Source organism: Sebastes umbrosus, chromosome 10 (assembly GCF_015220745.1).
Source record: "Sebastes umbrosus isolate fSebUmb1 chromosome 10, fSebUmb1.pri, whole genome shotgun sequence".
Taxonomy (NCBI): domain Eukaryota; kingdom Metazoa; phylum Chordata; class Actinopteri; order Perciformes; family Sebastidae; genus Sebastes; species Sebastes umbrosus.
In genome coordinates, this window is record NC_051278.1 from 22,504,769 (window position 1) to 23,069,950 (window position 565,182).

At 39.7% G+C, this 565,182-nt stretch overlaps 20 protein-coding genes and 2 long non-coding RNA genes across 47 annotated transcripts; 12 read left to right on the forward strand and 10 right to left on the reverse strand.

The window, feature by feature from the left end:
* Positions 1–7,202: 7,202 nt before the first annotated feature.
* On the forward strand, positions 7,203–16,257 carry ppp2r2d (protein phosphatase 2, regulatory subunit B, delta). Its single transcript, XM_037782466.1, has 10 exons — positions 7,203–7,468; positions 7,642–7,716; positions 10,975–11,072; positions 11,189–11,354; positions 11,466–11,578; positions 11,670–11,847; positions 11,972–12,136; positions 12,485–12,654; positions 14,309–14,400; positions 14,551–16,257. Exons 1-10 carry the CDS (start codon positions 7,462–7,464, stop codon positions 14,828–14,830), a joined length of 1,344 nt encoding a protein of 447 aa, XP_037638394.1. The 5' UTR covers positions 7,203–7,461; the 3' UTR covers positions 14,831–16,257.
* A 71-nt stretch (positions 16,258–16,328) lies between these two features.
* On the reverse strand, positions 16,329–21,855 carry bnip4 (BCL2 interacting protein 4). Its single transcript, XM_037782467.1, has 6 exons — positions 21,690–21,855; positions 20,945–21,119; positions 20,449–20,512; positions 19,389–19,495; positions 18,843–18,992; positions 16,329–16,954 (listed from the first exon to the last, which is right to left on the reverse strand). Exons 1-6 carry the CDS (start codon positions 21,730–21,732, stop codon positions 16,912–16,914), a joined length of 582 nt encoding a protein of 193 aa, XP_037638395.1. The 5' UTR covers positions 21,733–21,855; the 3' UTR covers positions 16,329–16,911.
* A 2,244-nt stretch (positions 21,856–24,099) lies between these two features.
* LOC119496083 lies at positions 24,100–26,351 on the forward strand. The gene is made up of 2 exons (XR_005208629.1): positions 24,100–25,179; positions 26,060–26,351. It is a non-coding gene; the product is annotated as an uncharacterized LOC119496083 (long non-coding RNA).
* A 6,066-nt stretch (positions 26,352–32,417) lies between these two features.
* On the reverse strand, positions 32,418–36,339 carry LOC119495202 (alpha-2A adrenergic receptor-like). The gene has a single exon (XM_037781451.1). It carries the CDS (start codon positions 34,190–34,192, stop codon positions 32,909–32,911), a length of 1,284 nt encoding a protein of 427 aa, XP_037637379.1. The 5' UTR covers positions 34,193–36,339; the 3' UTR covers positions 32,418–32,908.
* A 1,589-nt stretch (positions 36,340–37,928) lies between these two features.
* Positions 37,929–44,180, forward strand: smndc1 (survival motor neuron domain containing 1). The gene is made up of 6 exons (XM_037782650.1): positions 37,929–38,089; positions 38,422–38,541; positions 39,454–39,596; positions 40,910–41,071; positions 42,046–42,199; positions 43,389–44,180. Exons 2-6 carry the CDS (start codon positions 38,422–38,424, stop codon positions 43,524–43,526), a joined length of 717 nt encoding a protein of 238 aa, XP_037638578.1. The 5' UTR covers positions 37,929–38,089; the 3' UTR covers positions 43,527–44,180.
* Positions 44,181–44,333: 153 nt separating this feature from the next.
* On the reverse strand, positions 44,334–55,326 carry LOC119495821 (max-interacting protein 1-like). The gene is made up of 6 exons (XM_037782649.1): positions 54,852–55,326; positions 53,710–53,812; positions 52,883–52,912; positions 51,395–51,509; positions 46,490–46,661; positions 44,334–46,344 (listed from the first exon to the last, which is right to left on the reverse strand). Exons 1-6 carry the CDS (start codon positions 55,096–55,098, stop codon positions 46,181–46,183), a joined length of 831 nt encoding a protein of 276 aa, XP_037638577.1. The 5' UTR covers positions 55,099–55,326; the 3' UTR covers positions 44,334–46,180.
* Positions 55,327–62,463: 7,137 nt separating this feature from the next.
* On the reverse strand, positions 62,464–95,296 carry add3b (adducin 3 (gamma) b). Of its 2 annotated transcripts, none has more exons than XM_037782808.1 (15): positions 95,108–95,296; positions 85,325–85,574; positions 83,302–83,446; positions 81,351–81,502; positions 80,605–80,685; positions 78,812–78,961; positions 78,358–78,501; positions 75,421–75,519; positions 74,583–74,756; positions 71,330–71,590; positions 71,029–71,145; positions 70,311–70,400; positions 68,347–68,470; positions 64,417–64,512; positions 62,464–64,182 (listed from the first exon to the last, which is right to left on the reverse strand). In XM_037782808.1, the coding sequence occupies exons 2-15, from the start codon at positions 85,523–85,525 to the stop codon at positions 63,914–63,916; spliced, it is 2,103 nt and encodes a 700-aa protein (XP_037638736.1). In that variant the 5' UTR covers positions 85,526–85,574; positions 95,108–95,296; the 3' UTR covers positions 62,464–63,913. The 2 variants fall into 2 exon arrangements, with proteins under 2 accessions (XP_037638736.1, XP_037638735.1); XM_037782807.1 differs by lacking the exon at positions 95,108–95,296 and adding an exon at positions 86,332–86,572.
* Positions 95,297–125,869: 30,573 nt separating this feature from the next.
* Positions 125,870–188,046, forward strand: LOC119495256 (VPS10 domain-containing receptor SorCS1-like). The gene is made up of 27 exons (XM_037781546.1): positions 125,870–126,753; positions 144,332–144,399; positions 148,531–148,630; positions 148,866–149,024; positions 150,483–150,556; positions 156,243–156,307; positions 156,828–156,946; positions 157,293–157,382; positions 158,546–158,725; positions 161,173–161,319; positions 164,543–164,645; positions 164,917–164,993; positions 165,579–165,670; positions 165,828–165,935; positions 166,214–166,331; positions 166,478–166,611; positions 168,767–168,880; positions 169,961–170,132; positions 170,410–170,596; positions 172,013–172,146; positions 172,252–172,375; positions 174,261–174,373; positions 175,222–175,356; positions 179,157–179,256; positions 180,331–180,439; positions 181,526–181,680; positions 184,391–188,046. Exons 1-27 carry the CDS (start codon positions 126,109–126,111, stop codon positions 184,447–184,449), a joined length of 3,681 nt encoding a protein of 1,226 aa, XP_037637474.1. The 5' UTR covers positions 125,870–126,108; the 3' UTR covers positions 184,450–188,046.
* Positions 187,778–353,732, reverse strand: sorcs3b (sortilin related VPS10 domain containing receptor 3b). Of its 3 annotated transcripts, XM_037781545.1 has the most exons (30): positions 353,582–353,732; positions 345,210–345,434; positions 344,978–345,059; positions 300,535–300,615; positions 226,555–226,622; positions 219,290–219,389; positions 218,962–219,120; positions 218,765–218,838; positions 217,835–217,899; positions 216,390–216,508; positions 214,595–214,684; positions 214,177–214,356; positions 212,854–213,000; positions 211,853–211,955; positions 211,426–211,502; positions 211,223–211,314; positions 210,317–210,424; positions 209,952–210,069; positions 208,892–209,025; positions 208,203–208,316; positions 207,666–207,837; positions 206,150–206,336; positions 205,699–205,832; positions 205,220–205,343; positions 204,790–204,902; positions 204,342–204,476; positions 200,486–200,585; positions 199,481–199,586; positions 199,221–199,381; positions 189,462–190,161 (listed from the first exon to the last, which is right to left on the reverse strand). In XM_037781545.1, exons 7-30 carry the CDS (start codon positions 219,115–219,117, stop codon positions 190,097–190,099), a joined length of 2,874 nt encoding a protein of 957 aa, XP_037637473.1. In that variant the 5' UTR covers positions 219,118–219,120; positions 219,290–219,389; positions 226,555–226,622; positions 300,535–300,615; positions 344,978–345,059; positions 345,210–345,434; positions 353,582–353,732; the 3' UTR covers positions 189,462–190,096. The 3 variants fall into 3 exon arrangements, with proteins under 3 accessions (XP_037637471.1, XP_037637473.1, XP_037637472.1); XM_037781543.1 differs by lacking the exons at positions 300,535–300,615; positions 344,978–345,059; positions 345,210–345,434; positions 353,582–353,732 and adding exons at positions 187,778–188,273; positions 242,281–245,316 and having other exon boundaries at positions 190,083–190,161; XM_037781544.1 differs by lacking the exons at positions 189,462–190,161; positions 300,535–300,615; positions 344,978–345,059; positions 345,210–345,434; positions 353,582–353,732 and adding exons at positions 194,768–197,203; positions 242,281–245,315.
* Positions 241,211–248,081, forward strand: LOC119495259. Of its 2 annotated transcripts, none has more exons than XR_005208416.1 (3): positions 241,211–242,361; positions 245,326–246,003; positions 248,022–248,081. It is a non-coding gene; the product is annotated as an uncharacterized LOC119495259 (long non-coding RNA). The 2 variants fall into 2 exon arrangements; XR_005208417.1 differs by having other exon boundaries at positions 245,331–246,003.
* LOC119495257 (E3 ubiquitin-protein ligase NEURL1-like) lies at positions 308,232–347,678 on the forward strand. Of its 2 annotated transcripts, none has more exons than XM_037781547.1 (6): positions 308,232–308,614; positions 315,004–315,245; positions 319,014–319,335; positions 335,674–336,390; positions 344,557–344,736; positions 345,239–347,678. In XM_037781547.1, the coding sequence occupies exons 1-6, from the start codon at positions 308,581–308,583 to the stop codon at positions 345,481–345,483; spliced, it is 1,740 nt and encodes a 579-aa protein (XP_037637475.1). In that variant the 5' UTR covers positions 308,232–308,580; the 3' UTR covers positions 345,484–347,678. The 2 variants fall into 2 exon arrangements, with proteins under 2 accessions (XP_037637475.1, XP_037637476.1); XM_037781548.1 differs by having other exon boundaries at positions 308,579–308,647.
* A 1,401-nt stretch (positions 353,733–355,133) lies between the features above and the next one.
* LOC119495786 (SH3 and PX domain-containing protein 2A-like) lies at positions 355,134–428,981 on the reverse strand. Of its 9 annotated transcripts, none has more exons than XM_037782570.1 (16): positions 428,860–428,981; positions 425,621–425,692; positions 412,760–412,840; positions 405,442–405,546; positions 405,275–405,350; positions 403,114–403,190; positions 402,332–402,423; positions 393,687–393,718; positions 380,159–380,287; positions 367,335–367,448; positions 363,386–363,469; positions 360,532–360,649; positions 360,086–360,414; positions 359,925–359,974; positions 358,254–358,373; positions 355,134–358,121 (listed from the first exon to the last, which is right to left on the reverse strand). In XM_037782570.1, exons 2-16 carry the CDS (start codon positions 425,690–425,692, stop codon positions 356,199–356,201), a joined length of 3,402 nt encoding a protein of 1,133 aa, XP_037638498.1. In that variant the 5' UTR covers positions 428,860–428,981; the 3' UTR covers positions 355,134–356,198. The 9 variants fall into 9 exon arrangements, with proteins under 9 accessions (XP_037638498.1, XP_037638502.1, XP_037638497.1 ...); XM_037782574.1 differs by having other exon boundaries at positions 425,621–425,686; positions 428,860–428,972; XM_037782569.1 differs by having other exon boundaries at positions 425,621–425,986; positions 428,860–428,956.
* On the forward strand, positions 417,429–422,672 carry LOC119495788 (N-acetyllactosaminide beta-1,3-N-acetylglucosaminyltransferase 3-like). Its single transcript, XM_037782578.1, has 2 exons — positions 417,429–417,699; positions 420,773–422,672. The coding sequence occupies exons 1-2, from the start codon at positions 417,692–417,694 to the stop codon at positions 421,602–421,604; spliced, it is 840 nt and encodes a 279-aa protein (XP_037638506.1). The 5' UTR covers positions 417,429–417,691; the 3' UTR covers positions 421,605–422,672.
* A 234-nt stretch (positions 428,982–429,215) lies between the features above and the next one.
* Positions 429,216–453,366, forward strand: slka (STE20-like kinase a). Of its 4 annotated transcripts, XM_037782565.1 has the most exons (20): positions 429,216–429,912; positions 433,427–433,591; positions 436,318–436,366; positions 437,244–437,393; positions 439,132–439,204; positions 439,572–439,766; positions 439,998–440,079; positions 440,249–440,380; positions 440,507–441,718; positions 441,809–441,939; positions 442,496–442,619; positions 443,573–443,752; positions 445,494–445,586; positions 447,466–447,537; positions 449,608–449,737; positions 450,407–450,531; positions 450,624–450,818; positions 451,773–451,898; positions 452,434–452,547; positions 452,632–453,366. In XM_037782565.1, the coding sequence occupies exons 1-20, from the start codon at positions 429,763–429,765 to the stop codon at positions 452,776–452,778; spliced, it is 3,645 nt and encodes a 1,214-aa protein (XP_037638493.1). In that variant the 5' UTR covers positions 429,216–429,762; the 3' UTR covers positions 452,779–453,366. The 4 variants fall into 4 exon arrangements, with proteins under 4 accessions (XP_037638493.1, XP_037638494.1, XP_037638496.1 ...); XM_037782566.1 differs by lacking the exon at positions 447,466–447,537 and having other exon boundaries at positions 429,218–429,912; XM_037782567.1 differs by lacking the exon at positions 445,494–445,586 and having other exon boundaries at positions 429,763–429,912; positions 452,632–452,778.
* A 1,514-nt stretch (positions 453,367–454,880) lies between these two features.
* On the reverse strand, positions 454,881–486,311 carry LOC119495783 (collagen alpha-1(XVII) chain-like). 6 transcript variants are annotated; one of them, XM_037782560.1, is made up of 56 exons: positions 485,850–486,311; positions 484,467–484,531; positions 481,525–481,575; positions 481,274–481,381; positions 478,206–478,559; positions 478,021–478,077; positions 477,851–477,886; positions 477,621–477,671; positions 475,699–475,845; positions 475,326–475,550; positions 474,906–475,271; positions 474,476–474,559; positions 474,225–474,347; positions 473,968–474,123; positions 473,154–473,246; positions 473,033–473,077; positions 472,795–472,938; positions 469,760–470,494; positions 469,597–469,647; positions 468,541–468,567; positions 468,367–468,429; positions 468,165–468,269; positions 468,019–468,054; positions 466,934–466,969; positions 466,735–466,779; positions 466,595–466,630; positions 466,463–466,498; positions 466,315–466,377; positions 465,144–465,179; positions 464,871–464,942; positions 464,755–464,781; positions 464,599–464,634; positions 464,437–464,472; positions 464,268–464,348; positions 464,116–464,151; positions 463,930–464,016; positions 462,645–462,728; positions 462,435–462,485; positions 462,240–462,299; positions 462,082–462,150; positions 461,953–461,979; positions 461,756–461,806; positions 461,557–461,643; positions 461,400–461,438; positions 461,142–461,258; positions 460,933–461,052; positions 460,712–460,822; positions 460,396–460,530; positions 459,842–459,952; positions 459,557–459,751; positions 457,852–458,001; positions 457,547–457,765; positions 456,380–456,544; positions 456,154–456,234; positions 455,985–456,068; positions 454,881–455,899 (listed from the first exon to the last, which is right to left on the reverse strand). In XM_037782560.1, the coding sequence occupies exons 2-56, from the start codon at positions 484,519–484,521 to the stop codon at positions 455,841–455,843; spliced, it is 5,754 nt and encodes a 1,917-aa protein (XP_037638488.1). In that variant the 5' UTR covers positions 484,522–484,531; positions 485,850–486,311; the 3' UTR covers positions 454,881–455,840. The 6 variants fall into 6 exon arrangements, with proteins under 6 accessions (XP_037638488.1, XP_037638489.1, XP_037638490.1 ...); XM_037782561.1 differs by having other exon boundaries at positions 474,906–475,213; positions 475,271–475,550; XM_037782562.1 differs by having other exon boundaries at positions 469,760–469,926; positions 469,984–470,494; positions 474,906–475,550.
* A 6,603-nt stretch (positions 486,312–492,914) lies between these two features.
* Positions 492,915–517,225, reverse strand: cfap43 (cilia and flagella associated protein 43). Of its 5 annotated transcripts, none has more exons than XM_037783168.1 (38): positions 517,094–517,225; positions 516,665–516,918; positions 515,975–516,071; positions 515,698–515,865; positions 515,397–515,547; positions 515,080–515,224; positions 514,886–514,968; positions 514,577–514,708; positions 513,673–513,789; positions 513,487–513,564; positions 512,739–512,887; positions 512,404–512,507; positions 511,582–511,707; positions 510,135–510,295; positions 509,826–509,990; positions 508,412–508,542; positions 506,607–506,766; positions 505,922–506,032; positions 505,204–505,281; positions 503,064–503,189; positions 502,866–502,970; positions 502,657–502,773; positions 501,978–502,163; positions 501,566–501,772; positions 501,303–501,389; positions 500,987–501,067; positions 499,492–499,620; positions 499,267–499,386; positions 498,894–499,001; positions 498,564–498,650; positions 497,919–498,007; positions 497,619–497,829; positions 497,316–497,428; positions 496,918–497,077; positions 496,509–496,673; positions 495,137–495,217; positions 494,896–495,049; positions 492,915–493,278 (listed from the first exon to the last, which is right to left on the reverse strand). In XM_037783168.1, exons 1-38 carry the CDS (start codon positions 517,120–517,122, stop codon positions 493,238–493,240), a joined length of 4,806 nt encoding a protein of 1,601 aa, XP_037639096.1. In that variant the 5' UTR covers positions 517,123–517,225; the 3' UTR covers positions 492,915–493,237. The 5 variants fall into 5 exon arrangements, with proteins under 5 accessions (XP_037639096.1, XP_037639094.1, XP_037639095.1 ...); XM_037783166.1 differs by lacking the exon at positions 492,915–493,278 and adding an exon at positions 494,499–494,811 and having other exon boundaries at positions 517,094–517,122; XM_037783167.1 differs by lacking the exon at positions 492,915–493,278 and adding an exon at positions 494,636–494,811 and having other exon boundaries at positions 501,978–502,160.
* On the forward strand, positions 493,266–494,622 carry sfr1 (SWI5-dependent homologous recombination repair protein 1). The gene is made up of 3 exons (XM_037783173.1): positions 493,266–493,665; positions 493,801–494,166; positions 494,277–494,622. Exons 1-3 carry the CDS (start codon positions 493,570–493,572, stop codon positions 494,463–494,465), a joined length of 651 nt encoding a protein of 216 aa, XP_037639101.1. The 5' UTR covers positions 493,266–493,569; the 3' UTR covers positions 494,466–494,622.
* Positions 517,226–518,028: 803 nt separating the features above from the next.
* On the forward strand, positions 518,029–521,484 carry LOC119496098 (glutathione S-transferase omega-1-like). Its single transcript, XM_037783172.1, has 6 exons — positions 518,029–518,291; positions 519,675–519,783; positions 519,889–520,111; positions 520,214–520,315; positions 520,499–520,599; positions 521,144–521,484. Exons 1-6 carry the CDS (start codon positions 518,264–518,266, stop codon positions 521,292–521,294), a joined length of 714 nt encoding a protein of 237 aa, XP_037639100.1. The 5' UTR covers positions 518,029–518,263; the 3' UTR covers positions 521,295–521,484.
* Positions 521,485–522,503: 1,019 nt separating this feature from the next.
* On the forward strand, positions 522,504–526,529 carry LOC119495976 (glutathione S-transferase omega-1-like). Its single transcript, XM_037782931.1, has 6 exons — positions 522,504–522,684; positions 524,625–524,733; positions 525,221–525,443; positions 525,538–525,639; positions 525,818–525,924; positions 526,082–526,529. The coding sequence occupies exons 1-6, from the start codon at positions 522,657–522,659 to the stop codon at positions 526,230–526,232; spliced, it is 720 nt and encodes a 239-aa protein (XP_037638859.1). The 5' UTR covers positions 522,504–522,656; the 3' UTR covers positions 526,233–526,529.
* A 1,115-nt stretch (positions 526,530–527,644) lies between these two features.
* LOC119495975 (inositol 1,4,5-trisphosphate receptor interacting protein) lies at positions 527,645–532,705 on the reverse strand. The gene is made up of 2 exons (XM_037782930.1): positions 532,555–532,705; positions 527,645–529,494 (listed from the first exon to the last, which is right to left on the reverse strand). Exon 2 carries the CDS (start codon positions 529,425–529,427, stop codon positions 527,814–527,816), a length of 1,614 nt encoding a protein of 537 aa, XP_037638858.1. The 5' UTR covers positions 529,428–529,494; positions 532,555–532,705; the 3' UTR covers positions 527,645–527,813.
* Positions 532,706–534,729: 2,024 nt separating this feature from the next.
* ch25h (cholesterol 25-hydroxylase) lies at positions 534,730–535,913 on the forward strand. The gene has a single exon (XM_037782876.1). It carries the CDS (start codon positions 534,735–534,737, stop codon positions 535,542–535,544), a length of 810 nt encoding a protein of 269 aa, XP_037638804.1. The 5' UTR covers positions 534,730–534,734; the 3' UTR covers positions 535,545–535,913.
* Positions 535,914–539,244: 3,331 nt separating this feature from the next.
* fas (Fas cell surface death receptor) lies at positions 539,245–547,434 on the reverse strand. The gene is made up of 9 exons (XM_037783333.1): positions 547,248–547,434; positions 546,885–546,976; positions 543,853–543,987; positions 543,634–543,748; positions 543,390–543,460; positions 543,161–543,265; positions 542,918–542,964; positions 542,548–542,566; positions 539,245–539,962 (listed from the first exon to the last, which is right to left on the reverse strand). The coding sequence occupies exons 1-9, from the start codon at positions 547,325–547,327 to the stop codon at positions 539,682–539,684; spliced, it is 945 nt and encodes a 314-aa protein (XP_037639261.1). The 5' UTR covers positions 547,328–547,434; the 3' UTR covers positions 539,245–539,681.
* Between the last annotated feature and the right edge of the window lie 17,748 nt (positions 547,435–565,182).

Consider the following 565,182-nt stretch of genomic DNA (forward strand, 5'->3'; position numbering starts at 1 on the left):
ACAATTTGCTGCATTGAGTCAGAGGTAAAAGCTACTAAAGGAACAGTGTGTAGCATTTCGGGGGATCTATTGGCAGAAATGGAATATAATATTATGTTTTCATTACTGTATAGTCACCTGAAAATAAGAGTCGTTGTGTTTTCATTACCTTAGAATGAGCCGTTTATATCTACATAGGGAGCGGGTCCTCTTCACGGAGCCAGCCGCCATGTTTCTACAGTAGCCCAGAATGGACAAACCAAACACGGGCTCTAGATAGGGCCATTCGCGTTTTTGTGTCTGCCACCGTAGTTCAACCACACGCTCGGCACAGCGGAGAAGTTTCAGTTTTTAGTTTACAATATTCCATCTGTAACCTCACTGCTAGATGGCGCCAGATCCTACACACTGCACCTTTAAAGTAAAAAACACTGCAAGTCCAGGAAGTTTCAGAGGTCCAAGTGGTTCTTAAAGCTTCAGTAGGCAACACGTTTTTGGAATCATTGGGCAGAAATTCCATTATAACCTTTCAGCATATTGCAATTCAAGTGTTCTGAGAGAAAACTAGATTTCTGCACCTCCTCATGGCTCTGTTTTCAGGCTTTAAGAAATCTAACCTGTGACGGAAGACTTGACCAATCCCAAGTCATTTCAGAGAGAGAGTGTTCCTATTGGCTATGATCTGGCTGGTGGGCGGTGCTTGGTATTTCCTCAACTGATCTCAACATGGCTGCAGGGTCGCAAACTTTCTCATTTTACAGCTAAACAGTACACCACAAGATATTTCTGAAAACATTTGAGGCAAGAAATAGACATTAGAGTAACAGAATATTGATTCATATTTGATCAACGCTGCCTAGATTGACTGTTTGATCGGAGTTCGCAAGTGGTGGACAGCTGCTCACAGATGGCAGGCTCCAGCTCGGCTCTGATTGGTTGTTTTCATCCGGTCTGTTAAATCTTGCAGATGCCGTTAGGAGCACCGGAGGACACCGGAGATTACCTGTCTCATGTTCTACTGTCAGGATATAGTGACCATTTCATAAAAATAACTTTTTTCAATCATAGTTGCTCCATTTCTACCCACTGCAGCGTAAAAAAATAATGATGATGATGGTTTTACAAAACACTGGTGAACCATCTGTTTTTAATTGAAAGCGAACATCCCCACATCTGCAAATGGGATCAATATGCAAGTAGGTGTTAAATACTTACTGTGGTTAATTAAAGACACTATTCATCGTTTTTTAGCAGCATTGTTGAGAACATCTGTAAAATGTATAATTTACACTAATTAAAATGTGTGCCTTGTGAGCTTGTATAATGTCACATTTTTATGTCATGTTTCTATGCATGCTCTTTCATTTCTACGAATAGTCTTAGATCATCAACTTGTACTTATACTGCATGTACAGGTCGGTCCACCTTTATATATATAGTCTTCCTAACCTCCAGGCCTCTGCTGTGCTTCTCCCCAAGGGACGCTGTGTGAGCGATGAGAGGGTTGTGGAGCTCGGGAGATGCCGGGGAGAAGGTTTTGGTGAGATTTGGTCCAGGTCTTCCTGGGTGCATCCCTATTTGTTCACTTGCCACCTCCAGGACAATCTGCAGATGCAGCAAACACAAAGTTCAAAAGCACTATGGAAACAGTAGTTATCCAGAGCCCATGATCACAAGTCAGTGTAAGGTGATTGGCTACAGCTTCAAAAACATGTGGCCACTTTCGGGCCACCATGCTATTTTAGTTAAACAAGAATATATTTGGAAATAGGGAAACAGAACACCTTATTTCCTTATTCCTTACCGTATTTCAGCAGAATTATTACTTTATGTTAGAATAGTGTGTTTCTATCAACTGGTGTGTGCTAAAAAGAACATATCTCTGTTTATTCTATTTTATCTACTGAAATGTGGCCCAGATATTACATATTCTCACACTTCATCAGCATTTGCTGTTTCTTTATTTTTTGGGGATTTGTTTTATTGCACCATCAGCCCCTATGGGCTATCCTTCTCCTCCCAATTCTTGACAACCCCAACCCTTCAGAGAGTGCTGTTTACAGAGAAATAAGCATAAAACTAAAAACAACTAACTACCACAGCTCTAACGTCTATTTTTGTTTGTATATATTTTGCACCGTGGTTTTGAGCACATTATGCTCACAAAAATAGAGATAGAAGTGGCATACTTTTTGAAGGATTCTGAACAGTCTCGGGTTGAGCAGAGTTTGAAAAGTTTGTTCCCTAATGTAATATCCACCGTTTGAAGAAATCTAAACATAATGATTGATAGCATGCAATAAAATAGTTTGGTTGACAGTTTGAATCAACCAAAATAAATATGTATTTTGGTACAATAGTTCAACGAGCCCACAGTTCGGTTTATACCGTGGTTTTTTGGGTCATGGTTTTGGTTTCGGTTTGGGTTGTTTTGTACATTAGGGAGAAGAAAAACATAACCATTTCCAATGTGTTTGAAAATAGATAGATAGATAGATAGATAGATAGATAGATAGTAATATAAGGTATTTCTATATCATATGAAGCCATAACACTGATTTCATACATTAAATCATGTCATCAGGTCATCCCTAGCATTTTCCATTTTGGAAATGTGGGAAAAAAACCATTAAAATTCCACTGTCCACTGTGACACCCTCAAGGGGAAACAATAATGGCTTTCTGAATTCTGTAAAGTCACAAACTTTCCTGTAATTACTGTAATAACTTATTGGATATATGCATGGCATCTCTATAGCATGGTTATAGGGAATAATGTGCGGTAGAGGTCAAGCCGATAAGAGTCATTATTCCTTATTCTTAAAAGCCAAAAATTCAAACTCTGAAACTAAAATGATGCATCTTAACATTTTAACACTACTTGTATTTGTTTTGAGTGGACTTGTTTGATTAGTCAGGTTTTACAGGTCAAGCCACTATAGTGTCCGTCATTCTGTGTGCTTCCCTTAACAGCGTTACAGTTGTATTCCCCCTATTACATATCTGCCTAAATGTCTCTTGCTATGTTTGCGTCATGTTTTGCTGTTTTTATCTGTTCGAATATTTATTTTATGCATTGTAAGGTGTCCTCGGGTGTCGTAGTAGTAGTAGTAGTGAAAAACAAAAATACAAAAGGTTGGCATCTTTGAAATAGGGCCTGAAATTTATTGAAAATGATTTCCCATATAGAGGTGCAGCATACCAAATAAAGATTACCTAGAATTTCATCATCTCGCCACTAGATGTCACCCACTGACCACACAATACAAGCTGAGATACTTGTACAGTAAGGTGTCATACAATTTTTTAGTTAGGACACACTTCATATCCAACATCAACAACGACCCAGTCAATAATAAAAAAAAAGATTTATCATGAATAGTATGATTTGTTAATATAAATTGTGTGTGTTTTTCTTTTATCAATTCAATTCAATTCAATTCAAATGGCTTTATTGGCATGACGTAACACTGTATATATTGCCAAAGCATATTCAAATGATACAAAATTTACAATAGTTACATTTCATTAACATCAATAAAATAAAACAAAAATAATTTTAAAATCAATCAATTGGAACAACGATATAAACAGGAAACGAAGCAAATTAACAAACAATCAAACAACAGCAAGGTGCAGACAGCTGTCCCTGTCCCCCACTTTATGGCAGGCAGCAACATAGACTGCTACCAGCTCACAGCTCCTAGTGTCCTCCCCCAGTTGGACGGATAATTTCTCATTTATCTCTACAAGAAATTTAGCATGTACTTATATAATGCAAATACCACTTATGAAATCTACCTGGCCAATGAATAAGACTAGAAAAATATTCATGCTGTTCATTGCTGGCTATTTTTTATTAATTTTATTTGGTTTTGTTTGCTACACATCCAGATGTGTACATGTACAATTTGTTCCTCCCATCAGATGACAGCTGTATTGGCTTGAACAGACTGTATGAGCAGATATTAAGATACGATAAGATAAGATAAGATGAACCTTTATTAATCCCCGGAGGAAAAATTCAGGTGTCAAAGCAGCAACATCAGCAAACAGAGTGAAACACAGGAGAGGTAAAGGTATACAAAAATGATAAAAACAATAATAGAGATATAAAAGATACAGAGTGAATGGGTGAACATAGTGAGTACAATCCGTCAATAAATAAATGTAGAATGTATATTATGTGCAGTCTTAAAGTCCTCATAGTTCTCATATGGGGGTCAGCCTTGGTTGTGGAGCCAGATGGCTACCAGCATGAAGGACTGACCCAGGCGCTTTGTGTTGTGCCGAGGGGGGATGAGTTAATATGTAAATGTAATGAAATTTAGCTGAATGCATAGAAAATAAAGACTTGAATGCACACTTAAAAGGTCGGATCACCTTTTGTTTTGCAGTTTGAGCGGGGGATGGATAAAAGGCCGAGATTAGAGGATCGAAGTGTTCGACGGGTCGAATATGGAACTAAGAGATCAGAAATGTAACTGGGGGCGAGGTCATGCAGTGCCTTAAATGTAATTAGCCAGATCTTAAAGTTGATTCTGAATTTCACAGGGAGCCAGTGGAGGGATGCCAGAACAGGGGTGATGTGAGACCGACGGCTAGTTCTGGTTAATAACCTGGCCAATGCATTATGAACCACCTGTAGGCGATTTAAAGCAGATTGACTGAGGCAGGTGTAGAGGGAATTACAATAGTCTAGACGGGAGAATATGAAAGTGTGAATTAATAGTTCAAGATCCGTGGAGGACAAGATGCATCTGATTTTTGCAATGTTTCTTAGTTGGAGAAAGCAGGTCTGGACAAGTTTAGGGACATGATGGTCAAAAGTCATATTCCGGTCAAAGATGATACCAAGATTATTAGCTGTAGGACTGATACTGGATTGGATTGTGTACATGCATTTTGTTCCTCCCATCAGATGGCAGCTGTATTGGCTTGAGCAGACTGTATTAACAGATATTAATTATGTAATGTAATGAAATTTAGCTGAATGCATAGAAAATAAAGACTTAATGCACACTTAATAATATGATGCTCAGGAGGATGGAAATGTGTTCCTCCCATCAGATGACAGCTGTATTGGCTTGAACAGACTGTATGAGCAGATATTAATAGATAGATAGATAGATAGATAGATAGATAGATAGTGACTTTACTGATCCCTAGGGAAATTCAAGTTTCCAGCATCACAGTTCCATAGTGCAAAACATGTTAGTAAAAAGGCAGTAAAAAAGTTAGTAGTGCAAAGTACAAAACAATATACCAGATATAAAAATACAAGGAGATGAAGAAAACTGTTAAAACTGATCATAGTGCAGGGTAACAGCTGTGATACACGACTATTAAAAAAGTTAATGTAGTGCAGAAGAGACTGTTAAAAGTGAGTATAGTGCATTATTATCTGTCCTGCAGACCGTCCTTCTTTCTCCCTTTTATGTAATGTAACAAAAATGTATCTGAATGCATAGAAAAAATAAAGACTTGAATGCACACTTAATAATAATATGATGCTCAGTCAGGAGGATGGATGATGGAGCCAGGATGTGGCAAACAGATACAGAGTGAATGGGTGAACATAGTGTATACAGTCCGTCAATAAATAAATGTAGTATGTACAATAAATAAATGTAATATGTACATATGTGCAGTCTATAAAGTGGTATATAGTGTAAAGTGCGCCAGTGGTTAGAGTCCAAGATGGTTGCAGATAGTGCATGTTTAAAGTTCTTAAAGTCTGTATTGGCTTGAACAGACTGTATGAAAAAAAAGATTTATCATGAGTAATATGATTTGTTAATATAGGTTTGTGGGTTGTTTTTTTTATCTCTACAAGAAATTTAGCATTTATATTATGCAAATACCACTAATGAAATCTCCCTGGCCAATGAATAAGACTAGAAAAATATTCATGCTGGCTATTTTTGATTAATTTTATTTGGGTTTTGTTTGCTACACATCCAGATGTGTACATACATGCAATTTGTTCCTCCCATCAGATGGCAGCTGTATTGGCTTGAACAGACTGTATGAGCAGATATTAAAAGATAGATAGATAGATAGATAGATAGATAGATAGATAGATAGTAACTTTATTGATCCCAAGGGAAATTCAAGTTTCCAGCATCACAGTTCCATAGTGCAAAAACATGTTAGTAAAAAGGCAGTAAAAAAGTTAGTAGTGCAAAATACAAAGTACAAAAAAATATACCAGATATAAAAATACCAGGAGATGAAGAAAACTGTTAAAACTGAATATAGTACAGGGTAACAGCTGTGTGATACACGAAAAAAAGTGAGTATAGTGCAGAAGAGACTGTTAAAAGTGAGAATAGTGCAAAAGAGACTGTTAAAAGTGAATATAGCGCAGAACAGACTGTTAAAAGTGAATATAGTACAGAAGAGACTGTTAAAGGTGAATATAGTGCAGAAGAGACTGTAAAAAGTGAATATAGTGTATAAGAGACTGTTAAAAGTGAATATAGTACAGAAGAGACTGTTAAAAGTGAATATAGTACAGAAGAGACTGTTAAAGGTGAATATAGTACAGAAGAGACTGTTAAAGGTGAATATAGTGCAGAACAGACTGTTAAAAGTGAATATAGTGCAGAGGAGACTGTTAAAACTGAATATAGTGCAGGGTAACAGCTGTGATACACGACTACTAAAAAATTGAGTATAGTGCAGAAGAGACTGTTAAAAGTGAATATAGTTTATAAGAGACTGTTAAAAGTGAATATAGTGCAGAAGAGACTATTAAAAATGAATATAGTGCAGAAGAGACTGTTAAAAGTGAATATAGTTTATAAGAGACTGTTAAAAATTAATATAGTGTATAAGAGACTGTAAAAAGTGAATATAGTGCAGAAGAGACTTTTTAAAAATGAATATAGTGTACAGTATAAGAGACTGTTTAAAGTGAATATAGTGCAGAAGAGACTGTTAAAATTGAGTGTAGTGCAGAAGAGACTTTTAAAAGTGAATATAGTGCAGAAGAGACTGTTAAAATTGAGTGTAGTGCAGAAGAGACTTTTAAAAGTGAATATAGTCCTCCTTTGTCTCTTTTATGTAATGTAATAAAAAATTTGACTTGAATGCACACTTAATAATAATAATAATAATAACATGATGCTCAGTCAGTCAGGAGGATGAATGGATGGATGAATGGATGAATGGATGAATGGATGGATGGATGGATGGAGATGGAGAGCCAGCAGGATGTGGCATGTGTGCATGACGTCATTTCTCCATGTTACTGTGCGCCATTTTGGAGGAAGAAAAAAAAAAAAAAAAAAAAAAATCTCGGATAATTTCCGTGGTCCTTCCTCCTCCTCCTCCTCCTCCTCTCTCTGACAGACCTGGAGCCCGAGTCTTCAACACACTGACTGTGGATGCTATCTATATCTAATCCCCCCCTCGCAAGCCGCACTGGTTGACTAAGCACTGGCAGGCCGTGTACAGCAGGAGCTGCTACATGAAGCAATGGCGGGTAAGCTACTTTAGGAAGAGGAGAAGAGCAGCCTCTCCTCTCCTCTCCTCTCTGAGCTGCTGGAGCGATGGCCTCAATCTGAGAGCTAACTACAAGCTACTAGATGTGTCATTATCTCACCCCCAGCCAGAGGAAACCACACACTCACTAACACATGTGCTCTTTCCTTGCAGGAGTTGCAGGAGGAAATGATTTCCAGTGGTGTTTCTCTCAAGTGAAAGGAGCCATAGATGAAGATGTTGCGGAAGGTATGTAGCATGGCGAGGCTAGGCTAGGCTAACTTAGCTACATGATGATGCTCTGTTCGTGCATGAGGATGCACGGTAGCTAGGGTTGGTCGCACACATAAAGGAGGCTGTTGTGATTGGTGTGTTTGTGGAACAGTTGTATTAATGTGTTTTTACTCCTCTGTTAATGACTGTATGAGGATAGCTAGCTAGCTGGATGCTAGCTGGTTGCTAAGCTATATTAAAGGGGAGCGACCGTGTCCCATGACGTCAATGTGCTGCGTCCATAAATTGTGTGTTGAGTGACATCATGCTTGTTTTCATTCATTCACACATGAATGAATGAGTTTTTTTTGAGAATAAAAATAAATAAAAATAGATGCAAAATAATAACAAACAAAACAAGAGTAATAGTGTCCGAAAAGGAGTAGGTATAGAAGTAAAATTTATATTTCCTTATTCCCTATTTCTCTACAAAGTGCTTTTTATTATCTAGTGTTTGCCTCCCTCACCCCAATCTGACAAATATAAAAGCTGACAAGCAGATGAAGACCACATGTAGCATAGTTCTTCTTCATTATGTCATGTAAACCATTTTCCTATTACTTACTACTCTGTTGTTGTTGTTTTTTTGCAGGGAAAGCCGAAAATTCACACTTATCTTGAATGAATGAATGAAAGACATAATTTCGAACATAAAAATAAATAAAAACAGATGCAAAATAATAACAAACAAAACAAGAGTAATAGTGTCCGAAAAGGAGTAGTAAAACTTATATTTCCCTATACCCCTTTCTCACTTCTCCTCTAATAACTCATATGTCATAGAATGATAATATAATATAATATATAAACTATCCCAGATTTATTTACATCCTTCTCCTTGAATGAATGAAAGACTGAATTTCGAACATAAAAATAAATAAAAAACAGATACAAAATAATAACAAACAAAACACAACTAATAGTGTCTGAAAAGGAGTAGGTATAGAAGTACAACTTATATTTCCCTATTGACTTGTCTTGAGATTACTCTCCAGCTAACTTAAATAAGGGCTGTAAATTAGATTTCTTTTTTTAATTCCACTTGAGCCAAAGTTGAGAGCAGGGTTATAGTAAATGGTAAATGGACTTGCATTTATATAGCGCTTTATATAGTATATAATATATAGTGTAGCAGTCAATCTAGTTAGTTATGATTACATACCACTAGTTGTGTTGTTGTCTTCTGTAACACAACAGAGCGTGGCACAAAGTGCTTTTTATTATCCAGTGTTTGCCTCACCCCAATCTGACAAATATAAAAGCTGGCAAGCAGATGAAGATCACATGTAGCATAGTTCTTCTTCATTATGTCATGTAAACTATTTTCTTCTTACTTACTACTGGGTTTTTTTTACAGGAAAAGCTGAAAATTCACACTTATCTTGAATGAATGAAATACTTAATTTCGAACATAACAATAAATAAAAACAGATGCAAAATAATAACAAAACAAAACAAGAGTAATAGTGTCCAAAAAAGGAGTAGGTATAGAAGTAAAACTTATATTTCCCTATACCCCTTTCTCACTTCTCCTCTAATAACTCATTCAAGATTCAAGATGTTTATTGTCACGCCGGTTGTACAGGTACAAACGTGTGAAATACTTTTTGCTGGGAAGCTCCATTAAAGTAATACGTTATATTACATTTACATTACAATTTCATTTACATTACAATTATAAAAGGAAATACTTTGTACAAAGACATATTAAGAACATAGAGAGGCATATTAAGAACATATACAGTATATACTGTATAAGATATATTTTTGTGTGAGAAGGTGTCGTATGAATTATATATTTAAAAGTCTGATGGCCTGGGGGAAAAAACTGTTCCTCAGTCTGCTGGTGAGAGTCCTTTCATATATCATAGAATGATAATATAATATAATATATAAACTATCCCAGATTTATTTACATCCCAAAGCCAAAATATGAGTGGTCTACATATATGGCCCCACATCTTCTCCTAAAAGTCACACTTATCTTGAATGAATGAAAGACTTTATTTCGAACATAAAAATAAATAAAAACCGATACAAAATAATAACAAACAAAACGAGTAATAGTGTCCGAAAAGGAGTAGGTATAGAAGTAAAACTTATATTTCCCTATTGACTTGTCTTGAGTACTCTCCAGCTAACTTAAATAAGGGCTGTAAATTAGATTTTTTTTTTTTTAAATCCACTTGAGACAAAATTGAGAGCAGGGTTATATAGTGTAGCAGGCAATCTAGTTGTGACTACACACCACTAGTTGTGTTGTTGTCTTCTGCAACACAACAGAGCTCCCAACCAGCTGCGTGGCACAGAGTGCTTTTTATTATCCAGTGTTTGCCTCACCCCAATCTGACAAATATAAAAGCTGGCAAGCAGATGAAGATCACATGTAGCACAGTTCCTCTTCATTATGTCATGTAAACTATTTTCCTCTTACTTATTACTGGGGTTTTTTTGCAGGAAAAGCTGAAAATTCACACTTATCTTGAATGAATGAAAAACTTAATTTCAAACATACAAATAAATAAAAACAGTTACAAAATAATAACAAACAAAACAAAGAGTAATAGTGTCCGAAAAGGAGTAGGTATAGAAGTAAAACTTTTTCCCTATACCCCTTTCTCACTTCTCTAATAACTCATATATCATAGAATGATAATATAATATAATATATAAACTATCCCAGATGTATTTACATCCCAAATTAAATATATGAACAGCATCCTAAAGTTTATTTACAACCCACATATCCATCCAGAGTTAAAAAAAGTAGATATAAACCAACCCTTAACGGAACCCTTATCACAACTCTTCCTCAACCATATACCTCCCAAAAATATCTTTTTTGTATAGCTTTTTAAAGTGATTTATATTTGTGCTCCGCTTCAACCCATCACCCAACCCATTCCACAAATCCAACCCACAGACTGAAATACACATACTCTTCTTTGTTGTACAAACACAATGCTTTTTAAAATTCAATTTTCCTCTTAAATTATAACCTCCCTCCCTGTCACAAAACTTTTTTTGAATATTGCCCGGAAGTGACTTCACACATTGAATGCATTCACACATGAATGGGTGTACATGTTGTGTTTACTGTCAGTGTGTGTGATGCTTTTATTTAAGTAATCCAGATTTCATTGTGCAGTCTAGCACAGTTAGCATGGTTCTAGCTGAGAGAGAAAGAGCTGTTTATTGTGATTCACTCTGATTTTTGTGTCCATTTTTTTGCAGCTGACATAATCTCAACAGTTGAGTTCAACTATTCTGGAGAATTGCTTGCAACTGGAGATAAAGGAGGCAGAGTAGTGATATTTCAACATGAACAGGAGGTAAGATTCATATGGAGAGTGAGAGAGGAGAATCTTCTTTGTCAGAAGGTACATGCTTGCTTACTTACTCTGTGTCGCAATGTACTGTTTGTGACTTGTCAATATTTGTTTTTCAGTCCAAGAATCGTCCACACCTGCGCGGGGAGTACAACGTCTATAGCACTTTTCAGAGTCACGAGCCAGAATTTGACTATTTGAAAAGTTTAGAAATCGAGGAAAAAATAAATAAAATAAGATGGCTACCCCAACAAAATGCTGCTCACTTTCTACTTTCGACAAATGGTAAGACTATTTTGACTGTTTGGTGATATAATTTGACACGCTGGCTTAACTGGATCCCTGTCGGATAATTGTTCTTCACCTTACTGTGTGACTTTCTCATGTTTTTGTCAGATAAAACTATCAAATTGTGGAAAATAAGTGAAAGAGATAAACGAGCAGAAGGGTACAACCTGAAAGATGAAGATGGACGACTCCGAGACCCCTTTAGAATCACCTCTTTACGGGTATGTTTAATCACGTGTGTCATTATTGAACATGGCTTTTTATGTTTTGTTTTATATAATCTTGTCTACAATTGCATGTTGTGTGTTTCAGGTACCTGTGCTGATGCCAATGGATCTCATGGTAGAAGCGAGCCCACGGAGGATCTTTGCAAATGCGCACACCTATCACATTAATTCCATTTCTGTAAATAGTGATCATGAAACGTACCTCTCCGCAGATGACCTAAGAATAAATCTATGGCACTTGGAAATCACAGACAGAAGTTTTAGTATCCTTTTTCTTCTTTATAAAACAGATATTAGATATGTGGCTTATAGGCCAAATAGTCTCTGCGTTGTATCATAATGAATATTAATAATAAGACTGTTAGTTCTTTAACAGTGTGCTCCCAGATATTGTAGACATCAAGCCCGCCAACATGGAGGAACTGACAGAAGTAATCACAGCTGCTGAGTGCCATCCACACCAATGCAATGTATTTGTGTACAGCAGTAGCAAAGGCACCATCCGCCTGTGTGACATGCGAGCAGCGGCGCTCTGCGATCGGCACTCAAAGTGTAAGTACCTCCACTGTATTACTACAATGTTTGGTCGATCACTTAGGCTGTCAGTGGAAAATTAATTGATCAAAATGTTAATACACTAAGTGCTTTATGAAAAAAGAATAGACATTTGTTTAACAGTTTATCTAATATTTAGATTTCCTGCTATTCTACATTATGTATATTACTATAAATTGATCATGTTTAATTTATACATTTAAAGATTGTGATCACTTCGAAATCTGATAAATTGTGATCGGTATTCATTGTTTGACATGTTCCAGATAGTTTTTTTTTTCTTTTTGATAAATCAATAAGACATGCTGGTAATAATTTTAGAAATGTACATATTTTCTTTTTCAGTCTTTGAGGAGCCCGAGGATCCGAGCAGCCGATCCTTTTTCTCTGAGATCATCTCCTCCATCTCGGACGTGAAGTTCAGTCACAGCGGACGCTATATGATGACACGTGACTACCTCTCCGTCAAAGTTTGGGACCTCAACATGGAGAACAGGCCAGTGGAGACGTATCAGGTGCGTAAACCTACTTATCTGGTGACTTCAAATGTAAATGAACCCCGTGTGAAAGCAATGTGAGCACAACAGCGTAGGGCTGGGCAATATGACAATATATATCGTCAAAATTACGTAACAAGGCCTATCGGATAAATTAGTCTATTGTCAATTGTTTCTAATGCGATTTAGGCTAGGCCATATAGTTTCACCTAAAACTGTTAGGTTCATTTTGTAAAAAAAAAAATATTGTACTTTTCATTTGCCATGTATTTAATTCACACAGGAGTATACAGAAATTGGCTTTACCATGTTGTTATTTCATAGCAACTATTTATTTATTTAATTACCAGAAAACATGCTATATTGTGATATATACCGTTATCGAGATACAAAATGACCTATATCGGGATAGAAGATTTTGGCCATACTGCCCTGCCCTACTACAGCGTTTTAAAAATGATCTCCGATTCAAGTGACTGCTTAAATCGGGCCTCGCATGAGATATTTCTTACATAGACTTAAAAGCACTAAATTGTCTTTTTGTGTTCAAGGCCTCAAACTGTGTAATTTTCACAATACGTCAGGATTTTCCCCGAAAGAATATAACAATAAGCCTGTTGTGCTGCTGTGTAGCCCTCACCTGCTACTCAATGTTTATTTAAAGAAGCTCAATACGAGATTGGTAACATTTCTATTGCCTCTCAACGGCTCTCAACATATGGCGGACGGCGAGCCAGTAGCTCACAGCTAACGGTGCTAACAGCGCAACATTGCAAACAATGGCAAACCTGACAGAGATAACAGTGTTTACCTGAGAGGGAATCATTTACACTTCCGCGATGACAGCGTTATCAGCTGTAACCACCATATGAGCACAGAGCAGAGGCTGTGAGCTAGCCAGTTCGGGTGCGCTCACACGCACAAATATGCACTAAAAGCACGCACAGCCGACCCGGCTATGTCAACAAAGCACAGAGAAACTCTGATTAATACACACATACACAACTTCATTACTCCACTATATCTTCACATAACAAATAGCTGTTTGCTGCTTTATTAATGCTCTGAATATCGTATAGAGAACATTTGAATCCAAATATTCACAAACATTATTGCAAACATATTTTCTGGGTGACCGTAATGAAATGGTTCTATAAAAATGCTGATAAAGTAAAGGCCAAAGAAATACAAATGGGCATGATCCTTTCAACAAATGGCATGCAAGTTCCTTGTGACTCACAAAAAGTAGTAGCGTCACTGGTGTGTCTGGTTAGCTGAGCAATCTGAGGGCAGTTCTGTTAAAAAAATAAATTAAGAGTAGAACCATTCAGTGATGTAAAAGTGCAATAATCGGGCCAAGTATTGTGTTACCTGCATGAGCCCTTTTACATTTCACTTATTAGATAATCCTTTTATTAGTCCCACAGCGGGGAAATTTGCAGGATTACAGCAGCAGAGGGGGGAAAAAAACAAAAACAAGATATAATAGCAAGTAAACAATAAAGATATAATAAGTAGGTAAACAGTAAAAAAACAAGATATAAAATAAAATAGACTGAATGAGTGGTTGGGTTATTATTGCACATATGAATGTGAAATGCTGCTATTGCACAGAATATTGATATTGCACAGATGAAGATGTGAGGGTCAAGTGATGTGTGTTTTGTTTCAGGTCCATGAATACCTTCGCAGTAAGCTCTGCTCCTTGTATGAAAATGACTGCATCTTTGACAAGTTCGAGTGCTGCTGGAATGGCAGTGACAGGTATGTGTCCTTGATCTTGCATAGGATAGCATTTTTAGCACTTATTTTGTGTTCCTGAATTATAGATTTGAAATATCAGTCACTGGTGATGTGTTGTTTTTTTTCAAGTTAATTTAGACAAACAATTTTTTATTTTTTTCTCTTCATCAGTGCCATCATGACCGGCTCCTACAACAACTTCTTCCGAATGTTCGACCGCAACACCAGGCGGGACATCACACTGGAGGCGTCCCGGGAGAGCAGCAAACCGCGGGCCACGCTCAAGCCGCGCAAAGTGTCCACCGGCGGCAAGAGGAAGAAGGACGAGATCAGCGTGGACAGCCTGGACTTCAACAAGAAGATCCTCCACACTGCCTGGCACCCCAAAGATAACGTGATAGCCGTGGCAGCCACCAACAACTTGTACATTTTCCAGGACAAAATCAACTAGAAGATTTCGGGGGCTCCAGAGGATAGGGCTTTTACCGTACCTGTGTAGTTAAGCCTACTACTTGTCTATCTGTATAAGAAGAAAAACAGCCTCGTTGTCCTCCTGGTGAAGAATTCGAAAGCACGTGTCTACTTTTTTTGCCACAGGAGGTTGATCCATAGGCCTGTTTTATTTTGAGTCTGAGCTTAGGTTGTTTTTGCCTTTGGCACCAGGGCAATCAACATGCCCCCCCTGACCCAGAAAGCCCAATTCGGGTCTAATTGACGGAATGGCACTCCCTAGAGGTCAAACTCTTGAACGTTGGTGTTTGTGTTGACATTTTAAGCCTTCATTTCATGATTTAACGACAGAACTCTTGGAAGCCCTTAAAATGACGTCTTGTCAAAGTTGTAACATCATCTCAAAGATTTTTGGGCCCTCTGAAGCACGGATTAATGGCCAATAAGCCTAACTGTAACATTCCCCCATTGGCCACGTATTCAGGCCAAACTCCTGGTGGAAGAGGCCCTGAATTTGGAAAGTGGACTTGTTTCTTTTCTCCCCCCTCCCCTCCTCCCCTCCTCTTACTTTACCCCCAGTCAATACGGTGACATAATTTCACTGACTGTATCTACTCAAGTACACCTTGTCATCCACATAATAAAAGAAACTAAAACTACAGATGTGTTTTTAAATTTAGAAGTATGTATTAAAACATGTTTATTGCTTTGCATGTTTTTATGTTGTAGAGAGGTGGAAAAATGTCCAGTCACACCACTGTCTTGGAGCAGATCTCAAGCTAACTTGTTATGGAAATAACTATTCGGGGCTACCGGTTTCAGAAACCACTGTTGGAGACAACCGATGTTTGTGTCAAGAGATTAATTTCTAGTTTTTTGGACCATGTTTTTAGGATGCAGGCTGGAAAAACTACACGGCACAAGATGGGGCCCAGGACAAAGGGAATCTGCAGCCTTAATACCTACTTCTATCAGTGACAGCTACAAGTTATGTCCCCAAACGTTTTACAAACCTCATGTGCATTATTTGTAAATCCTATTTTATAGAGTTATGTCCTCATATACTGCTGCTACATGTGGCCGCCGTCTATGAAAAACACAGAGGAGGAAAATTGCACACCATACAGTTTATGTGAGAAGAGTGCCTCCTAATCATGTAATAAGTAGGAAATTCAGACAGGCCTCGTACATGTGCCCTTATTCATTTATTAGGGATGTCACCCAAATTTGAACCGCGTATTGCAAATGTGGATCTTTTATCTCCGTAGTTGTGAATGCAGAAATGAAGGTTGACCACACAACATATACTGATGACATTAAAACAAAACACATAATAATGCATTGTCTTTGTCCATTGATTCCTAACATGGTGGCAATGTATTCACTTGTTTATTATTTTGACCAAAGTTCAATAAAATTTTAATTGTGTTCTTCTGCATGTGGTCCTTTCCTTTCACAAATCCATGTGTCTTGTTAAGAAAATCCATGAGGGCCGTATGTGTATTTCCAACTTTTTTATTTTGAGTAGGATGAACAAAATGGACCATATTCAGTCTTTAATAATGCTTTCTTATAATCACAATTTACAATTGCACAAATCAAGCAATCAGTAATAGATGCAATCACTAAGCTAATGATCCCGTGGACAAAAAAAATACAAATTTACAAGTCAAAACAATTTCTTTTCATAGCTTCAACTCATAGCTGATCTAAAAAAAAAAATGATAGTATACAGTATCATTTTAAATCAGAAGTGATTTCTCATTGCAAAACGAAAAAAGGCAATGGCGTACACAATATATCAGTTCCCTAACATGCAGATTTAAGGAGCAGGAAGCAGCAAAACAGTCATCTCCAGGCCAGGACAGAGATAACAGCACGGAGCACAGGATTGGTCACTGATGTGTTCACCATGAAACAGCAATGACCAATCCTGAACTCTCCACACTGGCGTGAGCAAACTCAATCAAATTGGACCTTGTCACATTTCCACATCTCCCTCGATCATCAGAAGGTCCCGCTTTAAGGCATGCCAAGATGGTCACGTCGAGGTGACGGGGTGTCGACACGCCGCCTGCCTACTTAGTAGGTGTTGTGGGAGGTTAGACGCTTCCCAAAATATATCCTAAAAGAAGAGAGACAAACATGTAAAATAAGACGGTGCTGAGAGCAAAATATACAAAAAATAGGTACATTTTCAAATTTTCCAAAAATATTTATTACTATAAATACACTGATGCCTCATCACCATAGGTTTGTCACTAAAAAAAATATATGTGCCATATGTTTTTTTTCTTTTTTTTAAAGGGCGCTATTGATAACATTCAGCCACTAGATGTCACACTCCCTCCCCCGTTCCATTGCATTCACTTCACAACAAGTGGTTGCCAGGTTGTTGTACAACCTGCATATTTTATGGTCGAGTGGAGTTAGACTCAGACAGACAGTCATGTCAAGTGATGAATTTTTCGTGGTAGTCTAATGAAGTAATTTTGCAACATGTAGCTATACATTAGCTGTCAAAGTTAACGCGATAACGCCACTAATTTCTTAAACGCATTAACGCAACTCGCTATGTTCAAGGCTGTACTCGGTTTTAAAGCTGGTGTGAAGATACTGGTATCACATGAAACTAGAAAAAAACTAAGGAATCCATTGGTACCAACCATGTCATACTAGCTTGTCGCAAAGGAGACTAAATAACGCTATAAAGTTACGCTAAAATTTGGCAAGGAAAAACATGTTATGATTTGCCATGTTATGATTTGAGCATATTTTTATGCTAAATGCAGTACCTATGAGTGTTTCTGGATAATATGTGTCATTGTTTTGTGTTGTTAATTGATTTCCAATAATAAATCTATACACACATTTGCATAAAGCAAGCATATTTGCCCACTCCCATGTTGATAAGAGTATTAAATACTTGACAAATCTCCCTTTAAGGTACATTTTTAAACAGATACAAAAATGTGTGATTAATTTGCTATTAATCGCCATTAACTATAGACAATCATGCTATTAATCACGATTAAATATTTTAATCGATTGACAGCCCTTTATTAGCTATAGATTTATGTTACTTTGCTGCCTCAAAATTCAGAGATACCACGTCATACCAACGTCATTATAATATTGGCTCACAAGCCTTGTTAGAAGTGGGAACCGAACGCCAGATATCTTCCACGGAGATAAACAAAAAAATTATGTGGGTATATTATTTTGAAAATGATTTGGCTACATAAAATTGTTATCAATAAGACATTTAAGTAAATTTGTTGAGATGAGACAGATCACTACTGGTGCTAAACAGAATTTCCTAATAAAGCAAGTTATATTTTCTGCATTTTTAAGCCCAAAGAGTTGGGACACACCAGACCAAACTGAGTGACCTGTGTACTCTCACAGCTAGGAGCAAAGCCCTGAGCATACTAGTAGGTTACTGTTACTTTTCACCTACTAAATCTGAGACGCTGAACATGAGGTTGCCTCTCAGGCTACTGGATATTTGTTTTTTTGGAACTGCTGTTTTTTTGTAGCGATAATACTGTTCTCTCCTATTCTACAAATGGTAAAGGTCAAGGTTTATGAATGTCACAAATGTAAATAAAACTGTTGTCCCACCACTGAAAATCGAAACACAAGCTTGGAATCTATCACTCTCAAATTGACTGACAGGCCATTTAATGCAGAGACTAACACCAGACAACCACTAAATTATTCATGTTGTGTTGGTGCAGTTAAAGGTCTGTTTGCATCAGCGCTGTTTCTAAACAGTAGGTCTATATTTTCATGTATGATTATTTGAAAAAATACCAAATACATTTTTAATCTGAATGTCAACTTACTCCATTATTTATGTGAAGATGCATCAACTGAATGTGGTCAAAAAGCTGGGATTTAAACATCCTTTTAAGGACCCCTCTGCAATTTCCTCTAGAGGTTCCAATTGAATATTTTGAGATACTGTACTGTAATATTGCCAGAGTTAGATATTAAATGATACTGCTTACCCTAGGCCAACAGCAAGTATGTGAGAAATGATTAATGAAGGGAGGAAAAGCTTCAGAAAGTCAGCGGAGAGAACGCCTCCCTTCTTCATGACGCTGGTGTTCCTGATGCTGAGAGGGGTCGAGCGCTTAGGGTGCTTCAGCAGGAACTCCCTACGGAGGAGCACATTAATTTTTCACGGTTTTTGAATACATTAAACTCAATGAGTGCCAGTCTAATGTCATACCGATACCTCTGCTCACACAGACATCTTTTTTTTCTATTCTATGAATAACAAATCATGGCGTAAAATAAATACACTTAGGCTAATATGTGTAAAAGATTAGGACATATTCCTTTTAGCTCTACCATCACTGTTTACTCTACTATGTTTCCTATTGGTAGAGATTACTTGTGCATCCGAATGGTTCATAATCATCAATTATTTTAGGCCCATTTGTCTTAAACCTTGGTATAGTTATGTGAACTAAGATAATGCCACTGAAATTACAAAAAAAAAATCCTTCCTAATACTAAGAGTTACCAAATCAGTGTTGGTGGCTACATACTTGCGTGGATGGTTCTCGGGTCGACTAGACCAGTCCCAGATCCAGTCAGCATTTTTCTTCATCACGTTCTCTACTTCCTGTCTTCTTTCTTGGAAGTCTTCATCTGACTAAAAACACAAATTGTGGATAATCAAGCAATTAACTTGTCCATCACTGATATTTAAAAAAAACAACAGTATGCTGCGAAACATCATTAGAACAATTTAATAAAAAATAAAAAAACACTTAATTAAAGCAGCAGTGGGTAGAATTGGAGCAATTATGATTTTAAAAAGTTATTTTTTATAAAACGGTCACTATATACTGAGACAGATAATCTGTAAAAAAAAAAATCATGTTCCTCTGTGTCCTCCAGTGCTCCTAATGGCATCTGTAAGATTTCAAAGACCGGAGGAAAACAACCAATCAGAGCCAGGCTGGAGCCTGCCGTCTCTGAGCAGCTGTCAATCACTCGCGAACTCCGATCAAACGGTCAAACTAGGCTGCACTGATCAAATATGAATTAATATTATGTTTCTAATTCTTACCTCAAATGTTTTCAGAAACATCTTGTAGTGTACTTTTTAGCTGTAAAATGAGAGAGTTTGTGACCCGGCAGCCAGGTTGAGATAAGTTAAGGAAATACCAAGCACCGCCCAGCAAACTTTCTCATTTTACAGCTAAACAGTACACTACAAGATGTTTCTGAAAACATTTGAAGCATGAAATAGGCATTAAAGTAACAGAATATTAATTCATATTTGATCAGCGCTGCCTAGTTTGACAGTTAGATCGGAGTTTGCGAGTGATTGACAGCTGCCTCCGTTGAACGAACAGCCAATAGGAACGCTTTCTTTCTGTGAAATGACCTGTGATTGGCCAAAGTCTTAGATTTTTTAAAGCCTGAAAACAGAGCCATGAGGAGGTGCAGAAGTCTAGTTGTCTCTCAGAATACTTGAATTACAACATGCTGAAAGGTTATTATGGAATTTTTGCCCAATGATGTCAAAAACATTCTGCCTACTGCCACTTTGATTAGACTTGGATAACAGATTTGGATACAGGTTAGTGACAAATATACCTGTGAGCTGTTTGCATCTGAGCCTCCTCTCCACAGAAGAAGGGGGGTCTGGGCCCTAAGTGGGCTGTTGTGAAGAAGACAAACAATAAGGGGTCACTTAAGATAAGATAAGATAAGATGAATTTTTATTAATCCCTGGAGGGAAATTCAGGTGTCAAAAGCAGCAACATCAGTAAACAGAGTGAAACACAGGAGAGGTAAAGGTATACAAAAATTATAAAAACAATAATAGAGATTTAAAAGATACAGAGTGAATGGGTGAACATAGTGTGTACAGTCCGTCAATAAATAAATGTAATATGTACATATGTGCAGTCTATAAAGTGGTATATAGGATGTATAGTGTAAAGCCAGTGGTTTGAGTCCAAGATGGTTGCAGATAGTGCATGTTTAAAGTTCTTAAAGACACTTTAAGACACATGTATTACAGGCTATGTATTACACAACGTAGGCTATAAGAAAAACAAACTGTGCTTCCCCCTTTTGCCCCACAAACCTGTTGCACAAGGAGCTTCCTTTGGAGCTGTTCCTGCCTGACTCGTGCTGTGCGTCAAGCAGCATTTTCTCCACGTCACCCTCCTCCTGGATGGGTGGTGTAGAGATTTGCTCCTGGCTTCCATGATGACTACACTGAGAGCCAGTGCCACAGAAATGCAGCTCAACCCAGGAACCTTAAATCAAAATGCATATAGTCTTATTAACACATTAAATCTATTATATTGGACCTGATCTGTCCTCCATTATCTCACAATGAGTCTCTTGAAAATGAAGTCATATATCCTGTGACTTCCCTGCAATATGGACTGTTTCCTATGACCTCTTATATACATGTTTTTGATCTGAGCTGTACCAGTGTTTGTTTGTTTGTTTGTTCTCGTTTTGTTTTCTATTAGTTTTTTTTATTATTATTATTGTGTTTGTGAAAATAAGAAAACCCAATAAACATATTATAAAAAAAAAAACACATTAAAAGGAACATTAAATCAAAATGCATAGTCTTATTAACACATTAAATCTGGTGGGTATACCCAGTATGGTATCAATGGCCTATAAATAGGCTTGGATTTGCCAGGCAGACATGGGACAACGATAGCACAATGAACAGATAACGTTGAAGACTGTCCTTGTCCATGAAGTCATTTTGTAATATTGCACATATGCCTCATTAACTAACTAGGGCACTGCTGTCCTCTTTGGTCTCTCTACGTCTTATATCGATACAATAATCCTTTATAATTTACCTTGCAGACTCTCGTCTGGTGAAACGTCCTTCTGGAGCGACATTGTCCTCGTGTAATGTTGCGGGTCCACTCGTTAATGTGGTTTTAGAGGCCTAAATAGAAGCGTGGTGGTGAAATCTATGTAAACAGCTGGAGCACCAAGTGTCAAAATAACGATGATGCAATTCTGTGTTTATCTGAAATGTGATTGGCTCGTACAGCACGCAGAGTGCGCATGCGCGGACAGGACACTCTTCCTGAAAGACCTCAATAATAAACATGGTTGGCAGGTCTGATGTATTAGCTTTGTTATATAACATATTGTTTACAATCTATCTACCTATTTCTATTTATTTTACTTTATTTTATCTTGTTCTTTTTAATCTTGCCTTAATTTGACTTGCACCCTGACTGACAGCAAGCCACCCCCACTGTACACAGTCACATGATATTGATCTTGCCCAGTTATGTTGGCTTTTTTAAAGTTTTATTTCTTTATTTCTTTTTCTTTTTTCTTTCTTTTTTTTCTTTTTCTCTCCATTTTGTTTTATCCATGTTTAATTTAATTTAATTTTGTTATGAGGAAAAGAAGAAAATATATATGTATATATATATGTATATATATATATATATACATATATATATATGAAAAAAAACAAGAAAGTAAAAAATAAATAAACTCCTCAACTGGCCGGGCATGGGCCATGCTGCCTCAACACCAACTGGTCTCCTCCTCCATCTCCTCTCTCCTCCCTCCAATGATTGCCAATGAATAGAAAAAGGCATAAGCCCTCAGCTATCAAACCAGGCTCACGAATTTACGATTACGATATTGTTTACAACTGAAATAGAGCTTTTGCTCATGTTAGTTTATTTGACACTTTGGTTGAACTTTACTTATTACAGCAGTTCCACACACCTGTCTGCAGATGGCAGTCATTGCCCATCACTCCCCCCCTCTCTCTCAATGGCTTCATACCCATCATACAGTATATAGGCCACATATCTCTAACTATGTAACTGCATATTGTGCAATTATTTGGCCAACAAATTTCAAAAAGTCAAGTTCAATATTAAAAATACAGTAGTCAATATGTATATACTATATCAGTGGTTCCCAACCTATTTTCTCCCTCCCCCGAATATTTTCTGAAATCATCACCCCTAAAAAAATATTACAAATCTTTGAACAAAATCCTCATTCTGAATAAGGTGAATCAATACATTAAATTAGTATATTTTTATGGAATCAACTTTCTTTAATGTCGCTAGTTTAATGAACATAAATAAAGTGATGATGTCTTGACAGATTTGCAATCAGATACACAATGTGATATTCTTTGTAACAACTTAATTAATTCACTATAATAGTGTTACAGCCCAAAATGTTTTGCTATTGTGGTTAAACGAATGTAATTTATGGTGTTGTTAGGTTGCTGCTAGACCGCCCCATCATACAGATGCGGGCCTCCCTTTGTGTGCAACCGTGCATGGGTTTAAACAGAATGTGGCCTACTAAGTTGTAATAAATATATCTTTTTTAAATAGTTTTACATATACTTTTGTATAAATTATCCAGTAAGAGTGTTACTATGATTTTATTTATACATATGCAAATCTAATTTTGACAGCGTCAGAGCAGACAAATCCTGGCACACCCCCTGTGATCTCTGGGGCCCCCTAAGGGAGGCCCGGACCCCAGGTTGTGAACCACTGTACCATATTACACATGCACTTTCTGTCACTGTGTCTACAATTCTACAATTAAATGAATGCTTTCTGGTTTTTAGAGTTGTTTGCACCCTGATCTGAGGAGCACAGAGGGATTATTTACTAAAGAAAAAACTACTACTAAGTCTCTCCTGACTTCTTTTAATTAACTTTTCCACCAGTGACTGCACAATGTGCTGTACTTTGACAATGCAAAACATGATTTCTTGAAGAGGCAACTCCAAATTTGAGGCTGGCAAATTTAATTATGTTTGCTACCATGGAGATTAATATGATTGATTATTCTCGCAAAATTAAATTATTTCTACAATAGAGGGGGGCTTATTATTCTGGAGTGGGTTCTCCTTCCTGGCAAACCACGAACCACAAGCGATAAGTTACTTAAAAAACTTCTTACTGCAGTTTTCTTCCTTAAAAAACAAGCCAGCCCAAACAAGCAGTAGCCTATTAATTAAATCCCCTTTGGTGTTGCATCAGGGTTTTGTTTTGCAATTAATCTTTTTTAATTTTCGGTAAGCTGTTTGTTTTAAACAGAAAGTAATTGTTTACAGTGTAGTTACTGTAATCACCAAGTACATTTTTTTGTATTTTGCCACAGTATGAGAGAGCAGTGAATTAAGACTCATACTGACAGTCTCAAGGAGACACACATTTTAAACTCTGCTCACTCCAGCAATGGAGAAAACATGCCTTTTGCCACACTGCACTTGGGAATAACTGGGATTTCACTTGTAACCCAGACAGATAGATCATTCAGAGTAGACATATTAAGTGGCGGTGGCATCGTGAGAAGTAATCACAGAACTTCCCATTATTCGAGTCAGTGCTAAGAAATCAAATGATTTTCTACATTCTAAAAACAATGCCTATAAATTCTAATAACCAAGCCTCTTGAGGGTGGCACTATTTATTTTCAGTATAACATACAATATGAAAAAATGTCAGTGATTCAATCAACAATGCATACATACATGGTGCTCAATAACCACTAAATAAACATTTATGGAAACATAAGCGATAAAGAATTTATCACAGGTAATATCTCAAATAATATGATACTCTGTTGGTGCGAGTTGTTGAGATTTTCATGTAGTGCTGTCAGAATTTATGACGGATGCAATATTCGCTGTAATTTTGTTAAGTGTTATGAATGTTGTGTTCCGCTCCGCATCCCGGCTCTCATTACAAAAACGCTCTCACCAGATGGCGTATGTACCAGAATGGATGCATTGTACAGTGTTATGATACCTCTCCACATGCTACTTTGAGCTATTTGCTATTTCACGTGTGCCACATGGCTTTAAGCTTTATTCAGAGTTCAACACGGAATCTGATGAGTGATATACAGTATGAGCACTGGCCACCACTGAATTCACACATCCTGTGATACTGATAACCTGTGATATAGTATGAGATGAAAAAACTCAAAGCAGCTCAAACATGGGAAACTGTATCGGTTCAAACCAAGAATAAAAAGTAGGAAGGTGATATTTGACATTCACAGTCCCAAAATATAAAATACTGTCCAAAGCCCCCCAAGGAAGGAAGCCCCCTCCCTTCAGGCCATTAAATTAAACCAGAAATTACCATCTGGAGGTCTATCAGCGATCACTGCAGATAATCTACCATGATCAGAGGTAATGTCTTAGAGCAGAAGAAAGTCACATCCTCTTTTGCATCAGCAAGATAAAGAAAGAATTAATAAAGTAAAACCATAACGTTATAAGAAAATCTACCACAGGTACCATAGGATTCAGGGATGCTACTGCAGAACCAAGAGGTCTGTAATCATGGTACGTTTCACAAGAACAAACTAAAACTCTCCAGACTCTCTGCCCTGTACCTGATGTATACCTAAACCTAGTTAGCTAGGTTAGTTAGCTAGCTAGCTAGCTAGGTTAGCTAGGTTTAACTAGCTAGGTTAGTTAGCTAGCTAGCTAGCTAGGTTAGCTAGGTTAGTTAGCTAGCTAGGTTAGTTAGCTAGCTAGCTAACTAGGTTAGCTAGGTTAGTTAGCTAGGTTAGCTAGCTAGGCTAGTTAGCTAGCTAGCTAGGTTAGCTAGGTTTAACTAGCTAGGTTAGTTAGCTAGGTTAGTTAGCTAGGTTAGTTAGCTAGCTAGGTTAGTTAGCTAGGTTAGCTAGCTAGGCTAGTTAGCTAGCTAGGTTAGTTAGCTAGGTTAGCTAGCTAGGTTAGTTAGCTAGCTAGGTTAGTTAGCTAGGTTAGCTAGCTAGGTTAGTTAGCTAGGTTAGTTAGCTAGCTAGGTTAGTTAGCTAGGTTAGCTAGCTGGGTTAGTTAGCTAGCTAACGTTACATGAGTCACAGGGACTAGCTAACGTTACAGGGTATATATAAATGGTAAAATGGTATAATAAGTAAGTAAATAATCATTTTATATAATATTGTCTATTCGTCCATTGTAACAAACATTGCAATATAAATAAGTCAAGTGTTATTTAGCCCACATTTTCTCTAACCAACAACATTGTCATCAATGTTTCAAAACAATTGTTCCTCGTTTAAAATGAAGTTATCAACAAACCAACATTTAGCTAAGCTAATCCCATTTAGCTACATAGCTACTAAGTTCAGTCGTTTCTAGCAACATCTTAAACACAAATGCACTTCATGCAATACTTTTTTAAATGATGATTTACCATTTCAGGAGTCGAAAGAGTACTTTTTGCATTTGAGGTAAAGGGATCATCTGGAAAATATCCACAATGAAGCCACACATCTGCAGACAGTAGAGGTAAGTGCCACAACACACTCTTCTGAATCCACAGATCAGCTGGCATTACTCTGAAGTATGGCAATGTAGTAGTAGGCTAATCATACATATGTCAAAAAGAAGGATCATTTACTATTTAGACAGATTGCAACCACTAGCTACTTTTCATAATTGTAATTTAGTCACAGGCCATTGTGCCAAAGCAGGACCACTCCACCATTCACTTCTATGCTTGAAAAAAAACTTGGAAATAGTTATTAAATACCCATAAAAACTGGAACACAGAAAACCGTTTCACTAAACTGTCTCTAAAGGTGAAACTATACCCATAAAATTAAAATGAATATATTATATTTAGCATAATATTTAAGTCAGAGCATAATCAAAATCATGTCAAAAATAAATGCATGTTTACATAGTGTGCTTTACTCTTGCTTAGCTTGCTTCGTATGTTATTGAGTTTTTGAAATGTAGCAACACACAATCAATTTTGTCTTTTAATCTTTTATTTACAAACACACAGTATATTATCTTTCCTGGATATCATCTGCAAATATGCATAAAATCATTTGCAATCGTCTCTGACACCCTTAGAAATATATTTTGGTGCAAGTAATAACGTCAGATCTTGATTCCACTCTATCTGAATGATGTAGTCATGTCGTGTTCTCATTTCAAATGTTAATCATATATTGTGACTTATGATTCCACAACAGTAGTCAGTTTGCCTTGTTGCTTGAGACCCTTGAGACCCTTCAAAAAGAAGTAAAACAGACAATGTTGACACCATTGCAGTGGATGACAAGGGTGAAAAGGAAAAGCGGAGCGCCCAAAGAGACGTCCCAGTTGATAGAGTGATACAGCTTGCTCTTTCTGTGTGTAGGTGTGTGTTAACTGACAGCCTACTGACGGATGGATTGTTGTCCACAGCAGCTGGCTGTTGAAGACAGATAAAGTGCAATCATAGCAAGCTTTATCAGGAGTAGCTGTTTACTTTCTGTGTGCATGTGTGTGTAGCCCGACATCATCCAGGAGCATGTCATGGGTGGGGCGGGGGTGCTGTGCAGAAGCTTGTGCATGAGGAGGAGGAGGAGGAGGAGGAGGAGGAGGAGTAGGCCAGACTGGAATTGGATACGATCGATAGCACGGACAGGACAAGACGGCAAAGGAAGAATTATGGTGTCCGGAGCAGGAGATTTGCCAGAGCTTAATGTGGTATCAATGAGGATTCACTGCAGAACATGGAAAGCATTGCTGTAGATGGTGCATGGAGTTTCACAAAGGGCAAATATCTCTGCTTTTGATGGCAATGAGCAAGAGGAATCATTGTTCTAGAAACTCATTGGAGTTTTTATTCAATTTCAACTCGGTCTGACAGATTTTTAAGGCCATTGTCACTCAAGACAAATGAGTAAGACCCATATTTAACGGCTCAGCCTTTAACCTTTTCACCCCATTGCCCCTTCTCTTTTCTTCTCTCTGTCTCACACACATACACACTTACATATATATATACTGTATATACCCAAAGGCACTTGTTGCTACAAGAAAACCAGAGGAGTTCAGAATATCCCGTAAAACCGACTTTGTTGTTTATAAAATAAAATGTCACGGATTGTTTTTAATATGCTCAAAATGAAAAGATAATATCTGTATCTAGAAACAAAGAGGAGGTCAAATGGGATTAATTTAATGCATTATTGAGTAAGGATTGGCTGTCCCAAAGAATGAACTTCCGTTTGTTGATACATTTGATATATTTAGTAAGTTCCACAACATCCCAATGCACTTTGGTTCTCTTAACTCCCTGTGGGGTCCTCATTCCCCCAGGGTTTTCTTGAGCCCCTTCCAGACGAGCATGTTGATGGGCTAAGAAAATATAAGAACCTTCGAGCTGAAGCTGACCTTTTTTTTTTTTAATCCTAAGAAAATACTAATAACAAAAATCTCTTTCTCAAGGACTGGAGATCAAAAGCGGCCTCTAATGGCTCTAATCTTAGCAAGCAGGAAAAAAATGGCCTTGCAAGTCATTCAGAAAATACGTACTAATGGTTGGTCATTTATTTAGTTTTTTAAATGCAGTCATCTTTTGCATACTTAAACAGCTAGAAATATTGTAATTAAATGAGGCTGCCATTCGATTCAAATATTTAATCGTATGATAGTTAATAGCCTATTGTTAATTGCGATTAATCGCAAATTAATTACACATTTTTAACTGTTCAAAATGCACCTTAAAGGCAGATTTGTCAAGTATTTCATACTCTTATCAACTTGGGAGTGAACAGATATGCTGCTTTATACAAATGTATGTATATATTTATTATTGGAAATCAATTAACAACACAAAACAGTGACAAATATTGTCCAGAAACCTTCACAGGTACAACACAGGCAACAACAGCTGTCAGTGTGTCAATGTGCTGACTTGACTATGACTTGCCCCAAACTGCATGTGATTATCATAAAGTGGGCATGTCTGTAAAGGGGAGACTCGTGGGTACCCATAGAACCCATTTTCATTCACATATCTTGAGGTCAGAGGTCAAGGGACCCCTTTGAAAATGGACATGCCGGTGTTTCCTCTCCAAAATTTTGTGCAAGTGTGGAGCATTAGCCTCTTTCGTGACAAGCTAGTATAAAATGGTTGGTACCGATGGATGCCTTACACATTACACATTCAAAAACAGGGTTAAAATAAGACATTTCATTGAATCAAATTTCCATTACAGATGTGATAGTGAGCAGAATGAGTAGAGAAAGTAACAGAGATTGCATCAGGCGAATTATACAGGATCTTCCTGCTGCTTCCATCCCTCACAATGTTATTTGATTATCTCACATCCTTATCAATCCAAGAGGGAGGAAGTATTGTATGCCCCAGTGTGCCAGATGCATTGTTCCCAATTCATAATGAATGACCCCACATTCAATTAAAAACACTCTATTCATCACCAGCTATGATTTAAACTTGTTAGTATGGCCTCGTTGCCTCTGTCTGACTCTGTGCGATCCCGCCCTGACAATCTCTGTCTGGGACGCAGTCTCTTCTCCTTTGGTCTTTAATTCACCGGCCTCTTCGAGATACATGACTAGCAGCTTTAAAAAGCACTTATTGAGCTGTAGGCGGGAGAAATAAGAAGGAAATGGAGAAGACTGACTGACTGGGGAGCTGTGTGAGAGTTGTGGGAACGCCTGCCAGAAGCAGCTTATAAAGTGTAGTTTTATAAGCTGTGGTGTCACAAGCATAAATTGTGATGCTCTGAAGTGGCCTTTAGAGCGGGGGATAAATCATTCTCTGCAGAGAGAGAAAGTGGACGTGTGTGACGCTGAGAATAGCAATAGTAACCGACCGCTTACAGTTTGTAACCACCCATAATTCATGGTGATGTGGAGTGAGGCATGGAAGATTGAAATTTCCCTGAAAACGTCAGTAACAAGCCATTAATTCAATGTGTCACCAATGTTTTTGTGGTTTACATTTAACAAACTAATTACGAGACATATCCAAGTCAACTCTTGATGAATTTCTATGATTACCGCTGTTTCATTATTCTTCGCGGGCAAGTAATGTAATTGGCATTTAATCTCTATTGCATGGAGATATTGTGCTTAAAAAATGTAATGTATGCATGCCGCTGCTCAAGCATAGCGACGGACTCCATTACAGTTGTCATTTTAATTAAAGAATGCATTCAGTTTGCAATGGCTGCACTTTAATCTTTCAGAGACACATTAATGTGCCGTGGATCAGAGCCAAGTAGACATATTTTGTCTTACAAATATTTGAATGTACTAAATGCTACAGTACTGGTGTAAACAGCTACTTCTGTTTGAATATTCCAACAACTGTAATAATCTGTAATTGAGTATGTTTATTTTCAGTCTTCATAAGTGCTATTATGAAGGGGCTTTTTCCAGTACAGTTTAAACATATTGTGAGCATCAGTCCTAACAAAGCACACTTGCTCCTCGTACTGATTAAACAACCTTGCGGAAATAGCTTTATTTATAAATTCTCATTGCCACAAGGCCTCAATGTTTTCTAATATTTTCTCTTGTCAGATTGTTCGTGGGAACTCAATCGGCAATACAGTAGGTCTATAGTTTACCATTTGTGGTGAGTATTTTAAGACGTGGTTGAACCCAAAACATGTGTACCACAGGAATCTCAAAACACCAGAGAGTCCCAGAGAGCAAGTCATGGGAATCACTCTGTTATTTACTGTATATATGAGAGGTGGTGGGTGGAAATGTTTGCTAAGGTAAAGCAATTATGGATGGTGCAGTTACTTTATTTCAGGTTCACAGGCTGATAGCGGTCTAAAAGTCTATTTGTTAAGGAAAAGTTGATCTATATAAAGAAAGGAAGTTATTCCTGCCTGTGGCCATCAAACTTTACAACTCCTCCCTCTGAGTGTCAGACACTCTGGACCTGGATTTATGTCACCTATCAGCTGCTATATATAATACTGACTTAACTGTACAATAAATCAACTATGCAATACTGTCATTAATAGTGCATTTATACGGTACATTCAAGAAATTTTCTTATTCATTTCTTATTTATACCATTCTGGCATTTATATTTAACACACTTAATAGATCCCACTTCTCAGCATTTTGTATTCACTTATTTGGACTTTCATATATTTCTTATATTCTCATTTTCTTATTTTTAATGTCAGTATTTGCTTATATTTCTTTACATATTTTGTGTTTATATTGTAGTATTATGTAAATAATTTACATGTTACATACTCCTTTATTTCTATTTTCTTACATTTCTTTATGTTTATACAAGTGCAACTGTAACGCCCCAATTTCCCCCTCGGGGATCAATTAAGAATTTGTGATTCTGATAACAGAAAAGGAGAACAGATGATCAAGTTTTGGAGTACACAACATTGCTAAGCTTGTGTGGATATCAACCTCAGAGTGTAATTTGCAGCAGCCACTGCCTGATTTTTGTTTGACTCCAGGGGATGATTTAATAATATCCTGATATGAAGGGCAATAATTCATGATAAATTCCTTTCAATATTGTTGTTGTTGAACCTCCAAGGCGTAATTTGCTCTTCATATAATTGTCATGTTCTCGTGCTCGTTATGAGTGAAGGAGATTGTTGCTGGTATGGGAAGACAACATCTTTTGGGGTACAATTTGCTTCCATGTGCTATTGTTTGTACTTTTATACAAAGATGAATAGGGTTTGTTTTTTAATTTGCAATACTATAGCATTTGCAATTGTCTACTTCTCTAAATCTGTCTTTTGTTTCATTATGAGGATCAATTACAGAGAGAGGCATACTTTCCAAATAATATGTTTCATTCGGGCACTTCATTCCTCTTGCAGAATAATTACTGTCATGAGCGCATGATTCCGTTTTCAGTCATAATGAAATTATTGGCCATGTTTGTTTACAAACTATAAACATTTCAGTGTTTTACAGCATTTGTATGCATATTTGTAGCACAACAAACACAAGTATTTCTTGCACTACAATATGGTCTGTCAATTTGAGAAGTTGATAAATTAAGTTTGCATGTGCTGTCTGCCTTTATGTTACTATCATGATTATTTTCACTGTCACAGTTTTCTCTCAGAGGTAATGTGCAGGAGTAATCTTTCCCTTTTCTAAGTCTAAATCAGTGCTTCCCAACCTTTTATCTTAAACTGACGACCCCAGACTAAGTGACATATTTTATGGATATTTCATATTATATTCAATGCATAACAATAACATTACAGAACAACTGATAAACTGTACAATTAACTGACATTTTGAATAATAGTGAACACAATAACTGCAGGAAGTTTGTGTAAAATGAGAAATTTTGATGAATTTTGAGCCGATTATTTCCTGTGAATATTGCATCAGAGATGAGTTTTCCTGTAATTTTTTGGAACTTTTAATACAATTCTCTCTCTGTAATATGTACTTTTTTTGAAATTTCAACAATCATACATACTTAATAGGCTTCTTTTTAGACAATTTTAATGTTTTCTTCTCCCTGGCGCTTGGCCGCTGTTCTATCCGCTTTTTGGTTGTTTTAACTGCATACTTTTCTAATGCAGGATGAGGTTGTTTAGCAGAGAGGGAATGCTCTGTGAATATACTGTAGCTAGTGTTCAGTTCTTCACTATGCCCTTATCCGTGATATATTTTTATTTTCATAAGTTTATATCTTAAATAATAATCCAAACTTTAAAAAGAACAATTTAATTATTTTTTTTACAGAAATGAATCAAATGCTAAGATATAGGCTAGTGTATGCTATATATTATTTAAGGTTGTCTTAAAATCAAGAAGGCCTCACGACCCCCATTAAGCTTTGGTTACCCCTAGTGGGGGTCGGGACCCGCAGGTTGGGAACCAGTGGTCTAAATCACAGTCTTTTAAGCCTTTAAAGTTCAAAGCATGAGGACCCAAACAATGAGAGATGATATCTGATACATTTAAATACTGTTACAAATGAACACATACAGGTAGAAAATGTATCATTCATGTTGTCACAATTGTACAATGTAAACTCACCGGTTGTCACAGTGTAATACTAGCTGTAAAACAAACTGCACATTATTTTTTTGCATGATTTAATATTATAAACATTTACTAATGTGGAAGCACACATGTAAAAACACAAAAGCAAAACATGCTACATTTTTTTTTCATTTTTATTCAATAAATATCTTTTTAATGTAATATTTGCACTGATAGGAGCCTTAATATAGATGACTAAAAATGCTGTTTTTGAAATGCATACATATAAAATCTTATCTATAACCCTCTTCTGTCCCTTTTACAAAGGATCTTTTTAAAAGACCTCCTGAAGTCATTGTTGAATATAGTGTATATAACAGGATTTAGCGAGCTATTGCAGTAACCAAACCAGAAAAACATTTTGAACAATGTCTCTGGGACACAGCAGGCGTCACACACAGCGGTGAGCGTGTATGTGAAGAAAAAGGGGAACCAGCAAAGAACAAACACTCCCATGACCACGGCCAGAACAAATGTGAAGCGCCTCTCTCTGTTCTGCCTCCCTTTCCACTTGCTTACTCTCACGCAGGGCTGCGCCTCTGGCTTTGGAGAGGTTTCTCCAGGCTTCAGCTGAGCCACTTTGGTTGTTCTCATACCCCTCTTCTTCTTCAGGGAACACAGGATGGTTTCATTCCCATCAGACGAGGAGGGTTCTTCCTCCGGGTCCAGCCCGTTGATCTCTCCACCGTCCCCCTCTTCCACCTCCCTCCCTTCTCTGTCTTTTCCCTCCAGGGGGTCCAAACCACATTTTGTGTCTTCTGGATTGTCATATCCTCTCTGCCGCTCACCCGGCGGGGCTCTCGTTCTTCTCTTGGCAATCTGATATATTCGAACATACACCATAATCATGATGACGCAGGGCGCAAAGAAAGAGGCGGTGCTGGAGAATATTATATACCATTTCTCCTCGTTTATTTTACATTCAGGTCTGTCCTCTTTACCCTCATCCTTTTTCATCGTGATGAGCGGAGGGAATGAAATGATAGCCGCCAGCACCCAAACTATGAAGACCGTGCATTTAATCCTGCGCGGCGTCCTTCTCAGGTTGTACTCAATCGCACGAGAGACGGACCAGTACCTGTCCAGGCTGATGGCGCACAGGTGAACGATGGACGAGGTGCAGAAGAGCACATCCAACGCCAGATAGATTTCACACCACACTTTACCGAAGAACCAGTAACCCATCAGTTCGTTCGCCAAAGAGAAAGGCATCACAGAGGTGGCAACCAGGATGTCCGCACACGCCAGAGAGACTAAAAACAAGTTCTGAGGTGCTCTCAGGGCTCGGCTCGTGATCACAGCGATTACCACCATGACATTGCCAAACACGGTGAGCAGGATGAGGATGCCCACCAGGATCGTTAAAGGCACAGAGGTCTGCACAGTATAAGGGTGCCTGCCAGGCAAAGTCTCATTACCACCGGTGAAGTTAAGACAGCCCATCAGGATGAGCTGCGCTGTCAGTGATATTGTCCAAACAGCAGTGCTTTTCTGTGCTTCCCAGCAGTCTATTAATATCATCCATTCAAGAACACGGCATCAGAGAATTGAGTTCATTTTGTTGAAAGAAATCTTCTTTCCTCTTCGTCAGTGAGAAAATAAACACCAGAGAAAAATGATGAGAAATGTTTCTTTGTATTAAAAAGACAAAAAAATGGAAAGGAATATAGTTTCCCACATGAGATGATTTTAAAGATAAATCTATTCTTTAAAAAATAATTCTTCATCCACTAACATTTTAGGATAAAATCTTACAGTAAAGTCCCTTGGAAGACATTTCATAAAGCAGACTTACATTGCAGATAGTGCTGGCTCAAGGAGATCCCGTCATCTGTTGTGGCTGAAGTGGAGAGTACGTCTTTTTTATATGGGCTTGATCTGACGCTGAGGATCTGTGATGCCGGCTCCCCTTCAATGAGATCAGTAATGGGCGGAGTTCATCTGCTGCCGGAGATTTAAAAGCAATTTACTCCCAGACCCTGAAACCACTGGCTGATTATGACATTAACAACAATGTTTTGATTGATAGAAGTAATATCTGTAGTTTATTAAATTCTAATGGATTAAGAGTACACTCTTTATGGTTTTTTGCAGTTCTACTTTATGAACAAAATGTTCGGATATATCCTGAAAGAAAAATCACTGGAAATAACACCTGAATCTGCGGAGAGGATCGGAGCCACTTACTGAACAGATCAGTCACTAGTAGTGCCAGAATAAGAGCAGTACATTTACAGGAATGAAAAATTCCCTGATAAAGTAGAATAAATCAAAGTGAATGCACTGAGATATTTCATACACACATATAATCATTTTCTTGTCAACTACTATGCAAACACATGCTGCTGTATGACGTCTGTAAGCAAGATTTACTGTGACTTATTTGCAATACTGTATGTGTGCCAGATCATAGGACACGCTGAGGTCAAGGAGTTTCATTGCGGTAGCTTGTGATGCTTGTGATAACATGCCTAAAAGGGGAAAAACTATTTTTTAATAATGTTTTTTTTTTATTATTTCTGGAGTACTCCAACTAGATATTTCCATTGCATTGTTTTGCCTTCTACCAATGTGTGCTGCTTTATTGAAAGTAATTTCAAGCATGCATTGCTAGTTATCTACTTTAGGATTGTTATTAAATTTTGTTTTAGGACTCAGGACACATGTTTTACTATAATGACTTAATGATGTTTATTTATTAGGAGTAATAAAAATGGTTTCTATCAAGAGATATATTATATAAGTCTTGGTGTTCTGAGGCATCTCTATGCTACACCCTACTCATCTGACCTCGATACTAAAGTACAAAGTCTTGTATGTTTTATTGTAGCACAGCTGTACATGTATTGTTTGAAGAGAGAAGCACAATCTAGCAGGGTGATTTATGGCAGTGGTTCCCAACCTTTTTTTGCTTGTGACTGCTTGATACATAGCCATGTCTACTTGTGACTATGTCTACTTGTATATACACCGATCAGCCATAACATTAGGTCAGCATGGGCAACCTGACTGGCCTGCGGCTACGCAGCCCTATACGCAACAAACTGCGATGCACTGTGTGTTCTGACACCTTTCTATTGGAACCAGCATTAACTTCTTCAGCAATTTGAGCTACAGTAGCTCTTCTATTGAACACGTGAATCAATGAGCCTTTCTGATTCTGATTCTGAAAATGCCCATTATTAGAGACATTTTTTTAGTTCTTTAGTCCAGTCATGATCTTATGACCCCTTTAGATCCTGAAATCAGGATTGTCTTATAAATGTATATATGCTTTTGGCGCCTGTCAGCGGCAGCCCCCTCGCTCTTACATCTCTCTGGGGTGTCAGTAGCTTAGTCCATAGGGACTTGGCTTGGGAACCGGAGGGTTGCCGGTTCAATTCCCCACATGGACAAAGTACTGAGCGTGAACTGGTTGCTGGAGAGATGCCAGTTTGCCTTTTGGGCACTGCCCACCAAACCCCCATCTGCTCGGGGCGCCTGTCAGGGGCAGGCCCCTCGCTCTGACAACTCTCTCCTTAACGCATGTATATAGGTCCTGTTTGTGCGTGTGTGTGTGTTTCCTGTATATAACAGAGTGAAAAATTGAATTTCCCCTCGGGGATCAATAAAGTTCTTCTTTATGTAAAAATATTATAAAAACTTTATTTTTATCCCACAGTCGGACACAAAACCAACCATAAATCATATGGCATAGCTATAGTCGCATTAGAGACAGTAGTGTCCCACACTTGAATGTTATTATTATAGCTATTACATATCAGTATGGGAAAATGAACAGCAGACTAAATATACTATTGTGAGCAGTGCCACTGTAATACCTCCAAGGTGCCGCTTATTTTTTATTTTATTTTAACAAAAACCTGATTCTGATTCTGGAAATGCCCATTATTAGAGACACTTTTTAGTTCTTTAGTCCAGTCATGATCTTATGACCCCTTTAGATCCTGAAATCAGGATTGAGGTCAATAAGTAGCCTTTGTCTTAATGTAAAAATATTATAAAAACTTTATTTTGATCCCACAGTCGGACACAACACCAACCATAAATCATATGGCATGGCTATAGTCGCATTAGAGACAGTAGTGTCCCACACTACTGTCTCTAATAGTAGTGTGGGACACTACTGTCTCTAATGCGACTATAGTAGTGTCCCACACTCCAATAGAGACAGTAGTGTGGGACACTACTGTCTCTAATGTGACTATAGTAGTGTGGGACACTACTATTAGAGACAGTATTGTGGGACACTACTGTCTCTAATGCGACTATAGTAGTGTCCCACACTACTATTAAAGACAGTAGTGTGGGACACTCCTGCCTTAATGCAACTATAGTAGTGTGGGACACTGCTATTAGAGACAGTATTGTCGGACACTACTTTCTCTAATAGTAGCGTCCCGCACTACTATAGTCGCATTAGAGACAGTAGTGTCCCACACTACTATTAGAGACAGTAGTGTGGGACACTATTGTCTCTAATGTGACTATAGTAGTGTGGGACACTACTGTCTCTAATGCGACTATAGTAGTGTCCCACACTACTATTAGAGACAGTAGTGTGGGACACTACTGTCTCTAATGTGACTATAGTAGTGTGGGACACTACTGTCTCTAATGCGACTATAGTAGTGTCCCACACTACTATTAGAGACAGTAGTGTGGGACACTATTGTCTCTAATGTGACTATAGTAGTGTGGGACACTACTGTCTCTAATGCGACTATAGTAGTGTCCCACACTACTATTAGAGACAGTAGTGTGGGACACTACTGTCTCAAATGCGACTATAGTAGTGTCCCACACTACTGTCTCTAATGCGACTATAGTAGGATGGGACACTACTGTCTCTAATGCGACTATAGTAGTGTCCCACACTACTATTAGAGACAGTAATGTGGGACACTACTATAGTCTGTAATGCGACTATAGTAGTGTCCCACACTACTATTAGAGACAGTAAAGTGGGACACTATACTGTCTGTAATGCGACTATAGTAGTGTGGGACACTACTATAGTCGCATTACAGACAGTAGTGTCCCACACTTGGAAGTTAATTATAGCTAATACATACCAGTATGGGAAAATTAACAGCAGACTGAATCTACTATAGTTATACATCCACAGTTATACCTCCAGGGTGCCGCTGTAATACCTCCAGGGTGCCGCTGTAATACCTCCAGGGTGCCGCTGTAATACCTCCAGGGTGCCGCTGGGGGCGCTAACGAGCCGCTCTTCTTTGTGCTTGAGCTGATCTCACTTGTTATCGCGAGATCTTAACTCGCGGTCACTTCCGGTTGTCTATTTGTGTCCGGTAGGAAGGAAACTGTTCTTTTCAGCTGCCTGGTTTTGGTCAAATCGTCGACTTGAGACCTGAATGCTTGCGGTATTTATCAATCAGGAGCATTTATACTGAGGTAAGATTACACACCAGCTCTCTCTTATTGCGGTTGCCCCCTCGTTGCTAGGCGAAACGTTAACCGACGTACGTAACATCTACGTCGACGAAACAGGGCCGAGGGATGATGCTAACCTCGTTAGCCTCAAGCTAAATGAATGTTGACGTTATATAATGTGTTTCCTTTTAACGTTACATGTTGAGTTACATTCAATACACTACACAAGTAATTAGTGTGATTTAGATGACTGCTAATGTAAGATAGTGTGCTGATTTACGATGTTTATGTTGCTAGGTGCTAATCCAGCTGAGCTAAGTTGACCTAACATCTCTGTTTTGTTGTGAACACAGATGTCGGACGACTTGGTGAAACAGCTGAGCAGCTACAAAGCGCAGCTACAGCAAGTAGAAGTCGCCTTATCTACCGACCAAGACAATGAAGACCTCCTGAAACTACAGAAAGACTTACAGGTGGGTGTGAATGTGATGTATTTAAGTGATTTGCACAAATAAAGGCTGTAATAATTTCATTTGTTATAAGCAACTGAGTACCTTATTGTTATATTTAACCACCCAACTAAATGTCACTTAATTAAAGCATTGAAATGTTTTGCTCTAAACTAAAATATCGTTTAAAATTTTAAATATGTTATTTCTGATTTTGCAACTACAATAGAAACATAAACTTTAAACATGCATTATCTGCAACCATCCTGGACTCTAACCACTGACGCACTTTACACTTACTTTACACTATACATCCTATATACCACTTTATAGACCGCACATATGTACATATTACATGTATTTATTGAAACCGTACACACTATGTTCACCCCTTCACTCTGTATCTTTTATATCTATTATTGTTTTTATAATTTTTGTATACCTTTACCTCTCCTGTGTTTCACTCTGTTTGCTGATGTTGCTGCTTTTGACCCCTGAATTTCCCTCCGGGGATTAATAAAGGCGTAAGAGCCACAATGTGTGAATATAAGTTAAAATTAATAATTTCTAGTTATTGTAGCTGACTTAGATAATGTTTAAAAAGGTAAAGAGACAAATGCATGTATATTTTATTTTGATGATTTAGACTCCCTTTAATATAGTGAGAGAGTGAGTGTGCATTAGAGTTAGGAGGCAGAGAGCTGCTTAGACATGGGAGCACATAGTTTTTCTACCGTGTGACAATATGTAATATCTAACTTTTTTCAGTAAACGTTTTAAACTGGATTACATCTCCTGTCATTCGCGTCAGACTGAAGTTACTGTGCCTACAGCTCGTTTGTGGCTTATTTTTGGGATTCAGAAGGAATGCCACTACAAAAGGTTCATCTTATCTTATAAAATAAACGTGAATGTTTGATTGCATTTCTTCTACAGGAAGTCATAGATTTGACAAAAGACTTGCTGACCTCACAGCCCGCTGAAAGTGCTTCCAGTACCAATGGCTCAGACACAGTACCCCTGAAGCATGGCTGGAAAGTAGGGGACAGCTGTTTGGCTGTGTGGAATCAGGACGGACAGTGAGTATCACCAGCCTCTTCTAATGAAAACATTACATGCAACTGCATGCCTTGTAGCACTACAATTTGAGTTCTTAATCTGAATTGGAGTGGTTTAATGGATTAGGCTGTGTTCATCCATGTTATTTGTTTATCTTTGGTCCATAGGATTGTCATTTGTATGTCAATCGTATGGACAACAGTATCTTACTAAATATAATGTAAGATAATAAGTGAATTTTGTCCCTTGAGATGAAACCATATTTTTGCTGCTTATTTTTGCACAATATAAAAAATATTTCACCCACTGAGAAATTACCCTAACCCACATTATCCACACCGCAACCCGTAAAAATTTTTTTCTGTGTCTTGACGTTATTTCACAGTGGCTGATAATTCAGGAGCTGTCAGTCAATCTTTCTAATAGCGCAAAAATTGTATATTTCCCATTCAATTGACATGTAGTTATTGCATACCCGCAAACTAGTCGCTTTTTGGCAAAATTCCCTTTTTTGAATTCAAAATAAGTCATCCACGTGTATCGTGTAGATCCAAAGAGGTTTTTTTTTCTTTAATGGGGGTGAGGATAAAATAGCTCCTTGGCAAATGTGTCGATACAAGCTTGCGGTAAGCTTTTATTTTCATAGCAAACATTAACATGCGTTGTGACTAAAGATGTCACAATACCAGAAATGTAGTAGTCAATGCTAGTGAAATTCCATGATTTTTTGATACCCAGTTAGATATTGACATACAAAAACAAAACAATAAATCACATGTACTTAAACATACACTTTTAATTACCGTTTGGATACACATTTTTGCGAATTTATTATTAATTCCAGATGATCCGCCTCATGTTTCTTGCCAAAAACTAAATTTTACAATTACATTTCAACAGACACAGAGGAATATGATTTTTTTTTTTCAGATTACCTGTCTCATACACACTGTCAGGATATAGAGACGTTTTATTAAAATAACTTTTTTTTAATCATATTTGTTCAAAGCGACGACTGTACCTTTTTAAATAAGGACTAGGTTTTTTCCCCCCTCAATGTATTTGCCCAAAACAAGTGCATAGACAAGCAGCTGTAATTTCAGTTTCATGCATGTTTGACTTAAAGGGGAGCAAAAGTAACTTTGTGGAAAATGTATATACTTGACGCAAATTACCACAGAAAATCCAATCCAATCAAAGAATATCCTATAGTCACATATTGCACTGATTTACTTATCATTAAGTTGTGTATATTGGTTTAAACGTTGCATATGAAGTAGAGCTTGAGTATTCGGCTCGTACTCACCTGCTTACAGACGTGATTCTTTGGCAGGGTGTATGAGGCTGAGATTGAGGAAATAGACCGAGAGAACGGCACTGCAGCTGTTACCTTCGCTGGGTACGGGAACGCTGAAGTGATTCCTCTGCAGAACCTCAAAGCCGTAGAGGAGGGGAAACGTTCGGACGAGGATGGGAATCTAAAGCCAAAATCAAGGTATGGACAAGAAACTTGTATGTCTCACTCACTTAATGTGCATACACATAAACTTTTGCTTATATCCTGCTGCTTATTCATATTTCAAGGAAAATATTGGAATTCGCATTACACTGTGCAACTGCCACCTATTTTTTTGATTAGTTACCTTGTAGATCTAATATATATATAGGTATATAATTGTGAAAAGCTCCCTTTTTAAATTGTATGACTATAATTCTAGAAAATTAGCACCAGTGATTGGAGCAGTATTCAGTAAACACTCTACTGTGTTGTGATGGAGTAGCTTCACAGTAGATTATTGGCAGCTATCACCTTCATATAGACATCAAAACAAACCATTTCCAGGCCTGGTTGATCAAATAAATCCCATGCTGATTTTTGATTGGTACCTGAATTTGATATTTAAACACAGAAAACATTGTGGGGATTGTGGAAACATCTCTTAAACTATCCACCAAAACCAGAGCCTGTAAACTTTGAGTTAACAAATTTGCAGTGCAGTTTCAGAATCATACAGACATCTATAATACCTAGCTTTATTAGTCCTTGCTCTTTGGAAATTACATCTGCACCCTATAACCCCAAATAAACATTTAGTATGCAACACCAACAGTTCCTATGTTGACTTTTTTATTTCTCTAGTTGACTGATATAAAAATGAGCACCCTGTGTCATCTTTCTACACAAATAAAGCTCATTTCTATGCACATACAAAGGAATGAGACCCCTACTGTGTGCTCTTTAAACATAGATTTCCTTAACATAAACAGTTCATATATAATAGTTCAGTTTATACAATACCATAGCTGCATATATTTAGTTTATGGTCCTGTGGTTCCATTAATGCAGTTTTCCTTGATGTTATACTGCATGTTGGAATCACTATTTATATTTGTTATATCATGTTTGTGATTTTATTTGTCTATCACCGACGGGGTTTAAATGTTTCTCTTCCTTGTCTGTTTTTCTAGGAAAGAGCAAATAGCAGAGCAGAGAGAGTACAAGAAGAAGAAAGCCCAGAAGAAGGTCGCGAGGATGAAGGAATTGGAGCAAGAGAGGGAGGAACAAAAGTCAAAGTGGCAAATGTTCAACAACAAAGCCTACTCAAAGAACAAGAAAGGACAGGTACTTGGACCTGAATCTTGTACCTGAATTTATTTGAGAGTGCTGGGAAACCTATGGTGCAACGGACAATGGTTATTTAATGTAGATGTCTGCCCCCTTTATGCTTTCTAGCATCAAAATTAAGTACATCAATTTAACAAAGAATTACTTTTGTTGCATGGATCTCTTCAAATGAACATGATGTGATACTTGTTGGGCTGTCAAAGTTACAACGCTAATAACATTAACGCAAATTCCTTTTAACGCCACTGATCTCTTAAACGCATTAACGCAACTTGCGATTTTTAGGTTGTAGTGGGTTCAGTTGTGAAAATAATGATATCATATGAAACTAGAAAAACCTAAGGAATCCATTGGTACCAACCAACTAGCTCGACGTGAAGGAGGCTAAAAAATACTTCAAACTTATGCTAAATTTTGGCGAGAAAAAAATGTCATGGCCATTTTCAAAGGGGTCCCTTGACCTCTGACCTCAAGATATGTGAATGAAAATGGGTTCTATGGGTACCCACGAGTCTCCCCTTTACAGACATGCCCACTTTATGATAATCACATGCAGTTTGGGGCAAGTCATAGTCAAGTCAGCACACTGACACACTGACAGCTGTTGGTGCCTGTTGGGCTTGAGTTTTGATTTTTCATGCTAAATGCAGTACCTGTGAGGATTTCTGGACAATATTTGTCATTGTTTTGTGTTGTTAATTGATTTCAAATAATACATATATGCATACATTTGCATAAAGCAAGCATATTTGCCCACTCCCATGTTGATAAGAGTATTAATTACTTAACAAATCTCCCTTTAAAGTACATTTTGAACAGTTAAAAATGTGTGATGAACTATATACAATCATGTGATTAATCGCGATTAAATATGTCAATCGATTGACAGCACTAGAAATTTGATTAAAAAATAGTAAAAAAAAGGTGCCAGACATCAGAACAGTATTTGAGCCATTTCACCCAGTGGCTCATCCAGCCCTTGTCCTTCACTCTGCATTGCATACTGCAGCGTGGTACAGGACTGAAGGGCTAGGTAATTTGAAACTAGTTGCACACTGTCCATGAATTGCTGTGGAAAGATAGGTAGGGTATATTGTGTCTATTGTATATAGTAAAAGTTATCCAATAATCCATTGTTGTATATGTTGAATCATTAATGATGGCTTTTCTGTTTGTGTTTCTTTAGGTAAAGAGGAGCATATTTGCATCTCCAGAAAGCGTCAACGGAAAGGTGGGAGTGGGAACATGTGGTATCGCAGACAAGCCAATGACCCAGTACCATGACACGTCAAAATACAATGTCAGACATCTTATGCCACAATGACCTGATATATTCTGTATATAATAATACACTGTATACCAGCTGTATCAGTGCTTTCCATTGTGTTTATACAAGATTTACGTTTCCCAAGTAAAGAAAGGTATTGCTTGCACACCATTGTTTGAACTATTGATGTAGTTTTCTTATATATTATGTAGGTACAACAACAAAAAAAATTCAAACGGAGGGGATTTTCCCCACACTGGAACAAAGTCACCTGTTATGTAAAAACGGGAAGTGGTGTTGTAGAAAAGCTGTAGAGTTTGTGTCCAGGTTCCACTGAGGCCAAATACCTGCTAAGATGAGTATGAATATACACCCGCGGATTTGGTTTTTGTAACTTTGAAGCTGGATTTTAAACACTGACCCACTGTGGGGGGAGTCTGAACGTCAATAATGGTGTTGATTTGACATGGCTGAATTTACGTTTTAATTTGTGTATATAACAGTGAAATAAACATTGTTTTGTTTTCAGTTTTTTAAATAACTGCCTCCACCTCATTGTGACTGTTTATACATATTTTTTTCATTGTGGCTCTGTCAGGTCCTGTAGGTGGCAGTAAAGATTTGTAGCAATATTCATAAATCCAGCAGCATGCTGCAACTGTCAATACAAACCCAATTTAAACGCAATTAAAGTCAGTTTTTTTTGTTTGACATGTTGGACTTCTTAATGGACGCTGTTAACTACAGACTTGATCGATTTATGTGATACTTGTTTAAAGATTATATTCTAATACAAGACACCCATGTCGATTATTTGAGCAATAATGGTAGACCTAACAAAAAAAAAGACAACATTGATTTATGTCTGGGTGGTAGAGGTTTATTAAGATTCCAGGGACAGTTATCAGGAACTGTAACAGAGTACTAGCAGGGGACCAGCAGCACGTTTTGCAAAAAAGTCACCTTGGATGGCTGATTAAGCACAAGAGAAAACATTCTGGGGTGTGCTTTGACATACTTCCTTAACAAAAGTCTTTTTCATAGTGCATTTTATAGTTTCCCAAACAGGTTTGGGGGGGAAAAGACCTGTAACAAGGAACTTTGTGCAATAGTCGTATATCCATGTTAAGACACAATTTGGTGGTGATCTCCTTAGGACTTGGACCAGAAGAATGCAGATAAATGGTCATATTGAAATGTCTTATTTGGTTTCATGGATTCTAACAGGTCAGCAGTGCAATTCTTATGTGTCAAATATACATTGAATTATTAATGGGAAGTCTCCAAATTTCAACTTGTTCAGTTTCTGCTACAATACATAAAAGATACAGTATTAAACATTGAAGTATAAACCAAAATTAGTATTCTGTAGTATTTATGTTGTTCATGCTACAGACATTTTTTTTAAGACTTGTCAATCCAAAGCACATTACAACATGATTAGACAAGCTACATTCAATACACATGCACCATAGCTTTTTTTCAAAAATCAATTACAATCATGTTTACTGTTGAATATTAAAACTGATACCACTACTGGAGCAAGTGGAAAACTAGCAATTTTGGTGTTGGACGGACAGAATAGTGTGCCAAACACAGCCAACATTAAAGATATGATAAAAACTAGACGCTTTATTGCTTTCAGCCTTGTGCTTGGACAAGTGCGGGATAGCTTACTATTACTGTCTAAATAAAATGGGTTTGTGCACAGTATGAAAGAGATGTGTCATTCTTTCAACCAAACGTTGAGTAATGCATTAAACTTTTAGCACTGCAAATGCCTCTGTTGGGGTTAGTTTCATGTCAAGTAATTTGGTAAACATAAAAAAAAAACAATTTCTTTTTTCTTCTTTCAAGCATGACCAAAACCTAGCTACAGTAAAATTAAATATACCAAAAATAAATACTATAATAATATGCAAAATAAATTAGAATAACAAGGGTGGACTGCACCACCTGTTTGGATACGACTTGTATTTCAGTCAGGAGAAGGGACGCCACGTGGATCAGTGATGGTTGTGGGTCCTAAAGCAGAGGTTATAAGAGTGTAATAAACATTTTGGAATGCAGACATTGTAGCCCTTGCCACTGGCTTGTACATTGACAAGAAGTGCCGTCTGGATATCTTATCCAAAGAAAAGGGGCAATGTTATCACAAGGCAAATGGAGCAAACGTTCCCAATGGTGAGCTTCTAGCTGGTATTGGGTTTTTAGTGTTTTTTGCTGGTTTCAGAGGATCAAGTTGACTAAATGTAGAGTTCCCCCTTGAGTGTTGGACACTGGTGCAATCATGGGTCCTCTACAGGGTCAGTATTGAGTGCAGGTATGGCTGATTCAAGCTGGTAATGAGTTAAGGGACATTCAGGTGATTGGTTAAGTCAACTCTGAAAAAGGAGGAAACTGTATATTGCCAGAGAAGTTTCAATTTGAGGCTGTTTTGTAAAATGTTTCAGACTGATAGTAGAGGAGCCCGCCGCCTTGGCTTTTGGAAGGAGACATTTTAAACTTTTACGCTGAGTTGAACTTAAGGCTGGTTCTCAGGGTGGAGTTTCATTAGTCAGGTAAAAGGTGTGGGATCGAGGCTGGTTCTTCTTCTGAAGTCGGTTAACCTAAACTGCAAAGGGAAAATGGAGCTGTAGGCTGGTACTTTTTTGAAAGGTGAAAGCCATAAAAGACTGCAGCTGAAAAGTGAAAGTATAGGCTGGTGCTTTTTAAGCAGAGAAGGCCAGTTTTAGACTGCATGTGGAGTAGCCCTCGTCGCTGGCTGTGCTCTGCCGGCTGCTGTGGTCATCCAGGTCACTTGCACCACTGGTGCTTACACTGTCCATTTCTCCATGGGAGAACTCAGTGCTTTCCACGTCAACTTCGATCTCCTCTGCACAAAAAAACAAATGAATACAGATTAATTACCTGAATCGTGTAAGTCCAAATGTTTGAAATTGTGCTTGTGAAGTGAATATGGGGATAAACTAATGATAGAAAGTTTTCCCTTGGAAGAAGGCTTTGATTCAGATACTGACCTCTGTCAGACTCTGAGCGGTCTGAGTCCATATGGGATCCCTGGCTGTCCGTACGGACCCTCTCCCTATCTCCATGAGGCTGCAGCTGGGATAGCTGCCTCTGCAGGTGCCTCTGCTCCCGCTCTAAGTTCTCCAGCTGGTGCACACTCCTCCGGTCCGCCTCTTCAAGTTTCTGAATAAGAGAAAAATTCATAATTATTGTGTTGTTGTTATGCAAAGATAATCAAGACGACCAGTATGTGTGTGGATCCAATGAGCCACATTGGTGTTTACATGAATTATTTAGCATTGAATCACCACACAGTTATGACTACATCTCTACATGTTCCTTGTGATTAACATAGTATATGCATGAAAGGATGGCAAACTTCTGGGCAGTGAGGTGATGTTAATATGTTAGTTGTCACTAGTCATAGTAATTTGCTGGTTTGGATTCCAGAGGAATAGCTGGTGTCTCTGTGTGAGGTGGATATAAGTGAAAGATGACTGGATGCAAAAGGCAGAGTAATTGCTTTATGGGGTATACAAATTGATATAAAGGTCGTCTTGTCCTGTGTTTAGAAGAAACACTCATTCTTTGCCGTCTTGGCTCTAATTTATTTGTTTAAGCTTGACAGTGCTTTTCAAACCACTCACTTAAAGTTCCAGTGTGTAGGATCTGACGGTATATAGCGGTGAGGTGACGAGATTGCAACCAAGGGAAGTCTCTCCCGTGTGCCAAGCGTGATGGAGAGCTACGCTGGCTGACGAGAAAAAGCAAATGGCCCTCTGTAGAGCCATTTGGAGCAGAGCCAGTGCGTAGTGTGTGTGTACATGGTGTGAGTGAGTGGTGAAGCAAGAGAGAGAGAGAGACGGCGGCAATGGGAGTGAGTCACGTTATAGACTCCGGCTCAAGCAGGAAACGTTAACGTTAAGTTTGGTTTGTCCGCTCTGGGCTACTATAGAAACATGGCGGTGCAACATGGAGAAGGGACCCGCTCCCTATGTAGATATAAACGGCTCATTCTAAAGGAATGAAAACACGATTATCTTATTATCAGGTGATTATACACTAAAGAAAACATACATATTAATAACAATAATTAATATTACACTCCATTTCTGCCAATAGGTCCCCCTTATTGTTACACACTACTCCTTTAAATGTCTAACAAGCTAACAAATAACCAAAGATGCACTATGAACCTCATTAATCCAATCACTTCACACCAATCATCACATCTGATCGTGCCATAAATATAAAAATGATTCATGCTACTATAAAGATTTACTGCTGGTGGAAAAAAAACATAAGCCACTGTTGTGGTGTTTGTACAGCTGTATATACCAACACAAATAAAGACTAATTATAAGTTGCAAAAATGTCTGACAAATAGAGATATTTATAAAATGAATACTGATTTACTGATTCAATTAAAAAAAAAGACATATTGTAGTATTTCACAGTAACACATGCTGTATTGTATCAGTTGCCATGCACGGTTCATTTCCTCTAATGTCTCCCATGTTGATTCTCTAAATTACTGCACCATACGGGAGATCTGTGCATGAAGGCACAGAGCGATGTTTTGAAGAGGCTTGTATGATCCAAAATGCAGTCAAATTTGAATGGAGTTTGGTACAGTGATGCAAGTGAGAGGAGCACATATTCATGCTTTTCCTGTCACACAATACAGGTTTTTTTTTTTTTTAAATGTTTGCTTCCTGCAAGCCGTGGGCTTCATGCTGCCTACACCTGCTCCACTCTTTTTACATACACTCCTACACAACCTCTGGTTCCAAAAATACAACACAGCAGCATTCAGGGGTCACATTTCCTAGACTTTAAACAGGCACGTTACAGAGTCGACAGTTGACATCATACAGTAGGTACTTTATCCATTCCCCCCACCGCTTTAATATACTCCCGCAGATTGTTGCCAGGATTGCTTTCATATTGCAGTCCTCGATCATCTCTCAACGGCTCCCCACACTGCTGGAGCCTGCACAGACTGGGCTCAAGAAAATCCAATAGTAGTAGTAGTAGTGCCTTAAACTTGCATTCTTTCTAATAGCCAGCAGGGGATGACTTCCTCTGGTTGCAAAAAGAAGTTTGATTGTATAGAAGTTTGAAAAAATTACCCTACTTCTCACTTTATTTTTTCACCTCAGTAAACACTGTAAACATGAGTTTATGGTCTCTATCGGCCAAAATGCTGAACTTGAGGCTTCAGTTCAAAAACGTTAGTCCACAAACCAATGGGTGATGTCATGGTGAATACGTTCACTTCTTATCTACAGCCTATGAGTGGCCCATTCAGGCAGGTAGCTCTAACAACAGGACAGATCTGGTGCTCTTAAGACTAATGGTCAGTATATTATTGACATTATCCTGTGGTGTGAAAGACACATGACCTTATCAAAGACACAACAAGGCTCAAAGTCCTACAAAGGGCAGTCCTGGCAACAGCCAAAGAGAGATTTGTTCAAAGGGGAAGAAATAAACAAGCAGCAACCATAAGGCCTATTGCTGCGGCCAAAGTGCCTTAAAGTGCAATCCATCTAATGGTTCTGAGGAAACTGACTGTACGGAAGTGCCTGGGGAAAACCTCCAACTTCTCTGTTGCTGTACATAGTCAATATCTCATTTAAGCACTTCTAATGTGAGGAGAGTGAGTGACAGTTTAGCACCAAACTGGTGTCAGTTTGCCATAAATTATGTGTGTGCTGTCCTTAGAAGAACAGTGTGTAACATGTCGGGGAATCTATTAACAGAAATGTAATATAATATCCATAACTATCGTATGTTTTCAGTAGTGTATTATCACCTGAAAATAAGAATCGTGTTTTCCTTAGCTTAGAATGAACCCTTCATATCTACATAGGAAGAAGGTCCTCTTCATGGCGTCTGCCATGTTGCTGCACCATGTTTCTACAGTAACACAGAATGGTATTGAAGGCCACCGTAGTTCTCGGACACGATTGTAAAACTGTGAGAACGTGCGCCGCAGGGTACAAAACTGTGGTACCGCCAGCTGCCGTCTGACTTCCGTTTTTTCCGAAGATTGTGTTATTAAGGTGAGGATGGCCTCTGAGCAAGGTGAACAGCGTTACCATGGTTTTGCACTCGGCGGCTCAACTGCCGCAGTTTTGTGAACGGAGGGGTACTCATCTGGTTGCAATCTGCAACCACACCACTAGATGCCACCAAATCCTACACACTGTACCTTTAACCTTTATATTAGACATTGGAACTGAGCCAAAAAGCTCAAAGAAGCAGTAGAAAATCCAGACCGTTTATACCATGAGTACAAATCAAGTATGAGCGCTGTTATGTCTAATAGAGTGCCGCAGGAATGAGTCCTAAAACCCGGAAATGAGTTAGCATTTTAGCACTTCCGGTTCTCTCATCTGGAATTCAATGTTTTTTTAATTAGTTTTTAGTTAGATGCCTGAAATAAGGTCTGTGTTTAACACAAGCTGAAGAGATTTGAATGTTTTGTTCTACGATATAAAATACATCAGTAAATATCCCACTTGTGAATTTTGAAGCTTTTACGTGTCTTAAAAAAGGCGGTTGCTAACAAGTGGCTAAATGAGACTACTAAACATCATCACCCCGACTCGTCCGCCTTTACAGCCTCGTTGTGTATACTCGCGCTCATGCGACCGTAGTGTAGTTCGTTTATAGCCCAACGTTAGCTTTTTACTTCTGGTGATTGCATTCATACTTCTCAAATCATAAAAGTGGTGTTCATTTGTGAAGATTATCTTGCTGAACAAAACGTGTAAATATCTTAAACTCGTGTTTGCCACAGAGCTTATTTTCTGCAATAATCCAAAACCCAATGAAAATATCCCATTGTCTTTTTGTCGAGGGACCCCGGGGTGATGCTAACTTCCTGGTTGGCCGACAAAAATACGTCATCCCTGCAGCACTCTATTATGTCTATAACTAACGCACCTAGGAATGTATAGAATATCAAAGTTTAAACTAATTTCAGTCTAAATATTGAGCTGCCTCTGTAGACAGCGGAGCTGCACTGTGATCACACCTGATGGACAGTAAAGTATCACCACAGCTTGTACCTCGAGAAGAAACCAGAGACTGTCGGCCACCAAGAGTGAGAGCTAAGTGACTAAAATACAATTTGGATTCTAAAAATAAAAACAGGATCAGTCTATTGACTGGTAAGGCTTTTGTAAACCATCACTATGGATTCACATTGGGTCTTACATAGGGATCTAATGGGTGGAAGGAGCCTCCCCTTGTACATCAAAGTCATCCTCTGTAGTACTGTTGATCTCTATTTTCTAGTTTTTTACTCCAGAGCAGTGGTGGAAGAAGTACTGCGATCCTTTACTTGAGCAAAAGTATCAATACCAAACTGTAAAAATACTCATTTACAAGTTAAATACCTGCATTCAAAATTCTACTTGAGTAAAAGTACTAGAGTTTTACCACCAAAATATACTTTCAGTAGCAAAAGTAAAAGTCCCCAATATGCAAAATGGCCCCTTTCAGATTGTTTAAATAGGGACTTCAGGGGCTTTCACAGGGATGTGGGCCTTTAACATAGAACAATGCATTATATTTAATAAGTTGATCATATGTTTTGTTTGTAAAAATCAAAGTAACTAGTAACCACAGCTGTAAGATAAATGTAGGGAAGTAAAAAGTACAATATTTCCCTCTGAGATGTAGTGGAGTAGAAGTATAAAGTAGCATAGAATGGAAATACACAGGTAAAGTACAAGTTCCTCAAAATTGTACTTAAGTACAGTACTTTCCACCACTGCTAAAGCGTAAAAGAAGAGTAAAAAAGAAGCAGTGGGTGTGCAAATATGTTTACGTCATCGCTTTAGAGCACACAAAATGAACAGAATTTAGCCCTTTTAATCCCATGATGGTACCATACTACACACCTTGATATGTGTTTTGGCCTTGTTGAGCAGTCCCAGTGTGGTGTGCCGACTGCAGTCTGGTCCCAGAGGGATGAGGGACTTCAACCTCTCCAAACACAGGCGGAGATGTGCTCGTCTGTGGGAGGAGACACAATGGAGACGGGTCATTCCTCTTCAGAGACATTATACAACAATTATACATGACAGAAGGACGAAATTTCCAGACTAATGTATTATTGTCCCTCTGCACTGATCCTGATTAAGTCAGATTATAATGTTTCCTCCTTATCCAATTTGATTAGCGTTGTAATAGTTAAGGCAAACCCCCGATTTGATCAATTGTAATTATGATGGCATTAATCCATGCGTGATGAGCAATGTAAAATAGCAATGTAGATATTCAGGCACTTGATTTATCTGTTTATCCATTCTGCTAGTTAGCCACACCATCTGACTCCTTTTGCAGTTACGTATGGATCTGTCTGGCCCCAGATTTAAAAAGCTGCTGAGGTCAGCTCAATACTGTTTCTGATCCACCGACGCCTCTGGGGCCTGTGGTCTGAACGAATGCAGAAACTGGCAAAGGACACTCACTCTCCTTTCAAATAACCGGAGTAAAATGTAGGTCAAGTCGTGATGTCATCTCTCCTCTCTGCATTGGCCACCATTTTGTAATATAAAATAGCCCCGACATGCTCTTTAAGATGCCATTTTTTCCTCATCACTTTCTCAAAGCAGGATTCTCACACACACATGGCTTGCTTTTTGATTAACTGACCTTTTTTAATTTTTAATATAAACGTGTCCTGACATTTGTGTCCTGCTCAAAGCAGAGGCCTGCCTCATCCTGGAGCAATAGAAGCAAGCTGCTGTTAGATTTTTGCAGCTGAGTATCTCTCAGGAAGGAGCCCTGTTGTCTGGAAACAGACGGTTCCCGTTTGCTGACTGGGGAAATGTCTGCATGTCCTCCAGGAACAGTGCTGCTGCTACTGAGGCTGCATTACACCTCCCTTTTTTTATTTGCCTTGCAAAAATGCACGCTGCCGTCGTGCACAATAGGTGAAGGTCCAAGTTGTTGATAAAAATTAATTTCTTTATAAGTCCTGTGATGATAATGAGCTGATTTATAGGCCATCTCGGTTTGAAATGGTACACACCAAAGATATGCAAACGTGGCAGAATGGAGAAAGCTTGTGGTTTATCAGCTTGAAGCTCCATTTTGAGACAGCTGGCTCTTGAGATAGTCTCCCTGTGTACCTCATTTGCTAAAGAAATGTCTTTCTCCCTCTTTCTGTGTGCACTTTTAACACTTTGTGCATGTAGAACAAAAGTTGCTTAGTAAGTAAGATGGCAATAGAGGACTACCTACAGTTATAACATTTCATATTCCTCATCATGTTCCTGTTTCATGTCTCTTAACATCCCGTTGTGCATTCTTTACCTTTCAGTACTGACGGTTTTTGTCATAAACGTGCATACAAATGACCTCTTCAGTCTTGTTTTACTCACCTATTTTTTTCCAGTTCATTGTGTGCTGATCTGTTGACATTACAAATATGTAAACAAAACTGTTAGACATGTCTTAATGATGCAAATGATGCAAAATACAACACATAGAGTGCTGCAGGGATGATGTATATTTGTAGTCCAACCAGGAAGTTAGCATCGCCCTGGTTCTCTCGACAAAAAAGCCAATGGGATTTTTCCTTTGGGTTTTGGATTATCGCAGAAAATAAACTCTGTGGCAAACAGATGTTTATAATACTTACACGTTCTGTTCAGCAAGATAATCTTCACAATCGAAAACCACTTTTATGATTTTTGAAGCGTAAATGCAATCGGCAGAAGTAAAAAGCTAATGAACTTGAGTATACGCAGCGAGGCTGTAAAGGCGGACGAGTCGGCATGATGACGTTTTGTAGACTCATTTAGCCACTTGTTAGCAACCGCCTTTTTTAAGACATAATAAAGGCTTCAAAATTCACGAGTGGGATATTTACTGATGCATTTTATATTGTAGAACAAAATGTCAAAATCTCTTCAGCTTGTGTTAAACCACAGATCTTATTTCAGGCATCTAAATAACAACCCATTCAAAAAAAACATTGACTTCCAGACGAGGGAACCAGATGTGCTAAAATGCTACCTCATTTCCTGGTTTGAGGACTCATTCCTGCAGCACTGCATGCTCTACTATACCATACTGACAATATGATGTTAATAATGATTTTATTAACAATGATTGATTATCAAGAAGGATTTAAAATGTCTTTTGTAATTCACACATTAATGAAGACAAACAATCACATCTATATTTAGTCCTTTTTTTAACCTACCTATTGTGAATATTGTCCAATTTCCTGTTCTTGAACTTCCGCTGTTTCTGTTGGTGTGCCGTCTGGGTTGCGGGGTATGTTGAAGCATAACCATGCTCACATTCTGGTGATGAAAAAAGAACAAGAGGATTACAGTTTTTTTTACAAATGTGCTACAAGCAAAAGGCTTCAGGAGGGCTCACGGATTTGCATAAATGCATGTGACCTTATTTGACCTGATGTGGCCGGTGGCGACACATCCACAGAATCAAACTAAAAATCTGAGTCAAATAGACAATAACCCTTCTTAGAAGATGTTAATATCAATACAACACATGCAGTATAGTTTTATATAAGACACATTTCTATTCTGGTTTTCTCACTGTTGCTTAAAAAAAACGCCTACAGTTCCCATGAACCCTCCCTTCCCAGTAACATATGACGTCAGACGTGCTTCCTGCGGTGTGATTGGCTGTCTGCAGTGACTCTCGCTGCTGGGAACATGCGTGCCGACCAATGGCAACTTTACAATTTGTTCCATGTGGAAACCATGTGAACAACACATACAAGGAAGCAGCAGCTGCTTCTTCTGGAAACGATAGGAGGGCTGCAAAAATGTTTTAAGAGGAATGAAACTCTAAAGAATCTCCAGTTTGTCCTACATGCAAAAGGGCCCTGAATGCGACATTTATTAATGGGATAAGAAATGAGCTGAGATAAAAGATGAAATCGAAAGATTAAGAGTCTCAAACGTGCATACAACATCTACATGATTTAAGCAAAATGTGCACACATGCAAGGCAAATATTAAAGGAGTGGTGCGTTCAATGACGCCTGCAAAAAAGCAGTTTTAATGGGAGCATGATGATTTAGCTGATTGTTGCAATAAAAATCAGTTTCATTCTGAATTAAAAATGTATGCAATTTTCAAACCTCTTTTCAATTGATACTATTGAATAAGTGTGAGGTCTATTTGACTACAGTTTTTTGCAGTAGCAGGTGAAATATCATTGGCTGCTGCTGCTGCTGCTGCTGCTGGACCAGCTCTCATCTGTCCGCTGCGCGTCTTTTGTCGCCTCTATTGTTGTCTGCTCGGCGCATTACGTGTTAATAATATCCCCTCTCTCTCGCACTACTGCTCCTATAGCTTTGTGTTTACTTACTTCCGTTGTTCTTCTCGACATTTTCTATGTAATTGGCCGCGTCGAGCAGCACCTGCACGTTCTTCATGAAAGTGCCGATTCGGTCCATTGCGGAGCATTTGGAGTAGAAAACGTCGCTGAGAGAATAGTCGGACAATTCTCCCAAATCACCCTGCTGGTCCACGGACGCGTCGTCAGACTCCCACAGGACCTCTTCTTCTTCCTCGGGTTTCTGCTCGCTGCTGTGCTGTCGCATGTACTTTACCATTTTGTACTTTTTGTGTGTTTTTTTTGTTTTGGAGGAGGAAGAGGAGAGAGAGCTTTGAGAGATAAAGCAGCAGCGGCTGAGTGTGCTCTCCTCTGTCTGTCTGTCTGTCTGTGTGCAAACTGAGCGGATGACTGAAATGAACCAGGCTCGATGGAATTGCAGTCCTTAGCCTCCCTCAGCCACTTGCCCTACTTGGTGGATAATCCCTCCCACTAACGCATGCACATTGCATTCATTGTCAACCCTGTGCCATAATAAATCCTCATTATCAATACTGCAGGAGAGTGGAACAGAATAACAGGCATAAAAAGCACTGCTTTCATTTGGGCTGCTTTATTATTTTTACTTGACATAATAATTATGACAAATAATCGAGCTGCCTTTTCTTGTGCATAGAGTTTTGTCTAAATTTATGTAAAACAGACTTTAAAAAAGTGAAAAGCATTAAGCCCACATGGTGTTAGACAGTAGCAGGGGTGATCAATAGTGTAACCTGGATATTAGAGACCTAGGGAAAGGGGTTGGTGTCTGATTTTTTACTGTTTGCCTTTGACATTTACATTCATTGTCAACCATGCCATAATAAATCCTCAATATCAATACTGCAGGGGAGTTGAACAAATAACACACATAAAAAACACTGCTTTCATACAGTTTTTGTCTAAATGTATGTACCTTAAAAGTGAAAAGCATTAAGCCCACATGGTGTTAGACAGTAGCAGGGGTGATCAATAGTGTAACCTGGATATTAGAGACCTAGGGAAAGGGGTTGGTGTCTGACTTTTTACTGTTTGCCTTTGACATTTACATTCATTGTCAACCGTGCCATAATAAATCCTCATTATCAATACTGCAGGAGAGTAGAACAAATAACACACATAAAAAACACTGCTTTCATTTGGGCTGTTTTTTTTCTTCTTGTGCATTTACAGTTTTTGTCTAAATGTATGTACCTTAAAAGTGAAAAGCATTAAGACCACATGGTGTTAGACAGTAGCAGGGGTGATCAATAGTGTAACCTGGATATTAGAGACCTAGGGAAAGGGGTTGGTGTCTGACTTTTTACTGTTTGCCTTTGACATTTACATTCATTGTCAACCCTGTGCCATAATAAATCCTCATTATCAATACTGCAGGAGAGTAGGACTAAATAACAGGCATACAAAGCACTGCTTTCATTTGGGCTGCTTTATTATTTTCACTTGACATAATAATTATGACAAATAATCGAGCTGCCTTTTCTTGTGCATAGAGTTTTGTCTAAATTTATGTAAAACAGACTTTAAAAAAGTGAAAAGCATTAAGCCCACATGGTGTTAGACAGTAGCAGGGGTGATCAATAGTGTAACCTGGATATTAGAGACCTAGGGAAAGGGGTTGGTGTCTGACTTTTTACTGTTTGCCTTTGACATTTACATTCATTGTCAACCGTGCCATAATAAATCCTCAATATCAATACTGCAGGGGAGTTGAACAAATAACACACATAAAAAACACTGCTTTCATACAGTTTTTGTCTAAATGTATGTACCTTAAAAGTGAAAAGCATTAAGACCACATGGTGTTAGACAGTAGCAGGGGTGATCAATAGTGTAACCTGGATATTAGAGACCTAGGGAAAGGGGTTGGTGTCTGATTTTTTACTGTTTGCCTTTGACATTTACATTCATTGTCAACCGTGCCATAATAAATCCTCATTATCAATACTGCAGGAGAGTAGAACAAATAACACACATAAAAAGCACTGCTTTCATTTGGGCTGTTTTTTTCTTCTTGTGCATTTACAGTTTTTGTCTAAATGTATGTACCTTAAAAGTGAAAAGCATTAAGACCACATGGTGTTAGACAGTAGCAGGGGTGATCAATAGTGTAACCTGGTCAGGGTCTGAATTTAACCTATTTCCTCACCTGCCACTGTAGCAGGTCACTGAACATTTCTACCGAACTCTCAATTTTTTTGAATGTATTGCATTCACACCCAGGGGGGAAACTCCTGAACATTTCTAACACCTTTGGGATGCAGTGAGGAGCAAAAGCACCTTAAAGTCAGAACACCAACCCGTCTTTCCCTATATAGGTCTCTAATATCCAGGTTCAGGGAATGAAATTAGCACCTGCCACCTGCCAAATACAGGGTAAATGTTGGCTGTGGCAGGTAAAAAATGCAGGTCACCTCCCACCATGGCAGACAGCTTTTCCTTATATTAAGAAATATTATTTTTTCAAAAGCAATTCCTAAATTAAATATAGTCAGGGATTAAGGTTACATGATATATTCCATAGCTCTATGGTCTGATACCACTGACTCAGTGTTTACCATTTTAAAGTGTTCTACCTACTGTAGATTTCAGAAGTGGCAGACATAAAAACGGAGTGGCCGGTAGAAATGTTCAGTGACAAAAAATGGAAAAGTTGATATCAGACCCTGCCTAGGGAAAGAGGGTTGGTGTCTGACTTTAAGGTGATTTGCTCCTCACTGCATCCCAAAGGTGTAGAAGTGTTCAGGAGTTTTCCCCCTGGGTGTGAATGCAATACATTCATATTATTTTAGAGGTAGTTTGAGGTTATTTGCCTTTGATAATCCCTCTGTTTCCCCCCTAGCTTTGTCTAACCCCTCAGCTCCTCTGGGTGTGTTAGTTCTAAAACAATCTAAACTCACATAAAACAAGAAAGTAATAAACTAGGGATGCACCGATTTATTGTCAGAACATCGGTATCGGCCGATATTCGCCTTGTTGACTGCAATCAGCCTATCGGCAAATAAGATCTACTGTATAGATAGATAGATAGATAGATAGATAGATAGATAGATAGATAGATGTACTTTATTGATCCCAAATTGGGAAATGATTGTGTTACAGCAGCAGGTTATCCAAGCAATGCACAGTGCATGAAATGCAAATGTCAACACTAAAGAAATATATTCATAGAATACAAAATATAAAGAATATTGGAATACACTATAAATATACCTGACTACTACAACTAGCATAACAAAATCTTATTTATAAACATAAAATAAACCCACTATATACATTAGCAAGTGTGCAATAACATACTATATACAGTACATTAGCAAAGTGTGCAAGTTACAATGTTTTGTTCTTTAATAAAAAAAATAATTGAGGTAGTAAATGTGCACATGATGTGCAAAATAGATGTAGATGTGCAAAATTGTGCAACATGTGCAAGATTATTAGAGACTAGAACAGAATGGAGTGTGGTTGAGACAGAAACTATAAAGATGACGTTCACCGATGGCAGTGGCCCATGTTTATATGTTGGGTTGAATTCATTTTGTGCTGTGGGCTAAATGTTGTGTTGTTTGCTGCTGATTTAATTACATTTAATTTATGTTTCACAAAATGTTTTTGCTGGGCTAGGTAATAAATTCCTCTCATTGAGTAGGTAGTTGTATACAGGCTAAAAGGGGCTTTTGAAGCATTTATTTTTCATGTGAAAGAAGGTTATTTTCATAAATTTGTACGACTTCATTTGTGTTCATTCAAGATATGAAAGTGAAGACAGTTCAGTTATTTTTTTATAACGATGTCTTTGTTTCCATGGCACAAAATAACAACAAAATAAACAGCAACAAAACATTGGTATTGGTTTCAGCTATCTGACAAATGTTTTTTGTTCTTTTTAAACATCGGTATCGGCCCATAATTTTGCAATCGTTGCATTATCAGAATGTGCCTCCTCTTCTTCTTCAGTTCAGTGGACAACAGAATTCACATGAAAGTGAAAGCGACCATACTTTTTCTTAATCTTTAAAGTTTCCTGTCCTTTGGAAAAAACAAACCTTGACATTTTCGTTTGATTTTCCACTTCTGCTGTCCCTTATGACTGATTAAGAAGTCATTTTTCCCCCCACACGGCGAGGGGATGGAGGAGGAGGAGGACAGAGGGGAAAGGGCCTGCCTTTACGAGGCTAGCCATGCGTGCAGGGCTGTGTTGTGCCTCTGAGACAATGGGTGCAGATGGCTGGCCCGCTGCAGATGTGGCCAGGCCTGTAACGGACGCCTGTGAGAGAGAGCACACCCCTCCCATGGAGTCTATTTCAGCTGCCTGGCAGCAAGGCCTGACACACACACACACACAGACAGACGGTCCTGATCTGAGCACTGAAGCAGAGACGCACTCTTTGAGTTGCAAAAACAGGCTAAAAATGTGGAAAGATGCAATAAATTCCCACCCTGTTTTGGAATACTTTCTCTGCTAATATGCTTTTTTGTTCCTCCATGTGATTAAAGCTCTTTGTAGCGGAATAACACCAATGCAAATGTAAAAAGTCAGACATCATCGTATACGTGTCAAAAGAACAGATACATAGAGTCAGACGTGGACAGAGAGGTGGAGACTGACAGCATTTGACCAGGAAATGGCTCATCAGTGCTGCGAGGCTCGTGTGCAGCAGGCTGACCGACCGACAGCGGCGGCGTGGAAAGCTGACCCGCTGTAGGTTGGTGTAGAATGTGACCCCAACTGGAGTAATCTGAAAAGCCTGAGGATTACACCAGTGGCTCGGCTGTCACAGAGGAAGGCAAAGTCACACGGCGCTGCTGGCGTGTGTGTGTGTGTGAGTGTGTTTATGAAAGAATGTGCCAAACATCCCACGCTGGTCTCACACAGCAGCAGGGAGTAATACGGCATTTGGGATGTTGTTGAAAGGGAAAATATATATCTTTTTTTATTGAAAGCTATTATCGATCTGATGCTATGATCTCAGCGGTAGGTCTCTAAGACGTCGGTCTCAGATGAGGCATTGTGCAGCAGCAGCAGCAGCAGCAGCAGTCCCCTGTTGTTTTAAAACAATAGCTGCCCTTTGCCCTGAGGTCACAGCAGAAGGACGCTCCAGCAGGCCAGACGCGTGTCACCTGCTCCGTCCTTCTCCTTAGCACTGTCAGTACACGGAAGAGCTCAGCGCTAAGCTTTGTCATCCACACATTGAAAGGGATTGTTCTGATAACGTGTTTGGAGCCTGGCGGTGCATTCATGCATTTTAGAAAAGGAAAAAAGTTTTTAAAAAAGCTTGTTTATTATTCCCATGATTAGAGAAAATTAATTCCCACTAGCAATTTATTCCCTAAGCAAGAATGTCATACTTCAAAATGAAAATTTTTTTTCTAGGGATGTCAAAGTTAACGCGATAACGCATTAACACAACTTGCGATTTTTTAGGTTATAGCTGGCTTAGTTTTAAAAAAACAGAAAAACTGTCATGGCCATTTTCAAAGTGGTCCCTTGACCTCTGACCTCAAGATATGTGAATGAAAAAGGGTTCTATGGGTACCAACGAGTCTCCCCTTTACAGACATGCCCACTTTATGATAATCACATGCAGTTTGGGGCAAATTGTTTTGTGTTTTTAATTGATTCCCAGTATCAAATATATACATACATTTACATAAAGCAAGCATATTTGTCCACTCCCATGTGTCAGTAATTTGCAATTAGTCGCGATTGACTATTTTAATTGGTTGACAGCTGTAGTTTTTTCTTAGTTTGGTCGTATTTATATTTAATTAAATGCTCCCCTCTTTGACCTCATCTTCTCGTCTGTATGTCATCTCCTTGTCGAGGTGTGTGTTTAAGGTGGGGGTGGTGTAGGTATAGATCCTGTAACTCCCCCTCCCAACACGAACACCTGTTGGAGACACAAAATCCCCTCTTTGTCTCCACCACAGACCCCTCTCAGTGGATTACCATGACAACGCCCATTCATAACATGGCTGAAGGCTGATTATACAGCTTCACACGGTCAATTATCACTGAACAGAGTGCATTGTTTTAGGGGGACGCTGCTTTTTTTTTTTTAAAGGCGGAGGCTAAGTAAATAGTTTTCTAGAAAGCTGTATTGTGTACTTGAGGTGTCGTGTAGTCTAGAACTGGATAGAATTAGCTGGAGTTTCACACCATACCAGACTGAAATAAATGTTTAAGTATCCAACAACATAAAAAAAATCCCTCTTCATGTTTGAAACTGTATTTGAGTTAAAGTAACAGGGGTGGGAATCACCAGAGGCCCCACGATAAGATATTATACTTAAGTCACGATACAATCTTATTTTGATTTTAAACATTTTGTGATATGCTGAGCATTGCGATAAGATATATTCGGATTTTTTTCAACTGCAAATTACACAGTTTGTCAACATCTGTTTTATCTAATGAGATACAGTTTTCACTCGGTCCACCTCAGAGTTTTCATTCACATGTCTTAAGGTCAGAGGTCAAGGGACCCCTTTGAAAATGGCCATGCCGGTCTTTCCTCGCCAAAATTTAGCGTAACTTTGGAGCGTTATTTCACGCTATTCCTGACAAGCTAACATGACTTGCTTGGTACCAATAGATTCCTGAGGTTTCAAATGATACCAGTATCTTCACTCTAGCTTTAAGAGAATACAGAATAGCGGCCAGGCCTGCCGGTATGATGTTGAATTGTTAAGAGGCTAATAGTATGTACGTATACAGTATATATTAAATTGGGCTGTCAAAGTTAACGCACATTTGTTTTAACACCACTCATTTCTTTAACGCATTAATGCAGATTATGATTTTTAGGTTGTGGCGGGTTCAGTTTTAAAGGTAGCATGAAGATGGTATCATATGAATCATCATATCATATGAAATTAGAACCTGAGGAATCCATCGGTACCAACCATGTCATACTAGCTTGTCAAGAAGGAGGCTAAATAACACTCCAAACTGGCATGGCCATTTTCAAAGGGGTCCCTTGACCTCTGACCTCAAGATATGTGAATGAAAATGGGTTCTATGGGTACCCACGAGTCTCCCCTTTACAGACATGCCCACTTTATGATAATCACATGCAGTTTGGGGCAAGTCATAGTCAAGTCAGCACACTGACACACTGACAGCTGTTGTTGCCTGTTGGGCTGCAGTTTGCCATGTTATGATTTGAGGAGATTTTTATGCTAAATGCAGTACCTGGGAGAGTTTCTGGACAATATTTGTCATTGTTTTGTGTTGTTAATTGATTTCCAATAATAAATATATACATACATTTGCATAAAGCGAGCATATTTGTCCACTCCCATGTTGATAAGAGTATTAAATACTTTACAAATCTCCCTTTAAGGTACATTTTGAACTGATAAAAAAATGTGCGATTAATTGCGATTAACCATGGACAATCATAGGATTAATTGAGATTGAAAAATTATAATCGATTGACAGCCCTAATATTAAAAGATTGATACTTCACGTTCAATATCAAAACAATATTGCCGCGCAAAATACCGCGATACTATGTTGTATCGATTCCCCCCCCCCATCCCTAAAAGTTAAGAAATGATAACTTCACAGATACCCTTAAATCAATAAGCAAGAGAGTAATAAAACAGTTTTGGAAACATATCCGAGCTTTTATTACATCAGGTGGAAGGCAACTTTAAAGGGACTGACTTTGAGGGAAGGTGACTGCAAGGTAAAGCACCATGGAGAAAAAACCCAGGCGACACAAATAGCAATGTAAACAACGCAGGAAGATACAAGCACTAGGCACACAAATTACAAAGTAGCACAATTTTAAACACAACGCGCTGTGCACATGTTCACTAAATAGGGAGCTTAATTAAGGTGAATAAAAAATATGATAAAAGAAGTGTTAAAATATTGTTATTAGATTGTACTGTCACATTTCATTTCTATTTCATTGCTTCAACATTTGGTTTAGCGTAACAAAAAGAGAACTTCACAAGAACAAACTTATTTACAAAGGCAAAGAGTTCACTCCCTTTGGGTCAAAACAAGTCATTCACATTATTGACTGGGATGTAAATATAATGGTCCTCTAATATACTTTATATCAAACTCTTAACAGTGGCTATGAAGACGAGCTTTCCACAGCATATTGCCATCAACTGACGAAATGAGTCAAAAAAACATCGATCACTTTCAACTGTCCTGCGATTCGGGCTCGGCACTTTCATTGTCCAAACGAGAGACTCTCTGTCAGTTCTGTAAAAGTCAAACTTCATCACTCATAAACATCAATAAGCGTGACTCATCACTTTGCGGGGTTTTTCTTTCTGTTAGTCACAGTCAATTCCTTGTCACAATTACAATAAAAGCAGCAACCATGGGGACAATACCACTGACATAAATGTAAAAACGTGAATTATTACTGAATTTGTCAATCACAGCATGTTTAGTATAAGAGTTAGTATGGAAAGTAAATCATTAACTATCAAACACTATATTATAATGTCTATAATATAAACCAACATATATTATTACAAGATAGTATAACTATGAAGACGTTCAGATACAAATCGTACTTCTTATCGGGCCGAAAGTCGTATAATCTGAATAATGTTCAGCCACTGTTACACTTATAGTGTGATTGTTAAATTGTTAAAACAGTTTTCTTAGCTTTCAGTATACATTCAACAATGAACTTGTGCAAAAAGAAAATCGCAAATGCGGAACTGTAATCTGGTGTTTTCATAACCTTTGATATCCATTTTTTAAAACCCCATTAAAAATATGGGTAATAACAAACCACAAATATGCAGTTTTTGCCTTCACTTTTTCGTTTGATTGGATTTTTACTGAGCCCTTCAGGAACGGTCAATCACAACTTTGTATTAGCCGAAATGTTCACAGGTAATAGCTGTGAATGAGGGAAGATGTGTAAAAAAACAACACAGTCCCGAGAGACTTTCTGACTAAATTATAGTCTGTTCTCTTATTTCATTTCCCTTCAACAAGCTGAAAATTAAGAAGGCAATTCAGATGTTTTCCCAATAAAACACTTCATTTTTTTTTTTTTATACAGTAAATGCCCTCAGGCTTCTGCTATCTCTTTCTCTTTCTCCTTCTCTTTCTCATCCTTCTTTTTCTTGCTCTTTCTCAAGAATGAAGGTGTGCGGAACTTCTTTTTCTTCTTCTTGGGGGACTTGGTCTGGCTCTCCGGGGTCTGAGCCTCCCCCGCCTTCTCATTAGATGTAATGGAGATATCCGCCGTTTCCGAAGTGCTCACGCTCATCTTGGATACCTCCATGCTCAGATCCTCGTCCGTCTCATCCAAGTGGTCTTTCCCGTTGGGTATCGTGTCTGTCAAAAAAGATGAAAATCAAGTCAGTGGTGAAGGATGTGGATAAGAAGCGCAGTCACACACACACACACACACAAGGCTGTAATGATACATTTAAGTATCCATTTCATTTGAGGCTTGTCTTTTTACAGATTTTACACCAGATGGAAATAAAATACAGGAAAAAAAACAAGCAGCTATTAATAACAATTTCAAATAAGAAGAATTTCAATGCCTATTGACTAGCTAATTACCTTGTTTAGCTGGCGTCATTATGGGAGAGAGGGAGAGGGAGATAGTAGAGCCATCGAATGTTGTCATCTCATCTGCATCAGTGGCATCATCATCTTCTGTAAAAGGATTAAATCCATCACAGGTTAGTCGTTCAGTAAAGCCGGTATGTTCGTGTGAGTGAGGCGTATTAGATGAACAAATTTATGTCGCTCAGAATTGTTTTTTTTAACAAGACTATATCTGTGCGTTCCAGTACCCATACTACCACACTATTTAGTATGCCAGAATATGATTTAGTATGTCCCGATACATACTATATCAAATGCAGTATGACAAAAATACCAGGATGTCCTACTAAATCCGGTGGTTTTATGCAGTATTAAAGCCAGCATGCTTTTCTGGCTATCCTGACCCACAATCCTCTGCATGGTGGATAAATTGGTGCCTTCAAATGAAACATCTGAGCTCGTGTTTACAACATGGGAAGTCGTGTACATAATATGCTCGGCGTTCAAGTGGTTAAGACGTGAGAACGCCGCTGCTAAGCAACTGCAATATTAACGTTATTGTCACGTCTAAGCAGCCACAGAGGCTAACAATTCAGCAAGCTAGCAAGTGGGTAACATAACGCAGGAAATGCAAAGGCGTAATGACAGAGGAAAAAGATGACGCCGTTGGGAATATCAACATTTTTCAAACAATATACGACTAAAATTATAATATATTAACTTATTATGCGCCAAAAAATGAGCTTCCATGGCTTCCACCATTTCTGACAACGTCAACAAACACGTCACAACTCTTCTCGTGAACACGCCACGGTAAATACGACCCCCATTTGAAGGCACCATATGACCGAGAGGGTCAAAGTTCAGTTAGTTATGACGAAGTAGTATGTCCAAATTGTACGCATACTGCATGCAATAGTTCATACTTTGTAATGGCCGCTGCAGTATGCACTAAAAGTAAAAAGAAAAAGTATGCGATTTGAAACGTGGCCTATGAGTCTACAGCCATGCTAGCAGCTCCGTGAGGCTGTACTCTGGCACGACGGTGCTTTGAGCTTAATCTTAAAGTCAGCATGCTAACGTGTTCTTCTTAATGTAGTGTTTGCATGCTAACATTTGCTAATTAGCACTAACACACGTCTCCAACCGGCAAGGAGGCTCTCAGGAAGTAATAATTACAGTTCAGTGCGTTTGAAGAGATACATATTACTATTTGTTCACACAAAAGTATGTTGAACGATCGTACACATATTGAGTATGTAGTGCATAGTATGTGATTTCGGATGCAGCCACAGAACAGCTGAGGCTGATGTGAATATCATTATTTTTTGCAGGTATTTGCTCATAAAAGCTCAAAAAGTACCAGACAAATTCAATATTTGACCTGACGATAGCGCTACATGAAAAGTTAAGGGATCGCCAAAGTGATTACAATTCATCCAGAAGGGGACATGGATGTCTGGAGCAAATTTCATAGCAGTCCAATCCAAGACATTTTAAATCCAAGCCTCATGATGGTGCTAGAGAAAAGGTTGCAAGAAAAGACTTAAACTCCTTAACAATGTTGCTACATTTTTATTAATCTCTATTAGCTGACTCATTATTATGATAGGGGGGGGAAATAAAAGGTGCTCCCTTTAATACACAGCTATAGAAATGTTTCCCCATCCTGCACACGCATCTTTCCTCGTCTGCAGTCATAACTGAGACATGAGTAATTTGACGAGACCGATGTCTCCGCGGCTCATCTCTCACCATCCCTGTGAGCTGACTTCACAGCTTAGAGGAAGAGTGAAACCGCGGACTGACGTTTTTTCTCCTTCAGGGCATTTTTGCAGCAATATCCTCATTTCAGTGAACGTAGTTCCAATATTTCCTCCGGGCAGGAACCACGCACTCTGACTGGACTAATTAATTGCATGGACTACAGCCTAATGAGACTGCTTTTATGTGGCTGGCAATAAGTACAGCAAACTTTTGGAACATATATAACTACAATATTAACACTACACTAGGGGTGGGAATCACCAGAGGCCCCATGATACAATGTTATCACCATACTTAAAGGGGCCATTTTTTTTAAAACATTGGTATTATCCTGGAGGCTACATAACATGATGTAAAGAATACTGCAACTTGCTCATGTACGAGCATATTGTGAAGGTACTCCGGGAAAACCACAAGGTGGCAGCGTCGTCACGGTAAATGGAAACTGCCTCTCAGTGGCGACTTTAATGGAGTATAGAATTTCAACAACATTTACAATATAAATAAACATGCTGTCACTTTTTAAATCTATTTTATGTTAACAATACACACTCATAAGACAGGGAAACTGTGTCATACTTTTCTGACTTCTTTTGTCTTCTAGTAGTTATAGTTTATGCAAGTGCTGTCCACTGGAACAGAGAAATCCACTGGAGCGGAGAGATCCATGACAGGATTTGGGTAGCAGCTAGCTCGGGGTTTCCACAGTTTCCGCGCTCTACTTTGTCAACAAAAAGTCTCGTACTGTATTTATGGAATTAGCTATAGCTAACGTTATTTTACTTTCCAACTAGCTAGCTACTAATATACCGCGCGTGTCACTAGCATGGTCGCTAGCCGCGGGATGACGGTCACTACAGGCCCTGAATCCATGGATCTCCCGTTCCAGTGGATTGCTCTGTTGACATGGACAGCACTTGCATAAACTATAACTAATAGAAGATAAAATAAGTCAGAAAGGTATGACACAGTTTCCCTGTCTTATAAGTGTTTTTTGTTAACATAAAATAGATTCAGAAAGGGACAGCATGTTTATTTATATTGTAAGTGTTGTTGAAATTCTATACTCCATTTATATATCGTCACTGACGGGCACGCTGCCACCTTGTGGTTTCCCGGCACGCCTTCGCAATAAGCGTGCACATGAGCAAGTTGCAGTATTTTTTCCATCATGTTACATAGCCTCCAGAATAATAATATCAATGTTTAAGAAATGGCCGCTGTTCCCCTTTAAGTCACAATACGATCATATTGCAATTTAAAAAAATGTTGCGATATGCTGAGTATTGCGATAAGATATATTGCGATGTATAGCAGTTTATTACCTTTTTTCCCAAATGCAAATTATGCAGTTTGTCAACATCTGTTTTATCTAATAAGATAGTTTTCACTCTGATCATCTCAGAGTTTTCATTCACATATCTTGAGGTCAGAGGTCAAGGGACCCCTTTTGAAAATGGCCATGCTTTTTCCTCACCAAAATGTAGCATAACTTTAGAGCGTTATTTAGAATTCTTCCCGACAAGCTAACATGTGGTGGTACCAATGGATTCCTTATGTTTTCTAGTTCCATATGAAAGCAGTATCTTCACTCTAGCTTTAAGACCGAGCCCGTTACAACCTCTGGAAGACAGAATTGCGGCTAGTGTTAGTTTATATAATAAAAGATTGATACTTGACGTTGTGTATCGATACAATATTGCCACGCAAAATATCGCAATAATATGCTCTATACATTTTTCCCCCAACCCCACGTCACACCCAAATAATCATCAAGACATCAAGTAATTCATGCAATAATGTGTAATGTGTCTTTCTTAATTATAAAAGTCAAACAAGTTCAAATTGATTTCATAATTCTTCAGAAATCTGCATTTAATGGGTCCTAAACTTTAGTTTGAACTATTTCCTTTCTGGCCTTGCTCGGTGAAGTCAGAGATTGCAGTTAAGCTTCGAGATTAACTTTGTCTCTTCATCTCAATTCCTTTCATGACCTCAGTGACCGCGAAGGATTAACTTCAAAACGTCATACGCTCATAATCTACATGGGATGATGTCAGATATATGAGATGGTGTAAACCCAGGTCGGATTAAATTAAGTCAAGGTTTTCTGTGCCTCCGAAGAGCAACGGTGCACTTAAGGGCTTTGTAATGGTAAAGAAACCGTTTGACTACCTTCTTGGCCTTGCTGCTTTCTCTCCACCAAGCTCTTGTATTCCTCCAGCACCCTCTCCGTGAGCTCATTAAAAGGGTTGGGGGGAAGAGAGCGAGTCTGCTCCTCATCCTCCATGATGAAAGCCTGATTGACGGGAGAGAATAAAAAGACATTATAGACACCTGATGTAATACATTTTTCAGTGAATAGAAGTAATTGTTCATAGGGAACAATGACGACTTTGACGAAATGACGAGTTTTTCCCAGTTGCTTTGGCACAATTATCCTGTCTGCAATTCTCACATCTATAACGGTATATATTGGTTTGCACATTTTCTTGGTTGTTTTCATATAGAAATCAAATGTAGAAGTGCATTTGATCGAGTGATGCACTGAGTTTGCCTCTGTCATCATAATCGATTCAACTCGTTCCAGTGGTAGCAGGCAGCTATTTTTCAGCAACAGGATATTTGACATATTATTATCAATAATTATTATTAGGTTACTGTTTGTAAGTCTCAATGAAAGGAACGACATAAAGATACACAATTCCAGTGTCTTCTTCTGTCCCACTGAAAAAGTTGTTTACTGTAGACATCTTGACTTGTCTTAAAGGGATTTTCGGGTGTTTTGAAGTGGGGTTGTATGAGGTACTTATCCATATACCTACAGTAGATGATGATCGGTTAAGTATACGCTATATTTAGAATACTTTCCGAGGGGGAATTGAACTGAGAGTGAGAGTGAGTGTGGCTGCTTTGAAGAGAGCATAGATAAGTTTCACTCTCAGTTCAGTTCCCTGTTGGAAAGGGCTGTCTGATGATAAGATAAAGTGGCGAAAATATTCTAAATATAGCGTACACTTAAACTGGCATTGATTTTTTTTTAGGTGAGCCTTTCTTTTAGGTGGCTAAAATACATTTTGTTGCCGGCCCGGTCCACAGCAGTACATCGCTTTGCTTCCGTGCGGTAACTCCTGTCTGTTTCTCCAAACTGGGGGCGTGCTGACTGTCATCTACTGTAGATAATACATTGACATACATATGAATAAGTACTTCATACAACCCCACTTCAAAACACCAAAACTATCCCTTTAACGTGTCCATATTGGAAATTCTTGCAGAATTGCCCATATGGATCACACTAATATATTTTAATATATGTTTGCTTGTATTATCTGTATAGTATATTTTTGTGAATGGATTCTAAGATGCATCGCGATGCGGACGTGAACGATTCTGAAATGATGCAGTGACAGAACATAATCAGGAGTTTGGTTCCATTTCAGCTCAGAGTGAGTCTTTACTGTGTATTACTGTCGCGCTTGTTTCTCTCCTCTTTCTCTCTCCTCTGATCGCTCTGTTTCACCGAGGGCGGAGCTTTGTTCACACTCCGTGTGCGTTTAGATGCAGTGATTTAAACCAAGTAAGAGTAGAAGAGCTCTGAGTAAGAAAAAAGTCTGCCAGCCGCCAGGCTAATTCATGCAGTGTAAAATGCCATAGGCATTCATGAAGTGCCCTGTCTAAGAGCTGCTATGTGAAAATCTTCTTTTTGTAGATTAGAGCACACTTGTAATGCACTGCAGAAGTGTGTAATGCACACTTGAGATGCATCGATAATCGTTTTGCATTTGAATTGTTTGACAGGTGAATCGTAGTCGAATCGTATTGTGAGGCCAGTCAAGATTCACACCTCTATAACTAAATAATAAGAACATCAGTGAATTATGTGTGCAAACTCTTTTTGTACTTGATGGAATCTGACGCTGGCTCTCTCGCTTTTATCTTCAGTGGAGTGCAATGTTGTTGTTTTTTTACTTTTGGGGCAGTGATGAACTCGTTGATGAAGTTATATACTTTTGAGTTAAATGTCTTGAGTGAGCCACCGTAGTGTTGTAGTGCTCAGTTTAAAATGGTGATTGTGTTTTGAGAACTGCAGCAGTGTTTTAGAAAATGAGAAAAATAAAAATGGTAAATATACTCACCGGGCCTTTTATGGTGTCCACAACGATGCCTGATAGTAACTGAGATTTTGGTCCAGAAGTCATCAGGTCACCTCTGTGCTGTTCTTTAATCTGAACAAATGTATGGAAGAAATTCATATTAAACTTGGTTCAGGAATCTTTATACCATACTACACCACCTGCCAACATGAAGTGTGTCAGACATACACTCAACAACACAGCAAATACCAGTACAGTTCTTCTACGGATCATCGATCAACCAGCTTTGTGATTGATTGTGTATGGAAGGCAGCTTCCATGCTACTGTATCAAGATTAATGTCGATAGAGCCGCAACGATTAGTCGATTAATTGTTTAGTTGGTCAAAAAAACAAACATTCGCTGGTTCCAGCTTCTCAAATGTAAGAAAGTGATGCTTTTCTTTGTCTTATATGACTGTAAACTTTTGGACTTTTGGTTGAATACAACAACCAATTTGGCAACATCAACAATTATAACGGAAACAATTAATTGAGAAAATAAATGACAGATTCGCTGAGGAAAATAATTGTTTGTTGCAGCCCTACAGTACTTGTCAGAATATATTGATCATCATCAATCTATTGAAAAACAAGTCTTGTACCAATTTCTATGCCATATATCATAGAGATAGAATGATTAAATAGTATATTTCAGCTTAAATCTGAGTAGGAATGAATCAAATCAAGTCTTGTGTGGAAAATGTGTCGTTTCAACTGACCCGGTTCCTCTTATCCAAAACCTCTGTGGGATCAGTGTTGAGTGGAACAAACTGGTTGGGGTCCTCGATCTTTATTGGTGTGCCGATGCTATAGCCCGGCTGTGAAGACTTCATCCACTGAGAAAAATACAAATTGGGGAAAAATAAGATTTAAAACCTGTATTTATCAAACTGGCCACAAGAGGGCAGGCTAATACAAAGTAATGGCAGCTCCCCAGATCACTTTTTCCTTCAGAGGCCAAAACAGTAAGGGCTGATATATTAAATTTATTGTTACAGTTTGACATGAAAACCAACGCACCATGGTTTTGGTCCTGGGGCTGACATCTCCGCTGGGTGAACGTTCAGGAACGTTGACCCTCAAGTAGCTGTTGGGCGAGTTGAGCCACCGGGTCCTTTCTCTCTGCTGTTTCTGCGCCATAAACTTGAAGGGGCTACGCAGACCCAGCTCATCGTCCTCCGGTGGCACGGATGACACCGTGGCGGGGGTCTCCACGTCGTTCTTAGAGCGGGGCTTTTCACGGACGATGGGGTTCCTGTAAGAGTGGCCGGTTCTGTATCCCTAGAAGGTCATGCAAAAGAGGAGACATTATTCTAACATACTGAACAGTTTTCCTTTGCCAGAGGTGTTTGCAGTTTGCTGTACTGCTCTTCACCGTTAAATAAGAAATAACTACAAAAGATACAAAATTCAAAAGGATGCACAGGCCACCCAAGATCCACTTACACAATGCTTCTAAATATTTAAACAACGCTGTATATACACAAGCAGGGTTTTTTGCAGATGTGCCCAGTTACAGAGGGAACAGACACAACTTTGGTTTAAAGCAGTGTGTTGTTAATACATCAAAGACGAGAGAGACAACTAGAAAACCGATGGGAACTCGCAGTGGGTGCAGAGTGCAGTCTGAACAACACTACAATCCAAATCAAAATTGGCATTTTCTCGCAGGCAATGTGACAAGATTGCCACTGAAAACGATCCCTGCTTTGGGCTTTGATCGCTACAGTGCGAGCAAGCCATCATTTATTCACAGCATTGTTCACTGCCACGCCACAGTTTCCAAATGTTGTGATTAGTAGTATAGGCTTGATTAGCATATCTTTTGTTAAGAACAATAGCAGAAAGCACCTGGTCAGTATCTGTTACCACCTTTCAGGTATCTCAGATTAGGGAAGACATACTGGTAATCAAGTTAAACATGCTTCATCACAACTAGCAAACTCCACCCTGTGGCATGGACAGATCAGTGGGCAACCTCCGGGTTCTGAAAAGTGAAGCCAATGCTGAAGAGCCTTAAACTTGCATTCTCTCTATCAGCCAGCAGGGGGCGACTCCTCTGGTTGCAAAAAGAAGTCTGATTGTATAGAAGTCTGCGAGAAAATGTCCCTACTTCTCACTTGATTTATTACCTCAGTAAACATTGTAAACATGAGTTTATGGTCTCAATCGCTAGTTTCAAGTCTTCTTCAGTACAGCATGATGTTCATTTAGTAAATTATGGTCCCATTTGGAGTCACAAGAGCTTTAGGGCGTGGCCACCTTGTGATTGACAGGTCGCTACAATGACGTTTTCCATTTTGGGTGTTGTCCACACTTTCATCTTACAACTTTAACCCTTTCACAGTGTGTTTTCAGTTCATGAAAGTTAACTGTAACATTTTAGTTATCTAAAAATGTCATTCATCATTCGGTTGTGCTTAGCTCAACCCTCTCATGTTACTTCTGGTTGCAAAAAACCAAGATGGTGACGGCCAAAAACCAAGAGGGCGACAGCCAAAATGCCGGACTTGAGGCTACAAAACTGCAGCAAAGAGTATTGAAGCAGAGAAACAAAACTCTGGTACTTTTTTGACAACAGCCGCTAGATGGCCTTGCGGTAGCGCTGCCGCTTTTTTGGACTGAAAACGCTAATGAGTCTGTGGATGTATAAAGAAACGTCTGTAAATCAGAAGATAATATTTTTTGAGGTAAATCAACTTCCCAGTACGAACACTTAAATATCCCTCATTTAAATCATTTTGTCCTAGAAGTTGTAAAGGTTACTAATGGCCGAATCCAGAGTTATTTTCCTCGGCATAATGACCGTGCATCCGACGTACAGGAATGCACTGCCCTGCACGCTTATATGACATTCTGCCAGCTTCCTGCTAGCTGTATGCGGCTGTAATAATGGATACATTGGCTGTAATTCATCACTTTTATTATCTTATAATACACTCATGGGCTGTATGCTGTAAGCCTGTACCGTGGTGGATGTATTAACGTCTCTGTTCTCAAACAACCGGCTATCAGCCAGTAGCTAGTAGTGCTAGTAGCATGACATAAACAGAATTTAATGTAGTTGTAGGCTATTTACTAACAAGTAGGGCAAAAGCACAGGACACAACCTCTTATACATCTGTGGTCTATTGGACATCCATTTTTGAGGTCCTTGACATGAAACAGTTTGAGATTGCTCTCAAAATCTTTGTACTAGAATTTTCTAACTTCTATTTATGTCCATCGCTCACTTTATGCTCCTCTGGGAAGTGTCAAACAAGTTTAATTAATAAATAAAGCGTTATAATAGTATGAATGTTTATAATATTTGTATTGTTCAACACAGGCCATTTCGGTAGAGACATTAAATATGATAATAGAATAGAAATAATTTTGTTTTACTTTAGTGCAGCACTTTGTAAGCGGACGTTTTACTGGCGTCCGGTAGTCGCTTTCAGTCCAGAATGGCGGAAGCGTAGCTTTACTGCTGAGCGCTGATGTTGAAATGGAACAAACAATTGGCTTTCATTTCTTATCAATATACGTTCTTTGACGGTAGTCCACAAACCAATGGGTGACGTCCTGGTGACTACATCCGTTTCTAATTTACAGTCTATGGGACAGACAGACCTCCTGTTGCAGTGTGCTGGCATTTGCACCCAGCGTCATATTCAACAGTCTTGAAGGAAATGCCAAATCCAATTTCTAAATTGAGTACACTAGAGTGCTTACACACACACCCACATACACATACAAGTGATTGTGTGGTCTATGTGCCCACAGCCAGCCTCACCATCTGGAAGCTATGATTGAGAGGGGTGGGCGGGCTGTATGATCACACAGAGCTAACACAGCTGCAGCCCACTCCAGCCACAGTTGTTAGCGAGACGCACACTCAAACAGACACAGTCTGACATTTTCTGTGCCCACAGAACATGTCAGGGCCTGGTCATTAGCAGTGTGGTTAGACTAGCGGGGTTTAAATTGACACAAGTGCAGCACAGCACCAAAAATCATCAAGGTGAAACAAGAACCTGCAGACAGCATGCTAGCCACAGACAAAAAAAAATGGTCTGTCAATAATACCTATCTGTAATTGTAGTGAAAAAATGTCGACAGCTGTCATAAAAAACGCTATGATCCAATTACACAAATATTTTTTTCGGATTAGATTTAACAAAAACGTATCTAGTTTCATTGTGTCCTCTAATCAGACACTTCCCGAGGAAGCGCCCGAGACAGGAAACTCAAAGCATCATGGGTAAAAAGGCACAGGTCAGGGTTCACTCACCAGGTTGTCCAGCATCCTCATGAGGGACTCAAGCTCGGCCTCGCCCACTTTCCACTTGACCTCATTGTCCATCATCAAACCGGCAGTGGCCACTCCCTGGGTCAGGGGTTTAAACTTGTTTCTGTCCAGGAGCACGAGGTTGTGCACGCCGCCCGAACTCCCCAAAGCATGCACCTAAACAAAAGAAATGATTCTGATATACGCAATTTTTTTCTTTTGGAGTTACAAGCCAACTTATTATTCTGTGCAAAAGTTACCGACGATTTCCCATCATGCATTAATTATAATTCTGCAACGTCAAAACTTACTTAGAGAACATTATAATTTCTCTTCTAAGATACGGTAGGATTGTAATTATACGTCAGCTGGGCTGTCAATATGTGTCAGGAACAATAGAAAAACAAATACAGTCCAGACACAGCGGGATGATGAAAAAACAACGCAACTGCCTCCCCGATACAAAGCAACAGGAGTTTCTCAGAAACACCGCAGGGTTCCACCCGGCTCTGACTGAACAGTGCTCTCTCGCACATATTTGACTTTGCTTTGTTCAAACATTCTGTATGTTAGACATCAGCTTTGCTTCCATCTCAAGCACTGCGGTAATGCTTTGCTATTTGAAACCAAGTCTGACTCCTTCGTAGAAGAAAATGAAAATGATTGCTACAGGTGAAATGTGAAAAAAAGTGATTTATACACATGTAGTTAGCTTATGATTGTGTCAAAGTGCATCAGGGCCATGTTCAAGTTCCGAAATTGCTCTGACTTGAATATTGCAATTGCACGTCATTACCAGGAAGAGGTAGTATCAGGAATAGAAATCAAGCTTTTTTTATACCTGGATTTCACACGCTTGCTGTGAGTGGTACACGTAGTGGAAAGCCTCTTCTGCTGTTTCTCCCAAAGCGAGCAGCCCATGGTTCCTCAGGATCATCACCTAAAAAACACAGCAGACACTTGAGCTGCCTCATAGCCCTCCATAAACACCATGAAACACTAAACAAATCCAGCTAATACATTAGCATATCCAGATATGGGGAAAGTTATCTGGATACTGCCCAGCAGTATCCAAATATGCTAATTAGAGCTGTCAATCGGATTGTCCATAGTTAATCGCAAATTAGGCACATATTTTATATCTGTTCAAAAATGTACCTTAAAGGGAGATTTGTCAAGTATCAAATGCTCTTATTATAGGAACCCATTTTCATTCACATATCTTGAGGTCAGAGGTCAAGGGACCCCTTTGAATATCGCCATGCCAGTTTTTCCCTCACCAAAATGTAGCGTAAGTTTGTAATGCTATTCAGCATTCAGCAATCTGAGCACGCTACAACCTCTGGAAGATCGAATAGCAGCCGAGCCTGATGGTTGTAAGTTGTGTTAATGCGTTAAAGAAATTAGTGGCGTTAAAACAAATTTGCGTTGACATGTTTTTATCGTGTTAGAATTTGACAGCCCTAATGCTAATGTACATTAATTACATTAATCAATGTGTGCATTATTAAGCAAATATTCAACAATATATCAACATACATGACACTTGTAGTACTGATACAATCACTGCATGCATCTAAAAGCGAGAATGAAACAAAATGTACATGTTCATTGTGCCCTTCTGGTAATTTTGGACTGTGAAATCCAAATAATAATTAACACAATCAACTAAGCTGAAAATATGAGCATCAAGAGCTGAATAGATGCTGTCGACGTGTGTTTCTAATATTCTGTCCCCGTCATGTATGCAAATGATTAATACGCTTATTTGCTTTCTGGTGGAGTGTTAGATGAGAAGATCGACGCCACGCCCATATCTGTCCATTAAATATAAGCCTGAGGCCAGCATCTGGTTAGCTTAGCATAAAGACTGGTAGCTATCAGTACCTCTGAAGCTCCCTAATTCAACTTATATCTTGTTTGTTTGACACTGGGACCGCTGTAGCCGACGCCATTAAACGCTGTGCTTAGAAAATTTGAATCATGCCTTCATTGTGTATATGTTTTCCTCCCGCCCTGACTTTTCCTAAATACCTATTCTGCACATGGCTGTATTGTCATAACGATAGAATAACATTTAGAAAACCAAATAGATGTTTTTTTTCATGACAAAAGCCCCCTTTAGTCGGCAGGAGTATCGCTGACTAATGTTGGTACTCTCCTCGAATTGATTCATTTGCATAATGGCCGTATAAGCGCATTGAGGAAATGAACAGGACATAGTCTAATACACGCCAATAGTCACTCACATGCACTTATAATCACACACAAGGTATGTAGGCCCACAGTGTTCATATATCATGTCATATGTGGGAAATATCAGAAATGAAAATGATCACACTTTTTGTCTAACTGTAAAAGTTGTGCCCCTTGTATGCACTATACGTATAAGTAATGAAGGCTTTACCGAACAGTCTGATGCTTCATTCATAATGTTGACATTTGAATTATTACTATCAATAACTTACAGAAACATTGCGTGCAACCTCTCTCTCTCTCTCTCTCTCTCTCTCTCTCTCTCTCTCTCGTGAATTGTCTCAGTCTTCAGTCCAAAAGTAAAAATGTATTGAAAAAAATAAATAGATGTAATCATTTCCAAAACTCACATTTTTATCTCATGAAATATTCTGCTTCAAAGCATATTTGTTGGCTTTTAGCCTTTCAAAAACAATGATTTGTTCCATATGCTACTGTACTTTTGCTTCGCCATGGACTATTACTGCATCGGGTGGCAGCATGAAAATAGTTTTTTCTAAAAATAGATATCATATGAAAATAGCACATTTGACACTGCTAAGAGTATACCAGTTTAATGCAGGTTCTATCTGTTAGATAAGCTATCTGGCTGTGTATGGTGTGTGTGGGGGCTGCGTATGGACTGATGTCATTGCTTGCGCTATGGAAACACAGCTGCACAGCCCGAGTCGTCGCAATGCGCTAAAGAGATGGAGACTGATGAGGCGTTACTGGCCCATCAAAAGGATACAGACGCATTTGGGAATTAGAGAAAATAGTACCCCAAAAGAGCTAGAGGTCTTTAGTGTTAATTTGTACAAAAAGTGAAGTTTGTAGTTTTACAGGGGGGTTATGTAGCGGACTATTGGTTGGCGGGGAGCGGTGACTTCCTGGAGTGTTCGCTCACTGGTTACCTGGCAACATCTTAACCCCTTAAGAAAAACGTTATAATATTATATATTAATATAATAATGATGACAAGACTCCAGGTCGCTGCATCCAGCCAAGAAATTGTTCAGCACAAACCCCAGGCAGTTATTTTTGTTTTGTTTACCTTTGGACAGTGCTAGGCTAGCTGCATCCCCCTGCTCCCAGTCTTTATGCTAAGCTAATCATCTCCTGGCTTTATTATCATATTTAGAAGACAGATATGAGAGTAGTATCAATCTTCTCATCTAACTTTCAGCAATTAGAGCAAATAAGTGTATTTCCCCCAAATGTCAAACTATTCCATTAAATATTCTGTTCCCTTCATGTACGTCACTGGTTAAGTAATTGAAGAAAAATCTCTATTTTAGACTAAATGCTTCTGGTTGAAGTTAGTCAATAAAAGAAATTCAATTTTAGTAACATTGCATTTGTGTGACATCCTTCAGTTCCCTATTTTATAGTGTGTATTCATTCATTTATATTCACTAACCAACACGTACGAATAACCTCATATACATAATAATAATATAATAACTCATGAGTAGCTGAAAGGCTGCTCTCTCCCATGAGAAAGGGAGCCTGTCACTAATGGAGTCCCTTGGTTTGACAGTACCTTGGCAGTAGGGCCCAGAGCTTTCTGAAACTCCACCTTCTCCTCTTTATTATCCAGGCTGCCATGGTAACCGAAGCAGCTCACGTCTCCCAGAAGCAAAGCCTCCTGGGAAATGGGCAGGATTCCACATTTCATCGAGGACACCTGTTAACATGGGATAAAAGCAAGTGAGACTGTGACGCACCAACATATAAATAGAAGCGCTTTTTTTTTTGCTATCAGGCACAAATAAAAACTTTACACAGCGATGATCATCATGTGCTGTGCATTTTACAGCCAAGCTTCAAAGGAAATGGTAAAAGCGTGTTACAGGGTGTCTGCATCGAAAATAAGTAGCGGGGGGCTGCTTTTAATTCAGCCTATTTCCTGTGGTGCAAAAATAAGCATTTAGCAGCGTGCTTTCATGCTTTGATTAAGATGACGCTCATTTAATATGGGCCTGGAGCGTACTTACAGCAGCTGTGGCGGGGGTATGTATGTGGATGATGCATCTCACGTCAGGGCGCATGGAGTAAATGGCGGCGTGAGGAGCAAACCCAAAGTGGTCGATACCCAGATCAGAAGAACCCTGATCCACCACCTCACCGATGATGTTTACTTTCACCTGCACATGGCAGAAAAAAAAACAGAATTTCAGAACATGACAGAATACCAATGTTAAATACTAAACCTGTAAGTAATTACATACAGTATGACTGAACCATTAAAAGGTACCCTGCGGAGCTTTCTTGTAAACAAACACAGCTATGTTTACATTACATAATTTCTCACAAAAACACATGTTTATCCTTGAGGCCTACAAAGTGTTGAATGCATTTATTTCCTCGTAAAACATTTGCAAAGTAGTTTTTTTAATATGTATATTTTGGAACCTGCGTCGTTTCCATCCACTTTTATTAGCTAGCTAGCTTCTTCCCCCGCCTTTTTGCTGGAGCATTAACTATGTGTATGTGTATGGCCTCATCCATGTGCTTGTGTGTGTGTGCATGCAGCTCACTATACTGATGGGAATAGATCCTAGCTGGGAATTGTATGTCATGCATCCCTTGTGGGCCTGCATGACATACAAATAGACACATGAAAAGATTGCTCCATAGCGCTATCAGTAGTCAGATGAGTGCCTCATCATATACCTTCTACACACATGACACTGCACTAGCATCTCTGTTCATTTAATTTACTTAATAACAAACACTAGCCCCTTTCACACAGCCTGTTCAAGGCGGGACTGTTGCGCTGTTATTCCCCCTTGCGGTTCTGTATTAAAAGGTACAGAGACAGAATCGGGTTTGTTCCGCCGCTGAGCCACACACACACACACACACACTAGATGCTGACACTGTTGTGTTTAACGTCACGCCCCTTTTTCTCCCGTGATGCCGGCGTGCTATCTAAAATCACACACTGGGATAGTTTTATGCCGCCGTTGTTTGGTTCAGTGTGAAAAAAGCAAAGCCGGCGTAATGACGGATCTTCTTTACAACAGTAAAACCTGGCATATATTTACACATCCTATATTTTATCAACAATCATCAAAACGTAAATTAATTTTAAACATCCTAAAATAAAAAAAAATATATGTCACCGTCTATTTAATTGTAAATTACCTTGATTTAATTGAATTAAAAATGATTGATCTAATCATATTATATATCTGTCCTACAGATGCAAGCACTGTATTGCTGTGCTTATGTTTAATAAAGTAAAGTAAAGAGTCCAATTGGTTTCTGAGCACATGGCAATAAATATGTCCTTCAATACAAAGCTTTTCATCTTTGGTAGAACACAGTAAACACAGTAGTTATTTTTGGAGACAAATGATGACTCACACCAGAAAAAAATAAAAGGTAATAGCTATTATTATGTATGTTGAATAATAAACTGTATTTGAGAGAGACTAATTGTTTTTGAGCACTGCAGCTTATGCTGTTAGATACATCTAGAAATCTGTAGGAACTCTGGCAGAAACAGGCGTGGCAGACATAATGTATGTTCAAAACACACATCCAGTATTACCACCAGAGGTACTGTAGCATTCCCATTAGAATAAAAACACAACACAAATTCTTACTGCACTTATACAACCTATTCCTCACTTAAACATTTCAGGATCTTCATTCAGTGGACTATCAATGGCATTAATTGTGATTCCACCAAAAATATTTTGCCCAGTGCATGTTTTCATGACACTGCAGTCAGCACTCATGATTGGAAAATGACATCAAACAAACAGTTCATTGTGCTTACCAAATTAGCTGCCGTCACCTCAGGGAAAGACAGACCTCGTGGACTAATAAGAACATGGTCTTGCTCTTTACTGACACGAACCTGAAACAAAATAAACATTATTAAAATCCAAAACTTATCTAGGTTACAGTGAATTGAATAACATAATGTTACTACAGTGTTTGCTAAGCTCATACAGGAGAATCTAAGAGTGAGATATATAGGTATTTCTGACCCTTATGATGCCTCTGCAGGAGTGTTTCCCCCATAAATTCATTCTTGTCAGGGTCAAAAAAGCAGTAACGCCACAGGAGACCAAATCTCTACTCTTAAAAAAAGTTCTTCAAGCTGGGTTAACAGAGCAGGAAGAACCATTTCACAGATTCAAGGGTAGAGGAAACTCTGAACCACAAAGGAAAGCCCTCTTCACTCTGAAAAACTCAAAAATCGGTGTGTGGGTTGATAAATCTGACTTTCTAGGCTTTTGTCTTTGGGGAAAATCTGAGCTTTACATCTCGACATCGCAGGTGTTCATCACATATTTCAGCTTGAATTCCTGCTGTTGGGGAGCCGTACATATTCACAAATCTGACTTTTCCAAACCATAAATAATATATGGGCTCTGAAAATAAAGAGTTATTTCCCTTTAAGCCTCCCAGTAGCCAGCCAAACATGAGGCACACATAAAGATACACAAACCTTGAGCGGCATACATAAGCAGAATGTGCGCCGGAGCGGCAAGACGTTGTGAGTGGAGTTGTACTCACAGTAATGTAGGAGCTTGTAAAACGAGCCCAGCTGAAGAGGTCAACAAGCCTGTAGAGACTGGCCAGTCTGCAGCGACTCTGTTTCTCCCCTTTGGCAAAGGAGGGAGACTCGATGCCGTACAAGTCATTGACTGGAGTCACCATACCAACGCCTGCCACAAAACAAAACATCATCAGTAACTTGTGATACACCGACAACATTCAAATTAGCCTTTTTGGTAACATTTTATAATAACCATAATTTATAAATGGTAAGATGATAGTCAATAGTTATTTTACTGTTAAACAGCGAAATGATAATGTTTACTAATTATTATTAATCCTATAATTGATGTTATTTTTACAGTTTATTGTTGCACATATTATAACATTTTATATACTATATATTAGGGCTGTCCAAGTTAACGAGATAATAACGTGTTAACGCAAATTCGTTTTTAGATTGTAGGTTTAAAGCCAGAGAGAAAATACTGGTATCATATGACACTAGAAAACCTAAGGAATCCATTGGTACCAAACATGTCATACTAGCTTGTCGCGAAGGAGGCTAAATAACGTCCCAAAGTCATGCTAAATTTTGGCGAGGAAAAACTGGCATGACCATTTTTAAAGGGGTTCCTTGACCTCTGACCTCTAGATATGTGAATGAAAATGGGTTCTATGGGTACCCACGAGTCTCCCCTTTACAGACATGTCCACTTTATGATAATCACATGCAGTTTGGGGCAAGTCATAGTCAAGTCAGCACACTGACAGCTGTTGTTGCCTGTTGGGCTTGAGTTTGCCATGTTATGATTTGAGCATATTTTTTATGCTAAATGCAGTTTTGTGTTGTTAATTGATTTCGAATAATAAATATATATATACATATTTGCATAAAGCAAGCTTAGTTGCCCACTCCCATGTTGATTGAGAGTATTAAAAACTTGACAAATCTCCCTTTAAGGTACGTTTTGAAGAGATAAAAAATTTGCAATTAATCAAATTAACAAACAATTTCTTAAAAGTTTACAAATTATTTGGTAATTATTAAAAAAATACTTCATAGAGTATATAAAATGTTATAATGTTTGCAACAATAAACTGATAAATACTTTACTAATGTAATTGTTTTTTGTATCAGCTATGATACAATATATCATTTATAAACTAATAATTTCACATTACACAAACTAATTATAAAATAACAGAAATGATAGCATTACTAATACTGAGTAAGCATTATTAATTATCATTCCATTGTTTATTAACAGCAAAATAAGTAAGTTTAATTAACTATTAATTTACCATTTATAAACGGTGGTTATTATAAAGTGTTACCATATTTTCTTTCAAACAACAAAAACAAGGATGTTTACATGGTTTGCTTCCACAGTATATAAAAATACTGGGAGTCTCTACAGCTGAAGCTTAAAAAAGGTCTTTCACAGAATTCCCAATGAGAAACTGAAGGGTATTTTGGGGCTGTAACACCATATAAGGGCACTTAATGATACAGGACCCTATCTTTTACGGCCACTTTAGCTTTTTAAAAGGGCAGCTCTGCCTCTGCAACTTCCTAGCCGTTTCCCACAGTGACATTTTCCCAAAACATCTACAGTTTTGATAGTCAAACTCTTTTCAAATTGATCTTTTCAGGGTCAGAGTGCTCTGTGACCTCGACAAAAACACAAGGCAAAGACGTTACGCTAACCTAATCAGCATTGAAAACCGCTGTTAGTCATTACCAAAACTGGTCATGAGTGCTACTTAATAGAAACACTGACAATGAAGAGTCGACATCTTTCTGCTGTTTCAGGGTTGTTGTTCAGTGTCACAGGAATATGACAATTCAGCCTCTGACAATGAAGATATTCAGCCTGCGTAATGCACATAGAGCGAACACACTGAATGACAATCAGGCCCGAAGGGAGATAGATGGAGACATTCACACACAAACACTGCTACTCACTGATGGGCGAAGTCAGGGGGCCAGCCCCTCCCAAGGTGCTGGCCATGACCAGGTCAGCAATCTGTCTCAGAGCCAGGAGACCCGTAGGGGTGTTGCCCTTCGTCATCTGGTCCTGAATCAGGCCTTCCAACTCATCCTTAAACACCTGCAGACAAAAACGAAAGAGTTTTTCGTAAAGCTCAATTAACCCAGCAACACTAGATACGCAACCTAACCTCAACCTCATTCAGGAGCACAGCGTGCTTATTACGTCTGTGCACAAATCACCAAAGACCACTAGAAACCTCTTTGTATGTCTGTGAAAAGGGCTTGACTAGAAGCAGGGGGGATCACATTAAAGCTCACAATCAATTTTTGCCTCCAAGAGTAGCCTGTGAGTCTTGAAACAGCACTTTTTTTTCTTCCTCCTGTGTGCCACGGCTAAGCTCCAGCATTCTGCTTCATCCGACCATGGTTCCCATGGTGATGAGATGAGCTCCACTTGTTGGGCCTGTTATGCAATCGCAGATGAGTGTGGGCTCTTATTTCTTATTTCCATGCACTTCATTGCCATGTGTTTATTGCGCCTCCTTGTACTTCATCAAACCAGATTGCACTGCTCTGTTTCTGAGATAATGTCTGCTGCTGTATGTGGGTGCAGAATGAAAGGAAAAAATGCTACATTTAAGGCTACAACCACAGAATGTTTTCATTATCGGTTAATGGTTTAAAGCTATAAACCCATTTAAATTGCATGCTTTGGCCAAAACCCAAATATCTTGCAGTTTAAATTTGTGCAAAGACAAAGACAGCAAATACTCACATCTGAGAGGCCTAAACCAGAGAACGTTTGGCTTTTTGCTTGAAAAAGGACATAAAGTCTTAATCGATTATCAAACTTGTAGTCGCTAATTCGCTGTCAATCGACTAATCTTTTAATCGACTAATCTTTTAATTGACTAGCGGTTTCAACTCTAGCTTATAATACAGATACAGATATTGTGTATAATATACAACCCCACTTCAAAACACTATTCCTTTAAAGGGATAGTTAGGGTGTTTTGAAGTGTTGTTGTATGAGGTACTTATCCATAGTAGGTGTATTACTTACAGTAGGTGACGGTCGGCATGCCCCGAGCATCGAGAGACACAGGAGCACCGGAGCAAAGCAATGTACTGCTATGGACGGGGACGGCAGAAAAACTTATTTTAGCCACTTAAAGAAAGGATCACCTAAAAAATGTATATCCGTTTATGTGTACGATAAATTTAGAATATTTTCCGATGGCAAACTGAACTGAAGGTAAAACATATCTATGCTGTTTTTTGTCATCTGAGCCTGCTGGCTTTGGAGAGAGCATAGATACGTTTCGCTTTTAGTTCAGTTCCCCATCGGAAAGTAGAAGGAAAGAGCCGTCTGACAGCAAGATAAAGTGGTGAAAATATTCTAAATCATTTTTTTTTTAGGTGAGCCTTGCTTTTAGGTGGTTAAAATAACTTTTCCCTGCTGTCCCCGTCCACAGCACTGTATTGCTTTGCTCCAGTGTCGGTGCTTCTGTCTGTTTCTCCAAGCTCAGGGCGTGCCGACCGTCACCTACTGTAAGTAATACACCTACTACGGATAAGTACCTCATACAACCCCTACTTCAAAACACCCAAACTATGCCTTTAAGTAAGTAAGAACTTTCTTAGAATATGCATCCTCTTCTACCATTCAAAATAATTGGTTCGTACGCATAATCTGTAATAACACTGGTACAACACCAAAGACATGAAAACCGATATGTCAATATTTAAGCACACATACAGATGGAAGTGTACCTGTGACAGTATTTCATTACAGCTGAAGCGTAAACTCAAGCTAAACCCATATCATAAGCACAGCAGACTGCACGAAATGACCTTCACATAAACAAGATAAAAAACAATGCATTTCAGTCAGTCTCAGGCGAAGATCAGTATGCCTCTCCGGCTTTAAAAGCACTGCTGTTATTACTCATCCACGCTGAAAGCTTGTGTGTGGGAGGACCTGCAGGCTACGTACTGGACTCTGCAAGATCTGGGTGACCCTCTTCTTCTGCTCCATCATGTTGAAGTCCTGCTTCAGGTCCGGGGACATGTTCCTGCCGCGGAGGTACTCGGGGTCAGTCTCGTCCACGCGGTCAAAGTAGCTCTCCTTGGGGTCGTTGCCGGACAGGGACAGGGTGAGAGACCCCGCCGTCTGCCTCACCTCCACCAGACTCATGTCTTCTTCGCTGTGCGGCCTCCTCCTCCTCCTACTCTTCCTCTGAGATCTGTAAAAAGAGAGGATGAAATCATCACTTCGCATTCAGGCTGTCAAGGCAACGGGTGTTGTTTTAACAGAAAAAGATACTGTATGGGTGCTGGCGGTGACTCATGTAATTACAGGGATGGAGACACAAGCGAGGAGGACATTGTTATATGATTGATGCTGCTTTTTGTGAAGCTGTTGATGTGCAAAAAGGATGAGTTAGTCACTAAACATAATGCATGCATTTGCAAGTACAGTTCAATAACACAGCAATGAATGTGGACACCCTTACAGACCCAACAACTCTCATTCTCACTGGCTCTATTTTTTAGCTGAAAAGTTCACAGTCTCTTTCTCCTCTACAGAGATGAAAGCAGAAAGAAGAAGCCTCCCCACTGCTAAAGCATTGTCACCAGTAAACAAAAGGTATAGGCCTCAGTAAATTAGCAAGTTTGAATAGCAGTTAGCACCTTTATAGTGCTGCAGTGGTACCTGGATGTGTGGGGGTGGAAGTGGAGGTGGAGGGATACAGGATTGTGCCTACAAGAACTACATTACATCAGGCCTGCTGCAAAATGAAGTAGTATCACTACACCAAACAAAACCAATTGTTAACTTTTACCGCAGCTGTGTAAATGGCGTCAAAATAACAACTTTAGACAGTTTATAGTAGGAAAAGTAGGACATATTAGCCTAAAGGTACACTTTGAGACTTGAGCGCGAGAAAAAAAACAAAGCGAACACGAGGAGAAAACTGTTAACTGTAAGTTGACAATTACCTGAAACAAAAGTGCTCAGCTTCTGGAGGATGTTTCTTCTCCGACACAGGCTGCAGAAATGTGCGTAAAACCAGACGAATGTATCATTCCCGGTTCGGATACATTGTGTGGAAACAAGTTGGTGCTGCTACAGTATTAATCCAGACGGAGCAGACTGCAGCCTGCTGCGCGTGAGTACAGTGAGAGATGAAGAAGAAGAAGAGTGGCTGCATGGAGGAAGGAGGATGTGGGTGTGTTTGTGTGGGAAAAAGGAAAAGTGACCATGTGACTTCACTTATCCACCCACCAGCGGGCCTTATGTTATGTATGCAGCGGGACAAAGGAAGGAATGGCCACTCAGGATCAGCTCAGCTCTTCTTTTTTACAGCCAACTCTGTCGCTTATTATTCCTGCACTACACAGGGCTGGCTTGTAGTTTTGCGACCACATTTCACTGTGTATTCCTGCAGGAACTTGTTATACATTGGTACTGTTTGAAGCAGAGTTTGGGATTTTTTTTTTTTGATTAGTCTTCATCTCTCTATCTGTGTGTCTGTGTGTCTCTCTGATTCATTAACTCCTACCACTTCATTTCATAAATAACTGAGGCTCCTGTGTTTGCCACAGCCCCTCTCAGTAGAGGGGATTCATCAAAGCTTATATGGCCCAGCCATAACAAAACAGAGCACTTCAAAGCCAGAACAAGTGATTCCCTCAAAAAGTGAGCGCCTGCCTCCACCAGACAAAAAAGTTTCCCCAAAATATAGGATGTTTGCCCTCAACAAGCAATGAAACACAGATGTTCTCTCTAGGAAGGAAAGCCAATACTATTTCTGATTCTTTTATTCATATATTCTGATCACTTTCATATGCCAAATCCATTAATAGGGCTGTCAATCGATTAAAATATTTAATTGGGATTAATCGCGTGATTATCCAAAGTTAATCGTGATAAATTAACCGCACAAACAATGAAATAATAATAATGTTTACTAATTATTAGTAATGCTATAATTTATGCTATTTTAACAGTTTATCGTTGCACGTATTATAACATTTTATCTACTATATATAAGTATTTATTAATGATTATGAAATGATTTGTATACGTGTAACACATTGTTTGCAAAATATCTATAAACATTACATAGATAGATTGACCAGATATTTGTAACACTTTGGTGTAATGGTTAAAGGGACTGTTTGTAAGAATCAGAAATGCTTGTTAACAGCGACACCTGTGGCCGTTAAGTCAACGAAAGTCGGCGTCGGGCTCTCGCTTGCTCGCTCTAAATAGACGTGAACGAGCATTGATCAAAACAGTGAGGCGACGCGCGTCAGCGAAAACCACAATATCACTCTATATTTCACCTGCTAGGCAGTAATGTAAGCTGACCAGACGAAGGTCTTTCTGTGACGTCATGCACACTCGCGAGTGCCTTTACTTTCTTCAGCTCCGCTACAGGGCTAATAGTGTGCAACGATTGCTAACGTTCGGTTAGAAATGGAGTCCGCTAACGCCAACAAACGACCAGCCCCCATCACAACTCCGACTCCAACACAAACTCCAAGGAAGCACAAAAAAACTAAGTTTTATCTAGTGAAGCCCGTCTTGCAAAACAGGAATGTGACCGACATCGGGGGAAAACTGGGATCAACATCGGCCGGGCATTCGATTAATGGAGGGACCTTCGTTTGGTTCTGGGTATCAAAACGGACCCAGAACGAGCAAAATTCCTATTGGACAGGTAAGCTAACATTACAAGGGAAATATATAGTGATATTGTGGTTTTAGCTGTCAATCACATTCAGTCTTGTATGTGTTGCCTCACTATGTTGACTGATGCTCGCTCGCGTCTATGTAGTGCGAGCACAATCGCGAGCAGCAGGACGCTGACTGTCGTTGACTTAACAGCCACAGGTGTCACTATTAACAAGCAATTTTACATATAACCCCTTTAATGCATATGATTTGAATTATTTTAGTACGTGCATCACACTGAACTATATCACATATACAGTACATTTTTCCACCTCTTGGTCACTTTTAACAGTATCACTAAATGTGCTGGCTTTGCTGTCTTAACAGTCATATAGCACATAAGGTCATCTAATGATAACATAGCGATGATAACACCAGCTTATGGAGCCTCGTGCTAGGTCGTTTCAGAAAACACTTACACGCTGCTTGTCTTCAAGCAAATTAAATTGTCTCTCTTACTGTAAATAAGATCAAGATTAAAGCAAGAATGCGAAGCTGTGCAGATTTATCTCGCTATAAAAGAGCCTCCTCTCTTCTTCGCCACCTCTCAAGTCTTTTTCTGCCGTGCTGGCCGGTCTCTCCGGAGAGCATTGTAGCGATATTCAAATGCACTCCATATTAAGTGAAGGCAACTCTGGAATCTCTAATCTTCTCAGCGCCCTACTCCCGCCAGCCCACAGAGTTATTACCCCTTTAATCACGCACAATCAGACACACAAATATCTAGATTTTAGGAGTAAGAGAGAGAAGGATTGGATCACTGACTGACATAACAATGCCAGGAAACAGTGGAGTCTGGGAGGCGGAGCAGATATGTGGACATATGGCTTGATGTAATGAAAAGCAGAACTTTCTCACTCCAGAGCTGTGTGAACCCTGAAACCCTGCCTCCCCGTTTTTGGCAGAGCTCCCACCGAAACCACATACAAGCTTAAATGTCTCCCCACACACACACACACACACACACGTACTAAACACACACGCAACATCCTCCCACCAGCCAGCCCCCGCATTCTTGCTGACTATTTGAACTTTTCAGCGAGGGCAGTCTATCTCGGAAGCATTGACCAAATGTCAGGTGTTATTAGTCGACGTCTCATTCATACAGATTACGGCCGAGGATAATGATGTCCGCAGATAAAAGCGCACCTTTGTCTTGTCACAGACCGGCCACTCTGCTGGAAACAACCTCCACATGCAGACACACAAATGCTGCCTGGATCCACATTAAAAACCTGGGAGAGAAACATCAGTATAACGAGCAGTACCGTGTTGTGGTTGAACTTTATTTGAGCTTAAGGAAGTAGTCCGACGCTGTACTAAAATACGCAGGGAAGCATGAAGCCACCTTTTGACCTGCAGACTCTCTCTCATAATTTCAGTCTCATCTCTGCTGCTCATGGGTGTGAGGTGAGGTTTATGAGGCTGGTGCTTTATCTGGTTTCTGTGAAGCTGAGGGATCTTACATGATATAGCCTACAGACTGTTCAGTAAGGGTATATAGGGAGACTGCAGAGGAGGCCACTGAAGGCTCACGTTAAGGTCTGCGCTTTTGTCAACAAATTGGTAGAGTAACATATTAATATTGTATGGGAGTGCATGCAATGTAAATGGTAAATAAGTAGAACGGCGAATAAGCAGTAGGGGTGGGGCAAAATCGATGCAGCATAGTATATATATATATTTTGCGTGGCAATATTGTATCAATACACAGACGTCAAGTATTGACCTTTTATTATATAAACTATTAACCTCTTAACAATCTGAAGGCCCGCCGACAGGACCGGCCACTATTCTGTTTTTCAGAGGTTGGGCTGGCGGGCTCAGTATTAAAGTTATCACATGAAACTGGAGCATTATTTAACGTTCTTCCCAACAAGTTAACATGAGATGGTTGCAATCGATTCCTTAGGTTTTCTAAAGTTACGCTAAATTTTGGCAAGAAAAAACTGGTATGGCCATTTTCAAAGGGATTCCTTGACCTCTCACCTCAAGATATGTGAATGAAAACTCTGAGATGTACTGAGTGCTTGTAACTGCAGTTGGACGGAGTCCAGGAAAAATTTCCCCACGGGGACAATAAAAGTAAAAGTATATCTTAAAACTATATCTTATTAGATAAAACAGATGTTGACAAACTACGTAATTTGCAGTTGAAAAAAGGTAATAAATGGCAATATATTGCAATATATCTGGTCGCATATCACAAAATGTTTAAAATAGCCATACGATCGTATCGTCCCTACACTTCCCACGTAATGCAACTCAATAGTGTGTTTCATTAGACCCTCCTTGCCTGGTAACGATGCATGTCTTTCAAAGGCCTCATCCCTAATTTGCAACTCAGACTTTGTAAACTGTTATACATTTGTTTTCTCCAAGCCCAGCTGAGACTGACATCATCGGGGTCATTTTCTCAAATTTGACAAAAGCTCCTTCAGAGCCACAGAAGACCTTCTACAACTGTATTCACAGTTTGAGTAAAATAGTGCTCCTCTTGTGACAAACAAACTGATCTTTGTGTGCTAAATTGGTGAAGTCTCCCTTTAAATGTTTTGTTACCAGCAGCAACAGCGACGCTGGTATTGTCTTCACCTTGTGAGTCAGTGTGTGAGTCATCATGGGCAAAACGTGGTCCTGGAGACACATACAATACCACAGAGGTGGTTTTGAGTACTTTGCCAGCTTCTTCAGTGATTGAAGCTGTATTTTTCTCATTTTGTCAATCTAACTGATGACAGCACGTTATTTAAGGTTGTGAGGGCTGTTGGTTTTTGTTGATTGGTGTGTCTAAATATGCCGAATTATAATTTTATTGGTTATTGTTGTACAGCGATTAAGCAAAGACAGCTAATATGTGCTAACGTCAGTTGTCACTGGTTGCCACGGTATATATTCAAGTATTCTGCAGCCTGATGGAGACACCAGTGTCAGTGCGGCCAGGCATGGCAGAGGCAGCCTCCTTTTATCGCTGAGCACTCGAGATTGGTACCGGAGTAAAGCCGGGCGCTTACCATCAAACTCAGCCATTTATCAGCTTTTTCCACACTAACTGGCAACTTGATCGCTGTCAACACAGAGATACCACGTGATACCTACGTAGTTATACTATTGGCTCACAAGTCTTGTTAGCAGTGGGAACCAAACATATCTTCCACAGATAAAAACAAAACATTCATTTGTTGGACCCGCCAAAATATTTAAAATGATTAATTCACACTTATAGTAATCTTTTTTAGGAAAAGCAGTACTTTTATTCAGCACCTTTCTAAATGCTCCGTGGAGGTATTATTTAAAAGGAATCATTCATCTACATAAAAAATGTTATCTGTTAGACCTTTAATCTACCGGTTCATCTGTGATCATTGTTAGGTCGGCACAGAAAATATTGCTAGCTCGATGCAAAACGCAAACAGCATTCATTAATTTTCATGCCTCATTTTTTCCCCCACGATTCTTTGATAGATAGCTGTGGACTGTTTTATTCTCAGGTCATTAATAATAATTTCAACACTCATGATTTGTATTAATACTGGACTACATCAAAGCAGACTTTAGGTGACAGTGTTTGGCTCATTGGATATTATTGCAATGACTTAGTTAAATTAAACAGCCTCTCTTACAGCTGTAGAATTTTGTGGAATGAAAAGAAACAGTTTGTCTCTTTCTCTGGAAGCTGCAGTCTCGTCTTCAAGCTGACGAACCATGGTCTAAATTCAGCCTGTACTCTCGGGTACCGCAGATGTCACCAAAGTACTGCAGGACAAGAATAATACATGTCAGAGCCTGCTTTCAGAGAATCTTTGTTATGGAAATTATGTATGAAAAGACTAAATCATCATCCAGGTTTATTGGGACCACTCAGAAAATACATTCAGAGCAACAGACGTACGTTTTTATCATGATTGATGTGGAGCGGGAGAAAAAAGAAGACAACTTTGTCTCAGGCCTGTTCCCAGCGCGGTTGCCACGGTAACCAATGCTTATGTTGTCTCTTTTCTGAGGCTGAATTAGGCGAAGAGTGAATGGCTGCCAGATAACGTCCACTTTTACAGACAAGAGGATGTTCTCTGCAAAATGCATGAAAAAAAAAAGAAAAGGAACTCCAGCAGTTCATAGAAATACAATGAGGAGAAGCACATATAACACAAGTTTATTCTGCCTCCTTGACTGATTGTTCTTCCTTGTAATTAGAGCACGAGGGAAGGGGTCATTGTATTCCCTCATTAACCAAAGCCATTCTCTATTGATTTCCTAGAAGATTGAAATCACAACTGTTTCCCTTCCAACTACAGACATATTTGAAATATTGGCCATTTTAGAGTGTTGCCAGCCGCCTCCCTGATAACCATTTCTGGTGATTATACTTCGGTCACTGCAGGGCACCTTCTTTATCAACTCAACCTGACCCCTGACCCCGAGTGCAAGCTAAATGACCGATCGTTTAGAGGCATATGGCAGCACAGTTATCTGGGAAGCTTGAGATTTGTTTCCAGATCCAAATACTTAAATATAATTTCACCAGTAGTCTTCCGCCCTCAAAAACCTGAATGTGATTGTGGAGCACAAAGAGTTGTAGACCACATTTGACATGCCTGTAATAGGGGAGAGCGGGGTCGGTTGGGACAGGAGGACAGTGTTGACAGAGCCTTTTTAGCCAGTTAAAAAGCAACTATGCCATTCACCATGCTCATAGTCACAGTGGCAGTTCTAGGAATTTTTAACTGAGGTGGCCGACTCTTCAAGTAGTCTGTGAGCAGCGCTTGAGGTGGAGAAAAAACAAGTGGCAGTACTCTCTTAATCATTATACATGTCGACTTATTCCTATTTATTCATTATTTCTTTAAGCATGTTATACTGTGTCAGTCATAATCAGCTGTTTTTTTTATTGCTTTTATTATTCTTGGGCTATGCATCTTCTATAATAGGCCTATAATACTCCAATGATATTTCGATAGGAACATTATAAGGTTGAGCTGGTGTGTTAAAGTTCTTTCCGGTGTTATTTGTAGCCTATAGTCGAGTATCATTCAGGTTTTTGGAGCAGTGTCCCAGTCAGGATGCTCCTACATATTATGCAGCAGGATAAAGAGACACATTCTGAATTTCTACAGTAAATAAAAGATACTAGGATATATTTGGTTTGGGGGTCCTCCCCTATTAAAATTTGAAGATTTCTTTTACTTAAAACTAAAATTACATCATTTTGAACCATCATCATTACTAGTTCAATTATTATTTTATTATTTACACATATCACAGCCTTTGTCTGAACATGTCATTCTTTTGGAAATGTTTGCTCTAAAAGAGCAGATTCAGAAAACTTTTAGATAATGTTTCAATAATTACATTTGTTCACAAATAAAAAAAAGTTATGACGAACAGTTCACTAATTATTTCACAAAAAGGACGTGGACATTGTATTGATATATTACAGCACCCTTGTTTTTACCCAGTTATCTGTGCTATTCTCCAGTCATTCTGTCATGCAGACAATATAATTAAGTTGATATCATTTTGCTTAGATTGGTGTTTATGAAAGGCACTGTCTAACTTAATGGACATTTGGAGAAATGACTTATCAGAGCATTATGTAAACATCTATAATGTCAAACTCCTGGGAATGGTCTATTTCCAAAAAGCACAATCAAAAGTTGCATAGAGGGATGTAGCTGTACGTCCTTGATTAGAAACAAGAGCTTCTCTGTAGTTTTCCAGGGATACTGTACGTTAAAATACACATTTGCATTAAGTCAAACTTGCACACAGAGCTTTTGCATCAACCTTGCGGAGAAGGTTGAGAGAGAGAGAAGAGAACTTGTACCACAGAGGGTTTTTTTATATCTCTGCTACAAAACAATGCCATTGTTTTGATAACTTCACACAGAATATATCGCAACTTGCTAAAAATGGTCCTGCTACACTCCCACAGCAGGGTGGGTGGCAACAACAGAGCACACTTTGAACCTGAAACAATTTACATTGTTACAGTTGGATCGGTGCCGTCGCTGCTTTTGGGTGTAGAACCCGCACCGGCACACACACACATGCACGTAATCACACACACACACACACACACATTGCAGTGGTGGGGAAAGAGACAGACTGTTTACAGAAATGGAGGAGCTGGCTGTAGTCCCTGCTGTGGTTGTCTTTGGATGGCCTCCATGTTGGAGATCTAGTGTTTAGTGTGTGGTTCACTTTAACTCAGGGCTGAGGTAACGGTCTGGTTAACAGTTCCCTCATATGTGTCACATTGTAACGAACACTGGGAAAATTAAGTGTTCATTTTCAATTTAGTAATGCTATAAAAATTTTTCCTGTGAACCACTAACATTTATACAAAAAAACTGACATTTAATACAAACTACAAAAATATCCAAATTAAGTGCGATAAAAGAATGCCTTTTATTATGAAATTCACTGAGCGATGAGTTGATGACATCATAAAACTTAATCTAACGTAAAATTAATAAAATGGAAACTGTGTAAAAATGCGAACAGGAACAATCCATCGCACGGTTGAGAGGGTTTTGGGTCACGACCTGCCTTTTCAGTTTTATGGCTGTCTATAACTCACATCACCAGGCACACATATTATGAAATCCTGTTTCTGCCTGAGCTCCACATCTTAAGTCAACAAATGCTTGTTCATGTTTCAAGAGGGGATGACATTAATTGAAAGCAGCTGTTTGAAGCCTCTGCAGCTGGAGTTGACAGAGCAGCTGCAGACAGGCCGGTTTAGCAATGAAGATCTACAATGTTAGAGTTAGAAAATGCTGTAAAAAATAGACGTAATCAAGTCTTAAGGCAAAACAAAGTGTCACAATGTCTTAGAAATTTTTTCCACAAAAACATGTATCATCATAAAGTATCTTTTATCTGCTATCAGCGCATTGAAAATAACCTCTTACTCTCCCAAAGCTTCAAAGCCCACAAATCACAAAATCACACCATGATAATGTAAATGCTTTGTTTTAAGCTCCAGCAAATGCCTGCTTCAATGGGTAAAATAGGTATAAAAATACAACTTACAGCGTTGGTCGTTTTTACACTTATCCTGCAGGAGAATTCTTCAGGTTTTACTTCTAACTCCCACGGTTCCAGCAGTTGCTAGCTGTTTACATTATCACTTTGAAGGGGGTCATCTGGTTTTCCCAGAAGAGAGGCAACTGCTGCTTTGCCTCTGATCTCCTGAACTCCCCTCAGCTCCTCTGTGACGGCGGCTGCCTAGTCTCACAGGAAAGCAAGGATACTTGTCAGAGGAGGTTCTGGAGACCAAGCTTTTAGATGGGACTGGACTGGACTGAAAAAAATGGGAGGGACAAACTTCCACCCCCAACATATAACTATATATACTTTATCCTTCTTTGCTGTAATGCTGGCTAATTTCCCTAAATCACATGACTTAAAGCACAAAAAATTATTTTTTTTGATGATAATACTAAATATTTTATTAAGCAGGAATTACTTGAAAATCTGTATCTAATCATAAATGTTGGAAAACTGCAGCAATCTCCTGCCAGGCATATTTCCCTCTGCATATTGAGCGTGCTTCATGTTTCTAAATTTCGCTGTCGAGGAGGACATTGCACACAGTGAATGCTTGCCCGCTATCACCTCCTCCCACATACTCTCTAACAGTGAGTGAGTGAGTAGGATGTGCTGCTCTCCCTCTTTACTGCACCTCCTGAATACATCAGGCGGTATATATGTGGGATGCAGACCCATGATAGGTCGGTCTGGATGCATTTGGTCTTATCAAAAAAACAAGAGCACTTAAAAACCCATCAGGAAACACCAAGAGAGGGAAATATGTTAGATTCTTGTGTGGATTCCAGCTCGACAAGGCTCTGCTGTGATATCTACAATATGATATCTATAATATTTATGTTCTCGATAAACATAGATATTATCCATCTAATGGATATCCAGATGTTTTGGGAGAGAAACCAACAGGAAACCGCCCTCTGTTGATTTTATTTGAGTTGGCAGCAGCTGATGAGTTAAATTTAGACGTTTTCTCTTTTCCTCCCCACCACGCTGTTGTTGTTGTTGTCTTTGCACAGGCTGATAAAACATTCATTTCCTGAGCTTTCTGTAGCTACTGAACCACACCCACAGCCAAAGAGTGCACCCGGCGAGGTCAAAGGTCACAGTCAGATGAAGAGTAGTTATTAAAATAAACATCCAAATGGCGAGGCTCAGACACTTCCTCCATACCACCATAACTTTGAGCAGTTATTACATTTTTGTTATACCAACCAACACACAGACGCACACACCTACGCACACACACACACAGAGACACCGACACACTCAGAGAAAGTTTCTAAAATGATGCCATGTCTGGTGAAACTTGTCAAACAATATTCCTACACTACACTGCCATCTAGTGAGGACTCTGCAAACATAATGACAGTAAAAGATGTCACTTCTCCTCCTGAATCTCCTCCTGTCACAAACTATCTCGTGCTCTCTTTCTCATTTGGGTTTTGGACAGGCTGAACCAGCTATCTGGAAAATCGAGAAAATAAGAAGCTCAGGGCAGTGGAGGCGGGGAACGTCACTCTGTGGCTGGTTAGTAGCCCTGGGCGGTGAGGTTTCGTGCTTCAGATTTGGGTAAAACATACTTCAGTGTGTTTCTGTGAGGACTGCCAGTCAGATGCTCTGTGTTGCTGACGTGCCGAGGAGAGTCAAACTGCAACTGCAAGTGTGTTCATTTTTACTTTTAACTTATTTCAATCACTACATTTTGTGTGATTAAGATACTTGAATCAGTTTAGTGAGAAAACAAGACCAGAAATAATAATAATAACTTTATTTATATAGCATTATCTAAAACAAAATGCTTTACAAAGACATAGAAAGCAAGATAAATTAACGGATAGTAAGAAATAAAAATAGAAGCGTCAAAATGACAAGCGTGGTATGAATTACTAAAACACATTAACAAGTAGAGCAAAAGCAGAAGAATAACCGATTTAAAAGAACAATGTGTAACAATTAGGAGGATCTTTTGGCAGAAATGGAATATAATATTAATAAGTATGTTTTCTTTAGTGTATAATCACCTGAAAATAAGAATCGTTGTGTTTTTGTTACATTATAATGAGCCGTTTATATCTACATATGGTACAGCTGCCATGTTTCCCCAGTAGCCCAGAACAGCCAAACTAAACACTGGCTTTAGAGAGAGACATTCGCGTTTTCACGTCGGCCTTCTAGTCTAGTTGGATGCCGTCAGATCGTACACACTGCACCTTTTAAGAGAAAGCAATTCTGAAAAAGTGCGTTTTTAAGAGAGGTTTGAAAAACGAAACAGAGCTATAGCCCGCCTGATCTCCTCCGGCAGGTCGTTCCAGACTCCCGGGGCTCAGACTCCAAACGCCAACCGTGCTTTAAAATTTAAAAATCCATTCTGAAACGTACAGGTAACCAGTGTAGAGATGATAAAAGAGACGCTATTTGGACTCTTCTGATGGATTTTGTAAGTAGTCTTGCTGCAGCGTTTTGAACTAGTTTGGAGAGGTTATATGGGGTGAGACAGGAATACAGCGAGTTACAGCAGTCTAAGTGGGATGTAATGAAAGCGTGGATGACAGTTTTTTAGATTCTTAGCAGATAAAAAAGATAACATTTTGGAGATATTACAAAGTTGCACAAAGCATGATTGAATGACTGACCTCAGCTGTTGGCCAACTTTAAGTTTGTTATCAAAGATAGCACCCAGATTTGGGTTTTGATGCAGCAGGATAGTAGGGATGCACCGATCCAACTTTTTCAGTCTCAATACCGATATAGACACCTGGGCTTTGGATATCGGCCAATACTGACCGATCCAATACTATTGTTAATAATTAATTAATAATCCGTATGCCTCACTGTGTGGAAGTGACTGGGAATCCAAATTCCAGTTTATAATGTGCATAGTATATAAACATTAGTTTAGAGCCCGTTGCCATTCATATGATCCAAGAGCTGCCCAGCAACTATTTTTTCCAAGACCTTAGCCAGAAATAAAGTTTAGATACTGGGTGGAAGTTATTCAAAACGGATGAAAAGTTTTTTGAGAAGAGGTTGAACTGTACATGATTTTTTTAAAAATCAGGCACTTGACCAGATAAAAGTGAGGAATTAATAATGGCTAGGTCAAGGGTTGCAAGGTTGAGTTGGAAGAATGTCTAGTGAAAAGGAGAATCATTTGATTTTAGTAAAGACATTGGTTAGATGCTTAGTAGTGACAGTGACTGACTTGAATGCTAGCAGGGTGAAGGGTGTTATGAAGCAAAGGTCAGGGAGAGTTTGAGAGGGAGAGATAATTGTATTCCTAACAGTTAAAACCTTATTAGAGACAAATGATAAAAATTCTTTACATTTCTCAACTGAAGGCTCAATAAAAAGTGGTTTTGTGGTGTAATATCGAAGAGGCGCCTGGAGTCATGTTTATGTTTAGCTATAAGATCCGAAAAATGATTAGAACGTGCACTTTTAACTTCCAAGTTACATTTTTTTCCTGAGATCCTTCAGCCTTTCAAGATGAATGGGAAGTTTTGTAGTCCTCCATTTGTGTTCTGCTTTACGGCAATTTGTCTTTATTAAATTCATTTTATTGTTTTGCCAGGGCTGAGTTGGCATTTAAGGCTAAAAAATGGCACAATACCACTAGCAATTCCAATTAGACTGTCAATCGATTGTAATATTTAATTGCGAAAAATCACATGATTGTCCACAGTTAATTGTGATTAAGCGCAAATTAATCACACATTATTTATCTGTTCAAAATGTACCTTAAAGAGAGATTTGTCAAGTATTTAATACTCTTATCAACATGGGAGTGGGCAAATATACTGCTTTATGCAAATGTATGTATATATTTATGATTGGAAATCAATTAACAACACAAAACAATGACAATTATCATCCAGAAACCCTCACAGGTACTGCATTTAGCATAACAAATGTGCTCAAATCATAAAATGGCAAACTCAAGCCCAACAGTAAAAACAAAAGCTGTCAGTGTGCCGACTTGACTAAGACTTGTCCAAAACTGCATGTGATTATCATAAAGTGGGCATGTCTGTAAAGGGGAGACTCGTGGGTACCCATAGAACCCATTTTCATTCACATATCTTGAGGTCAGAGGTCAAGGGACCCCTTTGAATATGGCCATGCCAGTTTTTCCTCGCCAAAATTTAGCGTAAGTTTGGAGCGTTATTTAACCTCCTTCCTGACAAGCTAGTACGATATTAATGGTACCAATGGATTCCTTAGGTTTTTCTAGTTTCATATGATGCCAGTATAGCTCTAAAACTGAGCCCGCTACAACCTAAAAATTTCAAATTGCACTAATGCGTTGAAGAAATTAGTGGCGTTAATGCGTTATGGTGTTAACTTTGACAGCCCTAATTTAAATGTGACGGGAATCTATTAGATTGTTATATGAAGTTATTCAAATATGCACTATGAATCATACATATTAGAGGTCAAAGAAGTCAATCCTTCAACTATATTTTGCATCAGTTTTCATAGCAACTTGTTCATAGCAAATAGATTTTTTTCCCCTCCGGCAACCTTTTAGTGAATATCAGATTCATGAGTATTTAAGCATAAACATGGCTTCAATATATTAAGGATCTTCTTCAGGTCACAGAGGAAAAGTGGTGACATGATCACAAAAATTGGCTTCAGCGGGACATCACGTAGCATTATGAGGGAACATGTCAGGTATGTTGATGTAACGGATGTGACAGAAACGGCAAAAATAACTCGGTTTCATCTGTCATAGACTGTTATATAAGCTCGACTTTGAAATGCATGAATGGAACCAATGAGCGGCAATGAGCTGAACTTTTCAAGGAGTTATTAAAATTGGATCAAATACATATTCTGCTATGATGTGGGTCTAATTCTCAGATCTGAATCCTACAAAGCGATAAGTTAAAAAATGGATTTTGCCCTCTTGAGGAGAATATTGCGTGTGTTTCAATGAGGTATTCATCACTGACAACAAGCTGGCTCTGAAGCTTAAGAGCGACACATGTTAAGAGATTTTTCAGCAGATATTTTATAGAGGAACGCATTTGTACTAGTGACTGTGACTTGTCAGAAGCACTTGCATCAAACCTGAGCGTCACCTTAACATGTAACCAATCACACATCACCTTTGAAAGGCTGATACGTGCAGCGCATCACCTTAATCTAGCAGCGGAAGGCTGATCATCTGACGGCAGTGGCAGAGAGAGTCTGAGACAGATGAGGTGCCTCTTGTCAGGAAAGAAACGCTGGAGATGAGAGCTCTGGTTCTTTTCTCGAGCTGCTTTCATGTAGGCAGCAACACCAGCATGCATGTTTGACTCTGATGCTGTTAACTTATCACAGAGCCACAACAGTTTTGTAAATAAATCAAAGCTTCTCCCTTGGGGCTGCAGGGCTACGGTCTTTGTATTCAAGAGTCTTTGCAGCTTGCCATTCTTGTGTTGTGCTCTCGTCATTCGAGCACTCGCCAAGACGTTTGCTTCTTTGGTCACTTACACCCACAAGCTCCTTTCGACAGAAACACACAGATAGGGTGAAAATGTTAATCAGACTCCCTTTATTGACTGGCTGGACTGCTCTTGGCTCCCTGCACCCCACTAACCAGAGCTCAGCGTCCGCCCCACTCGCCACATGCAGAGCGAAAGAAGAAGGGCTCTGATCTAAAAGGCAAAGCCCCAACTGGGGTTTCACTTTATGTTGGAAGGACAGGGTGCTGTCAGACCATATTCCCAAGTACTTGAAGAGGCTGTCTAAGGCACAAAGCAATTAACTGTTGTTGTGGTTGCGATGGAGCCAACTGGGATGCGCCGCTGCCTTAATTATAGATAGATTTAGTCCTTCATTGATGTACCCTAACTGATAGCATAATTCTTAGCCCTCATTTTCTATAATTTTTTACTGTGCATATTATGTTTAGCCTCACGATATCTGGAAAAATGGGGAAAAAAGCTATTCACTTCTATAATGGCATTCATTAGCGGTGTGCTCCAGCCAGGTAATTTGCCTGACAACAGACAGCACTATAGCATTAATATTTGAATGGAAGAGGACTCACTCCTAAAATGACCCAAGGTAGCCTAATGGTTGTTGCAGATGTAGTGTAATTTCCTTCTGCAGCACCATAATAAAGACAAAAATAGCCTCTTTCTTTAAACAATTATGCCTCTGTCATCCCAAACAATAGCAATGGACACAGACAGGTTCACTCAAGAGGACATGAGGCACTTTTCCCTCTCTCTAGCACTCTGGCTTAGTCTGTCGTTGAATTACCCCCTACACTGCGACACAGATTGCTAAAGCCTGCTAGTTTGAGGAGCCACAATATCTCCTGAGGTGACTCCGAACCTTAATTACCCCAGGAACAGAGGCATAGATGGATATCTAAGACAGAGTCTCACTGAGTACCGCGCTGCAGAATCCCTGTAAGGCAATTACTACTTCTGCAAAGAATGAGGAGGCAGGGGTAAAGAAAGGAAAGCAAACTTCATTAAAATGGAAAACATTAAAAGCATATCCCCTCCTGTGATCATCATTTTCTTGTCCTGCAGTTCTCTAAACCTGGCCGAAACCCAGACTCACAGAGGCATCAGACTCGGTGGTATCAAACTGAGAGGGACTTTGAGACTGCAAAGCTCCGCCAAAACCTGCCCGCACCAACAACCACACTCGGAGACATCATTCCTGTCGTGTCATTTTATAACTTAAATTGATTCCTCAACCCTGCAAACATATACCCTCAGCATTTGGAATCAAGCCTCTATCTGCCTTAAATTCATAGTTATGGATTAGAAACAATAACTGTCTAATGGTGGAAATCCCAGATCTGGAGCACTGCCCAAATGTAATCAATTGTTCTTTGGCTCAAGGCCTACCTTTATCTCAGATAATATCATGTAAATCCATTTATACATTTTGAGATATTTACTTGAACATAATAACTAAGAGGCAAAGACATAACCCCGTGAGTGTAGGTAATAAAAGAGCTGGTTTGAGATAAATATTTAACACATGCTGAGAAACTTTCTATGTTTTCTAGGTCAGCGAAGGGTTTCTAACATAGGGTTTTAAAAACGTAATTATTTTCTAGTTATTTCTAGTCGAATAACAAGGGAACATGTCATTAAAAGTTACTTTCGCCGACTTTTAATGACTGAGATGATGATGTGGATGATCACTCCTCTGAGGGCCGTAATACTTTGATATGCCATATAAGTGAGAGTGATGCAAGAACTTTGTAATGTAAAACAATGTTGAGAAGGAATTTAATGTTAGGATGTGTGAAGCCCATTCTCTCACAGACAGCGCAATTTGTTACCTTTTTATCGTCCCCAGAGTGCCCAATTATTTGTTTGATCTTCCTGGGCTTTTTCAAAGGAACAAAAGTGTTTGTGATCTGAAATACCACGCTGAGTTTTTCACGCAACATACCTGGTCATTTGGATTCATATTTGAGAGATCAAAAACGGTTTTTGACGTTGTTTCAGCTGTAAGAAAAGGAATATTTTAGACTGGTTTGCAGCACAGTGTCCTCTCAACATCCACGTTTTGAATAAACACGTCTCCTTCTTAGAGGAGGATGTAATTACTAAAAAAATGTAAGCGCATATGTCTCCTGGTTATTTTCTCTCAAAAATCCTTGAGGAGAGTGTTCAGACTATTCAGCTATAATGTGCAGCGGCAGCACATGTCCAACTAGCACCTGAGCTTGATCCCGGGGTGGCTCTTGATGTGATTATCATTGAATTCTTGAGGGTTTTCACTGCGCGAGAAGACTTTGCGTTACTGTACTGTAGCAGAACCATTTAGCTCTGGGTTGCGTTTAGTGAGGAGTGGGAGTGGGCAGGGACATAAATGGTTTATCTAACCTTAATTTAATGCTGTGTTTTGCTGCCCCTCATCAGGCTGGTTCATGTTCAAGGAGCCAACACTTTTCATTATTGGGTGTCAAGTGAGGACAGCTGTAAGAAAATATTAAGTTTGCTGAAGCTGACTTTGCTTTTGTCACATTTTCCTTCTTTCGTGTCTTTGATTTAACAAGACAAAAGTTGCTTCCAAAATTTCATACTAACATGCTATTAAGTAGGCTAAAACAGTATGTGCGATTTTTTAGTATGTCCGAAACCTTAGTATGAAACCAATAATATGCGAATTGCATACTATTTCCGGTGAAATAATAGTTTGCAAACACTTGACGGTAACCCATCCGCGGCAACAGTAAACGGTCAAAGAAAGTGGGCCGGGAGTGACTGTGGTGACGTTAGTGTAAAGAGCGAAAAGACACACTAAGGGCGGGCGTGAGGAGAGGTGGATGGGTCCAACAAACACAAGGCCTCCATCCAGGAGACCACTGTTCGTGTCCCGTGCGTTAAGTTTCACTTTCACATTACAATCAGCTGTCCGTTCGTGTCCCGTGTTTACAATGTTCAGTTTCATTTTCACTTTTCAAACGTGGTATAGTTTTAAGCCCAACCATGTAGTTTTTTTCCTAAACATAACTAAGTGGTTTTGTTGCCTAAACCTAAAATGACGGCAAGGGTAACTATAGTGGTTTTGATGCCAAAAATAAAGTGATGCCAAGGTGCATGACAAAGCGGCGGTATTTGATGAGTTGAGATGATATCTGTACACATTTTATGCCAATCCATCTTGTAGATGTTTAGATATTTTACTTGGAAAAGAGAAAAATTTTGACCCGCTGGTGGTGCTACATGAAAAGTAAGGGGATGAACAAAGTCATCAGGATTCATCCTCTGGAGATCGTGACTGTCTGTACAAAACGTCATAGCAATTGATCTAATAGTTCTTGAGATACTTCAGGGTGGACGGAAGTGGTGGACTGACCGACAGAGATATATAGGACGTTATTTCTAAAAACATAATTACTTTCTGTGTGAACCCTCCATCGAGCTGGAGTCTGAGCTGATTTGTGGTTGCAACACTAGCAGAAAGTGTGAGTCACTTTGAGACAAGTTGCTGTTCTCCCCTGCAGGTGCTTTTGTTCTGACCAACGAGAGCTCCACTGGTGGAGAGGAGCTGCCAGCAGGCCTCTGTGATCGAATTGAGCCTTGTGTACTGCTGGTGCCTATGCATCATTAAAGATGAAAGCAGAGAGGGAGTCACGTACTGTTTTTAGGATAGAGAATAGGACCATCAATGCAGATCACAGCAAACACAGTCTCCTGAGTTGAAACTTCACTTAACTTTGGCCACAGCTGACAGTTTAGATCCCCAGATACAATTCATGTCTGGCAACACACTCAAGAGGAAATGAGAGAATAGGCTTAATGATTTTCTCTTATGTTGAAAGGATTGTTAAACCAAGTGTGAAAGCATTCAATATCAATATTCGGGAGGTTTTCATTATTCACGAGGCAATTGTTGATGCAGCTGTGTGTTGAGGAACTGCGTTTTGATAGAGGATAAAGAACTGGACACGAGGTTATTATCACAATGACAAAAAATGCATTCTGGGGTATTTTTCACCAAACACAAAGCAGCGAGTTAAACCACATTGTGAATAGATTTGTCGGATGCATTATCAGACAATGCTCAATCATCTTTCAGAAAACTCTTCCTGCCCTCAGGGACATTAGTGCCGTTGTGTATATCAGTGTTGCAGGTATTGTGTTTCAAGACAGCAACAGCAAAATAAGATATTTTTTTTATAGGCTATGCTATCATTTTTCAGCATTTCAACATATAATGAAATCCTGTCACAGCTGTATGCACTGCTGGCAAAGTCGGGCCATGTGTGCATGACTGTCATGGATATTTGTTATCTGTATTGTGACAGTTCCGACTATCTCAACAATTTCATGCAGTCGATAAAAACTATACATCGCATACTTTTTCAAATGCAAAAGTACAAGTGCCGGAGGTCTCTCTAAAAAGCTGCAGCTTATTCAAAACTCTAAGTCCTCACAAGACAGCACATCTCTCCGGTTCTCAGATCCTTGCACTGGCTTCCTGTTTGTCAAAAAAATTGATTTTAAAATACTACTATTGATTTTTTTATTAAAGCGCTGGATGGTTTGGCCAAAATTCATGTCAGATCTGTAGCTGTGTTATGAACCGTCCAGACCTCTCAGGTTGTCTGTGGGGCAGGTTTGCTTTCTGTCCCCGGAGCCTAAACTAAACATGGAGAGGAAGCATTCAGTTTTTAGAAGCATTCATCCACATATCTGGAAATCTGAGGTCTGCTCCAACTCGCAGTTCTTTTAAATCAAAGTTTAAAATGTTTCTGTTTGCTGCTGCCTTTCTAGAGAAAGCCATCTAGGGATGGCAACGTCCACCAGTCTGTCCACCGCTTTGGAATGAAAAAGACTGAAATATCTCAACTACTATAAGATGGATTGCCAAGGCATTTTGTGCAGACAGTCATGATCCCCAGAGGAGGATTCCTGCTGGTTTTGGTGATCCTATGACTTTACCTCTAGCACCACCATGAGGTTGACGTTTGTGGTTCAGAGGGAAATATCTCGACAACTATTTCATAGATTGCCTTGAAATTTGCTACAGATATTCAAGGTCCATAGAGGTTTCATTCTAATGACTTTAGTAATCCTCTGACTTTTTCTTTCACGTCTTTTTCTACTTTCGTTTGTGTTTGTCTTGTTTTAACACTTTGAATCCTCTTATTTTTGAAAGATGCTATACAAATGAACTTGCCTTGCCTAAATGCTGGGGGGAAAAAACCCCCCAAAACATTCAGGTATTTAAATTAAAAGCTGTGTCAAAGAGCGGGATTCTAATTTATGCAGCAGTAATCCACATAACATGTGCTAGTCTTTTTTGCAAGCTTATAGTGCTGATCTAAAACATATTACAGCCAGTTCTTTTATTCTTCTGCCCTGGTGTATCTCACCTTATTAGTTAGTTTCTCAGTGGGCAACTCCAGAGTCTGAAAAGTGAAGCCAATGCGGAAGTACCTTAAATGTGCATTCTATCTAATAGCCAGGGGGCGACTCCTCTGGTTGCAAAAAGAAGTCCGATTGTATAAAAGTCTATGAGAAAATGAGCCTACTTCTCACTTGATTTATTACCTCAGTAAACATTGTAAACATGAGTTTATGGTCTCAATCGCTAGTTTCAAGTCTTCTTCAATACAGCATGATGTTCATTTAGTAAATCATGGTCCCATTTAGAGTCAAATAGACCATAAAGCAGGGCATGCTTTAGGGCGGGGCTGCCACGGCGATGTCCGGTCTCGGAGCTGTTCCTGTTTTCGCCTTAGAAATTTAACCCTTTCACATTGTGTTTTCAGTTCATGAAAGTTGATTATACCTTTTTTGGTCGCCTAAAAATGTCTTATTCAGCGTTCAGTTGTACTTAGCTCCACCCTCTCATGTTATTTCTGGTGGCAAATAGCCAACAGGCGTCAGCCAAAAACAAAGATGGCAATGGCCAACTTGAGGCTTCAAAACGGCAGTCCACAAACCAATGAGTGACGTCACAGTGACTACATCCACTTCTTATATACAGTCTATGGTCGTGACCAGGGTTTACTGACTATTTTTATTATTTTATTTACACATATTTTTGTTTTTGACAATGGATTGTTGATGTTTGTAATCATTGGTACATTTCTGTCATCTAATGTTTTAATGTCTGGCTGCAGATAAAAACTGTCTTTCAGGACAGTAATGATAAAGTTGAAGTTGAAAAAACAGCAAATTCAAGACCTGATAATCTTTCCTATTGATTTTTTGAGTTGGTCAGCAATGTGGATTGTTTTTAACCGACATCCGAAAGCCTGTTTTTACACACTGGCCTTTTATTGTCTTATTGTGTGCTGCTCTGTGTGTAGTTTATCTGCCTGTCTCTGCCTTTCCTTTCATTGACTCATAATTCATACTCTAGAAAGTAGAAAATGAGTTAAACCTTAACTTTACCCCACCTTACACACACACATAATCTCCTACTGCACTCTTCTTTGTAAAAACTGGAAAGGTGGCATCAAAGCTATAGGAAAGGCGTAAAAAAGATTCTACAGAAACCCGAGGGGATCGTTACCTATAATTCATAATAATGAATGCAATAGATGGAAATAAAAGCCCGTTTGGTTCATGAAATATAGCCGAGGGTTGGGTGCCGTACCTGGTGCTTTTAGTTATCATTGTCATTATCAAAGAGCAACATGGTTAAATGAAAGAATTAAGGTCATGACTTCAGCATCTTGGCTGTGATTCATGTTAGTCAGCTGTCCTGGGATTTGAACTGCAGCTTTTTGTAGACCAACTTCAATCATTTTAATGAGTTCATCATATCGCTGCTGACGGAGATGTCCCTGATGTCACTGCAGGGTCTGCACTAAATGTATTCTATTGTTGTATCCATTGATTTTCTTTTTTTCCTCTGATACATTCATTTTTAATGAGCCAAGTCTCCCCGTTGCTCCTGCGAGGCAATCAAAAAAGTGACACATATACAGTATGATCCCCAGTGGTGCTCAAACACTGCGCTGCTCTATAGGTTAAAGGTAGAGAAAATCATGCACTTGTCACAATGTACTGTAATATCACCAAAACAACGCTCTGTTCCTCATGGATTTAATCATCCTACGTGGAGTCTGAAACAAACTACATGAACTCAGCAGTCTAAAAATGGCCTCCATTTAAATATCAACCCTGTTTCCAAATGTAGGCTATACTTATTTGTTTTGCTAAATACAATGTGGCAAGCAGCATAATGCTGCATGGATTATGTTCACAAGCAACATATTTCCAGTGCAAAAAGTTAGTATTTGTATTGAAAGTCCAAGGGAAGTGTTTGGGTGGATGGTGGGCGTAGACAGAGCAGGACCTTGACAACAGAGATTAGGGTTCACATCCTGAGTCCTGTGTGTGATTGCAACAAAAGTACTTTGGTTAATGTTAGGACCAAGATTTCGGTTAAATGTTAATAAAGTAAAGTTTTTCTGTCTCCAGGCTTCAAGTCACTGTCAACTTTTTCAATATTTAACCAAGACCATGAGCTTTCCTTAACCTTAACCGAGTGCTTTGCAATCCTAAATATAACTGCAACAAGACTAGGCCAACTTTAACCCTTTCACAGTGTGTTTTCTGTTCATAAAAGTTTAATTATAACCTTTTGGTCCCCTGAAAATGTATTATTCAGTGTTTGGTTGTATTTATCTCCACCCTCTCGTGTCACTTCTGGTTGCAAAAAACAACATGGCGAAGGACAAAATGCTGAACTCGAGGCTTCAAAACGTCAGTCCACAAACCAATGGGTGACGTCGCGGTGACTACGTCCACTTCTTATATACAGTCTATGCTACCAACATTTACCATTGCTAGAACCATTAGTGTGGCTAAAGTACCTATGAGGTGGCTGTGGGACAGCTCCTCGTGTCCATGTATTGAAGTGTCCATGGGCAAGACACTGACTGACTGCATGGTAGCTTGTTCCCATTGGTGTGTGTGTGTATGATAAAAGCGCTTTATAGTTGCATTTACCATTTAAAAAAAACAAACATATTAGCTGTTGCAAATTAGTAGTACAGACATAATTTCGTTTTTATTTGTGAATTTTCCATTTCCAACCCCATTTTGCATGAAAGGAAGCCACATATCACCCTAACAATGCAGCATGAGAAGGCCTGGGGTTTTTATATTTTAATTAAACAGACCAATCACTATAACATATGAATGTAACGTAGGAGATTATAAAGATGAAGCAGTCTTATCAATGTTATTGTTACCCATGCAGAAGACACACAATAGCAGGCTCACCTTGACTTTGCAATTTGGTCTGTAAAGTGGCGCTGAATTAGCATTGTGTTAGCCTCGTTATTGTCCGTCATGACTTACAGTGTGTGACAGCTGCTGTGACCGATAACTTTATGAGCAGAATTAATGGGTTACCCATCTTTAAATGACAATCAAAGCCACCATGGGCCTGGAATCTAACAAACAAATGAATCAATTTTGACTGCATCACAATGCAATTAAAGCATCGTTAGGGCTCTAATTTACAGAAATAATGAGATCAGAACCTTAACAAACCTCTCTTTTGATTGATTTCTTTAATACTGGGCAATACACTCCCAGATGCTTTGATCGTGAAAAGACATACTTAAAGTGACGGTGACATTGTGTGGCTTTTTTTTTTTTTTCACAAAAGACCTATTTGAAATCATTGTAGAACAACCCAGACAGTGTTCCTTTTTGTTGCTTAAGCACACCCATGTGAACGTCATATTTTATTTATAAAGTCTGAAAAGTGTGCCACAGAGAAGGCTCGGCTTCCTACGTCAGGCTTCAAAAAAGTGGATGGGGCTCATAAAAGTTTCAGCTCCATGTCGTTTAGACATGCTGTCTTTAATTATTTCATTTCACATTAAAAGTTTGAAAACATTCACTCCATATCCCAAAAATGGGAATATTTCTGGGTGCATTGTGAGTGTAGCTCCTTCTGGACGCATCTATCATTTTTCCAACTTCTGTATGACGAAAGCCTCGACGGCTGCATTCCCATTGAAACCACGGCGAAAAATGACAGCTACAATAGAGATATGGAGCACTGAATATGATGAATTTACAGTTTATCAGACTACAAATGAGACAACAATTAGCGCCAGGGTCTAGCGCCTGTATTGTCCACCCGCCTCCTATTAAAATGTCAAAACCCGCCCCAGTGCACACATGAAAAATGTATCTCCCCCATTATGGCCACAAGAGAAACGTTACGGATCCTTGCTGGTGGAGTTTTACAGGTTAATTGTCTGACAGCTGGCTCACTCAGCTGATGCCTGATACTCCGGTATCCGTTTCTCTTTTGGCCATAACAGAGAAGATACATTTTTTTGCCTCCGCGCCGGCGATAGCTGTGGCCAGAGGCATTATGTTTTCGGGCTGTCCATCTGTTCGTCTGTCTGTCCGTCCGTCTGTCCGTCCGTCCGTCCGTCCGTCCGTCCGTCCGTCCGTCTGTCCCATTATCGTGAACACGATATGTCATGTACGCCTGGAGGGAATTTCCTCAAATTTCCACCTGGACTCAAGGATGAACTGATTAGAATTTGGTGGTCGAGGTTCACTGTGACCTCACAATACACATTTTCGGCTGTAACTCAACAATTCATATGCTAATCATGACAATTTCACACAAATGTCTAATAGAATAAAATTATGACATTTTGGACAGAAATGGATGTAAACTACAAATTGACTGGTTGGCGAAGGCATACAACCACGTGGCGGTAAGTAGTTGTAGTTCATGTGTTCACGGGGGCGGGTTTCGACATTTTAATGGGAGGCAGCTCGCTTTGGACTAGTGGACATTGCGGGCGCCAGTTGCGAAGAAAAGGGTGGTCCTAGCTACCTGTTGGACTCATATGGAGTCTCTGGCCAGCTACGTCTCGACCCTGGTGTTAATTATTGTCTCATTTGTGGTCTGATAAACCGGAAATTCATCGAATTCAGTGCCCCATATCACTATTTTCCATAGCTGTCATATTTTGCGGCACCCGCTTAAGCGTGGTATCCATGGAAACACAGCCGTTGAGGCTTTTGTCATATGGAAATCGGCGTGGTTTCATCTAAAGAAGGTTGGAAAAACAATAGACGCTTTCCATCTCCATTCATAAAACATATGAGAAACGTTGTCTGCAGTAACCATATCTGACTGGCTTTTCTCTGAGATTTTATTTATGTTTGGGTGAATCAGATGTAAGCGAACTTATACATGCTAACTTCTCAAACTTCTTTCACAGTGTATATTTCTTGCAAATGCAAAAAAAATACTAGTGTCCTCACTGCAGGGGCAAATGGCTACTTCAAAGTCACACAACAATTAGTGGCAAAACTTGCAGCTAACAGGTGTCTGGATTTCAGATTTGAATTAAGAACCTAATGGAAATGGATGGATATTTGTTATTTAGGGATACACTTAAAGTCTCACCTTTGTGTCGCATGAGTTTTGGTATAGTTTTAGTGTCCACAAATGTATGGACTGGGAAATTTGTGGAAACACGATATCACTGAAATTCATCATTATGAAGAGTTTGCCCCAAAATTTGTTGCTTTGATGCCAGCAATATTTCCAATGCCGTCACATCAAAAATGTTCTGAGAAGCCACTGAACTCTGATAGTCTCCCATGTGAGATGCTTGTACCTCATTTGTGACATGTCTCTTATTTCAGTCTTTCACAACAAAGTATAAGGAGTGAAGCCGGATAATGATGAGGTCATGCAGTTAAATAAAGTATCAGTGTCATCACCCTAACGCCGAATACTGATGCTTCCATAAATATAGCCTATTGACGTCACCGCACGACTCCTCACACGGATTAATTTGAACCTACACAAGGTTCGTGAATACATTTCTGATGGTCTTGACAACTCTCTCTTCTCTCACACCTCCGATAAAACTCAACTGAGGAGTCTGCAAGCCTTTGTGTTTGCTTTTCACAGAGGCAAATCTCAGAGGAGCAGCGCTACGTTGTGCTATGACAGTCGAGCCTGGGACGTCGAAGTCTCGCACTTTTTCTTCTTTTCTTTATCTTTCTTTTTTTCCCTTCCTTGGCTACTGAGAATAGGCTGAGTCTTCCCAATTAGCAGCTTTCTGAAGAGGTGTTGTGACAGCCAGGGAATACAATTTACAGTTGTTAAAGCCTATCTGAAGTCGTTGTCAGTGCCTAACAAAGATAATATTAAGCTTGATAATAATCCAGAAAACCATATGAAGTAAACCACTGCGATGATTGATTGTACATGTATGGATCAAAGGTGGTCTAATCCTTACAGCACATCTGTCCAAGCTGCTTAAACACCGCTCCTGAAACTGCAGTCTGCTGCCAGATAATGTAGACCAGTCGCAAATCACCCCCTGCCTATTGTAAGCTGGTGGAAGACCTGCACAGCTTAGCTGAAAGCAGGAAGAAAGTTTACAATGGGGAGACTGAGAAAAGAATTGTTACATTGGTGCTGTTGTTTCCTAGAAGTGCTGTGCTGTGGCTCCATTTATTATTATCTGACAGACAGAGACAATGAGCAATGTGTGGATGAGAAATGGAACGGATCTTCACTAGAAATATGTTCATCATACTTGTTTTTATTTCACTAACAAAACAAACCGCCACTATCCAAACAAGATACAACATGGATTGTGTTACCTTTGGACTGAGCCGGGCTAGCTTTTTCTTCTGTTTCCAGCCTTTGTGCTAAGCTAAGTTAGCCAGCTGCTGGCGGTGGCTTCATATCTAGCAAACGTACAGACCATAGACTGTAAGAATTAGGCGTAGTCACTGTGACGCCACCCATTTGCGGACTGCTGTTTTTGAAGCGTCGAGTTTGGCATTTTGGTCGTCGCCATCTTGGTTTTTTGCAACCAGAAGTGACACAAGAAGGTGGAGAAGCACAACTGAACGCTGAATAAGGTATTTACAGGAGACCAAAAAGGTTATAATCGGCCGATTAGACTGTTGTCAGGCTATTAAATAGGCGTTATCAGTCGCTATAAGCCCATAGCTGTAGGGGAAGATGGGGTAGATGCCCCACTAGTAGGTTTTATCTTCCATTCACATGGTAGATCACCGAAAGAAGGTATAAAAGCACACGACTTCTAGCGACCATAGTAATTATGACAGGAGCAGAAGCAGAAGTCAGGTGTTGTAGTATAGACAGTGTGAAACTCCACATGGGGTGGAGGTTGGGGACATGAATGTGACAGAAGACACAGGGTTTTCACCCAGGAGACCGGAATTTGCATCCCATGTGAAACCAACAATGTGTAGTTGTCTTTGTGTTCGTACTTATTTTAACCCAAAACATGTTGTTTTTCCCTTAACTTAACTAAGTGTTTTTTTTTGCCTAAACCTAAAGAAGCCTTTTTGTTTGTGTTCAAAACGTGATGTTTCATTCAGTTTTACAACATGTTAGAACGTGTTGCTTTTAAGTTTCACTCTCACTTTTACAATGTGGTAGGCGTAGTAGGCCCCTAATGACCCACATCTATGGTGCTTATAGTGACTGATAACGCCTATTTAATGGCCTGATAACAGTTGAATCAGGTGCTATGATCAACTTTCATGAACTGAAAACACAAAATGAAAGAAGATGAAAACACGGACAACTCCCAGACCGAACAACACACAAGGTCACAAGGTAGCCACGTCCTAAAGCATCCCCTGCTTTATGGTCTATTTGACTCTAAATGGGACCATAATTTACTAAATGAACATCTTGCTGTATTGAAGAAGACTTGAAACTAGCGATTGAGACCATAAACTCATGTTTACAATGTTTACTGAGGTAATAAATCAAGTGAGAAGTAGGCTCATTTTCTCATTGACTTCTATACAATCAGACTTCTTTTTGCAACCAGAGGAGTCGCCCCCTGCTGGCTATTAGAAAGAATGCACGTTTAAGGCACTTCCACATTGGCTTCCCTTCTCAGACCCAGAGGTTGCCCACTGGTTCAGACAGAGAGTGGTGTCGATCTTCTCATCTAACTTTCGGCAAGAATAAATGTATTTACCAAAATGTCAAACTTTTTCTAAATATATATATATATATACCATACCTCTGCCTTATCTTCCACTCACACCACGTCTGAATCATGAAGGTGATCTCATCCGTACCTCCCGGGTCACACTGTGAGGCAGCCGCTATCGAGTCTCGCCACTGGCATCGGAAGCGGAAAAGCATTGATTTCTAATGGCAGCTTTAGTCTTAAATGACAGCTCTCTGTGAGTGCCATTGTGTGAAAGCTGCTCCAATGAACTCCATTGATTCTTTTTTTCTTTTGAAATGGCAGCCGTAAGTTCAGTAAGTATATTTCTTTTATACTGATACAGAGAGTCAATATGTGGCTTTATTGTTCTCAATCAACTTTTCCCCCCACAGCTCAGCGTGTCTTGGAAATGACGTAGCCAAGATAAAACGGCTCTGTCAATAGAATGAACACTGACATGCTCTCAATAGAGGCTTGCCCTCTCCCTTGCTGTGGAATAGATTTATTTCATTTTCTCTTTATTCATATGCCATTCATGACAGTCACCTGCATGCTGATGACTTCCTTCCTCTCAGAGATTCTCAATGCAAAAAGCATTGTAAATATGAGCACACACAGTTGCAGCTACAGCTCGGTAACGCATGCTGCAGTGCAGACCAGCTCGCTGTATAACCGAGAACCGGGAATAGCAGTGAAGCGACTGACCTATATGAAAGGAGTTGTGCATTTTAGACCTTCAAGCCACTAAATTAAAACCTTCATAAGTGGAGATTGACAGCACAGTTGCCTTCTGTGCTTGGGGATTCTCGGGGAAGTGCTGCCAAATGCTGTACCTGCGTCCCTGAGCTGCAGTGCAGGGTCAGCGCTGGAGGTGGCCACCTCAGCTGGGTGTAAAATGGCCAGTAAATCACAGGCGATACAGGCCGGTGCTTGTGTGGAGTTGTGTGTGTGTGCGTGGGGGGCAGAATACGTGTTCAATCTTTTACATTTCAATACCGTTCATCCTCAGAGCTCTGTTCGACACAATGCATGCATGATCAGCCAGGAGATTACGCATTCAGTACTCTTTGTGCGCCGGTGAATGTTTATGTTTGCTTCGATGCCAACATTTGCATGTGTGCGTGTCCGTGTGTGTGCGCGTGCAGGTCACCCTGAAGCTGCCAGACCAGATGTGCAGGAGTCTGGATGGTGCGGAGTGATGTGTGGCTCCCTCGCTGACTCTGCAGACTTGGAACAATGCACACAGGTCTCTCCAACTAATGAGCTCTCTATGTAGAGAGCGCGCAGCGAGAGCCTCCACTCTGCCTACAGTTTCAATCAGGACCTCCATATCTGGGGAGCAGAGCTTTTTTTATGCTTGCGCTGGCGTCGGACCAAGGAACTTGATACAAAATGCAAATCAGCATCGAGTACCTGAGGTGGTTCCAGTTTGTTTGTGTCACAAGGTGGAGAGTGACAGGTTCTTTGGATCAGGATGGAGTAGGCTTGGGAATGCAGAGGCAGCGAGGCTATTTTTTGTTTCGACTTTCTAACACGTACGAATGCATCGGCTTTGCTTCTCCTGGATTCTGTTACAAAGCACTTTCTATATCTGTGACAGCACCCAAAAATCCTATAAAAATGCATTTTTAAATAACTTCAGAGGTATGTTGTGCGGGCAAACTTACTGTATCACATTTACGCATCACAGCACAGGACAAAGATGAATCATCTGTTTCAACGTTGCAAGCTCGTTGTATTGGAAAGCTCAGCTCCCCGATGGGCTGTTAAAACCGACTCAAACAAATATAGGTTACAGGGGCTTGGAGAGTGACGCAGCCCCCCTTGAGGCAAGTGTCCAGACTTCTTACTGAGAAATGACTACATTATTCATTTCACCTCTAATGTCTTTGTTTTGCAACAGCGCTTAAAACACAGCCGGACCACTAACTCTGAGATGCCTAACTACCAATGGGAAGCTGCCAAAATCATGAGATAAAAGTTCACTCAGTGCATTAAAGAAAATCTAAAAATAGATTTTTTTTTTCTTTTTTTGTCAGCTGAAAATATACAATAAAAGGCTCTATGGCAACTCTATCTCATCATTATTAAAAGCACCCAGAAGGAGGGGAAAAGTCCTTTTATCATCACTGGTAGCAGCAGAATGAAACAGGGCGTAAGCTGAAATCTAGTCTTCCCAGTGCTAAATGTGTCTCTAATGAGTCAGGGAATTGTGGGCTTTTAACCTAAGGTAAATATTTTTACCTGCCTTGTGGTTTTTAACCTCAGGGGAGACAATAGAAAAACACCGTGCCACATGTTTTTGGACTGCTGGGTACATTAAGACTTATCTAAGGTTGGTAATGATGATTTTTTTTGCACAACAGGCAGTTTGGAATGCAAATCTACTCTCATGCTACCAATCATAGCCTGGTAGCAATATCATAAAATATTCATTTTCACAGGAACCCTATTCTGTGGTGGTGCAAAATCCTCTGCGTCTGATGGAGAAGTACAAAGATAGACTCACATACCCTACAGTCTTCCTGTGCCATATCGTGTACCTGTCAGGGAAATTACAAAGACTCGTGAGTTCGCGTCAGATATCAAACGCCTAACCTTTCCGTCTTAGGTTTGTGTTTCTCTGGCAGCGCTAAATATATGAGATGCCCTCTAGTATCTTACAAGCTTGCTGTTTTGATCTACGAGGTTGTGATATAAGCTTTGGTTAATAATTGATGTCTGGAAGGAGGTCTCTTTCCAGCTCCTTCATACGACTCAAAAATGACATTCCTGAAAATGAGAGGGGTCTTCTGCAGGATGAAATATTTCACTTTGTGAATTACTGATGTCCCGTGTGGGAGTTCCCACCCCCCTCCTTTGCTCCCTTGTTATTGTGCAAAGTTCAGTGTTTTTAAGTTTGCCATGGCCTTTTAGACCAGTAAGGAAAGGCTGCGCTGACCTCATTAGTGCTCACTGGCTATCATGTGAAGCTAGTGATCTGTGTCCTGAAGTTTCTCTCCATATGCTTAACAACAAAAATGACCTTCTCCTTTTCTCACATGTGTCTCTCCATGACTAATTAAGTTAGGGGAAAGGGAACCAGAAGACGACTGCTTTGAAAGGAGGAACATGAGAAACAGCATGTCGCTGCCAAGGCTAAGCTGCTACTACAGGGTGTGTGAGCCAAGTTTAGAGGGAATCATTTACGCTTATTCACAGTAGGTGATTTGAGACGGGATGAGGGATGATTGTTAGCAAAATGACCAAAATGCATGCCCCTTGTTAACCTGCCATTTCCCCTCTTCATCCCCTGGTAGCAGAGGGAGTGCAGACAGCGGGCAGGGGGGCTGTTGAGGTGAATATGTTAGTCTAGTCTGCCTGACTCATTGATCCTGTATCTGACTGAGGTTTGTGCAAGTTAGAGTCTATGGCCCCGACCACGGCTCTGAAATATCAGTATACCCTGTGCTGTGTATTGATAAATCCATGGCACTGTCCGTGGTGCTGAAGTAGCAGATGGATTTGTAATTGTGATTTTTTCTCTGAGTCCCGCCCTTGTGTCTGTTTCTTCTTGGATCTATAATATTCTCTAAACTATATAGCTATATAGCAAAAGAGTCATTTTTGGGGCGGTTCGCTACTTGCAGGTCCTTTCTGTTCAAAATTCCCAAATCGGCTACTTCAACTTGTTCGCTTTCTTCTGAGAGTGACATAAGAACATCTGATAAAAAAAACGGTGTAACTGAAGATGGCAATTGCTATTCTTAAACTGGATTTTGTATTATGTATCTGTTGTCTTTTGTCTGTTTTAACATGCTCCATTTTTTAATTTTTGGAACTTTGTAATGGTGTGCCACTTGGCCAGGTCTCATTCGAAAAAGAGATTTTAATCTCAAGGGACTTCCTGGTTAAATGAAGGCTAAATAAATAAAAATATAAAAAATAAATAAAACATCGATACGACTCTCGTGTCTGGTCAGTAAATATGAAGCTACAGCCAGCAGCTGGTTTGGTTAGCTTAGCTTAGCGTAAAGACTGGAAGCAGGGGGACTGGAAACATCTATTAGCTAGCCTGGCTCTCTGGACAGAGACAGGCTAGCTATTTCCAGTTTTTGTGGTAGAGTCACCTCCAGGTTTGAAAATTGAAGCCAATGCGGAAGTGCCTTGAACTTGTCTATGTCTATGAGAAAATGACCTTACTTCTCACTTGATTTATTACTTCAGTAAACATTGCAAACATGAGTTTATGGTCTCAATCGCTAGTTTCAAGTCTCCTTTAATACAGCATGATTAATTAGTAAATGATGGTCCCATTTAGAGTCAAATAGACCATAAAGCAGGGGATGCTTCAGGGCGTGGCTACCTTGTGATTGACAGGTCGCTACCACAGCATTGTCCGTTCTGTGTTTTCGTCTTAGAACTTTAATCATAGTGTGTTTTCAGTTCATGAAAGTTAATTATAACCTTTTTGGTCTCTTGAAAATGTCTTATTCAGCGTTCGCACCCTCTCCTGTCACTTCTGGTTCATTTTTATTAAACCAACCTAAAGCTGGAGTCGGCAACATTGGAAAACCAGCAAGAGTAAGCTGGATTTTGAAAGTATCCAACCGAAAAACCCAGCCCAGTGTTGCCAACTCTTTTCCAATGAAATGAGATAGCAGCACCAGCTCCAAAAGTAACTATATCATTTCAGAATGAAATCGATTGGACGGACTTATTTCAATTCTGCGACACCCACAGATACCATATTTTTCCATTTTTTTGTCAGCATTTGATTTATTGATTGCTGTCGGGAAGTAAAGAAAATTTCAACATATATAACAAAACAGGTTTCTGGAATACATTACCTACCATAGCTTTAACCACGTGGTTATTCCTGTAACCATGACAGCAAAGGTCCCTTAACATTAACAAGGTCATTATTTTAACCCATCTTAAATCTTTCCCTAAACCTAACCAAGTCGTTTTTGTGCCTAAACCTTACCAAACCTTAACCATTGCAATGTCACATCATAAAAGGGATTTAGTTTTCAACAATGATTTCTTACAATTTTGGAAGGCAGAGACAAATGATCTCCCAATGTTTGCCGTCAGATCAGAAAACGCTTCTATGTGTCATTGGAGAGGGCATGGACAATCTTTGGCATATATTGTTGTTTAATGTGGTGGACTTGCTGTAATGTCAGATTATTCCTCAGTTCTCATTGGTTACTGTTATGGATGGATGGATGGATGGATGGATGGATGGATAGATGAAAATGGAATGAATGGATTTGCATCTGATGAATATGTATGTTACAATAGCAACTGCAACTGTAATCAATAGTACCACATAGCACTGGGTTTTATGGCTCTTGTCTTGTCATTTGCAAATTGAGGAGACAGTTTGAATGGAGACATCTATAATTGATAATTACAATCATGGTTGTGCTGCTGCGGGTTAATGGCGAGTTGATATAAACTGTAACTCGGACTGTGCTGAAAAATAGTTTAACTTGTCCAGCTGAGGGATTAGGATCAGGTTTGTCCTGCATATCTCTTAAACACGCCGCAGGAACTCCCTTCCGAATGTTTATCCAGTTCATTTATAATAACCATTTCTGTAATTATTACTAAGGATTTCAAAGATTTCTCTCTCCAGTTACAAACTGCTGTTAATAATCTCTGAGTGAGTCGGTCAAAAAGGAAAAGGATATCACTTTAATGAGGACATCTTCAGCGGGGTGCCCGGGCCTTTAAGTGGACACGATAGACTTTTTAAAAGTTTTAATTACAAGCTCAGGAGAACTTTGGCCCGCTGTGCCTATATTTCAATATTTCTCTCAGATATTAATATTTACAGCCAGGGTGTCTTCAACTACATGTTGTTTTTCATTTTGCACTCTTGGGGCTAACTCTGACCACCTGAAGCCATCCGTCAGGAATCAAATTTGCTGATCTAATAAAGGTATGAATCACCTCGCCATCATTTCCCGAGAGGTCAATTTTTATAAAGAACAATAAGAATAGGGCCATTATCTGCAAACTTGAATTTGTTACCCTAAAATGAACTTTACCTTGAGTTTAGAAGCACAAACAACACACCACATAACAATTACATTAGTAAAACAACAATGTACACTCACACAGAGAAAGCTATCAGCAATAACATCTCATCTAACTCTAATGTAATGTACAGGGCCACAAAAACACTTAATTTTCAATTTCTGAAAATTGACACATTTCCTATTGAGACAAGATATTAGGCTGGTACATAAAGAAAAGAAATATCAATCCATACCAGTGGGATATTAATTAAAGAGGCTGTTTTATTTTAATAGAAGGTACAGATGGGCTCAAACATCTATGATGGTTTTACTTGTTTTAGTCAAGCCTGGTGGTTTCACTGTACCTGTTTTAAGAACATTGTCTCCCAGAGAGCAAAAGTAATGGCATTTAGTTGTGAAATAACTTCATATTATGACACGGAAAATGAAATTTAAAGAAGTCATTTTCATTTAGTGGGGACTAGGAAATATTAAATTTGCTCCGGAGCACTTTATTCTTTACTTAACGAGCTTTTCATTATGTTCTCTGCATACTTGGTCTGGCACAAAAAAACTTGTCATCGAAATATGCATAATAGAACGAAATATTATATCATGTTTTGTGAGATCGTGGTTTTATTCCCCGCTGAATCTTGTTTATCTATAACCGCTTTGACAGTCGAACACTACATATACAGTACAACTAAGTGAGTGTGTGTCTAAATGGATTTTAGCTTGCTGGCAACGCTAGCAGACGTGAATGTAAACACATGTTCACTACCAAAGCACTGTGGATAATGAATATGGAACAATCTACATTTGTCCCAAAGTGCCACGTGCTTATTAGGGCCTGCATTACCTCTAATATTTGCTGGTTATCAAACCAGAATAAAGTAGTTCAGATGCATAATGTGAAAACTTTTAATATGATCCAAAAATATCTCGGAAGAACATTTAGTGAAACTGTAAACAAGATAGGGAAGTGAAGCATCTTTAAAATGATCATAACAGATATATGTTAATCAGCTGAGATAGCTTAATGTACGCTGTGTAGTCCTACTAGTTTACTATTTTACTGTAAGGATTTATACAGGTACCATTTGAGACAGCCCAGTCGTACAGCAGTTTGGGAATAGTCACGAAATTGAATGTATTGATTCGTGTACACAGACATACATTTCACTTTGTTTTGTGATGGTCAGCACAAAATCAATTTGTATGTAATCCATGAAATTGTGAACCGGGAGAGTGGCGAAAGCCGCGTAGGGAGGAGGTCAGGGGGGATGGGTGGGTCAAAAAATACCAGACTTTCGCCCAGGAGACCGGTGTTCATGTCAGTGTGAAGCCACAAGTCAAAGTTGATTCATTTTTCAAGTAACTTTCGTAGTTACGCAACTTCCAGTGTTATTTTAACCCAAACCGCGGTCTTTTCCTAAAGCTAACTAAGTAGTTTGTTGCCTAAGCCTAACCAAGTTGATCTTTTCCTAAATCTAACTAAGTAGTTTTATTTTGAAAAGACTGGAGCAGAAATTGACTCGAGCGTCACAGCCTGCTGGGCATTCGAAGGAAAACGCATGAAAAATACGTTGTTGAAAGTCATGCTGAGCATCACGAAAAAGGGATATTCGTGTCTATGTACACAAATCAAATAGATTAAATTTCATGACTATTTCACGAACTGCCGTGAGACTGTGTTGTTCGAGACTAATTTCATATCAAACAACCAAAACCACTTGTGAAAATTTGGTCCAACATACATAATTGGCTATATTTTACAATTATTCTGCTCATGGTAAAAAATGGTAATTCCTAGAGCCCTAGGCTATAGCTTCATCTAACTGTAAAGCCAGGAATCTCTGTCTGTCCCTCTGTGTGTTATTCACATATCTCTGGAACTCATCCGATCGACTTCACATTTGGCGGGTTTTCTCAGGACCGAAGGGGAGTGCAGTGTTGAATGTGGTGCAATTTGGTCAAATGGTGGCACCATAATAATGAACTTTATGTTCAAAATTATTTTTCCCTGGATTTTGTGGGTCCTGATGAATCTATCTATATAAGCCACGCCCATTTGCGTCAAGAATTATTTTCCACCATTTTGAATTTTGTCCAAATCTGATTTTTTGCTGCTCCTCCTACAAATTTTGAGCAATCATCACCAAATTTGGTACAGAATATCTCTGGACCAAGCCGGAAAAAGTTACTTTGTCAAATTTTTGATGTTCCATATAGTTTTGCTATACCTAGCCCTCAAAATTTGCTCAAATGCTTTATGGGCACAGGTTTATATTACAAAGAATGACATATCTCCTGAACGCTTTGTATTATTTCGACCACAGTTGGTGGACGTGTGTAGATATGATGTCTGAGTAACCATGGCAAATGTGGTGCCATTTGGCCAATAGGTGGCGCTGTAGCAGCAGCATCTAACTATAAAGGAAGTATTCAGTCTGTCTCTCTGTCTGTCTGTGTATGACTGCCCTTTTGCATATCTAGAGAACGTTCATCCAATCAACTTCACACTTGGCGGGTACAAGCAGGTTCTCGACAATGCTGCAAGCAGAACTTTTTCGTTCCGGACGGGCACGCGCTCCGAACGGGCACTGCACTAGTTTCTTCTAATCTTACAAACAGGTCAGGCCAACAATTGTCTCAGACCTATCACACTAATTTGTAGTTGAGTTAAGGTCATGCAACTTCAGTGCAATTTGGCTTCTTGGCAGGAGTGAAATGAGGAGAAATGTATGTCCTGTAGCTGAAAACATTAATTTCTTATTTCCTATCAGAATTTACTCTTTTAAATGCGGAATAATATAACTTTGTGATCATATAAGGCTGCTGCTGTTGTTGTCCTGAGGTGCATCGAGGCGAATTCTGAAGGTTGAGCAAAAAAAAAAAATATGGAAGAATGAAAATGAACGTTAATGGTGAAGGGGGCACTTTAATGGGAAAATCCGCCTCACTGATTACTAAATCTGTGCTGAATAAATGATGGTTTTGAATCAGACCTCATATGTAAGAGCTGGAGGTTAATGAATTAAAACTGCATCATCTGTACAATAAAATAAGCAGAAGTGGACAACAGTAGAAAACTATCCACACGGTATATTTCTATGTATATGTACAGATCTGTGAATAGCAAGGTATCATTTCACCGTTTCACTTTACTGACACCATTTCAGACTATAAACCTTACATCACATATTAGAACGAGTAACTAAAGGATTTGTGGTATCGCAGCATTTCACTGGGGTCAGAGCACTTAACCTGCTGCCTGTATTGCATTTCACCGTATCTCTCAATAATGTAATTGAAATCATTATTTGAAAAGGCGATTTTCTCCGTGGGTGTCCCGGAGGTGTGTTCAGCACTAATTGAAGTGGATGTCTCGGGTGTCTATAGCCTCAACACCTTCTATCTCAGCATGAGTGGTTCTGTAACACACCTGCATGACGGCAAAAACTTGCACAGACGTTTCACACATTTCTTTTATAAGAGAAGAGGGCTACATTATTATTGAATGCTGAAAAGAGAGATCACTTTTCATATGGCAACTGTGTGTGGCTTTTGTCCTATACACACTGCTTATATTCAATGCAGCACTGCAGGCAGATGTTAGCTTTTTAGTTGGAGCAGAAGGGCGAGACAATGTACTGTGCATGACTAATGTCCTGAATGTCTTTGCTCCTCTTTTTTATTATTGTTACGAGCACCAGAGTCATTAGGACAGTTGTGAAAGCGAACCAGACATCAGAGAGGAACAGGTCTAATTTCAGAGATGGGCTCCACAGTGCTCTTTTCTTCTTCCACTGAAATCTGTTTAATTAAAGAAACGGAGAGTAACCCAACAACGTGGAATCGCTGTTGCCTCGTCCTTTGTGTGCTTTTCACACTGTCGGCTCACAAGTTTCCATCACAGAAGTATGAGCTCGGGGAGCATAACGCAGTTTGTATTCAGTCTGTGTGACAGGCGGCAAAGCAGCAATCTTGTCTGTCGAAAGACAATGATTCCACTCAGCTGCCATGTTGTGCACACAAATGCGCTACAAACATCGGTCCCGAAATCTGTCACCTCGCACGGTGAAGTTTGAAGTCTGTGAACGAGTCAAAAAAGATCCTCCGCGGATGTTTGATTTTTAATGCGCACCTCCCGACGTCTGCTTGTACTTTCATTCCCCTACACAGGTTTTATTTTAACATGTGATTTCTAAATCCTCAGTTTAGTTTTTGAGGATCAATTATTCATTTGACATGTGACATTTACCCAGCTTCACCCTCCCACTCTAGCTTCAAAGAGAAATCTACATTATAAATAACAAGAAGTAGAGCTTAAACACTAAGTCTGCTACTCGATTAGTCTGCAACTGTTTTGATCGTTTAAGTCATTTTTGAAGCACAAATGCCAAACGTTCTTTAGATACAACACCTAAAATGTGGCATTTTTCTGCTGTTCACTGATTTAGATCATTGGAAATTGACAATCTTTGGGTTCCGGGGCTGTTTTTCCAGATAAAGCAAGCGATTTGAAAATGTCACCTTAGTCCCAGGAAATTATGATGGCAGGCCTTTTTCATTATTTTCTGACATTTAAACAATTAACTGGTTAATCGAGAAAATAATCAGTAGATAAATCGATATCCATCTATCTGTTAGTTGAATCCATCTTTGGGAAATTATTTTTAGCACAGAAATATTACAAGCCAAACAGGACAAAGTACCAAAAAACGGGGCATGCACAAAGCCAGTGTGTGCACAACCATCCGTGTCTAAACTCAGCAGGCAGGTCAGGCAAAAATCCATTATGATCACTCCCCAATGTCACTGCAGATGTATCCCAGACAAAGCCAGACCAAGTAAAAAAATACATTTAAAAAAGTCATACAGGTGCCACACACACAGGCATGACTTGCTTTAAAAGCAAGTCATGCCTGCATTGCAATAGTTGGAGTCGTGCATTAGGTTTGCATTACAGTCAAGACTTGAGCTTTTTAGCCAATGTGCTCCGTGATTGAAATTCTCAGTCAGCCATCAATCTGCATTATAGACTGGTTTCCTCTTGTCTGGTGGGGGCTAACTGAAACAGATTGAGACAGCTCTTGCTCACTGCATCACTAATGGCTGCCAATGAAAGACGTCTCTGTGCAGTTGACCCGTGTGTGGAACAGGATCACGTCGCAGCTCGGAGCGATGGGGAGAACACAGCTCAATACAGGGAGTCTCTTCGGCATCAGTCACCAGTCAACAGCATCTCCTCATCCTATTGACTAAACGTTGCCTAGAAATAGAATCTAATCACGGGGCTTGGACAGGCTCTAGTTCTCCTAATGGTTTACCATTAGCTGACTGGAACAAAGCCCAAAAGTATAGAGAGATATAACATTATATTCCAGGGTGGTCTGCATTGCATGGCAATAATGGGTTCTCGGTTATTACCATGGCAGCAGAGAACGGGAGGTGTTTGATAGAGAAAATGATACTCACCTCTTGTTTGAATCCTTCTCATTATTGTATGTTGGACCACCCCTTCTACATTAAACCTGAGAAAATGGCACAAAAAGCTAACATTTGTGGAATATGCATTTTCTCCACTCAAAGCTGTGTTGAATGGATAATACAGGAGTGCAAACAATTTCCAAGCCATTTTTGCAGGCGGGTCACAACAGTCATTACCAGCATGGCATAATTGACAGTGAACACAGGCAATCCTGTTAATTGATTACATAGGCCTTTTGCTAATGGGGAATGCAAAGCCTCATTGTATCTTCCATAAAGCCCCTGTCTGGAACATTTCCACACAAAGACTAGGCAGACCCAATAATGTTTCTAGATTTTTTCCCCCCAGGCACCCCAAAACCTTTCAGATTGTTTTAATCCAATGCGTAATTACCTAAAGGATGATGATCCAGTCAGGGATAGTATCTGGCACACTGCTGATCAAAAACAGTAGATGGAAGATACAATGAATGCAAAGCCTCATTGTATCTTCCATAAAGCCGCTGTCAGGAACATTTCCAAGAAGAGACTACCTAGACTAAAAGACTACCAAGAGGCAGACCCAATAATGTTTCTAGATTATTTCCCCCCAGGGACCCCAACACCTTTCAGATTGTTTTAATCCAAATGCGTAATAACCTAAAGGATGGTGATCCAGTCAGGGATAGTATCTGGCACACTGCTGATTAAAAAAACAGAATAAAAAAACCCATGGGAACACGTGCCTCTACAGAAATATAACTTCATAAAGAGTACGCCCAGTTTGCTGTTTTGTTTTTTCACTCATGCAGGTTGAGATGAGGATGCGGGGGTTTGGGCCCCTCTCCCCTCTCGTCCAGGATTCAGCCTCCAGCTCCTCCTCTGATGCATCGTTTTTGCATCAGTACTTGGAGGAACACTTGTCCGCGCGCTGCTGCCGCACCTTCCCCACAGCACAGTGCATGCATTCATTCAACGGACTCCACTTTAAGCAGGTGATGACAGACAAAGAGCGACGCTCAACAGTGAACATGATATGTTTTTAAACACGGAATTAAGGTAGAATGGAGACGCGCCTCGGTCACTGGCTTTTGATCGTTTTCTCTGAGTGGATTTGGCTCTTCACCTTAACTTCCATCCTGGGCGGAACAAAAGCGGAGCTGAGGTGCATTCCCTCGTGCCAGCTGCCGCTAATTACAGCATTTCCACCGGAACTCTCGACTGATGTTGGCGAGGCACCAGATGAAGAAGATGTTGTTGGATTTACGCACAACGTTGCGGAATTACCCGCGAGCGAAGAAAGTTCGTCCAAAGTGCATGCACTGTTAGAAGGGAATAACGCAAGTTGTCTCCAGGACGGTCAGCCAAAACTTTCACACGCCAAAGATACTCCTGGAGGAAGTGCTTCACCCACCGAAAATAGCATAGGCGATGCAGAAAGTAACAGCTTTTCTGCAGAAAATGACGGGTCGCAGGTTGATGTTGATGTGACAGTAAACAACGAGGAGGACGCGTCCAGCTGGAGGCGAACACGCGATGCGAGGAGCGCATCAGAGACTTGGTCCGGAGGATTCAGACCCGACGACGCGGAGGAGGACGCTGCGTTTTTGGACCAGGAGGAGTTTGAACTCACGAGTTCCACATTCGCACTCACCGGAGACACTGCTCACAACCAGGCGATGGTGCACTGGTCCGGACAAAACAGCAGCGTGAGTAGTAGATGATGATGTGCTCTGGACACATTTTACGCACGGGATCTGCTTTTGACGCAGTGTGGTCACTCACAGATCTTTGCCATGGCTATATAAGATAAGATAAGATAAGATAAGATAAGATGAACCTTTATTAATCCCCCTGAGGGAAATTCAGGTGTCAAAAGCAGCAACATCAGCAAACAGAGTGAAACACAGGAGAGGTATAAAGGGATACAACAATTATAAAAACAATAAATAGAGATATAAAAGATACAGAGTGAATGGGTGAACATAGTGTGTGCAGTTCGTCAATAAATAAATGTAGTATGTGCAGTCTATAAAGTGGTATATAGGATGTATAGTGTAAAGTAAAGTGTGCCAGTGGTTAGAGTCCAAGATGGTTGCAGATAGTGCATGTTTAAAGGCAGATAGTGATAGTATAATATGAGTCATATTATTAAAGCAGTAGTTTGGACTGAGAGTGACCTAATAGAGATTAAAATGTGTGGCTGCTGAGAGGTTGCAGAGTTTGAGGGAATCAGTCTTGTCTTGCTTCTTTCTCTCTCTCTCTCTCTCTCTCTCTCTCTCTCTCTCTCTCTCTCTCTCTCTTTCTGGCACACATATGCACACACCATCAATGCTATTGTTTATTGATTAGCTGACTTGGCAGGTATAGGCTGAACTTTAGACGAATAAAATAGGGTAAAATAATATTTGTAATATTCTGCATTATGGGTTGCACACGTTTTGGTTTTTGTCTATCACTGATTTTAGTTTTGGCATATTTCCTGCTATATATATATGAGATCAATAAACCTCTCTGTCTCCTTGTTAGAGCCTTATTCCGCCTTGCTTAAAAATAGAGAGATGGGTGATGCTACTAAAGGTTAAGTATAGATACAGCTCACTGAACACAAGATACTGAAGGCAAAATCTGAAAGCCCTTATACAGGTTGAGATGATAACACTCTACACAAAGAACTTGAAGTGCTTTTTACAAAAAAAAAGAAAAAATGGGGAGCAAAATGTACAAAATAGCATCATAGCAGCCTAATATTGTAAAACAGTAATTATAGGTACAGCGAGAGATAACAGACAAATAAAAAGAAAACAAAAAAGATGTGTTTTAACCTCTAGCCAACCCAGTTTGGGAGTGGGAACAAGCATCCAATTTTCTTATATCTGTGGTTTTGAACATCTTAACAACCCACAGTTTTGGATGTGAGTGAATCTGAAAGCACTCAAAACAACAGGGAGTCTTCGATGTAAACCATTCAGAGCTTTACTCTATACACAAGCAGAGGGACTTTCAATTTAATTCTAAAAGATACTCGGAGCCATGCACAGTTCAGCCAAAAACCCACGCTCACATGCTCCCTTTATTCTTGTTTTGATCAGGAGTCAAGCTGCAGAGTTTGATTTATTTGTATACATTTCAGCGAGACCAGTGAAACGTGTTGTACTCCAGCCTGCTTGAGATGTAGGCATGAATTAGTTTTTTGACATCTGGCTGGCTTAAATTGCACCCTGGCGATATTTTCTGAGATGAAAGGAGCTGATTTAGAGGTGTGATTTAATACTAAAGGCAACGTCTAACATATTGTCAAAGAGGGCCTAGGTTTGATGTGGGGAACTGGAGATCCAAGATTCTTGGATGGTGCATCTCTTTTGACCTCGGGGCTTAAAAAGACTATTTATGTCTTGCTTGTCTTTAGAAAGTTATTTCTCATCTATGTATTAAATGCAGACGGGCTGTGAGCCAGTTGTATCATTTGGCTCTGCAGATATGTATATGTGGGTCATCGGCGTAGCTGTGGAAATTGACGTTATGATGACATCATCTAAGGGCAGGATGTAGACTGAGAAGAGCATGAGACCAAGTCATGTATTAATGATTTAAAACACATTCAGCAAGACCAGCAGCCCATTTCACAAGGGGAGTTATAACAATGCTGCAGTCAAATGCAGCCCACCAGAACGGAACTTGAACTATTTTAACATTCAACCGCAGTAATGCTTTATAAACATATCAAATCTGACTGTTAGTTTGTAAAACATATGCAAATAAATAGTAAAAGGCAAAAAAAAGGCACCAAAATAAACCCCAACAGCTTGAGTCAAGGTGTATTTTTTAAATCTATTGCCTCCTTAAAGGAATAGTTCAACATTTGGGGAAATACACAGTACAGTAGGGGAGACTGGGGACGGTTGTAACAATTTTTGCATGTCTCTGTTACTCAGAGACTATTTGGACTAGACCAACCAGATTTTAATATATTAAACTTACATATGTCTGCTAATTACCCATACAGTTTAAAGATGATATTTATTTGAATGGAAGAAATCAGATGTTGCAACTGACCCCAACTCTGGGGACAGTTGCAACACAATCAGGAATGTTTGCAACATATTAAAAATTCCATTGATTAACTGTACCCAAAGACAAAAATAAAACTCATGAAAAAAAATACTTTAATATCTTTTCATCAAATGTAGCAGCAGATGTTGAATGTGCCTTCTGTCTTTCTGGTGGGGGGAGTGTCATCACTCTAGCTTGTTTCTGATTGGAGCAGTGGGCAACTCTGGGGTCTGAGAAGTGAAGCCAATGCTGAAGTGCCTTAAACTTGCATTCTGTCTAATAGCCAGCAGGGGGCGACTCCTCTGGTTGCAAAAAGAAGTCTGATTGTATAGAAGTCTATGAGAAAATGACCCTACTTCTCACTTGATTTATCACCTCAGTAAACATTGTAAACGTGAGTTTAAGGTCTCAATCGCTAGTTTCAAGTCTTCAATACAGCATGATGTTCATTTAGGAAATGATGGTCCCATTTAGAGTCAAATAGACCATAAAGCAGGGGATGCTTTAGGGCGTGGCTACCTTGTGATTGACAGGTCGCTACCACGGGGTTGTCCGGTCTGAGAGTTGCCCGTGTTTTCGTCTTACAATTTTAACAATTTTTGGGACTAACCTGGTTAAATAAAGGTTAATAATAATTAATAATTAACCCTTTCACAGTGTGTTTTCAGTTCATGAAAGTTAATTGTAACACTTTGGTCGCCTAAAAATGTCTGGGGATGCTTTAGGGCGTGGCTACCTTGTGATTGACAGGTCGCTACCACGGCGTTGTCCGGTTTGGGTGTTTTCATTTTAGAACTTTAATCACAATGTGTTTTCAGTCAATGAAAGTTAATTATTAGCTTTTTGGTTGCCTGTAAATGTCTTATTCAGCATTCAGTTGTGCTTAGCTCCAGCCTGTCATGTCATTTCTGTTTGCAAAAGACAGCCAAAAACCAAGATGGCAATGGCAAAAATGCCGAACACGAGGCTTCAAAAACGCAGTCCAAAAAACAATGGGTGACGTCACGGTGACTACGTTCACTTCTTATATACAGTCTATGGATTTGAGGAAAAAGACTTGCTGCAACCGTCCCTTGTTGCAATTGTCCCCAGTCTCCCTTAAATATGAATCTGAAGCTACAGCCAGCAGGGGATTATTTTAGCTTAGTATTAAGACTGGAAGCGTGGGGGAAACAGCTAGCCTTACTGTGTCCAAAATTAGTCCTAAATTGTACTAATTAACATGTTATCTCCTGGTTGTTTAATCTATACAAACAAAGGAACTATTAATTGGCTTTCTTAGCTGTTTCCATTCGTTAAGATAAGCTATAAACTAATCACCTGCTACCTTTAGCTTATTTAGCATAGAGACATGAGAGTGGTATCGATCTTCTCGTCTAACTCTCGGCAACAAAGATAGTAGGCGTATTATCCAAAATGTCAATCTATTTCTTTGATTAAAATAATTAACTTGTAATGAAAATATCGCAAACCAAGTGTGGTAGTACCCTGGGGGTACTGTATAAGCAAGTCATACAACATTAATAAGAATTTGGCATCATCTTTTACAAAGTTACATGATGAACTTTCTAGTCCTTCTCTGAGAAATTAACCCCTTGATGACACAGAGTCTCATCCCGCCTACTAACAATGTGATATTGTGCATGTGTTCCCACTTCTGCAACCTGCCACACCCTCTCTCTCTGTGTAGGTGCAGGCCAGGTGGTCACCATGGAAGCTCGCAGATTTTCCAGCTGGTGTACTCTTTAGAAATCTATTTAAAGTAGTAAATTATTTAAAAAGTGGCCAATTTCCTTTAAACATCATTGTTCAACTTGTTAACAGTTACAGTTCAGTCATAATGGCTGCAATCAGCTTCCCTGGGTGTATGAGAAGATTTGAAAAGAGGTTTAGCAGCCAGGCACACATCAATAGGCAACCTTATTTTACAGGCCGAATAAGGAGAGGGAGACAATTAGTAAAATGTTTAAATAGATAAATTGGCCAACAAATACAGAGAAAGAAGAAAGGGTTTAAGGCTGGTGAATGCTTGCAGTCTTCATATACGTAATATCTCCTCTGGCTTGTTAATGTGACTCAGTGTGTGTTTGGGAAAGTGCTGCTGTGTTTTGACACTTCGGGGCAGTTCCTACATGTTGACTACATGAAATCAAGTTTTCACACTTAAACTCAAAAATTCCGACATTTGTTATCTATACCGCGCAGCCTACTGTGATGTGTTTGTTGCAAATTCTGAAATCTGATAATTGGTTTAGTTGTGGGTCTACAGAACATCAGCCAATGTGTGCATGCAGTTTGTGAGACACATTGTCTGAGCTTGTTATTGACTTTGATATTTAGCTTTCCTGTCCAATTCCAGATTTTTATTTTGCCAGTCATTTGCTGCTAAAGCCTAGTTGTTGGATGTTACTGTTCTTTTATCATTTGTCCAATTATGACGGTTTGATAAGCTGCAGTGCCATTTCGGCTTTTCAAACAACATGAGAGCCAAGGAAAATGTAAAAGAGGGCTCAGTCCATTGCTGCTACCACACTGATTCATGTGGTTATTGTCCATCACTAGCCCGAGTTTGTGCCTCTCGTGTATTAGTATATATTCGGGTCACAGAGGTAATCATCAGTTTCTCTAAAAGATAATAAGCTGCGATGTTTGAAAAACTGAGAAGGTCAAATAAAAACCCTGACTTCCGCTCTGACGGTATTTACAGCATCCTCAAAGACTCCTCTAAACATCTAGATGAAAATATATTCCATCTGCTGAATGACAAAAGCGATTTTGAACTTGTTTCTCAAGTTGCACCTCTGTTTCTGAATCAAAACAACGATGGCAGCCTGTCTGCCACCTGGATAGGAAAACAGACCTGAATTTATGTTAATACATGAGCAACACAACCTGGAACGGGTCTGTCTCATGCAACATTTCAATACCAGAATTTACCAGCATGCTTTAAAGGAGCAGTGTGTAACATTTCGGGAGATCTATTAGCAGAAATGGAATATAATATTCACATGTATTCATTAGTGTATAATCATCTGAAACTAAGAATAATTGTGTTTTCGTTAGCTTAGAATGAGCCCTTCATATCTACATAGGGAGCGGGTCCTCTTCATGGAGTCCAACATGTTGTACCGCCATGTTTCTACAGTAGCCCAGAACGGACAAACCACACACTGACTCTAGCGAGCGCCTTTCGCGTTTTTACGTTACCTGAAATCTGTAGTTCTCTGAAACGCTTGTGAAACTGCTGTAACATGAGCCGCAGAGTGCAAAACCGTGGTACCTCCAGCCTGACTTCCGTTGTTCCTAAAGTAGTGTTATTATGGTAAGGATGGCCTCTGAGCGAGGCGAATGGCGTTACCAGGGCGTTGCACTCTGCAGCTCACGTTACGGCAGTCTTGGAAAGGAAGGAGTGAGCGGAGGGGTATTCAGTTGGTTGCAATCTGCAACCACACCACTAGATGCCGCCAAACCCTATCCCTTTAAGGATTTGATTACAATGATATAAATTGTAATAAACATATATAATTTAGTAAGCCTACAATATTACTAAGAAGATGCATTTGCTTTATTCAGAACTCTAATGTAGCATCCATGCTGCCATAGCCTTGAATGGTTTACCTACAGGAGCCAGGACGGTACATACATACTTTCAATCAACTTGTGTTGCAGAGGATGTTAATCAAAGATCCACTGGGCCTTTATTAGCAGTCAGTCAAGAGCACAATAAACATAATGAAATGCATGTTGTGAACTTCTTTTTAAAATACAAAAATGGGAAATTTTCGGTTATCTTATCAGTGTCGGCCTTGAGAAGCAGGTAATTATCAGCTGTCATATCAGCTAAAAATACTCCATAACGTGCATCTCTGGTTAAAATTGTACTTAATCCGTACAGTGTCTGCTCTGCTTTACAGTAACTTTAGCTTGTCACTTAAGTAAGACCGAGGATAAGGAGGCACCGCAAATGGGCAGAACAATATTAATTCTTCAACATATTTTAGGATTAGGCTACGTGGGTTGCTTTTAAATTATGAATGAACTGTGACCTTAGAACTTGATAGCCGTGGTTAGCATGTTTGGCTTTTATTCAGGTGCTCTAGTTTCCTCTCACAGTCCCAAACACATGCAAGTAAGGTGAATCAGAAAGTCTAAATTGCCCGTAGGCGTGAATGTGTTTGTCATTCTGCGTTAGCCCTGTGAGACTGTCAAACTGTCCTGGGTGTTGCCCAGTGCATGCTGGGATAGGCTCTGGCCCCTCACGACCTTGAACACATCTGTCCTATTTTGTTTCCGCTCTATCCAGCTGTTTTAAATGCCACGCGTATAATATTAATCACTTAAAATTCTCCACAGAGGAGTCACAGGCAGCACACTGTATTATTTATTAGATATCACAGGTGATAGATAACAAAATTAAATGGTACTTAAATCTGAACTTGTGTTCAGAAGCATGAAGTCGTCAGAGTTTGAAGTGGACAGCATCCTCCTCCTCTTTTTCTTCCTCTTCCTCTGTGTTGGGGCTGAGACGATGGAGATCCCTACAGCATCCAGGACATTTCTTGGGAGTTTTTGTCCTAAAATAATCAAGTTGTTGGTAGAGAGTCTTTGCCTACATCTCACTGGCCTTGAGCTTCAGGTATTTAGTCTGAGTAACTTTTTCTTTAGGACTCTCCATTTCTTGGGGGAGCCTCATAATCTTTCTCTACTGAATGGCTGGTACTCAACACCTTCTGTGTCTGGTGCATTTGTTGAGTTTCTCCATCTTCGGCAAAGGGCTTTCTTCTCTTGGAAATAATACCATTTTCTGTGCCTTGAGCGACCTCGAGGAACAGCTTCTCAATTGTTGAAATGCCTCCTCCATCTTGCAGCCATTGAATGTTTATGCCCTGCTCATGGGTACTCAAGTCCATGCTTTGTAGCATTTTCAGCTCCTCCATTTTCTAGTAGAGGGCCTCGACCTCTTCACCTTTGCCTGATAGCCTGTTGCAGAGCTCACCGAAATTGTGACATTCTCCTCCTCATCTGCCTCTTCACAGTGGAGGCGGGCCAAGTAAGCAGTAGTTTCATCCGATTTCTTGGTTGCTTACTTCTATGACTGAACGCTGAATAAAATACTGTGTCCAGTGGCATTCTCCAGTTCCACTTTTAAAACCAACTTATCTGAGCATTGCTGGAGTATCTGCTGTAAATCCATTCAATGCAAACATCTATCTTATTCTACCTGAAATAATTTGGCTTCATTCAATCATTAATCTTCACTGTCCTGTGGAGAGCGACAGACTGCCATACAGTACCTCAACTGCACATACTTCTGGAGAAAGATAACACTTTGGTGCTACTAGAGATGTTCCAATACCATTTTTTTCTTCCTGATACCGATTCCAATACATGAACTTGCGTATTGGCCGATACTGAGAACAGATCTGATATCAGTGCGTTAAAAACAAAACTATATGTTTTATTATGTTTTAACCACTGTATACTACTAATCCTATATGGATATGATATGATTGCTATCATTGTTTTATGACCTGGCTCAGGTTAAACCCTTGGTAAAACATTAAAAAATACATACAGAGAATGAATGCCATGTCAGTCATAACTGAAAAAGAACTTTAATAAATCGTTACTAACGTTACACTCTCCGTAAGCACCTGCCCGATCGGTACTACGCATGTGCAACTCAACAGAGATGAGAAAGAAGTGAGATGGCTCACTCAATATCTACTTCCATGATCGATTTCGGACGCAGGGAGCGGAGCTGATGATGGAAGTAGCTCACAAGGGAGCCATCTCGCTTCTTTCTCATCTCTGTTGAGAGTTGCATATGCGCAGTACCAATCGGGCAGATGTACGTGTAAAGAGTGACATGTGTTTTTGTTGTTCCAGTTTAGCGTAAATGAGCTGATGAATTATATGATAATGTGATATTGGATCGGTACGTAGACTCGCATACTCGCAATACCCGATCCAGCATTTCAGGCTGTATCGGAGGCATCTCCGATACTGGTATCGCTATCGGAGCAAATCTGGGTGCTACTAAAGACCCCTTTCCCATACGCATTGACACACAATGAAGTGAATATATAATAGATACAATCAACGGGGATTTGGACAATAATTAAAATACATTAACGTATAAAACATACAGTTAATATGCTTTTCTCAAAGCCACCAGATTCCAGTTAGACAACAATAATTTCACCTTGCTGATCATTGAAACACACTTAATTCAAACAAGACAGAAACAAAATAAAATTCATTAAATCCGTCTTTCTAATGTTCTAACGATCACCAACTCTGGTTTGGTCGAAGTAGACCCTTAATTCACGGAAAAGAAAAAAGCTACCAGACTCCATTGACAGAAACATAAATTTTACCTTCGCTGATTGTTGTAAAACAGACTTTATTCAAACTCGACAGAACCACTGTTCCAACAAGCACCAACTCTGATTTGAGAGTTCGAAAGAGACACTGAATAAGGTATGAAAAAAATAAGTAACCACTGTAACATTTTAACTGTTTACTAACCGTGTTTTCCGGTGTGTTCGTGACCTCGAACATGACACACCAGAAAAAAAAAAAAGCGAACTCGTCTTCTGGCAATGGGAAAGGAGTCTATCGCCTATTGCTAATTTTGATGGAAAAAGGGTAAAAGTCATCCAGAGAGACAGTTAAGTTTGTGAAGGCCAATCTCATTTGACTAAGGCAAAAAGGGGTAAAATATTGGTTAAGCATCAAACCCAGTGAGGGTTATTTCAGCATGGAGGCAAATTAGATTCTAGCTCACTTTGCAATGCTAATTACCATTACCAAGGATTTACCTCGACCCTGTCAAAAAAGTCGGCCTCATCAGTTTATCAATACTTAACAATAACTCTGTAATATAAGCAATTTGTATATATACAAAATATATTTTTATTCATAAAAATGTTCTGCACCTGAATATACCAGAGCAAAATGCGGAACCACATTAACATTTAATTTGACTGGCAGCCCTTTGGTTTCTGGGTGAGTTAGTAACACGATTATGACCATGTTTGCTCAAATAACACTCCACTCTGTGAAAATCAAAACCCGCGGTACACAAACATATATGTATTTGAATATTTATGTGTTGAATACACCCAGTATACTGTTTTCAATGAACATATAAACATTTATAAGTTATTTATAGGACAATTACTACAGAAATTGCAGCTTGCCCGACTACAGCAACGTCTATTACGTCAGTAATCATACCTGTTAAGCCCTGGCTCTCCATGTTGTACCTTAGGGGGAGGAACAGGAGACTTATGATAATCAATGATTCAATTCAATTTAGTTCTTAACTCCTTTTAACCATTTTATCTCGCCAAACTCCCCCGCATTGATTCTGCCTCCTCAGCATACCATCATAAACAGCCCTGATCTGGACACATTGGTGCATGTAGCTTCCTGCACATAGCATGTCGACATGCTCCGACAACCCTGTGGCCGCTGCTGTCAGTGTGGACGCCCACCAGCTCCCCTCTCTCCTGGGGTGGCTGTGATGGACAGGCTGCTGAGGGGGAAGGGTTGCTGTAGCGTTGTAGCAGGGAGTGAACATCACACGTCCTGCAAAAGAAACATAAATAAATTCATTTAATGCATATTGATAAGAATTGTAACACCACGACACAACCAAAGACAAAGAATCAATTTTTCCTCACAAATTCCAGGATGTGGCATTGCCTACATTGCATGGATAAACAGAGGGTCTGGTATTTAAGGCTCAGCACTGCGCAGAAGCTACTGGCTCAGCCAAGCCACCAAGCCTTCCTGTGGTGAGGATCTCTAACGCCTTGAAATCCAGCCCGTTCTCATTCCCAGGGCGTTAAATAGCGAGGCTTTGTCATGTCGGCGCTTGGTACCGCCGGTATGATTCGACTTAACTGTAATGTAAACCCATCCGTGGCAACAGTAAATGCTCCGAGAAAGTGCGCCGGGTGTGTGGTGACATAGTTTAAAGAGTGAAAGAGCCACACCAGGTGGGCGGAAGGGAAATTGGATGGGTCCAACAAACACAAGGCTTTCATCCAGAAGACCGCTGTTCGTGTCCTGTGTTCACAACATTCAGTGTAATTTTCACTATTTAGACGTAGAAGTTTTAAGCCCAACCATGTAGTTCTTTTCTAAACCTAGCTATAGTGGTTTTGTTGCCTAATCCTAAAGGGATGCCAAGGGTCCGAAAATAAAGTGACGCCAAGAAGCGGTATGTGAGGAGTTGGAATGAGAACGTGTTGTGAATTCCTGCAGGGTGTGTACCCCCCTCTCTGTAACAATGCATAATGAGCTGTAACAATGCATAATGCATAATGAGATCTTACATTTTATTTATTTATCTATTTTGTCGTAGAGACGTCTTAGTGTTTCCACTCTTTTGTGTTCGCTTAAATCAAACTTATGTTGTGCAGGCCCATATTTTTGTTATATTATGTGCTCTGCCTGTTTTTAGTGTTTCACAATATTTCAAATCAAAATTACACCGCAGTATCTTTTTAAATTTATTTTCAAATCTCAGTTTCAATTTCAATTTTAAAGCTAGTGCTATACTGGCATCATATGAAACTAGAAAATCTATGGAAGTCATTGGTACCAGCCCTGTCTTACTAGCTTGTGAAGGAGGTTAAATAACGCTCCAAACTTTTGCTAAATTTTGACGAGGAAAAATTGTCATGGCCATTTTCAAAGGGGTCCCTTGACCTCTGACCTCAAGATATGTGAATGAAAATGGGTTCTATAGGTACCCACGAGTCTCCCCTTTATAGACATGCCCACTTTATGATAATCACATGCAGTTTGGGGCAAGTCATAGTCAAGTCAGCACACTGACACACCGACAGCTGTTGTTGCCTGTTGGGCTGCAGTTTGTTATGATTTGAGCATATTTTTTATGCTAAATGCAGTACCTGTGAGGGTTTCTGGACAATATTTGTCAATGTTTTGTGTTGTTACTTGATTTGCAATAATAAATATATACACACATTTGCATAAAACAAGCATATTTTCCCAATCCCATGTTGATAAGAGTATTAAATACTTGACATATCTCCCTTTTAGGGTATATTTTGAACAGAAAAAAAATGTGTGATTAATTCAAGATTATTCGCGATTAACTATTTTAATCGATTAATAGCCCTAATTAAAACCAATACAGTTAGCGCCTCAGTGCTCCATCTATGAATCAGAAACAGTCGTTGGCTGCTGTTGTTGTTGTCGTCGATATACTGTTTTTGGCAACTGCTCAGTCGTCTCCTCATTTTGTATTTCAAAACTCTTTCATTTTACAGTGGCCACCTGCATTACTCATTCATACATTATGAGTTACACCATCTGGCTCCTGTAAGAAAAGCCTCACATTCAAAACCATAACTTTGATTTAGTCACTGAAGTTTCCTTTTTGAATTCACAGTGATGCAAAAACAAGAGGTTTCAAACACTGTTGGTGAGTTTATAAGGAGACATATGGGTGAGAGAAATCTTTACCCAGCATATTAATCTAATCAGCTGTTTTACTTTATTTATGTCAGAGAAAAATGTAATTTATTAAAGAGTCCAGGGAGCTTTTAGTTTGTCAACATGCAACCAATCTTCTACCGTCGCACTCAGCACTTTCAAACGGAGTGCTGAAGAGTTAAAAAGTAGATTGGAAAAAAACAACTTTTCGGTTGGGTAGAAAAACCCTACCCTCTTGCTTTCTAATCTTGCCTGCATTGATCAGACCCCCTCCTCGTGCACACTGAAGCTTCCAAGCTCAGCAGGCCGCCGTAGCCTAGCTGCTGGACTAGCCTTGACTTTCATTTATGGTGAAGAAGCAAATGATGCGAGAGCAGAAACCCGAAGGAAAGCCGTTTCAGATGACTTGTCAACCAAGCTGCTACTTCCACACAGGGCTGTTGTCTCGACACGAGTCAGACTCTTTCTGTTCTGCTTGAAAGCCATAGCTGTAGCATGGAGTATCTGTTCTCTGTCCATTTAAAATACCGGTTATTTGATGTTCACAGATCAATGGCATTACCGTCTGCCAAGGTAACAGTATGTTGCCATCAGTCACATCGAAGCTGAACTTTAATACTTTAAGAATAACATATTTAAAAGAATTATATTCATATTAATACCTTTAAAGTGCTTAAAGCAATGACAGAATATGTTTTATTCACTCTGATTTAACTCCTTGCATTTGTATATCAGGTTTTATGAGGACACCAATAGTCTTTTTTGTGCAAAGTGATATTGTGAAGTCGCTTTATAATTCATGATTGCAGTGACCTGCTATCCATGTGAGAGCCAACAGCTCCGACTTCAAACAACCTAGCTTCGGCACAACATCTGGTCTACGAGGAAATGTTGCCTTTGTTAACGAAGTGATATAATTTGAAGTGGCAGGCAAAAGCCTCTGTACATTACGCGTTTCACCGAGGTGGTATTGAAGTATACGAGGAAATGCTTTCCTGCAGGCTTGTGTTGCTGCGGAGTGAGTTGCAGGGTCATAAACAATGTAATAGAAATAGACAGTTTCTTTCTTTTTTAAAGGTGTTAAATGATGCAGTTTAATGTGGTGATTTTATAAAGTGCAGTTTATGCTATACCGGCCCCTGGGGTTTTTTGAGCTTTCTCGCTAAGCTGTGATTTTTTTATTCCTTGAAGGGCATTTGTTGCCACATTGTTAACACTTCTGTGGTATTAATAGCTTGTTAAGCAGGTGTTCACACTCTTCTCCTTCCAATTAGTGTGTCGTAGTTGTGACATTTAATGTCACCCGTTATCACGAATTTGATTACCAGCATCAGACAAAATCTGCTCTGTCTTATGAAAATAACTATTTTATTTCTATCGACACTGGATCACATGACTACGTGTATGTGAAATGTGTCGCACATTGTCATGAACTGACAGATAATTAGTTAATTTTGCAGTTCCCCTCAGGTCCTGGTTCTGGCATCTTTTAACTCATTGTTTTGGTTTTACATCCCTGCTACTTTAATGCTAGATATAACTACAGTACAGTTGTTCCGATAGCGATACCAGAGTCTGAAATGCCTCTGATACAGCCTAAAATGCTGAATTGGGTATCGAGGAGTACTTGAGTCTCTGCACCGATCCGATATCACATTATGATTTAATTTATCAGCTCATTTGCGCTACACAAGAATAAAAACAACACATCACCCCCTACCCGATCCGTACATCCTGCCTGATCGGTACTACGCATGTGCAACTCTAACAGAGATGAGAAAGAAGCAAGATGCTTGTTTCCATCATCAGCTCTGGAAACAAACGGTTGCACTACTGTTTTATACTGTTACTGTACTATTATTTTACTAAATTGTGGCTGCACTTTAACAATTTAAGGCGTGTCAGTTGATTAAAATATATTAATCTCGATTAATCGCATGATTGTCCATAGCTTATTATCTGTTCAAAATGTACCTTAAAGGAGATTTGTCAAGTATTTACATGGGAGTGGGCAAATATGCTTGCTTTATGCAAATGTATGTATAGGAAATCAAATAACAACACAAAACAATGACATATATTGTCCAGAAATCCTCACAGGTACTGCATTTAGCATAAAAATATTCTCAAATCATAACATGGCAAACTCAAGCCCAACAGGCAACAACAGCTGTCAGTGTGTCAGTGTGCTGACTTGACTGTGACTTGCCCAAAACTGCATGTGATTATCATAAAGTGGGCATGTCTGTAAAGGGGAGACTCGTGGGTACCCAAAGAATCCATTTTCATTCACATATCTTGAGGTCAGAGGTCAAGAGACACCTTTGCAAATGGCCATGCCAGTTTTTCCTCGCCAAAATTTAGCGCAAGTTTGGAGCGATATTAAACCTCTTTCGTGACGATGGCATGACATGGTTGGTATCAATGGATTCCTTATGTTTTTCTAGTTTCATATGATGATAGCTTCTTTAATACTGAACCTACTACAACCTCTGAAAGATCGATTGAATTAATGCGTTAAAGAAATTAGTGGCGTTAAAATGAACTTTGACAGCCCTAATGTGTATATAAATACACACACAGACACAAGTTCAGGTGTGAACTGAAAATGGTATCGGAACATCTCTAAGTGGAATATTTTTTTGGGTGGACTGACCCTTTAAATGTTTAAATGTAGAGCCTCAGAAATTATCCCCAAAAGAAAAACATGTCAACTTTTGTACTTGTCATTGCTTACTCTTGTTCAGGCCCAACGCTGAGCTGGAGCCCATCCCATCATGCATTGGGCAAAAGGCAGGGATACACCTCAGACACTCTTCACCAGTTTTTGAAATGTCATATTTGTCTTTATTATTAATATTCCAGTCAGTAACTCCTGTAACAATTGCTTTTATGGAATCATCCATCTGTTTAATTGCAGTGGCTAAATGTGATGACAGTGTTATTGATGAGGCAACTTAATTCCAACAGCTGATGAGGCCGGATCAACGAGTTGGTGAGAGTGGGAATGAATTGTAATGTGTATCGGTCGCTCCTTTCATTTGTCTCAGGTGTTCACCCTTCAATAACAGAACTCTCCCCGTCTGCTTTCTTGAAACCCCCACCCCTTCTCCTCTTCATACCACACCTTCATTCCTCAACAGTAATCTCTTCACCCAAAGCCCTTTAAGTCACCATTAAGCCTCTATTCATTCTTACATAATGATCAAATTCATCCCAGTCCATTTACCTCCAAGGTTTAAGATTTACAAAGGATTAGAGGTTGAAAAATCAATTTGCTTGCTCTTGGATGTCAAGTAATCCAGTTTGGAGATATGTTGGCGCCACTGCAGTCTAATGGGCTGTGCACTACATGGTAGCTGGCATCAAATGTGACACCTTTGTTGAAATTCAAAGGCAAAGATATGCTAATATATGTCATTATTATTTAAATCCAGAGGGTAAGTTCTGCCATTATCCAGTATATGTTGTAAGCATTAAAAGAAGTAGCCTTCGTCCAGTGATTTCAAATAGCAATTTAATGGCTTATGTGACATGTTGAACTTCAAACACCTGTTTCACACAGAAATATCTACAAAGTGAATACAGTATCACTGTATCGATGCGTTAACTGCAGCCATGGGGCTTTACCTTTCACTTTCAACATCCCTCAGAACAACGGAAACTTTTCCCAGCCGGCAAAGTTGGATGCAAATTATATCTGACTGTAATCCTGGATCCTTCCCAAGCAAATGCATAAAGTTAATTGCCATAGAGAATGGGGCATATTTTTTGTCCTAATTTTCAGACTGCTGCGGGTTGTTTTATTGCCTATGACAGTGTCCATGAGGGTATGACTTTTGGAAGGTATAAAGGCCATTTTATTGGAGGACCATAAATCTTTGCAACCCAGCCTGGACACTTGGTACCATAGTTATAACAAGCTACATGGATTATCTCTGAACTAGCGCACATATAAAGGAATACAGCACAAAGTAAAAGCAGAGTCAGAGTTTTCACAAAGAGGGCAAATAATTAGGAAATACAGCAAAACTGTGAAGTTTAAATTCATTGCATTAACAGCAAGAGGTTATTTAGACACTTGTGGTACATTATTTAATATTCACGACTTAAAACTTGAGACATCGTGCAGGTAAAGACATATGTTTATGATTAAAAACAATAAATGAGATTAATTAATAAGATCCACAGAGTATTATTCAGCAACTATTAATAACTGTTTGATCATTTCAGCAATTTTTGAAGGAAAAAAAGAATACATCTGTTTCTAGCTTCTCATTTGGGAGGATTTGCTGCTTTTCATTGTTTTATATAATTGTCAATAGAATATATTTAGGTTTTAGACTTTTGGTCGGACAAAACGAGACATTTAAGGGTGTTGTCTCAGACTCTGGGAAACTAAAAACCATAATAACATAACAGGAGTTTCTGTATGTACCAGCAAAAAGTGAGAGGATTCTTTATTCGATTTCATTGGCTTTGGTTTTAAATCAGAGTTACTGTTATTGTGTTTTGTGGTGTTGCACGAGTAAAGTATATCGACGGACAATTTGGCTTTAAAAATCCTGAAATGCTATCATTATTTTAATAGATTTTATGCCTAAAAGCTGTAGTCGACTGTACATAAGGGACCCTGGAAGTGTCTCATGTGTGCACAGCGTGTGTCTGTCAGTTAGCTTCAAGAAGGGGCAGGCTTTGATTTAGCAGAGATGAGGACGATTGACTCGCTCGATATGAGGCGAAAGCCTAGAGAATAAGTGCTATTTGGAATTTCCACAAACTGCGTGAGCAAGGTGTTAAAAAGTTCAAATTTCTTGTTTACATGATGGAGTTCTTACTCGTTACAGAGAATGTTACCCCAAACGCCCATAACACTGGATAATTAGAGGATAGCTATGAAAAGATGCCCAGAGAGGGTTCCCCAGAGAGCTATATGATCTGCACATTTTACGATGGTACAGTGCAGGCGGGGCACTGTACTATGCGTTTGTGTAGAGGACGAAGGGCACAATGTGAACAACTGTTATAGTGTAAAGCAATGTTGACATTTTATAAATCACCATTGCGGAGAAATGCATTCTTTTGGATGGCAGTTAGTATTATAGTAATTGCAGTTTTTCCTCGTATTATTGCTGAGAAAAAAGGAAATTACAAGTTAAATGTACATAAGCATGGCTTTATGCATCATGCATATACAAACCCACAGGCTTTGATTTAGGTTCTGATATTCGCCGAGGAAAAATTAAACAGCGACAGATTAATGTCCACATGAATCCATATCTGTGGTAATTTACAAGACATAAGTAAATCTACAGTTTTTAAGTAAAGGTCTGTTTATTGTAAACCACATATGACTATGACACTTTTTATGATCCTTTTTCAAAAAAGACGGTCTCTCTCTCTCTGTGTGCCTGGAATGAATTATAGCGTTGACTTATTTATTCATAGTTTACCAGCGGTAGCATTTGCTGGTAGTCTACTGGGTCTGAGAAACCATTATAGCACGCATATGTGGTCAGCTTTTCCTCAGGGAATATACACAGGGTTTAAAGCGTTACGACAAACAAAGCAATGGGTTGACATGCCATCACAGTTTTGTTTGGTTTTTAATGAAGCCGCGTCTGTCAGGCGGCTTAAAAGAAATGTGCGCGGACGGCTCGGCTCTTTTGTTTCACCATGTGACACTTTACTGCTGCTGTTGACAAAACACTCCTTCGAAGTTAGTAATCTGTTTCATCTGTTTCATCTGTTTCGTAGGTGATCCTCATGTTGACAAAGTACTACGACTTCAACTCTGGCAGAGTAACAGAGAGTTCTTTATGGAGGTAAGATCTTCTGTCTGGTATTACACATCATTTCAAATTGATTGTTTCAGAAATCTGCCACAGAAAATGACACATTACTTCTGTTTGGGGTCTCAGAGATCTGTAAAACATGGTTGAATACAATGTTTTTTTATATGCTTTATGTCTATTTATTTATGCATCACTAAATTCCAAATAAGTTAATTTGGTTTATCTTTTACATTATTTGGACTTTAATAACAGTATATTTATGAGAACTCTAACAGTAGTTTAAACCTCTCTGTTGTCTAATTAAACATAAGTAACGTCACTACTGTGTGTAAGATAACATAGTATACATTTATTTTGACTGAATTTTTGGCAGACAAAAGGAATTTATATATATTTGGCCTATATAACATGTAAAACATGAAATATTTTGGTTATTGTCTTATGTTGTTGCCTCCATTAAAGTAGTTGTGAAAAATATTTTTATCATCAAGTGGAAGTGACAGAGGTTTATAGTGAGTTTTCAGCTCATAGGGTGCTCCAGGGATGACGTATTTTTGTTGGCCAACCAGGACGTTCCCTCGACAAAAAGCCAAAGGGATTTTTCTATTGGATTTTTGGATTAATGCAGAAAATAAACTCTGTGGTAAACAAATGTTTATGATACTTACACGTTTTGTTCCATAATATGATCTCCACAAATGAACACCACTTTTATGATTTTTGTAGTGTGAATGCAATCTCCAGAAGTAAAAAGCCAACGTTATGCTATAGATGAACTACAGCACGGTCACATGAGCGCGAGTTTACACAACGAGACTGTAAAGGTGGATAAGTCAGCTCAATGAGGATTATTAGCTTCATTTAGCCACTTGTTAACAACTGCCTTTTTTTAAAACACGTAAAAGCTTCAAAATTCACTAGTGGGGTATTTATTGATAGCGGGGCAGCTAATCTGAAATATTCATAACAATTGTGCGTTTTTCAAAATTGCTGCCAAATAGGCGCTAAATATTCAAAGATGTTATAAAAAACTGATTTTGTGAGTCTTGATGATTTCAAAGGTGTGTTCAAGCTGATTAGATCAGATGTCAGAAGATCACAGACAATTCTTTTTACATCTTAATTTTTTAAGGATGCTTTTTAACCTGAGAAAAATGTGGAAACCAAATAAAAGGATTATGGTAGCATGGTACCTTCATGGTAGAATGATAACCAATACACCTATAGAGGCGGTAAGATCTTCAGAGCTTCAGCTTTCCATCGCTATATTTCTGTTTTCTTTAGCAAATTGACAAAAAAGAAATTGACAGAGATATCGCTGGATAAAGTTTGGTCTTGCGCTGAGTAGCCACCAGTGTGTGTGTGTGTGTGTGTGTGTGTGTGGGTGAGGAGTTGAGCCCCGCTCTCGATGAAACACTAACACGGAGAGTAGAGGCCAGAAGCAGCTTGCCTATAAATGACACCAAAACAAAGCAGCATAATGTTTTTCTGTTCATTTAGCTAAGGCGCTGTGAAGGACAAGCTTATAATGGCAGGGAAAACCCTGATGTTTCTTAGTTGAATACACATTTTGGCAAATTCCACAATATTCTGCAGTTTACAATTGATTCCATTTTTATTATCAAATTCTGCGATTCCGTCCATGTTTTCCTCAACGCGGAAATCACAGGGCCCTACAGAGCTTCATAACAACACATCAAAACAACACATACTGTAGCTGCAACGCATAACAACACAGCTTCATAACAATAGATAGCTTAAATAAAAAACACAACAACACGTTGCTTCATAGCAACACATAGCTTCATGAAAATACATAACTTAACACCTTGCCATTCCAGACTCTTTTTTTTTTGCCACATAGAAGTGGTGTACGTCATCTGAAAGCTGGGAACCTGAAGATTAATTAGAGGTGCAGCTCGGCACTGTGTGTCAAGTTGTTCTAATCATAAATCAGAAATAAACATGAATTACTTAATTCAAATAAATTGTGAAAATGTATCAGAGCTTAGAACATGATGATATGAGTTTGTGATGGCCATTCCCATGCTCTTTTATGTCAGGTTTTATTTCTCAGGTTTTTAAAAAGCACCCTTAAAAAATAAAGAGGGAAAAAACATGTCTCTGATCTTTTGACATCTGATCTAATCAGCTTGAACACACCTTGGAAATCACCAAGAGTCATAAAATCATTTTTCTTTAACACTTTGGAATATTAAGTGCCTATTTAGCCGCCATCTGAAAAATGGCTTCCATGGCCTTCAGGCCCCTAATTAGTAGTGCCCCGATATCTATATCTTTGCAAAACATATTACCTAAATCTGTGCCAAATGTGTTACAAAATGCACAGTTGTTGTGCTTAACTGCCCCGCTATGATGTATTTTATATCATAGAACAAAACGTTAAAATCTCTTAAGCTTGTTTTAACCACAGACCTTATTTCAGGCATCTAACCAAAAACCCATTAAAAAAAACAACTTTCAAAAGAGGGAACAGGAAGTGCTAAAATGCTAACTCGTTTTAGGACTCCTGCAGCACTCTATTGTACTCAACTCACTGTACTCACTGTACACAACCTGCTCAACACCAAACAGGAGACAGACACAGTTAGTGACTAGCTGGTGAACATAGTGGAGCATTTAGCAGAGAAAGAGCCAGACATTTCCATCAGGAGTTGGTAGAGACCAAAAACAGAGCTACAAGACAGTAAATATTGGACTTTTTCCATTCATGACACATCTCCAAACGAATGATGATTTTGCTCCATAACTGCTGGACATGTAAATAAAACAACTGTTTGCTAACAAGTTTGCCATATTAAAGGTTAGATAATGCCGAGAAACTAGCAAGAGTACACTAGATTTTAAAAAGGAGTCACTAAATCTAGCGAGAACGTTGCCAAGTCGGCTACACTGGCAGCCTGTACATTCACGTCTCCCTCCAAAGCCACTCCCCCAAAAATTGTCATTATCATGGCTATTGTTAGTACTCAAGCTGTCAAGCAAGAAGCTTGTGGAAGACTCCAGTGACGTGCAATGAGTGCACGGGCAGTGTGCGCGCAGGTAGGTAGGCAGGCAGGTAGTTAGCCCGTCCAATCATTTCACTCGGGCCGAATGAAATGATTGTACGGGCTTATTACAGTTCTGCTACAGCCATAGATACTGGAATTTTTTCTTTCTTTTTTTTGTCAGAGCATTTGTTTTATTGATTGCTGTTGGGATGTAAATATAATTTCAACAAATATAACAAAACATTTATTTGAACAACATTACCAACCCTACCTTTAACTCAAAAGGTGATGATATGTCAATGTTGGGTTTACAAATTGGTTCCACTGTCCCCAAGCGGCCAAAAAAATCTGTTGTTGCAATTTGCAAACCCAATTTCTGGCAAAGGGAAATGACTGCATCTTAAATACTTTTCTGGGTTTTAATAAGGTCATAACAAAAGAAAAACATGGGGTTGATTTTGCAGTTATTATTATTCATTTTACACATACAGCATTGGGGCCTGTGGGTCTCCAAACAACAGGGAAGTAGATCCAATGTCATCAATTCACAAATAATGAATAATGACATATTTCCTGAATGCTCTTTAACACTCTGAAAACAAAAGATCCAATAAAAATATATAAAAATCCAGGAATCCACAATTTTTTATTTTATTTCATGCAGTATAAAACATTTAAGTGCTGCTTGTTTCTGAAATGTCACCAAGCATTTGAGACCAACATCTATTTAGGTGACAATTCATATAAAGACATCGAAAAATGAAGTGCCATTTTTGGAGGACATTTGATATTTTTGAGTATTAGTAGCTTTTTTTTCAGCCACCAGACAAATATGCCCTCCAATCCTCCACGTGATTTCAAAAACACGAAAATCACAAACATTAAATTACGTTTTCACCCTAAAGCATCAATAATAATAATGATGATAATCCCCTCTCCATGTATGCCACACAGGATACTCTTGTTTATTTTGATAATTAAACAAATCTCCATTCATCTAGCAAATTGCTTTATGACTTCTGCTGTTGCAATTTTCTGCTTGCCTGATATGCTTAATGATACCATCAGCATCTTAACTAGTAGGTGTTTCTCCACTCTACTTTGCTCTCCACCGCAGCCTGTTTACTTTGTCCTTATAATTGAATTTTAGGTCAACTGATTATGGGACCACATATGAGAAACTTAACGAGAAAGTCGGGCCAAAAACCATCCTGAGCTACTTGTACGTGAGTCCGAACAACAAAAGGAAGGTAAGTCTCCAGATGCATCTCGTGAAAAAAATCCTGCCCGTATTGAATAAATCTGTCAATTATTATCGCTGTGTAGCAGAGTTTTTATCATTTTCCCGACATAGCAGCTCTACAGAAGTCTGCAGCGTGTGTCTGTTCCAAGCGGCGCCTCGCACAAGTACACATAAGCCCTGTGGAATGGATGCTGTCAAGGTGGGCCGCTGATTCCCCCGTCTCCTTTCTTATCTCGTCTCAGATCATGTTACTTACCGACCCGGAGGTGGAGAACAGCCTGCTCATTAGCCTTGACGAGGGGGCGACCTATCAGAAACACAGCTTAGCCTTTGATATCCTCAGCCTGCTTTTTCACCCCGAGCAGGAGGACTGGATCCTGGCTTACAGCCACGACCAAAAGGTAACGTGTAGCTGTCAGGTGGCATGAAATAGCTGGAATAAAAACTGAAACAGTGACAGGAAAAAATAAAAAAATCTCTGGCTGCTGAATAAGGGCTGTTGTGTGCAGGGTTCACTTGCTGCTTATCATGCACACGTTCGCTCGCTGCGAGTGTTCTGCCAGATTGTTGCTCTATCCCATTATATATCACCAGCCTGTTGGGTCACAACAAAATTAATACTTCTATAAAATGATACAAAACATAGGCGGTTGTCACGGTCAAAAGCATTCATTTTGATAATAGCGGCTAGTTTTCAGGACACGGCCTTTATGAGCAGGGACATCTGCCACTTAAGCCAAGGCTGCAGTTGCCGAAATAGAGGCAGCTGATCACCTGCTCCCCCTAAACAAGTCATAAGGTCTCGCTGCAGACTCTTACTCTGAATGGATGATGTCCCAGACAACACAGGGGGAAAGTTAACAAGGAAAACACGCACACAAAATCCACACGCAAACACACAATTGCGAGCATAAACACGCACCCTCCATTACGCCGTGTGAGAGCCCTGCTGTCTGCTTTACTCAACACCACAGACATCAAACTCGGCCTTCCCAGGCTGCTATTGCAAGACTTGATTTTCCGAGAGAAAAACAGTCAAGGTCTGAGAAGTGAGATAAATGGTGCAGGGAGGAAGATGAAAGCTTAGCTGAGGACCGTCGACGGGTCAAAATAGAGACGCTGTAGAGAAGTTTGCCTTCAGGTCATTCTGTGCGTCTTTGTAAAACTAAATTTAATCGTTTTTTTTCCCTTTTAACTGCCGAAATTAATCTTACGTAGGTTTCATTTTACATTTATTGATTGTCTGTCATGTCTTTTTAAAAGTTTAAAGCTCTTAGATAAGTGAAAATGATGTTGCTTATCCTTGTAAAGCTCCGAGCTTAAGATGCTTGCAGCTCGATCATTATGGCAAGATGACAGGCCTTCTGAATGCTTGGACATAAGTCCAGCTTTGCAGTAAAAAAAGAAGTCTAATGGCTTTATGGAATAAAAAGACTACAATGACAGTTAAATGAGTGATTTTATAACACCAATTAGGCTGATATCCTGCTGAGTTACGAAGGAGACACCATTTGTCTGCCCCCCACCCTCTCCCCCCTTCCCTCTTTTCCCAGGCATCAGAACGAATAATCTTCACTGTTTTAATTTTTTATTTTTTTCTGGCTTCACAGTATCGCTGTATTTTTACAGGAACTGATGGATTTTCTCATCACTGATGCATGTTCAGCAAGTATGCACTCAGTAGCGCAATATTCAAAACAACATCAACACATTGGCGCCACAAAGTCAACAAATCTTGACAGCTGCTTGATAATACAGTTAGACATACATCAGGAAACAATTCTCTTGGATATTCAGACTTGGAACATTATTCTTTATGCTGTAACTCATTTGGTTAATGCATTCCTCTCATTTTTCAGCTCTACGTCTCCGTTGAATTTGGGAGGAGATGGCAGCTTGTGCACGACGCCGTCGTCCCCAACAGATTCTACTGGTGAGATCAATAATCAGTCATTTGCAGAGGGTTTGTCTTTCTGGGAGAGAGATATGCTGCAATATCGCCACATATTTTGATATGCTCCAACAACACTATGAATAATAGACGAGCAACAGAACAATTATACATTAATTAATTAAAATGTATGCATTTTTGGCATTCTGTTCACAGCAGTAGAACAGAAGGGGAAACGCCTTCACTGTACATATTTACATGCAATATGTTCATTTACATGTATATTTTTGCTGAACTTGTTAACAAGTTTTCGCAGATTCTGGATACTGACATGGTAGAAACACGAGTACTGACTCCTACTGCGTTAATATTGCATGTTGCTGATCAGTCAGCAGCTTATTTGCAGTAACATCAACACAAACATGTTATTGCGTCAGATTTGAACTTAGTAACAAGTTGAGTGTCAAGTGTACTTTTAAGAAATATGAAGTTTTAAAGACGCTAAATGCGAGATTGGGAGCCTATTCTATTGCCTCCGCGTGGCTCTCAACATTGCGACAGCTGAGCCGGCAGCTCATAGCTAACGGGGCTAACAGTGAAAACAAAGGCAACACTGCTGACAGAGCAAACAGTGTTAACCTGAAGGGGAACCGGAGGTCGGGTGTTACGCTTCCACGATGGCGCCGTCGGTCGGGATGATAATGGAGTAAGCGTATTAAGTAGCATAAAATGGAAGTACCCAAGTAAAGTGCAAGTACCTTAGAATTGGACTTACGTACAATACTTGAGTAAATTAACTTTCCACTGCTGATTACAGTAAAAATTGAGTAAATGACATGGCATATTTTAATCTCATTGCTTTTATTATTGAATGTCAAACCAAGCTAGGTTTTAAGAGAGGAAGATCTTTTTCTTTTCTTTATCAATTTTAACATTATACACTAAACATCTCGTTTACATATACTGATTAATATTTCATCTGCTGAATGGATGCTGCTCATGAAATATTGAATATTAATGAATTAAATAATACAGCGTTACAAATCGAGTCATACCAAATCACATCAGTTTGTAATGTATTTAGTATGATACCTGATGTATATTACACAGAACCAGCTCTAATGGTGTGTCAGAGAGCTTCTAGGTGTCTTTCAGAGTGCTTTAGTGGTATATTAGCTGCCGGCTGCTGCTACAGGGCTTATGGCCCAGGATAAATGTTTAATTTATAATGGTTTTTATGGTTGTTGGCTCCAGAAGGCCTTTCACACATAGAACTAAAGAAGCAGAACCACCGATTAATCAAGGAGGTTGCAGTGACCTACAGTACATGGTTGTGCAGCTTTTGCATTGGTCTGGGAAAATACAATGACCCAACACATTAACAACAATATTACAGTAAATAAAAATCACATTAGTGAAGCGGTGATGACTAAGTAGACAAAACAAAGGCTAACTCTTGTTTAATGAGGCTGATGTTTTTATCGTCAAAGGGAAGGCAGATGTATGACACATATCTCATGGGGTTGGGGAGTAATCTATAACCTCCACAAGAGTTAGTGACTCTCTACTTATGTATGGTTAGTTATGTTATTTATTCTGTCATGCACATACAAATGTGAAGAAAAACTAATCCGAAATGAAGGACACATTAATAAAAAAGTCTAGCCCCTCAATCATCACATAATGGGCAATAAAACATGATCAATCATCTTCAGTCTCACCTAAATCACGTAACAAACAAAGCCCTTTCTCTTCAGGGAAACAATTAAACTTTTCTCTGTAGCTAATGGTAATGCATCCGAGCCTGTGCACACAGAGATCTTTGACTTTCAGTTCAATTCTGCTTCACATAAGGCTCCACACTGTGAGAGAATATGTTCTTCATTTAGGAGTAAGGAACAATCTGCACTGAGCTTCATAACTATTAAGCTGCAACCTGTTTTGAAAATAAATGAATCATACCAAATAAATATTTTACCTCGCTAACCCAGGGATGTCCATGCAAAACTATCTTTCTAGTGAAATGATGCCCTCTGAGAGCTGCTTACTGCGTTTAAGAGTCTGTATCGGGCTCAGTCTTAAAGCTAGAGTGAAGCTATGCAACTAGAAAAACCTAAGGAATCCATTGGTACATGGCCATATTCACACGGGTCCCTTCACCTCTGACCTCAAGATATGTGAATGATAATGGGTTCTATGGGTACCCATGAGTCTCCCCTTTACAGACATGCCCACTTTATGCTAATCCCATGCCTATTCTAAAAATGGTGTATTTGAATATTTCTGCATACTGGGGTCCCTGAACAGTCTTGGAATTGCATAAAATTGGGTATGACTGGAAAGCTGAGACTCTTGTGGATCCAATGAGCTCAACAGTATCCATGTGTGATGCTGTTAGTCAAATGCAATTCTTGCATAAACCTCTGAATGTCAAAAGTTTTTGATACCAAATAACAGCATGACTTTCTATGGTGTTCCTCAAGGTCTTAATGTGGTATTTTGGAGAAATTTTTGATCATTTTGATCAATTCTCGAGCAGTAAGAAATGGTTAAATTTAGCACCAAATCTGTGTAACAAATTATATCAACACAAAATTTGCTGCAACATCTTATGAGACATAAGCATGGGAATGGCCATCATATATTTCCATCATAATGTTCTAAGCCCTTTTACACTTTCACAATGTCTTTTAAATAATCAATTAATTACTTAATTAATTCATGTTTATTACAGATGTATGACTAGAACAACTTGACACACAGTGCTGCATCTCTCAAATTAATCTTTAGGTGTCCAGCTTTCAGATGGTGTACATCACTTCTATGTGGCATATACTCTTGACCTGCTGTCTCTGCCTAAAGACCCCCGTACCCCACCATAAAAGAGACAAAAACTGGTCTATGGTGGGTCTCTTAGGGTTAAGGCATATTCACAAGTCATCTATAATATTTACAGTTTGAGTCTATATGCTAATTGAGGACAATGGCGTCTGAGATTTCTTTTGCATCATCCTGAAGTTACTAGATGATCAATCAAAAACCTAATTTTTGATGTTCCCATATGCACTTCCTTTTTATCTTCGAGGAAATAAGTCATGCCAGAAAAAATAACCTAAAAACCCCCGCTCCCCACGCCATTAGAGATCAAGTATGAAAGAATTTCTTTCATCACCTCCTGCACTGCTCATCTTATCTGAAAAAAATCTGACAAACATGATTTACAAAAGCATGTTAACAGCCACCCTCGCTAGGCAGACGTGCTGGTATGTGTTAGTTATGGGAGAACACTGTGTAACATTGCAGGGGTTTATTTAAGAGCAAGCTCTGCTGTTCACTGATAGAATTGGATGAAGTATTTGACAGAAAGTCCATTAAAAGAGATGGAGCTGTGAGGCAATTACAGAGTGCTGAGGGAAGCAGGATGGGGGCTTTTTATATTATAGTTCAGACACGGTATGGAAAATGAGAAGAAACCCATCTTCTGTCACAACAGCTGCTATTAATACAACAAGTGGTCACTCCTGTCGCTCTGTACGTCATGAAGAATCTCTATTGGAAGTGAATGAAATGGCTAAGTGCACCTTACCCATAAAGTGCAGTACAGGTCAAATGTCCGTCAGGCCAATATTTATAGATAAGGTTGTTGTATTAACGCTTCTGAGAGACCAGTAAAGATCACATCTGTATTTCCCATACCCTCTTACAAATTCAAAATGAAAATCTAATGTAAGCCACAAATATTACACTTCTGATAACAGAAAAACAGAAACTAGTGCTGCGAGCTAAATGCATTTATAATGTGAACAGTTTTCTCAATTTTCTTTGTTTTTGTTATAATTATTTACACAGCATCACTTTATGAAATATGCCTTGGGATAACAGCAAAATGGTTGATAAAGCGTTTCGCCTCGATGCCTTATTAAGCCACCTGATTCAAAATAAATAACAAGAAAGATAAAATTACAAGACAAATGCTTTGTAACCAAGTGTACTACAGTATATGCACAGGCACTGCATACTGCATAACCATAGCTCCCAACCTACCGTCCCTATAAATCTGAAGGATCACAAGATGATAAAATGGATAAGAAAGCAAAACATACGATTCTGTTTTACAAAAAATAATTACTCTACATTTTCTTTCATTATTAGTAAAATACCAGATACTTTAACCCCTCCAGGACTGGGTTGCACCAGCTATTCATAAATTAAATTAAGTCCTCCCTATAGTAACAGCCTTTTGCAAATGTCAGATATGTCGACCATATTTCATATTACTCTTCAATCTACATGGCTAATACAACGTTAGTTTTATCAGTTAATTCAGTTAGACACGCAGCAGTCACAGCTGGCAGTTAACTACTGTGTGTCCATTTTTAGTAACAGCTAATCTCTACGCACCCCCATTTAAATTTAAATGCATAAATCTCCACTTGCATTATAACTGGGTTAAGTTTGACCCTATGAAGAGCTGCAACCATCTCCTTGAGGTGGAAAGGTTTTTAAAAGGCCTTCTAAAAAATTAAAAAATAAAAAATTATAAAAGAGCTATCCAAGATGGAAAAACATCAGTCTTTGGTTAAATAATTTATATTAAAACTCATGTTTTGAACATGCCATTAGCTGTGATAACGTTTGACAAACAAGAAGGTTGGGAACCACTGACCTAAATATGGGCATGTGATATAATTATTAATGTACACAATATCATCAATAATGCACACAAAGTCATTATTAATGTACACAATGTTAGTATTAGTGCACACATTGTAATTATTAATGCACATGTCATTACTCATGCGCACAATGTCATTATTAATGCACACAATATCATCGTTAATGCACACATTGCAATTATTAATGGACACATTGTCAGTATTAATGCAAACATTTTAATTATTAACGAACACTATGTCATTATTAATGGACACAATATCATTAGTAATGCACACAGTGTTATTATTAATGTACACAAAGTCATTATTAATGCATGCAGTGTTATTATTAATGTATGCAATGTCGTTATTATTAATGTATGCAATGTCATTATTAATGTACACAAAGTCCATATTTATGTACACAATGTCATTATTAATGCAAATATTGCAATTATTAATGCACACAATATCATCATTAATGCAAATATTGCAATTATTAATGGACACATTGTCATTATTAATTTACACAATATCATCATTAATGCACACATTGCAATTATTAATGCACACAATGTCATTATTAATGCACACAATATCATCATTAATGCAAATATTGCAATTATTAATGCACACAATGTCATTATTAATTTACACAATATCATCATTAATGCAAATATTGCAATTATTAATGCACACAATGTCATTATTAATGCACACAATATCATCATTAATGCAAACACTGCTATTATTAATGGACACATTGTAATTATTAATGCCTACATTGTAATTATATATGCACACAATGTCATTATGAATGCACACAATGTCATTATTTATGCACACAATGTCATTATCAATGCACACAATGTCATTATTGATGCACACAATGTCATTATTAATGCACTCAAAGGCATTATTAATGCACACAATGTCATTATTAATGCACACAAAGTCATTATTAATGCACACATAGTAATTATTAATACACACAATGTCATTAATATCATTAACGGACACTTTGCCTGAAGCAGAAACCTAATATTTCCTCCATGTTTGTTATAATGTTACAGGTCCAGACTAGGTTTAGACAAAGAGCAAGGAATGATTCACCTGGAGATCATCGTCTCTGACGGACGTGAGTAATATAATGGTGTTACCTTGGCAACACAGAAATGTAGATTTGTCAACATTTTAAACAGATTTCACATCAAGTTTTGCAACATTTGCTGTAATTCCTAAACCCCAAAAATGAGAGAGAGCTTTTTTCCTTTTTGCTGTACTAAAACTTGCCTCCTCATCTGAATTGGCTGCATAGAGACTCCTCATACGATTAAGCTAATTCATTTTTCAAGGGCCGGGCTGTGACTTGGCTCTTTTTATTGGCCACGGTGCAGAGAGGGGGAACTTCCATAAGGCCTTGTGTGTTAATGCCCTGTCCCTGGGGAGACTGCCTCATTTGGCTGATGCTAACACACTGGGACAGCTCTCTCTCTCTACTTTGTCTATTAGTGAGAATAAGGATTGGCCTCCAAAATTTTGCCTCTATGGCTCACTTAATACCATAAGCACAAGCTAAACCTTGATCGTGGACTTCAGAAGGTTGTTTGTTTTTCTCTTTGTTATATTCTTAGCACTCATTTCTTGCTTACCCACAGGGTCACAGTACATAACTTGTAAACTTCAGAATTGCTCTGATGGAAACAAGGGCAAGCCTTTCCCTGGATTTATCATCCCCAATTCCCTGGTGGTTCAGGATGAATACGTTTTCATCCAGGTGGGTTTTTATTACAAGGTCTGGCTTCATTAAAGGACAATTAAAAGCTGTAAAACCACTGCATTCAATCGCATCTTAATGTACAGTCATGTTTTTCATTAACTAAAAGGGGCCATTATCCTGGGAAAGGATGGCATGAAATTGAAATCACGATGTTTTGTATTATACTACATTTCCACTCTGCCGTAATGCACAATATCCTAATTAGTAGCAAACCCAGCGAGGTTTTTGATGGTGGATTAAATTGTTTGATACATGCTGCTAGCAATCAGTGGGCACAGTGAAGTTTAGGAATATTTACCTGCAATGTGATTGAACTACAAATTGCGCTATATTGCTTTTCCAGGTGCCAGTGGGTGGCCAGTCTGTCCATTATGTGTCTTATAAAAGGAGCGCTTTCTACCCAATGAAGCTTCCCAAGTACACTCTGCCGAAGGTAAGACCGCTGGTGGAAAGGGAGGCAGTGTTTGGCGAGTTGAGCACACGCAGAGGAACAAGCAGCAGAACAAGTGCAGCATTCATATCACTGTGAAACACTTTGTTTACTCCGTCAGGCTGTTTTGGGGTATCATAATGACTTGGTGAGGGTAGATTTTAAGTACTGCTGTTCCCAGTTAGTCATAATGTTTGCTGACAAATCCATTAAATTGTTTTCCCCACATTATTATCCTCCTGAAAATTCATTCAGTTATGCATAATTACATCTTTAGATCTTGTGTTTATTTAAGACCCGTGCATAGTTTTTAATCAGTTGCCCTCTTGCCTGCATCAACAGATATTTACTTTAAAAAATGAAATGTGGAGTTGCACAGTTTCCCCCACAACTCCAAAGGGAACTTTTTGAAGCAGAAAAGTCCATTTGCATTTGCACAAAAACAATGTGCTGCACTGAATCCCATTTGCTAAAAGCACAGCGGGGTGGCTTAGTGGTTTTAGAGACCGTGTCACAACAACAGGAGAGATTTAGTGCCTGCAGTGTGTTGTTTCGATCAGCCTATCCATCCATCCATCCATGTACGGGTCAAAATCTCCTTGAGAAGGACACACATCCGTTACCTCGCCTCATTCTGGAGAAGGGATTTTGTAAAAGTAAATGGAGCATGTCTTCATTTTAGGGCTTCCTCGACCAAAGAAATTCTTTGTTGACTAACACTAATCTATTATTTGATTTAATTGACAGATCTGTGAAACTTAGGAAATTAGTCATTCAGCATTTAAAATAAATCCTGTTATCACTTCTTCTAACCAACCAATATTTTCCATACGGACTGCCTATATAATCTGGGTTCTACCAATATTATAGATTGGATCTTTTTATTTTTTTATATGTGTAAATAAAGAAAGGAAGAAAGAAACAAACCAAAACAACCGATTGGTCGACTAATCGACTAAGGGGGGTAGCCCTGGAGGTTTAATCGCTGCTGATCCGGACTGAATGATGTCCAGAAGTGATGAATCGCTAGCTTCGCTGCTTGAGCTCTGTGGCCACTAAGGGCACATTAATATGCAGATTCACACTTTTTTGTTGAGAGAACTCCATTTAATTCATTCTTAAAACCTTGTGGGCATCCAGAGTACTCATGAATTTCATGTATTTAGGATTTGCAGATAATCAGCACAGATGACAGCCAGGTGGTGGCGGCGATTCAGGACTGGCACCAGAACGACTCCTATAACCTGTACATGTCTGAGTCCAGAGGGCTGTTCTTCACCTTGATGCTGGAGGACGTTGTGAGCAGCGGAGGACCGGAGGGGAACATCATGGTAGACCTCTATGAGGTAGGCAGCGACGGTCATCCTTTTTTACATGTTTCCATGTGATTCAGGCATTCTGGACCAACTCAAATCACTGGCCTGGGTTTAGAACTGCTACAGTTTATAGGACAATGTGTTGTGTTCACTAATGTTTACTATCTAATCAATCGGTTGCCATGCAACATAATAATCAGTGCAATTATACATGCACATTTTTTTTCCATTAAGTGCAATTCTACACTCATGCCTACATATTCTTCTGTATGAGTGCTGGAACAATCCATTTATTCTACATTTAATCAACTAACAAATCAATCAGCAACATTTTTGATAATCTAAGTAATCTAAGTAATTTAAATCACAAATCAAACAACATTTTTTTTAAAATTTTGTTGTTGCTTGATAAATGACTTAAACAATTAATTGATTATCAATATAGTTGCTGCTTTAATTTTCTGTCGGTCGACTAATTGTTGCAGGTCTAAACGAGAGAAGAAACTTGGAAGAGCTGACATTATGTTCTTAGGATTTAATGGACATTTTTAACTATGTTCTGACTAGGGCTGACCCGAATGCTTCGAAGCTTCAAAGCTTTGGCTGTTGCCATGGTAATCGGCCTCCAAATCAGTATTTGAATGCTTCTTTTGTTTTTTGTTTTTAATTATATAATCATATAATTATTATAAATAAAATAATAATGTATAAGTCCCAAAATAGCCCATGAAATAAAGAATAATCCCACATTATTCATATTTAACATTAATTATTATTCGTTATTCTCAGATGAATATCGCTGTTTGTTGTGTGTAGAGATGCAAGTATGTACCAGTAGTGCGACAGCGGCGCTGTTCCAGGTACTGAAACGGGGGAGATAAAGACCGACAGACAGAAGAACTTGTCAGCCTGCTGTGCCGCGCCGTGAGGCTTCGAATACCTTTCAATATTTCTCACCGTAGCTTTGAAGCCCAAAAAATGGTATTCGGGGTAGCCCTAGTTCTGACACTGTAAAATATTGGACACAATATTACGATAACGAATATAATACTCAGTTATACACTTAGCTTTAGTCATCAATCCTCTCACATTCACAATTTAGAGTCTCTAATCCACCTAACTTTCTTGTCTTTAACCATGAAGAAACTTGAAACTGTGTATATAAGAGCACCATACAAATTTAAATTCCTGATTTGGGAGCTTGAACAATAACAAAGAGACTCCGACAAGTAAAGTACCAACAGAAAGCCTAAAACTTTGCTCGGAGTTAATCTCGACTTTCTTCCGTGCTTTCCTTAAGTGTACCCCGCTGTGCTCAGATGTCTTGGATGTCCTCACCATAATGGAACAGATGTTGGTACATTGCATTTCATTCTGCTGCATCTTAGTGTCGCCCTCATATCCGCTTCCTGCCTGCTTTTATTATCTTATTCATGGGACATTATTGCACAAATAAACATTGAGGTTCAGTCTTCAGATAGCGGACCATGTATATACAAGTTTAATGTCACCTAAAGCCAATAGTCACAATGCAGGCGAAATAACAGCATAAGCTTGTGCCCTGAACATGTTGTATCTGTGTTGACAGATGTGCTATGAAGTTCGCAGTGACTGCACATGTATGCATCACTTTAGATTATCCTCATCTGCAGCCAGCAGTAAAAAGCATCACATTGTTACAAACACACACCTAAGATAGCCGTCAGCATTGGTTACTCTCGCTGCTCACTGACCTCCACACACACATATTATGTGTAATGTTTAATATGGAGAACTTATAAGCCGGTTCAGAGAATCGGGATGGAAGGGGAGGTGTCTGACGATAGAGGTTGGATGTCGAGGATTTGCTGCCCGTTCACTGGCCAGCGCCCTCAGCACACTGGGCTTTGAAGGGGAAAAAGAGGACTGAGGGGACCACCAGCGCAGCGGGAAGAGCCTCTACATGGCTGAAGAGAGAACAACCCTGGGTGCGAAGTGGTTTGTTGTTGCCAGCTGGACACAAGAAGGGATCTGATCAGCCTCTGCTGGGTCGCCCGAGGGAGGGAGTATGATGTTGAAACACCCGATGATCCCATGTGTCCAGCAGCATCACAAGATGTTTTTTTTACTCACCTATGTCCAGAAGTATTTATCTGCAATGACCAGCAGAAGACATGAAATGGTGATTCCTCTTTTCACAAAGATGTGTGCTCTTTAAATGGAAGAGAAATGTGAATAGCTGCACATGACAGTCTGCATCTCTGTGCACAGAAGAAGAAATATCTCAGGGCTGCGCCATATGTTGTTTTGATTCAGCAGAGTCCTACAGATGGTTCAAAATAGTGCTCCCTGTCAGAAAAACTATCACTTTAAGACATCTCTTCCTCTCCGATCTAGGCCTTCAGCTTTACTTAAGCCTGAATAATTTACGGTTATTTTTTTTCCCTCCCTTTTTTGTTATTTTTCCCCCTACCGCTCTCCGTCTCTCATGTTCGCAGGTTGCCGGGATTAAAGGGGTGTTCCTGTCAAATAAAGTTGTTGAGAACCAAGTGAAAACTTATATCACATACAACAAGGGGAGAGACTGGCGTCTTCTTCAGGCTCCAACAACCGATCTCCAGGGAAACAAGGTCTATTGTGAACAAGTAAGTGGGACACTGACAAGAGATAGATTCGGTTATTTGGATTTCCATTATGTTCTCAAAAAATACTACACTGGATCATGCCATGCTGTGGTCAAAGAGTGCAAATAAATGCGAATCACATCAACACAGCTCAGAATATGTCAGTAACTGAAGAGACCTTTCGATTGATTTAACATACTGTCACTCACAATTTTGTCCAATTTAAATCTATATTAGGTAAGGTCTGTATGGTAACACTTTTTTATCTTCAATCATCAAAAATATATTATTTTCACAATCAAATCTAAATACAATATAAACAGACATTCAACAATCAAATCAACAATCCCAAAATGTGCTGAAGAAATAAATTAACCAAAATATACCACAACTGAAAAATAAACCCACCCACAAGCTGATAACACAAACAAAAAATCAATCGCCTTAAATTAATGTACTCAAAATAAAACGAACCCCAAAATTAGAAACCAATAATTGAAACTAATAGTACTTAGTATCAACCAAGTAAACTCAAAACCCCAGAAAAATAAAATAAAACCAAATAATTAACTACATAAGAAAAACAAAACTCTTAAACCATCATGAGGAGACAAAAACAAGAGAAACCAAACCCCTGTAATCATACCCTAAATCAAAATCACGGCCCACGACGCCCTGCTCTGCACTGCTCTCATGACCGACGGCGTCATCACGGAAGCGTAGCACCCACCCTCCGGTTCCCCTGAGGCTAATTGTCAGCACTTTCATTGTCACGTCATTGTTTGCAGTGTTAGTGTTGTTAGCTCCGTTAGCTGCAAGCCGCTGGCACGTTGTCGCCATGTTGAGAGCTGTAGAGAGGCAATAGAAATGCTCCCAATCCCGTATTTATTACTGTAGCGTACTGTATACTATCGGTTTAAAAGCCGCTAAGAGGCTGAAATAGGCTCTAAACTGTGTGACTCGTTCCAAAAAGTCCAGATGATTTTACTGTTTATTAAATTAAAGGAATTACAAACAATAACGCTGACTGGAATAACTAAACGTGAAGTGATGGTCAACAGAAAATATCCGAGCCTATCTCACCCTCTTTGTCTGACTCCCGTAGTCACAGTGAACATGTAAAAATAGGTGAAACCACACCCCTGTGTCAATTACCGGAAGTGATGATAACCAAAAGAACGCTTGTAGCCTAAACTAATAATAATAATAATAATAATAATAATAATAATAAACAACAGGCTAAATACACACTTTAGCTCCTACAATTACCTTTAAATTATTTCAACATAAATGTCCTTAATTAATTGTGATAAGTTATTAAATGACCATTGTTCTATTGTTTTTATTATTATTATTATTATTATTATTAGTGTTTCTTTTAATAGTTTACTGAGGATTTTATCATATTATATTGTAATATGCTGCATTGTATAACATATTGTATCACAATTATAGGGATAGGTTTAATGCACTGAAGTGCAGTACAGTAGCACTTCTTTCAACATGTTATTTAATAAATCATTTAATGAATCATGTCAGACAGACCGTTATGTTACCATTCATTATTCAGTACAAGACAGATTTTTGGGGTTTTTATACATTTTAAATGTAAGTTTTGATTCATGGCAGCAAAGAAAAAGCTTTCTATTTTCACATCATCACAGGAGAAGATGGGATAAAAGAAATGGTGACGAAAGTAGGATAAACACAATAATTAAGGAGCACAAAGGTCAGTCAGCAATTAAATAAAATGAAAATGAATACAATCCTATACATAGGACATTCTTTGGCGTTAATATAATCTTAACAGGCACTTTTTATGAGTCCAATTAAGGTCATACGAAAAATTGCATCATCCCAACAGACTTTTAATCTGCTGTGCATACTCTCATTAGATAATATTTTAGCTGTAATATACCAACCATAATAATAATGCAAAATATACATTTTGATGTATTGGGTTTTTGAGTAAACATCAGAAGTCAAAGGTTCCTCCATATTGAGCTTCCATCATAAATTACCCCTACTTTATTCGGTGGAGACTTATATCTATGTAATGTTTGCATTGTGAAAGCTTTTTTAATTCTTTAACATATTTACCACATTGTTCAAATTCTGCGAGACCCGCGATCCTGACTGACTTTACTGTCTTTCAGAGGCTGTAGCAGGTTCAGGCTAAATCTGGGCTTAATAACGCTCCAAAATTAGGCTAAATTTTGGCGAGGAAAAACTGGTGTCCCTTGACCTCTGACCTCAAGATACAGTATATGAATGAAAATGGGTTCTATGGGTACCCACGAGTCTCCTCTTTACAGACATGCACACTTTATGATAATCACATGCAGTTTGGGGCAAAAGCGATGCAGTCTTTTACATGCAGTACAAATGTGTTATTTTTGCCTATTCTAAAAATTATGTGTTTGATTATTTCTGCATACTGGGGTCCATAAACAGTCTTGGAATTACATACATTGGGTATCACTGTAAAGCTGAGACTCTTATGGATCCAATGAGCCCAACTGTATTCATGTGTGATGATGCAGGTCCCCATAGTAGCCATTTCATATAGTGAAATCTCCAAATGTCAAAAGGTTTTGATATGTTTTGATACCAAATCACAGAATGGCCTTTTCTATGGTGTTCCTCAAGGTCTTGGTGTCTTAATGTGGTATTTTGGAGGGATTATTGATCATTTTTTATCAATTCTTGAGTGGTAACAAATGGTTACATTTAGCACCAAATCTATGTAACAAATGATATCAACCCCAGAATTGCTGCAACAAGGTATGAGACATATTAGAGCATGAGAATGGCCATCATATACTTCTATCATAATGTTCTAAACCCTGATACTCTTTCACAATTTGTTAAAATTAATTAATTTAATTCATGTTTATGTCTGATTTATGACTAGAATAACTTGACACATAGTGCTGAGCTGCATCTCAAATTAATCTTCAGGTTCCCAGCTTTCAGATGATGTACACTACTTCTATGTGACATCTACTGTTGACCGGCTATCTCCCCCTAAAGACCCCCTGTACCCCCTTAAAAAAAGACAAAAACAAATCAATTATTGGTCTCAGAGTTAAAATGAAAATTATTCATTTAATGTAAAATAATGTTAGTTTTCTGTCAGTAATTATTATGACACCTATTATTGTACGTGAACCAGCTCTGTATCAAACCTTTCAATTTCACATGTTGACTTCAGCAAACTAATTTCCTTGTGTTTGTTTCGCAGCCTTACTGTTCCTTACATCTACACCTCCACGTGTCAGAGAATCCTTACACCTCGGGAAACATTGTCAGCAAAGATTCCGCTCCAGGAATTATAATAGCGTCAGGTGAGGAGATTATTTGATTTGCACGTCCATACTGTTGTTTGTTCTTAATGATGGTTGTCGATAGTATCCCTCAGCACTCAGATCTGTTCTTTAGCTCTCTTCCCAGTGCTGTCTTTCTCAGCCGACAACAAACTGAAATGAAATCAATCTTTCCTGCACATCTATTCCATGTTACATCAGTGGAAAGAAGAACAAAAACATGCTTTTGTCCTGTCTGAATGAATATTCAATACTGTACTGAAAATAGTGCTGTTCTACCTTTTGTATTCAGGTGTGGCTGGACCTGAGCTGACCAGTAATAATGTCAGTATTTTCATCACATCTGATGCTGGAAACAGCTGGAGAGAGGTACAGTATGATAACTGTAGACTGGTACCTGCATTTCTGCACCAATACTCGTTGTACACATTACTTTGCTGAACTTCTTAAAAGCTTATGTGATAGCTGTGTTGTCTTTCCCCTGAACTTTCCCTCAATATAATACAGAACAAAATGAAATAAATACAACTTTAGTCAGGCATTATCTGAATAAAGAATAGGAATATGACTGATCCAACTTTCACTTCTCACTTTTCAGTTCTTGGTGTTACAGACACAATTGCAAAGAAATAAAGAATTGAGGTTTTGACACCCAGCCTTGTGAAGACATGTGCATCTCTGATCTGTAAAACAAATAAACCAGAAAGGAGCGTACAGATTTTTTTTTGCCATCGGCTTAAGACAACAAAAATCAGCAAAGAGAGCAACACTTGCTTGACGCCTTTGTTTATTCACACAACTGAGACACTCTTGTGTAAAGAACAGTTGTGGTTTCAACTTGTTTTGTGTGTAGGTGGAAGCGTGCATGTTCCTTATGTTGTCATCTGTGCGCACTTTGTGTAGACTTAGAATTTTTCCTCTGGTGTTATAAAGCGCAGCTGGTCTTGTCTGCAGGTTTTCCAGGAAGAGTACAGCGTGTTTTTCCTGAATCAAGGAGGATCTCTGGTGGCCATCCGACACACACCTCTGCCAATTAGGCACATTTGGTAAGGCTCTCTAAGGGTGTAACACATCTTTTTTAGAGACTATACTCAATCTTCAAAACAGGGACTGAGGCTGCTTTTCTGCTGAGGATTTTCTTACAGAACTCAACTCTATTTGTGGCTGGTCTGTCTGTGATCCAACCATTGTTCTCTCCCTCAGGCTGAGTTTTGATGAGGGCAGAAACTGGGACAAATATAGCTTCACCTCCTCTCCTCTCTATGTTGATGGGGTGCTGGGGGAGCCTGGAGAGGACACCCTTATAATGACGTAAGATATGAAGGAACCAAAAAGAGCTCATGTGTTAATTATTGCACTGGGTAATTATGTATTACTCCAATGAAAAGTTAGAGGTGTACATAAATCTATTTAATGTGGTTTTGAACGGGTTTCATAAGCCAAGTTGTAGAGGGGTTTCTCAACCCACAGAGGAATATGGATTAAATTCAGTGTACTGAAATTACCCAAAAGTTTAGTTAGCTTTTTTTTTTTTATCTGTCCCATATACCAAATGTTTTTGACCTTGTATTTCTGGCTTGTTTGTGCAGAATATTTGGTCATTTCAGTCATCGATCCGAGTGGCAACTTGTCAAAATTGACTTCCGGTCCATTTTCCAACAACGATGCACATCTGAAGATTACATGACATGGCAGTTACACAATGAGGTAAGAGGATCTTGCTGCTACTCGCTGATCAAACCCAAGTGAATCTCTTTGATTCAGTCACACAATAAAAGCAAGATGGTACAAGACAAAAAAAAAAAAAAGGAAAAAGGACCTCTGAAATGTTAATGATGCATTATTCATCACAGGGCGAAGTGTGTATCATGGGAATGAAGAGAATCTTCCAAAAACTGAAAGCAAACGTTCGTTGTGTCAAGGCCAGAAATCAGTATATTTCCCAGATGTCAGACTCCTGCCCATGCACAGAGGCAGATTTTGAGTGGTGAGTTCCCTGCTCTGCAGCTCCTCTTCTCACTTCATTAAATCCAATGCACAACCCTTTATTAATCTCCAGAGGCAGAGTCTGTGAAGCAAACAACAAGAGGAGTGTTTGGAGAGTTATATTTTATGATTTACAACTTGTTATTGTTATTTCTGTTATATTTCTATTGACTGATGATGTTAGTTAGTACTATGATTTAAAAACATGCCATCAGTTGTTTTAGCAACTAAGGTATGAATAATAATAACCCTTAGGTATAAATCTTTTTTTTTTTAAGGTTGTTTGTTATCAGTTTCCCACTCACCTTCATAACTTTTATATTTCACAAAAACGGTTTTGCAGTATTGCCACTTTAAGCAGCAGGGCAGAACAAACTTCTCTTCAAGCAGCAAATTCATATCAAACTTGTTTTTTAATTTATAAAATTTTGCATCAGCCTCCTCCGTTTCTCATGCCTTGTCAAATATTTTTCCAGCCTAACTTTTATGTATGTAACTATAATACGAGACATACCAAATGGTGACACCTCCCAATGTTTTGCACTGGGCTCTGTCAGTTCTCCATTAGATATAAGGCGACTCAACTATAGAACAGTTATATTCAAATTGCATTTCAGTCTACCTCACTCAATAATTTCAAATATAGGCTTATGAACCAAACTATAAAAACTGATCATCATATCATATCTGACTATAATCGACCCTTTGCATATGATGTCTATTGAGGTGAGATTCCCTCTGTAAGCCTTGAGGTTGTTTTTTTTTAATCTCACCTGCACAACTTGCTTCTTTTCTTTTGTTGTTGTGTTTCTGCTCCTTTGTTTTATTGTGCAAATAAGTACATCAAATAAATTAATAAATCCAGATCGAATTCCAGAAACCCTCACAGGTACTTTATTTAGCAAAAGAAAATATGCATAAATCATAACAAACTCAAGCCCAACAGGCAACAACAGCTGTCAGTGTGTCAGTGTGCTGACTTGACTATGACTTGCCCCAAACTGAATGTGATTATCATAAAGTGGGCATGTCTCTAAAGGGGAGACTCGTGGGTACCCATAGAACCCATTTTCATTCACATGTATTCATGTCAGAGGTCAAGGGACCCCTTTGAAAATGGCCATGCCAGTTTTTAAGTTAAGTTAAGTTTGGAGCATTATTTAGCCTCCTTCCCAACAAGCTGGTATAATATTATTGGTACCACTGGATTATGATATGATGCCAATATATTTTCACTGCAACCTAAAAATCGCAAATTGCGTTAATGCGTTAAAGGAATTAATGGCATTAAAACGAATGTGCGTGTTATTATCACGTTAACTTTGACAGCCCTAATATAAATATATAAAAGAAATCAGATTTTGATATATACAGTGTTACAACATAGCAAATATGTGCAAAATGACTGGTCTTTATTGCAATGAACTGTGTTCTGTGTTCACACATAAACTACTACAATTTGCATGGAATATTCATTTGGACCACATCATTTTATAAAACAGTAACATATAATCATGATCACATCATCACAACACAATTTAACTGACAGAAGATGACTGAAAATATTGACCTTAACAGTCAAACATGTGATAGCAGTACATTTCTACATCTTTCTACTTATATCAAGGGCGCTTGAATATATTTGCATAATTAATAAAACTAACGCCTCACTCTTGAGTCTATTATTAGATACTTCTGTATGATTAACAAGTGTCACTTCAAGTCACGACTTCTTGTACTTCTGCACCACTTGACTTTCTTTCTTTGTGATCTCACTGGTACATGAACAGCACCTACCATTATATTAAACAAGCGTAACACCACTTTAAAAGGCTTATTAAACTTTCCAACTCTGAGAGTGTGTTTCTCTGATCATGATGAAAAAACATCTGACAGATCCCTCTGACTCTCTCAAGGTATAATTATAGTCTGTGTAAACACGCACAATCCTTTTTCTGCTTCAGAAGTTTGATACTTAAAACTAAAATACTGAGCTGCTGTGTGGTGGAAAATGTTCTCAAGCCTACAACACTTCTATTCACAGTAGACATGTACTTATTGTGTATGATTCTATTTGAGCTGAGTAATTATATTTGGTATTTTAAATGAATGATAACTAATCTCTTTTTCTGTGTTTGTTTATCCAACTGAAACAGCGACTACGGGTTTGAGAGGCAGATTGACGGGAGCTGTGCTCCGGCTTTCTGGTTCGTTCCTTCAGCGACATCTAGAGACTGCATCACGGGGACAAGCTTCCTTAACACCACAGGGTACACCTGATTCCTTTGTATTGCCACGAGCGGAGGGAGTAGTGGGTTTAAGAATGTCTCTTGTTACATTCAAGGTTAACATTCTTGAAAATCACCTGCGATTCTGTGTGTGGTTGTTTCTTTGTATTATACATGAAATGTTCTTAACCTTCAGAACAGATATGATGAAGGTTGGAAGACAATCAGAACACAAATAGGATTACAAATCTTCATCATATTTATTGCCAAAATAACCAATGAACTAGCAGCCACAATAAGCAGACTGCACCTGAACAACACATGCTGCAATTGAGATTGCTTGAAAACTAGTTAGCAAGCGAGTAGAGAATTCAAAATACTCTGGCTAAAAGTAATGGATAAATAGTTGAAACGGTTTCACGTAGTTTTGTATGATACAAAATATTGTAACAATATTATTCTTTGTATCATTAATAGTGTTAAATAACATGTAACAAATGGACACAATTGTAACCGATGGCTAGTGTTGATAAAAATTGAGGACGGAACCTGCCAAAATAAAAAATAAATGATGCGATAAATAAATAAATATGCCATTAAATGTATCCAAAATAATATTGAAAATAAATGTAGGCATTAATTAATTGATAAAATGTGACATAAATTGATATTTCTGTTTTGATTTGCTTCTTTATTTATTTACCTTTGCATTGTTTCCCCTATCCATTTACTCTTCTATTTAGTTTTCCCTTTTATTTATTTATTTATTTTCATTAACTTTTAAATTAATTATCAAATATCAATTTATGTCACATTTTATCAATTAAATAATGCTTACGTTGTTTTTTTATATTTCTTTTGGTACATTTAATGGCATATATATTTTTTATCGAGCCATTTATTTATTTTATTTTATTTTGGCAGGTTCCGTCCTCCATAGATAAAGAGCTAATCTGATAGAGCTGTGTGGTTATGGTAGACAAAAAAAAGGTTGGAAATCACTGTTATAAATCTCTTATGAATGTCTCCCTGTGTGCATGTGTTGTTATACATATATTCTGTCTTCTTTTACACTCATGTGGTGCTCATCTGTGTCTTTTGGGGGTCTTTAAATAATTCCAGATATCGCCGGGCTTTGTCTAACAACTGCACTGAGGGAACACTGTTGAAGTACAGCCCCAGGCGACAGAAGTGTCCCAGTCAGGCCCCCAGGGGCCTCCAGCTCCTCACCAGTGAGGGAACACTGGTGGCAACACTGGAGAGGAATGTCACTTTCTTGGTCTTTCTGGAAGAGGTGCTGACTTCACTTTATCAAAGCAACAGTAGTGTGTTTTACAGGGTGAAACTCGTAGGCTGCATGCTTTTTCTTTAGTGTTTTATCTGTGTATCAAGATGCTGTCAGAGAGGCTGGAACACCAGCATATCAAATAAATATGCAGTGACGTGAGTTACCACTTGACCTCGTTCTTGTAGATATTATGGTAAATGCTCTCTGTTATGTGTCAGCGAGGACACTGACAAAACAACGGAGGCTACAGTGTGAGTGACAGTATTTTGTTTTCTTTTTGAAGGGTCTCGGCTCCATGACAAGTATAACAGTGGACTTTGGCGACGGGACAGCCATATCGTACGTTAACATAAGCTCCATAGACGACGGGGTCAAGCATATCTACAGTAAAGTTGGCATCTACCAAGTTTCTGCTACAGCAACCAACATCCTGGGCTCTGACAGGGTGATACTCTACCTCCACGTCTCCTGTGAGTCAAATATGTCGTCATTTAAAAGTGGCTGCTAGAACATAAACATTGTATGATTATTCTTGAATGTGAAAACTGCCCCTTTTTTCCTCTAGAATACTCTTTAAAGGGGAACACCACCTAAATTATGAATTCCACCATGTTATTTTCATGGTCTGGGAAAGTTCAATCAATATTTGTGAACATGAGCTACTCTCTCTCAAAGCCAGGAGCCAGAGAAGTAAGTCTCAAACTTGTGATGTTATATGGTATAAAGTCTTCTTTCTTATACCCAAATGAGCTTTATTCTACTCTAGTGTTCTTGGCCATGAATCAGAAAATGTTCCCATATAGTCAGAACATTCCTCTCAGTGTCATCTATAACATCTCTCCCTATTCATTGTCTATGGAGCTACACACTTTATACCCAATGACATCAGTTTTAGCACTCTAGTTTTTAAATTTGGGATAAAGTTGTTCATGTTTACTAATATTTTTGGACTGTCTTAGACCATAGGAATAACATGTATGAATTTTGAAAATGGGCGTAGTTTACCTTTAAGTTAATGTCTGCACCATTTTAATCAGTTGCGTAATACCTTTTTACTTCCTCTCATCATCTGCATATATGATAAGGTGAACTTGTTAGGAACTAACTTCATTTTACAGGTACACTGTGTAGGATTTTGCGGCATTTAGCAATGAGGTTGCAGATTCAGATTGTCAAGGCTGACACATAGAGACAGACAACCATTCACATTCACACCTACGGGCAATTTTAGAGTCAATCTACTGTATAATAGTTCATAAATAACTTTCTAATCTAACAGACCTATAACTCTTAGAATCTGCAAATATGTTTAATACATGTCTAATATCTTTCTGGTTCATTTCTCTTTTGTTGTTCTTTCACATAACTAAGACTATAGAAGTGTAAAAAATAGGCTATATGTCAAATACAGGAGAGGGTCCGCAGTATATTCTCTATCTTGTAAGGGGTCCGTGGCTGAAAATAGATGGAGAACGTATAGACTATCCAACAAAAGATCCAACAGCCTTCAAATAGCTCAAAACACTTCAACTTGTTAGCCTTTACAAAGCAAAATAATTCAAACACTTGGGAAAACATGGTCACGGCTCTTCTGTAACTTCAAATTGGCTCATTAAAACGAGACTACATCCAAAATCTCCATCCAAAGAGAAGAGCAGCTGTGGTCAGTTTGAATTCAGCTCATTGTAATGGTTTCCAATGGTGACATTTTCATGGCGCCAAAAACGATCAAAACATCCACAGACACTTGTCAAAACACTCCCGCAGTGCAATCAACTTCTTCACTACAGTATATGCTCAGTGTGTTCCAGGCAGTCATTGTTGTGCCAAAATATGGCTAAATGCAAAAGCTTTTAATTTATAGTGTTCATGTTTTCTCTCTAAAGGTCAACTTGAACACGTCCAGCTCTTGGCTCCTTCGGTGGCCGTCAAGAACAAAGCAGTAAACCTCACGACCGTGTTACGCCCCAGCAATGTGGGAACAGTCAGCTATTTCTGGTGGTTTGATAACAAAACGGAGGTAAGTCTTACTTTCTCATTCTCTACCATGCAGCCTATTCACTGAATGACATGATAGATTCACAAGTCACCACAGTACATCTCTCTCTGTCTCTTTGCCTGTCAGCCCGTTGTGACTCTGGACGGAGCGACGTCCTTCGCTTTCTCCAAGGAGGGAAGTCACACCGTCACTGTCCAAGCTTCAGTTGGCAATACTGTCTATCAGGACCAAATGACTCTGGCCGTTTATGGTAAACTCAATATTAATCACGTAGACAGCCTCTTAATATAATTAAAAAGTGAAAACTATGGAGTCAGGTTTGTGTCTTCAAATTGAGAGTGAATCAATAAAAGTTCTTAAATCTTCAAAGCCTTTTGACATCTTATCACAAGGATGCTTACTTGATTTTTCGGGAGCTTTTGTAGCCTTTAACAGTGGATGGTGTTTGCTTAGTTGTCATGGTGATGGTTTAGTTGTTATCACATGACTTAAAAGTATGGGAATGGGCCACGTGATAACAGATGGTTGTACTGTATGTGAAGCAAACAAATCGCTGATTAAGGCCATGAGATGTAGCTGAAAGCTAAAGTAAGTGCACCTTGTAATAAGAACTGTTTTTGTTAAGCTACTGTTTCCAAGGTCAAGAATGAACCTGTTTGTTTATTCATTCCTAGGCCTGTCACGATAACTACTTTTGTTGGACGACAGAAATAATTGCGATAAAGGAACAGAGAGGAATGCTCTCTCTGAAATGACCTGTGAGTCTCCCATCAAGGGCTAGATTTTGTCCAATGATGCCAAAAATATTCTGTTTACTGCTGGTTTAAGAAATTACATCAACATTGAACCATCCAAACAAAAGCACATAAAACATGGACCGTACAATAAACTGAGTCTGAAAAAGGGAATTCTTAAGTGGGTAGCACCAAAACTTAGAAAGTATACACACACACACACACTTACAAAGTTAATTGATTTCTTTTGTTTCAGTTTTAAATATTTCCACATTTTTTCCAAAATTCATATGAAAATGACAAGTTTTGTAAAATTCCTGAGGCTTCTGTTTGATGCTGATGAAGGAGTTGGATATATATTAAATCTCCAGGGACTAACAATGCCTGTCCTAGCTGCCAATAGTGGGAGATCAATATATTTTATCATGGGAACAGAGACAGGAACTCTAACCGTCTTGTCTAGTCATACCTATTAAACAGAGTTGAGGATTTAGAGATATATAATGATGCATGCACACGGATAAAGTATCAACAACAAGATATATTTGCAAGAATCTCTTTGCTTCGTACAACAGCAAGATTGACATTTCACCATTTATCTTATGTATAATATGCAGCATCTTAAAAAGAATTAACTGAAGTCGTAAATCATATCAACATCTATGATCTTTGAGACAGAAATATGTTCAGTTCTCTTCATCAATTTGAATTTGGTCAGTCACGTTGCCATTTAAGCCTAGCCTCCATATTTTCTGCTGAAAATACAGAATTTACTCTGTATAGTACTCTGTTATATGAAGTATCTGAGGTGGATTAGTGTAAAAAGGGATTCTTTATCATTAAAGAGGACCTATTATGCTTTTGTGCTTTTTCCCTTTCCTTTAGTGTGTTATATATTTCTTTGTGCATGTAAAAGGTCTGCACAGTTATGAAGCTCAAAATCCACTCCAAAGGGAGTTACTTTCCCCCACAGACACACTGCTCCCGAACTGCCTGAAACGCCTTGCTTGAAGTCCTGCCTTTTCTTCCGTAACGTGGTGATGTCACCAAGTAACACATTTGCATAATACCTGCCTAACAGCTAGTTTGGCACGCCCTCAAACAAAGCTAGTTGGAGCGGAGCTGAAGCGGAGTCCGAAGAGTTTGGTTTGGTTTACCAATCACAACAGTTGAGCAGCTTTTTCGGGGTATGGAGGGAGAGCTCAAACAGAGCGTTTCAGACAGAGGTGCTGCAACACAGCCGGTATGAGAAAAATAAAGTGTTTTTTGAACATTAAAGCATGTAATCATATTCTGGTAGAAACCCGAAATACAAGTATGCACCTGAAAATAAGCATAATAGGTCCTCTTTAAAGTTAGACAGAAGACGTACATTAGGTCTGATTTCTGTCTACATTTCAGATTATTTCCGGTCGCACGTTTTGGCCTTTTCTTCTAATTTGGACGATCTGAACCCCGGAGTGTCTGAGTGGAGAGAGGACATCGGCAGAGTGGTGAAGAGCTCCATGGTTCAGGTCAGTTCTTCAGTTAAATACCGTAATGCAATCAGGAATGAACTGAGCTCCTCATTCAGATTCTGGCAATAAGCAGCTTTGCACTATAGCCTGGAGAGAAAAACTCAAGTCTCTGTCTAGTGAGCCTGTGACATTTCCATTCTTGGTTATGCTGCGTCTGTAATGTATGCATACGGTCTTGTGTCAAGCGTTGCACTCCACTACTCGCATTGTCTTTAACCTCACTTGCTGTGTAATTAGTTGTTAACCTCTACACGCTGACATGGCGCAGCACCTGAAATCATCATTGCCAGTACAAGCTTTCAACTGAACTTGTCAAAAACACTAAAGGGCAGTAAAAGCACGGTTGCCATTTGCTGAATGCCATTGCCTCGAGAGAACACCAAAACCTCAAGTAAAAAGAGCCTAACTGTGGTTAAGTGCGTCTGGCTTCCCCTTTCAGACACTGTGGGGATGTCAAAAAAAGCAGCAGGTTATGTAAAAGACCTGGATACTGAGCTCTATATATATCCTACAGTAGCCCTCAGTATGAAACATTCACTTTGACCTTCTGTCTTGTCAGATATTACCATGGTTTACACCAGGAAACTGACAGGAGACCTCTGGTTACGGCATAAATGCACTAAAAGCCCTAGCCTTTACCAAAGACTGTCAAATTGAGCTTGTGTGTTTCAGTTGATCCGTGCATTATATCTTGACAGTGACTGGTACCTGGTAGGCAAATGATATATGAAGCAGAGAGCCAGGAGTATTTACTCATTAATACGGGGCCGAAGCATGGAATATCACCCACGAAACACTGTCAATTAAAAAACCCTTTTAATGAGCTTTTGTTGTTATTATTAAAGGTCACAGGAATCAACGAGGATCAGCTCCTGGTCTCCGTGCTCCCAGGTTTGCCAACAACAGCAGAGATTTTCATCGTGCCTCAGAGGAGGCCAAGAGACGGAGCCATGGATGAAAAGTGGGCCCACCTGGATCAGGTACTGTCTCATCAAATCATTTTAATGCCCCCACCCCCCTGGCAGATGCTCACTACAATGTGGTTTTCTGTGATAATTAAAACTGCACAAAAGTAAGCTGAGGAGTCAAAAGACTGTCTCTAGAGAGGAAATGCCTGGAGGATTCTGTCTTTTACATTTAGAGTGCCATACAACACTATCGAGTTTTCAGTTTGAGCTATTTAATAATGTTTGGACATTTCTCTCACCAGAAGGTTACATCTCCTTTAAGTGGGTCGACACGTGCAACAGATTACAGAAGCATGGTCTTCTAGTATAGGCACATATACATATAAAATCAATTGTTTCCAGTATTTCACATATTTTTCACATTGTAGGCGTAAGATAAAAGTCTCCTTATAATTTATTTCATCGACAGTTGTAGTCCAGTCTTCCTTTGTTGAAGGATTTGCCTGCAGACATTTTGCATAATAGCTTTCTTCCTCATAATTAAAAGTATCCTGTGCCATTAGTTTATCCAGGATTTTATCCTGTTACAATTAGGGCTGTCAAACGATTAAAATATTTACTCGCTATTAATCGTACATTTTTCATCTGTTCAAAATGTACCTTAAAGGAAGATTTGTCAAGTATTTAATACTCTAATCAACATGGGAGTGGGCAAATATGCTTGCTTTATGAAAATGTATGTATATATTTATTATTGACAAAACAATGTTAAATATTGTCCAGAAACCCTCACAGGTACTGCATTTAGCATAAAAAATATGCTCAAATCATAACATGGCAAACTGCAGCCCAACAGGCAACAACAGCTGTCAGTGTGTCAGTGTGCTGACTTGACTATGACTTGCCCCAAACTGCATATGATTATCATAAAGTGGGCATGTCTGTAAAGGGGAGACTCGTGGGTACCCATAGAACCCATTTTCATTCACATATTTTGAGGTCAGAGGTCAAGGGACCCCTTTGAAAATGACCATCCCAATTTCTTTCTCCAACAAGTTTGGTGCGATATTTAACCCTCTTCGCCACAAGCTAGTATGACATGGTCGGTAGGTTTTGTAGTTTCATATGATACCAGTATCTTCATGCTAGCTTTAGAAATGAGCCCACTACAACCTAAAAATTGCAAGTTGCGTTAAAGAAATAAGTGACGTTAAAACAAATTTGCGTTAATGAGTTATTATCGTATTAATTTTGACAGCCCTAATACATTTAGAATCAATTGTTTCCAGTATTTTATATTTTGTTTGCATTGTAGGCCTGAGATAAAGGTCAATTTCTTCTTACAATTTATTTCATTGACATACACTGTCCAGTCTTCCTTTCTTGGAGGGTTTGCCTGCAGCCATTTTGCATTATAGCTTTCTTGCTTGTTCTATGAGTTTTAATCTTATGTGCATCAATGAATATGTTGACCACATTAGTTCCACTATCCTCAGCTTGTTTAATTTCTTTACTAAAGTAGTCTCTGACCTAAGGATGTGTGAAGAACAGAGGTATTTCAAAGAAACAGCATGTGTGCACTGTAATCAAAATACAGTGAACAGATACTTGTACAGTACTTGCACAGATAGCGTCCCTCTTATCTCTACTCTTTTCCTTTATTTGTTTGAGATATAAAATATCTTACACAAGAAGCTAAAAGTCAAATGAACTTTACATTATCGCTGATCATTCTCCAGTTCTTTGAATCTTTTTTCCTATACCTTCAAGGCAGCCATTGGTTTCTATAAATTTCAGTCCAGTATAAGAACTTGCAGAGACTTAAAACTTGTTTTTCCGTGAGGCAATACATCACAATGAGCATCATGTCTGCATTTATTCTTGTCAAAGTTACATTATTGTTGCATGGTAACACAGTTTTAAGTGCAGCTCGATTTGGAAAGTCTGCACCCCGTCGCCACGCAACAATAAGGTTAAGTTTGACAGAAATAAATGCAGACATGATGCTCATTGTGACGGATCACCGAAGTCAACCAAGTTTAAAGTCTCTGCAAAAGTATTTTGATACCACGGTGAAATGATGACACCGCTGGCTGGTTGGTAGGAAAAGCACTGTGTTATTCTTTGGAAAAGGTCAGCAGTAATGAAGAGTGGACATGTTTTGTAGTAATTGGGGTAAAAAATCCCACAAACTCTGGCGTGGTTCATTAAGTGAAAACACACACAGAGAACAATCTCTTCTCAAATAGCTCCATAAGACATCCTCCTCATTTAGTGTTAGAGCAAACTCCTTTGATTCCCTGCGGAGTCATTCAGTCGAAGAACTGCTTGTCAATTCTACTGTATTTGTGGTTTTATGATGGTTTCATCATGCGACACATACATTGTTTGTTTTCTTTGCCGCTACACAAAAGAAAATGTGATTGCACTTATTTTATCACCAAGGCTTAAGCTTTAAAAAATGAGATTTTGAGTCTTACTCAAGTCCTAAATGATTTAATGTTCCCACACGCACTTTGTATTTCAATCCCTCCTGAAGAGTAATGCATAATGTTAACACTAGAGGGCAATGTCTTCCCATGTAAAAGCACTCAAGCAGCATCCATCAGCGCACTGAAATAATACTCACAAAGCATCTCAGTACATGTTGCAGACTCACTGCCACATTTTAGAAAGTTTGAAGACTAAACTTTGAGATAATAAGAACACAACCAAAAGCATTTCAAGCCCCCATGCTTCACGGTTGTTATTGTTTTCTCACGGCGAAATAAGATTCGTCAAAACGAATCTCTTATCGTGTTATAGAAAGCTATTAAATATGTAAACAAAACAATAAAACGGCTCTGTCTTTCAAGCGCCAGCTAAAACCGAAGCTCATTTATTCATCATAACGGATGGGACCTCGATGTATCACAAGTAAACATAATTTTGCTGGCTCACAGTCAGTCTTGAACTAAGTTAATAGGTATTTAATTACATTGATGCATCATATAATTGGCAGCACGGAGAAAAGAGACAAACTGGGGCAGGCGGCCTGGATTGGGAATTAAAGAGATGTATTTATCTAAAGCCTGTCTGATTACCTGGCAGAACCTCACAGACAATAGGGTAATAAATCTTCAGTTCACCGCTCTCATCTCCATTGAGTGACTTTGCAATGTGGATGCATTAAAGCGAGCGTGTGCCCACACACACACATGGCGAGTGTATGTGTGGTGCAGCTTATTAAAATGTGTAATAGATTTACTGACCCTGATATGCCACTAGAACAAAAAGTAATTATTCATACTGTGTAGAGCAGTCTAATTTTAACCAGTGGAAAGATTTTAGAAAGCGCAAGATGGAATTAGTGAGGCATGGCTAAGGACTCAAATGGGCTCCGGGAAGGCATTTTGGTCTCCTGTTAAATGAGTGCTTCATCTAGGTGTGAAAAGCAGGGGAACTTGAGGCACTTCAGGGTGCGAAATTTAAACAGTAATTTCATGATATTAGAACATACTTTGATTTCCAATAGCTTGTCTTCTTGAAAACAGGTACACTGAACAAAAAACATGTGAGAAATCACCGTTTTGATCGAAACAGCAAAAGGTTTGTTTTTCTTAAATGTCACTGCCACACCACATAGGCAGGCCTCCCTTTTACCTGATAGGGTTTCCATCGCCATTAAAAGCCTGCCCGCGTTTTTCTCTGCAGCAGGTTTGGTTTTCCGTGTCATATCAACGTTTGCTCCTCTTTAGAAAGAAGCAAAAATTCTGATCCATAATTCAGGCTGTTAGATGAAATGACTGCGGCTGAAATATTGATGACTGTGGAATATTGCCGTGCAGCCGCCGCTAACCGAGTCTTCTCTGCTCCGTCACTCCTCCTCATAGCTTTCTCAGGTTCTGCTAAGTGCTTTGAACCAAGACCTCATCCAGTTCACACTCAAACCGGGGGTGCAGGTGAACGTGTACGCCACGCAGCTGTCTCCAGGTGAGTCCGCTACCTCTGCCACACACCTACCTGAACAAACGGTTGTCACATCTATTTTTGGGAGAGAGAGAGAGGTGCATTTCCGGTGGTTGTCTCTCTGATATGAGGACAGACTTTGTGCAGCCCTTCCAGTAATAAAACAGTAGTACTAATGACTTGCCTTTCCAGGATGGAAGCACATGGCGGCCGTCTTACCTGGGTCCAGTTTTGCTGTAATTGGACCCTATGGTGAAAGAGGCTTATGTTGCTCTTATAATCCTTGTATTTTTCTTCTAACGATACTCCAATACTGTTTTTTATTCAAAGTAATGAGTGTAAGACAACTGTCTGTCTAGAATGAACCAAAAAAACATAGATTTTGGTTGATTATTATAGCTCCAAGAGAACAAAGCATGCCTTCAATCATGAAGATAATCTCATAATTGTGTATTTATGTTGGAGACAATGATTTTATTTTTTCAATTTAGCCTAAACTTAATATGTAAGAACTGTCTTTGGTATTCTGAATGGCTAATATACTACATTAAGCAATATTTTTTATGTAGCGACCCTAAATAGATTCAGCTCTATGGGTATTATAGGCAGGCAGTTACAATCAGTCACTTCCTGTTTTGTTGAGGTTTTTTCCCCGGTCAATCGGCATGGGGCTTGTTTTGATGCTGAGAAGAGATTATGAAGAGTTTCGTCTCTTTGCTTCTATACTCTCTGGCAATGTCACATCTACTGTTTTATATTTTTGCTTCCAGTTTGGAGGTAAAGAAGAATAGTAAGCCCACAGGCTTTCAAATGTAAATTAAATCTCAACTGTTTTATGTGTTTTAAATGTCGTATTGGTGTATTGTTTGTTTTTAATATATCTAAACTCACTGGAGAGCAGTATTGATAGTGAGTGGATTATCCTGGATAAACTAAACTATGGTGAAAAATATCATTAGCTATCTCAGTCAGAATAACAAGACAGCGGTGATCTCCATTGTTATATTATTTATATTCATATGAGATAAAAAATATGCTTTTATCCTCATTCGGCCAGCATGTGCGCTCAATTTCTCTTCCATTCTTTCTCCTTCAAAGCTCCTCTGGTGGACAGCAGTGACAGTGGCCACAGCGGCACCGCAGTCATCATGCTCGTGTCAGTCGTACTGATGGGCTTGGCTGTCTTTGTAATATATAAATTTAAAAGGTACAGTATACTGCATATAATATATTATAACCACAAACAAGGCACAGGAAAACTGTGTGAAAGAATGCGTGAAGATCAATCCGGAGATTTCCATCATTGCAGATATCTACGATAAGATGGATGTTATTGTTTTGTGTGTGCGTGTGCGTGTGCGTGCGCTTGTGTTTGCATAATGACCCTGTTCAGAGTCGGCCCCATTATCTACATGCGAGCACCTCACTGCTGAACTCCTAAAAACTTTCCAGAAGTATTCAGACTCCATATATCTCTGAGTTATGGACACCCGCGACGCAATAATAGCTCGAGGAATAAGACAATTCCCCTCTGTCTCAATCTGCAGAATATTACAGGGAATGACAGACTAATCAATTCCCCCAGAGTGCTGAATGGGTGTCAGAGTCCTGCAGTTATCAATATTCATCTATCTGACAATGTGAGGGTTGACCTTTCGGAAATGCTAAACACAGCCATCCAAGGTGAGGCACACTCTGCCGAATGGCAGGAAAGGTTGAGGAGATAAGCCCTGAGACAACATATATTATACAGTGAGAGACATACAGTAAATAGCATCCTCTGCTGCAGGTAATCCCATGCCAATCATAGAGGAACGGTTTAGTTCCTCCATAGTTTGTAGAATTTTTCTCATTAGAAAATAAATCATTACTTAACTTTTACTTTCAAGATCTTAATTACCACATTAAGAAATCAACTTTTATGGTCTCTGATGCTGCCTCAAAATGTCAGCGCACCAGCTGCGGCACAAAAATCACGAGGGGAGACTCTGAAATTAGAATTGCAAGATGTTAGTTTTAAGCAGAATTGGGGGTGCATCTGAGGGGATGAAAAATTGATTGAAAACGGAGGTGAACAATACGAAAGTGAGAGAGCAATGCCCAGTGGAATGCCAAATGCCCTAGTTTCCAGCTTTCAAGCAATCCTCTCCCATCCTTAACAGTTAAAAATAGTGTGTGACACATTATGCTTAGTGGAAGCATTAGTGAAACAGACCAGGTTTCCATTAGCTTGCCTTTTTTTGTTGAAATATATATATATATATGTCCCCCACCCCCTCTGTATGACCTACAGGAAGATCCCGGGCATCAACACATACACAGCGGAGCAGCCTGACAAAGAACAAGAGGTCATCCCGACAGTGACCTCCATAGTCGTCCCAAACCCTGAGGGGGACAAGCTGACCTCTCTGGATCATGTGGATGTGCAGTCGGACTCAAAAGGCAGAGGTATTAATGTGTCTTCCTTCAAGCTACAGTCAGTCCTCAAGAATATACACGGTTTATTCACATTATTTTAGATTCTTATGTTGGACAAGGAGGGTCTTTTCTTTATGTAGTGTTTTATTCTATCACTTGTCAAAATAAGTATTCAGTTGGTGATGCTATCAATCAATCAATCAATCAATCAATCAATCAATCAATCAATCAAATTTAATTTATATAGCATATTTCATACGACAGGCAGAAACTCAATGTGCTTCAAAAACAAAAAAACAGGCAAAGATCATATATGACAAAAACATACAGTATAAAAAAGAACCTATAAGATAAGAAGGTATTACAGTGAAAGGGGAATATTATTATTACACCTGTAAAGGAGGTCTGGTAATCACCACCTGCATTGTTTTCAATGCAACAAAAGGGGCGGTTTCCAAAATATTGGTCCGCTGGTCATAAATACTGCAGAATTACTTTCAGGGTCAATTCATCCTAATGACAAAAAAACATTTTCTTCATTACATTCAGTGGTATCTGGTGGCGGCGTTTTTTTTTGTCCAGGTTTTGACATATCCAACGTTCCTAAAAACTGTTCACAGCAACACCTATGAACAGTAAAGCTGTGAAGGTACGGTGACATTACATTTCCATCACTTCAATTGAAGCCACTATTGTACGTGTGACTAATACAAGAACACTTTTCCTCTTCCATTGCAATCTCCTGGCCACTTTTCTTGAACTTTTCCTCACAAATTTGCAGAAACAATGATGCACTGTGTTTAGGAATGTAGTCATGAGTTAATTAGTAGGGCTGTCAATCAATTAAACTATATAATCGCGATTAATCGCACATTTTTTATCTGTTCAAAATCTACCTTAAAGGGAGATTTTTCAAGTATTTAATACTCTTATCAACATGGGAGTGGACAAATATGCTTGCTTTATGCAAATGTATGTATATATTTATTACTGGAAATCAATTAACAACACAAAACAATTAAAAATATTGTCCAGAAACCCTCACAGGTACTGCATTTAGCATAAAAAATATGCTCAATTCATAACATGGCAAACTGCAGCCCAAAAGGCAACAACAACTGTCAGAGTGTCAGTGTGCTGACTTAACTATGATTTGCCCAAAGCTGCATGTGATTATCATAAAGTGTGCATGTCTGTAAGGGGGAGACTCGTGGGTACCCATAGAACCCATTTTCATTCACATATCTTGAGGTCAGAGGTCAAGGGACCCCTTTGAAAATGGCCATGACAATTTAGCACAAGTTTGGAGCATTATTTCACCTCATTCACGACAAGCTACTATGACATGGTTGCTACCAATGGATTCCTTAGATTTTTTAGTTGCATATGATGCCAGTATCTTCACCCTAGCTTTCCGCTACAACCTAAAAACCGCAAGTCGTGTTAATACATTCAATAAATTGTGGCGTTAAAACAAATTTGTGTTATTATTGCGTTAACTTTGACAGCCCTATTAATTAGTACAGAAGACCTGAGTTGGCCATTCACATACAAAACTTGGAGAAAGCCTGGGAAATGAGGAAAAAAGCCTTTCACCAGGATAAACGTTAAGATTGTAGCAGTTCTTTTCTTTTCTCTGCTATTTGGTGTACAACCTGTTTGCAGTTTTACACATACCAGTAAACATACTGTATGTTATTTGTGAGTACATAATGCTATAACTGATTTTTTTCTTTGTGATTTGTCTATGATTTAATCGAAAGTGTGTTATGTTGGGTGGGCCAAATGTTTGGCATAACATAGGAATAAAAAACAAATTACCTAGCAACATGCAATCAACTTGTATTGCTCAATAATACTCTACCAGACTACAAACTGCCGCATCGCTCTCATAAACCACTTACAGTTCGATGATTGCTCTGAAAATGTTCGTCACCGCGCCAAAATTGCGACATCAGATCCTTGTTTAAGGGCTGAGTGTGGGGCAGGTTGGTTGAACAGAAGGCTAATGTGACCGTACCTTAACCAGAACATCGTTCCTGGAAAGACTTGTTGCTGTTGAATTTTTAAAATGTAGTTCTTTTAATGCTATGAACACACCACAAACAACATTTAATTCACCTCCTTTGTGTTTGAGTTGTGGGGTAAATCACAGCAACAGATATCCCACAACCTCAGTACATAAAACCCAAAGTATCTAGATAGTTATACACATAGTTACATATCAAAAGTGATGAGTGAGAAAATGTTTTTTTGGAAAATTGTGCGAACTGACCCTTTAGTACAGCAAATAAAGTTGTGGCAGTATATTAAAAACTGCAGCAGCAACAATGGAAGGAAAGTGATATTCACTTATTGTTAAGTGCTGATGCTGTTCTCCCTCCCACCTGTATTATCATACAGGAGTTGCCAAGATACAGTTATTATTATGTGCAGTATATTTATGTATTCGCGAACGTGAGTTTGCTACAGCAAGGTATTAGTATTCACAGGTAGAGCCAGAGTGATGAGAATGTCTTGGTGAATTATTTGACCCAATAAAATAATTAGTGCATCAGGAAAGTAGCGGAGTGGTGAAAGCATTTTCATCAAGAAATATCTACGAGGTTCCAGTTGATTTACTTCTAAACAATCGACCCATCCAAGATAAATGTGTGTCGCCTGCAAAAAAATACACCCGTATGCAAATGGCCACATAAAATTCCCCCTCTTGTCTCTTTCCTTTCTTCTCCCTCGTCAGGCTACCTGCCATCTCACACAGACATCAAGCTCTCTGATGAAGCGCCCCATGTGTTTTAATGTTGGGAGTCTATGACCAACTCGAAAGCAATACATCTTCTTTGGCAGTTACTTCCAGCAAGCTATGAAACCACGGTCACAATGAATGGTCTCGAGTGTTTTGCTACCCATGCATGGATGGACCAGTTCACACTGTGCTGCCTAATCCCTCTGAGGAGACTGTACAGATTTATACTTGCTTCTTGAAAAAAAGGGGACACTTTTTGACTGAAAATACTTGTATTTTTGCAAGGACATTGATCTTTTTATGTAAATAATGTACATCCATAATGGAAGAAGTAAAAGTTCTTTGTCTCAGCTGGTTACAGCTCGCGACTGCTCAAATATGAAAATATCACACAGCGGGACAGAAGTGATGTATAATAATATCTCAAAAAAATATGCTCCTATTTCTGTTCTTTGGGCTTGTGTTTGTGAAGTTTACTTTGTTTAACTATGTGGAAATAGCTTATCTGATTAAGACAGTGAGGGAAGCAGATTCATTAAGCTCTGTACAATCAGTAAATCTTATCGCCAGATTCTCATCAAATGAAAGCTTGCAATATCCAGGAGATGAAGGAGGGCTCCTAGTCCCAGATCTGTGTATTCCATCAAGCTGTCGCTTTGCCGCTCAAAATGCTATATATGTCATAACAGAAATAAGAACAGAAGATTAAAGTGGATAGGTGTATACAGTAGATGAGAAACTGAGCAATCCCTCTTGCTTAGGAGACTCAAATAAGTCATGTTAGCGACACTGGAATGAGTTCTAACATGAAAAATGTTAAACCTACTTAGAAACAGATTATACACAAATCTTATGTGTAATCTAAATCATGCATATGGATTATTATTGCAGCGGCAAATTTTATATTTGATTGTTTTACAGTCAATTTTGGCTGTTAAACAATGCAATGACTTTTAAACTTGTGCTTCTTACTTATTTGTCGCCCAGAGCATTTCTTGTACATTCTGGTTTCTATAAATAGAGCTAAATGTAAATCTTCTTGTAAACAAAGAAGCAGCCGCAAAACACTTGCTGTAATGCAGTCAAAAAAAAAGTGCTACATCTGTATTTAATTTATTCAGTTCAAGATTTATTAGCTATTCGTTTGTGTTCGAGATTCACCGCCATGAAGTTAAAAGACTCCTTGACACAGTTACAAAACATTTCTCCTGTTTTTGTTGTTTTTCTTTTCAACTGATCTCACTGTGAAGGTCGCCGTGCCTTCTTACAGGAAGTGTGACGACGCTGGAACTACACCAGGTTTCAACAGAAACATGTTCTCATTTTGCTCATTTTTTAATTTATTCTGGACTGTTTATCTACCACTATGATACCAGCATCTCCACATGGCATCTCCTCAGTTTACAGTTACCGCGGAGGAGCCTGCAGTCTGTTCTAGGTTTGCCCCCAAGGACTCGGCGGACAAAAGGCTGCGGATTTGTTCATCTCCTTCGCTGCGAGGGACACAGAGATAGAGAAGACATATCTCCTGTCAACAAGGCTCAGCCTACGCACAGAGCTTTGGTCAGCCGCTGTCTCTTTGGGATAAGTACTGAAGTTCTTCTTCATCCAACTTTTCTTTTTAAGTGTTGTCAGCATCATATGTCAGTAAGACAAATTGACTGGAGGCTTCTCCATACTTCTTTCCTTCCAATCCTGCGATTGAGCCTGAAGCATAAATAAACTCGTACTCGTCATCAGGCGAACGCCGTCTCTCCACACCGACCATCAGAAGGCAGTTTTTGTCAAGTCCCAATAATCAACCTGTGAATATGATTGTGAACATAATTGCATGATGTTTTTTTTCCCCCTCTTTCAAGATATTAAAAATACGTCTTGAGGAAAAAAAAAAAAGAATTGTTAAAAATGTGAACTGCAGTGTTTTCCGTTTCTCAAAAGGTTAAACTCATTCATTACAAGTGACTTAATTACTCAGTGGGTTGTTACTTTTTTTCATTTGATCTTGCTGAAGTAACCATGGTTGCGTAATAAAGCAGAAACACAGCATTAATGCAGTGTGGCTGGTTGTGAAAGTAATTTCCCAGAAGCATGAACAGCTTATTTCTGCTGTCTTCGATCTGTTAAAATCCATGCAGCATTTAGTTGTGTTTGACCTTTGATTTAGTCAATCAACGGGCTTAACTATGATTCAAATTGGGAGTTTTGATCGACGGGCACTCTCACTTTGTCGAATATGGTGCTTTTTTCTGCTTTGCCTCTAACAAGTGTTGCTTAGCACACTCAAAGTTTCAGTGCATCCATTTGCATGATACAATAGGGCCGAGCGGGAGGACAATGAAAAGCACCAAGTAGCCTGGAGTGATTCTAATGGGCCAGTTCCTCGGCTCTCCCACTGTGCAGCAAATTAATTATCCCCTCTCCAGGAAATCGACACACGTACGCACACAATCAAGGAAGATTTTCCCAGACTGGGCAGCACCTTGAATGAAAAATGTCCCACAACAATAACCCACAGCAATATTGTGTTAGCCACAGTGTGAAATTGATGAGCATGTTTCCTTTCATTGAGTGCTACATTAGTGTCTGGCTGCAGCGAATCATCCATTAGGGATTGTCACCGTTCAATTTGATTGTGCACCGCCGAACATCCCAGGGCAGTTAGAGAAAGGCCTTGGTGTTAATTCAGACTGAGAGCAGGAGCGAGAATAAGACTCTCGGGGTGCTGATGGCCGTTGGAGTGATGAAGATTGGTGTGCGATATGAGGCTGTTGAGGTGGCAAACAAAATGCAAAACAGCGGAACAAGGACCATGTTGCTGCATCTTTGTGCGTGAAGAATCGTTTCAGCCAATCAGCCACACAGCTCTGTCCTCCAAACCTTTCAGCCCCTTTGCCATTTTAATGTGAAAGGATGTTTTTTTCCTCTAAATCCTGAGGACGGAGAATGAGCAACGCTAACCCCCAGTAGTTCTTCTTTGCAAAATCTGTTTCTCATCATTCAACAACAGCCTTAGTAATTGTTCCCATTAAATAGAAACCCTCTGTAACTGGCAACTGGAGCGATAGAGGTAAAGTGAAGCTTAGTCAGAGTGTTAGATGGGAATCTTCACATAGGTGTTATCACACTTCTGCCCATTAAAGCCAACTTCAGAGCCTCTGAGGGATCATTAAGTGTAATGCTTAGACTGATATGTTGGCTGCTTCGAGTTAAAGAACCTTGTTTTCAGGTTTATGTCATGACAATGCAGACATTTCTCATTCACTGTCAGCCACAAAGTCTGTCTTTGCATACTTTCGCCAGGACACAAAAGAGTGTAAACTGTATTATAATCTTCAATTACAACATACATACTGTGGGTGCATGCATGATAGAAAAACATAATTCCATATAAAAATACATTTATTTTGAACAATTTTAAAATGGCAATTTGTTCACAGTAAGAAATATGATTCAAAACAAGACGATTTATATATCAGACAAAAATTAACAATATCATAGATCATGCACAACTTTTGCACAACTAGACTATTAGACACGGTGTTTAATAAGTTGATTAATGTGTAAACTTTAAAACCAACCATGATATATATTTATATACAGTACTCGCTCACCCTAATATAGTATTATATCTTTTATCACAGATAATTAGGGCATGCCACTGTAAAAAAAATCAGATAAATAAAAAAGGAGGACATACAGCTTGTTGTGAGACTGAAGGTCATAGAAACATACTACTGCCTGCTCAGTGAGTTGACTTTACAATAAAGTAGGATGACGCTACTGTATAGATTTACATTCCATCTTCCTCTATATACAAGTTTACAGTATTTCCCCTTCTAAGGCCCGACGTTCATGTTCAATTCATGTGTACCATCATCTGAGAAACAGTCATTGAAAGCACCGTGTTATCTTACAGAGCAAAAACCAACTACATATTTCTTTCTGGCAAGCATTCACAACAGTCAAACTTTGACATTTTTATATAGATATTCATCAGTGTATATTTACAACTCAAAGACCTCTAGTTATAGGGCGGTAAATGTTCATGTTTATCCAGAGCGTAAAGTTAAAGTGGCTTATTTAACAAAACGTAATGATGACAAAAATATTTCTGTGGTATGGGGTGGCAGAGCAAGATGTGTTCTGCCTTAAACTAACAACTTTTTTGTTGTTGCGGTTGTATTATCTATTCTGGATATAAAGTTATAAAAACAAAATAAAAAGGTTACACTTGAGAAATTTTATAGCCTGCTGGATCAATTTGTGTGTTAGAGGGAAACATTATCAACAAGTACTGTAAGATTTCATTTTTATTACATTAAATTAGTTTGTCATTTTAAGTCCTGTATTATAATATTCCTTAAGGGCTTAAACGTCCTTATAGTCAAGTCATGATCATTCTCTGTCATTCAATGCAGAATTTAAAGTACCTTTATCAAACTTTTACTCATATACAGTAAAGCCTATACTGTACATTCTTTCTCTTGTACTGACCCATTAAAGCGGCAGTAGGGAGAATAGTTTTGGCATCATTGGGCAAAAATACCATCATAACCTTTCAGCAAATTGTAATTTAATTGTTCTGAGAGAAGACTTCTGCACCTCCTCGTGGCTCTGTTTTCAGGCTTTAAAAAATCTGACGAGAGACTTTTGCCAATCACGTCATTTCAGAGAGAGAGAGCGCTCCTATTGGCTGTTCATTCAACGGAGCAGCTGTCAATCACTCGTAAACTCCGACCAAACGGTCAAACTAGGCATTGCTGATCAAATATGAATTAATATTCTGTTACTGTAATGAATATTTCTCGCCTCAAATGTTTGCAGAAACATCTTGTAGTGTGCTGTTTAGCTGTAAAATTAATAAGTTTGCTCCAGCTGGTGGGCAGTGCTTGGTATTTCCTCAACTGATCTCAACATGGCGGCCAGGTCACAAACTTTCTCATTTTACAGCTAAACAGTACACTACAAGATGTTTCTATGTGAGAAATAGGCATAACGGTAACAGAATATTGACCGTTTGTCCAGCTCGGCTCTGATTGGTTGTTTTCCTCCGGTCTGTGAAATCTTGCAGATGCCATTAGGAGCACCAGAGGACATGATTTTTTTCAGATTACATGTCTCATGTACTACTGTCAGGATATAGTGACCGTTTTATAAAAACAACTTTTTTCTAATCATATTTGCTCCAGTCTACCTACTTAAAGCTTTAAGTTAATGGTACTTTTCTCATGTTTCTTATAGCTTTTGAGGTATATTAATTCAGCAACTCTGTCTGTTTTTACGATCCTATTCTCCTTTTAATTAAGAAAAATGATGATATGTCACAGGCAGTAAAGCATTCATCAAAAGGACAAAATGACAGCTGAATATTCATAAAATACTCATTAGCAATACAAGCATGGCGTTGATGTAGAGTGAGGGGATCCTGATGCTAATTGGACATTTTGTGCTGGCTTACGTCATCAGCCGATTTCAGCAATTCAACCGCCCTCAAACTAGAGGCCCCAGAGTCTGGCTCGGTGGATTGATCTTCATCAAGTATTTAAAAGTAGATACTTATTCTATCCATGTGGGTTAAAAACATGACTTTGAACGATAGCAGCTATCACCTTGAAATGATTTAAAAAAACAAACAAAACAAAGCAAACAATATCAGCACAATTGTAACACAACAATCTGTACTTACTCAGTAACAGAGTCTTAGACGTTAGTACAGTTTGGAAATTCCCTTGTTACAACTCTCTCCATATTTCTTCCAATTCCTCCTGAAAACATGCAAACAAAAAATAGACTAAATACAGGGACAGTCAACTGCTTTGACATAACAAGTTGTTTGTTTTGAGGATATGATAATGAAAGAGACTCTTTACAAACACAATTTCTGTGATATTTCTGCTTTATCTATGTGACATTGATTTTGGGGTGAAGGAATAATTGCCTTCAACATCAACCAAACAACTCAAGGTTCCATCTTGCTTTCTCTGTAATCTTTCTACTTGAAGATCAAATGGTTTGTACAAGCTTTTACATGTAATTATAAATTCATCAGCCGTGCATATTTGTTGAAAAGCCCCCTGTTGTCTCACAGGAACATGGCCTCTCCGAGCAGGGCTGAGCTGGTGATGGAGGGCTGATAAGATAGGATCGCTGTGACAAGTGGGGTCGTTCAGATTGTGCAGACACTGGCTTATTCAAAGGTGGTACTTTTATCTCTCAACTGTGTCAGTAGTTTAAATTCAGCGATTTGTATAAAGCTGCGTGAAGCCAATTTCGCGTTCGCCCATATAACTAATAACCTGGCAGTAAATTCATCAAGGAAAAGATCCTGCAGTCAGTTTAGATTTGCTAAAGAACATATGATTAATTAGATTCAAATTGCTTTTATGTGGAGCATATTTTAAGACTAAAATGTATTAGTAGTCTGTAGCAAAATATGTAAGGAAAGGGATAAGATAGCATTTAAAATTAAGATCTGAAAGGTTAAATCTAAAATTTTAATGTTTTATAATCCTCAACAGAAGTTGCTGTATCACACACAGAGCTGATCTAAGAGGCCTGGTGCCGTATTTATTAAGCATTTCAGAGCATTAATAAAGCAGCAACAACTAGTTGCTATGTAAAGATATAGAGGCGTAATGTCTACCTGAGCAGAGAATGAAGTCGCTCTCCTGCTGTGTGTGTTGCAATCTGAGTTTTGCTGTGCTTTGTTGACATAGCCGGGCTGGGCGAGTGTGCCTTTTAGTGCATGTTTGTGCATGTGAGCGTGCCCCATTGGCTAGCTCATGGCTGCCGCTCTGCACTGCGCTCATACAGCGGTTAAAGCTGATAAGGCCTTTCCAACCGAAGGCGTTGTCAAGGAAGTGTAGCACCCTGTCACCCCTCAGGTAAACACTGCTAGCTGTCAGCACTGTTGCAGTTGTTTGCACTGTAAGCGCTGTTACCACCGTTAACTGAGAGCCGCTGGCTCAGCCGTCGCCATGTCGAGAGCCGTGCAGAATGCTCCCAATCTCGCATTTAGCACCTTTAAAAATAAAATCTAAATATCAAAATTATTACAACTTAAAAATGCTCTTAAATTTAAGAGGGCTCAAGAGGTCTGAAGATAACTGGATATTTGGCCACTTGAGGGCAGCAGAAACAAGTTGTGAACACGACATTAACATATTATCCCCTTTTAAGTTGATATGGCGAACTAGGAAACAGTTGTTTATTTACACACCTAGCAGTCACAGGTCAACATTATCATTAATTTAGAGTTGTGCTTCTGGCCACCTGATGAATGTGGGTCCAATTTTTAGCCTAATCAATTTTTGCTCTGTTTTTGGTCTCCACCAACTCCTGAGGGATTTATCAGGCTCTTTAGCTGCTAAATGCTCCACTAGCTTCACCAGCTATAGTCGCTAACTTTGTCTGTCTTCTGTTTGGTGCTGAACAGCTTATGTACTCAGATTTTAAAGTTGTTTTGGCTGAAAACAACAGTATAAGAAAAGTAAGAGTAAAACAAAACATTTAAGTTGCCGGCCGCAAAATTTTAACAAAACTTGCTTTAAAGCTCTGGAAAGCCGAGGGGAGCTGCAGAGTCAGGTGATTATTCTCTGTAGGTTCATCACTACGAGCGACCCCTTTCACATTGTCATTTCATACATACATACATTGTTATTATAAAAACATAAATTATAGCAGCTTCAAGGATTTCAGACAAATACAAATGTAAATTAGAAATGTTTTGAATAACATATCAGTTATAGAGTAATAGAGTAAAATGTAAAGATTTTTTTAAAGGAATAAACAATGGAGCAGATGTAGGCATAAATGCTTGTCTCTGATTGGCTATTAATACGTGTGATTAATGATGTGATTACTTGAGAGTTGCTGTTAAAGGTTATCCTCTACTGTAAGTCGCTTGATAAATGTGTTTTATTCTTCACACGCAGCTAAGAACTTTTTTACTCCTAACTTTAAACTTTAAGTGTAATTCTTAGAGGTTTGATAAATACCACCCTTCACTCAAAAAAGTGTACTGCTCCCTTACAGTGCATGAGCGTCCAGGGTGGTCTAGCAAAAGACGGATTCATGTCTACAGAGAGCTGTGGTTATGTAAATAAAACGTTTTCTTATAGCATAAATTTTGTGTCTCTCACATTGGGAAATACTGACTAGATTGCTAAGAAGACGTGTTCTGAAAACCTCATCCTGAATGTCTTTTATAGCTCAATAAGTTCTTATTTCAACTGAACTACAAATCTCTACGAAACATGAGGCCATGTGAGCTGTCATGTTAATCATTCAGAACCAATCTGTCGTAATATAAATCATTACATCATTACTTTCAAATTTTCATTTTAATCTGTCAAATCCTATTTTAAATGTTCAAATCGTTTCAACCTTTTATGAATTTAGATTTTACTTAATAGCTCTTGCTGCACTGTGAAAACTATCGATGACTAGCAGAATCTCCTTCTTCTCAGAGCTTTTCAAGCCATTAGGACTAAAATGAGAACACATAAAATCACTGAACCCAGACATTAATTAAATTAAAGCTGGTTAATGTTTTTCCTCTGGTAGGGGGTATGTTCTCCGCCGGCTGGTGCGAGACCTACCTTGCAGGCAATTGAAAATTCTGTACTTAAAATTTATTTCGGAGGGATATTTTGTTTATACAAGGCATATTTTAAATGCAATTAAATCTACTTGTCGGATTATTAACAATGTAATAGTGAATAATGAAGGCATTATTCAAAATGAATGATTACTGCCTGCACTAGCAGATGATTGATCTTTTGATCTTATGTTGTTATACAATGGATATTTGTATGCCCAGCCAAAATCAGACTGCATGAGAATCAAACCAAGCTTCAGAGTATTAATTAAACAGCTGGTTGTAAATTCATTTAATCTAGTGAGCCCCAAATCAAAAGGTCCCATGCTGCTCTGCCCTTTTGTAACTAAACACTTTCGAAAGCAACCCATAAAGGAGTTCATTTGTTTCAGATCAGCAAGGACTTAGGAAAGGTAGAAACAGCTGAGAAATGAAGAATAGCCAAAGTGCTGAGCGACCAGAAAAACAGCCTGCAGCCCACATGTCTTTGTCAGGAGCACTGCAATGCTACTTTTGTCAAATAATCCACAGTGTCTGCAGGGACTGAATGGTTCTCATCTAAAAGACATCACGGTGGATGTCAGCCATGGCAATCAGAAAGTTAACTTGTCATCGTGATATCTGGTTACTGTGCTGCAGTTGTGCTTGTGGCGTGCAGTTTGCAAAAATATGACACACTGCATCGATAAAGACATTCCAGCACCTCGGATGTGCGCTGCACTTCAATGTGCAGTGTCATTTAAATGAGACTGAAACTATGTATTTTTGTGTCAACACCAAAATAAAGTTACAAAATATTCAAAACAGATGCTCAGTGATGTGATAAATAATGCAATAAAATGTTAATCAGTATCAGTCTCCTACAGGGAAAGTTATTATTTAAATCCTGTATGAATGTGTCCGAGCAGTACACAGATATTATTAATATTCTGTATTACACAGCTGGCATACTATAGTTTTCTACACCCTAAAATACATTCACTTGTGTTCTATTGGAAAGTAAGTACATTTACTCAAACGCAACTTTACATGAGTATTTTTATTCTATACTAATTCATACTTAGAGGGAAATATTGTGCCTGTACTTGTTACTCCACTACATTTTATTTGGCAGCTGCAGTTGCTAGTTGCTTTGAATGACCCCTTTGTGTTTGGATGCTCTGCTGTGTCTGCTTTTTCTCTCCAGGGCTGCAGACCCGATGAGGGTAATCAGCGGCATGGAGCACTCAACGCTTTAAAGCCTGAGCATGCAGCAGTCTATGCTGGCAGATCTCCTCACACACCATACACCTATGTTCCAAGGTTTTTGGTTCCTTTTCCTTGTTACAGCACATCCATGCAGCACATTTCCACACATCCACTACTGACTCTACAGATTCCTCCCATACATTCTTTTGACTTCCTTTTCTACATACTTTTTGGTTAATAAATCACTTTTATTTTGTTCAGTACACCCATGGGTCTCCTGTTTTTGTCACAGTCCCTATAGAGCAGGGCTGTGACAAATAGGAGCTCGTCCAATTCTTCTTTTTCGGCCTTTGTCATGTTCCAGGTAACTTGGAGTAGTGCATTTTTCCATACTTATTACTCAGGACCTTAGCAGGCAGAGTTGGTAAGGTCAGTGTGAATGAAATGTGTGATCATGGCCTCCGTGGGCGGGGTTAGTAATTTGTGAATGAAGTGTGTAATCAGTGGAATTTGTCTCAGGTGAGTCAGTACCACGTGTCCAGAGTTTGTAAACTGAATTGTAAAAGCGCTGCAAGGAGACACTTTTGAACGGGAATTATGCTTTAAGTGAGTATAATTTGTCAGTGTAGTGGTTTTGTTTTTTTGACACTGTAGGTGTGTGGGGGTTTTGGGTAGAAAAGTGTTGGACTTGTTTCTTGTCAAGTCGCGCCTGTGTTGTAATTGTGAGGCACACAACGGGTATAAGTACAGGCTGTCCATTGTTGTCTGGTTGCCTCGCCGTCTCGTCGGGCTGTTAGTGCGTAAGTACAGTAGGCTACCCACTGCAAGTAGCTACCTGAAGACTAGGGAGGAGTTTAGCTAAGTTCTGGCTAGGCAATTAGAGGTAATGGCTCTGTTTTTGGTTTGTTAATGTGCATTTGGCTGTCTGTGCGCTCCTGTGCTAGTGCGTAATCGTGCGTGGAATTGTTTGGCTGTGGGTATATACCAAGAGGCTAGATCCATGGGCGACTGCTGCTGGGACGCAAGCTGGGGTCTGATCAACCTTGGCTGAGTTGCCTGAGCGAGAGTGTCTGATGCTGAAAGACCCGAAATACCCAATGACCCCAAGTTCCATCGCTGATGATGCGTCTCAGCACATCTGCAGGATGTATCTTTCATCTTTTGTGTTTGACACATTCTTTTTAAGCTTTAAGTTTTTATGGTCATATTGAATATTGCTCTACTCTTTACAGTCACTGTATTGTCAGGGTTAATGAACAAAAGGATTACGCTTTTAAAACTCTATACAACATACATGCACATAACAGACATGATATTATAGTCTAGTTAAGTAGTAGTAGTATAGCCTAGGTTCTCAGATATTGTGATTTGCTTCATACAACATCATTGAATTCACCATTAACTATTTACAGGAGATAGATGCAAAATAATCATTTTATAATAATTTGGTTATGGTGGAAAGTAAAATGACCACCATGGCTGCCACAAGGCATTTTTGCAATGGCTCCATATCTGAAAATGTTCAGGGCTCCAAACTGTTCAAGTGTACCAAGTTTCATGCCTTTATAAAAAAGTGAACATCATTTTCACATGGAATATAACCCATTGCTACTGAGTAGGGGCCTCATCAGTTGGAACATGTTTATATTGACAATGAGGCAAGAGTGGGAAAACATAAAAATAATGGATAGAGAATTTATTTCTTGGGAAAGTCTTTTGAGTTTTTGTATTATTTTGTGTTTCTGCTGCTTAGAAAGCCATTTACAACTGCCCCAATAACAGAATTCAATGCAAAGTTCTGACATTCTATCGGATACAAACTGCACAAAGTTACGTTTATCTCATAAGAAATTCTGTTATTGTTGTTAGTCATATAATATATAATTTTAAAGCTCTTTTTATGCTCTTTATGTTGGAACTATCCATGGGCACATCAGATCAATATGAAGTTACTTATAAGGGCATTTTTGGAGGGGCATTCAGAATTTGCCCAATTGCAGCATTAGAGGTCAAAGGTCAAATTCTCTTGACCTCAGTTGTCATGACAATGTGACCGATGGTTAGATTATAGTCTAAGCTTCACAACGATATAGAACTTCATGATATTGTGTGTTGGTTACCCTCTTTTATACTGGATCTAGGTGTAAAATGGCGAAAAAAGATGGAACAAATTTAATGATGGAGGGATGAAAAAAGGAGTGATAGCACATAGAAAGCTACCATTGCTGCAATGCTATCATGCATTAGCCAACACTAGGGACATAGACCTTTTAAAAAAATCACTATGAGACCTGGTCCCTCCAAAGTGGCACGACCAACCACCTGGCTCATGGATTAGTAAGACTGTGTTTCGTTCTCATCGTGTTAAGCTTCTTGGTTTGGATATGGCAGAGGTGTTGAGGATTTTCTGAAAGCACCATCAGAGGAAGTTTTGGAGCGCTGTAGTTCGAGAACAGCTGTTGGAAAATTGTGGAGCATTTTGGAGTGGACGTTGGTGACAAACAGAGCAACAGCGTCTGTTCCTGGTTTAGCTGAGTTGTCTGCTCCTGGGGCCTGTTTCACAAAACCTAGATAGCTGATTAAACCAAGATTTTCCAGTTATCCTGGCTGAATTTAGCTGTGACTCGGTTTCTTGAAAACAGTGGCACATAAGTTGCATTTTCATTAGCCTGCAACATATTTTAGGCTTGCAGGCTAATAAAAATAAGTACTTAACTGAATACATATTGTCATTCAGTTATGAATGGTTATTATTTTAACAGCGTGACCATTCATTTTTATTTGTATAATTATTCATGTGATAGTCATTGCTACTGTTATATTGTGTTTATGAAGACTGCTGTTCATATTGTTGTCAGAGGTTTGATGAATATATTACTGCAGTTGTTGAGATGACGATTAGAAATGGCTGATAAAGTTCACTGGACCAGTAACTATGTAATGTACTGTATTCATGAAACAACAGGGAGAGGACACCACAATGCTTTTTGACCTTTTATTTTGCTGGGATCACTGGTCTGCTGGAGAGAGAAAAAACAACAATGATTAATACATTACGTTACAGACATGCTTATTATGGCGTACACTGAAAGTATCACTTCTCTCTCTAATCCCCTCAGTTGTGCTGTACAGACATCTGATAGTTTGTGAATTCTGTAAAACACATATCAATTAGCACAGCAGGAACTGTGCATGGTGTGGATGTCCTACAGGTAACACTCACTACATTGCCAGGCTGTACAGTGTCTGGGTCCTGTTACAAATATGATATTTCTATAAGCACCACATCACTGACTTCTTATCCATTATGGACTAAATAAGTATTTCCACAAGATTGACAAGTACAGCCTTCTTCCTTTATTTATTTATTTATTTATTTATTTATTAATGTATTTTTAGATAGATGGATAGACAGATAAATAGATAGATTTGATGTGTGTTTTACAGAATTCACAAACAGTTAGATGTCTGTAGAGCACACATTTATATATATAAAAAAAATAGTTTGCAGAGGTGAGAATCAAAGAAAAAAGTCCATTCCCGCACACACTTATCACTTATCTTGGAGATAAAAAGAAAGAAACTGAGGAAATTAGAAAGAGAAGTGATCAATCCAATGCACACTGTAAGCATGTATGTAACACAATGTATTAAACATTATATTGTATATGTATAATGGTCGTAATATTCTAGCATTGTGGATTAGTGGTTGTAATTAATCTTCATGGTAAATTTCCTGAATAACATATTAACTTCCACGACTCTTGCACCTGGCTCAACCTATAGTCGCATCTCCTCAGCCTGGCTTGGTCAACGTGAAACGTATTAAGCCAGGATGCACTGACTAGACTATAGGTCAAGCCTCGCTTTCTCTGTTATCCTGGATTTCTTCTTTCTGGCTTTTGTGAAATAGCCCCCTGATGTTGCTGATTTAAGTCCTGGCTTAACTTTTGAGCAACAACAGGAGCTGCTGTTGTTACAGATGGAGCCTGGTAAACTTCAGCAGCAAGTTGAAAAGGAGAAATTGGCTGTAGGAAAAGTAAAACACGAGTCGGAACTTAAAACGCTTGAGTTGGAACAGCACAAGCTAAGTTTGATTCAGAATGGTCAGGTCCCGGCGGACTTGGTTTTCAATGTTGCCCTTGTGTATTCAGAGTGTTCACCGTTTGAGTGGGTAGCTGACAGCAGAAATTGGCCTGATTCAGAGCGTACACTGCTGCTGCAATGTTTGTTAACTGGCAATGCTCAAGTAGCGTATTGTTCCCTTCCTGTGTATGAAAGCCAAAATTACTCTTCGGTCAAGGCTGCAGTGTTAAAAGCATATGAGTTGGTGCCAGAAGCTTACAGGCAAAGGTTCAGAACGTGGGAAAAGTCAGGTAAGCAAACTCATATGGAGTATGCCAGGGAGTTGGGTACTCCCTTTAATCTGTGGTGTACGGCTCTTGAAGTTAAAACTTTTGACGACCTGTGTAATTTAATGGTTTTGGAGCACTTTATAAATTCTCTGCCAAGCAACGTTGCTACCTACATTTATGAATGTAAAGTCAAAACTGCTGCGCTTGCAGATGAGTATGTCCTGACGCACAAGATTGACTTTGAGTCCCATTGTCTGTGATGATGTTAAAGTGCGTTTCGGGGAAGTGGTCAGACGATTGGGCTGCTAGACCAGAACGGTTGTCAGGGGGACAATCTGATGCCAAAGTATGCAATTATTGTAAGGAAAAGGGGCACTGGAAAGCTAAATGTCCTACTATAAGAGCAAAGAACAAGCGTAATGGGGATGTGAATGTTATCTACTGCGCTGGCCTCATCGAAATGCTATATATATATGTTACTGCATCAATAATAATAATCTAATTGTGAAATGTAATGGATTTTGTCTGCATTGTAAGTACTTTAACTTTCATACTTTAACTACATTTTCTATTATTTGTAACAGAAAATTTTAAATTGTGATATTGCTTAAAATAGAGTATATTCTGTACAACACATAATCATTGATAATGGTGGTGAGTAGTAAATGTGTAGCTAACGCACCTCTGCTCCTGGCCTCCAGCTCCTTTTCCATGAGTTCTTTCGGAGATGGAAACTCGCTGAGCTTGACCTTCGACATGTTGTCATTCTGACCAACTGTACTGATCACCTCCGGGTCCTTCTCATGACTGTCCTCGGTCTGAACGTGGATCCAGGGGATTTTCCTGACAACAAGGAGATAGCAGAGCAGCTGTGTGAAGATTTTCACCAACAACAAATGTAAATTGTAATTTATTTTTCAATACAATTTCCCGTGAACACACCTTTTGAATTTGTAGATGAAGAATGCTGCTAAACCAACAAACACCACAGTGAGCAGCATCAGCATCGCCGACCCACTGTGGATGGAGTTTGAATCCACTAGTGGTGCTGAAAGACAAACGGATCAAATGAGTCACATTTTGACCGAGACAGATGCTTTCTTTTTCTTTTCCTTAACCATGTCTTATTTCAAGGAGATTACTTTCATCACCCCATGTCATGTAACAAGTGCAGGTACAGTTTGGAGAGCTGCTCTCTGCATGTTATCCCTTCAGGGTATTAAAAGGAACCTTTAGGAGGTCTACTGCCTCTCTCTGGGGTCCGTCATGCAGGTAGCTTATGCATAGTCATGGCTTTTTAAATGCTGAGATGCAATATTCAAAGTATTTCCCCTCACCTCCCATCTTTCTCTCCTTCAGAGAGAAGCCTATGAAGTCTATGACCTTTCTGGATCATTTTAAAAGGCAACTCAGACCTTTGTATGCAGACACAAATGAAGACAGATCCGTTGGTGGATGAAAAGGGTAAAGCCAAGCAGGGTTGATCGACACGTTTTTGCGATATGCTAATGACCCGGTGACCCTGCCGATTTCCTCGGTGCATACCAAATGCGTTCTTTGTCAATCACGTCATTGATTGGCTAATTTAAAAAGAGAAGTACTGTATCTCAGCCTCAGGTGCAAAAACTGATGCACTGTGAAATATATTTAAATCCTGTGATATACAGTATCATATAAATCTCATTCAGGGAATACTCTTGTCTTTGTCTTATTGTTTCAGTGTTTGGGTAGAACTCAATGTCAAATCATCTCAAGAATGACACGTGGCTTATCTTTTGCACATCTGCAAGCAGAACAAATGCACTGTGGATGCACTGTAGACATACTGTACTAAACTAACATAAATTAAGACAAAGATCTATTTGAACGCTTTTTGATGTACCTGCAAAACGTTTTTTTAAATGCAACAATTACATTGGTCCAAGTGTAGAAAATAAACAAACTTACCCAAAGTTTGCTGAGTCATGTACACAATAATGCGAATATCTGCTTTCAGCTCAAACTGGATCAGGCCTTGGTTCAGGGCAGTGACAAAAATATCTGATATCTGTTTTAGGTATTAACAAAAACACAAAAACAGAATGATATATTATGCTACAGTAAATAAAATCTCTAAGGTTTAATATCATTTGACCTAACCATATTATGAACTGGCAATTTATAACTAACACTTCATTAAAAGAACGGTTTAACAAATATGTTTCTTTCAAGAGTTAGATGAGAATATTGAGTATGGAGCTTAAGCAGGAGGGGATTATCTTAGTTTAGCATAATGACTGTAAGCACGGGGAAACAGCTAGCCTGGTTCTAACCCCCCCCCCCCCCTAAAAAAATTGACTAATAAATATGTTACAGCATTTAGCACCCCGTAAAACCACAACTTGTCATTTTTACATTTTTATTGTGTACAGAATAAACAAACAAGGGTAATATTTTATATGAAGGTCATGTCTATAATGCATGATAAGCACATTCATAAGATGGTATAATGCATTTAAGAGGCTTTATAATACTATTTATTGATGTTTATAATCATGCATGATAACTTATAACAAGGTTTCTCTATGCCTCAATGCCAAAGTGACAAGTGTTTGAAAGAAGAATCTGAGTCCTGTGTGTTAATCAGCACTTTATAACTACCATAAAGACACATAGAGAACTGCTCGAATATTTCATAACAAAATATTAATTCTAAGTTTCTAAAATGGAATAATGTCTTATAAGCATCAATAACACGCTAAGCTAAAGTTAGTAGCAATTGTATGATAGATAAGATCAGATAGACTTTATTCCCAGTGAGAAATTTGCCTTGGATGTCACAGTGTCTGAAATATAAAAACACAGCAAAAAAACAACATTAAAAAAAAAATACAACAGATGCATTCATCCATCGATTGCACATGCCCATCTACATCAGAAAAAGTGCACACATGGTACAATATATAACAATGATATATTATATCGGCCTACTATAACACAATTATGAGGACTTATGAGCAGTATTTGCTGGTAAGTGTAAGACAAAAAAATATATTTTCCAAAACTGACAATTTCTCTCCTCTTTTCCCTGGCAGGGCTATTTGTAATTTCGTGGGGGTGTCTCAGTCTTTTTGAAGAACGTTGTTTGTCATCAAGTGACTCGTTGTTGTTTTTGAAAATCCCATCATGTTTTCCTCATATTTGAAGTTTCATTAAAAAATGTCATGAAAAAGTCATAGCATAGTATGCAATAAAAATGTCATTGAATATGGCACAGTATAATATGCCATACAAAATGTCATAGTATAGTATGTCAAAAAGTCCTATTATAGCATTCCATAAAAATGTTATTAAAAAAGTCATAGTATAGTATGTTGAAAAAAAACATAGCATAGCATAGTCATATGACTTAAATGACTTTTTTTTGACGTATTATACCCTGATTTCTTTTTTACATACTATACAGTGACTTATTTCAACATACTATGGTATGACTTATTTTTTTTACATACTATACTATGATTTTTTCCATTTTTTCTAACTATACTATGACCTTTTTATTTTTTCTAAATACTATACTATGACTTTTTTATTTTTTCAACATAAGTCATTGTTTATTAAGTCGAAAAAAAGTCATAGTATTGTATGTCAAAAAAATTACAAACAGTTATAGTATAGTATGTCGAAAAAAAATCATATTATGGTATGTCGAAAAAGATAAAAAAAAGTCATAGTAAAGTATTTACTAAAAAAAAGTAATACTATAGTATGTTGAAAAAATAAAAACGTCATAGTATAGTATGATAAAAAAAGTCATAGTATAGTGTGTCAAAATTTTTCTAAATATGAATAGTAGTAGTCGAAAATATGAAAAAAGTCATAATATGTCCAAAAAATAAGTCATAGTATAGTATGTCGAAAAATAAAAAAGTTACAATAAAATATGACCAAAAATAAAAGGAATAGCATAGTTTGTTGGAGTCATAGTATGATGGAAAAAAAAATCAAAGTATAGTATGTTAAAAAAAGTCATAGTATTGTATGTCAAAAAAATTAACTAACAGTTATAGTATAGTATGTCGAAAATAAAGTCATAGAATAGTATGTTGAAAAAATAAAAAAAATCATAGTATAGTATGTCAAAAATATTTTAAATGTCATAGTATATTATGTCGAAAAAAAGGCATAGTATACTATGTCAAAAAATAAAAAAAATCATAGTACAGTATGTAAAAAAAATAAAAGTCATATTATAGTATGTACATAAAAAGGTCATAGTATAGTATTTTGAAAAAAAAATCATTCTATAGTATGTCGAAAAATTTGATCATGATTAAAAAGTCTTAATATGTTAAAACAATAACAAAAATCCATAATATATTGTGTAAAAAAAAATAAAAAAAGTCATGCTATAGTATGTCGAAACAAAGTCATAGTATATAGTATGTGAAAAAAAAGTCATAGTATAGTATGTAAAAAAATAGAAAAAGTCATACTATAGTATGTTGAAAAAAACAAAAAGTCATAGCATAGAATGTTGAAAAAAATGAAAAAAGTGATTGTATAGCATGTCATAAAAAATGTCACAGTATAGTATGTTATAAAAATGTCGTAGTATAATATGCCATAAAATATGTCTTAGTATAGTGTGCTGGAAAAAGTCCTAAAAAATATCACATCTCGAAAAAAGTCATAGTACAGTACGTCAAAAAAAGTCATAGTATATCCTGTCATAAAAATGTCACCAGTGATATTACTATGTCATAAAAAAGTCATCGTATAGTATATAAAAAAAAACATAGTATTAAATAAATAATTTCATGGTATAGCATTTCATAGAAATGTCATAAAAAAATCATAGTATAGTACAGTTTGTCATTAAAAAGCCGTAGTATAACGTCATAAAAATGGCAGTAGGCCTATAGTATTTCATAAAACATGTCATAGTATAGTTTGTCTAAAAAGTCATACAAAGTCATAGCATAGTATGTAAAAAAATTTCATAAAATGTCATAATGTGAGATCCGAACTCAATGCGAGTCAGTCCAATTCAGCATGTGGTCTGGCTGATTGCATCCAATGCGAGCAAGATCTGACCTCGGAGCTTACAGACTTGACAGTTAATGCGTTCTGGGATGATCGGAAGACAAAAGTCGCATTGACCGTGGCCTATTTAAATGGTAAATGGACTTGCATTTATATAGCGCTTTTCTAGTCTTCCGACCACTCAAAGTGCTTTACACAACATGTCAGCAATCACCCATTCACACACACATTCACACAGTTATGTGTCTTCATAACTGGCTAAAGTTATGGTATTATAATGTGCTGTGTAACCAGGACTCAGATTCTTTTTTTAAACACTGTTGTCACTTTGGCTTGGAGATATAATGAATGCTGAACTTATAATACTTTATAAACCTTCATACAAGATCATAAACATTTATAAAGTGTTTTATAAAGCCTTATAATTGCATTATGATGTCTTATGATTGTGCTTATAATGCATTAGAGACATGACCTTCATATAAAGTGTTACCCAAACAAGATATAATATGTGGATCAGTTACAGTAGATCTTTAGCTCTAACTCATCTAACTCTCTGCAAAAAAGTGAATTAAGAAACGTTGAACTATAACTTCAAGCGTCTTTCGGTTTATAAATTAAAGCTAATCCAATTTTTAACTGGTGGTAACAGCCTTCATATACTTTCTTCATACCTAATCATATAATTTCATGTGTCATATCAGTAGAAGAGAAACGCCCATTCTTGATAGTTCACATGATAACCAAACCCAATATTTCGAGATAGGATGGTTCTTACCGTCTCTAGAGCCTCCTCACTCCCTCTCTTGTGCTCACTTGATGTATGCTCATCAGGCAGAATAAACAGCTCTGCTGTAGATGGAAGTCCAGGGTACAAAGACACCAGCAGCTGATCTTCAGGAACCCCAGACACCTGCAGCGACAGGACAACCAAACAGTCAGGTATGAAGTTCGGACTGATTCTAAACTTTGAACACTAGAGTCAAAATCACCAAACATCCACATTTTGACATCAGCGTCAATTGAAATTGACACTAGATAATCGTGTTTAGTTACTATCGTCAAAGGTAAGGTAAAAAAAGACCAAGTTTCACACATGGACCATAAAACATCATGACTGCAGTATCAATACTGCATACAGGTATGAAATAGTAATGACCCTGAAAGCCACTAGTGGCTGATGTTAGCTCCAGGAGAGACCCCAGAGTGATATGGTCGCGATGTACCTGTGACAGAGCTGTCCGCACCACACGGCCTATGTCCTCCCTCCACTCTGGGATGTCAGGATTGTGCTCATCAAGAGCTGGCGAGAAGGACAACAGCAGCGACCTGAAGAACTCTGGGAAAAAAAAAAAGGTGAAGTGATGTGTGTTAGAATATGAATGTTACTACCGGTTTCATTTTTGATTAATCTGATGTGCAGTTTTGTCTTTTCTCATTTGGCAACATACGCCTTGAAGTTAATTGCTCCACAAGATTTCGTGTTCGCCCGCCGTGACATTTTATTCATTAGATAAGTCCACGTTGACAACAACGTGGCGTTGCTTGCAGCGTGGACCGAGAGGCATCAGACTTTCCCCGAGAAAGCGTATTGCATATTCATGTAACGTACATCACACCAATTAAAGTTCTTTGAAGACTGTCTCCCCCACTCACCTTTAACAGTTATAACTTTTGAATCCTGCATTATGGTGCTTCCAGAAGCAACCTGGACCGTGACCTTGTTTTTTCCTTCTCTCTGAAACGTGTATGAGATGCTTCCCTCCAAGGTTATAATGGGCTGGATTTAAAAAGGAAAAACACAGAGGATTTCACAGAAAACCCTGCATCCTCCCAGGCGTATATAGAATACTACGAACATGCAGCCCTTGACATACTGTATAATGAGGGGGGTGCTGCAGTGAACACAATCAACGTGATAAATAAATATGACCAGCCATCCTAGCTGGATCCTTCAGAAAGACACAGCGCAGTCACGTGCAGTCATTTTGCATGATTTGTGTGAAAGCTCTGTAGATTTACACTTTGTAAACAGCAACACAAGGACATCAAGAGAAGATGGAAAAGACTGCAGTAAAAAAGGACAAAAAAGTGTGAGTGGAACAATAGCGGGAGTGGGAGGAAAAGCGTCTCACCTCTGAGCTGTTGTCAAACCACCAGAAGAAGGTCAATGTTCTGGTGTGACTCGGCCAGACCACCGCAGTCAAATTAACCTCCTTCCCCCTGACGGCTACGATAGGAGCGGAGAGATATACACGCTCCACTGGACCTGAGGCAGCAACACATACACCACCACACAATCCATCCGTACATTCATTACACACGTGTGCATACAAATAAATGCAGAAACACGTAAAACACACACAAATTCATGAAACACAAAATATGACTGCGATCACAGCCGATGTACGTTTAGCTCCAGGTGTGTGTTTTTCCATTTTCCAAGGCTAAAATGCAGAAAAGTAATACAGCCATGACTAAAATGAAATTCAGCAGAGTGGGGGACGTGACTATCCATGAAAGAGACGAGATTCATGCTATATGCACTGCCGCAGGAATGAGTAATGATGTTTCTTATTCACATACTGGTGATGTGTAAAAACAGCGTGCTGCTGTCAGATCCCTGGTTGTTTTCAGCAGTAGCTGTCACTCGGTAAATCCCAGTCGTTCTGTAGATGTGGTTGATGCCATCATCGGTCCTGCTCAGGTTAGAGTATGTGATCTTGATGCCGTCCCCGAAGTCTAGCTGGATGCTGGTCTTCAGCGAGTCTCCCTGCAGACAGGCGTTAAGACATAGCATCTGTCACAACAGCTTAGGTCAGGATATTTCAACTAGACCACATACGCGTGAAGTAACCACAGTCCACTTCTAAAGTGCTTGGGCTGAGACGTCCTATATGTTGTGTCACAAACATTTTGCAGGTGAATATGAATGGGAGGAGACAGAAACTCAACTGAGACAAGAAGAGGAAAAGTAAAAAAGAGAGCTACAGAGGACATGAAAGTGTCCCAAGGATTAGTTTATTGTCTGGTGCCATCATGCCAACTTTTATTCCCATTATTAAAGTGTTCTCACCTAAATTACAAAAAAAAGATGTGGCATCCAGCCACGCAGATAGCTTTGGTTTTATTTACTACTACTTTGAGATATCTGTATTTCTGTCACACTAATCTAAAAGGTCAACAGGTGCTTACAATATATTAAAAAATTAGGGCTGTCAAAGTTACTGCAAAAATAACAATTAACACAAATTTGTTTTAACGCCACTAATTTCAGTTTTTAAGCTAGAGTGAAGCTGGTATCATGTGAAACTAGAAAAACCTAAGGAATCCATTGGTACCAACCATGTCATACTAGCTTCTCACAAAGGAGGTTAAATAACGCTCCAAAGTTCTGCCAAATTTTGGTGAGGAAAAACTGTCATGCCCATTTTCAAAGGGGTCCCTTGACCTCTGACCTCAAGATAAGTGAATGAAAATGTGTTCTATGGGTACCCACGAGTCTCCCCTTTACAGACATGCCCACTTTATGATAATCACATGCAGTTTTGGGCAAGTCATAGTCAAGTCAGCACACTGACACACTGACAGCTGTTGTTGCCTGTTGGGCTGCAGTTTGCCGTGTTATGATTTAAGCATATTTTTTATGCTAAATGCAGTACCTGTAATGCATGCATTTGGCGCATTATTTAGCCTCCTTTGCAACAAGCTAGTATGACATGGTTGGTACCAATGGATTCCTTTGTTTTTTTTTTATTTCATATGATACCAGTAACTCCATTCTAGCTTTAAAACTGAGCCAGCTACAATCTAATAATCACATGTTGTATTAATGCATTAAAGACATTTGTGGCGTCAAACGAATTTGCGTTAAGGCATTATTATCGCGTTAACTTTGACAGCCCTATTTTTATGACATACTACATTATGACTTTTTTATGACATTTTCTATTACATACTCTACTACGACTTTTTATGACATTTTTTTTACAGACTATACTATGAATTAAGACAGTCACGCTAGTCTTGTTGAAATTTAGTTGAACTGACCCTTTAAAACAGCTACTAAAACAACAGCTACTGACTCACACATATGACTCACATCGTCGAGGTAGATCATGAAAGTAACGTTGCTTCCAACGGTGGCACTGAGTTCTCCTTGACTGGTGGACAGACGGAGGCCTCGGGGTGGTCTGGGACGACACGCCTGCCTCTTGGGCGAGTACACGTTCCTCCCTCCCTCCTTACAGTTATTGGACAAAACCTTCCGATACCTTTAAAGCATAAAGTTTTTAAAAAAGTGTCATAATCCTGTATTGCATACTATTATATACTAAATACTATAATAGTATACAACTATACAGTATATGTGTGTGTATGTGTGTTTGGAGCTGTTTCGCCACCATACAGACCATAATTGTGTGTTTGAGTGTCTACTCAAGAACGGCTCAGCGTCATTATGTATTATGGAATCAGGACACAGTCTAGTTTGCTTTTGTCAGCTCTACACAGAGGCTTTTTCTCTGAACCACAGAGGAAGTGAACCATTATTTTCTGTTTGTGTTCGAGACAACGTGACAAATAAGCTGGAATGGAATAATATTGTTTTGTGATGGATTGAACATTGGGGGCCACTTACCCTGTGCTGTTAAGAAAGCTTTGGCTGGTGCTGCAGCTTTTAGCTGCACCATTTGGATTAAACCAAAAAGCAGGGGAGCACTTCCCGTCCGCCTGGCGTTCCCACCCATAATCACTGCCAAAAAAAACATGACATTTCATAAAATGATAAACACTGCACCTCGAATAATCTAGCTTCTACAAGCTTTTGTTGTGGGGCAAATGCTTCGCAGTTGGGGCTTCATGGCATATTTTAAGACCATAACTAGCAACATGATTGTCAGACAAGCAGGATCAAACAGAATTTCAGACAGATGGATAAAAGATATTTAAAATTAATTTAGTGATTCATTATTAATTGAATTCTAATAAGTCACTTGACATTATGCAAATTGCAGTAGCACAATGAAAAGTTCCTAACTCTCATCTACAATTTCAAAACTATAATTAGATTCAATGAATAACTGTCATATTGGTTTTCCAGAACATGGGCAATGTAAGATGGATATTAAAGTATTTGAAGTCCTGCAAACTGATACTTCTGTTTCAGATTGCCTACAAACAGCTGTAATTACGTACAAGTGAATTAGATGTTCAAAGGAGAGGGGCTGTTTGGTAAACACATAATGAAAGAAATTAAGGATCACTGAGGATAAAAGTCTCAGTTACAGTATGGTCCCAGTTGGGAAAGCTGAGAGAATAAGTCATTACCATTCAAAATCATAGGCTGTGCAGAGGCATGGCTCTGAGGAATAGATCCTCGAATAGTCCTGGGCCAGCATGCAACGGTTGCCTGGCCTGCGCTTCATATAGATCTGCTTCTCGCCCATCACACACAGCTCTCCCTATCAAACAAAGAAAAGGATTATTTAGTTTTTCACAAGACTGAAAAGAAAATCTGGAAAGAGAGACGGAAATAAAGATTTTTGTTCATGCATTAAAGCAGCAGTAGGAAAGATTGGAGCAAATATGGTTAAAAAAAGATTTTTAAAATGGTGACTATATCCTCACAGTAGTGCATGAGACAGGTAATCTGAAAAAAATTATATGTCTCTGTGTCCTCCGGTGCTCCTAATGGCTTCTGCAAGATTTCACAGACCGGAGGAAAACAACCAATCAGAGCTGAGCTGGAGCCTTGCCGTCACTGAGCAGCTGTCAATCACTCGCGAACTCCGATCAAACGGTCGTACTAGGCAGCGCTGATCAAATATGAATCAATATTCTGTTACTGTAATGCCTATTTCTTGCATTAAATGTTTACAGAAACATCTTGTAGTGCACTGTTTGGCTGTAAAATGAGAAAGTTTGTAACCCGGCAGCCATGTTGAGATAAGTTGAGGAAACACCAAGCACCGCCCACCAGCCGGAGCAAACTTTCTCATCTTACAGCTAAACAGTATACCACAAGATGTTTCTGAAAACATTTTACATCTGATTTTGCAAGTGATTGACAGCTGCCTTCGTTGAATGAACAGCCAATAGAGGAACACTCTCTCTCTGAAATGACCTGTGATTGGCCAAAGTCTCCCGTCATGGGCTAGATTTTCTAAAGCCTGAAAACAGAGCGATGAGGAGGTGCAGAAGTCTAGTTTTCTCTCAGAACACTTGAATTACAATATGCTGAAAGGTTACTATGGATTTATTGCCCAATGATGCCATAAACCATCTGCCTACTGCTGCTTTAAGCGAGTGTGCCGTTTACAGTGACGAAGGACAAACATGCATCTCTTTAAGCTGACAATAAATCAATAACGCTTAATATGCCTGTTACCTTGTTGTGCAGGTGCCATGTTTGATAATCTCCATCCATGCATCTCCTGCTAAAGAGGCCCTTGTAGTCGATCTTGATCAGCTGCCACTCTGACCGATGACTGAAGTGTCCAAAGAAACTGAAAGGTGATTCACCAAAATGAAAATTTCAGATGAGACCATCCTGAGATACAGATAGACGAGTTTCGGATATGATGGTGTAATAACAGCACCTGCAAATCTGAAATCTGTCATTTATGCTGACAGACGAGATAGGAACATCAGGTGGACCTTTCTTTGTTTACACCCTCAGAAGAGCTAATTCTTCAAGCCTGATAATATTTGTGTTATTCCTGCTGGACTGTACTTGTGCGTGTCTCTGCTTACGTGACAATGTGATTGTCAGATTCCGGCTCCATTAAAACTCCGTCCACATACAGAGGTGCCAAGGAGAAACTGTGACGGCCCCATTTTTTTCCTTCGTCTAGACTGATCCTTCAGGAAAAAAAACAAAACAACAGCTGTCAACGCATGAACATCTGTCTTTCTGTCTATCCATCCATGTTTAACTCCTTACGTTGGCTTAATATATTGTTTTCTCTATGCATATGACATTAAACATCACGGGCACAGAGGTTAAGCAGTGAAAAACAAGCTACAAAGAAATATGATCAGGTGATTTAGCGTTTGCCACAGTTGAAAAATGAAGCACCTCAAATTCTCTTCAATGTGAAAAATTATCTCGACACCGAGCTGAACAACAGAACAAATGTTCCGTGGCCCAGGGAAATTTTTGAAGGTGACAAAACAACAGAAAAGGGAGATATGACTCAGGTTGCAACATTAGAAATAGATTTCAGGGGGGGGTTGAAATCACCTTTCCTCGAGCTTAATCACTTTTGACAGGCTGTAATGTGCAGGGACATCAAAGTAGATAGTGTTACAAAGCGCCCACAATATGAGGGACTTATGGGGGCATTCTCAGGCTCATATTTCCACCTTGCTCCACTTTACATTTACATAAAAGCACTCAAACCATCATATCTAACCAGGAGTACAAAGCTGTAACAGACTCTCTTATGTTGGAAATGATTCTGACAGTTCTGAAGCTGCAGTGCCGATACAATAATCATGCAAACTTGGCCCATCAGCATTTCAAAACATTAAATGTAATCATATGCTGCATCAAACCCAGAAAAAAAAAATCATACCCAGATGATTTCCCACTAAAAGTCCAACACCTACATACAGTAATTATGATGTCAGCAATTGTTGCACAGTAGCTACACCTACCATAAGTGCCGAATAGGCGTCGCTGCGTGTAAGACCGCCAGCAAAGCCCCACCGTTGTCAAGAAACCAAACGTTGTGCTCTTCGTCAAAAATCTGTATTGGTGCACAGAGAAAAAAAACACATTTACTCCACTCATGACAGACACGCTTTCAACATGAATCCATAATCTGTTTAAGGTAAACGTGTGCAGTGTGTAGACCCACCTGTCTCCAGCTATTCCCTGCATCAGATGTTATAAACATCCCAAGGTTAGTGGAGGACAGCTCTGTTCCGATATTCCCTGAGCACAAAAACATGAATAATTTCACTCGGTGTGTATTTACATAGCAAAGACTCCATAACACACCTATATGCACAATCACCTGGTTGGATAAAGTCGTTAAGAGTTATTTTGTGAATCTGTGCATGTCCTAGTTTTCCACTGGAGGACACGTCTATGACTTACTGCAACCTAATCATCTCACCCCAAATATGAGATTTAGGAGTTTCAGTATCTGATTTCAATGACAGAAAGAGGGCACTGTGTGATTAGTTTTGTGTATATTTGCAGTTGCACTGCTACAACGCATTTATCTGAGAGAGTAGGGATGCAGTTTAATCTATGAATCAAATCCTTTAGGTAACTCCTACCTGTAGCCACAATGATTCCTGGCACAGACTTTTTGCTGGTGATGGGTCCAGACGTGTAGGGATTCTCCGACATCTCCAGATGAAGGTGCAGCGAACAAAATGGCTGTCAACAAAAACGGATTCCGATGGAGCACAGGTTGGAGACAATATGCATTGAGACGGATCTTCACAAAAGCAATTATAATTAGCTTTGCCTTCAAACTATGCTTCCCGTTGAGAGGAAAGTGCTAGCACTTTCAGATACCATTTATAAAACAAAGATACTTTGTTCCTCTCATCTCCCTTTGCCTGGGAAAAAAAGAGGCAGAAAATGGCTGAGAGGACACAGAGGGCATTTGAATTGTTTCATTCTAAAGCAAACAAGGCATGTAATTAAAATTCCCCAAGATGCACTGATAAAACTGGCAAAATTGATTCAAATCATTTCCACTCATCTCTCAGACTAAAGCACATTGAAAAACATCAATACGGCTTTTCAAACAGCAGAGGTTGGAGGGGGGTCAGAAAGCAGGCAAGAGCATGATGGTCATCTGTATGACAAAGAAATACTATAACCTGCTATTAACTGAGCAATTTCCAATATTTCATAGACTCTAAAGAACATACTGACTGGATTAGATTAATATCATAGCTGCTGAATAACAACACGGCCGCATAATGTAATTCAGTGTAATCTAACATTCATTAGTCCGGTGTGACTACAGGTAGTAAATTGAAATCACAGAGGTTAATGGAAAGTCTGGACCCCTGAAACTATACACGATGACACCCTGTGCTTTACACTGATAATAGGAATATTCCAGCCGAGCATCTCCTCTGCCATTTAGGAGGATGATGCTGAAGCTGGCGCCTCGCCCCGCGCATATGGCTCTGAATCAAAGAACATCCAGAGCACAGCTGATGAGGTTGAAACATTTGATGAATGATATATGTCATAAGCTTCATTTCGCATGAGTAAGAGCATAAATTCACTCCCTGCCCAAAGGCTCCATCCAGCTCACCAGAATGCAGTGAAGGTTATTCCCAGCCACATCAGCGGCAGGAGCTGGCAGCAGGGCCCACGTTTGTCCCTTGTTGTATGTGATGAAAGTCTTGACGAGGCTGTCCAGCAGTTTGTTGGCAAGATACATGCCATTTATCCCCTCAACCTACGAAAGAAAACAAGTAAAGGTGCATTGTCATCTAAGATACTTTCATTATTTGATTAATTGATCAACAGAAAATTAACAAATAATGATCAATTCATTGTTTGAGCAGTGGTGGAAGAAGTATTTAGACCCTTAAGTAGAATAAGCAATACCTCAGTGTAAAAATACTCCTTTCAAAATGTTAGTAAAAGTACAGAAGTATTATCAATATGTATATGTACGGATGTATATGTATTATCTAAATGCAAAATCGTTTTAACGCCACAAATTTCTTTAACGCATTAACACAATCGATCTTCCAGAGGTTGTAGCGGGTTCAGAGTTAGAGCTAAGCTAGAATGAAGATACTGACATCATACGAAGATAGAAAACCTAAGGAATCCATTGGTACCAACCGTCTCATACTAGCTTGTTGTGAAGGAGGCAAAATAACGCTATGAAGTTATGCTAAATTTTGGCGAAGAAAAACTATCATTGCCATTTTCAAAGAGGTCCCTTGATCTCTGACCTCAAGATATGTGAATGAAAATGGGTTCTTACAGACATGCCCACTTTATGATAATCACATGCAGTTTGGGGCAAGTCATAGTCAAGTCAGCACACTGACACACTGACAGCTGTCGTTGAATGTCGGGCTTGAGTTGGCCATGTTATGATTCTTTTTTTTAAATGCAGTATCTGTGAGGGTTTCTGGACAATAATTGTATTATAAGCACAAATCCATTGTTTTCACTCCAATAGAAATTTTAAATCAACCAGGACTGGAATCTTAAGGATTGCCACTTTAAGTATAGTATTTGAGTAAATGTACTCAGTTACATTCCACCACTGCGTTTGAGTTTCTTAAATGTGAGGATTTGCAGCTTTTCTCAGTTTTATATCACTGTTAAATGTATATCATTAGATTTTATAGTGTGATCAGATAAAACAAGCAATTTGAATACATGTCCTCTGGATATGAAAAAAAGTGATGCAACATTTTATAGACAAAATCACTAATCAATTAATGGAGAAAATAAAAGTGATAATGGAAATAATTGGTAGTTGCTGCCCCAGTTTAATTACAATCACAGGTTAGTAAACTGATAAATGTTTTCTACTACTATGTGAAATAACTGGAAGGGGCATTAGTGGTGCACTGACAGTAGCAGCCCATGAACAAGACCAACTACGCACCTTATAAAAGTCAACCAGTAGGTTACCGGCGGGTCCTCTGCTGGTTCTCAGGTTCTCTAATGAAAGGGTAAAGTAGACCCCAGGGGAGTCTGAGATATACAGGCTGTAAGTGTTGTTCTGATTCCACTCCTGGACTGCAGCGAATACCTGCTTCTCATCTGTACTGATAATGTGCATGTCCTGCAGGGAGGCGTTGGTGAGAGAAAGTGAGACGGAGGGAAAGAGAGAGAGAATGGGTGAGAATGAGAGCGAGCAAACACAAAAGAGGCTTAAAAGAGAGGACCATAACTGTCTAGGATATTTTGAATATAGTGGGACATTTCTTCACAAACATGTGTATTCTAAAACAATAATCATGTGTCTTTATGATAATACATCTTTTATTATCTGACAGTTATTTGGTGTCTTTGCAGCTTACCTTTGGTAGACAATATTTGGGCAATTTCATCCGCTTGAAGGACTCTCTCATGTAGGAGACGAAATAGCTAGCTCGTCCTGACTTGGTTACCTTTGCAATGAAGTCAAAGAGGCTTTGTCATTCTTTAAATAGACCACATTATACATATTTTAGTGCCGCTTCAAATAACACCTTGTTTTTCACCATTTTAGGTCAGCAACTCTTTTATATGCATTTTGATTGATGCCATGGGTTCTTCCTACATAGAGAGAGCTATGTAGACTGTCCGGAAAATGGATTTTAAAAATGGGATGGGAGGAATTTTACAAGATAGAGTCACATCCCTAATGTGAAATGAGGACATAAAGCTTCTCCTGAAGGAGGTGTATTAATTTGCAACACATGACTGGTTTGATAAAAACGCTCGCAATTTTACTCCACAGTGTCAAAAGCGGACTAAAATTACAAGCACAACAGAAATTATTATAATTATCTCAATTAGTCCAAAGCTAAGAGGCACTGAAAATTGTGTTGGCTTTATCTACAGTGTGTCTTGAAGATCTTAATGCACTACCACTTTCCCGTCCACTTACAGGCAGGGCAACACTACTTGATTGCTTATTTTCTAATCAACTAGAAGGATGGTGTTTGTCCCCCAACACACTACATTAGGGCTCTAATGGAATAATCTATCGAAAATCAATGAGCTGCATTTTCCCAGGCCACATTTTTGAGGATGTTGCACTTGGCTGTTCTTTCTCTCCCAAGAGACTTTGGAGGTGTTGAAGACTGCTTATTTCGTTGTAGCCCAATCGATAACCTCATTACTCTTTGTCAAGTTAAATCCAACTGCCCCGAGCAATGAAAGTCACAAGAAAGTCATCTGTGGCACCACAGCGCCGCGCAGACACTCTTCTGTGTCCTGTTATTTTCACCAGACATCTTCCTCATGTCTGCCTCCGCCTTGACGGTCAATCTCATCTCAGCTAAATGCAATTTGGGCATTTTATTGAATCACCATTTCTGAATCATGCTGTGATATTTTTTTTTTTTTCACACATTTTCATTCTTACATCGCAGCCATTTCAATCAAGTCTGTGGATTAAGTGTGTTGAAAGTGAAACTGGGTCACCGCTAAAGTATTGCTGCTGCAATATCATATCATATCAAAAGATTAAATCTGTGGATAAATAAATTAAAATATGAACAGCAAACATTTAAGGGCGTTTATTCAAAATGGAAGAGTGCAATGTGATTCATTACAAACACTGAGCTCTATAACTGTATCATTTGATTTTTGATTTTCCTGAAACTTAGCAGGAGTCTAACAAGGATGACCAAATGTGCCAAGGCTGACCAGCAGAGAGAAAATTACTTAGCTGTGGATGGAAATCAATGACAGCCGAGGGCATTTGAAAATTAAATTTTCTAATAATGACCCTGACTGCCGCTGTCTAATTGGAGTCAAAGTCAGAGGGAATGGTAATAAGGACCACCAACCTGTCTATTCACAGTTCCTTTGCCGTGTGATCTCGGCTAGCAAACACATTTTTCAGGGCATGGAGGTATGTCTGTGCGGAAACTCAAACACTGAGCGTGCCTTCACATGAACGAGACAAAACATAATCAAAACACACATTGGGCAAGTGGGGAACAGGTGTGTCGGGGAAAGCCATTATGTGGGTTTTGATGGAAAAGCATGAACTGGATGCACAACAGAGCAAAATAAAAAAAAGAAAAGAAAATCAAAGTTCACAGAGACAGAAGCCTTCGGGTGACAAGATGGAGAAGAAAAGTAATCTATTACTACGCAAACCTGTGTGAAAACGTATTCATCCTGCACCACCAGTGAGTTGGTGTCTACATGTCCCGGAAAGAGGTACAGTTTGTTGCCTTCTGTGCATCGTTGGGCTCTGCACTTCACGTACTGGGCGCCTGGAGAGAGTCGAAAGGAAATCAATGAGGACTAAATTACAACCGTTTACATCTTCAAACGGTACTTTGTAGGCAGCTGCTATACAGTATGCGAATGCTAAACATACTTTAAGTTCACAGTTCTGAAGCAACTTGGGTAACTGTAGAAATAATGACAAAATATTCATTAAATCTGCAGTAGGCAGAATGTTTTTGGCATCATTGGGCAAAAATTCTATAATAACCTTTCAGCATATTGAAATTCAAGAGAGAAAACTAGACTTCTGCACCTCCTTATGGATCTGTTTTCAGGCTTTCAAAAATCTTTTGGCCAATCATAGGTCATTTCAGAGAGAGAAAGCGTTCCTATTGGCTGTTCATTCAACGGTGGCAGCTGTCAATCATTCTCAAACTCTGATCAAACGGTCAAACTAGGCAGCGCTGATCAAATATGAATTAATATTCTGTTACTGTAATGCCTATTTCTCCCGTAAAATGTCATCAGAAACATCTTGTAGTGTACTGTTTATCTGTAAAGTGAGAAACTGTGCTTCGGCTGTTGGGCGGTGCTTGGTATTTCCTCAACTGATCCCAACATGGCAGCCGGGTCACAGACTTGATTCATATTTGATCAGCGTTGCCTAGTTTGACCATTCAATCAGAGTTTGCGAGTGACTGACAGCTGCTCAGAGATGGCAAGGCTCCAGCTCGGCTCTGATTGGTTGTTTTCCTCCGGTCTGTGAAATCTTGCAGATGCCATAGGAGTACCGGAGGACACCGGAGGCTCATGATTTTTTTTCAGGTTACCTGTCTCATGCACTACTGTCAGCATATAGTGTCAGTTTTATAAGAATAACTTTTTTAATCATATTTGCTCCAATGCTACCTACTGCTGCTTTAAGTAATACTCCAGTGGACAGTCGGCCCTTTTGCAATTCAAATGTGCTGAGATTCAAGACTATAATGCACTTGCAGTGCATCACACTGCAACAAAAAAAAAGTTAATTCAGAGACAGATTTTCTCACCACAGGAGGAATATGAGTATATTTTCCAATGCAGGAAACCCCTATAATTGCTTTGACAGAATATACCATGCTGTTTAGAGCTGGGGGGGGAGTTGAGGTTTGTCTATGAGACGCAGGGGATAGATTAAAGAGAAGAAACATCCATCAACCCACTAAAACTCTCCGTTTTTGTCAGAAGACACCTATTCTACTTTACTAGACTTCAGGGACCAATCTGAACAACAGAACGGGTCTCATCTTCCCCGTGACCTCGCTCTAAATGAGAGGCAGTGGGGTCCCCGTGGGTCTCGCTATTGCGGTGGACTGGAGTGCAGCACTCACGGCCTTTTGCGATGCGCGTCTCGATGTGGACCACATCTGATTCTCTGTCCAGCCCCATTACCGCCCTTGAGAGAGCGCGAGGAGGAGAAGATAGAGAGGAGCAGAGAGAAGTGGAGATGGGGGAGAAAAAGAGAAAATGAGAATGAGATAAAAAAAAGAGCGGGAGGCCAGGTTGAGTATCACAGCTGTCGATGAACATCCCTATTCTGTGAAACCCATACAAAGATGTTTTTTTTTTATCTCCTGTGAACCAGCCAGTGTAGAATTGCCGCCACCAGCGGCAATTAATCTCAATTCACCAAAGCATCAACACAGGAAACAACAACAGACATCCGCTATTCCCAGAAATATCTACCATAGCAAATGTGTGTTGTTATGAAATTGTAGGTTGCTGCAAAACCATTTTGAAAAATAACTATCTGACATAATGTGCATGAAGGAATGGTTTTCAAGAGCACAAATAATGCATTGTTTTGAGTGCCGCCGTACCCGCTGCGCTGTTCTTATTCATCTAACGTCTCGCTGTTCACGCATGTGGAGAGGATGTCCTCCAACCGATGTCCTTTCTTTCACGGCTAAAAAAACACTCTTGGGTTTGACACGTACCATGACAAACAGGGATAAACGGGCTCCCATCAATATTCACTGCCTTGCGCTCGAGCAGTCGAGATTACTAAATGACAGCGACAACAAAAACAGCATGTCATGTTTGTGCTATGGAAAAAAGAAGCACAATATTCCTTCAGGTCTACGTGACGTGGATGTAATCAGTTTTGTGCTTGACTGCCATTGGGGTGGGGGGTGGGTAGGGGGTCCGTTTCGAGACAAGAGGTCACTGGATCCGTCTGGCAGCATATAGGGTCATGAACACTATCATTATGCAAATTACAATCAATCACTGTGCAAAAAATAGGATCCACGTAATCATACCAGTAGAATCGGCCTGGCATCACGTTGTCGTGAACGAGCTGCCATTTCCTCCCGAAGTCCATTGAACTGTACAGCTGCAAGATAAAATTAGGCCGAGCTTCATCTCACAAGTTTTAGTAGGAAGACATTGTTAATGAGCAGCCATATCATCACATCCGCGGAAGAATCACATTTCTGGATTCACTCAGAAGCTATACCTTGCTGTCATGACTGTAAGCCAGTATCCAGTTCTCCTGTGCAGGGTGGAAGAGCAGGCTCAGGATATTGAAGTTAATGGGATGCTTCTCAAAGCTTGCCCCTTCATCTGAACTGATGAGAACAGCGCTCTCTACCTCTGGGTCGCTAAGCATCATTATCTAAAGTACAGAGGGCCAGACGAGGGATACGGTATTAGAAGAGGGAGAGAGAAAGACAGAGATACCGTCATTTGGCAGCAATTTAAAAAAAGAAAACCTGTAATTTGATGTCACGACTAGGCTTGTGAGAGATCAGACAGAGAGATAAAAGCAACGGGGAAATGCTGACCTTCTGTTTGTTGGTAGGGCAGACGTACAGGTAACTCAAAACCGTCCTTGAGCCCACTTTGTCGTTGAGTTTGGTGTAGGTGCTTCCATAATCTGAGGATCTGGACAGAAACAGAAACAACATGTTGTATGTGTGATGAAAAATCCATTAGAGACCTGCCTTGGACAGACTTTAAAGCGCCATACCAGTGGTTTGGTATGTTTTAGGCCATTAACTGCAAATCAGTTATCCTTCGCGTGACTGCATATCAAAAGTATACCGTACGTTTTCAGATAGATTTTTCTACCTCTCAGGCAGCCTTTTGCTTTATGGAACGAAAATCCGCTTGCAGAGAGAGAGAGACTAGCTCCATGCTAATGTGTTTTTTTTGTTTTTGTTGCTCTTATAAAGCACTTCTGAGATCGTGAAAGAAATGTGCCATACTGAAAAAAAGTGTGCTCTCATTACTCCACTGCTGTAGGTGCTCAAATTATAAAAGGACCAAATTGGAAAAAATAACACATGAAAACAGACTCACTAATGGAAGAGTCTGCTCTTTATTCAGCCAGCATGCTTCAGTACATGGGTGGCAGTTGAATAAAAAACAGAGCTTTCAAGTAGTCAGTCAGTATTGCAGAGATCATGTTTTACAGAGATGTGCTGTGCAAACAGACTGATTAAGTGAATGACTGTTGAAGGAACCCTGTGGAGGTTTTGACCACAAGTGAGAACTGTTTTGATGAGTATGTACTCATTTTGTTTGTATCTTGTGCTCTACTAGCAATTTCAATTGAAAGTAGCTCAAGTCTGCTTAGAAAGTTGCTGGATGTCGCAAGATTACGTCACAAACTAATGTGCATATCTGTAATGTCATTATGCAAGTATTTACATGGGGGCTGTCAAAGTTAATGCAATAATGTGTTAACACAAATTTGTTTTAACGACAATAATTTCTTTTATTTATTAACCCAACTTGCATTTTTCAGGTTGTAGCGGCCTTAAAGCTAGAGTGAAGATACTTGCATCGTATGAAACTAGAAAACCTAAGGAATCCATCTGTACCACGTTGCGAAGGAGGCTAAATAATGCTTCAAACTTGTGCTAAATTTTGGCGAGGAAAAACTGGCATGGCCATTTTCAAAGGGGTCCCTTGACCTCTAACCTCAAGATATGTGAATGAAAATGGGTTCCATGGGTACACACGAGTCTCCCCTTTACAGACATGCCCACTTTATGATAATCACATGCAGTTTGGGGCAAGTCATATTCAAGTCAGCACACTGACACACTGACAGCTGTTGTTGCCTGTTGGACTTGAGTTTGCCATGTTATGACTTGAGGATATATTTTATGCTAAATGCCTGTGAGGGTTTCTGGACAATATTTGTCATTGTTTTGTGTTGCTAATTGATTTCCAATAACTAATATATACATACATTTGCATAAAGCAAGCATATTTGCCCACTCCTATGTTAAGAGTATTAAATACTTGAAAAAAATCTCCCTTTAATGTACATTTTGAACAGATAAAAAAATATTTGATTAATTTGCGATTAATCGCAATTAACAATGGACAATCATGCAATTAATCACGATTCAATATTTTAATCGATTAAAAACCCTGTCTGACTTTTTACTGATAGTAACTGGCTTAAAAAGTGCTGAATACGGGATTAGGAGCATATCTGTAGCCTCTCAACAGCTCTCAACATGGCGACAATGAGCCGGCGGCTCACATCTAACGATGCAAACAGCGCTAACGATGCAAACAACGGTGGCCATGAGCTAGCCATGTGGGGCATGCTCACATGCACTAAAAGCACAAAAGCCAATCAGAGGCAGACTAGGGCAGGTCATGCCTTCGCTATAGTAGGATTTGTAATATTGAGGCCTGGGGATGTCAACACAGCAAGGAGAAACTCAGGTTACAACACACAGAAGCAGAGTGACCTCATTCTCTGCTCAAGTAGACATTACTCCATATCTTTACTTAAAATAGTTGTTTGCTGCTGTATTAATGCTCTGGATATCAAATTTAGCAACTTTAACATTAGTCATCATTATTTTTCAAGCTGCTATCATCTCATTAATATGCATCTAAATCTACCTCTAATTTCAAAAGCCTTAGGCTATATGTAGGATGTTGTATAAATATCATGAATAGAGAGGATCCAGACACTGGAATAAACACTGTCATGTTAACTCTGTGTATTTTGAGACAAAATGAAACTTATAGTCAAGTAAATCATTTACAACAAAAACAAAAGAGAAGGAGGTCCCCGGTCAAACAATGGAGATCAGTAATTGATCATTTTACAAACATTCATATTTACATTTGTCGGGCTGAAGATTGGCCAACTGCACATTCACTGAAACATACTGGCGACCCCTCAATTTTGAGGAGTTATGGTCTGTCCAAAACCCGCTATTGTTGCTAGGTGCTTTTTTAAAAGTTACCGAATCGAAAGCGAGAAAGTTGCTAAGACATTAATGCAAATGTTTTGCATGTGCAATTGTGCATGCAAGCTATACAATGCTTAAAAATAAGATGAACTAGTGGAATATGGTAAGATACAGAGAATGACAATGTCAACGGGTGGAGGTGAAGCAGCAGTCAAATAAAATAAATACATTTACTGAAAAAATGGCCATGTCTGTCAAATGAAATGATCAGTTGGTAACAATAACCCAAGAAAAAATGTAGCGACGCATCAGCAAAAGACAGGAAATAGAAGACTGCTAACAAATGAGTATGGATTTAACAATGCAGATTTAAAAATAGACAATTAAATCAACTTTGCAAATGCAAATTATGAAGGAAATGCATTCAACAGGTTTATTAGGCCTCATAGATACACACAGCGAACAAAACTGAATGTCAACATAACTGTGTTTACAAGAAAACTTGACAGGGTACCTTTTAGCCTATTGAGTTTTTGGAAACAATTTTTATTAATGCATTACAGGAGATAATCTGAAAACTCCTCCTTACCACTGCATTAAAAGGAAGCTCTAACAACAAAAATGCATTCACAGAGAGTTGCAATCACATTTTTTGACAACAAAAGAGAAAATATGGATATCAAGAGAAGGACAAGGCCAGTTTGGTAGCTTTCTGCATTAAAAATGTTGTCATATTGATTAGGCATTTCCTACTCGCAAAACCATTCAGCAAAATGTAGCTTTGACAGACACATTGTGCTAAATATCCACTTAGCATGTGTCAAGCACGTCTTTGCAAGCATGCTACACTGACATGTAATGAAACAAGCGGCTGCCTGCAAGGTAGGAAATCAATTTATGAACCTCAGGTATGCTTTGGAAAATGGTCAACAATCATGTACTCACTGGCCACTCTATTAGGTACACCTCTTCAACTGCTAACTAGTGCAAATATCTAATCAGCCAAACATATGACAGCAACTCAAATACATTTAGGCATGAGGTCAAGATGATCTGCTGAAGTTCAAACCAAGCATCAGAATGGTAAAGAAAGGGGATTTAAGTGACTCTGAACGTGGCATGGTTGTATTGAGCATTTCAGAAATTGCTGATCCACTGGGATATTCCACGTACCATCTCTAGGGTTTACAGAGAACAGTCTGAGAAAGAGGAAATATCCAGTGAGCGGCAGTTCTCTGGGCGAAGATGCATTGTTGATGGCAGAGGTCAGAGGTGAATGGCCAGAGTGGTTTGAACTGATAGAAAGGTAACAGTATCTTGAATAACCACTCGTGATAACCAAGGCATGCAGAAGAGCATCTCTGAATGCACAACATGTCTAACCTTGAAGCAGATGTTCTACAGCTGCAGGAGACCACACCGGGTGCCACTCCTGTCAGCTAACAAAAGGAAATTGAGGCTACAATTGAAACAGGGTGGTCTGATGAGTATAGATTTCTTCTGCGACATTCAGATAGTGGGGTCAGAATTTGGCGTTAACAACATGAAAGTGTAGGTCCCCTTTGTAATTGAGCATCGTTTAAACTAGGGCTGCCCTGTCTTAGTCGATAAGTAGACCATTCGGTTGTTTTGGTCTCAGTCGACTAAGATTTCTTTAGTCAATTTTTTATGCTTTTTTCATGCTGAATGACTCATTTCCAAGAAACTTATGAGCACATATCTCAATTTAAAGTGGTGCTTTTGTGTGATTCTTTGTGGAGAAACTCACAGATCTGTCGATTAAATCCACTAATCAAGTAGTCGACAAAATCGCATGAGTGTTAGTCGACTAAGAATTTCTTTGGTTGAGGACAGCCCAAGTTTAAATGTCACAGCCTAACCTGAGTATTGTTGCTGCCCATGTCCATCCCTTTTTGACCACGGTGTACTCATCTTCTAATGGCTACTTCCAGCAGGACAACATGCCATGTCACAAAGCTCAAATCATTACAAACTGGTTTCTTGAACATGACAATGAATTTACTGTACTCAAATAGAGAGGTGAAGTCTCTCCCGTTCCGGTGAACCACCATGGGACCTTACTTGGGAAAAAATATAAACGGTAGTCATGGCGAGAGACAAAAAATTTTTTGATCCTGTTTGATTGTCAATGTCAATTTAAAACATAATTTTGCAAGTCAAGAAAGTCGCAGTTTGTCGTAAAACTGTTGAAGTATCAGACTGTGAAAATACGTAATTAGAAAGACGACGCACCCAAAAGTTGCGTAAGTGACGTCTCTCTCGCTGAAATTACGATGCCTGTGTGTTTCGTACTGAAATGTACTCACACAAGCAACCGGTCTCGCTTGTTCTTTCGCTTCCCGGCCGATACAAAGACCAGGAGTTACTGGATAAAACACATCAGGTAAGATAACGTTACATTTGTGCGTGGAACACAGCAGTTAGCTAGCTAGTTAGTGTTGGTGATGTATATCGTGCGAGACGAGAGATGTAGTTCACGGAGTGGTTACACACAAAAAATAAATGATACTACGACAAACAGACTTTCTTGACTTGCAAAATTACGTTTTAAATTGACAAACATATGTGTGATTCATGGCGCAATTCAAACGAGATCAAAAAAATATTTGTCTCTCGCCATTGACCACCGTTAATATTTTTTCCGAAATAAGGTCTCATGGGGTCCACCGGAAGGGGAGTGACTTCACCTCTCTATGGCCTCCACAGTCACCAGACCTCAATCCAATAGAGCACCTTTAGGATGTGGTGGAACAACAAGCAACTGTGTGATGCTATCATGTCAATACGGACCACAATCTCAGAGGAATGTTTCCAGCACCTTGTTGAATCTATGCCACGAAAAATTTCTGAAAAAAAGGGGGTCCAACGTGGTACTAGCAAGGTGTACCTAATAAAGTGGCTGCTGAGTGGTAAGTGTATACAGTAAATGCAAATTACAGTGAAAGGAAAAAAAACATCCAACATGAGCATAGTCCTTAAATATAACAACATCCTGAGCGATGAAAAGTGTTATCTTACAGCAGATAAGCCATTACTCTCCTTTCATGCCAGTAGATGTTTGTATATTAAAGACGATGAGGAATAAATTCAAAGAGCAGTGGTGAAAGCCTTTCAAGCAGTCTTTTTTTATCTTAAATTAGTGGCCTTTTGTTCTCTTTGTTTTCAACTGACTTAGATATTTAGTTTCATCCTCTTGTATTCAGTTTTCTTTTCAGCAGGGGAACCAGGGAGTGTGGTATTTCTGATACTATAGTGCAACAAATTAGCACACAAAGCTGACAGGTTTAAGTTAAAAAGCAGATAAAAAGAGAACAATAAATGAGAACAAATGAGACAGTTCTTGGTCCTTATTACTTAAATGGCCCGTGTTTAAATTTAATAAGACATTTACTGTCTTACTGTCTGTCGCAAAATGTTAAGATGCTGCTTGTCCCTTACAAGTCCATGCATCCCATGACAAGGGCAGATGTGTTTGTCATCCCAATCTTCATATTTCTCCACGCCACAAAACAGCCAATCCACGCTCTCAGTTCTACCTGAGTGCCTCCAAATGTAATTTCACTGCATAATTGGATAGATACCCAGTGTCTGCTATCATTGTCTGTGCATTAATCTGAATCTTCCCATTTGGTGTCGGGCATTGTTTACAAAGACTTACCCCTCCACACATTTGTATTTGTGCTTAAGTACTCCTTTCAGTCGCCATATCTGTCTTTTGATTGAGGCTGTGGAAGAAAGCCTCTTAAATGGCATTATTATAATGTGAAGTTTCGTTAGCAGAAAGGGTAAACACAAAGGGACTCGATGTGTGTATAGAAAGCCTCTGCGAGTCACCCATTGATCTGCACATTGCATTCTGCCACCAACAGTGGCCCGGAGCTGTAGTCATAAATCATTTATTGTGTTATCACAGAAATCATTTACTCCTGTTTCTTCTCATAACATTCAAATCTCTGCTTTTCTAATACCCATACTAAGAGCCTCCGTGCGCCCCCCTAGGTACACTCTAATTTACTCGTGGTGCTTTTGTTAAGCAGACACCTTGATGATGGAAGACCTCCTGTACACAATATGGGATTTCAAAATGTGTCAAGTCGGGTGTAAATCTTAGCGGCGCCTCTGGTGAAACAGATATTAATTTGAAAGTCTATGCTTGGCGGACTGATGGTCTCTTTTTCACATGTATTTCAGAATGAAATGAGTTCTCTGCAGGCTATGGGAGAGGTGAGAAAAAAAGGCATATGAGAGGGCTGGATTGGCCTCTGTGGTATAATCCTTAATGAATTCCATTCTTATTTATGATCTGACAGGGCACCGTAACTCACCTCTCAATACATACTGAATGGAATTACTAGGGCTATACAGTAGCGATTGCATGTCAATTGCTTCTGAAACAAAAGGTTACGGATGGCAATCAATCAAGAAAACTCCATCAGGAAGTTTCTAGGTCAGACGAGAAGAGACACAAAGAATCCTTCAGATAAGTCTTACGGTTCATCTTTCAAAAATAGCCCTTCAAAAAGTGTCTCTGCTGATGGACAGAAAATAGGTTCCTAAAAGATTGTTTCTCAGTCGTGTTATTTATGGGACTGAAGGAAGCAAAGGGGAGGGTACTTCATTCTGAACTACTTCAGATTGCTTTATTAAAACATACTTCATATTGCCTTCCAGTGTAACTTGATTTTTCATATCCTAGCAAGTGAGAACACTATAAATCACACTTACACTATGCTGCATTCTCTATGAATATATTATCCTTATTGTTTTTAGGGCCATGCTTTTGCATTTTTATAAAACCCCTGCAATGATGCCATAACCTTTCCATTTAGATGGAAAATAGCAATGATTAAAAACAAACTTACCTCCAGAGTGAGCTCTCGGTAACGGCCCCCAGGTTGAAGTCATACAGCTTAGTCAAGATCAGGATCACCTGTAACATAGCGGCAACAGACATGTTTAATTACATGCCAACGTCTGCACTAAAAAGCTTTTGCTCATTATCTGTCTACACCTAATGGCGTGGAATGAATACAACACGTCTGCTACATCCCTTTATTAATAAATATCAGACTCATACAGTATGTTATCCCAATGACAAGTGATCCTCATGTTGTCAGGAGACGTCAGTCTGCTGGTGGCAGGATCTGAAGAAAATCCATGCGGGGCTGTCAAGAATTGTGTCTGTATCTCATGTGGAATGATACCTACATAACAGCAAAATCTGAACATAATTGTTCACTGAACAATGAAAAGAAATGCAGTCGGCGGCTGCACCTCGCAACCCTCTCTCCTTCCCTTTTTTCCTCCTGTCTTGCTTTTTACTTTCAAAATAGTGAAGTATAGCTGCGAAAGCACCAACAAACGTTGACCTCAAATGGTTCTGGAAGATGTTATGTCACTTATTTCTTACTTATTGGAAGACGTCCAGTTCCGGTTTTGGCTAAATGCTTTTGCGTGTTCTCTGAGGATGGTTGGACAATGTGTTTCTGGGGGAAACAAAAATGTGGCCCATAAAAGCCTGCCAAGGCACAGAGGGCAGAGTGAAATGGTGTGCAAACGAATTATTGTCACTCCAATGGCATTATAAATGACTTCCCATGGGGATGCTCATAACTCAGGGTAGAAAGGGGGGGGCTGGGGTAGAGAGTTTAGAGCTGGCCACGGAGGGAGGGAGAAGGAATGGGAGATAATAACAATCAAGGAGCAGGAACATGACATAATATGACACTTTTTTCAAAAAGCCTGAAAGATATGTCAAAAGCTCAATTACAGTGAGTTTAAACACATTAACCTTGTGGGACCCACGGAACGAGTCATTAAACCGAGAAAAGCCACACAAGACTCGGAGGAACAAAGACATGCCTCTAAGCCTGCTTTGAAAATGTTAAAAACCCAATTGACCCACAATTTAGCCATCAAATGGCCACTGTGCATGGCTGGGACTATCTGCGTTGCAGGTTAATTAACCAATCACACAGAGAGATAAGCATTTGCATAACTAAATGCACCATGTCTGCAAGGTCCAACGCTGGAGTCTGAATCAATTTGGTGTACAGACTTAGTTAAGTGGCTGTGATGTTAGGCCTAATTGCCTGCTTTGAAGAATAGATACAAGAGAAAAACTCTGCCAAACTGTTGATTGTTTGTCTCTTCAGTTCTCTTTTCCTAACAACAATGACTCTGTGTCATCATGGGACATTACAAATACTACGAGGTAAATTGAATCTGGAATTGATTTTATCAGTGTCAAACTAGAGGCGGTTCATTCCCAACCAAAGGCGTTCAAATATACAGCACTGCAAATTAACTGAGTGCAAGAACGAATGAATGTTCACAGTTTTATCGGTTTCAATCACTTGCACCATCTTGCACGTGGATCCAATTTCATCAAATGCTCACGAATTTAGTTGGGGACGTAAAACGGCGTCTAAAAATAGCCCCAAATTGCAACACTTGATAAGAAAAAGCCTCTCAGCACCCAAGCTGTCATTAGGAGCTCCGTCTTAAATGTTGTCAACGTGTTTGTGCGGTCGGCTCATTAACAAAAGCTGACCCATTGAATTGGGTCAGTGAAGATGTACCTCAGGGACCAACAGACTAGTGAGGCAGATGACTGTTTGGATGATTTGTCCCTAAGTGGATACATCAGGAGTACATCACTGGGGGACTGTGTGTTCCCACGTCGTCAACATTATTGATAGCTGTGCATCTGTGGCTAAAGTCAATAGGGAGCTATTACTCTACATGCAAATGCTGTAGGAGAGCGCATGACTTGCACATCAGAGAACCCGACAAATGAAGCGGCATTAAGCACAAATTCTAGGAGTTTATGGAGCAGCCCTGCATTTATGTAAATACTGGGAGCAAACAAACACAAAATGGCTCCCAGAATTATTTTGAGCCTTCTAGGTAAATACAATTTTCCATGCGTATCATCGCTCACTTGCATACATGAAATTAAGTAAGGACCCTGGAAGGCCAAAAGCAGTGCATTTATTCATGTTTATGTTTTATTGATGTGAGCAAAGAGAGCTTTGCCCCGGGAAAGTCAACCAATCATTTTTCAGATTGGCTCTCCCCCTCCGAGGAGTTGGGTTTAGTCATCCTTTTATCCTAACGTTCTATTCTTGTCGCTTTCTTTCCCTTCTTTGCTTCCTTTTTTCCCCTTTCTTTTCTCCTCGCTTTCAATCTCTCTGTCTTTGTTTCTTTTCCTTTCTTCCTTTTAAAAAACAGGCTCTCCAGGTACTTTCTTTTGCTGTTTTTTTTTTTTTTTTGTTGTGTCCAGCATATTTCACGAGGAACCTGCACATAGAGAAGACAGAAAAAACAAAACAAAGGCACAGTCAGGTGCTGTTTGGCCATGCAAAGGTATTAACTCTTTCTCGCTCAAATTTTTAAAGTGCTTCAGTGGGACGTGAGAGGCATCTCAACACCATGTTGGTGGGCAGAGGATTTTTTTACACAGCTCGCTATTTAGGTATGAATCATCTCTGTGTACTGTACTGCAATATGGCTATTAATAAAATGAAATAGACGGTTGCAGCACATCAGTGCGATTTTATTGTGCTTTCCAACACGGCGCTCCAAATGGAACCTGTTGCCCCCAGTAAAGCATCATTAAGGCGGCACCCGTCAAAAACCATTCCTGTCTAATTGGGTAGCCAAGGGAAAAAAGGGACCCTTACTCTAAAAATCTCACCTCCAGATTGTTGTTTCTTTCCTTCTCAGGAGTAACACACAACGGGAAGTAGGAGCAATCTTTAGAAATGTAAGAAATGCAGCCACTTTCATGTAGATCTGGCACTGTTTTTGAACCTAGCCGGAGGGGCCAACTGAAAGATCTAAATTAATTTCCAAGGGACCCCCAAAGTTGATATCAGTGAGTGATGTAAGGCTCTTTGTAATAACATGGCTAACGGCTCCTACTCAGAGAAGCATCGACACATATCTCTATTTTATTCACCTTTAGCATCCAGTGAAAAGTTCACCACTAAAATGATGCATATTTCCTTTCTCATGAATACACATACGGTTTTGTATATTGTTCTGTAGGGTAAACACATCCATACACAGAACCATCTCACTGGAATAACCCTTGTCTATTTACCTCCTCCAAGTCTAACCACCACATCAAAATGCTTGACAACTCGCTAAAATGTGTCAACACTAATTAAATCATGTCATAAATATAAGTTATCATAAGCTGGCTTTTACCCAAATATGCCATCTTTCTCTGTCGAGCTGTATGGAGGTCAGTTTTTGTGACCTTATCAGATTTGATAAGCAGAGTAGAGTGGGTTTTGAATCAGTCAAATGACGGAATTAAAAACATAATCCGACAAGCCTTGAGTGCAGACACTCTTTTATTTACTTGGGCTGTGTGTAGATGCAGGTGTGCAGTAAGTGTCTATTTTTGTGCACTTTTTATGTTTTTCTATTTTCCAGCTAGAGAGTCAGGCTATGAAGATGATAATACACATAATTTTATCATTTATAATAATTATGACAATATTAATTTAACCAGAAAAGTGCTTCACTGAGACTAAAAAAATATTTTGCAGGAGTAAAAGAGGCAGCAGCACACAGAACATACAACACAGATGTTACAAAACGTGTAACACAGACTATAGGGCTAGACGATACATCAGCCGATATTAGCTTATCGCATATATACCGGTATTGGTGTATGTCGACCAATAAGTAACATGAAATTCTAGTACAGAAATGTCAAACTAGGTTTGAGGTCATTTAAAATGACATAGTTTGTCTACCAGAGAGCACTGACAAGTTGTATTTACTCTTTTAAAATGTCCCGCTTCGCATGTATCTTGCTTACAATTTTGTAAGAGGCTATAATCGATATTTTCATAATAATGTATCAAATGACAATGTGAAAACATGTTACATTGCGAAAGGGGTTGCTCGTAGTGATGAACCGACAGAGAATTAGCAGCTGAATCTGCAGCTCAACATTACAAAGCTGTATAAAGACATTATTATTCTTATTCTTATTATAAAAACATGCTTATTTTTTAGCTGTCCGGTCTATAACTTTACTGTTTTTGGTTCACTCTCACCGCTCTCTAGCATTGTTTTCGGCTGCAGCAGGCATCTGTTTTCAGCGAAAAAGCTCCAAAAACCCACTCTGCACTGCAGGTGCTCAGCATCAAAGGCAGACAGACACAGTTAGCAAATAGCTAGTGAACATAGTGGAGCTTCAAGCAGCTAAAGAGCCAGATATTTCCCACAGGAGATGGTGGAGACCAAAAACAGAGCTAAAAGAGAGGTGGACACAAACACAACTTCAATCTCAAATCAATGATGAATGAGGAGACGTGTAAATAAGCAGCTATTTTATAAGTTTTCAATTTAAAAGGTGATGATATGTCAATGTAATGTTCGCAACTTGTCTCCACCGCCCCCATGTGGCCAAAATAATCTGTTATCACAATTTTAAAAAAAGAATCTATCAAGTATCAAGATTTTTTGTTTATATTGTCTGTTTATGTTTAAAAAATATTACTATCTACCACGTTTATTTCTTACTACCAATTATCTATAATATCGGCCTAAAAAATTCAGCATCAGTCGGGCTATAACACAGACTTGCAGTGTAATACTGTAAAATAGATCAAATGTGAAGAAGTCAAAGAATAAAATCAGATCAAAAAGTAAATGTAAAGCTGATGAAATAACAACATGCTATATACCATGACAATATATACAAACATAAGCAATAAATATAATAAAATAATTAAGACATAGTCATAAAAAACACTGATGATCACCATAAATCCTAAAATCCTTACAGAATAAAAAACTCTTGACTACAGAGAATGTTTTTTGAGAGCAAATGGAGCCTGTAATAGGCCAGGTTGGGGTGATGCCCAGCTTTTACATCATTTTTCATACCTGTGTCATAGCGTAGATTACCCAAAATTGACTCAACGCCATTACTGCTTTGAATAAGAAGCAGGAGAAGTGGTTTGGAAGAGGAAGCGGGGTAAAAACTGTAGTGGGAAGAGCCAAGTCTACCAAATAATGCGGATCCATGGGGGCCTCCTAATGCATCCTGGCCATTATCAGACACCGAAGTTGGCATATCAATGTGAGAAGCGCAAGCTGGTACTGCATTGTTCACCTCAATACACTGTATTTCACTGGCCTGTTCAAGCAGATGCAATCCCGAGGACACAAAAATAAAACCGGTTTCATTTGTTTTTAAGCTCATTACATTCTCAACTTCATTAAGTGAAGGGATTCAGAAGCTGAGGGCAAGAAAGAGTCGTTTGAGTAATTTGACAAACACTGTTTTCTTTAAGTCAACTAGCTAATTAAAACAAGATCTCCTACGCACACTGAGAGCATGTTATCACTCTCAATTTTCATTTCTTGTGATAAGAGGGGGGAAGGATCACCAGCCAAACGCAAGAAAAAAATATTGTTTTATGTCCTTTGTTGAGCCAAACACACTTAAAATCGAATGCCATCGGCGTAGAAAGTAATCTGTGTATCAAAATGAGCTCCAAACTTTTAGTGTCACAACACACAACACCGAAGACATAAACTGTAACTTCCTTCTCTCCCTCATAACATTAAAGATTAATATATTCATGCATCCATTAGAAATTATCTGATGCAAACACCTGCAGAGAAAAGAAATACAGTATCGGTTGCAAATTTGCATAAATTTCTTTAAGGCTTGACAGCGACGAGGGCAAAATCAAGACGCGCTGCAAGTGGGTGGAGGGATATAAACACAACATCTTGATTGTGGCTCGGCGAGGATGTCTCCAAAGTAGAGCACTTAGCAGGAAAGACAGGCGTCTTTTAGGAGAAATGGAGCGGTCGAAGAGAGGCCTTACTCTGTCCCCATCTTATCTGTGGACCAAATTGATTGTTTGTACTTTTGTGGGTGAAAACGTACTCTGGGGACGCTGCTTTCATCAAGTAAAACCCCAGCGAAATGTCCCTCGTGCATTAGTCCGCTGTCTATATGTTTGCTTATCCTCTTGATTCCTGAGCGTTGGTCATATAGCCCTAATGCGGGTCTCAGCAATCAATTCAGTCCATTATGGGGGGAAATTAATGAAATGGGCTGAATAGAAAAGAGTTTCACTTCAAACCCAGCTCTATTGTGAGGAGATGTTGTGGGCATGTTATGTCTCTCTGCTTCTAACCACAATACACTATCAACTGTGCTGTTTGCCATTAGTGGGATAAAAGATTGTGATTGATCTGCTTCATTTCTATAAAGAAAGCTTGGGGGTAAAAAGTAAATGAAATACGTTTAATGGACCAGGTATAGAAATATACACTGGTCTGTTAGATTTTCCCTTTGTGTTTTGATGCTGACATCACGGCACAATGCACTGTGGTTTGCACAAAAGGTGAACAAAAACAAGGAACGCAGCGTTCAAGGGTAAATCTGATGGCAATTTTAGAAGTCATTTGAATGTTTTGACACATTTGACAAAGTTTTAGTCACATCCCGTGCAATTTAAAATTAATTTGATGCATTGTAAGCGGAGTGGAGAGCCAAAAAATACAACATTAGCATTTTATTCTTGCAGGGTTATTTTGTTCTGTGTCACTCGTGTTCGCTCATATTTATTGTTCAGAAGTCGAAAGTAAAGTAGCATGACTACATTTGCTTCTTTTTGTAAAAGCTATCCTGTTATTCATTAAGCCGTGGACTACAGCAGAGATTGGAAATTTACCAGGGTTGAAATATAATAAAATAAAATCTTTGTGAAATGAACAGGTTTTTGATCAATTTGAACACTAGTTGGTGTGTACTTTGAGCAACGCAACACATTTCTTCCAGTCTCTTCTATTCCTTCACAGATTTGGCTCCTAATGGCTCGGCTTCTGCCCGCGGGGGTCTGAGCTGGAGCCAAAGGCGGAAGTGGATCCAAATTGAGATTTTGGAAGAGAGAGAGGCCCTCCACCTAAAATGCCCCCCCTCTACTGCAAAAAGTGCTGTAGGACTCAGATCATGAGCTAAATGTGTCCCTGTTATGTCTCCATAGAAATTAAGTTTATATAATGCTTATTTGTTTTGACAGTTACATTTAGAGGGAAACATAAATACTGCCAGTATTATGTTCAGTGGTTCATAGAAAGACGGTCATGTTAGAAGGATTCAGTGATGCCACACTGGGTGGTTTTCCAGCCAATTGGGCTGGTCAAATTTGTTTTGGAGGTCTTGTGATAATTAGTACCATTCGAGTGGTCTCCCCTGATAAGATAGAGTCCAGTGAATCGGCCCCTTTTCCTCTCTAGGTATTATGATTCAGACTGACGGGGCACTGAGTTCAATGGGCTCGACACGCAGTTACTGATAACTGATGACCGACAAAACCAAATGTCATTTCAGTTCATTACAACGAGGCTGAAAACCTTTTGGTTGCAGAGTCACAGCTCTGTGATGCTAAAAGCTTAGATCTATTCATGTAAGTGATGACCTTTTACGTTTAATGTAACGTTATCTGAAAGATCTGAAGTAGATACATTTTCATTGCTTGAAACCGTGGTTTTTGGTTTGCCTAATTATACTATTAAGACCAACAGAACGCTTTCATTTTCATGTTGAATTTGAATTCAGTCAGAAAACATAACAGAGTTCTGAGGGGTAAAAGTCCTTCCCTCCACAGAGAAAAACCTAATAATGTCCATTACAACACGACCCTTTGTCAGAACCCACTTTACGGTCGCAGTAAACATGTGCTTAACGTTGTGAATTCAAACAAAAAGACGTTTAACACGCTCAGGTTTAGGCAACAAAACCACTTAGTTAGGTTTAGGAAAAAAACAACATGGTTGGGCTGAAAACTACTACATTTGTAAAGTCAAAGAGAAGTGAAACTTAAAGCACAGGACACAAAGAGCCGTCTCCTGGATGAAAGACTTGTGTTTGTTGGATCCATCCACCGTCCCTCCCACCTGCCCTAATGTGTGTCTTTTCGCTCTTCACCAAACTCCTGGAGCACTTTCTCTGTGTGTTTAATATTGCCGCGGATGGGTTTACATTGTAGGTAATTGAAAGCCTTGTGCGTCTCATACAGACATCGTATTTTACACCCTGGGGATGAGAATGTGCTATCCATTTTTGATAAATATGTTACATCTGGCACAGTGGTGGGCGTTGAAAGTGCAGGGCTAGGTTCCAAGGGAGACCAGGGTCTGGATCCTGAGTCCCACATGTGGTTAGGTTTAGGCAACAAAGCACTTTGTTTAAAGTTAGGAAACATTGTGATCAAGGCTGAAGACTTTTCTGTTTGCTGCTGCCTTCTATTAAATCCAATAATTAATTTCTTACACTACACTGTAGCCTTTCTTCTTGTGTTTAATATCTGTCTTAATCTAATTTGGCTTGTATTTATATTCTCTTGGTCTTAAAAGTGGTTTGCAGATAATGCAGATTTTTTAAAATTATTCAGTGGGTTTTATTTTCTATCTCATGTTGTGCATTCTATGTATTCTATTTCCATGTTATTGTGCTAATGAATAAACTCGCCTTGCCTTTGATTAATTTAATTCAATTCATTTTTATATAGCGTCAAATCATAACAGAAGTGTATGCATTGTTGATTAATGTTAATGAAGTAGATATGATGTGCTTTAAGTCACTGATGACTTTATTTAACCAATGCCACTACCGTTAAAGTGGCAGTAGGCAACAATATTTTGGCATAATTTGGCAAAAATTCCATAATAACCTTTCAGCATATTGTAATTCAAGTGATCTGAGAGAAAACTACACCTCTGCACCTCCTCATGGCTCTGTTTACAGGCTTTAGAAAATCTTGCCCGTGACGGCAGACTTTGACCAATCACAGGGCATTTCAGAGAGAGCGTTCCTATTGGCTGTTCCACAAAAGGAGATGCGCGTTCACGTCTGGTCTCTGCAGATAGTGAAAGCCTCGGTCAATGGCGGAACAACCTACTGGAAAGCTTGCTATTCCAGCATTGGCAGCAACTGCCTACACCTCAAAACAACCCAAAAAAAGAAAGACAGACTTTCAAAAAGACAGTCCAAACTGTTGATGTCGTTAGAAGGTAATGTGTAGCTCGCTGCGGTAGCCTCCTCAGATGTAGCGAGCACGTATGAAGCGCGTGCATATGCCCGTTCTCGTGTGGGGGGAGGGGCTTCGGACAGAGAGGGGAGAGCGGAGAGAGAAGAGAGAGGAGAGAGCAGCTCGAGGGGATGCAGGATTTTGCGTTTTCCGGATTTCTACGCACTGCAGCTTTAAGTCACTGATGACTTTATTTAACCAATGCCACTACCGTTAAGTGTTTTGTTCCAAAAATATATCCATTAATAAGTTGTATCACGCTTTGGTTGCTAACCAGTTAATTACGTTGTCAGTGAACATTTTGCAGACACGTTCAGATATTTCCTTATTATGTTGATGTAAAATGGAATCTGGGCTGCATTACTTTTGCCTCAAAATGTATTTGCTGTGGCAAATTTGAGGTATATAACCATCCTTTCTAGGAGACCGGGTTGATAATGTGGTCACATTAGGTCAATATTGGCTGTTTTTGGTTATCATTACACAGATGCCCTTTCACATGAATTGTGTATAATGTGACATTTTGAGATTTTCATTTGTTTTGCGGTTTGTTTGCGAGCTTGGTCACAAAAACGTTAACAACGTTAATACATAAAGCTACTTATTTTCTAACATATTGATTGCAGAAACCGTCTGATCTGTATTTGTCACACATAGTTTTCATTTTGGATGCGTACAGCTGCAGTACTAAGCCATCTACAGAACATCGCCACATCAGAAAGAGACATGTTTGGGCAAAGACAGGCAACAGAAGCACCACCAAATACAACACCATGTATGATGAAATTTCAATTACCAGCCATTGAAAGAAATAGAAAGAAATATGGAAATGAATGGGAATGTAATCAGAGATGGTCATTTAGACTTTGTGAAGAGCACGATTTAACTATCGCAGTGTGTCTAAAGGCACAGAATACCATTAGATGTTATTTCAAATTCAATACTTAGTTGTTTAAATAATTTATAGTCTCATGACATTCTTATCGATGACACATCCGCTCCAGTACAATCATTAACTCGTGTAAATGATGTGGAGTTTCTGTCAAATCTTTCCTCTGCTGATGAATATTTTGTCATAATTTCCGAATCACTGCCATAATTTCGCCCATACTCTTTTGTCCATTTATGTAGCTTCTGATTTTGACTATAACTCAATTTTTGGAGTTTTTGTTTTTGTTCAAAGCAAAAAGAAACTCCTCATTTCAGAGGATTTGTTCCAGGGAACCCATTGAGTGAGTATGCTGTGTCATTTTGTGTTTGGAAGTTTTCCATCATCTCCATTGATTGCTCAGTGTGCATGTGTGTGTGTGTGTGGCGCTTTAGGTTGGGTCTTTTCTATCCCACTAGAGAGGAAAAACCGTTTCCCCCTGCAACTAATACATTCCTGTCACTGTGAACTGCCAAGTCAAACCATTATTTAAGCTGACTGCCACCTGAGCAATCCCCGTCATCTTTAAACATGATAGTAACTGCTGTGTTGCTTCAGGCAAAATGCTGCTTCAAGGCCGCTGCCAGTCTAATGTTACCAAACTTATGCCTGATATTAAGAGCGATGAAACTAAAGAACAGAACAAAATCAACCGTGACCTTTAGGCATAAAAACTTCTTTCATTGAGTACCACAGTTTGTGTTAACTATCTCTGTGATGATTAATAAAGAGGTCATCTCCCAATTTGAATTTTGTGATTTTCCCAATCAGAAAATGCATAAATTTGTTTTCATAACCTAATCACAGCTTTAGTATGTGTCTACCACACTGCGACAGTTATTAAAGCTAATTAATCACATGCAAACCTGTCAAATATAATTCTGCACCCGCTTTGTCACTTTGATTAAAGTGTGTGTATGTGTGTGTGTATGTTAAACAGAGAGGGAGTGACTGATAAGAGAGGCAGATAGGAATCAAGCAACGACAGTGCGCTTCAACATACAACTGGTGGCAGGCCTTTATATTTGCCATTTAAAATGCACTTTGTGAACCATAACTACAGTCTAAGTGCTGAGGAAGTGCTGAAAGCCCATGTTGATGTGATGCATTACGGTCCCCAAGCACAAATCATTCATGAAAAAAAGGGCACACATGCATGTCATTTGAGGAGTAAAAACTGGGATTTCACTGAATTATTTCTATAGAGAGGGTGAAAATTGGATCCTGTGCGCTGTAGAATAAAACCGTAGGAAAGAAAAAATTACAACGATAGGAAATTTCTCTCGGCAAATGTTTAGAAATTGCCCACCCAGGCTCCTGAGAAATTGTTTTTGCCGTTGTAACCAGCGGTCTACCTCTTACATAGCACGCTGGATTGCTGCCGTTTCTATCAGCGTCTTACAATCACATCAGTGGACAGTGGACCCCTAAAGGCTCGAGACGGGTTGGATTAATGAACAGACTTATGGTGCTGACACCCCGAGGTACGAGCAGGTGGAGGATGGAAATGGCTGGTAGAAAAAAAATTACCTTTGTTTTATTTTTTTCCCATTGGCTACCACTTAAAAATACATAATTTGGAGGAAAAAAGAATCTGAAACTTAACTGAACATCAATTGAATCAGATGTAGAGCTGCAACGATTAATCGATTAAGTGTCAACCTTTAAATTAAATCGGTAACTATTTTGATAATCAATTAATCGGTTTGAACAATTTTTTAAGAAAAAAAGTCAAAATTCTCTAATTCCAGCTTCTTAAATGTGACGTGAATTTTCTGGTTTCTTTACTCCTCTATGACAGTAAACTGAATATCATGGATATTTGTGGACAAAACAAGACATTTGATGACGTCATGTTGGTGTTTTGGGAAACACAGATCAACATTTTTCACTATTTTCTGACATTTTATAGACCACCTAACAAGTAATCAGTTAATCGAGAAAATAAACAACAGATTAATCAACAATGAAAATAATCGTTAGTTGCAAAATGTCCAAATGCAGAGGTGCTGCAGAATATTCTATCACAGATGGGAAATAATTTGTATTGAAATGTTAAATCATGAACTACTTTTGATTTTCATCAAACGCCGTTTGGATCAAAATCCCCATTGCTAGCAACCAGGGGGCCAGTGGATAATGAGAAGTGCGTGCATAAAAGGTTTGACACGGTCACTTATCGGCCCCCTTTGAATGAACATCGTGTGACTTTTTTGTATTAAAAGGGATTTTACCCCAAACTATAACTGCAAAACCAAGAAAATGCAGTTGTGTGTGTGACGAATATGAAAGAGAAATGTGGGAAATTATCAGAAAAACAAAACCACATTGAAACTTTTCCCTTTGTTGTATATCTGAACACCTCAGAGGCATCTTTTTAATGCACTTTTCATCATCCTGTAACACCCACAAACTCTGGTCAAATGCCTCTGTGAATTGGGAACCCATTCCATTTGATTTTATGGATCAAGGAGTTTCTATGCAACCAGCTCTGGCATGTTAAATGGAATGGCTGTCTATCTAATGAACCGGTTTTAAACACAAGTGTCCCCCAGGGCCGTGCCATTTCCTCTTTTTTTTATTGTCTATTTATACCGTTGAGATTATGTGCAACAATAACCGCTTCGTTCTGATTAAGCATGCGGACAACATGGCCCAGGAGGCCTGCCTGGTTCCCAGTCAGTCGCAGCAGAAAAAGACGAAGAGATGTTACAGAGCAGCTGACAGATTGGTTTGACTCCTTGCCACCTCAGACGAAACATTACAACAACAAAAAACGAGATTTACACCTTAGCCAAGAAGAACAGCTGGCCTCATCAATGTCCAGCTCCTCCCAGAGCTGATAGCAGACCAATGAAGATGACCAGACCCATATTCCACCAGATTTAACAATAAAGGTGAATTATCAGTCGTTATCAGCCTCATATATGTGGGTCAGTAGGGACCTGCTTCACCTACTACGTTGTAAAAGTGAAAGGGAAACTTAAAAGCAACACGTTCTAATGATTTAATTGCACCAACGTACAGTATCATCTCTGCAACAGAATCTCAGGGGATTTGATGTCAATAAAGACGCTCATTAACTGCCGTCGGCTTCAACACAGTGTCCTAGTTTGGTCATCTGTCTGTGAGGAGCTTGCAAAAATGGTCAATCAGGAGCCTGAAATCATTTGGCTGCCAATAACTCCCTGATCACCAGCTGGCTTGCGCACTAAGACTTTTGCCTTCAGGGGGGCAGCAGGGGGGGACTCTGCATCTCTTGAGTGTAGGATGTGCTGCAATGGCTGCTTAAAAAGATAACCAACATAGTATCACAGCGTGAACACTCATGTGAGGCAAAAAAAGACTAAAATAATGATTTACCATAAAGGCGGTCCCCAGCCAAGTGTATTTATTCATATTTTTAATTTGTTTAATTCCTGCTTTTGCTCTTATTTACGGCACCCATCATTATAAATCACAACTCTTTATACCTCCATCCCCATTCACATTCAGGGCAGACATAAGAAGTGAGAGACATGCAGTCAATCAATACTACATGTAGTTAAGAAGCATGAATTTAAAAGGGAATTCGTGCAGTATATGTTTTATTCCCATGGTCGAGTCCAATCAATGTTATCTCTCTTAAAGTCAGAGACTAGAGAGAGCTATGACTCCAGGCTTTGATGTCTCAGACAATCACAGAAATCAAATAATAGTTGGGAGCACTGATTTGTGGACAGATTTAAGGTTTTATACGATGAAATTCTTTATCAAATCTGAACTCTGAAGATCCCCCCCCTGACGCTTTCACCATCACCTTTTACATCTTTCTCATTTCACTCCCTATGGGATTTCACATCCTGGCCAGATCACAGGCAAAGTCTTGAAGTGAATATTTGATAGAGCTACCCCAGACCACAGGAATGAAGTAATTTTCCTTCAAATGTCCCTTTTAGATTGGATTTATTATCAGTCATTTACATCTAATATAGCCGGGGCTCTAACATTCAGTCGTAAAATGCCATCAATTTAAACTCCGCAGTTCCACACGTACTTTTGGGACCACAGACGGAAAGGGAGGGGGTTCAGACTGGTATAAATCTCAAATGTTGACTGGCTGCAGTGACAAGCCCATCAGTGATGATCCAGTGAACAGTGTCCTGCGGTACAAAAAGGCCATCGTTCGTGAAGACATCTCAAACCAACAACACATTTCACAATGGGGCCCACAAATCAGATTTTATCGGGTGCATTTCTGGTTTATGTCCGTAGAGACTACAGCAATGCATCGACATCATGGCCAAAAGTCTGTGACGCCTCTTACGTTATGACATACAGTATGTTACCAAAAATGTAGAAGAAAATACAAGTAGAGGTTGAATTGAATACGCCATCCGGAGATAAAGATATCTGCATTTTTTGGATAATGTATGAGTGTTTCTGGGACACAAAAGGCTTCTGATGTGGTCCCAGATTAATGTTGCTGCCACACACCCTTTTGTCCAACAAACTGAGGTGATCTGAATTACCTGCAGTAAAAAAAGGCAGAGTAGCTCCTTTCTTTTGTACAAGGCTGTTTATAGTTGCAAGATCTTTGCACCTGATAAATACTGGAGCTTGCAAACACTTTTGCACGCCGTATATGTAAAGTAAGAGATAAGATCTCCATGGTTTTGTCTTTGTGATGGTGGAATGGTGTGTGTGTGTGTGTGTGTGTGTGTGTGTAAGGATGGAGGGGGAGGCGGGGGGGGGTCTGGCTGGTTGCTGCAATATCTTGTCAGCCATTTAAGTTGTGCACGTTCCCATCAACCTGTTTTGGAGTGCAAAAAAAGCTTGGCACCATTTCAACAAAACAAACATATTGCAATGCTGTATCCATCCAGCCAATTAGACAACTACCAGCAAAGTGTTGAGTCAAAATGTCAGTAACGGTTCATTTGCCCAAAAGGTCAGACTGTGTCTCATCAGCGTCACATTAAGGGCCAGGTTGGACACACAATCCCTATTAGTTGTCGCTATACCCGCACTTTTCCTGAGACATTTACTTGATTATTTCATAAATAATTAATGTGTTGTGATTGCTGTCAAAATGCCTGCAGCTCGGTGTCACATAAATGTAACCTGCGGGGTTAACTGTTCAGTTTAAAAGTTCAGGTGACAAAGACTTTGTTGATATAAATGACTCTGGTTTGGAAAAAAAAAAAGAGAGGGAATCCTGCAAGTGCACAGTCACATCCATCAGGCGTCCACACACCAACAGGCGCGCAATCCGCTTATACAGTCATCACCTCTAATGTATAAAGCAATAATAACAAAAACACAATCATGCATGTAAAAAGAGAAAATGCACAATTCAAGACTATGTGAGACTGAAATAATTAGTTTGTAGGTAGGAATTCCCCTCGTGCGCACTGGAACATCTGTGCGTAAAAATGGAATTTGGAACATTCTTGAACAGAATCATGGTAATCTATTAAAGAATGTTCCAAAATGCGCGGACAGAAATAATAATTATCAGTGTGGGGGAATGTTATGTGTTTTCTTAAACCTTTTATGATCTTATGAAGTGTTGTTTTTTTTTTGTAAAAACTGAAACTCACGCTGCTGTTGTGTCCGGACCAGTGCACCATCGCCTGGTTGTGCGCAGAGTCTCCCGATAGAGCAAAAGTAGAAGTGTCCAGGTGAGGCTCACTTTGCTTCGGGTTGGACCCTCTGGTTTCCTCCCCAGCAGCGCGCCGGTACTCGGGTCTGGAGTTGGAAACACCTTGGACAGTGTCCGCAAATCTCTCTCCACTTATACTCCTATCCACATTCTCGGCGCTCCTTTTTGCCTTCTTCTTTCTTGTGCCAGAAAATTCATTTTCTAACATTATTTTCGCAGTAGGTCGCCCTTGGTTGTCCTCGGAAATGTTACCACACTTTTCATCAGGTATTTTGACACAGTTTGGTGTTTTTTTGGTGCCGATCGGTGCCTCGTTTCCAAGTGTTTCTTCCTCCTCTTGCTTGCCATTGTTCGGTTCCAAAGCACCGGCTGCTTCCGATCCAAAAGCGCTTAAAACTTTTGCGCTATTATCGACTTGGACCGCTGTTGATTTGCGTGCCTCCAGCGGTGTTACCTCCTCCAGGCGATCAGATCTGTCATTTCTTGCTCTGGGAGAACTTATTTCCGCTTGAGCCACAACAAACTTGGGGTGAAAGGGGTACAGCAAGACGAAAGCCAAGAAGAGGCAAAAAAAACTCAAAAATGACCACAGTCCCATTGTGTTCATCCAAAAAAAAAAACGATAGTCTACCAGCAGTGGGAGGAAGAGAAAAAAAAAGCAACTTCTAAAACATTCAGGGTATCATCTTTACGCGCAAGAAGAAGCCATTCAGCAGACCCGCTCACGTCCAGGAATTTGTCAAAGTGAGGGACCAGTTGGGGAGGCGCTGCGCATCAGGAAAACACACCGACGGAGAGTGACTGCAGGAACCATTTCAGCTCATTGTTCATGGAGATGTTTTGCGAAGAGAAAATGCTGAAATCAATTTTTAAAATCATTCCACTATTTTATTTTATCCTGGAACTGAAGAGATTTTATTCAGAGGCTATTTATGTAAACCTATAAAAGTTATCCAAAACAGCACTTGATTGACTATATGGAGCTGTTGACAAAAAGTAATTTGTGCTTTGCAGAACAGTGTTGTGTGGCAATTTTTGGCATCTGAAACAGACAGAAAAACATCATTTACTTGCATCAATCAACTCCGGATTCACCTGTCAACAGTGTGCGCGCGCGTGCGCATGTGCGAGAGAGTACATTTCGGAGCAAATTCAGTTGGACTTCCTGACAATGGACCCCAGACGTGCATGATGTCGTTTTGGTGTGCAAAAGCTGCAGAGGTGCAGGCTTTTTTCTACTGTGCCTGTATTTCTGGTGACACTCCAAGACTTTTTTTTTTTAATTAGGCCACTAATACAATGCACCTCAGGCCTTCTACTGCACAACAGCCCAGGAAACAAGAGGAGCTTTGAAGTCACACTGATGTGTTTGCTGTCATCTCCATGAGTTGTGGTGCCACACAGGCAACCAGCCTCCAACAAGTCTGTTTTAATCTTGGCGCCTTCACATTTTTGTATTATTCATTCATTTTTTTTACTGTGCACCGTTGAAAAAATAAGCTTTCTGCAAATCAATATGCTATTTGAAAGGTATTAGTTTCAATTAGTGGAGCCAAATGAATCCTGAAGGGCAATTCCCATTTCCTGCTGATAGAGCTCTCTGTCAGTTGTTACAGAAATTGTAACTTAGTCTTTTTATTTTAAAGAAATAGCCTTTTTTTTTTTTTTTTTACTTATTATGATGCCTGGTGATAAAGAATTGAAAGACACATTAGATATGTTCGCTTCAGCTGACAGCTGCCTGAGGGAAAACCTTCAAGAGAAGGATTTACATCTGCTCCAAGGACGACAAACACATCTTTGGATCACAAGAATAGGACGAATGTAACCAGATATGAGAGCAATTACTCCTTTCTCTCAAGGTTAAACCAATCCAGGACCTGAAGATACTCGACGCGAACTTCCATGTCAAGTAGTCCTGACTGTTAGTCATGAGAGAAACTGTAAAAGTGAAGAGGGGGACTAAGACTGTGCTGCCAGCTGTCCTGTCCTACTCTTCATCTGATAGAGAACACGCTGTCTGAAAACATCCACCATACATCTTCAGAATTCAGATTTAGGACTGCAGCTTGTTACTGTACTGTGGGTGAACTCTCGGCTGCAAAATCATGCATCTGCTGAGCTGTAAAACACGCTGTAGTGTGGGGGATAAGAGAATTCACCGTCCTTGAAAGCTGCACAGCCAGAACTGAGCACAAAAACAGCCCAGCAGAAGAAGGACTGACATTGACATGAGTTCATTGCTGAGAACAGCACCTTCTGATCTTGCACATGTCCTCAGACGGTGCAGTGAAAACAGCAATCAGACGGCTATAGCCGGCACTGCCCTCATGCTCGGAGAAAGGGCTCACTTCTTGGTCACCGTATTTTTTTTGGCCACGGCTGTACAAACAAATTGAGATTCATACAAGTGAGGACTCCGGGGCAGCAGGTGCTACTGTTGCAACTCAGCCGCACGCCAGACAGCTCACTCTCTCTACAGGCCATTCCCGCCAGAACGCCTCTGCAATGAGGGGGTAATTGGACTGATCACACTCTGTTTACCCATTATGCTGCTAAAATGAAGTGGGTTGTTCCCAAACACACTCTGACAGGCCGGGGAGGGAGGAGGAGCCTCTTCCATCAATGACACGTCTTTTAATCTGTGCTAACCTTGGGCCGGAGGAGCATTGTGCGGATATAGGCGTGTTTGTGCCTTTGTGCGCGTGCACGTGTGTGTGTGAGAGAGAAAGGAAGACGCGTGTGTTTATATGTGAAGAAATATCTAGGGGAAAGATGTGTCTTAATGTGCCCCACATCTTGCGTGTGCTTAAACTATGACAAGGAATATTGCATATCTTCCTGGGTGCAGAACATCTCAGATTCTGCATAAATCTGAACCACAGTGAAAGAGAATAAGACAGAAAAAGAGAGATGATAGGGCGAGACTGAAAACTGTGTACGTCGGTGTAGCTCATTCAATTTTATGTGCTCTCCTCCCCAGTGTAGATCATTAGCAAGATTATCAGATGTAATCATCTCATTCTGGTGGCGCATAACTCAAGACAGTCCCCGCAAACCGCACCATCCTCTCTCCTGTTTCTACTGAAGACAGGGAGCAAACTCGAAAGCTTTCAGGACAAAATCCCATTTGTGCTTCCGCTGTCTGCATCCCAAGCTTGTTAGTTCCAACACTTCAGTGATCCCGGCGGAGCAGACGCATAGGCAGTAGCAGGAACCATAATGGCCATCACCCAGACAGCTCACACTCGCATGTAGGAGATGAACAGCAAGGTGCACACTCCACTCGGCGATACCCCGTGCCATTAAAAAAAGAAAGTCTCTTTTATTGCAGATGGCAACACTTATTTTGTACCTCCTTCATCGTCTAGATGAAATAAAGGCATTTTAAAATCACAGTGGGAGGAGTAGTTTAGGACAGTTTGCCACGACAATAAACTGGCCCTGTCATTGGAAAATACAACTCTGCTCATTGGTGAATCACTGGATTACTATTATCTCTTTGATGTCTTTGTTCTTGAGCCTTTTCCCTGTACACGACGAACACGGGGACGCGCCTGTCGAGATATCAATGCAATTTGCTTGATATCCCACAGCTGCAGCTCATCTTTCACACACAACTGTAATGTAACAGTTTGCAGGATTTTCTGACATGTGCTGGGTCAGTTAATTTGTTCCTTCATCTATATTATTTAACACGATCCATATTATTTAAAGGATATTTCCGGTTTATTACAACTTGGATTGTCATAATTTGGCCATTGTGTCTGGCTGTTATTGGTACTCACCAAAGTAACTGGTGTAATCTGGAAACACGGAGACATTCCTACAAGATGGGGGAGGGTGGGGGTCGGGAACACAAGCAGTCAGATGATCAGACAGGTTGTAAGGCAACCGTTTAGGTACATCATTATTAATGGGTACACCATTCTTTGGAGGTAAATAGGTACATCATTATTAATGGGTACACCATTCTTTGGAGGTTAAATACAAAGCGAGCACACCCAGAATGTCCCTTATTGCAATCCTGCCTCCTGGAATTTACATTTATATACACCTAATTAAGCAACAGCGAAAAGGTTTCATAAGAAACTGGATGTTAACCAAAGTACGTTTTCTATCAACATAACGAGGAAATAATGTAAATTAACGTATCTGCAAAGTCGCCAAATGTTCACACTGAGCATTTTCACTGACAAGGCATTGCATTTGTTTTCCCTACAGTGCAATACTATTAGCAATTAAGCATGATAAACGTTTTTTATGGATATGTTTAGGCACTCACAGGTTATGGAAGGATTGTAGTCTTTGTTAAATATTGAAAAAGGTAAAGCACAAGACAACATGTTTACTTTATTAACATTAAACCCAAACCACAATCTTTCCCAAAGTACTTTTGTTACCTAAACCGAACCACACACAGTCCAAATCCTAACTGGAACACCTCCCTGTGTCTTGCATGTACTGTGGTAAATAACTGAAGCCCTTTGCACTCTAGAAAAAAAACAACCTGATCTCATTGAAAGGCGCATAAATAGCATGATATTATTAGGACTTTAGGCTTTTTGAGTCATTTACACGCTACGTTGAAAGTCACAAAGTAGGGATCACTGACAGCCTGTCTCTTCAGGCCTCCCTCCAAAGCCACTCCCCAGAAATGATCATTATGAGCGTAAACAATGTACATGGCTATTGTTGGTACTCAAATCTGACAAGCTAGAAGCCTGTGGTAACGCTCAATGAGTACACCGGGCAGAGTACACACAGGTGGACAGACAGGTAGGTCATTCAATCATTTCATCAGGCTGAATAAAGTGCCCTTGAGTGCCCTTCCAGTGAAGAAAACTTGATAAAGTTCCCTCTAGGATGTCCTTCCAGTGGAGAAAATTAGATAAAGTGCCCTCTAGAGTGCCCTTCCAGTGGAGAAATCAAGATGCAGTGCACTAATGGGTGCCCTTAAATAGAGAAAATGTGATAAAGTGCCCTCTATGGTGCCCTTAAAATGGAGAAAACATGATGCAGGCTGCCCAACGCTGGTGCCCCACCGCATGCTGCTGGTGCCCTTTTTATTTTTTTCACCCCTGTCCGTGAGACAGCCTGAATTCGCCACTGCCTATAACCATGGCAACAGTACACAATAATGATGGAGACAGCTGTAGCCTCAAAATGCTGAGAAGACATAAATTAAAAATGCATGACAAATATGGGGCTAAAACTTCCCTGAGGAAAATTATACAAAAATGTATTTAGTTTTTGTTGAGTAAAACTAGTCTAAAACTAATAGTCAAAAGACTGAGACTAAATCAAAATCAGGTGCCAAAATGAACACTGCAGGGGACAAAATCTAGGCAGCTATTACATTTCTTCTCAAAACGTAATCATCATCATTTCTAAGAGGCAGGATTTTTCATTGCACAGCGAAACTGTGGTCTTACAACGAACAATTCTGGGAATATTCCCCCTTCATATTCTCTTCCAAATAAGTTTGGTCAACCTTGAGGTTTGTTTAAAACCTGCCGATCATCTGGCTGCTCATGTTTCTCGCCCTGTCAGACTTCTTTTTAGCGATGTCACCGTCTTCGATAGATCTCAGCAAAAAATAATAAGATTCACAAAAAACAAAATGATCCTTTAACAAGGGGTGCCTCAGTGGATAACACTGCCTTTTCTCCTTTACAGAGTTGGAAGTTTCGATACAGTACTAAGTTTGCATATTCTCTCAGTGCTACTCCAACAGGCAAGTTGGGTGAAATTCATACTTAAAATTGACATACCTAGGCAGGAATGTGTGTGACTGTCTCTGTTAACTATGTGATGGACTGACAACCTTTGCAGGCTGGTTTCCTATCATGTGCCAAACGTATGCTGGGAAAGTGCAACAAATCCTGAGCAGCGGTATTATGTCAGGGAAACTGAATGAACCAACCCACCAACCAACAAACGAACCAACGAATTCCACACCATTAGACCACTTCTGAGAGAATATGTCTGTGAACATATGCGGCTCCAAATAATGTTTTTTTAATCCTTTTTTGCTCGAATATGCTCACCACACCTCGGCCAGCAAATATGACCAACAGAAATATCAACACAATTATGAAGCTGCTCTGTTCATTTCTAATAAACATGTTTGTTTATTGCTACTGGAGAGCGAACACCATCTGTTATCAAGCAGAAATTCTTTGACCCACTTTGTCAGATCTGTCTCTTAAAGGGAAAATACCAGCAATTTTATGCAGAAGGGCAGTTTGACTCACGTAAATGAACATTTCAACTCTTTTGAACCTTGGCTCAGTTGTTATGTATATGCCACTAATTGTCGCAGGTTTTTTCTCCCCATGGGAGACACTTCTGTTTACATTTCATCTTCCGAACGGAGCCTATTTTTAATGTCAGACGGACAAATGAAGAGAGAAATCTGCAAAGCCACACTGTGTATAATGAGGCTTCCCATAGAAAGTGAAGCCATACTTATGCGTAATTGCATTACAGTAAATTCAAGAGTGAAATTAAGACGGAATTGGTGAGGAGAAACAAGGTAACTAAAGGTGATATTTCTGTCATAAGAACAAGTTGTACTGTACAGTACTGGTGCAGCTCAATTACAGTTTATATAAATCTCATTTCTTTGTTAAAGTTGAGGCAAACTATTCCCCGAATCTACAAAGTGACCTCTGTTTTCACTGGAACAGTAACAGCGAGATATCATCGTATGGACACAATCTTGGTTCGCTGGATTCTAGCTTTAGGATATCTTTCATGTTCACAAATGCTGCTTAGGATGTCAGGCATTATTGTGGGAGGAATATATGCATGTTTAAAAAATTTTGAGTTATTCTTATTTAAGTTAGTTCCAGTAGGAGCGAAAGGCAAACAACAACAGGAATAGATTAGATTAGAAAAGTGATAAAAAAAAAAACAGCATGACAACGAGTTCATCCAAATCCCTTCTCTCCTTGTTAGCATTAGTATGATGTTGGGGCAGATTTATAGCAGTATAACATGGCAAATTAAAAGGAACCAGTACGTGTTTGGAATGACAACTGATAAAACATCTTCCCCGCTCCAACATCATAAACAAGTAATGGTTGTATCAGTTTACTGTCGTGTTATATTTTATGCTGACAAGGGAGAAGCCAGAGGAAAGAAACGTCTTCCCCATTATGGATTTTGTCCTACATTTACACATCGGCTGTGTGGGCTCACTCGGACATTCAGTGGGTATCCTTTAGGCTTTCCTCACAGACTAAAAGGGAAGTCGATACCGCCAAAAAACCTAACTGCAACTTTTCTGAGATTTTTTTTTAATAAATGAGCACTTTAAGACTCGACCAAAGGTGGTGTGTCCTCTGCTCCATCACTTTTTGGGGTCTACTGGCAGGCATTTGCTTACCACCAACAGCCCTTTTCCTCCCACCACACACACAGACGTTTCTCCTTTTTGTCTCTCTCTCTCTTTCTCAGTCTGTCTGTCTTCCTTTCAAGTCCATTCCCACCACCATGCCCCACCCTCCTCTCTTGCTCCACTTGCACTTCCTCGCTTCTTTCCCATCTCACCGCTTTTGAAGTCTGAGACAGCTCGAAATCCAACGTGGTTCTTTTTTTGGACAGCCAAGGGGAAATGGCTCAGAAAGAGGGGCTCAAGTTCGATTACAGCTGTTAATCAAAAAATCTACACTGCCCAGCATGGCGTGATGTGAGAAATGATTTTGGTTTCGATCTGTCAAAGCCACTATATGTTTCATGCACGGGCCTATATGAAGATGTATTGTACTGTAAATCTGCACACGCTTACTCCCCGGGCAGAATTAGAAAAATGAAAACTCGCTTGGACTATACAAAATCCACACCCGTGAAGATATGCAAGAAGGGACAAATGAAACTGAAAACAGAATAAATACACCACCAAATATCCATGCTCAAGCCACTGTATCTTCTCTGCCTCAGTGCAACTCATTCACAGCCCGGATATAACATTACTCTGCAAACCCTGGATTATGTTCTGTGGCGATGTTATTGAACATTTTTACTCTCAACGGTTTTTACATTTTTATGTGATTGTCACATTTTTCAAATTATTCTGATGGCATGTTTTTGTTTGTAAATAAATGAGACAATCCTGGTAGCAGCATCATTGTTGACTGCCAGATTGTTTGTTGTTCATGTTTTGTTCTTACCACGTGGGGGTCCGTCAAAGTACAAAATGTTCAAATTCTACACATGATAGTTTTAAAGGATCATTTTGGATTTGTTTCAATTTAAGTCTTATTTTTGCAGTTGTGTGCATCATTTCTAATGAGCAGTAATTAAAAAGCCGCCCACACATGATCCGCGGTTAAATCGCCCTGCGGTGTCTATGCCACTGTTTTCCTATGGGGAGAGCAGTGCCGGCCGACTAGCAGAAGCGCTACCCTTGGCTAGGCGCACCGCTCAAAATTGCCACCGAGCGCTGCGCTCAAAGTTCAAATTATCTTAACTTTAACCTCAGCTACCACTGACATTGCAACCAATGAGATAACAGCTGCAACTGTTGTTGCCTAGAAACAGTAAATGGCGTTCCTTGAGCTCTTTTTGGTGACATATTATACCTCCTGCCTCCAGAAGAGCAAATTTCTTATAATGTGAAGGCAGCTTTAGTGTTAGGCAGGTTACTTGACAAATGTAATGTATTACTCATTGCAAATTGAACGTAAGTGACTTTACTAACTACTCATTAGCAAAAGTAATTAGTTATTTCACTCATTACTTCACATTCTTTACCAGCACAAGGTACCTTTAAACAACTTAAAATCCTCTACATCCACACATCAGATATTCGTTAGCAAGCCAGCAAAGAACACAAACCACTTAGGTTTAGGAAAAACATCATGGTTGGTCTTAAAATAAGTACGTAAAATAAGTACGTAAACTAAGTACGATACATATGGAAACAACGCAACATCAGTACGGACAACATGTCACAAACGTCACTAAAACGTCACTCGGTCAAAACCGAGTATATGGCCGGATCATGTAACTTCATCACTCAGTCAGTCACTCAGTGTCAGACTTTTGCGTTTGTACGGCTGGCCCTCTGCAGTCCAGCCAAAAAAACACATCTGGAAAACCGGTCTCCTGGTTGAAAGTCCTGCGTTTGTTGGACCTATCCACCTCCCCTTCCGCCCGCCATAAGCAGTCTTTTGCTTTTTATTCTACAGCACTAGCTCTGAGCGAATGCATTTACATTGCAGTCAGTACAAACTATATAACATGACACGCCTAAAGCAAGAACGGTATTCTTATTGCTCACTTTTGCCTTGAGCATTATTGTGTCATTCATATGCCTTTTCGTGTGACCGGGCTGGACTAGGTCAAACTTACATGTACAGGACCAGTCTGTCAACTGAACACAGAGAGACAAAGCTGATATCAACCATACATCAAACTCCCGGTAATATAGCGAACAAGTCGACCACCAATCTGTCGAAGCAACGGAGCTTTAGTGTCTTAACTGTTTAAAAAATGTAATTCAATTTCAATCCCTTACACTACATCATCATTAAAAATACATCAAAAGTATCAAGAAAAGCAAGCACTCAAACCCCCAGCTTAGCCACCTTTGACCTACTGCCATAGTTGTGCACATTGTTAATGCAAGCAATAGAAATTATGTCCAAAACTAAAGAAATGGTGTAATCACGTTAAACAATCAAATTGCATACGGTATACTAAAATTGTATAAATGTGTATAAACTCATCCACCACCTCCACTTACACCACATAATCAGACTACAGCTTGCAACAATACTTTAAAGTAAACGTAGAAAACTGCCCCGCTAATAAACTCAAGTGAAAATTGAAAAGCAATATTTTTTATGATTGTTTTTTTCGCCTCAATGGACTGTCATGGGAATGAACACTAATAATTCAAGCTGTCAGCATTCATCCACTAGCCACCACCTTTGCTTGTTGCATCTGCATCATTATCCCATGGTCCCACTATCTTTCATATTCATGCAGTGGAGTAGGCTGATGGCGATGAATTGCATGCCATGAGACTCACGTAATATATTTTTTTTTTTTTACTTTTCAATTGGAATACCGAGCTGTCACATTTACGGGCTCCACTGTAAATCTCATACTAAAACTGTGCAAATAAAGAGTGCGAGGAAGATGTATTAAACTTTCTCATTTCTCACAGCGCAAATGCATACTGTACCTAGAAGACCAGAGCTGAGCAGACAGCTAATTATAAAGCCAGGGTCAGTTCAGGCCACAATATGGAGACAAATGAAATGGAAGAAGGATGAGAGCCTGGAGGACTACTGGAGTCTAGACATGCTACAGATGGATATGCAGCACTCTGAATCATCACTAAAAAAACTTTTATTTTATTACTGTGATTATTTTGCATGAAAACAGGTTCACATAATTTTCTACCTGTGTGAATGTACAGCATAATGTGAACAGAATATTTAATTTATAGGCCCAATCAGTATTTTTCAGCACTATTCTGTGTTATATGGTCAAAAGTATGTGGACACCCCTATCTACATGCTTTGGTGTACTGTTTTTGGGCTTTTTACATGATTTAGACTATAGGCTATTTAGTTGCGATAAAGGGAAAGTAGTATATTTTAGAGCTTCCAACATTTTGGCAACACTTCTCCTTTTTCGGGAAGACAATGCCACCACACAAGGCGAGGTCCATTAAGTAGTTTGCTTTCCGAGTTTGGTCTGAAAGACCTTGACAGAGTCCGGACCACAACCCCATCTATCACCTTTGGGATGAACTGGATTGTCGACTGGGAGCTAGCCCTTATCAAATCCCTGCAGCCAAGTTCCGAAATTTTGAGGTGAGGTTGTTACAGCAGCATAGTAATGGTTTTAGAATGAAATGTTCAACATTGCAACACAATCTCACTCCCAACTTGTCAAATACCGCTGTTTGTCAATCTAAGCTCGTTACATGCATATAGTTCTTTCAAAATAAACTTTTGTTTTAACATAAATTAGGTTTAGGCAACAGAACCGGTTAGTTAGGGTTAGGAAACATCCATGGTTGACGTTAACTTCACTGACTAGCGACTCACGTGATTCACTGGACTGACGATACCAATGAGTCACGTGACTAATGACTGACGTTACAAAATAAGTCAACGTTACATTCAGTTTCACACGGGACCTGATCACCGGTCTCCTGGTTGAAAGTCTTGTGTTTGTTTGAGCCATACACCACCCCTGCCGCCCGCCATGAGCGGACTCTCACGCTATTAATACTACGTCCCTTGCTCCAACTGTCGAATAACGCCGCTGGTGGTTTAACATGGCAGTTAGTTGGAAGCCCGGTTCATCACATACTGTTGCTAAAGGGTGCCTCTGTGCATCGGTTTCCGATGCCAAGGGGCGCTGCCCAATCGGTGGTAATTACCGAGTTGGGAGTCAGACTGGTTTGACAATTATATATAAGTGTGATGTTCAGGGGTCCATTTAGTTCTGGCCATGTCGTGTAAATTTGACGTATGCAACCTTGACTCCTAGAAATTACAGTTCTTTAATAATTTGTTTTGCCATTTACTGTATGTTTTGGTGGGAAATGTAAATGCAGCTTTTTACCAGTGAAAGAAGTTAGAAGAAGTCGCAGGGAGGAGGTCAGGGTGGATGGCAGTTGTACAAAGCACAGGATTTTGATGCCATATAGAACAGGTTTTGCATCCTGAGCACTTTGGCTGAAGTTAGGAAAAGATAATGGTTTAAGGTACATGTTTAATGAGTTGTGCTTCAAATCTCTGTTGACTTTGTAGTATATAAACCTAATTTATAGGAGACTGAGGATGGTAACTATTTGAGTTTCTAAAGTAAACCTAATTTAAAATGAAGGACCTGCACTGTTCTTCATGCATCATTTAGCTCTATAACCCAGGCTAATATAATGTAATGATCCTGTTAATTCATGTCCAGTTTCAAATGCAAATGAAGGATTGATTTACTACTTTTGGATTAGGTTATCTTGGATAAAAGAGTCAAGTAATGTTGCATTCATGCTGTCCCTCGTCCACTTGTAAAGTCAGGAAATATCATGGGACTACAATATGTATTTTTGTCCAGCTGGTGATCTAATACTAACTGGACCAATGAAAACTTACCATCATACTATACTATAGTACTGCTAACTAACTTAACTATGTTGTGAATCTCAGGTCATAACACACAAATGCAAGTTATACTTAATTTACCAACATTAATGGCCTGTGTAGAGTTCTTAATTCATAATTCATACTGGATACTCAGGTATCGTGAAACTTCCCAGTTAATTACTGGTATTTACTAGGGATGCAAAACCAAACCATAAAAAACAGAACCGATTAATGACGTACAAAATGTGGAAAATTTGGAATTGTTGAACCGTTTAATTAGAGTCCTTCTAATTATTTGGAGAGGAGCCAGAGACATAGAAGAGGCAATTCTCTGAACATAGGCCTACAGTACTTGACCATTTAGTAGCCTTCCTTATTTCATCTATAAAGTCAGGGCTTTGGCTTCATAGAGTTATATAAGAAATATAAGTCATTCATTGGTTATGTTTTTCTTGCAAAACAAACCGAACCAAAATCGTGACCCAAAAACCGCAATACAAACTGAATCGTTGCATCACTAGTATTTATCATTCAAGGGCAACTTAGAGATAAACTTTTAACTTAACAACTTTATGAGGACCGCCTGAATACACCATTAGTTTTGTCTCTGCGAGGTTAGACCGTCTCATTTGGGGAGGTTCAGTCTAGCCTTCAGGTCTTTCCAAGGACATAACTTTGTGGGCCGCGTCTTTCAACGGATGCAAGCGCCTGAACTGGGATACAGCCAGAGACAGACCTGTTATCCTGCAGCTGTGCAGCTGAAGTTAATATACAACTGAAAGTATAGTTCAAACTTTTTTTTTGTAACTACTGAAACGAAACCCATCCTCAGATTTAAGAGATTCTAAATCAAGAGATGAAATTAAATATGTAAGGCCCATTCCATCTATTGTCCATGTTGCATCAGTGCATTTAGATTCTCAACATACAGTATGTAGGCTACATTATAAGTCTTAGTCCAAGGTATAAAAAAGGTCTTCTGTATGACAAATTTCAAGCATAATGACTTAAGTAATCTGACTTAAAGTCCAACTGAAGTCACATTTAGTCATCCCTTTCTGTAGTCAAAAGTAGTGTCACTGTTTTAAATGCATTTTCAATAGTTTGTTATTATTAAAAGGAAGAAAAAAGGTCTTTGTGGAAATATCAGAAATGTTGCTTTTGGCCTCGGCTGTGTCTGTGTTTGATGGACAGCAGCTGTCAGTGTTACACCAAGAGACAAAGTAAACAAACTTGCTCTGTAGCCTTCATGTCATGGGCAGACAGCAAATTGTTAGATGTATTGAGTAGTGAAGGACCACACCAACATCTGACTGACTGGACTGAAGAGACATTTGTAAATATGTTTACCTGCTGTTTATTGTGCTGCAGCTGAGCAGCTAATTAGCAAACTGATGTTAGCAGTGCATTTTTCCCCCGTGAAGGTTTGTCTGGTCACTCGTTCAACAAGTGAAAGTGCCAGAACGGTATTTAAATTAACGCAAAACCATTATGGCACATATTATTGGCACCATTATGAACCAAAAAATAAAAAATCTGGGCTAAATGTCTCCCTTTTGGTTTCTGATTTTCACAATTAGACCACAGGACAAGTGATTTACGGAGCAGATGAGATAAGCATGCAAAAAAAACAACTGGAATTTAATTTCAGTTGATATAAGATTGATTTACCTGTAATTTATAAAACTGACAAGTGGCTCTAATGGACTGAATAAATCATAAAAGTGCGTACAATTTATACTCATGATGAAAGTATATTTTATTAATTTAATTAATGTTTAAATGACACATCCATCAAAGACCCCCTTTACACCTGCCATTAAAATGTGTCTCATATCCAGATTGTACCTAGATACCATTTAACCTGATTACATTTTCACCTGGTATTAACATGTGTCTCCAGTGTCCACATTTATGTCTGAAAGGACTGAGAGGAAAGCTGCATTATAGGCACGGGCTTGCTGCCGGGCACTGCAGGAGAGGCGATACGTAATGCGGCAACACATCAGCCTCAAAACGGCGACATTTATGGGGAGAGGGCCCGCAAACGTGACTTTGAGGTACGACTACACTCACACATACACACACACAGAGAGGGATGAGGAGAAGAGACTCTAAGCACAGACAGAGCGGTGACGGTGTTCTCTCCAGTGACCGGAGGAGTGCTGAGAGCTTGCTGCAGGTTGAGCCCTGCCCCCCAGAGACACACAATCAGTTTTTAAATCCAACCTGGCCCAGTTCCCCAGGTAGCTTTCAACCTCAGTTGCCAGAGTAATCACCATGATTAACATATGGCCTACTACTTTAGAAAAGAACCGGATATCAAGAGATATGTTGGTGAGATGTTCACATCAAATCCCAGCCGCCCAACAGGCTGGTCAAACATTTGAAGCTTCAGCTGTCCGAATTGCCTCCTCTGGATTGGATGAGCGGGCCGGTGCCGCTCCAATCAGAAACCTTCAGCTCAGAGAGGGGCACGCCTCCAATCCGTACCAGAAACCATCTTAATCAACAAGCAAAACACTTGAAAGGGGGGTTAGACGCATGGAGAGATTGTCAGCTTCTGCCGTAACACACACAGACACACACACACAGCCAAGCTTTGAATATTCGCTGTTGATTACTACTGATGCCAAGGAGCCCTGGTACTCGGGAAAGCCCTAACATTATATATTGTATTTCCACCCACGTAGTTGTTGTATATGGATTGAAAACGCAATTGCATTTACACTTGTGTTCAATGTGGTCACAATGCGTCCTTATCCACCTCCGGAGGTGGTTTGGCCGATTGGATCACAATCCGTCCTCAATGCGTTTTGGGTGCATTTAGACCATACTTACTTACTTACTTACTTACTTACTTACTTACTTATGTACTTCCATGTGGTCAAGCACTATGGATTGCAATCCGATCACCAGCAGCATAACATAATTGTGATAGGCCCCGGTGCAAATTTTTTTCTTGGGCCCTCACCCCAAACACAAGCACATACATGCACATACACACACAACCACTCCAGACAATTGCAAAGCAGACAATTGCTATGCCACCATGGAGAGGCTCACCATGAAGCGCCCATACTGCAAACCAACCTGTGAACGGCACCACGGACAGCAGCCGGAGCGCCAAATTTATCAACACTAATTTAACAGCCTGCCCTGGACTCAGCAGCCAAATGTTATCACAGACACAGATTTCAGTAGGTGCACATTTTCCAACATTTGAGATGTAACAATTACAGTGCTATAGATTTAAATCCCTCATCCCACTCTATAATGACAAAAAAGAAACCAGTACCTACCCATTAGAAGTTTATCATACAGGTCTTGTGCTCCGCAAAGTCAATAACAACACTGCTTAAGAACCATGTCCTTTTTTATTGGAATGTCCTGGCCGTGAGCGATGCAGCGTGACGTGGCACGCTGTTTTGAACTGAACTTCTGTTAGACGGCCAGCTGTTTCTATTTATTCCTGTTGCTCGCCTTAAAATCGCCTTAATAACGCCAGATTCGCCTCAATGGACCAGGAACAGCTGATTGGTGAAGTTGAAGTGAGGAGTTATCTATATGATATTTCCTCATTTCACTACAAAAACCTTAATAAAGTGGCAGCGGCATCGCACCGGTTGCACCGTGGATATTTACGCCACTGCTGATCACCCAAAACACATTTTAATGGCAGGTGTAAAAGGGGGTCACTGTTGCTCTTTAACTCATAGCCCCAAATACATTTGGATTATCTTTGTTATATTTAATTGATTTTTGGTTCACTCTCAAAGCCTCATTTTTGATCGCAGCAAGCAGCTCTTTCCAGTGAAAAAGCTCTAAAACTCACTGTACATGGACAAAGTTAGTGACTAACTTGTGAACATAGTGGAGCACTTAGCAGCTGAAGAGTCAGATATTTCCCTCAGGAGTTGGCGGAGAGCCAAACGGATTGGAAAGGAGAGTGAATATTGGACTTACATTTGCAGATCGACACAAACACAACTGAATATTAATGTTGTGCTGATGCTCCGTATCTGCAACTGTTTGCCAACACTTTTGCCTTATTATTTCATTGTGTTAACAGTTTGTAGTGCTGCCCCCAAGTGGCCAAAAAAATCAACTGATGCAGGTTTAACAACGAAATAAAGTGGTACCAGGCAACAGAAAACAATAATGACATATTCAGTTGTATTCTTGTCACAACTCAGGAAATGCAGGAAAGGACCCAAATGTAGACAACGCAGGCAGAGTGGAAGAGTTCAAGGACTTAATGCCACAATGAAGGTATACTGTTAAGTTCAGATTCAGGTTACCAAACCAAAGCAAGAAAGGAATATTGCAACTTCGACGAACTGACAGGGAATGACTGGAACTGGGCCAGCATATGAACTGAGGCTACATCCACACTAATACGTTTTAACTTTAAAACCAAAACGATCTCCATCCAGACGAGCGCTTTAGGGCAATTTCAGAGTTAAACTCCTTCCATTCTACCATGCCTGAAAAAGCATATCACATGACCACTCACGTACACTGGGCAAGTGCGTACTGGTGTAAACAGGAAACAGAGCTTGACACGAGAATTGATGTAAAGTGCTTGAATAATAGCATGCCTCCTGCGCATGTAGGCAGTAGTAGCATTATAAAATGCAGAATTTAATTGCACAACAGCTGCTAGCCTTGACAGCAAGGTCCGCAACACTTGTAACTCCTTATCCATGCATGTAGAAATTAACTACTGGTGGTGGAGGCTAATGTTGTTTGTTTTCTTCCGGAAAAGGTTCACGTGATGGGGCGTGACGAATCAGGGAAGTACACGTCATGACTGATGAGACCCAATCAAGAAGCGAACGTGGGTGTCTGTCTCATTGTTTTCAAAGGTCTCCGTTTCTGTCTGTCCAGACTAAAACGCAACCCCTGAGTTATTAAACTAAAACGGGGTCAGCAGTGTTTTCAAACGTCTCCGTTTTAGGGGCTCGAAAAAAACAGAGTAAATGGTAAATGGTAAATGGACTTGCATTTATATAGCGCTTTTCTAGTCTTCCAACCACTCAAAGCACTTTACACTACATGTCAGCATTCACACATTCACACACATTCTTACACTGATTGCAGATGCTGCTAAGGTGCCAACTTTGCCCATCAGAATCTAATCTAAATACTCATTCACACACCGATGGCTATGCCTTCGGGAACAATTTGTGGTTAAGTGTCTTGCTCAGGGACACATCAACATGTGACCCAGAGATTGAACCACCAACCTTCCGATTGGTGGACAACCTGCTCTACCCTCTGAGCCACAGCCGCCAGAGTAGTGTGGACGTTAGGTATTAACCTAGCAAAAGTTATGCATATTAAAATGAAAACGTAGTAGTGTGGCTGTAGTCTGAAAGTCTGTTGCGGGAATGAGAAAGTGAAAATGAGCACATTCAGCCCCGACAAAATGTTGCATAACGTTTATTTAAACAGAAACGGTGGTGCGTTGAACACCCTGTTGTGTTGCGCAGGGACTAGCTGGATCCGTTGTGCGCACTACCTTATACACATCACTGCTTATTGGATAACACCTGACACACCCATCAAACGAGAGAAAACGTATCTAAAAAGCCCGTTGCACACCTTTTCACATCGTTACGAAGGAAACATGTCGTTCAACCCGAAAACTGTAGAGGTAGGGGCAGTCAGGTGGTGGGAAAAGGAGTGAAAGTCTGAGGGCAACCAGTGGATGGATGAAAAATGGCAATGAAGGTACCCGGGGAGTAGGGAATGTGGCTGGAGAGGAGGAACACAGGGACAGACTGTAAAAATTCTAATGTTAATCGTTGTATTAAAAGAATAAAATGTGTTGCTAAACTGTGTTTGAATGATGCTTTGCGCTTTTAAATAAATAACATTTTATATCCTCATTATAAACTGTACGTATCTAAAACTCTCTCTTTCTGTCTGCAGTTTGTTTAGCTCAAGCATCTTAGATGACTTCATTGGAGACCTATTTGGATGCACATCTTTAACATGCTCATGTGCTGAGATGAAAACAAAAATCATGAATAAATGAAGGATCACATTTAATTTGGTGTTTTACCAAAGTGCCAACACTGTCATTGCGAGCCACTGGAGCAAAAATAATTGGTAGTGCAGAGCTTTTAAGGCTGAGGGTACAAACATGGTATAAGAGTCTGGTGGGCATTCATAATTTCCAAAGTTTAAACTGCCTCCTGTAGGGCCAGGGGCTGAGTCTTATCAGGGATGACGCGACTTTTACTTTCTAGATCCCCCGACTACTCACTGTTGTGTTAGCTCTAATACTTTACATGTTTTTACTCAGTGTTGAGAGGGAAATGCACCAGTTATGCTGCAGAATGGTTAGAGAGCAAGGATGCCGACAAAGAGGGTATATGTTCATATCTATTACACAATCACTCTTCATCGCGGGAGGTCTGATGGAGGTGCTGTGATGGAAGCAAACGATGTTAGAGGGCAACGCGCATCTGCAGTGCTTCACGCTGCGTTCTCCCTCCCTGGTAGGATGGTGGCTTAACGCTTTCCTCTGAGACTAAATTAAAGGATCTTCCCCCTGTGCCCCGGCTCCTCTGTACTCCTCTCCCTCTCTGTTGGGTGGCTTTCACCGCAATGAGATGGAAATGTGACACAGTTAGGTGGGACTCCTGCCTGGGCCTGTACAGGGAGGAGTGGAGGTGTGTGTGACATATATCCAGCGACTCCTAGCTGCTCCCAGAACAGCTGCTGAGGACTGTTATGACAGCTTTCCACTGAGAGCACAGGAATCCATCTTCTCTCCACGACGCTTCTATTCCAGTTCAGTCACTCTCATTTTTCCTTTTTCCGCAGTTTTTTGCAATGCTGTCATTCAAGCGGCCTAGATTGGGTTGTGGGGGTCTGGAAATGGTGGAAAGCATTACTTTTTTTTTTTTTTTAAATAACACTTGACAGGTGTAATTTCCTAGATCTGTGAAAATTTCATACAACTATCAGGAAGCAGAGCTCCTGAATGCTCACACTACTTACAGACAGATATTAGAAAGACACCCTTTGATCTCGCATCATCTAATCATCCTTTCATGTGACTTTTGACAGCTTTCAGAGGTAGGCCTAATGCTGGTGGACAAATCTGGGATCAGATGGAGACGAGAAAGGCAAAACAAAACTTTTGTTTCTTTTTAGTCCGTGCCATCGTACAGTATTTAATTTGATGTGCCGAGTAAAAACACGCATTTCGTACTTTCCATGAACTCTGCAGAAAGGTAGAGGAGAGTGCAGTTCGGTTACACACGGTTCACTTACACTGAATAATCTCAGAACGGGCACCTGTTTATCCTGGCTTTGCTGTGCAATAGCAGCAGGAGACCAGAAGGAGACATGTTTTTCTTCTGAGCAGCAGCTTATGCATAAAGCTCTGCTGCAAGAAACAAAACGTAAAAACCTCCACCCAGAAAAAAAACCCCGCCCAGAAACCAATAGAATAGGATTTTGTCATTGTTTGCTGTGAGTCATTCGGAGGGCGCAAAGCAAATCTTCTTTTAATAATGTCTCTGAAACAGGTGACATTCAGGTTCCACTGATGTTGTCGAGATGTGGGTTACAGGCTGAAACATTCACTCGATGTTGTATATATATATATATATATCATGTCATGTCATGTAATGAACATTATGAGTAAACTATTACTTTTGGCTCAATAAATAGTTTGACTATTTCTTGCATCCAAATCCAACCAAACAGGTGCACATGGTTTAGTCCACTCCTAGGGTGGATAAAAATAGTTTGTCTCCTAATGCGGTAATTGCGCCACTACTGATTCTGAGGACTTCAAGTGAACTTTGCAAATCATGTTCTTAAAAAAAAAAGTAATGAGGCTACCAAAATAGTATGTAGAAGGACAGGAGCCAGATACACAAACCAATCAAAAACAAAAACAGCTTGTTAGCAGTGTTTTATGGTTTAATATTGATATGTAGCCCGGCAAGCTGCTAGACTTTGTCCACAGGTACATGGGTATTTTTGTAAAGGTATCTTTTTCTGTGCGTTTTGGGCTTTAATCTACACCCAAACAGTATTTTAGGTCACTGAAAGTGGAGCTTTTATAAAACTCGGGCCAGGGTGAAGATTTTCAGAAACTCCGTTTGACAGGGGAATGGGGTTTTTGGCGTGTAACGTCAGAGCGTGCACCGTTATCTCCTTTGTGAGGCGTCACTAATGAGGCAACATGGTGTGCAACGGCAGCATAAATACGTCCATGAATTGCGGACGCGGCCAAATAAATTTGCTAACAGGACTTTTTACATGTTTACACATAAATGTACAGTAAGTGTTGCACTATACTGAGGAACAGAGGAGTCAGAATGCCCACGAGACAGACCCCATTGCCGGTGTGTGTGTGTGTGGCCTAACCAGCCCACTGGCCTTGACAGTACTTCAATTGTGTTTTTGCTTTTTCATCTGGACGGAGATTTTTTCAACAGTGCTTGTGAGGACAGGATTTTTTTTGAGAAGGAAGGAGGAAAAACAGCGTTTACAACGATACCTGTGTAAATGTTGACTAGGCCTAATACTTGGGTGAATGAGAGGCAAATTGTAAAGCACTTTCTCTATAAACTGTAGTAGGCTTCAGTGGACTGCATTAGTTCTACAGACTGGAACTAACACTGAAACTAATTCATCATAATTCTGCAAATAAAACATCACAATGACCGTGAAGTCTTATTCGGTTGTCTTTTATTATGAAATAAAGTCATACACAGTGGTGTACTGCCATCTGGCATACAAATCCCGGTGGACCCTCAAAAAATTCATAAAGTTTTTACCGGCCCTGTCTCTTTACCGGTCCTCCCTGTGTGCCTGTCATTCAGCGGTGTGCCTGAGAACGTGCTGTGTGCGTGTTCCAGGACTGGGTTCACTGGAATCACAACCAAGTTAGTTACACTTACGTCATAGGCTCCGCCGTAGGCTATTCCGTCGCTACTGTTGCGTCTGTAAAACGGGAGATAAATTGTTTTGAGTGTCACTGAACAGAATTCTCCCTGGGCTCCAAAAATGCAAGAGCCGGCCCTGCGTGTTTCATTATCAGAATTTGATCAGTTCGGTCCGATAACATTTGAAGAGTCTAGTCAAGTAATTTTCTTTAATTTATATTTTGTCCTGTTGAAAGATGATAAACATTTGCTTATCTTAATTGGTTTGTTTGAAAATATGTAAAGTACTATAATAGTCTACCTGAGTGAAAATACATTAGTTCATAAAACGTTATGTTTATATTTTAGGACGTCATCATTGTATTTATTTTAAGACATATTTTCATTTGTTGTCAGTAAGTGCGATTTAGAAGAATGTAAGATTTGTGCGTTTTTATTTTCTAATAAAGACAATTAAAAAAAGTAACAATAACAATATCTGGAGTGTTATTTACCTTAAAACATGACACAAAATGTGATAAATATGAACTTCTTTTTTTTTTTGGGAGGTTAGGGTTGCAATAATTACATACCGTATGTCAGAGGTTTTTGGGCCAGAGACCCCTTACAGGGTAGAACCTTTTTCTTATTCAAATCATCATTGGCCAAATGCTCTGAACAAGTCATAACAGAAGTTATCATAACATTAATAGTAATTAAGCATATTACTTTTTTGATTGGAATATTTGCATTAGAGTGAGTGAAGTGACTGATACATGACAGATTGACGTAATGTGCCCCAATCATATCAGAGTTTCTATTGACCCAAAGCCAACGTGGGTGGGAGTAAATATGCTTGTTTTATTGGCACCAAGGTCCCCATCTGTAGATATGCAATTATTAATGATACAGCACAATCTGATGATTTATAGCAAATTATTTCGCGGACCCCCTGACAGAGTGCCACGGACTCTACTTTGACAATCACTGCCATATGTAATTACATTAACCCACCCCCCCACCCCCCTCAACTGTAAGTGGCTGTCGTATATATGCCTACTGTACATATGTAATTAAACCTCCAACCTGAGCACAGTAGCTAGTAGAAGTTGAGAAAAGAAGGCTAAAATATTTTGAGATTTCACATTGTGCAGACTTTCTTAAATAAGTATGTTCACACTTCATTACCGATTATCCAAATAACCACTACTGATGTGTGTGTTTACATGTTGATTAAACTATTTGTACAGGTGTGACAATGGATGTCTTAAAAGGGGTTAGCCCAGATTTATGTGCAGCGCCACTGGTCACATTTATTGATTGCAATCTATAAATCACAGTTAAATACAGCTGTAGCACAACATATTCTTCCTGCTGTATATTTCCATGTGATACAAACAGCAGTACCGTGTCTATAAAAGAGGATCTGAGGTGGGAATTAACCTTGTTAGTCTGGAAATGTTGCTTTCCGCAGACTTTCTGCAGGACGGAGAGCACTCAGGATAAAGAAAGATAAAGGTTACACCAGAGAGCAATTTGTGCTTTCCAGAGGACTGAATCAAAATTTTGGGTGACCTTGCAGTCAGGTGAGCGTATACGGCAATACTTAGGCAGCTGATTCTAAATACCGCTCGAGCCAGGGCAGATCAAACTCTGTCTAAAGCCTTTCTAAGCTACAAACTCTCAAATCACCACTTCTCAACCAGCGGACCACAGTGCGTGGCCTCTCCGGCTCTCCCTGGCTTATGTGTATGTATTTCTGCCACTTTGTTCTGAGCCTTTATGCCTCGCACCATTAGCAAGCCACCTCTCTCTCCCCCTTTCTTCCTCTCTCTCTCTCCCTCTCCCCCTCTGTTTCCTGCACACGCCAGCAGGATTTAGATACCCTATGTATTATGTATGGGAAAAATAAACAGAATGCGCCAGCCATTTATATGACACACTTGTGAGATCACAGGACAGGAGCGATTAGAGTGGTCGAATAAAGCTTCAGCGGGAGACATGGAGAAAAAAAAAAACCAAGATAGAGCAGGTCTTATAAATCTGCTTCATTTTTCGTGACGCTTCCCTCCGCATGTCGTCTTGTAACCAATTACATTAAGCCACCACTCCCACTCTTGCTGTGAGTCTATTAAAGTGGGCCTTAATCTAATAGAGGACTTATGTATGTGTTGTTGTGATAATTATTCCTCTCATTGAGGGTGATAGCACCTTCATCAAGCACAGCCTGGTTCCGGAGGACCTCCCCGTGCACAACTAAATTAAAATAGCTGCATATGCAACGTCGTCATGCACCGCAGCATTACACTTATGAGAATAATTATTCCCAAGGTTAGGAAGGGGCACTTTTCTATTAAATGGTCCCTAACTTTCCGGCTCACGTAGTCCTCAACATATTCAAAAAATCCACAGAACATTTAGCCTAATGGTCATGGAGGTTAAACACCCCACCTTGAACATTTAACATCATAGGTCAGTTGTAAAAATAATACATGATAATACATTTGGTATGAAGGTCAGTGGAGGTTCAAATTGGATGAACTGAAATGACTAATTAATGTTACGGAAATTGCTGCTTGTTTTGTCAGGTTGGGAGAAAAAGGAACATTGTAATGTAGGAACATTTTCTTTGTTTTCTCTACTCACAAAATAACCACTCTCTGGATTTGTATGGATGTAATGTTTTCATTAAAGGCCCTGAAACCATATTTTCTCAATCAACTTCTTACTATGAATAAAATTAAGAACACACCTTTTTTCTGCCAACAGTTTTGGTTATTTCACACAACAGATATCTGTATTCTTTTTGTTTGTTTGTGTTTTTGTGCTCTTCTCACTGGTTTGAAGTGTGTGGGATTCAGTTGGAAGAAAATTGTTCTGTGCAACAATGAAGATTTAGCAATATTCAAATCAAAATGTGATGACAGTGAGGGCTTATGCTCAGTGGGCTACCTCCGGGTCTCCGAAGTGAAGCCAATGTGGAAGTTGCATTCTTTCAAATAGCCAGCAGGGGGCGACTCCTCTGGTTGCAAAAAGAAGTCTAATTGTATAGAAGTCTATGAGAAAATGAGCCTACTTCTCACTTGATTTATTACCTCAGTAAACATTGTAAACATGAGTTTATGGTCTCAATCGCTAGTTTCAAGTCTTCTTCAATACTGCATGATGTTCATTTAGTAAATTATGGTCCCATTTAGAGTCAAATAGACCATAAAGCAGGGGATGCTTTAGGGCGTGGCTACCTTGTGATTGACAGGTCGCTACCATGGTGTTGTTCGGTCTGGGAGTTGTCCATGTTTTTGTCTTAGAACTTTAACCCTTTCACAGTGTGTTTTCAGTTTATGAAAGTTAATTACAATCTTTTAGGTCGACTGAAAATGTCTTATTCAGCGTTCGGTTGTGCTTAGCTCCACGCTCTCATGTCACTTCTGGTTGCAAAAAAACAATATGGCGACGGCCAAAATGCCGAACTCAAGGCTTAAAAACGGCAGTCCACAAACCATTGGGTGATGTCACGGTGACTACGTCCACTTCTTATATACAGTCTATGGTTTCTGCTCTAACCGGCATGTTAGCGCTGTCATTGCGAGCACGTTAGCATGCTGACGTCAGCATTTAGCTCTAGTAGGCTCGGTTGTACTTAGCTCTACCCTCGTGTCACTTCTGGTTGCAAAATACCAAGATGGGGACGGCCAAAATTTTAACTAAAGGGTTCAAAACAGAAGTCCACAAAACAATGGATGACGTCACCATGAATACGTTCACTTCATCTATACAGTATACGCTTATGCTGTCAGCACAGTCAATCAAAACTGATCAAATCACACACGCACAGTCCCGATGAAGCAGATTAGCCGAGGTTTTAACTGTTAAACATTTAATAAAGAGTAGCTTATGATGTTTCTTTTTTTATCTTTGATTAACTTGTCAGTGAAATTTAAGGTTATAGAGAAATAGCAAGTTCTCAGGGCTTTAATATACCTTTTAAGCACGCAGTAGGCCTATAATATAATAGAAGATACAGGATGATGGTCTAAATTTTCCTAAATAAAAAAAAAAACTTAGATCATTGAAGTATAAAAAAAAGTGATCCAAACAGAAGCTAATCTATTGTTCCAAAACAAAATGCATGCCAGCAGAATTGTACTTTTCACCCTATAATACTAATGCTTAAATGGAGATTGGCAGGTCAGTCTACTGCTGCCTAATGTAATCTATTACACTGTGGTGAGCAGCAAATCGATGTAATCAGAATTCAACATCTCAGCAGTTCATTTGTAGCCTGCACACTTTACAAGTTTCACCCCGTGACAGAAAAAAAAGTTATGTGAATATTTTCTAGAGACATTTATCTATACACATCCCAAGCAAAACACTGCTGTAAACTCCATGAATTACACAGTGCACCTCTATGGGAGGTACACAAAACCGGCTGTCATATCATGCTCAAAAGTTCATAATACCAAAGGGCACTGGCTGATGATAAGATACCCAGGAAATTCGAAGGCCTGCAGGGAAAATTACACATATCCCAACAGCAATATCTTGGTCAAAATGAAAGTGATAAGTGTGTAACCTAGGTGGAAATAAAGCTATGAATATATCAGTGTGTTAGGTTGCAATCTTTCTGATTGTCCAAGTGGATCCGAAGCTTATGCTTTTCGACATTATTGATATGGATAGAAAAAGAAACGTATGACCTCTATTTACCAAAGATGGTTACAGCGTGATGGATCAGACAAGCTTAAGACAAAACGGCAATCAGTAAGACACCACTGCTGCTGGCAATCCTGTCCTCTCTGTGAATTTCTGCTGCACTTCTGTATCTCAGTAGACACTTCATCTGCTGTCGCCAGGCTGTGTTACTGCTTTGCAGAAAAGGAAATTCAACAGCGGCTGCGACCTGGAGCATCAGATAGAAGACCCACAATGTGGAAATAACCTAAAAAATACAAAATGTTCCAGCGTTGTTGTTTTTTTCTTGTTTGTCTTTCAAGTGAAAACACATCCAGGATTTCACCAGACCAAGTGCTTTACCACCAGAGAATCTAACACTTTCCTTTTACAACTTCCATCAGCTCAAGAAAGGAGTTGAAGGAAGTACAGGAAGACAAATTGTTTATTTTCTTCCATTGCTCACCCACTTATGCCCACTAAAGATGAGGAGGATCAAGGTTCACAGTCCACAACGCTGAGCAAAACTGTTCTGTTTGGCACAGACGCTGTGCCCATTTTTACAAGTACCAACCGCAGCGTTTCCTGTCAGCGGCATGACAAATAACACTCTGGGGCCCTCAAACGCACGAACTTTCCAAAGTTGGATAAAGATGAATTCAAGTTCCTCATTTATGCATAATTCATTATCATTATTCTTTCTATCCTGTCAGTCGGCAATGTGTTTGAGTTCAAGGGCAAAGATGAAATGATAGTACAAAGAGGTTGGATAACTCACAATGGTAAAATGGCATTATATCTCTTCCTTAATGTTTAATCAACGCTGTCACTGAGCCCACACAAGGCTCAGTCAGACTACTCAATTTCAATGACTCCACTACGTGTGTGTGCGTGTGTGTGTGTGTTTGTGTCAGTGTGCATGACTGTGTATGTGACCAGCTTAGAAGCTAACGTTCTTTCTGAAATGTCCTAGAAACTTTCTCTGCCGTCGGTGTATTTTTGGTGCAGAATGAGAGCTGAAAATCACCAATTAAAATGTCAATGCTAAAACCAGCCGTCAGGACAATGACAGACTTTCATCAAGCTCATGCAGTGTGTTCCACATACATATTTCATAATTGCTTTACCAGTTAAATTAATGAATTCTCCCGCTTTCATCAAAAGTAGCCGCGACCAAACCTGGTCATTTCATTCATATGCTCGGACGATTGGAGGGAAAACTGGACCAGTGACAATTTTAATTATTACAACTAGCTGAAAACACTGTATGCTTTTTTTCATGAACTGCTGGCCACTGTCAATGACTTTTAATTAAAGATCTTAAAGAATAGGGTCATGGTTTTTCAACACATTCCTTTTAAAAGAGGTGTTTACAATCATTTATCATCCGATATCGTAGTACAAACTCAGTGACAGCTTTAGCTTTGAGAATTTTAACCACACTCACTGGTCTCTCAATCGAACGGGAGAAGTGTTCAACTCTTAAAAAACATTAAAAATATCCTTTTTTCAAGAGTGGGAAGCTCACAATGTAATATTCAGACAGGGTTTTTAAACAATGCATGCTCTCCGTCGGGTTCTTTGACATTATTTTTGCACAATTTCCTGCTTTCTGTCACAGTTGTAGCCACAAGAAATGATAAACAAAAATCACAATAGAAAACTCCCTGACTTCCTGATTTATGCTAGAACATCTTTTAAAAAAGAAAATGGAAAGCTGCACACTTATATACCTATGCACACTCTGATGCATTCATATCAATTTATATTCTGTTCACATCAGAATGTGTGTGTTTATCCGTGCGTCTTTGGGAAATATTTAGAAGCTTGGTGACGTAGTGACCATATACTCAGGGTAAGTTGGTGAACTAAATTATTCTGAGAATATATAAGTATGTTCATGAATCGTCAGCGTCACATATACTCTATGGATAATCAACATCTACAGACAAAGCGAAACAGCTGAATTGTTGAATCTCGACTAATAAGTTGTTGACATGTAACAAATACTCTATAAACTATAGACCCTTTTACAGTTTGCAAACAATGATGATGTACGTCAGAGTGCAATAGCTTGTCAAGCCTTGCAAGGGCATTAACCACCAAGGATTGCAAATGCATCCTAAACAAATTGACTTTCCAGATTTGTGTGCTATTAGTGAGTGGGTAGAAAGCATTATCAAGTAGCCCAATATTCAGTGGCCATATATATATACATATTTGTTTGAGAAACCTAGCGTATAATGTCACAGCAGTGAGAAATTATAAGCATATAAGGTGCTATGCTTTCAACTGAGACTCAGAGTTTTGAGTTTATTGAGTTTTTAATGGGCATTACAAACACACGCGTTTTGATCGTGTCCTTAGTCCAGTGGTAGCAGGAGACACCGTGGTGGCTCAGCCGAAAGTGTTGTGGTTGCTCGTAGTTACGGCAGCTGTTGAAAATACGAACAGCACATGTAGGTGTCTTCGTAAAAGCCTTCAATCAATTACATCAATACAAACACATCTGTGTTTATTATCTACGCCAACCATTAAGTTACCATTAACGAGCAACCACGGACGCATTCGGCTGAAAGTCACCAATTAACATGGTCACTCGCTGAACCGAAACACCTGTTGCTCGGTCGTAATCCTGTCGAAATTCTGCAGCACTCGAGTCCGCTGTTGGAATATCGATTCTCACAATTGAACACACAACAACCAGACATTTTGATGCTGGTAACCGTTTTAAAGGGACTATTTGTAACTTTGTACGCGCATAAATAATCTAAATCATGTTCATGGAGAGACCTTCGTCTGGTCAGCTAACATTACTGCCAAGCAGCTGAAATATAGAGTGATATTGTGGTTTTAGCTGACTTGTGTCGCCTCACTGTTTTGAGTGATGCTCGTTCAGGTATATTGAGAGCGAGCAAGCGCGAGCCCGACGCTGACTTTCGTTGATTTCACGGCCACAGGTGTCGCTGTTAAGAAGCATTTCTGAAAGTTACAAATAGTCCCTTTAATTCAATGTTTAAAGCTTAGTAACTCGTCCGAATGGCTGGGGCAAAACGCCACTTCTGTTGCCAACATGCACATGCATATTTTTGATGACGTCGGCTGTAAAAGGGTCTATTCGTTGGCGGACTATCCAGATAAAGTGTTACCAAAATGACTGTTCTGTTGCGTTTTTTGCTTTCTTGATAAAGTGAACAGGATTTTGGAGTTAAGCCGTCGATTGACCTCAATTTGATTGCCTTGCTTTGTAACACCTTTCCTAATTAGTATAAATGCCAGTGAGTCGACTGCTGTTCTAATCCTTAAGAGGGCTGTTTGCCGAAACATTGATCTTAATAGTAAAACAAATGCATCAGAGTTATGAGTGTGCTTCCTTTCTCTTGGTTCGAATACTATATCCTAACAAAAACAGGTGAACTCTTCTCTGAAAGTAAATAAAAGAAGTGAACACTGAACAGCCTTGAGGAACTAGAACTTCTTTATTCTCATTCCTTTGTCACTGGTGCTGGTGTATTGTTGCAGCTAGATGAGGGAACACAATATCATGCTGTTGTGTGGTGATTTTAGCCGGCTGTACGGTAGCCCCGTTGTCCTGAAAATGATTGTATGCTAGACTGTCTGACTCTGGACCAATATGAAGGCTGTTATGGTAAAATGATGAAATGTCAGTAATGTCAGCTACTCATGAAAGACAGAACTTCACAGTCACAACAAAGGCTCAACATCATACCTCTCTATGGTCGGAAGAATAGTGGAGTCCATCTGCTGACAGACTTTGTGCTATGTTCTGACTCCGCAGGACGCACCACATAAGGAACACTGTGCCTTTACACACCGCTGTACAGCTCTCTATACAAAACCCTACATTTTACATTGAATTTACATTTCAGGAGACACTGAAATTCATCTACCTATAATGAACAACAAGTTATTTAAGAAAAGGTGATATTTAGCTACCGTTAGATGTGCACAATAATATCTCTACAGCGAATATGTACTTTTGGAAAAGAAACAGTTTTTATTTTTATATTATTTAATCATCTAATATATCTATGTGTACTGTGAAAGGTGTAGCTTGTAGATAAAAAATGTGACTTAAATATATGAATCGATTGACAGCCCTTGATATGATATGATGTGATATGATATGATATACAATGTAGTGAGTCAAGTGTTTGAGACCAATGTGCAGTCATATGTAAACATAATATAATTGGGCTCTGGAACAACAAGGTAAGATCAGAGACAGTTCAGAAAGAAGACGGTGCACTGAGAGTCAGTTTCCTGTATCTGTGTGATATGGAGAGGAGTGGCATGTCGTGAATCTATTAACTCCAATGGGAGAGGTGAACTTGAACACAGATTATGACCGATTTTTTCCGCCCCATAGTCACCAAAGTAAATGTTGGACCCATTTTTCACAAGCCACATATCTTCCGAACATTCTGGCCCTGAAAGGACATTTTTCAGACGGACAAATCAGGAAAAAGAACTCACTGTCTCAGCAACACACTCTCGCGAGATCTGGCAACTAACGTTCGCTAACGCCCTAGCAAACTAATTTTCGTAATGCTAAATATGGCTGTTAGCTGTGTAGATATTTCATTTTAGCAAAAGAAATATAAATACATTATGCAAATATAACCCAATCTGCTTTCATCCATCCACACAACGTTCACAACACTTCCTAAAGAGGAGGGGGAATGGGGGGAAGAGGCGAACACGCCATGACCACGCCAGGAGACAGGAAGTGTATACCATTTCAAACCATTAGCAGAGCTTGAAATGCACCGTCGTTGTTATGGAGTATCTTTGATAAAAGTTCTCTTAACTGTTGTGGGGAACAAAAATAGTTTAAGAATTAAGTGAGTTACAGTCGATTTTGTAGAGAAGTCTGCTCAATACACATTGTATTTGTTTACTAACGGATCTTGACTGCTCCAATATGGTGGATGCGCAGATGCATAGCGGCAACATATAGCAGTCTGTGTGGGCGTTGTCGCATTGAAAGGCAAGTGCCTCCCTTGGTTTCTACCACCAAATTTTCACTCCCACTGCTCTCATCAACCCTGTATCCAGTAGCTTTCAACAAAGTCTCTAATAAACACACTGTACACTACAACACTGCCCAGTACTGAACAGACAGACAAAGTATGTCAATAGCTGTTGAATATTGCGGAGCATTTAGCAGCTAAAGAGCCAGATATTTCCCTCAGGAGTTGATGGAGAGCAAAACAGAACTAAAAGCAGAGTTAATATTGGACATCAGTCATCAGGTCGCCTGAAACATGACTCCAAATTAGTGTTGATGTTTCTCTGTGTCTCCCAGGTATGTAAATAGGCAACTGTTTGGGTACGTGTGTGATATATCAACTTCATAAGGTGGTAATATATCAATGTTGTGTTTACAGCTTGTCGCACTGCCCCCAAGTGGCCCAAAGAAATCAAGTAATGCATATTTAAGAATCATCCACATCATCGTTGTAAGTAGAGACTCTCTTAACTACAATAAAAGTTGTTGATGATTTAATATATAGTACCTTGAAATGATCATCAATGAGAAAGAGGCAAAATGAAACATATGTACAGTACATGAAAGCATAGGGTTATAGTAATGGCATGCCAAAATTAATACCAAACCTGTGCCACCTGATCTACATGAACACAACTGTGCCACTCAGGTAGGTTGGTTTGGAGCTATGAAATTATTAAACAGGTTCAAGCGAAAAACTGAAATGAAATTTCATCAGACTGGTAGCTAAAGAAAAAGGTGATATCACATTAGAGAAGCTGTATGGAAATGTCAAATATCGGTAAAACTTCCTCAATTGCACAAAAAAAAATTATGCTCGCTTGAGGTGCTATTTACTTTGGTCAAAAAAGAGCTGACATATATTTATCTCGTCTTCGTCTCCGGACAGCATGAAACAATATTACATATTGTCAGCCAATGATAGCTTACATAAAAAAAAAAATCCTGAAGACCTCTCTCCATTGTTCTCTCGTAGATTGTCCAAGGCGACTTGTTTTGTTTCTGGTCTGCAAACTCTACTTCTTCATCTACTCTGTTTCATGGCGTATTACAGCCATGCATAAAGCGTAGCCTACTGTATACCGCCAACTTTGGACGATACTACGCAGCAGAATTTATTCGCTCCAAACCAGTTGATGGAAATGCACCTAATTCACATTTCTTTTTTGCGACAATTTAAAAGTTTGCTTAAGATCGGCTTGACAATTGAACGGAAACACAACTTGTGTTTGCGCTACCACCATCAGGTGACACTAATTAGAAATATATTACTGTATTTCTTTTTCTCAAAATGGAAATTTATCAGGGTTTTTTAAGTCATAAGTGAGGGCCCAATTAGTAAGAAGCCAAAGGTGAATAGTATAGTTTCTCAAAACTGAAGCAGTGAAGTTGTGGGATGCACTCATCATAAGTAGTTTTGTTTATTAGGATCCCCATTAGCTACAACATTGCAGCAGCTATTTCTCTTGGGGTCCACAAAACAGACTTTACATAGTGACAATGCAACCATTACAACTTCCATAATAGCCACAACATTACAGAATGAACAAGACTAGAAACACACACACACAGAGACAAGAAAACTCCTGACAATTCAACAATCAGAAAATGTGAAATAGTCTGTTACACTCCAGTGTCCCAACACAATTGCAAATCATAATACGGTCTGTATCACTCCAGTTAAATACAATAATCAAAAAAGAAGAAATAGTTGATTTCATTTTCAGCGTTACCAACTCATTGCAAATCATGGGTGTGGTCCGTTTCACTCAAGTATTCCTGGACATAGCCTCCACAGCCACAGGACCTATCAACATAATCACATTTGTATTTTGCAAATGACCAGAAACTAGGGCTGTCAAAGTTAACATGTTAATAATGCATTAATGCAAATTTGTTCTAGCACCGCTAATGTCTTTGCTAATGACAGCTTTGTTGCCTGTTGGACTTGAGTTTGCCATGTTATGATTTGAGCATATTTTTTTATGCTAAATGCAGTACCTGTGAAGGTTTCTGGACAATATTTATCATTGTTCTGTGTTGTTAATTGATTTCCAATAATAAATATATACATACATTTGCATTAAGCAAGCATATTTGCCCACTCCCATGTTGATAAGTGTATTAAATACTTGACACATCTCTCTTTAAGGTTAATTTTGAACAGATAAAAAATGATTATCTATGGACAATCATGCAATTAAATATTTTAATCTATTGACAGCCTTACCAGAAACATTTTAATAAGATCTAAGTTGAAAAACGTTTCTTTTAATTATGTTACAATGTAAATGATGCATTAGTTCTTTGCAATTATTCCAGCGGAATAATCAGTTCTTACAAAAATCCAGCAATATTTTTTAATCTTGAACAAAGACAGTTGATTAATTCCTCTTTAATTATCCAACTGACACTACAAAGTGTATTGACAATTTAATATACTGACTCGGCTAAATATCATAAAAATTTGGGTGTAGCTTCAATTAATCATTTTTGTTCCATCTTTGATGCTGAAGTTGATCTATCACTCACATTATTTTGTAATCATCAACACTTTAGTATTATGTCTCTAGTGAATAGAGACTGTCCAGGCCCAAAGCTTATCTGGATTCACAATGTCCCTTCGCTGCCGAATTCTAAGATTTCAAAATGAGAAGTCATTACGTTTGACGAGAAAATATCACTATCATTTCCCTTTCAAAGCGGTCCCTTGAACGCAAAACAAACAGGCCAAGCCATCACAATATACAAGGCACCATGGGAAGAGGAGATTATGTTCTCTTGACAAGTCTTATTTAGATGTGTGCACTACAACACATTAGGCTCTTTATTTACTCTCTCTCAAGACATTAGAAACACTTAGCCCAGAGTGCCTGCCAGATCTATGCTGATGCATGTTTCAAAATCCTACGCTGGAAAGTGAGTCCAATTTTCACTACAAATGACATGATTGCCAATTTGTGAATACATATGTAAACAACATTATCTTTGTTTTTTTAAAGTGCATGTGACCATTAACTCCACATCATATCCCCTTAGAATAAAAATCACTGACTATAAGATGTTAGCTTTACGAGATGAATGGGGCATGAAACTCTCCCACGCTCTTCAAAGGGGAGGGAGGAGACGGGGATGGGTTTGTACCAGGCGTATCCCATATTGCTTCTGTTTAATGTCATGTAAAGTACATCCATCTGAGTGGAGGCAAATAATCTACTACTACATGAAGCGCCTCTGGCAGCAGACCACTCTCCTGGTAACAGATAGCGCCGGGGTGTTCAATCAGCAGTCAGGAGTGTAACAAGAGTGAAATCCTTTCCTGTGGTGTCTAATAGCATGAGTCCCTCCGTCACAAACAGGGGAGGGAGTCGGGGGCAAAGGTGATTCCTCCCTCTCGTGATATCGAGACCACGGCGACAGATCTTCAGCGGATGTGTGCGCAGAATACAAAAATAGCCCTGGATTTAATGACTGTGGCACGCTTCCAAATATGTGTCCCCTCTCTGTGTCTATGAACTGTGAAAGGTATCTGACTGGGGAGGGGGCGCTCTCTCCTGCACCCCCAGTCAATTTGTGTCTCGAGTCAAGTCCTTTACAGATCAAGCCGTTTGATCCGGCTCTGTTGGCTCGGCACTGTCGTCTGCTCCGAGTCCATGAGCAGCTCTGGCCTATTGACCGAGGCAGCTGTGTCGCCCGCACCAGCCGACGCCGTAGAATTTCCGTTCAGTTCATCTCAGAGTTTTGAAAAAAAAAGAAGAAGCTTCATCTCTGGAAATAAGAGCATGTCAACATTGATTCATGTCAAAGAAAACGATTGTATCCTTGTCCCTGATGAGCATGTGTGTGTGTGAGACAGCGAGTGTTTGTTTCGGTCTGTGTGTGTTGGGTCTTGTTAAATTGTCCCTCGTATTGATATTTTTGCCACTGGTTTTATGCTACAAAAGCCAAACCTTGCACTGTGTCACTTGAGCTAAAACTCACTTTAGCCACAAACATAAAGATGTGTCTATACAGCACCTAAATACCAGCACAATGATAATCATGAACTGCATACTGTATTTCTGTCTGATTAACAGATTTTCAAAGCGTGACGCAGTGTTTTGAGGTATTTTACTTGTGTTTATTTTTTTTCATTTTCTACTTCTTCTCCACTACATTTCAGAGGGAAATGTACTTATTACTCCACTACAGTACATTTATTTGAAAGATATACACTCAGTTACCAGTTTATTAGGTAGGTTTATTAGGTACACCTAGCTAAATCAAAAGCAGTGTAATACAACAGTCCTGTTTGTGGTGTTGTTAAACTGTATGGCAGGAGAGGTGTTTCTGCTATTTAGTTTACCCTATAAAATAATTAGGGCTGTCAATCGATTGAAATATTTAATCACGATTAATCGCATATTAATTTTTTTATCTGTTCAAAATGTACCTGATGTAGAATTTAATACTCTTATTAACATGGGAGTGGGCAAATATGCTTGCTTTATGTAAATGTATGTATATATTTATTATTTTAAATCAAGTAACAAAACAAAACAATGACACATATTGTTCTGAAACCCTCACAGGTACTGCATTTAGCACAAAAAATATGCTCAAATCATAACATGGTAAACTCAAGCCCAACAGGCAACAACAGCTGTCAGTGTGTCAGTGTGCTGACTTGACTATAACTTGCCCCAAACTGCATGTGATTATCATAAAGTGGGCATGTCTGTAAAGGGGAGACTTGTGTGTACCCATAGAACCCATTTTCATTCACATATCTTGAGGTCATAGGTCAAGGGATCCCTCTGAAAATGGCCATGACAGTTTTTCCTCACCAAAATTTAGTGTAACTTTGGAGCATTATTTAGCCTCCTTCGCGACAAGGTCTTCTAGTTCCATATGCTACCAGTGTCTTCACTCTAGCTTTAAAACTGAGCCTGCTACACCATCTGGAATCACAACTTGTGTTAATGCATCAAAGTGGCGTTAAAACGAATTTGTGCCAACGCGTTATTATCGTGTTAACTTTAACAAGCTCTAAAAATAATAGAAACACCTATCAGTCACATTGTTTTCACAATACTGATTATAGTCGCTTTAAACCATGATACGTTAATGGGATGATAACTTTCAAAGCCAACAAATTGCACAACAGAAGTATAATTAGTAATTGTCAAAATGATGCGTCCTGTTTATCGACAATCCTTCCTTCAGCAAAAAGAAAAAATATTCAACTCTCTTCCCCCCTAATAATTTCCGTACAGTCCTTCAGAGGAGAGAGCAGACTAAATTTAGAAACAAAGGAAATTGAATTTCTGAGAATGATGCTTTTCCAAATTGAGGGACATCTTGACGTACTGTAACAAAAAGCCAACAAAGTCTTGACAAGAGATTGAAAATTTGACAATGGCATATTTGAGAAGAGATAATTACAGATTTCGGTGTAATATGTTTGGATCAATCAATACGAATGACACTATTCAAACATTCAAACCAACAAAGTTAAATATTCAAACAAGGAATCTGAGGCAATCGGAGATGACTTTATCTGTTCAAACGAGAAAAAAATGCCTAACGGAACGCAAGAACAAATCTCACAAAAACCTTCCAACGCAGCTCAGATTAGACGCAGACTTGGACTAAATATAACAGGTTATGCCAATCATGATCCATAATGGTGAAAGAAACAGTTATCCTATACAGTCATTATAGTTTAATTATGGCAATTACATGTCATCTGCCTTTGAATTATTTCAATTTAGCACTACAGTGAGCCAGTGTTGTTTTTAGGTTGCTAATTGCTTTTGTAACAATATAGCGTTGCAGTGGGTACGCACACACTGTCAAGGTGACGAGTGCTGATAAATGCAAGTAATTGTCTTTCACACAAGTAGCATTCCCACCACAAGGACCAAATAAAATGAGCTTCAGAGAGTTGAAACTATTTTGATGTTGCACAAAGAGTGGAAGAAATGCGAGAAGGAGAGGGAAGAAGAGAGAGAGCGTTTTGTGTTTGTATGTATTTTTGTTTTTGTGGGATGCATCACGGGAGGCCTTGGCATACATTGAACTTAACATGAATGCCAGATGATCAAAAGGATGAATGCTACTGTACACCGTTTGAACATTCACAGCATTTCCAATAAATTAACATTCTTCTTTGGTCTGCCTGTGCTTTGAATCAGTAGACAATGACCTGACAAGTATAGATCGTGATACTATTCATGATTTTTGCTAAAGGTATCAGAGACTCAGGTGGGAGAGAAATCGTCTGTGCTTCACATTGTGCAGCAGGTTAAAACAAAAAAAGCTGGTATCTTCTGGCTGCTTTTTAAAAGGCACTTTACGGAAGACGTATTCCACATGTACATCAAACACGGAGAGAAACCATGCAGTCATTCCATAACTGTAACAGAGGGGTTATTGTTGTAACCATGACAACAAAGGTCCTCTAACCATAACCAAGTAGTGATTTTAAGTCAAACCATCTATCCCTTTTAACTTTGGAATATATTTTTGCACAGAACAAGAAATGTGGATTATTATCCCCCATCACTATTGGAAGGATCTCCAGTATGAACAAGAAGAATTCAAGGACTTTAAATGATTGTGAGCAACTGAATATTGTTTTAGGAAAGACTTGAAGAAATGTGAACCTTTATTTAGGAACCTGTATTTAGTGAAATCTAAAGTGACAAGCAACACAACTACAATTAAAGGTATAGTGTGTATGATTTGGTGGCATCTAGTGGTGTGAATGCAGATTGCAACCAACTGAGTACCCCTCAGCTCACTCCTCCTTTTCCGTAATGTGGGCCGCCAAGTGCAAAAATATGGTAACGCCGTTCGCCTTGCTCAGAGGCCATCCTCACCATAATAACACTACTTTAGGAGCAACGGAAGTCAGATGGCGGCTGGCGGTAGCACGGTTTTGCACAAGCGTGTCGGACAACTACGGTGGCCTTCAGGTAACGTCAAAACGTGATAGGCTCTCTCTAGAGCCAGTGTTTGGTTTGTCCATTTTGGGCTACTGTAGAAACATGGCGGAGCGACATGGCGGACTCCGTGAAGAGGACACGCTCCCTATGTAGATATGAAGGGCTCATTCTAAGCTAACAAAAACACAATGATGATTCTTAGTTTCAGGTGATTATGCACTAATGAAAACATAGTAATGAATATTATATTCCATTTCTGCTAATAGATCCCCTGAAATGTTACACACTGTTCCTGTAAAAGAAAGTCATGCACTATACAGATAATACAAATTAAAAAGGCAATACATACAACAGAAACAGAATATACAGTATTCTACAAGGTTTAAAGTTTACATAAAACTAGTCTAACTCAAAGTTACTAGCCTGACAAGTGGTCTTCAACAAATTTGCAAGAGGAGGAGTTAAGAATAAATGCTAAATTGAAATAAAATATACATTAAATGTGTAGTCAAGGGAGTAGCAGTGTTAATTTATGAGTTCCCTAGCTTGGGGGTCCTGGCAGGTTACTCTGTAGTGTTTTGTTTTTTTTAACTAGTGCAGTGCCCGTTCAAAACATGCCTGTTCAGAACGGGCCGATTGCTTGGCCTCCCTTGTAGCAATCTCGAGAACTGCTCATCCAAACACCTTCATACTCGACACTGCACTTCCTTGAGTCCTGAGCAAGACACCTGCCATGATGTAGTTGCATCACCTAGCAATGCCTATGTGACATTTTACTAACAGCTAGCTATTTGGGACCAGCTATTTCCGGGACACAAAAGCATTCATTCAGAAAGTTACATCGCGGGTGCTGGAAATGTCTGGAAATGTAAACATCTCCGGTCTCTCTTTATTCATCTGTTCTTAAATGTACTGTAGCGAGCGTCGGAGAGCGAGCTGTACACAGCATGCCTTTGGCGGTGTAACAGCCAATAGGGGTCCCTTCTATAATATACTAAAGCCTACGGTACATAACCCTCTACTAATAAATATGTCCCGTGGATCTCAAGAGCTCACACGCAACACTGCACTTCCTTGGATCCACAGCAATACACCCAAGAAGTGTGAAGTCAATTGGTTGAACGGTTGTCGAGAAAATCAAAGGACAGACATACAGACAGAGACTCCTTCCATTTTAGTTAGATGCTGTGAGCACCACAACGTCAAGTAAAGTCAATTTTACTCCAACAAATCTTAGAAATAGGTAAATAAAACCAAAACTATCTGCATAGTGAAAAAGAAAAAAGAATGATTTTGTACTTTGGATGAACCATTTAATATGAATTAACCATGTACAAGGTAATGAAGTCATTAGGGAATTCAGAGCCATTATTCATAGTAGCTTATTTGATACGTATGTACAATAATTCTATAGAAAACGTTGTCCAACGACATGCACAGCTCTCCATATTGAGTACAGTCAAATCATGCTGGGGGAAATATGCCTACAGTAGGCAACACTAGAAGTAGATATGAGGAGAATGAAATTGTATAAGAAATAGAGGCAATACTCATCTGCCCAGAGATTGCAGGGCAGACTGACATTTTGATTTCTTTCCTGCAAGTTTGATGTTAATGATTTGGCTTTGGATGGGGGACCTTCATAGAGTCTGAGCCATATGAGTGCAATTTCCGTCCTGGGGATGAAAGCACATCGATTGCCCTCTGATGGTTTTTATGGGGGGCTGCTTTCATCCAGACTGAGACATTATTGAACTGCGTTCACCATTAATGCAGGGGCTGATTCTGTGCAACTATATCAACAGGAGTCCGGCAAACATTCAATGTGCTACACTTGTATGATGTAGCTACTATGCAACTGCATAAGAAGCTCTTTGTTTTTGAGTGAATATGCAAATATCAAAGTGAAGTGGGGTAATTTCATTTTCTTACAGCGGAGCACAAACCTCGTATGATCCGGTGAATAAAGAATACAGGAAGTCAGCACGCCAGCCACCCATGGTAGGCATAAAAATGAGCTTTTTATTCTCTGTAATTGATTAATATTGCAATTAGACTTTGCAATCGGCAAACCCTTCTGCATTCACATTGGGGAATTTTATCCCCGCTGGTTTGCAGTAGGGAGGATGCTGTTGGAAGCCTCTCTGTCTTTATGAATCCCTCTCCCAGTGTCTGCTTGGATTAAGGAATCATCCACAGCTGTCTCTACTGCGCTGATGGGGTTTATGCTCGGGTTAAACGCTGAAATGTGCTCAAGTGATCCCCTTATAGTCCAAACCTTACTGAATTGACCCACAAAGACACAGAAGAACGCAGCTGTCTGAATGAATACGTCTAGACAAAAGACACTTGTGAAGACATCACGCACACACAATGGCGCTGCTTGTGTTTTGTTTGTGGTGCCACAGCAAACTGATTTATTTACATCTAAAATGGACATTACATTCAAAACAATATTCAGATATTATACATGTTTGATGTAGTATGTGTATCAGTACAGGCTGGTCTCATTCGTAGCTATAAAAAAGTAATGCACTGTAATTCATAAATATCCCACAAAATCAATTTGTAAGTACAGTATATAACGTAATCTTGAACTAGGAAATATAAATAGTGGCGAACGTTGCATAGGGAGGAGGTCGGGGTGGATGAGTGGGTCAAAAAACACCGGACTTTTGCCCAGGAGATTGGCGTTCATGTCCCGTGTGAAACTAAAAGTCAACGTTGATTTTTTTTAGTCATGTGAATTACGTACTTAAGTAACGCCACTTCTGGTGTTATTTTGAGCCAAACCACAATCTTTCCTAAGCCTAACTAAGTAGTTTTTTGCCTATTCTTAACGAAATCAATCTTTTTCTTAAGCCTAACTAAGTAGTGTTGTTACCTAATCCTAACCAAATCTATCTTTTCCTAAACCTAAGTAGTTTTGTTGCCTAATCCTAACTAAATCAATCTTTTCCTAAACCTAACTAAGTATTTTTCTTGCCTAATCCTGACCAAATTGATCTTTTCTTAAGCCTTTCTAAGTATTTTTCTTGCCTAAACCTAACCAAATCAATCTTTTCCTAAAGCTAACTAGGTAGATGTGTTGCCTAATCCTTACTAAGTAGTTTTGTTGCCTAATCCTAACTAAATCAATCTTTTCCTAAACCTAACTAAATATTTTTCTTGCCTAATCCTGACCAAATTGATCTTTTCTTAAGCCTTTCTAAGTATTTTTCTTGCCTAAACCTAACCAAATCGATCTTTTCCTAAACCTAACTAGGTAGATGTGTTGCCTAATCCTTACTAAGTAGTTTTGTTGCCTAATCCTAACTAAATCAATCTTTTCCTAAACCTAACTAAGTATTCTTTTGCCTAATCCTAACCAAATTGATCTTTTCTTAAGCCTTTATAAGTATTTTGTTGCCTAAACCTAACCAAATCAATCTTTTCCTAATCCTTACTAAGTAGTTTTGTTGCCTTATCCTAACCCATCTGATCTCTTCCTAAATCTAACTAGGTAGTTTTGTTGCCTAATCCTAACCAAGTTGATCTTTTCCTAAACCCAACTAAGTAATTTTGTTCCATAATCCTAACCAAGTTGATCTTTTCCTAAACCTAACTAAGTAGTTTTGTTGACTAATCCTAACCAAGTTGATTTTTTCCTAAACCTAACTTAATAGCTTTCTTGCCTAAGCCTCATGAACTTGTTTCCTGTGAAGACAGAAGTTTATTCTGAAAACACTGTATGCATGGAACAAGCGGAAATTGACACGTCCTCCTGGACATTCTGAGGAAAACAAATGAAAGCGAAGATATCCTACGAACCGTTGTATGAGAACACGTTTATCAGTAATACTCCTGGGAGCACCTTTAATATGATATGGCATTGATATATTGAGGTAGCTCACTAAAAGTATCACATATCTGTTCAAAAACACAGCAAAGTAAGACTCTCAAGGAAATGATGGCTTTTATACAGTTGTCACTGAGCTACGTGTGCTTTCATGAGTTGTTTTCATCAGAGATTATATTCACATTGACACGACAAAGATGGTGAAATGTTAACTCTCAGCTGTCTGTGCAAAATGCCATTTGTAAAGCACGGCTAAAATGTGCCTTTCTGCCTCTGAACGCATGAGCAAACATTCAATATATTTAATCAATCCCGCCACGTGGCTGAAGGGAACGGTTGAGTAATGACTGATGTCCTTACTCTTTAAGTTGGAAAATTCCCAGTTAGACTGCAATCTAAACCAGTAATAGGAACACTTGGTGATATTTAGTACCCAACACAAGACTGCAGAGTCTGCATATTTGCCTGGAGGGCAGGCATTGACCTCTGCCCTTTTTACTTCATTTACTGTCAAAATATAAATATGGAACATAGAGGACTCACCTTTGCACAGCACAAGGTGCGCTAAAGGGCAGGGGTGATTTGAGAAGTCAGGTGTGTCTGCATCGGTGTGGTATAAACATAGACCCATATGCATTTCAAGAGGTCCAATTAAGTCCTTCATTACAATATGGCTGTATGCGAAACGGGCACAGCTGATTCATAAAGTGTGACTTTCTCCCAAATAATGACGCTGCCCACAAACAATGCAGCACATTATCCTTTAATGCTGTTCCTCCTTGTTGATCTGAGATGAGCTTGTCCCTTTCTTTCCTGCACCTAATAGTCTGGAGTTAAGGAAGCACGACTGATTGCTGGTCCAACCTGAACAACATGTTACACAAAAGCCAGCACACCCACAGGACACTTGCATCTCATCCAATTTGCAGTTTTGTTCCTTAGCCTGCTCACTCCTCTCTTTTTTGTTTCTCTCTTTCTCTCCCTCAACTAAGACCCACAATCCCCTCAGATCTCAAGAGGCTTAATCAGTGTCTGTGTCAGACTCCTTCACGGCAGCCTTTGGCCACAGCGGATATTATCCATCTTTTCCTTCTAACAAATCTGTCAATCCACTCAACGGGAAATGAAACTTCTCCTTTTGCAGACAAGCAAACTGTTTGTCTGCAGCAACACACCAGCAAAAACAAAAAAGCAGAGCAACATGAATTCAACATTAAATACACAACAAGGAGTGCTTGGAGGTGATGCGAAAAGTGGCACAGTTCTCCGCGAAAAGGAATATCAGGAATAAAATATTGGTCTCGGATTCACAATGTATGCAAAGGGGTAACCAACCAAGGGAAAGCTCGCTTTGATTTGACTCAATTTGCATAAACCCTTGCAACTATGCTTTTAATAAGTGATCTTCACCCAGGGAGTTGCCGGTGCATAGCAGATTAGCATATTCCAGACAACATAACCACCGGTTGGTTTAGAAAAAGAAAAAAGAGACAGAAAGAAAAAAAGAAAGGAACGAAAAAAAGTGATATGAGGACGAATCAGAGGAGTAGCAGGGGAGAATGAGGGGAAAATGTACCAAACAGAGCTGTTTGTTTTGAATTTCATTTTCAGTAACGCAGCAACAAACAGCTGGAGAAATAACCATCCCTTATGACTCCCTTGCTAATTTGCTAATGGCTGTGTTGTTTCATAGTGCCCCCTGGTGGTTTGAGAGAGCCAACTTCTCTGATGCTGGAGGAGTTGGTTGATCAGAAAAGCAAATGTATGCAACAGCAGAGTAAGACCAGCAGTCTGTTAGCTTCTGAGAGCAGACATTGACTGGCTCGGGAGCCAAGATGCAACCTGACATTAAAATGAGATTTTATTCATTTTACCAGCCAATCCTCTGTAGTCCATAAAATATGTTACAAATGCTGCAATATGTGAATAATACACTGAAACTGTCTGTTGCATATATGATGTATGAGTGTCTAAAGAGGACCTCTGAGTCTCCTACGTGATCATTTCTTTACACACTAGAGGGGGCTAGATCATTGGGAGGAAGTTATATTAAATACAAGCTGATTATGATTACATAAAGTGCTCTGGTCGTGTATTTCACCACATTTTTCCATCTATAGTAAGACTCTATCACTCCCTCTCTCTCTCTCTCTAACCCGCAGAGACTCAAATTTGTACACACATAACTGATAAACAGCTGCATCAGTGTCAGCTGAATCAGATATTACGAGTTGGGTCAGGTTAATCTCCTTCCCATCATATTACCCTTGAGAACGAACCGACGCTGACTGGAGGATGAAATAATGACAAAATGAAAGATATAGTAGCAGTGGGTGGATCCACACTTCAGTGCCCGGGATAAGCTGGAAAGCCAGTTAATTTGCTGCAACTTTAATTTGCATGTATTTGAAAAGACAGACAGTAATTGGTATTAGATAGTTGTGTGTTGATAAAGGAGAACTGTCAGAATATTGGCAGGGACGGGGGAACACAGGGTCCACTGTTTAATTGCCTTCCAGGGGGAGCAAAAATCTCATTAATTGACAGAGCGAAATGTGAGTTCATAATAAAGAAAAATCCACCTAAAAAGACATCATGTTCAGATTTTCAGCACATATTTTGCCAAAGATTCAGAGCGAAGACTCAATTCCAGCATGAGAGGCTGTAATCGCGCTTGTTGTGATGTGTTTACTCAGCCCACATCATAATGTGTCTTTCACAGACCTCTATGCCTGTGACACACACACACACCAGCCATGAATTATTCTTTACCCACACTCACGGCAATATCTTATCCCTAAAGTGACTGTTTAATAGGAATATCTGCGGCGACAGTTTCCACTTGCATGAAGAATATTGCTCACATATTTTAAACAAGGTCCTTCTTAAATGTGACAGATCATTATTTTCTAATATGCATATTCAGGTAGCACTTAATTGTCCAACATGTCATACTCTTAAAGGTGCAGTGTGTAGGATCTGGTGTTATCTAACAGTAAGGTTGCAGATTGCAACCAACTGAAGCTTCTCCTGTGTGCCAAGCGTGTAGGAGAACTACGACATGATAGTCAACGACATGAAAATGCAAATGTCCCTATCTAGAGCAGGTGTTTGGTTTGTCTGTTCAGGGCTACTTAGAAACACAGCGGCCAGCTCCATAAAGAGGATTAATTGCATGATTGTCCATAGTTAATCACTATTAATTGCAAATTAATTGCACATTTTTTATCTGTTCAAATGTACCTTAAAAGGGCGATTTTTCAAGTATTCAATACTCTCATCAACATGGGAGTGGGCAAATATGCTTTCTTTATGTAGCTTTCAATGTATGTATATATTTATTATTGGAAATCAATTAACAACACAAAACAGCTGTCAGTGTGTCAGTGTGCTGACTTGACTATGACTTGCCCCAAACTGCATGTGATTATCATAAAGTGGGCATGTCTGTAAAGGGGAGACTCGTGGGTACCCACAGAACCCATTTTCATTCACATATCTTGAGGTCAGAGGTCAAGAGACCCCTTTGAAAATGGCCATGACAGTTTTTCCTCGCCAAAATGTAGCATAAGTTTGGAACGTTATTTAGCCTCCTTTGCAACAAGCTACTATGACATGGTTGGTACCAATAGATTCCTTAGGTTTTCTATAGTTTCATATGATAGCAGTATCTTCACTCTAGCTTTAAAACTGAGCCTGCTACAACCTAAAAATCTTAAATTGCTTTAATGCGGGTGGGGTTAAAACAGTTTTGCTTTAAAGCGTTATTATCACGTTAACGTTCACAGCCCTAAACACAATACCTAGATGTCTTTGACATAATGTCAACACTGTAACCTCTTCAGATTATATTCTATGTTTTAAATGTTTTAAATTAAAATTCTGGCCATATCTTACACATTGCACCTTTAAAGCATCATGCCAGTAAAAAAAATAAACTCAACAAAACAGAGGTTGAAGATTTTGTCTCCCTGTGCTTCATGTATCTGATGGTTTTCGTCAACAGTTTACTGTGAGCTTCCAAGGCCACCCAGCCAATTCTGACCAGTTTCCTTGACAACAGAGTGCAACATCTCAGCCATTTTCTTATCTGTATCCTTGGTGATTAAGCCTAACTCTTATTAGTGTGATTTATGTGGAACAAAAAAACATGGCTAAAAACTGGCCCCATTTGCTTGCAGCCTGAAAGACAGAGACAATATTGTGTTTCCTTTTTTTTTTCCACTGACCTTCGATGTGCCTGCTTTGGGGTTCTGCATCCTGGATCCTGTCAGTTGTTTTAAAACAGATGCCTGCTGTTGATTTTGATTTATTTACCCCCTCCTCCATACACGTGCTCTAGAAGTGTCTACAGGGCCTGTGCTGGGGGGAGAGTGGGTGCGTGTGCGTGGGTTTGCATGCGGGGAGAGAGATGATGTCAGCTTTACAGTGTGAGTAAAGACAGATGTGCTGAAGACAGTCTGTATGACACAGTCGAAGTCAAGAGAAACACTGTGCTCTGCTGCACAAAAGACTGCTCATTTTGCATTTTTGCACACTAACTCTTTGAATTGTCACTTTAATTCATAATGTGGAGGGTTTTTAGCCATTTGATGTGATTGATAGCAATGTCCATTACTATAAAGTCACGCACATTGACATTGCCTTCTAAATTCACTACCAGAGAGAGATGATCTGCAGATCTGGGATTTAAAGCAAGGCAATGTAATACATAATAATAATTTCAAACTTTGAGGCACGAGGTAAAGCAAAGATACTGTGTGAGGTGAAAGAGACAGGTGCGTGCTGGAATTCTATAAACAACAAAAAGTTTAATTGTAGTTTGGCCAATAAATTGGCTTCCTTCTTGGAAAACTCAGTCAAATCTGAACACATAGACATCCATCCATTCATCCATCCATTATCTGTAGCCTCTTATCCTATTCATGGTCGCGGGAGGGTCTGGAGCCGATCCCAGCTGACATTGGGCAAAGGCGGGGTACACCCTGGACAGGTCGCCAGACTATCACAGGGCTGACACATAGAGACCAAGCCCCCAGGGAGAGCGCCGGCCTATTTTCGTAGAAGCCAAACGGCGGTACTGCAACATCTGTGTCCATCACGTGATGCCATTGGGCCCAAAAAGACTTTCAGGTCAATCATTGGGTCTTAAAAGTTGTAAAATGCACCAATAGCCGAATCCAGAGTTATTTCCCTTCCTCCGTTCATGTGAATGAGCCCCAGACGGGGGCTGGATCGAGAGCTGGGAGGCGGAGTTAAAGAAAATGCTACCGTGCCTGCTCTATGGGCCCGATTGATGTGGAAGATCGCCGGATGATCCAGGTACTTTATCACTCGGCAGTCGAGCCATTTTGGCTTCATGCACCACTGAGCAACTCTCATAGGTCCCCGCCTACAACGCTATATCCAGTTCTCTTTGGACATCCTTGATAGAGACAGACAACCATTCACGCTCACACCTACGGCCAATTTAGAGTCAACGATGAACCTAACCTGCATGTCTTAGGAAGATGGAGAACCCGGAGAAAACCCACGCTAACACAGGGAGAACATGCAAACTCCACACAGAAGGACACAAGAGGTCAAACCCAAGACCTATTGCTGTGAGGTGGCTGCACCATCATATCATATCATATCATACACATGATACAGATAACGTATAGATTAAGTGTGACTTACACTTTCTGAGGACATCATTATCATTGATGTCCATCGCAGATAAACGTTCATAAATCTGCTTGGAAATCAGAGGAAAAAAGACACTCCAGAACTTGCCTGAGAGTCATCACGTTTTTAAGTTTTCTTCAGTATCAAAGGGATCCAGTGATAGCTGTCTGTACATGAATGGATACAATGCAAACAGGGACTGCTAATAACTAATACGGCATACTTTTAATGGTGCCAGTTTGCCAAAATGTAAATAAATATAGGCTTAAAACAGGGCTGAAGTTGTAGCCCATGATTGTATGATTCTCCTGAGCACACAGCACTGTAGATGACAGTATAGAAGAGCCTTATTAGTGAACGCCAAACAGACCACATTCATATATCATCCAGCTTCTGGCCTGTCTTGTACAGAGATGGGCATTGATCTGCAAAGCCCTCCCTGATAGCAAAATCCTAATGACTGGCTGAAGTGCAGCTATAAAAATAACTCGATAAGAGGAAATGGTGAAAAATGTAACCGAACACGCGGGAGACTTCATACGAGGTTAATGTTTTACAGCGCTGTCATTTTTGGATAAAGACCAGATGTGAATAAGCGCACACATATTACTGGTTTACTGGCAAACCGAATTTACAACGCATTTCCAAATAAAGAGACATGCAAGAAAGAGCCCACTGGCATATGTTCAGGAGCAAAGCAGGCACACACGCATCGCACACACACACTCCTGAAAGCTATCACGGTGAATGACAGCTTATACATTGGAAGTCTTTGAATGGGGGCCATGGAGTGACAGTGTGTAACTCCCATTGCTCAGCCAAGTGTAAAGAGATTTGATGGAGCATCTGTTTGGAGAGCACAGAGACAACAGGCGGAACAAGAGTGTAAATCTGGCCCATACAGTCTGCACATTGTCTCGCGGCTTCAAACCGTAACCCACAATAGACACAACAATGGAAAATCACGTTTACACAAACAGAAGACTTATAGAATTAAAATCAACACATCACGCGATATAAATATGCTTCCTTAATACATCTTATATTATTAACCAACGCCGAAATGATACGCAGCAGCTGTTACGAATGTGTGCACCGAGATGGGAGGGAAATGTGAAGCCATCTGTATCTGGAGGAGACGAGCTGTCATTCAGTTATAACATGGCCTTCACCTTGTTGTCAACTTAATATGATTGTGAAGTCGCAGCCAATGACAGAGCATCTGTTTGTGACACGGAGGAATCAATACTCTGGAGTGAAGCATCGTTTATCTTGTTACGCACTGACTTTGGAAATAAAAGCACCGGTTCATCCTGAATGCGGGGAAAAGGGTAAAGATACAAAGGCGCACGCATGAATGCGAGCTCTATCTGAAATTACGTACTGATATTTAAATTATGGGCTGGTATTTACATCTTTTCGTAATGTGCTCTCTGGGAAAATGAGCATTCAAAATGTCATATTTAATAAGAGGTGGGATTTGGTTTCTGATATGTTCATCTTGGTTGATACAGTATGATTGCACGTGTTACTCCTTTGCATAAAATGTAATCTGTAATTGTGCGGCACCTGGGGAGAAAAAATTCAAATGAATATGTATGAAGATCACGTGATGCAGTCGAGAGCAAGTACGTGGACCTTGAGTTTCAGTGGTGGAAGGAGTAGATCGTTTACAAACGTACCAATAGAACAATGTTAAAATACTCCATTAGCAGGAGTGGTGGAATGTAACTAAGTACATTTACCTAGGGCACCCTAGGGGGCAGTTTATCACATTTTCTCTTCTTGAAGGGCACCCTAGAGAGAACTTTATCGCATTTTATCTACCATAGAGGCATTCAAGATGGCACTTTTGCTGTGTTTCTCTTGGAACATGGGTGCCAAGTGCCAAATCATTTTGAGGACACAATGAGAGGGACTTTCCAGGGATGTTGACATATCTGGACCGACTGCAGATACATGTCCATTTTCAGAGTATATCCTCGATGACAATAATAAATATTCTGAGCTCATAAAGTTAGTTTCCAGTTCGTCGTCCAGGTGTGTTTGCCAGTAAGTTCCAGAAAGTGTGTGGGAAGAAGTTTAAAGTTTGTATACTAGACGCCTTGTAAACCTGTCTGAGAGATGACATGGTTGTGCTCCTTGCTCCATTAGCTTCTTTCCCCCCACTCTGCCTTGCAGTGATTTATGTAGCCTACTGTAGGAGTGGAAAGATTGCAGTGTCAAAATTTGAGTCCTCTGCATATGTCACCCGAGTGGTCCAAGTATTTGAGCCGTCGGTAAAATAAGACGCTAATGCCGGCTCTTTAAAAAAGCAGAGATCTGTACATAGGCCTACCGTCATTGGTCGTTAAAACATGTTGCACAGTGCACAATTTACTTTTCTGTATCCTGGTTCAAAAGGACCTCCGACTGATATCTGATGGAAATTTCATTATGCTAAAAATGAAAGGAGTTTGATTTGAAGTCTTTGATTTTGGCATATTTGCATATTAATCAAATTGCTGCATGTGAAGCCAAATGTGTTGGATGCCAACATATTTGTTGGATGCCAACATATTTGGGGACAAAATACTAAAACAAATAACTATAAAACTAAACAATCGTGGCAGAAAATGAGGTGTTGTTCTTGCCACCATCCTGAAGCATCACTCTGTAGCTAGTATCAAGAGCATGTCTGGCAAATAGCCGCCTAGTACTCTAAAAGTAATACTGCTTTTGTCATTTCTACAAACTGATATATAGAGCTGAAAAGGAAAGGTCAATAATTCAAAAGGCTTTCCAAGTTACATCTTGTTGCCAAACCTCTGTGATTCTCAACAGACGGCATTAAATCAGTGTATTACCTCAAGAGAAATGACTGAAGCCATCCGTGAACCTCTCTGCATTACTGTGCAGTCTGGGAAACCGTCAAGCTCTGATAGGTTTCTCTTTCGGAAATTTCAATTAAGTTAAGAAATGTTTGCCATCATTTTAGCTAGAATTTGTTATCTTTCTCTACTGCTGCGATCTCCCCAAATGGATATCACCGCTAGAATCCAGCTGTTGGATGTGGACACTGACATTTTCTCTAAGGTTCTGTCTAAATGATCAACTTTATTATCGATAATACAGACCGGATCAGACCAGACGAGGTTGAGCATTTCGGTTTTTTTTACAAATACTTAAAAGACAAAAAAATTGTGTTACATTTATCTCAAGAATGAAGAGAAAACAACTCCTCACTCTTAGATTCTTTCATAGTCTACAGTATCTCAACTTTCTCTCTCTGTTTTGGTGAAGATGCCTATTTTAATGTCATTCTGAGTTGGTAATAAAAAAGTGTATCTACAATGGGCCTTCCTTGTTTATTTCTACAAAAAGAAAAATGTGTGGCGATCACACCAAAGCATGTAATAGACCAGCCTGTCTACCAGAGGATAACACGTCAGTGTCATGTTTTGCCTCTCCGAGGCGTAAATATTACCCACACGTTCTCATCCCAACTTGTCACATACTGTCCCTTGACGTCACACCCCTTGGCATCACTTTATTTTTGGCATCAAAACCACTCTAGTTAGGTTTAGGAAAGAACTACATGATTGGGCTTAAAACAACTACATTTGTTCAATGAAAATTAAACTGAACGTTGTGAACACAAGACACAAATGAACAGTTGATTGTATGGTGAAAGTGAAACTAAACACACGGGACACAAAGAGCGGTCTCCTGGAGGAAAGCCTTGTGTTTGTTGGACCCATCCACCGCCCCTCCTGCCCGCCCGGTGTGTGTCTTTTCGCTCTTAAAGCTACATCACCACACTCCCGGGGCACTTTCTCTGAGCATTTAATATTGACGCGGATGGGTTTATATTGTAGTTAATTGAACACCCGGTGCGTTTCATACAAGCGCCTTAAAATAAGTATGTAAACTAAGTCAAATATTTACAGAAACAAGGTAACATGAGTACGTAAAACACGTCACAAACGTCACTAATGTTAAGTACAAAACAAAACACTGGTCTTGAATATTTACTGCTTTTCGTTGTAAACCTAAAGGGTAACTTAGGTATTTTTCAACCTAGACCCCATGTTTTGTGTCTACTGTAAGTGACTAATGGGGACAACAATTCATGAAATTGTTCAAGATGAGGGAGAATGTTGCGAACGGCAGCTACCAAAGGAGCTGTGAGCAGCATCAATGTAACGTTACATTCACTAAAAGTGCTTGTTTTTCAGATTGTTTATTAAAAGTGTCTGACAACATTATGGAAAGGACCCTACAGAGAAATAAAAAAAAAAAATCTTACCTTTCTCTTGATTCGGTCTGTTTGGTATTGTGTCCCAGTCCCACTCAAGGAGAAGTCTCTTTGTGAAATCTGAATATCGGGCAGCAACAGGTTCCACTCTTTAAAGCATTCTTTCTCTGTTATGGCAATAAACAAGCACTTTTAGTGGACGTAAATGACAGTGCCAGCTTGCCCCAATAGGATTGCATTGCAGCCTGCCGTCTACATTGTTCTCCCTCAACACTGGACCAAATTCAGAAACTGTTGTTGCTATAAGTCAGTTAGAAACAAAAACATGTGAAAATAGGGTCCACGTTGAAAAATAACAAAGTTACCCTTTAATGCCGTCTTTTTGTCTTATATTAGAAGTAATAGAATATGTAAGGTACCTCTGAGGTTGAAAATTCAATGATGGCAAATCACTGACTGTTACAGTTTTAAAGTACAGAAAAATGAAAGTGTAGTTTTATCACAGTACTATTTTGTTCTTCAGCCTTTTTAACAGTATTCTCAGAGAAGAACAAGTCAATGCAGACCTCAGTCTAAAACAGAAACAAAGAAATATGAGCTCTGCTTTCCTCCTTAGCTCAACTATTTATTCGTGGACTGATCTACTGATCCAGAAGTTCAATTACAACAAAAGCTGTCTCACAATAACACTGGAACAGTGCAGGTGCTGTACACCACACACCTTCAAAATTCCCCCACAACGGAGCCAATAGATTTAATAGGAATCATCAAAGACAAGCTGTGAAGTTTTCTTATTGCTGAGCTACTGTAGACAGCTGGTGAAATAAGTAGGTTTAGTGTACTGTATTATGCAAGGGAAAAAAAACTAAAAATATAATTTAAAAAAGGATGGATTGGATGGGAACATAGTGTAAAATCACAGTTCAAACAATCGGCTCCTTTTTCAAAACATCTGGGTATTTATTATTGAAAACTGGTAAACACTGAACTTTATTAACCTTTTTCAAAGTTCATCTTTGTCTGATTGAATAAAAAAAGATCCAACCATGCATCACTTGCCTTTGCCTTTGGGGCATGTGCCACATGAACAAAAAAAAAAGAAAATCAATAAACACCATCAGATTCTGGGCCAGATTAAACAGGCCTTTCAGGTTTTGGCTAGAAACTCTCTTGGCACCTCCATAGTCACCCACCCTAACTTCAATCCTTCAGGTCTTGAGAGTTGCTTTCAAGCTTGAAGCAAATCAGATATTCTTACAATCAACAGTCTCTTCCATTACATGAGGGTATTATCATGTCAATTTAGCGACTGCTAAAGCATGAGGAATTGAAAGATACAGTTACCATTATCTCAGTAAAATTAAATTTCATGACATACCCTAAATCCTGGGCAAATGTCACAAAGGTTTATAACTGAAATTCTCACCAAGCATCATAATACTACCTTTTGTCCAGAGTTCTACAAATAAGTATGGTAATTACACTGACATTTAATTATACTTAATTTGTATACTTCATAAATACACTTAATTTGCTTGACATTGAAGCAAAAAAATGCGGCACAAAGAAAATGCATTTTATGGCACAGAATACATTTTGTGCAAAAATGCAGTGCATGACCACCACATGCGTTCACGTATACGTTACTGTGAGTAGACCTATGCATTGTCCCCAGCAACACATTCTCACTCCAAACTCGTCAAGTACCGCCGCTTGTTCAGTGCCCTTTGACATCGGAGACTGACGCACGGGGTTACCCCTCTTACATTACTCTTACACGTGTCAGGGAAAGCGTGTTAATAAACGCTTGTTATATGCATAGTGTCCTTTCAAAATGAACTTTAATTTTCACAAGAAGTCAGGTTTAGGCAACATAACCACTTAGTTAGGGTTAGGAAATGGTCGTGGTTGACGTTAACTTCCCGTGTCTAGTGACTCAAGTGACTCGCAGGACTAACAATACTAATGAGTCACATGACAAACAACTAAGCAGTGGGCAACCTTCAGATCTGAGAAGTGAAGCCAATGCGGAAGTACCTTAAACTTACATTCTTTCTAATAGCCAGCAGGGGGCGACTCCTCTGATTGGAAAAAGAAGTCTGATTGTATAGAAGTCTATGAGAAAATGACCCTATACTCACTTGATTTATTACCTCAGTAAACATTATAGTATATAGTTTATGGTCTCAATCGCTAGTTTCAATCTTCTTCAATATAGCATGATGTTCATTTAGTAAATTATGGTCCCATTTAGAGTCAAATAGACCATAAAGCAGGGGATGCTTTAGGACGTGGCAACCTTGTGATTGACGGTCTGAGAGTTGTCCTTGTCCCCGCTAAGGGCTTGGTTTACCCACCAGCCCTTAGCGGACTCTCATGCAATTATTACTATACATCACTTGCTCTGACCGTCTGATAGTGCTGCGGTGGCTTTACATTGGAGTTAGTTGAAAGCCCGGTGCGTCACATACAGTCATTGAAGGGTGCCTCCGTGCCTCTGTATCCAATGCCAAGGGGCACTTAACAAATGGCGGTACTTGACGAGTTGGACCGGGTTGTCCCTAGAGGATTAATTCTAGTATTATGATGACTTTCTGACCTAGTTTCCACCACCATCAGGCTACAATGTCCACTCATACAGAAGAAATACCGGTATCTAAATCTAACTGGACGATTTCCAGGAAATATAAAGAGCTCCCCAGAGGATGAACCGTGTTGAATTTGCTGAATCCATGTCTTCCTCTGAAATGCCATTGTTTCATATTGTTGGCTGTAATGAACAAGCTCAGACTAAAGTTCAGCTTTACAGTCAATATTCAACAGAGAGAATTCCACACTGACATGCAGTTGAACGGTGTCCAACGCTCCATATGCTTGTGTTTTAATAAAACACGCCCTGAGCAGCAGTATAAGATCAATGTGTTACACCTCATACGCAAATAGAGACCGTCAGTGTTTGTCCTCTATTGTCATTACATCATTATGAATTTATGTAAAGCGCGTTAATTATGCATTAGGCCAAAGCTGGAGGGACCACCTTAAATATTTATTGATTATAAATGTCATATTTCATTATAAACTTGCTTTATTCATGGTTGGTTTACTCTTTGCTTCAGTTAACATTCCAGCATGTTTGCAGTCGTGCTCTGCTCCGGCAATGCTTTACAGCCTCTATATTAGTGAAGGTTTAAACAGTTTATAATACAGCGCTAACAATGGTAGAAAGACTGTAAACAGCTGTACTGCTCTAAAGAATTTCCTTCATAGTACAGCGGGGCGTAGATGTTCTGGGGTTTCAATGCTAAGTAGAAAACATTCACTTTAAAAAATGACAACTCACCATCATTACATAACCAAACCACAATAGTAAGTAACTGAAATAATGGGCTCTGAGACTTTACTTGGCCTCGCTTTATTAGCATCTATTCAGCTCCTCCGCAGCTGAATAGATGCAGGTTTTTTTAAAGATGAGACAAAATGCTGCATTTGATTTGCTGTGTTGCATCAAATGAAGCACAAACTGAGCAGATGGGATCATCTGTAGAATGGCTGGTGCTTGATTTCAATTACTGCAGTAGTCCTAGGATGTGAACGCACAATTAAAAGTACATCCTTAGAAAAATGAAGGACTAATTAGTTAACACTCTGTTCTTCAGCACTGTCTGCTATTAGTTTGTCATCTTAATATGCATGGATTTCTAGGTCAGCATACATTATGTTCAAAATTATGCCCCATTGTTCTTGAATTCTTTCACATTTGTATGGGAAACTTTACTGAATTGCACAATGGAATTATGATGAAAATCGCACTGGCCTTTGAACCATGGCTACAATGATCCTGGCTCTATAATGAGGATTTTTTTTTTTTTCCTCTGGCTTGGATTTTATCCTCTCTGGAGGAAGATCAATTGTAATCATCTAAACTCTCCAGAGTAATGAAAATGATGGAAGGCCTGTTTTCAGATGCTGTTTTCAGATGCTGTTTTCACAGGCGCCAATAAATGCTCCATAACGATCATATCTGGTTATTGATAAGGGCATCACATGATGGCAAACATCCACCGTCCCAAAAAAATTTACAATAATTCTGCAGACTCACTGTCAGCCGCTATTTCAACACATAAATGTGCGTCCCACAGTAACTGCCAATATTATCTGTAGATGTTTCTTCTATAAACCCAAACAATCTATTTTTAAATGAGGTGCTTGTGGCTATGGAATAAGATATAAAAAGGAAAAGAGTCTATAATCAAATCATCTTTTAAACATTTTAGTTACTCATCTTCCTTCTCCTTCCTGGAGAAAATTTGATTTACACCGTTAACACGAGTGCTCAATTTAACCGCGGGCCCTCGTAAACTGCTCAAGAAACATACATAACATTGTTTTATTGACTTGATACTTTATGACATTTCCTAATTTGATGAGAATTGCATATAAACATGATTTTGATCTGATGCATGTTTCAGAAGTCCGCTACAAAACTTGTATTATAAGTCAGCTATAAAACAAAGTTAAATGCAATGGATTTTCAAATAACCCCAAAGGAAGTCTATTTAGATTTCTGTTAGTTTTATAATAGCTCGTTTATAAGAGATCTAACCTAGGCCTCTTTTTGGCAAACAAAAAGCACATACAGTATATATATATATATATATATATATATATATAAATAACTTTTTTCAATCTTATTATTACACATAGGCCTACATCAGTGGAACTTTGGGCTACCAAAAGATGAATAAAGTACGGTTAACTTCAACAAAACACACGGGTTACAGCAAAACCAATAAAAAGTGATTGTTCCTTAGGTAAAACAAACATAGGCACACAAACACATACAGTAACATGTCTTAGGATATGCATAACCGATGGTCAATTATACATTAAAAAGAACATGCAACAAATATTTGCAGTATCCACTCTATGTAAATATACAAACATCAATTTAGCAGGACTATAGCTACAAAGGAGCATCTCAAATTGCAATTCAACTACCAAGAAAGGCACTATAAACTTAGCACTATGTTTATTTATAGACAAAATCCATCCCTTAGAGCAGTGATTTTCAAAGTGGGGTCCGGGGACCCCCAGGGCTCCTTGAGGGGACTCCAGGGGGTCCCCAGCAAAAAGGGGAATAATTTATTTTCTCTTTAATTCCATCCATAAATAACTCAGAACAGAACAGAATGTATGACTATTTTGGTCATGGATTTCATACACTTTCTGTAATAAAATCTAAAAAGCTAAATGACATCAGATGGATACCCTGGGACAAAATCGTATAAGGGTTTAGGTGTCCTTGAAGGGAAAAAGTTTGTGAACTACTGCCTTGGAGCACTAAAGCTACTGCCCTACAAAGCCAAAATGCAAAATATTTGGTCAAAGTTAAGACCAGAATCTGACTTTTTGACATCTTACCCTGAATTATTTTGCCAGAAATGTGTTATTTTTTGGGCAGCATGTATTTTTTTTTTTTAAGAACTAGAAACAAGGTTAAATAAAATGGATTTTCAAATAACCCTAAAAAAGTCATGTACAGTTTTTTAACAACTAGAGAACAAAGAGAAGTTAAAGCCAAACTGCAGCAACTGCAGGCTAGTGAGATAGACTTAGCTAAAGCTAATTTACCTACTTTTTCCTGATTGAAAAATCTATTTTGATGTTCCAATATCTTAGTGATTGAGTTTGTTATACCACTTAAATAAGGCAGTTACGCTAAATCTAATCATAATGGAGAGAAAATAAGAAGTAATATCAAATAAACTAAACTATTAAATGTATTTAAATTACTTAATTTAATGTATAATATGTAACCGTTGTCGGTTGCAGTTTGTGAGAGGGAGAGAGAGAGCAATGATGGTTGAGTGAGCTATAGAGTGACTGAAGAGAGAGAGCGGCGTTAGTGAAAAACAAAGCAGCGAATCAGAGAATCAGTTGCCGGATTTTGAATGAATGCAGGTTTCCTGTCTGCTGGCTGTGGCTCAGCGCTGCTCTCGACAGACACTGATCATAGCTGCACTCACAGTTCAAAGAGGAACAGGGGGATCACTGGAACACATGCACATAACACAACCAGTTCCCATCCGTGAAATACGGCCGTTTTGTATCTGATAGAACTAAAGGGGGACTTGTGAGTCGGTATCAGAAGCCGAGGGGCGTGACAAAAGAAACTTTGACCACCTGAATGCTGTTTTTGGCTGGGGGTTACACCCCCACGTGGGACCCAAAGGCTGTTGGCTGAAGCCCAGCAGCAACCCGAGTAAAGCAAAATAAGAAGAAAAGAGAAAATACAGGCAGAGGGCTGCAGGGTCTCTGCAGAAACAGACACCGCCACACATTTCTAGTGGGGCATAAGTGATGATTGAGAGGGATCATTTTTGTATTAGTCCATACATTTAAACTAGCACGATGAAAAAGCTGATGAAAAAACAAGAATACATTTTGTATGTAGATGTTTGCGTTCTCCCTTGATTCTCCAGAGTGCATAATAGGCTAAATGTTTGTTTTTTTAGGTTTTATGTAATATCCATGACAGTGATTAATAATCAGCCTAAAAAAGGATAACATCAAGGCTTTACACTGTTTTATAACAGCCTTCAAACTTCAAAACTTTTTTTTTTCTCAACTTCTGTAAGTTACTGCTCTCAATCTTTGTATAGTGGTATAGTGGCACAAATACAGTGCAATAACATACTTTAGAATATACTGTATTTACACATATTCTAAAACTGCCATGTTCAAAGTCACCTTCAGGAACATTTTGTTTTTTCAGAATGAAATCTGTCATTTTTTTACTCACCCAATAGCCTACCAGTCAGAACTCCAGTGAAGTTTTGTCAGCCACTGTCATCTCCCAAACTGCTTATATTAATGGAACCATCTATTCAGACAGAGAAAGAAAAGAAAACAAACATAAAATGTCTGTCAAATTTCCCTGAATACCTCATTATTTTCCTCACTAACGGTGCTCTGGTGACGTGGTCTGGTGTGACTTTTACAACAAAGCATATTCACTGAGGAAAATAGAGGGGATAATGACTGGACCCGCAGTGCAATTGTTTGGCTACGAACACCTGATTATCATGGTGCATGAGCTAGTTTGAGAAATGTGATGGATATTTTATGCTGTTTTGTGGCCGTAAAAGGACGGCTCCTTTAACTTCAGCAGTCTGGGAGATGGCTGTTATGGAGCTGTGGGGGCTAAATCAGAGTACATCTAACAGAGTTTTGAATCTTTTTTCTATGTTCTTCTGTCCAGCACCTAATATTTATCGTTTGGATGCACATACATTTGTAAATATGTTTTTCACAAGAGTTTTGATTAACATGTGGGTGAGTGAATACTGATGAATTTCTTTTATAGTAAAGCAAATTATGATCCACAGAAGAAATATTTTACCTGGCCAGAATAATTTGAGACTCAATAATAGAATGTGCTTTAATGTCTCAAGTCAAGCCAAGTCTTAAGTAAGTTAGAGCTCCTAGCAGTCAAGTCCAGGTCACATCTCCAGTCTTCATTTTTGTGTCTTAAACAGATTTGAATTGTCTTACTCACTCTGTATTTATTTCCAAAAATAATATACCAAAGGATTTCATCTTGTCCGACATATAAAGTGTGCCTTGAAGAAATGTTCCTTAACTTCTGCAGAGATTTAAAGGCGTTCCACACCAAGCACGGATATTCGCCCCAAAAAATTGCCTGGAAATTTATAAAAAAAAACTGATTTTGTGCGTTCTTATGAATGCTTGCACACCCTTGCGGAACATTTGTGCGGTGGAAAAAATATTCAGACAGGCCTTGATTTCAGCGGATTTCAGCCGGCAGAAATACACGTTTGACCAATGAAATCCTTTGTTCCAACTGATCGCTATCATTCTGCATAATAATTAGCCGTGTGCTTCTGTTTGTTGCATGTAGAGTGTATTTTCGGTGCCTTGGAACAATGGACGTTTGTTTTTGGGGTAACAGACTGTCGGACAAATGGGCTTTTGTCTGTCCAATAGAACATTTTTCAGACTATTGGGGTTTCGGAAAAACAATGGACCGTCCCTTTCCCAACACCCAATTATGTACAGTATGAAAAACATTGGGACGACTACCTCAACAACCAAATAAGGGACAATATATGGCTTGAGCTCGCCCAGCAGCTGGCATACGATGAAGATGGTAATGTAGTTGATATGCTACTTGTTAATGTTATATATTGGTCACGGAACAGGGCTATCCCCAACAATTAGCATTAGCATCACATTTAGGGTCTGATTAGTTTATGTATTGAGAGGATAATGTTAGAAGGAAACCTCCTTGACGAAAAAGTGTGCGTAGTTGTAAATGTGGAAAAATTTGAATGCAGATTTTCCGCATTCCTGCACCGCATTTTCATATTGCACTGGTGAGGAACGTTTTTTACCCAGTAAATCACAGTGTCAGTGAAAACAGTGTTACCAATCAAATATATTCACTCAAAATATTTTGACACCACTACCTACATCCACCCTATGGTCCTACCACTGTAGTTACCCTACATGGAAAACATTTGTCCTGACCCAGGAGTCAGTGTGTCAAGTTGTGCTGTTTGGTGGGTTTATCCATCTTGGTCACATGTCAACATCAATTATCCTTAGAGGATGGCATGGCAACACTGCTGTGGACCACAGGCGATGCGGTAAAGAGAGTTATTGAATGATTAAAGACTGAATGTTGCGTTATTTCATCTTACAGGATACAGTGAGATGTTCGCTTCTCAGTGAGTCAATTCACAATCCCTCAGGTCTTTAAACCCATCATAATCTCAGTGATGATCCTTCAGTTCCACACTCTCTGGATCACTGCCCACTGCTGAGTGCCAGGATAAATAAAATCCAAACCAAGCTCATAATGCTGTTATGTTCCTCTTGTTAGATCTACAACCATTGGCTCAAAAACAGCTGAAGCCGCTGGACAACTGTCTATCAAAGTTGGAAAGTAAAGAAATGCGGGACAATGTGTATTTAACTTTTATATACCTATTTGCTTTATACAGCTGAATGTGTGTTTGTTTATATGCGCAATTTGGCACTGCATGAAGACGCACTGAGAGCCTCCAACAACTGAAGTCAAAAGTCTTTCTGCAGGCATATATTGCCAATAAATACACTGGATTCTGGTAATTCTAGATGAATGTTGTGTGCAAGTCCCCTCTAGCTACACTTTGCCTGATGACAATCTCATGATCAATAAACTTTCCCCCGGTATCTTGTCAATGTCACTTTTAAATGCTGTGTGACAGCTTGATTTCACCTCCGATACATGCCTGCCGGGTGAGGTTCCTTTTCTGATGATGCCCCCCTGTTGAGGATCATATGATGCTCTTGTGTTGCTTTGTAATGTGTTGCATGTGGCTGCAGGGCAAGGGTCCAAACTCTTGAGTTGAATGGTGTTTTTGTTCAACATCATCATCCCCGAAGAGAGCGAGCGTGGACACGGCTGCCTCAAACAAGGTTGTCAAGATGTCCGCGGAGGCCCCACGCCAGCACACCCCACCAGGCAGCTGCTGCCTGCCAGGCGCCCATCTACAAATAATCTACTGTGGGAGGAGATGTCAGTCTGTTCTGTCAGGGCCTACTGTGTATTGCCAATCCCGAGTGAAAGGTTCAAAGCTATTACACAAAGAACTGGGTAATAATAATAATTTTGAAGGTGCTGAGAATATAGTAGATTTTGATACTGAAGCCCTATTCTGTGACATTCATGTGTTTATGTATTACTGATGAACTGGCCTATACCAGGCACAGGCCCAGGGTTCCCCTGATGTCTTGGGCCCCTGGGCCTTAGCCCAATCAATATTTCTTATTGGAAAGTCAATCAAATGACTTCAAAGATGCAAAACAACGGCAAAAGGATGTAAAAAGACACAAAACGACTACAAAGAGGCAAAATGATCACAAAAAACACACAAAACAACCACAGAGAGACACAAACCGACACAGAACGACTACAAAGATATGCAAAAAGTCGTAAAACAATTACAAAGAGTTGCAAAACAACCACAAAGAGATGCAAACTGACTGCAAAACGACACAAAACGACCAAAAAGACGCAAAACAACCACAAAAACGCAAAACGGCACAAAACGACTACAGAGAGATGCAAAACAACCACAGAGAGATGCAAACTGACTGTAAAATGACACAAAACGACCAGAAAGAGACGCAAAAAAGACACAAAACGACTACAAAGAGATGCAAACTGACTGCAAAACAACCACAAATAGACACAAAATGACACAAAACGACTCTCTTTGTAAAAGATGACGTACTGGTTAGTATCTACATACTCGTCAGAAAAGTGTGATAGTATTCCTCTGGGTGTGACGCAAGATGAGGGTGCATTCAAGGCAAACTTAGGTAAACATATTTTTCTTTTTGTATTATGTAATTGATATTTTTGCAATTGCTCAATGTTTGGCAACATTCGTCAGTGCATGATTAGTGTCATGCTGTTTTGATATTACTGTAGGTCACAAGGCATCATATTTTATCATTTCACGGTGAACAACACTTCTCCTTGTATTACAGAACAGCCAATCCGATTTTAACAGCCTGGTGATCAGGTGGCATGTCAAACTCCATTAAGCGTGACTGTGATAGCTACAGGGTCCATGCCATAAATTCCTAAGTGTTCTGTTCACACTTTTTGCTTTGATATTTTCAGTTCATCTCAATTCCCTGTGACGAATAAAATCAGTTTGGACCACTTTCCATAGAAAACCACGATATAAAATGCTGCATGAAACCCCCCACAGTCGCATGGCTTTACCCCCGTTGCAAATTGCTTACAGACAGTCGAGTAAACCGCAATCAGTTTGTATAAACAACATGAGAATATGGCTCATGCTACCGAGCCAATACAGTGTCTCACAGGCCTGGCTGCCGACACAAGTTATGTAAACGCTAAGGCGACAAGGCAGATCCTGAGAGGTGCCCGTTGGGTACCAGGGCCATCACGCCACCTCGGGACCTCTGGAACAAGTGGCTCCTTTACTTTGAAGGAAAAGGGGAAGAACATAAAACTCTCTGTCCTAGAGGTACATTTATTTGATGGAAGATTACAACTCCATCAGATCTCATTGCACCAACCTCTAGTGATCTAGGAATTGGAGATGGTCAAATGTTGCATATGATATAAAGCATAGTTTCTCAAAGTGCAGCCCGTGGACCAATGGCGGTCCTCGGAAACATTTTGTGCGGCCCCTGAACAGGAAATAAAATGCATGCATTACTGTCTATTTTAATCATCCATATTTTCACTTAATAGCCTACATTTAATCATAGACTGTATATAAGAAGTGGCTGTAGACACTGCGTCAATCATTGGTTTGTGGACTGCTGTTTGAAGACTCGAGTTCAGCATTTTGGCCGTTGCCATCTTCGTTATTATTTAACCAGAAGTGACATGAGAGGGTGGCGCTAAATACAACAAAACGCTGAATAAGACATTTTTAGGCGACCAAAGTGTTACAATTAACTTTCATGAACTGAAAACACACTGTGAAAGGGTTAATTATTAATTATTATTAACCTTTATTTAACCAGGTTAGTCCCAAAAATTGTTAAAATTGTAAGATGAAAACACGGGCAACTCTCAGACCGGACATAACTCGTGGTAGCGACCTGTCAATCACAAGGTAGCCACGCCCTAAAGCATACCCTGCTTTATGGTCTATTTGACTCTAAATGGGACCATAATTTACTAAATGAACATCATGCTGTATTGAAGAAGACTTGAAACTAGAGATTGAGACCTTAAACTCATGTTTACAATGTTTACTGAGGTAATAAATCAAGTGAGAAGTAGGGTCATTTTCTCATAGACTTCTATACAATAGAACTTCTTTTTTGCAACCAGAGGAGTCGCCCCCTGCTGGCTGTTAGAAAGAATGCAAGTTTAAGGCTTGGCTTCACTTTTCAGAGCCGGAGGTAGCCCACCGCATTTAATACACTACGTGGCTACTGCGTCAAACTCTAACCCCCTAACAAACGCCTGTCAGGTTAGGAATGATAACTTGTAGAAAACTACTGGTTGCATGGCAACATTTTGTCATCAATGCTAGTGCTGTTAGCTAAAGTTAGTGATTTTGGTGGAAATTTCTGCTTTTTAATGTGGAAGTTGGAAAAGCCACCACAGACAAAAACGTTGTATGGTTGATGAGAAAAGGAGGTTTCAGGAAAAAATGGATCAACACTTAAAGGGATATGCCTTATCTGTGGATTCTGTGCTTTCTGCATCTTCATTTTTAATACATAAATGATTCATTTTGGAATTATTTATTTTTGTGTGCATTTTTTAATCACATTCTGGTTTCCTAATTTGTCATCAGAACTTCGAGAACCCCTGATGTAAAGAGATATGAATATGCATTTGACAGATGTGCTAATGAACCCCAAACACCAATTATCAACCTTTATGAAATTAAAACTGAAGTTAATTTACTACACGGTCTTGCTGTTCAGGCTCACAGCTCCAGTACCACGTTTAGCCAGAAGCCAGTGGTTTCTCTGTCTGGTCATCGCCACCGCCAAGACAAGTCATAATGCATCAGCATTTATCTTCGTACAAGCTGCCAAGCAAATCTTGAAACACTACTGTGTTGAGCAAAGATACTGGCTTAAGATGAACATAAACCAACAAAGCCTTAAACTGTCAGTGGTTGGAATAAACAGCAGCAGTGTCACATCACTGTATTATCAGTCCGTTTCCAGATGGGTCCTTGAAAACTGTTTCAGTGGGTTTTCTGTCATAATAAATATACATTTCTGAATATTTTCTTTGCCTGAAGTTTTATTTTCCCCCATCTACTGACTCAAGGGATTCTAGGAATATCTGAGTTTCTTCAGCTGCACTCGATTCGACTGTTATCAGGCCATTGAATAAGTCGCTATAAGCACCATAGATGTGGGTTGTTAGCGGCCCACTACGTTGTAAAAGTGAAAGTGAAACTTAAAAGCAAAACGTTCCAACACATTGTAAAGCTGAATGAAATGTCACATTTTGAACACAAACAAAAAGGCTTCTTTAGGTTTAGGCAATAAAACTACAACTTTTTTTAGGTTTAGGATACAAAACAACTTCTTTTGGGTTTAGGGTTAAAATAACTACCACCTACACATTGTTGGTTTCACATGGGATGTGACCTCCGGTCTCCTGGGTGAAAACCCTGTGTTTTATGTCCCTGTCATCGTCCCCTTAAAAGGTCCCATATTATAAAAAAGTGAGATTTTCATGTTTTTATATTATAAAGCAGGCTTAAGTCCTATATAAATACTGAGAAAGTATCGAAACACTCAATCCACAGGGAAATACACACAGCCCGTATTCAGAAACTCTGCATTTGAAACAAGCTGTCAGGATTTCTGCTCATTCGCAATGTCACGAATATACAATATTTAGACCCTTTACACAATTTTAAACGTAAACATTCTAAATGTGTCCCAGTTTATTCCTGGTTGCAGTGTATGTGAATGTCATCAGCTGACAGGAAGTACACATGGACCCAAGCTGTTGCCTAGCAACGCAATTCTGTTGCCATTCCGTCAAAATGCGCTAAAACGGAGCGTTTCAGACAGAGGCTGAATACAGGCATATTCAGGCTAACAGTATGAGGAAAATAAAGTTCTTTTTTTAACATTACAGCATGTAAACATGTTCTAGTAGAAACAAAAAATACAAGTACGAACCGGAAAATGAGCACGATATGGGACCTTTAAGGAGTTTCCCACTATCTATACAACAGCGCCTGAATTCCTCTTCTGCTCCTCTCATAATTTACTACGGTTGCTAGAGGTCGCTGTCATGTTCTTTTATACCTTCTTTCAGCGATCTACCATGTGAATAGATGATAAAAACCTAGTAGTGGGTGTAGTATGCCCCTACTGACCCACATCTATGGGGCTTATAGCGACTGATAACACCTATTTAATAGCCTGACAACAGTCTAATCATGTGTTCTATGACTTTAAAAACAGACACTGTATTTTGAAAGTGAAAGAGGACATCGGAGTAGGTGGGGGCAGCAAACAGGTTAGTCCTCCAAACAGTGTAGTAGGCCCCTACTGACCCACATCTATGGGGCTTATAGCGACTGATAATGCCTATTTAATAGTCGGACGACAGTCTAATCATCTCTTCTATGAATTTAAAAGCAGACACTGTATTTTGAAAGTGAAAGAGGACATCGGAGTAGGTGGGGGCGGCAAACAGGTTAGTCCTCTCAACAGGTGTGGGGGGTGGGGGGGGGTGATGAGGGAAAAACCCTGCAATAAAAACCTGTTTTATAAAGACTGTGCATCTTCATGGAAATACTACAGGAGGACATTCATGAGTGGTAATAAAACTGACTACTAATCAATAACTCATATAGAAGGTCGAAATAAATAAATAAATAAATAAATGATCCAGTGAGTCCCTAAAGAGGTATAAATGTATCCTCTCTAAGAGTCAATAGGAGTATAATGTTGATGGTGATGTATTGCTCACTCTGATGTGTCCTCTTTGGTCGCTACAGCGTTAATAGTCCCGGGAAGCTCCACCTCCACCACCTTTTATGTTAATTTCAGCGTGATCTCTGCACGGACTGGAGGCAGCCGCTGAGTGCTGCTGGATCTGCTGCTGCTGCTTCATGTCGATGAGGCTTTGGACAGACACAACCTGTCGCTGAATCACTGTCGGGACTTTGTGTGTGAGAGAAGCGGCGTCGTGTCCGTATATATAATGTCGCTGCTGAGGACGCGCAGCAGCAGCTGGATGTGAATCCTGCCTGTGGTAGTTTAGAGAGAGAGAGGAGGTGAACGCACCTTGCATCCAGCCATGGGAGGTCAGATCACCAGGAATACCTTCTACGGTAAGGACAGCTGGCATCACATCAACTAATCCGGTGATTATTAGCCTGTAATAAACAGACGATGTAGTTGGAGCGTGCTTGTGCAGCTTTAAGCCCGTGTGCATGAACATTGTAGGCGTCCTGGTTGCCTAGAATAAACGAGAAGTGAAAGTAGCCAAGTTTTACCACCTTCTGTTAAGTCACGACTGGCTTTGAATAAGAGGAAAATCATAATTTTTGATAACCCCCTTACAATCATCATATTGTAAAATCATCCCAGAGATATAAGTTTATCATTTCTGTTTCTCCTTGAAAGCCTGTATGATTATAAAAAAAGAAAGCACACAGGATAAACTGAACCACATAACTTTTCCCCACACATGGCTTGTTATTTGTTCCAAAGTGACAAAGGCTTTCCTGAATGTCAGCATGTTGGCAAACAGTGTCACAACTTTATGTTCTATCTTTCTACTCATGTGGCTATCAACATGTCTCAAACAGGTGCATTGTGGACGTTTTTATTTATCAATTTTCACATTTCAGGTAACAATAAAATGTCTTGCACACCTAGCTAAATAAGATACAATTTAGTTTTTGATTTCCTGAGTTATTCATTAGTTATTTGCAAAAATAAATATACAATATGTATACCTGAAATATTTACTGTAATGTAATTTTAATGTGCCGAAAATAAGTTTAAAACCAAAGCATATATGTAAAAGTGTGTTTGACTCATTATTGCTGTTTTTATTCAGACTATATTCTGACAACTTCAAAGTTTCCACAACAACAAAAAAAATCGTTTATCAAAGGAATAGTTAGTGATTATATTAATAGTAGAGTTGCAACAGTTAGTCAATAAATTGAGGTAGTCCATTGCTGGAAAATTACTCAGCAACTATTTTGATAATCATTAGTAACTTTTGTTCTCTGGTTCCAGCTTCTCGAATGTGAGGATGTGTGTGTGGTTTATATATTACTGTAAATTGAGTATCTTTGGCCTGTTGGTTGAACAAAACAGGCAATATAAAGATGTCACCTTGGGCTTCAGTACATTTTGACAGCTATCTAAATCTATATCAGCTATTTCATCTAAAAATGAAAATAATACTTAGTTTCAGTTTGTATTTGATGAAGTTGGAAGTGGCCTTCATTCCCCAGATGGACATGTGCCAATCCAAACAGTCCTCTTTGTCCACTTTCACTGTTAAGGGCCAGTGGTGTGAATAACAATAAAGGTGCAGGCAGGGACGCTACTAGACATCCTTGGCCCTCTGACAAGAGCTCAGTCAGTCGGGGCCCTGAATATGTCATCCCTGTCATGTTGCAGGGCCCCTGTCCAGCCCACAGGCTCATGAATCATTCAGCTCTCCCCATTTGGCAATCCGGCATGATTGTATTACTGAAGTTTAGGTATCACAGTGTGACATTAGCGCAGAGGTTAAACTATTATTCCAGAAAGACGATGAGTTTTATGTGTTGAGTGTTATTTAAAAGTTATGAAATTATCATCCCGGCGTTGAGATTACGAGTATAATCGGGATCGCCAGCTCAAAAACTGTGCTTTGTTTTTTGGCTGTTGTTTAGAAAAACAGCTCCAAAACAAGCAGCACTGATGAGTCATTACATACTGTAAAGGGGTTATATCATGAAAAAAACTTTTTCAGAGCTTGTGCACATACATTTGGGTATGTAGAGTGCCTACTAACCCACAAATTGTGAAATAAGACAGCTCTGTCACTTTTTTATGGGCTGCTTAGATCAGAAAATGTGTGATTCAAAAAGACATTCAGGCTACGTTCCAAATTGCATATTTTTTCTTTATACTTTTAGTACATACTGCAGCTGCCCTTAAAAAGTACGTACTGTTGCATGCAGTATAATTGGGACATACAATTTCCTCAGAACAATGTGCCTTTAACTTTGACCCTCTCTCAGGCCAATCAGAGCAGACAAGGCTTTTTTGTGAGGGGTCTTAAAGAGACAGGTGCTAAAACTGAGCGTTTCAGACAGAGGGTGAATACAGGTATATTCAGACAGACAGTATGAGAAAAACAATGTGTTTTTTGAACATTAAAGCATGTAAACATTTTCTAGTAGAAACCCCAAATACAAGTATGAACCTGGAAATGAGCCTGATATGTCCCCTTTAACACAGAGCTGCAAGTTGACTAGTTTAATATATAGAGTTTATTATTTAAAGAATAAAATGCCAAAATTCTCTAATTCCAGCTCCTCAAAAATTAAGGATTTCTGGTTTCCGTAGTCCACTATGATGAAAATCTTTGGGTTTTGGTCTGTTGGTCAGACAAAACAAGACATTTGAAGTAGAGTATTGGAAATGCGTCTGCTACTACCCCAAATTCGGGATCGGGTATTGACCAGTATGCTCGGGACCGGGAACCAATTATTCTTTGCCGCTCCAAAACAGTAGTCTTCACTGTGCTGTCGCCCTGGATGTATCAAGGCTGCCACTGGCAACTACTGTCCACTATCCATACATGGTCCGTAGTAAACAGCTGTTAAATAATAAACTGTACGACGTACATGAAACCTGCCTTGGCGGAAGTCTGCGCTCTCCGAGGACACTTGTAGTTATCTAGAACTTCCTCCTAGAGGCCCCAAACTTCGTCCACCCATATAATACTCTTCTATCATTTACATAGCACAACATAAACTGTGAAGGAAACTGTGGAGACTATCAGGCCAACATAATCTCTATTCTAGGATATTCTCATAATTCCTAACAAGTCACCAAATGAAGAATGGACAGCAAAAGTAAAAGTAAAAGTAACAGGACTGACACACACTGATACTTATGGAAAGATGTTTTAGAAGTGTTTAAGACTCACTTTTGTTTACTTCATACTGACACCACACAAGCTATGACATATCTGCAAAAGCCAAAAACCATATACGTGCCCTTTGGCTCTTTAGGTCGCTGCCTGTGAGAGCTTGTCTTGTGAGAGGTGGCCACCGAGCCTCCATGCTAACGTCACACCACATTAGGGCCTCTGCTGGGGCGTCTCAGTGAGACCGAGCCTGGGGATAAAACACAGAGTAAGAGCGTGTAAGAGGCCAGGTGACGCTGGCCAGGGCCTCTCTTTGTCTCTGCACTGTTTGTCCTTTCCAATTAATGACAGCAAAGGCAGCTGTATTGTGTGCGGTGGTGCATTAAGTAACATTATCCCCCCCTTAAGTTGCTCATCTGACGTTCGTCATGGCGCCTCTCTTTTATCATGACAGGGCTCTGGTCACTGTTTACCCTGACATCTCCGTCAGGTCGCACGACTTTTTAAACACACACACTAGCAGCCACTGTATCATCAGCGCTTTTGGCTCTAACCACCTGTCATTTCCGGTAAATCAAATGTGGTATTTTTATTTATCCATTTATTCACTTATTCAACTTTATTCATGGTTTCCTCTGTGTGTTCTGAATGCTGTAAACCCTCCACAACATGCCTGGGATGTGGAAATAGAAAACAGACTGGAGAATTCAATTTTTCCAGCAGCAGAAATGATATTAATGTAGTGAGGATGAAAGAAGATAAAGAAGCGAGGCCTGTGTGAGGTGTTGCTCTTGTTTTCAGAGCTTACAGGAAATAAGTCTATTCAGTCTCGGGCCTGGTCGTTAATGGAGTACAATACAGTCCTGTTTTGTTTTTCCCGAAGACATCGCGTCTGACATGACATCATGGATGCAATACGGTCGAAGGATTTGTTATGACTTCATTTAAGACCACTGTTGTGCGCGGAGCACAATTCGACATTGTTCTGCAGCGACAAGAGCATGCGAAGAGCTTAACAAATACACTGTACTGAGCCCAGAACACTTGGCAGAGCCTCTCTGATTGTGATGTGAAGGGAAAAGACTCTTTCTAGTTCAACCTCAACGAATTAGAACATCCCTCAAACATCTCTGCCCTGAAATCAGAACAATAGTGACGTTATATCATATCAGACCTGATCCCAGAAGTCGCATGCTTAGCCAATCCTGACGGTGTTGATTGATTTGTCTCCAGGGTACGTTATTAACCTCTTGACCCTCCCAAGATCACTCAAAGGAAAGCAAGAATAGCCGTCTTTCGGCAGCGGCTCATATACTTCTCTCACGGACAAACACAAACAGCTCCTACGCAGTCATCCAAATTTAGGTGTGAAAATACAAGCAGTTCTCAAGGACGAAGAAGTGTTAATTAGGCCTGAATTATTTATTTGGCTTCCAGTCTTGGCACATTGGTTGGATTTCATGGTACTTTAAGTAAGACCTTTAAAATGTCATTGTTGAGAGGACTAAAAGTATTGTAGTTCACAAAACGGCATCAAAAATCACTTGACGAGATTATATATTTGTACATGTCGTCGATCAATTCTGAATAATCCTGCCTTACATTTAATGAGAACCCGATGTCTGTGAGAAAACACCACAGTGACCTTGGCGTTGTGCCTTTGAAGACAACTGAGGAAACACAAATGGGGAGAGTTGGTCTTAATGAAAGGGAGTGAGTGAGAAATCAGGTTCATGGTGACATTGAGCAAACTCTTTATCAGTCTCAAACCCCAAAAAGACAGATGTGATTTGAGGTTACAGTAAGTGGGAGCAGTCATGATTACCGCGTTTTCACATGGGAAATAAATGACAAAGCCCTGCTGTATTTTATGAGTCAGATGTTCTCCTTTGGGTCTGCTCTTATTTTGCTACTTCCTCTGACCAGCAAAACACAATAAATGTCGCTAAATCTCATTTAGCAGCAGCGATTTTATTTTTTCAATCTGATAAGGCAGGTAGTGTTTACTTGACTCTCAGGCATAAATATTGTGATTGATATGCACTCATTAGAACATGAGTCACAACTGGAAATAACATGCTTGTTGCATGTCCAGCTATTTTACAGTAAGAGCAGCTTTTAATATACAGCCAGCTGAAAATATGCGCACTGTATGATCCCAAAGCTTGCTTTCTGCTGCACTAATTCAGCTGTTAGAGATGATGTCAGAGCACTTTACATGTTAGCTAATTATGTTTGTTGTCTTTATCCTCCATTTCCTCCTCTCTACTAATCATTGTACAAAAGGGTTCCAGCACGGTGGAAAAAAACATCTGTTAAAACTAAGACTGTCAAAGTTAATGCTATAATAATGCTTTAACGCAAATTGGTTTTAACGCCACTAATTTCTTTAACACATTAACACAAGCTTGCGTTTTTTAGTTTTGTAGCGGGCTCAGTTTTAAAGCTAGAGTGAAGATACTGGCATCATATGAAACTAGAAAACCTAAAGAATCCATTGGTACCAACCATGTCATACTAGCTTGTCACAAGGGAGTTTAAATAACGCTCCAAATGTGCACTAAATTTTGGCGAGGAAAAACTGCAATGGCCATTTTCAAAGGCGTTCCTTGACCTTTGACATCAAGATATGTGAATGAAAATGGGTTCTATGGGTACCAACGAGTCTCCCCTTTACAGACATGCCCACTTTATGATAATCACATGCAGTTTGGGTCAAGTCATAGTCAAGTCAGCACACTGACACACTGACAGCTGTTGTTGCCTGTTGGGCTTCAGTTTGTCATGTTATGGTTTGAGCATATTTTTTATGCTAAATGCAGTACCTGTGAGGGTTTCTGGACAATATTTGACATTGTTTTGTATGTTGATTGATTTCCAATCATAAATATATACATACATTTGCATAAAGCAGCATATTTGCCTACTCCCATGTTGATAAGAGTATTAAATACTTGACAAATCTTCCTTTAAGGTAGATTATGAACATAAAAAATGTGCGATTAATTTGCGATTAATCAAGATTAAATATTTTTAATCGATTGACAGCCCTAGTTAAAACACAAACCAGTTCAAAATCTGGCAAAAATTAGTAGAATAAAAATTTCTTGGTGTTACCGTAGATGACCATTTACTGAAATTAGAAAACATTTTGTATTAATGTCTCACAGCTACACTGTTCTCCTTAATTACGTAACCAGGGGAGCAATTCTGTCTTTGTATTGTTTTTCCACCCAAGGACATTTTTGCATGCAATTCACCTTGCACATTGTTCTTTCATGTCTACAGGAGGTGTGTGGTTGCACTGTGCTACCTTGAGAAGCTGAAAACAGAGCCCATATTAGATTATTTTAATGACTTTTTACTTAATTGGATGTTACAGGAGTAGGTGAGATGTGTGAGAGGAAATTGCATATGACAGTGGGTCACAACCCGGAGTCTACTTGTATATATTCAAAGTGAAGCCTGTGGTGGTGCAGACTGTGTAATCTAATATTGTAATCTAATCTAAAATGTGGGGATTTTACTGTAAATTGTGCCTCAGGGAAGAATTTAATGTATTTTCTTTTCCCCCACTGTGGAACAAACTAAGAAACCACTTTTCTTTCCCCACTATAGATTCTCTGAACGGGCCATTTCCCGCCACATCTCACCGATGCCACCACAAGCCCAAGCGCTGCCTGCCCATTCAGCCGTGTGGAAGTTTGTCCTCCTTCCCTCTGCTCTTTCACCCCAGCACCAAGGGCTCGCAGATCGTCATGGACATGTCCCAGAGGACGGTCAAGAGACAGGCCAGTTTCTGTAACGCCATCACCTTCAGCAACAGACCTATCGCTGTGTACGAGCAAGTTCGACTGAAGGTAAAATAAAAATACACTAGCTGTGTCCTAGTTGCATTCATTCTGACCATGTTTTGAGAATACGAGCGGTAAACAGTGGAAAAGTGACATGAGGAGGTCAACTAAAAGATCCCAGCATGCTTAACTGTAATTATTATTCAATCAATTTCTGAGTCGGGCATTGATGGGAACTATTGTGACATGATGCAAAACACAAATATGTGAAGTACCCATAACAGAAACAAGTGCAACGGCTACGATGACTCCTCAGAAAATTAAAAATAAACTAATAAACCATGTTTTTTTTTTATATCAGGGACCCGTTTTATCAAATGTTTAACATGAAAGCTGGGTAACACTTTACAGGTCTGCAAATTTCATGTTAATTAGGTGATAATTAGCAAGTAACCTATTTGAAATTTCTTTGGAATCACTGCCAAATTACCCCAATATTTACCTCAAAACAAATTACCTATTTACAATAAAAAACAAGTAATCAAAAACTACTTTATTTCAACATTATTTAATAATTATATTCCGCTATTTCCCAATAGCTGATCATTTATTCAATACATTTCCAGGAAAAGAATATAAAGTTCATTGATATGCTTAATTCCATGTCTGCTGATAAATAGATGATAATTAGCAAATAACTCCATAACTCCCTGAATCATTACATCAGCTACCAGACTACATTTATGTAGCCAATAAGTCACACAATAGTAAGATTTATGCCTGATCACAAGTGTCTCCTATTAGTTTAATAGTAATTTTTGATCAATTTTGAGATAAATATTGGAGTAATTTGGCAGTAATTCCATTGAAATTTCAAATAGGATTCTTGCTAATTATCACCTAATTACCATGACATTTGCGGACCTGTAAAATGAAGTGTTACTGAAAGCTGTGGTTTGCTACATGAGATCATATCCTCTTCCTCGTTTTGACGTTTCACTAATCAAAACAAACATAATACTTGATTTATTAGCATGTGAGAGCCCTTTAGGAGTCGCAAATGTATCTTCAATAAGAAACAATAATTTGTCAAACATGATGCTGCCACCATTAGCGACCTGGGTGTGAAACGACCCCGAGGATTGCAGTCAACTAACATCAGTCATCTTCCCTCATTTCCTGTAAAAAAAACAGTACTTTCCAAAACCATACAGTGCACCAATTTCTTACATAGACTACTACTACCACCAAGGTACCGCACTTTTAACATTAGCAAGCCTACATACTGTATTTTGTAATATTAGTAAGTACAGTAGAGTAGTGACACTAATTGTGACTGATGAAAAGTAAAGACCTTTCTCTATTTCTCTCTTTCCTTTCCTTGCCGTATGTTTTCATTTTTTTCTCTCTCTCTCTCTCTCTCTCTCTCTCTCTCTTCATCCTCCGTCTTTGCTCTCCTGCTTTGTATTTCTCTCTTTTCCCTCTCTGCTCTTGTGTGGGCCAAAGCAGCAGCAGCTTAGAACAAGTTTCCACTTCACCTATCAGGCCATCTATGTCTCGAAAGTGAGAGAGCAGGGCAAGCATTGCCATGTGAGGAATACTGTTATCTGGCACGGTAAATGCAAAGTAAATAGAGGTTCGCAAATAAGACAAAAATCGTTTGCAGGTGATAAACATACCAAGGTAACTAGTCTTAGTTGGCTTAAAATGGATTTTTAACCACGCCGGTGGCTTGGCGCTGTGGACAGCAATGTTGGTTTGTGTGTTGGTCCAAACTGATATATACCCGTACCACGTCCGAGGACCATACAGTAGCTACGGACATCAGAAAATGAAAAATAAAAACTCTATGACGACCAATCGGTTCTGCCTGGAATGGATTGGCCGTTGGTCCTCCCCTGGCTGTACTTTGTGTTTAGTGCTAATTAGCAAATGTTTGCATGCTAACACACTAAACTAAGAAACATTGTAATTATTAGTTACACCTGCTAAACACTAGTTATTTATACCTGCTAAACAGGCTTAAGGCAACTTAAGGCCGTTGGGTGTGACGAATAAATGACACAAAAAATGCAAAATACTAAACTACAAATACAAAACTCTTCATACCGGCAGTGATACAAATTTGTGACAGTTTTTGTGACAACACTTTTTCAATAAAAGGTTTGAATAGATTTGCGCAGGTAGAGGACCAACTACCAGGATCCTATTGACCCAGAGCAGCGTCTGGCAGTCTGTCTGAGGTAAATTGTTTTATACAGCCACGAGCTACTGTAAGCTATTTTATTGAGTTTCCTTTTAGCGAAATACTCTGAGTGAATTTGCTTCTGGTAAACAGTTATGCAGTGTATATGTCTAGGGCTTTTATTGTGAAAGGTAAGAACAGAAGGCGTGGTTCTGGTCTGCAGTGCCTTTGTCAAGGTTGAAAGGAGTGATACAATTTGCCGTCTTGGTTTGGACTACGTAGCCTCTGTGTTGTTATACACTATAGCAGTGGCGCTGGAAGGATCCTACTCATTGTACAGGCCACAGTACCTTTCGTCTAGGTTCCCACGTGCGCACATCCACAGTCTACTCAACAAGCGAGTGAGCGACCAAGACAGAGCGAGAAAGATTGATTCATGATTTTTTTGTGTTACCGATACTACATCTCCATAAAACTCTGATTACCGCACACATTTCAAAGAACAGGCAACAGGCCTGAAAAACTGCCAGCTAAATAATAAGGCTACAATATAGCCAGAGGTGCCTCAATATTATGTTAGACCCTGGGGCTACAGATGTTTTGGAGGCCATTCCCTCCCTTTACAATATGCCATGGCAATATGAATTCAGCACCCCCCGTCAATGGACAGCAACAAATAGTAAACAGAGTGCCCTCCTTATCAGTAAACAGAACATGAATCTCATCAATATAAGACCGTCAGCAATAAGTCATAACAAAGCTATGTGATCACAACATGCCACGGCAGCATTCATTCAGCACCCACCGTCAATGGAGAGCGACAAATAGTAAACGGAGTTCCCTCCTAATTAGTAAACACAATATAAAGTAGGGCTGTGCAGAATAGTTTGAGATTCAAATTTTAAATCTTTTGAATGCTGCACAGTTGCAGGTAAAGAGCAGGCTACACTAATATTAGTATTCCAGTGGTGGCTGCATAGGATTGTTTCCAACCCGTGTGATCCAAACATTTCCAATAACTCTAGGACGTTGTAATGTCGAAATGTATCCAAAGAAGATAGATGTAATCTTTTTCCAAAATTCACGTTTTATCTTATGAAATATTCTGCTTCAATCATTATTTGTTGGAGTTTAGCCTTTCAAAAACAACATTTTCACTGCCTGCTTGTGCATTAAGTCGTGCGTAGGATTTTTTGCAACTCGTGTGATCCAAACATTTCCAATAACTACAGAGTGTTAAGTCCAAAACTAAACTAATCACTGGCCATGAAATGTTGTGTCTAAGGTCTTGAGAAATGCATCTCAAGCACATTATTAAATAACAAAAAAAATTCCAAGACAGGATCTGCTGTTGTCCTAATTTTGTTTTCAAGATAGAATGTAAAAAAAACTAGAACAAACATGATTGGTTGATTCCTCAAAATAATCTACCTTGTTCCAAAACAAATGTCGCTTTTTCGCCGTGTAATATTCAGGTGTGTAAAAGTAGTCATAACAAAAACCAGTGCGAAAAAAATCGCATGAAAAAACGCCCCCAATGTGTAATGGCCTTTAGTCCATTTTAGCTTATAGTTCACACACAACAAAAGTAATGTAAAGATGAATCTCAAGTTGATTTTCTTCATGAATTAAAAATATTTACTCTCCAGATCACTAAAAAGCAGTGCTGCTGGAGCGGTGCTCTGCGTCTTGGGTTCACATCCAAAGACCCATCGAGGATCAACCCAGACACCTTGCCGAAGTACGCCTGCCCCGACCTGGTCTCCCAGAGCGGCTTCTGGGCCAAAGCACTGCCGGAGGAGCTCTGCAACGAGGGAAGCGTCATCTCCTTCTGGGTGGACAAGAAGGGCCGGGTGTTTTACCGCATCAACGACTCCAGCCCAATGCTATTCTTCAGCGGGGTACATGCCTCTGAACCTCTGTGGGCTCTCATAGACGTCTACGGCCTCACCAGGGGGGTCCAGCTGCTAGGTGAGTCACGCAGAACCAGGTCCTTTCCGAGAAATGATGACTCTGTTTGAATTGTGAACTTAGCCCCAGTATTTGGCTTTTTTTTGTTCTTTTTTTGTTCTTTCTGGACAAAGAGATTTTTAGCCATGCTTGTGTCGCGCCTCTAAGGATGGCAATGTCAGTCAGTTGGTCGGTCTAGACTGAAATATCTCAATGACTATGATGGATTTTCATGAAATATGCAGAATACCATCTCTGAATGCACAACACGTCGAACCTTGAAGCAGATGGGCTACAGCAGCAGAAGACCACCCGGTACTAGCACTGGCCACTTTATTAGGTACATCTTGTACCTAATAAAGTGGCCGGTGAGTGTGTAATGCTGCGTACATTCTGCGTCTGATGTTTTTTCCAGTGTGAGTGGTTAAAAGGTGATGTTACATACAGCTGCGCTACTTTTCCCACACCCACCAAATAGCCCAGTGGAAAAAGATGGTGGGAGATTAGGGTAGATTGTATAGTTACCACGGTCGTTAGTATCAAAGAAATTTCCCCTAAAGGGGGAATTTCAAAAAATCCTTTCTAACAAGTTCTCCGTGCTGTTTAAAGGGTCATTACATCAAAGAAATTAAGAGCAAACAGGTCCTTCGCAATCATTAACAGCAGTTTTTCACCGCACTGCATCATCTGAAGTATGCTTGGATTGTAGATTGAGATGCATTCATGAAGCACATCGTGCATCAAAAACAGCTGCCTCCAGTTTTTGAAAACAATGCAAAACTATGTAAAATAGATAAATAGGAATCCTTGTGGACGCCTCGGTACTTATTTATAACCATTTCCAAGAATTGCGCAGCCTCTCGCCAAAGAATAGAGGCTGTCAGCGCCGTTAATAAAAATAGAAGAGGCTCCCATATTGTGTAGATAGTGCCATTTAACCTCATTTCTCCCGGTGTGGTTGACAGCAAGAAGCGTGCTATCTCGTGATGGACTGTTTGGTATCCAGCGCCAGAGTGCCACTATCTGGGGTTCACTGGCCTCGTGGTGGTGACCAGCACACAGCTCTTGTTGGAGAACAAGAGGAGTGTGTTGGTCATCCCAAGAGGACAGACAAAGAGGAGGGATGATGTCAGGTAATGACATGTCTGGGGTGTTTTTCCCAAGACAATCAAACCAGAGGAATGTCTCACTCTGTCGATCTAAGTCTGCGTTCGACTTTGATCACCTATAACACAGATTCATATGTTTAAATGAGAGGTACGGTGTATTAACAGAATATTTCCATTTTACAATTACAATGAAGATTTCCAGCTTTGTGCACTATGGTTATAGTTCATGCAATTTGTGCCTGTGAATGAGGCCAGCAGCCCTAAATCCCACTGATTGTACTCTGGTTTTCCCACATCGATCACCTTTATCCCCACATCGATGGCTTAAACCGAAAAGCCTCGGCCCTCAGTCAGCTGAAGGATCACTTGGCTATCAGCTTTCCTCTATAGCCCAAGAGCGTCACCACCGGAGAGCATGGTATATCTCAAAGGCCCAGTATTGTCTCGGCAGTTGGCCGCAGTTCAGCAAACACTTAGCCTCTGAAATATGGGCGAACACATCAAAGTCCGGCGTTGTGAACTGGCACATGTGCGCATTTTCCTTCAACAGAAGGGTGCATTTTGATTCTTAATGATGCTTACACTGGGGTCTGAAATTAATGCTGCACCAGCTGATAAACTGAGCCAAATTTCACCTGTTGTGGGCTTGTTATCACACAATCTGTCCAGGTGGGAGTTACAGATCTGCTGCAGTTGTTTTTCTTTTACCGGAGACAAATGGAGCGTGGAGCTGTGAATGAGCTCTGTGGAGTGTAGAGAATGGCTCGGTTAGGTGACCTTGATTTGGCTTTTGAGATAAATGTGCAAGACAGTAAAAATATGAAAGAAAATAAGTTGTGATAAACCCGTTGACTTAAGTGATATGGATTGCTGTGTTGGTGAGATAATGTGTTTTAAGAGCTTAAGGTTTATTAAAGGGGCACTCCACCAATTGTACACATGGGGATCAGTTTACTTGTCACTTAGAGTGCTACTCAGTCTGTGAGGCAGTTGTATAACTTCCTCTGTGGTTCTGAAGGGAGCTTTTTAAAAGAGTACTCCACCGATTGACCATTAGCATTGCAGCTAGGGCTGACACCTTCTGATCTGTTGGTCGATTGGTTGGTCGAGATGCTCTCTCAATAAAAGCACTTTCTTAATCCATTATTTTCAAGGGCGGGAGGGACATTATTTATTCTAGATCTTCCCACTGCTGTGGGCGAAGGAGAAGAGAGCACTCTCTAGCTGCAGCTGCTCCCTTGAAGAGCTTGTCTCTGTCCTAACAATTGTGCTACTATAATGCATAAAGTTAGCAGTTTGCAGATTTGGATGGTTTATTAACACATATTTTTGCAGGTAGTGCAGTGCGGATTGGTTTTCATAATGGGTCAGGTGGGTGCGAGTATTAAAAAACCCTGACCCGCTCATCACTACTTGAGTGTGAACATATCAAAATTGTCATTTTCAATATGTTTGGTCCATGGATGTATAAAGAGAACCCGATACAGCGTCAGAGGCGGGCTCCCATTCATTCCTATGGGAGTTGCTCAGTGGCGCATGAAGCCAAAATGGCTCGACTGCCTAGTGATAGAGTACCCGGATCGTCCGGCAATCTTCCACATCGATTGGGCCCATAGAGCGGGCACAGTAAAATTTCTTTTAACTCCGCCCACCAACCCTCGATCCAACCGCGGTCTGGGTCTCATTCACATGAACGGAGGAAGGGAAATAACTCTGGATTCGGACCTAATGATTTAAATAAGGCTTATTCAAGTGTTCGTACTCGGTAGTTTATTCACCTCAAAATAATTATACTCTGAGTTACAGACGTCTCTTTCCCAATGTAAGTCTATGGGAAAAAGTATTTTTGGGCCCAATGGCATCACGTGACTGACACAGAAGTCATAGTACCTCCGTTTGGCCACTACAAAAATTTGTTTCACAGCCCGGCACTCTTCCTGGGGGCTTGGTTTGGTCTAATAAATAGCCTGAGTGTTGAAATATAACTGCAGGCGCGTTGACAGCTACTTCTATTTTCAGAAATCATATGAATAAGGGCAGATGTACGTTGGTCGGCTTTGAGTCTGTTGTTGTCATTCAAGTATAACATAATTTGGTTAAAATAATTTAATATGCTGAAAATAGCATTTTATGTTTATTTATAATTCATTTAGACTACCACGTAGCATGCACTCTGCACTGTGGACGATTTAGTTAATCTAGAGATAACATGCAGATTTTCTTTTCCCCCTATTGACCGATCGATTGGTTAAAGAATAGGTAGATTTTCAGTCGACCAGGATGTTCTTTGGTTGACTACAGCCATTTAACATTGTTGGACTCATGATGGACAGTTTTGAAAAAAAATTAGAGAAATTGTATGTTTTTTCGCATTTTTCTTCCCTGTCAAAACCTGGCGCCTACATTACCAACAATGCAACTTGACCGCCAGCAGTTTGGTCAGAGATTTGGGTGTGTTATGTAGTAGCAGCTAATGTAGCTTCAAGCTGCTGTAGCTTCAAGCAGAGACGAGGAGCAGCCACAGAGGTCTGGTAAGCTCACTTCTTTGTAACTCAACACCCCCAGATTTTTTTCATTTTCAAACTTGTAGTCTTCAGACCCGACTGACGCTGACTCAAGTGACATCACTCGAGGCAATTTATCAGATTCACGCAGCTCCCTGTGGGGAGCCTCTCGCAAAAGGCTTTTGCAACTTTTCCACATATGCAGTAGTACTCCCCAAGACCTCTAAACAGACTTTGATGTGTAAAATTGGTTAAATTCCCCTTTAAAATCTGAGAAAATGACCTTGATGATGTCATCGACTTGAGCTTGAGATTTCTAATTCTGCAGGATGCGTTGCAAACTGAGTGTGTGGGGTTTGAAAGACTTTGGCATTTACCATGAAGAACGGGTTCTAATGAAAGATGGTATTGAGTTGAATCATGGGTCATCATCAATTGTAGGATTAAAGGTTTGACCGATACTGAGAACTAAAGGTCAGAATAACATGATATCTGCTGCTTCGATTTTTACTTCTTTCTTTTTTTTGAATCTGTCTCTTGAGAGTCCCCTAACTTTATGAAAGAGCTGGAGTTCCCCTTTGAGTTTATGTTGAGAAAATAAACACTGTATATATGGAGTAGTGATAACAGACCTCCATTTACCCAAAACATTTAACCATTGTTTCTCTAAGCTGAACCATTCTTGTGATGTGACCTCATTCCCCAGCTGACATCAGCCGTCAGCTCGCACCAATCAGCCTTCACTCTCTCTTATTTTAAGACCCATGTAGTGAGCATAACTGTGTCTGATCACATCCTTTTCCGCGAATAGCTTCCTCGCCTTTAATATTTCACGGATTCATTACGAAAGTGTCCCTGCTCGCATGTCCGCACACATTACCGTAAGTGTCACACTTTTCCTGCAAGCCGCCACCTGAGTATAAACTATTGAAGACAGTGTTGCAGGCGCGATGTGTCATTGCTATTCTGATCAAATCCTTTGGTGGTTTTATTATTTTGCTTCAACTAATTGTTTCTGTGATACTGGGGCAAATATTTCTGTAAAACCAAAGCCTCTAAAATTGATTGTGAACCCATGATAAAGTTGCAACCATTTTTTTGTTGATTTTTTTGAAGATTTTTGTATTACTATTATGAAAGTGATGTATTTTAGCAGGGCTAAAGTCAAACATTTGTTGTTGTTTTTAGCCTGTGGATAATCTGCATCAGACGCCGTTTGTGTGCCTGTTTGATCTGTTACAACCTTACACACTGTATTAAGGAATTCATCACAGCCGCTACGCACCGCTGCCTTTTCGCTTCTCTCAATGCAGCCCGCTGTCAAACAGCTTTCCTGCCATCAGGTCTTATTCGGATCTTTTTCAAGCGCCGGTGTTGTTTCCTCTCTAAGCTTTTATCAGGGGAGTGCAGTTCAGTAGCTAGCCACCCATGCAACGAGTCAAAGGTGATCCTGAGATCAGTGAGACAGCTTGAAAGCTGAGATGGTGTTGCGTAAGAGAGGAAGCTAAATTAATCTGCTGAAATCAAACTGAGCCGCGGGGGCTGTGCAGACCAACAATGCTGCCCATGCAATTTAAGAAAGATCTGTTACATCACCACACTTGTCCTACTCACACAGCTATCAATAAAGACTGAAGTGCCTTGCTTGGGTTTTGTACAGAACGGCCTGTGCTACGCTGAGGCACATAAGGCCTTAGAGGGACTGACAAAAGGTTTCCTCAAGTGTGTAATATGTCTCAAGCAACATAACTGTTTTCAAAGCACAATTTGTCAGCTGTATTTTCGCAAATGTCCCTATTTACTGTATTTCTCCGAGCAGTATTTTAAAAAAACGTGGCTTTAGATAGAACTTTGTCAGATAAAAACACTATTTCCAAACAGATAGATTTAAAAAATATAAAGTTTGAAACATAAGTTTGTTTTTTTCCTGTATAGTTAACTTTTCAGCATTTGAGGTTTGAGTTTCCAGAAATCAGGTCACAAATAAACTTGCAAGTGTTTTCAGTTTCATTTCCCTGAAGCGAGACACATGGGAATGCTATACCTTTTCTGCAGTCAAAAAAGTAACGGCGCTCCCTTTACACATGTCTTAACAGAACGTGTTTGTTTATTGGGACGACTCCCGGGAGACCACACCGCATCCACCGTTTTGTACAGGTATGATGGATTCCTTCCAAGTTAGATAAGCGGAGCGAGTCAAAGGCATCGTTTGATGGATGCAAGATGCTCTACCGGGGGTTTGTTTACTAGAGGTAGATGAGTCACTTAATCACTGACAGACTGGTAGTGATCCGTGAGACCGGCGTCAGCTAACATCATCTGCAACCTGTCTCTCTAGTCATTAGAGAAGAAATCCAAAATGGCTGCCAGACTGTCAAGAGGCTGCATGCATCTCAGGTGATTAAGAGGAGGGTGTTGACATCAATCATGTCTGTACATGGCATGGCAATGCATTAGGCCTGTAGAGCATCATGGTGGGGAAAACCTTGCGCTGTATGCTTTTCATGCCTACTAACATCCTGAGAGACATCACTAATGCTTCCACCTCGGGGGACGGAGGGAGCAGGTTTTTAAAGAAGGTTTGCATAGATGCAGCTTTGTATCCGTGTGAATGGCTCTATGGATGGGAACGCCATTCTGTCTCTTCTCAACAAAAGAAGGGTGGATTTCCGTGAAATTTTGCATTTATGGTTCTCCAGAGGAGGAATCCGTACTACTTTGGCGGTTCCCCGACTTTTCATCTAGCGCCACCAGCAGGTCAGATTTGTCACATATTCTGTGAAATACTGGATTGATGTATTGGCACCAACTTTTGTAGAGACAGTCATGTTTCCCAGATCATGACTTTTTCTATAGCGCCACCATGTGGTTTTGTGGTTGTGTGAAATGTCTCGACCAATATTGGATAGATTTCCATGAAACATGTCACAAGTATTATCGCCCCCAGCCTCATCTAGCACCATCAGGTCAAAATTAAGATGGTGAACATGGTAACAAATTACACCTGCTAAACAGTATGCAATCAGCATTAGGGCTGCAAATAATGATTAATTTAATTATTGATTATGTGTTGATTATTTGATTATGATTATTTTTCTTATTAATAAATAATTAATAATCTTTATTTATTTATTTTTATTTTTATTATTATTTTATTTTAAATTAATTACGTGCCCACCATGTATTCCTTAAGCTTAAAGTAAAGTCAACAAATTTTTCATCAATTTGTCATCAAATTCTTGTTTTCCCTGAACAACTATCCAAACCAATCAAACGGTCAAACTAGGCAGCGCTGATCAAATATGAATTAATATTCTTTTACTCTTATACGTATTTCTTGCGTAAGATGTTTTCAGAAACATCTTGTAGTGTACTGTTTAGCTGTTTGATCGGAGTTTGCGAGTGATTGACAGCTGCCCAGAGACGGCAAGGCTCCAGCTCCGCTCTGATTGGTTGTTTTCCTCCGGTCTGGGAAATCTTACAGATGCCATTAGGAGCACCGGAGAACACAGAGGAACATGATTTTTTTTCAGATTACCTGTCTCATGCACTACTGTCAGGATATAGTGACCGTATTTGCTCCAACCTGCCTACCGCTGCTGTAATTTAAAACCAAACTGCCAGTTAACAGTTAAAGATCGCTTTACCTTTGACTCATACCTGTTTTGTCAACAGAGACAGGGTGTAAATGCTGAAAAGCTCTGTGCTGCATAAACACGTTGGGTTGCCTGGACCTGATTGTGCTGTACTTTCCTTTCTTTGTGTCTATTTTGGTCTGTCTGCCACAGATCTCACTTATTGTTTCACTTGTCAACATAGATTATGTGGAGTTTCACAGGGGTTTGATTTGTGGATGAAAAGGTTTTAAATATAGAGAGGTCAGAAAGGTGCAAGCTGAGATAAGTGGCCAGAAATACAGCGTACGGTCAGCCTGGTGACAATGCAGGTAAAAATGGTTCAGTATGACCGGATGAAGAACAAAATGTGGGCTATAAAACATCAATTATAACTTTAAATCCAGTGTTAAACTTTATCTTTAATCCTGTTTATTACACTGTGAAGGTGTGGTCCTAACCTGTTTCTACAGGCCTTCACAAGGGACCAGAGCTAAACTCTTTTGTTAATTTTGATTTATGAAGAAACACAATAGGCCTGAAGGGTCCAATTACCCTGAAGTACTGCAAATGGATGTAGTACTAATACGTTTGATTTCTGGTCTGGTGCTTACTGCCAAATCCTCCAAAACCAATAAGCATGGTAATAACAATATGCAAAGTCATCTGTCAAAAGTCAGCTTCCAGCCAAAGGCAAACAGCAGACAGTGAGGGAGAAAGGCAAAGAGAGATGCTAAATGTCTCCATTTTATAAACATTTAGTGATTTCCTTGAGCTCAATTCTTTTGGCAGAATTAGACTGAAATCATGAATCATACTACAGCCTGTCACATTTCTTCTCTCTTGCTCTCTCTGTATACTGATCACACCAATAAATCATATGAAAAGCGATCCTTTTTTTATTTTTTAAAATGACTGGACATTTAAAGCTGATTATTATAGTCGCATTAAGATTTTGTAAGACCCTGTCCCAAGTTCCCCTCTTCTGGAAGTTACTGAAGCCTGCGATTTATCTCCAGGTCAAGAGAAGCAGTTTGGCCCGTGTTGATACCTTTTTTGGGTAAAAATCTTAAGGCGTTCTTGTGGTCCAAGGCTGTGGTAACCTTGTCCATTTCTAAGTAGGTACATCGTCCCTCTTGGCTTTCCTATCATGTTTGATGCTGAAGCTGTAAATATGCTCCTCGGCATTCAGCCAATCACAAGTCCCCAGTACCTTCCCAAGGGCAGTATTAACATAACTTGACGTGCTAAATCTAATAAGTTTTGTATCTACTCTACTTAGTATGTTCAGGTACATTATGGGGAAAAAAAATCATGCTACAATTGTATGATTTTGAGCGTCTTCTTCTACAATGCAGTATTTTTATTGCAATTTGTTAATTGCTAAAAGTGATGTTTTCAAATTTGTAATAGCTGGTAGTAGTTTCATCTTGATTGGCATCTGCAGCTGCACACTTGGCATTATACCCTGATAATAGAGATACTTAATTATAGTGCATGAGTCACCTTTTTTCGCACACTAACTGCCAAAACAATGTACTACAAGGATTAGAGTGGAGTATTTATACATGGGGTTGAATCGGGATGCAGATAACCTAAATTCCACTGCAAAGGCACTTTAGCGTAGCCCCTTGTTTATTGCATTTATTTATAGACTGGCTTGCCACGATACAAAGCTGCAACATGAACAAACAATTTAAAGATATAAGGATAAACACATTGTGGAGGCAGGACTTCACGTTGGGAGTTGAACAAGGTTTATATGGGGCCAAGAAAATGCAGAAAAATCTGCAGTACATTGGCTGTAATCAGCAAGAGAAAAACTTTGGATGAAGGCAAACATGGTAACGGTGCCTCTGAGACTGGTGTGAGTCAAGAAGAGCAGAACAAAGCGCCAAGAAATGACTTGGAAAAAAAATAAAGAATAAATAAGAGATTCACAGACTCATATTGTAGGGGGAATTGTCTTTGTCATGGTATTTTGTTTAGCATGTGGGCTAAAAGAAACAAACTACAGCCAGCATACAAAGCACAAGTACAGTTGCTGGTCTTTGAGGTGAATCATAATGATTTGTGATTTGGTGAATGCAAACCAAACATAGACTGTATATAAGAACTGGACATAGTCACCGTGACGTCATCCATTGGTTTTTTGGACTGCCGTTTTGAAGCCTCGACTTCGGCATTTTGACCATCGTCATCTTGGTTTTTGGCTGACGCCATCTTTTTTTGCAACCAGAAGTGACACGAAAGGGGGGAGCTAAGTACAACCGAACGCTGAATAAGACATTATAGGCGACCAAAAAGATTATAATTAACTTTCATGAACTGAAAACACACTGTGAAAAGGTTAAAGTTGTAAGATGAAAACAAGGACAACTTCCAGATCGCACAACGCCGTGGTAGCGACCTGTCAAACACAAGGTAGTCACGCCCTAAAGCGTACCCTGCTTTATGGTCTATTTGACTCTAAATGGGACCATAATCTACTAAATGAACATCATGCTGTATTGAAGAAGACTTGAAACTAGTGATTGAGACCTTAAACTCACGTTTACAATGTTTACTGAGGTAATAAATCAAGTGAGAAGTAGGGTCATTTTCTCATAGACTTCTGTACAATCAGACTTCTTTTTGCAACCAGAGGAGTCGCCCCCTGCTGGCTATTAGAAATAATGCAAGTTTAAGGCACTTCAGCATTGGCTTTACTTTACAGACCCAGGAGCTTCTCACTGAAACCAAAACAATGAGCTGAAAGATGCTAAAAACCTTCAGCTTAGAGGAACTGCAAAGCGAGGTGTTGGTTATCTGTGGGTTCGTAGCTACGAGCGACCTCTTTCACTTTACACAGTCATTTGATCTATTGCTCATATTAAAAAGTAGATTATAGCTCAGTCCTCTTGGTTTTAATTTATAACAGAACCAAAAACTAACCAGGCTCCTTATCCCCATTACAAATGATTTTTTTTTTTTTATTTTCCCTTTATTTCTCCTCTGGGCCGTTATTATAACTGAAGTAAAGTCGATCTGTCAGACAAATGGTTACAATGAAATGAGAGGCCTGGTATAAACTAAAAATGTCCTTTGACCTAACATCTGCCAGCATGTACACATCGGGATTAGGGTCCATGTATTTATGCGAGCTCTGTTTAAAGTGATCTCAGTGCTTGGAATTTATTTGATTTGTTGAACCAAAATAAATGCCGCTGGACAGGCTATTGTGCCTCAGCTGGGATTTAATCGACCCAGATGGAATCGAACAGATTTGCGGAGAAATCAAAATAGGAATCGTAATGGAGCCTGTCAGGTTTAGGTCCTTGGAGCCCGGGTTGTATGGGGGGAAGCCTCCAGAGAGGAGGCTAATCACTTTCAGATGACCAGATTCTAGTCCCAGTGAAGACGTTAACGTGTATTCTGTGTGTATTTAGTGTGCAAATGTGTCCATCTGTGCCATTTTCATCGAGGTTGTTTTGACCAAAACAATAAGATGAGGCTATTATTGGAGAAATGTGTTCGAGATCAGGTTGAGACAACTCATCAACACTTTGAAGATACTCAAGTATTCGGTTAAAAAAACGAAAGGATTCAAAGCAGGACTGCGTGACAGTGCATGTAGAGACACTTCAGTTGTTTTAACAGGCCTCGGAAACACTGTGACATCCCTGCAGTGCCGAGCATCACTTTCACTGCTGCAATTTGTCACCTTTCTTTCCACTATCACGGTCCAAAACTCAGAAACATCTGGCACTTAAACCAGAGACTCGACTTGATCTCTCAAAAACGCCACACATGTGGCTCCTATTGCACATGGCATCTCACAGACCCAAACTGTCAGGCTTCTCCCCGTGTATCGATATCGTAGCGCGCTCCTGCTTGTTCGCCCCTCCTGCTTCATATACTTGTGCCACTATCTTGAGTGGGACACCACCACTCCTTAAAAGCTCATCAATGCAGATTTCCCCCCCGGAGCCATTTTTTTTTTTCTTTGATAAGCGAAAGCCCTTCCCTCTCCTTTTTGGGACAGACACACAAACCTCCCTCCCCACCCGCGGCCTCCTTTCTCATGACAGATGACTTCACTCACTCATTCTAGACGGAGCCCTGGATAGGCCCCCCTAGGCATGCATACTTAGGGCAAATCCCCAAACACACACACACACATGCACACAATTGGTGCAGCTGACCTTGTATTGAGGTTGCAGCTTCACTAAAGCCCCCAAAAGCCTCCTAATCCTGTTCCACTGGGCCAAGGAATCAACTGAACCCTCCCTCATCTATTCAGTACCATGCCATTGTCTAACTGAGAGCTGTTCAAGACTAAAAAAGGCATACATAGAAATTGAATAGAACGATCAAAAACTACTGTACTGTAATACATGCAGGCCTCTCTGAAATGTATTTCCAGATGAGGTGGAGCCAGGGTGTTAGCAGTGTAAACGGCTTTTTAACCGCATTACGTTAGTCGTCATTCTGGCATGTGTTCCATGTGAAACAGGATGCCCGTTTTTCAGTTATATCCTGGACGTCCTCCTTTGCCAACATAACATTTTCTTTCCAGGAACTGGTTTTTCTGGATCGCGTTTGAGAGTTTCTGTCCCTGAAGGTTGCGACTTGTTTGAATAGACAAACCTTTCTCACAGCTACGACGCTTAATAATAAAAAAAGCCAAAGCAAAGAGGTCAGCCACTGACCCTGCAGAGCGGTGTCAGTCTGGTATGTGTTCCTCTATTTAATCAGAGCTTTCCTCCTGAGATTGAGTAGCTGGAGCTGTTCAGAGACCACTTCATTTTACTTGGACAATTTCAGCCGTGCACTTAATCACGTCTGTATAGTTTTCGTGCCTGGAAAAAAAAAACAAGTGGTCCATACTTTGCCATGCTATTCAAAAGTTTCAAGGACTTGGATTTTAAAATTTAAAAGCTGAATATAATCACCATTATGCTCATTGCATGCTATTGTAAAAACCACTGGAGCATTGCCAAATGTTAAAAGTTGAGCTAAGCTGCAGTGGATTTTTTTCTGTGAGTGCCCTCGCTTAATTTTCTTAAACGTGATTCAGAGGACAAAAGACAAGACTGCACCTGTCTGTGTCTGGGAGACATTTGAATGAGTCATCTAAGAGGTAGACTTGGCTCAAGAGTAATAACAAAGCGTGTTTACACCCAGGCTATGAAAATTTGAAAAGATTGTTTGTGGTTTGAATAAATCAAGTTAGTGGTTCCCAACCTACTTATTCGTCAGACATGTTCGCCACAGCCCCAAATGAACCCATGTCCCAGTCACGGTCCAAATGTGTTCTTTTGAATATGATAAACTGGATATAATTGAATTATTTATGGATATTGTGACAGTATTTTTTATTCAATTTGACCGCATTAACATGGTTAGTTTGATTAAGTTTGCATTTATACTAGGGCTGTCAATCGATTAAAATATTTAATTGCAATTTATCGCATGACTGTCCATATTTAATCACGGTTAATCGCAAATTAATCACACTTCCGTTCAAAATGTAGCATTTAATCCTCTTATCAACATGGGAGTGGGCAAATATGCTTGCTTTATGCAAATGTATGTATATATTAATTATTGGAAATCAATTAACAACACAAAACAATGACAAATATTGTCCAGAAACCCTCACAGGTACTGCATTTAGCGTAAAAAATAAATGCTCAAATCATAACATGGCAAACTGCAGCCCAACAGACAACAACAGCTGTCAGTGTGTCAGTGTGCTGACTTGACTATGACTTGCCCCAAACTGCATGTGATTATCATAAAGTGGGCATGTCTATAAAGGGGAGACTCGTGGGTACCCATAGAACTCATTTTCATTCACATAACTTGAGGTGAGAGGTCAAGGGACCCCTTTGAAATTGGCCATGCCAGCAGCAGTGTTATTTCTCCTCCTTTGCGACAAGCTAACATTACATGAATGGTACCTTAGGTTTTCTAGTTTCATATGATGCCAGTATCTTCACTCTAGTCTCACTCTTTAAAACTGAGCCCGCTACAACCTAAAATTCACAAATTGTGTTAATACGTTAAAGAAATTAGTGGCGTTAAAACGAATTTGCGTTAATGCGTTATTATGGCGTTTACTTTGACAGCCCTAATTTGTACCATTTGGAGTGACAGAAGCTGAACATTACAGTCATTTAGACATTATTTTAAACGATTAGCCATTCCCTCTAGCTATTTCAAATATGTTCAGATAACTGTTTCAACTTCTGTGCTCGCTTGCTAATAGTTTAATAACTTTTATAGTTCACTCTATATGTGCAACCCGATATCACGCCAAAGTGTGTAATAGACCCACCTGTCCACCAGAGGATAGCGTGTTAGTGTCACGTTTTACCTTGCCGAGGCATGAATATTACACACTTGTACGAAGGTGCAGTACCAGCAGGGGACAACAAAACCACTCACTTAAAAATGTCATGGTTGGGCTTAAGATAAGTACGTAAACTAAGTAAAACTGAAACAACAAAACATCTGTACGGTAAAAACACGTCACAAACGTCACTAATATAACTTACAAAACAAAACAACGGTCTTGATCACCGGTCTCCTGGTTGAAAGTCCTGTGTTTGTTGGACCAATCCACCTCCTGTCCCACCCACCATAAGCATCCTTTCTCACTTTTTATTCTACGTCACTAGCTCCGACGCCGAATTCACACCAGGCAGCGGCGAAGTGCAGCTCACCGCAGCTCACCGCAGCTCACTGCAGCTCACCGCAATAATTAAATTTTTCTGCAGCCAGGAGGCGTACTCATGGGTTTCAGGCGGGAACAAATTATTTGTACCATAGGTCAACATGTCACAGGAGTCACAGGATCTGTTTACTGATTGGCTGCGGGTAGTCTCTGGCCGCACTTCGGCCGGCGCAGCATTTCATAGACATTGCATGGCAGCTTGCCGCAGGATGCACTTCGCCTTCTGGTGTGAATTCAGCATGAGCGTAGCATATTTATGCGGATGCATTTACATTGGGGTCAGTACAGACTATATGGCGTGAAAATGACACGCCTAAAGCAAGAACGGCATAGTTATTACAGGCTTTTGTCTTTCACAATATCACGTCATTCACTCGCCTTTTTCGCGCGACCGGGCTGGTATGCGAGTATATATATTTTTAAACAATTTTTTACTAATTAGTTGAGCACACAATCTTTCCACATACCCCCCAGGGGTCTGGTTGGGTATCAATAGACAGGTTTAACAGGACTGTTCCAGCCATATCTCTGCTATGTGTGTGTTTTTTAGGAGAGCAGTTCTTTACTACTTGTCATGCAACCATGCTATGAATGTTGGGTGTACATACATAAACACGTGCTTATCATAAGACACGGAAGATAAACATAGCGTATTGTGTGTTTCAAGCTGTGTAATCTCACTGTGCGACTCAACGCTTTTGTCAGGTGTTTAATGTGTGAAAAATCTGTCCCAGACTCCTTTTAACCCAAACCGAGAAAGAGATCATACATATTTATTTGGCTCACGTCTTTATCTCTCAATGTTTTGTATTCTTTTATCTTTTGTTTTTTCCCACCATAGGTAGTGAACTTCCTTGTACAGTAGTGTTGCTATTCTCCTCACGGCTTGTTTTGACTGCTGCGCCACTCAAACTGTGAACCGCGGGAAGCTGCAACGGCAGGAATAGAAATTATCTCTTGTAGCCCAAAGTCGGCTAACTTTGCCTTGAAGACGATAAGGCTGCTAATAATAAGAGCCTCATGCTTGGTTGTGGACACTCTTGACTGAGGAAGTAATTAAGTTCAAGCAGTTTATCAGCGGCTGGCCGGAGATGTGCTGTCTTTGTGTGATAAAGAGGAGCTGGTGAAGTATGCCCCCCCTCCTCTTGAGTGTCCACCCTTCTCCTCCTCTGTCGCTCCATCCACTTCCCATAGGGGAAGCCCAAAGCAGATCGAGGCTAAGAGCCGCACAACTCAGCCACCGTGTCACTCATCCCTGGGCCTGTCCCTTCCTCGCTCTCCTCAAATGTCCAATCAGGCTAATTTTAGCCCCGTGTCGGAGGGCCGTGTTAAATTTGGCAGCGTGTCCCAAAGCGTGCCGCGACGCTGATCCGCCTGCACCGACCGTGTGCACGGAAAGACACGCGCTCTTTCTGTTTTTGCAGCGATGTTCCCATGTGGTTTCTATTTTACAGTGAGCAGAATTAGCATAGGAAGGGTTATGTGTGTGTGTGTGTGAGAGAGACATGCGATACAGTTTTTAGGATGCCTTTCCCTTTCAATGATCGGAAAAAAAAGCTACTTTTAGCATCCAGACACATAACCCAAAAATGTTAACAGTGTGCAGAGGGAGAATACAGTACATCAAGTCACTGCTGCTGAGACAGTTTGTTATGTAAACAGCTAGGAGGCTCATTACAGCTATTTGACACCCACTGTATACTATACATACACTATTAGTCCTTGACAAAGACTGAAGGGAAACTGGCTTTTTAAAAATTGGATTCAATCGCTTATGATAATGTTTTGCATTTTAACACCTTTCGACTGTGGTAAAAGGTGAGAATAAGAAATAAGAGAAGTAAGAAAATGTGTCTCATTATTAAAGGACTCCGAGTTCACAGACAGACAGTGTGGGAGGCTCAAACACAGCTGAGCTTTCTAGTCTCTCAGTGGCTTCATGTGCATCTCTTCTCCTTCAACGTTACATAAAGCTGTTACGTCTCTTTTACTGTGATGTAGCCACTGGCCGGCGGCTACAGTATGCTCCCACTTAAAGTCCTGATATGTCTCTGAGTATGTAAACGTTGACGTATTTGTTCATCCTGTGGAGCCTCAGTACAGGGAGTGCATTAGGATGAACACGTTATAAAGCAGAGAAGCCGCGAGGCATCGTTTGTTTACGCTGACAGGTATGATGAATGAACAGCGCATAGACGGTGAATGTAAAACAAACCGGTATTGCACATGGGAATACGCAGAATACTAAGTGGAATTTGGCTCTGTGGACATTTGGAAAGACACTAAATGGAGATTTTTATGACTGGACTAGCCACAGACATTGTGTGTTGGTTCAGATTAAATTTTTCTCTTCAAAACACCACAATCAAGCGAGTATATAACATTCCTGTGTGTGTTTTTTTTTTCCACAGACAGCGAGATGGTGACCCTGGACTGCCTGCGTCCTCGCTCTTTTGCTGCCGCCCACCGGGCCTCCATTCAGCGAAATGCCGACGACCCTCGCCTTTCCATCAGCCTGTGTGACCTGAGCTTGCAGCAGCAGGAGACGCATCTGGACGAAGACGACGAGGAAGAGGAACAGCTACACCGCTTAAGCTCCGCCTCTTGCCACGTGCCCCAAAACTCTCAGAACTCGCAGCAGTGCTCGCTGCTGCCCAGCCATTTGGACACCGACCTGCACTTCCACTCGGTGCACGGCGTCCACGTGACCGTGCTGGACAAGCACACGGTGGCGCGGCTGGATCACCGCGGTGACGAGAGGACCCTGGTGTTCACCAGCCGGCCGATGCGCTGCTCAGAGACCATTTTTGTGAAGGTGAAGGCGGGCGTCACGCGGCCTGGGTGTCTCTCTTACGGTGTGACATCATGCGACCCGGCCACCCTGAGGCCCAGTGACCTCCCGTCTAACCCAGAGTCCCTGGTCGACCGCAAGGAATTCTGGGCTGTGTGTCGGATGGCGGTGCCGCTCCACAGCGGAGATATCCTGGGCTTTGTGGTGAACGCAGAAGGGGAGGTCATCATGAGCCATAACGGCATCAGTGCAGGGATGCAGCTGTGTGTCGATAACTCCAGACCACTCTGGATGTTCTACGGTCTGCACGGCACCATCACACAACTCAGGATTTTAGGTACGCTCCCGTCACTTAGATAATAAGTTAAAGGGATAGTTCGGGTGTTTTGAAGTGGGGATGTATGTGGTACTTATTCATAGTAGTAGATGACGGTCGGCACGCCCCCAGCTTGGAGAAGCAGACAGGAGTACCAGCACAGAAACAAAGCAACGTACTGCTGTGGACGGGACCGGCAGCAAAACGTACTTTAGCCACCTAAACGAAATGCCCACCTAAGAAAATCAATATCGATTTAAGTGTACGCTAAATTTAGAAATATTTCCGCTTGTTTACCTTGCCGTGAGACAATTATACAGTCTATGTTTCCAACAGGGAACTGAAGCTGTTATCTACGCTGTCGCCAAAGCAACCAGACTCCATTGGAAAAAGCTGTCATTTTACCTCGCAGAACACGGGGGTTGCTGGTTTACCACTGCCTCGATTGGTTAGTTTGTTTGTGCTATTGTGTGACTTCATTGAATCCAAACTAACCAAAGTCACACAATAACACAAACTAACCAGAGTAACCGTGTTCAGTGCTGTAAAATTAAGTTGTTTTTTCTCAATGGAGTCTAGTGGCTTTGGTGAGAGCTATAGACGGATATAACAGATTCAGTTCCCGGTCGGATACATAGACTGTATAGCTCTCTGACGGCAAAGTAAACTGGCGACAATATTCTGAATATAGCGTACACTTAAACGGATATTGATATGTTTTAGGTGGGCCTTTCTTTTAGGTGGCTAAAATACTTTTTGCTGTCAGCCCCGTCCACAGCAGTACATCACTTTGGTTCTGTGCAGTAACTTCTGTCTGCTTCCAAGCTAGGGGTGTGCCAAACTAAGATTTTAACCTTTCTGGTCCAAAGAAAAAGTACCTACAGGGATCACCAGTTTCTTATTTGCATTAGTTTTAGCGATAGTTTGAATATTAAATCTAACCATGGTTCAAGGAATTCAAGCATGTTCCACAGATCTTTACACAGTGTCATTTGTAACTTTCCATTCAGAAGTTAATGCAGTCTGTGATCCTCGAATGACCTTTGGAGGCTGAATTCCCACTCAGCCTACTCATGAAATAATTTCCCCCTACTTTGCTGTCTGGGCTGCTCTCTTGACTTTTTATCAACTCATATATCTCTTGGGAATTTACATTCTGCCCCTTCAGTTTGCATATGAATGTCAACTTTGTAGCTTCAGTTGAACAGGATTTCTGTCAGCGCCGTTTGATTCCAGCAGATTTCACACAATGATAACACAATGTTACCTGAAGTTAATCACGCCTGGTGTTGAGATTCTGGCTCGCTGGATGTGGGACTGCATGCACAGTTTAGAACAGTTTGACTCAAAATGAGCAGAATAAGAACATATAATGTCTAACAGGTTCAGGGGCTGTTGAAAAACGGTGCTTTAATAACAAGCAGTGGTTGTACGTTTCGGTATGATTTTCTTCTCCAAAAGAATTTGTGGCTGAGAGTGAAAACGAAAAAACATGTTACAAACCATAAAAAAAAGACTACGTGGTACTGTATTTGGGATTATGGGGAAATTCCATTGTTAATGTCAATAAACAATATTGTATTGGCTACCCTGCTGCCACAACCTTCAATTAAACACAACACTTTGTATTATCACAGTAATAAACTGTAAATTAAGCTTATAGTAAGCAAACTGTAGGAAAACGGTAATGTACTGGCAACCCTGCTGCCAGTAGTCTACTGTAAAATCAAGAAAATACAGCAATGTACTGCAATTCTGTACATGGTATTATTATTATATTATATTATATTATTACTAGGGTGTTGAAAATTAATGCAAATTAATTTTAACGCCACTAGTTTCTTTAATGCATTAACACAATCGATCTTTCAGATGTTGTAGTGGACTCAGTTTTAAAGCTAGAGTGAGAGATACTGGTATCATATGAAACTATAAAATCTAACCATGTCATACTAGCTTGTCACAAAGGAGGCTAAATAACGCTCATGGTCATTTTCAAAAGGGGTCCCTTGACCTCTGACCTCAAGAGATGTGAATGAAAATGGGTTCTATGGGTACCAACGAGTCTCCCCTTTACAGACATGCACACTTTATGATAATCACATGCAGTTTGGGGCAAGTCATAATCAAGTCAGCACACTGACACACTGACAGCTGTTGTTGCCTGTTGGGCTGCAGTTTGCCATGTTATGATTTGAGCATATTTTTTTGCTAAATGCAGTACCTGTGAGGGTTTCTGGACAATATTTGTCAGTTTTTTGTGTTGTTAATTGATTTCCAGTAATTCATTTATACATACATTTGCATAAAGCAATCATATTTGTCCACTCCCATGTTGATAAGTAAATAAATCTCCCTTAAAGGTGCGTTTTGAACAGATAAAAATTGCGTGATAAATTTGCGATTAATCACGATTAAATATTTTAATCAATTGACAGCCCTAATTATTACAGTAACATACTTTAAAGTAGATTACAGTAGGGCTACTGTAAAATTAACACTAAACTGCTGGCAACCCTGCTGCCAGTTTTTTACTGTTAATCTCCATGACAATCTACATCAGTGATGCTTTTGATGACGTGTGGTGAAACAGGTTTGTTTGCTTCCAAGTGAAGAATCCTCGGTTTATTTTTTTGTCTAATTGTTCAGGACATATTCTTTATATGTTGTAGCAATTTTCCACATATAGTTTGGAGAATTTAAAAAGTCTCTGATATTACCAAGAGTTCATTTTCTAGGACATTTAACACAGCAGCACACATCTTCAGCCAAGAGGTAAATAAGCTTCACCACATTTATTTGCAAATCCAATTTAAGTTTGAAATATTTAGTATGACTCACTCAGTTTTTAAGAGTCCTGCACTTAAAGGATTTTAAATTCTCTATTTTTCATAAGATGGAGCGCTGGCATTACTTGGACTTAAATGTATTATGATGTGACTGTGAAATGTTGCAGAGTACAGCAAGCACAACTGTGCCTCCCTCCACCTCCACCCAAGTGTTGTCTTCTGGCCAAGTTGATAATGACTCTGTCCCAGCAGTTTAGAGGCAAAGCTTTCTGACAAACTCAAGAGATGCTAAAAATGCATTGGTTTGTTAGAATTTGTTTAAATTCTGTCTGCCAATTCATTTCTGGATTACAGTTTGTCCTCTCCTCTCCTCTCTTTCATGTAGTCAGTCAGACCAGGGCTGAGGAGGTTATTTCTGTCTTGCGTGGGCTCCCAGCAGCCAGCATTATGTATCAGGAGGGGGCCCGTGATAGCTCCTTATGATGCCCTCCATATGCATTATTAAAGTGTAATTGCATGGAGGTTTGAGATGCTGGGTTTTCCACCCACAGCTCGTTCCCTTAACACTGGTCCGCCAATCATCGCTTCCTCTTTTCCTCGCGCATTTTCTTACACCCCGTTCTTCGAGTCATTACCCACTCCAGCTGTGGGGAGTGCATTTGTGACGTCTCCGCTCACCCACTCGCTGCAGCCGCATGCCACGAGTTGCCATGGAAACATCTAGCCACTGAGGCAAGTGACAGTTTTGTCAAGCCTGTGATGTGGAACAGATGGGAGTCTGTTGCTCTCACATGGTCATTTTGTCCGTGTTATCTTTATAATTTTCATGTGTGAGATATTTAGAATCAAAAACTACCTTCAGTAGTCATCTACTAATCTTAAAGCTGCTATAGGCAATACTTTTTTATATTAACAATTGATCAAATGTGTATGTGAAAGGGGTCGTTCTTAGTGATAAAACCTACAGAGAATTATTACCTAACTCTGCAGCTCCAGTCAGCTCTACGGAGCAGTTGGGCGTCTTAACTCTTTGCTTTGGTTTTCCGGCCTGCAACTTCATATTTTGGTTAACTTTCGTCGCTCTTATGACATTGTTTTCAGCTCCTTTAGGCAGCTGATTTCAGTGATCAAGCTCCAAAACAGTACGACACCAGTGGAAGACATCCAGGTCTGAAAAGTGAAGCCAATGTCCTGCCTTAAACTTGCATTCTTTCTAATAGCCAGCAGGGGGCGACTCCTCTGGTTGCAACAAGAAGTCTGATTGTTTAGAAGTCTATGAGAAAATGAGCCTACTTCTCACTTGATTTATTACCTCAGTAAACATCGTAAACATGAGTTTATGGTCTCAATCGCTAGTTTCAAGCCTTCTTCAATATAGCATGATGTTCATTTAGTAAATTATGGTCCCATTTAGAGTCAAATAGACCATAAAGCAGGGGATGCTTTAGGGCGTGGCTACCTTGTAATTGACAGGTCGCTACCACGGCGTTTTCCGGTCTGGGAGCTGTCTGTGTTTACGTCTTACAACTTTAATCCTTTCACACTGTGTTTTCAGTTCATGAAAGTTAATTATAACCTTTTGGTCGCCTAAAAATGTCTTATTTAGCGTTCGCTTGTACTTAGCTCCATCCTCTCGTGTCACTTCTGGTTGCAAAAAAACAAGATGGCTACGGCCAAAATACCGAACACCGAGTCTTCAAAACGGCAGTCCACAACCAATGGGTGACGTCACGGCGACCACGTCCACTTCTTATATACAGTCCATGTGCGACACAAAGACACAGTTAGTGGCTAACTGGTAAACAAAGTGAAGCATTTAAACTAGCTGCTAAAGAGGCAGATATTTCCCTTAGGAGTTGGTGGAGAACAAAACAGAGCTAAAATACTGTATTTACAAGCGTTAGGTGGAAACAAACGTGACTCCAAATGAATACTAACGTAGCTCCGTAACTGCTGTTTGCTAACAAGTTTGCCATATCTACAGTGACCAGACGTCCTGGTTTGTCCGGGACTGTCCCGGTTTCAAGCTAGGTGTCCCGAGTCCCGACAAATATCTGTAAAACACTTAATTGTCCCGGTTTTCAACAGTCACTACCAAATTGCCCCGGTTTTCACCACAATTAAAATAATGATAACATATTATACTTACATAGATGTTTATCGTGTTCTGTCCCACTCATTAATTAATTTGTGGGAACGAGATAAGCATACAGTATATATCGAGAGTCAGCACAGCGCACCCCGCTGCAGTCTCTAACTAGAGTGATGTTGTCAAGCCACAATTACGCACGGGCACGGCCGATCCGCTGGTTACATTTTGTGCAACTAGCATCAGACTGTTGAACCACAGAACTCTCCGTGCTTACAGTATGAGCACATCAAACGTGTCGTTTTGATGAATTATTCTAAACAGTTCCTTCTGCACATCAACAGGCGTGTAGGAAAAAAATTGTGAATCACTTCACACTTTTTCGCTCCGTTTATAACTCCCTCAGGACAGTCTGTTCCTGTCTTAGTTTCACCCAGTGTCTCCATCCTGGCCAAAATGTCATCTGAGCTACACGTTTTTTAAATATAATTGCCTGAGGCTGTGGCGAGCAACATGATGTGATAGAGATTATTAGGGTTCAAAACTAAAGTTGAAAAATAAAGTCTCAGACAGCCTAAGTTTCTTCTGAGGAAAACTCGCCACAGGACTCCCAAACTGTCGTGCGTCATGACGGGGATGGCCCTGTGATTAAAGCGGTTGAAGGTAGCGCCACAGGAGCGCCAAGTTAGCCATCCCGATGAAAACGCCTATGGTGAGTGCATATTAGCGTGTGCACGTATGAACGTGCACGTGGATGAATGTGCGGTACACTTAAGGGTCTGGGTTTGAGGGTTTGAAAATATGGTCACCCTAGCCATATCGGCTTAAAAGGTAATGTCAGTGTTGTGTTTACAGACTTGTTTCTGCTGCCCTCATGTGGACACAAAATCAATCATTGCAGATTTAAAACCTGACTTCTTTCAGACACTAATAGAAAAAGAAATAGCCTGGCAGGGTGTGGCGGTGGACTCCTTATTTGATTAGCGAGTGTTGAAAGCCGCCACATGGTCAACCACAAATAAGTGTCCTGCACTGCCTGCGCATAACTAAAGACATTCACATAGTCATTCTGGTCGCACAGCCAGCAGTAAATTCATAATACAAGAGAAGATGAAAGGTATGCTTGATGAAAGGGTACATGAATAGACACGAAGGTTATCCATTCTGCCTTATTAGAGTTGACCAAGACATTTGCTAACAGCCGGGCTGTCACATAGATCACAATAAGTAGGTAATGGAAGGGTGTGTAAATGCTACAGTATGCATACATGCCTCTGTATCCCCTCTAAAATATGATAATATAAAGAATGAATAAATAGATGACTCTCAAAAATGCCTGTCTCAGCAAAGTGGTAAAAAACACATTGATCCCAGTGCTAAACTTGAAAGCACACACATTATGGAAAGGTTTTTTGTATGGATTACCAGAGGCCCTGTTTTCATGCAGATTTTGCTACGTCTGTTGATATTTCTTAGCAGCAAACTGATTGTTGCATGACTAAAAAGCTACTATGGCTTGTTTACGCAGGCTGAAACTGAGACTGCAGTGGTTGGAGTGGTCCAAAGAAAAGGCACGGGTTCAGAGCAGTGGATCAGAGCACGTAGCCATGGTTATGCAAAAAAAACTGTATACATTTTTCTAACAACAGACCACATAAATGTGTCTCTTTCTTATATCAAGCCAACCGTATTTAATTTCATTTCAGCAATTTATCACCATCTGCGGTTCCTTTTTTTAGCTGATTCTCCACTCCACGCTGTCATTGTAGGAAAATTTGGACGAGCAAATTGTGGCGTGTGATAGGATGTAAACTAACAATATTAGATAATTTGACACATGGAAGGACGGCGGTGCCAAGTGAGCGGCCGGCCCGACGGTGTAGCAATATTTCTGGCATGGTCAGTTGAAGGACAATGTATAAACAACAATGTCGTGTGCCTGCCAGGCAGACTGGATCAGAATTTGTCTGCGGAATCGGGGGTCGGTATTCTGGTCTGTGAGGAGGGATGAGCTGCCAATATGAGAAGTGATGCCAGAGCCGGTGGTTATGGGGTTGCGGATGGGGACGGATCACACGGGACAGACAACAGATAGTCTGTGAAAGCATTTTGTACCCTACCCAGAGGGATCATGGAGGAAGGAGGGGTGGGGGGGGGGGAGCTTGGCATCTCTGACGAGACCACACCAACTCATGGGCTCTTGACTCACTCACACACACCCACACGCAGACGCTGTGGACTCACAAGTCATCTGCTTGGTGATAGAAGAGATGTAATGTGTGTGTGGGACAGTAACAGCGATGCAACAAGACATCCACTCACCTCTATTTGCTAATTATCAGCTCTGACTAACTTCTCAGAGTGTGAATGATGGAAATATTGGATTCACAGCTACGAAAGGATTGCATTTGGCTCTCTTGGAACACTTGCTTTCATAGGCCCTGTTCAGACCTGGCTTTAACATGCGTTCTGAGTGATCAGATCACAAGTGGACAGCTTTAAGTATGTCTGTTCACACCTGGCATTAGGATGAGTCTCCACATGCGTCTTGAGTGACCACTTGTGATCGGATCTCACTCCCCCGCTCTATATGCAAATAAACCCTTAGTAAACACATGGCTAATACAGCAGACATTGCAACGTAATATAACATGAATGTCAGTAGTAATGTCCTACATGTTTGTGAATTTGGGTACATTTTATTAACGTTATGTATACGTATTAACGTAATGTTATTGTACCGGGACTTCCATGCCCGCCGACACCGCTGCCTTTCCCTTTAACAGCGGAGTACAGCGCTTCAGAGAGCGGGCGAGCGAGTGGGCCGGCGTCAGCTCCGTGCAAAACACAAGAACAAAAACACCGACACATCTCCGACAGTATGATAATAATGCACTTCGCATGCCAAGTCTGATAGTCTGTAGATTATGTATGTAGCCTTTAAATGAGATATTTTAAGAAAATACAGTTGTACCGACAGAATACAGTAGAGCACAGACACCGTTTCCATGCTGCGCAGTTGAGACCCAAACGGATCCAAGCGGGACGTCAGCTGAGTAGGCGGTCCTTAATGTGGCCCGGGACACATTCACGTACACACTGCTAAAGGAATGTGGCCATATGTGGCCCAGACCACCTGTAAATGTGGTCTGAGCGATTGAATCTCAATGCGTCCTCAATACTTAGAGCTGTCCACTTGTGATCCGATCACTCAGGACGCATGTTAATACCAGGTCTGAACACAGCCATAGATTATCTGCATGTTGCTAAATCTTTGGCGTGACCCCAATGTTTCTTCTGTACCTTCAGGCTCATCTCCACACCCGGACCTTCGCGGCCCGTCGGTCCCCAGCTCCCCGTCCTGTACACCCAACACCCCCATGATGCTTGGCGGCGGCAACTCCGAACCCAACCTCAACACACCTTTGAACATCAACCTCAATTCGAGCCTCAACTCCAGCTACTACACAGTCTTTTCCTCCTCCACAGGTTTGTTAATCCTTTCTCTATTTGTCTATCTTCTCTCTATCTTTATTCCAGGTCTCCCCCCCCCCACATGGGTATTTCCTGTCCAGATGTTTGTGATCATTTTCGTGTTTGTATATGAAATTGATTAAAATGCAGACATGCAGGAGAGCAATAAAACAGCCGGCGGCACACAAACACGGGCTGAACAGCGCCAAGACATCGACTCACAGTACGCATGTTAGCACATGAAGCAAATATTTACCTTGGTGACGTGAAGCAGTGATGTCCCAAGCTGCAGACAGCATGACAGGAAAGCTCCAGGCAGATGATGGCAGCACAAGGAGCTTCATTAGCAGAGAAAAACAGTGGGAAATACATTAACAGCTTAAATATATGGATATATGAGCGTAGCAATGCAACTACAGTCATCTGCCTGAACTACCTCGGAAGCCTTCCTCCATTTTTTTGTTTTGTCTTTTCACTCACTCACTCACCTCCAATATCTTTCCTCTCATCACCTCAGGTACAACCCCGAGCTCTCCATTCTCCAGCCACCCGGAGTCCCCGACCTTCCCGTCCTGCTCGGGCTCGTGGAGCGACGAATGCACCATTTGCTACGAGAACGTGGTGGACACGGTCCTCTACGCCTGCGGCCACATGTGTCTCTGCTACACCTGTGGCCTCAAACTCAAGAAGATGGCCAACGCGTGCTGCCCCATCTGCAGGAGGACAATCAAAGACATCATCAAGACCTACCGGAGCACGTAGGCTTATGTTATATAGAGACAATGTGCCGCGTCGTCAGGTTTCAGCTCGAGAGCTTTTCAAAGCCATGTGAAAGCCCTGCTTGTTTTGTGTGTGCAATCTGGCTCAGGTACTCTACAGCAGGACATTAAACTCCATCATTATAACATTGCATCTATGTTATGTCTAATGCACATCCTTGGAAAGCTCAGTAAAGAGTCATCAATGACATTCATCACATCGACAGAAACTAAATATGTGCTGCTGCAGGAACCGCAGATACAACCGTGACCTACTATTGTCCAGTGACTGTGATTTGTGTGCATCTGTTGAGGAGAAAGAGTAATCTGAAGAGGCATCTGTCCTACTTCCTGCAGAGCAAGCCATCGTTCTGCCGGTGATAGCATCGCTGCTAGCGAGTTTTACAACAAGTTAAATTGTCCAGAGCTGCGGAAGAAACAAGAAGAATAAATATGTGGTTTCACCAGCTGCTCCTCCGCTGCTTGTCAGAGTGCATTGGGTCAAAAAGTGTTGTTTTAGGGTAAGAATCTCGACTAAATTTGAAAGAAGTTTTATTTGACATTTTCCAAATACTTCCAGAGGCCAGTGAGGAAACAGAGTTTTTGCGGTGAAAACTTTGCAGAGCATCTAAAATAAGCCTTTTTTTTTTTTTTTTGACATACTCCTCCTGCAATAAAACACAATGCGATGCCTAAACCGAAAGGGTAAAGGATAAATAAATGAATTGTTTTGTCGGTTATCTCACAACCTGCTGTGAATTTCAGGCAGGGCAAGATTGGGCTAAGGGTGAAAAAGTGTGAATGGTTGTCACCATAGAAGGTCACGCTTGCCGTGAACGAGGATGTAAATCAGTGAAGAGGGAGCGAGGGAGGATGTTGTATGTTTGGGACGAAGACAGGGGAGGAAGGGGCATCTTTTTTTGCCGTGTGTCTGCACATCGTTTCAGTGCAGAGAACGTCACTCAGGCACACCCCATACATCAGAAGTTTGTATGAAAGCCTGTAAAAATGTGGGACGCACATGAGTTGCATGTCCCGCTTCTTGGCGGCCTCAGTAAGCCGGCTGGATGCTGTGATTGGACAAAAAGTCGTCCAAATAAACATTGGTGGCGCAGCGGAGTATTTTTAAAATGCTGAACGAGCACATTAGGATGACAAACCGACCTCTTCATCGTTACAAGAAACCCATGAAATCCCACAGGAAGTCAAAGATGGCTTAGGTTACTTCAGGTTACACACTTCTCGTTCATATGTACATTAAAATAAAACATGAATATTTGCTTTCAGCGATGACGTATTTCAGCACACCGTGTCTTCAAGTGGGGGAAAAAAAAAAGTGCAGTCAGTGACAAGGATGTAGCTTGTTATTGTGAGACTTTCATTTGCATATCAGTTTCTGAGTGCTGCTCTCTGTCTGTAAAAGCAAACTCCAAGGACATTTTCACTCGACTAATCTCATGCATTATGTACTGCTTTGAATTGTTAAGAAATACAAGCTATTTTCAGGTGTTATTTTGGCCTCGCTTGAAACATTGCTCAGTAATTTTGTAAATTAGTAAGTGCTGATTTGTTTTTTTCAAGGTGTTGAAGCTTGTCATTTCGCTGCCGCCGAGGGAAAATAAGCAGTTATGTTGTATAACGTTTGAGTCACAGTTAAGTTTTCTTGTGTGCCTTTAATAAGAGAAGTCTGGACACACTTTTTGGTCTGTTAGGCTCCTCACTGTGAAAACCATATTCATCTTAAAGTCACTCTTAACGTGGTTGTGTTGTCTCTGACGTGAGCAGGTTTAACCGCACCAATACAAAACATTTCAGTGTGCTTAATATCAGTGTGTGAATTGATTCACTGCTAAAGATGATAAATATCGCCTTGTCCCCTGTGTCACTGCATTGCATAATACTGGAATTTTGTTGTGCTTGAGAGACGCTCAGCCTTTTACATTTCTACCTGTTTTTTGTTTTTCTTCCTGACCAAATATGACCTAGCAGAAATAAAAACATTTGTGGAACATTTTTGATAGAAAAATGGTATTGATAAGTGTAATATTAACTGTACATTATGAGGTTTATTTATTTTGTCAATGCTACTATAAAGAGAATTATCACTGTTTGTTTTATATGTATGGCTATAGTGTCCGAAAAGTAAAAAATATTGTTTATTTTATTGTTGTTAAATATTATAGAAAACCTTATTCCATCTGAAAGGCTCTGTGGTTCTGTCAGCTGATTTTCACTTAAAGGAATAGTTTGACACTTTGGGAAATATGCTTATTCACTTCCTGGTGAGAAAGTGGAATGCACTACTAAGTACAAGTACTATACTTGATGAGGTACTTGTACTTTGCTTGAGTATTTCCAAATTATACTACTTTATACCTCTACTCCACAAGGGAAGTATTGCCATTTTTACCTTTTGCTTACACACAAATGCACCTGTAATAATTGCAATATTGTATATAATGATATAACTCTAATGGGAGTACTTTTACTTTTGATACTTCAAGTGCATTTGACATTGTGGTATTAGCCTACCACTTTTACTTAAAGCGGCCATAATCTATATTTTTATAATAACAATGTATCAAATGCCAACTTGAAAACAATGTGACAATGTGAAAGGGGTCGCTAATTATCAACCAAATCTGCAGCTCCACTCACAACCAAATGCACAAAACAGCAGACAGACACAGTTAGCGACCAGCTAGCTGGTGAGCTTCGTGGAGCATTTAGCAGCTAAAGAGCCAGACATTTCCCTCAGGAGTAGAGGGAGATCAAAAAAACAGAACTTAAAGGGGAACACCACCTAAATTAAGAATTACGCTATGTTATTTACATGGCCTAGGAAAGTTCAATCAATGTTAGTGAACATGAGCTCCTCTCTTTTTTAAAGCCAGAAACCAGAGAAGTAAGTCTCAAACTTGTGATGTTAAGGAGCTGCTCTATAGACAATGAATGGGAGACTGATTTTATGGACCCACGGAATGTTTGTTTTCTTTTTTACACCCAAATGAGCTTTATTCTATTGTTGTGTTCTCGGTTATGAAACAGAAAATGTCCCCATATACTCAGAACATCCCCCTGGGTGGTCACAGTGTCATCTAGAACATCTCTCCCAATTCATTGTCTATGGAGCAGCTCAACACTTTATACCTTATGACATCACAAATCTGAGTTTTAGCACTCTAGTTTTTGGATTTGGGAGCAAGTTGTTTGTGTTTACTAATATTTTTGGACTGTCTTAGACCATGGGAATAACATGTATGAATTTTGAAAATGGGCGTAGTTCCCCTTTAAATATGAAGCTAAAGCCATCTAACCTAAATTAGCACAAAGACTGGAAACAGGGGGAAACAGCTAACGTTCTGTCAAACAGTAAAAAGTCCACCTACCAGCACCTCTAAAGCTCACAATCAGTAACTTCTGGAGTTTGTACCCAGTTTTGAACAAGCAAGCTTTAACATGTTAATTAGTGAGCATTAGAGGAGCTTGTATGCAGATGTTGTTACCTTTGAGCAGAGCCAGGCCAGCTGTTTTCAGTATTTATTTTAAAGCGAATAAGCGTATTGTCCAAGATGTCAAACATTTCCTTAAATGCCATATACAAAAAAAATGTTGCTATTAAAAGGGAATAAAATGTGTAAAGTTAGTTGGCATTGGTTACCTAGTTGGGGAAAATTATATTTGTCCTACTTGTGCATATTTGAAATTCTATCTTGAATTTGTGTTATAGTGACGCAGGTGTTAGTTCCCATATGATCATAATTCCTACAGCCTGTTTTTCAAATGTGACCAAATATTTGCAGTCCAAACTAAACATAACCAGCAAAGTAAGTTAAGGTGGGCTTTGTGCATTTTGGACAAGAAAATCAGCTCATAACTTTGGTTTCCTTAGCTTGGGATTTCTATTAGTTGTTAAAAGATGGTTTAATTATGTTCAGTTTGTTAAATAAAGTTTAAGTCTGAATCTCTGGCTTTATTTTCTTATTTATTAAATGAAAAAAAATAAATTTTGAGCCCATATAGCTGTTCTTTATGTACAAGAGAAAGCCAATCCCCTTACTTTGGTTCATGCATTTGACTCGAATTGCAATAACAAGTTAAAACTGACCATTTCCATTTCACACAGCAGGCTACAGTCCTTATTATGTTTTACGCACAGTAGGAAACAAGTCTATCTGGCATAAAAGATAGGGAATATGAGAGCGCATTAGTGCCATTACCTTGTCCCAAAGCGTGCATTATACAAATGGTTGACGTCTTATGCAAGAAAATTCAAATTAGACAACAGTTGGAGAACAAAAAAAGGCAGCCATCTTTAACGCAATCACTCGCCACAGTAGTATGCCTGACTAACACCCCGCCATACTATATGAATAACAAAGAGCAAGGGCTTTTAGTAAACAGCTATAACTCATGGAGAAACTGTTTATAGAGTCGTGGTATGTAGACCTGGCCAGAGTGAACATCATCTGTTATTTACTACCCTGCAGGTCTGGCTCTAATGCAGCACTGTTTTATGCTGCACTCCAATAGGCACAAATACAACCCATGACGTCCGGACATGAAACAGGCTGCAGTGGCTGCCGTTCATGGCCAAGAGTTCTCAGAGGTGCGAGGGAAACACACAGCCAGGATCTGTGACAGTGACATGAATACAGTATATCTCACTGGTGTCTGTGTACACACAGACTTTCCACTCAGACCTCTCAGTGAACCTGGCTGCCGGCCTTCTGAAGGCTTAAGGGCTTGGCGGGCTTGTTTGAGCCGTGTTGTGGTATCTCTTCTAGACAGCTGTCTGGTCAAACACACACGCCGTCTATTAAGGTATCAAATTTGTATTCCAAAAAAGCCAGACGCTATCGATTTTGAATTTTAACGAGACATCAGACAGTCAGCTTGAGTTTGTTCCTCTGTTGTAGTTAAGGCTTTAAGCTTTCGGTGTTCAGCGTGATGTAAAATCTTTTCCCTCGGTGAGATGTGCGGTGTCGAGGGGCAGACTGTGAGGAGAAGTGCAATTATATTTAAAAATACAACTTTGTTCCTGGTGCAAAAGGGATCGCGCCCCTACATTATCTAATTACTGTGTTGATGAAGACATAGGTGAAGGTTACTGTGATTCTGTGCTCAATCTGCAATGAGAGGCTGAGTGCTGCTGCCCTCCGGAGGCCAGAAGCTGCTACAGCACCATCTGCAGAGTACAGGAAAACCCTCAGAGACAAAACCAATGCAAGGCAATTGTTTAATTATGACAATAGACCGGAAAGAGGTTACTTCATAGTCATGATCACTATTTTTCAAGGCATAGGCAACATGTTTGGAGACAACCCAGGCAAAAACATTAGTTTTCATGCACTGTTCAATTTGAGATTTTGGGCTATTTTGCTTCCATAGCATGTCTTCTTTCAGACTAGTGGAAAGAAAACATCAAAAATACACATTTAGGGGTTTAATTTATTATATTTAGTCTATTTCCTAAATTCACCAACAGCTAGCATTGGATAATGCCTCATTTGCTTCTTGAAACAGAACATCTCAGATAACTTGTAGTACAAAAAATGATTGTGTTAATGTAACTGGGGAAGTTTCATGGTTATATCAATTCAATAAATTATTTAACCTATTCACCTTCAGTGTCTTGCAAAATGGATGGAATTTTACAATCCATATCTTTAAAGGCTGTTTTCTCAAAATGATTTTTTTTCAAATGGTCAAACGGTTTGACCATTTCATCGGCGTTCACGAGTGATTGACAGCTGCCTTCGTTGAATGAACAGCCAATAGGAATGCTCTCTCTCTCTCTGAAATGACCTGTGATTGGCCAAAGTCCTAGATTTAGCTAGATTTTTTAAAGCCTGAAAACAGAGCCATGAGGAGGTGCAGAAGTCTAGTTTTCTCTCAGAACACTTGAATTACAATATGCTGAAAGATTATTATGGGATTTTTGCCCGATGATGCCAAAAATATTCTGCCTACTGAAGCTTTTGAATGTCGAACCCTGACTTTGTCTTTGTTTTTTCAAACTTTTTTTCCTGTTCAATAACATCAATTTGACAGAATACACTTCACCCAAGGTCTACTTACTACTGTAGTTCTTTTTTTCAAAGCTTTAAATAAGTCTTCATCAATTTGCTCAGCTGTCAGACTATTTCTGAGGTCAAGAATAAACTTCCACGCTCACATTCTGAGTTTTGAAATGAATTTGTGACACAATGACTGACACGCACCACCTTCACATTCAAAGTTATAAACCTCTTGGGGGTGTCTTTATTTCACCTGCAACATCTTGAATTTCCCTTTTCTTCTTTCTACCTCCTGTGATTTATCATTTGCAATAAACACATACTCTACGCATGAGCACGACAAGCAAGCAAATACAGACACACAGCCAGCAGACAAACATGGTATAAAGATGATCAACGGGCACCCATAACTTAGTTCCAAGCCAGTGAGCGTAGTATGAGATCCCAATAGAGGGAACAGCCGGCGGGATGGACATATTTCACACTGAATTCCTGTAGGCTGTAAATCTTATTATATTTCAGGCACCAAATCCAATATATCAAAAATATGCAGTGTCTGACACTGGAATACTGCATCAGTGTTTTGATTTGGTGTTTCTCTGATTATAGCTGAAGGCGACAATATTATAGGCTACAACTCCGCATTGGTAATGTAAACTTTTGCTTTGTCAGATGATGCTAAATTAAGCAGCCCAGTGACCACAGAATGAAAGCCATCGAAACCAAATGTGCAGGTTGTCCTGCAGCAGAAGCAGCCAAAGGAGGCCAATCAAAGTGAATTGCACCACTATGTTGGCTCAGGGTTCTGGGTAAGAAGAAATGAAAGGGATGTCAGGCAACCAAGTGTGATCTAATTTATTTGTATAACAGCATCCAGCTGGTCAAACACTTCAGCTGTATTGCATATATGCACAGATGTGAGTTTATACTGGATGTAAACACATTCAATATTGAGATCGTCTGCTTATTCCAACCTTTTAAAGCTGAAGTGGGCGAGTTTGGAGCAAATATGATTAAAATCATGTGCCTCTGTGTCCTCCGGTGTTCCTAACGGCATCTGCAAGATTTCACAGACCGGAGGAAAACAAGCATTATGAGCTGATCTGAGGTCTGCTGTCCAGCAACCGTCTATGAGAGCCAGTTGTCAATCACTCGCGAATTCCGACCAAACGGTTAAACTAGGCAGCGCTGATCAAATATGAATCAATATTATGTTACGTTAATGCCTATTTCTCGCCTCAGATGTTTTCAGAATCATCTTGTAGTGCACGGTTTAGCTGTAAAATGAGAATGTTTGCGACGCCGTCGTCATTGTGAAATCGGGTGAAGGAACGCCAAGTTCCGGTCACATGACCAGAGCACAGCCAATAGGAACGCTCTCTCAATGAAATGACCTGTGATTGTGTCAAAGTCTCCCATCACGGGCTAGAATTTTTAAAGCCTGAAAACAGAGCCATGAGGAGGTGCAGAAGTCTAGTTTTCTTTCTGAACACTTGAATTACAATATGCTGAAAGGTTATTATGGAGTTTTTGCCCAATGATGCCAAAAATATACTGCCTATACTGCCACTTTAATGCAACCCAACTGAGAGGATTTAACATTACCGGTGATTATGGCCTGTGCTAAGTTCTCATTATATTGTTTATTATACGCCACATTAATTTGCGATTAATTCAGCAATGATTACTCCCTTCACAGTAGCCGTGATTGCCAGACAAAATGCCACATGTGGGGCATTAAAGTCACATCAAATTTTTTTTTTGTGACTGCTGCAGTATAGGCCTACAAATGTGCTCTGTGAATCACTTGTCCTGTGTTCACCTTTGAGGAAAAGTATCTGAAATCAAAAGAGAGTCTATTTTTTTGGTTTCATGATGGCTACACAATCCTTGACAGACTTTGAACAGCAACCGACATTAGCTTTACTGCTGAAGTCTCCTTATCTAACAAACATCTTGTGCACCTGTACGCACCACCAAACACACATTCACAGGGGACACGTGCACAGCTGACATCAGTTTGTAGGTCAGATAGCTCATTAGCTGCTCAGCTGCAGCATATTAAACAACATGTTAATTTACCTGCATCAGTCACTTGGGTCCGGTTAAAGGTTGTGTGGTACCTTACTCTTCAATAATCTACTACTAACAACACGCAGCACGCTGTCTGTCCATGATATGTAGGCTACAGCCATAGATATAAATAACCCAGGCTACTACAGCCACGTGTGTTTACTTGTTTCTCCTTCAGTGTAACACAGGTACTCTGGCATCCTGCCACCTGCTGTCAATCAAACTCAGATAGAGACACGCCCCTTAAGAAAAGGACCATTTCTCATACTTCCACAACTTTTTCTTTCTTTTAATAATAACAAACTATTAACAATATATGTAAAAAAACAAGTTGACTTTATTTTCGACTACAAAAAGAGGATAACTAAATATAGTGATATCAATTGGACTTAGCTAAAAGATAGACTACTTAAAATAGTTTTTTTCCCTTTTTGTTTACCTGAAATGCATTCAGGTCTTATCAAATATTAGCCTAATAAAAAATAAAGTGACAATATATGACTTACTACTCACAGAAATATATATATATATAAAAAAAATACTTCAAATAATACCAATTTTAAGTAATTTTAGCCTTTTTGTTTTGATAGCAAACAGAGAATGAGAGAAAATGAAGAGGGAGGACATGCAATATTTGGGCCCTTGCTTGAACTGGGATCATTGTGATTACCTTGTCAGTATATACTGATATATTCCCTCATAAATAAATTATATACTGACTAGGTAATCACAATGTTCCCATATATATATATACCAGTCTTTCGTTGGCCATTTTCAAAGGGGTCCCTTGACCTCTGACCTCCAGATATGTGAATGAAAATGGGTTCTATGGGTACCCACAAGTCTCCCCTTTACAGACATGCCTACTTTATGATAATCACATGCAGTTTGGGGCAAGTTATAGTCAAGTCAGCACACTGACAAAACGGACAGCTGTTGTTGCCTGTTGGGCTTCAGTTTGTTATGGTTTGAGCATATTTTTCATGCTAAATGCAGTACCTGTGAGGGTTTCTGGACAATATTTGTCATTGTTTGTGTTGTTAATTGATTTCCAATAATAAATATATACACACATTGGCATAAAGCAAACATATTTGCCCACTTCCATGTTGATAAGAGTATTAAATACTTGACAAATCTCCCTTTAAGGTACATTTTGAACAGATAAAAAATGTGTGATTAATCGCGATGAACTATTTTAATTGATTGACAGCCCTGGTGTGAACGTACTGTATGTATGCTAAAAGTAATGGATAAACAGTTGAAAAATCCAGCATTTGCCAATAGAGGCTCAAATGCAAAACCACCTAAACATTACTAATTCAACTATATACTATTAGTATTTTGTTCCCTTTTATATAATTCATATTGTTAAATAACATCCAGTTTATAATCCTTTCATAAGTACATACAGTAGGTGGAGTGTACATGTCAGAAAAGGTTGGGAAACACATAACTAGGAGGACCAAACCTGGTGTGTGTGTGTGTGTGTGTGTGTGTGTAAACAGCAACTATGAGTGATGATTATTTAAAAAAAACAAAAAACAAAAAACAATACTAATGATTGTTCAAAAGTGCATTTATTAAATTCATTCTTTTGGCACTTCAGTTATCGTCACTGGTCACACAGTTAACATAAAACAAGAGTGAGCATCCCAGTATACTGCTGCAGCTGAAGGGTTGTGTCAAATTTACTGCCCAGCAGAAATTCAAAATGTTATCATTATTAATAGAGCAGTTCTTAGAAATGTTTAAGCGGCTGTGAAATTGTTTTTATCAGTACATTTCTTACAATAATAATAAAATAAGTAATAATATGATTTTTTAAGTCATGAATAAATATAATTTCCACTGACGTTAGGGAAGTTTTAATTTTGGAAATTAGCCTCTGAAATGTAAACAAAAGAAACATTTAAAGGGATTGTTTTTACATTTAAGTGTAAGATAATACTGATAATCAGAGATGCTCACATATTGTTTCATTAGGACAATATTACACAATTAAATGGATAAAATATATCACATAAAGGTGACATACAGTATAAAGAGATATAAAAAAAAACATGCAAACAGACAGCACCATGGTGAGACTAACACAAAGCAGCTTTGGCAACAACTGAGATTTTCTTTACGGAAAGGAGGAAAAAAAAGGTTTAACTTCAACAGCTCAAGGCATCGTCAGTATAATGAATCATTTCAAACATGCAGTAAGCTTTAAATGCTTAAAAAGGTTTTTAAAAAATGACATTATAAACTTACAGAGAAAGGTTCAAGGCGTGGACACAAAATTCTATCTTAGTTCAAGTTAAAGGTAACCACTGAAGGATATCATTAAACCGATCTTCCGCTCTCTGGTGTTCACTTTGGCTGCGTCGCTAAGTCCCGTTATATTGCTCCTAATGCAACGTCTCAGGCGCTGTATTGCGTAGACTCATTTTACCAGATGTCTCATTTCATTTCAAAGTCACAATTTGATCTGGCTGCTCTTTTTTGGCAAAGGTACCGGGTAAGATTTCAATACTTACTTAACGTCTTAGGGTTAGCCTTTTTTTTCACAAAATAAATGCATCTGTTTGAGTAGTCTTTACACGCATGTTCAGAGTTCTGCCAGCTCCACACATGAGTGCTAGTGCTTTTTCTCGAGGTAATTTGAGGGAACCCATCCTTTCCTTGGTTTGCCATTGTCCAGAATCTTGCAGTACCACCATCCATTGGGGTTTCTGTCCAGGACCTCCAGACTTGTCCCCTCAGGAAAGCCCATGGTCTCCTCGTCGCCGTGGTAATCTGCTATGGAGACGAACACCTCTCTGAGGTTGTTGTGGATGATGTGGGGCTTGGGTTTCACTGTGGATACAGGGAGGGCGTTCTTCTGGGGGCTGAGGCCGAGGGATTCGGAGCTACCGGTGCCGGATCTGTTCCTGATGGGCAGTGCTATGTTGTTTGGCGGCAAGCTACGTGGCACGGTGCCGAAGGAGGCGTTGCGTCGCACTGTGGGGCTGGCGCGAGGGTGGTCCGTGGAGTTGAGTGACTCGTTTCTCCTGAGGGAGCCGGCAGGGCTGGGACCGTCCCTGATCGGGGCCGATATGAACACCGACTGAGGTCTGACAACCTGCTGCTGTTTGGTGCTATTCTGCTTGCGTGAACCAAACAAGCCGATGGGTTTGGAGAGGCCGCCCGGAGGCTTGGAAGGGATGGGTGGGGTGACCTTTTTTAGGTTTTGGTTGATGTTGTTCAACGCCTGCACCCTTTGTTCGTTCTTCTCCAGGCTGTTGGACTTGCTGAGGCTTCCAGGTTTAGTCGGGGTGCCGTCAGATTCGGACCCCGCCATGTCATCTTGTTGCCTGGCGGGCTCCAGGAAGTAAGTCGGAGCCCAGCCCTCTGTGTCTCCCCAGCGTATATACCACCAACCGCTCTCCTGCTTCTCCAGCACTTCCACCTCCACCCCACCGGGGAAGCTGAGCTCAGACTCTTGGACCTTCTCGTAGGGATCTGTGGTGCGATACAGGCTGCAGCCTTCCATGTCGGAGTCTCCCCGGCTGCCTTTAGAATAGATGGAGGAGAGATCGGACGTGCTCTGAGAAGAAAAGGAGTCCTCTGAGGAGATGACTGAAGCTGTCTCAGAGTCCTCACCTTTAGTTTTGGTGCCGTTCTTCAGCTGCCCTGTTGGCCTTAGCTGTCTTCTCAAGGTGCTGATATCCATCTTCTCTGCACTGGACGCCTTGGCTAGTTGTGGTTTAGGCCTCACCACTGGCTTTGGTTTAGATTTGATGGAAGAGGATGCCTTGCTTTCGTCTTGGTCTTTCTTATTTCTGGACAGATCCGGGGTGGACTCAGTGGAGGCAGACTTGGGACTGGATGCTTCCTCGGTTTTGGCTGCAAATGGGCTCCCGTTCAAGTCTATCTTGAGCTTGTTACCTGCAGGTCTCCACCCACCTGATGTCGAGTTTGCAGTCTTGCCAGTTTCTGACAAGACACTTGTCTTGGAGGAATTTGAGTCCCTGCTGCACTGCCGCTCCGGCGTCTCCCTGAAGGGCCGGAAGCCGTCGTTCTCATAGATACACTCTCCCTCTCCCTCCGCCTCCCCCTCTGCCTCGTGGCCATCTTCAAATGACTCGCACATCTTGAAGGAGGCACTGTGGAGCGACGACGCCGGAGAAGGCTTCGAGGACAGGTGGGATCCCTTCTCGGAGGAAGTGTCCTCATTCTTTACGTCCACCAAGGAACCTTCTCCCCTCAGGAACTCAAACTCAGACTCCATGTCCAGATCGCCAATGGCAGGGACATCATATTCTGGCTCTTCATACACCGGCCTTCCAGGAGACACAGGGGACTCTGGTGCTTCAGAGCTTGGGCTGCTGGGAGGTGCAGTCTCCACTGAGTCTTGTTTTTTGACTGGCGGAGCAGGGGGTGGAATTTTTGGGCGGCACAGAGTGCTTGTTCTACGATTCAGGTTGGGCTTTTTACGTTTGTCAATGTAGGAGCAGGGAGCCCAGCCCTCCTTCTCTCCTATGTGGACATACCACCAACCACCAGAGTTCTTCTCAATGACCTGAAATACATATTCAAAAAAGAGTTTAATCTTTATGTGACGGCATTTTTATACATTCTAATTAGATCTAGATTTCTTGGACAAGGCAGAGTTGTTACTGAGCTATGAGCTACCTTGAGAAAAAGTGCTTACCTCTGCTTTCTGTCCTCCATTGAAAGTGATACCATCAGATATACAGGACTGGAAATCTGCAATGGTATAGTACTCGGCTTCAACTGCAGGGGCATCTGGTGGGGATGGCAACTGGAATCCCTAGAAGCACAAAATAAAGTGGCACTGTTAAACACGCTGTCAGTGATGGAAGGTATTTGTGCTTTACTTGAGTATGTGCATTTAATGCTATTTTAAATTTGTACTGCACTACATTTGGGAGGGAAATATTGTACTTTTTACTCCACTACATTTATCTTGACGGCTGAAGTCACTAGTTACGTTTCAGATTTAAGTTTTACATTAAAAGAATGTGATAAGATTTAGACCAGTTTCCAACCGTCTTGACAACAGTGTCTGATTGGGGCCCCTTGTAACGTTTCAGAGGTCTACAGCAGGGGTTCTCTAACTTTTTGGGGCCAGGGCACCCTTGCGGCAGAGAAAAAACACCAATTAAGCATATGCTTACTGACATTTGTAACCTAAGATGTCATCGGAACTATTTGTAGTTTAAAACTTTTCAACCTAAATACTTCAGATCTGTTTCATAGTGATAAACAGAAACACATTTCAATTTGAACCATACTAAGATAAGATGAGATAACCCTTTATTAGTCCCACAGTGGGTAAATTAGCAATGTTACTGAATGTTAATACCACTTATATACTTTTAAACAGAGGGTAATTTTATTCAAATTGCATTTGGACTCAACTTGACAGCATGTATAGCGGACATTCCAAGTAAGTGATCTTAAAAGCTTTCCGAAAATGAACAGTAGCAAGACTGGCATAATAAATCAAGATATTTACACTTACAAGTCTAAAGCTGACTTTCAGAAAGTGCTTCAACTTTAAAATAATGAACTTATTGCTGTGTGTCACAATCATATCAGAGTTTCTATTGGCCCAAAGCAAACATGGGTGGGAGTAATGGACACAATATGTTGTTTTTTATGGCTCAAATGGTCCCCATCTGTAAATATGCACTTTTTATTGATGCAGCACAATTTTATAATTAATACCAAATGATTTCACTGACCCCTGACAGAGTTCCCCAGACCCCACTTTGAGAATCAGTGATCTACAGTTTTGAGCTGTTGGCATTTCCACCAAAGACATATTTCACCATTAAACTTCTCAGATGGTTTCGTTTCAATAATTGTTCAGGTAACATTTTATAGCAGAACTTTGTTTTTTCTTCTTTTTTCTACCCTATAAATCCTCTCACGACCCCTCAGATTTAACTTGTGAGAGCGGGCCGGACCCTTAGGTTCGGAACCACGGGATCTAACTTTTATATAAAGTAGTAAAACCAGCTACTGCAGTATAATCCTGCTTACACACTGATGCATCAGTAACAATCTAATAATGTCATGTATAAATATCACAGGAGGCATTTTTCAATAAAACAAGTACTTTTACCTTTGATACTTTAAGTACATTTTTCTCATAACACTTCTAACTAAGTGGGATTCTGAATGCACAACTTTTAATTGTAATGATATATTTTTAAAGGTGCTTTTACTTGATTAAAGGATCTGAATACTTATTCCAGCACTGCTTATTGTTTGTACAAAGGAAAAGCCACAGATATCAAAGTCCTGTGCATGACTTTCATAGGAGAGATGGATGGCTAAAATATCACACTCTTACCAGAGTTGCATCTCTCCGCGGAGGAGGTTTTTGTCTGAGAACTGGGGAACCTGAAGAATCGCAGAGAAATGTATAAAGAATTAATTAGTAATGTACTGTTACAGACTTACAGAAATTCAAGTTATGACAGAGATTCAAACATTCACAGTGACGTGACTAACCAATTTCCACCCGCTGAGGGGCGATGCGGGCTATAGCCGGTGAGGAAGGCTCTGCTTTGCTTTTTCCATCCTGTGGGGTGTTAACAGGGCTGGAGTCAGCACAAGGGATTGGCAGGCTGATCTCCTTCTTGGCCACCTGGGGGCTCTCTGGGACTCCTTCAACCTGCACGTCTTTCTCACTCGAGGCTTTCTTGTTCAGCAGGTTACTGATCTCCATGATGTTTCCAATAATCTCCACTGGGCCCGTCACGGTCTTCTTGCGGGGAGAGAGGTCATCTTTCATCTTTTTCAGGTAAGAGGCTGGAGCCCAGCCCTCTTTATCCTGGTACCTGTAAAATAAGTTGGAGAAGAACATTTATAAAAAAAAACAACAAAAAAAACAAAAACATTATCTTTTTGAAATGAAAGACGTAAAAAATGTCTGAAGCAAGTGAGCATAGGTTTACCTGATGAACCACCAGCCCTCCAGATTCTTCTGCATCACCTCCACAATGACTCCTTTCTCAAAAGCAATTTCATCCTTGCCCTGGCCGGCGTAAGGCTGCACGGTTACGTACTTCTCTTCTGCCAAAGCAAGAGCAGAGAAAGACGACAAAGTTAAGATATTGAGGTTGTGAAAACAAAATAGTCATTGGAAAAGAAAAGTGTACATTCTATAAATCATTTTTATAGACGTTATATATTTATATGATCATACTGCAGTAATAGGAGCTAAGGGTTAACAGATACACAATGATCGATTCTCTTGTGTTTCATTGGCGGCAATCTTGCGATATGATACTGGAGGAGAAGTGTATCTTTTCCTTTAATAAGGACTGGAACTGTTCTGCTTTCTGGCAGTTGGTTCAGCTGCCAGATGTGCGATTAGATGTGCTGTGTGCATTAAAATGAGATTTGTCTATTTTTTTTTTTTTCTGAAACTGGGAGAACTTTATAAGGCAATGAATAACTACAGGACATGATTAAATCTTGCATTTAGAAACAATATTTTGCAATCGTAGCAGTATGTATTTCTCAAGTTACACAGATGTGATGTAGTGTACATCAGATTATTGTTTTGTTATACGCATATCGCATAGCAAAAAATACAATTGTAGTTAAATCAGTCGTCACGCCTAAATCATATTCATAATCAGCTCAACAGCCGTAACATGTGGCCGACCATGAACCGCAACATCCCCGGTTTGCGTCGCTCCCCTTCTCTCTCTCTCTCCCCCCTCTTTTCCTTTCATCTCTCCTCTGTCACCTGTCCAAAAGAGTGCTACAGGAATGAATCCTAAAACCCAGAAAAACTCTGTTGTTAACACAAGTTTAAGAGATTTTAATGTTTTGTTCTACGATACAATACAAAATACATCAATAAATATCCCACTCGTGTATTTTGAAGCTTTTATATGTCTTAAAAAAGGCGGTTGCTAACAAGTGGTTAATTGAGACTACTAAACGTCATCACGCCGACTCGTCCGCCTTCACATCCTCGTTGTTTATATTCGCACTCATGCGACCGTGGTGTAGTTTGTTAATAGCCTAACGTTAGATTTTTACTTCTGGCGATTGCATTCACACTTCAAAAATCATAAAAGTGGTGTTCATTTGTGGAGATTATCTTGCTTTGCCACAGAGCTTTTTTTCTGCAATAATCCAAAAGCCAATGGAAAAATCCCATTGGCTTTTAGTCGAGGGAACCAGGGCGATGCTAGCTTCCTGGTTGGCCTACAAAAATACATCATCCCTGCAGCACTCTATGAAGTTCATACAAAATAACTAGTACTAGTGCATATTCCTCAAAATGTGATCAAATGTAGTGCTTCATACAGTAATATCAACTACTTAAACATAACTAAATTCACAGGTATTCACCAGAGTGCTGACCGAGGGGAACTACAGCACATGGGGCCAGCTAGTGTCCTAACGGCGCCCTTGGCCTTGTGGCAGCGAGCATCAGACTCAGCACATAATAGAGAGCAGAGGCACCACGCTGATTTATGCATTCCCATGAGGCCAAGGGGCAGAGCAAAGACATCATTTCCTGTCATTATAGCAATTCCTGTCTAAATACAGACAGCAGAGGGAGAAGACGTGTGTTCAAAGACGAGAAGGGCACATAAAAAAGCACTCTATACGTTGTCCTCCCAGTTGGTAAACAGGAAGCAACATTATGGTGACAAATTATTCCATTTTCCTTTTTCCTCCACCCGTTCCTGAGCTGAATGGGTGTGGGAGGGTAAATCCCTTTACTTGCAAAAACTGGAGTAGACTCCACGGGAGAGGACATTTCTGTACGCTTTATTTTCCTTTTGCCCGGCTCTTCCGGCCTCTTTGTGTCGGGGCTGGTAAAACGTTTTCCTCGAGGCTCTCACCAGCCTCTTTCAAACAATATCCAGCGGTGCAATGAAGGGAAACTCTGAATCAGATGTTATGTTAACCACAACATGCATCGCCTGCATCTGTGTTATAAATTATTCTTGTGGAGTCAGCAAAATATCTTTCTTTTTTTTTTTTAAACACAAAGCAGGATTTCAGTCCTAGGGTGGAAACAACTCTCTCTCCACTCCAGAGAGCAGCATCCACTGCCAAGCGTTAAGTTTGGGCTGAACTCAATAGCTTATCCTCACTCCACTGTCAGCAATCCAAATGCATCTCCTGTGAAGAAAAAAAGTCCCTTGGCCTTGGTAAGAAGAACATGTGCACGTCTGTGTTTGACACTATCTTGCTAAATAAGTGAGAGATTAATAAGGCTCTTTGTTTATCTGTCAATATTGGTTGCTATCTGCACACAACAGGATAAATGTCTGTTTTTTAACACACATTCATTAAAAAAAAAACTATACGCATGCTTCATTTGCTCATAAAAAAGCAAAATATGGCTCTAAAATGCAGTGTAAGGCATTCCAAAGTCTATTACGCAACTACTTTCAAATGAGTGGGTCGTTTTTTCTGTAATTCTGGGAAGATTGGTTTTGGCACATGGTGCTTAATTATAACGAAAATGCTTACATGGGGCACTTTTGTAACATAATTTGAGCTCTCAGCATCAATAATTGGTGTATATAAAGTTGATGATTTCACCTTTGCTTTCCAGGCACATTCATATTAAACTCAGTTAGTGGTTTGTTAGTGGCGGATTGCGGCTCGTGATAAATGGATTTGCTGGAAGACGACATGGGATGAAAGGCGGAACAAATATGTGCATGTGGAGAGGGAGGAGATGAGCCATGTGATGAGAGACAATATGTAAGACAGGGTGGGGGGAAGAATAACAAAGGGAGGGGAGGTGATGCAGCATCTGTCTCAGTTCACCTCGGCTCTGCTGCCGGCTGATGACACCCCCCAACGTCCATCTCCGGTCCAGCCTCTTCAGATGAGCTTTATGCCGCTTAGTTACTGACAGACACAACGTGGTGACCAGATGACAGCAAACAAACAAACGAACAAACATGGGAGACATGATGAGCAAGCACAAATGTTACACAAACACACAGCACACAAAAGACAATGGATCCAATCCAGAAGAGCCATATTATTAGCTACATGGAGGACATAAAAACAAGACCACAAAACAAAAACATGGTGGACAGTTAGAGTGGATGGGTGGAGGTTACAGAGGAAGTGTTAAAAACCAAGACATCTTCTCTGTGGCTTGTAATTAGGATGGTGTTAGCATGGTTTCCCATCCTGTTGTGTTAGAGCATCTGGGACACACATTGCTGCTGCAAGAATGTCATCCAATTAATAGAGCAGCTGAGAGTGCCGCTGGTTGCAGCTGTGTGCCTCAGAAGGTCTTTATTCTCCTCCCTATGCCTACAGTGGAGATGGAAATGATTTCTGCCAACTGCGAGGTCTTGTGTCACATGTCAAAATGATAGAAGAAGTAGCTCCTGTAAATGATCTTATGTAGGAAAAAGAAAATCCTTTTCATCACTTAAAGGTGCTAAATATGAAATTCAGAGCATTAATATAGCAGCAAACAACTATGTGAGGATATAAATGAGTAATGTCTACCTGAGCAGAGAAGGAAGTCTCTCTTCCTCTGTGTGTGTTATAATTAGGGCTGCCCCCTCTTAGTCAATTAGTCAACTAATCAGTCGTTTTGGTCTTAGTCAACTAAGATTTCTTTAGTCAATTAGTTGTTTTTTAATGTTTTTTTCATGCTGAATGACTAAGTTCAATACATTTGTGAGTATATCTCTGGTAAACACAAAATTTAAAGTGGTGTTTTTGTGTGATTCTTTGTGGAGAAACTCTGTTTTGCAAATCTGTCGATTAAATCGATTAGTCTACAAAATGTATGTCGAACAACTAAGAATTTCTTTGGTCGAAGACAGCCCTAGTTGTAATCCGAGCTTCTCTGTGCTTTGTTTATATAGCCGGGCCGGCCGTGCGTGCATGTTAGATGTGAGTCCCTGTGTGTGCCCCACTATCTAGCTAATCGCCGCCACTCTGCAGTGTGCTCATACGGCAGTTACCGCTGATAACGCCGTCCTGAACCATGGTGGAAGCGTAACACCCACCCTCCAGTTCCCCTCCTGCCAGCTGCTAGCCAGCTCAGCTGTCGCCATGTTGAGAGCCGTGTGGAGACAATCCCTCAATCATAGATATAATCTGAATTTGGAATTTAGCACCTTTAACTACTCTTCTTAATTTCCAATGATGGGAATATCCGATAGACTCAGAGAGACAGTGTAAATTAATAATTCTAGGCTATGTGATTAAACAAAAAACAAAACAAAAAATCATATCATATTGCAAAACTTATGTCAAGTTAAAGGAATAGATTAACTTTTTGCGAAATACTATTCACTTTCTGGTGGATAGTTGGAGGAGAAAATTGATACCGCTCTCACAAATCATAAATGAGCAGTTGCCAGGCGACCAGCAGAGACTCCAGGAAGTCACCAGTCCCAGCCAAATTATTTAGACATAATGTGTTCTTTTGTGAGTTTTAAAGGGAGAGCTCGGCTGTTTTGAAATGGAGTTGTATGAGGTACCTATCCATAGTCAGTGTATTACCTACAGCAGATGATGGTCAACACGACCCCAGTTTGGAGAAACAGACAGGAGTACTGACATGGGAGCAGCGCAATGTACAGTACTGCTGTGGACGGAGTCGGCAGCAAAACGTATTTTAGCCACCTAAAAGAACGGCTCACCTTAAAAAAATCAATATCCATTTAAATATACAGTATGCTATATTTAGAATATTTTCACGGCTTTATCTTGCCGTCAGACAGCCCTTTCTGATGGGGTACTGAACTGCAAGTTAAACATATCTATGCTCTCTTCAAATGGAGGCAGACTCCGTTGACAAAAACAGTATAGATACGTTTCACTTTCAGTTCAATTCCCTGTCGGAAAATATTCTAAATATAGTGTACACTTAAACTGATATTGATTTTTTTAGGTGGGCCTTTCTACTGTAGATAATACACTGACTATGGATAAGTACCTCATACAACCCCACTTCAAAACACCCAAACTATCCCTTTAAAAGGTGATGGTAGGCGGATTTTTAAAACTGTTGGACGAAGCTACAGTAGGCTAGCTGTTCCCCCCCACGTTTCCATTCTTTATGCTAGAATAAGCTAACCGACTGCTCGCATTAGTTTCATATTTACCACACAGACATAGACAAAGTGGTATCAATCCCATTTTAACTCTCCACCAGGACGCAAATAAGCATGTTCCCCAGAATGTCTAACTATTTCTTTAGGCAATATGTTTATTTTAGTGTAAAATTGGACTAAAACAAGGAGGAGGAGGATTTGTATTCACTTCCATCAGAGGGTTAACTCTCATCTCATGCTGTCTGAGCTTTCAACATGTCTCTTTTTGGGCTTTTCAAAAGAACCATCATGAATTCCAAACCCAGTTTCTTTCCAGAAATATGTGCTTTTTTTTCTGTGACAATGCGGTGGCACAGACTGCTGAAGACCACAGGCCTGACAAAGAGATGCTTTATGAGTTTCATGCCATTCCCATGACTGACTAGACACATAAACACTAATTACACTGACAGATTGTCCTTCCCAAAAACCCCCTGGCAGCAAACTCCGGCTATCTCTGACAGGCAGATAAGAGTGTTGGGTGTAGACTTTTGCATTTGTGTCTGTGTGTGGTCATCCATTTGTGGTATGCATACATGTTGAAATCTTTTCTTGATAAATGTATATTCTAAATTGGGGAGAAAGGGATATTTAAACATGTTTAAGATATTGTGAAACTGTTCAGCCTCATGTATTCTCTCTCTCTCCCTCCATGCTTGAGTCATAAAACATACAACACCGAGGGGATCCTGGGTCTCATTGTTAGAGAGTACAGCAGTTGTACAGCAAAAGATGTTTTGGCCAGAGAGCTGGAAAATCTCGATGTTTGTTTGGAAGTGTAATTTGCAACTTAATTATTTCCGTGCCTCCAGTTTGTTGGGTTTTCTCTAACACAATGCTGCATAAATCTTTACCAAACTAGCTGCAGTACCTGTCAAGACTCAAAGTCTGAGTGTGTGACAGTAATTGAGCTCTATTGCTCTGAGATTAAAATGTTTTCTCCACTAATATTGAAAAGGCTTGAAGAATGAAACGATGGCTTGATAACCGTATCTGACAGGGCTATCAGGATGACTGCACGATTGGTCGCACATGTGTCCGAGTTAAATTCTGGCAAACAAAAGTCTACATAGGTGTGTTTCTTATCAGGGTTTTGGATCCTTCTCTCTAAACAGCAACACTCGTCCACTGTACTGTAACTTATCTGCAATCCAAAATGATAAGCAGACATTGCATGAAATAGCATAATTCATGTCAGAGCTTGTTTGTAATGTGCGATAATTTAAAGAGCATGACTCGTGAAATATTCTCATGTTTTATTCCTTACTGCTGATAGAAACACATGCCTCTTTCATGAGCTCACTCCACGGAGGTCACATCGCTTAATACTGCGCTGAATCCATTCTGTACAGTGCATCACTTCAGTGGTTGTGGTCTGGTCTCTCCTGGCACTCCTCCTTGCTGTTTACCCAGGCTTGAATCTACACTCTGTTCAAGCGTGCTTATGATGGCAGGCAGACAGACGGAGGTGTTCACACCAGCACCGGCGTCAGCCGTTAGCGTAGGCCGGCGGTTGGTGAAGTAAGGGCGAGTTTGCTCCGTTTTGTCACAGATCAAAGACTGAGGACTGAGGGCAGAGGTGGTGTCTGTGTGAGGTTGTGTTTGTGCGTGGGTGGGCAGAGGAAAGAGACTTTGCGGTGACTTACCTTCCCCAGCTTTCGAGGCGCCCAGCTCAGAGTCATCCCGCGTGGCACTGTGGGAGTGGAGGTAGGTAGCAGGGACCCAACCCTGCTCCTCTGCGGTGCTGACGAACCACCAACCTGTGGATACACACAGAGGCGGAAATTCACAACCACGTAGAGTGTAACAATGTGAAAAGTTTGCAGGATGTTTAACAAACATGTCATACAATCCATTACGCAGCAAGATAAAGTTTGTTGAAATTTTTTGCAGATGATTTTGGGGCCCGTGATAAGATTCCCGGCCCAAAAAGTACACATAATAAATCTCTACAAAGGCAGATGAAAGTGAACCCAGATGACATCTGCTGATGTGGCCTTCAAGTCTGGCTCATATCTCCCATAAAATCACTTGTTTTGATCCCTGATTTGATCAAATAAATATACATATAAATCACGGGGATCAGCTACAAATGGACATGAACATGAGGAACTTGTAGCTTGAACTATAACTACGATCAGGGCCAAGAACATCAGAGGTAACACCGCCTGGCTGTAGCTCGACTCATGACGACGAGGTCATGTTCAACCTGCGTTCCATCAGGATCAGTCATGATTTGAGTGGGCAGGGCAATTCTAAAGTGTTGTTTCTCAGCCAAAATATCCATTTGCAATGTTGCAGCTGATTTGACTTGGTTCCTCTGGGTTTGACAACATTGCTCCGACAATTACTTTATGCCTCAGCTGGAAAGGTGCGCCGACACAGTACACTTTGAAAAATCTGATCCCAGTAAAGCGAGTGGAGTACAGCGATCCTCGTGGCAAATGTAAAGCACATTATGAACACTATTCCCGACATTTTAACTTGTGCTAAATCACATCCACAAAAAAGTCCCCTCACATTTCTGGGTGACAAAGCTGGCACAGAAAACTGTCCTGCGTGGTATGCCCCACACATACGCTATTTGTTGTGGTAACGGGAATACAATATGGCTGACAGCTGTCTGGACAACCCATAAAGAGGATGGGGGTGTTCCATCACACTTTCACAGCTGGTCCAAACATTCAGTGGACATTTTCCTACAGAAATGGCGAATTATGAGGTAATTTAGTTGCACACAAAAAGAAGTGGAACGTAGTATGATACACTGAAAGGAATGATGTATTACTTAAAGGGACTGTATGTAACTTTTTACACTTTTTATTGCCAATGTGTGAACAGGTTGTAGCCTAAGCTAAAAAATGTGATCTTTCGTGACTTTCTGGGTTTACTTTATCAGCCTGCAGACTGCTTCTAATGTGAAGAACCTGGGCCTGTTTTTCCGGGAAAATCCAACAGATGTGACGTCATGCGCGCTCGCAAGTAGGTTAGGCGTAGCTAAAGTTCAGTTAGAAATGGAGTCCGCTAATGCCAACAAACAACCAGCCACCACCACAACTAAGACTCCAACACAAACTGCACACAAGTTAAATCTAGTGAAGCCCATCTTGCAAAACAGGAATGTGACCGATGTCAGGCATAAACTGTTGTTGTGTTGTGGGAGTGTGTGTGCGCGTGGGAAGTGAGTGGTGAAGCAAGAGAGAGAGCGGCAGCGAGTTTGTGAGAAAATCAGTGAGCAGTGGAGCATAAGGGAGTTAGTTTAGCTTTGAGAATATCAAGTGAATGTACAGTGGAAGTTGCAGTTTGTGCAGAAATGTGTCGTGTAGTGAAGTGACGGGGCTCCGGAGCGAGTAACGTTATCGACTCCGGTCCAGGAGACCAGAACTACGGTGTCTCCCCTGTGTCTTCTGACCACGGTCGGGAGACTGAAGCAGGAAAGTTTACACTAGGATCAATATCGGCCGGGACCTTCGATTCATGGAGGGACCTTCGTTTGGTGAGATAACATTACTGCCAAGCATGTGAAATATATAGTGATATTGTGGTTTTAGCTGGCTAATGTTGCTAACGTTAATCAACATGATGCCTGTCAATCACGTCAGTCTTGTGTGTGTCAGTAGCGCGAGCAACAGGACGCTGACTGTCGTTGACTTAACGGCCACAGGTGTCACTGTTAACAAGCAATTTCTGATTCTTACAGAGAATCCCTTTAATTAAGGATATGGTAAAGGATGAGATGCTGATATAGAAATAACAGCAACAAGAGTGCAGACTCCTGTTTTAGGCTATAATGATTCATCTGCATTTAGTGGAATATATTGTGATTATGTCCTTAATTTTGCAGTCATGCATAACAATTAGATAGGTTGCAATTAAAGGCTGCTGTGGATTAGAAAAGGTTATTACTGGTGTTTGAGGTAGACAGGAAAGTACACAGTGTTTCATTTTTCGATTATGTTGGATCTGCTTTATGTGGAGAAATTATTTTGTTGAGTCAGAGAGATTTTTAAAACTTACAATATGTGAAATTTCTTTCACACCTACTGTATCGTGGCATCTTATCTCTTGGCAAAAACAAAACCAGGGTGGAGCTACAAACCTCTGTCAACACTGAACAATTCCTCAGTGTGCTGTTACATTCAAACACTTTCACTACCATTTATTGATTTCTGCAAGAATGCCCGTAGGATTTGGTATCAGGTCCCTTTCTCAGGCAGTTTCCCACTGTAGTTATGGTTATAAAAAAAAATTATAATTGTGTAATGTTGGCAACCCTGAATTCTGATGACTAACATGAGAATCTGTCCACCAAATGTATCTGGAATCCGGGGCCGTCCCGCTGACAGACTAAATTACTTTCTCAGTGGAGGAAATGAAAATCTTTCCAGGCTTTTTTGTAGCTTACACATGCAATCTCTGTGATTCATATGACAGATGATGTATTTAATTGATGAAGCTATACAACAGTTTTTGCATAGAGTTAGGGTGGGTCCACAGAGGAGGATGCTGTTTGGCTCTGAGCAACATGCTGGCTAGCGCTCAGGTACGCAACAAGCCGTTTAATGTGCTCAGTCTTCGCACCAAAGCTGTGCCTTGAACAAAACCTCCAATGCCAATAAAACAGACAAAAACAAAATGCTGTCAACAATATTCAGGACCCAAAATACAGACTTTTTCTTTCTACACTGGAGCTGGAAGATTGTGAGAAGTATTGTTAGGCATTAATTACACTGACATCCTAATTTTAAATGAGTTCATTATAGCAACATTTTACTTACTGTATATCTCATTATAGTCACTAAAAACGTTTGAATAAATCTGACGTGTCGTGTTTAATGACCAGCAAAGGGCAACATCAACTACATTAATGGTATATTAAATTAAACTGTCCATTATAAAGAAAGGTCAGCTTGGCAGGAGTAAAAAAAAAAACTGCGTCAGCTCAATAAAGAAAAAAACATACATTTGCAAATTGCCATTTTCACACTGACGTCCCTGCTTGCGGGGGAGATGTCATTCTCACCTCAGCATACCGACACTCATAGAAATGTAAGCAAATATAACAATATTGTGTAGGAAGGCTCTTTATAAAAGGCCTGAGTAGATATATGCCGTTATTGATGGCTAGGGCTGCCTGGTCTGTATTTTTCAGCCATCCTCCCATATGGCAGGTGCTTAGGCTGAGTTCAATGAACCTCAAAAGAAGCAATAAAGCGTACTTTTAAAAAACACACACGCATTACACAAGTGCTGATTTCCCAGCCATTGCAGGCTTACATCAGGCAGGTTGCAATTATGTGAAAAAAACAAAACACTTCTAACAGAGAAACCTGCTTCGTGTCTTTCATCACATGTATTCATTAACAGAGTGACTGCAATTCAATCCTGCAAAAAAAAACAGCTCCATAACATTCAAACCATGTGGTGGACATGAACTAATTCTATATGTTTAGAGCTTCAGACTTCAAATGAAATGTACTTTTTGTTTTGATAATAATTCCTCTGGCATATTTCTCCATAAGGGCTGGGAGGGGAATGAGATTTTTTAACGTTTGGATAATGTCAACTTCATAGTCGACGGGGTTATCATTTGTACATTCTTCATGATGACAGAGACCTTTAAACTGAGGTCATTATAAAAGAAACAGCTGTTTTCTGGGTCTCCTGTTGCCATTTTTCTGAAGGTGAAAAAGTTAACAGTAAAGCTCCTGAGACACAAGTGAATGAAGTTGTGGCTTTGGCTGCTGAAAGGCAAAATGGCAGATAATGGAAATAAGATTATGGGAAGAACGTGTTCTCTCCTCCTCGTTTCCGGATGGCAGGGATTATCTGTACAGATGTGGGAGGAACAAAGGTGAAGGAAGCATACCTTGTGTCTGGAAATATGTGTGTGTGTGGGAGTGTGTTTGTACCAGTACAATGAGAGAGAGAGCATATATACATTAAAAGGCTACACTTGTATCTGTGAATTTTTGTATCATCTCTCGCTGGTTTTGATCAGTCTTTATCTCAACCTGCTTTTCTCCCTGTCTGCATATCCACGTTAGGAAAAGTTCAAAATCTTGGAAAGCCGCTGCAGAGTTTCAACCACAAAGGGAAAAAAAGAACACAGCCAAATGCTGACTGGCAATACACTTTGCTAAACATTATTCAATATTACGATTATAGCTACTTAGTCAACATCCTGAGTAAATCACAAAGCTTTTTTGAAACGTTTGAGCAGAGTTTAGTTTGGTAACCCCCACGCTTTGGGGGTCAGCGGTTGCATAAGACAATAGCTAAACCCGCAACCCTCTGGTGGAGATGTCATTTAACACCATTACACTAAAGGATCAGGACCACAGACATCAACCTCAAATGTCACAGCCTCGGAAAGGAAGAAACCAAACGGTTTGTCCAGACAACACTGTTGTATTGCTCTACAAGGACATCATGAAAAACATAGATGTTTTAAACAGAGCTGAGGGCAATCTGTAACTGAGTTTATGCCTCCGTAGCCTGCTGTGAGCTGCAAAACTCTGGTCGTAGCAAGTTAAGTGCCTGCTTGATTCCAATTATTTCTGTAATAAAAAAAAAGAAAAGAAAATGATGATGTCAGCCTAATTCAGACAGCATGAAACAGACAGATCCAGATTTTTGAAGCAAAAAATTAAACATTTTGGGAAGAAAGGTTTCTCGTGGAGAAAACCGGCACCAGCACTGAATCTGAAGCTCATGTTATGTCTCGTAAGTTCCTGGAATCTCCGATGGTTACCTGGCAACTGGTACCAGCCAAGAAATAGTCCAGAACATAACCCCCTATAAAATTACAAATTATCATCTCAACTCATTCTCACTCCCAACTCGTCAAATACCGCAGATTCTGCATTGAACACCAACGCACAGAGGCACGCTTTAGCAACAGAATGTGACAAACCGGGCTTTCAACTAACTCCAATGTAAACCCAACCACGGCGTTATTCGACAGTTGGAGCAAGTGACGTAGTATTAATAGCATTAGAGTCCGCTCAGGATGAGCGGGAGCGGTGGTGGATGGGTCGAACAAACAAAGGACTTTCAACCAGGAGATCGGTGTTCGTTTCCCGTGAGAAACTAAAAGTAACGTTGACTTATTTTGTCATGTCAGTCTTTAGTCGTGTGACTTGTCGGTATCATCTGTCCCATGAGTTGTTGGTCACGTGAGTCGTTAGTACTGTCAGTCCCATCAGTCCCGTGAGTCGCTAGTCAGTGAAGTTAACGTCAACCACGACCGTTTCCTAACCCTAACTTAGTGGTTGTGTTGCCTAAACCTAACTTCCTGTAAAAACGGAAGTTTATTTTGAAAGGACACTATGCATGTAACAAGCGTATATTGACACGCCATCCCTGGTCCGTCCAAAAGTAACACAAGAGTGGTACCCCGTGCGTCGGTCTCCACCAAGCGGCGGTATTTGACGAGTTGGGAGTGAGAATGTGTGGTTGTGGTACAGATTAAACTAAAATGTTAATTTGTGAGCTTTAGAGGTGCTGGAAGGTGTATTTTGTTACCGTTGGAGAGAGCCAGGCTAGCTGTTTCCTACTGTTTCCAGTCTTTGTGCTAAGCTACGCTAACCGACTGCTTGCTGTAGCTTCATATTGAATGGACAGATATAAGAGCGATATCGACCTTCTCATCTAACTCTCCGCCAGAAAGTGAATAGACAAATCAATGTTGGTTATGTAAGCTGAAAGTTTTGCAGCAACTTCACAACGATGATGGAAAATGCAACTGAGATATATACTGATACTAGATAATTTTTATAGGACTTTTATGGAGTTGTCCTCTCAATTAACTTATATTCTACCCGTGCAGATACATGTAGTGGATGAACGTAATAAGAGTGAGCAGCCTTTCTGAGCTCTATGTGTCTCTTCTCATACAGTATCAGCCATCTGGAAACTCTATCAGCTTTAAGAGCCGGGCTTCATTTTAACTGTAATCAACAACAGACTCTCAGCTGCAACAAGAAACTAGATTTATGCCATTTTGGGTTTTTCCTGAGGTGACTGGATGACCTATAAAACAAAACCGCAATCTACGTATACAATCAATCACCTAAGAAATGACATACATAACACAGTGTGACATTGCAATGCTCCTTAATGTCCTACTCATCCCTACAAATTTGTCACTGACCTCAAAATGTGCTGAGATTTTTTTTTTTTTTGTGGGGGGGTTAACTCTGTAGTACTCACAAAGGATTTCTACACATCTAGCATGAATGTAAGAACCACAGATTCAGCAGCACAAGGAGGCTTTTTCTTCATGACCTGAAATGTTGAGGAATGCAGTGGCTCAGCAGTCCTGCAGATATCTGACACCACTGTTGAGTAGAGCAGGAGAAAACCCCATTCATTCCCAGCTTCTGTATTCATTAACAGTGGATTCAGTATCAATGCACATGGGGGAAGGTTATCCAGCCCAATATACACACATTTACAGTTTTCATAAAACACTGGGTTTCAATTACCTGGGTGGCTGTGGTACGAGGGTGGGGAGGGGAAGGGGGCAAAAACGGCACAACACCACTTTCAAGAGCTGATGTTGACCTAAGGAACAACCTTCTCTCCCTCCCAGCCTCTGAAAGGATCCCCTCATGGTCTGAACTAAGCTATAGCCCCCAGCTTGTGTGCTTTCTAGGCTCCACTGATTTGGAGACACAGAAGTCCTTGAGTGTCTGAAAGACCACCCCTTAAAATGCCAGGTTAACTCAATGGTCAATTCTTGACTGAGAGACAGAGGCACATTTTTGGCGCCTGCCAGACTGATTTCTGAACACTATTATTACCACTATTTGTGCTCTTAAAAACTGTTATTGCTCCCGTTTTTCATCTCCTCTTGCCTGTATTGCTCTGCGACAAAGATGCAAAAAAAATAAAGCAGCAGAAAAGCCAGTAACAAACCTGCCATTTAAGTTTCCATATCTAAAAAATACAGGATAAGGTTAATTTCTTGAGACGGTCATTAGTGCTTCCTATGGTAAACTGAAAGAATGTGGTAGATGGGGATTACTATGAGTGGATAATGTGTCTTCCATCTGCTCCTGCAGATTCTGCTTTAAAAAAAAAGAAAGACATTTGACACTTGGCAAAGTTTTCTGTATCATGTCTTTGGTGGTTCACTGACAAGAATTATAGGGTTTTGCCTCTTTTATACAAGGAAACATGTTCTTGCTGAGACTGCACATACCAAACTGAGGGTTTGAGCACAAGCAGCACTAGAAGCTCAACACTGACCTTGCCTTTAATCCTGCTGCATATCAGAGACAGAAAAGTTGGAGCAGCCAGTATACATGCAATTCAATACAAATTGATTCAAGCAGCTGTCACACTTGCAGAAACCACTGATGCTAGAATAAAAATAAAAGTAATTTCAGTTCTCTCATTAACTAACTGAATATTATGGTAACACACCTTTTGTTGGTGCTATTATCTATAAGTACAGGCGAAAGACAGCTGGTCATCTAGCTATAAAGCGAGGAATCTCTGTCTGTCTTTCTGTGTCTCCTTCGCATATCTCAAGAACCGGTCAATCGATCGACTTCACACTTGGCGGGTGTATTGGTGAGGACCAAAGGGAGTTCAGTGTCTAATGTGGTGCAATTTGACCAGATGGCGGCGCTATAACAATGAACTTTAGGTTTCGTTTTGTAATTTATGAACGGTAACTCAGAAACAAAATTCACAAAAAATGTTCCTGCATTTTGTGGGTCCAAACGAATCTATCCATATAAGCCACGCCCATTTGCATCATTTTCAACTATTCTGAATTGTCTAAATTTAATTTTTTGCTACTTCTCCTACAAATTTTGAGCAATCGTCACCTAATTTGGTACAGAACATCTGTGGACCAAGCTGGAAATAGTTACTTTTTTGGATTTTTGATATTCCATATAGTTTTGCTAACGCTGGCCCTAAACGTTAGCTCAAATGCTGTGGGCAGGGCTTATGTTTGCGAAAAATGTCTTATCTCCTGAACGCTTTGTGCTATTTCGACTACATTTGGTGGACATGTGTAGATATGATGTCTGAGTGACCATGGCAAATTTGGTGCCACTTGGCCAATAGGTGGCGCTGTAGCAGCATCATCTAACCATAACAGAAGTATTCTCTGTTTGTCTGTGTATGACTGCCAGTCGCATATCTCGTGAACCGTTCATCCAATCAACTTCACACTGCGGGTGCCAGCAGCCATACAGTGGTTCTCGACAACGCAGCAAGCACAACTTCTGGCTGCCAAGCAATCGTCCCGTTCCGGACGGGCACGCACTCCGAATGGGCACTGCACTAGTTCTAATAAATTGTAATCTGTACATCTTAATATGAAGACCTAGGAGCATGTCCCAGGTGAAACAATAAATACTGTAGAGGGGTTTAAAGGAGATACCCAGTTTATTACAGTTACCAAGGTTCTGTCCTCCCTGTTTGTTTTTGACTGTGCATGATAGCTCAAACAAGAATCTACAGCCGTGCTAGCAGCTCTGTGGGGCTGTACTTATACACAGCAATACTTTGAGCTAGCTGCTAGCATGGCTAAAAACAATTAAATGAGTTAAAATAATCAGAATGTACAAAAAATATATCTAGTAGTTATTTGGATCTGGATACAACCTTGTATAATTTCATAAATAACTTTCCATTTTATGGGAATAATCCTTTTAAAGAGTAACAGTAAGTCTGTACTTTTGGAGTACACTCAAAAAGAGTCTGCCTCTCTGAACAAGGAGTTCCTGCTGAGCGGAGATCATCTTGCTTCCAGCCTTGAAGACGGAGAGTAGAGACATTATTGTATTGTTACGTTTTTTTTTTCCCATGTGAAGGTAAAGAAGACGTCCTGCACATCCATCATGCCACGCTGAGGGCCAGACCTGCTTAATCTGCCAGGATTCATCTCCAGCAGTCTCTTTGGGCTTTCAGCCAGGAAGTCAAACATCACCTGCAGGATACTGCTGTTACCTTCCAGCTTCTCTATGGCTCACATTTGTCAAACTTAAAATCATTAGTGTTTACCAGGACAAAAAGGGCAATTTTATATAGATTACTGTGACCCTTGAGGCTCTTGGTGAAATTCCACTTACTCCACCCTGCTCAAGTAAGCTGGGGTGGAGAGATACAATACATAGTGCACATGGGTGGTGCCAGGGGGTCTTGGGGGAGCCGGAGGGACTGACGGATGTGAGCTGGCCTCTCCAAAACAGACAGGCATTCCTGGAGTTTATTTGGCAGATTGCAATTCATAGAAGCTGATGTAGACTTGGAATGGAGACAAGTTAAACCCTGACTGGTCCACGGAGAGACATTTCCTACACAGGGCTGGGCACAACATGCCTTCTAACGCTGCCCTCGAGGTGTAGGCAAACCAGCTGCAATAAGTACAATATTTCCAGAAGTGACTGCAAAATTATGTTTCCTTTCCTACAGGCTACTCCATTAAAGGGCAAAGTTTAAACCGCTGAATACAGAGCACTTGAACTGACCAACGAGGCAGCTAGCTTAGCTTCGGTTAACATCTCTCCAATATAGTGTAAACTGAGGAGGCATCCTGGAGGATCCATTAAGCCATTATAATGAACCAACCTCTCTGAACCACTAACTTTGGCAGGAAATGTCTTTTTCCATTTTCTCCCCGAGTTTCTCCCTGCACTACTCTCTCCTCCTGAGCCAGCATCTCCCCCTGGCAAACTCTCATAAAATAGACAAATAAAATAACAAAAAAACAAATGGGAGTTTTCGACAATACTAAATTGTAACTTTTATAGCATTTTCTCCTTTAGATTAAGCTATGCATTTATTTTTAGCTCCTGTGTTTTAAGAGTATTATTCCTGAAAAACTGAATGCTACAACATGACATCAAGCAGTCATTGGTTTACCCGGTTGACTCACCGCATGCTGCACCTACTTCAAACCCAACTGAAACTAATACAAAATACTGTACCAACTGCAACGTACGCCAAGACACAAACTGTATCGTCGAGCCCATGCAATGGAAAATACTGCCTTGGCTCGGAACAGCAGCCTGGAAAAGTGGAGAAAGCCGAGCTCTCTTATAGGCCTGACCTAGATTCACTGCCCTGTCAAAGGCATATATTATCTAATCCGAGGTAAGGAAAAGTCGATAACTACACCGGGCAGTCTATGGTACAGTAGCTTTAACAGCAGGGCTTCCGTTGAAGGACTGGGGTGAATGGCAAAAATAACACAGAGCTGTCGTTTTCCCTTTCTACTGTAGATCTGTCACTGTTACACTCTCCTACTCTCACACCTTGGCGTAAAAAAACCTCACACAAAACCAGCCAGACACATCATGCTGATACAAAATCACATGGCAACAACATGACAGCATACAGATATTTTCCACTCAGCGCATCCAAAGACTCTGCAGGGGGAACCCATGCTGGTTTAAATGTGCATGGCTTTAAAAAAGGAACATATGTGACTATAGCTGGAGGCTCAATAAAAATCCATACAATCCTTTCATCATTACAAATGTAATCGACACCTTTTAGTACCTCTAACGCGGCTTATTCACTACTTAGCTCTGTAACACACAGATCAATCTGTCAGAGACCATTAAAGGGGTTTTGTGCTTATCCTGCAAGGGAATGGATGCTAAATCAAATGAGCTCTGAAATCTTCTTAGCACACACCTGGCCTTGTTAGTATTGGCGAAGGGATGTGGAGTGATGTCACCCAGCCAAATGGAGCAGATTTAACCGACTGCCATTGCAGGAGGTGTTGAGATTTGAGTTAAATGCTAGCTGTGCTGCTGGAAACAGTCTCCATAGCAATATGTAAAGGTATGTGTGGGGTGGGGGGTTGTATTTACGTCAGATCTCTGTGAAAGTGTCCGTCAGTGTATAATAAAACTGTCAAATAGCCTTAGGATGTGTTTTAAGGAGCCTGGAGTCTACTGTTTTGCTTTCTAGAAACAAATCAAACCAAACCAGAGATGAATGAATGTGCTAGAGCGAGAGTGGCAACAAAATATAGCCTCTGCATCAGAGACGAGGACGAAGCTAAGCAATAATAATAAGCTACGGTAACAACACGGGAGCCTGGAAATCATAAATCTGCAATGAGACCATGGAAATGCATGAGTTTCAAATTCTGCATGGATCATCAACACACACATCAACCACTAGAACTTTGCACAGTGGTCGGCTGAAATACAGAAAGTGAAGGGGGGCTCTACTTAAAAGAGCATGTCCGTGCAGTTCGACTTCATGGAGGAAAGCTCTCATATAAGGCCCCCCTGATAAAAAAGGACTTCAAGGCGTTGGAATATCCGCCTCACTGCGGCTCCCCATTGGGTTGAAATCCTACTGGAGCAGGGAGTGAAAATAAATACATGAACCCGAAGGCAGGACACGTGACACTTCAAAGCGATCCTGCTCCACAGACCCTCTTCCTTAAGGCCAGTGTGGCATGGCGTTTCACTCACACCCATCATGAAACCCAAGTGCAACTGCCTTCCTGGTCACCGTTTCCTCGATCCCCATCCTCCCACTGAAGAACACATGAGTCCCATTACTGTTTTACTGTCTCAGCACACCATTAAAGCTGAAGCTCAGACCCTGTTACTGGGCCTGTACCTCTCCAGTCACTCTTCATATGGCAAATTCCCTTCAAAGTTAAAGCGGTCCGGGCAGGTGCCTAGACAATTGGTGTCTGTAATAGTTGCTAGCTTTCGTATAATTACCCAAGACACGTGATTTGATACTCGTGATATTAACAACACATGGCATGCAACAAACTGCAGTTTTTTCTGGTGTTCTTGTGTCATAAAAGCTACAAAACTATCTCACCAGTTTTCATTTTACTGCATTTCAAACATAGATATTGTATTTCAGTTAATTCACATACATTTGCTGAAACAATAGTTTCTAATAGTATTTTTGTGTCTCCTTCCACCCACAATAGATGTAAGTGGCTGCAGGTATTACAGCATATTCCTAGAATATCATGAAGTTGGTTGCTTTACGTCAGCATGCTACTGACTCATTAAACATTAAATATTATCAAACTGAGTCACATATCCTAAAACATGATCTTGGCCCTGTTTGCTAGCTCTTTCCAGAGGTTAAACAGCTGACTAAGGACTCTCTGCAGCTGGCATTTGTAAATCCGGCATGTCTTGCTGGCTTTTCATTTTAGTGAGGTGGAATAATTAACACGAGTCTGGAAGACATTCCTCTTGCTAGAGGCAACATTTTGGCCCACGGCCTAAACCAACAGTGGGAAAAAAAACAGGGCTGACTGCAGGCCAAAGTGAGCCTCCAGATGGGGCTAAGTAACAGCTAGCTGTGGACAAAGGAGGTGAGAGGGTTGAGTTAGGGAAAAGGCCAGCATGTTTGAGGAACTGTGGACTCAATCGTGAAATGTGCACACAACATGCCTGCTGCCTTTTCCTGCTCAGCGTGTCTTTGTCGTGCTTTTGTTTTGATTACTCACCGCTCTCGCTCTTTTCAATGACGTCGACCACCTCGCCCGCTTGAAGGCTGATTTCTGCAGGCTCTTGCTTCTCGTAACTGGCCACCACCACATACTGTTCCAGGAGCATGGGATCCGAAGGGTCCACACCTGGGGTCGAGGGGAAAAAACATGCTGTCAGCCAGCTGCCAGCCATAGGTCCACGAGAACGACTGCCGGGCACCCGTTGTGCCATAGGGCACTTTGTCTGTAGAGCTCAGCCTATCACAATATTCACAGGGCTCAGTGCATCTTCCTGAGAGTCTAGCCATAGAGCTGCATCCCACTCCAGCCCGACAACAAGGGCAACGGAGATGCTGGAAGTCTAGGAGAGGAATCTCCCTCCAAAAAAGTGAAGGATCAAGCAATCAAGTGCAGAAAATCCATTCTGTGTTACAGCAGGGGCCTCATCCTGATGTGTCCGACAAAGCTGGGACCGGGTCAGCAGATGTGAGTAGGCACATTGGAAAGAGGAACAGCAGTGAGAAAGCTGTAGCAGTGATAGAAAAGTGAGCTGAAGCCAGCTGAGGACAGGACAGTAGAGTGGGAGAAAGAAATGGTTTCCTTTGGAAAATAAACCATCTGCTAAAAAGCCTCCTTCTCCTCCTCAGTTGGGGCTGGAGCTGGAGGAAGAGTAGGGGGTTGTGTACGCCAATCATAAGAGTCGGCACTAGAGGCCTTAAATAGAACCAGATGAAGGGGCTGGAGCTGTGCTCGGAGGGATGGCCCTCTGTCTCAATGAAACACTAGAGCTCTCACTACAGCGTGCAGCCCCGCCAATGGAAATCTTCCTTTCTGTACTTCACTGAGTTAACCATATAAACGCCGGCGGTGAACCAGTTTGTGCCTGCTTTCATAACTTGGTCACGTCCACTACTTAACCCGAGTTTGGTCACTCTAACTACAGGAATGCCTTGTTGAAGACAGAAACCTTTCATTTGTGAACACATATAAAAAGCAGAAACATTACAAACTTCCACAACACTTTTCGCCCCACATGAGTACTGCACGTCTGCATCGACTGAGCCCGGCTGAAGCCTTAATCGTGAAGAATCCTTAAAACAAGCATAGCCGAATGACCTAAAGTAGATCTAACAAGCATCAGCTGGAATCCAGACACAACCACAGCTGACATTCACTTCACACATTAACAAGAGCTTCGGCTGACCACTGAGTTCAAAGATCCAGACAGAAGGGAGCTACCGTCTGCACACTTTAGATTAAATCTGTTTACACTAATAACGCTGCTACAACACATACACAATGTACTTTTATGGTCTGTTTGAATAACAGTAGAGATCGCAATCTCTATTTATGGTCACATGCTGCTTTTACTAACTGCTGTCAGTTTACTCTGGTGTAAAATTAAGTATGTGGGCTCTTGACTCACATAATCAACACAATTTCCAGCGAAATAATGTCACAAGAAGAAGAGAAAACCGTTTTTCAAAATTTGGTAAACAATTTCTGGAAAAAGGAACTTGCTTAATCCTGAGGATGGAAAATAAGAACAATTCAGTCCAATAGATGGGAGGCTTGAGGCTTAGATAAGGAATGATTGAGACAACTAGGATTAAGCTGTCATTTCTCCAAAGAGCTGACCTGGCGACAGTCCTCCAGACTGAAGATTAACATTTCTCTCTCGGGATAAGATTTTACAGTCAATTTGGGAACAGAATTTAAATGTCGAGGAGCTCATAAATTATGAAGATGAACTCAGCACCATTAACATCTCCAATGCTAAAACTGCCAGAGAGTCTGACACTGTGGTTGGGCTGTGGTTTATGGAGCTTCACGTTATTTGTGCAAGATGTTTTGTCAAACCACAAAAATGAGTGCAGAAACACTGGAGAGAGCATATTATTTAAATCCTGGGTATTGCCTTCTTGTTCTTTAAAGTATAATATGACAGCAATGATTATTGTAGTTACAGCAAACAGTGATATTTGTTTTGACACTATTCTTGGAAACGTGTGGTTGAGTGGTTTGTTGCAACTCACAGATCAATTGAGGCTGATCAATAATAATGACGGCACAACAAGGACATGAGGACTGACTCAAACCTGTTTTGCTGTAACTATTAGTGATTTTTACTAGGGGTGGGAGAAAAAAATGGATACAGCATAGTAACGCGATATTTTGCGTGGCAATATTGTATAAATATTGTAGCGATAGATGTCAATTATTGATTTTTTATTATATAAACTATTAACCTCTTAACAATCCGACCCGGGCTCGGGCGGTATTCAGTCTTTCAGAGGTTGTAGCAGGCTCAGTTTTAAAGCTAGAGTGAAGATATTGGTACAATGAAACTAGAAAACCTAAGAAATCGATTGGTACCCACCATTTTAGCTTGTCGGGAAGAATGCTAAATAATGCTACAAAGTTATGCTAAATTTTGGCGAGGAAAAACTGGCATGGCCAGTTTCAAAGGGGTCCCCTTGACCTCTGACCTCAAGATATGCGAATGAAAACTCTGCCAAAAAGAACGTATATTGCCAAGAAGTGAAAGTCAAGTGGTCGTTCCATTGCAACATCAGCATCCAGCAGCAGAGGTACGCTTCCGCCGTTTTGGACTGAAAGCGACTACTGGACGCCAGTACAGCGTCTGCCTACAAAGTGCCGTACAAAAGTAAAACAAAATTATTTCTATTGTTATATTTAATGTCTATACCGAAATGGCCTGTGTTGAACAATAAAAATATTATAAATATAATAAGCCCTTTCAGTCCAAAATGGTGGCAGTGGCTATTGTCAAAAAAACACCGGAGTTTTGTCTCTCTTTGTCTGAGATGAACGGAGTGAAAACTGTATCTTATTAGATAAAACAGATGTTGACAAACTGCATAATTTGCAATTGAAAAAAGGTAATAAATCCCAATGTATTACAATATATCTTATCACAATACTCAGCATATTGCAAAATGTTTAAAATCGTATTAACATCGTATCCGGTGATAATATCTTATTGTGGAGCCTCTGGTGATTCCCAACCCTAATTTTTACCAGAGTTAAAAGTGAAAACTTAAAATTGCTGTCAGTACTTATTGTCATTTTACTTTCATTTAGGGTATATGTGTTTATGTGCATTTTTTCCACTTTACTACATTATAAAAAGCAATTTTTAGATATCACAAATGCAGTATGGGAATTTGAACATGTGAAAAGACCTTTGGTCTTGGCTTGTCTCGATGTACAGATTTATTAGTCCCTTTACTGAGTGGGATTTAAATTAGCTACTCTTTACTTACAGTAATCTCCCCCTCGACTCAAACCACAAACCTGTGGATTTATTCTGTGCTTTTGCTTACTTAATACTAAATCTGACTTTGAAATGAAATAATGACCTATTGGGAACCCAATTTCAAATATATCTGCTATCCTGGACATTGTCTTATCAAAAAAAGTAAAAAAAACAAAAAAAAAAACATCTTCAACAATATAATTTCAAGACAGATGGACATAAAATTCAGCGGGTCATGATCTCATAAAACCATGATCTATGTAAAATCATGTGAATGGAGGTTTCTACAACACACAATTAACTACTGCTGTGAGTGAACTGTAAATCTGAGACCTGAGGTGAATGAGTAAAGACTTTCTCAGCAAAGTCAATAGGCCTGAAAAACAAAAGCTAATATTTCAGCCTCATTCAGGAAATGAAATGTTTTGCAACAGCAGGAAGACTGAGCCAGAACAAGGAGACCGAACATGTGTGAGGAAAATGAGGTGAAACAGTCTTGGACGGGATAGGTCTAATTTCAAATGAACTGTGTAAAGAGAGCTATAAAATAAAGAGTATAAAATGAGCTGCATAAATTATTGTATACAAATCGAGGTTCCAATGAAATGCATTAGCGCAGTAAAGTTATAGCACTTCAATCAGTCACTCCCTGAAAAAAAGGTGATTTCACATAATATTCAGTGTAATAGAGCAGTGAAACCAACCAGGGGAACTTCTACAGTTGCCAGGAAGTATGTGGAAAGATTGTGAGTAGGTAATTTACAACTATAACTTTCAACTAATTTGAAAAAATAGCAATTACGATTCCATTAAAAATAAATACAGTATCACATACACAGTCAGTGGGGGAAAAAAGTGCATAAAAGCTATTAGCAAGTGAGCTCAGAAGTCGGAACAGTTAGCTAAACGTAATGGATGGAATACATACACTGATATAAATATCCTGCTTGATCTACTTAAAGAAACAAATCAAGGCAACTTCTTGCATCATATTATTTTGTTGATTGAGCAAGACTAGTCTTTGTATTAACTAATTATTTTTTGTGCATAAAAAGTAAATAAATGCGAGTCAAGTCAACTTAATTTTATTATGTAGATCAAGCATAACTAGTATTTAGCAATGATGTTTCGCCAATTATATAAGTGTTACTTGAGAAGATTGTTTCAAACCTCCAGTTTCTATCAAGATTATTTTTTAAATTGAGACAATGTCGCCATTACAGCACTTATTATGTCAATGGTGCAATGAAAGGGAGATCGTTCTCCACATATCAACACTGATTCTGGTTAGATAGGCCTGGGACTTTTGTAAAGTCTGAAAGGGGCCAGAGCTGATGTGGTCCAACGCAACCACCACACTCATGGTGTTACTCACCCACTTCGCAATAATATTAGAAAAGAGTAAATATAACAAGATCATTGTTTGTTGTGTGGGTGTATCTAAGAAAAATACATAAATGCATCTTGTTAGAGGAAAACAATGCATAATTTCTTGTATTTTGAACAAATGTAGATCAAGCGGTAACCTCTGGTGCTAAGAAATGAAGCCAACACTAAGTGCCTAAGCTGGCTCCAAAAGGGAGTCAGTCCCTAGACCCCCCATGTTAAAATATCCAACTTGAAAGCAGAGATAAACATGTTTACAGCCTGGTACAAAAAACAGTTTTGGTCTCTATAACTAATTTCCCCCTTCATGACAACTGTACAGGGGTGGATTTTTATATAGCTAACACATTTCAATTATATTAAGGCTTAAAGTTAGACATAATTAAGGGTGACAGGTCTTTGCCATCACAGCCGCTAGCTGTCTGCTAGGTGTCACCTCGGCTAATTCGAGTCACTGAGCTTAGCCTCTCGGCCGTGTTTGAGATGTTGGTGCCTTTTGGAGATATTTTCATGTACATATCGGAAAAATAATATGGCTTGCTGTGTGGTTAAGTGTACGACGGGCATCCTGCTGGCCAATGTGCGAGGCGTTGGATGTTGGGCTGCCACTGGAGGACCTCTGTTTCCAATGGGATATTGGGAACTTTAATGTCTGTGTAACTAAATCCTGGAATACAATTCAACTGTGACTCTTTTTCTATATACTGATCTGACAGAACAGAGGACTCTAAGACAAAAAGGAGGAGACGTGTGCTGCGTGCTGACGTTCTACGATTTCTTGTGACAAAGCTAAATCGATTGACTGACTTGAAGGAGTCTAGGCTCCAGTTTCTTCCGTGAGTTAAATTCTAACGATAGTATTATTATGTATTTGTTAGCACCGGTACCAACCGGCAACAACAGTAACAGAACCCGATCTTACTCCATGTCGCATTGCACGGCACTCACCCGCTCAGAACATACTGGCAAAGTCCGCAGACTTTTGCCGGTGTGTTGGTCGTGCGCTGCAGCATGGAGTGAGACTGGGTTTCATTGGTCCATAGCTTGGTAGCTTCGAGCTAGGTAGGCGTGTTTCAGCAACCGGGCTTCATTCGGCCTGCCTCAGCTCCATCTCGCTCTAGCTCTTTGCCCATTTTTGGATTAGCTTGAATCGTCACCACCAAGATGGCGACAACCGGAGTCACCGGGAGCCGCCCACTTTGAGCTTCATTTTTGCTCCTGAGAAACCTATGGGCGATGTCACGGAGACTACGTCCATATTTTATACAGTCTATGATGTAGATTAACTTCAAACTAGATATTTTCATGTAAAGAGAAAAACTTCATTTTTAATTGTTAATATCACCGATTTCATTATGTTACATGTATATCTGCTCAGAGGTATTTTTTATCAGTGTAGCTAAAAGCAATAGATAAATGGTTGAAACATCCGGTGTCTGCTATTCCAATGGTAGTTGTACCGATACGAAATTATCATATGATTTACAGTTCAAGTGCAAGACACAAATACTGTAAAATAGATACTGAGTTTATCATATTCAAATAAACACATTTGGAACCGTTTGTGTGTGTGTTTATATGTGTATCATACAGTTAGTGTATGCACAAAGTAGATCTAAAGTATTTATGAGCTTTGAAAAGAAAAGTATTTTCTTCTTGGCTTCCATCAGATAGCCCTATTAGCCACTCTCTGTGTTTATATCTTTCCTCACTCAGATTTATACATGTGCTTCCTGCTCCCACCCTTTGCACTCCCAGACGACCTAACTCCATCCAACCCCCACCCTCATCCCAACTCACCCATCATCAGCTCTATCCAAAGATGATGACAGTCAGGAACTTTGCAATAATTCATCACCAAGAGGAGGAAACCAGGGAGTCTAGTCTACCCATTTATACCAAGGATTTTCTTTCTTTCTTCGTGAGAGATTTTTCAGGATAAAGCATTTCGGTTGATAGCATAGTTGGCGATGGCCTTCATGCCTTAGTGCCATATTCTGAACCCCGGGGTAACTTTATGAGAGCAGATCTGGGTTGAGAGGAGAATAATTTGGCAAAGTGCAATGCTTTTGTTTGGCTCATCAGCAGCAGATGTGCAGTTGGATTAGAAAAAGGACACAGGACTGCTGTTCAATGTAGTACAGATGTACTCATGTCATTGAATCAGTATGTGGCCCTGGGGGAGAAAGGGCAGACCACAAACAAATGGTACAGAAACCTTCAGCAAATTCATCTTACAGTAAGATAGCCTTCACAAGGCTGCTAAAAACAGTTGAATATCTTAATTATCTCCACTGCTGATTCTTTGAGTATTTTAGGTTTACATAAAAGTGTAAATGTCACAGAAGTCAAATGAAAAGGTGCTACAAAAGATGCATTAGATAGAAAGAACATTTTCAAATATAGCCGGGGTTTGGAAAACATTTAAACTTACATCGTTTACTACGGGATGGGGAAAATATCGATACAGCATAGTATCGCGATATTTGCGTGACAATATTCTTGTAGTGTACTATTTAGGTGTAAAATGAGAACATTTGTGACCCGGCAGCCATGTTGAGATCAGTTGAGGAAATACCAAGCACCGCCCACCAGCCAGAGCACACTTTCTCATTTTACAAAACAGTAAACAGTACACTACAAGATGTTTCTGAATACATTTTATGCAAGAAATAGGCATTACAGTAACTGAATATTGATTCATATTTGATCAGCGCTGCCTAGTTTGACCGTTTAATCAGAGTTCATGAGTGATTGACAGCTGCCTCCGTTGAATGAACAGCGAATAGGAACGCTCTCTCTCTGAAATGACCTGTGATTGGCCAAAGTCTTCCGTCACGGGCTACATTTTTTAAAGCCTGAAAATAGAGCCATGAGGAGGTGCAGAAGTTTAGTTTTCTCTCAGAACATTTGAATTACAATATGCTGAAAGGTTATTACGGAATTTTTGCCCAATGATGCCAAAAACATTCTGCCTACTGCAGGTTTAAGTATCGTGATAATACCGTATCGTGGGGCCTCTGGTGATTGCCACCCCTATTGTTTACATCTACTGTATGTTTGCTCCTGAGCAGTCTTCTTCGTTCATGCCTTTGTTGGCACATTGTTACATTAGTTGAAAGGTTACCGCCACCAACTATAACCGCCATGCATGTGCGTGGTTACATACACGCAGGTTATAGTTGGTGATGATAATAAAACAGGGACCCACTTATAAAAACATCCCTCCATAGCGCTACTAGAGCTACGAGACTCCACAGGGTACCTAGAACTTACTGGATGTTGCAGATATAAATGGTTTAGAAAAAGTCAGAGGCAAATAGCTAATAAAGTATGTTGTACTTCAAAACCAATCATCCACTTCATCAGTTTTTTATCAGGAGAAAATCTGATGCCTTTAACACTTGACAACTATTATGCGAAGCAAAAACAAGTCAAAGAAGAACATAATTTATCCCTATGACTGGCCCTATACAAAATTACATATAAATAAATAAACAAGCATGTCTGATCTCATTCATTACAGAGCATTTTCTGACGTGAGCATGGTGTTTTGAGCAAAAAAGCTTAAGTGTTGCCTCCAGGGTGGGAGTCCACTGTGACAAATGGTCACTTATCAAAAACAGAGGGGCCTGTATTGGATCTGCTCTCTGCTGGAGGGGGTGGAGCTTCGACCCTGCCAGAGTTTAGTTGTAACTTGGGGGGAAAAAAACATCTCTGCACTGATGTTAAAGCTGTATCCATGAAATGAACAGCAATATCTATGAGTTTTAAAAAAGCAAAATGCAACATTTGATTTAAAACCATGGTCTAACCCACAAAATGAATCTTTTGGCTACCGTGAGACTCAATGAGACTCAAGAGTGGGGGCTGTTCATTGAGAAAGAAGCTGCTGAAACAGTGCGTGGTTGTTAAAGTGATTTGGAAGTGCTCATTTGCCTTAATGATTTCCTATGCCAGTTTTAAATCTTATCCATCTGCTAATACAAACAAACACACAGACCTCTTGACCCGCCCCCACCATCTAACTCGTGAACACATTAACCCCTTTCCTCCCAATAAGCATGCGCACACCCACATACAGTATGTAAACATCCACATGGACACAACCTCACGCACGCACACACACACCCTACAGGCCCCCAGAGACCCGCAGCTCAAATAAAGACAGCAAGTCTGCACACATAAACACACTCCCTCCCTCAGTCCGCGCGCAACGCTGAAATGGTTTCCACTTGCCACGTAAACCTCCTCTCCTCTCCAGCTGCTTTTCACATGCGCTACACCCCTGAGCGCTCCGTTTCTTTTTTTCTCTCCTACTCAATCTCTGACTGTCTTCTGCACATCTCACTTGCTTTTAGAATACAGATTATCACTAATGATATAAAGATGATCTGAATATCCACATCCTAAAAAGTAAGCAGCAGTTGATCCTCGGAGTTAATTCGATTCAGACTGTTTTCTTTTCACCTATCAAACAGTTCCCCATGTCTTTCTCTCCCGTGTATGGATAAAGTATTATGTATTTCATCACTGTGTTATCTTGTCAAAAGATGTTTCCTTGAGGGTTTGGTTATGGCAGCGTGTCATCATCAGTCCCAGTTATCTGACAGTGATTTATGCTGACGAGCCCGGTATCGGCAGTCAATCCTGACAACTCCATCATGTGCTAGACAGAAGATAGCACGTCTTTCTTTTAATCTCATGTAGATAGAGGCCTGGCTATGATGCAGAGTCAATAATGCAGGCTGCTTTAAAGGAACACTGTGTAACATTTTGGGGGATGTATTAGCAGAAATGGAATATAATATTCACAATTGTCTTTTCATTAGTGTATAATCACCTGAAACTAAGAATTGATGTGTTTTCGTTAGCTTAGAATGAGCCCTTCATATCTACATAGGGAGCGGGTCCTCTTCACTCCGTCATGTTTCTACACAACTTGATCTCACTCCTAACTCAAATACTGCCAATTGGACAGCGCCCCTCTGCATCGGAAATCAACGCACGGAGGCACCCTTTAGCGACAGTATGTGACAAACCGGGCTTTCAACTAACTCCAATGTTAACCCAACAAACAGAACTTTCAACCAGGAGACTGGTGTTCGTGGCCCGTGTGAAGGGCAGGTGACTTATTTTGTCACGTCAGTCATTGGTACCGTCAGTCCCATGAATCACGAGAGTCACTAGTCACGTGAGTCGCTAGTCATTTGCGTCGTTTGTCAGTCAACCACGGCCGTTTCCTAACCCTAATTAAGTGGTTGTGTTGCTTAAACCTTACTTCCTGTGAAAACAATAGTTTATTTTGGAAGGACACTATGCATGTAACAAGCGTATATTGACATGCCGTCCCTGGTCCATCTAAAAGTAACGAAAGAGGGGTTGGTCTCAGATGCCAAGGCGCACTGACCAAGCGGCGGTATTTGACGAGTTGGGAGTGAGAATGTGTTGTTCTACAGTAGCACAGATAGAATGGACAAACCAAACACTGGCTCTAGAGAGAGCCTTTCGCATTTTTACGTTACCTGAAGGACATCGTAGTTCTCCGACATTCTTGTGAAACTGCGGTAAAGTGAGCCGCAATATGTAAAACCGTGGTACCGCCAGCTGCCGTGTGACTTCCGTTGCTCCGGACGTACTATTATTGTGGTAAGGATGGCCTCTGAGCGGGGCGAACGGCGTTACCATGGTTTTTCACTTGGCGGCTTACGTTTCCGCTTGGAAAGGGAGGAGTGAGCAGAGGGTTACTCAGTTGGTTGCAATCTGCAACCACACCACTAGATGCCGCCAAATCTTACACACTGTACCTTTCACCTCATACTATGGAAAGTCACAACTGGAGGACAATAAATTAGATATGGGCCAGAATCTTACTGACAACATATGAGAGATGAAACCCCTAAGTATATAACACAATTCCCTTTTAAATTACTTTATTTTTCTCCCACTGATCTCCATTATCTAGTATCAATCCTATAAAAAAGAGAAATCACTAATGAAGTGTACTAAAAATTATGAAAAGTTAGATGAGATAAGATAAATCTTGCTGAGGGGAAATTGTTGAAGAGCGAGATAAAAAAGAAAAACAGTCATGACGTGTGTCGAAAATGACGACAAAGATGATAATGAGAACAGTGAGCGTGTAGATGTTCGTCTGATTTCTTCTGCTTGCCAGGTAAACAGCAGATCCTAGTCGAACCTCTAACCGCTAGCAGTTTTGTGGCGAAGGGCTACATTCTCCTGTTTTAGAGGCAGGGGCTCAGTAAACTCTTATGGGATACCTGCACCATGTAATTATGGAAACCATAAGCTGCAGCTACAGCACATATTCACCACAGGCTCGCTGCACTTTATCTGCTGTCCTGCTTTAACAGAGAAAGATCAATCTTTCAGCTGCGTTAACCGCTAATGTCCAGTGTGGGGACTAATGGTGAAAGTTTAGAGATCAAGTATGGAGGGCTTGTACAGTATGTGCTCCATGTTGACTGGGAATAGTAAATCATCATGAGCACCAGGCATTTGTTGTTAGTGTTTTCACTGGTAGACTTGATCCCATCGAATGATTTATTGTATCATAAATACATGTACATCTTAGAAACTGCATAGCAGATAACATATTTACTACCAGCATAAAACAGCTGAGGCTGTGCATGCAAACGTCAGGCTCTATATGACAAACTTTCCAGGCAGCCAATATGAAAACCAATCTAATATCTTGCACAGACTGAATGTAGGTTACTCGACACACACACACACACACAGCTGAAATAAGACAATTTTTCCATTTCGCTATGTAGCAGGAATTCCCTGTTACGTAAAGCCTCAATACCATGGAACATATAATGAAATTAGGTTGGGGTCTTATTTCGTTTGGTGGCAACTCCGGCACAGCTTTTCCTCAGAGTGCGTCGCCCACAGAAAATTAACTTACAGGTCATTTACCGAGACGTTTCATTGCCCAGCTATGTCATACGTAACTGTGGCAGATGGCAGGAAGGATGGCCACAGCAACTTTGCATCTGATTGCAGGGCTGGTGTGTAATTTAGTAATGCGTGTGGGTATTCTGAGACTGCATGCATGCAAGTGCACGCACACACAAATACACAACACTTGCACAGCTGTTCACTAAACCCTGCTCATGCCTTTCCTGCTGCCTCCTACGCCTGTATCCCCCATGCTCAGCTGAGTCACTCAGTCTTTCCGTCTTCCTCGCACTCTCTCGCATACAAACATAAAGCCAACCCTGGCAGAGTAAACTTATAGAGGCACAAACAGGTGGTCTCTCCCACCTAACACTGTTTTTTTAAACTATTTCCTCAGCATGAATGAATGAGCACGTACTTTTGAAAGAGAAGTCCACCGATTTGGCATTGCACTCCTATAACATTGTCGATGAAAAAAACAAAATCGTTCGAGTGGAACCAGAGATGTCATCTTTTTTATTCCAAACTATGGCTGCAACTATCAATTATTTTGATTATCGATTAATCTGATGATTATTTTTTAGATTAATTGTTTAGTCTATACAATATTTTTTTATAAATTGTGACAAAATGCCATTTCTCAGAGCCCATAGTGATGTCTTAGAATTGTCCGAAACCCCAAAATATTCAATTTGCCATCATGTGATAAAGAAAAGCAGCATTTGAGGAGCTGAAACCAGAGAATATTTGACGTTTTTGCTTGAAAAATAACTGAAAATAGTTGCCGATTCATTTTTTGTCAGTCTAATTATCGATTATTGATCAACTGACGTAGACTCACCGTGTTCTGGACACTTAGCACAGTAAAAGTCCCATAAGATATCAATGCCTGGAAAGATAAGCTTGATTGGTTTATCTGTCTCTGGGGGCGGGTCTTACACACGTACCAAAGTTTGATTGACACATTTTGGGCGAATCATTTGGGAGAAATTTTGAAAAAACAGTCAGTAAACATGGTGTCCAGTTTACCATGAGGGCTCACTGTAATCCGGACAGCACTCACATTCACGTTGGACAGAGCGCTTCTGTAAATGTGTGTATCCCTTCAAAAAAGACTAAATATTTGCAAAAAGTAACTTATAAATAGCCTATGTGACCTTAAGAAGGGATTCTGTCATATAACTGGTGGGTAATCATCGTCAAGGTCAAGCATCCGGAATACCGTAACGTCGGGAATAGAGTGATAAAGTACCCTGATCATCTGGCGATCTTCCGCATCCATTGGGCCCATAGAGCAGGCGCAGTAGCTTTAACTCTCAAAGCTTCCCAGCCCTCGCTCCAGTCCTCGCTCCAGTCGCGGTCTGGGTCTCACTCACATGAACGGAGGAAGGGAAATAACTCTGAATTCAGCTATTAGTGCATTTTACAACTTTTAGGACCTAATGATTTAAATAATAACTATTCAAGTGTTCGGACATGGAAGTTGATTTTCTTAAAAAAAAATTATCTGCTGATTTAAGGACGTCTCTTTCCCAACGCTAAGTCTATGGGAATCAGTCTTTTTTGGCCCAATGGCATCACGTGACCAACATGGAAGTTGTAGTACCACCGTTTGGCCACTATGAAAATTTGCTTCAAAGCCTGGCGCTCTTCCTAGGGGGGGGCTTGGTTAAAACCTGGTGACAACACCTGATACATTACCCACAATGCAACGTGACTGCCGACAGTTTTGGTCAGAGATGTGGGTGAGTTACGCTAGCAGTGTCTAATGTAGCCTTGAGGTACTTTTGCCTGAAGCAGAGATGAGGAGCGGACTACAGTTTGTCTCCCAGATTTTTTTTCATTTTCAAACTTGTAGACAAAAATCACAATATCATTCAAGCAACGAATACAATAACTAACTGTAAAACAGATTCTACTGACCGAGTGAGGAAAAAAAAGATTTCAGATCCTTACCTGATTTACGCTTGCCGGAGCCTCCACAGTCTCTGCAAAAGAAGCAACACCAGAGAAGCATGGTCAGTATGAGCGTGTGTGCGAGAGAGGTCAGAGAATTAATGCGACTTGATCAAATACAGTAACTGGTTAAAGCTGAATCTCCTAGACTGCCTGGCCGGGACCATCCAAATACATTTGGCACACGAGTACCAGCCAAACCCTTGTTGAGAATGCATAAAGAACTTGACCCACTACCAGAGGGAGGGAGGGAGAAAGGGTGGGATACATGTACTACAGTAAGTGTGTCAAGGACAGCAACAAAACAAATCATCGGATCTTTTAGCCAATATACTGCCATGTGTGTATGTATCTGTTCAAATGGCAGACGTGGTGTACATGAGGGCGATGCAGCTGCCTCTCATTAACAGAACAGCATTTATTTACTCGACAACAGTATCATATCCCCTTGATAAGTCCCATTCATGTTTAGATGTGAAAGCATCTTTCTGTTCCAAAGCCTGGACCGTAACAAAGCACTGAAAAGACGAGCATCAGTGTCAATGAACCCGCTCTGTGCTTTCACGCTCGTCATCAGGGTCACAGAGCGCCAATTTGCCACCGACTCGGACTGCGTGCTCATTTACTGTACACATCTGTCTGTGTGCTCCTTTTATGGGGGTTTGGTTTATTATTCTTATTATAATTAATGAGACTGGAACAGATCATTTGCATAATTGTAAACCAGTCACTGTTGTTGGATCTATTCAGCCAGAGAAAATGTGGAGCTATTATTTTAGTTTGACAGAAATTAGTCATTAAGAAGCAAAAACAAACAAACAATGGTACGACGTACACAGGATGAAAACATTTAAATTCGTTCATTAAAGTGTCGTCAGTTCAATTTGAATGCTCATGCTTCATTTACTGTGATGCAGGTGCATAAGTGATGATACTTCAAATAATCATTTAATCCAGTTTTATGGTAATTTGTTATACAATGAACAATTCAAACAGACCAACATTTGTGAATCTCTGGGCCGGTATGTGTATGTATTAGGGGTGTAATGATACATCCATCTGGATCAATATATCGATTCAAAATACACCTTTATTTTGAAATTCCCTTTTATATTTATTCTTTTTATTAAAAAGACTATAATGTTTTTCATTTAAATGTCTGGAAGAGCCAAGTTATAAAATTGTCAAATCATAATTACGTTTCTTTTTGAGAGTTTATATAAATTAGGGCTGTCAATCGATTAATATAATTAATCGCGATTAAACGCTTGATTGTCCATAGTTAATCGTGATAAATCGCAAAGTAATTGCACACTTTTTATCTGTTCAAAATGTACCTTAAAGGGAGATTTGTCAAGTATTTAATACTCTTATCAACATGAGAGTGGGCAAATATGCTTGCTTTATGCAAATGTAAGTATATACTCATTATTGGAAATCAATTACGAACACAAGGGACCCCTTTGAAAATGGCCATGCCAGTTTTTCCTCGCCAAAATTTTGCTTCACGACAAGTTAGTATGACATGGTTGGTACCAATGGATTCCTTAGGTTTATCTTCACTCTACCTTTAAAGCTAAGCCCGCTACAACCTAAAAATTAATGTGTTAAAGAAATTAGTGGCGTGAAAAAAAATTTGTGTTAACAAGTTATTATCACGTTAACTTTGGCAGCCCTAATATAAATGTAAATGATTGTGTTAAATTGACATATGATATCGTCTCATATCGATTGCAGACCCCTGAATTAAATCAAATCAAAATCATATCGTGGCCGACTTTGTGATATCAGCAAATATCGCATTGTTGTCCAGAGAATATAATATCGTATCGTAATGAAACTTGTGATTTACACCCCTGATACGTATGGTTTGTAGCTTGTTGGCTGACTGCATATCCCTGTTTAGTTATCTGAGCTGCAGAGAGAGCACACTGAGGAGAAGCTGAGGTTTGATGCAGATGGGAACAGACACCTGGCTCTCTGAAGAGGCCAGCAGCAGGACCAGAGCCACGGACAGTTATGGATATGAGTACATGTTTGGATAAACCTTGTCCAACATTTGCCAGGTTACCGCTTGTTCATCAACCCTCAGTGATTCCAGTTAACAAGAAAAGTTGAATTTTAACTATATTACAATTTCTGAAGTATTTTATACTGCACCACAAAGAAGCTGTTTCACACTTAGAGGACAACAAGGAAAATGTAAAATGACTGTAAGTCATTGTCTGGCAAGCATCATAAAGGGACAACCCTTGTTCAAGCTAAGCAGCACTTCTTGCTTAATCAAAATTTTTTCTTTTTTTTTTTTTACCAATAACTGTATTCCTCTGTTACTTAAGATAAAGTCATTTTTGGCACAAGGCTTCTCCGTTTCCAGATGCACGGACAAGTTGGAGTTATGAGATATTTCCAATCACACATGTAATAGCTTACAGCTCAGTTCAGCTTCATTACTTTCTCAATATTGAAACAAAACAACAAATTAAATTTGATTGTGACACAGTAAAAATATTTATATTGGATCTTCGAGCACTGTTCGTACTGTGGAAATGAATTTCATAACTTTCTATATGATATGATGGGCAGAAAACACTACAATGTTTATCATTCGTGCCGAGCCAATATAAATAGGTTTGCAGTTTATTGAAAAATAAGCATAGTCTAAGCAGATGATGCACAACTGAGATGACTTTAAGAAGAACTAAATATGTTTTAAAATCAAAACAATGCACACATCATACTATGCTGTGAATAATTTCTTTAAATAATGTAGCATGAACCTATCTGTCTCTCTTTCTCTGAAGGAAGAAGGCGGGGTCATGCGTCATCACTGATGACGCATGTGCACGTGTTATACCCTGTGGTTTAAATGCTTAGGCTGATCGGAATTCTTAAAAATATTCCTGAATCCGGATCATGGTCCGGATCGCCACCAAAATCTAATGGATTGTTCATTGTGCCACACCCCACCCCTCTAAAAAATGTCATTCAAATCCTGGAGTAACTTTGGAGTAATCCTGGTAACGGACAAACCAACAAACCAACAAACCAACAAACCAACAAACCAACGCCGGTGAAAACATAACCTCCTTCCTAGGCCTTTGGCCTTGGCGGAGGTAATGACAGTTTAAATGACAGTTTTGTGTGAGGCAAATTAATTGTAATGCAAACATTTCTGAAGTATTTCATGAAGTGTTTAGTTTGTCAAAATGTGGTAGGGTGGAGATGAAACTGAAGGAAGCACTATACTGTAGAGGGTTGGGGAGAAACGATGGGGATAACGTGGATGCTTGACCTGCCCTGCTAGCTTGTGACCCTCAGCACAGAGCTGGAATAATATTCTTCCCAGGAGGAGACTGAGCACACAACTCTGGCTCTGTGTGCTTCCCTCCTATCACCAGTAAAATCTAATAAATGAGGGGAAGGTTAAGGGGAGCGAAAATATGTCCAAACGCTATTAAATGCTTACGACTTTGCGTCTGTGTTATTTATTTTTTTGGGGAGGCGAGTGCATTTTAGCCTTCGGTTAACCAATAGAGTCACAGAAGTTGGGAGATAATCTTTATAGTTTTGGTTTCATTACGTACACGCCCATGCCAGGAGATGCATGGGCTGAACACGTCATTAAAAATCCAAGCCCGCGAGAGTCCATCCGAAGCTCGAGTTGAGAATGACCATCTGTTTGCACATAACTGCAGCTCACTCTTTGTAGGTGGGCCTATTAGAAATGGAATGTGTGAGACATAAGTCCTTTGCTCACATTTCTCAGCCAAGTCAAAGGACTGGAAGTGTCTGCCCTGCTTCATGTACACATAACACAGACACTCCTGCCTGACCTAAGATTAACCTCTGCAGGAGTGACCTCCAGCTCAGGGGTCAATAGGTCAGCGTCATTGGATAGGAAATCATTATGACTATGAGCAGAGGTCGGATTTGCACTCAGAAAGGGTTTAGTGGGTCGTTTTTGTTTGTATATCCATAAAGGAACACTGTGTAACATTTCAGAGGAACTATTAGAAGAAATGGAATATAATATTCATAACTATGTTTTCATTAATGTATAATCACCTGAAACTAAATCGTTGTGTTTTTGTTAGCTTAAAATGAGACCTTCATATCTACATAGGGAGCGGGTCCTCTTAACGTAGTCCGCCATGTTGCTCCGCCATGTTTCTACAGTAGCCCAGAATGGACAAACCAAACACTGGCTCTAGAGAGAGCCTTTCATGTTTTTACGTTACATGAAGGCCACCGTAGTTCTCCAACACAGCGTTACTACAGTTAAGCACTCGTCGGGCTCACGTTACCGCAGTCTTGGAAATGGAGTAGTGAGCGGAGGGGTTCTCAGTTGGTTGCAATCTGCAACCACACCACTAGATTAGGCCTGTCACGGTAGTCGGTGTTACCAATGTTACACGGTGGTCAAGCACACACCGATTACATTACGTACCCACCAACCCCACCGTCGTTTTGCTTTTTTTACAGAAATAAAACCCATTTAGTTCATTTTGGCATATCAGCGCCATATTATCAATAGATAGTCGGATGATGGATGGACGCTAAAAAGCAGTCACAGCCGGTTTCGCTGGACCGGAGAGGCCAGACACAACGCCACGCCGCCTGACGGTAAAGATCAAAATAAGCGCGCTACATATATTGACCGTCATCTTTTCTTGTAAAATGTCCGGTGTAATCGGTAACACCAGTGTTGTCACGAGTTTATTAACCGGGGGGAAAATTTCCTCACCGTCACATCTCTACACTAGGTTATGCCAAATCCTACACACTGTACCTTTAAGAAAGGCAATAATGCAGCGTATTCAAATCCTCACAAAAGCGCAAACACACACACACAAAATCATACGTGCAAATAGGCTCAGGTCTCCAGCAAAGCTTGGTCATGATTACACTGTGATGTCAGTCTAAAAGAATGCTAGTTTGACCGTCATATCAACCACTAATAACTTCCCTTTGTGGTGAATTACTGGTGTAAAATTAAGCTTTCGGGCTGTAAAGAAAAGACTTTAAAACAATGTTATTGTTTCTCATATAAATTAAAATGCACAATTGTGCCTTCACAATGTGGGGACTCACCTCACCAAACTGATTGCCACAAGATGAATCATTCAATTTTAGGGTTTAAGACTTGGTTTTTGGTTAAAGGTAGGTTGAAATAAGGTTGGACATTGGAACACTAAATATATCACTAAAATACAAACAGATGAATCAATAAAAATGAGCTGGTGTGGTTTAACCTGAGATTTCTTTTGTATGAAAAGTAAAATGTTATTTAAAATATAGATGATCGATATGTGCATTTGTTTACTGCTGTTATTCATAATTATGCTACTGCCCTTGACCAAGTTGCTGACATCAGAACTGCAGATGGTCTCCAGGCGCTGCGCTGTGGCTGCACACTGTTCCTATAGTTAGGGTGGATTCATCTAATGCAGAGGACACACTTCCCCATGGGGATTAATAAAGTGTGATTTACTTATTACCACTCTAAAAATATAGTAGAAAGCAAAGTCACATTGCAGATCGGGCAGTAAAAAATATTTTTCAGTGAACAAGCAAAAACATGGGCTGGCATTGACGGCACGTATTATCACAGCAAAACACCTTAAAGCTAAGTGAGGTAAAAAGAAAAAAAATCACCTTACCTTGTTGCAAACGACACAAATTCCCAGTTTCAAGTCTGCATTATTGTCAAACTAACTTGAAAAAAGTATTGAGGACTAAAACTTTGTATTTCTATGAGGGCTGTCAAAGTTAACACGATAATAACGCGTTAACGCATATTTGTTTTTACGCCACTAATATCTTTAACGCATTGATGCAATCGATCTTTCCGAGGTTGTAGCGGGCTCAGTTTTAAAGCTAGAGCGAAGATACTGGCATCATTTGAAACTAAAAACCTAAGATTTGGTACCAACCATGTCATACCAGCTTGTCGCGACCGAGGCTAAATAACGTTCCAAACTTGCGCTAAATTTTGGCGAGGAAAAACTGGCATGGTAATTTTCAAAGGGATCCCTTGACCTCTGACCTCAAGATATGTGAATGAAAATGGGTTCTATGGGTACCCACGAGACTCCCCTTTACAGACATGCCCACTTTATGATAATCACATGCAGTTTGGGGCAAGTCATAGTCAAGTCAGCACACTGACACACTGACAGCTGTTGTTGCCTGCTGGGCTGCAGTTTGCCATGTTATGATTTGATCATATATTTTATGCCAAATGCAGTACCTGTGAGGGTTTCTGGACAATATTTGTCATTGTTTTGTGTTGATAATTGATTTCCAATAATAAATATATACATACATTTGCATAAAGCAGCATATTTGCCCACTCCCATGTTGATAAGAATATTAAATACTTGGCAAATCTCCCTTCAAAGTACATTTTGAACAGATAAAACATATGCCATCGCAATTAATCATGGAAATCATGCAATTAATTGCGATTAAATATTTTAATTGATTGACAGCCCTAATGTCTATAATATAGTAAGTAATTTAATCTGGTTTGTGGCATTTGTTAAAGGAAATCTAAACTCTAAATATTTTCTGCATGCACTCTCATTAACAGTAATTTCATTTGTAAGACTATGAAAAACATGTTTCTATTATCCAACTGTATGAATAATTATTTTTCTTAATTTGTCACCAAGTTTCTTAAAAAAGAAAAATCCCTTTTCTTGTGGAATATCCAATAGCTTTAAGCTTTTAGGCATCTGAAACTCCCTTAAGAGAAGACATCATTGTTTGAATGAACTGTTCACTATGTGCGAATGCATACACATGACTGAAAGTAAACATCACTTTGCGTCAAAAAGATATAAAACCACTCACTGCAACAGTGGTCTGAATTATTTAAGCATTTCAGTTACCCCCTTTTTGATAGTGCTATTTCTTCACTTTAGGGATCACAAGAGAAGACATTTTTCTGCTGATTTTACTTCTCTCTAGCTACAGTAACAGCTTTCCACATGTATAGCAGTACAGTTTTATATAATATACATATATCTTTCTTGTAAAGTTCACAAAGCCACACATATATTTAATTTATTTATCAATATAAATCAAAAAAGGCCAAGCAAACATTAAAAATAGAGCAAGACATGTTTTTTTTTTTGCTAATGACTATTTGCTTGTGCTTTGTGCTTGTCTACACTATAATCATGAACAATAACTAAGCCGTTAATCATTCTGTAGCACGCACACGCACACGCACACGCACACACAACCACAACCACAACCTCTGCCTCATATCAGGTTAATGTGACACTATCTGTCATTCATCAGAAGTCAAGAGAGACAGCTTACATTTTTCAAGCCTATTGCATGGCTCCCTCTTGTGATGGAGCACATCCATTTATGTATTTGAAATCTGTGCAGTGGCATCTGTTGACCATTAGATGGCGGTAGCAGACGAGGGCTTGACAAACAACACCGCCAAGCTGCTGCTGCTCATAGTGGCAGAAATACCAGTAAAATGTACCTGAGTGGTGTTTCACGGTGGATAAAATGACACCAGTCACCAGACTGGCCTCTTTATTAATCACTGTAATTCTAATAGAGACATATTGGATTGATTGGATCAAAGTTCAAAGCACCACCATCCTGCTCGCTCACAAATAATAAACATATAATCTACAATATTATTAAGTTAGTGCCAATCACACCGTGAGTGACAGAGATTAATATTCATTGATCCTGTGTCTGAGATTCAGTAGATCGGGGTTGTGTACGGATCCTGCAACAGAGGAGGCATCAGGAGAGAGACGGGAGCCCAAATAAGAAACTACACTTTAGAAACAAGCCCAAAAAAAACGCAACCCGCAACTACCAATATTTGTAAGCGACTTTTCAGGAAAACAAGCTCAAAGTCACTTATAATAAGCGGACTTTGCAACTGTGGCTGGCTGCAGTAGGCCTACTGGCGTCTCTTCTCCCCCTTCCATGCTGGCGTGCACATGACCCTCCTTCCTCGAGCTTCTCAGACATGAATGCATTCTTCTCTCAAGATGCATACATTCATCTCTTACATGCATACATTCTTCTCTCACATACTGTACATACATTCATCTCTTACATGCATACATTCTTCTCTCACATACTGTACATACATTCATCTCTTACATGCATACATTCTTCTCTCACATACTGTACATACATTCATCTCTTACATGCATACATTCTTCTCTCACATACTGTACATACATTCATCTCTTACATGCATACATTCTTCTCTCACATGCATAAACATTCTTCTCTCACATGCATACATTCTTCTCTCAGATGCATACATTCCTCTCTTACATACATACATTTTCTTCTTACATACACACATTATTTATAATATTAAATGCATTTGATGTGTGAATGTGTTCATTAAATATATGAATATGAGAGTAAATGTGTGAATGTGCAAGTGAAAATACATAAATATGTGAGTGAAAATTCATGAATGTGTGAGTGAATATATATATAAAAATGAGCAAAAAGTAATCTAGCAGGCAGTCTGTAATTACTCCCACACTGACTTTGTTTGATAACAAACAGTTCGTGTAACAGAGATGATGCTAATTCTCAATAATAGTTTATGATTTCTTAAGTATGCAGTGATGGTTACTCACTCTGTTGGAGGGTTTAAGTCCTCTGACTTGGTCTCAAGGAACTTAAGGACCTCCTCGCTTTGGGAAATGTGGGAGGGAAGCTTCATCAGAGCCTGAGGGGCAAGAAGGGACACAAGCAAATACATTAACACACACCTAAAAAAATTGCAGGTGTGGTTAATTACTGTTTGAATGGCAGTATTTAGTAAAAAAATTAACTGTCATTGTAAAGTCAGTGAGATGAGAAGAAAAGGCAGAGATGTGAAGGGTGTGGGTGTGGAACAATATTAAAAAGTAAATAAGCTTCGTGCCGCCACCGAAAATTACACCTATTACTGTAAACTGCTGGCCAGCTCGTAAACGCACCTGCCGTACATTCCCTTCTCTTGACCCATGAATAATAAGAGAGCCACCTGCACTCAGTACCACACATTAAGTCTGCTGATTCATTCTTATTCTTTGGATTCTGTCTTACCCCTGTGTGCCCCCATTTCCCTCGTTTCCTTTATAGGCTGCCTATTTACATTGGAGACAGGAAATGACCAGTGCAGATAGAGCCTTTGCTTTCCTGTTGAGGCTGGTGGGGGGAGATAAATATTGTGACCTGCCTTGAAAATACTGTGGCAAATGTTCAGGGAGTGGAGCATTGGCACAGATAAAGAAGTACTCTTCCAACCAACACGTAAACCAAACATGATTAGTCAACATTAACTTTCCCAGAAAATGTACTGTGTTAACAGCAGTTGACACGTGATACTACGTAGTCAAAGAGGACGTTATGAGACATACAGCCTTTGTCTTACTTTGCAGTAATTATCCAGATGCTTCAGCCTTTTGACGGCCACATCTCTTATGTGACTTCGGCGAAACAAGACTTTACCTGAGGAAAAACAGAGCACTGTCAGTTGTACATGCCTCTCCAAAAACACTAAAAATAGAACAATTTTAAAATGTCAGATTATCGAACGTGCTTATTAAAAGGCTTGCCATTTGTTATGCATTTATAAAAACACCAGCATGTCATTAGAGATCCCTCCCCAGCCGAGTGGATTCAGACATTCAGACAGTACTGATGATGTAGGGATGTAAACTCTTTACCCATATGTGGAAAACATCTCTTGCCCCTGCTGCTGATGTTTTTTTCCCTGTACATATGTATGTGCATATGTACATAATGTATATGTCGACCTGAGACCCAGCCCATTGACATGTGTCTTCTGTAGTGGACATTTTGTCCACATGCATTTCCTTTTACTTCTTTTGAGCTACTCTATCAAGCCCTGGTGTGTTATAAAGAGAACATCCTGGGCTTTCCAGTGATCTGTCATGTGATAGGCTGGCATGTTGGGAACTTCTTCTTTCTTGCCATCTAAAATCGACGTCATAGGTGAAAGCACATTTTATGGAAAGAGGAAAGGTAAATCAAATATTGTTTATCTTATTTTTATTGTTTATTTTTAGTATGATAATCATATATTTTCTTGTTTTTCAACATGTCAGGAATGATATATTTAGTTCTGAAAGCAGTTACATAATTTGTTTTTTTTTTTTAAATAATAGCCCTTTTATTAATATCAATTGTAGTAGACACCAAAACCATCTTAATGTACTTAATGACTCCACATTGTTGTAAGAGACAGAACTGAAGCAAAGAGGATTCTTTACCGGATAGTTGAGGGGAATTCAGATTTGGACCCGTCGGGACAGATCAGGATGAGTCTGAACCCGTAGTAGGAGATGGTAACAAAATACTATGAATTATATTTACAGTAAAAGAGGTTTGAAGATTTCCCAAGTAGAAATGCAAATTGCCTCAAGAATGCAAAGTTTTTCCTTATGAGTATGGTAAAAAGGAGACCATAACACTGGAATTTTCCCAATGATGCACTACTACCTGACTGTATTTAAAGGGATAGTTGTGGTGTTTCTCAGTGTGATTTTATATATATATTTATATATGTATAAATTTGTTGTATTAAAATGCAGGATGTATTTTTAGGTGGAAAATATTTTAAAAAATGATGAATTACAATAAATAAAAAATAAAAACACCAGCAGTTAGTGCAGCCTCTTGGGACATGTGATGTTTTACACCACAGATGCTGTATCTTTACCCAATAATTAATTCACATGTCGTCGGTGTGAAGTCCAGCTGTAGGAAGTAAGTATGCTTACCTTCATTTGACATGTCATACTAAAGAAAAGTAGCATACATTGAATAAATGTTTTAAATATAAAAAAAAAAACAGGCTTGATTCTAAAAACTACTTCTAATCCAAAAATGTAATGACAGCAGTTGTAAAAAGTTACTAATCCTCACTTTATAACTCTTAGGAGACTACTAATTTCATTGTCTAAATATATGGAGCTCACTAACAGTACATTGTGCATGCTGTTTGCTGTGAGTAAGGTAATAAAGTTCACCCCATGTTGGGTTAAAGGGGTAGATCAAAACAGCCCTGGTCAGACTTGAGCAGTACAGCTTGTCTAACAAAGGATCTCTTCACTGCTCTCCTCTGCTCTGGCCCACAACAAGTTTATCAGATTAGACAAATCCCTACAGCCTCCTACTGCCATGCCAGACCACCACAAACTGATTTAGCTTGGTTGGGTTAGGGTGTGGCAATAGGCAGCTAAGTAATAGTGGGGCATTCTATGTCAACGCAAGTCAAGATCATTTTATTTGTATAGCCCAAAATCAAAAATTTGCCTCAGGAGGCTTTACAATCTGTACAGGACACGACAACTTCTGTCCTTTACAGAACGGCCCTCTCATTGGATAAGGAAAAACGTAACCAAACTACAGTGTGTATTATGTAGGCATGCGTGCTAATTACAAACTGGTTGTGCATGAAAATGTCAGGGGGTTTACAAGATGCTAGAACATGCAGTCTCTTGTATGAATGAAAAAATGTTGGACAGTGATATCAGAGTGTTGTGCAAGCTATGCTTAGTGTTTATCACCTGGCAAAAAAGGAATAATCCTCTTTTTGGGGTCTTTCTGTCCTCCTTCGATTGGGAATTTGTCGAGGATTCGCATCTGCAACAGTGAGGGAGAAAGGAATGAGTGACACAGAGTTGTTCAGACAGCCAAAACACGCCTTTGTTATACCACAACAAAAGATACATGCCGACTTAAATGGCAAGCAATCCTTATCTTCTGTTTGATGGCTGAACCACATGAACCGTCTTTTAGCTACCACAAGTTTATCAGTCAGATTTGAAAGTGGAGGAATCTGAGACGAGAGGAGAAGAAAAAAGGGGTTGCAAACAGTGAACCTTTTTGTTACGGTACATGAGTTCAACATGGGGTGTAATTACATATCGTCTGAAAAGCTACTGTGTCGTGAAACTACAACACTGTTTCACTTTTATCTCTGGGGCAGTAGACAAGGTTACGTCACCCACACTTATCTGGAAAAAAAAAATCAAAAGCAAGATCCGCTTAAGGAGCTTAAAAATCCATCAGAAGAGATAATTAACACTTTGATGTTAACACTTGATACATCGGACCATTTACAGGATTGATCTTTCGAGAGATACAGGGTGAAACAGACAGAAATAAGAGACCATCTTGAGATGGGATCACACCAGCCGCCACAGCAAATCGGACCAGGGGCGTTAAGTGAGGGGGCCCCTACTCCACTTCCTACCCCCTTACTTCCGGCGCTCTTGCTTGGACCACAGCCCTCAAACTCGGCCTTCATTTTGATCTCAACTACACACCTGTAAAGTTTTGTGACGCCAAATCGCTTCACTTCCCTCAGAGGTCAAGGGACCCCTTTGAAAATGGCCATGCCAGTTTTTCCCTGCCAAAATTTTGCGTAATTTTGGAGCGTTATTTAGCATTCTTCCCGACAACATAACATGACATGGTTGGTACCAATCGATAGGTATTCTAGTTTCATATGATACCAGTATCTTCACTATCATCAGTATCTTCAGCTTTAAGACTGAACCCGCTACAACCTCTAAAATATACACGTCAGTGTATCGATACAATATTGCCACGCAACATATTGCAATACTATGCTGTTTTGATTTTTCCTCCTACCCCTTTAAAGTGTGTGTGTGTGGGGGGGCAATGGCCCCTTCGCCCCCCTTGCTCAGACCACGCCCATCCTCGAACTTGTCCTTCATTTTGAGCTCAACTACACAACCGGAAAGTTTCGTGACTGCATCTTACACAGTTGCGATGCTATCGTGGTGACAAAATCTGTCCACAGACAGACACATAAACACCTGGCAAAGTGCTAAAAACCGCCTCTGTGGTAGTTCCTGCTACAGCAGATGTGTCCAGGACCACATTTTGGCATAATGACACACACGCACAAAACAATACCAGCGTCGCAGTCCTGGCTGGTAAAATTAGATACAAAGCAAGCTGTGTCAAGTCTTTTATGATGACAGCTTACAACTATTTCCTTCCATGTGTAGCAGTTTGTAATTGTTGAGTGCTGAAAAAAACATGCATTGCAAATGTGCAAGTATATGTCTGTATGTGTCGGTATCACAGATAAGAGTTTCTGGTTTCCTCTTTGAATAAATCACAATACCATGAACGCACGAGAGCATCTCACAGTAACAGTGAGCTCGAAATCCAGATGCAGACCCCGCCTTAGTTCGTTCTGCTTTGCCTTGTTCCAGATGTGCTCTGTTAAACAGCCGAGATTGAAGAGCGTCAAGCTAAAGCACACTCAACTGGGAGGAGAAGACCGGGAGACTAATCTTGGTCTAAACCCAGCCAAAAAGAACCAGGTGGACAAACAGAATCAAGCTGGGAGGGTAAAATGGGATCCACTATGTCTGGGCCTGCAGGAGTTGTTTGTAGGACTTCTCTAGTACGGGTGGTTTCATTTCTCTTCTTGTGGTTCTTTCCTTTCTTGCGCTCATCTGCTGCCTTTGCTAAATCCCTAAATTTCTCTCAGGGCATGGGATTTCACCCCTCCTCCAAAGTAAAGACAGCTAACAAGAAATGGTTTCTTTTGAAGAGGGCAGCCATCATTATTGTGTTTTAAGGGCAAAGTAAAAGGGCTGAGTATAAAGGGCAGCTCTGGTTAACCACACCTGCACACAAACACGCCTTGGTAAGATTTCTGACCTTACTAAGAGTTTTATGCTCCTAAAAATGAAAAGGCAAGACATATACAAACCAGACTGTTTCTTTAGAATACAAGGCAATAATACAATTTTGCAGTAAGGGCTGTATTTTCCAAAAATCCCCATTTTTGTAACAGTGCATTGGCAACTGAATTGTTTGTCTGACCTACCAAGCTGCAGACGTATCAACCTCCCAGTTGGATGTAGCCATATACTCCCTCTAAGATGGGAGTGTTCACTCAGCACCTTTGGAAACCACCTTGGCAGACAGAGAGGCGTCTCATACAGAGGCGATGATGACATCACCCCACGGGGGACCTCCCTAGATACACTCACAGCTCTACAGGACAGGTGTGAAAGCAGTTACTATGGCAACAGCCAGACAACTTGGGAAAAAAACTCTGAGGGAAATAATTTCTCACATTTCAGGGAGATGCTGCGTTTACTCTACATTGCTTTCATAAACTTCAGTGTATTAAGCTGCAGTGTCAGCCAAGTGTTCCCACTGGGGAAATGAACCATGTAGCAACAAGTGCTCTGACGTAATCACGTTTCACAGTCTCTTTTTACTGCACAAACTTGTAACACTTGTTAATCAGTACTGTGAGTAAATGCCTGAGAAAGAACGTGCAATAAACAGTCAATCATCTCTATGTCATGACGTCATGGACATAAATTACAGTTACGGGAGGAACCCAAGCAGCTTCTCTGCACTATAAATGATAATTAAAGTAGGATCATTGGAATGGAGAGGGAGGAAAAGACAAAGAGACACTGCACTGTGCAGCAGACAAAGAAACTGTTCTGAGAGGAATCTCAGACGGGGGGAGTGTGGAGGAATGTTTGAGTGGGAAAACAATCTGATTTCATATCTCGGTTGTGTTTTGACATTTATTTGACGGTTGTTTACTGCAGAAAGATTATGATGCAACAACCCCTATTCGACATGAACTGTCTCAGATTTATCATGCATGTTGATACAAAAGCTGAATTGTCATCATTATCAGAAACAAGTAATGTAAAGTTACATTTTATGCCTCTTCTGGTACTAACAAATTGCTGCAACATTGAAAAGTGCTCAAATCTTTGGGCTGTTCATCTCTGCTACCCATGGGCTCAATTGACTATAATCAGTTTATTCATTAAAGGAGCAGTGTGTAGGATCTGGCAGTATCTAGTGCTGAGATTGCAGATTGCAACCCACTGAAGCTTCTCCCATGGGCCAAGCGTGTAGAACTAGGGTGACCTACGGGAAAACGTGAATGTCCCTCTCTAGAGCCAGTTGTAAGAGTAGCGTAGGTCATTTGGAGCAGAGCCAGTGCGTACAGCGTGTGTGTACATGGGAGGTGAGTGGTGAAGCAAGAGAGAGAGAGAGAGGGGCGGCATCAGGATCACGTAACACGATAGACTCCGGCCCAAGCAGGAAAAGTTAACAGTGTTTGGTTTGTCCGTTCTGGGCCACTGTAGAAACATGTCCCACTTTACAAGGGACTGCACAGCATTTTTATCCCTTCTCCCACATCCCACATATTGAGATGATGTCCCACATTTTCATTGGCTCTAGTTTTCAAAACCACTGCAGGACAGACGCTTTTCTAAAATCTGGCTTTTATCCAATGACTCCAACCAGGCTGTCACCCCAGGGCTGTGTTTGATGTCAACATACAATACAGTACATATATGTATGTAGAGTCATGTTACAACAGCTGCCTGTGTCATGTCGTATGCCTCGAATGGTTGAGGTTAGGATAGTTCGTCTGGCAGCGAGTCTCACGAGAGTTTTTGCAGATCTCAGATCAAATTTTGCAATTTACAGGTTCCTTTCTAGTCGCTAGTCGATAAGCGAAAAATCAGGGCTAAAGTCGAGTAAAGTGAACTTGCTATAACCAAACTGCCAATCACTGGGCATTTTTATAATGTAGTAATCACATTTAGTACACTTTGTTCAAATTCTTTATAAGCTGAACCGGTTTGTCCTCTGAACAACCACGTAGATGTTTCCAGTTATTCTGGCTGATTAGACGTCTGCTCAGGTTGACGAAGGAATGAAGTCACAAATTTCCATTTGCCAACAAGAATAATAAGAATGTCAAAATTGCAGCTAATGGTGATAGAGTTAAGAGCGAAAAACAACAACGTTACTGGGTGAGCGATCTAATAAACATTGGGCTCGTAAATTTAGCAACTCAATTGTCCAATCGGGCAAGTGGTAAAAAAAAAAAAAAAAAAAAAAATCTATTTAAGACTCTTATAAAACATGTCAAGTTTGGGGCTGATTGGATAATGTATAGTTAATTTACAACAAGTTCCTGTTTCCTGAAGGTGGCGCTATGACTCTCACTCATAATGGCACGTATATATCTTGAGGCCGGGACTCTTATCCAGCTTGTGAAATTTGGGGCAGATTGGACAATGTACAATAAAGTTACAACAGCCTCCTGTGTCATGTCGAAACATCGAAATTCGCCGCGCCGCCACAACAACGCCGTTTCGCAAAAAAACACTAAAGCGTTGCAATTTTGCATCGTAAAGGTGTTGAGATTCTGCTGCCTGACTTTGAGATGGATCTCTTGAATCCTCTAAGAGGAGTATCATAAAGTTCCATCACTGTTGTAAAATGAGAAAGTCTGTGACCCGGCAGCCATGTTGGGATCAGTTGAGGAAATACCAAGCAACGCCCACCAGCCGGAGCAAACGTTCTAATTTTACAGCTAAACAGTACACTACAAGATGTTTCTGAAAACATTTGAGGCGACAAATAGGCATTACAGTAACAGAATATTAATTCATATTTGATCAGCGCTGCCTAGTTTGACTGTTTGATCGGAGTTCACTAGTGATTGACAGCTGCCTCCGAATGAACAGCCAATAGGAACGCTCTCTCTGAAGCCTGAAAACAGAGCCATGAGGAGGTGCAGAAGTCTAGTATCTCTCAGAACACTTGGTTAGTATGGAATTTTTGCTCACTGATGCCAAAAACATTCTGCCTACTGCAGGTTTAAGGGGGCATTCCAGTTGAAATGTATTATTTTATCTTTATTCAATTTAACTTAAGAATATTCTCAGTCATTAGTTTGCCTTCCCTCAAATGCCTGCAAAGTAGTCCATGTTTGACAACAGTTTTTTGAAAAAAATAACCTTGTTAAAGTTCCATCTTGTGTGTTTAATGTAGGCCAGACAAATTATAATGCAGACAGAGTAGAGCTGACCCTGGTCCAATTCCTCAATCCAAAAATAATGACGACTAAGGGATTTTTGGAGAAGTTTTTGTCCAAAAGGAAACCAGGCCAGCTTGCACACTCCACAATCCCCCTGAGGAATGCTGTGACCCGTGTGCTCTGTCCGCTGTGGTTGAAGGGTGTGGAGGAGGGGAGACCTCACTAACCTTCTCTCTGACGGTAAACTCTGTTTGACACACTGACCAATTCTGCTCACGTCAAACCTAATGCTGGTCAAAAACATTTTCCCTCGACACCAGAAACAGCATGGTGGAATTCAGGCTCAGCAGTATTCAGCATGAAAAGAAACCATCTTTAAAACAAGGAATCAATGTGCTTAACTCTGCACATGCACTACAAAGACTTCACTTTAGGTCAGCAGAAAAGACAAAGAGAGAGGGAATCAGGTAAAAAGGAGATCATTTATGATAATTGCTTCCCAGAGGAGCAGTTATGAGTTATGTTTAGTGCACTGGAGAGGTTTGAAACAACAGCAGAGAGTGCACTTTTGGATATCCATTTGGCAATGAAAATGGATACCTCATCTTTAAACGACAAACAGCAAAGCTGCCTGTTGTTGACAAGGGGTTTTATATGACCAGCTGTGAAGTGCTAGCTGATGTCGGACATAATATGATTGATCAGCCACTGCTCAAAGAGGCGTTTCTTGTTCTGTGACCTTACTTAGCTTTTCTGAATTAATAGTTCTCTGATGAGATCATGGTCACATTTGTCAGGCCAAGGGTGTCAAATGCATTTTTTTTTTCCTCTGTCAATTTCTAGGGAACATAAAACATGCAATTGTTCTATGAAGACAGAGAGCTGTGCAGTTCTGGGGAAAGATTGTAGGTGTCAGTTGGCAGACACACAAACAAAAGCTCAGTTTCTGCCTGGAGAAAAGACAAATATTTTAATACAGGCGGTAGAAAAGAGAGACTATAGGCAGACTCAACATTTTTGAAATCCTAAGGAGACATGCAGCAGTTGAATAGCCGCTTTATCTAAATTTCCAAGGGAAAGCATCTTCCTTTCAGTCTTTAAATCCATGCCTCCAAAACTGTTACATTACCATTACCTCAACCCTTTTCCTGACTACAACTTCCTCCTTATTTCATCCAATGCATTCTGGGATTGGTCCTTGCATTACCTAAACTACATCCTCCTTTTGTAGGTAGCTTAAAATGTGACTGTAATTATTCAGTACTTCTTATAATGGTGGAATTAGTTCGAAGCACCTCATAATGAGAAAATGCTTTTGTCTTTTTTTACACCTAAATCCAACACTAATCATAGGTTGTCTGCAACTTCTACTGTGCTTCACTCTAGACACTTCATCTTTCATCTATATGACTATAAAACAAATAAAACACACTATCCCCATCCATTTTGACAGCTGGAGACTGTTGTTCTTCACAGATTACTGTGGCCAGACAAACACCTCGGCAGCAGGAATCTATGGACAAGACTAATGTTTACAGAGGCAGGAGAGAAGCTCTGTTTCCATCAAACAGACCAGGGCAGAATTTTCCTGGCTATTAGCAAGAGACAAGAGAACAAAGGGTTTCCTCCAATACAGCCAGCCCACCAGAGCCACAGCAATGGGGAGTGTAGTCTGGCAGAGTGAGCCAGAGACAGTCTTTTACAAGAAAAAGGCTTGATAAGGTAGGCCCTTCACACCGTTGCTTAGGCTACTTAGATGTTGACCTTTCTAACAAACATATATATACATTTCAGTGGTTAAAATGTAAACTTGAGTCACTGTTAGGAAATGCAGAAATTTCACTTCAGGCTACTGGATCCCTAAAAAATCCCAAGGCATAACTTTGCCCCATGCTGTACTGAGGTCGTGTTTTCTTCCTGGATCTGCTGACTGGATTTCCCCCCCATTTCCCTTTTTCCAAGTCGGCACCAGTAGTCTTAAAAGAGACCTTTCACTAAGCATACCGCCTTCCAGCGACTGAACAGAAAGGCGTGACCAGAAGGAGAAACTGACCTCACAGATTTGAATATACAGTATATATATATATAGTACATATGCAGGCCATTTTCAACCAACAGTTTAAAGGTTTGGAACGTAAGCTGCTCATGTATTATGTGACAGTAGAAGTATTTAATTACCAGTGTAACATACCTGTAGGTCAAAGAATTTGCTGTATCTCCTGTAGATGACGTGGGAAGTGGAGTCTGAGTAAGTGACGTTGATGAGGTACACCTAGTGAGAGAAGCACAAACAAAAGAGGCCCATTAAGAGCAAAGTCACTTTGTCAAAGACACCACGGCACCGCTTTAGCTTGCCTTGCCCTAATGACGCAAAGTGCATTCCCTCCTTACTTAACTTCAAGAGGTCGTTGTATTGACTTTTAACAACAAAATACCAATACCTATAAGCCACTGAGGGGCAAACGGAAGAACTTGTTCGGACACGTTCTCTAAAAACAAACCAATGTCCAGTACGCTGTATAACTTTGGATCAGTTGATACATTTATTCACAGTTTGACATCTCACCATATAATTATGCAGATATCAGTACATTGTTTGATCTCTGTTTCCATTCAGCAGATTGAATCCAAGCCAACAAGGTATACATTGTTACACACGGCACAACAGGGTGAAAACCTGTTTTGCTGTCAAGGGAACTCTGGAGCAGTTCATTTCTAGCGTGAACACCATTCGAACCAATAACAGGAAGGTAGCAAGCTAGCGAGCTAACTAGCCAGCCACTAAATGAGTAAAATGTTACAACTTTGCTTCATCCACACACTCTTGTCACAGTGTAGGAAAGCACATCACAGGCATGGAGGCAACTGTTGAGTCGTACGAGGCGCCAATGACCAGTAATCAAACAACATTTCCACCACATGACTTCGGTTTACAATTTCAGGACTGTTTGAGTTTTGCCTTTGTGAACAAAAAACAGGACCAGTTGGAGAATTCAAACAATGCATCGTCCTCGCACTGAGTTGATTCAGGAACCGGACCTTTAGGTGTGAACCCGCCCTGAGTCAATGGTCTGACTAAACAAATAATGTGCCCATTATGTCAACAACTTCCAGCACTAATTTATATCGCCAGGAATAATGACAGGGAAGAAGTGTTTACTCACACAAAAGCTGAAATCATTTTCTTAGTAGACATCAGTCATTTACAGAACAAAACACTGCCGGAAGTTTTCCCAAATAACTTCTTTATTTACCTCGACAATAATAGGGCGCGCAAACAATTGTGCGCGGCCCGAGGTTCGGAAACAGATGGCTGCACCTAATGCATTTCCATCTAAGCACATGACACAGAGTGTTTACAAAAGCGGTATTTTACACATATGGTGGCAATCTACAAGGACATCAGTTACTAGTTTGAAATGCAGCCTTCAGTCTGCACATAGTTCATTACAGAAAGAGTGTGCAGCTAGGCGGAACGAGCTCTCCAGCAGCTCGCTAATTAGATACAGACAGCATGACCAAACACTCTGAATTTAGTCAACAGCGTGGCTCAAAGTGAGGGTGTCTGAGGTCAAGATGCATCCCAAAAGAACCATGTTTATGTTTGAACATGACAATATAACTTATGCATTTATATGCAACAGAAAACAATCAGAGATTATCACATTATTATGACTTAATTAATGTGTAATTTGTGTGCAACACTTAGAGAAATGTTAGGAATTGATTGGGATGCTTTGCAACCAACATATCTCATGAGCCTAATAATGTGATTTCATGGAAGATGATTACATTCTTTACAGGGGATTCAAAGCAAGTAAACATGAATGTAAACACATTGACAGTATGTGTGGGCTCATCTGCATTAAATTACCATGACTGGTGGTCATATGTAGCTGACAGGCACATTTTTACTCTAAATATTAAAGTCTGTATTTAACAAGGGTGCTCATGTGGTAAACTGCACAAACTGAAGACTTGCCATTGGATCTCATTTCTACTGAAATGATCCCCCTCTGGCAATGTATGTAAACAAGGATTAGTTGCCATGCACTCTCTGGCTCCAGTGACATGAGTCCCTGGAAGGAAGTCACACTTGAACAGTGGGGACAAAAGACAAAGGGTTGCTTCTTTCCTCTCTCAAACCGGATAAGCATTTTCAGTTGCTTAGCTCATCGATAATGAGATTTTATTTTTTTTCTCCCTCTTCTTCCCTCGTGGGGACTTCCCAGTCAACCCTCACCTCCGGCTTCTGTCCCAAGGGAAAGTCTGTGTCCTATCGTTAGTGGCCTAAGGGAGTCTCCCTCAGCAGGAGATGGATGATGCAATTGATCCCAACTCTCAGGTTAATTAATCCAATTGTACCTGATGGACTAATAGATTTTTTGCAATCCCACTGAGACATGTCTTGTGCTTCATTGGATTTCATTACTCAAGTCAGTAAAATAACACTAAGACCAGACCAATCAAACAAGACCAGGAGTCTACTGTCACACCAGCACATTTGACCCATCACTTTCACTAGTTATGCTGTGGCGGTACTGAGTTCCCCAGACTTTAGTTGTTCAGTCAGAAGACTGAAAAACAGTTCCCATCCACATAATAATATAAAATAAAATGCCTTCTTAATAATAATAATGAACAAATGCCTCTATAATAACAAACAATTAAGGAAACTGAAATATTGGTTTTGCTTTTCCTTTTACCCTCCTTTAAAGTTTTCCCAAATAAAATACACTAAAAGAAATGGGTATAAAGGGTTTCATTGAAAATCAACAAATGAATAGAATACAAAAATACAGCCTGCAGGCGTCAGGCTATTGTAAGGCAAGCCAGATCGTTGCACAAATAGTACCTAAACATCCCAGTGCAGGTAACCCAATTGGTTGGCACTTAACTTGTTTCCCCAACTAGGAGAGTCAACACTCTCAACAAACAAAACACAAAGATCACAGAATCCCAAAAGGGCCCAAAACAGACCAGAGTTTCTGGTAAAGCTGATAACACATGTTGCATTGAGTGAAGGAGAGATCAGAATGACACTGGGTGTGCAGTTTCCCTCCTCTTTTAAGCCCTACAGAAAGGGCGTCGTTACACCCTGATTGGCCAAGAGGGGAATGCACCAAGCTGCTCTCAACTATCATTTAAGAGCCAGTCCCCACACCCTGCGCAACAGGTGAACTGAATAACCCTCTAATCACTCAGCAACTCAACCAAAAAAACACCAGGGAAAAGGGAAACAACAGCAAACACCAGAGAATTGGCAGCTGCCACAATGCAGTGTAGCACTTAGTATCTCCTTCTCTGACTTTATGTCTTTAAGCTAAACTAAGCTAACTGCCTACTGGATTTGAAAGCAAGAAAATTTACCTATTTCCAAAAATAGCAAATTATTATACTCGGAGAGCGCATACCTCCGCCAAGGTGCGTGACTTTAAAAACAGATCACAGCTCACAGCTGGCGGTATCGTTAGGTGGTCGGCTTTTTATAAAATAGAAAATAGCAGAGAGCACGTCTCCAAATCTTGAACAGTATCGGGTGCCAGGTAGTGGTAAGAACAGAAGAAACAAATCAGTTTCTTGTGGTCGGCTTATTGTAACGTATCGGCGGATGCCTCTCTCATCCAGTAGCCTTGTTATGTCTGTATAACGTTACACTAAGTTGTCTCTCATCCAGTCATCTAGCGCTTTTTTCTTTCGAACCGCGGACGGACAGCAGCTCCCGCATCCCGATGTCTCGCCACACATCCACACACGTATCTCTCTGCTCTCAGAAGGGGGCTGGGTCATGTGTCATAAACGCGTCATCAGTTACACTGCGCATGCGTTATACCCTGTGGTCTTAATGCACAGGCTGATCGGAATCCTTAAAAACTGTTGGAGTAAACCTGCTAACAGACAAACAAACAAACAAACCAACACCGCTGAAAACATAACCTCCTGGCCTTGGCGGAGGTACCTATATTCGTGATCCATCAGTCCCCATGGCTGAGCTCCTAAAGAAAGTGTCAAACATCATCAATCTAAATTCCAAGAGAGACCTGTCCTTTTTGTTAGACTGGCAGCACATCCCAACTATTAATTATCTTCAGCTGTCATTTAAAATTATAATGCTAACTTACATCTAACCACAACTGTGTGATCAATGGTCGCATGCCCCGCCTGGCATAGAAGCAGTCTGCCTGGCTAACCACAAGTACCCAACCTGCACAGGCTGACTAGTGACAAAGGGATAATCACTAATGTAATGGCATGGCTCTGTGACCATAACAAATAAGGAAGTAACACGCCAAGGTGTAACTACAAGCAAATATTTATTTAACAAAGGTTGAATCAAGTTAACAAATTAAGCGGACAGAAAAACAGGCTGCCAAGATTAATTAAGAAATGTTAAAGTGTCAGTAGGCAGTATATTTTTGGCATCATTGGGCAAAAATTCCATAATAACCTTTCAGCATGTTGTAATTCAAGTGTTCTGAGAGATAACTACACTTCTGCTCCTCCTCATGGCTCTGTTTACTGTTTTGATCAATCACAGGTCATTTCTTTGAGAGAGCGTTCATGTTGGCTCTGCTCGGTCATGTGTCATTTTACAGCTAAACCGTACACTACAAGGGGATTCTGAAAACATTTGCGGCGAGAAATAGGCATTAACGTAACATAATATTGATTAATATTTGATCAGCGCTGCCTAGTTTGACCGTTTGGTCGAAGTTCGCGAGTGATTGACAGCCGGCTCTCATAGACAGCAGCTGGACAGCAGACCTCAGATCAGCTCATACTGCTTTTCCTCTGGTCTGTGAAATCTTCCAGATGCCATTAGGAGCACCGGAGGACACCGGGGGACACCAGAGGACACAGAGGTATATGATTTTTTTCAGGTTACCTGTACTACTGTCACCATATAGCGACCGTTTTATAAAAATAACTTTTTTTTAAATCATATTTGCTCCAATCTCGCCTACTTCAGCTTTAAAAGGAACTACACGACAAAAGCAAACACTGACAGCATCCAACAACTCTCAGGATGGGGCAGGTCTTATAGACTAGAGAACAGCTGCCTCTAATCACTTGATCAGCACCTCTGAGGCCGTCACACTACACGCTCACAGGATCTACAAAAATGCCCAGGTAATTAATTTTTAATGAAGGACGGGTTTAATTGTGTGATAAATGTTTTGGTACATTTTAATTTTTCTTAAAAACAAGTTCAAATTATATTCTTAAAAGCCATAATGACGCTGGCATTGTCTTCGCCTTGTGAGTCTGTGTGTGTGGGGGGAAGGGGGTGGGTGTGTGTCTGCGGACAGAATTTTGAGATTGCGATAGCATCGCAACTGTGCAAGGTGTAGGTCTGTGCATTTGCAAGAATTTGGTGGTACGATACATGTCATGATACAGGGGTTACAATTCAATATATTGAGATAAATTGCGATACTGTAAGTACGGCAATATATTACTAGTTTTTTATCTAATTTCAGGACAACTGTCATAGTATAAAGAACACACCACCATGTGTATAAGATCTGAGTAAAAAAAAAAATGTTTCCATCTGCATCTGCATTTATCAAAGTCCCTGTAACATCCAACATCATTGCACTACTTTGAGAGGGCACATACACTGAGAGGGTGCATCTCTTTGCCAATGAAATAGAGTATTGACTGAGTTCATCTTTGCATGAAAACTATTAATTAAAAATCAATACATTGTTTTTGAGAATCGATACAGTATCCCAAAATATATCGTGATATTCAATTTTTTCAATATTTTCTTACACTCCTAGCCAGGTGTGTTCATGAAACTTCACAGATGTGTGCCTCGTTGGGCCCGTGGCACTTTTGTGCACACTAAACTAAACTAAACCTGAGCATGCACAGTATTTGGCTCCTAATATAATCACAATGATATACCAGTTAAACCATGCAATCTAAATGTAAAGATATAGGCTTAACCTTTCTGTAATTTAATTATTTACTCATTTGTCTTAGGATAGATCTTTGTTTAGGAAACGGGAAATAAAGTACAGAGATAAATTAAGATAAAATAAACCGGTTAAATTTAAAAGTGCTCTTCCCTCCATTTCAGCCCTCTGTCACACTAAAATGATGTTTGTCTCAGATATTGGTTGTGATGTGTAGTGTTGTGGTTTGCCAAATGAAAAGTGGGTGAAGAAGAAGAAGAAATGTAGCCGCTTTTCTATTGTTTAGGCCAGGGATCTGCAACCTGCGGCCCCGGAGCCACATGCGGCTCTTTAGCCCCTCTCCAGTGGCTCCCTGTAGATTTTTAAAAATGGAAATGAATAACTGTTTTGTGTTTACGTTTTCATTTTTATTTATCATCGTTGTAGGTCTATGGTACGACGGTAAGATGGAGTATTAGGGCCACATTGAGGAAAAAAAAAAAAAATTGGGATTTCGAGAATAAAAGTTATGACTTTATTTTCGTAATATGACTTTTTTTCTTGTAAAGTTATTACTTTATTCTTGCAATATTACGACTTTTTTTTCTGGTAATGTTATGACTTTATTCTCGTAATATTGCGACTTTTTTTCTCGTAAAGTTATGACTTTATTCTCGTAATGTTACAACTTTTTTTCTCGTAATATTATGACTTCATTCTGGAAATTTGGCCCTCACTGCATTAGACTTATATACTATATACTTAGATTACAAACTGTGTTACCTTCATCACAATGCTCAAATATTTTGCGGCTCCAGACAGATTTTTGCCTAAAATGGCTCTTTTGATAGTAAAGGTTGCAGACCCCTGGTTTAGGCGTTTCACTGTTTGAAAACCTGACCTGGAAATGCTCATGTAGATGCAAGTTGTTTTCTCACAAAAAGTGTATTTTAGAATTTCAGTGGCTTTGTGAAGATGCAAAGTAGACGCAGTAGCCTCTTTCACACAGCCTGTTCAAGGCGAGAATGTTGTGCCCTTATTCCGCCTCGCCGTTCAGTATAAATGGTAAGAACACGGAATGGGGGGACAGGGTTGTTCCACCGTTAAGCCGGCAGTGGAGGTAGTAGCCAAATCGATGTCTCTGAAAAAGGGACAACCGGCATCGCGGGGCACACCGGCGCTGTTGTGTTGCATGTCACGCCGCTTTTGGTTCTGGAATCCTGGCATGCTATCTGAAATCACACACTGGGGCATCATTAAGCTGGCGTTGTTTGGTTCTGTGTAAAAAAAAAAGTAAAGCCAGCGTAATAGCGGATCTATAGGGGCAGTATTGCGGAATCTCTTTGTAAAAGAGGTTATTGACATAGGGCTCCAGATTCCGACCATTTAGTTGTATTTTGTGACCATTTTTGGGAGACAGTGCTCCTAAATTTTATAACTAGGAGCACCAGTTGGACTTGCAAATATGCTCCCCCCCCCTTTTTTTTAGATCATCATCGTATATCATGTGAGCAAGAATTAGTGTGTGTGTGTGTCCCATTCACACCAACACCCGGGCTAGGGTTTGCGGTGGTGCTAATTGCATTTATTGCATACCTAAAAAGTAACAATTCTGATTTATCGACAGTGTGCAGATTGATATGCGAGTGCAACTGAAGGTGGACACTAGCGCTGTCACAAGTAATCCCAAAACAACTATTGTAATGGGTTTGGATAGTTGTAATTATGTATGGCCTCCGGACAGCGTGCACCCGAGAGAGAGAGAGAGAGAGAGAGAGAGAGAGAGAGAGAGAGAACACACAAACACACTCCTCCACGGGCAGACTAGAGCCGACGGTGCAGGATACACCAAAGAAACTCAGCCGACGGATGCTCACTGACAGACAGGTCTTATTCGTGTCTTAATATCCCACAAGTGACTTTCAAGGTGTGGACAACCCTACAGAGGTTAAATGCCTGGGACTCCCCACCAGTCAATCAGAACAGAGGAAGCCTTTTGGAGGAAAGAGCAAAACATCTACTAGAATCCAAGAATCAAGGCCATTTGCCTTTGATTTGGCTCATCTAGGTATACAATAACCTGGATGACTGAGAATCTGCACAGACAAAACTATTATGATACTGTGTTTGCATCCAGTCACCTAACGATAGTCTAACGTTTCTGTCTTTTAACCATGACAACAATCTTTTCCTCATCTTAACAATTTTTTTTTTTAACCATGATAACTGATTAGTTTTAAATATATCAATCTATGCCAGATTGAAATGTGTTGATGGGGAAACTGTTTTGTTTTTCACTGCAGAAATTCAACAAGAAGAAAAACCCAAGCACGAATGTGCTTGCTGTTGGGAGCTCTCCTTGTGACTGTCTACCTCTATGAATATTTTACTGACCACAAAACCCTTCATCTACGAGATGTTAAAAACAGTGTCAGTCAAACAAAGGCACCCACCAAAAGCAACTCCACTGCATACTCCTGGCCAAGATGTCAACAAAATGTGAGTGCTGCCAACCAATCAGGCTTCAGCTCTTTTACTGTTAACTTTCAAAACTTTCTCTACTATCGACACTGTCGCCATTTCCCCCTGCTGCTGGACATTCCTGACAAATGTGGTGGACCTAGTAAATCTGCGGACGTCTTCCTTCTGTTGGTCATTAAAAGTGCGCCTGTGAACTACGACCGCCGAAAGGTGCTGCGCAAAACCTGGGCTAAAGAGAGGTTACACAATGGTGTGTGGATTCGAAGGGTCTTCATCGTAGGAAATACAGACCCTAACCCTCTACTGGAGAGAGAGAGAATGAACAAACTCCTCCAACTGGAGCAACGTGAGTATAATGACATCCTCCAATGGGACTTCAAAGATTCATTGTACAACCTAACCTTGAAGCAGATACTCTTCCTCGAATGGATGGAAATAAACTGTCCACACGCTCGCTTCCTGCTAAATGGCGATGATGACGTCTTTGCCAACACAGATAACATGGTTAAGTATCTCCAAAGCCTCAAAGATAATGATGGAAGCAAGCACCTCTTCATTGGCAGCATGATGGTTTATTCACCTCCCGTTAGAGAAGTAGAGAACAGGTATTTTGTTTCAGAGGAGGTGTTTAAGCCAGACTATTTCCCCCCCTAGTGTAGTGGTGGGGGGTACCTCCTATCTGGCTACACAGCTTCGGTCATATACAATATGTCCAAGTCCGTTGGATTTATTCCCATCGATGATGCTTACATGGGGATGTGTCTTGCCAAAGCAGAACTAAGTCCCACTTCCCATATAGGTGTGCATCCACATGCTTGGCACATGCCCTCCAGCAAGATAGATCAATATGATCCTTGTTTTTTTAAAGAAGAGCTCCTGGTACACGGTTTCCAGTCAGCTAACATGTTTTTTATATGGCAAAGATTACATGACCCCGACCTGAAATGTGATCCCCCAGAAACAAAGGAAGAGCCTTTCAAGTGGTGAAGGAGCTTTTGGGTACTTTGCTTATGAAAGCATGCATGGCCCTCTTCATTCTATCGTGAGAAAAAGTTCGTACTGCTTCATAATACCACTCTGCTGCAGCTCTCAGTGGGTGTCCGACGCACAGTCCAATAATTTTATTTTTCATTCGGAGTGTGGGAGAGTATCTTTTGTGTATTACGGTACATATTTACATAACTCCTGTCAACTTGATGTTGTGTTAGTTTTGTGACTAGGGCTGGTACTATTCTGCAATACTTTCTGACTACAAACTGAATTATAGCACATAATCCAAACTCAAACCGAAATTAAATTGCATGTTTGTTTGTTTGTTTTTTCCCTGCTACAGCATACATATCTGCTCTGTATCACTTGTCCTGAGTTTGCCTTTGGGAAAAACTCAAGAAACCAAAATCATGGTTTCACGATGGCGCCACGTTAGTTCTCCGTCTACATAGATCCTGCTAAAGTCTCCTTGTTAACTATCTTACAAAAAATGGAAATAAAAGCCTCCTGTCTACAAGATGGTCTCTTGAGAGAGCGGGTTCTGTTAGTGTGCCTGTCCGGCTGGCTAACTGATAATCCCCACAGGCGCGAGCTCGCTGTCGCGCCAGATTGTGGAGCTTCTCAACTCCGAAAACGTTAGAGCAAATTTGGGATTTTCGTAAAACTGACAATATTCGAAATTTACATAGTTAATTTCTCGCCTCGAAAATTCTCAGAAATTAATTTAATGATAAAATAGCATACAAAATTTGGCTGAGACGGTCTCTTCCCGGGCCTGTCTAGTTCGAAGCTCGAGTTAGCATCATAGCTAGGTTTGCAGAGTGGGGGCGGGTCTTTCCACAAGGCATACTGGGTAAGCGTGCCCAGATCGGTTACAGCGGGGGGGCAAAAAAGGGCAGGCACTTGCAAAAAAATACTTGACAGGTGATTGGATGAGCCATCTGTCAATCAAACTCTTACCGAAGCCAGTCGGGAGAAGAGCAAAAACATCTTTTCCGGCAGTGCCATTCTTTGCTCTTCTTTCAATCAAGAAATACTCTCAATTCTGAAACAACTGATGCAATTGCATTACCTACATGAACCTCTTTAGGAGTCATGAGATTAGGCATTGATCTCGAATGATTAAGCAGCTAAATTCGACATTCAGAGCATTAATATAGCAGCAAACAACTATTTGCAATGTAAAGGTATAGTGGAGTAATGTAACCTGAGCAGAAAATGAAGTCGCTCCCCCTATCTCTGTGTTGAAATCAAAGCGAAATACGTGTCAAAATACCATTTTAAATTAAATATTGTCGCGCTGCAGAGCTGTCCTGGCCTACATGCATATTCTACAGATTTAGGAAAACATCTTTGTTTGGTACAGAGCCCCACAAAAATAACACCATAATCATTTTGAATATGTTTTTCAATGAAAATGAGAATAATTATTTCATTTTTTTTTTTAAATTATCATTCCCTCCAATATCGCTTATCATATCGCAATTGGTAATAAGGTCTGTGGTTAACACAAGGTTAAGAGTTCTACAATATTAAATACATCAACACCCCACTCGTGAATTTTGAAGCCTTTATGTTTCTTAAAAAAAGGTGGTTGCTAAAAAAGTGGCTAAATGAGATTACTAAACGCCATCACGCCAACTAGTCCGCCTTTACAGCCTCGTTGTGTATACTCAAGTTCACGCAACCGTAATATGTTCGCTTGTATCCTAATGTTAGCTTTTTACTTCTGGCGAATGCATTTACACTTCAAAAATCATTGTTTGAACAAAATCGTTTTTATTTGTTATTTGTCTTTCTCTCTGTAAATATCTCGTTTTTTCATATGTCCCTGCACTTGTCTTCACCTGTTTAGTAATCACTTTATCACACAATAAAAAAAAATTTAAATAAAAAAAACACTTCCAAAATCATAAAAGTGGTGTTCATTTGTGGAGATTATTTTACATCACAAAACGTATAATTATCATAAATGTGTGTTTGCCGCAGAGTTTACTTTCTGTAATAATCCAAAACCCAATGGAAAAATCCCATTGGCTTTTTGTCGAGGGAACCCAGAGTGATGCTAACTTCCTGGTTGGTCTAAAAAAAATACATACTTAAAGTTTGACAAGTTGGATTTTCGAGTGATATGTGATTCAGCAATCCTTGTGTGATCTCATATGAATCCAGCTGCCATGCAAAGCAATCATGAACCAAAATATTGAACTTTTGACCTGTTGATGGCGCTATAGATGAAAAAGTCAAGTACCATGTATGTCATCCATCCATCCACATTTAACTCAAACATGAACCTCATGGTGGCACCAGAGGGAAAATTCAAGGGATTACCAAAGTCATTGGGATTCATCCTCTGGACACAATGGATGCTTGTACAAAAAAATTTCAAGTCAAATCAATCCAATTGTTGTTGAGATATTTCAGTCCAGAACAAGTAAGTGGTGGACCAACAGACCCGACCACTGCCATCCATAGAGCTGCTAGCATGGCTGAAATTATAAGGTATGGTTTACAATGTGGAGCCTAACTTTATATTTGTTAAGTTAATAGAATAACATCATAGCAGAACCACAATAAGTGGAGACAACTTACAAACGTTATATTTGTGAAGTTAATAGAATAACATCATAGCAGAACCACAATAAGTGGAGACAACTTACAAATGTTATATTTGTGAAGTTAATAGAATAACATCATAGCAGAACCACAATAAGTGGAGACAACTTACAAACGTTATATTTGTGAAGTTAATAGAATAACATCATAGCAGAACCACAATAAGTGGAGACAACTTACAAACGTTATATTTGTGAAGTTAATAGAATAAAATCATAGCAGAACCACAATAAGTGGAGACAACTTACAAACGTTATATTTGTGAAGTTAATAGAATAACATCATAGCAGAACCACAATAAGTGGAGACAACTTACAAACGTTATATTTGTGAAGTTAATAGAATAACATCATAGCAGAAACACAATAAGTGGAGACAACTTACAAACGTTATATTTGTGAAGTTAATAGAATAACATCATAGCAGAACCACAATAAGTGGAGACAACTTACAAACGTTATATTTGTGAAGTTAATAGAATAAAATCATAGCAGAACCACAATAAGTGGAGACAACTTACAAACGTTATATTTGTGAAGTTAATAGAATAACATCATAGCAGAAACACAATAAGTGGAGACAACTTACAAACGTTATATTTGTGAAGTTAATAGAATAACATCATAGCAGAACCACAATAAGTGGAGACAACTTACAAACGTTATATTTGTGAAGTTAATAGAATAACATCATAGCAGAACCACAATAAGTGGAGACAACTTACAAACGTTATATTTGTGAAGTTAATAGAATAACATCATAGCAGAAACACAATAAGTGGAGACAACTTACAAACGTTATATTTGTGAAGTTAATAGAATAACATCATAGCAGAACCACAATAAGTGGAGACAACTTACAAACGTTATATTTGTGAAGTTAATAGAATAACATCATAGCAGAACCACAATAAGTGGAGACAACTTACAAACGTTATATTTGTGAAGTTAATAGAATAACATCATAGCAGAACCACAATAAGTGGAGACAACTTACAAACGTTATATTTGTGAAGTTAATAGAATAACATCATAGCAGAAACACAATAAGTGGAGACAACTTACATAGTGTTTGGAGGGGTTCCTTCTCTTCTGCACGTCCACAACATTAACGTCTAGGACGTTTCGCAGCTGCATCTTGACAAAACCAAAAATGGGATTTGCACCAAGAAAATACTCTTAAATGCTACAAAAGAATATGCTCAGCCATGAAAACGTCATTAAATGTCAAAAAAAGCATAAGGGGAATTTGCCTTGAAAGGACCGCAAAGTTGGTAGAAGGAGAGAAAGAAAGAAAAAGGAGTTTGGGTGCATCCATGAAGCGATGGTGTCGGGAGAGTCTCGGAGCTTCTTGTGAACTCCTTGTGAAACATGACAACGCAATAAAACTGGCGTTCAATCAGTCTCCCCTCTTCCTCAAGGGGGCTGGACCTGGACGACCACAGCAGAGGACGGACAAGAGGGCATGTCAATATGTGCGGGGCGGTCCCCCTTGGACACACTGCTGCACTGGACCACTTGAAGAAGTAAAGTCAGACTTGTTTCTTGTTTCTAATGTGTATCATTGTGCATAAGCCTCTTATACTGAAAACCATTGGAGAAAAAACAGACCGCCAATGTGATGAAAAGCACATTTTCCTTTTGCAATAAAAGTGGATGGAAAAGAGAATTGTATTGCTGCCTTCAAAGTCTATACAAAAAAAAGCCTTTTTGGTAGATAGCTTTATAAAAAAAACTTAAATGCACTGTATACAGATTTTTTTAACTTCAAGAAAACAGCTTGTATGACTAAAACACGCATGGACAGCTGCATAGAAACATACAATGTGTCTGCTTAGCTGACAATCACATAACAAATCACTTACACCTTTAATTTCAATGTGATATGTAGGATTTCCGACAGCACTTAAACTCAGCATACGGCAATTGGCTTTGCTCGCTTTGCTCCCTCCTAGTGGAGAATAACATTTAGTTAATTTGGCCACACGGCGGCGCTACACGACACAAAAATGCATTTCCCCTTCTTAATAAAATGGTGCATTTTGTGTTGTTATTATTATTATTATTGTTATTATTATTATTATTGTTATTATTATATTATTATTATTATTATTATTGTTTTTGTTATTATTATTATCATTATTATTATTACTGTTGTTTTTATTGTATTATTATTATTATTATTATTATTATTATTATCATTATTTGTATTATTATCATTATCATTATTATTATTGTTGTTGTTGTTATTATAGTATTATTATTATTATTATTATTATTATTAACATTATTATTATTATTGTTGTTGTTATTATATTATCATTGTTGTTGTTGTTGTTGTTGTTGTTGTTGTTGTTGTTATTATTATTATCATGATCATTATTATTGTTGTTATTATCATTATATTATTATTATTGTTGTTGTTATTATTATATTATTATTATTATTATCATTATTATCATTATCATTATAATTATTATTATTTGCACTCTCTAGACATGGGGAGCAAAGTACTTTTAATTTAATTTGTACATTGTTTAGTTTTTAAAGGATCTGAATCCTGCTCTCAACCTATAACGTGATGTGTTCAGTCAGTTTAACTATTAAATCTGAAAGACACAAAAACTAAAAATGACTGGGCTTATTGTGTTTTACAATAACGTTTTATGATCCAACAGTGAATTATAATGAGCAACGGGTATCCTTAGTGTCTTAAGGTAGCCTATATTGTTATGATATATAATATGATCATTCGTTATAAAATTATCTATTCAACCAGCTACAACACTAAAATGCTAGTAAAACTGTAAAAACAATCCAACAGTTATTATAGTATATTACAGATATATTACTTTTACTTTTGATACATTTTACTGATGACCCTTTTGTACTTTTAAATTAATTTGTACATTTTTATTGCAGAACTTGTTACATTGTTTAGTTTTAAAGGATCTGAATCCTGCTCTCAACCTATAACGTGATGTATTCAGTCAGTTTAAGTTATTTACTATTAAATCTGAAAGACACAAAAACTAAAAATGACTGGGCTTATTGTATTTTACAATAACGTTTTATGATCCAACAGTGAATTATAAAGAGCAACAGGTATCCTTAGTGTCTTAAGGTAGCCTATATTGTTGTATCTTGGGATAGTGTATTGATATGACTTATACCCACTTTTACTGTGAATTATGAAAATAAAAGGCCAACTAAACTAAGGCATGATCTGTTACCAAACCTGTGATAGTTAACAACAATCCCAGACTATGACTGCTTAATGACTGAGAACTAGCTGAACTGATCAGTATAAGCCCACTTCATCATCTGACTCCTTTAAAAAAAAAAAGCCTGAACAAAAACAACTTCTACCATTTTTTTCTCCTCTTCATGACGACAGTAGTGATGTGGTGGTTACGAACGAGCCGGTTCAAAAAGCCGGCTCTTTTAAGTGAACGATGGGAGCCGGCTCCCGTCCGAGAGCCATTTATTTATTCATTTATTTATTTATTTATTTTTAATAGTTCAAGGCAGAATGATAGGACGATCTTCTCCGCGCCGCGGGCACTCCATGCACCGGCTGTGACTGAATGTGGTGTTAATGACGTCCGTGCGACCAATCAGGTGATGACAGACAAGGATCATACCATCAAGCAGGGAGGGGCGTGGCGCGCTGACGGTCTACAGGTACAGAACAGGAGGTAGAGGAGGAGAGAAAGAGAGAGTGCGGTGCGGTGCGGTGCGGTGCGGTGCGGTGCGGTGCATTGTGGTGTGTTGCGTTTGTGCTGCGTTTGCAGTGCGTTGCCCTGTGTTGCGGTGCGGTGCGATGCGGTGCGTTGCGGTGCGGTGCACGAATAGCAGACAAGCTGAGTGACAGTCGGAAATGAAGCAGCATGTAAAATTATGGTATTCTGGAAATTATAAGGTTTAGTAAAATTATATTGAATAATTTAAGTGATATATGTGCACACATACTAATCATAGGGCAAAACAGCACTAAATTTGGCTGAATTATAAAAAGGCAGAAGTGGTAAAACGATGAGCCGTTTGGGAGCCGAAAGAGCCGGCTCTTCTTGGTTGAGCTGAGCCAAATGATCTGGCTCACTAAAAAGAGCCGAAATTCCCATCACTACTAAGCAACGTCCTGCCGACGAGAGATTCAGGAAACAGATACAGCTAAGCTAACTAACATCAAGCTACATACCGGCAGACCAACTGACAGCGGAAACATCAACATTTAGCCTCCGAAGTAAAAGCATTTAGTGGGTTGTCACAACACAAAACCTATAACAAAAACACACTTGCACCTGATAAAGTTTTCTCGGTGGAAAAATGAATTTTCATTCAGCAAAACAGATGTAGCGTTAAAATAACGCTGTTAACGTCAGCTACTCCTCAAACATCAGAGCCAAGGACTATAGAAAGGAAGCTATTACATGGGTCTTGGGTTGGGGTATTACGCATGCGCAGTGTAACTCAAGACATACTACGCATGTCTTATACCCCATAGATATGACGCGTTGATGACGCGTGACCCATCCTTCTTCAATAGGCCTTGATCAGAGTTAACCATTAACGCTCTTAAAATAGTATAAAACACAGCTATTATTGTATTGTTTGTCTGTTTGTTACAGTTTAATGCATCATTATTATTATTTTTTTAATCTCTGCTAGTTTCGTTGACTGACACGTGTCTTATACAGCTCTGTTCCGTTAGTAACGGTTTTATTTTAACGGTTTAAACGGAAACGTATTCAAATATGCTAGTTAGCTTGATGCTAACTGGTCCGCTAACTTCTGTCTGATCAGCCGACTGAGCATGGGGTCCGTTGACTCGCCGTTATTTCCTCGCTAAAGATAACATGTCGAGTGTGATGATATAGTCGATATTGTGCTTGTTTCGTGTAGTTTAATAGTGTTTATAAACGGAAATACTAGCCTGGATGCGTAGCAGCTAACTCTTCTCAGCGTCCTGTGAGCACTGCTAGCTGTGATGTGATTATGAACAGTCGGATGGGGACGTTATAATTGGCATTATCACAGCTAAATGGCTTCAATAGCAGCCTTCATTTGACGCCTGCATGCTGGTATTATTGAGAGCCATTTGAGCTCCGCAGTCGGGAGGAAGGAACCGCTATACAGTCTTTCTTTAGGCGGAAGAGAGACCGTCATCCATCCACACACAGACCACACTGTAGTCCGAGGAGAAGATGTCTTTCTTCAATTTTCGGAAGATGTTCAAGTTGGGGCCTGATAAGAAGAAGAAGCAGTATGAACATGTGCATAGAGATGTTAACCCGGAGGAGATATGGGACATCATTGGGGAGCTGGGAGATGGAGCGTTTGGGAAAGTGTACAAGGTGAGTTAATGTGTTATACATCCGCCTTTTCTAACCCATTTCTTAAGACACGTCCTGTTTCATGTTATTGCTGCATGCAGATCATAATACATGAAAATGACAGCACTGTTCTCGTTCAGGCCACATCCTCCAGGCCCTTTAGACCCCCAGTATCTGAGATTTCAAGTGCATGCTATGACAGCTTTCATACTGTATACTGTAGGCCTACTTTAACTATTGCATGCCTACTCAAAATCTTCCTGTTAAAGAAATACATAGACATATAGGGCTGTTTTAGTGACGTGTGTCAGTTGTATATATCCCATCTCGGATGTTTAAGGTGTTGCATTATCATGTTGTAAATATGACTTTGCCATGTCATTGAGTTGCACTTGGCCCTAAGTCAAACTGTTGAAGGTGTGGTTCACCACCACCACAGAATAAACAATGGCTTCACAAATGTCTAACTCAATTGTCAAAAGGTTGCTATGAGAGATGAGAGGACACACAGATAAAAGAAATCCTGAGAGCAGGTGATCTTAAAGCTGCAGTGGGTAGAATCAGAGCAAATATGATTTAAAAAAAGTTATTTTTATATAACTATATCATTATATCTTGAGAGTACAGTGCATGAGACAGGTAATCTGAAAAAAATCATGAGCCTCTGGTGGCCTCCGGTGCTCCTATGGCATCTGCAAGATTTCACAGGCCGGAGGAAAACAACCAATCAGAGCTGAGCTGGAGCCTGCCGTCTCTGAGCAGCTGTCAATCAATCGCGAACTCCGATCAAACAGTCAAACTAGGCAGCGTTTATCAAATATGAATTAATATTCTGTTACTGTAATGCCTATTTTTCTCCTCAAATGTTTTCAGAAACATCTTGTAGTGTACTGTTTAGTTGTAAAATGAGAAAGTTTGTGACCCGTCAGCCATGTTGAGATCAGTTGAGGAAATACCAAGCACCGCCCACCAGCCAGAGCACAGCCAATAGGAACGCTCAATAGAAACGCTCTCTCTCTCTCTCTCTCTGAAATGACCTCTGATTGGCCAAAGTCTCCCGTCATGGGCTAGATTTTTTAAAGCCTGAAAACAGAGCCATGAGGAGGTGCAGAAGTCTAGTTTTCTCTCAGAGCACTTGAATTAAAACATGCTAAAAGGTTATTATGGAGTTTTTGCCCAATGATGCCAAAAATATTCTGCCTACTGCAGCTTTAAAAGTCAAATGTGAAAGTATTTTGTTTATACCATACACTGTGACAGGTGTACAGGTGTGAATGTAAATTTAGTGTTGCAGTTAACAGTTTGTCACTTCAGGTTGATGGTCTGATTGTTTCACCCAACACATACTGTACATTATACATGAGGTGGACACTGGACACAATGTCCACAACACCAGTACAGTATAATGCCATGTAATAGAATAGCCCCAAAGCAATTCAGTGGAGAGAGTCAGGGGGGTTGGGGGGGTTGTTTCCTTCTGCGGTTATTTCTGAGGCTGCAGTTTGCTGTGTTGGATTATATAGCAAGCACCACCTGTAATCTCTACTAACTGACGTACAGTACCTCTACAGGTTATCTGTGTGTGAATTTGTATTGGGCGGAGAACACAAGGTCAACAACATGAGAGAAATTCAACTCTATAGCTGTATATGTCTTTGCGGGGAGGTTAAATGCATAATACATGCATTAATACAACTTCTTTTAAACAACCTTCAAGAAAGGACAGAGGCTTATAATACAAATCAGACACAGACACCTATCAGATGAGAAAAGTATGTAAATTACTCCTATTGCAGTAACCTCTGCAGCTTTCTCTCTTTCTCTCTCTGTGACTTATGTTGTCCCTTCCTGGAACTCGTGTGATCAAATAATGGAGCTAATGGTCCAGAAAATCTTCATTTGCAAGTCTTATTAGCTGATTAACTAACTGTGATGAAAGCCAGTAGACTTTCATGCCTAGACAGATATACACAATATATTGTCTCGCTGTTCACTTCCCACACATAGAGGGATGACTTGGCTTCATCAGGTCACATCACTCAACTCGGACTACGTATTTCACCAGTTATTTCACAGGCTTTTGATGGCTGTGCCTCATTTGGGCGGGGTGACAAAAATAGCCTGCGATGTGTGAATCAGCTGTTTTAGAGAGTGAAAGAGAGAAGAGTCAAGCACATAAACATAGGTTCACTTGTGCCTTTAATTAGTGAAGAGGTGTGCCATTTGTTTGGACAAACTGCTTATATAATTCTGTTGTCAGTTCACATAGTCAGATTGGCATACATGTCATACGTGTGTTATTATGACACCCACAAACTCTTTTATTTAATCCCTCAAGACAGACGAGTACAGAGAGTTTACCATAAGTCCTAAGTGTATTATAAGTGTCACGTACAGTGCATAATGACTGAAGACCACAGGCAGTATATGCTTTGAAGCTTCGACCGTTGCCATGGTAATCGACCTCCAAATCAGTATGTATAAATCCCAAATTAGCCTATGAAATAAGGAATAATCCCACATTATTCATATTCAACATTAATTATTATTAGTTATTCTCAGACGGATATCGCTGTTGGTTGTGTGTACAGTAGTGCAGCAGTGACACTATGTCGAATACCTTTGAATATTTCTCACCGAAGCTTCGAAGCCCAAAAAATGGTATTCAGGACACCCTTAGTATTAGCGATGGCCTGTGCTAGACAGGCGTCGGCCAGCTCAAAGGGAAAGAGACAGGGAGTGTGTCAGATCTGAACTGTGTAAATATAGTGTGTGACACACTCCGCAGCAGTTAGTCCTAACACTCCCTCCCTTTTCGTTTTCCTTAACTCCCCAAGATTGTGTCTGTATCCATAAACATTAAGCCCAAAGCTGGCCTTAAAATAACTTCTCAGCTGCTTGTTTGACAGGTTGTCAGGTAATTTTTCGTATTAGTCTCTTCAGTACCTCCATAATCAGGAATGAAGATTTTGGGGCTATTTGTTATCCGTGTAGACGAGCATAAGCCATTTCCCTTTTAAATCATAGATTTATTTGGTGTAATCTTTAAATTACTGCCACTGTAACTTCATGTGACCTTACAGTAGGTGTATCAAAGTGAAAGGAAAGAAAGAAGAGAGAGAGAAAAGGAAGAGGAGGAAGTGAGCAAGCGTCACAAGATCAGCTTTTGTTAGTGTAGGTCAGAAGATGATGGGGTGTATTACAAATATTTTGACTTCAAATTGTTGCTGTGGGTTTTTCTACAGTTATTTTCCCTTTCAATATATAACAACCTGTTATCATAAAGTCCCTAGGAAATGTATTTATAGAGTTGTGATCTTCTGGGTGCTACACAAGCCATAAATTGTTTATTGCTCTAGCTCTTTGTCTTAAATGAAATTGTTAACGTTGATGGATGCTCTTCCATAATAGCCACTCTATACAGCACCGCCCCAGCAAAGTAAGCCAAGCTGATTGTTCTCCAGTCCAGCCAGCAATATCAGAAATGTATTGAACAGGATATGATGCAAGCCTTTGTCGTCGATGTTGCTTCCAGGCTCAGAACAAGCAGAACGGGACCCTCGCTGCCGCTAAGGTTATTGACACAAAGACGGAGGACGAATTGGAGGATTACATGGTAGAAATCGACATTCTGGCCTCCTGCAACCACCATCACATCGTCAAACTGCTGGATGCCTTCTATTTCGAGGGCAAACTTTGGGTAAGTAAGCAAGTGCCTGACTGAGAGAACTGTCTTGTTTTTTTTTTTCTTGTGTGTTGCTGTTGATTTGAAGCCAAGGAGACACAGAGGCAGTGAACCGGTCACGCATGGAGACGCACAAATTCATCACAAGCCACTATTCGTTATGCTGTTTCTCAAAGGACTCTTACATCATTTGATTAAGGGATTATAGCAGTGCTTTTTTTTTTCCCGTCGCCTACATTTAAAGTGTTTAAAACCGGTCATGTGGCACAGTCAGAGGCTAGGACTGCATGTTCAACTGCAGGATTGCCTCACAGGATCGCCTGACCTCCCAGAGGTCATAGGTCATAATCTTCCAGCTGAAGTCACAGGCATACTCCCCATTTTGACCATATTCTTACCCCCTCCACACAAATCTTAAGCAGTGAATATTGTGTCTTTATAGTGACTAGTGACGGTGAGAAAATGTTCCCACCGGTTAATAAACAACACGGGTGTTACCGATTACACCGGACATTTTACAAGAAAAGATGACGCTCAATATCTGTTGAGCGCTTACTTTGATCTGTAACGTCGGATAGCCGTGTGTCTGGCCTATCCGGTCGAGCTTTCGCTGCGGGGCCGCAGGTTTCCACCTTGCGACGCTGCTCCACACACACCGGCTGTGACCGCTCCGTTCTCCGCACGGTGATTGCCTCATTAACGTTATGGTTCCCTTATAGCATTGGGTTTAAATCTGAAATATTGCCAAATAGGCGCTTTTGCTTTTCGCTTAAACAACAAAAATCTTCCGCCATCGTCTTGCCTGTCAACTCTCTCTCGTCCCGTGTGTGAAATCTGACTCCTGCTACTCTGTGCTGAGACTCTGTACGTAGCAAACACTTTCACTCTGTTTGTAGCATCCGTCGTCCGACTATATATTGATAACACGGCGCTGATACACCAAAATTAACTAAATGGGTTTTATTTCTATAAAAAAAGCAAAACGACGCTGGGGGGCAGTGGGCAAGTAATGTAATTGGTGTATGCCTGAACATCATATAACACCGATAACACGACTACCGCGGCAAGCCTAATAGTGAAAAAAGAGTAAAACTCCCTAAATCCATTTTTATAGAGTCCTGTGCCTCCTTCCTAAGCTATTTTACTATGAGAGTTGAGTCACAGTGCAGCTTTAATACATGGTCAGTAGATCTCCTTCTGTGTGCAGTAAAAGGCCCCAGAGCAATTAGGTCCTGGCAGGTGGTGTCATGTGACCGTCCCCGGTGGACTGGCCACATCTATGGGAAGATAATGGAGTGGTTTTGGTGGCTGGAGAAAGTGCCTGAATAATTCAGAGATGCATGCAGGTTGTCCCTCCGGCCCCTGTCTTTAAGCAGCATGATGAATGTGTAACTGCCGCTGCTGTGCACGTGTTGAGTTAATGTATAATATTTTTTCTACGAAAGATTAATCAAAGAAAATACGTTGCTAAAAAAAGAGGGGATTTATTTGCATGCATGCATGTTCAATTTAACCTGAGTTTAAGATCAACACCTGCCAGAATTATCGTACATCAACTACATGCGAGATTCCCATGGCAACGATACATTGTTATGCAGAACAGGAACAACCACTCAGTTTCTCCTCTTTGTTTGAGTCCCTAGAAGGCAATGCTGCTCGGTTGTAGCTTTGATTGATTTTTGTCTATCATCTGATACCATGAGCTGCCAATATATATGAAGTGGTGGTTGGGTACATTACATCTGCTGTTACTACTGAGGTCAGGAGCTGGTCTGTTTTACTTCTCTATAACAGTATTAGGGAACAGTGTTATGTTCATCTAATGCTCCGTGAACTGATGAATCCATAGTTCTCTTATTATTAGACAGCAGGTGATTCAGTTAGTTAGTGATTTAGGCATTGCATCATTATGCTCAAGCCTAATCTTTTACTCTAGCTTTAAGTTGTATATTATTATGAAACTAGTGAATGTAAATTAAAATTGTTATCGTCTTTAACTCCCTTGCTTATTTCATCATTAGATTTCCTTTCACATGCTTTGATATGCACATGTAGAATATGTGTTTGTGGCAAGAATTGAACTGTCTGTACTCCAGGAATGAAATTGTGTGTAGTGCATGTGACATTTTGACTGGAAAGGGAGTATTGGCTTAAGGCTTTATGATGTTTACCCAAATGAGGAAATCATTTTTCATCAGAATGTATGGTGAAATGTCCTGGATGTGAGTCACACTCTAAAGAATAAGAGTTGTAGAAATTGAAATTGTTCTAACAGGATGACCCACACACCTTTTGCATAATTAATCGTGCTCATTTTTTCATTTTTCGTCGCTAGCTTGCAACTAGAACCTCTGCTGATGTTTCGATCCAAAGCACAAAGATTGTCCTGAAATGGAAAAGAAAAGATGTGTCTATAGAGGATGCTCAGCATGGCTGTTTAGTGTCTGATCGATTGGCTGCTTGGAATGTCTCCACAGCATAATCAATAACATAGAAAAAGGGGTTCTGATGCCTTTCCTATAAAGGTCATGTTGTTCACCTACCTTGGATAACATGCTTTCTTCATTTTAAGCTTATGCTGTGCTATGAGAGGAGTAAAATATGGGCATGATGGTGCCTTCAAATGAAACTCGTGAGCTTGTGTTTACAACATGGGAAGTCATATGTCATATACATATGGACTCTTCTTGTGAACACGGTAAACACGACCACATTTGAATTACTTTGTTTTACCATTTCAGATTCTGATTGAGTTCTGTGCGGGTGGTGCAGTGGATGCCATCATGCTGGGTAAGTCCCTCATCCAATGCAGGAAAACAGAAAAAAAACACTATAAAGTCCTGGATCTTTTCCTTTGCTCCATCCTCAAGTGCCAGCTCTTTTTTTTATTATTCCATCCAGAAACCTCCTCTGTGGGATTTTTTTCCCTCTCCCCAGTTAGAGAGGCCATTCCAACTGTGTAATTATTGTAGCTCAGATTTCAAGGAGTGGATAGTCCACTTCTTCTAATGCCTGCAGTTTCTCCGTCTTATTTTGAAGCCTGAAGAAACGCCTCACCCCTTTCTCTTATGTGTGAATTACAAATATTAATTCACTTCATTGTTGGGTGTGTTGATTCTGCTCTGACTGGTCTGACTCACCTATAATGAATTCCTTCCCCCAGATTTGTCCAGTCATACATGCTGGCTAGTGTCAGGGTGGAGATTTGCCCTCCGGTTGCTATTGGATACTATCAAGCCATCACAATAGTCTGTGTCTCTAAAAGTGGATCACAAAAACTACATTAACCATAATCACTTGTGAAGTAATTTAGGGCTGCAACTAATGATTATTTTCATTGTTGATTATTTTCTTGATTAGTTGTTTGGTCCATAAAATGTCAGAAAATGGTGAAAAAATATCAGTGTTTCCAAAAGCCCTAGATGACGTCCTCAAATGTCCTGTTTTGTCCACAACTCAAGATATTTAGTTTACTGTCATAGAGGAGTAAAGAAACCAGAACATTTTTACATTTAAGAAGCTGGAATTAGAGAATTTTTGATTTTTTTTCTTAAAAAATTACTGAAACTGATTAATGGATTATCAAAATAGTTGGCAATTCATTTATTAGTTGACAACTAATCAATTAATCGATGCAGCTCTAAATTAATTGTGTGTTTATCAACAGAACTGGAGAGGCCCCTGACAGAGCCCCAGATCCGTGTGGTGTGCCGCCAGACCTTAGAGGCCTTGTCTTACCTCCACGAGAACAAAGTCATCCACAGAGACTTGAAAGCAGGGAACATCCTCCTCTCCTTGGACGGAGAAGTGAAACTGGGTAAAAGAAAAAATCTGTCATCTTTTGCTGCTGCATTTGCCACAATAATATTTCTCTAAATGTGAAGGATTATTCACGTTAAGGTACTCAGTTCAGAATTACTACACAGAACAATAGCTGATCCATTGTTGATTTCTGTCTGAGATGTCCTCTAGACCTTCCTGCAGGGTCAACACTAATAGGCTTAAAAGGCTAACTAGTAAAGTCAACTGTGGGAACCCTTTTGCTATCAGTGCTGTGGCAACCAGCTGAGCTACGTGACTTTAGGGATAGTGGTGTACAGGACTGTGTTTACATACAATAAAACTGGAATGAGTCATACATGCGGTGTCAAGTTTTTAAAAAACAAAGTTACAAAACAAAGTGACGTGTTTTCAGTAGCCCCGAAGGAGAGAGCTGTATTTTTTTATACACCACTTGTGTACTGGAGTCGGTGATACATTGAATTTGTTACATAATATTCCAGAAGTAAAAGTATTCACGTTGCTGCTGTAGCATCCATCGCTGCTGGTTCCCTGATGATTCATATTCTGTAGGCAGAGGGTTCATGGCGGAGCCTGGCAAACAATAATTATCAAGCAGTCAACAGGGACTTAATGATAGATCTCTCTTTCCCTCTAATGTCTGCATACTGTAAGGGATGGGAGAGAAAAGAGAGAGAGCAGGCTGAACTAGTTTCACAGGTAACAGAACTGCTGGGTGAGATGACAGGATTGAAGCTTTTCTGCCCACTTATGGGGTTCATATTTGAAAGCTTGAAGCAGGTCAGTTAAGATAGAATTCTGATATAACTGCGTGGCTTTAGAAGAAATGTGATGAGTGTTATTTTAACGTATATATTCTAGGGCTGTGTATTGGCAAGAATCTGGCGATGCAATACGTATCATGATACAAGAGCAAGGCGATATATTGTGATCTTTTTAAAATCAAATTTTAGGAAAACTGTAATAACTGCATAGTATAAAGACACACCACCATCTGAGTAAGAAAATGTCACTATGGGGACTAACATCATCACACATGAATACAATTGGGTTAATTGGATCCACAAGAGTCTCAGCTTTCCAGTCATACCCAATTTATGCAATTCTCTGTCTGTTTAAGGACCCCAGTATGCAGAAATATTCAAATACACTGTTTTTAGAATAGGTGAAGATATCACGTTTATACTGCCTGCATAAAACTGTATGTTTTATTCCCAAAACTGCATGTGATTATCATAAAGAGGGCATGTCTGTAAAGGGGAGACTCATGGGTACCCATAGAACACATTTTTATTCACATATCTTGAGGTCAGAGGTCAACGGACCCATTTGAAAATGGCCATGCCAGTTTTTCCTCTCCAAAATTTAGCGTAACTTTGGAGCGTTATTTAGCCTCCTTTGCGACATGGAAGTATGACATGGTACCAATGGATTCCTTAGGTTTTTTCTAGTTTCATATGATCCCAGTCGCTTCATCCTAGCTTTACAACTGAACCCGCTACAACCTCAAAAAATACAGAATAGCAGCCAGGTCCGCCGGTGGGCCGTCATATTTTTAAGAGGTTAATTAAAAATCAATACAATGCTTTGGAGAATCTATACAGTATTGCAAAACATAATATTGCGATACTCATGTGTATCGATATTTTCTTACACCCCTAATATATTCCATGGATTCACTGTTTAACACAGAAAGTGTCATTATACAGTTTGATGCACTGATGAAAAGAATCCTAATTCATTTCTACTTTCAGCTGACTTTGGGGTGTCTGCTAAAAATACCAAGACGTTACAGAGAAGAGATTCTTTCATCGGCACTCCATATTGGTGAGTCATGCAGCCTGCATACAAGAGGGCATTTACCCCTTTCCATCTGATAGTTGTCCAAGCGTGTCTTACAGCTATGATTTTTCTATGCGGTGGCACAAAAGCTGTCATGGAATGTGGAAACGGAAAAAGGCAATTCAGCAATTTAAATGCACATTGTTGGATGACCTCAGCTTTGAATACTGAATAGGCTCCCTATCTTTCAAATTCCAGACTGAAATGCACACACATGCTATTTTATTGTCTTTTCACCCCTCAAGAGTGAAGAGAGTTGACCTTCTGGGATTGGAAAGATATCAAAAAACACATTCGCTATCGCAGTCCGAAATTAGCTTCATGCTAATTATAAAACCTTCTAATTTTGCAGGATGGCCCCCGAGGTGGTAATGTGTGAAACTTCCAAGGACCGTCCGTACGACTACAAGGCCGACATCTGGTCCCTCGGGGTAACGCTGATAGAGCTGGCGCAGGTCGAGCCACCCAACCACGAGATGAATCCCATGAGAGTGCTGCTGAAAATAGCCAAGTCCGAGCCACCCACGCTCATGCATCCCTCTCGCTGGTGAGAAGGAGCGCTGGCGATAACTAGAGAGGTGGCACTGGAATGTTTCCGGATTGGAGATAAGGATATGTTGACTGTTTAATGTGTGAAAAGCTTGGTGAATTGTTATTGCTTAGCTGAATGGCCACAGGGGGAAGAACGGTATTAATTTCATTATGCAAAGCAGGACCCAGGGACACTTACTCATGTCTATGGGCAACAAACTGATTGTGTTTTATTTATGCTTGAAAGGTCACCAGAATTTAACGACTTTCTGCGGAAAGCACTCGATAAGAATGTGGACAATAGGTGTGGCACATGGCAGCTGCTACAGGTGAGCTGCCCTACTCCATTCACTCCCTACTGTTACCTCACAGTACACAAATCATCTACGCAGCTTACAATATAGCCCAAGAATGCATACACACTTAAATGAAAAATCTGAATTTTCTGTTTTGAAGGATAAAGATGTATATTTCTTGTGCCCCTGTCCACCTATGTAGCATCCTTTTGTCACCAGTGTAACTGACAGCAGACCTCTCAGAGAGCTCATAGCCGAGGCCAAAGCTGAAGTCACAGAGGAGATCGAGGATAGCAAGGAGGAGGAGGAGGAGGAAGAGCCTGATACACCTTCGGTATGTGGTTTTATTGGTGTATTTATATCACAAGCATAATTGTACTAAACAAAATATAATTTAAATGATGATTTGATTCATGAAAGACATATTGTTGTTTTCATATTTTTGTAACTGTTGGCTCAGGCGGCTCCTGGGCACAAGCGGGCGCCATCGGATGCCAGCGTGGCCAGCTCAGAGGACGACAAAGTCACGCCAGCTCCCTCCACGCTGGAATCTGTTACGGAAAAGACGGAGGCCGAGCCTGCCGACGACCGAACCAGTGATAAGCTCTCCGACGAAGGGCTTGGAACGAGCGAGGTAGACAAGACTGAGGAGGAGAAACTCAACGAGGTGTCTGATGCCAGTAATGAAGACCTGGCCTCCGGGCTAATAGAGCCGCCCACTAAGGACTTCATCTCACAAGATCCCACAGAGTCTAAACCAGAAGATGATCCATCTGAAGAGAGTCCTGCTGAGCCTGTTGTAACACAGCCAGAAGACACCGTAGATACAGCGGTTACACAAGAACTTGTCACAGATGGTCAAGAAGCAGAGGAGGATCAGAAGGAGACACAAGGAGAGAAGACAGAGGATGAACCTACCGAAGTAATAGAAGAAGAACGAGAGCATGAGGAGGTGAAAGAAGAGGAAGGAAAGGAAGCTGGTACAGAAGAATCCAGAGAATCACAACCTGAAGATACACCCGAAGAATCCATATCACGAGAAGAAAGCAAAGAGCCAGATGAGGAGACGTCTCAGCATAAAGTGACCGAGGACAGAATAGAAGACACAGCTAATGGCACAGATGTAAATATAGACACACAGAATATAGAATCAAATGTCACAAACATAAATGGAGACACAAAGTCGAGCGTGGATGAATCCTCTGCTGAGGTTTTGCTGGAGAAGGAGGCCACAGAGAGTCAGGCAGAGGAAAAGCCTGAGGATGAGGCGCCTGAGCAGCCTGAACAAGAGAACCAGACCAAGGAGGAGGTCAGTCTAGAGGAAAAGGACCCAACTGAATCCACAAATGGAGTCGGTGATGAAGCCAAAGACACCTCTGACGATTCAGAACAAGTGGTCCCATCATGTAAAGATGTCCCAGCGAAGGAAGATGAGGAGAAAGCCACTCGTGCAGATGAGAACACTTCCCAAGATACGGTCTCCGTCCCCGAGAGTGAAACAGATTCAGAAAGCAAGATCGAGCATGGAAGCCCCGCTGTGATCAAGTCGGATTTGGAGAAGGACTCTGACTCTGGAAGCAGCTCGGCTGCTGATAGCAACAGCCTCGACCTCAATCTGTCCATCTCCAGCTTCCTGTCCAAGAGTAAAGAAGGGGGCTCTGTGTCTATGCAGGTAATATAATCTGTGCCTCACTTACAACCTCAGATGTTAACACTGTTTTGATCATTTTGAGCCACCAAAACCTCCTTGTTTCATTTGTAGGAGTCAAAACGTCAGAAGAAGACTCTGAAGAAGACACGTAAGTTCATGGTGGACGGCGTGGAGGTCAGTGTGACGACATCCAAGATAGTGACAGACAACGACACCAAGAGCGAAGAGATGAGGTTCCTGAGGTACGTCTGCATCCAACCTGCTTAACCGTACCGTCGGTCTAAATATGTGACGCGGCCTATTTAACGGGCCTGCCTTTAAATAGTTCTCGCTCATTTCACAACTCACAACCCACAGTGTTTTACAAACGCCAGATGGGTTATCTCCCGTGATGAACGCTGCATTATGTTACTGTCATCTCCCACGTTGCCTTTTAAAGACATGAGACCTGCTGCTCCAAATGTTTACACAAGTGCTGTCTGACTGTTTGCTGTTGGGTTCGCGACCTTATGTCAGTAATGCACAGAGTTAACTTGTATCAATTTAATAACTAGTGATTCAGAAATGAGGAGACCAGAACCATCAACGCAGCAATTAAATGGGAGACTAATGTGTAACCAATCTTAAAATACATATAAGAAATATATATAGATTAAACAAACCATAAAATCCCATCTCATAAATGAAAAATATTTTTTTGTGAATAAAATCCTACATCATCAATGACAAACTAATGAATTTGAGATGTGTAAATATGGTGGCCCCCCCTTGACTGCACTGTTGGTGTGGTTTCCTCAGGCGGCAGGAGTTGAGAGAGCTTCGCCTCTTGCAGAAAGAGGAGCAGAGGGCCCAGCAGCAGCTGAGCAACAAGCTGCAGCAGCAGAGAGAGCAGATATACCGCCGCTTTGAACAGGAAACTACCGTGAGTCAGTTTGTTCGTACCGCAGTGGTGTGATGTTTTTTTTTTTTATTATTTTGCCAACTCCTAGGAAATGAGCTACTTTGTCTCAAAGTAGATCTAAATCTGACGGAGGGACTTACTGTACATGAGTGACGTAGCCAGACACCAGGCTATCTCTATCACTTACTGTAGCATTTACTCAGTTAGAAGTGGAAATCCTCTTTAAAGGGGACCAATTGTGCTTTTTCCCTTTCCTTTAGTGTGTTATATAGTTTTTTGTGCATGTAAAAGGTCTGCAAAGTTACAAAGCCCAGAGTCCTCTCCAAAGGGAGTTACTCTCCCCCACAGAAACTCTGCTCCTAAACTGCCTGAAACGCCTGGCTTGAAGGCCAGCCTTTTCTTCTGTAACATGGTGATGTCACCAAGTAAGACATTTGCATAACGGCTAGTTTGGCACACCCTCAAACAAAGCTAGTTAGAGCGGAGCTGGAGCCGAGTCAAAAGAGTTTGGTTCGGTTGACCAATCACAACAGTGGGCCAGTTGACCAATCAGAGCAGACTGGGCTTTTTGGGAGGGGGCGGGGCAGGAGCTCAAACAGAGCGTTTCAGACAGAGGGTGAAAAGAGGTGCTGCAGCACAGCCGGTATGAGAAAAGTAAAGCGTTTTTTGATTAGTACATCATGTAAACATGTGCTAGTAGAAACCCAAAATACAAGTATGCATCTGAAAATAAGCATAATAGGTCCTCTTTAATCATTGATGGTCACAATATTAGAAACTTTAATTTGAGTCTGTCATACTGTCTTATAGCCAGGTTGAAATGACGCCATACACATGTCTTTTACAGTTAATTTTCCTTATCCATAAAGGCCTGGGTGTTGATTTTTAATAATCCTATGATATTGGAACACATATAAACACTTATAGTCATCATGTCAGGTTGATGCTAGTTTCTGCTTATTCTGTCCGCGCAGGCTAAGAAGCGTCAATACGACCAAGAAGTGGAGAACCTGGAGAAGAAGCAGAAGCAGACCATCGAGCGACTGGAGCAGGATCACACCAGCCGGCTCCGAGACGAAGCCAAACGCATCAAAGCGGATCAAGACAAGGAACTCTCCAAGTTCCAAAACATGCTGAAGAACCGGAAGAAAGAGGTACTGGTGGCGTATGGCCGTTTCTGCATGGTGTTGCCTTTTAGTGGGCTGATTAGCTCCTAACTGGGAGAGCTGGGGGTCGTAAGCTTTTGCATGTCATAGATACGAGCTGTTTAATGGTGCATGCGTTTAACAACTTAGCCGGTGGCATACTTGGCTGTGTCATATTAATCCTGTGGGAGTGGTGCTGTTCTAGTGCTGTACGTGTGCAAATGATAGCAATAGACACACTGTGCTATCTTTCTCCTAGATGCTGCTAGCTCCATGTTGTTGTATCCATTATTCATCTGCCCCGAGGCTTCTGGTTGCCTCCTACGCAGCGCTGTGCTACTGAGTCTGTTTGTTATTTTTAGACAACTATTTAATAAAAGTTCAGTTTTAGGCTAAACATTTAGGCGTATCATGATGGTTTGCTGGGCTTGGTATAAATATGTTATGTCTTTATTAGTCTTTTCTGCCTCTTTCTCTGCTGCAGCCTTAAATGCTTCGTTGGGTGTGGTTGCAGTTTTCGTGTTTCGCTTTAAGCAGCTTTTTTAATGTCAACAGCGCCGATTGGCATCCATTGTGTATTTATGATGCCTGGTGGTCGTCGGGCTGCTCGTAATTTGCTTTCACTTGCAGTATGTTTTCATTGTACTTAAAAATAGTATTGCAGGTTGGCTTAAAGTGGTTGCATCAGGCCTCAGCTATGTACTTTGTTGTAGTTGTTTAGCTGCAAAAATACTATTGGCTATTTTTAATACTTTTTGTTATTTGTAATGTTGTGTTCTTAATTCAAAATGTACTGTTATTGTGTATTTAACTAACCATGTCTCTTGTATGAGTGTGTGAGGTGGCTTTGGTCATGGGATGGCCGACTTTTGAAGATTTTTCCGAGTGGTGATGGGATCATTTGGGGGAATGATAAAAGCTTTGCATCAGAGTAACTGATATGGAATCATCTTTAACGCGTATATATTCAAGGATTTCTTTGTCATTATCACGCCGCATTACACACAAGAATACACAAATATATAAAAAAGAAATAAGTTGACTTGAATAAATGGAACAGGAAACAGAGGTTAGTGGCTGGAAGAAGAAGCTGTCTTTAAAACGAGCAGTGTGCACCTTGATGCTACGATATCGCCCACTCGATGGTAGCAGTGGTACCTCATACAACCCCTACTTCAAAACACCCGAACTATCCCTGTAAAGCCAGTAGGAACCAACAAGTGGTGAATTATTTTATGTTTGGCGTGACGCATCAGTGAAGTCCAATCTGAATCCCGAGAGCTTTTGAGCAGTCCAAATGTCAGGACTGTTGAACATTCAGAGGTCGTAGTCGCCAGATGATTCCTACTCAGTTACTCTTTTCATAATTTCTGGAGGCAAAATAATGATCTTGATGGCTGTGGGACTTAACTGAATGCAAAGTAATACAGGGGGAGCTGTTTCTAAGACTGATTAACATCTTCTGCCATGTACCAGTCAAATCTTTCTTCTGACAAACTCGTGACTCGACTCTGACTCGTGCAGTTCAAACTCACAGTTGTGACGTGCTACTAATCAAAAAAGACTGACTGACTGGCCAGTTCAAAGGAACATCAGTCGCAGGTCATGGGAATCAAACATGCTGACTTTAATCGGTTGGTGGCCGGGTGCAGTAGCTCTCCTCTCAAAGTGGGCCGTGCATGTCTCCAGCTGTTGTTGGCCAGCTTTGTTAGATTTTCAGAATCAACCAGTTTCTGCACATACATTGTAGGCCAAACAGGAAGTTGGACTGTCACCCAAACACATGAGAAAAGAGCTCATGAAACGCATAAGGGAGGACCTATCGCTCCTTAAGACCGCAGAGGTAAACCATCACCTGCTTCTCTCTTACTCTTCTTCTCCCTCTCTCCCTATAACCTGGTCCATTCCTGTAAAGTATTCACATGCACACAAACACAACAATTACTGTGTCTGTAATCGCTCCGTACTTGTATTTGCTACCTAGTGAACTGTAGAAACTGTGGTGGTATTAAGCCATTATGGACAAAGATGCAATCAATGAGCAGAGCTGCTTCATGGCCAAATCTGGATTCACAGAATAGTTGAATCAATGTGATGAAGTACCTTTTATCTTTTATGTATTTATTTAACTCACTAGATTAGCCGAATAATACTCACTCCTGTCTTGTTTTGTTTTTTTATCTATAAATGTTTTCTCGATTGAGAAATGTAACATATTACAATATATTAACAATATCATTACATAACATTTATAGCTGAAACAATTAGTTGATTAGTCGATTGACCGAAACTTCAAGTCATATCTTAGGGCAGTCAATCAATTAAAATATTGTTAATCGCAAATTAATCGCATTTTATTGCATTTTTTTATCTGTTCAAAATGTTCCTTAAAGTGAGATTTGTCAAGTATTTAATACTCTTTTCAACATGGGAGTATGCAAACATGCCTGATTCTGACTGCCTTAAATGTGAATATTTGCTGTTTTTCTTTGTCCTCTATGATGGTAAAGTGAATATCTTTGAGGTTCTTGAACTGTTGGTTGCACAAAACAATTTCTGACATTTTATAGACCAAACGATGAATCATGAAAATGATCAGCAGAATAATAGTTGCAGCCCCAACAAAAGTATACATCCTGTGATAGATTTGATCCTTAAAATCGCACAATGGAATAGGGCTGCATCTGATGATTATTGTCAATTATTTTCTTGATTAATCTATCAGTGGTTTGGTCTATAAAATGGTGAAAAATGTCGATCAAGTGTTTCCTAAAGCCCAAGACGACGTCCTCAAATGTTTTGTTTTGTCCACAACTCAAAGATATTCACTTTACTGTCATAGAGGAGTAAAAAAAACAGAAAATATTCACATTTAATAAGCTGGAATCAGAGAATTTTTGCTTTTTTTCTTAAAAAAAAAAAATGACTCAAACCGATTTATCGATTATCAAAATAGTTGGCAATTAATTTAATAATTGACAACTAATTGATTAATCGTTGCAGCTCTGCAACCGATCCAAAAATGTACAATTCATAGCATATGTACTACTATTACTACTAAACATCCCGCAATGCAATCCTTCACCTTTTCTCTTTGAGATTACTTGTGTGGAAATTACAGTTATGTCACGGCACACTCGTCAGTGGCGGTGATGCAAAAATGATGATGATGATTCATACGTGTCCGCTCTCAATTTACTACTTCACCGTAGAGTACCGCCGAGTGAATTAATGAAGGAGGGAGCGATTGCAGACACAGCTTTTTGTTTCCACACTTTCCATCTGCTCTGGAAGCTCTCTCCAAACTTTGTTTTTCCCGTGCATCTTTTATGAATTAAACATGAGTCATGTGGACAAAGGCCCTCTTTTCCTTGAAAGGTAACTCGTAGATTATTAACACTCCGTGAACCAGTAGCATGGAAAGTAACAAAACTGCTTTTTTTTTTTTGCAAGCTGGATTAAACCCAAGTGCCGCTTTTCGAGCATGAGAAGACGAGAAGAGTCTTAATAACTAATTAATCGACTTCCTCCTAACATTTATCCAGTTCTGTGCTGTGCGCCTTAAACTCACCGATATTCCCAAAGTGGAAAATCTCTTACATAATTTAGGAAGAATCAGTGTGTGTGCTGGTGTGTGTGTGTGTGTGTGTGTGACATCCTCAGTCTGCTGTGTGCTGTCTGTACCTGATCAGGATGAGTGCGCTGTGTGCTCTCCTCCGCAGGCAGTGGCCCAGGTTATGATACAGTCTTTTCAGTTGTCCTCATGCGCACTCTTCAACGCTCAGATGCAGGATGTAAGTCCCCCACCCCCTCCCTCCGTGCCCTGTTTCTCTCTGGCCCATACTTAGATGTGAGAAGTGACAGGATAGTCTGTGATGGTTCAGTTTTAAGAACAACACATGTAAGCATGGGCGGTGTTGTTGTTTTTTTTGAGTGTTGTCATCACTGTGTTTTGTGCGGTGGTTCTCTCTTCCTCTCCTGCTCAGTATATTTCCTCCACCAATCCACAAATGTTCTACATCTAGTCTTGTGTATTTTCTATGGTGTTACACCGCTACGTTGAGTCTGGGAGTAAACAGTGCTCTCTCCCAGAGGTGGTGTAAGTCGTTGATCCCCTTCTGTCTGGATCCGTGTTTGTCTCTGTCAGCCGAGGGCCAAATATAGACCGACTGCCTCACAGGATGGATGTAAAAGTCACTTGTGTTGTTGGTTACAGTATCGGATTTTAACCATCTTAATTTGGATTCAGCAGTATGATGACAATGTTACCTATTTTGGGTTCTATTATAGGTTCGGAAATGCGTCTGATACTGCCTAAAATTCGGTATCGGGTGTCGGCTAGTACGCCAGTCTATGCACCGATCCATAAATTATTAACCAAAAAACAAAATCAACTTGTTGAACCAGAAATCAATTCTTTATCGCAGTTCCAAAACAGTAGCCTTCCCTGTGGACTTGCATTTATATTAGGGCTGTCAGTCGATTAAAATATTTAATCACAATTAATTACATGATTGTCCATAGTTAATCACGATTAATCGCAAATTAATGACACATTTTTGTATCTGTTCAAAATGTAACTTAAAGGGAGATTTGTCAAGTCAACATGGGAGTGGGCAAATACGCTTTCTTTATGCAAATGTATGTATATATTTATTATTGGAAATGAATCAACAACACAAAACAATGACAGATATTGTCCAGAAACCCTCACAGGTACTGCATTTAGCATAAAAAATATGCTCAAATCATAACATGGCAAACTGCAGCCCAACAGGCAACAACAGCTGTCAGTGTGTCAGTGTGCTGACTTGACTATGACTTGCCCCAAACTGCATGTGATTATCATAAAGTGGGCATGTCTGTAAAGGGGAGACTCGTGGGTACCCATAGAACCCATTTTACTCTTCCGACCACTCAAAGTGCTTTACACTACATGTCAGCATTCACCCATTCACACACCCATCAGGATCTAATCTAAATACTCATTCACACGGCACAGCCTTCGGGGGCAATTTGGGGTTAAGTATCTTGCCCAAGGACACTTCGACATGTGGAGGAGCCGGGGATTGAACCGCCAACCTTCCAATTGGTGGACGACCCACTCTACCTCTGGATGTATCATGGCTGCCACTAGCAACTACTGTCCATTATCCATACATGGTCAGTAGTAAACAGCTGTTAAATAATAATAGTAATAATACAAATAATAATAACTAATTTATTTATTTTTATCACGCTGGTATCAGATCATTTCTTGGTCTCGGCCGATACCGCAAGCTCAGGTATCGGAATCAGTATCAGGAAGGAAAAAATGGTATCGGAACATCTCTATGTGTAATCATATGACCAGTTATGCCAAGTCATGGTGAAATAATAGCAATATATAACCGCCAATTTGCCACCAGCTAGATAGATGAAATCTCAATTTTTTATTTTGCGTAAGGATAGAAAAGAAAATTTAATGAATCGATCATTCCGGCTGATTATGTTAATGAGTCATGCATAACGCAGGCTGAGCTCTGGACGGCGTGAACGTCAATGTCGATGTTGTCTCACATAAAACTGTGAATCTGAATCTTTACTCAACTGGCAACTCTTTCTTTCACCTCCATTGTGGATCGTTGCCATCCATGACCTCTGAGTGTCTCCTCTACTGATTCCAGCTGATGATGTGACATCTTAGTGCTTTGTGTTGTTCTGAACTCAAAGTGAATGACTAGATTATAGCATTTACTTTCAGGCAGTTTTGAGACATTATATTGTGCTTTCTCTCTCTCTCTCTCTCTTGCTCTTTGCTGTCCCCTCTGTATGATCTCCTCCTTGTCTTCCTCTCACTGCTCCTCTCCTCTCTGGCTCCTCAGGAGCAGGAGTTCCTACAGAAGCAGCAGCAAGAGCTGGACGGAGCTCTGAAGAAGATCATCCAGCAGCATAAACTGGAGATCACCACTATTGAGAGAGACTGTCTGAACCACAAGCAGCAGCTGATGAGAGGTGAGAGCTGGAGGAAGAATGACTCAACAGCAGCCCCTTTACTACAACGTCACATCTTTACATTACTGCTTACCACCTCCTAGAGACTTGAAAAATGCTCGAGACATGCAATCATTCACAGGGAATATGTGTTTTTTATCATTGCATAGCAAAGCTGGTGGAAGCATGGATTGATTTGTAGCATGCCGTTGTGGTGCGTTCATGTGCTGGTGAGAAACATGGCGACGCTCCCAGGTTCTGATTTCCTCACAACACAGCTGAAGGCACCACGTCAGCAGACTCATCAACTCTAGACTCTTAGACTTCGTTTCCATTAGATTTGACAAACATGATGTGACGATTTAACTCTCAAGCAGCTCAAACATCCTGTGTAAGTTACATAACAGACAGACATGAAACCAAACAACAGCCTGAAAGGTAGGAAAAAAAAGTCTTCCTTTTCAGTGTCGACTAGTAAAGGGGCCGGCGACACCAACAGTGTGTAAATACTGACAGTGACACGCAGACATGTTACAGCTCGTCCAACTTGCTGACAGCGTTTCCCGTCATGTTTTGTTTTCCTCGCTCTGCTCGTCACCAGCTGTACATGCATGTACACGTTTGCCAACTCACATTTAACATGGCCTCACATGATGTTTTTTTGTATGTGTGCACACGTGCGTTTCGTAGCTCGAGAGGCAGCCATGTGGGAGTTGGAGGAGCGCCACCTCCAGGAGAAGCACCAGCAGCTGAAGCAGCAGCTGAAAGACCAGTACTTCCTGCAGAGACACCAGCTGCTGAAGAGGCACGAGAAAGTAAGAGCTCGGAAAAAAAATCTACTCAGTACATGTCTTATTTTAAATAATGCTGCCGAACTCAAAAGTGTGTGCGTGTGTGTGTTTTATAGGAGATGGAGCAGATGCATCGTTACAACCAGCGGCTGGTAGAGGAGATGAAGAACAAACAGACTCAAGAGAGGGTTCGTCTGCCCAAGATTCAGCGCAGCGACGCCAAGACCCGCATGGCCATGTTCAAGAAGAGCCTCCGCATCACAGCCACCGCATCCGTCACGCCCGAGCAGGAGAGAGAGCGGATAAAACAGGTAACAGACACCGTGGGCTCATGCTGCGGCTGTTTTTACAGTTTCTGTGAAGCAAAGGGACTGAGCATGCATGGTCCTTTTTTTAGCAATATTATGTCACACTGGCATACAGTCACACCACGGATCTGCTCCAATACAAACACTCTTAATTATCCCAGCCCGACTGCAACTTTCCAGTCACCATTTTCACAAACTTCACCGGCTCCTTCGTCCTCAAAATGCTGTTTCAATTTAGTTTTGTTCAGATGAGACCAGTGGAGGAACTCTTAAACATCTTAGAAATTCTCTGCAGCCATGGCCGGGTCACTTCTGCATAATCACCTAGACAAATCACTTTAAGGTAGGGTCGGTAAAGCTGAGAAACAAGCAAGAGTACACTAGATTTTAAGAATGATCCACCTGAAAAACCCAGCCCAGTGTTGCCAACTCTTTTCCAATGAACGTAGCTAGCAGCACTAGCTCCAAAAGTCGCTAAATCTAGCGAGAAAGTCGCCAAGTCGGCAACACTGACAATCCGTCCCTTCAGGCCTCCCTCCAAGGCCACTCCCCCAAAATTATTATTATGAACATGAACAACAGACAGGCTGTTATCAGTACTCACAGCTGTCAAGCTAGTAGCTTGTGGAAGACTCCGGTGACAATGAATGCACGGGCAGAGTGTGCGCAGGTACGTAGACAAGCAGGTAGCCTGTCCAATCATTTCATTCAGGCCGAAAGAAATGATTGGACGGATTTATTACAGTCCTGTCCAGCCAGATAAAATTTTTTTTTTTTACTTTTTTTTGTCAGAGCATTTGATTTATTCATTACTCTCTGGATGTTAAGAGAATTTCAACAAATATAACATAAAAAGTATTTGAACAACACTAAACATACCTTTTAATAACTTCGTTTGAGTTTGAGTTGCCAGTTTTACAGTTGTTTGTTGTTGTTGTTTTTGTCCTCGTGGTCCAGTTTGCGTCTCAGGAAGACAAGAGGCAGAAGAATGAGAGGCTCCATCAACACCAGAAACACGAGAACCAGATGAGGGATCTGCAGCTGCAGTGTGACTCGAACATCAGGGAGCTGCAGCAGCTACAGGTGAGGCTACAGCAAGTTTGTGACCCGGCAGCCATGTTGAGATCTCTTGAGGAAATACCAAGCACCAATCACATGACCGGAGCACAGCCAATAGGAACGCTCTCTCTCTCTGAAATGACCTGTGATTGGCCAAAGTCTCCCATCACTGGCTAGATTTACTAAAGCCTGAAAACAGAGCCAAGAGGAGGTGCAGAAGTCTAATTTTCTCTCAGAACACTTGAATTACAACATGCTGAGAGGTTATTGTGGAATTTTGCCCAATGATGCCAAATAAATGTTGCCCACTGAAGCTTTAAGCATTGGGCTTGTTTTCTCATCTATGAGCACAAACTAGATTATAAATAGTGGATTGTGCCTATAAAAGGATTATTAGAAATAAAAAATGTGAAGAAACAATTTTGATCTCAGGACATTGTGCTGTGAAAATAATGGGCAATTAAAATAATAAAAGCAAAGTGTAAAGTAAGCAGAGAGTACAGGAGGTGTTAGTTCGTTAATCCTGAAGCCACGTGTGTTGACCCACATTTTCTTCCAGAATGAGAAATGCCACCTTCTGATTGAACACGAGACCCAAAAGCTGAAGGAGCTGGATGAGGAACACAGCCAAGAGATAAAGGAGTGGAGAGAGAAGCTAAGACCCAGGAAGAAGGTATATTTAACATCCATTTACTCCGTTGGTGATATAATCCTCAGAGTGATTGACTCACTTGTTTGTATCTGCCGCCCCCTGCAGGCGTTGGAGGAGGAGTTCACGCGGAAGCTCCAGGAGCAGGAGGTCTTCTTCAGGATGAGCGGCGAGTCCGAATGCCTTAACCCCACCACCCAGAGTCGAGTATCCAAATTTTACCCCATCCCGAACCTGCACAACTCTGGTTTATAGCCTCGCTTATAGTCTGTATGCGCTACGAGACTATCAAATGTGGCTGCACTCACAGACTCTTCCTGGTGGAGCGACGTCACCTTTACTGATAAAAAAAAAAATGTCTTCACCGCTTTGATTCCGCCGTTAGTGAGCATGACGTGCCTACACACCGTTCCCTCACAGTTTTTCTCAGCTTGTTGGGAAATGTCCAATGATAATAATATGCACTTTTTTGAGCATGTTTGAGCAAATTTTAAAAGCCTGCAGTTGGTAGCGAAGGCCAATCATGTTTTATTGTAAGCACAGCCTGCTACAGTATGAATGATCTCCAGTGCCTCATGTGTTATTTTTTTCTGCATTTAGGCCCCTCAGTAAACACAGGGCCCCCTGAATGTCTTGCACTTAAATAGCTGGTTATCAATTCCCCCCCACAATCACAAGATGCTGAGAGATTAAACCGACTCTGAGATATTGTTGCTGCATGTAAGGTAGAGCTGGTATAGGGGAGATGATGTACTGAGTAGTTAAAGGGGACCTATTGTGCTTTTTCCCTTTCATTTCGTGCGTTATATAGATTTTTGTGCACGTAAAAGGTCTGCAAAGTTACAAAACTCAAAGTCCACGCCAAAGGGAGTTCCTCTCCCCCACAGAAACACTGCTCCTGAACCGCCTGAAACTCCTTGATCGAAGTCCCGCCTTTTCTTCTGTAACATGGTGACGTCACCAAGTAACACGTGCATAATACCTGCCTAGCGGCTAGTTTGGCACACCCTCAAACAAAGCTAGTTAGAGCGGAGCTGGAGCAAAGTCCAAAAAATTAGGTTCGGTTGACCAATCACAACAGTGGGCCAGCTGACCAATCAGAGCAGACTGGGCTTTTTTGGGAGGTGAGGAGCTCAAACAGAGCATTTCAGACAGAGGGTGAAAAGAGGTGCTGCAGGAAAAGTGAGGAAATGAGGAAAGTAAAGCCTTTTTTGAACATTAAAGCATGTAAACATGTTTTATTAGAAACCCAAAATACATGTTTGCACCTGAAAATAAGCACAATAGGTCCCCTTTAATGAAAAGGTCTGTAGTTGTAAGACTGTGTTATGGTATTCTAATGTCAGAGTCAAAAACAGCGCCGTGTTGGGGTCACAAGGCCGCGAGTTAAAATGAAACGGAACGTACTGTGTTGTAAGTGATGCGCTGAGTGAATTGTTACATGTGTGTACCTACATATGAAGTTCAATCAGATACTGTGCTTGCCACGAGGGTTTTACAGTCTCGAGAACAAGAATATATCTATTGCTTTAGCACATAGTTTCATTTCAGTGCTGTACTCCCACTTAGTTAAACACAGAGGTGACCTGTTACATCCTGGAGAATGATGGAGAAAAAAAAAAATGTTGAAATGAAAACTAAAGGAATGTAAAGCTGTTGATTTGCACTGTTTTGCCACATGAGCTAAAGAAAAAAAAATATGCAGTAGTAAAACTGTCAATGTGTTTGTTGACAGTGAGTCACCTTTGTCTCACCCAAAGCCTATTCAAACTCCAAACTGACTGAATTTATTTTTACTTCTAATTTTACTTCTTTTTCTTCAAATATGCCCTTTAGTATTTTATGATCACATCTAGTTTTTTAAAACATGTATTCCAGATATATCGATGCTGTACTCGCTCTTTTCTGTGAGCTTTTTTGCTCTTGTTGTATGAAAGGTCAAATGCTGTATCTGTAAACTGGACGAGTTTCAGTGTGTGAGGAGACGTCCTTCGCTGTATTTTAGGAGCAAAAGTATTGATGGTTCACAAAAAAGAGATTTCAAGATACCCGATTAGTTTATTTTGTCGCTGCATGTTCTAATGAATGCTGGGTTTTTATTGGGGATATTGGAGACAGTGTCTTGTGAATTACACCATATCCCCCATAGATTTCAAATATTCGTTTTTTTATTTTAATTTACAGCATTTCAATAAGTTGTCATTTTACCACAATGAATATTATTTTGATGTCAGATCAAATGTATTTAAAGTGTCTTTATAAATTGACTTTTTTTTGTTTTTGTTGTAAATAAAATATTGACTGTATATTTGACATTTTAACTGTCTGGAAACAACCTCGAGTGAAGATCAAGACTCCCAAGTCCAAAAATAGATTTATTTGTGTGTCTTTCAAATATATTGATCAAATGTCAAATCATGTAAAACATAACCTGGGAACATTTTTTATAATTTAATCTTTTTAACACTTTAAGGTATAAAGAAAATATATCCATTCAGTGCGCTCTTATACAAAAAAATATACAACCAATCAGTCATTCCTTAGCGATTATCTGTCTTTCAACCATGCAAACAATGTAATTTATTTAATTATAGATTTTTTTTTACCAACAAACCTTTCAAGTAAATCATCAGTCCTTACTACACCAACATTTACTGTCACCAAAGTCCCCTCCCTACAGCACAAATGACCCTCACTCTGACTGGTAATGATGATTTCTTTATATATTTAAAAAATGTAAATTGTTATATAATTTGTATGGGGTGTAAAGGATAATATCCAGGGGCCTTAAAGGCAAGAGGTTGGCTTGAATTATGTGGATAATCTGAAAATATTGCATATTTTATGAAACATTGACACAACATTTAGCCCTTGTATAGTCCTCAATACAATATAATCCTCAAAAGACAACAAATACAAAAAAAAGTACACCAGAATCTCAAGTTACACTAGCAGTGGAAAAAGATGCAAAGTGCAATGAAAGCTACTTATTGCTTAAAAATAGATATTCTCTTAAACAAAGCTGCCCCTGGAAAAAAAAAAAAAAAAGTTTGAATGCAAGCGACTAACTTAACGAAGTAAACATTATACACCCAAAAAAAGTCCGTGCGACAAAGACCAGCAGCTAAATCCATAACTCTACTGAAGCTGTTTTAAAGAGACTTATTGCATTTTTTGGACATTTCTCAAATTGTCCTGTGACTTCCCTACAGATGGCAACAATAAGGAGCATTTCGACTACTTGCATCGCTACAGTTGAACACCTAAAAAAAAAAAAATGAAGTAAAAATGAAATGTGACATGATCCAGTAGTATATTTAGACACCGCTGGCGTGGCGACGGCGGTGCTGCTGACGATGGCCAACCACTTTATTGCCTGCAGTGGGTGAAAAATATGCAGTCACATGTATGTAAAGCTGGATATTTTTTGATGTGATTTAACAATATTTGACTGAAGTTACCTGCATCCCTCTTCTGCACTCTGTGTGGAATTTGGACAGTGTATGACCCCGGTAGTCCTGGTAAACCTGGGCGCCCAAGATCACCTGTAAACACATGAAAGTTTAGTCACTCCACTAAAAACAGGACTGAAAAAATACGCTGCGTTTCATCAACTCTGTTTTAATGTACCCTTCTCTCCTCTGGGTCCTGGGTACCCTCTGTCACCCCTTGATCCAGGGCCTCCTGGAGGGCCGGCGATGGTGCCGTAGGCTGCGCAAGAGCACAATTGAGAACAGATTTAGTCGTGATGAAGCAACATTTTCCAACTACACTTACATAAGTCTGCTTTTCCATTGCTAAGAGGTTTAACTCGATACAGTTCTGTATGTGGAAAATCATAACTCTGTATCCTCACCTCTGAAGAACTCCATGAGGTCAGCTGTGACGTTGCCGTAGGCCCCGATGACGCGGCTCTGACCAGATGGTCCGACAGGGCCGGGTGGACCAGGGGGGCCTTGAATCGCTCTTACGTGCGCCCTCCAAGGACCATCAACCAGGTAGTCCTGCAGCAGGCCTTGACCTAGAGGAGGATTATTGTACCAAAGTGACATCATCATCATCATCATCAACTTCTTCATCATTGTTGGCCAGAGGAGGAAGAAGTACTCAGATTCTTAACTTTTTTTTACGTTTTCTCCGCTGATATTTGTTGACGTTTTGGTAAACTGGCACCATTAAAAGTATGCAGAATTATCTATTAGCAGTTCCTGTTTGGACTCTACCCGTGGATGTACAGACAACTATCACTGGATTACTGTGATACTGAAGAAAACTTAAAAAACGTGATGATTCTCAGGCAAGTTCTGGAGTTGTAAGAAGCGTCTTTTTTTTTACGTTTTGTGACGGTACTTGTCCATACCTGATTGGACGAATGCTTTCCCTTGTGGGCTGCTGCTCTTAGCTTTCAAACCGGATCCAACGTGGCGGCTCGTTTGGAAACTTTTTTCTCTTATATCACGAAAATAGTTCACCGAAATGTGTTTCTGAAAACATTTTATGCGAGTATTACTCCATGCAGTTGCTGAATCGGCCTTCGTTTTAGATCGACAACTGTTAGTTTGACAGTTTTTTGTGAGTTTCCAGAGGCAGCGAGTCGCGCCGGACGCACCCGATTTGCATAAAGTAGACTAGACCTCAACTTTATTCAAATGAGGAGCAGCCAACGTAGCGGTCCGTCTCAAATCGCGCTGCTGCGCTACCAGAATGCATTGCACGGCTGCTTACATCGACTATGAATGGGAAGGATGGATCCTGTGGACATGTACCATCAGCAAATTTATTGACGTTTATTTGTGACATCTGAGATTATGATATCCTCAGAAAGTGCAACATCCCCAAAGCATTATGGGAACTGTAGTAAGGGCATATTTAGAGTCGTTACAGTCTAAAGTATCTACCAAATAGTAGTAAAGTAAATAAATACAAGTAATAGGAGTGAAAAAACCCCATTGTCAGATTAAAAACTCTTGCCTTAGATGACTACACAAGAAATCTATACACTTGACGGCTTTGATCGACTCACTCTTGATGTAGTCTGAAACTCTCAAGGCGACGGTGGAGTAGTCCATTGTCTCAGAGACCTTGCTGGCATCGACATCTCTGCGCTCGGAGCCGGATCGAGAGTCACCCTGAGTGTAGCTCTGGCTGTGCGTGTAGCTCTGGACGTAACCCGGTTCTCCGCGATCTCCCTTCTGACCCGTCGGCCCTGGAGGTCCGATGAAGGTACGACGAACACCGTCATCTGAAAGACAAAATTCATCCGTGATACGCGCACTCATCTGTGCTCACATGTCTTTAATCTGTCCGTGTGGGATGTTGGGAGCTTACTGGTCAGATACTCCTGAATTTCAGTGCGGATGCTCTCCCGGGGGAAGTTTCCATTGTAGGAAACTGAGCCACTGTAACTGCCTGGTGGACCCTGTGGTCCCTGTGGACCTTGAGGACCAGGAGGGCCTTGAGCACCTCTGAAACCAGAACCTGAGGAAGATTCAAATCGACGTTATTGTCATTATAATTTGTACAAGTGCACAGCAAGATGAGGAAACCTTGTGCAACCTCATTGATGGTAGACTAAAACATAAATAAACAACTGTCAAAATGAGTTGAATGAACACCTCTCTAACTGCATATTAGGCTATATAAAGGTATGCTTTAATGCAGGCTATTGCATTACATTAAAGAGGAATTTAAAGGACCAGTGTGTGTGATTTAGTGACATCTTGCAGTGAGGTTGCAGATTGCAACCAACTGAATACCCCTCCGCTCACCCCTACCTTTCCAAGCGTGTCGGAGAACTACGGTGGCATTCAGGTAATGTAAAAACGCAAAATACCCACGCTAGAGCCAGTGTTAAGTGATAGTTTCAGGTGATTATACACTAATAGAAGCATATTTATGAATGTAATAGATTCCCCAATATCATACTTCTCATATAAATGAAAATCGTGTATTTGCTGACCTCCAGTGGTTTAACTTCTCAGCTCGCTGCAGTGATGTCGAGGTGAACTACAGGGCGTGTCAGTACACCGTGACATCACCGTTGGGTGTGGTTACAGGTGCACACTTCATGTTTGCTTATATTTAAAAATGGACATTCAACCTTTGTTCCCACTGATGGATTAAGATGAAATAGTGTATTTGTCAAAGTAGATGGTCATAATGTTATATTCTGTATTTGTGGTCGCATTTTTTTGTATCTAAGAGTAATGATATTTAGTGAACTGTATTTTCAAAGAAGAATGTAATTGTTTGTATATATACGGCATCTATGGTGATTTATTGGTCAAAATACGGATCAATGAATTGTATTAAAGGAAGATGAAGGCAAGAACACATTCAGTGAATAAAGCACGGTTGTGCGACATGATTTAATTCTGATGGACTCGCCTTGAACCTGGAATATCTGAGTATTGCTATACGTGTTATCCCAATAAGTGTAGCATGCAGTGATTGAGGCTAATGATATTTGCCATAAATGTGAGTATTTACAGGTTGATTTTCAGGGTTTTTTGCTGCACTACGCATGTCTCTCAATGTTTTTTTTCCTCCTGTTGGCGAGTTAAAGCAAACAAATTGGAAAAATGCATCCGCAAACACAAACACGCCGTCTTTCGATTACGTTTGCAATAAATTCAAATTTGCTTTTCTGTATACATATAAATATTTAATCCTGTTTTCGGTTACTATTCCCTCAGGGAGGCAGTTATGATGATAATTAATGTTTCAATGAGATTTCTTTTTCCTCTTCTAAGTGTAATTAATGCTATCATTTAACTTGAGGATGCTATAAATAATATAAATATAATTGTACTATATACTATAAACTGTACTGTACGCAGAGTAATAACATTGGTTGTAGGTTATGGATGGTTTCAAATTAAATCAAAATTATAAAAATTAGAGCCGTTAAATGAAGTGGATCATGTTCAACCTGATGGGTTTCTTTGTTGTAAGATGTAACGTTCCCATTAAATGACCTTGTTATGTGACACTAAGCCATAAACATTATGTTCATCCTCTCTGTCCGACTCACTCTGCAGGTAACGCTGGATGTCCTCCATACTGTAGCCACGACCTCCCGACCCGTACACGGCGGTGGAGACTCCTGCCGGCCCCTGAGGGCCAGTTTGCCCTGGAAGACCAGGAGGGCCAGGTTGCCCTGGGATACCCGGAGAACCACGAGGACTGTCTTGTACGGCAGAGTTAATCCAATTGCGGAAGTCTGAATCTGAGTAGATGAAGATACAAGAAAGATGATGAGGGGGTGACTACCTTTTCACTGTTCAACACTGTCGATGGGAGGAACACGTTGACTTACTTCTTATCAGTGCAGTGTAGTCAATCGTGGCGGTAGTGAAGCCAGAGCCCCCTGAACCAGAAGGCCCAGCAGGACCGGCTGGCCCGGGTGGACCTCTAGCAATCCCTCTGTCTGAAAATGAAAATAATAGCAATTTGATTGATTAATTAAGTCCAGCGGCCTGTACTGCGAAGCGAGTTCAACATACCCAAGGTATCTTCTCGTTATCTGGCTTCACTAACCCTAACAAACGAGATCCCGTTAAGCGGTCCTACGACGGTGGTTATCAACTCAGTAAGTCAACCCAGCTGTCCTTCCTGCATTTGTCAGTTTAAACTGTGTTGTTTTTAGCCTGGATTATGACTTTATCTTCTTCGTATTTGTGTATTATTATCATACGATCCGCGCACTGAGCTTTGATTGGTCAGTAGGCGGTGCTTTTATACAAGTTGATCTCTTATCTGGAACATAACCTGCTCCGGAGCAGGTTAGGTGTTCAGCATAAGTTACCATGGCGATCTACCCCGGTAAGAAGGTATCACTTCTAGGGTTATTGTTTTTCTGTTAGTGCTCACCATTCATGATTTTGAAGACATATGTGGCGATCTCCTCTACACTGTAACTGCCTGAAAGTCCTCCTGATGCCCCTGGTTGTCCCGGTGGTCCTTGTGGCCCTTGTGGTCCTGTCAAATATCTCCTCACATCGTCTCCTAGACAGATCACAGCAGAGAAACATAGTTTAGGGCGGAGCTACCTCTGATAAAGCAAATTTGTCTTCACAGTCAAATGAGATGATGTTGAGGAGTTTACAGAGACCATAGAGTGCAGAGTGGATATATAATATATGTATCTGATACCTTTTGGCTCAGCCGGAGTATGTATTGTACTTACTCTGGAGCATGATGATGAGACCGCTGACTGTCAGGGATCCAGAGCCATGTCCAGGTGGACCAGGTGGTCCTGGAGGACCTTGAACACCGATGCTGAGGCCTGAGCCCGAACCTGAAATCACACAACACAGTTAATGGTGTCCCCCCATTCTGCTATTATACGCACACTCCTCACACTCATCATTTAGTGATATACATTCTGGGGATGAAGCACAGGCTTACGTTGCAAGTATGCGATGATACGAGCGGAGATGTCCTCCATAGAGCCGGAGAAGGATCCAGGGATTCCTGGAGGCCCGGGTGGACCTGGAGGTCCTTGGTTACTGGACTGTATGCTTCTAGCTGCACGGAACAAATAAAACATGTTCATACTCTGTTCTATCCCGCGGACAGCCTGTGAGCGTGTGACCTTGCTACAGAAAAACTCTTACTTAGATATTCACTGATGTACTGCCGCATCTCAGTGGAAGAAGAGAAAGAGCCCGGCTGGCCTGGAGGGCCAGCAGGACCTGCAGGACCAGGAGGACCTGACGTGACTGAGATGGAGCCTAAAGGAAAAATTAAATAGTAAAGACCCCGATGAAAACATCAGTATTTAAAGCCACTGTGAACTACTTGTGCTTTTACAAGATGAAAACACTTGAATTTTGTGTTTTATTACTGTAGAGTTGAATTATGAGTTTCTCTACCTCTTGAAGAGCCAGCAATACCAGGAGATCCAGTGTCCCCTTAGAGATGATAAAACAGCAACAAAAGCATTATCGTCACATGACGCACACAGTGTTCACTCTGAAATACCGACAGTAAAACATTGACAGTATTCACAGATCTGCGATGTGTTGGTACCTTTAATTCCCTGTAGTCCAGGATGTCCAGGACGTCCCGGTGGACCTGGTGGTCCAGGGATCCCCTGTCCTCCACTATAAGTCGACACTGTAAGGAAGTGATAAATATACAGTTACAGTATATATCACACTGTGCATTAAGTCTTTTAAGAGTGTCTCTCTAATATAATTCTGAAGTGATTTTGTGTTTGGATGCTGACCTCTCTCAGAGCTTCCTGGGGTGCCCGGCACACCTGCCTGGCCTGGTTCACCTGAGACACACATAATGATGATGGCACAGTTATTTATGTTAGGAAGGATTACATCAGTGAGGGAGGCCTCGCAACTATCTGTTTTGTTACGTAACAGTCACAAATGCTTGGTGAAAGAGTGATACTAATTTAAGAAAGATAATTACCTTGGTATCCTCTCGGTCCAGGAGTACCTGAAATGACGACGGAGATGTTACAATAAAGTATCACTAAAACTAAAACAGGGGAAGTTTTCTTTAAACAAGGCTAACAGTAAGAGGTCAAAATGTGATCACCTGCTGATCCTTTAGGCCCAGAAGGCCCAGTTAGTCCTGGTGGTCCTGGTGGTCCGGTATAATACGTTCCTGTTAGGAAGAGCAGTGTTTACTGTTAATGCCAATTACATGTCAAACTCACATCCAGACAGAGCACACGTTTAGATTCTGGATCATACCAGAGCTGGATGCAAAGCCTGCGTCTCCTCTGTCTCCTTTAGGTCCTGGTCTTCCATAACCTAAATTAAAAAAGGATGATTAAAGTTTGATATGAAGAACAGATGAGCTTCACATAATACCAAACACACAGTGTGATCCACTCGCCTCAGAGTCCATATTTGAAAACAGTGGATTTAATGAGCTTAAATACTTGCCTGTCTGACCTGGAGGCCCAGGTGGTCCCGGAGGTCCTTGTCTTGAGTCTCCTAATGGAAACATGTTTTAAAAACAGTCAGTGACACAATTTGAAGAACATTACAAGAAGGCTGTGGTCATTCTCAGATGGTGTCAAACAAATCCGATACAATCATTAAAGATGATGTCTTTGATGACGCTGCAACAAAGCGTGTTGTAGTTTTATTTACCTGGACGTCCAGGTTGACCCGGTGGGCCGGGTGGGCCAGGTTGTCCTCCTGAACCTCCTGAACTTCCACTGACACTGTACTGCCCTAAAGCAGAACAAGAAACATCATTTTAAGTAATGAACAGTGTTCTGGTCTGTAGAGAGGGACAAACTAGGCTAAAAGTGTAGAAATGACATTAAAGCATCCCTATGTAACTTTGGTTAAACAACGCCCACTGTGACCACAAGGTGCAATTACAAGATAATGCTAAACGCCAACACGTAGAGTAGCACACCCACGGGAGGGTTTAAAGTCAATAAACTGGCTTTGTACTGTTTATTATTTGCTAGTATTAGCTACCATAATTGACCAGTGTTAGAATGTAACTAAGTACATTTACTCAAGTACAATCCTTAGGAACTCATTTAAAATACTTTATTTGAGTATTTTGTTTTCATGGCACTTTATACTTCTGCTCCACTGTAATAATTTGACAGCTTTAAGGCCATTACACACCGGGAGTGTGAAGTGAAGATTTGCGTTCAGTGTGAAGTACTCCTGACAAAAACATTTTACTTTACATTGAAGTTACATTTTTTGCATAGAAAACATATGAATTGCTGATAAAATATGAAGTTTTGTTATTGAACTAAACTACTAAATTAAACTATTCAACCGTTTATACAAATAGAGCTGAGACGATTAGTTTATTAATCGATAAGTCCTTTGACAGAGAATTAATTGGCAACTATTTGATAATTTAATAAGCAGATTAACCCACAATAGAAATAATCAATAGTTGCAGTTCTACACAAAAAAGTTACAAGATTAGCTCCACCTCAACCAAATACAGCAGTGAAATGCAACTTACACATTAAAGCATGAGTAATAATAATCTAATGATATAATATATTATATTTTAACAATCGCAGTGGCATTTTTCTGCATGAGTACTTTTACTTTTAATACTTAAGTACTGATTATACTTAAGTAAGACTTTAAATGCATGACTTTTACTTGCAGTGGGGTATTTTTTACAGTGTGGTATTAGTACTTTTACTTAAGTAAAGGATCTGAATACTACTGGGCATACCAGACCAAGTAAGGCTGTAGCATCAAAACACCAAACTGGATTTTATTTCTTATGAATTCAACTTTTCATTTGTAAGACGAAGACTGTGTCATTTATTTTTCTCTCAAATGTGACATAGTTCTCGCTTTAAGTGAATTCTGCAGTTAATGTTACACCACAGATGCGGCAGGTTATTTCTCACCTCTAAACACTATATGTCTTAAAAGTACTCACTGGAGGTCGAGGATAGGCTCTCAGATGTTCTCGCTGCTATCGCTTGCTCTCCCTGCTCTCCCCTATATCCCCTGTCTCCTTTAGCACCTGTGAAAACAAACAAAATGCAGCATCCATGAGACTCTGATGGCTACATATCTGATCCAAAAAGCTTCCTTTGGGAGCAAAAAAAGCACAATGACCTACCAGGTTGGCCAGTCAGACCAGCAGGACCAATGGGACCTGAGGAGGTAAATCACGAAATATAAGAATTGTTACGACTGATATGGTATGTATCATTCAGATTCAGATTGCCAAGGACATCATCTGGCTACTTTCTGGGCTGTCGAGGGTCAGACCTGATAATCCTGGAAGTCCTGCAGGGCCGGGGGGACCAGAAGGCCCAGGTGGTCCTGGGATGCCGATAGACGTGGAGCCAGCTGAAAAATAAATAAAAGTGATGCCCAGATATCCTCAAACTATAATCACTAATATGTTTAAAATATAAGTTTTATCATGATCTGCTACCTGCATTGATAATTCTTCCTTGTGGACCTGGTTCACCTAAAACAGACAGACACACGCTACGTCAGACGCACACATTAATAGCACAAAACCTGGTATTTCAGAGAGCATGCACTTTCTGCAGCAGATGGCCCTCAAAGGAGCTGACGTTAACAGTAGCTGTACCTTTAGCGCCAGATTGTCCTGGATTCCCTGGTATCCCTAAAAGCAAGACGCGAGTACATTTTTAGTGTTGAGAGCATTAAAAGCAAAGAGAATTGATAGTAAAATGTCACATAATTAATAATAAAACAACAATGTGTATCAATAGTAGAGTCGTACCTGGTGGTCCTTGAAGCCCAGGTGCTCCTACAGAGGGGGAGATGTCATGAATATATCTTATCATATCATCCACTATTGATAATGTTAATATAGCTGTAGCATCGGGCTCAGTTTACCTGGAAGTGCGGCATCTCCATGAGGCCCAGCAGGACCTCTGAGTCCAGGGGGTCCGGCTTGTCCTTGGTCACCTGAGGGTCAAAAATAAAAAATATAAGTAATGATAATTTGAGGATTTTTTTTTTATGTGTGTCTTAAACACTAAATGTTCAGAGAGAGGAAGAAAATCCTTGTTTTTAGCTTGATATTCTTGAGTCTAATCTCCATATTGTACATATCAAAATAATGTTTAAATAGATGTATCTGTAATGCTTATGTAATGACTCATTTACCTCTAGGTCCTTTCAATCCATCGGCTCCAGACAACCCTGATGACATAATAAAAGGGAAGAAAACATTTATATTGAATGTAAATCCATAAGTCACTCTAAAAAACAAACTGTGGTTTGTAATAGACAGTTTATTTTTAAGTGTCTGTTATTCCTTAAATGAACAATGAAAGACGCTATATATTATATAATTATATACTCATAATATACTCTATATATTTGCACTCTTCCCACTTTGTATTGCATCTGTTGCAGAGCAATTTCCCTGGGGAAAGTTTTATCTTAACTTCTCTTTATGAGCGGACTCCTCTCTGCTGCCCCTCGGTGGAGGATGTGATTTAATACTCTTGTTACTGCCTCATTGAAATCAGTTTTAATGATTTCACACAACAATTACAAGTTCAGTAAAAGGATAATGATAAGAGAACTATAAAGTTTAATTCACTTTAATTCTAAATAACAAATGTATAGAATAAAAAAGATTGATTATACACAATTGTAAAGTTTTTTTTTTTTTCATTTTCTTGAATGGGTTGTTATGATCACACTCATCAACGGCTTGTTTCTGACAGAGGATGAACTGATGGCCTTCATGAAGAGCCGGTATAACAAAGGATTTTTTTTTTTTTTAAATGTGAATCATGCAAAGCTACTCTAGTTGAGTCCCATAATTAAAAATATAGAGCTGGAAATGGAGCATAATAGGTCCCCTTTAATTCATCGCAATGAAATCACATTAAAGTAATAGTTCAAAATTGTGAGCAGTTTCCAGGCAACCAGCAGAGACTCCAGGAAGTTACAGCTTCCAGCCACTAAATAGTCACGTAACCCCCCGTAACTGCAAATTGTCCTTTTTACATTAAACAACCACAATATGACGTGTTAATTTGTGAACTTTAGAGGTGCTATTTGCCAATTTTTTTGAGCCAGGCTAGCTGTTTCCCCCTGCTTCCTGGCTTTGTGTTAAGATAAGCTAACTGGCTGCAGCTTCATATTCAAAGGACAGACATGAGAGTGGCATTGATCTTCTCATCTAACTCTCTGCCAGAAAGCGAGTAGGCGCATTACCCAAAATGTCAAACTGTTTTTATAGTTCAGAAGCACAATACCATAATGTGAGTGCCTGAGAATTAATAATTATTAACTATCTACGGCTGGAGGTCCTGTGACTCACCCATTGACCCTTTGATTCCTCTCTCTCCAGCTGGACCTTGAAGACCTTGTAAACCAGGATCACCTAAGGATTGGGACAACTGGATTAGGAAACGGAGTATATAACATGCCAGCTTCACATATAGTTTAATTCACAAAGCTGTACTGACCTTTAACGCCTCTGAGACCCGTGTCACCAGCTTCACCTAAAATAAACATAAATTAAACATAAATTAAACCACGGTTAGAAACATTCACGGACCCCACAAGTCCTATAAAAACCTGATGTAGTGACAACAAACCTTTAAGTCCTTGGAATCCAGCAAGTCCTCTGTCCCCTGCGAAGTGAGAAGAGTGACTGTGAGTAACATTATAGTATATAAAATAAACTAACTATGCATTTCAATGTATTTAACAACAGAACAAAGTCCATGTGAGCTACCTTTAGGCCCAGGTTGCCCTGACTCGCCACGGAAACCCCCAGCACCTGGTTGACATATAACAAAACAGTTCATGTAAAATGCAAGGGATCAAGTCAAGGCACTGCTAACAGTATTTTTAGGTGGTAAATTTGACATGGCAGTTGTTTTTTCCGGAGTCACTGTGATGCTCTACATGAATGATAACAAGGAGAAACTGACCTGGTGCTCCAGAGAGTCCAGGAAGTCCAGGTGCACCTAGATCATAGATTAATAAATATTAGAAAGGACTTTTGAACAAGAACATTAATCAATTAACTAATGTGAAACTAATATTGGAATTAATTGTCCTAAAAGTTGCAATGAAATTGCACCTTCTCTTTTTTTAATACTTTATTGACATTTATTAAATTAATTGATTATATATTATGATACCATATTTTAACTGTTAATGGTGCTACAGTGAGAACTCTAATTATCAAAAATATGAATAATAGTGATACAGTAAAATAGTAAAAAAAATAGTAATAAAGAAATACAATTAAAATTTTAAAAAAAGAATAATACTTGAAAATATAACTACAGATGTGTTCTTAATACAGTGAAGCCCAATAAAGATTTACATTAATGCATCAGGAAAGACAGGGGAGATATATTTGCACTTACTTATACATTAATGCTTCATTGTCTTTAGAGTCACAATTAAACAGCACTTAGTGAGTGAGTGAGTTTACTTTCTGCATTTCATGCTTGAATTGGTTTCTATTTTTTATTATAAACAGGACAAAAGGATAGGTTGAATGATAGTAAAGTTTAGAACAACAGTTAAAGACAGATTTATTTATGAGGGGGGACACAGAATGTATTTTTTGCAAATCATTGGTGCTACTGAAGAGGTGAATTAATGCTGTTGATGTGCTTGTAATTTAAATAATTATCAGAGAAAAACATTTTCACATTGGCCACACCCCACGTGTCCTCAAATGTCTTTGATATGATGTGATAAGTAGAAGCAGCAGGAACTTAATTGAAAATTAGGATTCATCATTTGGGGCATTTTCATTCTTAATTACTGTAATTTATGTACCTCAAGGTAGATCTCGTTTGCTTTTCACTGAACAATATGGAGGCTTTAGTCACAAACTGACTCTACGCTGACACCTGGTGACGTGTAACGTTCATACACCATGAGGCAATAAACTGTTACAGAGGCACCTTTTGTCAGTAAGTAAAGCTTGTAATGATGTTAAAACACACACAAATAGATGTTTTTGTAAGAGACAATAAGAAATGTTCAATGATCTCACCTTTAGGGCCCACAGACCCATGATCCCCAGAAGAACCTGCATAAACCAAACACATGAGATTCTGTATTGACTCAAGATAAACTAAGTGTTATTAGTATCACTAATGCACACCAAAGTTCTGTTACTGCTGAGAATCTGAGCCTTACCTTTGTCGCCTTTCATTCCAAAGCCTGAAGGTCCTGCCTCACCTCTGGGGCCAGCTTGGCCCTCGCGACCCCTGACCCCTGGTGCCCCATCCACTCCATGATCACCTGATCAGACATTTTACATACAGATTGAATCACTCGCTCTCAAGAAGCTAAGCCGTGTACTTGCATCATGTAGTTTGAACTGTAGCGCTCTCCGCACCTTGGATTCCTTTTTGTCCTTTTGGACCCTCAGGGCCTACATGTCCCATCGAACCCGGAGCACCTGAGGTCAAAGGTCACAGTCAGAAAAATGACATTACGATGCCACACAATAGTCCTAAGAAAACATAAAATACTGGTAATGACTCAATGAAAATATGACATCATCCCTCACCTGGAATTCCAGGGAAACCAGAATCTCCTGTGACAAGTAAAACATACATTTGATTATGATGACAGTACACATTAGCGGACAAACAGAGAGAAATACAACAGAACAATAGTGAAAGAGAAGGTCTTGAGCAGTAACTGATATTCTTCTTGACCTTAAGGTCAGAAAATAATAATAAAAAAATAAACTCATGTTAATTAACCTTAAAAAGGTATATGTTTAGATTTTAAGAAACGAAATTATAAAGGGCTGTCAATCGATTAAAATATTTAATCACGATTAATCGCATGATTGTCCATAGTTAATAGTGATTAATCGCATGATTGTCCATAGTTAATAGTGATTAATCGCAAATTAATCGCACATTTTTTATCTGTTCAAAATGTAACTTAAAGGGAGATTTGTCAAGTACTTAATACTCTCATCAACATGGGAGTTGGTACTTGCTTTATGCAAATGTATGTATATATATATATATATATATATATATATATATATATTATTGGAAATCATTTAACAACACAAAAAAATGACAAATATTGTCCAGAAACCCTCACAGGTACTGCCTTTAGCATAAAAAATATGTTCAAATCATAACATCGCAAACTGCAGCCCAACAGGCAACAACAGCTGTCAGTGTGTCAGTGTGCTGACTTGACTATGACTTGCCCAAAACTGTATATGATTATCATAAAGTGGGCATGTCTGTAAAGGGGAGACTCATGGGTACCCATAGAACCCATTTTCATTCACATATCTTGAGGTCAGAGGTCAAGTCATGACCACGACAGTTTTTCCTCGCCAAAATTTAGCCCGTGTTTGGAACGTTATTCAATCTCCTTATGTAGTATGTATATACAGTATATACATGGTTGGCACCAATGGATCCCTTAGGTTTTTCTAGTTTTATATGATGCCAGTATCTTCGCTCTAATTTAAAAAACTGAGCCCGCTACAACCTAAAAATCGCAAGTTGGGTTAATGCATTAAAGAAATTTGTGGCGTTAACATGTTATCGTGTTAACTTTGACAGCCCTAGAAATAATATTTGAATTTCACCTTTAGGTCCAGGCAGTCCTCTCTCTCCCTGCACTGACGTTGCTATGAAAGCTGAAATAGAAAACAACAGTCAATGAACATAAATCGAGGGTGTGTGTGTGTGTATGTGTGTGTGTGTGTGTGTGTGTATTCATGTAGTCAGTATACAGTAGAAGTGCTGTACCTCTATAGGACTGTGAATGCATTTCACTTCTTAACATCTGCTGGATCGTCATTTGAAGAGCAACATCGTCTATGTATCTTCCATTCACTCCAAGGCCACCAGCACCACCAGCACTTCCAGAACTGCCACTGAAACCGGTACTTGTACTGCTGCCACTGCTGCCACCGCTGGCACTGCCACTGACCCTGGTACCCGCACCGCCAGAACTTCCAGAACTGCCACTGAAACCGGTTTCTGTACTGCCGCCTCTGCCGGCGCTGCCACTGGACCCGGTACCGGCACCTCCAGCACTGGCCCAGGTGGCCCCACCAGTCCCACCTGCGCCAGCGGAACCACCTCCAATGCCGACGTCAACATTATTTCCACCGGTGGAACCGCCAGCACCAGCACCAGCACCAACACCAGCACCAGCAATCCCGATTCGTGTACTGGTGCTCGAGCCTCCTCCTCCACCTCCACCTGCAGCTCCAGTGCCCAGGAGTAGCGTGTTGTCGGTGTGGGAGGTACCTCCTCCTCCAGCGCCTCCAGCAGTTCCAGCAGCTACAGCAGTTCCAGCTCCAGCGCCTCCAGCAGCTCCAGCAGCTACAGCGCCTCCAGTTCCTCCAGTTCCTCCAGCAGCTCCATAGGCGTTGATGACATTGGAAGTACCTGACAGCCGGCTGGTATGAGCATTGGTCACCGAGGACTCGGCCTCCAGCGTAGCCACTCGGTTCTTCAGCTTTCTCACGTCCTCAGCTGAGAGGGACACCAACATTAGGTAAGATGAACATACAAGGAGCACATGTTTATGCAGTGATAAGAAATCATTCTCAATCTGTAATTTGATTAACTAATCCAGTGTTTTTTCCACAGGTTACGAATATATCTGTGGTAGCCACTTTCTCTCGCTCTGACTTCTGAAATCTGACAGCTGAATGCAAAACTATCTCTATCTTCTTTTATTGTTAATGTCATGATTATTTATTTATCATTCAGTTTTATGTAAAGCACTTTGTGTTGCATTTATGCATGAAACTGTGCTATGGAAATCAAGTTTATTCTTATTATTATTAAATTGCATTTAAAAACCAAATGCTCATCAAGGAAGGAAGTCACTTTCCCGATCTTAATGACTGCACCTGAATGCACTATTCTTACTGACTTTTCAATCATCTGAATTTCCAGGCAGACTGTAGAAAGAACAATAGAAATAATCAATATAACAATTCTATCTTTTTGAATGGGTTGGTGGATGTACTAAATAATTATAATTAATAAAAAATAACAACAATTTTGCAAAATAAAAACTGTAATAATGAAGATAAAACAAGGCAAAAATTGTCTGACTCAAAAACATATATATATGAATACACTACATAGTGAATGATTAGATACAGATATTATCACGGATCCTCATTACCTAATGTGTAGGTTAATAATAACTTCACTGTGTAAATCAATGGACAACATTTAGCTTGTAGTTCACTACTACCCTTATGAAGCCTCTCTTTGATTTGTAGTCATCTGTATGACAGTTTCTGCTGTTCAGTAGCTGCTAACATCTTCCCACCACATGCTGACAAAATCTCATTAGCTAAAAATACAGACGAGGGGTTTTCAAAGTCAGGACAGCGTGGAGTTCCCCTCAAATTTGAGACGACTGCCCATGAGGAAGTATGTTGCTACGGAGTCAGTTAATCAGCTGTGGGCGCCAATTTGAGCCCCAGTTTTTAGCCTATACTTGTCAACATTCTGGCAAATTGGCACCATTAAACGTATGCCGAATTAGCTATTTGCAGTTCCTGTTTGCAACTCACCCATGGATCTATAGATCAGTGGGAAAATGGGGAATAATTTATTTTCACTATATAATTCACTATAGAAGTGATCCCTATGTGAGTAAGAGTCATAAGAGTGGCTATTCTGATCATAGGTTTCAATTCCTCCACTGTAGTTGACAACTATAAATCTTGTCTTAACCATATCTAACAACCAAAATCTTTTCAGACGGAGGTCCCTGAGGCGAAATTGTATCAAATGGGGTTTTGTGACCTAATGTGTATCAATTTAGGGCTCCTTGACACAAAATAGGGTTGAGAACTATCATTGGATTACTTTGATAATGACAAAAAATGATTCTCAGGCAAGGAACGTTTTTTTTTTCTATGATTTCTAAACAGATTTCTGGACATTTATTTGCAACGGACATCATGGTAATGACGTCCTTGGAATGTGTAAGTCACAGTGAATCTAAAAATATATGTATCATGTCTGTGTGTTCAGATTTGACAGAGTTATGACTCACAAGTTCACGAACCTGAAGCTATTCAATTCCTATTTAACGTATGTAGTATTGGTGTGTGTAACTAAAAGATAATCTAACAAAAACATTAAAATGTAATGTTTTTTTTTTAATCTACCTTAAACCTACTACAGAGCAGTTGTATACTTTCTGACAATGCTAGGAAAGTGAAGCTGACAACAGTAAATATAGCCTTCTGTATGTAGGCCTACTGTGCAGGATCAACAGTATCAGATAACTTTACCATATGTGTGAGTCAGTCAGCAACTGTCAGTAACTCAACAGGTTTTGACATGCACTCGCTTAAATACAAGTAACAATATACATAAAATCAGAGGTTGCATATGGTTCTCCTTTCCTCACATTTCTATCAGGATAAATGCACATCAACAACTCTCCTGTTGCAGGAAAACCAGCTGCAGTCAGTGATGTCATCAGGCAACAATTTCTGGAGCTGCTCCACTGACAATGAATGCCAGACCGACTTTATGGCAGTGAGACAGTACCCACAGATCAAATTTCCAGGGGAGGGGATTACATTTACTGTCCCACAGCTCTTAGCAGCACAGTGAAATAATGCTCACTAGCCTGTAAAAGCTGAAACACACATTTAATTGGTTCAAAAGCAGTCAGTCCCAGGCGCTTCATTGCAGAGCAGCTCCAGAGAGTATCCCATGACTCCTAAGGTTTTATCTTTGGGGAGATTTTTATTGTTCCCTATTAAATCTCATGATGTTGTATAAGTCGGCCTTACCCAGTGCAATGAGCCCAAACAGGAGTCCCAGCAGGAGTAGGGAGAGCAGGAGAAGACCCAGCAGCCATTTCCACCAGGAGCAACACGCGTCGGAGCAGCAGCACAGTCCTCCACCTCCGAAGATGCCGCTGTCCCTGTGAAGCTCTGAAGACGGAGAGTGAACAGTAAAATCATCACTTTCAAACACTATAATATTCATCATCAATGTGAATATCAACATACATGCAATCAGAAATACCTGCATAGGTGGCTTTGTCTTTCATCACAACTCCAGATGTTCCATCTGATGAAGGGATAAATACACATCACTTGCTTGTAATTAGTAAATTAATTAGAGGTGTTTTTTGATGACCACTCACAGTAAGAGTTGCCCCCCTCTGACTTCAGCGGCGCCGTCTCACTGTAGCTTGAAATAAGCTTCTCTTTCTTTATTGAATCTCCTGATAGCGACCCTGTAAAATTAGAAATATTTTTTTAAAAACACTGCTTTTATTGTATTTATTGCGTTAAGCAACCAGAACCGAAAAAAAACACAACTGTTTAAGAATGAGACAACACACAATATCAAAATATAACAGAAAATACATGTGATGCAATACAATTGTACACAACATAAAAGGGCTTTAACTTAAACCAACAAAGACGAAAAATAAATAGGATTAAAAGGAAAATAATTAAGTACATTATTGTGCAAATATCTTCAATTTAAAGAAAGAAGAAAGATAGAAGAAGAAAAAATAGTAAATAGCAAATTTTCTGTCGCCAAGTCTAGGAAGAGGTAAACAAATAAATACTGGCAAAAGTGATAGTACTTCAGATGATCTGGTTAAAATGATCTATGAAACAATTAGAAACACGTTAAAAGGTGAATTCAAATTCCCTTCAGGTTGTTTAGGTTTCTTCGTTAAGACACAGGAATGTTGGATCGATGTTGAGATGGTTTTCACAATGGGATCACGACTTCACGTTTAATAACAGCCTCCAAGTGACCAAAACCAAGAATGCATGGTCTGCTATCATTTAAAATAGAGTAGTTGTATTCTGTAGCATAAGTACGCTTTAAAACGTGCTGTGGTCATGGGAAAATTGGGTCCAGAGAAAGTTGAGAAACCCCATTAAGGTGAGAGAAAATTCAGTATTTGTCCAGAAGGGTGCAGTAAGTAGCTGACTCACCTCCTCCCATCTGAACGCTGCTGCTGGTGAACTGCTTCCCGCTGTCTTTAGCCAGAATGAGCGTGTCTGTGTCCCTCTTGGCAGGAGCGTTCTCCTTATCAGAGATCAGGTACTTATAGTCTTTCTTATATGAATCATCAATTTGGGATCTAGGGCCTGACAAAAACAAAAAAGGACAGTCAGGAATCATATAAGTTTGAGAATCGTTTTTGACTGTGTAACTTTTTTTATAAAATGATTGTGTACTGTGTACGTACTTGCAGAGACGGTGGAGACGAAACCAACAGTAAGACCCCCTCCTCCACCACCACCACTACTACCACCTCCACCACCTCCACTACCACCACCACCACTTGACAGATTCTTCTGAACGCCATAACCTGTAAACACAAACAAACACAGATAAACACTCGCGTAAGACAAGGTGCTATTTTTTATATATTTTGAGTGCAAAATATTTCATAGTGTCAAGATATTGTGGAACCTGTCAGAGAATATGCTGCCATACCTCCAAGGTTAGCATTTACGTTGCCTCCACTGGTGGTGAGCACACTGGCAGAAGTGGGAGCCAGATTATTCTGAAAGCCGTAAACTGTGAACAGAGATGCAGGGTTTAATAACATAAAATCATAAAATATAACACACACAGGACGCACAAAACAAGAAAAAGAAAAGACGAAAAACCAAAACATAGACATACAAATACAAACAAAAAATTACAATGAAACGATAAAAAAGTAGCTGTAACACAAGGACGTTTGCTTGTTTGCTAATTTGTAAAATTTGTTTATATTTATATGTAACTATGTCCATATACAGTACATAAAATAGCACTAGTAGGGACAAAACAGTCACCAAAACATTCCTTACTACATTACAAATAAGACCACATTTCACCCGCGGGTAACAGGGAATGTTCAAGGGACGTTTGGTCTCACCTGACAGGGACGAGGGTGAGGTGAGGCCGTTGGGCGACACTCCTCCTGACATGTTGTTGGTGCCGGTCTGGTACGCGTAGCTGCTGGTGTTGCCACCAACCACCGTGGTGGCGGCGGAGGGCAGCGTCGAGGTGGACCAAGAGAAAGTAGGAAGTGTAGCATCCAGCGTGTCATACTGGCCTGTTCTCACACCAGTATCATACTGGGCTGATCTCACAGTATCATACTGGGCTGATCTCACACCGGTGTCATACTGCCCTGATTTCAAACTCATGTCGTATTGTCCTGACTTCACACCAGTATCATATTGGCCTGATTTCACAGTGACATCATATTGGCCGGATCTCACACCAGTATCAAACTGTCCTGATTTCAGACCAACGTCATACTGGCCCGATCTCACACCAGAATCAAACTGGCCCGATCTCACACCAGAATCAAACTGTCCTGATCTCACACCAACATCATACTGGCCGGATCTCACACCAGTATCATATTGGCCTGATTTCATAGTGATATCATACTGGCCTGATTTTACACCACTATCATACGACCGAGATGTCAGACCAGTATCATACAGGCCAGATGTATCAATGGTGTGGAACGCGCCTGATCTCACACCACCAGAGCCAAATGAAGTTGAACCTGCAGGAGAGAAAAGATGAAAAATCAATAAAGTGTAAAGTGTCTTTTACTTTCATAGGCCATTTAAAACCACATATCTATAGGAGGGAGACAACGTGTCTGTGCATGTAGAGTTATGTGCATGTGTGTGACTGGTAAGGGTATATACCGGACTGAGAGGCCACAGAGACGGTCTTGGTTTCCACGCTGGCCTTTTTCGGGACAGGCAGGGTGGTGGAGGTGCTGGAGGTGCGAGTGGGGCTGACGCTGGAGGAGCGTCCCTTCAGCAGCTTCTTCACGTCATCCAGCTCCGTCCCTGCAAAATCACAGTCGCACAAACAACACTCACCAAATATGATAATGCAATATCTTTGTACAATTTACATTTTAGTGCATGAGATTAGTCTGAAAGTCAGTGTTGGCGTGTACACTTACTCAAGTACTGTACATGCTACTTTTACTCCACTAAATTTCAACATGACATGTTGTACTTTTTACTCAGTGACATTAACTGGACAGACATACTGCCCTGTACGCAGAGAGCTGCAACTACAGAAGCAGTGAAATTGAGAAAAGGATTAAAAGGATACGATTTTCAGGCTGGACAGGAAACTGTAAAGTCGGTCATGTTTTCATTTCAATACGGCCTACCTAAAAATACAGATAGCCTACTGACCTATTCAGGGAAAACACAATATCTACCAAGAAAATATGTTCTTTCAGCTTTCTTGTCCATTTTCACTAAATTGTTTAAGAAAATAAACTTCATTTTGATTATTTAAAGGTCCATATAGGAATTAAATGTACTGAAATCAATATAATACATAAATTAACAATTTAATACACATTATGCGTGTGATATTCAGGAAGCTTAATCACACCAAATCACATGAAATAAATGATTTAGACATACAACAATATAACACTCTAAAAGTGGTCATTTGTTATAAGTATTTTTACTTTTAATACTTTGAAAAATGTTTGAATGCAGGACTTTTAATTGTAATTGAGTATTTTCACCAGTGGTGGATTTTTACTTAAGTAAAGTTAATGGTTCTACGTACAGGATTCAGAGCATTAGCTAATATAGCAGCACGCAACTAAAAGATATAGTGGAGTAATATCTACCTGAGCAGAGAATGAAGTCACTCTTAGTTATTAAAAGTCCTGCATTCATAATTTTATGTGGAAGTACATATTAGCAGCAAAATGTGCTCCAAACATAAAAGTACGGTAGAATGGCCCGCTGTCAGAGTGTTATATTTGATTAATGGATTATTGATGAATGCATTACCATATTGTAATTTTTAGGGACTTTATATACGCTACTGCTGGGTAGTGTGATCTGTAACAATGCATCATACTCTATGAGCTAATCATGTGTTTTGTGTTTTGAAAGTAACTAGGCTATTATCTGGCAAATTGAGATTTGAGAAATTGTAGGCCTACAGTACTTTATGTTCCATGCTGTTAGATTGCTATATCTAATTAAGTAAAACTAAAGCTCTAAATAGTTCTATCTCCACTGCAGAAAATGCATTATAGCAGTCTGAAACCCAGCTGAGGTGGGTTAAAGTGGCACAGAACTGACTAACTAAAAAATATGGGTTAAATAATAACAGTTATGCACTTTAGTCAGCAGGGGGAGCGATCAGCGTCTGACTTTCCACTGTTTTGCTTCATAGGGTGGTGCAAACAGTGACTCATGTGTGCCATTGTTGCCACCACAAATCTGCCCCTTCACTTCTTCCCCACATGAACACAATGCAAACAAACCCATGATCCTCGTCGTTTAAATCTCAGGCTTTTCTTTGTGCTGATGTAGGTAGACTGTACGCTGGGAACTGCACATGTGTTACTAATTGAGATTTCATGGATGTAAACATGCATTTGAGAGGTGGCAGAGAAGGAATTTCCTATGCTGAGCCAAAGCATTTGACACTGGACTAAAGTGACCCTGCAGAAAAAAAATCCTTTCACTATCCATGTGGTTCTCTGAATGAACACACTCGAATGAAAAGATGCTTTGTTGCTTTATGAGGAATTGCATAACCAACAGCAAATAGATTAATATGTCTCAAGTGGTCTTACATCTGCCGGCGGTGGGAGAGGCACTTTGTAATCTGGCTCTGATCTCACTCTCTGGAAAACACACACACACACAAAAACACACACACATGCACACACACACACGCACACGCACATGCACACACAATGGACAAAGGAATCCGGGTTTAATAAAAAAGTAAGCCAGGACAATTCAGAGTCAGATGGTGCAGAAATAATGAAGGGAAGAGTGGAAAAAAACTATTATTGAATACCTCTGCTTTCGCTCCTCCCTCTTGTGGTGCCGGAGTCTGGAAAAAGAAAACAGACAGAAAAAAGGAGAAGAAAATAAACACATACACACAGACATATCATGAGGATAAAAGCTGGAAAACTACAGTGTAATCAGAAAGTATAATCTTATACAGCTATCACTCTCACTCACAATAGATCCCATAATCTTTGCGTGTAAACTCTGGAGAGGAATTAGCACTGGAACTTCCTAGAAAAAGAACACACAATGGTAGCAGAGATATTAACAACACCCTCATGCACGACAGTTTCCTTCACTTTTCAAGCTTCTGTTTCAGGCACCCCTGATGCCAACTTGTTTTATTAACAGGATCTCACCGTCATAACCTCCTGAGCGGCTGGTGGTGATGGTCTTCCTCTCACGGAAACCTGGCGACAGGCCTCCTGATGAGCCAGCAGTCTGCGTTCTCCTGGCAGCACCCGACGAGCTGGACCTGACCTTTGACACCGAGCTCACAACATAACTTCCGCCGCCGCCGCCGCCGCCACCGCTTCTGCCTCCTCCTCCTCCCCCTCCTACTCCTCCACCTCCACCTCCTCCTCCTCCTCCTGCAGTTCCGAACCCGTCTCCGTCTATGAAGATCCCCCCTCCATCACCTCCTCCTGAGGAGTCTCCTCCGAGGTAAACCCCTGAGGAGGAGCTGTAGCTGTTGGAGTTCACACCTACAGAGGCTGGAAGGATGATGCATGCAAGTTATTTTTGATTTCCTGCAACAACATCATCTTCACACAAACAGGAATATGGCTGAGTCACATGAGGGTGACCTAGAAATAATTTTACTCACTTGTAATTGATATGAGTATTCCCATTTCGTGCCACATTTTATTTTTACTCCACTAGATTTCAGAGGGAAATATTGTAGCTTTTACTGCACTACATTTATCTGACAGCTATAGTTACTTTACCAAGATTGTTCATACAAAACAAAACACATGATGAGAGTATGATGCATTGTGCATTAATCTAACCAACACTATACAAAGTAAATATTGTTAAGAAATATACATCCTCAGGGCTTTTAGAAAGTGAATTGTGAATTAATCATTTTTAAAAATTCGGGCGGGTCCAAAATTAATGTTTTGTTTATCTTTGTGGAAAATATCTGACGGAGGTTGTGAGCCAATAGTTAAACGTTGGTATCACATGGTGTCTCTGGGTTGTCAGTTGTTGTTAGTGTGGAAAAAACAGATAAATTGCTGAGATTGACATTAAGTGCCTGGCAACCACTTGTTATGAAGTAAATGCAATGGAACTGGGGAGGAAGAAAGCGTCATCTAGTGGCTGAATGTTATCAATGTTATCAATGCACCTTTAAAATTAGTGGCAACACTTTACTTCACAGGTTCCGTGATTTGCTAATCATTTTCTAGGAATTTCTTGGATAGATCTACGAAATTTAGTAGACAGTTATTTGTGTTTAATTAGTTGTGTCAGGTTTATGAATAGTCATTGATTTGCAGAGGAAATTCCATAAAGGAACCATATTAATGACTGTAAACACTGATTCGTTGAAGTAAATGTTGATTTATTATTGGAAACATTACTCTCCATTTATGTTGAACTTCATGCTTAGGCTACCTACAGACAGATGTAAACATTGTTGCATGTTCTTCGCAGGAACCTACATATGAATTTATAGTTTCAGTTCCTCTCTAGGAAATTTCAGGAAGTTAAAAAAGGAAGAAGTATCCAGAACCTTTACTTAAGTAAAAGTACAAATGTGACGGCCCCAGGGCCTCTGCCAGGGCTTGTTGTGTTGTGTGTCCTGCAGTGCTCCTGGTGCCCGATTGGCTGGAGCTGGAAGCCAGCAAGAAAGTGCTGACATCTGGCCACTCTTTCTGCGGTCTATAAGACCCGCCCCATCCTAGGAGTCTTTGGACTTCTTTCCCCTGGAACCACCTGGTACAATGTCAGACTTTTGCTTTGTTGTGCACTTCCTTTAGCATCCCCTAACTTACCCAGGCAGTGTGTTTTCTGTCAGCATCATTCATTGCAATTCATATTTTTGTTACCTTTATTTATCTATTTCAAACTTTTGTTAAATAAAACTTTTTTTGTATTAATCCCTCGCGTGTGCTTCCCTTATTTGTTGTGGTCCTAGAGTCAGGTCTTAACACTAATACCACACTATAAAAATACTCCATTACATGTAAAAGTCATGCATTGAAAATGCTACTTAAAGGTAGGGTTGGTAGTGTTGTTCAAATAATTTTTTTTTGTTATATTTGTTGAAATTCTCATTACATCTCAGCAGCAATCAATAAATCAAATCTGCTGACAAGAAAGAGGAAAAAAATCTGGTATCTGTGGCTGTCGCAGGACGGTAATAAACCCGTCCAAATGGGCTACCTGCCTGTCTACCTGTGCACACTCTGACGTGCACTCATTGCTCGTCACCACTGTGAGTACTAACACTAGCCATGTTCGTTGTTTACATTCATAATGATAATTTTGGGGGAGTGGCTTTGGAAGGAGGCCTTAAAGGACGGACTGTCAGTGTTGCAATTTAGGGAGTTTCTCTTTAGATTTAGGGACTTTTGGAGCTAGTTAGCAGCTAGTGCTGCTAGATGCGTTCATTGGAAAAGAGTTGGTAACACTGGGCTTGGATTTTCAGTTGGATTCTTAAAATCTAGTGTACTCTTTCTAGTTTCTCAAGATCACCGACCCTACCTTTAAGTAAAAGTATGTAAGTATAATAAGGAAAATGTACTTAAAGTATCAAAGGTGAAAGTACTCAATGCAGACAAAGGTCCCTGTGACTGTTGTACTATTACATCATTAGATTATTATTACTCATGCGTTAATGTGTAAGCCACATTTGACCATTGAATGAGGTGATTGATTGATTTGATTGATTGATTGGTTTATAAAACTTCAAACACTTTCACTTTGTTTGTTTAGTCCAAGTATTGTACAAACTAGATAATATAATTAATAATAATAATTATTATTATTATTATTAATATTATTATTATAACTACTTGGAAAAAATGCTTCCATTTTGCATGAAAACTGACTTAACCGATCATAAAAACAGTCTCTCAATCAATTTTCTTTCAGGGGACTAATTGATTAATTAATCAATTGTATCAGCTCTAATTGTGTACAGGTATACTGTTGGGTAGTTTACTCTATAACAAAGCATCATATTTTATAAGCTCTTCATAACCTTTGTATACAAAAAGACATAATCTGTAAAGTAACCAGTAGCTATAACAGTCAGATAAATGTAGTGGAGTTTTTAAAAACTGCAAGTGATGTGAAAATCAAAACGAGGACTTCTCTTTCTTTCTACTGGCAGTTAAAAATACAACATTTCAAAACTTGTCCAAACATGAACCCACAACTTCCCAATTTTGGACCATGAGTGGAAATTTGCTCTCACATGAGGAGAAATAAGTTCCACTGCTGTTCTGGGTTAAGACATTCTTCTCCAAGCCCAGCCCTCCAGCACCGCTGGACATATTCCTGTGATTTGATCCGCTGGTTCCCTCTAGCAACGAGAAGACACACGGCAAAACAAGGAGAAGCTGTTACTCATCGGGTACTTCCTTAAGAATCGCTCGGCTATAATTATTGCATTATGCGTTTAGTTTATAATTAAAGCAAGCATGACTGGAAGAAAGGGACACTCACTTGGGGGTAGAGAAGTCAGTCTGGTCGTGGTGGTTATAGTTTCTGTTATAACTGAGCACATCAAAAAGAGAGAAAATTACTGTCTTATCCTGAGAGGTATCTCCGGTGTTGACTGGAGTGTTGAGTGACTGGCATGGTGATGATATTATGCCTCCAGAATTAATGTGACTTTGATGGATATACAGTGTTGAAGGATTTACCACCAGTGTGGCGCTGCAGTAAATCATCAGTAACACTATCTAATACAGCGTTTCTATGCTGACGGCTTTATTAGTGGATAACAAATCATTTAATAATAATGCTTTACATGTCAGTTATAGGCCATTAATAAGAACAACATTTGGGTTGTCAGGTTGGTGTTTATCCTCCTCAAGCAGAACAGTTGCTTCGTCTTTTTAACTCTTTACTTCATCAGGAGGACCGTTTGACCTCTGACCTTCTTGAACCACAATCAGTTTAATACAAATGTATTAACATTACAAGTACTGTATATACTTAATGGATTAATAATATAATAATAATAATATCATCATTAGAAGAACAAGGGCTGTTAAAGTTAATGGAATACAAATAACGCTCCAAACTTACGCTAAATTTTGGCGAAGAAAAACTGGCATAGTCATTTTCAAAGGGGTCCCTTGACCTCTGACCTCAAGATATGTGAATGTAAATGGGTTATATGGGTACCCACGAGTCTCCCCTTTACAGACATGCCCACTTTATGATAATCACATGCAGTTTGGGGCAAATCATAGTCAAGTCAGCACACTGACACACTGACAGCTGTTGTTGCCTGTTGGGCTGCAGTTTGCCATGTTATGATTTCAGCATTTTTTTATGCTAAATGCAGTACCTGTGAGGGTTTCTGGACAATATTAGTCATTGTTTTGTGTTGTTAATTTATTTCCAATAATAAATATATACATACGTTTGCATAAAGCAGCGTATTTGCCCACTCCCATGTTAAGAGTTAAGAGTATTAAATTCTTGACAAATGGGAGATTTTAAAGTACATTTTAAACAGATAAAAAATGTGCGATTAATTTGCAATTAACTATGGACAATGATGCGATTAATCGCAATTAAATATTTGAATTGATTGACAGCCCTGATAAGAATCCTTATTAGACAGTGAAAAGCCTGTAGCCTCTTATTAATAACAAGTATATCTGCAGACTTGACGGCTTATTAGAAAGTGAGACATTCATAGCCATTAAGTAATCACTTGACTATTAATGACTCACCAGCCACAGAGATTTTCCACAACCTTGAAACCTAAAAGTTCTTATTCTTATTAGTGGCTTATAACTGATTAATAAAGCATTAGTTCCGTAAATGGTTTACTACCCATTTAAAAGCCATTAGTTGCAACTCACAAACCCTTTGTAAAAGATGCCTAATTAGAAAGTGGTGCCAACGTTTCTGAATATTGATAATAATAATCTGTTTAGGTAGTTTTAGTTCAAGTTCAGGTTTATTTGGATAAATAAGAAACATACTTAAAAATCTAACAAACATGTATATCTGACATGTCAGTCTTTTCTGGGGGTGTGGCAGCTTTGATTTTTACAGACAGTTTTTTTCCTGAACTTTCATCCAGATCTGCAAATAGAGTTTGCTCAGTTGTCATGGAGATCGCCTAGTTGTTATCATGACATCTAAGTATGGAGTAACCGCTAAACCAACTCCACGAATGCTCTGGAAAAGTGTTCTTTGAGCTCCATTTCTTCTTTTTTTTTTAATTAAACTACTATTTTCAAGGTCAATAATGGACCTTCAACCTAAACTTGCTGTGAACTTACTCACGTTTATGTGTCTGTCCATTTAGTCCCATAAAACATAGTTAAACTCTTTGATAAATATCAACAAAATTGTGGGAAATTCATTGAATAAAGTTTGTCTAAATAATGTTGTGTTTATAATAAAGTGGGTGCAGATAATCAATACCAATAACACCCTTCTTCCACTAGGAGGCATCTTGTTGTCCAGCTGCAGCCTGTTGAGCTTTAACAGTTACAGATAATGTAAATTCCATTTCAGTTCCATGCCGTCTCCTCGCTGCTGTCCTCCTCCTCCTCCTTCCTTTTAGGGACTTCTGTTTGTTTCAGAGTCGAGGTGAAAAACTAAAGGTGATCATGCTTTTGCTGCCGTTGCTCCTCGACTCTGAAACAACCTCCAACAAAGTCCCAGAGAAGCCAAATCAGTGCATAAAAATCTCCTTAAAACTCACTTGTTTTGACTTTTTTTTTTAAATGATCCTCCAACTTTGTTTATTGTGTGCACATTATCTTATGTATAAACTTAACTAACTTTCTTTTTTAAGTGACATATAAAAAAAGAGAAAAACATGAGGACAACACGATGGCTGATTATATGTTTCTCATCAAACATGTAATCAGGCGTTCCTCGGCCTCGCCATCCGTCTGCGAGTCAGAAGTCATTAGGCCAAGATGAGCTGTCCTCTTACATTCAGTTATGACTACAGGAGGAAAACCCAGAGGATGACTTACACCCTGAGAGCTAGGAACAGAAATGGAAACCGACACCAGTGTAGGCATGCCATGATGTAAGTGAAGCCCCCAAATAAGACAGACAAAAGCATCACCCAAGAAAATAAGCACATACGTGTTTATGGGTCTTTAGAGTAACACTCATATTTATGGTTATACGCTAATCTGTCATTAAGCTTTCAAATGAGAATATTTTTATATCTCTTGCCACGATGAGGTTTGTTTTGTTTTTGAAAAAGTTTCTGTTTGCGTGGCCAGAGACGTTTAAGTGGCAGATATCTCTAAAACTCTGCAAATAAAACCCAAACTTCTGCATACATCTGAAAAGGTGTTTTTTTTCTTTTTTGAGATTTGTCTGAAACAAATCTTTACCTCGTGTTTTTTGATGATGGACTCCTTTCACAACTTCATAAATAAATACAGAAATCTCACCCTTTTCTCCTGACATGCCTCCTGAGATGTCCATCTGTCTCGTTAACTCGTCCATCCCATAATATCTGGTGAGATGATGATAAAATGTTGACCACAGTCATGCATGTACTGCGCCAACTGTTGTTAAAAAAGTCTGTTTACTCCTTGACGTGTAACTGGGGGTTTAAAAATGGCATTTTAGCAAACATCTGATGGGAAAAAGGGGCAACAATGTTATACCAGGAATGATTTGGGTTAAAGACCAGGCCGCTTGTTTACTGCATCAATTTGAAATTTCATGCAACTGAAGACAGAAAAATGTCATCAGTCACATGATATTTTAAAAACCATAATATTTCAACTTTCCCGTTGAACATCCTGCTTTTACTGATCTCGATTAAGGCAGATCAAATATAAGACATCACCTCTACTGTAACTTAAAAACCAGTAACTTTCACATACATGTTTAAATGTCATGTCAATAGTGAATACCACAATAAAAGCCCCAGAGGCTACAAAGCATCATCTATTTCAATAGACTTTGTATTCACTTTGTGTCTTTGAAGACAAACAAAAGAACCAAAGAAGAGGATCACTGCACAGCTCTGAAAGACCATCTTCTACCACACCCTGCCAGCCAAGGACATTTAACAACATGTGCTTCATTTACTGCACACTTTAATATCACATTTAGACATTTTAAAAAAGCTGAAACACTCAAAAGTATGGTATTTTATCATCTTTCCTCATAGCCCGGGTTACTGAAATTGTCTAGCCTGTAAAGTGCAACAATCTTTCAAGTTTTTCTTCCAGCTCTGGGAAAAAATAGTAATAAAGTCAACTAAACCAACATTTCTCAGTGCATGTACTACTTATTTTCATTAAAGCTTGTCCAAAACTCACTATTATAGCCTGCAAGTGATCTGGGTGAGCAAATACACAAGTCACACACAAAGCTGGTGCAACAGCTAAGGGGTCAGGTCCTGTAATATATTTAGAGGGTTGGAAATAGCACAGCAAAAATACATGTAAAACTATCCTGACTGAGACTAATTCTATAGATACCACCCGGAAGAAAACTGATCCCAAAAAACCCCCACACCTACTGGCACTTACAGACAAGCTAAGAAGTACTTGTAGTTTTTTTTTTTTATGGGAATATAAAGAAATGTGTGCAATTCCATCCAACAAATCCTTTAAAGCCAAAAAAAAAGATCTGGACAGCCCATCACCAAACTCCCAGAATGCAGTTAGTTAGTGCAGAGATGCAACAGCCATGTGGGGAAAAAAAAAACACCAACATAAACAACTTTTTTTTATATATATATATATATATATATATATATATATATATATATATAAATCTCTCCAGGTTATTCCTTTGTGTTTGTTAAAAATCCATACCTTCAGCCAGCTCTGAGCAGCAAACAAACAATCAAGTCCTGATTCCTTCTCCAAGATGGTCCGACTGATCCCGTCCACTGGAGAGATAAAGTGTTTATGTGGAGCTGACGCACCGTGGTGGGATGTTCTTAAAGTCCTCGCTCCTTTTGTCTCCCTTTTCGCTCAACTTTCCCAGGCAAGTCAAAACAGAGATTTGGGGCACTGGTCCGAGCCGCGCCCATCAATCTGCGCTGCAGCAGCTTGGCAGGCAGGCAGGTGTAGCAGACGGCACGAAAAAGCTGGATTTAACAAAGAGAAAGAAAAAGAAAAAACAGCGCCTGAGGGAAGGCAATTATCTTGACTCACCTCTGCAGACAGACAGATAGTCGAGTGTGAAAAAGAAAAGTGGTGAACTCCTCCTGGCTCCTCCAGGCTGCTGCTGCTGCTGCTGGAGTCGCCACTTTTCCAAACTGGTAAAGTTTTTGTGAGGAGGAGGAGGAGGGAAGGAGTGATTTGGGGAGGTGTGGGAGTGGGGGTTCTTCCTTTTTTATGGATTGCAGGCGTGCAACCAACTCGAGGGTTTGCTGATCCATTGTGTGCTGCAGATCCCACGCTGTTGCAGCTGGAGCACATCTGGCGCACACATTGGAAGTCGAATCACAACATTTAGACTCTATGGTTTCATACACTGTGTTATTACATATAACCAAACAGTACTTTAACCACACATCAATACATTTTCTGTGCAAAAGCAGCATGCAAGACTTGTCAAAGTCATTTTAAAGGGGGGCTATTATGCGTTTTCCTTTCCCTTTAGTATGTCTAGTAGTAGTAGTAATAGTTTTTTGTGCATGTAAACATTCTGCAAAGCTACAGGTCAAAGGGAGTTCCTCTCCCCCCACAGAAAGACTGCCACTGAACTGCCTGAAATGCCTTGCTTGAAGTCCTGCCTTGTCTTCTGTTACATGGTGATGTCACAAAGTAAGACATTTGCATAAGTTTGGCACACTCTCAAACGAAGCTAGTTAGAGCAGAGCTGGAGCAGAGTCCAAAGAGATTTGTTCGGTTGTCCGATCACAACAGCGTTTTTTTGAACATTAAATTATGTAAACAAATACTTGCCAACACTCCAGATTTTCCCCGGGAGACTCCCGTTTTTCTCCCGGGGTCACAATTTTCCCGTATTTCTCCTGATTTATGGCAATTTGTCACTCCTTTTTTTCCCCCTTTTCGTTATCTCAACATGTTTCTGGCACTGTATAGCGTGTATAAGCCCTACTGTTTCCACCTGGATGACAATAGAGCTACACCAAATGTTCTTTTCCCAGCGGGGGAAGAGCTGCTCGCAACACCGCGGCACGGTTTGAGCAGCACTCGCCGCGCATCACAGCATCACAGCATCACAGCAAAGCCGCCGTAGCGCTGTGGATTGGAAATAATGGGATTCGGAGCGCATTGTGTCCGAAAGGACCTTCAGTGAGTGAGAGAAGAAGGAAATGTAGAGTAATACGAGAAGGAAATACTCAAGCGGGCGCAAAAAATGAATGAATGAATGAAAACTGATGAATATTAGCTTAGTTTATACCAGACGTTCACACAAATTCACGACAGAAGGGCAAATTATTCAGTTTTCTTTCCTGAGAATTAAAAGTAAAATTAACAAAAAAATGCTGTTGCAGTCTACTTATTATTTGGTTATTTTCATTCTTTAAAGGGACTGTTTGTAAGAATCAGAAATGCTTGTTAACAGCGACACCTGTGGCCGGTAAGTCAACGAAAGTCTCCTGCAGTGTGTAGTGTGCGCTCATGCACACAAGAGTGGAGCGCAAGAACGAGCGCAGCGTGTGAGTGAAGGCAGAGGCGCAAAGTACAGCAGAGACTCCGGTCCTGGATACCAAAGGTACGGTCTTCCCGTGCGTCCTCCGACCGCGGACAACACTGTTTTGCAAGACGGGCTTCACTAGATATAACATACGGTTTTGGTGCTTCTGTGTAGTTTGTGTTGGAGTCTTGTCTAAACAGCCTAGCCACACCCGAGCGTGCATGGGACACCGACCCGGATTGATTTATACGCGTAAGAAGTTACAAACAGTCCCTTTAAAAGTCACAAGAATGCAGGAAACATAGTCTCTGAAACTCAAATTGTTCAGGGGGAGGACCCTCAGACCCCCTGCTTTGGTTTTAAAAATCAAAAAAATATTTTCGAGGTCTCAAGGTTGGCAAGTATGTGTAAACATGTTCTAGTACAAAACCCAAAATAGAAGTATAAACCTGAAAATAAGCATAATAGCTCCTCTTTAAACTGACCTCCAGGTCTTTGCACAAAAGGCAGATCAGCATGTTTGTGCAGCTGTTGAAGGATCAGTTTTCCTGCTAGAGATTAGGAAGTGCACCCCCACACACACAAGCTGTTTTTAACTCTATATGATCATAAAAAAACATTCCCTATCCATTCATTTGCATTTATGCAGTTTTGAGCCAAATTGGATGTTTTATCCCTCCGCTGGCAGCCGCAAGCGCCATTAGGATCCCTCACCCACCACACCCTGTGCAGACATCCACCCACCCTGCATGACTCACAGCAGCGAGCATGACTCCAATCTGCTCAAAGGATGGAAAACAAACGGCCCCAAGGACAGTGTAACGGAGGAGGAGCTGCTCCACCACTCACATCTATGTGCAAGCTTGAATAATGCCAAATATAACGGAAAGGGGCTGGTTTAAAAAAACAGAGTCCAGGATGGTGAAAAAAAAAGGAGTCGACTGGCTTGTGCAACTGTTTAGACACTCCTGTTTGTGTTTGAGCGAAGGATAATAGCTTTCCCACATAAGGGCTCATCATTTCTCTGGAACAAGAAGGCTGCGGTTTTAATGTTGCCCAAATTAGGTTTACAAGGAGTGTGTTACATAGCAAAGAACTTAATCATTCAGGGTTTATCAAGATAATGTGACATGTACACATTAATGATTCGCTGTGAGAGTGAATCTTGGCAGTAGGGTGTTGTAAAGAAACCACCAGTTCTCCTCAGGTGAACTAGCAAACGTCACTCATCGTGCTACGTTATGGAATAGATAGATTGTTTTGTTCTGTACTTTATCACAGTGTCTGCTGAAACCTCCTGCAGACATTTTCTCTCCACTATTTGTTTATGGTTAACGATGAAAGATAATATATAGGAAAACTCAACAGACTGGCTCGACTTTGAACATGTATTTTAAATGTTTTCGTCTCGTGTTCGTCTTCTCTTGGTGTCACGCTTTGTTCTAAGTTAAGCTGGTAAACCTCTCTGGTGACGAAAGAAAGAAAGAGCAGCAGATAATAAGATCCGGGGGGGCACTCTCTGTGTGTGGTCTTACAAAGGAGAGGCAGCTTGAGAACTCACTGGATTTTGTCTGGATTTATTTACCTGGATACTTGGCTTAGAGAAAGCGATACAGGGACAACATGGGTAACACTTCTTTTCAGTTGATTTTCTTCTTTTTTAGACTCTCACTCTCAGTGAAACAATCCTGTTGACTGACGGAAAAAGAATGGGCAATAATTGTGATAATCGATGAGTCCTTAAAGTCATTTCTCAAGGAAGAAATCAAATATTCCCCAATTTCCAGCCTCTAAATTGTGAGGATTTGCTGCCTTTTTAATCCGTACATTAAAAAGTCCAGTGTGTAGGATTTGCACTCACCGTGAAAGAGTCTCGCTAGAGGCAGTGCTTGTTTGGTTTGTCTGTTCTGGGCTACTGTAGAGACATGGCGGTGCAACATGGTCGTGTCTAGAAGGGAGCCCGCAAACCGCAAAATCGGATTTGAGATCTGCAAAAAAATTGCAAAAACTCTTGCGAAAACTCTGCCCGACGACCGATCCTAACCTTAACTATTCGAGATCAATGCCTAACCTTAACCATTCAAGGTCAATGCCTAACCTCAACTATTCGAGGTCAATGCCTAACCTTAACCATTTAAGGTCAATGCCTAACCTTAACTATTCGAGGTCAATGCCTAACTTGAACTATTCAAGGTCAATGCCTAACCTTAACTATTAGAGGTCAATGCCTAACCTTAACTATTTGAGTTTGATGCCTAACCTTAACTATTCAAGGTCAATGCCTAACCTTAACTATTTGAGTTTGATGCCTAACCTTAACCATTTGAGGTCAATACCTAACCCTAACTATTCATGGTCAATGCCTAACCTTAACCATTCAAGGTCAATGCCTAACCTTAACCATTCAAGGTCAATGCCTAACCTTAACCATTCAAGGTCAATGCCTAACCTTAACCATTCAAGGTCAATGCCTAACCTTAACTACTACTACTACCGTGCAACATGGCAGAATCCATGAAGAGGACCCGCTCCCTATGTAGATATGAAGGACTCATTCTAAGCAAATGAAAACACAACAGTTCTTAGTTTAAGGTGATTATACAATAATGAAAACATAGTTATGAATATCATATTCAGTTTCTGCCAATAAATCCACCTAAATCCTACACACTGGCCCTTTAATTGCTAATGAAAATAATTGTCAGTCGCAGCCCTACGAACAATAACATTAGTGATCTAATATTTGTACAAAGAGAATAACACAACTATGAATGGACAGAGCATAAAGGGCACAGAGAGAAACACGTTAGCTATGTGGCATATTGTGAAATGAAATTTCTAAAATGGAGAGACTATTATTTCTGAAAGAAATGCAAGTTTTGATTTACGTTGTCAACTTATGGTACTTTATAATTACTTCACTCTTTGACCTTAAAAGAAAACACATCTCTCATTAGGTTTCTAAGAATGCATCCAACTAGAACAATCGATTGGCTATAGGTCAAACTGCCATTTCGAAAGCACTTTATAATAGCCTTTTTCAAGGAAGACGTTTTGACATGTCACAAAAGCTCAAGTAAATTTAGCTGCTCCAGTTTCAGGGTCCTGGTATTTGTGCATGTTGGCTCGCTGTCTGTCATGATTTACTGGAACACTTGAATAGAACAGAGCCCTGGTTAGTGTTATTAGTAACACATGTGCTTTATCTGCTATGAAAGGTCAACATGTCTGCAGTGAAAATGACCCAAAGGAACCTAAAAAGCCCCAGGGTCACTGTTGTTTTTAGCTATTAGATTATTTGCACATTTGTAATGAAACGTCACCACTGAAAGACACTATCAACAAACAAGGTCCTGATCAAACAGGTCCTGTATCAAACTTTTACAGATCTTTATTATGTTGCCATTTAGAAACCATGTTATGTAAACTTAGGAAGATAAGGAAGTGTTTGCAGACTGGGCATTGGTACCAAATAAAAGGGAAATTCCAAACACAGACATGGCTGATAATGCATGCGTTATCAGCCATGTCTGCAGAGTATCAACAGGAAATAAAAATAACCCACTAACCCAGGACACAAAACACTCTTTCAGCTAAATTAAATCAAGTGACGCCACTGCAGTGTGCATCACGGCACACGGGACAATCACATCTACTCCACTAGCAAAGGGACTCCAGAGAAAGGGGGGAAAAAAACTGATGTGATACTGAATTTAAAGCTGAAGTAGGCGATATTAGAAGAAATATGATTAAAAAAAAGTTACTTTTAAAAAACGGTTGCTTTATCCTGACAGTAGTACATGAAACAGGTAATCTGAAATCTGTCCTCCGGTGTCCTCCGGTGTCCTCCGGTGTCCTCCGGTGCTCTTAACGGCATCTGCAAGATTTCACAGACCGGAGGAAAACAAGCAGTCAGAGCTGACCCGAGATCTGCTGTCCATCTGCTGTCTATGAGAGCCAGCTGTCAATCACTCACGAACTCCGACCAAACGGTCAAACTAGGCAGCGCTGCTCAAATATGAATCAATATAAAGTTACGTTAATGCCTATTTCTCACCTCAATGTTTTCAGAGTCATCTTGTAGTGCACGGTTTAGCTGTAAAATGAGAAAGTTTGTGACGCCACCGCCATTGTGAAATCTAGTGATTTTTTTAAAGTCTGAAAACAGAGCCATGAAGAGGTGAAGAAGTCTAGTTTTCTCTCAGAACACTTAAATTACAATATGCTGAAAGGTTATTATATTTTTGCGCAATGATACCAAAAAATATACTGCCTTATGCCACTTTAAGTGCCTCTTCCTCACAATGTATTCCTCAACTACAGTGCATGAACCATATTAGATGTAAAGGGGGCAATAGTATCTTACTGCTGACCCATGTGTGTATCTCGAGAGGAATTAATAGCCTGCACAAACATAACATGTGGCCTTATTTATGAGTGCTCAGCATACACACCTGCATTTGATGAAATAGCTGGCATCCTCACTCAGTGTCTCACACAGCCTCTAGATTCTATAAACCCACACCATTGCTAGAGTGCTGAGGAGCAAGCACAATATTTCATGTCATTCAAAAGTTGAAAAGCATAGAAGGCGCTCTCATGACTCACACGAAGTAATTACCTTCACCCTCAAGCCCTGCAAGATTCACCCACATAAAATGTTAAAAATCCCCATTCCCTGGGGTGTATAATAACAAACTGCTGAAGTACTGATGTTCAAGTCTAGGCAGGATCCAGTTTTAATTCACACCTTTCTCCTCACGGCTACAGAAAAATGGTGCGATATTGGGCCAAGTCTCAAAAGAATCTTAGACAAACGATGAGAACATGTGGGGGTTTTAAATAAATCCTTTAATGGGGATGAATCAACTGATGAGAAGAGCTGAATCACAATATGAGTCGACCTTAGTAACAAGGAGTTGCCAAGTAACACTGCTTCAACACTTAACCCCTCCAAAACATAACAGTCTGTGCTCCACAAGCCTACACAAAAAAATCACTTTTACCATTTTACTTCCTTTGAGCACAGTCCAGTTGGATCATCAACAACAACAACAACAACAACAATAATAATAATACAAACTAAAGTAATTTTGTATGTATAACTTTACCAAAACAAGAAGAGAGAGATGATGGAGCTGTGCAATATGCTGCCTTCCACTGTGTAATTGTCTGAAATATATTAATTATTTATTTTTTTAAATATTTTTGATGAGAGCTACAAGTTCTTTTAACATGGTCATGGAGCATATACAGTATACTGTATATTTATATTCTGAGGGTATTGTTCCTATGCAGAGGGTAGTTTAGTTTATTTATTGACTACACTGAGGGCGTTTTATATAGGTGCAAATGGCAAATAAAACTCTTGAATCTTGAATAATAATAATAAAAACTAAAGTCATTTTGTATGTAGAACTTTACCAAAACAAGAAGAGAGAGATGATGAAGCCTTGTAGTTGCAATTTGCGTTTTTAGGTATGAGAAATAACATGGAAATATTGGGTTTTTAAAGTTATGGTTTGTGCTCTAACATATCCAACCAGTAACAACTACAGTTCCCAAGATGCTTATCGGTAACGCGTCATCAAATCCTGTCCAATCGCTGACTTTGGAGGTTTTCTTGAGCTGCAAAAATAAGGAAAACAAGAAAAAGCTCACACCCATCGCGTTCAGTTTTGTATCTTTGTATCGCCTTTTGTGACACACGTTTTGGTTTCTAACAAGCTGTTTTGAAAGCGTCCATCAATGCATGTGATTGGGTGTTCGTGTTAGTTTTGTTTTGACGTGTTTTGTTGAGGAAAAGCTAGGGAAGTAGCTAATGCTCTATGGGCTAACTCAGTACCCCTAACGTGGCTGTACGTCAAACACAACAACAACAACAACGTGGCTGCACATGAGTCAAAGGAAGTTTCACAGATGGAGATCACTCCCAAAGCAGCCAAATTAAACCCAGTGTATTCTTCACCTTGTAGTTCAGTGGAGCCAAGCCCCTGTGAACTTAAAGAGGAAAAGGTAGGTTGAAGTGCTGATGTTACTAGTCATGTAGTGTTAGATATCTAACATTAATATCACATCAAAATTGGTTTAAACACAATCTGCTATGATCACACTGTGTGCTTTGTCTTTCATTCACTGTGGTCTCCGCAGCATCATCAAAAGCTGAGTTCCTCACTGAGGGAGAGGCTGAAGAGATCAAGGCGCTCCTTCACCTCGCCCTCCTCTGTGGCCAAACGCCTTTGTGTTGATGATGTTGATGATGAGGAGGAGAATGGCCAACAAGTTTCAGCAGATTCCCAGGAGACGGTTAATAATCCTCCACTGATCGTGCCCAATGTCGACGTAAACAGACATGAAGAGACAACAGGGAGTGAAAAGATTTCTGGACCCATTCCCGGACCAACGCATCCTCCTTCCGAAGACTTTGCACAACAACGAGACCAACTGAGGAAGGAGGTTAAAGACAAGATGGAGACTCTGCGCAGACTCAAGATGGTTAAAATGTACAGGAGCAAGGTATTGGCTACCTTTAATCTGTCAGGGTTGCTTCTAACAACAATTTATTTGCTTAACTAGACTGAAAGGGCTCATTTTACATGACACATTCCCTGTTTTTTTCTCCCTAGAACGATTTAACACAGCTCCAAACCTTGGTTGACAAGTGGAGGAGTTGTGCTCAGGATGCGCTGTACGAGCTCCAGTCAGATGTTCCCATAGACGGACGAAAGAGCAGCCTGTCGGGGCTCATTGACCTCTTCGGTCTGGAGGACGGCATTCTGCACTTTGACCGCACTGAGGAGGACTTCACTACCTAATAAATGTGCTTTAAAACAATCACATTTCAAATGTTTCTGTTAGCTAATTGTTTTATTTGTTGCTGCTATACTAGATTTATTCGCAGCTTAAGTTGTACTTTTCATGTTAAGTATACTCGCTAAGAGAAGTGTAAATAAAATGGTGTTATCTGTTGAAGAGAAGGCTCTGCTCAGTGGTGTTTCAGCTGATCGAGAGAAGGAAAGTTCTTCATCCTCAGACGCTCGAGTTCTGCCCAGAGGAAAGCCAGATCCTCCGCCTGCTCTCTGGCCAAGTCCTCCAAGTTCTTCCTCTGAACGATTTCCCGGTAGCGCTCCTCTCTATGAGCTGCCTGATTTTCCTCTGAAGCTAAACACCAAACAAGTCACATTAGCAGTCAGAAGAGGCTCTAAAGTCTCCCTTTGCATCGAGCTGAAATGATTGCGTTATTACCTGTTGCTTCGTAGATGTGCCTCCTCTCTGCCACAGACACCTGCAGGTCAGGCAACTGCTGATCGATAACTGCGCTCTTCTCGGCCATCATCGCTGCCTGCCTGTTATACTGTTTAATCTTGTTTTTGCGACGCTGCACACTCAGTAGGTGATTCTAAAAGTGGAACATGATATGTATATCAATTTAACAGGCAGGTACAGAAAGTACACAACACAGAGCTGAGTCGTACTTTTCTTTTACCTTTTCCTGGACAGCTATAACTTTCTCCAGGGTGGACATTTGCTTGGACACGCAACTGTCTCGATCTGTCTTGTTTAGATACTGGAAAGAAAAGGGAATAACCGACTTGAATAAAGTGACTGGAAAAAAAAGAGCAGCAACAGGGATTTATTTATAATGTCTACTCTAGATATTTTGACAACAGTCGTGGCAAAATGATTCATAAAGTGTTCAGGGTCCCTCAGGATGGGTTTGTTTATATTCAAAGTGTTTTCCTCTTAAGGTTTCGGGGGCCTGAACAATGACAGGAAGCTGCATGCCACGCCAGAGCAGAGCTACCTGAACCTTTTGCCAGACAAAGCTGGCATTCAGGCCTGGAAACATGTTTGGTGTGTGCTATGGTTATCGACTCGTTGACAACAAAATGATGGATGACTCATTTGATCCTTATGTGTTTTATTTTCTTTGCCCAACCACTACCTCACTTATTTTTTTATAACACTAACTCATGAAACAACTTGTATTATGGTAGCTGTAGCTCAGTGGGTTGCGCGGATCATCCTTTAAACACAACGTTGGCAGTTTGATCCATGTCGAAGTGTCCTTGAGCGAGACACTAAACCCCAAGTTGCTCCCTGGATGCTTTACAGCAGCGCACTGCTCCTAAATTCTTAGGGTGGGTAAAATGCAGTGGTCAAATTTCAAGTATGTACCTGAATGTATATGACGATTCTAATAAAGTTCATATGTATGAAGGGGTTAATGGATTGCAACCAGGAGCAAAATATCTTGTCAGCTTTTGTGGTCTGTTTTTGATCGTCAAACTGCCTGTTCACGCCTTAGATTGACATCTGCTGCCAAATGAAGCAGAGAAGCTTTTTCTGTTTTTCAGATGTTAAAGCAAGAATAAAGAAAGCATTAAGTGTATAGGGTAGTATATTTAACCAGTCTCCACCTATTGGGTAACACTTTTAAAAGATGCAAAAAGAAGAAAAACTAAAAAAAATAGGGCGGGGTGCTTGCGTGAATAGGGTGTGTGTCTGTGATAACAAAAGATCATCCATCTGTACTCGAGGATGGTAACAATTTTCTGCTCGCAAAAACATCAGATGCTGCCAAAACCGAAATACCTGCCTTGATATGAACGACTGAGGTTTGGCCAGAAGTGCAAACGGGGTTAAAGAGTCACCATAAATGCAGACACCTCATTGCCATTTCAAGCAGATGCTGAACTTTTTGAAAACATTTTCGCATTATTACTCAGAAAGTGTTATTTTGTGTTTATTTCCTTATTGGAGGCCAAGACAGTATTTGATTAAGAATAAAAGATAGCATAGAAAAGAAGAAAAAAAAAAGCAGTATTACAATATTTCAGTATCGTGATTACACTCACATCCTTTTGCTCCTCAGAGAGTCGTAACTTCTGGATGACCCTCGCCTTGTTGTTGAGGTCCTCTAACTGCATCGCCATCATCCTGTGCTCCCACTGCAGCTGGATGACGCCCCTACGGAAGTCTTTGCACTCCACCATGGTGACTATCTTCTGCTCTCCGATTGTCTGATCACATATACAATAAATCATTTGACAGACAGACATTTTCATATCTGATGTAGTTGACCACCACTTGTATTTAGTTAATTTTGGCACTTTTATCAAACAGAAAACAGTTAAGTATTGCATTTACATTGTAACTATGTACAAAGTGTAAATGCAATTATGACCCCTTGTATATTTCTGTATATAGATCTATCATAAATACATCCTTGTTTTGCAATAAGAGTGTCTAGTGGGACATGCTTACCCTGATGGTTCCGTTGAGGTTCTCCACCACACTCCTGTGGACAAGCACAGAGTCAGTGTAGTCAGCAGTCAGGTCCGTGGTAAACACCTCCACCTGGTCCTGTTTGAGAAGGACCTGGACCATGATGTCCGCCAGGAAACGGTTCTTCTCCTTATGCAGACTAGAAGGGAGCAACACAACAAAAAAAACCACTCATCATTCTTCCATAGAGAAATAGAACAAATCATATTTACTTTTTAAACCACCTATTACTATTCTTACAGGTTACAGAGAATGAAACCAATTTTCAAATTTAAGACTTCTATCACTTCTATTAGGTCGTCCCTAATGAATAAAAAAGTTGAATGAAATCAAACACAACTGCTTATAATCAGGAGTGACAGCACCACAGTCATAACCTTTCAAGTCCTTCAGAGAGATTTTTAATTTCCTGTTGAGCGGCCTTGTCCTCAGCTCTCCTTTTCTGAAGGAACGCCTGCATCTCAGCAAGAGTCAAAGCTTTCACTTTTACCTGCAAAGGACATGTCAAACACAGAGAATAAATATGATGTTGATAAGATGAATTCATAAGTGAAATTCAAAAGAAGTGCGTAAACAGACTGTAAAATGTTATACTGATTGCATATTTGTAGTATGAAAAGCCTCTGTAAGCAATGTTCGTCTGTATTTCCAATCTTAACCTGTCCATGTCCTCATGTTACCTTTTGCTCACTCTCTGCTTTTGCCCTGCGGATAAGACAAAACCTCTCCCAGATCAACGGGCTCAAGCCTTTTGGTATATTCTCCGGAGCATCCAGCTCCTCCACGGCCTTCAGCATTTTCTCAAGCGCATCGGGAGCCAGAGAGCCGCACAGACGCTGCTCTTTAAACGGGTTGGAGGTGGGGTCGGTCTGGGTCCTCATCTTTTGAGCCCTGGGGGCATAAAAAAAACAGTGTGCAGCAACTAATCAGTTAATTTCCAACTTACAATGTATCAAGGTATCAAGGTACATATTACAAACCTGGGTCTACGCTTGAATAATTTATATAGTTCATCAACCACTTGGCGTGGTACATCAAAGAAATCCTTCCTGAATTCTTTGTCGAGAACCTTGGGAGATATGGATGGATATTATATTATAAAGCATCACTTAACAGTCATCATGATTTCAGTATTTTACAGCGGTGGAAGATGTATTCATATACTTTACTTAAGTAAAAGTAGAGTCTAAAAATACTCCATTACAAGTAAAAGTCTTGAATTCAAAATGTTACTTAAGTAAAAGTACATAAGTATTATCAGCAAAATGTACTTAAAGTAACAAAAATAGAGAATGGCTCCATTCACAGTGTTATATTGTCATAGAATATTATATTACACATACATGAAAGAGCATTTTATTGTTGTAGTTCCTCAATGTGGAGACAACAGTAGATACTTTGTGTACCACTGGGTAGATTTGAAGTATAGTACTGGATCATATCATAAGAATATAATGTGTTTTTTTTATGCAAAAAGTGTCAAATAAATGTGGTGCAGTAAAAAGTACAATATTTCTCTCTGAAATGTAGTGGAGTAGAAGTATAAAGTAGCAGAAAATGTATGTCAAAATTGAGTGTATGTGCTTAGTTACATTCCACCACTGGTATTTTACCAGCTAACTTACTTTGTCCTCAGCTACAATGCTGTCATAGGCCTCGTGAAACAATTCTACTTCTTCTTCACGTCTCTTCACCTCCTCCCCAATTTCATTCTGTCAGAGAAATGCAGGTCAATAAAACGAGAGCAGTGTTTACGGGGAAATGGTGACTGGCAGTCTTGAAATGAGCATGCCGCACAGGTTAGCTCTTGCAGAACACGCCTGAGTGATGGGAAAATAACAAACTCGAATTTGGAAAAACATCCCTGTCATTCACTCAGGTGGCTCACAAATAACAGAAACTGAAGCTGCTGGTCATAAATTCCTTCAGCGTTACTGTGTTATAAGTCTTCTGACCTTGTATGTCAGCATTTTTTCAAGTTTGAGCTTGAGCTCCAGCTCTCGATTTCGTATCTCGTCTTCTACGAGGACTGAATAACTGAGAAAGGTAATCTTGAGCTCTTCCTGTGAAATACATCAAAACAACATTAAACAGGTTTTTTTTTTTTTTTTTTTAAAAGGTATCACATGCTCAAGATATCATATCTCATAATTATCTCAAGGAGGATAACCACAATGAGAACAGAGGGCCCTTCATCCCGTGTGAGAGAAATGAGATGAAGGAAACAAAAGGAAGTTATGTGATGCAGATTGACTTCATGTGTCCGTGTTATGAATCCATGTGTCACATACATTTACTGCGTGTGTGTGTGTATGTGTGTTGGCTCACCTGACAAATAGCCATTTCACATTTCATTTTCTTCTCAAACAGCTTCGTCAAACTTTCATCAAACTTTTTAGTCGCATCCCTGGTGGCTGCCTGCAGTTTTTTCATTTCAGTTTCCATTAACTGCAATTGCAGAGTTCACAGATGATTTACATTGATCACAGATCAGATGTTAATCATATTTCTGATCATAGCAAAACACAATTGTGAATGTTTCCACTGTAATACCTTTTTGTATTTCTCCTTCTCCTCACTCAGGTCTTTGGTTTTCTTTTCATACTCTTTGTAGACTTTTTTCTCCTCCTCGCTCCAGTGAATTTCAGGTTTGGTCAAAACAAACTCAGGCGGAGGTATTTCCTGTGGAGTCAGTTCAATAGAAACTATGTGCACTTCATACTGACACAGCCTAGAAAAAATTTTAAGTAAAAAAATAAAAAACCTAAGACATCATTTGCCCAAAGGGAGAGAATTAATGCTTTCATGTGTGAGTATTAAGTATTTAATTTGGGCTGCAGTGAGATGTTGTGTTTTGTCTATGTCATAAGAAATGACTGCAGGAGGTGAGGAAGGGTTTTCTTCTACTCTTCCTCTTTATCTCCAAGACATTAAACATTTTTTTTTGTGTAAACTCATTGCATACTCTTTGATTTAATTACATGATAAATTAACATCTAATAATGAAATCAAAATACCAAACCTACAGTTACATAAGGGTTGCAACTAAAGATTAGTTTCATGGATTAATTATTTATTCTATAAAATATCAGAAAAATCCCAAAAAAGAAAATGCCCATTATAGTTTCCAACAGCCCAAGGAGAGGAAATGTGTGGTTTTATTTCACCAAAAGTTATTCAGTTTACTATCATATATGACAAAGAAAATCATCAATTCTTCCCATTTGAGAAGCTGAAACCAGAGAATGCTTTGACATTCTTGCTTGAAAAATTACTAAAACAATTAACCGATAATCAAAATAGTTGCAGATTTTTTGTCAATTGACGGACTACTCAAGAGAAAACAAACATGCCAACCATTTTCTATATTATTTTCTATAAAATAATTAGGGCTGTCAAAGTGAATACGATAATAAAGCGTTAACGCAAATTCGTTTTAACGCCACAAATGTCTTTAATGAATTAAAGCAACTTGCGTTTTTTTGGTTGTCGTGGATTCAGTTTTAAAGCTAGAGTGAAGATACTGGCATCATATGAAACTAGAAAACCTTAAGAATCCAGTGGTACCAACCATGTCATACTAAAAACTGGTTAGGCCATTTTCAAAGGGGTCCCTTGACCTCTGAACTCCAGATATGTGAATGAAAATGGGTTCTATGGTCACCCACGAGTCTCCCCTTTACAGACATGCCCACTTCATGATAATCACATGCAGTTTGGGGCAAGTCATAGTCAAGTCAGCACACTGACACACTGAGGTTTGGGTTTGAGTTTGCCATGTTATGATTTGAGCATATATTTTTTATACTAAATGCAGTACCTGTGAGGGTTTCTGGACAATATTTGTCATTGTTTTGTGTTGTTAATTGATTTCCAATAATAAATATATACATACATTTGCGTAAAGCAGCATATTTGCCCACTCCCACGTTGATAAGAGTATTAAATACTTTACAAATCTCCCTTTGAGGTACATTTTGAAATAATATATCTGGGACCAATATATTACATTATTAGTGCTTGAACAAAATTTAATATTTTGACCCACCATTTTCAAGAGGTCCTCTTTTTTCACTTCAAGCACTCCATCCATCATGCCACCAAGAGCCCTGTCTCTGACATTATCACCCTGCAATAGAAAAATCAGAACAGAACTGAACCACTTTTATTTATGACTTTCTTTATAATACTGTACATCACATAGACATAAGTTATTAATATATTTCATTTATTTTTGGTAAAGGACTGCTTTTTTATTTACTCTTACTGTAAAGCACTTTTCGTAAATGGAAGTATTTAGAGAATTTGTAAATAGCGACAAACAAGTGTTGCAAAACAAAAACACATTAATTATGGCAGCATACTTTGGCAGCCAGACGTTTTTGCTCTTCCACATTCTTCCTCTCCTCTTCTATTTTCTGTTCTGGAGTGAGGTACTTTTCTGCTTTTATCTAAAGTGGGACAAAGGCACATATCGCTCTGGTAAAGTGTTAAAAAAAGCATCTCATATGATGATGACCACATACTATTTCACATTTCAGTTAAAAAACAAACAAAGTAGCTTAACATGTAATCTTTGTTTGTTGAACTTTACGTGAACTTTGGGAAGTGTTTAGATGTCAGTAACCTCAGAGTCGTCCACAGTGAACAGCGTCTCTGGCTGCTCGCTGGTGGTCAGGCTAGGCTCCCACAGCTCCTCCCTCATGTCCAGCTCCAGCATGAGCTCCCTGATGTGTCTGTTCCTGTCCCTCACACGGCTTAGCTCCTGCACCTTCTGCTTGTGCACGGCCTCAAGTTCAGCGTTGAAAGCAGTCTTAATGCGATGCATCACATCCTGCATTCGAAAAAAATAGTATTTATGATCATGACGACAATAACTATGTAAGGCTGAGTCAGCCAGTTCTTATAAATCACTTATTTTTATGTGCTCTATATTTCCCTTTCTATATTCTATTAATTTCTGTGTGTGTTTTGGAAAAGTATTGTATGATATAAAGGCATTATTATGACATGTTTGCTTTTTTGGAACAGGCTCCCACCTGTAGCAGAATTATCTGGTTGATCTTCTGTTCTGTGGTTTGCAGGCTGAACTGATCGTAGATGTAAGGATTCGAACATCCCAACTGAGCGGAGAAACTTCCCCTCAGAGCAGCACTCTCTGCCTCGTGGCCTTCCTCTCCCTGCTCTTCCTCCTTCGCACTTGTTGTGTTCTTTAGGCTGCTCTGCTGCAGTTAAAGGTGGGGGAGAAATATTTTGAATGAGAGGGCTGAAATACATGTTGAGGATTGAATCTGTGGCCATAAGATTATAAACTTTACCCCAAGACTATTTAAGTGAAGGGAGCTATCCCAACAACTATCTTTTGGCCACAGTCATAAATCTAGATAAGTTTCAACACTGGCGGACTGGCACATATTCAAGCATTTAAAAAAGTTAAAAGAGTGAAAGGTCAGACGTAGGACTGTAATTCAAAGCATCAAATTATTTTCCAGCTGAGAACCTGTTTTGACTTGAATGGTTTTCCAAAGAGTGAAATCTACATACTGAGGAGGCTGCATTATCGCAGCTTTTAGAAACTGTTCGCATGCTGCCGTTCTGTTACACATTATAAACAGTAAACATGTCATCTAATCCAGTCTAACTCATCGCATGTGCTTCTCATTACAGTGTGAACTTGAATCTAAACCACAGATTGCTCAGTGAACCAGTTTAGCTTACGGTGCAAGCAGCCATTTCAAGCTTCCTCATATTCTGAACCCTGCAAAGGTCCTCCACCTCTTTCTCTGTTCGATCTTTCAGAGGGTAGTTCTTCACTTCATGTTCAGAGTGAAAAGCCTGTGGTAGACAGCCAGAAGTCATTTAGATTTCTTAGTACAGATCATAACATACTGTTATAATTAACTGTGCTTGTTCCTAAGCCATCTTACCTTAATGGCCTTGCCTCTGACCTTCATAGAATCCCAGCATTCTCTCTTTATGACATCGCGGAGGTAACATTTTGCCAAAATCTCCCATTCGATTTCACTTCTCACCTACAATGTAACTATGTTAAGAATCACTACCATCATGACCTCAAAGCAAAATTGAAGATTCCTTGGGTTCACGTTTGGGTGTGTGTGCATTACCAGAGTCACTTCCTGCTCCACCATGGCATCCAGTCTCCTCTGATCCTCCACATCCAGGTTGAACTCCCATAGTTCCAGACGCTCGTCATCTGGGACGTTCTCATTTTCGCGAATCATCTGCTGGATCTGACACGTACAGGAAGGACGGTTTAGTCTTCATTTTGTTTGTTAGACAAACTTTTCGTGAACATTTTAACACCCCTCTGCGAATTGTTTTGTAGTTGTGCACCTACCTTTAATATAAGTAGCTCAGCTAGGCTGTTAAAAACATTTCTACAAAAGTAGTGTTGAGCTAATATGTATTTTTCATGATGGACTTCAAATATTGTATCTTTTATATGCTAGAAAACAATAAAACTGGAAAATAACCCTCTGAGACCCGCGGGATTGCGGGCGATCCTGACCGACTTTACTGTCTTTCAGAGGGTGTAGCAGGTGTGAGGTGGCAGCGGGAAGGAAGGTTGGGCTAAATTTTGGCAAGGAAAAACTGGAATGGCCATTTTCAGAGGGGTCCCTTGACCTCTGACCTCAAGACATGTGAATTAAAATGGGTTCTATGGGTATCCACGAGTTTCCCCTTTACAGACATGCCCACTTTATGATAATCACATGCAGTTTGGGGCAAAAACAATGCCGTGTTTTGCATGCAGTATATATTTGTTATTTTTGCCTATTCTAAAATTTCTGCATACTGGGGTCCCTAAACAGTGTTGAATAACTTGAATAGAGTATGACTGTAAAGCTGAGACTCTTGCGTATCCAATGAGCCCAATTGTATTCATGTGTGATGATGTTAGTCCCATAGTAGCCATTTCATTGTAGTGAGACCATTTTTTTATAAATGTGACCTCACTGTATAAAATGTCAGCTGTGGTGACCTCTAGAATAATCATAGCCTCATGAAACTTTACAGCCACAAACTACAGACCTAGGGCATTCAGAGGATGGATGGCTTTCCGAGCTATATTGATAATAAGGGGGTTTCTGAGCAGTTTCCAGAACAGAAGTGCTCGCCACCTAATCGCCAAAAAATGAAATTCTTGCAGAAATCTCCAAATGTCAAAAGGTTTTGAAACCAAATCACAGCATGGCTTTTCCTATGGTGTTACTCAAGGTTTTGGTGTCTTAATGTGGTATGTTGGAGGGATTATTGATAATTTTTATCAATTCCCGAGTGGTAAAAAATGGTTAAATTTAGCACCAAATCTGTGTAACAAATGGTATCAACCCACAAATTGCTGCAACAACTTCTGAGACATAAGTGAGCATGAGAATGGCCATCATAAACTTCTATCAGAATGTTCTAAGCCCTTATACACTCTCACAATTTATTTTAAATAATTAATTAATTAATTGATTCATGTTTATTTCTGATTTATGACCAGAACAACTTGACACACTGAGCTGCATCTCAAATTAATCTTTAGGCTTTCAGATGATGTACACCACTTCTATGTGTCCCCCCCCCTGTACCCCCGTAAAAAAGACAAAAACAGGTCTATTGTGGGTCTCAGAGGGTTAAAGGGGTAAAACGTTTAAAATAGGCCAAATGCTCTTGAGAAAGATCTGATGATTCTTTGAGATATCAGTATTATTCATTCTTGTATTTCTTTTTTACCAGAATTCCACATACAGATTTTATCAGTGGTGGAATGTAACTAAGTGCATTTACTCAAGTACTGTACTTGAGTACAAATTCGAGGTACTTTAATTGAGTTTTGAGAATTTCCATTTTCTGATACTTTATACTTCTACTCCACTACATCTCAGGGGGAAATGTTGCACTCTTTACTCCTCTACATTTGTCTGACAGCTTTAGTTACTTTGCAGATTACAATACTTCATACCATTCCTGTCTAGTGAGTTTTTAAATGCAGGACTTGTAGTTAAGTATTTTCACAGTGTTGTATTAGTACTTTTACTTCAGTAAAGGATCTGAATACATCTTCCACCATTAGTTTTTATCCTAAAAGCATTTACCAAACATGTTTAATGATACAGTATTTGTGTTTACGTGCACTGTGGGATGTTGTTTTATGTTTGTCATGGCATGTCATTGTTTCCTGCTCAAGAGTTTAGGAGTATCTTCTTAGGTGAGGACTGAAATAAACAAATACAGTATGTAATAAAACTCCCTTACCTGGCCACGTAACTCTTTCATGGTTCTCTTCAGGTTTTGCTTTGTCTCAGAATATTGCTCATTGTCGTTTTTAATAACCTGTTCAAGATATACAGATTGAAAACAAGTGGGATATGTATTAAATCAGTTAGTATTAACACGCATACACTTATGTCAACTTGACAAGAATCACAACACATTCCCACCTCCCTATGGTAAGTAAACCTAGATGACTTACAAACAAACAGCGTGTTAATTATGATGCATTTTATAGGGGGAAAAATATGAATTATATGCTCTCCAACACTTTATCACTCGACATGATGCAGCTTGATTCAAACAGTCCTCACAGAACCCGTGACTCAGATTAGAAAGCATGTTGTAGCATAAAAACCCACAATTCAAAGACGGCCACACCTTCAGTATCAATTTATTGTTATCTGAAAGTTTTGTCAGGTGACATAGTACTGAACATTTATTTGCAAATGCTTATCTGCTTTATAGCTCTGTACCACTTGCTAATTGGCTGACTCCTAACACTATAATACTTGACGATAAATCAAGCACAGAGAAACTGTATGCCAAAAGCAACACAGATAGGAGACAACGTTGTAATGGGCACTTTCGAAATCCTCCACCTGCAATGTTGCAGAGATATGGGAGAAGTATCTAAACACAGTTAACATTACCCACATCTGACGCCACCACCGCAAATATGAAGGCATGTTAAGTCACTAACCGCCTTTTGCCTGCCTTCCAGCCATGTCCTGTGTGAAGGTGGTGCAGACAGCAGGGTGTTATAACTCTCATCCTGCTCTGTCACATCCAAAGCCTTGGCTCCACCACTGACCTACAGAGTGTTAACAACACATAGAAAAATAATGCACAGATGTAGATAAATAAAAGCATTTGCTTTGACACATTGCTAAAACTTTAACCTAATTAAGTAATATACGAGGCCTTTGCATAAGCAATAAATAACATCATTTAATATCTATCAAATTGTGTAATATTCATACCAGACTGATACCACAGTGCTTTAATTAAGACCACAAAGCTGCTTATTGCTGAAACAGCTCAGAAACAAACAATTCACATTTATCATTATATTCTTCAAATTTACTGGGATGCCTCGCCCTTTTTTTTTTACCTACAACACCAAAATAATCTGCTTTCCAGTATAGCTGGACAATATTACCATTATTCTAAATCTGTTCAAACTATTTTACAGAGGCATTGATTCAATTTCATGATTATTTTGGAGGTTGTAGTTTGTGGTGCTGTTGAATTGTGTTGCGTTATATTGAGACGTGTTTCTAGTATTTTTCCCACCAAATTTTAGAAACACCATTCATCCACCCAGTCACTACACTGTTATGTAGTAGCCTACTAATTTACTGCTAACAGAATAGAATATCATTTACCTCACTTTCCTTTATTTTTTCAGTGTCAGCAGAAGACCATTGGCCCCAATCAGGCAAGTCAATGAGGAGGGGATTCTCAGTATTGAATATGTTCTTCAAGAAACCATCCATAGACTGACTGTACTGAGTAGCTTTCTTCACCTTACCAAAACCTTTAATTCTGTATGGAGCCATGGAAAACACAAGATATACACACAATAAGAGAGCAGATATATGATTTGTTATGGAGGTCTAATGATGGCTGGTGGATCCATATATTCAAATAAATATATAAATAATGTTTCATAATAATAATTTATATGATCTTTCAAAAACAGGTCATGCGGTCTTTAAATGGAAATAAAGTGATTTGTAGAGTTTCCTTTTGCCTTACCATAAAACCCTTTCACATTAAGTAGCCATTTTATATTTGTAATATAACTATGTATGATAAGAGTACAATAACCTGAACTAACCTGGCTGACAATTCTCCATATATATTCTCCATATATATTAATTCCTAATTCATTGGCACCAACCATGTCACACTGGCTTGTCGCAAAGGAGGCTTAATAAGGGTTTCTGGACAATATATGTGATAGTTTGGTGTTGGTAATTGATTTCCAATCATAAATATATACATACATTTGCATAAAGCAAGCATTGCCCACTCCCACGTTGATAACATTATTAAATACTTGACAAATCTCCCTTTAATGTACATTTTGAACAGATAAAAAATGTGCATTAATCGCAATTAAATATTTTAACTGATTGACAGGCATACATATTTACATATATATATATACATATATATATATATATGTATATATATATATTCTCCTTATTCTCTATATTTATTACTGTCAACAAATCCAACGAAAAGACCAAAGTAACAGTGCAATTAGTTTGTCACTCTATAATTTGCAACTTCCCAACCCCGTCTGTGGCCCTCAGCACCAAGTCCATTTGTTCCTACTGAAGACGTCCATCTTTAAATACTTTTGAAAATCGTTTCATTAAAGAAAGAAAGGGTTTTAAAGTTATTTAATAAAATTATGGGAGCACAGTAATTTTTTGGCAAATGTTACTCAACCAGGAGTAAATAGTGCATTTGTTGATGAGTATTTTCAGCTGTGAATTCGGTGCGTTAGTGAGTATTTATGGCAGAAGGAGCGTGTATATGGGATCGACTCATAATAAACCACAGTGCCTGTGTTGGTCATAATGAAGAAACATGTCACCCATGTGTAATGCTGTGACTCATGATTTAACTGTTTTTTAATAGTTGGGACAAAATTTTCTATCTCTATGGCACAGAGAAAAACGCTATACAGTATAAAGCTTTGGCTACACAGACAACATATGCACTTGTCACTTCATTGTTGTTGTTGTTTTTTTTCTTTTCATGGGATTTGTTGACATAAAGAAAAATACAGAATATCACTAACCAGACCCATCTTTTAAATTCCCATATTGGCAACAATTTAAGCAGCCAAGTGCTAAGGAAAAAGAAGAAAATATTTTTAAACTTCAAAACAAAAGCGTGCAGGAGCAAGCAGAGGAGACAGACGTGGAATGTGATCTGATTCAGTGGGGAGACTGTGCTGTGAAATTTGTTTTTCCTGCAGATTAAGATCATGTTTCCCTTCGACCCACCACTTCAGTTGGATTTATTTACCATTGTCCCTCAAGGCCAACTGTAAGAGGAAAATGCTGTTTAAAGTGCACTATATCAAGCTGCGTAAGAGTGGCATCACTACTGCGAGCAACAGCTCCCTCTACTGTTCACAGCTGCAAGCATGACAGACAGCTTACTGTTTTACCTGAGATCAGTGCACACAAGAGAGCCATCTTTTAAGCCAGCAGTGAGGAGTGTCTGGCCATCTGCAGAGAAGGACACGCTCCGAACTCCACCCAGACGGCATGAATGACATTGCAGTTCAATGTACCGCTCCTGTGGGTGCAGCAACAGCATCGTAATACACACCGTAGACAATGAAAACATGATTCAAACCCTTACCAAAAAGAAGTTTACTCAAGTGTGCTATTAGTACACTTCTTTTAAACTTAAAATAAGAGAGTATACTTTAAGTTTACTTTTTATGTACTTATCAGCGATGTATTTAACAAAAGTACTTTTTTTTAAGTACTATACTTGAATCATACTGACAAGTATACAGAAAAGTCTTAAGTATATTTGGCTTATAGACCTACTTGTATTTAATTTTTGATTGAGATATACTTAAGAAAAGTATAATTAAGTATTCTTGCCTTATAGGCCTACAAAAAGGTAAACTTGGCTTCTAGTTGTGCTTACTTTTTGATAGAGTAGCCTATTATCGTGTGTGAGAGTTTGTAAACAAATGTTTTGATATGAATTTATTTCAATTCATCAAGAATTTTCTAAATTGTATTATCCGAGGAGGCATGTGAGTACAACACACATTATTTATATTTTTAGTACTATAAGTTAAAGCATACTTTCATGAACTAAAAAGCAGAGATGCTCACAAGCCATTTTTTGCAAGTCCCAGTCAAGTCTCAAGTCCTTGAGCTGGAGTCCAAGTCAAGTCTCAAGTAACTGTGTGTGTGACTTAAGTGCGACTCAAGTCCAAGTCGCAGACTTGAGTCCCAATCTCTGCTAAAATGTGGGCTACAAGTATGTACAAGTATACTTGCAGGATAATAACTATTAAATTAGTAGTTTACTGAGAGTATACTTTAAAGTGTACTTTCATGAACTATAAAGTAGGCCACAAGTATATACAAGTGTACTTATAGTATAAAAACTATTAAACTAGTAGTTTACTGAGAGTATACTTTAAAGTGTACTTTCATAAACTTTTAAGTGGGCTACAAGTACAAAACTAGTAAACTATCAGTATACTTTATAGTATAATTGCAGTAAAAAATAAAACTTAGGTGTAAACTAGTCGTGTACTCAAGGTTTACTATTCTTATACTTAAAGTATACACTTTTTAGTTTATAAAAGTATACTTAAAAGTATACTTTTATAAACTAAAAAGTGGGCCAATTTAGTCCCAATAAGTATTAAACGCTTACAAGTATACTAAAAGTACATTGATATTAATATACTTACTACATAAGGTATACTTGGGAAATATATACTCGAACTTTACTTAAGTATACTTCATAAAATAAACTTGAAGTATACCACTTTTTCGTAAGGGAGCCTTTACAAGAAATGAATAAAACAAAATAACATGAGCTCCTACCATGGAAGCAGTTTCTCGGATGCGTAGGAGGCCATCTCGGCCCACAGAAGCCAGCCATAACTGGTGAGGAGCCAGAGTGGCAGAGGCAGGACCCAGGGGGTGACCACTCACTTCCTGTTCTGGTTTGAGCTGGACCACCTGTTGACTGGAGAGACCGTCCGTGTCCTGGGAGCAGGATGATGCGTTAATCACTGTCGCTGTTCCTACATATCTTTCAATATAAGTTACAATAATAGTTTTCTATAATTGTATCAGATGAAGACAGAGAATATGGATCATAATAATCTGTCACGTTAGGCAGCGGTAAACCTTGGGAAGTTGAAATCGCTGAAGAGTTTTCTTCTTGTGGCAGTAAGCAAAGACCTCGTTGACTCCCAGAACACAGGATTTAAGTGGATGAGGCACTTCGTATCTGGACACTCCGAGGATGTGAGTAGTCAGACAACCATAGCAGTCTACGCTATCTGGACCTGCAGGTCAGTAGAGGCACATCATCCATGTATTAAAACAGAAATAACTGGAAACAGTCAAGCTCCCTTTTTTGTGTTTAGTTGAAACAATGCCTGTCCACAGTGACAGCTACTACAGAGAGCCTGCTAATCCTGCATCTACACAACAACAACAATAGTTCTTCAGTAGTTGGTCTTGACCCAGAAGTGCTCTATCAGCTTAAGCATGCATACAAAATACACCACATGTAGATAGGATCTATAAACTTTATATTTTAATATTTGTTATCTTCATTGATTATTACCAGTCATTGCCATTGGTGATTTTAACTATCATGTAGATACTTACTGGTCTCTCTGTGTACAGGTCTACTGGTTTACTTCTTTACCTGTCTTTCTGTGAACAGGTCTACTGGTTTACCTCTTTACCTGTCTTTCTGTGTACAGGTCTACTGGTTTACCTCTTTACCTGTCTTTCTGTGTACAGGTCTACTGGTTGACCTCTTTAGATAGCATTTTAAAACACAGTACAGGCACGTTTCTTTAGTTCTTTAACTCATGTAACCTGTGTGTGGCACAACTCTCATCTGCCGCCACACCCTAGAATTAATGTTTGCACTTTCCCTTAGAGCCCAGTCTGTCTAATGCTCTAATTTGTTCAACATAGTTTTGCAGGCCGCATTAACAATGGGTCTATTTTTGTAAACTGCTCAGTTGTTCGTGACAACATTTCTAAACAATTGGATAAAAATCCAATTGAGTACTATTATTAATCGGTTATGTTATTGTCTCGCCTGCAGCAGATGACTCATCAACTGTCGCTTGCAAAGTATATTATTATCTTTTGTTCAATGTTCCAACATCACTCCTCCCATGTCTGCGGCGCACCTCCCCAGCCTCTCTCTTTTTTGAAGGTCAATATCACCACATAATCTTATGAACAATGGGCCTCATGCAAGAAGCGATATACAAACTAATTTTCTCTTATTTTTGTTCGTATCCATGATTTGTTCCTTTTTTGTAAGTACCCATTGATTTCTGGGATTCACCAATGTTTTCTTATTTTTGCTCTTCTCTTAGATAAGAGAACATTTTTACTAGTGGTCGAGAGTACTCTTACCAAGATAAGCAAAAAAACAACAACATTGCTTTCATAGTCCACAAATTGATTGTCCAACGCAAGGAAACAAAAGTTTGAAGGCTGAGTAACATAAAATAATGCATTAATATCATATAATCAAATTCAGAATTAAAAAAAGATAAATAGAGAATAAATAGTGAATGAATCTATGCCATCAGTGCTGTACCTGCAAGGTCTCTCGCACGCAGAGAGAGCACTGTGAGCTCCTGTCCGGTGCAGAGTGCAAGAACTTTCACCTGCTCACAGTCCCTGATGCACTGAGTGGAAAGCGACAAAATGGGTCCAGGAACAACTTGAAAAGAAAATCAAATGACAAAAGGATGCAGGTGAGCTTAATCTCGCTCCATCTTTCAATATTTAAACATAAAATCACCAAATACATATTTCTTTTCAAGTTAAATTGTTACAGCAATGGCTGCATCCAAAATCTCATACTATGCATTACATATCCAATATGTGTACTTTTGTTCAACATACATTTGTGTGAATAAACAGTAGTATGTATCTTTTTTGGACGCACTGAGCAGTCGTCACTGAGAGCGTCCTTGCCGGTTGGAGACATGTATCCATGGTAACCCGTGCCAACCTCATGTGACCAAAACAACGATTTGTGAGAACCATGAAATCTTCATGAAGTGAAATCTTATACTTACACTTAAATTGAAGCGTTATTGATGTTACAGAGCTTTCCGTCAACGTCTGTTATGTACATTGTCACTACCACATTGCATTGTGGGATATTTATGCCGCCGTAGTGTGCAATTTGCATACTGTTGGATTCATACTAAGGTTTTGGACATACTAAAAAAATTCACATACTCTTTTAGCGTACTAAATAGCATGCTAGTATGGAATTTCGGATGCAATCATTTTCTATATAACTATATATAAATTCTAAGCTAAAATGACCTGTGCATTGATATGTACAGTGTTTTGGTATATACAGGGCAGCAGTAACATGTCTGATGAATAAATAAAGAGTATCTACCTGTGTATCCTATGACTGAAAACCTCTTTGATGGCTTTGCATCTAGTACATAGATGTGTGAATCTGAGGCACCGGTGAGAAGATAGTGCCCCTCTTGATCAAAACTGTAAAGGCACAAACACAGACATACAGAATATGAACACAACAAGAAAGCCTGTAAGCATTTCATGTTACATTTTATTTTGCTTTCTTTACCAGAAGCAGAAGAGCAGTTGTCTCTCAGGGTTTCATGAGTACAGACAACTCATGCCCCTACTTCGTCAATGAATGATGAAACACTTTGTTACAAGTGCAAACTGAAACTCTGTGGCATCACAGGGATGGAGGATACTCACACTAGGTGATCCACAGAGGTGTGGTAGAGATGAACCTGGTGAACCAAGCGAGGTTGCTCATTCCTGTTCAAGTCAATGAAGAGGACACTCCCTGAAGCCGTTCCAACTGCTGCGTATTGCGCAATAGGACAGCATGCCAGACTTGTCACCTGAACAGATACAGACTCTCACTTTTAAGTTTGTTTCTCTTCTGATCGTTTTACTTACTACTTAATTCATTTAAACTAAGTCATTTTCACATGCTTACAGAACAAGTGTATTAAAAGGTCTTATTGATAACATTTTTATGTAGACAAATATTAAAAAAAAAAAATATATACATATATATTTTTTTATATATATATCCACAGAGCTTTTAGAAAAGTGCAGAATAAAAGTATTGCTTTTCCTAAAAAAAAAAAAAGTATTGTAATTGTGAATTAATCATCATTTAAAAGAATTTGACAGGTTCAAAATTAATGTTTTGTTTATCTCTGTGGAAGATATCTGACATTTGATTCCCATTTTTAACAGGGCTTGTGAGCCAATAGTATAACAACGTTGGTATCACGTGGTATCTTTATGCCAACAGCGATCAAGTTGCCAGTTAGTTTGGAAAAAACTGGCTGAGTTTGACCGTAAGTGCCTGGCAACAACTTGTTGTGAAGTGAATGCAATGGAACGGGGGAGAGAGAATGCGACATCTAGTTGTTGAATGTTAGCAATGTTATCAATAGCACCTTTAATGTGCACATGTTGTGAATCTGACCTCCACTTGAAGAGACAGGGAACCAAGGCAAATGCCATCAGCGGACCACAGCTGCAGTTCTCCAGAATCCCTCACTGACTGCAACCAGCAAAAACACAAACACCACCACCCAATTAAGAGACATTGACGTAAATCACACATGCCATCAGGAGACACGGTAATTGTCGAACAAACCAAACGTTTTACCACACAAATGTTTTTGTCAATGTGTGACAAAGCTGCTGCCACAAAGTTGCCGCTGAGAACATCCAAGACCTTCACAATCTTGTCTGACTGGGTTGGGTTCAACACATAGATTTGCCCCTGAAGAACAAGAAGCCCGTTATGTTCTCAGCTTTTATTTTCAATATATCTTTTCTCTCATCAGTAACATGTTATTATTTGATGGAATAGCAGGTGGCCTCTGTGTCCTCCTGTGCCCCTAATGTCATTCGCAATATTTCACAGACCGGGGGAAAACCACCAATCAGAGCCGAACAGCAGCTGTCAATCACTGCTCGTGAACTCCGATCAAACTGTCAAACTAGGCAGTGCTGATCAAATATGAATCAAGATTCTGTTTCTGTAATGCCTATTTCTTGCCTCAAATGTATTCAGAAACATCTTGTAGTGTGTACTGTTTAGCTGTAAAATGAGAAAGTGTGCTCCGGCCGGTGGGCGTTGCTTGATTTTGTCTTGACTTATTTCAACATGGCAGCCGGGTCACAATCTTTCTCATTTTACAGCTAAACAGTACATTACAAGATGTTTCTGAAAACATTTGAGACGAGAAATAGGCATTACAGTAACAGAATCTCGATTCATATTTGATCAGCGCTGCCTAGTTGGACCGTTTGATCGGAGTTCGCGAGTGATTGACAGCTGTTTTAGAGACTCCTCAGCTCCAGCTCGGCTTTGATTGGTTGTTTAGGTTCGGGTGCGGAAGAAACTTGCAAAAGCCATTAGAAGCACTACAAGGAGGCAGGGGAACATGATTTTTTTCAAAGAGTATCTGTCTCATGCCTTACTATCAGGATATAGTGTCAGTTTTATAAAAATAACTTTTTATCGTATTTGCTCAAAGTGACAGACTGCAGCTTTAGGTACTTACTGTATTAGACGATAAAAGTAATGTTTCATAGTCAGGGGAGTACATCACAGTTGTGACAGGTCCTTCGAATTGCCATGTTTGTGTGATGTCAATCCGAGCCGCTTTAATTTGCAGACAGTGCACCACACTCTCCTGTAAAACATAAACATTAAAGTGCTTTTAAATTGGAGTATTTGAGAATTCCTGATGCCTGAAATTGCATATCAGATCACCAATTGGCAAAAAAATTCAAGAATTATATTTCATTAAATTTTGAATGTGTCATACGAAGTGAGCCAAGCGGATGTTAATGGGTGTGTGGGCTTGTACCTTTCCTACAGCGATCAAACCATTCTTGTTAAGGGTTAAACCTTGAAAGTGGCTATGTCTGAGTTCAGGGATGGCATCAGCAGCTGAACAAAAGTGAAACACAGATCAGATGTAAAATGTCTTTCCTATTGCCAAATAAAATTAGGTAATACTCCCGGCGACTCTACCTCTTCCCAGTGTGTGTGTTTGTTTACTTGTGGGGTTGTAGAGGACTGAGACAGAGAGGCTCTCTGGGTCAACAAGGAGCAGAAAGCCTTCCGCACTGCCCACAAAAAGCTCTGATGTGGCTGTCCAGCAGATAGCAGCAGGAGTTAGTCTGGCTTTGGTGCAGAGTTTAGTCTGTGTAAACACATGTGGAGTTGGGTAACAGTTTACATTTCGTCTTTGTTTGTGTGCCTGAAAACAAAATTGTTTTTCCAACAAACAGATCTACAAATCACAGCTGTATCCCTAAAAAATATTAATTAGTGAAAGTGCATTTGTTTTGTCATATTAGTGTGCGGGACAATACCACAATGCTTTCTGCCTTGTCTCCCTTGAGCCCTGAGATGGCTGTTGGAGGCATCTCAAGACCAAAATAGGGCAGTTTGTTGCTGAAAGTATGAGAGGTGGGCACCAATCTCTCAACAAAGGAGCCATCAGTTGCAGGAAGCTCTATCACACTGCAATACAACAAATATGACGCACACATACATATATCAGTCTCCACTGCACTTGCTGCTTATCGGACATAAAAGGTATAAATGCAGGTAATATAGTTTAATTTATCAGTTAAATCACAAGCAATACGTGTACAGCCAGGTCTGCTTTACCTTGGTTTCAGGACATGAAAGCTGTCACTCTTCTCAATATTCCAGACAGTGAGGGATGTAGTGCCCAAAGCACAGAGCTGGAGCCAATTCAGAGGGTTGAACACCAAAGAAATGACATCCTGCCCAGCTTGTGGTTGTGTACAAATTGGCTCAGCGTTTTCCCAGTTCCTGCATCACACAGCCATGATTACAGTAAGAGAGCTGCTCAGCCTAAATAAACACAACTGACAATATGAAGTACACATTAAAACGTAGTGTGCTGCTTTCAACGGTTTACCACACTGTTATGGTGTAGTCTGGCAGAGAGGAACAACAGCCCAAATAAGGACCACCGTCACTTAATGTCAGAGATGTGTAGTCCAGTTGTGCTGTTCCTACAAAAAGAATCAGTGGAAACTATTTAGGATTTGTCTGAGAGAAAATACATGTAGGAGGAATGCATACACAGCCACAGACAGACTCAGGATATCCTTTGTCCCCCGAGCCATCAAACTGTACAACACCTCTCTAGGGAGGGGGGGGACAAAGGAGGACGGTCTGCAGGACAGATAATAATGCACACAGTGCACTTTCATAGACTAAGCTACTGTAGTAACCCTGCACTATACTCATTTTTAACAGTTTTCTTCATCTCCTTGTATTTTTATATCTGGTATATTTTTTTGTACTTTGTACTTTGCACTACTAACTTTTTTACTGCCCTTTTACTAACATGTTTTTGCACTATGGAACTGTGATGCTGGAAACTTGAATTTCCCTCGGGATCAATAAAGTTACTACCTACCTACCTATCCTATCCATCTATCTATCCTATCCATCTATCCATCTATCCATCTATCTATATATATATATATATCTACAAACAAACACCAATAACTCAATGCCTCTTGGAAGAAAATGACAGTAAAATCCTAGATAAAAAACAACCTACCAGTTGGAATATTATGCAAACTTGAAAATATCTCACCTTTTAGTTCATTCTTCATCTGAAACTCAGGGAAAATGTACACAAATATAGATGGGGATAGCTTTTCCTCTGAGAAAGCAAAACTTCCATTGTTGCCATTGGCTGTCAATGCACCAATACCTCTGCCTGGGCTCAGCAGCACACTTTGCTCTTTTGTCTCCAGGTTGAGGAAACAGACATGACTCCCATTTGTGTAACATACTGTTTTATTGTCGACAAACTCGACACTGTTGTTTGTAAAACCTCGTATCCACCTGCAGGGAGAAAAACAAGCCAAATGTTAGCTATAACCACATGTGTTAGCATACGTCACACATCCCCCAGTGACCCGTATGTTGGTGCTAAATATGAGCTAGTTTAACTGCTATATGGACAACTGTGATATTGTACTGAAGTAAAAACAGATATATTTGTAGCACATACACATACCTGACTTCTAAACGTCCAATGCCATCCATTTTTAGGATAAGAATAAAGTTACACACAGTAAAGTTAAACTTCTTTTAACCAACCCAGCCGACACATGAAAGGGCGAGTCGCTGCGTATCCATGGCAACCTGCCTGGCAACCAGTAAACACCGAGGAAACCAAGCTGTCATGCTATTGGCTGATACTTTATCTGACACGCCCATACCGGAAGTAGGGTAAACAAGTGCTGTACAGTTTATCCATCACCCTATTAAACACCATCCTTTTAGCCATCATTCTTTTACTTCTATCTATCTACCTATTTATATTTATTTTACTTATTCTTTTTAATCTTGCCTTAATTTGATTTGCACCCTGACAGCCAGCCAGCCACCCCCACCCCTCTCAAGCACACACACACTGTACACAGTCACATGATATTGATCTTGAGATAAGATAAAATAAGGTAGAACTTTATTAATCCCGAAGGAAATTCTTGTGCAAGAGATTGCTCAAAAATATAACAACATTACAACAAGTTCAAGTGTATAAAATACAAGTGTATAAAATAAAAAAAAGTACTATTTCTAGCACCAGTGCCTAATAGAATAACAATTAAGTAAGATACATTTAGTAAAATGAGTAAATAAGATAAGTAAAATAAAAAAGGCCAATCTTGTCCAGTTATGTTGGGTTTTTTTTAAGTTTTCTTTCTTTCTTTCTTTATTTCTTTCTTAATTTGTTTATTTATTTATTTCTTTGTTTTTTTTGTCTTTGGTTATTTATTTATTTTTTCTTTCTTTAATTTATTTTTCTCTCCATTTTGTTTTAATCCATATTTCATTTTATTTTATTTTGTTATGAGGAAAAGGAAGAAAAAAAAAAGAAAGAAAAAAAATATATATATATGAAGAAAGAAAGAAACAAGAAAAGAAAAAATTTAAAAAGAAATTAAAAAAAATTCCTCAACTGGCCGGGCATGGGCCATGCTGCCTCAACACCAACTGGGCTCCCCCTCCATCTCCTTTCTCCTCCTTCCAATGATTGCCTACCTATGAATAGAAACGCCTGAGCTATCAAACCAGGCGCACCAATTTACGTGCAGTACAGTCACAGGACGCTCTCTTCTCGGTCATTTGCAGACATTTCCCCGTTCATAACAAGACTACTTTCATCTCCTGAAGTGTAAACATGTCTACTGAGAAGTGTTTATCCACAGGTAAGACGTACTTTATTACTGGGTTAACAAAAAAAAAGCATCTTTCAGGCTGTTCTCATAGTTTTATTATTATATTATATTATATTTTTCACTTACATATCGTATGCATTTCTTTTCTACTGAATGCATTGCTTTACATAAAAAAAAAACTGAGTTAAACTGAACTTTACATGCTGCCAGGTATTAGACCTCCCTTTCATTCCTTCCTCTCTGACTTATGCTGTCACGTATCTAAGTGCCAGAAGCAATTCATTTTTGCGAGGTCATGATCACTATAGATTATGCAACCTCCTCATCCCAGTTCCTATAGCTAACAGTAGGTAACAGGAGTGTATTGCAAATAATCCTAATAACTAACTGACAGATAAATGAATATAAAGTAAATTTTTTTCCTCTGAAATAATTTGAAGTACAAATTAGCATGAAATGGAAACACTAAAGTACCTCAATGAATATTCTTACCTAACACTGCAGCTGTTTTAATTGGGAAAACTCGAAATTCCCAAATAAAATTAAAGCCAGATAACTGTTTCACTCTTCACTCGTTGTCCTTTTATTTAAAAGTATACTATAACTTGCATGGATCCACAACTGACAAATTAAAGATTTTCTTGTTTCTCTTATAAACTTGACTAGATTTATAGTCTGCAATGGTTGCGATTTTAGATGTGAATAGGGTGACCAGATCCCAAAAAAAGAAATGTGGGACTAAGAGTATATTTGTGTAGGACACATTACTAATGCTGAGAGGTAGTCTTCCAAAAACAAAACTTTTCTATTCCACCCCTTAGCATAACATCTCAATGCTTTGCCCTCTGGTTGAGACTGTGTGAAGCTGAAATATAACACATTTTGCAAAAAACTCTCTGAGAATCACTTTCCACCAGCTTCACTCAATTAAAAGTAGTTTCCCGGTCTTTTGTTGTAGCTTCATTTCCATTTATTTGTGGTAGTTTCCATCATATTCCGCCTAAACTTGCATAGCTTGTGACTTTGTGGTGACTCGCAATTTTCCCCGTTGGCCATAGCGTAGCAAAGACAGGCTAACCTGCACTTGACCCACTTGCTGACAGCCTCCCATGCTTTCTTCACAGCCATTGGATAGAGGCAACATTTTAGAAAAGCGTCTGTCACTGCAGTGGTTTGACTTTTGAAAACTAGAGCCGATCAAAATGTGGGACATAGTATCAATATGTGGGACACGGGACATGTGATAAATGCTGAGCAGTCCCCATAAAGTGGGACACCTGGTCACCCTAGATGTGAAGCACAATGGTAAAGTAAAACAAAACTTTCCGGCATTAATGGTAGCAAACATAAATCAACATGCTCTCCTAGTCACACTTTGTCATGTATGGAAATTGCAATATGTTTTTCTTTCAGGAAGTGCTGCACCTGGTCCAGTCCCCAACAACCTCATCAGACTTTACAGCATGAGATTCTGCCCCTTCGCCCACAGGGCCAGATTAGTGCTGAATGCCAAAGGGATCAAGTAAAGACACGTTTTATTATTCTTTATTTTAAACCATCGCTTCACTACTACCAAAACATGAAACCTGTAATCTGTGCCTTTGTTAATACGCAGTTTGTCTTTCAGACATGAAACCATCAACATCAACCTGAAAGACAAGCCTGACTGGTACCTTGAGAAGAATCCTTTTGGACTTGTCCCAACTCTGGAGACACCTGCTGGTGAGGTGATCTATGAGTCTCCCATCACCTGTGACTACCTGGATGAAGTTTACCTCAACGATAAGCTGCTTCCTTCCACTCCTTTTGGTAAAGCTCAACAGAAGATGATGCTGGAGCATTTTTCCAAGGTATCTTATTCAGATTTGTATCTAACTCTTAGGGTTTTGTTTTGTATACTTTCTATTGTTACCATCATCAAAGAATCATATTAATGCCACTGTTTTCTACAGATTATGCCATACTTCTACAAGATCTCAATGGGGAGAGCGAAAGGCCAGGATGTCTCAGGACTGGAAGCTGAACTGAAAGAAAAGCTTTCTAAATTAAATGAGGTAGGTTGCAAAGTCAAGCGCTCTGGTTTCTTTACACATTCATCAGACATGTGATCTGGTAGATTGTAAAGTCAAAATTGTCCCCAGGAATGAGTGTGAGCGCAACTGTAATTGTGTATGAATCTTAAAAAAATGGTCAAAGATAATGAGTAAAGTGAGATCAATGTGATATTTATTTTTCAGGACCTAATTAACAAGAAGTTCTTTGGTGGTGATTCGATCACAATGATCGACTACATGATGTGGCCGTGGTTTGAGAGGCTGGACAGCTTTGGACTGAAACCGTAAGCAATAATCTCTCAAGACATTTGACAAATAAATACATTTTATTTATGGAAGCATTTCAAAACACTCAAGGGCACCATAGAGAGATGCAAAAAGTACAAATATTACAGTACAAAATTAAGACTTGTTCAACGAAGAGCTGGGAATCTCACAAGAACAGAGCACATTTGTCACATTTTCAAGCCTCCGTACACCCACACAGGTGTTTTTCAGTTATTCTGGCTGATTAGGCCAGAGCTTTGATGGGAATTTATTAGGTCACAAATCTCCTTCTACCAATAAGAATGATGAAGGTGTAATTTGTCCCGCCCTAACAGGTTCAGAAAAAGCTAACAGGAGACTCAGGAAGATGTCACTCATTTAGTCTATACACGCCCACACAATCCTGAGAAGAGCTCTAATCAGTCAGATTAACTGAAAACACCTGGGTGGGTGTTTAGAGGCTTTCGTGACATCTGATATGTCATTTCATGAGGGCGACTTAATGTTCATGTGTTGTAATTTGGTTTTAGGTGAATTATTTGATCTCTGTTGTTTTTTCAGCTGCCTTGACTGCACACCTGAGTTGAAGAAGTGGACAGAGCGCATGACGGAGGACCCGGCTGTCAAAGTCGCAATGCAGAGTGCGGAGAAACACAAAGCCTTCTACAAGAGCTACGTCGAGGGGAAACCCAACTACGACTATGGCCTGTAGAATAAACCATGATGAGCTAACATTGAAGGGATACAGTGGCAACGTATTTTTTTAATTGGATTTTTAAGACTTATTTTGTTATTGAGGGAAAATATATTAACCATAATGGGAATGAGGTACAGTGAAGTAAATATGACTTAAGGTGTTTCCAAAGGTGCAACACTTTCTCTAATAAAAGCTAAAGATGTAATTACTCTGGCCTGAATCTGAATTTTCTGTCTTTTATTATCCCCCCCCCTTCCCCACCCAGGCTACACAGGGTGGTCCCATTATGACTTTATTCTCGTAATATTACGACTTTTTTCTTGTAAAGTTATGACTTTATTCTCGTAATATTAAGACTTTATTCTCGTAATATTAAGACTTTATTCTTGAAATCTCAGATGTTTTTCCCTCAATGTGGCCCCAATACTCCGTAGTACATTTGCACTTGGGCCCTCACTGCATTATACTTATATACTATATACTTAGACTATAAACTGTGTTACCTTCATCACAATGCTCACATGTTTTGCGGCTCCAGACAGATTATTATTATTTTTTTTGCCTAAAATGGCTCTTTAGAAAGTAAAGGTTGCTGACCCCTGCCCTATACTGTATATGAGCTATCTTAACTGCTATGGACCATGGACAACAGTGATATTGTACTGAAGTAAAAATAGATAGATGTATTTGTACTTGACTTCTAAGTTATGTCATCCATTTTAGTATACGAATAAAATTACAAATAGTGACTAGAAAAGCAATTTTTGAAGAAATTGCGGTGTGAATGCTGGTTGCTGAAGAGCTGAATTACACTGTAATGCTGGCTTAAATGTTGTGAGAAGAACATGAAGTAGTAGGAATAGTTGGAAAATTGGGAATGGGTTGAATTTGTATGAATTTCATTGAAAAGTTGAATAATACCAGTAATTTTTCAAAGATGTGGAATATTTTAAGGTTTTTTAATAGCTGACGCTAAACTGCATTGCTGGCTTTAATCTGTATGAAGAAGGAGAAGATGTAGGAATAGTTGGAAAAGTGGGAATGGGTTGAATTTGTATGAATTTCATTGAAAAGTTGAATAACACCAGCATTCACACCAAATATAAAAGTTATTTTCACCAGCACAACCTACAAACGAAAGGGGCGAGTCGTTGCGTATCCATGGCAACCTGCTTGGCAACCAGAAAACTCCCAGGAAACCAACCTCTCATGCTATTGGCTGATACTTTATCTGACACGCCCATGCAGGAAGTAGAGTGAACCATAATTCAGCCATATATCTCTGATCGCTGTTCAGTCACAGGACGCTCTGTTCTCGGTCATTTACAGACATTCACCGTTCATAGCAAGACTACTTCAACCCCCTGAAGTGTAACCATGTCTACTGAGAAGTGTTTCGCCAAAGGTAAGACGTACAGTGATTATACTGGGTTAAAGAAAGCATCTTTCAGGCTGCTGTCATTTCATTTTTGCTAGCTAAACTAAGATCAGCATAATTTATTACTTTCCACCTTAAACCTTCCTTAAACCTTACATATCGTATGCATTTCTTTTCCACTGAATGCATTGCTTAACATTAAAACCTGAGTTAAAGTGAACTTTACATGCTGCCAGGTATTAGACCTCTCTTTCATTCCTTCCTCTCTGACTTATGCTGTCATGTGTCTCAAGTGCTAGAAGCAATTGATTTTTGCAAGGTCATGATGACTATACATTACGCAACACCCTCATCCCAGTTCCTAAAGCTGACAGTAGGTAACAGGAGTGTATTGCAAATAATCCTAATAACTAACTGACAGATAAATGAGTGGAAAGTACATTTTTTATGTACAAAATAGCATGAAATGGAAACACTAAAGTACCTCAAAGATGTACTCAAGTTCATCACTTGACTGAATGTTCTTACCTCCCACTGCAGCTGTTTGAATTGGAAAACACAAATTTCCCAAATAAAATTGGAGCCAGATAACTGTTTCAGTCTTCACTCGATGCCCTTTTATAAATGTATACTATAATTATTTATAATATAATCTATATATAATATTATATAATATATATATATAATATTTATATATAATATTTATATATAATATTTAGCGGCAGGCTGCTGCTCCCCAAGTGCTCCCCAGACAGACTCAGGAAATCCTTTGTCCCCCGAGCCTTCAAACTGTACAACACCTCTCTAGGGAGGGAGGGGGGGAGACAAAGGAGGACGGTCTGCAGGACAGATAATAATGCACTATACTCACTTCTAACAGTCTCTTCTGCACTATATTCACTTTTTTAATAGTCGTGTATCACAGCTGTTACCCTGCACTATATTCAGTTTTAACAGTTTTCTTCATCTCCTTGTATTTTTATATCTGGTATATTTTTTTGTACTTTGTACTACTAACTTTTTTACTGCCTTTTTACTAACATGTTTTTGCACTATGGAACTGTGATGCTGGAAACTTGAATTTCCCTCAGGATCAATAAAGTTACTATCTATCTATCTATCTATCTATCTATCTATCTATCTATCTATCTATCTATCTATCTATCTATCTATCTATCTATCTAAACTTGACTAGATTTATATCTATAATGGTTGCGATTTTAGATATGAAGCACAATGGTAAAGAAAAAACAGTAACAGAAGTAAATGTAAATGGTTACTTTCCGGCATTAAAGCTGCAGTGAGTAAAAATGGAGCAAATATGATTTAAAAAAAAATATTTTTATAAAACGGTCACTATATCCTGACAGTAGTGCATGAGACAGGTAATCTGAAAAAAAAAATCATGTACCTCTGTGTCCTATGGTGCTCCTAATGGCATCTGCAAGATTTCACAGACCGGAGGAAAACAACCAATCAGAGCCGAGCTGGAGCCTTGCCGTCTCTGTTTAGCTGTCAATCAATCGCAAGCTCCGATCAAATGTTCAAACTAGGCAGCGCTGATCAAATATGAATCAATATTCTGTTACTGTAACGGCTATTTCTTGCATAAAATGTTTTCAGAAACATCTTGTAGTGTACAGTTTAGCTGTAAAATTATAAAGTTTGTGATCCGGCATCCATGTTGAGACACCCTCTATGAAATGACCTGTGATTGGCCAAAGTCTCCCATCACGGTCTGGATTTTTTAAAAGCCTGAAAACAGAGCCATGAGGATTTGCGGTCTAGTCTAGTTATCTCTCAGAACACTTGAATTACTATATGCTGAAAGGTTATTATGGAATTTTTGCCCAATAATGCCAAAAACATTCTGCCTACTGCAGGTTTAATGGTAGCAAACATAAATCAACATGCTCTCCTAGTCACTCTTTGTCATGTATGGAAATTGCAATATGTTTTTCTTTCAGGAAGTGCTGCACCTGATCCAGTCCCCAACAACCTCATCAGACTTTACAGCATGAGATTCTGCCCCTTCGCCCACAGGACCAGATTAGTGCTGAGTGCCAAAGAGATCAAGTAAAGACACGTTTTATTATACTTCATTTTAAACCATAGCTTCACTTATACCAAAACATGAAATACCTATAGGAGCCATTTTAAGTTTATTGTTGGCATATCATTATTTGGACTAGATATTATTGAAGTATTATTTTGGACACTTGGTGGCGGTCATTAGATGCACAGGGTGTGTATATACATGGTCATAGGTGACAGGAAGAGGAGAGCACAGGATGAGGGAGAGCACAGTTCTCACCAGCCACATATCAACACACTACAGAATTGGAAACCCTTTTATGTTAATTCATCATCTTTGTTCAAACCACTTCAAATAAACAACCAACTAAACTGCAACAACGACTGCTCTGATGTTATTGGGTCTGCGTAAGATCATTCCCTACCTGTGCATAATGGCTATTAGAAAAAGGAACATTGGAAAATGAAAAACTTGCCATTACATACCTGTAATCTGTGCTTTTGATTAAATATGCAGTTTGTCTTTTAGACATGACACCATCAACATCAACCTGAAAGACAAACCTGAATGGTTCCTTGAGAGGAATCCTTTTGGACTTGTCCCAACTCTGGAGACACCTGCTGGTGAGGTGATCTATGAGTCTCCCATCACCTGTGACTACCTGGATGAAGTTTACCCCAACAAGAAGCTGCTTCCTTCCTCTCCTTTTGGCAAAGCTCAACAGAAGATGATGCTGGAGCATTTTTCCAAGGTATTTTATGTATCTAAATCCTGTGGTTTTGTTTTGTATACTTTCTATTGTTACCATCATCAAATAATCATATTAATGCCACTGTTTTCTACAGATAACACCATACTTCTACAAGATCCCAATGGGGAGAAGGAACGGCCAGGATGTCTCAGAACTGGAAGCTGAACTGAAAGAAAAGCTTTCCAAATTAAATGAGGTAGGTTGCAAAGTTCCCCAGGAATGAGTGTGAGCGCAACTGTAGTTGTCTATGAATTGTAATAAATGGTCAAAGATAATGAGTAAAGTGAGCTCACCCATGCGTCCGTCTTTAATGACTGTACCTGGCTAGTTCAGTGTTTTGTACAACACTAATCAACGTAATGTTTATTTTTCAGGACTTAGTTAACAAGAAGACCAAGTTCTTTGGTGGTGATTCCATCACAATGATCGACTACATGATGTGGCCGTGGTTTGAGAGGCTGGAGATCTTCGAACTCAAACAGTAAGCAATAATATCTCAAGACATTTGAAAAATAAATATGTTTTATTTATGGAAGCATTTCAAAACATTCAAGGCAAAAAGTACAAATATTAGGTAAAGGTGTTAGGTGTTGTAATTTGATTTTAGGTGAATGATTTGATTCCTGTTGTCTTTTCAGCTGCCTTGACGGCACACCTGAGCTGAAGAAGTGGACAGAGCGCATGTGGGAGGACCCGGCTGTCAAAGCCACCATGCACAGTGTGGACACCTACAAGGCCTTCTACAAGACCTACGTCGAGGGGAAACCCAACTACGACTATGGCCTGTAGAAAAGAAGTGATCAAAACCTTAAACCGTCCCATTTATTACCCATATTCCTCTTTTTGGTCATGGTTATCCTGGGGTTATGTCTGTTTTTATAACTTTGTTGTAATAGGAAATAGCAAATATCATGATGACCTAACATTGAAGGGATACAGTGACAAAGTTTTTTTTATTGGAAATTTTTTGTTAGTTAAGGAAAAAATCTGAACCATAATGGGACTGAAGTACAGTGAAGTAAATATGATTGAAAGTGTTTTCAAAGGTGCAGCACTTTTTCTAATAAAAATTGTAGATGTAATGACTCTGGCCTGAATCTGAATTTTCTGTCCGTTATTATTTTTCCCCACCAGACTACACAGGGTGGTCCCATTTAATACACTGGAGACAAGTGGACAACACAGTAGGAATGTAACAGGCAAAAACAAATAGAAAGCAAAACTTTGTTTTCTAATAAGCGATAAAAAACATTGAATATTACAAAAATTCAATAGCTGCCATCAAATGTTCAATGTGAATGAACACAAAAATACTGCTATAATGTTAGACCGGCATAACATGAGAGGTATTTCTGTTAAAATGTTTCCCCAACTGATAAAAGTGCTTTGTCATTTTTCAGCTAAATGGTGAAATGCATTTCTAAAAGTATCATCTTTCATTTAGATTACTTGTGGCTGCTTCTTATAAAGGCAGACTGATATATACTGAAAATCTCTCCTCCAGGTTACACTTATAAAACAAGCAGTATGAATTGTAAGATTCAGAAACAGTCCTACCCATCAAATATTGTAGGACATGCATTGTTTGGCGACTAGATTTTACAAACAGATCCCGCTGTTGAAATGCTGATAATGTATTGTTTGGAGTCCCTTGTTCACAATGGTCACCTTGTCAAGTGTAAAGAAAGCAGCTGCAGCCAAAAACACTACATTTCAAGATATCAGCCATAACTAAAATGACTGTTGTATGCACACCTTTTAATTTGAGTACTCGTGTATCTGGTGCAACTATTTGTAACACTGAATGATATTTAAAGGGGACCTATTGCGCTTTTTCCCTTTCCTTCAGTGTGTTATATATTTTTTTGTGCATGTAAAAGGTCTGCAAAGTTACAAAACCTAAAGTCCACGCCAAAGGGAGTCTGCTCCTGAACTGCATGAAACGCCTTGATTGAAGTCCCGCCTTTTCTTCCGTAACGTGGTGATGTCACCAGGTAACACATTTTGCCTAGCAGCTAGTTTGGCAAGCCCTCAAACAAAGCTTGTTCGAGCAGACCTGGAGGGGAGTCCAAAGACTTTGGTTCGGTTGACCAATCACAACAGTGGGCCAGCTGACCAATCAGAGCACACTGGGCTTTTTGGGAGGAGCTGGGCAGGAGCTCAAACAGAGCGTTTCAGGCGGAGGGTGAAAAGAGGTGCTGCAGCCCAGCCGGTATGCAAAAAATAAAGTGTTTTTTGAACATTAAATCATGTAAACATGTTCTAGTAGAAACCCAAAATAGAAGTATGCACCTGAAAATAAGCATAATAGGTCCCCTTTAAAGGTCTGCTAGTGCATTAGCCATGATCAGAAACATGGCCAAAAGCTCACTAACTTTCATCTAGTCTGTGGTGTAAACCTCCATTTGACACGTGAGGTGTGTACTCTTGTATGAGCACAGGTGCATTTCTCAACATCTCGTGGAAATGCCTGACTGTGGCTGCATAAAGCTCCCTCTGCAACACCAAACACCGGAACAGATTGATGGGCTCTGCTTTGCGAATTATCTCAGGAACCTGAACTTCTTCTGGCACTTTAATGTTCCCGATCAGAACGTGATGCAGTCTCTTCTCGTGCAGGCTCCTCTGCAAGAAGCTGAGCACATCCCGAAGCCTGTGCTCCACACTCTCGATGCCCCACTCAGAGGGCCTTTTGCTCAGCAACAAGTGCAACAGGGCAGTCTTTAAGTGGTAGTTAGTAAGGGCACTTTTTCCTGTGAGCCCTGTCTGCTTTCGGTGTAGGAAAGTAACAATCTGAAGGCAGTGTAAATGGCAGGAATTTTGTGGTACGCGTTTAGCGAAATGTTTCAGCAAATTCCTCTCGTAGACAGCATAAGAGAGGGGCCAGTAAGGGTCAGGAGAGCTGTCACAATCTGATGGGAAGTGTGAGACAAAATAAGCATCTGTATCCTCCAGCTGAACTACCGGTATGATGTTCATTACGATGACTTTCCCAGAACGGAATCGGATCTTCAGAGCGCCGGCGGCATCCAGGTTGCGGAAAGTGACCTCAAAGTCGTATTTGTGCGAGATGCGTCCCCACGCTTTGGTTACAGAGATCTGAAACCACTTCATGACTTGATCTTTGGCTAAGAAACGTGTGTTCCTGGAGCACAGCAGTTCATCAGGACTGTGGTCCACTTTGAGTGCGTCATCCCTGCCATGCAACAGACAAAGCATGTCCTCTCCCAGGTTAGCTGAGCCACAGACGCAACCCTCCTCATTCTCCCCAAACCTGGTCACCTTTATCTTGCCGCAGCCCTGCCTGTCAGGAGGCACGTCACTGGAGGGGCTGCACCACAGGTGGAACTGAAAGGAGTACGGATCTGGAGGCGAGAAAGGCACTATGAGGTCACACATCAGCGGCTTGCACACCTTCCAAGACTCGAACATGCTTCCGATCCCGACAAAGTCCCCGACTTCCATGTCTGCCTCCCTGTCACATACGCTCCTGAGCGATTCCAGCAAGTCATCGGCAAAACCCTCGACAAACTCCCTCACCCTCCAGTTCTCATGGGCTGAAGCGTAGGTGCATTTGTCACAAAAGTTGCTCAGGATATCCTTATCCAGCACCATCGTCCTGGGGGTGATGGATCCACTCTCTGTAAACACGTCTTCATCCTCAACCGGCCGGATTTCTGCGTCAGCACCACCCTGCACCCTGCACATCTCGATGGTGAAGAATATGACGAAAGACACAGCGCTCCAAAAGTACCAACTATAACCTTCCTCCGGGCTGCTTTCTTCCTGCTTTGAGTCCAGCTGTGAAAGCTCTTTCTCCAGCCTGGCCCGCTCCAATTCAAGCCTCTCCTCGTGCTCCCGCATGCGAGCCATCAGCTCCTCGTCCTGGTCCGGGAGCGTGGCGTTCTCTTGGGGAAAGAGCAAGGGGTGGTTTAATATGGCAGCGGCCACCACCATACACACTCGTGCAATAGCCCCCTGCATCTTCAGCTTGTTTCTAACACACACATTTAAGCGCCGCGCAGACGTCCGGGCAGCTGCAGCTCTGATCCTGAAACAAACACAGAAATAGTGGTTTTATTGAGAAGACAAGTGGATTTAACAGAAAAAAAGGTTCAATGTTCTTTATTTGTCATTTGTCAATTCCAGCAGAGCAGTCATTTGCAATGCAAATCTTTGGGCTCATGTTACTTCAACAATGCTCATAAAATATGTGTATATAAGAGGGGAAATGACACAAGTAAATGTAAAAGCAAAATGGTAATCTAAGGCATAAAATAGTGCGGTTAAACTATAAGGCTTAAATATAAACATAAGTAAATATAAAATAGTAATGTAAATGTAAATGTGTTACTTTGTGGAAGACAGTATTTCAGATGGGACAACTGAATGTAAACAGGATGTAGTATATGCAAGATGAGAAGTATTATATGTACACAGAGGTGTAAACAGGAATGTAGTATGTATAGAGGAGTAATAAATATGTATGTATATATACACACAGAGGTGTAACAGTTTGCAAAACAGTATGTAAAGTATATAAAGGAAAAAATCAGTGTTGAAAAAAATGTGTGGAAATCATGGTATATATAAAAATCCAGTTATATTTGTAAAGAACTCCACCCTGTAGGGGAAGCACAGATTGTACCTCTAAATATAGAGGCAGTGGGCTGAGTGACGCAGGGACCGGGACCGGAGGGAGGAAGATCGGGCCCTTTGGTCGCCCTTCTTTGATAACCCTGTTTAGTTATCAACATTGTGCCCGTTAGCATTTACATCCTGTTAACATTTTGTCCAAAATAAAAAGAATAACTCCTCCCTTTCTGGAAAATGTCCAAATAAAGATAATGAAATTCAGCTTCTGAAACAATGTGGGAAACACTCCCATCGACGTTATTATCTTCTTTCCTGGACGTCATCAGATAACGGACAAGTAATGCAATATACTGTGCAGAAGAGGAAGTTACATAAGTCTCTTGCTTATGTTCCAAGCTTTTACCAGAAGTTAAAGAGACAACTGCACACTGCTCTGGGGAGGAGGATGGACTGAATTACTTAAAAACTATCATCATTATAATCTTTCAAATAAAGGCATACGATGTGCTCAAAATGGAACTTCCTTTGCTGGCAAATAAGTGAAACAAGAAATGGGAAGTACACGTACCACATGATCGCACTGTGAGATCATACGATTATGAGCTGTTCTGTCAGACTTGAGCTTTAAAATGACAGCAGTAATGGCAGTGCAGTAATGGTGGAGTATGGCCACAGAGACAGGGAAACTTCCCATGACTTACTCACTGGGCTGTTTTCCAACACTTACATGGCTCAGTCCATCCAAACAAATATCGAGCCAGACAGCCTGTGCTGTAGTTAATTAAAATCATTTCAGACCATCTATTGTTACAGAACATGTAGTCTACATACACAAAGCCTGAATCCTGAGCTACTCACTTTTCCTCTATAAAGATCTCAGTTACAACATTAAGTACTAAGTAAGACCACGATATAAAAATACTTTGGTAAAAGTAAAACTCCTGAAAGTACATAAGTATTATCAGCAATGCGATGCATTGCTGATAATACTGCGTTTCACAACAATGACCTCCTAGCTGTACATTATCCCACTTATTACACGACTGCTTACTTAAGAAATCAATATTTTGACACAATAACGGTCCGCCAGAGTCCGACATCAGAGCTGCGCCCATAGCAACGGTCTGCTATACATAGCAATGGTCTGTTATAAAGAAATTACAGACCGCAGAACGCTGTGATTGACCAATCAGAATTGAGTATTCAACACAGCTGTGTAATAAATTGCCATATATTGCAATACTGTAAGTAAGGCGATATATTGCCATTTTTTAATCCAATTTTAGGAAAACTATCATAGTACAAAGAACACATCTCCATATGCATAAAATCTGAGCAAAAAAAAGTTGACTTTTTTTTATGCAATCAGAACAGTGGGATCTGCATTTGCATTTATCACAGTTCCTGTAACCTCTAACATCATAGCACTACTTTGAGAGGACACATGAGGGCGCATATCTTTGCAAAAAATAAAGTATATACTGAGTTAATCATTGCATGTAAACTATTAATCATAAATCGATACAGTATTGTTGCGGAATCGATACAGTATCACAAAACACAATATCGCAATATTCGATTTTTTCGACATTTTCTTACATCCCTAATTACAATACAAAATATAATCAACTAATAAATTATGATGTATTATTAACTACTAGATAAACTACTCGACAGTATACAAAGTAATTAAAATCAGTTCCACCTTTACCAGCTGCAACATTAAAGTGATGTAGGCCTACACATTATTGCATCAATAATTATAATCCAGAAATATAATACACATTATTCTGAAATTAACCACTCTGCATAATGACTACTTTTGATACTTTTAAGTGTATTGCTAATAGTCTACTTTTGTATTAATTTTGAATGCAGGACAACAGCGTACTTATACTCTGTGTCATTTTTTCTGTGTGTCATATTGTAATTTTTCCTTGTTTTTTTTCATTGTTTGATGTTTCTTCTTGTTTGAAGCACTTTGTAATGGTGTGTTTTAAAATGTGCTATATAAATAAAGCTTTACTTACTTACTTACTTATTACAACTTTTACTTGAATAACATATCTGAGTACTTCTTCTACCACTGAGTAAAGTACAACTTTAAAGTTGTACTTATTTATAAGTAAACTTACATGAGTAAATGTAAAGTAGTTTTCCACCACCCACTATGACGTCACCCTGTACAGTGACGTCTTAACGCACATTCACTGCCAAAGGTGACGTCCTAGGTTGTCTTCGCAACAAAATAGTGACCCGCTCATCACGGAAATGTCATTATACCAGACACATGAGTCACTTTACAGCCAGCAGACTGAGCTCTAGGACGCTATGTAAAGCTTTGAAACAAATAACAACTACTAACACTTTTAACTTACAGAAAATACACGCAACAAGCGTCATTATGGGGGACTTATTTGCATGTTTAACGACTTGAACTCGCTCTTTGTCGACGTGCACATCTAGAGAAGTAGCTACATTTAGAAACACATACACAAAGAGTTGATAAACGTACCTTTAGGTTGTTCTCTGGCTGAGTTCATGGTGATGAGCTTGTGTAGCGGGGTCTCCTGGTGAAAGCTGCCTCCTCAAACTCATGTGAACAAGGAGGGAAACTGTTTCACAGCTCTGCTCTGTTCTTACACGTTTCCGCTCTGTGTGCTCCACCCATAAAGCCTCCCCTCCCCTCTGCGACCCAACATAGGCATGTTGAGCTGTGAGGAGCAGCAGGGTTCAGGGGAACACTGTTCAACATGGGAACAGACTTCAACACAACACCTGGTTCATTACTTTTAAAAAAAAATAATATTTGTTGCAAATATAGTGCACATACAAACAAAACACATAACACAAATGAGTCATTAATACAGACAAACAATTAAACAAAGCACTAATAATAATAATAATAATAATAATAATAATAATAATAATAAATGCATAATAATAATAATAATAATAATAATAAATAACAAAAGTAATAATAATAATAAATGCATAATAATAATAATAATAATAATAATAAATAACAAAAGTAATAATTATTATTATTAATAATAATAAATTATAATTATAATTATTATTAGTATTAATAATAATACTAATAATAATTATAATTATAATAATAGTAATAATACATTGTTTTCGCAGCTTTCTTATTTGTTGAGTTAAAATGGGTTTAGTGTACTGTTTGGTTTCATTTTCAAATCTTATAAATAAGATTTTAAAGTGGCTAAATTTGGATTTATGAATATGAATTTTTGCCACACGCGAGCGCGCATATGCGGGCGCGCATGTACGGTGATTTATACCTGTAAGAACTTACAAACAGTCCCTTTAACAGTAACATAACAAGACACATCCTTCCATCGCTGGATAAAAGCATTGGCCATATAGGCGGTCGCCTAGGGCGCTAGCTTCTGGGGGGCGCTGGTCACCCTCTAAAAAAAAAAAAAAAGAAAAGGCGGTGGGTGCCCTTCATTTATTTATTCCAAGGTAACAAATGAACAAAGAAATAAAAAAAGAAATACACTTTTAACCCCTGTAACTCTCATTGTAGTGAAACTGACTAAACACTTTTAAGCCAACAACATCAGGGACCAATAGTTTAATTATATTATAATAAATACATTATCTATGAAAATAAAAAATCTTAATTTTTGTCTCAAAACCATTGTGATGTCTGATGTGTGTTGTGGTTTATGGTGTAAACCGTTGGTGTCTGGACATTGACCGAACACGTGCAGCATCGTTTCTGGAGACATTTCACAAATAAAGCAGTCAACCCAAATGTCCTTTTTAAATCTAAGAAGATTAATGACTTGTAAAATAATATCTATGTAACATTTTAAAAGAAACTTCCCTTATTTACCTGTTCCATACATGCAAAATAACAAAATGGTTGCTCTGTTGTTAACAAGAAATATTTTGCATCCACAAGGTGGCGCTTCATGCTTGAGCAAATCATACCAAAAGTAAAGGAGGTCAGGACACACAAGACACATCCTGTAGAACACAACTCATTCCCTATAACAGGCTACTCAGGTAAGAACCACAACAATATCACAACTTTGGCCTTTGGAAGCAGAAACTTACAGACAGAAAACTCATTAAAACTGTATCATTCATTGACAGACAATGTTGCATCAACACTGGAACTCTTGTGTGGATAGGCTACTAACCTTAAAGTGGCAATCTCGAAGATTTTCATTAAAAAAAATGTCTGCTAAGTCACTATCTATCGCCAAATGAGGTAACACAATGGTGATTGAGCCTATGGCCATCTGATGGAAGTATTGCAATATTTAATTTGCAGTATTATGAACTGTGTGTCTGTGTTGACAGAAAAAGGCTGTTGAATACACACAAGAAGTGGAACTATGCACACAATTCTGAAAACTTGAAGCTCATGTATATAGAAATATAATTTTTCTATTCCACTCTCTGAGCACAACTTCCTTGTTTTCACTAAAATAGACATTCTAAATCAACAAATCTTAAGGATTGCCTCTTTAAACAAATTAATTTGTATTATTTTCAAAGTGATATATTATAACAGGGCCATTGCAAATGAAAACAGATGTTTTTTTGTGACAGTGTCTTCGTAAAAAAAACGGAAATGCTTTTGTATCTTACATCATCAACACACCCTTCAAGTATAAATGCATCAGTGCAGTTCAGTTTTCGAACACTGCCGAGATGACAAACTCAGAGGGCACAGAGGAACTCCTTCTGCAGATTCTGTGGGACTGGTTAAGACATCAGAGCTTCCTCACCTCTCCATTTTTCCCTGTTTGCTTCTCTCTGACAGTTTACCTGAGCTGCTGCTTGCCTTACATCTACCTGGATTTGCTCTGTCCCAGACTGACCCTGGTGCAGCGCTTCAAGATCCAGCCTCAAAGCGAGATGACATGGCCAATGGCTTGGAAGTGCTTGCGAAAAATCCTCCACCACCACGTCTGTTTCATTTTCCCCCTTTCTGTTGTGCACTGGTACTGGAGGCCTGTGTCTTTTCCTGCACTGGCACCTGAGATGCTGACTGTTGTTAAGGACGTCCTGGCCTGCCTCCTCCTGTTCGACATGCAGTACTTTGTGTGGCATCTGCTGCATCACAAAGTGCCCTGGCTCTACCATTTCTTCCACAAGGAGCACCACCTCTACACGGCCACCTTCTCCCTGACAACAGAAAACACTGGTGTCTGGGAGATGCTGAGCCTCGCTTCCTTCGCAGCCCTGAACCCTGCACTCCTGGACTGCCATCCACTCACCGAGATGCTCTTCTTTGTCACAAACATTTATTTGTCAGTGGAGGCACACTCTGGCTATGAATTCCCCTGGTCTCCATGTAGACTGGTGCCCTTCGGCCTCTACGGAGGAGCTCGGCATCATGACCTCCACCACCTCAAATTTAAAGTAAACTACGCGCCGTACTTCACCCACTGGGACAGACTTCTTGGCACACTGCAAGGAGCACAGAGGAAGTTAAGGAACACTTTAAAGAGGTCATGATTATCAGAATATGTGAAGGACATTTTATTTATGCTATTAACCTGCAAGAAAAGCTACTAATGAAGACGACTGACTTTGATTTAACTTTGATGCTGACATTTTTAAAGTTCAGCCTTTTCATTCATCTTTTTTTCACACAAACAAATGTTTTTATGTTTTTATTATTTTATTAATATATATTAATATTGAAGTTGCTGTATAATTTCTTTCCATTTTGTCAGTTGTATTTTTTGCGACCACTATTTAGTGATTAATTTCAAAGCAGTCACTCATTATATTCTCAACTCATCTGTATGGTTGTATATCCCTTCATTCATTTCCACCCAAAAATAAACAAATAAATAAATCATTAAATAAATAAATCATTAAATGAAGCAAAAATAATATTAAAAATAAAGAAATGTATAAAGAAAAGAATACAGAAATAAATAAGTTTGGTAATTGATACAAACAAATGAAAAAATAGATAAATAGTAAATGTAAAAATAAATACATACATTTTAAAATTAATAAAATAATACATAAATATCTAAAAGGGAAGGATCAACAGAGGAATAAATAAATAAGGGAATTAATACATTATTATATCACATTTTATCAATTCATTAATTAATTAATGCATACATTATTTTTACTATTATCTTTGCTGCATTTAAAGATATATTTATTTATTTATTTATTCATTTATTTTTTATTTTGGCAGGTTCCGCAGTACTCCCTTCACTCAAAATTCTTCCCATGTGCTATCATTTTCTTATAATTTATATAAAATAGACATATGTTTAACAGAAATTCCTTGGCATTGAAAAGGAGATGATGATGTGGAGCTGCTGTAAAAATAACACTGATGTGTCTCATATGATCTCAACAATGTCTCAATAAAAAGAATCCACAAAAAGTTATGTTAGAAACTGTGTCTGGATATCTTTACAGATGAAAAACATGATCCTTTAAAAGCAGCACAGCCTGATGTTAAAAGCGAATGAGGGCACATTGGTGCCAATGTCGCAATTTTGGGCCAAATGAAGAGAAATGAAAGTGGACAGGCTGATCAGCAGACCCCGAAATAACCAGACGGGCTTCCTTCCTCATGGATTTATGGGACGGGAACATGAATCTGATGTGTTTAGATGGTTTTATGTGATTGCTGTATGGGTGTTTTATATGGATATAGTTGAAATGACAAATGAATGAATGATTAAATGCAATCTCATTTACATTTAAAGGCCCCACACTTTTATTAAGTGGATCTCTGCTCAGGTTGTACTTGGGTGGAGGTATGCTGGGAATTACGTGAGATCAACAAACTCTACAAACCCAAAAATATTAATAATTATAAAGTTTAACATCAAACGTTGAACATCTCCAACCTCACAGGTTAAAAGGTCAGTTCACCCACATTACCAAAGAAAATCACAAGTTCTCCTTTCTAGTGGTATCTTGTATTGTTTTTGGTTTCATGCGCTTTTACACAGGCTGCAAAGTTTCAAGGGTTGAAAGATTTTATTTGTCACATAAAACAGTAATATACATATGCAATGTACTGCAGTGTGGCATACTCATTAAGGCTATAGTGTGAAAAATAAGAATTAGAAAAAATAAACAATTAGAAATATATGTAATTAGAATTACCGCCTCGGGGATGTATGCCTTCGCCAACCCGTCAAGCTGCATTTTACATCTGTGTCTGGTCAAAATGTCATCCCTTCATCATTTTATCCTATTAGACATGTGTGTGAAATTGTCATAATTAGCATATGAATTCTTGAGTTATGGCCAAAAACGTGTTTTGTGAGGTCACAATGACCTTGACCTTTGACCACCAAAATCGAATCAGGTCATCCTTGAGTCCAAGTGGACGATTGTGCCAAATTGAAAGAAATTTGCTCAAGGCGTTCCGAAGATATCACAAGAATGAGATGGACGTGAGGTCACAGTGACCTTGACCTCTGACCTTTGACCACCAAAATCAAATCAGTTCATCCTTGATTCCAAGTGGACGTTTTGCCAAATTTGAAGAAATTTGCTTAAGGTTCCTGAGATATCGCTTTCATGAGAATGGGACAGACGTAAGGCCACAGTGACCTTGACCTTTGATCACCAAAATTGAATCACTTCATCCTTGAGTCCAGACCTGCCCAGGGTGTACTTCGTTCAATGTCAGCTGGGATCGGTCCCCCCCCCTCACCACCACCCCGCAACCCTGAATAGGATGAGCAGTTAAAGATAATGGATGGATAGATGGATCCTTGAGTCAAAGTGGACGTTTGTGCCAAATTTGAAGGAATTACCTCAAGGCGTAGCTGAGATATCGCAAAATTGGGACGAATTTGAGATCACAAGTATGTGCGTCAGGTAATTTGGGTGAACTGGTCCTTTAAGACTCATCAGTAGACAGACAAATAGGAAGCTGATCGGAGGAAAACCCCTGAGTTACCAAACTTCCTGTTCAAAACCTGTGCTGTCAAATTGATAGTAACCTCACTGTTGATTTCTTTATTACACATTCTCAAAATGTTTCTACGGTGACAAACCCTTTCAATACAATCTCAAACTTCAATATATGTTTTTGTTTTTTTGTTGTTTTTACAAAATGTTTACATAAAGCAATATTCAACTACAGGCTTTTTTTGATCAGTTTTCCCGATCCCAACTTCTTGTCAGTGTCGACTACTTAGTCACATTTTACAGAATGTGGAACTTGAATTGAGCAACTAAACCACTAAAAATAAAAGGGAAAGTGCACTTGATAATACTCTCGTTTATCACGTCACCACTTTACTGAACTGAAAGAGATTTATTGTTTCAGGCAGTCATCAATTTCATTCTATTTTTTGGTATTATTATGGGGTGCAGTATTGTTACTTTGTTACAAAATAAGTGCGTAAAATAGTGGTAACACTACAGATACATACTGTATTTCAAAGTACTTATAAAGATCTTACAGTTGGCCTATATTTTAGTTTAGAATTACCATATTTACGAAATCTGTTTTTAAAAGTGGAACTTTATCAAATAACTAAATAAAATGACTAGAGTAGAGTTAGTGCAACATGTCTAGGAAAAGGGCAGTAAAAGTTTAAGTTTTTAGAAATGAAGACGTACTGTGGTGTTCTGGTTTTAAAGGGGAACTGCGCCCATTTTCAAAATTCATACGTTATTCCTATGGTCTACGACAGTTCAAAAACTGTTAGTAAACATGAACAACTCTCTCCAAAATCCAAAAACTAGAGTGCTAAAACTAAAACTTGTGATGTCATAGGGTATAAAGTGTGAAACTACTCCATGGACGATGAATAGGGAGAGATGTTATAGATGACACTGAGAACACCGAATGATCTGAGTATATGGGGACATTTTCTGTTTCATAACTGACAACACCACAATAGAATAAAGCTCATTTGGGTATAAAAAAGAAAAACATTCTTCGGGTGCACAAAATCAGCCTCCCATTCATTGTTTATGGAGGAGCTCCAGACTTTATACCCGATGACATCACAAGTTTGAGACTTACTTCTCTGGTTTCTGGCTTTGAGAGAGAGGAGCTCATGTTCACACATATTGATTGGATTTTCCTAGAGCATGGAAATAACATAGTGGAATTTTTATTTTGGGTGGTGTTCCCCTTTAAGATTCGGGAAGGACAGCTGAACAGAAAAACCTGCTGTCTACGAGCATTAGACAATCAAGACTAGACCAGTCCCAACATATATAAGGAAGTTTATTGCATAATATACAAGCTGTGGCACAAATGACACATAGACTTTCTCTAGCCTCTCCAGGATCATCATATCAACACAAGGATAAAATCTATTTAGAAATGTTCACACCCAAAACTAGAAGGAAATAGTGGCAGAAAACCTCTCAATTCATTATTTAATAAACTGGAAAGCAGATAACAGTGATTCCTCCCATTGTAGATCACAGTAGGCTGCCAACATTTAACATTAAATTCAGCTTTTACAAAGTTCAAGTACAGACAGAAAGACTCACAATAGACACATAACATCATCTTAATCTGTTTGTCCTATCATGTAACCATCTCCACTGGTTTCGAACTAGTAATTCAAACAGTAGACAGCAATGCAAACATTAAAAAAGTGCTCACGATAGACACGCTCAAGCAGGAGGATTAAGTCAAGATAATATTTGTACCACACTCTCTGCTTTGCCTCTTTTGCCTTTATCTTCTAGGATTTGGACCAAGTTCTTTGAGGCCTCTCTGCCCTGCTTCTCCACCCAGATCTTTAGCAGTTCGAGTGTCTGCTCCTGACTATTACCAGGGTGGTTCAGTTCACAAGACTCAATAGTGGGGATTGGTATAAGGCTGCGCATCGCTACTTCGCGCATATCCCTCCAACCAATCGCTTCTGCAATGTCAGTCATGTGAGACTGGAGATCCACAACTGGAACTAATTCTGAAAGACAGGAAAAGTGGGGATCAATGCACCGAAGCACAACACACGTCATCAAAACTTTACTGATCTTGCAGGGGCAAAAAAAAAAAGACAGGCAGACTCAAAAGAGCTTTGTTTAAGTGTCATTAAAAAGAGTCAAAATCACGACACCACCAGACCTCTAACTCGCTGCTCACATCTTCAGTGTTTCCAGTGATTCATATCGGTCTGGTGTGGTGCTAAGTCACAGCGGTTAGAAATAGGATATGTCCTGGTTCTGTTGGACTCCTTGGTGTTTTCAGTTGTTTTCATTTTTAGGGCTTCCTTATTATTTGAATTATGTCCACCCTAAACATTTATACTGTTTCCTGTGAGGGGTCAGGTTTTGTCCTTGGCTGCGGTCGAAAAGTCAAAAAATTACGTCCTAACGCCTTTTCCGAACCACTTTTCCCTGACCTCGATGGAAAACGTCATGAGGTCAAGGAAAGGTGTGAAGAAGAATTCATGAGGACTTAGGAAAAGACAACCGCGGCGTTAAGAGAATCCGACTGCACTTACACTAGGCTCTGTAATGATGACGCGATAGCGGTGGGTGTTATTGACGTGGGTCTGCCGTGGTGAAATGATATGACCTAACGTGGACAACCGGTGAAAAAGTATTACTTCATTACCAAGGTTGGAACTGAAATAAAAAAGGAATAGCCTATAAGCTACCAATCACACAAGTTTATATGATAAATATTGAGTTATTTTTTTGAGTTATGGAGAAGGTGTAGAACCATTAAATGTATATTACTTCCTACTTCTTTTAGGACGTCATATTTATTTATGTTGATTATTTGTTTGCTATATGTTTACTGTACTTTTTATTTGTTATTCTTGTTTTGTTTTTTACTTATTTGTTACTTGTTCGAAAAACAAATAAATAGATATTAAATTAAATTAAATTAAATGGTTGTCACAGTTCACTCATATTTATCAACATGAATCCCAATTAGTATATGACTGTATGAAAATATTATGCAAGACAGGCATATCGTTTGTTTTCATGAACGGCAGAATGGTGCGCCACTTTAAAAGTTGCGGCCGCAAGGAATTATGGGGCGGCATTATCTCCTTTCCTTTGGTAACGGATGGTCCAGTGTATCCTATGCTAAAGGAGATAAGAAAGGAAGCATTGAAGCACCTTTCCTTAGCATTTAGATAATTCAAACAGCTCTCATCAAGGCTGCTACTTAGATACTCTGTTAGGAACCTTCCTAAGCAGAAAAGGCTTTTTGACCGAAGCCCAGGAGTGTTTCCCTCCTAATTCCAGTTTCCTGCCCACTCTAGCTGAGCCTCGTCTAGTGCTCCTGTATCTATTTTAATGTTCCTAGTTTGAGAATAAATAGTTTATTCTTTAGTTCCTGTCTCCTGCCTGTTATGGAGGATGGACCTGCCAAAATCCAAAACAAATGAGTAAATAAATAAATGCCTCGATACATAAATAAATGTATTTGAATGCAACAAAAATAATATTAAAAGTAAATGTAGCCATTCATTAATTGATAAATGTGACATAAATTGATATTTCTGTTTTAATTTGCTTCTCTATTTATTTACCTTTCTATCAATTCCCTTATTTGTTTACTCTTCTGTTTATCTTTCCCTTTTATTTATTTATTTATGTATTTATTTTTATTAATTTTTATACATACTTATTTATTTTTGCATTTATATATTATTATTATATATTATTTTATATTTATTTTGAAGTGTGTATATTTATTTATTTATGCACGATTTTCCCTTTGCATTTCACTCCTTATTTATTTCTCCAAACGTATTTATTTCTGTATTCTTTTCTTTATACATTTCTGCCTCATTATGCAAATGAGGGGGCTGTCACTCAAAGTGCGTCATCATGGGGTCAGGGTGCATGACTATATGTTAGTTAGCTAAACAGGTTCTGCTTCTGCTTATGTCACATTTTATCAATTAATTAATGGCTATATTTATTTTTAATATTATTTTTGCTACATTTATTAAGTCATTTATTCATTTATTTTTGGCAGGTTCCGTCCTCCATAGCCTGTTGCTGTTTCTGCATTTTGGTCCACCTGATTGCTTCAAACATGACAGGATATGTCCCTCACTACTGATTAGAGCCGAAATAATTTTTCATGCAAAAATGGATGGCAGAAAATGCTGTTTTCAGCCTCTCAACTATGGAGATTTCCTGCTGTGCTCTGTTTTATATCATATTAAACTGAATATCCCTGAGTTTTGGACAAAACAATACATTCAATGGAATCGCCTTGGGCTTTAGCAGATTGTATTTTACACTGTCTAATTACATTTTATAGACGGTAATAATTGGCAGATTAATCGATAATGAAAATAATCGTTAGTTGCAGCCCAACTACTGATTGGTTAGGACAAAATAAAAAAAAAATACAACCCTCCCAAACAGAAGTCGTCTAACATAAACACAATATCAGACCGAATAATGACATGTCATTATCAATCGATCAGCTATTTAATCCAACAAGCTCAAAGTATACAGACATAGCGATTAAAGCTCTAATATTGCATCAATAAAGAATGTGTTTTGGGGCTTTTCTTACCTTTAAGAGGCTGCCTCTCCTGTGAAACAGAAGTAAAATGAATGTTAATAAACAAATTACAACTCCACAGCGATAAAATAACAAACTGCTTACACAAGCTTTACAAGTATGTCACACCACAATAGCACTGACACAGAGCAAACACACCAACATGGACACCAAAGGTTTCAGACAACTAACCTGCATCTCCCATAGAAAGGGGCAGCTTTGCAACATTAGAGGAAGGGCAACATTAGACGAGACAGAAGAGCGTTTATCATACGTGCACATATTATGCACAAGTGCAAGTGAGATAAAACAGGTGAAAGGCCAAACATCTTGCAACTGGTCAGAGAGTTATAAATGGACTTCACACTGGAGAATAACTTACCACATCATTTGGCTGTGAGGCTAGGCTGTGTTCTCTGCGTCTCTTCTCTTATGAGATAAATTACAAAAAAAACAAGACACCCAAACATATTATTAACAACATACAAAAAACAGGGATTAAATCTGTTTCTTGAATTGACTGTGAACTGAACCTCTGGAATTATTGCTGTCCTTTCCTATTTTTATTGAGAAACATATGAGGTTCTAGTGCCCTCTGCTGGTCCCATTACATATATATACTCACCGTCGCGTCTCCTTTTCCACAAAAATGCAAGAACAAGTCCGATGAGAAATAGAATTGCAGTTACAGCTACAAGTATGCCGGCTATTGCGCCATCGTTAAGTCCCCCTGAAAGACAAAGACAATACATTTTTGTCATAAACAAAAGTATGCCATTTCTGTTTATAAATTACACGGCAATAATATACAAATTGAAACCACCATAATGCAATAATGCTAAACTAAACCATACCTTCAATTTTGTCATTGCAGACTGTGTTAGTCCTGGCTGTACAGGCTTTTTTGATGCCCACATCACCGCATCTTGAACCAAAAGAAAATCAAGTATGTATGAGTGACAAAAATTAACATCATTTTCATAAAACAAAATAATATCTGCTAGCAGTCTATGAGGACAGGTCAATAAACACACTGTGATACTGTTTGTAAAAAAATGTTTCTTCTAGTTTAGAGATATTTGTAGGAGCAGAACTTACTCTTCGCATGGGGCGCAAGTTATACAGATTTCTTCACTGTCGCAATAGTGACCCTTTTTACATCGACACTTAGTGTCCGCGTCAGGTTTACAGGGTTCGTCCACCTCTAGACCGGCTGAAAGGACAGCAAAACCACACAACTGACATTACAGAACTGTATTTTTTCTTTAAGAAAAATAAATAAATAAAAGAAACGGTGATGTCCCATTATGTCTATACCACTGATTTGTGAGCAGGATCTGCAGGGGTCACAGGATATCTGTTTAGTAGGGTGACTGCTGTACTGGCCTGAGTCACAGGTCTTGCATTCTCCATATGTTTGACTCTTGGTGCAGTGCGACTTCAGGTGCAGACCTACAGTATGGAGACACATGAGCCAGAGGCAGAAGAATATGTTTTCAGTTTGGGCCAGCCTATGATTTGTACACCCACACAGACAGCTACATGCAAACATGTTCTAAAAGTCAGTATTGTACCATCTTTCCTGACAAAACCAACAGTAACAGTTTGAAATATCCATATTTATCAATATCTTTACATTTAATGTTAACTTTCTGCAGTGGCTAAAGGTTTTGCGTGATAGGCCTGTGTTCAACAACACAAAAGTTCCACTCACTTGTATGTATGCTGAACAAAAAACTAATACAGATCTACCTCACAGGTTGAGCTTACAAGTAAAGCGGCTGGGACTTATTGTGTCAATAAGTCCCCGCCCAGGGGCCTCAGACCATGACATATGCAGCAGATACTTTGTGGTAATTTCATTGGTAATACACACTAAAGCACAACTGGGCATACTTCTATTACATTTTCTTGTGGCCCTGTCATGTCATTATTTTTTTTCAGCATCTTAAAGGAGAACACCACCCACATGAAAAATTCCAATATGTTTAAATATTTTCATGGCCTGGTAAAGTTCAATCAAAGTTAGTGAACATGAGCTACGCTCTCTCAAAGCCAGAAACCAGAGAAGTAGGTCTCAAACTTGTGATGTCATAGGCTATAAAGTCTGGAGCTGCTCCATAGACAATGAATGGGAGGCTGATTTTATGGACCCACACAATGTTTGTTTTCTTTTTTTTTTATACCCAAATGAGCTTTATTCTATTGTAGTGTTGTCAGTTATAAAAAGAGAAAATGTTCCCATATGCTCAGAACATTCCCCTGGGTGCTCTCGGTGTCATCTAGAACATCTCTCCCCATTCATTGTCTATGGAGCACCTAAATAAGGAATCGGCAGGCTGGAGGGAGATCACCTGAAAGTTTACATAGGCTACTGTTTTGTATGTAATTTTCAGTAAATATCACACTGTATAACCTGTTTTCTGTTATAAAAACACAAACATTGGAAGATAGCCAGCATTAGTCTACTCAACCATCTTTTAAGTGGCTACATCTCTAGTCCGATCTTGACCGCACAGCTGATAGGTACATGTTTTGTTTACATGACGTAAGAGAAATTGCATATTTAACGGTGTGTTGACGGAGAGCGTCCAAAGTTATTTGGCTATAAGTAAATAAAAAGACCACAAATATAACTTCTTATCTTTTTGGTTTCTTATTCTGTCAATAAGAAGACACAACAAGGTCGATATTATTCATCATTAGAATAAATTATTAGTTCTGCATTCTTCTAAAACAATAAAGATGCATTTCTAGTAGGGGTGTAACGATTCATCTACTACATCGATGTATCAATTTATATTCCTACGATACAACTACATCGATAGGTACTCGGTAAGTTGTCCTTCACAGGAGACGTATATCGATATAAAATCGATTTGAAACGCAAAAATCGATTGTATGGATACTAAGGATTTACACCTTGTATTTAAGGACGACTAACGTTATATGAACGTGTTTTTTAGCACTTGTATTAATTATTTTGTTAAATATTGCTTGTATCTTGAGAACTGAATCAGCAGGTCCTGCAGTTGCACTTTTTATTATTTTCTAATAAAAGGTGTATGTATTTGCCATTAATCGTTGTTTACTTGTTTATATCCATAATCAATTTATCCCTGATTCCCTTACAAGAAAAACTGTGAGTAATCCTGACCTGCACTGTCCAGTATCCAGCTATTTATTTCACAGTCACACTGATTGAATTTTTGGCAAAAAAAAATTCTGTATCGATTTCTAATCATTGAATCGTATCGTATCGTATCGCTCTAGATGAGCCAAATATCATCCCGAATCGTATCTGAACCATGGAAATCGTATCGTTGTAAAAACCGTATCATTACACTCCTAATTTCTAGTGGGTTCGGTGAGCCCCCTGCACCAACGCAAACTGCGCCTGTGGGAGCAGCCACACTTTATTACCTGACATCACAAATCTGAGTTTTGCCACTCTAGTTTTTGGATTTGGGAGAAAGATGTTCATGTTTACTAATATTTTTTGGGCTGTCTTAGACCATAGGAATAACACGTATGAATTTTGAAAATGGGCGTAGTTCCCCTTTAAAGTCCGTGTAAAGCAAAAATAAATATGCATTCTGGGTTTGTCACATCACAGAAAAATGTGTTACTAACCACCCAGCCAAATTTGAATGATTAAAAAAATCACCAAGTAGATATTGCTTTTGTGGTCCTGGTAGTCTCAAAGACATGCGTGGCCCTGGTACTCCATACTGACTATTAATTTTTTGTTTAGTTAGTTTAGAGAAAAAGAATAAATATACATAGGACATGGGATGAATTACAATCATGAAAATACAATACAAAACAATGATGAAAATGACTATGCCTATAGTGGGACTTGAACCCACGATCATGGCAAAAAGTGACTCTCCCTCTACTGACTGAGCTAACCAACATAATCTTTACCACACTCCTATGTTTGTATTTTGTCTTTCAAAAACCCTGTTTGTGAAGATGGGTGGAGTTATGTTAGGGATGGCTCCAGTGCGTCATCGAGCCATGATTTCAGCCCCGCCTAAAAAATCCTGAAAACAGTTTAACAGTATAACTCCACAATCCAGTACTACAACGTTCACAGTCTTTGCACGTTTTCAGTAATTATTTTCCAACATTTATAATGTGTTTAGAAACAAAACTCTGAATTTCCTTTAAGTTAATATTATGCTTACACAGTGCATATTCTTGCACTATATAATTATTTGTCAATCACATTTAACCAAAATTACTTCATCATTTTGCTGCCCTCTTTATTAAAGAAGCAGCTAAACCTGTAAACTGATTCAGGTTCACTAACACATGATGTATCTATAACCACTGATGACACTCACCAGCTGCACACAGACAACAGGTCAGTCCTTCATGCTGGTACGTCCCATCTACACACTGACTTCCGTTCTTCAAGTCAGCGGCTGAAGAGGAACTGCAGATAGAGACAAAACGAAAGTGAAAGTCAAAAGTGAAAGTAAGTTTTACAGCTCAATGTTAGACCTTTTAGCCCTAAAACCACACCCTGTCGTCTAACATGATACCTATCCTCAAACCTAACCTATATCTAAACATTAGAAGCCTTATAATCATACTTTAACCTAAAACAAAGCGGTTAACCCAGAGACCACGGAGACAGACAGCTCATGTGAGCTCAACAGACTTTGTCATAGTCAACACGTGTATTACACAGTGTATTAACTTACCCTGATACCAGGAGGCAGAGCAACACGGTGAAGGCGGTGAACCACACAGGAAACTTGCTTGAGTCGGATGCCATCATCATGGTGTGACTTTATGAAGTGATAGTAGCTGACTGGTGTCATACAGGACTCGCCCTGCTGCCTTTAAGACGGAGGAGGAGGAAGAGGAGGGGACTCGAGGTAGTGATGTGAAGGTCGCGAACGAGCTGGTTCAAAGAGCCGACTCTTTTAAGTGAACAATAAGAGCCGGCTCCCGACCGAGAGCCAGTTTTTTCTTTTCTTTTTTTTTTATTTATTCAAGGCAGAATGATCGGATGATCTCCGCGCCATGGGCACTCCATGCACCGACTGTGACTGAATGTTGTGTTAATGATGTCCGTGTGACCAATCAGTTGAGGTTCAGGTTCAGGTTCAGGTTCAGGTTCAGGTGACTTTATTTGTAACTGTAGGTAGATTTGTTTTGCAGCAAAAAAAAGAGGATGGCATCCATATTGACAATAAGGTAGAGCACAGACAAGTAACAGACACACCAATAACATGACAAAGAGTACTCAAAGGCTTACTGGGATCAGGACCCAGCAAAAAGAAGAAGGCCACAAGAACAATATAAAAAAACACTGAAATATCAGGACAAAAAAGACAATAAAATGAGAAAAGGGATAAACTTTCCATAAATATGTGCAAGAGCTGCTAGGACTTATTTAAATGAACAATTGGAACAAAGCTGTTCCTGTAGCGCTTTGTTCTACACCTTGGGAGCCTAAACCTCTAGCCAGATGGGAGAAGCTGGAACTCACCAGACAGAGGATGAGAGTCATCGTGTGAGATGTAGCTGGCTATCCGCTGTAACTGCCTGGTTTACAGGGACTCTAGGTGATGACAGACAAGGATCATACCATCAAGCAGGGAGGGGCGGGAGTGTGCCGTGCGCTGAATGGTCTACAGGTACAGAGCAGAAGGGAGAGGAGGAGAGAAAGAGAGAGAGAGAGGAGCGTGGTGCACGAATAGCAGACGAGATGAGTGACAGTCGGAAACGAAGCAGCATGTAAGATGATGGTATTCAGGAAATTATAAGGTTTAGTATAATTATATTGAATAATTTAAGTGATATATGTGCACACATACTAATCATAGGTCAAAACAGCGCTAAATTTGGCTGAATTATAAAAGGCAGAAGTGGTAAAATGAAGAGCCGTTTGGCAGCCGAAAGAGCCGGCTCTTCTTGGTGAGCTGAGCCAAATGATCTGGCTCACTAAAAAGAGCCGAAATTCCCATCACTAGTTCTTGGTGGAGGAGGAGACTCATGGGGAAGTTTAGCTTTCTCAGTTTCTGAAATCAATAGACAATAGACAACGAGTTGTTCATTTTCCTGTTCCGGTCTGTTTACAATAAAGCCTGTTCATAAAACAAAATCAAACAGTTATATATATGTTTTTGTAGGCCTACTGTATGTTTCCAAAAACAGTGAGAGAGAGAGAGAGAAGATGAAAACTGTATTAATCCTGAGGGTTAATAGCTGTAATTTTGTTATTGTCGTTGCCATATATACAATCTCTGTGTTTTGGAAACCCCCACATTAACCAAGCCAGTGGTTAAAAGCAGCAGGGCCATATAGCCAGGACTTTTCAAACACACCTCTCGGAAAATATTAACCAAAAAGAAGGTCTCTGCATTTTTAATATTTTATTTATTCAGTTAGCTGTTCATTTATACTTACTGTAAATTTGATATACCAGCATGACAGTGTAATTGTTTCAAAGCCCTCTCCATGCTGCTACCCTTGTGAAAAAAGTAGTAGGCTATACCTCAAGTTTTTGGTTGTTATATAGTGCAAGAATATGCACTGTGTGAACATAATATTAACTTAAAGGCCGTGTAAGAGAAATTCAAAGTTTTGTTTCTAAACACATTATAAATGTTGGAAAATAATTACTGAAAACATGTGCAAAGACTGTGAACGTTTTAGTACTGGATTGTGAAGTATACTTAAGTAAAGTTCAAGTATATTTCCCAGAAGTATACTTTATAATTCAGATGTCAAAGCAGCAAAGCGCAGATACAGAGGTACATGTGTACAAAAAGATTATAAAACAATAAATAGAAATACAGAATATACATAGTAAATTAACATTTTGAATGGACAAAGCGTGTACCATCCGTCAATAAAAAAATGTAGTGTAAAATAAATAGATGTAATGCAGAAGTGTATAGGTACACTGTTAGTTTAATAGTTATATACTTGTAGCCCACTTTTTAGTTTATGAAAGTACACTTTGTATACTTTAACTTATAGTAATTAGCTCATGATTTCTGTATTACATAAAGAGACTGGCCCCTTTTGCTATATGACCTGATGTTTTGTGATGATAGAAAAATAAATACATTTTTCTCACATGCCTCCACGGTGAATGGAGAATCCAATAACGTAGAAAATTCTTGATGAATTGAAGTAAATTCGTATCAAAACATTCGTTTACAAACTCTCGCACACTTTAATAGGCTACTCTATCAAAAAGTAATCACAACTACAAGCCAAGTATACCTTTCTGTAGGCCTATAAGGCAAGAATACTTAATTATACTTTTCTTAAGTATATCTTGATCAAAAGATTATGCACAAGTATAAGCCAAGTATACTAAGACTTTACTGTATACTTGTCTGTATAAGTCAAGTATACTTAGACTTTTCTTTATACTTGTCTGTATAAGTCAAGTATACTTAGACTTTACTGTATACTTGTCTGTATAAGTCAAGTATACTAAGACTTTACTGTATACTTGTCTGTATAAGTCAAGTATACTTAGACTTTTCTTTATACTTGTCTGTATAAGTCAAGTATACTTAGACTTTACTGTATACTTGTCTGTATAAGTCAAGTATACTTAGACTTTACTGTATACTTGTCTGTATAAGTCAAGTATACTTAGACTTTACTGTATACTTGTCTGTATAAGTCAAGTATACTTAGACTTTTCTTTATACTTGTCTGTATAAGCCAAGTATACTAAGACTTTACTGTATACTTGTCTGTATAAGTCAAGTATACTTAGACTTTTCTTTATACTTGTCGGTATAAGCTAAGTATACTTAAGTATATCTCTGCTAAGTACATAAAAAGTAAACTGAAAGTATACTCTCTTATTCATAAAAAGTGAATGAATAAACTTCCATTTGGTAAGGGTAGGAATATATTTCTATAGGGCAGAAGTCTTTATTTATTATTGCTGTCAACCTAAAAGAAGTAAATTTCAAAACCAGCTTATAAAATAACCACCATGTGTAATTTTTCTAATTGGAGAATGTAAACTTTCTCAATAGTAGCTATGACTCTGGTTCATAGGACTCACACTCTCTCTTTCTCTCTATGGAATAATTTACAGTGCAATGAATGGAAAGCCTGTAACATTTCTATGGGTTGAAGATTGCCTGCTCTCATGCTTCTCTGCTAAACTCAAATTGTGCCACTAGGGGGTATTATTGCTCTTTGTTCTGTAAAATGGCTGTAGGGGTTTGCTCTTGCTGATGAAGGTCCATCAGTAAAATAAAGTATATTTATTGTGGCATAGTCATAGTCACATATATTCAAACAGAATATTGTTTAAAACATTCAATGCAAACAACAGGCCTAGCTTACCTGGCTGAATTTACGTTTGCAATGCATTCCTTTTAAATCATGGCCATAATTTCATTGTGTTATCAACAAAGGTGATTTGTGAAAGTGAAGAGTTCAAAACATGCATCTTTGCCATATTGGCACGACCAATTATTGACTCATATATGCATTTTTTTTTTCTGTTCCTGATCAGGAATTCAGCAATATAAAGATTACAAAAAAGAAAGGTGATGCAGGTAAGCAAAGCCCTGCACAGCTGGATACCTGCCATAATACTAATACACAAATCAATATAATCTTAAACTCTTCTTTGATTTATAAAGTTCTTGTAGAATGAAACAATGAAGCTCTTAATGTGCTATGCAAGGCAGCAGGAAATCCTTCTCTGTCTGTGTCACTAAGAAATGAAGGCCTCACCCCCCCCCACCCCATACCCCTGAAAAACGCCATATTTGTTTGATCTCTGCCAAGTGTAGTTAACAGCAAATTTATCTTTGAACAAAAGTGAAGAAAAAAGTATTTGGCAGGGGAATAAGAACTTAACTTGAAAGAGAACTCCTGTGGGATTTGGTTGTTTTTTTTGCAAGTGTATCAAAATTCAGCCCTTTGTAGTGCAGGGAGTCCCAGTGTCGGATTTGTACCAGTCTGCTGCCTGCTCATTTGGCCCACTTAGAGAGCAAAATTAACACACACACACACACACACAGGTGTTGTTGAAAATCATGAATTAATATGTTTAGCCACGCAAGCGGCATGGCTCTAGGGATGGCAATGTCGGGTCTTTTGGTCGGTCTATCATTTTGATCCAGACTGAAATATCTCAACAGCTGTTGGATGGATGGCTATGAAACTTTGTGCAGATATTATTTTTGGTCCCCAGAGGATGAAGGCTAACTCATTTGGTGATTCTCCTGCATGGTGCCACTGTGAGTTTGACCTTTGGGCCCTTCAGTGAAATGTTTCCACAACTGTTGGGATCATAGACTGTATACAAAGACGGACGTCGCGTCTCCACTTCCTCCCGCTGTACAGAAGTGAAGCCAAACTATCCCGGATACGGGAGCCTGCCATCTTGAGATTTCGACATCATTTGGATCCTGAGTCTGCTCAGTAGTGATCGGGGCAGTGGAGCTGCGATTGAGATGTTTTTACTTCATTTTTGGTTTAAACCAGGGGTCAGCAACCTTTACTATCAAAAGAGCCATTTTAGGCAAAAAAAAAAAGAAAAAAAATCCGTCTGGAGCCGCAAAATATTTGAGCATTGTGATGAAGGTATCACAGTTTATAGTCTAAGTATATAGTATATAAGTCTAATGCAGTGAGGGCCAAAGTGCAAATGTACTACTGAGTATTGGGGCCACGTTGAGTGAAAAAAAAATCGGAGATTTCCAGAATAAAGTCATAACTTTATACAAGAAAAACAAGTTGTAATATTATGAGAATAAAGTCATAACTTTACGAGAAAAAAAGTCGTAATATTACGAGAGTAAAGTAATAACTTTATGGGAAAAAATTAATAATATTATGAGAATAAAGAAATAACTTAACTAGAAAAAGAGAAAATAACACGTAGAATTACTACTTTATAATATTATGACTTTATCCTCATAATACTACGACTTTTTTTCTTGTAAACTTATGACTTTATTATCATAATATTATGACTTTATTCTTGAAATCTCAGATTTATTTTTTTCCCTCAATGTGGCCCTAATACTCCGTCGTACTGTCGTACCATAGACCTACAACAATGATGAATAAAAAAATTAAAATGTTAACAAAAAACAGTTATTCATTTCCATTTTTATAAATCCACAGGGAGCCACTGGAGAGGGGCTAAAGAGCCTCATGTGGCACCAGAGCCGCAGGTTGCTGACCCCTGGTTTAACATCATAAACCTGTCATTGTGAGCATCTTAGCATGCTGACATTAGCATTTAGCTCAAAGTACCACATAGCATGGCTGTAGAGTCTTTGTATTTTTGGAAATTTATTTCCATATATTCTCAGAGTTGAATCAGTTAACATGTATTGCACAACCAAACCTGAAAAAGCAAGTATAGCTGGATTGATGACAAAACAATGACAATGTTTTCTTGCATTTGGTTCTGCAGCTCTTTCACTATCATCCCTTCTTTCTTTTGTATATATATTTATTGAAGGACAGATTCAAGTTATACAATGTACAGTATATTTTTCTTTCAATTTTCCCTTTCTTCAACAAACATATTCATTCTTTAGAAGTAAACGTTTACATGGTGGGCTATGAAAAGAGAAAAAAAACAATCTCTTGAAGGATGGTAACATAATATGGACTTCATACAATTCAAATGTAGAAAGTAAACTTGCTGGCCTCCTCCCTCAGCCGCTAGCTTTGTGGATGAATAAGTGGATGGACACAATCTTCGTGTATTTAGCTGCTTCATTCTCTGTTTTTGTGTGGGTAATAACAGCATATACAACTGTTACCAATAGGCCACAATGAGAGCACGACTCTCCTCCACTCTGCTGTACTGCAACAAAACCAAATAACTGCAAAACCACCAACAGAGAAGTGCAGCTCGTAGATTTCAGCTCCGTGGAAAGACATTATCATCCACAGCCAATGCGTTCCGCCTCCCATCGCCCCCAGCTCATATGCAGAATAAGGCAGAGTAATGGCTCCACTGAGATGGAGGGGAGGAAAAAAATAAAATAGAATAAGACAATGTTTTTGTTGTTAGGAGAGAGCTGCTGGAAGGGACCGTGCGAAGCCTCCCCGGGGACATGAGAAGAAGAGGGAGGAGATGAGTCGGGGAAGCAGAAGGTAACAGCTCTTCTGTTTGGGTTTAAGGAGCACCAGACAGAAAAGAGAGGAGACCGCACTGGTTGTGATCACTTCTGCATGCTGAAGTTCATTAATGCGTAATGTGTGTTTCATAGATTGACTATAATCACAATGCACTGTGTGTATTTGTTTGGAAATAAGGTCACAACAGTGTTAACTCAAGACTTTAAAAAACAAGAAAAGCAACACATTTTTCCAGAGCTATGTTTTTTACCATCTAATGCCAATGCCACTGGTTCCCAACCTGGGGGTCACGACCCCCACTAGGGGTCGCCAAAGCATCACGGGGGTTCATGAGGCCTTCTTGATTTTAAGGGGTGTAAGAAAACTTAAAAAAAAAATAAACAGTTGGCTTATATCTCGAGCATTTCATTTATTTCTTTGAAGAAAATTAAATGAGATTGTTATTTTTAAAGTTTGGATTATGATTTATGATATAAACAGGATAAGGGCACAGTGAAAACCTGAACACAAGCTATATTCACAGAGCTTTCTCTCTCTGTTGAACAGCCTCGTCCTGCATTAGAGAAGTATGCAGTTAAAACGATCAAAGAGTAACAATGGCCAAGCGTCAGGGAGAAGAAAACACTGAATTTGTCAAAAAAAAGAAGCCTATTAAGTATGTATGATTGTTGATAATAAAATAAATAATATAGAATTATATTAAAGTCCCTAAAAATAACAGGAAAACTCATCTCTGATGCAATATTCACAGGAAATAATCAGCTCAAAATGCATCCAAATTGCTCGTTTTACACAAACTTCTTGCAGTTATTGCGTTCACTGTTTGGGTTTATCAGTTGTTCTGTACTGTTATTGTTATGCATTGAATATAATATGAAATATCCATAAAATATGTCACTTACTCAGGGGTCGTCAGTTTACTCAATGATAGAAAAGGGTTCCCTTAAAAAAACGGTTGGGAACGACTGCCCTAAAGTACTAAACTATGCATCTGTTAATTTAAAATGTCATGCATGTTGCGAAAGAGTGCTTCATATTTCATATTTACTTCCTTAAAGTTCGAGCTGTAGCACGTCTTTTATAGAGCCAAAGCTTTTAGGCCTACAGGTAGTAATCATAATCCATGAATGCACCGCGAGTGAATGTGAAAACTATATTTCCAAAGGCTTTGCTCTTTCAATTCAAAGTAGCTATCCTGCTGCAACTTTGACATTTAAACCTAACCGCCGTGACACAGTTTTCCCTTTTTTTTTTTTCCCGCCTCAAAGTGAATATTTGAAACATTCACCTTAAAAAGAAACCAGACTGACGAGACTCGCAGCATTCAGTGTTCACGTTCATAAAGATGAAACTGTGGTACTGGATCACTCAGGCAGGGATGTGTTTTAATTGAATGGGAAATAGACTAATGTGAGGCAAAATGTATCTATTGCATACAGCTTATCTGCCCTGTAACATGTGTCCAGTATATAGAAGAAGAACTGGGACTGTGGGGGACAAACTCGATGCTTCTTCACACACAGAACAGGAAGAGAGTCATGCTGCTCTTCAACTACAGGAAATAACCTCTGTGCTTGATGACGCAGGTCTCAGGGGAACGCTCAGCAAGTTCTGTGGATCTGAAGCACACTGTACACTCTGTAACTGCATGAGCGGCAGGGCTGTGCAAAGCCATGCAACATGTTGCAGCACGGACATACCCACACACACACACACACACATACCCCAGTCACAAATCTCTTTGAGTGCTGTTTTGTGCCATACATTAAAAGCAAGGATTGTGTTCATCACTAAATCAAAAGCAACTACAATATCTCCCCGTCTCTCTCTCTCCCTCAGCACCAGCTTACACACACGCACACAAACTAGATGAAAAGACGTAAATCTGCAAAGCTGCCACTAGACGATATGTCTGTGAAGAGAGATTTCCCCCTGCCCGCAACACGTCCAGCGGTCTGCCTAATTAGAGCCGAGCGCATCTGTGGGCAGGGGAGTCTGCGTCTGCACATGGAAGTTGGGGGGGGATTTGGCCGAGAGCGTTCATTCACTGGGCTGTCTGGTGGGGAAGACAATGGAGAGAGGAGTGCAGATTGGATGTCTTGTTCCAAACTGTGTCCTGAGCACTTTTCCCCAGCACAGAGGAAAAGACAAGAATAATGCCGGTTGAGTGTCCCATAGAGACGGATTTATTGGGACTATTGGTATTGAAAAATCCAGTTAGGGGATTTAATCAAAACAGAGCGGCAGCAGCAGGGAGAGACTGAGCTAAGCCTGTAGGCCAGGACAGACTGAGTCCAGCCCTGCCTGTCTTGTCCTTTACCTGTCCTCTCTGTCCTCCAGTCGTTTGTCCTTTGTCTAAACCATTACGCGAAAGGGCGTCTGACCTCTATAGGACAACCCCTCTCTCATTTGTGAGTCCGTCATCATGCAGAATATTTGTGAACGTTGTCTGGCCCTCAACAGACCCAGTTGTTCCCAACCTTTTTCCTTAAGGTGTCCCTTTTCTATCATTGAGTAACCTGACGACCCCCGACTGAGTGACATATATATGGATTTTTCATATTGTATTCAATGCATAATAATAACAGTACAGAACAACTGATACCTTGTACAATTAACCCAAACAGTGAACGCAATAACTGCAAGAAGTTTGTGTAAAACAAGCAATTTGGATGCATTTTGGGCTGATTATTTCCTGTGAATACTGCATCAGAGATGAGTTTTCCTGTTATTTTTAGGGACTTTAATACAATTCTATATATTCTTTTTTTTATTTTCAAATAGTGAACGCAATAACTGCAGCAAGTTTGTGTAAAACGAGCGATTTGGATGAATTTTGAGCAGATTATTTACATTATTTATTGCATCAGAGAAGAGTTTTCCTGTTATCTTTAGGAACTTTTAATACAATTCTTTGTATTATGTATTATTATATTTTAACAATCATACATACTTAATAGTTTTTTTTTTTTTTTTTGACAAATTCAGTGTTTTCTTCTCCCTGACGCTTGGCCATTGTTCTATCAGCTCTTAGGTTTTAACTGCGTACTTTTCTAATGCAGGACGAGTCTGTTTAACAGAGAGGGAAAGCTCTGTGATCAGGTCCCCACTGTGCCCTTATCCTGTTTATATCTTAAATAATAATCTGATCTTTAAAAATAATTTCATTGAGTTTTCTTCACAGAAATTAATGAAAAGCTGAGATATAGGCCAACTGTGTATTTTTTTTTTTAAAAGTTGTCTTACACCTCTTCAAATCAAGAAGGCCTCACGACCCCCCCTGGAAGATTTGCCGACTCCTAGTGGGGGTTGGGACCCTCAGGTGCCTTTACCTAGCATACACCACTGCTGTGATATACATCAGAAATCCCCAACCTGGGGTATTTCTGCAGTTGTGCAGTGGGAGTACGTGGTAAGACTGGAGAAGCGCAATTAATTTGAAAAAATACGAATTACCATTTGTTTAAAAAAAAAAAGAAGATATATACACACATATTGAGTCAACTGTAACACACATTTGAGAGTGTGTGAAAACTAACATTAGCGAGCAGAGAAGTGGAAACAGTTAATTAAAAGTCAATAGTTAGTAAATAATGAATAAACGGTTGAAACAATGAAATAGTTAGCTAAAAGTAATGAATAAAACATTAAAATAGTAAGTAATGGATACATGGCTGAAACATCCAGGTTCTGCTCCTTTAAGTGATATTAGTACAAATGCAAACTTGACCAAAACTGCCTTAAGATTGAAAGTGTAAATGTATATAAAAAAAAATATGATTGAAACAATATACACCTTTTATGTAACAGTGTAACATTTGGAACATAGCGGGTGCGTCGATGAAGGGGTACTTGAGTTCATGTGTACAGGGCTGTGGTGGTGCATGACAGAAACGGTTGGGAAACACCGATCTACATAATCTCACTTTCAGTGAGCGCATAACTTTTGCCAAGGCCGCACACTCCTTTCACCTTGTTATTTTAATAACAGAAAATGTTCAGAAATGTTGCATCTGGATTTGAATCAAAAGACAGTGATAGACAACCACAGGATACATGCATCTGGGTTCTTTTCAAGTGCAATAGTTTTCTTTTTTTTGGAGATTTGATCATTTTGTAACATCACCAACCAAATAAATGTTGTGTTACATATTCACTTCATTGAAATGAATCCACTTTTCTGAGAACACAGCAAGATTTTACATGAAACTTTTCTCTTTCACCCACACAGAAAATACACATATACGCGTAATCAAACACACACACACACACACACACACACACACACAGCGCACACACACATACATAGCTATCACCTCCCACCCACCAGCCTGGAAAACATTAACCTTTTCATCTCATGTCACCTTTTTCGTCTAACTTCATGCATCACGCTCACATGCCTGCAGACACATGCACATTATGAACTGGCGTTAAGCACACACAGATTCACACACACACACACGAATGTAAAGACACACGAGCAGCTGCAGATATCTCAGAGGAACTTGAGAGAATTCAGGGAGTGGAGAGTCATTTGGTTAAAGAGGACCAAACTGCAGGAAACGAGAATCATTGACCCTCCCTTGTGACCGAATTTACAATCTGCGCCTGAAATCAGTCGGAGGGAGAAAGAAAACAGCGAAAGTTAGCTGGAGAAGGAAATGTTTGAGCGTCTATAAATAGAAAGGCCCCACGTTTGAAATGATTCTGAAAGGCATGCAGTCATTTATTATTCAGCTCATAATGCTCCGTGTTTATCACGTAGAATGAGTCAAAGAAACTTATGAACCAGACTGTTTGGAACCTAGATGTATTCTCTGACAATAGCAGATTTAAAACTACTAATTGGCTACATTGTGAATTTATGAAAGACATACAAAGTCTTCTAGGTAAATAAAGTCTGATTTAAATGTGTTTCAGTGCAGCATGGATTTTTTTAATAATACAAATGTGCAACCAAATAAAGGGAAACGGAAATGAAGGTTAGATCAAATACTGCATTTGCCAAAAAGTGGCTGTATCCCTGTAGATCATAAATCAGTTCAGCACCTCAAATGCAATCAATCTAATTGTCTGAGATCAGCACCTATATGCCATCTGCTTTGTGCGCCGTTTGACTGTCTTCAGACAAAGCCGATTTAAATGCTCTGTTAACCTTTATTTAAGATTTTTAGCACGGCCAACAATGACAACAGGAAGGCTGCATTTCGAGTGCGAGGCATTAACGAAAACAAACAGTATATTGTGAGCATGAAGAGGAGAAGGGCTTTTTTGCATTGAAGAGGTGCACGGGGGCCTCATTCATAATTCAGAGGCGTCGCAGCGATATGAGAGAGGAGGACGCATCTGTCTGCATTACGCCAGCGTTGCCTCTGCGTTGCATCACCCTCCCGGGTGGTTCGTTTTCGAGAGTTTTTAATACGCTCCCTATCAGTTGCGCTCTGGCTGTGGCTAATTTCAGCCTCAGATAAGAGCCTTTATTTGTCGCCCGGCTCCTTCGCCCCGTCACACGGCCTAGAAGTGCCTCCTTCTCTGTCTGAAATCTTTGAAGGAGTGCTGACTGCTGTTTGTCTATATGTTACTGGTGACTGTTCAGTGTGCAGCATCACAAGTAAGGATATTATGAAGCCTCTATGCTAACTGGAAACCCATCCCCCCACACACACACATGTATAGCTGTCTCCCCACACAAAGAGAGGCGCATGTGCCTTATTACACACACACACACACACACATACACACACACACACAGCTGGCTGCTGGTCTGTCTGACCTAGTTTATTTCTGTAGGCTGCTCTAATGGAGGAGAGCTAGCGTGGTGTATTATCTGACTGCATCTGATTTGCATTTCTGCCCTGTCACTGGCAGATGGCACCAGAGGTCGAGAGTAGAACTTTTTGGAGGCCCTGTCACACACACACACAACAAACTGCACGAACACAAACACAGAAGCTTCACAAATACTTAAATGATCAAAAAAGTTGACTTACTAAATACTAAATGCACTTTATGTTAAGTAAAAATGTATGTAATACAGATGTGCAGGTGCACGACCCGTGCAGAGGGGCGTATGGAGCGCAGCGCTATGAACTGTAGCGTTTGGTTTACACCCTCCGCTCTTTGCACTGTTCATGCTTAATAGGAAGGAAGTGATGAATCACACTCACTTATTTGTGGTAGTGGTGAGTGTTCAAGTACAGATAGGGCCTCTCTTTCTCACTCTCTGTCACACGCACACACACACATGCATGCACACTCTCTCTCTCTCTCTCTCTCTCTCTCTCTAGAAATCACAGAGGAAGTGAACAGACTTGAAACCTCAGCACTTTGTCATTTTCTATCTGATGGAAGTCTCTGTCATGGTTGAAATCATTCAGAAAGAAAACGTGATGTCGGGTTAATTGTGATGATATGAAATGGCGTGTTTACGTGTCCCGTATTGCATCAGGACATGTGAGACATCACAGAGATGAGAGCTGATACTGTGCACCTTCTCTCTCTCTCTCTCTGTGTGTGTGTGTGTGTGTGTGTGTGTGTGTGTGTGTGTGTGTGTGTGATGCTTTTTTTATTCAATCTGATCAAATCTGGCTTTGTTGCAGAATGAATACATGATGGCTTTAAGGTATGTCCCAGTGGGTTACCTCCGGGTCTGAGAAGTGGAACCAATGCGGAAGTGCCTTAAACTTGCATTCTTTCTAATAGCCAGCAGGGGGCGACTACTCTGGTTGCAATAAGAAGTCTGATTGTATAGAAGTCTATGAGAAAATGAGCCTACTTCTTAATTTTTTACATCAGTAAACAATGAAAACATGAGTTTATGGTCGCAATTGCTAGTTTCAAGTCTTCTTCAATACAGCATGATGTTCATTTAGTAAATTATGGTCCCATTTAGAGTCAAATAGACCATAAAGCAGGGTATGCTTTAGGGCGTGGCTACCTTGTGATTGACAGTTCGCTACCACAGTGTTGTCCAGTCTGGGAGTTGTCTGTGTTTTTGTCTTACAACATTCACAGTGTGTTTTCAGTTCATGGAAGTTAATAGTAACATTTTGATCGCCTAAAAAATGTCTTATTCAGTATTTGGTTGTACTTAGCTCCACCATCTCGTGTCACTTCTGGTTGCAAAAGCCCAAGATGGCGAAGGCCAAAATGCCGAACTCGAGGCTTCAAAACGGCACTCCACAAACCAACGTATGATGTCACGGTGAATACGTCCACTTCTTATATACAGCCTGTATGTCCTCTTGTCGTTATTTATTTGATTTGAACTGGAGCTGGTGGTGTTTGTGTGTGAGTGTGTGTTCTGTATGTATGTGGATGCACCGACATTTATTTAAATATGTCAGCAGTTTTTTTATGATCTCGACTACAGGAACCGATTGCACGTTTTTATGTCATGTCAAATGGTAACCCAGCACACACACACGCACGCACGCACGCACGCACACACACACACACACACACACACACACACACACACACACACACACACACTGTATTCGTGCACACACAAGCCATCAGTCTTTATTTGGAGACAGGAAACATCAGGGTGTGCTCTCACTCTCTTTACCTTTTTCTCTCTCTCTCTTTCACATACACACGCACACATAACCGTTATTTAAGGGTGTGGGGACATTTTCCATGCGGTTTGAGTGGTTAAGCTTTGCAATTGTAAAAGTGTGAAAGAAAAAAAATCTGCCAGATCTGCTCTACGTAAAGACACGAATGGCTAAAGAGGAGTGGGGGTGAGACCAATTAGATCGAGGCTCATTGAAGTGTTGGGCAAAAACTGGCAAAAGAAGAAACACGGCCTTGTCACGCCAGAGAATAACTTTTCCATGAGCTTTGGTGCCCCTGAGGCCGACTGAGATATAATGACGTTGTTAAAAATCAAGAGCTAAGTTCAACCAGAATGCTACTTGTGCTTGAAAAGTCCCCCCGCCACCACCTTCCCTCTTTTGTCTTTTGCTTTCACAATTTTCTTTGACATGGCCATCTCCTCTCTGACTCATCCCTCAGGTCTCAAGTGTATTGTGGCGAACCGCCGTCGGATTCGCTCAATTTTAATATCCTTTTTCTCTCCTGCGTCCCGCTTTCTCCCTCTTTCCATTTCCGTTTGCTCTGCGCCTGTCTCTCTTTAGCAAAGGTTAAGTTCTAGTTCAATGCAGATAGCTTTAAATAATGGATCTTTCTAATTAAATATAAATGAGATAGCTTTTTTTTCAAAGAAAATATTGTAAATTGCACAGTGTGTCAATCTTGTGAGCTGAAATTGTTCAATATTTAGACAGAAATACCAGCTGGGTGTTCTTTCTGCATTCAATGTGGCCTTTGGGTTTTTTATAAGCGACAGAGAAGACTAGTCATTAACTCACTGGGAGCTAATTGTGTGGTTGGTGCTCCAGTTTAAAAAGAGTGTGTGTTACATCAGGGTGCTTCAGCTCCTTTAGTACAGGTAATTCAGATCCACATATGGTCAGCAGCAGTGGAAGAGTTAAGCATCTTCTGAACTTTTCTCTGTGATCCTGATGAAAATCTTTGTTGCCCTTTATGTTGACAGCATCACTGCAGTGTCATCCTCACTTCAGGTGGCCTCTGTGACAGTCTCAGGGACGGCCGCATTGTGTGCTGTCTCTTCACACCAGCAATTGTGTCATTTTTACCTTAAAACCTGTTAGCTACGCAACAGTTTGGGCTTCTTCGTGTCTCGCTTAATAGCCTGAAATGGATGCAAGTGGAACCGACATAAGCCCGTGTGTTTATCTGTTATTGTCTGCCGCTGTGAGCATGTGCTATATGGGTGTCCTCTGTGTATGTGCTCTGGGATGCTGTGGGTGGGTACGGCCCATGCCATGGATGTGGATAACGTGTGTGTTCCCATTCGAATGGCTGCTTGCTATCAGTGTTTGTTTGGGGTTAAAAGCCCCTGTCTCTGAGGGTGTTAGCGGGGGTCATCTAAACCGGATCTGCGGCCGAATCGCTTGAGAGGCAGAAGCATAATCTGTAGCTGGCTTTGTGCTCCCAGATTAAAGTGATGATGTTTTAAACCTTTCTCACGGCCGCAATATGCCTTTGCTACTCAGTATGTGTGTGACAGCGCATCCACACGGGCCGGGTTCAAGGAAAGGACACCTTCCTCGCTATTTATGAAACGGGGAGCTTTAGCACATTATCTGAGACGACGCACGCATGTTCTATTCATCTATTAATTTGCCATCAGCGTGGTGTAGCTATAGCGTATCTTCTCCAGTGTTTGAGGGGAACAGCTGCTAATCCTAATCCCCCCCCCTCCGTTCTCCCCCCACGGGATTCTGTCAAATCACAGGCCCTTTAAAAAGCTCTGGCTGGCTGGTTCCAGGGCTGGTGGAGTGGCTGGCTGACTGGCAGGCTCTAAATGAGAGGATGGACCGCGCTTACCCACTCCCATGACTGACATCCACTAGGCCTCCAGAAAGTATGTCACTTTGTTTGTACAAGTATGCACATACAGTACACACGGCAGAAATTTCCATCGCACACTGCTTCTCCAGAGGTATATCGTCCAATCCGGTGAAAATAGCTTTACCCATAAACATCTGCAGTCAAGAAGGAAGGTTTGAATAAATGCATACCCAAAAATTTAAAAAGAGACCGTTTGGTTTGCACAAGATGTAGTTTTACCCATCCCAAAAAACAATCGATATTTTCATCTAAAAGGAAACTGACATACTATCTGGTCACCTGTAGCTCAGGCGGTCCAGTGTGATCAAGAGGGGAAACAGCTAGCCTGGCTCTGTCCAAAGATTAAAACAAATCATAGTCTTGGTGTCGCTGCATGGTTTCCAGGCAACCACTTGAAACTTCAGGAAGTCACTGCCTCCGGCTAAGAAATAGCCATTACCCCCCTTTAAACCATAACTTTTCATTTTTACACTTTGGTTTTTGTACGGATTCACGAACACAATATAACATATTAATTGGAGAGGTTTAAAGGTGCTGATAGTTATTTTTTTTTACGTTTGGACAGAGCCAGGCTAGCTGTTTCCCCCTGCTTACAGTCTTTATGCTAAGCTAAGCTAACCATCTCCTGGCTGTAGCTTCACATTTAATTGACAGATTATTTTGTCAAATGTATTTCTTTTCTCTACTTGTGCTACCAATACTCTGCAGTTATTAACATTTACAGATATTAAAATATTATTCAAATTATATTCAATTAACCATAATCTTGTAAGTGCCACTTGAAAATTGAAAATAAGCATAAAAACAGGCGGATGGAAACGCAGTCATAGGCTCACTTTAAACCATGGGAAGACAAAAAACTGCAGAAAGTTGCAGATCGGCCTCTGGATGCATCACTGGCTGAAGGGGATCAATTTAGAGTCACTCTGTTGGTAACAAATAAAACCAGAACTCGAGTGTGTCCAGATTTTTACATCCCTTATTCTGACTATATCCTCCTCAAGCGCTCAACATGTACAGTAAATCCTTTTTTTATGCACCTCATGAACTGTAAAACCCTGAAGCAATCCCTCCTCTCTCTGAAACTCTGAAAGGTCTGCAGCGCCCATTTCTAACTTTCACTCTTCAGCCCTAACACTAATATCGGTCTTGTCCATCAGCCGCTCTCACATCAGTCATTTCAGATAATGACTCTCAGCTGGGAGAGAGACAGAGAGCGGGGGGACTCGGAAGGCAAAGAGTATCAGCCGACACGCTCGCGTCTCCCTCCTCTTGTTCTTGGTATATAAGGATGAGATGGGGATGAGGAGTGCGCGGGTAACTATCAGTCATCAGCGTGAGGATTAGGGACTGTCATCAGCAGCCATATGCCTCATATTACCCTCATGGTGACACTAGATGGAGAGAGGGAAGAGAGCGAGGAGGAGTAGGAGGAGGCTCGGGGGAAGGATTATACCCGCTCTAAGATTTCAGGCTAAAAGTCAGGTAGAGAACAGAGCCTGTCAAATGAAAGTCTGATAAATGTACAGACTCTGGTGTGTGTGAACGTACATTTCCACATGCACACAGATATGCATAAAAGCCCTGCAGCAGGAGCACTTTTCACTACTGGCTTCCCTAAACACAATGCAAGTTCCTGTTGTAGAGATGTGTGTGTGTGCATGTATGCTGAGCTGGCTGTATGTATGCAAAGCTCTATGGTAAAGCTGATATGCTTATGTTTTCAGCCTCTGGCTTTGCATGTTGAGTGTTATTCAGTACAATGGACACATATGTGCTCTTCATTGATCACGTGTGTGTGTGTGTGTTGAGGAAGGGGAGGGGTCAGCAGCGACAGCAATACAGTAATTTCCATGTGTTTCTCTTATTCATGAAGACAGAGATGCACATAAACACACACAGACTGAAGCAAGCATGCTGGCATATCCATGTCAACAAATACACACACACACACACACACACACACACACAAAGCTGAGCTGGTGTGACTCATTAGTTGACTCAGGTCTTGACAGTAAAAATAACATCTGAAAACATTTACCGTATATTCATTAACAGTTGGTCCAACTCATGACGAGAAGCACTTTAATGGAT

Excerpts from the sequence above, each read along its gene's own strand:
- add3b (XM_037782808.1), bottom strand. The coding sequence starts at position 85,525 with ATGAGTCTGGTGGAGGTGAGGCAGACGGCGGGGTCTCTCACCCTGTCC. Across the intron at positions 78,502-78,811 it reads ATACCCCCGCCACAGCTGCT|GTGTCCTCGATGAAATGTGG; the intron begins GTAAGTACGCTC and ends CCATGTTAACAG. Across the intron at positions 64,513-68,346 it reads AAAGCAGCAAGGCCAAGAAG|AAGATGATGATGCCACTGAT; the intron begins GTAGTCAAACGG and ends ATCCTTTTACAG.
- LOC119495256 (XM_037781546.1), top strand. The coding sequence starts at position 126,109 with ATGGAGACGCGCCTCGGTCACTGGCTTTTGATCGTTTTCTCTGAGTGG. Across the intron at positions 156,947-157,292 it reads ATGAATACGTTTTCATCCAG|GTGCCAGTGGGTGGCCAGTC; the intron begins GTGGGTTTTTAT and ends TTGCTTTTCCAG. Across the intron at positions 165,671-165,827 it reads CTGCCAATTAGGCACATTTG|GCTGAGTTTTGATGAGGGCA; the intron begins GTAAGGCTCTCT and ends TCTCTCCCTCAG.
- sfr1 (XM_037783173.1), top strand. The coding sequence starts at position 493,570 with ATGGAGATCACTCCCAAAGCAGCCAAATTAAACCCAGTGTATTCTTCA. Across the intron at positions 493,666-493,800 it reads GTGAACTTAAAGAGGAAAAG|CATCATCAAAAGCTGAGTTC; the intron begins GTAGGTTGAAGT and ends TGGTCTCCGCAG. Across the intron at positions 494,167-494,276 it reads TTAAAATGTACAGGAGCAAG|AACGATTTAACACAGCTCCA; the intron begins GTATTGGCTACC and ends TTTTCTCCCTAG.
- LOC119495783 (XM_037782558.1), bottom strand. The coding sequence starts at position 484,521 with ATGGACGAGTTAACGAGACAGATGGACATCTCAGGAGGCATGTCAGGA. Across the intron at positions 477,887-478,020 it reads CAAAGATTATGGGATCTATT|ACTCCGGCACCACAAGAGGG; the intron begins GTGAGTGAGAGT and ends TTCTTTTTCCAG. Across the intron at positions 461,439-461,556 it reads TGGACTACAGGGAATTAAAG|GGGACACTGGATCTCCTGGT; the intron begins GTACCAACACAT and ends ATCATCTCTAAG.
- LOC119495976 (XM_037782931.1), top strand. The coding sequence starts at position 522,657 with ATGTCTACTGAGAAGTGTTTCGCCAAAG. Across the intron at positions 522,685-524,624 it reads TGAGAAGTGTTTCGCCAAAG|GAAGTGCTGCACCTGATCCA; the intron begins GTAAGACGTACA and ends TTTTTCTTTCAG. Across the intron at positions 525,444-525,537 it reads TGCTGGAGCATTTTTCCAAG|ATAACACCATACTTCTACAA; the intron begins GTATTTTATGTA and ends TGTTTTCTACAG.
- slka (XM_037782565.1), top strand. The coding sequence starts at position 429,763 with ATGTCTTTCTTCAATTTTCGGAAGATGTTCAAGTTGGGGCCTGATAAG. Across the intron at positions 437,394-439,131 it reads GGACGGAGAAGTGAAACTGG|CTGACTTTGGGGTGTCTGCT; the intron begins GTAAAAGAAAAA and ends TTCTACTTTCAG. Across the intron at positions 450,532-450,623 it reads TGCTGAAGAGGCACGAGAAA|GAGATGGAGCAGATGCATCG; the intron begins GTAAGAGCTCGG and ends TGTGTTTTATAG.
- LOC119495257 (XM_037781547.1), top strand. The coding sequence starts at position 308,581 with ATGGGAGGTCAGATCACCAGGAATACCTTCTACG. Across the intron at positions 308,615-315,003 it reads CACCAGGAATACCTTCTACG|ATTCTCTGAACGGGCCATTT; the intron begins GTAAGGACAGCT and ends TCCCCACTATAG. Across the intron at positions 319,336-335,673 it reads CAGGGGGGTCCAGCTGCTAG|ACAGCGAGATGGTGACCCTG; the intron begins GTGAGTCACGCA and ends TTTTTTCCACAG.
- fas (XM_037783333.1), bottom strand. The coding sequence starts at position 547,327 with ATGATGATGGCATCCGACTCAAGCAAGTTTCCTGTGTGGTTCACCGCC. Across the intron at positions 546,977-547,247 it reads CTCTGCCTCCTGGTATCAGG|TTCCTCTTCAGCCGCTGACT; the intron begins GTAAGTTAATAC and ends CTCTATCTGCAG. Across the intron at positions 542,965-543,160 it reads GTGGAAAAGGAGACGCGACG|AGAAGAGACGCAGAGAACAC; the intron begins GTGAGTATATAT and ends TTATCTCATAAG.
- sorcs3b (XM_037781543.1), bottom strand. The coding sequence starts at position 242,949 with ATGAACACAATGGGACTGTGGTCATTTTTGAGTTTTTTTTGCCTCTTC. Across the intron at positions 206,337-207,665 it reads TCATGATCTACCTCGACGAT|GGAGACTCGCTGAAGACCAG; the intron begins GTGAGTCATATG and ends GCCTGTCTGCAG. Across the intron at positions 190,162-199,220 it reads GCTGGAGGCCAGGAGCAGAG|GAGGAATTGGAAGAAATATG; the intron begins GTGCGTTAGCTA and ends GCATGTTTTCAG.
- LOC119495786 (XM_037782570.1), bottom strand. The coding sequence starts at position 425,692 with ATGCAGCTGCGAAACGTCCTAGACGTTAATGTTGTGGACGTGCAGAAG. Across the intron at positions 405,351-405,441 it reads ATTGCTTGCCATTTAAGTCG|ATGCGAATCCTCGACAAATT; the intron begins GCATGTATCTTT and ends TCACTGTTGCAG. Across the intron at positions 403,191-405,274 it reads GATTATTCCTTTTTTGCCAG|GTAAAGTCTTGTTTCGCCGA; the intron begins GTGATAAACACT and ends GTTTTTCCTCAG.
- LOC119495975 (XM_037782930.1), bottom strand. The coding sequence starts at position 529,427 with ATGCAGGGGGCTATTGCACGAGTGTGTATGGTGGTGGCCGCTGCCATA.
- ch25h (XM_037782876.1), top strand. The coding sequence starts at position 534,735 with ATGACAAACTCAGAGGGCACAGAGGAACTCCTTCTGCAGATTCTGTGG.
- LOC119495821 (XM_037782649.1), bottom strand. The coding sequence starts at position 55,098 with ATGGTAAAGTACATGCGACAGCACAGCAGCGAGCAGAAACCCGAGGAA. Across the intron at positions 46,662-51,394 it reads AGGCCAAAACACATATCAAG|AAACTTGAAGAGGCGGACCG; the intron begins GTGTGTAGTATG and ends TCTCTTATTCAG. Across the intron at positions 46,345-46,489 it reads CCGCTCAGAGTCTGACAGAG|AGGAGATCGAAGTTGACGTG; the intron begins GTCAGTATCTGA and ends TTTTTTGTGCAG.
- cfap43 (XM_037783166.1), bottom strand. The coding sequence starts at position 517,122 with ATGGATGGCATTGGACGTTTAGAAGTCAG. Across the intron at positions 502,971-503,063 it reads TGGAGCAGGAAGTGACTCTG|GTGAGAAGTGAAATCGAATG; the intron begins GTAATGCACACA and ends GTTACATTGTAG. Across the intron at positions 497,078-497,315 it reads CTCTCTGAAGGACTTGAAAG|TCTGCATAAGGAGAAGAACC; the intron begins GTTATGACTGTG and ends GCTCCCTTCTAG.
- ppp2r2d (XM_037782466.1), top strand. Across the intron at positions 7,717-10,974 it reads AGATGAAGATGTTGCGGAAG|CTGACATAATCTCAACAGTT; the intron begins GTATGTAGCATG and ends ATTTTTTTGCAG. Across the intron at positions 14,401-14,550 it reads TGCTGGAATGGCAGTGACAG|TGCCATCATGACCGGCTCCT; the intron begins GTATGTGTCCTT and ends TCTCTTCATCAG.
- smndc1 (XM_037782650.1), top strand. The coding sequence starts at position 38,422 with ATGTCGGACGACTTGGTGAAACAGCTGAGCAGCTACAAAGCGCAGCTA. Across the intron at positions 39,597-40,909 it reads GTGTGGAATCAGGACGGACA|GGTGTATGAGGCTGAGATTG; the intron begins GTGAGTATCACC and ends ATTCTTTGGCAG. Across the intron at positions 41,072-42,045 it reads AATCTAAAGCCAAAATCAAG|GAAAGAGCAAATAGCAGAGC; the intron begins GTATGGACAAGA and ends CTGTTTTTCTAG.
- bnip4 (XM_037782467.1), bottom strand. The coding sequence starts at position 21,732 with ATGTCGCTCCAGAAGGACGTTTCACCAGACGAGAGTCTGCAAG. Across the intron at positions 18,993-19,388 it reads CCCGAGAACCATCCACGCAA|GGAGTTCCTGCTGAAGCACC; the intron begins GTATGTAGCCAC and ends GCTCCTCCGTAG. Across the intron at positions 16,955-18,842 it reads ATACTTGCTGTTGGCCTAGG|GATATATTTTGGGAAGCGTC; the intron begins GTAAGCAGTATC and ends CTCTTCTTTTAG.
- LOC119496098 (XM_037783172.1), top strand. The coding sequence starts at position 518,264 with ATGTCTACTGAGAAGTGTTTATCCACAG. Across the intron at positions 519,784-519,888 it reads CTGAATGCCAAAGGGATCAA|ACATGAAACCATCAACATCA; the intron begins GTAAAGACACGT and ends TTTGTCTTTCAG. Across the intron at positions 520,316-520,498 it reads AGCTTTCTAAATTAAATGAG|GACCTAATTAACAAGAAGTT; the intron begins GTAGGTTGCAAA and ends TTTATTTTTCAG.
- LOC119495202 (XM_037781451.1), bottom strand. The coding sequence starts at position 34,192 with ATGATATTAATAGACTGCTGGGAAGCACAGAAAAGCACTGCTGTTTGG.